General features: G+C 44.5%; 39 protein-coding genes and 1 long non-coding RNA gene across 44 annotated transcripts in view; 15 read left to right on the forward strand and 25 right to left on the reverse strand.

Moving 5' to 3' along the window:
* Positions 1-59,147: 59,147 nt before the first annotated feature.
* On the reverse strand, positions 59,148-60,979 carry ndufs5 (NADH:ubiquinone oxidoreductase subunit S5). The gene is made up of 3 exons (XM_068747379.1): positions 60,892-60,979; positions 59,680-59,899; positions 59,148-59,331 (listed from the first exon to the last, which is right to left on the reverse strand). The coding sequence occupies exons 2-3, from the start codon at positions 59,893-59,895 to the stop codon at positions 59,227-59,229; spliced, it is 321 nt and encodes a 106-aa protein (XP_068603480.1). The 5' UTR covers positions 59,896-59,899; positions 60,892-60,979; the 3' UTR covers positions 59,148-59,226.
* Positions 60,980-62,116: 1,137 nt separating this feature from the next.
* rnf19b (ring finger protein 19B) lies at positions 62,117-76,445 on the reverse strand. The gene is made up of 9 exons (XM_068747049.1): positions 75,796-76,445; positions 69,250-69,449; positions 67,277-67,421; positions 67,011-67,173; positions 66,540-66,654; positions 66,315-66,455; positions 66,034-66,223; positions 65,810-65,944; positions 62,117-64,993 (listed from the first exon to the last, which is right to left on the reverse strand). Exons 1-9 carry the CDS (start codon positions 76,443-76,445, stop codon positions 64,564-64,566), a joined length of 2,169 nt encoding a protein of 722 aa, XP_068603150.1. The 3' UTR covers positions 62,117-64,563.
* A 17,548-nt stretch (positions 76,446-93,993) lies between these two features.
* On the reverse strand, positions 93,994-101,214 carry ak2 (adenylate kinase 2). Of its 2 annotated transcripts, XM_068747093.1 has the most exons (7): positions 101,026-101,212; positions 100,095-100,220; positions 99,183-99,293; positions 97,406-97,500; positions 96,994-97,066; positions 95,557-95,770; positions 93,994-94,187 (listed from the first exon to the last, which is right to left on the reverse strand). In XM_068747093.1, exons 1-7 carry the CDS (start codon positions 101,110-101,112, stop codon positions 94,180-94,182), a joined length of 714 nt encoding a protein of 237 aa, XP_068603194.1. In that variant the 5' UTR covers positions 101,113-101,212; the 3' UTR covers positions 93,994-94,179. The 2 variants fall into 2 exon arrangements, with proteins under 2 accessions (XP_068603194.1, XP_068603193.1); XM_068747092.1 differs by lacking the exon at positions 93,994-94,187 and having other exon boundaries at positions 95,516-95,770; positions 101,026-101,214.
* Positions 101,215-104,769: 3,555 nt separating this feature from the next.
* illr4 (immune-related, lectin-like receptor 4) lies at positions 104,770-106,874 on the forward strand. Its single transcript, XM_068747613.1, has 5 exons — positions 104,770-104,812; positions 105,871-105,936; positions 106,224-106,375; positions 106,450-106,574; positions 106,682-106,874. The coding sequence occupies exons 1-5, from the start codon at positions 104,770-104,772 to the stop codon at positions 106,872-106,874; spliced, it is 579 nt and encodes a 192-aa protein (XP_068603714.1).
* A 2,105-nt stretch (positions 106,875-108,979) lies between these two features.
* LOC137903463 (zinc finger MYM-type protein 4-like) lies at positions 108,980-127,576 on the reverse strand. The gene is made up of 16 exons (XM_068747614.1): positions 127,169-127,576; positions 125,729-125,889; positions 118,804-118,984; positions 118,440-118,634; positions 117,748-117,907; positions 117,501-117,616; positions 116,892-117,029; positions 116,546-116,696; positions 116,273-116,445; positions 115,930-116,065; positions 114,739-114,845; positions 110,488-110,610; positions 110,069-110,183; positions 109,745-109,993; positions 109,366-109,486; positions 108,980-109,184 (listed from the first exon to the last, which is right to left on the reverse strand). The coding sequence occupies exons 1-16, from the start codon at positions 127,574-127,576 to the stop codon at positions 108,980-108,982; spliced, it is 2,739 nt and encodes a 912-aa protein (XP_068603715.1).
* A 110-nt stretch (positions 127,577-127,686) lies between these two features.
* Positions 127,687-146,515, reverse strand: LOC137903464 (zinc finger MYM-type protein 4-like). The gene is made up of 28 exons (XM_068747615.1): positions 146,458-146,515; positions 146,226-146,326; positions 140,190-140,850; positions 138,274-138,420; positions 137,917-137,954; positions 137,549-137,689; positions 136,523-136,755; positions 136,216-136,378; positions 135,713-135,916; positions 135,144-135,294; positions 134,950-135,065; positions 134,630-134,812; positions 134,023-134,173; positions 133,735-133,907; positions 133,501-133,642; positions 133,328-133,414; positions 133,187-133,221; positions 132,731-132,875; positions 132,388-132,500; positions 132,053-132,263; positions 131,346-131,564; positions 131,118-131,224; positions 130,566-130,740; positions 129,397-129,548; positions 129,140-129,258; positions 128,822-129,096; positions 128,305-128,431; positions 127,687-128,184 (listed from the first exon to the last, which is right to left on the reverse strand). The coding sequence occupies exons 1-28, from the start codon at positions 146,513-146,515 to the stop codon at positions 127,971-127,973; spliced, it is 4,641 nt and encodes a 1,546-aa protein (XP_068603716.1). The 3' UTR covers positions 127,687-127,970.
* An 11,455-nt stretch (positions 146,516-157,970) lies between these two features.
* On the reverse strand, positions 157,971-179,841 carry sfpq (splicing factor proline/glutamine-rich). Of its 2 annotated transcripts, XR_011105755.1 has the most exons (12): positions 179,130-179,841; positions 178,229-178,417; positions 177,778-178,079; positions 177,288-177,383; positions 176,779-176,975; positions 176,581-176,665; positions 176,358-176,469; positions 176,223-176,271; positions 174,726-174,832; positions 158,889-158,934; positions 158,460-158,558; positions 157,971-158,072 (listed from the first exon to the last, which is right to left on the reverse strand). XR_011105755.1 is itself a non-coding variant. In XM_068747110.1 (10 exons), exons 1-10 carry the CDS (start codon positions 179,772-179,774, stop codon positions 171,178-171,180), a joined length of 1,893 nt encoding a protein of 630 aa, XP_068603211.1. In that variant the 5' UTR covers positions 179,775-179,841; the 3' UTR covers positions 170,812-171,177. The 2 variants fall into 2 exon arrangements, 1 of the variants encoding a protein (XP_068603211.1); XM_068747110.1 differs by lacking the exons at positions 157,971-158,072; positions 158,460-158,558; positions 158,889-158,934 and adding an exon at positions 170,812-171,288.
* Positions 179,842-183,604: 3,763 nt separating this feature from the next.
* lypla2 (lysophospholipase 2) lies at positions 183,605-186,499 on the reverse strand. The gene is made up of 9 exons (XM_068747209.1): positions 186,422-186,499; positions 186,160-186,191; positions 185,495-185,560; positions 184,820-184,867; positions 184,649-184,719; positions 184,266-184,339; positions 184,071-184,172; positions 183,793-183,963; positions 183,605-183,655 (listed from the first exon to the last, which is right to left on the reverse strand). The coding sequence occupies exons 1-9, from the start codon at positions 186,497-186,499 to the stop codon at positions 183,605-183,607; spliced, it is 693 nt and encodes a 230-aa protein (XP_068603310.1).
* A 4,608-nt stretch (positions 186,500-191,107) lies between these two features.
* On the reverse strand, positions 191,108-195,317 carry pithd1 (PITH (C-terminal proteasome-interacting domain of thioredoxin-like) domain containing 1). The gene is made up of 7 exons (XM_068747311.1): positions 195,299-195,317; positions 194,711-194,997; positions 193,860-193,903; positions 193,528-193,605; positions 193,319-193,423; positions 192,732-192,840; positions 191,108-191,709 (listed from the first exon to the last, which is right to left on the reverse strand). Exons 2-7 carry the CDS (start codon positions 194,894-194,896, stop codon positions 191,608-191,610), a joined length of 624 nt encoding a protein of 207 aa, XP_068603412.1. The 5' UTR covers positions 194,897-194,997; positions 195,299-195,317; the 3' UTR covers positions 191,108-191,607.
* A 407-nt stretch (positions 195,318-195,724) lies between these two features.
* eloa (elongin A) lies at positions 195,725-204,757 on the reverse strand. Its single transcript, XM_068747342.1, has 12 exons — positions 204,686-204,757; positions 203,099-203,155; positions 202,882-202,995; positions 202,067-202,583; positions 201,564-201,889; positions 201,261-201,375; positions 199,969-200,121; positions 199,570-199,667; positions 198,465-198,645; positions 198,130-198,262; positions 197,059-197,210; positions 195,725-196,960 (listed from the first exon to the last, which is right to left on the reverse strand). Exons 1-12 carry the CDS (start codon positions 204,755-204,757, stop codon positions 196,899-196,901), a joined length of 1,980 nt encoding a protein of 659 aa, XP_068603443.1. The 3' UTR covers positions 195,725-196,898.
* Positions 204,758-206,342: 1,585 nt separating this feature from the next.
* On the forward strand, positions 206,343-217,166 carry klhl43 (kelch-like family member 43). Its single transcript, XM_068746941.1, has 7 exons — positions 206,343-206,651; positions 210,894-211,366; positions 211,908-212,056; positions 212,556-212,902; positions 214,487-214,786; positions 214,854-215,029; positions 215,408-217,166. The coding sequence occupies exons 2-7, from the start codon at positions 211,053-211,055 to the stop codon at positions 216,198-216,200; spliced, it is 2,079 nt and encodes a 692-aa protein (XP_068603042.1). The 5' UTR covers positions 206,343-206,651; positions 210,894-211,052; the 3' UTR covers positions 216,201-217,166.
* A 1,161-nt stretch (positions 217,167-218,327) lies between these two features.
* Positions 218,328-221,093, reverse strand: rpl11 (ribosomal protein L11). Its single transcript, XM_068747097.1, has 6 exons — positions 221,056-221,093; positions 220,275-220,425; positions 219,981-220,087; positions 219,597-219,728; positions 218,729-218,839; positions 218,328-218,407 (listed from the first exon to the last, which is right to left on the reverse strand). Exons 1-6 carry the CDS (start codon positions 221,059-221,061, stop codon positions 218,378-218,380), a joined length of 537 nt encoding a protein of 178 aa, XP_068603198.1. The 5' UTR covers positions 221,062-221,093; the 3' UTR covers positions 218,328-218,377.
* Positions 221,094-223,642: 2,549 nt separating this feature from the next.
* On the reverse strand, positions 223,643-231,551 carry LOC137902911 (elongation factor 1-alpha-like). The gene is made up of 8 exons (XM_068747014.1): positions 231,442-231,551; positions 230,878-231,030; positions 229,829-230,008; positions 229,034-229,330; positions 228,811-228,961; positions 227,411-227,667; positions 225,799-226,033; positions 223,643-224,833 (listed from the first exon to the last, which is right to left on the reverse strand). Exons 2-8 carry the CDS (start codon positions 231,019-231,021, stop codon positions 224,715-224,717), a joined length of 1,383 nt encoding a protein of 460 aa, XP_068603115.1. The 5' UTR covers positions 231,022-231,030; positions 231,442-231,551; the 3' UTR covers positions 223,643-224,714.
* Positions 231,552-231,939: 388 nt separating this feature from the next.
* LOC137902919 (elongation factor 1-alpha) lies at positions 231,940-238,440 on the reverse strand. Its single transcript, XM_068747024.1, has 8 exons — positions 238,386-238,440; positions 237,672-237,824; positions 236,176-236,355; positions 235,792-236,088; positions 235,547-235,697; positions 233,092-233,348; positions 232,448-232,682; positions 231,940-232,290 (listed from the first exon to the last, which is right to left on the reverse strand). Exons 2-8 carry the CDS (start codon positions 237,813-237,815, stop codon positions 232,166-232,168), a joined length of 1,389 nt encoding a protein of 462 aa, XP_068603125.1. The 5' UTR covers positions 237,816-237,824; positions 238,386-238,440; the 3' UTR covers positions 231,940-232,165.
* A 222-nt stretch (positions 238,441-238,662) lies between these two features.
* LOC137903524 (elongation factor 1-alpha) lies at positions 238,663-241,911 on the reverse strand. The gene is made up of 8 exons (XM_068747675.1): positions 241,867-241,911; positions 241,012-241,171; positions 240,493-240,672; positions 240,109-240,405; positions 239,878-240,028; positions 239,540-239,796; positions 239,217-239,451; positions 238,663-239,107 (listed from the first exon to the last, which is right to left on the reverse strand). The coding sequence occupies exons 2-8, from the start codon at positions 241,153-241,155 to the stop codon at positions 238,986-238,988; spliced, it is 1,386 nt and encodes a 461-aa protein (XP_068603776.1). The 5' UTR covers positions 241,156-241,171; positions 241,867-241,911; the 3' UTR covers positions 238,663-238,985.
* Positions 240,540-245,556, forward strand: LOC137903526 (uncharacterized). Its single transcript, XR_011105766.1, has 2 exons — positions 240,540-240,680; positions 244,381-245,556. It is a non-coding gene; the product is annotated as an uncharacterized lncRNA (long non-coding RNA).
* si:ch1073-513e17.1 (sialin) lies at positions 245,136-254,551 on the reverse strand. Its single transcript, XM_068747673.1, has 12 exons — positions 254,523-254,551; positions 253,572-253,721; positions 252,792-253,009; positions 252,262-252,495; positions 251,746-251,920; positions 251,117-251,235; positions 250,480-250,641; positions 249,398-249,530; positions 249,094-249,241; positions 248,209-248,299; positions 246,954-247,149; positions 245,136-245,213 (listed from the first exon to the last, which is right to left on the reverse strand). Exons 2-11 carry the CDS (start codon positions 253,651-253,653, stop codon positions 246,982-246,984), a joined length of 1,530 nt encoding a protein of 509 aa, XP_068603774.1. The 5' UTR covers positions 253,654-253,721; positions 254,523-254,551; the 3' UTR covers positions 245,136-245,213; positions 246,954-246,981.
* Positions 254,552-255,192: 641 nt separating this feature from the next.
* Positions 255,193-257,293, forward strand: mycbp (MYC binding protein). Its single transcript, XM_068747676.1, has 5 exons — positions 255,193-255,294; positions 255,585-255,657; positions 255,749-255,797; positions 256,776-256,905; positions 256,981-257,293. Exons 1-5 carry the CDS (start codon positions 255,280-255,282, stop codon positions 257,023-257,025), a joined length of 312 nt encoding a protein of 103 aa, XP_068603777.1. The 5' UTR covers positions 255,193-255,279; the 3' UTR covers positions 257,026-257,293.
* Positions 257,294-257,871: 578 nt separating this feature from the next.
* LOC137903523 (gap junction alpha-9 protein-like) lies at positions 257,872-259,371 on the reverse strand. The gene has a single exon (XM_068747674.1). The coding sequence runs from the start codon at positions 259,369-259,371 to the stop codon at positions 257,872-257,874; it is 1,500 nt and encodes a 499-aa protein (XP_068603775.1).
* Positions 259,372-261,057: 1,686 nt separating this feature from the next.
* LOC137903098 (serine/arginine-rich splicing factor 10-like) lies at positions 261,058-265,235 on the reverse strand. The gene is made up of 6 exons (XM_068747227.1): positions 265,171-265,235; positions 263,713-263,838; positions 262,774-262,880; positions 262,341-262,512; positions 262,210-262,263; positions 261,058-262,122 (listed from the first exon to the last, which is right to left on the reverse strand). Exons 1-6 carry the CDS (start codon positions 265,233-265,235, stop codon positions 261,900-261,902), a joined length of 747 nt encoding a protein of 248 aa, XP_068603328.1. The 3' UTR covers positions 261,058-261,899.
* Positions 265,236-266,000: 765 nt separating this feature from the next.
* On the reverse strand, positions 266,001-266,878 carry LOC137903209 (fatty acid-binding protein, liver-like). Its single transcript, XM_068747348.1, has 4 exons — positions 266,782-266,878; positions 266,530-266,702; positions 266,175-266,264; positions 266,001-266,069 (listed from the first exon to the last, which is right to left on the reverse strand). Exons 1-4 carry the CDS (start codon positions 266,846-266,848, stop codon positions 266,001-266,003), a joined length of 399 nt encoding a protein of 132 aa, XP_068603449.1. The 5' UTR covers positions 266,849-266,878.
* Positions 266,879-269,857: 2,979 nt separating this feature from the next.
* Positions 269,858-280,395, reverse strand: LOC137903465 (Na(+)/H(+) exchanger beta-like). Its single transcript, XM_068747616.1, has 12 exons — positions 280,113-280,395; positions 277,654-278,114; positions 276,039-276,289; positions 275,196-275,413; positions 274,626-274,822; positions 274,213-274,302; positions 274,068-274,138; positions 273,571-273,744; positions 271,485-271,599; positions 271,306-271,404; positions 271,027-271,099; positions 269,858-270,123 (listed from the first exon to the last, which is right to left on the reverse strand). The coding sequence occupies exons 1-12, from the start codon at positions 280,393-280,395 to the stop codon at positions 269,858-269,860; spliced, it is 2,298 nt and encodes a 765-aa protein (XP_068603717.1).
* Positions 280,396-283,658: 3,263 nt separating this feature from the next.
* LOC137903467 (zinc finger protein 791-like) lies at positions 283,659-287,121 on the forward strand (the record flags this gene model as incomplete). The annotated part of the gene is given in 5 exon segments (XM_068747618.1): positions 283,659-283,731; positions 283,806-284,649; positions 284,734-285,457; positions 286,165-286,353; positions 286,356-287,121. Coding segments are annotated over 5 exon segments (1,926 nt in total), but the record flags the coding sequence as incomplete, so codon positions are not given.
* An 8,218-nt stretch (positions 287,122-295,339) lies between these two features.
* Positions 295,340-398,984, forward strand: LOC137902739 (zinc finger protein 420-like). Its single transcript, XM_068746808.1, has 6 exons — positions 295,340-295,564; positions 296,817-297,522; positions 303,166-304,066; positions 357,832-358,251; positions 379,707-379,874; positions 398,429-398,984. The coding sequence occupies exons 1-6, from the start codon at positions 295,393-295,395 to the stop codon at positions 398,618-398,620; spliced, it is 2,559 nt and encodes an 852-aa protein (XP_068602909.1). The 5' UTR covers positions 295,340-295,392; the 3' UTR covers positions 398,621-398,984.
* LOC137902994 (cilia- and flagella-associated protein 69-like) lies at positions 306,679-319,292 on the reverse strand. Its single transcript, XM_068747107.1, has 24 exons — positions 319,203-319,292; positions 318,978-319,037; positions 318,839-318,904; positions 318,428-318,537; positions 318,271-318,347; positions 317,237-317,332; positions 315,932-316,084; positions 315,500-315,677; positions 314,901-315,024; positions 314,707-314,755; positions 314,495-314,616; positions 314,170-314,401; positions 313,053-313,205; positions 312,849-312,964; positions 312,418-312,536; positions 312,076-312,157; positions 311,780-311,972; positions 310,955-311,092; positions 310,639-310,715; positions 310,281-310,478; positions 309,981-310,067; positions 309,830-309,883; positions 309,495-309,638; positions 306,679-306,828 (listed from the first exon to the last, which is right to left on the reverse strand). The coding sequence occupies exons 1-24, from the start codon at positions 319,290-319,292 to the stop codon at positions 306,679-306,681; spliced, it is 2,868 nt and encodes a 955-aa protein (XP_068603208.1).
* On the forward strand, positions 319,883-330,877 carry LOC137902740 (lysine-specific histone demethylase 2). The gene is made up of 21 exons (XM_068746810.1): positions 319,883-319,898; positions 320,164-320,306; positions 320,818-320,939; positions 321,023-321,112; positions 321,203-321,314; positions 322,513-322,626; positions 323,140-323,178; positions 323,372-323,564; positions 323,711-323,895; positions 324,062-324,232; positions 324,309-324,383; positions 324,463-324,597; positions 325,966-326,137; positions 326,225-326,352; positions 326,567-326,698; positions 326,803-326,877; positions 327,009-327,125; positions 327,289-327,414; positions 327,692-327,814; positions 328,649-328,801; positions 329,945-330,877. Exons 1-21 carry the CDS (start codon positions 319,883-319,885, stop codon positions 330,026-330,028), a joined length of 2,505 nt encoding a protein of 834 aa, XP_068602911.1. The 3' UTR covers positions 330,029-330,877.
* On the forward strand, positions 338,242-347,104 carry LOC137902741 (probable C-mannosyltransferase DPY19L4). The gene is made up of 19 exons (XM_068746811.1): positions 338,242-338,462; positions 338,565-338,705; positions 339,644-339,765; positions 339,855-339,945; positions 340,057-340,178; positions 341,211-341,356; positions 341,957-342,080; positions 342,161-342,295; positions 342,704-342,835; positions 343,406-343,507; positions 343,591-343,664; positions 343,834-343,992; positions 344,117-344,236; positions 344,366-344,486; positions 344,678-344,734; positions 344,817-344,899; positions 345,290-345,422; positions 345,657-345,815; positions 346,096-347,104. Exons 1-19 carry the CDS (start codon positions 338,372-338,374, stop codon positions 346,258-346,260), a joined length of 2,277 nt encoding a protein of 758 aa, XP_068602912.1. The 5' UTR covers positions 338,242-338,371; the 3' UTR covers positions 346,261-347,104.
* Positions 347,920-352,135, reverse strand: slc39a7 (solute carrier family 39 member 7). Its single transcript, XM_068746812.1, has 7 exons — positions 351,773-352,135; positions 350,885-351,053; positions 350,493-350,570; positions 350,261-350,395; positions 349,725-349,811; positions 349,022-349,218; positions 347,920-348,854 (listed from the first exon to the last, which is right to left on the reverse strand). The coding sequence occupies exons 1-7, from the start codon at positions 352,133-352,135 to the stop codon at positions 348,600-348,602; spliced, it is 1,284 nt and encodes a 427-aa protein (XP_068602913.1). The 3' UTR covers positions 347,920-348,599.
* Positions 359,976-379,700, forward strand: LOC137902744 (major histocompatibility complex class I-related gene protein-like). The gene is made up of 7 exons (XM_068746814.1): positions 359,976-360,027; positions 362,214-362,483; positions 365,495-365,773; positions 366,695-367,000; positions 370,354-370,457; positions 371,343-371,462; positions 379,018-379,700. Exons 1-6 carry the CDS (start codon positions 359,976-359,978, stop codon positions 371,430-371,432), a joined length of 1,101 nt encoding a protein of 366 aa, XP_068602915.1. The 3' UTR covers positions 371,433-371,462; positions 379,018-379,700.
* Positions 381,574-392,952, forward strand: LOC137902743 (major histocompatibility complex class I-related gene protein-like). The gene is made up of 6 exons (XM_068746813.1): positions 381,574-381,649; positions 386,114-386,383; positions 387,684-387,962; positions 388,884-389,189; positions 390,620-390,723; positions 391,608-392,952. Exons 1-6 carry the CDS (start codon positions 381,598-381,600, stop codon positions 391,695-391,697), a joined length of 1,101 nt encoding a protein of 366 aa, XP_068602914.1. The 5' UTR covers positions 381,574-381,597; the 3' UTR covers positions 391,698-392,952.
* A 1,305-nt stretch (positions 398,985-400,289) lies between the features above and the next one.
* LOC137902923 (major histocompatibility complex class I-related gene protein-like) lies at positions 400,290-416,446 on the forward strand. 2 transcript variants are annotated; one of them, XM_068747029.1, is made up of 7 exons: positions 400,290-400,364; positions 404,833-405,102; positions 406,403-406,681; positions 407,602-407,907; positions 409,338-409,441; positions 410,326-410,445; positions 415,706-416,446. In XM_068747029.1, exons 1-6 carry the CDS (start codon positions 400,313-400,315, stop codon positions 410,413-410,415), a joined length of 1,101 nt encoding a protein of 366 aa, XP_068603130.1. In that variant the 5' UTR covers positions 400,290-400,312; the 3' UTR covers positions 410,416-410,445; positions 415,706-416,446. The 2 variants fall into 2 exon arrangements, with proteins under 2 accessions (XP_068603130.1, XP_068603129.1); XM_068747028.1 differs by lacking the exon at positions 415,706-416,446 and having other exon boundaries at positions 410,326-411,673.
* Positions 416,447-425,660: 9,214 nt separating this feature from the next.
* rxrba (retinoid x receptor, beta a) lies at positions 425,661-444,107 on the forward strand. Of its 2 annotated transcripts, XM_068747391.1 has the most exons (11): positions 425,661-425,676; positions 426,472-426,707; positions 427,815-427,968; positions 428,114-428,317; positions 431,590-431,750; positions 431,920-432,049; positions 432,767-432,899; positions 434,402-434,437; positions 441,039-441,130; positions 441,242-441,347; positions 443,960-444,107. In XM_068747391.1, the coding sequence occupies exons 1-11, from the start codon at positions 425,661-425,663 to the stop codon at positions 444,105-444,107; spliced, it is 1,416 nt and encodes a 471-aa protein (XP_068603492.1). The 2 variants fall into 2 exon arrangements, with proteins under 2 accessions (XP_068603492.1, XP_068603493.1); XM_068747392.1 differs by lacking the exons at positions 425,661-425,676; positions 434,402-434,437 and having other exon boundaries at positions 426,558-426,707; positions 428,114-428,293.
* Positions 444,108-463,824: 19,717 nt separating this feature from the next.
* col11a2 (collagen, type XI, alpha 2) lies at positions 463,825-504,466 on the forward strand. Its single transcript, XM_068747619.1, has 67 exons — positions 463,825-463,914; positions 467,527-467,533; positions 472,353-472,514; positions 474,311-474,521; positions 474,701-474,863; positions 475,098-475,220; positions 476,829-476,942; positions 478,779-479,927; positions 481,200-481,313; positions 482,635-482,850; positions 483,878-483,931; positions 484,290-484,331; positions 484,585-484,647; positions 484,801-484,875; positions 485,086-485,172; positions 485,318-485,374; positions 485,560-485,613; positions 485,773-485,826; positions 485,963-486,016; positions 486,521-486,574; positions 486,731-486,784; positions 486,871-486,915; positions 487,500-487,553; positions 488,520-488,564; positions 488,744-488,797; positions 488,931-488,975; positions 490,225-490,278; positions 490,394-490,438; positions 491,033-491,086; positions 491,200-491,244; positions 491,404-491,457; positions 491,565-491,672; positions 492,052-492,105; positions 492,204-492,257; positions 492,401-492,445; positions 492,718-492,771; positions 493,016-493,060; positions 493,158-493,211; positions 493,343-493,396; positions 493,995-494,048; positions 494,214-494,411; positions 494,518-494,571; positions 494,924-495,031; positions 495,143-495,250; positions 495,354-495,407; positions 495,505-495,558; positions 495,844-495,951; positions 496,710-496,763; positions 496,865-496,918; positions 497,049-497,102; positions 497,197-497,250; positions 497,367-497,474; positions 497,593-497,646; positions 497,755-497,808; positions 497,894-497,947; positions 498,877-498,930; positions 499,078-499,185; positions 499,330-499,383; positions 499,483-499,644; positions 499,750-499,803; positions 499,944-499,979; positions 500,075-500,128; positions 500,198-500,483; positions 500,887-500,999; positions 502,323-502,391; positions 502,556-502,792; positions 504,320-504,466. The coding sequence occupies exons 1-67, from the start codon at positions 463,825-463,827 to the stop codon at positions 504,464-504,466; spliced, it is 6,558 nt and encodes a 2,185-aa protein (XP_068603720.1).
* Positions 504,467-507,696: 3,230 nt separating this feature from the next.
* hsd17b8 (hydroxysteroid (17-beta) dehydrogenase 8) lies at positions 507,697-514,071 on the reverse strand. Its single transcript, XM_068747304.1, has 9 exons — positions 513,852-514,071; positions 512,661-512,863; positions 512,419-512,535; positions 510,886-510,981; positions 510,580-510,665; positions 510,098-510,182; positions 509,038-509,080; positions 507,953-508,027; positions 507,697-507,793 (listed from the first exon to the last, which is right to left on the reverse strand). The coding sequence occupies exons 1-9, from the start codon at positions 513,895-513,897 to the stop codon at positions 507,774-507,776; spliced, it is 771 nt and encodes a 256-aa protein (XP_068603405.1). The 5' UTR covers positions 513,898-514,071; the 3' UTR covers positions 507,697-507,773.
* Positions 514,072-514,810: 739 nt separating this feature from the next.
* Positions 514,811-522,914, reverse strand: brd2a (bromodomain containing 2a). Its single transcript, XM_068747604.1, has 12 exons — positions 522,206-522,914; positions 520,223-520,529; positions 519,981-520,118; positions 519,350-519,500; positions 519,012-519,208; positions 518,456-518,935; positions 518,210-518,338; positions 517,915-518,115; positions 517,555-517,814; positions 516,652-516,971; positions 516,396-516,521; positions 514,811-516,292 (listed from the first exon to the last, which is right to left on the reverse strand). The coding sequence occupies exons 1-12, from the start codon at positions 522,229-522,231 to the stop codon at positions 516,162-516,164; spliced, it is 2,466 nt and encodes an 821-aa protein (XP_068603705.1). The 5' UTR covers positions 522,232-522,914; the 3' UTR covers positions 514,811-516,161.
* A 9,254-nt stretch (positions 522,915-532,168) lies between these two features.
* On the reverse strand, positions 532,169-537,495 carry LOC137902974 (antigen peptide transporter 2-like). Its single transcript, XM_068747085.1, has 11 exons — positions 537,003-537,495; positions 536,797-536,911; positions 536,572-536,702; positions 536,254-536,459; positions 535,980-536,177; positions 535,730-535,858; positions 534,643-534,831; positions 534,221-534,394; positions 533,890-534,052; positions 533,194-533,330; positions 532,169-533,071 (listed from the first exon to the last, which is right to left on the reverse strand). The coding sequence occupies exons 1-11, from the start codon at positions 537,493-537,495 to the stop codon at positions 532,844-532,846; spliced, it is 2,163 nt and encodes a 720-aa protein (XP_068603186.1). The 3' UTR covers positions 532,169-532,843.
* Positions 537,496-542,334: 4,839 nt separating this feature from the next.
* Positions 542,335-547,529, reverse strand: LOC137902973 (antigen peptide transporter 2-like). Its single transcript, XM_068747084.1, has 11 exons — positions 547,037-547,529; positions 546,831-546,945; positions 546,606-546,736; positions 546,288-546,493; positions 546,013-546,210; positions 545,741-545,869; positions 544,636-544,824; positions 544,214-544,387; positions 543,881-544,043; positions 543,185-543,321; positions 542,335-543,062 (listed from the first exon to the last, which is right to left on the reverse strand). The coding sequence occupies exons 1-11, from the start codon at positions 547,527-547,529 to the stop codon at positions 542,835-542,837; spliced, it is 2,163 nt and encodes a 720-aa protein (XP_068603185.1). The 3' UTR covers positions 542,335-542,834.
* A 2,597-nt stretch (positions 547,530-550,126) lies between these two features.
* On the reverse strand, positions 550,127-554,811 carry psmb9a (proteasome 20S subunit beta 9a). Its single transcript, XM_068747087.1, has 6 exons — positions 554,705-554,811; positions 552,765-552,832; positions 552,537-552,668; positions 552,108-552,237; positions 551,853-551,994; positions 550,127-550,408 (listed from the first exon to the last, which is right to left on the reverse strand). The coding sequence occupies exons 1-6, from the start codon at positions 554,750-554,752 to the stop codon at positions 550,281-550,283; spliced, it is 648 nt and encodes a 215-aa protein (XP_068603188.1). The 5' UTR covers positions 554,753-554,811; the 3' UTR covers positions 550,127-550,280.
* A 4,009-nt stretch (positions 554,812-558,820) lies between these two features.
* LOC137902975 (tapasin-like) lies at positions 558,821-564,000 on the forward strand. The gene is made up of 8 exons (XM_068747086.1): positions 558,821-558,944; positions 560,928-561,113; positions 561,197-561,445; positions 561,552-561,911; positions 562,034-562,357; positions 562,839-562,940; positions 563,092-563,120; positions 563,232-564,000. Exons 1-8 carry the CDS (start codon positions 558,881-558,883, stop codon positions 563,241-563,243), a joined length of 1,326 nt encoding a protein of 441 aa, XP_068603187.1. The 5' UTR covers positions 558,821-558,880; the 3' UTR covers positions 563,244-564,000.
* Positions 564,001-564,933: 933 nt separating this feature from the next.
* daxx (death-domain associated protein) overlaps positions 564,934-566,766 on the forward strand; it is an 8,939-nt gene continuing 7,106 nt past the window's right edge. Inside the window, exons 1-3 of the mRNA XM_068747083.1 lie at positions 564,934-564,965; positions 566,178-566,379; positions 566,569-566,766. The exon at positions 566,569-566,766 is cut by the window's right edge and continues 246 nt beyond it. Of these exons, the coding sequence (XP_068603184.1) occupies positions 566,197-566,379; positions 566,569-566,766 (381 nt within the window). The 5' untranslated portion in view covers positions 564,934-564,965; positions 566,178-566,196. The remainder of the gene's footprint in view (positions 564,966-566,177; positions 566,380-566,568) is intronic.

The raw sequence follows: 566,766 nt of genomic DNA on the forward strand, positions 1-566,766 counted from the left end.
CACATCCAAATATACAGTATAGATCATTTTGGTGATTAGATTTTTGTGTCTTTTTTTAAAGGTTCAACATTTCAGTGGCAGATATTTACTATAACATTCATACCTACATAACCATCTGAAAATGTTTGTTATTTTGATATATAATGAGAGAAAGGTCCCATGGAGTCGCGGTATAGATGAATAAGTCTGCTTAAAGGCCAATGAAAGGCTGAGCTGGAAAGCTTTCTGTGAATGCTAGCATCAGTCAGTCATCAAGACGCACACAGAGGACAGAGTGATGTATCACTCCAACTTGAGACGATCAATCAAACCGTCCTTTTTTTTTCTCCAAATGTTTCTCATTTTCTTCCCAGAATCTGCTCATCTCCTTTAAATGTATTTAACAGCAGTAGTCTGGGATTAATAAAGTATTCTGAATAACACAACATGTTCTTCCCTTATCTTATCCCTTGTGTGTCTTAATATCAAAGCTGACACCTCAAGTCTCTCAGTATTGATCAACTTAACCCCTGGTGATTCCAAGCCGATCACTAGAATTCTGCAAACTTCTGCAGCGTGCCGCCGCTATAAGAGGTACTACTGACAGCTACTAAGCCAAGAAATAAAAGCCAGGTCAGCCCGAACACTTTGTTAAAATGTGACATAAAACACGCCGCTACATGAATAACATAAGGTCTAAATGTAAATGATCACTAATAAAACACAACAGCTGACTGGACTGTGTTTCACACCGCACCATGGATCTGTGAAACAGTGTTTACTGATAGCAGCAAAGAATGAGACGCATGACTCAACTTAGCAGCTTAGTGGAAGCACAGCAGCTCGTTGTTTGGTGTGGAGCGTCTAGCTGTAAATACGAGGCGTAGCTAGCCACGAAAGCAGCCAAACACACACACACACACACACACACACACACACACACACACTGTTGCTGGGTTGAATGCATGAAATATAACAACTCCTCTACAAAGAGCCAAATAAGGAGGATTTCGCTCGCCCAACTCCTCAGATGATAGAATTAACAAAGCACATCTCACTGAAATGGGATGAACTATCAGAAAAACAAACACAACTAAAATAGGAAGTATGAAGGTTAGAAAAACATTAGCATTATGTCATCTACTTCGGTCACAAGCCATACAGCTGCTGAGCTACATGCTAACAGAAGCAGTTTAAATGAGGATACGGATATTCTGTCTGATAAGTTATTCGGTTCAACATACAAGCGTGGGGTGGGGCCTAAACAGGAAGCGCATGAAGCTAACGACAAGACTGTCCTTCTATCCACAAGAAAGGAAGACTTTAAGAAGTTGAGCAGTGACTGAGAACACATGAGGAGTAACAAAAAGGAAACTCATGAAAGGATGTTTTACCCTAACCTTCCAACACTGCAGCGGTCGCAGAGAAACATTCAAAGCTACCTGCTATACATGTAGGTGTCCGTCGGCAACGGCGACAGTAGAACCAACACCCAGCCGCCGTCAGGAAGTGGAGTGTGACCACGAGGATGGGCACCAGAACCGTTGGGTCCGTTATGGAGTCCATCAGGATTGAATAAAATGTCCGCAAGCTTTTAAAAACAAAATCCAAACAGGATTTTTAAAAAGTTACAGCAACTCCACCGACTATCGGATTCCAGGTAAAGTCCCAAAGCTGCTGGCATCCATGGAGGAGGAGAGACTTTGCAGCAGGTTTCTGTCCGTCGGTCACTGGAGTCACAAGAATCCGTCTTTCACTTCTTCTATTGGTGCATAAATATAATCTCCCCGTTGTTTCACCACCGTTTCTCTACTTTCACCTCCACTATGAAGAGCTATGAACTCCTCTTCCTTTAGATGCCCTCCCTCCTTCCCCACATTACCTCTCTCTCCTCCCTCCGACACTCTCTAATGGTGAATTCCATTCCCCTGAAACAAGCCGCCAGACTGTTTGGTGACCGTTGCTCAGTGCAGGGCGAGCAAACCGATAAATAGATGGAAGAGGACTAAACATACGGAAATGTGGGTGTGTGTGTGTGTGGCTTAGTCACTGAGGAAAACCACACGGCAGACACCAACCGACTCGTCTTCCTGTACGTTCGCTTGTGTTTTCTATCGCGCAAAAACTCTGAGTCTGTGACGAGCATCATCCACGATTATATATTAACGGTTGTTTAACAGATGTGGAGTGTCGACATTCTCAAATAAGTCAGTTTAGAATCCAAACATCCATTGTCCTGTGCAGCCTAAACACGGATTGAGACTGGGAGCAATGGGTCCCAGGTAGGGACACATTACACACCACACTACTACAGTACTTTCTCCTCGTCCCGTGAGGGGTCGCCACAGTAAATCAACCTCCTCCACTTCACCCTGTCCTTTGCATCGTCCTCCCCAACACCATCCACTCATGTCCTCTCTCACTACGTCCATGTATCTTCTCCTGGGTCGTCCTCTAGCCCTGTTCCCTGGCAGTTCCATCCTCAGCATCCTTCTACCGATATAGTCCCCGTCTCTCCTCTGGACATGTCCAAACCATCAAAGTCTGGTCTCTCTGACCTTGTCTCCAAAACGTCTAACCTTCACTGTCCCATTTATTGTCTCATTTCTAATCCTGTCCAACCTGGTCACTCCCAAGGAGAACCTCAGCATCTCCATCTCCTCCACTTGTAGCTCCGCCTCCTGCCTTTTCCTCAGAGACTCTGTCTCTAAGCCGTCCATCATGGCTGTCCTCACCACTGTCTCTCAGCCATCCATCATGGCTGTCCTCACCACTGTCTCACAGCTGTCCATCATGGCTGTCCTCACCACTGTCTTGTAGACCTGTCCCTTTGTCCTATCACAGAGCACACCTGATACTTTCCTCCCCCCGTTCCAGCCTGCCTGCACACGATTCTTCACCTCCTTTCCACATTCTCTCCATCACTCTGCACTGTTGATCCGAGGTACCTGAAGTACTCGACCTTCTTTACGTCTATTCCTTGTAGCTTCAAGTTACACACCACACTAATGACTGAAAAACACCATCAGGAAACTTCCAGTGGACACACCGTCAGCCTCGCCATCTACGTCGTCAGACCTCTGCAGGAGATTGTGCTTTTTGGAGTACTGTTGGTTTGGCTTCAAAAGGGAGGATGTTGCTCAAAACAATGGTTGCCTTTACAGACAGCAACTCGTTTTATCATCTCTGGACGAAGCACCACTCAGAATCCTAACCAGCAAGGGTGTTCTTTATGGAACGCTTCATTTTAAGTGGCTAAATAATATATGTTGTTTCCATTAGAATGCAGCAACAAATATCCAGTCAACAAGATCAAACTAGTACAGTGTATGAATTTTATAAATATAATTTAAAGGATGGAAACTAAATGGCAAAATACATGCCTAACAGCTACAGTAATAATAATTATAAAAAAAACATTAAATAGTGATTTGTAATGGTTGTAATATGTCTTTCAGAGCTCATGTCATGAATGATGTGTGTATTTTTGTGTTAGGGAAGTGTGTGTGTGTGTTTACCTCTGTTGCTATGGGTGAGCAATGCATCCTGCCTGTGACATTTATGAACAGCTATCTTTGAATGATGTCTGCTGACTGACTGTGTATTCAGGAGCTTCAGATAGAGAGATCAAACCAAAGTGTGTGTGTGTGTGTGTGTGTGTGTGTGTCCACAGTGCTATAATAAGTCCTAGCAACCTCAATCCATGCGGCACGTCCTTGGTGTTCGCTTGGGGAGGAACATCAGCTCCAAATGGGACTGCGTTCTGTGCTCAATCTAATCTGAACACTGATTGCTGCAGTTTGCACCCGTTTTCACCCTCGATCCATCCATCTTAAAGCAGGTTTGACATTTTCAAAATAAAATCGCTTTGACCAGAGAACAAGACTAATTATTTTAAAATGTCGGCGTTCTGCTGACACAGAACTACAGACTATCCCTGTGGATATATGAGGACAGAAGTGACGTTGTGTCCAGTCATTTCCAGATAATAGGAGCGACTGAGATGTGTTTGTGTGGTGCTTTCCAACGCCGAGGCATGCTGAGTGTCAGTGCATGACTTGTCTTTGCAGCATAACTACATTTCCCAGACTCCTTTCTGGCTTAATATTAGTGAATACTTAGTATATTCATGTGGTGTCTGAATACTAGGAACAACTCCCCCTCCCAAAAAAAAAAAAAAACTTTTATTTGTGCAGTTCCTGTCAAAAGTAATTTTCTAATACAGCTCGAGGTTGCAGTGATTTCTCTCGCCATAGAGTGGTTTCATGTATTGATCAAATAATGACTCACTAGGATCGATCCTACTTACAAAACTAGCAGAAGAATGTTTTGATGGTTTTAGGAGTGTTACAGTAAGAGCCTGTATATAAAGCTACAGTCTTCTTCATGACGCCTGTTCATCCCAACATGACCCAGAAGCTTCTTAACTCAAGACAAGGAGCACACGAACGCAGGGTCCCACAAAGAAAAGATTAAAGACACAAAAGTTACATGACAAGAAAAAAAGCAGGAGAATATAGAAATGGAATCATTCAAATTTTAAATGACAAAATGTGGCCGATGGAAGGAAAAAGGGAACAAAGTGAAATACGATGGACTCATCTTGCGGCAGGGAGTAGGAAGCCGCCACTGTGGGGCAGAAGAGACCAGCGTGTCCGACCTCACATCCAATCCAGACTGAGAAACCACATCGATCATCGTTTTCTCAGTGATCGGTTTGGTTTGCAACATTCTGGTTTAATTTGAACTTCTCCAGTGTTCCTGACATCATTTTCAAGTATAAACTCACATCTCGCCAACATTACACACACACACACACACAAAGTGACACTGAATTTAAGATTATGACTAAGATACATCACTTTTCCTTTTCTCTTTTGAAAATACAACTCAGACATGCAAAATGACATTTTGTTTTCTTCCCACGTTCCACAGATATGCTCACACGGCATAAGGTGCATGGAGGTGTCTCTGTTCATGTGTTTGTGTACATCAGCTGTCAGGCAAGGAGGTCAGTGGGCCTTTCTGACATCCTGCTTGTGTGTATAGAAACTTTATCCACACGAAAACCCAAATTCACAGATAGAGTCGGGGTGTAACAAAGCCTGGAGATAATGTCATACTATAGTGTGAGTTTGAAGGAGGGAGGGGAAGAACATGGAAAATCAATAGAAGAGTGTTATTGTAAGGCCTGGCTGCTGTGTGGCCGGTTTGTGTTGGGAGATGAATGACCCAACACATTCAGATATCAGAGAAATCTCACACTGTCACACACACACGCTGAAAAAGAGAGAAAGAGCGACACAAAAACACACACACAGCCTTCTGTGATTGACGAGCACATAATCATTACGTCTCTGCTTTCACAGGATCATCAGAATTATAGATGTTGATGCTTCAGCGCTCGCACACAATCAGGAAGGCATAGTGCATTTTGAATGAAATAAAATTATTATTCAATTTATTGAAAATAATCTCCTCTAATTACAATGGTGACGACAAAGGACACATTACTGGTGTGGCAAACAGCAGATTCATATATTGTCAATTAAAATCATTTATTCTTATCCTGTCATTGGTGCATTTTTTTTAGTGCAAAAACAAATGTAATTTAAATCCCTGTAAACATAAATAAAAAACATTTCTTCAGTCCCAAATAATGATGTAATTCATTAGATGCTTGCAATCAAGAGAGATCACTAGGACAAAGTTAAATCATGTTGCATACGTCATGCCCAGGTTCTGCTTATCGTACGTCTCAGTCTTGCTCCGTTCATGCAGCAGCACGTCTGCCTCCCGTCTCTCCCTCCCCCAGGAAGGCTAAATTCTCCCAGTCAGCATCCTTCACAAAGACAGCCAGGGTGCCAGGCTAAGGTCACCCCTACACACAAACAAAGACGTATGCAAACACACACACACACGGAAATATACTGTACACGCAGAGCCGTAAACTGCATCAGCATATGGAAACGAATACACTGCAGCGACCACACACAGAGCAGGAGCTGCACAACCGCGCACCGTGAATCGTTAGATTTTTTGGCTGCATCATGATTAAGCAAGGGTTCCGTGGATGCTTTGTTCCGAGACAAAAGAAAACTGTACACCGCAGTGCCTTTATGAGGAAGAGGACAGTCGCAACAGAGTGGTAAATCCTGATCCTCAACTTTATCCACATAAATACAAAACAATACGATTCAACTAACCCTCTCTTCTTCTCTTCATCTGCTATGGCAATCCTCTTCCTCTCTGCCTTTGCAGCTGCATGTGGTGCAGCCGTCACACATGCCCTCTGCTTGCTTAACACACTGTTCCCCGACAGCTGCACGACCTCTGACCTCTCCACCGCTGAGACACAGCAGAAACTGGCCGGCGTGAGAACTTCAACCTGCCGTTCTGAGGCCGACCCATTCAGACAAAAGTTTAATGATGCGTCAGACATAAGATCACACACAGAGGATCATCCACACGCACGTGGATGCACATGAGAGAAAGCTAATATTTGGCATGCTTTCATTCAACACTTCCATCGACAGCAGCAGCTGAATCACACACAAAGTGTTTACTGGTGTGCTGGAGTTGGAGCTCTGTTGCCACTGGGATGATTAACAGTCAATATAAAGATGATGGGGAGGTTTGGCCCACGTTGCAATGTGTCCCAACAGCTAACCTGCAGTACCGAACTCTGCCGTTAGAGGGCAGACAAGGTCCTTTCAGAGAAAAGCAAATGTAGTTTGTCTGTGCAGCGCCAATACATCTTATTGAGCCTTAAACGCATCTCAAACGCGGATCAGTGCGCAGTGATACTTTATCTTTCACTGATCTGCTCAGACTTCTCCGTTTCTTAAATTCAGTTAAGTCGGGATTTTGATATTATCCAGGATCCAGGCAGACAGGAAGAAGACAAAAACACACAAAGAACCCAGCGAAGATCCTCAGTTCATAGGTCGTGGTAGATCTTTGTTCTGAATAAAATGAACTGGACTTGCTGAAGAAGCCTCTTGGATGAGAGATGAAATGTCTTCAAGCTTTTACTACGTCCAGCCAGCTTTGTTCAGCCCAAAGATTTATCAAAAGAATGTCAGAGTTGAATCTAAAGAAAACCATCAGATCTACATACGTGCGCATGCACACACACACACACACGCACACACACACACACACAGTTAGTTCTATCATGACGAATGGCTTTGACATCGCTGGGTCACAGAAGCATCAGCAATCAACCTCAGAATGCTAGTTATTCAGGCGAGGCTAATCATACAGCGAGGATTTGGACATTGTGATCACTGGACCCGATCAAGGCTTTGATGGTCCAGAAGACAGATGTTCTCCAATGAAAAGAAAGAACATTTAACCACACTTAAGTTGGTGGGGGTACGAGGGTTATGACACGCTTTTCCCCCCATCATGCCTTGACAGACAGGGAACACGGCGTCCATTCTTTACCTACTCGGGCCTCTTCCAGTGTGAAAACATTCCAGCAATGGTTCCGCTGACACCAAGTCACGATTTGACAGAACAACTTAGCGGATTGTTACATCCAGAGACATCCGACAGACAGACAGACAGAGATACCCCGAGATGCCATTAAGAGATTAGAGGACAGGAGGGGAAGATGTAACGCGAGAGGCTCGAGGAGGAGTGTGGATCCTGAATAAACTAACAAGGCCGGATTAACAGGACTTGACTTGTGGCTACACACAAAAGCACACATGCAGCACAGGGGTAGCAATGAATTATTTAAGAGGTGGCAGTTCAAGCAATGGAAAGTGGGACGTTGACCCATCTGCAGAGAAACTTGAAGCCAGGTTAGAGCCAACGTTCCCCAGCCACAATCTGAACGTAAACTTAAAGAGACATGCGTCTTGTAAAAGGCTCCTTCCAGTGTTCATTAAACACCGGCGGACTGCTGGAAAACCAAACTGCTTACTATGTCTTCTAACCCTGTAAACACTTATCTACACCCCTAAAAGCTGTTAGGCCTGTTTCAGGAAATCACAGATGAAAGACAAGTGACAACCGAGTCAAAGTGGGTCCACCATGGGCCCTGCTGCCGACGCCAAAGACGTCAACGGAGCAAAGTATTTTTGGGAGTCCGGATTCCTGCATGGTAAAACTTTAATCATTTGGCTGAGAAAACAGGAAGCGCTTCTGAGCCTACACACCCAGGAATACAGAAATACACACACATAAGTGGCAATGCTTTTGTTTTCAGGACGCAACGGCCAATTAGCCCTGTCCTTTCCCTCCCCCCGCTTGACAATGGAGAAGGCAACTTCAACAGTAACATCTTTGTTTTGTTCCCTCGGGGTCACTGAGTCAGAACAAAAAGTGATTAAGACGGCAGATAACAATTATTAGCCAAAGTCATATGCTCTAATACTGAAGCTAAAGAGCTGTGCATTGCAGCCTTTTGTTCCAGTCACATGCTTTCTGGATCCATCGTCATAGAGGTGTGGCACAGCAGCAACCCATCCTGGCATGCTGCTTTCATACCACTGTAACGAGCGCGGCCGACAGGGAAAGTAACTTTGCTACTAGCTGGACGAGTTTCACAGACCTCAGATTTAAGGAAATGGATTGGTTACAAAATCAGATCTGAACTTAAACATACATAGATTGATACGACATATGGATGACTTGCAACCACGAGTCATTATACCATTTACTTGTAGGCTTACTAACTTTGGCAACTTGTGGAAACTAACTGAAATGATTGTTTTGAAGCAGTACTTCTGTTGACAGCAAAGGGGGGGGGGGGGGGGGGTCCTCTGTGATCTCAGCTTGACCCCTGCTGTGCCCTCATCGGGCTCAGGAGCAGCGTGAAAGCAGTGGCATTGACCGCCAGAGCATTAGCTGCCTGGTCAGAGCCCTTTCAAAGTAAAGGTCAAGAGTCACGTTGGGGTGTGTTGTCACCAGAAAGAGAAAGTCACCTCATTGAACTTTGTATATTTTTTTATAGATACTTTCCAAGTTGTCACCCACAAATCACTGCTTTAAACTGGCTCTCCATTTGTGAAGATATATAGACACAAAGATAATACTCTCCCAATAAATCAGAGGAGCAAAGAAGAGTTAGGACAAATAGAGGAAGAAGGTCAAAAAGCTGTCACAGAATGGTTCAGAGCCCTGCATGGAGGGATGGTGGGAAAGGAGGGCGTGGACAGGCTTAGAAAAAGGGAAGAAGAAAGAGTGATAGATTTATGACACTGAGAAAAGAAGAGCGTCACCCAACTTCTTCTCAGGCCTTCGTTAATCTCATCTTAATGGGCAAGAGAAGCAGGAGGAAGTGACGGGGGGACAGAAAAGAGAAACGAGGGTGATGGAGTAGGAATCGTACAATTTGTATTTCTATTCAGATAAGTTGTCTCACACGAAAAAAATAGGAAAAGAAAAAGGTGCGGGAAAAGAGTCCTTGTCCAGGTTCATGACAGATAATAGGTCAGAGCCCAGGAGATCAATGGGAGACAGACTGACTGTTGGCACGAGAGGACAGAGCAATGACATCAGAAAGGATAGGGGCTGATGAAACGGAGACAGACATGATGCAAAACTAAGACTAATTCAATCATTTCCTCTACCGCTCGTTTGAAATGCTTATTTAGCATTATTAAGACAAATAGGAATGTATGAGAGGAAAGTGATGTCATTTGTCATGTATGTATATATATATCTCGAGTATTTATTGGCAACAAATGCATTGAAATGTCCTTGTTAATGCTAATGTCCTGATGCTAAGTAGGTATCTCAGTTCACTACTTCATCATAGAAACGTGATAATCAGCAGGTAACCGAATAAACGCTGAAGGAAATGTTGCTCTGCCAAAATGCTGCCTTTAACAGCCAATCAAATTCATTCTGATGACATTTAAAGAAAGCAATGGGATTACCAAAGTCAGTGTTCAGCTTCACGAAATGTTGTGGTCCACCCAATAGATCTCAGTCTTAATGCAAATAGTGAAGCAATCGAGTTGACACTCATCGTGATCCAAAATGAAACGGCTAGCATGGCTAAAAGAAAGACTCAACTTCACTTCTTTGTCGAGAATCCCACGACCTTTTCCTGTCTGGAGGGTACAATCTGGGTCGTTCCACCTCAAATCAATAATCTCCTGCTTCTCATGTGGAGACCAGAGACTGAATGAGAGGTGCACAGCGTTAGGAGGTGTATTTGTGTGGGCCAGAGAAAAGCAAGACATCCAGAGAGAGAGAGAGGGAAACAGAAAAACACTTAGACGATGAGGTCAGCGGATGGGAAAAGACAAAGAAAGACTGACAAGTTTACACAAACACGGGGGACCTGAACACATAACTATGGTAACCGGGCCCTTAATTTTAACCTCAGCTGCTCCTGTTTCCATGGACACCTCTCAATTAGGACCCTCCCTCCTCCCTTCTTGACCCCAGCTCCTGAATAAGCTGCAATGAACAGATCATCAGCGGCGCCGGCGAGGTCCTCGCTGCCGCACCGACATTTACATTCAGTCAGGTGAAGCTCTCAGAGCGTGAGGGTTCTTTGTGTATGCCCTGATCCTTCAGCATCTGACGTTGAACCAATGTGTCCATACATTACATGTAGTATGGTAATATTACTACTGTACTGCTGAGAAACTGAAGACACTTTGATTTTGGACTGCTGCTGGGGCAGATAAGGAAATGTGTTGCATTGTTTTACACCTTTCAGGGGGGCAGAAACGGAGATAGTCATCACGCCTCTCTCCGGATCAATCCCCCCCTCCCCCCACCCCCTTTTTTGGCCACCTACATTGTACATATAATGTGTCTTTGTAATTTATTGTTATTTTGCATCAATTGAGTAATTTAATATTGGTTTGATTTGTACTGTTAAATGTCGATGATTTATGTACTGAGGACTTTCAACGGAAACAAGACCGACAAGAATGATGCTCCTCTTAGACAGGATGTTTGACTGTATTTGTACTGTAATACATGCTACTGTGTGACTGTACTTGTACTCCAACATTCTATCTAATATATTCATCATCATCATCGCTCTTAATAAAAATAACGTTTTTATATTCAGTACGTTTCATTTCAGTAACAAATTCAACTCAAATTTCCATGAAGCACACGCTTTCTGCGAAGCTGAGCTGAGCAATCAGCTCCATGTAAAAACAGAAAAGCACAAAAGTATCGGTTTAAACAGTGAAATATTGTTTTGTGTCGTCTTCACTGGACCTCACATCTGAATTCTCCTCAATCAACGCTGCGTCTGTCAGCAGGTCTGCGTATGATTCTGTCAGATGTCTTTAGTCCTGAGAACAGTTTGTTAAATGTACCTCTTGGGCTGCCGTAGTCTCCGGCGCTGTAACAATGCGTGTCGTAGGCAGGGCAGAGCTTGTGAGTAGATTATTGCCGGTTCCTGATCACTGGAGAGATCAGTGAGCCGGTTAAGACTTGTTTGTTTGAGACGGTGTGTGAAGACCACCTAGACCGACCGCCACACACAAGGAGAGGAGGGGGAGCCATTAGTGACGGCTGGAAGGTTCTCTCTGCATCTCAACCTGCAGTGCTTTTCAGGATAAAAACACCCTTTCATCAAGTTTCTCACACTCCCTAATCCTACCAACATCGCAACACACGCACACGCACACGCACAAATAAACAATGACGTGGCAGAGTAGGAGAGGAATCTGATTAAGCCTGCAGGTAGGAGCAAAGTAAATTCTGATCGACGGGAATAACAACCTGGAAAGTGATCAAGGGCAAAGTTAATTGCTCAACATTGCACAAGTTCTTAAGACAGTCAGGTACAGAGACTGTAATCCTTTTGCAATGAGCTCATAATGAGATACGTCTGAGACCTGCATTTAAGAGGAAGGGAGCGGTCAGATGACTGGAGAAAGACGTCAGATAAAAATATTTGAAAGTTTATTGGAATTTGAGTCCTATTTCCATCGTTACGTTGATCCTTCCATGATATGGGAGGATATCAGAAACACGACAGCTGCATGGAGTATTCTTTTTCTGACTGGTCATTTCTTTCGTACAAAATGTATAATGTCATTATGATTCTGCTTTTTTAAATAGAATAAATCATCCAGAAAAATATTTAAGGAAATCAAAGCGAGACTTCGGGTTTTAGTATGAATTCTAACTTTGCGAATCTAAATCTGTGACAACAGCATTGAGTTGGATGCTGAGAGTCCACGAAGGTCGTCATGGAGTGAGCGGCAGCAGCGTTAGAGGTGAAATGTTGATTCCTATTGACTCCACCAACATAAAAGTAGATGATAGAAGGCCTTCAAAAACAGACCATCCTTCAAAAGCCAGCAGAGACAAAGCACGGTGACGGGCGCGACGCACGTGAGAATAAGACTGTGGGAAACACACTGATGGTACAGAATGACCCGAGTGAATGTTAATCCTAAAAGATGACGTCGACTTTAACAATGTCCACATGCAAACCTTTAGCTTTAGCCGTACAAACGAGCAGCAGAGCCACACCCCGCCCTCTGCACACCGCCGAGGTAAACTGAGATGATACGACGCACACAGAATTATGGGTAATCACTGCATCCAACCACCAGCGTTAACATGTTTCTCTGACAGCTTGTAGGGCAGCATGGTGGCACAGTGGATAGTGCTGTTGTTCTCACGAGGTTGCAGGTTCAAATCCCACTCTGGGCCTTTCTGTGCAAAGTTTACATGTTCTCCCACGTATCCTTCCTGAAAAAGAAGATTATGCTTCTTATTTTTGCAAAAGAGCACTGACCGTGTCTAAGCTATGGGGGGCACTACATCTCTTCCAGCAGTATTCAGGGGCTCTGAAGGGTCATAACCCATAGCTGAGGTCTGGGGTCTCAGAGTTGTGCTATCACAGGTTTCCACGCTGTCAACACTTCAGCTGACAGAAGTGAAGGAGGGGCGACGCCCTACTGCCTGACAGTGATATGAAGGAGAGACCGCTTATCAAACGCTCCCCATCCATGAGACGGCGACTGAAAACATGCCACCGTGTGACCTCAGAGAGGTCAAAATTAGATTAACAAAATGGCATTCATATTTACATGAATCCAACAAGACACTGATCAGATGCAGCATCTTCTACGGTTTGATGTGGGCCATTGGACATCTGATATATTCCTGTTATGCAAAAACAGGAATAAATGGGTACAAAGAAGGACATCACATTAAAGCCTTAAAACCTGATCCGACATCAAACTGTTGCTGCGCTATTACAGATAATGTTACCGTATCTACAAAGAAGACCGGAGAGAATGACTGAAATGTGTTCATCTCCAGTCCCGTGTGTGAAAGGTGAGTGATTTTATTTTCAACTACCGGTACTCTCAGGTTTAACAACTCTTCCTCTTATTAATTATGGTACTTCACACTAATGTGGAAGCAAACAGAATCCAGACATTTATATAACCTGATCAACCAGTTTTGGAGTTCAGATCGGCAACTTGCTTGCTCGTGACGTGAAACCACGTCAAGCTAAAAAGGGTTGAAGCAACTTTCAGCACCAGTTAGAACCAGGTGTGCCTGTTACCAGAGATTTGGAACGGGTAGGCATGGAGTCATTGTTGATTGAAAAGTTTTAATCCATCAACACTTGTCATTAAACCGCTTTTAACAAATCTGAGTGAAATGACTTGACTTCTTACAATTGCCAAACTACGAAAGGGCTTTACGCTGCACGGACTACTGCTTCCAGTTTTGTGGCTCTGAGGCTCAGTTCTGCTCCCAAGGTCACTGGAGAACAGAACATTTGACCTACTTTTAATTCCCCGACACCTCCTAAAAAGAGGACCCCCGTCACACCTGCCTCCATTGGTCTGGAATATAAGCGTAAAACAGCTGGATTCTGATGCAACAAAAAGAAGCTTATTGTTCTGGTTTAATTAGTGTCGATGCTCTTTTTTAGACGTTTGGGCCAATGACCGGTACATGAAGCAGGCGAGTACAGGTAAAGAAACGGCTTCAGCGGTCTGTAAACATGAGGAACTACCACCAACGCCTCGTCGCCTACTGATCAATAAGTAGGAGGAAGATGATGGCAACAGTACGCCAGGATATGTTCAGTGCAAAATCAAAACCGACCACATCAAACCTTGCTCTGGAGCATGGGTCAGACTCCCGGGTGTGAAAGAGCCCCGATTAATGCCCATTAATGGCCTCCACTAAATGCTCAACCACACAGCCAAAGTCTCAGAAAGACTCCAACAATGTTCTCTCAGATAATGGTTTTCAAATGCTGGCTTCAGACAGACCATGAGCTATTGATGGTAATTCTAGAAACCTTATCCAGGAACAGCGGTTATACCTCCAGAATCTGGTGCAGCGATCAGTGGTAACTGGAAGAGTGAATCAAGATAGTTGGTAATTCTAGAAACCTTATCCAGGAACAGCGGTTATACCTCCAGAATCTGGTGCAGCCATCAGTGGTAACTGGAAGAGTGAATCAAGATAGTTATTCCTGCATACATTACACAAGATAACATAAAGTGTGCAGCCAACAGAGTCTCCACACAAACCTCTGAGCTGTGCAAGCAGGCCCATTTAGAAGTATGCGGTGCATTTATTGCACGGGGGTTTACACTGCTGCAACAGCAACAATAGCTTTTATCCAATAGGAGCGTTGCTGCTGCGTGGTTCCTGTGCCATTGTGGAACAGCATGATTGCTGTAAGGGATTATCACTTAGTAGGTTTAGCCTCTGGGATTAAAACGTTGGTGTGGTAATGGGAGAAGTCAAGGCTAAATTAACTGTGCGTACACACACACACACACACACGCCTCATCTACCTGCTGTGCACACAAGGCCAGCTGGCACACACGTCCTTACAGATGGACCTGATATCTAAACAGGTAATTACTTTCCTCACCTGATAACAGAAATATGCTCTTCCCCTCTGCAGCAACGCTGATCAATAATCAATGTTTACATACCTTCATCTATCAATGGTAAACATAAAGCCAAATTTGACTGATCCAAAAATTCAGCTCTCCAATCCATGTTAATCCAGTTCAAAAGCAACTTTATGCTCATGACTGAAACACAATGCAAGCGGCAACAATGGATCCTATGTTGGGCTTCCAACAAAGTCGAAGTCAAAAGCCACTCATGTGACGGGATTATCCTAAAATAAGCCCCCCCCCCCAATGGCATCTTATAGTGTTGGCAGCATTTTCAGAGGCTGGAGGCTGCAGGACGGGCCTGATGGTGGACGGATCGGCCCGCTGCCACCAACGAGCTCTCCAGGTTGGACTCAGAAACCCTCCACTTGCATGGAATGTGTCCTCCGAGTGACTGTCTCGTAAGAAAATGTGCATTTACTTAAAGCAAATCAGACATTCAACACAAGAGGAACAAAAACATTAATCCAGGTCGAGTAGATCAACAGGTAGGAGGCCTCTCGGGTCACCTTCACACTGCTAAATGTCTGATTGGACCAGTTCAAATCAATGCGTGAGCAAATGGGAGAAATGATTCAGGGCTGGGTGTCGTCACCGAAGCTATAAGTAGCGAGGGGAAGTGTCAGTCATGAGCAAACAGGAACATCCCAAATGTTTACGTCACACACACACACACACACACACACACACAAAGCTTAAACACACAACTGTGAGGAGGAATCACTAGGAATGTTTGACTCGAGAGCATTTCAAGCGTAACAACCAGATTGGTTAACCGACTGTCTGGTTAATAAAATGACTGATCAGAGGCCTTTCATAAAACTGATCCTGAATCAGTACCTTCGCCCCAGGACACACAAGCCTCCACTAGTGGGGAGAGAGAGAGAAAAAAGAATGTGAGCAATATGAAAATGACCCCGGTTCAAATGTTAAAATAAGCAAATTGAAGAGGCCACTTGTGGAATGGACGCCTCCAGGGCGGCTATAGTGCGTGTGGAAGCTTCTGTGGATGTGGATAGACGGTACCCCGCTACAGACGGGCATGCAGGACGAGTGGAGCCCGTCAGTCGGGGTGGAATGCTTGGGTTGGGGATTCAGCCCTGCTGTGAGGAAGCAGTGAGGACGCTGGCACGGTTCCGGCCCGACAGACAATTACGAAGGTTAACAGGTCGGCTCGGAGACGAACAAAGTAAACAGTGAAACGAAGCACATGCAGGCAAACACGAATCCATTCTGAGCACGCGTCATGTGACTGCAGCGGGGAGGGAGGAGCTAAGAACACAAGCTGAGAGCTACCCACCTTCAACGAACGGTGACAACACTCTCTCTCTGCCACACACACACACACACACACACACACACACACGCCATTATTCTCATGCGGCACTTGGTGGCAGATAAACAAAACTAGAAACAAAGGATGTGAAAGAAAAGTCTACTTGTTATTTAATTTAAAAAAAGGTACATCTGTTTGTGTGCCCCTCAAAGGAGGTCTGCGAGGATGCAGATGGCTGGGGGGGGGGGGGGGGGGGGAGCTGCCGGCCAAACTCTAAAACAGACAGCACAACAATGGCAGAACATTTCTCTAACTTCATTATAAATGCCAGTATTTGTACCCCTCTCAGTACAAGCTATTTAACAACACTTCAGCTGAAACGCTTCTCATTAACGGTGAGTGAACACGTCAGGTTGCAGCTGCTAACGCACGCTTTCTGAGCACTTTGAATCCCAGAAACGAGTCATGTGTTCGCACATATGCCTGATATCCTGAATACATTTGTTTACTGCGCCTCCCGGCCCGCTTTAACACCGGTTAAGAAGTCAACAATAATGGGAGCAGATTGTGGGTGACTTTAAGCCAGTCTGACTTGCACTGCTTCAGCTGTCGTATATTGTGCCACATAAAATCAGCAAACCTGCAGCGGCAGCAGGTGTGGCCACGCTCAGAGAAAGACTAGTGGACAAAAGAAGAGCGCAGCATTTACATTTAAACTTCAGTGAGGTTTCTCAACAGCCCTCACTGAGAAAGAGACCGGAGTTCAGTGGGCAGACAAACGGCTTCAAAATCTTTGTGCGAAGTCATTCAAAGTTCTGAATAAATGGTTCCAAGCAGAGGAGAGCCCGGTTTAGGCCCGGCGAGGCCAACAGCTGCTGAAGCGGCGCGTCCCTCGCCATCACCCGACACTTCAACAAACCACGCCGCTCTCGTCTTTTCTCTGTTGTAAGAGCTTGTCTGATGTCTTAACGGCATCTGCTGGGGGGGTCAAGTGTCCTTGATGACAAAGAGTGGAAACCCGTCTCGGACACCGACACCACGATCGACGCTAAAAGAAACGATTAGCGTCATCTGACAGTTAGCTGCTGAGGCTAATGAGAAGCTTAGAGTCGACAGGTGCGTTCCCTGGAGCAGCGTCCATTAAATCCATTAAAGGTAGCAGCACTGAGCTTAATACGACTCCACTGTTTGAACTTATCCTGACCCACGTCTTATCGGGACGCCATACGGTAGCTGAGCAGCTAAAGGTACACGTGTAGCCGACCTCAATTATAATCTCAAAAAGTGCTGCAAGGTTCCTGAGTGCAATACACACGGAAGACTGCAAATAGATGAAAATCAGTTTTTTACAAATCATGTTTTCATTTCAAATAACTTCCTGATCATAAAGATGACTTTTAATCCCACACGACGTTTCTACTGCGGCACATTCCATGTCTGCAGGTGCTTCTCGAAGCCTCACAAAGGTCATTCCTGGACTGGAGTGTAGTAAAACAGACTGCACCGTCTAGTTACTCAAGTATTTCTCTGGCTTAGCGGTGACACCTGTTTCACCCAACCTGCAGTGGTGTGGATTTATATTGATTCATTGCATTGTGAGCGATCCGCACGCGCGGCATTTCCCTCGCCTCTACCAGCGATGAATGTCGATAACACCGTGGTAGCCTCGGTCAAATAACATCTATCTGACACTGTAATAACTTCTGCTCTATGTGATTGCCTCAGACATTAGCTGCATGTAAGGTGCAGGTTAAATGGGTACCGACCTCTTTTCTCCTCCAGATCCTGGAGGAACTGTCTGTAAGCAGCGGCGGCACTCATCTCCCCCTCCCAGAAAGAAGACAGAGGGGGAGAGGGCAGCGGAGTGGAATTAGAGAGAGATTAAAAGATAAATCAGTTAAAGAAGTGGAGGGCAGGATTAAAAAAAAAAAAAACTGAGGAAGAGTGTCAAAAAGAAGGTGATCTTGAGGTGGTGAGAAAAGGTGAGTGAAGGCGAGAGAAGTCCAGCAAAGAAGGGAGGCAGGAGGTTTGCGGGATCCGGACCGTCTAAGAAGCGTCATCCTGAATCCCACATCTCTTTCTGGCTGCTTTTCTTCTTCCTCTACGAGTCTGGCCGTCTTTTGGCGGAGAGTGTGTCGACGGTTACAGTAGTTGCGTGGCTGTGTGTTAGCACCTCTAAGCCGGATAGAGGAACTGGACTTTGACCACAAGGCGGGTGGGTGATGTCACCGCCAGAGTCAGAACCATGTGCTAGAGGCTAGAGTGAGTGTAAGGCGCGTGTGTGTGTGTGTGTGTGTGTGTGCGCGCGCGCGCATTTGGCTATAAACCAAATAAGAAAAAAGTAGGTGTGTTTTCGTTACTCAGCTGTTACTTTTTTTTTAAAGCAGCGTGGTATGTTGAAGCATTTGTCACTCGGTCAGCTTCATCGCGTGTGTGTGTGTGTGTGTGTGCGTGTCTGGATAAATACACTGGACAGACAAACGGAACGCTCCCACAACCACCTTCAACTCTTGTTCCAACGTCTCTGCTCGGCGCTGCTCATCTTCTCCTCCATGTGTTTCTTCATTAGTGTCAGTATTTCCTCTGCACTCATCCATTATGAGCCGAACCACCTCTACTGTAGTCGTCGACTTACGACCAATGCGACTTTACGAACAAGATCTTTTAATTTATTGTTATTTTGCATTAATGGAGTAATTTAATATTAGTTTTATTTGTACTGTTAAATGTCGATGATTTATGTACTAAGGACTTTCAACGGAAACAAGACCGCAAGGGCTTCTTTGAAATGCTCCTCTTAGGCAGGATGTTTGACTGTACTTGTACTGTAATACATGTTACTGTCTGACTGTACTTGTACTGTAATACATGCTACTGTGTGACTGTACTTGTACTCTAACATTCTATCTGATAAATATATTCATCATCATCACCGCACTCGTCTGTTCTTTTGTCTGTTTACGACAAACCAGAAATCGAACCAAGTTTACGACAGTTTCTGAGGTCTCACCCACGATGCCTTCAGAGAAGAAATTATCTCTTTCTATTCCTCATTTACAGAATCACGACGCAGCATAATATACGTACAGTAATTTAACATGGGCCGGCTTACGACCAGAACCACGTGTTCATGAGCGGTGTATGGATTTATACTCGCCCAGTAAATCTGGGCGAGTACCTGGACACAAAAAAAATAAACGCCATCTTCAAAGCGCAAATTATGTTTCAAAAATTTAATTTGTTTGACAAACATTCCAAACCAAAATATGTTTAATAAATTAAGGACCAGAAATCCATCATGAAGTGGAGGTCTATCGGTTGTGAGGTATCTTCAGCACTGGTACAACCTAATCAATAATGAACCAGGATCAGTGTAAATAAAATCTACTCAAGTCTACTTTTGAGCAGCGTCCTCTACATCAGTCTCATCCGCACCACTGTCCTCCATGAATGGGTCAACATCCCATGGAAAAGGTTTACGCACACACACACACACACACACACACACAGGCAGATTAGGGCTGACTGAGGTCTAGTGTCATGGCAACCAATAACCAAATATAAATGATAAATAAATAAATGTACCCCGTGGAAGAAAAGCAGCGTCTCCATTGAATGGATGAACCTGCAGCAGGAACACGATGATGCCGAGAAGAGTCGGAAATTCAAGCTGCTTGAGTTCACGTCAGGAAGACCGACAGCTTAGAGAGAGAGAGAAAGGAAGGAAGAAAGGAAGCGATAGAAAGACAAATCCAAAAAGAGGCTCTTCAGCCACTTGCCGAGTATGTAGCGAGACAACATGAATGAACCGTGTCAGAATAAAAGCTGCTGTCAAACGGCTGATTCTGTTGTTCTCATGGCTGCTGGTCTGACATCATTCAACTAAAGCGTGAATCCAAGTCATAGGAACGATACAGCTTTTAATGTCATGGTCATCTTGTCATGATCAGTGAACCTGAATTCTGAAACATGTTCCCCCTTCTTATTTCTCTCCACGGCTGATCACTTCATGCCAAAACAGATTCCTCCTCTGGGAATCTTTGCAACAATCCTCGTCTCCCCTCTTTACTTTTCTGCAGCATTCCTCTGCAGTGCAGTATGCGTCGTAACGGGATCAAAATAGATCTAAAATATGTTCATCGAAGGTCCTCTCTCAGTCTCAGACCTCACAGCCAAACACACCCCGTCAGATATGAAAACCGCTTTAAGCACGACTTGAATATAAAATGTTTAACACGAACAGACCTTGAAAATCCTGATAAGAGTAAGAGCTTTACTTCAAAGCTAACACTCCACCGAAAAACCGAGGCTGAGAAAAATGTTGGTAACTGTTCAGCGAACTCGAGTGCTCCCCCTTGGAGTCTCCTCTTTCACATGGCCACTGTACACACACACCAGGCGATGGGTTGAGGTGGCGTGAGATGTAACCATAGCGACAGGATAGCAGCGAGCTGCCAGTGTGTTTATCCAGCTTTTATACAAGTTCCTGTGGATTAAAAGAGCCGGGGGGCCAACACACGGTAAAGTAGTTCAGAGGTGTTAACGCCTAAAACACACACACACACACACACACACACACACACACACAATGGCTAATATTTAACTGAAAAACAGCAAATAGTAAAAAGGATAGAGACAACGATGCAAGCACAAATTTAATTCTTGTTCTTCATGTAGATTAAATCGTTTTATCTCAGCCCACGTGTTTCCCCCGTAAACTTGGATAAAGGGAATGGAAATTATTTTCCAATTACCACCATTCAAACTGGGACAATCCAATGGGAAAAGGAACAAATGAATGTTTCTAAGAATAAATGAATAAGTAAAGGCCACACAGCCAGGATTTTCAGCAGAGGAGAATAAGGAATAATAAGTAAGAAGGATTTACCTTTATTGGATGGAGTCAGAAGAAACAGCAGCAACATGGAGGAAAAAAGAAAAGAAGACTGGTTAGATCACAGATATTCATATTCAGCCTCAGTCAAGAAGAGCTCTTGTGTGACTGGCACCTATTTAAATCAACAAGTTCTGCATGTGTGTGTCGCAGAAATTCATTGTTTCATGTTTCATGCATGATGTGTTGACTGAGAGAGGCACAAATTCACTGATTGTGTTCAATCACCACATCACACACACACACACACACACACACACACACACGTTAATCTTTTGGAAATAATCCAAAGATGAACCTTTTTTTCCATTGGTGTCTGAGTTGACCCCTACTTCGCGTCACCTGGCTTTGCCGTAGCAGGCGTGGCGTCACTGATGAGGACACGACAATGACTTCTGATCACGTCCAGATTACGTTCTCAACACTTCTTCCATTCATTTCTGGGAGCGACGGGTCTCAGCGTGGTGTAAATCCCCACCGCTACAGGTCCAGTCAGTGTGGTGTAAATCCCCACCGCTACAGGTCCAGTCAGTGTGGTGTAAATCCCCACCGCTACAGGTCCAGTCAGTGTGGTGTGTACGAGAGGCTGCTATTCAGGATTCAGTGTGTGTGTGTGTCTGCTACACAAGGCGCTTGTTACATCACAGGTTTCACATCCCACTGTTGGAACAATTCGGTGAGACCAGTTTCATTCTGGAAATCCCAAAGAAAAAAAGCAAGGACGGAAGCAAGGACGGAAGAGCAGACAGAAAGGAGACGGCAGATATGAACAAGCAAAGTGATTGAGAGAAAGTAAATAAAAGGCAAGGAAACAGACGCACACCAAAAGACACACACACACACACACACACACACACACACGTAAGTACAGAGATTATTAGTCACAATGGTAAGCAGGGGTCAGAAGGACTAGTGTTGTCATGGTGGCTGCAATACAAAATCAGTAAATGCATTTACTGAGTGTGTGTGTGTGTGTTTTTTTTTACATGAACACACACACACACACAGAGCTACAGCATGCAGGCCTCAACAAGCCCACCCACAAACCATTATGTGAGCCCCACAAGGGATCCTCTGTAACATTTCCATGGCAATGACCGTCGGTGTCTTCCCTCCTTCAGCTGCTTCTGCATCCGATTATTGAACAATTGGCTAAAACGCGAGGTGCTTGTCGTTGCTCGTTACTTTTCTTTAAGATTTTTGACCCCGACTAGAAGAGAGCTCTGGCAGTAATCCACATTTGTGCCTTTTAGAGGTAAATGATGACTGAACAAATCACGGAGATTCCAATCACACAACAAGAAAATACATGAATCTGAAATGTTCAGTTTCAGCTAACTTACACCACCGTGATTTTTTTTTTTTTTAAGGTAAACCGTTCGTGGTGCAGACAGGAAGACCAGAGGTGGGCGGCAGAGGAGGCGGCTCTAAAATACAACCAGTGGGAAGCACACAGAGGCAGACATGTAGGTCTGAAGAACAGTGTCAAAATGGAACCCTGACAGACACGCATTGGGAATGAATGAATGGAGCAGAGAGAAAGGCATGGCAATAAATGGAGAAAGTGAGAAGGCTAATAAAGGGCAAAAAGAAAACTACTGATAACGATAAATGACAAAAGGGATATTGAATGTCTGCAAAGCATTACCTGCTGAGAGCCATGGGTTTCATAGAAACTGTTACACTGCACGAAACGCACACCTGCTGGATGTACATAGCTTGAGTGCCCTACTTAAGATTGAATTGCACAGTTGACGTGCAGATATAGGCGCAGCAGCAGGCAGCACGTGTTACAGCATACGGCATTCCACCAGCCTCCTACGGTCTCCTTTGAACGCTGAGCAAAAGGAACGCGTTGAAAATGAGACAACAATCATTACACAGTCTGTGATGGGTCGATATTCACATGATGCAAGTCTGCTGATGAGAAAAATGGACACGCTGACGCACAGCGTTGTTCAGCGCCAACTAAAAACAACACAACCTTAAACACAGACCAACTACAGGCACACTCTGGTAACGCCTGAACGACCCAGAAGCAGATTACCGGGACCTTCCCACCGAACACCAGGCGTCACGCAGACGTTTTAACCTCCGCCAATGCGGAGGTTAAAACGTCTGTCTTACAGCAAGATAACACAAAAAGTTACAGATGGATCTCGATGACATTTTCAGGACATTTTGGGAAGGTTACCAGGAAAGAAAATCAAATCTTGGTAACAATCCAGAAGGGATCGTGGATTCTGGATCACTTTGAATCTTTTGTTAACATTGCAGTCAATGGAGCTTCAAAACTTGCTCCACGATATCTCAGTTGATTATTGACAGATGTTTATGGACGTTGGCACAGTCGTGTCGGGATCTCTATTTTATCACCGGATTTCATCTGGATCACATCCAGAATAAGCTCAGGATATTGTTTTTACAATTTTAACATTGAAAACCCCATTTACAGATTCAAAAATCTGATAAAAATACACATCAACTCCAATTCACTTCTACTTTCCATGGCTGGTGTATAAAGATACCGAGAACAATTTAGAACCTTTCGGCGATGATCCAGATCACCCTGTGGACTGTGTAAATCTAATGAGCTGCTTGGTGGAGGTCTGCGCTCTCTCAGTGCTTTTCTAGTCTCATTATGTCATTGAAGTTGGTTAAAATATCTATATACTGCATTTAGGCCTTGATAACCATCAACAGCAGTCGGAGTGAATGTGCATCAGCGGATGGTTTTGATAGGTATGTTTTAAATGGGTCCCTAAATCCAATAACCTGAAGGATGCCTGTTCCCCAGCCCCGATCAAAAGACCAGAACCTCACAGAAATAGTGTTAACCGAAAAAAGAATGCCAATGAGAAAGAGGATGTTCACCTTTCTGCTGCGTTATGAGGCCAGCCTCAAAAATAAAGAGCAGCTGTTTGGAAAGAATCAATGCTGGTCTAAGAATCAAGATATAACCTTTCAAGAACTTCAACGGCTTCTTAGCAGTGAGGAACTCCACAAAGTCCAAGGACAGCAGCAGGAAGGACCTGCTGAAGAGGACCCAGCAAACCCAAACAGATGACAAACACCACGAGATCCGACAGAAGGGGAACGAACTGCTAAACCTTTAAACGACATCAGGAATGCCCAAAGGGAGAAACTATTAATTCTGCTCAGGCTGCAACACTCACACTCACACACACACACACACACACACGCCAGCTAGTGGCCAGCTGAAAGCTCCTCATTTCATTAGTGTGTAATTGTCAACCACTCATTTAAAGCAGAGGGATGAAGAGGAGGGGACACTAATCTGAGCTATAGGGAAACCGGAGACCGAGGGATGGATAGACTGGAATGAGCATCAGAGAAGGGATGGAAGCCTCATAGGGTTAGGAATAATCCATTTTAATCAGGTTGGTTCTTCTTCCTCTCTCCATCCATTGTATGAAACCATTGCTCTCTCATGAGCCGTCATTTGATTGTGGACATTAGACCAGTCACAGCCAGGCGTGACCTTTCCCCCTCTCTTATAGCATAATGCGTAACGCCCATAGGAGCAGCAGGAAGAAACTGGCAAGTGGCAAAAGCATGAAGGCAGATAGTTGCACTTTGATTTGACAGTCTGTTCCTTTAATAAATCAGACCTCTTTAACAGCATCTCCATTTCTCTTTTGAGAATGCGCTGCATATAGAATCAGCACGTGTCCACGCCCTGTAATGTCACACCCATCATAAGGTGCAACATTCGAATGCTGGCATGGCTGCACCCAGCGGATCCCTGGCACACCCAGTCCCCACAAACAGCCGGGAGGGCGGCAGCAGACCAGAAGGCAAGACGGGATATGTGCGAACGCAGCCGCTGACATTTGGACGACCCGGGAAGAAAGAGATAAACCTCAGATTCCATGGGCGACGCAAAGGTAGGTGCAAATGTTCTGGAGCAAGTTTCACTTTAATCTTTATTTCATCTCTTTGTGGTTTGTACGATGTACCACAGAAACCTTTTACAGTGGAAGAGTAAATACTCTGAATGTGTGCGTTTAGAATCCCAGAGACCTGACAGGGAAACTCCCAGCAGGACCAGCGCTGGCTGGGCATGTCAGAAGAGACGGGGGGGGGGGGGGCTTCAAAGCAACAGCAACAACTGGCAAATATTCACCATCCATATCGCATTCTCCTCACACCCTGTCCATCAATCACCCCGCCACGCGCATCGCCAAGTCCTTCGCCATAGTAGCCCTGAGCTGGCCTTTCGGGAAGGGCAGGGCAAAAATCAGTTGCTCTGTTGGATTGTATAACAAAGAATAATTTGGACGTGCCAGACAGCTGTTTATACCTCTCTCTCTCTCTCTCTTACGCTCCCTTGTCCGCCGTCCTCTGAGACGTCTGGACGAGCCGTCATTTATTTATTTAAGCACAAGGAAGCTTTTCATTCTCACATCATCTGGCCACAAACCAAATGGCTCGTGTCAGTCACTTAGCAGAACTTTCACTCGCATGAGGTACACATAAAGTAATATGCAGACATCTTTTCAAAGTAAAAATGCAACGTAACCAAGGGAATAGTTTCTACCATCTAACAAGCTTAAGTTGCAGCATCTTGCACTGATAACGCAGTGGGCGGTTTTTGTGCACTGTCCTGCTGCCCATGCCAAAAATTCAATTCAGCAGCATAAAGAATAAATAAGTCCCGGCAGAGGGATGGCATGCAGGAAATTGTGCTCATATATGGAGCATCATGGGAGCCATTTGAGGTTTTGGTCTCAGCTTTCAGGATCCAAAAATAATTTGTGTCTGAAACAGACAAAAGAAAGAAAGTGGCCTCCGGAGCAACACGAGCACGTTGCTCCATTTAAGGTGACATCAAACTATGACTGAGCCATTTATTCCACAGCAATAACCAACTAAAGCAAGTTGCTGCAGAACCAGGATCAAGTCATGTTGAATTTCCGCTTTGTCGGCTTGGCTGCAAGACTGCCAAATGTCCGATGACGTGATGAAGGAGGGTCTTCACTCTCAGACGTAACGAAGGCGATAGCTGGAGGAGAAAGCTACATCTGGCTGCAAAACAGATGAGACAGAAATAGGCATTTGTTCAACTGAGTGCAGTTTGCTCCCTGTGCCCTTCCTGCTCTCTATATTCCATCTTGGATCTACTCTTCCCAGTCTCTCCGTTTTCCCTCGAGCTCTTAGTGAATCCCTCCTTGCCAGTATTACATTTGCAAATATCAACCAGTACCGCTTTTCCCCTCTTTCAGTGATCCCATCGGCTTTCCTCTATACAAACTTTCCTTCTGTCAGCAGCACAAACATTTACCATCAAAACATCTTCCTGCAGTCCTGTAATACCTCCAGAGCCCAAACATCTCGTCCGTCTGATCAGACACGCTCAGAAGGTTAAAACAAAAATTACTATGAAGAAGGCTGTGTGTTCCATTAGACTTATAAAGCAACCATCCTCTGTAAATTACGACAATCCCATCTGACCATCCCTTGGTGGCCTCTACTCACAGAATGCATTGAATAACGTTAGAGCAGCTAATCCTGCAACACTTGATGAATGTTCTTTTCTAAGCTTCAGGCACTGCTAAGCATGCATAATGTAATACTAATGATGCCAAGGTCTCCCCACAGGGAGAGAATCTAGCTAGTGGTAGCCCACAAGGATGCTGGAGCCCAGCAAACAGCATTCAGCATTCATAGCTGTGAGGAACATGGGAATTCATTCAGCAGTTTGCTCAGGAGCGCATATAAACACACGATCGATCAACCAGACCTCAATCTGTTACTTATTCAATGCAACTTGACTTAAATCTATTTGCATGACTTCTACAAGTATAACCGCTCAGAAAAGCAGAAATTATTCTATTGTATATTCAAACAAGTTTGGATTCATTCCTGTCGACTTCCTGCTTTAGCCTGGCTAACCAACACTCGGCACAGCAGGATCCCCGTGACTCAGCATTTCTGTTCGGCTCTCAAAAACTCTGTACAAGAAGCCGAGCAGGAAAGTTATTTTTAAAAAAAAGCTTCAAGAACTTTTTGTGGAAACGTTCCATTTTGTTCTCCATGAGGCAGAGAGAACGAGTTCCACGGCCCTCCTCCAGGGGGGGCTGAGACAGGATGGGGAGGGCGGGAGAGAGAAGAGACCACAAGGCTACAGAAACAGAAAGAAATGCCAACAAGGACGTAAAAATAAAAACAGCAAACCGACAGGAGAAAGGAAATAATGAAAGAGTGATAAACCCAAAGAGGAGCGTCCTCGTCGTCTCTGTCAAGAATAAAGATTTCATTCATTCATCGCCATTATTTGGTGCTCTTTTCCTCCCCTCCGCCTCTCCCCTCTGTTCCTTTCTCAGCCTTTGTCGGTCTCAGCTCCCCTCCTACCCCTTCCTTGCCCTCTCCTTCGCCCCATTTCTCATTCCCTATTGATGAGAACAGAGTGAAAGGGAAATGGGCTGGTGCAGGGCTGTGATCTAGCTTAGCTCGCACCCACCCACTCCACAGCGCATCAGGGAGCCAGCAGAGAGTCACGCTGGAGTCAGGGAGCAAGCTCGCTCCTTTCCATTACAGGAGTGAGCAGGCAAGCCAAGGTTCTGAATGGCAGAACTGGGTCTCTGGGGGACCTGCAGGGTGAACTCAGGGGCTCTGCTAAAAACATCACACTGAGCAGTTCCATGATTCCTAAAGTGGGACAGCGCCAGAGCGCTCGCTCGTCCCGGAGACCTGGAGGAGTCCAGCGGAGCGAGAGTAACTCACTGTCAGCAGGAAAAAGACATGCGAATGCTATAAATGTAAATGTCAGCAAATGCTATTAGCGGCCCGCGGGCCAAGTCCAGGCCTTGACAAACTTCCATCTGCACTGCAAAGACTACAGACATAATGCAAAATATAAAGATGGCCAAGTCTTCATCAACGCCGCTTTCAGGTACATCTTAGGCCAGGTTAAGCAACATGTATGACGCATGGAAATATCAACACTTAGAAAAACTGACAGTGAAAATTGAGTCTTCGGCGCTAACCGGACAGAAAACTGCATACCGGTGTATTGAGCAGCTCAACGAGGCTAAAGAACGGCAAAGAAACATAACCGCAGTCCAAAATCAGATTCAGAAAATCAATGAGCTCCAAGCCCAGTAGGAGCAACCAGCATGCCTCCTCATATTCCATCACAACACAACAACAAAATATCACTGAGAATATCCAAGGCTCGAGGAAGACTTGTGTTTATGGGGTCAATCAGATTTCACCATGCAGAGAGCAGAGACTTTTGTAAGGACACAAGGTCACTGCATCATCATCACTAAGTGATTGTTGAGGTCCGTTCAGCCTTACAGAATCCTCTCTGTTAATGATGTTTTCATGGGGGGGGGGGGGGGGGGGGGGGGACGTTCTACAATGCAAATCTGGAGAAGTGTTTAATGTTTTATCTTTAAAAAAAAGTTAATTTGATTTCTTCACTCTGGCGAAGACACCGAAGCTGATATCATCTTATCTGCTTACAGAGCTCGCAAGGCCTATAAACAGAACACTCAAACCCATTATTCCTTAGACCTACACTCACAAAAGGCTCATCCAATTCTAAAATCAAATGTGTTGGCCAGCTCTGCTTCTCCCTTTCCTATAATGCCGAGGTCCGCTCCAGGGAAGCCGGGAAGGGAAGGAAAGGGCGGCCCTACCGACGAACAAATACCCTTTTCTTTTTCGCTTCACAAAAATAGACCTTGCTCATACTTATCCTAACAAACACCAACAACAGCCTGAGTGCTGTGTCAAAGCAACAATATTAACAACTCATCATCTGTTAGAATTTTACTCCATCAAAACAGTCACTTTGACTTTATTATTTCATAAACTTAATTGACAATTACGTTTATGGACTTTCAACAGAAACAAGACCGCAAGGGCTTTTTTGAAATGCTCCTCTTAGACAGGATGTTTCACTGTACTTGTACTCCAACACTCTAATATATTCATCATCATCATCACAAGTGACTGAAATGTGCTGGCAGCACGTGATGCAGGAACACTAGGTCAAGAACAGAATCATAAAACAGAACGGGCAGAATCCCAACAGGATTGGGTAGAAGATATAGACAAACATACGGGACACATGGATAGGATGGAAAGGAGAAGTCAAAATTATTTTAAAAACTTGATCATCAAATTGAGAATTTGTTTACTTTTGCAAACTTCGTTGTTGACCAAGCCAAAAAAAAAAAGATAGAAGACAAGTTTAGTAAGTTTCTGGAAGAAAAAAAAAAGGAAAATGAGTGACACGTCAAAATTCCTAACCGGTCATTTTGTTTTTGTATCTTTATACAAGGACACAGCCTCAAACAAAAAATTTGATGCAAAACATATGAGGTCTTTATCAATCTATTGAGCCGTTACATTTAGTCTCAGATACGACCACTGCTCTGATCTGTCTCCATCTGATTGTTCTTCAGATTCCTGCACTCAGAGACATCCGTCTAATCTGTGTCCTCGTGCAACAATCAAAGCAACGACGCCTTGCTGCCGTCTCTGCTTTAACAACAACTTAATTTGAATGTCTGAAAGTTAGACGGGTAAAGCAGGCTGGATTTGCACGCTGTGAGATCATGCTGCTAAAATTAAATCGGAAGGTTAGACAAAGTGATAAAAGGAGACGCGCAATGCAGCACCTTCATCAAAAGCAGAGACCTGAACATCCAGATAGCCAAGAAATGGAGGCTACACACGCACAACCTCCAGCACGTTGTGTGGGTGTTTAACATTTTGGGCTGTTGGTATGCGTTCCTTATCTGTTTCTACACATGAGGCACGGCTGGACGTGCCACAGCTGGACTGTGATAGACGGATGTCTGACTGTATTTCTGCACGTAGACACAGTCCTCGCGTTTGCAGTTTGGATTCAGACACTTGTGAGGTCTTTGACTTCAATACATGTAAAAACGGAATGAAAAATACCATCAAATGTCCTCAGTGTCCTAAAACAAACAGAATCCTCAAACTGCTCCCTTCAAAAAAACGGGAAGACAAAGCTTCTTACAGAAACTGGTGCTGACGGAATCTTCCTTTAATCAACGCAGCCTACTGATGCCACTTAAGCACAAATAAACTACATCCGTGGCTAAATAAACATCACTGGCGCCCACATTGTGACCCGATTTCAGAGGAACACAAACTGCAGGCGCCCTCGAAACATGGACAGGCTGTGCTCACCGCTATGCTAATTAATTATGCATAACTTTATTTAAAAATATCCATACTTTAAGCAAACAGCGGCCAGAGGGAGATGCCCATCTGGCGCCTGACAAGCACACAGCATGCTTATAGGAACCATCACAGACAAATGTCAAAATGAGATATGGAATAGACAACTTTACTACATAAAAACATAATGTGTGAGGGTTGTGTGTTAATAAGAATGTAATGGCACTGTGATAGTGTACAATAAGAAGTACTTTTTTGTTTTCTGTTTTGCACATCAATATAATTCAGTCTTGGAAATAGACGGGGCAGTGCACAGCAGATGGAACAGCAGAGTCAGCATTTGTCAGGAATCAGTAAGCTGCTGACAGAATCCGCTCGGCTCCAGCTGCACACAGGAGCGACATCATTGTTATGAAAAAGCAAGCTTTCCAAGGGAGTGAAGAAAGTAGGTCAAAGAAATAAGAGAATAAAACAGATGTGTGTGAATGTAAACGGGGGGGGTACGAAGAAGAAGAAAAAGACTAAATATAAATACATGAACCATAAGAAAATGGGAAAATAACTTTTGTACGTGAGATAAAAGTATATTCGATACATTGATTTAAAAGCTAGTTTACAAGATGTTTTGAACGTTGAAAATGTGATTTCAGCTCATCTGAAAAAAGGAGAAAAGCAGAAATGGACACTGAGCAGAGGAGTGGGAACTCGACACACCCTAATCCTAAAACCTGCTGCAGATGCAATCATTTAGAAAGGTCAGCTTTGAGTTCCACTTGCTACACTTCAACACTGGTGGAACTCCTTCAGTTCCAAAACTACTTGAGGGGTAGTTTTAGTTTTAGGTCAGGAGCAGGAGCTAAATTTGTGATGGAGAAAAGCTACCGCTACACGAAGATGCGAGTGCATCGTCCTACCCAGACAATGATTCTGCTTCTTTAACAATGTTCAAATAAAGTCCCGACTTCCTCCCTCAAGCTACTTTAGGAATTTCCTGCAGCCGCCCTCTACTGTGCTGCGTCACGTTTCCTTCCACACATGCACACACGCACACACACTCAAGCGTTTGGATGTTGTGCGTGTCGATGGAGGGAAGGTTTACCGTAGTTAAAAAACATTGTAATTGTATGCTTTCTCCAGATGAGGCAGTTTTTCAAGTTTTAAAGTACACACATGCCTATTAATTACAGTTGTGTCCTCGGGTCTGATTCTCCACTTATGAGTGTCAGAGCACTGATAATGTTTTCCAGTAACACCTGAAATATTGTGTTCTTAATCATCAGAAGTATTTGTGAGATATTATTGTCCCCGCTTCTCTTTTCTTCAATAGTTTTTGTCACCCAAGGTCTCATCTTCCTACCTTGTATTTCTTTGTCAAGAAGTAGCTGACCAAAAAAAAGAAAGAAATCCTACTTGGAGCAGCATAATGAGAAATATCAAAAAATAAAAATGAAATGTTTAATCAACAAGATCCTTGAAGGTTCGGGGTGTGGTGTTAAATACCAACAATCACCAAATAATGACTAATTGGTGTAATCATTATGAGCAAACAGCAGTCGGGCAGCAGTCATGAGTCGCTTCTCAGCAAACAATTCTATTGCATTTATTTATTAATTTATGCAAAAAATGAAACCAGATGATAGAAACCATTCAGGTTTAAAATGTTTAATTTTTTATTTTCTGATTGAATGAATAAACACCTTAATTAATCTTCTTTGTCCCTTACCGGGTCCCAGCAGTCAACGGGCGGACAAGTTGCCAGTTCATCACAGCCGACAGACAATCATTCACACACACACACACACACCTACGGACAATTCAGCGTCACCAATTCACATAATTTGCAGTTTTTTGTGGTGGGAGGAAGCCGGAGAACCCGGAGAGAAGCCACGCAGACACGGGGAGAACATGCAAACTCCTAACAGAAAGGCCTTAAGTCGGATTTGAACCCGTGACTTTCTTGTTGTCAGGTTTGAAATTAGAAAGAGTCCCTTCAGGGCAGTCAACTTCAGAACATGAGAAAAGATGGAATCTATTTTAATAAATCCTGCATTTGAAAATCATTTTAAACATATTGTATTTTATCCTCACATATTTTGCTCATTTTCAGTTCAAAACAACCTACTATTGAGTATTATGAATCAGATGACAGGACGAGTCTCTGATCTTCATTCGACCCTCCCCCTCCCATTCATCCCCTTCACACCTCAGAGCCTCCATCATCTCTCCCTGCCTCCACTCAAACCACCCACCCACCCACAACATCCATCCACCCACACCATCCATCCATCCATCCACCCACACCATCCATCCATCCACCCACCCACACCATCCATCCCCTCCAGGAATGTTATTGTCTGACTAAATGGTTAGATTAAAGCAGAAGATGCAGACAGGGGGGGATGAGGATTATCATAAGAGGGGTAACAGAAGGGACATCCTGTTAGTGTGGAGGGGAGCAGGAGAGCAGCAGCAGCATCCCCACCCCCCTTTAATTATCCCTCCTGAATGGTGGCACAGTTTATGATACCACAATATACCTCACATCGAAAACAAAACTGACAAATGTCCACTCATCCAGATCGAACTTCTGGTTTTTATTTGCCCTTTTGTCTTCACTATTTCTCCTGCTTATGAAAACAGCTATCTTTTCTGAATCAGCACATGCATACGTGTATCTATGAGATGTTGGCTGTGCAGTACCTAAAAATAGTTCAAGCCTAAAAAAAAGAGAAAAATGCAAGGGAGTAAACCAGGAAGAAAGAAGAAAAGAACATTGTCAATGTCAGAAAACTGATTTATTAAAAAGAATGTCTAATATTTAAAAGGAGGAGCGCAAGGATTTGCAAACTGCAGGTGTGTCAGCCTGACTGAACTCTGGCGATTAAAGCAAAGACCCTCTGACAGATGGATGAGCCAGGTCTCTCACACAGACATACTTAGTGTGCAGCTCCACACGTCATCATGTGATGCATGCGAGCAGACAGGCACACATTCAAGAGTTTTTTATTGCCATATGCACAGCGAAACAGGTACCGGTAGTTATGCTATGCAATGAAATTCTTATTCTGTTCATCCCCCATAAAAAGACAACAATGAAACAGTAAGCAGTTTCACATTAATGCACATAAAACACGTGTTCACAGGAGAATAAGTGATGAAAAACACACCGACATGCAGCTCATCAGAGCGTCTAATCAATGACCACTACCGATCAGTTGATCCGTCTGTGTGGGCAAACATATGGATGCACAAGCGCACACACACACACACACAGTTTTACAGATTTGTTTTTGGTAGCAAGTCATTCTCAATGGCTTCACTTAAGACAGCAATATCAGAAGCATTAGCCTGATGACTCATTTAAGCCTCTTCAATACACACACACACACACACACGATCAATACACTTTTGATCTGATCCCAGAGGCGCGTATGGTGATAAAGTTACTGTGATCAATGCTGATAAAATTATAAATGTTCTATTAATAAATAATAGATTAAACTGCTGATGATGCCAATGTTCCCTTTAAGTGCTAAAATGATTTACCTAATCAATGATTGAGAGTAGAATGTTTCTGATTGATCTATTAAACGGTAAATTAGCTCACTCAAATGCTAATAGTTTGAGACAAAAATGTAAATACAGAAACACACACACACTATGAGCAATATTTAGAAGTGTAGATTTTTTTCCCACCAGATGGAAAGTTTATTTCTGACACCAGAGCCAAACCTGTTTTAAAATGAAAAGCAGCTCTGACTACTGACCCGGGAAAGATAATGGGGGGGGGGGGGGGGGGGGGGGAGACAAGAAAGGTATGATAAAACCAAAAAGATTAGAATGAAACATGACAAATCAAGAAAATTACAAATGCCTCCCTTCAGCTTTTGTGTTGGAATGAACAGAGCGTGAATGAACGGAGGGGAGGACAGAAAGGGCAGGAGGAGGGAGTGAAAGACAGAAGCAGCGTGCGTCATGAGAACGGTATGATGGGCGTGTTAACAGGAGCAGGGAAGTATGGTGAGGAACCAGAAGGCCTTAATAAACTTTATCCGCGTTATGTCTGCTCAGATTCTTTTCTCACACGGCCCTGGAAGATATTGCAGATCTAATTAGGACATTCAACTTGAATTGGTGAGACAAGGATGAAATGATGGAGTTTCCCCGTCACGGGTGTGTTCGCTGAAGAAGAACAGCTCGCAAGAAGTCATCCAAGTTGTGTCTGTTCACCGCAGGGATGGGAAACGGGGGCATTTTCTAAATAAAATAAATACTAAAATGCTGAAAACTCACCTTCAGTACACAAAAAACAAAACGTTTGTTCCAACATTTAAATGTGTCTGAGTCAAAACTATTCAGTCAAACTCCTAAGTAGAGAAAGTAAGAACCAAGAGTTATATTATCCTGTTCAATAATAACAAATAAGAGCTTTATCTCACTCACATCAGGAGACACAGTTCAACTTGTTGCCATGGAAAAGGAAACATCAAATCAACAAAAACCATAAATAGAACAAGGCACCACTTCAGGACTCTGTTGTGCAAAACTTGCAGCTTTTGAGTTCTGCTCCAGAAATGAAATGTGCCAAACAGGCGGACAGAACTCATTCCTCCTCTTCACTGTGGTCGATTCAAAAGGATCAAACTGAAACTTCAAACTCATGTTTTCTCTAATCAAAAAGACAGAAACATGTGTGACAGCAAAACACCCGATCTTTGCCAGACTCACGGAGTGGAATACAACCGATTTAAAGAGGTTTGTCTGTTTCGAATCGTGATTTCAGAGTGACCTTGTAGGAGGAACGCAACAGTGCTGAAAGCTTTCCTGTCACCGCGCTCCACCAATTAAAATAAAATGCCCAATGTTCTCTGAGCAGGTGGGAGTCGGAGAAACCGGACACAAAGAGGCAAGAGGCTTACGGAGGGATTGGCACTAAAACGAAAGCCGTTTAACAGAAACTGTGACCAGAGCAGCGTGATATGACAGCGGCAGAGGGAGCGGGGCGAATCTGAACGGAGTGACGTAAATAGACTCCATTCACCTGTCTGGAACACAATCAGTTTAACAGTCAGCTGCAAACCAATCAGAAGCCACGGTTCTTACCACCCAATGATGTCAGCAACGTGCTGAATTACACAAGAACCGCAGTAAACCTCAATGGCGCAGGCCAGGCACCAGAGACGTAAGGGCTGCACCAGTCCACTGGATAGGGGCGTCCTTGTTCATTGTGATTAGACCCCTGCTGTGTGTGTGTGTGTGTGGGGGGGGGGGGGCTGTCTGTAAGATGTCCAAACTACAAGCCTAATGTGGATGGAACAGTCATCACAAGATTCTCAAGATTACATCGCTCTAGCCAAAAACCGTAAGCTTGAATAGTCACATTTGTCATATTCAGGCTGTTGCTCCTAAGTGTTCAACTTGCTCATCTATAACTTTATTATATTATATATAATTGTTTTAAAAACTCAGAGTCTAATTAATTTGAAATATCAAATGCTTTTGTTTTTTATACAAGTTATATTGTTAACATTTAAAAAATTAAATAAAAGCATTTTGACTCATTTGTTTGACTTTTTGTACCGAAAATTAAATTTGAATCGAGCACCTCAAGAAACTGAACCGAAATGACATTTTAGTGCAGCGTTACACAACTTAATAATCAGAGCCACTATCACCGTTTAGCGAGCGCTTTGTATGTTACCTGCTAAACCTAAGGAGCAGCATGCTAGCATTTACTAAAACACATCAGTCCCTGTTTCTCCTGCAGCGAACCATTCTGCTTCGCTGTCCTTGTGCTTTTTCTTGGTACAATAAAAACATTTGTTCCAAATTTTCCATGCATCAGTGACTCAGCATGACTCCGAAACAGTCAAAACAAATCGCTCAGTGATCATGACTAGAAAAATAAGAACTAAATATTTTATCATCTGGCTCAATAATATGTCTTTTTGTGATCCTCCAGTTTTGTCTGGATATAATAAGCAGATTGTCTTTAAGCCGTACGTCACTACAGAAACAGGAAACGGACTCCTTGTTTGTGTCAACACACTGGACCAATAAATAAGATTTTTATGAACTGAACTATAAATTAAGATCCATTGTCTGTCATCTTGGTTTTCATTGTGTCTGCATGTCCCAGATAAAACAGTCAGTTTACAGCCATATGGAAATGGAAATCAGCAAAAACGCCGTGGCTCAGTGCTCTTCCTCTTCCTCAGCCTTAAATCTCCCTTCAGTGGAGACTGATTGATCCCCATCTTTCTGAAGGACAGAGTGATGATAGATGAGGGAAGGGATAGATTGTCTCACTAAATCCACCAGTGACTCCATGCCTTAAGAAAATGGACGAGAGGAGTAAGAAAAGAATGAAAATGAGGAGGCAAAAGAGTTGAAGATGTAAAAAAATAAAGCTAATTTGTCCAACAAAATGGAACTATATAAATAAACAGGACCAGAAGGCAAGGCAAGAAATACTGAGAGAACGGGGAGAAGGTTAAGAACGGCAGGAGAGTCAGTCTGAGATTAATTCTGCGGCAGAAGCTTAGCTTTGCCTTACAGAGTAGACTACAGAACTAAGCCTGGGCTAACCTATGCATTAGCATCCAAAGAAACAGAATTTAATAGAATTAGACCAAAAACTGACTTTCATCGTAGAGGCAGAGAACTGAAAATGGAAGGGCAAGCACAGGATGACAAAGAAAAGGAGCGCATGGAGAACACCCTGAATACAGAGGCCCTACCAGCAGCAGCAGCAGTGTGTGTGTGTGCGCGCGCGCGTGCACGGCTCTCTGAAGACTAACCTCAGTCCCCTCTATTGCTTTCAGAGCAGTGCTAATGATTAATTCATTAACACGTCTCTCACCTCCATCTGGCTGCATCTTAACAGTTTTCCTGCATTTTGAACCCAGTGTAATATCCAACGCGCACGCACACACACACACACGCACACACACGCACACACACACACACACACACACGCGCAGATAATAATGAAAATAAGATGTAACGTGATGGCACCGCTATTGCAATAGAATGAAAACAGATGAAAACTGTGAAAGGGAAAGGCATTCGGAGAGCGTAGACCTCCGCCAGGCACCTCACCCCAAAAAATAATAGGCCTCCCGGTACGTTTTTAGATTCCTGGACCATGAAAATATACCTTTAGCCGCTGGATTCACAGAAATCCCTTTTTTGGGAACAGCGGTTTTCTACTGGATCTAGCGCCAGAGCTTTTGAAGATGCAATACATTCGTTTACACGGCTGATTTATCACCGTCTCTGCTATAACTTGGTGTTTTTTCATGTCTGTACTGTAATGTGTTCCCTTGAGGTGATTAAACCTCCATAGATGCCCTGTTTTTCTTGCTCTGGATCACAGTATCCAAAATGTTGTCAAGATCCCGATCAATCCTGCTTTTACACCATGTTGGGAACTTAATAAAAAACATTCCTGGAGAGAAATCACTTGTTCCAAGCCCTATTTCTGACATGTCCTCAAAATGTCATTCCACCCATAACTTTTTGAGTTATGCTGCTAACAAACCAACCTCCTTGGCGGAGCTAATAATATGCAGCAAAAAGAGATGCAGCTAACTCTCTGCTGAAGATTCTACGACTACGGTTCTGGCCTGCATAGTGCAGCCTTGCCACACGTTTAGAGGTCTGTGTTTGGGGTTCGTGTCGGACACAGCTGTTGTCCTTTTCTTTTTTAATGAAAGTAAGTCGGTCACAGCTACTCGTTAACCGGCTGAACTGGAATTCCCACATTGAGACATCCGTCAAATCTTGTGTTCGTTGCCACATCTGCGAGAAAAGCAGCTTTATTGACATTTCAGAGTAGCTTCCCATTTACAGGATGTTTGCACTGCTGCACAGTAAATAGTCACATTATAAAAGAATGCGTCACTAGTCCAAAAGCTCAGGTCTTCCCTTCCATCTTTCAAATATCCTAATGATACTCAACTCCAAGACACAGGGGTCACATGACACCAAAGTCGGTGTCCCGAAAAAATTCTTAGAAGTCCGATAACCTTTAATTAAGATTAGAAATAGTCTATTTTATCCCTACAACCGCGTTCATGTTTAAATTAGTATGACAAAGTACTTTGACTTGGGAACTTAAATCTGTTTATCATTGTGTTTTCTTTGTAAGAAGACCCCTTATCCATTGTGGCCACTTCTCTACAGTCCCTTATGGCGTCTTCTGAACCACTCCGTAGGGAACAGGACTCAATTTGGTTTATTTATTGCTGATACACACCGACTTAACTTTATGCATCCTTGTTGAGCCTCATTATCGCTTCCAGTTAGGGTGCAGCTACAAGGAGAGTGAGCGCATCACTCATATTCTTGACCAATTTTTTTTAACTTTAAGTGAATACAGTCACCGACAAACACACAGCTATAGACCCCCCCCCCCCCCCCCGCCTCCATTTTTGCCAGCAATTGCATGAAACATCCAGGATGCACCCGCAGCGATGGCACAGACCCTCTGTAAACTCCACGAGCTCTGCAGCCACATGGAACACACACATTTCAGAAAAGAAGCGGGCCAACCACACAGCCTTCTCTGTTACAGTCATGAATAAAAGCTCTGTGTGATGCTGACAGACGACAGAGACACCATCACCAGTGCGCGCACACACAGACACGCAAAGATGCACCAACACTCTCTTCTATATGAGGAAGTAAATATTTCACACTCCATGGCGGCTGCCCTCCTATCTGCTCCGCTCAATCTCCTCCTGTAACATCACATACTGTATATGCACATGCACAATGCAGCTATTTGATTATTCTTCTAAAAATCAGCTGATCGCTGGTTATGCAAGAACTCTGAGGACTCGGGGGGGGATGAACTGCAGCAAACAGTCAGAGGGAGGAGAGGAAAGGGGAACCGAGGGGTGAGGAGATTCAGTGGTACATACAATAATTGGGTATCACTATCACAGAGTTAGTTTTCTGTTTACAACCTATATTTTTACATTTACTCACTATTAACATGTCTGCCACTATTAAACAGTTCTGTGTTAGTTCAATGAAGGAGTATTTGAGAATTGTTCATTATTTCTGCTGTGTATTTATAATGCATTATGAAAAGGAAGGTGGAGAGCCAGAACCCCAAGCTCTGGGAGCTTCTGATTTCCCTGAGGAACCCCCCCAATCCACCCACACAGCTCCAATACCACCCCCCCCCCCCCCCCCTCCCCTCCGTACTGAAAAATAGAAGCACAAGCTTTCAGACTCGGTCAGCATCCGATTTTCCCTAGCGCAGCTCTGGCTGCGTTTGGTTTTCCTGTCGACACAGTCGAGAGCTGCTGGAGAATGCGGACAAACAGGAAGGAACAGGAATGGTAGGAAACCAGGGAGGAGCACAGGGAGGTTGGGTTAAAACATTTCAGAAAGAGAAGAACAACAAAGAGAGAAGAAGCACGAGATAAACAAGAAAGAGAGGAAAGTGCAGATGAGACGGAAGGGAGCAGGAAATAAAAAATAATCAATACTGTGGAAGAAATGAAGGGTAGAATAAATGGGTACTGTGTGAAGAACGTCCCCTCTTTCTAAGACAACTTCCCTGAAGAATACAGCTCTGAGACAGACTGTGCAAAGTGAAGAGGAAGATGGAGGGTGAAAAGGTTGTGTTCTTCGGACAGAGGCCGACCCTGAGAGAAGAGCGTGACTGAGGGAGATGGAAGGGAAAAACTAGGCCACTTGGAAAAACCCAGATGTGATGATCCAAACCAGTAACTGGCAGATAGCGTGCATGTCTGCCTCTCTCTTCATCTTCTTCCACTCTGCTTCATCCTTTTCTTCTGATATTCACTTACGTTTTCTAGCACGTTCTGTCCTCACCTCTATATACATCTAGCTCCTTTTCCTTCCCTAGCTCTTCTTCCTCTGCTCATCTCCAATTTTAAGGTTGACTTGCATAACAACACGATGCACAAATATGAAAATATCATCTAATCCCATCATTCCAAGGTCTACTTTCACCACTAATGGAGGCAACACCAGCCCAGTTTGACATCTCACGGCACACAGACAGGAAGCATGGCAGAGCGGCTGCATTAGAAAGAGTAAAGCCAAAGCAGCTTTAGTGGGATTCCTGAGGTGGTGAAACAAGCACAGGTGTCCTTTATGTGTCTTCATCTTGTGGGGAATCAGAGAGACAGGTACAGACACCACTCTATAGTGGCAGGACCAGCTGGCCAGCTCTGGCCTGAAACCTCCTTTATCCCATGGAAATGTAGGAAGTCAGCAAACGGTCAACTCAAAATCCTTCCTGATGTTTTGTTTCCTGTCAGTCTCGCGAGGTTACTGACCTCTGCAGCTGTACTGAGATCATTGTTCAAAATCCTGCTTGTGCAAATCACTGACGGTCATGAAAAACATTACGGATGTGAAGACTTTGTTCTGGTCCTGCAGCGGGCGAATGTCCCTGCATTCATTCTCACATAGAAAACATACATTATCCAATCAAACAAACTAAACTTTATACTTTTGCTTTAAACAAAGAATCCGACAACCACGACAAACTTTCATACGTCTGTTCTATTAAAAATAGACAGGATACAGACCGAGATCATCCAGAGTGAGAATAACAATCAGATCTGGTAAAAAAAAATTAAGCTCCGATTTAAGAGAAACAAGACAAGATTCACATAATCTGACAATTTGTCCGAGCGTCTAATTACCGACCTCAAATTTAGTCTCCAAATGTGATTGTGTCCAAAGAGCACACCTATTCACATGTTTTATATTTGTAAAGGGGAATCCCATGGATGTTTGTTTCCTGACCAACCAACTGTTTGTTCCGTTTCTGTCCAGGGCTCCTGATTTATCTGGCTGTGAATGGATCATCTGTCACTGCTGGGCACCCATGAGCGTAGACGTTTTAAGAAACCTGCAGCGGTTCAAGACTGATTTTCAGACTATATAGATTATAGTAGTCATTACAAGTGTCTGATTGAGATTAGTATGGAAAAAAACAGCAGGAAAGCAGAAACACAAAAATAACATACCGGTATTTAGGTAAATAGAACTGGATATTGCTATTAATCGGCCCCGAAGCATGAGCTCTTCCACTGACTCAGAGGGTTAGCGTGTGTTTTCTGACTCACACTCTCGTGTTTTTCCCGTCCAATCTGTCTTTATTGCTTTAGATCTCCCGTCTTTGTTACAAAATGCACAAGTACACACAAACACCCTACCGCCCTTCTGAATGATTTAAAGCTGGATCAAATGTCTCCCACTCCAATTTCAGTCAAGTGATGCCACAGGCATGATGCCAGGCCCAAATGTCTCCGTCTATTCTTCCTGACAACTGCTCCAAGTGAGTGACGCACAGCCGAGCGAGGGGTGAGCGCTCACACACAGCAGAGCGGTTTACTGGGTCACCAGAACGCACGAAGCGCAGTACAGTCCAGACAACGCATGTCGGAATGAAACAGGGCGGAGTCGATGCACGTGTGCTGCTATTAGTGCCGACCCTTCAAAAGGGCAAGACATGATTAGACGGGGACAGAATGCTATTGTGAAGGACTGACTCCAGAGGGTAGGACAGGTCCGACATGATTAGACGGGGACAGAATGCTACTGTGAAGGACTGACTCCAGAGGGCAGGACAGGTCCTAGATAGGGTTACAGCCTCATTAAAGCACAGACGAAGCAGATGAGCCGAGTGAGACATCTAAAACCGGCGCCCTTACAGAAAACAATGCGAGGAAGGACGCTGTAATACTTTATAAACAGAGACAACTGAAGGTTTAATCAGAAAATAGGTCATGCGATAAAATGTCCTACTGTACCGAGGGGATGACATCATGCTGTGTCCCCCATTGATAAAAATGATTTCTGTTACCATCTGGACAATAGCATGGATAGAACCAATTAAGCAGCTTAATCAATCATTATTCCACCGGCAGACAATGTATCAATGTATCAATGTATCAACGTGGTACAGCTTCACAAACACAGATTTACAAATATTGTTCAATTGGAGCAAATTTCAGTTCCATATTAGTCCTTTTGCTGCCGGTCCTTCCACAACGCCGTGGGAACCGGAATCTCGTGGTTCGTTTCAAGGTCGTCGTTGTTCATTGAGTGAACTCACCGGGTGCAGAAACAACAACACAACAAGTAGAACAGAATACGTGTGTGTAAATGAGAAGGAACAGTGAAGCTACAAGGAACAGACGTAAAGAAGGTCGAGTACTTCAGGTACCTCGGGTCAACAGTGCAGAGTGACGGAGAGAATGTGGAAAGGAGGTGAAGAATCGTGTGCAGGCAGGCTGGAACGGGGGGAGGAAAGTATCAGGTGTGCTCTGTGATAGGACGAAGGGACAGGTCTACAAGACAGTGGTGAGGACAGCCATGATGGACAGCTTAGAGACAGTGGTGAGGACAGCCATGATGGACGGCTTAGAGACAGTGGTGAGGACAGCCATGACGGACGGCTTAGAGACAGTGGTGAGGACAGCCATGATGGACGGCTTAGAGACAGTGGTGAGGACAGCCATGATGGACGGCTTAGAGACAGTGTCTCTGAGGAAAAGACAGGAGGCGGAGCTAGAAGTGGAGGAGATGAAGATGCTGAGGTTCTCCTTGGGAGCGACCAGGTTGGACAGGATTAGAAATGAGACAATAAGAGGGACAGTGAAGGTTAGATGTTTTGGAGACAAGGTCAGAGAGACCAGACTTTGATGGTTTGGACATGTCCAGAGGAGAGACGGGGACTATATCGGTAGAAGGATGCTGAGGATGGAGCTGCCAGGTAACAGGGCTGGATGATGACACAAACCTGCTGGTATCCACGATGCCTCCAGCCTGATACAAACACACGTTCACGTATTTCCCAGGAACACAAACTTCGGTTCCAAATCACCGAGGAGTTTAGTTTCATTAAAATAATCAATACTTGAAAACAAGCTCCTTTTCATCAGTGCCAGCATCACAGATGTGACATTCCTCACACACACGCACACACACACACACACACACACACGCACACACACACGCACACACACACACACACACACACACACACACACACAGTCCCAAAGCAGTCCATTTCAGTAGAGGCATTCCTTTTTAAAGCACATCTGTATACGGAGCACGTCCGGCGGTACCTCCGCTGCTGCAGGAGTCCGACAGAACCGCTCGGTTTGAGAACGCCTTTATCTCAGGTTTACCGCTTCAAACCTCACCAGACACTCACCGGAACCTTCCACCACCTTCCTGAGCAGCAGCTGCGATATTTACAGGATAAACAGCAAACACACGGTGTATGGGGGGGGGAACTCCAGAGAATCATTCCCTCTGCTGTCCCAACCACACGGGGAGTCTGGCTCTGCTGGGCGACCCTCCCAAACCCTGAAGCCCTGCTTCATCTATGCAGAATATCAACAATGAAATAATCCAGATTATAAACTGGTTGCAGTCCAACCAGAGACTAACCTGCACTATCAGACAGTCCGTGACCGATAGCTAGGGTGTGTGTGATGAGTCAAACAGTAAACGTGACGTTTATTTAGCTGTTATTTTACATTTTATTTTACATAATCCATGAGAAATGCTGAGATTATCTCCATCAAAGCTGAAGTTAAAGCCGGTTTACCTTTATATCTCTCGAGCACATCCTCGTACGCCTGGGCGAACTCCTTCTCCTGGGAATGGGTCGTCGGCAGCAGACCCGGAATGAACGCGGCCATGGCGTCTCCGCGGGACGGACGGCGAGTCCGGCGGGGTCGGCCCGCAGACTACCGCAGCGACCCGGTCTGCCGCTGCGCGTAAAGCCCCCCCCCCCCTCCCGACCCTGGATCCTGGAACGAGCGATGCGTCGGCGCACACCGACAGCCCAGCAGCGCGCCTCCAATCAGCGTAAAATGGAGAGTATTTACCGAATGAAGGTTACATGTACGCTATCGATCCATTATCCCCTTCCGCGTCTGTGCGGGAACACGGCCGCGTCCGCCCGGTGTCTTGTCACCGTCCGGTCCCTTCTTGAATATCGGCTTCCATCCGGCGACAAGTGCGTTTAGTGTCCGGCTGAGTGTCCGGCTGAGCGTCCGGCTGAGCGTCCTCCCGGTGTGTCCCCCCCTCCCCAAACCGGGGACGCTTCAGACCCGGTCTGTGTCCGGACTCGGGCTTCCTATCTCCGGCTGTGTCGGCGTCCCGCGGCTCCGAGGCGACTCTCCCGAGGTCCCGGCGTGCTTCCCGGCGTGCTTCCCGGCCGTAATGGCCGCTTCCGTCCGACGCTTCGCGGTCTCTGCCTCCTCCGTGAATGTGACCGTCTGCGTCTCTCTGCCTCTCCTGCTTCAGGTTTGTCGACTGTTCCCGCAGCGGTTGTCTTCCATCTCTCTCTACCGGCCACGCCAGGAACCTCCGCCTGAGACTTCCCGGGAGCCGGTGGGGAAGGGCTGGAGCTAGTTACTAATCACGGCAGCCCGCGTGGAATGGAGCTGGAGCGCCCCCTAAAGGTGGGCGCGGCTCGTGACAGGTAACTCTGCGCAAATAAGAATTACTTGAATCACTATTGTTTAAAGTTTTGGAATTAGGTTTGAGAGGGAAAATTGTTAAAAACAATGGCAAAAAAACTGTCAAGATTGGGGGGGGGGGGGTTATTTTGTGGAAAAACTAAATTAGCAACTCCTTTACAGTAAAGTTGACAATTAATAGAGCAAACAAAAGAACAAAACAATCAGGATAATGCTTCAATTGAAGTACAGGTACTTAGTATTTAGACAGGGATAAAACTGTGGCTGTGTCTAATGAGCTAAAATAATGGCTTATACTGCCATCTAAGGGCTGGCTGAATAAAAGATACTGGCAACCGTGGCAAAACCATTAAAATCCAAGTGTTACCATAAAAGCCTTATCGAAAGGCTTGATACAATACGAGTGCGGCCTGACGAAACACAACCACAAACTGAAATCATTACATAGAGCGCATATATAAAAATAAATAAATAAATATGCAGACCCCATTTGGTCTGCATGAACCACAACAAACCTCCTGTGACAATCTGGGGCCCATGACCCACCTTCTTCCTGGACATTTTGCTAGCCTAAAATGGCTCAGGGTAGAAGACGGGGTTAAACAGCTCAAAATGGGATTGGCATTTAAAATAGTCAATGCAGCTCTGCCCTCAGTCCCCTCAATCCCTGCATACCTGACGGAACACCTCCACAGATTTAGTGACACCCACAGCCACAACACTAGAGGGCGCTCAAACAACAACCTGATTACCCCCTCCTATAGGACCAACATGGGTAAATCATCTTTTTATAATACTGCCACCCAGGGGTGGAACTGTTTGACTCCTGACCTCAAAACATGCACCTCTTTGGCCTCCTTCAAAAAGGCCCTAAAAATACACCTTTCAGGGGGGCAGAAACGGAGATAGTCATCACGACTCTCTCCGGATCAACCCCCCCCCCCCTTTTTTGTCCACCTATGTCGCACATATTAAGTGTCTTGGTAGTTTATTGTAATTTCTGTAATCTATTGTAATTCATTGTCATTTTACATCTGTGGTGTGATTTATTGTAAGTTTGCATCTGTGGTGTAACATTTTTTTATTATTATTTTTTTCTAATGTTATTTTGCATAAATTGAGTAATTTAATATTGGTTTTATTTTTATTTGTATTGCGAAAATTGTACTGTTAAATGTCGATGATTTATGTACTAAGGACTTTCAACGGAAACAAGACCGCAAGGGCTTTTTTGAAATGCTCCTCTTAGACAGGATGTTTGACTTTATTTGTACTGTAAAACATTCTGTGTGACTGTACTTGTACGCTAACATTCTATCTACCGGTAATAAATATATTCATCATCATCATGTCATTTAATCCCATAGAGAAATGCAAAGACGATCTTTGACTGTAACACAATGTCAGTCTCATGCAGCCTGCAACAGATATCCTGTCTCTCTGGGAAATAGAGACTATTGATTGCGAGGAATATGAAATGCCATTTATCATCATTTTGACGACTGCTGAAGAAGATTTGAACTCCTGCCAGGATCAAATCAATAGTGAATCACAACATACATAAAAGATGCATGACCGGGTCATAAGCAGACAGATTTCAAACCACACATTGACTTTCAGATCTGCAGGCTGTGCGATGTCTCCTGCTTCCAACACTTCCTTCTCTTGGTCTATTTGGTACTTCACCTTCCATCATAAAGCTACTTATATAAACATTCAAACGCAATACAACTGCTCTTTTTTTTTTTTACTATATTAAAAGGTGTTAAATATACTTTTAACATTGTGGTCAGAGAGATAATCAGATCAAAACAGTAATTTATGTTGAAGGACCCAGAGAACTGCATGTGAGACTGATTTTATTGTATTTTATAACATTTGCTTGCTTTGTTTGTCTAATCTGCCAGATGTTGTTCACTTAATGCTCTTTTATGTTTTAATTGCATCCTGCTGGGGTGCTGTGGACGAAAGTTAGCCTGAAGCTAGCTCTGATAAACTGCATCCAATGGAAATATTTTTTGCTTAATATTACACAACCCCTTGTAAATAAACAAACAAATATATGAAATACATAATTATAAGTGAGTGAAACGTTCTTCCGCTGTGTGCCGTCTGCACTGTTTGTCCCTCCCACCCTGCCGTCCTCTCTAGCTCCACCCAGGTGTCTACATTTAGATAGCTCTGGATGGATGGATGGACTTCAGGGAACCTGGTCAGGAAAGAAGAAATGTCACCACAGTAAAAGGAAGAGGCTTCTGGAGAGGGGGCCGCTGGGCTGGTTGCCTATAAACATGACTTTTTGAACGTAAATTATCATCTCTGGGTCCCCTGAGCCTGGAGCCTGATGTGACTGTGGCCCAGCTGCAAGTGCAGAGGGCGTTCAACATCGACATCATCCGTCATAAAGACACCGTGGATCAACTCCTCAGAACCAGAGACGACATTCTGGAAACCTGCAGCGAGGCTCAAAAGGATGTGCTCATAGTGAGTCACTGAGAATTAAGAGGAAGAGGCTGAGTAAGAGCGTCTGTGTCCATTGGTAACATGTTAAGGATAGCAGTAGTGAGGGGGAAACAATTAAGGGACGCGAACATTAAACGAAAGTCTATAGAACACGTAGCAGCAGAACGCTAAAGTCTTCCAATTAGCATTTGACTTTTTGACATTCTACTTCATTACAAGCATTGTTTTCTGCCTCCTTAAAAAATAATAGACCCAAAGTCAAAAGCCTTGTGGTTTCCCATTCAGTAAAGATTTGGCATCAAATTAGGAAACATTTTAACTGGCAGGAGATCTCAACATTGACCCCAATCACACATAATCATGAGTTTGGTTCAGGACTCAGTAAGGTCTCATTTTAGCAATAGAGAGCCAAAGGGATACATTCCATTTGTATTTTAGTGGAATATTCGCAACCTTTGTGCAATTAAGAGAGAAATACGAAATTGGCAAAATTCTCTGATTTCCCCTCTCAGCCCCCTGACTCTGGATGAACTGTACTCTTAAAAGACCCGCTGAAAAAATGTTCAATTTCTAAAATACGCAACGAAATATCAGACAAAGAAATATGCCTTCACTCGATCATCTAAAGGAGGCCTGGCAACAGGATATCGGAATAAACATCACTGCCTCTCACTGGACTGAAGCGCAGGTCAACGTCCACTCATCTTCAGTTTGTGCTCGGCATGGATTTCTGCAGTTCAATGTTTTGCACAGACTACACCTCTCTAAAGTACGGCTCTCCAAAATGTTTCCAGGGTTGAACACTGCTTGTGACCGGTGTGGCCAAGAGCAGGCCACACTGGCTCATACGTTCTGGAAGTGTCCTGACATAATGCCTTATTGGGCCAAGATATTTAACTTGTTGTCGAACATTTGTCAGACACAACTACACCCCGATCCTGTGTTGGCATTATTTGGAGTACCCTCAGCCTTGACTAATCTCTCGAACAGGCAAAAAAAGGTTATTAAATTTGTTACAGTGTTGTCTAGGAGACTGATCCTATTAAACTGGAAACAAAAAAAAAACTCCATCCTACTTAAATCTCTTACATGATGTAATGAAACACGTTCAATTGGAAAAATAATAATTTTAACGAAAACGGAGGTTAGATGATTTTTATTTGACATGGGATTCTTTTTTGGAGTACTTTAGCAAAAATAAACAAAAATAAACAAATGCATAAGTATGCCAAATTTGACCCCCCCCACCCCATTTTTTTCTTTCTTTCCATTGTTAGATAATTAAAATAATAAAAACTGGCACTATGTGTGTGTAGATACGTGTACATTTATATGTGTATGAGTATTTGTACATACCGTACTTCAATGTTTTATGTGTTCATAAGAAACTATGAACTATACTATAGGAATATATATATATATATATATATATATAATGTCATTCTGGAACCGATCCAGATGAAATTCGGTGGTGATATAGAGATCCCCACCCTACATAATTGGTCAATAATCAACCGAGATATTGAGGGGCAAAGTTTGAAGTTCCATTGATCATCACTAAAATGTTATCATCTGTTCCTGAAAATGTCATCAAGATCCGTCCAGAACTTTTTGAGTCGTCTTGCTAACGGACGGACGGACGGATAAACAGCGATCTCATAACCCCTGCCTCGGTGGAGGTAATAACTGAAAACAATTTCATCCATTTTAAAACACTTGAATTAACGCTTTTATTTGCTATATAGACACACATACACTAAAACGATATAACAAACTAGAAAACGACAATCAGAGATTGCAGACCCTCGCCTCCAATAGACTATTGGATCTTGTGAGACAGTAAACAGGGCTTCCGGATCAGAGGGGCCAAACCTGCTCTAGCTTGCTGCTCCGGAACGTACTACAAGACTCCTTCTGGACTCTTTTTCCCATCATGCCATTCGTGTCCCTCCCTCTTAAAGTGGCAGTTTACAGCAGAGGCACGATTCCAGATGTAAAAATAATTCTAGAATCTGGATCCAGATCCGGATCAACGCCATTCTCGGGGAGGACCGAGCCACGGACAGAACCTTGCTTGTGTAAAAATTTCAAGTCGATTGGGTTACTAGTTTTTGAGTTATGCGCGCAGACAGACAAACAAACGGACCCAATTGCGATACCCTCGCCTCCCCGTCGGCGAGGGTAAAAAAATTCTAGAATCTGGATCCAGATCCAGATCAACGGCATTCTCTGGGAGGACCGAGCCACGGACAGAACCTTGCTTGTGTAAAAATTTCAAGTCAATTGGGTTACTAGTTTTTGAGCCATGCGTGCGGAGAGACAAACAAACTAACGGACCCAATTGCAATACCCTTGCCTCCCCTTCGGCGAGGGTAATGATACACAGTTTGCTGTAATATAAAATTTGGTTTTAAGGCCAAAGCAAAGGCGATAACCCTTTAAGCAGCAGTAGGGCGGGGCTTGGGACAGAGGTCCCAAGCAGGGCCAAAGACTCTGGGAATGCAGATGGTGATCGTGCCTGTTGTGCCAAGAGCAAACAGGACTTTTTGAAAAGGTATTTATATTTTTAGGGACCGGAACAGCCTCCTGTACCACTTCTCCTTCTTCCTTTTGACCTGGGTCTCAAGTGCCTCCACAGTGGTATTCAGTGATTCTATCTTCTGGGAGAGAGACAGCTTCTGCTTGTTCCACTGGCTCTTGTGTTTTTTATACTCCTCCTCCTTCTGCAGCAGAGAGCTCTCCAGTGAATCTATCTTCTGGGAGAGAGACAGCTTCTCCTCGTTCCACTGGCTCTCCAGTGAATCTATCTTCCAGTCAAGCAACATGTTCTCCTCCATCCAATATGACTCGCTGGCTTCTGAGTGGACCCCAGCCTTTTCCAGAGCATACTTCAGAGTATCTTTGTTCTGGTGGTGAGACAGCTTCTCCTTGTTCAACAGGCTCTTGTGTGTCTCAGACTCCTGCTCCTTCTGCAGCAGAGAGCTCTTCAGAGTATCGATGTTCTGGTGGAGAGACAGCTTCTCCTCGTTCCACTGGCTCTTGTGTGTCTCAGACTCCTGCTCCTTCTGCAGCAGAGAGCTCTTCAGAGTATCGATGTTCTGGTGGAGAGACAGCTTCTCCTCGTTCCACTGGCTCTTGTGTGTCTCAGACTCCTGCTCCTTCTGCAGCAGAGAGCTCTTCAGTGAATCTATCTCCTGGTGGAGAGACAGCTTCTCCTCATTCCACTGGCTCTTGTGTGTCTCAGACTCCTGCTCATTCTGCAGCAGAGAGCTCTTCAGAGAATTTATCTCCTGGTGAAGAGACATGTGTTCCTCCAGCCGGTATGACTGGCTGGCTTCTGAGTGGACCTCAGTTTTCTCCATAGCACCCTTTGGACTATCAGTGTCCTGGGGGAGAGACGACCTCTCCTTTTTCCACTGGCTCTGGTGCATCTCAGAATTCTGCTCCTTCTTCTTCGCAGTCAGCCTCAACTCATCCATGCGTTTCAGGAAAGACGCGTTCTTGTCCTGCCAGTAAAGCCATACATCTTTCAGAGGTTCCATTGGGTTCTTCTGCTCCTGCAGCTGACCATCATATGAGGCCCTCTCTTGTTGCAGATGAGTCAGCAGGGCTTTCAGTTCACAGTTCTCCTTCTCCAGTATCTCCTTATCCTGGAGCCAGGAGGCGCCATCTTTCTGTTGTTCAATCTTCTCCAGAAGATTAGTCAGCATCTCAGCTTCGATGTCCACATTAATTCTTCCCACACACGAGGCTTTGGAGACCCGGACCGAGCTTCCCGTCAGCACCGACCTCAACTGCTCCTGCATGCTTTTGTAGTTCATGTTCTCGTTGTTGCTCATGTTTGTATTTCTTGTTTTCTTTCCCATTCTTGCTTTCTCTTTGTAACTCTGAGTTATAGTTTGTGAAGTGAACGTTGGTCCTTATATATAGGGTTTCAAAGTTCTTTGAAGGTGTCAGGAACACTTGATCTGAAAGACTTCAAATACATTTTCTTTGAAGATTTTCATCTCCAGAACTCCTTTGATCTTTATTCCACATTCCTGGGTGTAGTGATGCTTGATATTACTATCAGTCAAGGTCGTTAACAGACTTGTTGGGGCCCGGGACAAGCAGGAACCACATGGGCCCCTCCACCCCACGCCGAATAATCCTCCACAAAATCGTCCCATTCGTTTAAATCAAACAGCCACACAACAGAAATGTGAAAATTACTCTTAAGGACAAAAACTGAAGTAGAGAAGAACATTACAAGAACTTCACAACCAATTTCAATTGAATTGAACACAAATTTTACTGATCACAAACAGTTGACTACTCAAAGACCACAAATATCTGCTGGGTAATATAATGCCCTCTGATTCTAATTCTCACATTAGTTTAGCTGCTAAACTAATGGTTCTCAAATGGTGGGGCGCGCCCCCTAGGGGCAGTGCGATGTCAGGGGGGGCGCCTGTGACCGCGGAGAATGTGCTTTTTCTTTTTTTGCCTTACGAGATTAAAGTGTAATTGCACATCCACTCCAGTAGTTGGCAGTGGCGCCCTGATTGTCAGAGTGCGCGCAGCGAGTATTAGCAGAAGAGCGGTTTTGTAAACAAACCCTCAAGAGACAGCGTGACGACGGCGGGAGACGAGGGAAGAACTGACTTCCTCATTTTGCTAAAAGAAAATCAGCACAATTGTTTTTTCATTTTGCTTTTGTAGGTTAAAGTGTTTTATATTTTGTGCTCCTGAGTTAAAGTTGCTGATCGATTTTAATTCATTATTATTTATTGATGTTATATAATTTAATTTATTATTTAATTGTAAAAATTGTAGTTTAAGCATTAAAAAATAAAATTCATGCAAATTGATGCACTTCAAATATTTTCTGTTGCAGACTAAAAAAAAATGGTAATAATGTTATTCTTTGTTGTAAGTTGATCTATATTCCTTTCTTTTTCATATTTCTTTTTATGTTAAGGATTCAAGAGTGCTTTTTTGGGGGGGTGGCGCGAAAAGTTTTTTTCTTCCTAGGGGGGGTGTAACAGAAAATAATTGAGAAGCACTGTAAGCAGTACATATTTCAACCTTCTCTATTCAATCAAGTCATCGAATTAACAATTCACAATCAGGAAGTACTACAGTCCACAAAATCAAAGTGTTTTCTTGATTGCAGTCATTAATAATGAAAATCGATTCTTTGAGCGAGCTCCCGCTCAATGGTCAACATGGCTAAACTGTTAGCCTGCCCTGGGACAGGCTACCTGCGGTCCGCAGGTAGTCTTTAATTATCTTCATTTTCCTGAAGGGACGCTCTCCTCCAGTTACAGTCACTGGCGAGGACAAGAAAATGTGCAGCCGCAAATAAAAGGTTAACTTAAATACTCTGTAATCTCATGACATTAATGATTTCCTTCAATGCTCGCACACACAGCAGTAAAGTTTTACTCCACGTGTTGATCAAACAGGCATCATAAAAGAGGAGTGGGAGAATTCAATCAACTTCCTGACAGACTTGCTCATTGAAAACTTTTCCTCTGAGATCATTCATCTTTACGACCCACATCTACATGCAGCCTCGACTCGGAGAAAACCGGCCTGGAATCGTAAAGGAGGAAAGTAGGAATAAACCCAGACCTGGACGGACGGAAGCCTAACCATCACTGGGAGCACTTTGAAGACGCAGCTTTTCTTTTTATTCTAGCATTCCTGGGTTCAAGAGATGTCTCCTTATTCATCTCACTGAAAAGTGATCAATAACTAATATCCACCGTTCAGGCCACCACCACGGGTGGACAAAGTCATACCGATGTGCTGCTACGAGATAAGACGGTAGCTTCCATCAAAATGTGCAAAATGATTTGAAATGGCTGCGATTATTGAGGAGAATTTGTGAGGCTGAGGTGTTTGGATCCGTTATTGATCCATGCTGCTATTCACCTGTAGCAGAGCACTGCTGTCCATCCACTCGCATCCACACTTAGTGTGTGTACATTAAGTGTGGAAAGCAACAACAGCAATATTCAGCACAACTACGAGATGACGCGAGCGGAAAGATTCTGAGAGGTGCGCCACAGAGCCCAGTGGAATGTCCTTAGTCGATTATCAAGCATTTATTCCATCGCTCCTCTCGTAGACAGAAAGCTATTAGCCGGCCTCCGGCGGTTCCACAGCAGGTGAACCCCCCCCCCCCCCCCCCCCCCGAGTTCTCCACCTGTATTCTCCTCCATCTTTGTTTCAGTGAGAGGAAGACGGCCATCCACATGGCATGACTAACCATCACCTTAGACATGTGGGACGCGGACAATAAAGAAAACAGTCGGCTCTTTGAGTTTCTCACATGAACACAACATTCAGCTGAAAGTTAAAAGAAGAAACTCCTCAGTTAGTTTGACGCACGGCCTCCTCATTTCTACACTTCTACCTTTTTGGGAAATGTCCTCTGCAGCAGGGCTCATGTGAACTGTTCTCGGTCGTCTTAGTGATTATCCAGATTGATGAACGTAACACTGAAGACTTTTTTTTTGAAATTGCTGAACCATGACATCATCTCTTTTACAAAGTTTAAACGGAGCTTCATCCTCCTCCTCTTTCTCCATCTGTGGAATCTGCATCAAACACATCGTCCACTGGAGGCTTCCCACAACCACCACGACCTGCACCAGCCCAGCAGCCGAGCTGGTGCAGGTTAGAAGGCACATGGAGATGAACTAATAGTTTGCCTTACCTGCAACACGAACCACCGCCCTCTCTGCCGGGTCCAGCACAGAGTCCTGGCTCTTCCGCTTCCTCCTCTCATGTTTAGATAGATTCCATGGCAACGTGTCTCCAGGCAGTCCAGCAGGACCGGACGGGCACGGGGACAAGGACCCCCTTGAACGTTCACTTCGGAACGACGGCTCGCTGACGCAGGAGCGCTCGCTCAGAGTATCATCATCCGATGACTCCATTTCCCTTCAGAGCTGCAAGGAGGACACAATGTTTTAGAGGAGGAGAGGAGGTAAGGCTGGAAGGACAGATTGAGGCAAGAAGAGTGGAAACCAGTGGGGGAGGTGGATAAAGAAGGTCAGAAGATGAGGGGGAGGGGAGGATGAAGGATTGCAGGAAAAAAGAAAAAGAAGCTACAGATGGAGTGGAGACTGTAGAACTCACTGGTCGGTTCATGAAAGCTGCAGCCCAAAAGTCACGATGGATGCAGTGAAGCGAAAACATGCAGAGGAACAACCGGGATAACGCCGACGAGGATGCAGAGCATCAGCGATGGGAGGATGAAGAAGAGAGAAGAGGAAGAGAGAACGTGGCAGTAGGGACGGTGACACAGATCACTGGGGTGTAACCGGACGTGCTATTTTATATTTCGATATTGTGCTGCTTGTCAGATATTACGCTCCGAGCAGCCGGAACGGCATCGCAGAGGATCGGACCGGAGCTGGAGACGTCTTTAAACATCTCGCCAGTCTGGCTGACATGCAGCATTTAATAATATAATGGTTTTAATTCCTACATTTATCACATTTTATTATGAGCATTTTTCATACTAATTATTTATAATATGTAGCATACCATGATTTTGTTCATATAACTCTCTTATTCATTTTATATATTTTTTGTGCTTGAGTAATCTTTTTTATTATCTTGTTTATTTACTGCTGCTGCTGTTTTGATTGTAGACTTTAAAGGTTGTGGACTCCATCCATTCTAACATCCACTGTGAAGGACATGGAAAGACTAACGTCACGTCTTCTGAGCAAACATCATATCTATAGACAACGATCGCATACACACAGAGCAGATCTCAGTGCTTTAAGATTTACCACCAAAACAGATTCATCGACGTGGATGGTGTCGGCCGTCATGGAAGGAAGACGGAGTAATTTAACACTACGCTAGAGTTCCTTCAGATGAGGAGCGGAGACCAGAGGAAAACTCACAAGAGGCTTCAAAGTTTGTCGAGTGCTCTTAAAGAAGAGAGAGGATTCTCACTGTTTGTTACATATATCATCTTAAACCCATTAATGTTCACCGGCATTGAGGTAAGTGTGTGTGTGTGTGTGTGTGTGTGTGTGTGTGTGTGTGTCCATCACAGCATCATAAAATCAATAGCTCAGTGAATGAATTGTCTGTTCGTGTCTCTGACAGGACGTCCTGTCCTGTTGTCAGTTCTAGTCTTCATCTGGGTTTGGTATTTAACTTTTAATAATTCTAAAAACCACGTTTCAAAAATCGAAGGTAATAGCATTGTCGACTTTAATGGTATCTTAAGAAGAATCCAAACAAGTTTCAAAAATCTTGATTTATGTTTTTAAAATGTACCAATGAATACATTAAAACACAATCTGTCACAGCATGTTAAATTCTGGAGCTTAAACTTGAAGACTTTCAGCCTTCACACATTCAACAAATCCATCAGCAGCCTCATCGGTCTCAGCGGAGTCATCAGCCGCCGCCGCCAGCAGCAGCGTCTGGACTGGATTAATTTAGCTGATCAGACTGAGCAACCGAAGTCTTAATCATCACTTACAATCCGAGGCGATAAACAATCACAGCTGCCCTTGTTTGAACTACCTATTGATAAACTATCCGTTTTGTTTCCTTAAAACATGAACGTTTCTAAATAAATGCTCCTAATTAAAAGTCCTTCTGGCTCCTCAGTCGGAACCAACGAACCAACGGCCCTGAACAACGAGCACTTCACAGCCGACATCTGCTTCCTGCCCACGATTGGAACTATTCCTGTGGAACTATTCCTACGCGTGAGTCCAACGCAGCGGCTGGGATTTCCATCTCCTTGCTCCTGCTGGCCCCCCTGATGAGACCTCCGTCTCCACAGCAACGCTGACAGTACGGGGTTAAAACCTCCCCAGAATGCTCTCTGGCGTGCGGTTGAGTGTAGAACGCTCGGTCCCACGTCGCTGTTTCTCTTTGCTGACAGTGAGTCAGCGCCGCTGGAACCAGCGTCTTTATAAATAGAGCTGGAAGACACACCATGTCATTACAGCTCTGTGGGGGGGGGCAGAGACGGATAGAGGACAAAGAAAGTAGCAACAAAGAGAGGAGACGGAAAATAAATAAATGACGGCAGAAGCTTCGCTGATGTCTGAAAAACGGAGAGCTTGAGGTTTACGGCGTCCTCCCAGAGACGCACAACTAGTGTGAGTCTGTGCGGGAAGAAAGAAACACTATCGATGTCCTCAGCCCAGCCTCACTCACACAGGAGGTGGGAGGGAACCGGAGAACATGAATGAATGAATGAGTGAATGAATGAGTGAGTGAAAGAGGAAAACGTGGCAGAGAGAAGCTGTAGTTTGTCTCCATGTCTGGCTAAAGACAACAACATTCATGAGGCTGGAGGGAGACTCTGAAGCCTGATTCTCTCCTCTCTCCTCTCCTCTCCTCTCTCCTCTCTCCTCTCTCCTATCTCCTCTCTCTCCTCCTCTCCTCTCCTCCCTCCTCGTTTCCCAGACAGACGGACAGACAGCCTTCCGTGACGGATCCTCTTGATTCAAGCAGCAGGTAAAGGTGGAGGTTTGTCTGCGTGTGATTGGCTGTAGGTATCAATAGAAAGCCAATAGCAGAGACTCATAGACTGTCATCAGTTCAACACGCACTTCCCTTCTGCCTGTCTGTGTCTATCTGTCTGTCTGTTTGTGTTTCTGTCTGTTTCCGTCTGTCTGTCTGTGTTTCTGTCTGTTTGTGTTTCTGTCTGTTTCTCTCTGTCTGTCTGTGTTTCTGTCTGTTTGTGTTTCTGTCTGTTTCCGTCTGTCTGTCTGTCTCTCTGTTTGTGTTTCTGTCTGTCTCCGTCTGTCTGTCTGTCACTCTGTCTGTGTGTCTGTCGCTCTGTTTGTGTTTCTGTCTGTCTCTGTCTGTGTTTCTGTCTGTCTGTGTCTGTCTTTGTGTCTGTCTTTGTTTGTCTTTGAACGCTAGAGAATAACGGGTTTGTATGAACAGCCGTCAGACATGGATTCCACGCAGAGCTGCATGCGGGAGCAGACGCACGCGCGCACGCACGCGCGCGCCTCGCTGGTCCGGATGGATGGATCCAAATCGTTGAAGCTGTTTGTGACTAGCGTGGGTAGAAGCTCATTAATCCGACTCGTCCATCGGATTAATAACCCGGTAGCTCGTCAATAACAGTGAACGGAACCGATCATTGCCCTTCAGGGGGGGTTCTCCGGGTTAACCGGTAACATATTGATGTTCTTACCTTCACCGGGCAGCGGCGGCGCCGGGATCCGAGCACGGAGCGACGGAGGCCGCGGACGCTGCCGCCGCTGCTCCGCGTCCTCCGGTCGGGTCGCTGCGTCCGCGCGTTCTCCACGCAGGCCGGGGACGAGCAATCAACGTAATCCCGAATGGTAATGGCTGGTTCAGTCCTCCTCTCCCGATCCACGGTCACTCCACGCCGCCTCTCTGGTTCAGGCAGCTCCCACGGCTCCAACACTGAACCCGTGTCTATTGAGCGCGTTCAGCGTCGCGGAAAATGAGATTTTGGCTGCGCTCCTGCGTCATCCGTGCCCCCCCCCGCCGCGCCAAACCCACGCTGGGACGCAGCCACACACACACACACGTTCTTCTGTGTGTGGAGGAAAAGGCGTCCACGTTGAATATGTGCAGCAGGGTCACACAGCTGGGATTCTTGCATCAGCGATGGCGTTAATCCAGGATGATAATCCACCCCCCCCCCAACATCTGGAGAAAGTACTTTATTACAGCTGCTCGGATTCAGCGTTCAGCAGGTGAAAAACAGAAATGTCCCTCAGAGGAGACTAAAAACAGCGAAATGACGTCATCGTTACAGTTAGTTCTAAATAAGTAACAATAAGTATAAAAACACATCCGGCATGCGTAGAATTATTCTGTGTGCTAATTACTTTCACATTCTAAACGTTCATATAAAATGGGAACATGAATAATTTATATTGTGATATATTTACAGAACGTCATTCTCTAAAATTTCGATTCTGCAAAGATTTCTTTCAATGAATTCAACCAAAATCACCCGAAAGTATAAAATACTTTAATTCTAAAGTAGTCATTATCAGCTCATTATTGAACCGTCCTTCATTGATTATCCGTCGGTATCGCTCCTGAGATGAATCCAGATGTCGCTGGTGATGCTTCATTCTGGATTCATTTCCAAACTATTCAGGATCATTTCGGCTCCCAGAGGACACCGAGGCTGATACGGAAACACCCGAACTCTCACACGAAGAGTCAGAAGAGCTTCGGGGGAGCTTAATTAATCTTATTTTGATATTTAAATGTATAAACAGTGGAGCAACATGGATGCAGCACACACGTGTGTTTGGTGGTGAACTGTTCTCAGGATGGAGAATAAACACTGCCACCTACTGGCCGCCTGAGCTCTAGCCCCGGGAACTCGGGTTTAGATCCAGTTTTTACCACCTCAACATCTGGCTAATGTTGAAATTGCTCTTAAATCACATATGAACCTGTTATTTGGTGCCCTTAGGCAGGAATCAAACAAAACTACATTTGTTTGTCGTTTGTGCTCCAACAGAAGTAAAAATATCTGTAACCTGTAAGAATATATTCCTTCCATCCTTCCACCTGTTATCCGGGGGCCGGGTCACGGAGGCTCGTCTCAGCAGGGACTTCCAGACCTCCCTCTCTCCAGCCACCTCCTCCCATCCCGAGGCGTTCCCAGGCCTGCCGAGAGACAGACCCCCCCAACGTGTCCTCGGTCTTCCCCGAGGCCTCGTCCCAGTGGGACATGCACAGAACACCTCCCCAAGGAGGCGTCCAAAACAGATGCCCGAGCCACCTCAGCTGAATCCTCTCAATGTGGAGGAGCAGCGGCTCCACGCCGAGTTCCTCACTCGTGTTTTTGTGTATCGGAGTTTACTTTTAGCCTATTTTAATGAAGTGTAAAAAGTAAGTAAGGAGTAATAAGGAGGTAAAAATCACTTCTAGATCCTAATTCTTGGATGAATAACAACTTCACATCTCCATTAGAGAAAAGACGAACACCATGGCTGATCTAATTTATTTATACAGGTGAAAAGGGAACAGATAACAGGAACCAAACGGCTGAGAGTTGTGGGTCCCTCACGGCAACTCGTCTGCCTTGCCGGAGTGGCAGGGAGGAGGAGTGTAGGTCCCGTCCTTCATCATCTTCTCACGCTGCTGAAGGATGGCCTTCAGCCTCTTGTCCTGAGAGGAAGAGGAGAACAGAGTCAAGTCAAACCACGGAGGAACAATCCCCATCTTGCATTTATCCCTGCCGAACCCGAGGATAGAAAACACGGATCAACGCGATCCAAACGCCGTCTCGCACCACAGCTGTTGAGCAAAGAGTGCAGCATTTTAAACACAATCACACCTTCGGTGGACGTTAAAATATCAGACCCTGAAGCTGACATTCACCTGAAAGCGCCGTTTCGTGTCGCTTCTGTCTTAAAGCGATGCGGCTAAAGAGCCGATCACGGCGCCTGGCTGCAGGTAAGGACGTTCCTCCTCAACTCGGACCCAACAAGCCACACGGCAGCGACCTCGACGTACCGTTTTGTGCCTGTGGAGGCACTCGTGGAAGTCCTCGTACTCGATCTTGCACTCTTTCCTCGCGCGGATCTGCCCGATGCCGTGAGCGCATTCGATCCATTCCTTCTCGAAGGCGTGGCATCGCGCCGCTCGCTTGTAGGGCTGCTCTGTGCTCTGCATCAAAATCCATTTGTCAATGTCGATACCGAGCTTCGACTGGACGTCAATAAATGGCATTTTGCTGATGAGGGAAGAGAGAGAGGGGGGGGGGGGATCATGAGTAAAACAGAATGTATTGGAGAATACAGAGAAAATATACTAATTAGGGGAAAGCAGAATAGAAACAATCTCCCTGTGAGGCTTGAAGCTGCCGCAAGAGGTATTATCTGGTGGTGAAAACAAAAAACAGCAAATTACATATTTATTACACGCGACCAGAAAAGTCTCAGACTGATCGATTTCAGAGGTTTTTCTATTTGAAGGGCCAGAAGTCCAGTAAATCGGGCTCTGACATGCGACCTGAATACAGACTCGTGCTTTTACTGAACAGAGAAAGGTTTGCAGGAACATCTTTAATGGCAGAACTCTTTATATTCCATTTGGCATCGTAAAAAAAAAAAAAAATCATAAAAAGCATGACATCATCAAAGGAGAAATAAGTCATGTATTTTACGCCGAATAGAGCTGCAAAGAGCACAAACTCTACTGAGCTGTCATCTTCCAAAACAACCACAAGCTACAAACAGACAGTAGTGAGACACCAGGCAGAAAGGCCTAACGCTAAACGGCAAGAAATAAAATAAACTGCGCTGCGGAACAGACAACACGAAGGCCCACTCCGTTCAATTCACGCTTCCGGTTATGAATTTAAATTTTTAAATGCTCCATAAACTAGTTGTCCTAACTTTTAACTTTAGCCAGTAGAAGACTAGCTAAGACTTAGCTAGCGACAACCACTTGCTAACTAGCTTGCAGGCTCAACTTCTCTACAGACATGCGCCTACGTAAAACATTTTAGTCTCTTATTTCAGTCAATATAAACTTGTATACTGTAAATAAACCCGCTTCTGTCTGTCCACGGACGCTAACATTCACCATTTCAGACCCCGAGTCAATGACAGTCTGCCCCCGCTAGCCACAGCCCGTGTTTGTGCTCCGTTCACGACACGGTGCAGAATAAGCCAAACAGATGTGCTAAAGTGCTACGGTGGTAAATAAAACATGACAACTTACCGTATTTAGTGGGATTCAACGTAACCTTTCCCCGATTCCGCGTGTCCCACTTTACGGTTGACCACAACACGACCGTAAACTAACAAATGTTGTCGTAAAGAGACGCGATAGTGTTTTATAAACGCATCCGTCGGCTTAACGGTTCTCTAGCGCCGCTTAGTGGACTGGAGGATAGACGTGTTTTACTGCAGTACTGAGTACTGAGAGGAAACCTGTAGTAAAAACTACATTTGTATGTAATTTGTTTTTATTCGCTGATGATACTTACTTTAAACTTTATAATGTTTGACCCCGTGCATTCAAAAAACTAATTCCAACATTCATCTTGCAACAATAAGAAGTTTTAATGTTTTGTGTATTGACCAAAATGTTTGTTTTGTTGGTTCCACGGAAAGGTCATCCAAGAAAGATGAATTGTTATTTAACTGGCGTTTCTTTTATAGATAAATGCTCACCCATTTACATTTGATCTCCTCACAAAACCTTTAAACGGAAATAATTTTATTCTGCATATTAAATCCGTCCAAAAAAACCTTCAAAATGGCATCTTAATTTTTGGAAAACCTTCTCTCAAAGGGGACATTATGAAAAACTCACTTTTCCCACGTTTCTACAATAATTTGGTGGGTTTGGGTCATTATCAACCCAAAAACAGCTAAATAAACCATCCGGTCAATCCTGTGTAGTTCTGTAATCAAGTACAGAAACGCATCTGGAAGAAATCTAATTTACTGTAATGTCACAGTACAAAAAAGTGCACATGCGTGCACATATGCAATGAACTTAGTTTTGTTTTCATTTTCCGAGGCTTTTCTGATAGAGCTGTTTGAGAGAGAAAAGAGGGACGCACGTTTGTTATATTGACCAAAGAATGTCATAGACATTAGATACAAGTGTCTGGGAACTGCGTTAACTTGTGAAAAAAGGGTTTAATATGGGCCCTTTAATATTATACACAATTTTTGGCTCCAATTACTTCACCAGTTTCAGGAAGCTACTATTTTTTAGATTTCAACTTTATACATCAGAAATTACTTACCGAGGTATCGAAAATTACCTGACTGAACTTGGAAAAATTGAAAATGTCAATTGAGTTTATGAGAAACGTCTATTCTAATTATTTTCTATTTGTTCTGTACACACTCTTCAATTGTTATTTAATATAAATCCATGAAAACTTGATCAGAAAACAAATCCCATTTGTGTAACATCAGATTATGTTTATTTATTCACCCCCCCCCCCAAAAAAAGGTCAACAAGTTGTCTTTCACATTCCTCAATGTACAACCCCACAGAGGGCAGGGCGTTATCAGGAAACAATAAAATAACACTTAAATATTGCTATCTATATACTCTAAAACCTTTTCAAACATGGACAGGACCACCTGTGGGACATTCCCATGAACAACACTTTGACTCCATCTGTGGAACAATCCTGTGTAATCTCACAGGCAGGCAGAAACAAGTGATAAGTGCAGACCAAACATTAAGCAGCTAAATCTATCAAGCTACTTTGGGATGAAGAAGGTTTTCTAAGCGGATTCCTTTCACCTGGTAGAAACCATTTTTAAACTGAAGCACAGAGGTGATACAAAGCTAAGAAACAATTCAAGCCGTTAGGTATGATTAAGAAAAGCTTATCGGCATCAATATTTGAAGTGTTTGTCTCCTAAATTAAACTGACTGTTAAAAGTTAGATTAGTAAAACATACACTAATAATGAGAAATATAAAAATAAGATAATTACAGTCCTTGGATCGCAAAATTGATTAAAAAACCAGCTTGGATGCCCATAAAAATACTGACGATAAACTCGACAAAGCATTTACCATCAAACATGGTTGCATGATATTTTGGAGAAAAAGTCTCCTTTAGTTACATCCAACAAAAAAGGCCTTCTGGTAGTGGATTCATTTTGGTTGTATCACAGACGTCTGTATGAAAAGGAATAATAGTAATCTGGAGGAACAGATGATCAAACACAATTAAGAAAGACAACAAAGATAAAATAAGATCATTTCAGATAAAGTGCACAAGTGCTCATTCAGGACAAACGGACACATTCATTCAAACCAGCATTCTAGTGGGTCAGGCAGCCAGTGTGTGAGAGACAGAGACGCATTGGACCGGTCACACCAGAACCACACAGTAAGAGCGTTCTGACGATGACCAGCGAGCGGCGCCAGGCCAGCCTGCTTCGTGGATCCCAACAGAGGAGAATATTTAAAGTTTCAGTGACCACTTTGTATAAATGTAGAAAGATTACAGCCACTCCGTTGTGGGGGTTTGTGTAAGTTATTCTTTTAATTATTATTATTGTTAAAGATGATTAAGTGGCATTAGATTCTGGAGAATCACTGATGACACTTTTCAATATTTTTCTTTTTATTTCAGATTTTTGTATTTATTTTTGGCTGAAATGAAAAAAATGTGAAAGAAAAGATTAGAGCTCAAAGCAGCTAGGGAAAGAAACACAAGAAAATATTAATTAATTATTAATTAATCAATCAATCTGGAAAAAGATCAGGTGTAGCAGTTTCAACGCAGTTACTGTGTTTTTTACGACAGAAAGCAACGAAAATATTTGTTTCATCAATTTTACTAAGATATTTTCAATCATTGAATTTTTTTATGGTATATTTTGTTTGTATTTATATGTTCATAATTTTAGTGTAACAGTTACTCTTTTTATAAATGTCAGTAGTTCAGCAGGGCGCCTGGTTACTACGTCATTAGAGCTCTTCTATACATTTCCTAGATGAACATCCCAGTGCAACAGTGAGACTGGCACGTTCTGAACTGAGCAAAATGTAAATGGTGTAAAAAAAAAAAAAAATCAGACAGTCTCTGACCTGGATAGAATTACTACTCTGCTCACGTCATGGTCAGAACGCCATCACTTTATTTCTGGCATTTGAAACGATGGAGTTTGGTCGCCTTGTCCTTCCTGCCCATTTTCCTCCTCTTCCTCTGCGCGGAGAAAGTGACATTCAAAAGCAGCTTCATCCTTTGAACGGCAGACTTTCACCGGTCGAGCAGAAACTCGCTGCCCTTTCGTGGCTGACGCAGCGAAACGATGCAACTTCAAGGTCACCTCAAAATAGAGGAGAAGAAGAAAATTGAGACACGACAGTCGAGTCCAAAATCCACACTCATTCACACGCTGTTAGAGACATCATCTTCGTCTTCGGGATGAAGGGACTGTCGTCATGGCGATGATAACAATCCCAGCAATCCAAACAATCCGTCTCCTGCTGTGCTGAGTAACATTTCAATCTTATTTTATCATTTCGATTTTGCAATATTTCTAGAGGAAAATGTGGACCCCTTTTTTATTTTTTGCTTGAGTAGCCAAGGCCTTTCTCTTTTTTTTTTTTACCCAGGAGTAAACGTATATAATCTTATATCCTCCTGAGACCCAGCCCGTTGACATGAGTCCTCCGTCGTGGGTCTCAGGAGGATAAACCTCAGAGGTAGAACCCTGACAATTTACTCAGCGAGGCGATTGACAGGTAGCAGACAAACGCTGTCTGTGTTTAAGACGCTGTCTGTGACTCACAAACGCGGGAGCACAAACGCTGACGAAGCAAAACGAGCTGCGAGTAAAGAGGGTTCGGGTGGAACCGTTGGGGATTGGCTCGTTTTGGTGCGATCCTGAGAGCCTCCGATCTGTCAGACGTAGAGGACGACGTTGTTGTCTGTGGGACAGCGAAGGCCTTCGGGAGCGGTCAGGGCTCGGCAGGAGGGGGGCTGGGGCTGCTGGCCGCCCACCGGGGGACAACTCTTCGGGTGGGGCGAGTCACAGTCGTCGGACGTCAGCTCTGCAATGTCGTCCGATTGAGTGTCCGACATCTCCAGGTCACTGCGGATGCTCTCTGGCTGGGCCAAGGTGACGTCTCGCAGCCCCTCCCTGATCGATGCTCCCGGTGACAGTCCCGATGCGGAGCCAGACAAAGCCCCGCCCCTTCTGGAGCTGCAGTCCTGAGGCTCCTCCCCTCCCGAGACCATCCCCGGGGGTGGGGTTAGGTCCTCCTCACTGGTCAGGCAGAGATGGCTGGGTTTGGTCTCGATGTCCACCTGGATCTCCAGGTTGGTGCAATCCCTGCACAGACACAAGAGTTAAACTAACATGTAAATACAGGGAAGACATTCAAGCATCAAGACAAACATCCATTTAGAAAAATGAGCTGGAAATCTGACAGAAAATTTGCTACTTCATGTCAAAAGTAGACGATCAACCTTCTGAGACGCCAGCGTGTCAAAGGTTATATTTCATTCATTCATCTTCTTAACCGCTTAGTCCGTTACCGGGTCGCGGGTCGTGCTGGAGCATAACCCAGCAGTCGAAGGGCGAGAGGCGGGGTACACCCTGGACAAGTCGCCAGTTCATCACAGGGCCACACAGACAGACAATCATTCTCACACACACACACTCACACCTACGGACACTTTAGTGTCACCAATCAGCCTAAGCTGCATGTTTTTGGTTGTGGGAGGAAGCCGGAGAACCCGGAGAGAACCCGGAGAGAACCCACGCAGACACGAGGAGAACAGGCAAACTCCTCCCAGAAAGGCCCCATGTTGGATTTGAACCTGTGACCTTCTTTCTGTGAGACAACAGCGCTACCACAGCGCTGCATTCACAAAGTATAAGGATGCTGCAAAGATCAAGGCAAGAGAGCCACAAAAAAATGTCACAAAGCGAAGGCGTGCGGCGTTTTCTGGAACAACCTTCATTTTTGTCTGACATCCATTTATTTCCATTTTAAATTGATTTTACAAACGCACAAATCAGGATCAAATCTCTCCTTCGGCAGCAGCCGCGTGTTCCGACACGGAGCGCCGCTGTGAAGTTCTACTTCCTGTTAAACAAAGCTGCCACTAATGTTCGGGGCGCTGAGCGACGACGAAGGGTCACCTGTCAGGTAGTGTGTAGGACGAGATGATGGATCCCGCCATTCCACGGGTGCTGGCGCAGTCGCTCGCCGCTCCCAGGCTGCCCGTTTCCCTCTGGGCCGATTCTTTGGCCAGCTCCCCCGCCTGAACCTCCAGCCTGGGGGGGGGGGGGGGGGGGGGCAGATAATCCGTCAGGTCGTATCAATGCGTCACAGAAAGGAGACGCAGAAACAGGCGTCTTCTCACCTGCTGTACTTTGTGGTTCGGCTTCCCAGGGCGCCGCCAGCCAGGGTGTTAAAGCGGGGGGTGTCTCCCAGAGTCCCGGGGGCCCCGGAGAGCCCCTCGCTGGGGGAGGTGGTGCTCAGACCGCTGGCCGCGCCGTCCAGACTGCTCTCACCGAGGCTCGGCGACTTGAGGGCGCGCCACGCGTCTGCCACTGCAGAACCAGACGTGAGGCGTTCATCATGGCGCATCTGAAGGTGTAACGCGGATCCGGCGAACAACATCCTGCTCCCCCCCCCCCCCACCTGTGATCGGACCATCGTCCTCATCGAAGTCGATCCGGACGCCACGTCCTTTCCCTCGACTGACGCCGCAGCCTCCCCCTCGACACAGAGAAATGGGCACCACGCCGTAGACGTAGGCCAGCATGATGGGCACGCCGATACCTGGGAGCGCAGGAAGTTTCACACGTCTGACTCGACGCTCGCCCTCGACGCGTCACACGACGACGGCGTGGGCGGGTTCCTTACCCACGCTGACCGCAGCGACGACCGGGGCGGTGATGATGGACAGGGCCACGCCCCCGGTGATGGCCAGGTTCCTCCTGTGACGAGAGGACTTCTTCAGCTCGTAGTGGGCGTGGATCTGCAGCGGAGAAAGTGAATGCACTCTGAACCCGAGCAGGGCTGGAGGTCGGCACGGAAATGGTTTCCAGAACGGCTTGGCTGCATGCTCGTTCTACGCGTCCCCTGCGTTCTCTAGTGACTTACCTAAGATCTAAGATGTAAATTTACAATTACAATCAAAGCAAATGTTCATTTTAAAACTAAACAGAAAGGCAGAAAAAAATCAGCAGTAAAGAAAATGGAAAAATCAGCGAACACAAATAAAATAACAACATAATAATCCAAACACGCAGTCAATAAAGGTTTTGTTTTTCAAAGCCCTTCACTCCTGACTTGGTTTATCGTTTAGGAGCTTCTGCTCCGACCGTTCCTCACCTTGCGCCCAACATAAACCGGGATGCCGATGACCATGGCGGGAACAGCGATGCCAGCGATGAGGGTGATGCCAACCGGCGCGCCGATCAGGGTGCCCAGCTGCCACAAAATCTTCTTCTTCCTGCTCCAAGGCTTCTTCCCCCAAAACGTACAGCCAGACGGGCTGTTGGAGGGAGCGCAGAAGGAGAGAAGATGAGAAGAGCAGCGAAGGAGAGAGGAATGAAGCAGAACAAAGTGGGAGGGGCTTGAATAAGAAACGCTCGTACCTGAGGTAGTGCAGGTCCGAGATCTCCTTCATGCACAGCCAGCAGAACTCGCAGCCGCAGACGGCGCAGGTCATGTGATTGCAGCTCCCGTCATTCATCTTGATGATGTAGGCGCCGCAGCGCGGGCAGGGCTTGATGTCATCAGCTGGGCGAAAAGGGAAGCGACACGAGACTGTAAGTATTTGTCGCGTGGAAGCAGAGAGGCGTTTTGGTCACTGTTCAAAAGCACCTGCGACCATGAAAATCCGTTCGGCCCATTCAGGCAGGAAATATCACAGACTCAAGATTTAAATTTACATTTGATTTAAGTGCAGGCACGTTCACCAGCTCACTGCACTTCCTGACTGGTTGTCTGTTGTTATAGCAACAACGCGACCATATGAAAGACACACAAAACATTCATGTTGAGGCTTTCACTGTGGACACGCCACTCATTTGACCTGGAAACGGTCCGTGTCCAGATCAGGCATACCTGATCTATTCTATATCTATCTATATCTAGAATTTAGTGTCTCGACTGCCCGATAATGAGTTTAAGGGGAGATGCCTGAGAGTGAAGACAAAACATTTTGAACTGGAGGGTGTGTGAGGACGACGGGGGGAGAACGAGAATCTGTGTGTGCTGCTGATCCACACTCTCTCTCTCTCTCTCCCTCCGCCCTGCTTGAATTGTTCTATTCTTTGTTCTGCTTCTGCTTCCCTCAGTCTTTCCCTCGCCGACTGAGTGTGAACAGAGAGCGAGGGAGCAGCCAGGATTATTAGGAGTCGGCTTCATCCTCCTGGAATGTCGATCGTAAGGCCGGAAGTGGTGGATTACAGGATCTGATTTTTAATTCAAATGGAATTAAAGACGCAGACATGTATGTGAACGAGTGAATGTTTGACATCCTGGATGTGTGGAGTGTCATACGTCATCGCTACATAAAGTTTTTTAAATATTTGTCTGACTACAGCCGCATGCAGACTCTAAACCTGTCCAAAGCTAAAAACACTGCTGAGCTTCCACTCCTCAGATCTAATGCAATGCAAAAAAGTGAAACAGCCCCCCCCCCCCCCCCCCCAAAAAAATGTCACACTACAGTGTCGCTTAAAGGGGTTGATATGTAAACAAATGCAGAGATCATTTTTAGGCGGTGCTGCATTTTACGAAGCAGATACATTGAGAAAATATTTTATGCAAAGTGTAGATAAATACTGTACTAATAGTATATAGAGTATAGTACAGTACTATACTCTATGACTGGAGTCATACAAGCAGTTGAATGTAAAAATAACATTTCAAGAACTAAAATGTGTAAAAAATATCAGCAAAATGAGAGAAAGAAAAAGTCTGTACACGAGAATGCTGTGAAGTTTAAAAAAGTCACAGACTGTTCATGCCGCTCGGATTAGTTCAGTTGGGTGCAATCTACAACCTCGCCACTAGATGCCAGTAAATCCCACATCTGTTTTTAGCCTGCTGGTATGGATGAATTGATAATAACTGTAATCAATCACCCTGTAAGAAAATCAAGATGGACTTCCTCAGTTTGGAAAGGTTTAGAAGGGGCGATGCCATGGCGACATCCCATCATGCTGTATTATGGGATGCGGTGCTGCACTCAAATGAAACTACAGAGCAGAGGTGAGATATAAATGGCGCCTCATGCCTGGTTCAACACGGCATGCTTCAGACAGCTGTGGGGACGACGGGGAGTCGGGAACACAAGCGAGATGAATTCGACCGAGTGCTTCTGGCGGGAGGAAGACGATGATGTGATGAAGATGAACAGGGACAGAACTGCAAGAGGTGTGCAAAATACTCCATGTGTGAAATCCTGGAGATGTTTTCTGCACGTCTGCACACACGTATGTGCCGACGTAAAGATGTGTGTGTGTGTGTGTGTGCGTGTGTGCGTGTGCGTGTGTAAAGCAGCCAGATGTGGTCACTTCTTATGCGATCACCCTCCAGAGTGACTGTCGGCTGGACTCACCGGCCCCCTGCTCCTGCGTGGAGCTGGGTGAGTGGCTGCTGTGCGTGTGCAGGGACTGCGCCCTCTGCTGGCGGGCCGAGTCACAGGTCTGGTTGGGGTGCCAGGCTTGTTTGCAGTGGTAGCAGAACTCGGCACCGCATCCTTCTCTGCGACACACCAGCCTGGGGCAGCTGGCACAGCCCGATGCGATGACCGCAAACCTGAGAAGATGGTGGGGGGGGGGGCAGAATATCAGTGGACACAAATCTATGGATCTCTTCTGCATCGACACCAAAATGTAATAATCCGTTCCCGGTAACATTCCCAACATCTCCTGAATATTTCATCAAGATCTGTCCAGAACATGTTGAGTTATCTTCCTAAAAGACGGACAGACAAACAAACGGCAGCAATCGCACAAGCTCCATCTCGGCGGAGGTAAAAACACGAACATCAGCATCAAAGTGCCGATAGAGGAAGAGCAGAGGACATTTTTCACCACCCACCACTAAAAACATGCAAATTAGGTGAATTGGTTCCAATAAATTGTCCATAGGTGTGTGTGTGGCCCTGCGATGAACTGGCGGCTTGTCCAGGGTGTAACCCCACTTCTCGCCCATTGACTGCTGGGATAGTCTCCAGCGAGACCGCGACCCGGTAACAGACAAAGTTCAGAGGAAGATGGATGAATGATTTTCTCCACTGGATGAAGGGTGCATATTTCAACAAATCAAACCCCCCCAAAAGTTTCACTTCATTCTAAAGTCACAAAACTTGTTTCTAATAAGGCTCTAATATGGCCGCCGGCGGTCGAATCACACATCAGGCACTATCTGTCAACCAGATTGCTCCAGACTGATCAATAGTGTAATCTTTAACTGTAGGACAGCGATCACGGGGGGTGGGGGGGGGGGCACGGTGTGTAAACAGCACCGATAAGAGACGTTCCGGTTTGGAAACAGCATAGAAAAGGTCAAACCTGCAGGTCGTTAGGGTTAGCTCACATTGATGCCCAAGAGACCAAATACGTCCGTCTGGACTAGTAATTATAGTTGATTTTATTATAGGAATCACATGAATGAAGGAAATGTAAAAAAAATCAAACAAATCCTAACCATGATGAAGCTGTTGTAGAGAGATGATAGAAAAGCAACAACGCTACCTCTCCAGTTCATGCTAGATGTGAAGGTAAAAGGACTCGTGCAAAAAGTGGGATGTTCACCGTTTAAGATAACAATAGTAATGGTAAAGATAAAAAAGGCAACTTAAGTGGGCGAGAGGCTAAAACGTCGTCCGTCAATCACTGAAGCGCTGACAAAGGAAGCCGCTCGTCTTCTGTCACCAAGCTCAGTGGGTGAGAACAATGGAGTGACAACCAAAGTAGAATGCTTTGGAACATATTTGCTCCATCATGACAAAGACTTGGATAGTTTTCCACCAAGTGTATGAAAGGAGGACGGGGGGGCACGCTGAGCTCAATCGGTAGCGCGTGAGGCTCGTGTGGGGATTCGTCTTCCCATGCTTCCTGTCTCTAAAGACACCCACAAATATAACTTCAGAAACAAAGAGGTGAAAACTGCACAGATCTAATCGTGTGGGCTACGTGTCAGCGCTGATGTGTTCCCACCTCCTCCTCCTCAAACACGCCGCTGTTTCCAGGACTGTCGGGATGGGCTCAAACTACAGTAAACAGGAGGTGAGATGGCACGTCGGAGAGGAAAAACGCAATCCGGGAGTTTAGTGCGTCAGCTTTCTCTCTAGCTTCCTTCAGGGACTGATTATTACAGGCAGCCTAGCCGCCAGAAGAAGCAGGATCGTCAGACTACGTTACCAAATATCAGAGGAAGCAGGAGCAGGAGATGAGACTAGAACTGAAATCCCTGCAGAGACACGTCATGTTCCGAGGACTGCTGTGTCACAGGAGAGCTACGGGAAAAAAAGTGATGGAACACATGCTTTTAAAAAACTACATGTGCCGGCAGATGAGATCAACGAGTATCTCAGCACTCGCTCGAAGATGTCGATTTCACCTTTGGATGTCGTAGGGCGCTCGTTCCAGGTCTCTGATCGCGTCTCGCCGACCACGTACCGGTACTGCATTCAGATACTAAAAACGCCGCTTTGCTGTGAAGCTCCGCAAATATTTCATGGGCTGCAAAAACTTGTAGTAACTTAAGTACTGAACATGTAGTTAAAGCTTGATTGTTGTGGGTTTTTTTTTGAGTGAACAGCTCCTTTAAAATGTAAAATACAATTAATCAGTCGACGCATTCAGACGTCAAGCGACATTTAACGTGGTTTAAAGAGGGACTATCAGCAAACCAGTTCAGTCCTCGATGAAGTGACATTCCTCACAGCGTCTGTCGACATCATTCTGCTGTACATGACGTGTGAGAGGAGCTCTAGTTTGCCCTTTAAAGGGGTTCTATAGCGAACAGAAAGCCTGACATGAAGCACCATCATCCTCACAGCTGTGCAATGACGTGCTGAAAGCACCAGAAACAACCGAGCGTGTGTTTGTGTTTGTCGCCTCACTAACCGCTGCAGCGAGAAAAGCCTGGGTTGCCATGACATCGGTTTCCTGGCGGAGCGTCCCAGGAAAACGATATCACACATGCACGTCAACCTGATCAGACTTACACTGGGAAGAACCGGCCGAGGAGCATAAGAATAAAACGGGAACGTATGAAGCAGAATAAAACGCAGGTCGGCCGCAGCTGGAACATCTTGTAGGACACGAGCGTCATGACGGCGCTGTTCGTTTTATCTAAAAGACAAAACAAATGGACGCACAGAGAGGTTAAATGGCTGACATTTAACACACGAAGCACGACATCGCCATGGGAACCGAGCAGCAGTGGAAGCGAGTGATGGATGGCACGCTGCGCACACACAGTCCTGTCGGTCTTCAGCCACGCCAAGAGTCGCTCGCAAATCTTAAAGCTACAGCACGAGATGGAGAAACACACGTTTCCTGTCAGCCGCGATCTGTTCAATTAGAGCCAACTCATCTTACCCCTGGCAACGCACCCTCTCAACTGCATTGAGAGTCGCCATAGCAACTGACAGCCAGAGGAGACGACCGCCCTTGCGTTCTCATTGGATACCCAGGGCTGACAGTCAGACAGGCCGAGCCCTTATTGGCTCAATTTAGATATTTTACGAACACGCTGAAAGTGAAAGAGGGAGAATGTGCCGAGTGTTCTGGTTAACGCAACATGCTGTTCAGACAGACGAGGGCGGAGCCAGGAAAACATGCCTCTAGCTCAGTGTACGGGATAGCTCATCCCGTTCCTGCATGCAGATTATGAAAAAGATGCATTCTTCAGTTTGAAGTTAAAAAGTATTTTTAAAAGACGGGCTTTTTTTGTGTCTTTTGGGGTTGCAGAACAAATCATAAATGATCTCCTAAGATTGGTAGCTATGGCTACATGTTATTGACTGTTTTGTCAGGTATCCATTCAATTCTGAACTGGATCCGTGGTTAAGTTTCACAGGTCAGATATCGTTTTGCAAACTGATGACTGGATGTCTTTTAAAACAGATAAGGTAATATAACCAGGTCATATTTGCACAACTTTGTGCACACCCACACACACTCACACACACTCACACCCACACACACACCCACACCCACACACACACACACCCCACAAAACGCGTATTCTTTGTTAGAAAGACGCCATTCAGTGGAAAATTCAAACCTGTATCGTTTCTGTGACGCCACCTCTCTCTTTATGTGTGTGTGTGTGTGTGTGTGTGGCTGGTTCTCAGATCCAGCCTGGGCAGGTCGTGGTGAATAATAATTTGGACTTCGTTAACTTTGGTGAGTCATTGTTGGCCAGAGACACGGCTTCGCCCGGTTCATTGGAACACGGTGATGTAGGTCGTTGCTCAGCCACCGCTGATAAAAGTCACGCTCTGTTATCAGATTTCGACAACTTGGAGATAAAATCTAAATTTAAATGTATCTATTACGTTTAAAGAGACGACATTTACAACATTTAACTCCTTTATGTTAACATGCAACAATAATAAAAGACTATAAATGTAATAAAAAGAAAATCAGCATTTCGGCCAGGTTTCAGAAATACTCGTGTTCTTACACATTCCGAACAGTTTACGCTTAAAATGAAAACGCTGACGATGACAGGACTGAAAGCCAATCAGAATACTAAATAAATACTACCGTCTTCACAGGGTCTGAAATTAACTCTTTGACTCACATGCCTCGTGGACTAAAGATGAAAACATCCACCAGCCAACCGGCCAAAATAATAGATTGCCTTTTTGTGTTTCATAAATACATGAATTTCTATACATTTCATTGATAAAGTATTATGTTGAATACAAACTTAAAGAAGAGTCCAGAGCAAAATTGAAGCAACATTTTAAAAAAAAATATATTGACGACTGGCTGAGTAATTCAAGACTGAGAACAATTCAGGAATTTCGGGAGACACTCTGCGATCAGGATCGGTATGGATTCCTGAACAGAACATCAGAGGCTCATAGACGGCACTGATTGGTGGATTTCTGCTGGCTTTAATGAGATAATTAATATTCTTGAAGACAAGATGACCGGCATCGTCTTGTTTTTCAGCCGCTTTTCCAGAGTCACAGGTCACAGAGTCTTCTGGAGCCTATCCCAGCTATCCACGGGCGAGAGGCGGGGTACACCCCGGATGAGACGCCAGCTCATTGCGAGACAACGACAACCATACACGTACACACTCACACATACAGACAACTTAGAGCAACCAATTCACCTAAGCTGCATGTTTAGAGGTGAGAGGAATCCAGAGAACACCAAATATAATCTAGAGATAAAGGAAATATTAAAAGCCAATTTTAATATAATATTAAAAGTCAACAAAATGCTGTGTTGACTTTTAATTAAAAGTCTACTTCCAAAAATCTGCAGCAGTTTATTCCATGTTGTGCTTAGACCCCCAACAGCTAGGTGGCGGTGTGGTGAGCCAACTTCAGACATTTGATAAGCGATCTAAGCACACACAACTAGCTTCACTCTTAGCATAAAAACACATGTCTGTGAAAGTCAACTAGTTATCCGATTATTATTTCAGCTAAATTTGAGCCGTTATCCATGTTAGAACTCGAGTGTCTTCGGAGCTTCCTGGTTGGCAAAGCTGGAATATTAGAAATGAGATGATCAGACAGCCAAGATGCTGAACTTGTATGATGAACCCCGACTATGAAATACTTGAGATATCTCAGATTGAAAAAGGGAGTCACTAAAGTTCAGGGTCTTCTCTACTTTCCCCACTTAGGACAAAGTATTTTTCTACATTCCTGCTGAATTTTCCTGAATGTGTGCCAGAATTTAGAAAATATAATTTGGAGCTGCATTCTTTACACGCTGTGTGGGAGGATGACGCCGTCCTGCAGAAGGAGAAACTGCACAGATGCTTCGGACTTCCCCTGTGGTAAAACCAGTATGAAGACACAAGACCGCACACAGAGTATTGCATATGTGCGCCCCCCCCCCCACACCCCCACACCCCCACACACACATAAGCAAACAACAACAGCACAAACACAATGAATCACTTTCTATGATGAAACAAACTCCTCTCATTTGTTCCAGATATCTAAAGCAGGGCTGCCCCCCCTCCATCCGAGCCACACTGGACGAGTTTCACAGCTCTCCAACCCACTTACAGTCGCTCTCCTCCACTTTCAAACGCAACTTCCTCCTTCCATCTTCTGCTCTCTCTTCAACCCAGTTCCCACACGGGAAACAATTGATGAGTTCATTTCTACAGGCCGTCACAGGTAAATCTAAAGGCCAAGGAGCTTCTTCTCAGAGAGGAAGATGAGCTTTCATCTTTCTTTCATCTGAAATCTGTCCTAAATCACAAGATTTCTTTTGGGTCTCATTAATTGTGTTTTACTTTCTGCCCTCTCACCCATTTGTTTATTTGAACTGCACATGGCGAATTCCCCGAACAGAGCCGACGCCTGTGCTGTCACGGGGAAGTGCTCTGAAGGACATTTGTGTTTGTGAACACAATATCTGATCAAATAACACGATAAACTCACCGAACAGGAAGGAAACCGATTAAGCTGGAACTGGTGCGGGTCGGCCCGGATCAACCGCCGGACTGGATGACCTTCAAACTAAGAGCTTTGTTGCTTAACAGAAGGTCGGCTGCCAACTATTTATTTATATATGATCTATTAGTTCTCCGGAAGTTCAAATATCAAACATTTGTTGCTTCATTAATGTACAAAAATAAACAAATGCGTAAGTTTGTATCGACTTTAGATCTTTTTAACTGGAGAATTGTCACGTTTTAGGTGGTTGGTCATTACATGAAGAGATTTGAAGATTATATTTGATTCATTATTAATCAACCAAAATATTAGCTTGGGACCCTTCAGTGGAAAAATAAATCAGAATTAAAACCATGAGCTGATGATGATGATGATGATGATGAGTAGAAAACAAACAGACAGGTAGGTCTGAAACGAGGACTGATGAGCCATCGCTGCATTTAATCACAAACCAACACCTTAAATAATCAGGTTCTGGCAGGTTCTTACCCACAATCAGGCGCCGGGCACCATCGGCAGTCTGGGTCGGAGGCGAGGCACCTCCGCAGCAGGAACTCCTCATACTTCTCCAGCAGGGCCGTGTCATCCAAGATGTCTGCCACCTGTTGCGGGGCCAGTCTCTCTGCGCACTCAGGGCAGCTCAGCTGGACCCGGCTCTCTGTGATCTCGATACGGAGGTACTGACGCAGGCAGCAGAGGCAGGAGCGGTGGCTGCACCCCAGCAGCTCCGGGAGCTGGTCGGCGGGCTGGCGCACCAGGCACAGGGGGCACTCCAGGAGGGCGGCCTCGCCAGAGGAGGGGGCTCCAGCCAGGGACGGCTGGCTGGAGGAGAGTGGCTTGGGCGGGGTGCTGGAAGCAGCATCCTGCGGGGCCGTGGCGGCCGTCGCTATGGGCGTGGTAGAAGCTACTGTGGGCACTGCGCTCAAGGCCGTAGGGAGAACCTGCTGGACGTGGGGATGAGGGGGCAAAGGGGCGGCCGCTCCAGTTCTGGGGCCTCGAGTAGCCCGAGAGCCCCGCTTGCTGTGAAAGAGGCTGTGGAATGAGATGCGGCCCTGGCGTTTGCCTGCCGCACGGCACTTAGGGTTGGGAACGCTGCTCACCGAGGAGTGAGGTGACTCCGAGTCCTTCTCTGACCCCATGGCCCCAAAAGAGACACGCAGGGCGGTTACTGTCCCAACACACACTGCTGTATCACGGAAGGGACAGCAATCTACACGAAACGCTCACTTTGAGACACGCGAGGGACGATATGAGCGCTGGCGAAACGAGGACGCAATTAAGATCGAAGTTCCTCTTTGAAAAAGCTCCGTGGGCCGTCTCCTGTTCTGCCTTTTATGCAAAGACTGACTGTGGTTACAGAGAAGAAGAAGAAAAGTAAGCGTGAAAGTCAGAAGTGGGACAAAAAAAAAATCCCTTTGGACTCAAAGAGGTTCTCTGATGGTCAACAGCTTCAAAGAGAATCTTTCATCTATAGGCAGATGGTGACCTTAGATATTACTGGCAGAACAAAAAGGTTACTATCGGTCCGAATAAAGGGCTCCCCTTAAAAATAGAGAGGGTAACAAATATTCCAAAGCGGGGGGGGGGGGGGGGGGGGCTTAGTCTCTTCAGGATTCCTCTGTTTGAATTCCGCTGCAGTCAGATCCTTCCTTTGTCTTGCTCTCCTCTCGGTCCGGTTGAACGCCGAGCGTTCTGAATGGCGTTTTCTGTCAGGAAGAAGAGAGCAGGAAGTTAGCACAAAGAGCGAGCTCGGAGCGACGCCACACACACCTCTCCTTCCTCCCTCCTCCTCCTCCTCTGTCCGTCTCTGCTTCGCTCCTCTTCAATCTGAAACGTCGACTCCGACCTGCTCTACTCGTTGGAGCAGATTCATCCGCCAAGCAAGCGGATAAAAAAACCACCAAGAGATGTCACGAGGAGAGACGCCACCACCAAGACGCGTGACATCACCGACCCATCTGACCAATCACGTGAACCCAGTCTCTCTCTCCATCACGCTGAGCACTGCGGGCTCTTCCTCCACTTAACGCTGCGCTGCTAGTGCCGTTGCCATGGTGATGCTCACCGTGAGCGAGGCAAACAGCAACCCGCTGCTTTCATTGTGACACTCGCGTACGCACACACACACACACATAAATAATCTTGTGTATACAGAAACATACACACATTTCTAATTACAAAACGCTTCCACAGCACTGACAAGACACAACGTAGAAGGACAGGGGTACACAAATACACACTGGAAGCACAAATAAAGACGCGTAATAAGACGTGACCTCGCCTGTGAATGGCCACAGCAGCCACAGCAGCCACTGACACAAACACTTCAACATGCATCGTGTGCTGCATGTAGCTGCAGCGAAGGGTGACGAGTGCAGCCGCCTCGACCGCTTCCTCGGCAGGAATACGCAAGAACTACACACAGATTCCCACAAACCTCGGTGGGGCATTCATCACTCGCTTGCATTTCTACGGAAAAATATTTCAACATGTAATCGTTAATAATTACTGTCACGTAAAGCTGAACCATGCCGTAAAAAACAAACCCCATTACGATCAACGTTTGGTCTTGAACGCATCGCTCACATCTTCAATTCACACAAACTCTGTGCCCGTCAAGTACAGAATTTTGGGTTCCGTTTACTTCTAAGGGACCCCCTGATTGATATTTATTTTGACCGCGTTATAATTTTTCAGCCGATTGACTTTGTAACCTCCTCTTAGACAGGATGTTTGACTGTATTTGTACTGTAATACATGCTACTGTTTGACTGTACTTGTACTCCAACATTCTATCTAATAAATATATTAATCATCATCAGAGATGTTATCTTAATAAGGTTTTATCCACTGACTTGCCTTTGTTAACAAGGCTAAGAAGAAATGACATCATCTGTAACTTAAGAACTTTAAAACGGATTTCAATAGAATCTTGTGAAAAGAGGTCATTTTGGGGGGGGGGGGGGGGGGGGAGTTTTTCAAGACAATTTATGACAAATTGCGTTCATATTAGAATGAGATGCTGTGAAAGCTGTTGAAGAGTGCGTGACAGATGCGTACACACCGAGATCTGTTCATCAGTGGGATGTATTGTGTTCTTGGTGTGTACTTTCAATTTTTCTTATTAATGGCTTGTCAAAATGTGTTGCCTTGATTAAATAGAACAGAGAAATACTAAATCAATACTAAACTTAATTTAAGACAAGAGTCAAGAAGCACAGACTCTCCCAAGAGTTAGCTTCGTCTTCTGTGTTTGTCTCTCTGACTCTGAAGTTAGTGTCCACATAGTCCTGGTCTATAGAGCACACACACACACACACACACACACATGCTGACCCATAAAATGCCAGATCAATAAGCAGATGGATTATTTAGCTGTTTTTGGGTTGATAAGGACCAGAAACATGGGAAAAGTGAGTTTTTCATAATATGGGACCTTAAATGTTGAATCAAAACAAAATACAGGCTAAGCCAACATATTTAATGGAACGTTAACTTACTACAGTGAGTGAAAATCTATTCAGCCACTGTTTTCAGTTCAATAATTATTTTCTAGAGGTTATATCCGTATTTTCTCTGTTTACAGTTCATAATTTGTACCTCGAGTTTGACAACTTCCTCTTTTTTGCAGCAAGTTCCGGCAACTTCTGCCTTGCCTTCCTCTTTGATACTGTAACGGTTCATGTTTTAGGAGTGTTCGTTGTTCCTACGCTGCAGAGAGTCCGCGAAGGCATCCGAGGGAGGAGGGGCGGTGTGTGTGTGTGAGGGAGCTGGGGGAGTGAGGGATAGTTACCCGTTCCGTTGTGGCGTGGTTACGGCCGACAGTGACCATTTAATAAAGAGCTCTTTGCGAGATCCACTGTGTGCTTATTCCAGCGTCCGGCGGACGCTACATTGGTGTCAGAAGTGAAAACACGGATCCCTCTGCGCTAGACTCCGTTAGCCGGGCGGAGCTAACTAGGTGAGCTACGGCTAATTCTGCTCGTCGGCTGCGCTAATGGCTGGACGCGACGGAAAAGGGGCTCGCCCGAAAATCAAAGAGGAGGTAATGGACGGTGGCTACGCCGGCAGGCGGGTGCATGAGATGGAGCTTGAACGCGCTGTGGAGCGCACAAGGCAGACAGCCAGGAAGCTAGCGGCGGACGCCGGATTCAGCCCTTCAATCGCAGCCGCGAGGAAAGGCTTTGCGGGCCCGACCACGGTCATGGATGGCGCCGCGCAGTGTGTTCGGCCGCAAGTCAAGACCCCGAAGTACTCCGGTAAGGCAGACTGGGAGGCATTTCATGCCCAGTTCGAGCTACTGGCTCGGGCCGCACACTGGTCAGAAGACACCAAGGCCCTCCAGCTAGCCATGTGCCTCGCCGATGACGCGCTGCCGTGCTTGCTGCAGCTGAGCCCAGCGGAGAGAGAAGACTATGGGGCTTTGGTCGGAGCCCTCCAGCGTCGGTTCGGGCAGTGTAACCAACCAGGCGTCCTGCGTGCGGAGCTGATGAACAGACGGAGGCAGCCGGGTGAGCCGCTCCGTATGCTGGCTAATGACATTGAGACTCTGGCGAGGAAAGCTTATGCCCACATGCCCGCTGCTGTGCAGAATGAACTGGCCAGAGACCAGTTTATACGAGCCCTATCACCGGGGGAGCTGCGCGTGCAGACACAGCTTGCCCATCCTTGTAGTCTGCAAGAGGCCCTGGAGCTGGCGGCGGAGAGAGAGGCTGTAGGGGGCGCTGCCGAGGGCTACCAAGGGCCAGTGACAAGGGCTGTGGTGCATAGTGACCCAGGTCAGGAGAAACCGGCTTGGGTTGCTGAACTGACTGAGCTAATCAGAGCCGCATCACCGCACCAAGCACGCGACAACCACAGCCCTCGCCGAAACCCCCCGGTGTGCTGGACGTGTGGTCAGCAGGGTCACATCAGCAGACGGTGCCCGAAGCAAGCTGGCGTCCAGGGAAACGGCTCGGGACCTGCGTAGACGGGACAACGCAGGCTCCTTTCTCTGTGTCCCACCCGGCCTCGGTTCCAGTGGACGGAGCCCAACGGAACGGCAGGGGGAGCGGGGCTCCGCTCCCTCCAGAAGCAGACGACAGCACCGAATCTGCAAGGGTGGTGGGCTGGACCAATGCAGGGGACTTTTGCCATGTACCCATCGCCCTGGCAGGAGCTCCATGCACAGCCCTTATTGATACCGGCTCCACTGCAACATTAGTGAGACCTGATGTGGTGCCAGCAGGGACACATTTAGAACACACTGAGGTGAAGCTGCGAACCGTGACAGGTGAGCTAGCTCCTATGATTGGGAGGGGAGTGGTCACCATACGGCTGGGGGGGCTGTCAGTGAACTTTAAGGTGTGGGTTGCAGCAGTGCAGGATCCCTGCATATTGGGCCTGGACTTTCTTCGTGCCACACGAGGTGTGTTAGACCTGGGGGGGAACACGTTGACTTTCCCAAGGGGCCCCACGATTGAAATGGTGCGCCCCGCTCAGACCCGTGGGCTGCAACAGCCAAGCATGAGAGCAGTAAAGGAGCAACGCAAGACACAGCCCCTACTACCAACCTCTCAGGTGCCGCAGCCCCTTGCTCCCCATCTCCCAGCAGTCACACAGCCTCCTTTTCAGGTGCAGTGTCCCACGGCAGGTGAGGGAGACAGGATGGGGATGGTGAGGGAGGTGTGGAAGCACAACTGCCACAGCTTGGATGCCAAGCAACAAGCGGAGCTGTGGCAGGTGTTGTTAGAGTTCCAGAACATTTTTGCATTGACGGAAGAGGAAGTGGGCCTGACTCACCTGGTGCAACATGACATCGACACCGGGGATGCCAGGCCCATTAAGACACGCCCTCGCCGCCTTCCCCTAGCACGTCAGGCTGCTGCTGACGGCGCGATCAGCGAGATGCTGCAGAATGGCATCATTGAGCCTTCTGACAGCCCCTGGGCCTCTGGGGTTGTGATGGTCAACAAAAAGAGGAGCTCAAAAATGAGATTCTGTGTGGACTACAGGCCATTGAACAGCGTGACGAAAAAAGACTCGTACCCGCTGCCCCGTATCGATGAGTCTCTGGACTTAATTTCCGGCTCCTCCTGGTTTTCCTCCCTAGATCTGCGCAGCGGTTACTGGCAGGTGCCTCTCAGCCCAGAAGCAAGACCGAAAACCGCATTCTGTACTGGCAGGGGGCTGTGGCAGTTTCGGGTCCTCCCCTTTGGCCTGTGTAATGCCCCAGCCACGTTTGAGAGATTGATGGAGAAAGCTCTGGCTGATGTCCCCCGCCAGGAATGCCTGGTTTACCTGGACGACATCCTGGTCCATGGGAGCACTTTTGGGGCGGCTCTGGCATCTTTGCAGCAGACGCTGCAGAGGATAGCAGCGGCTGGGTTGAAGCTCCACCCAGATAAATGCTGCTTTATGAGGAGGGAGCTGGAGTTCCTGGGGCACAAGATTGGGGGCGAGGGCATCAGCACGCTGGAGGAAAAAGTGCGAGCAGTGAAGGACTGGCCAACCCCCACCACCCTGAGAGAACTGAAGAGCTTCATTGGCCTGGCATCCTACTACAGACGGTTCGTGCGTGGCTTTTCTTGCATAGCCGCGCCTCTGTTCCGCCTGCAGCGAAAGGACAGTGACTTTGCTTGGTCCCCAGACTGTGAGCAGGCTTTCAGCCACCTGAAGGAGGCCCTGACGGAGTCGCCCATCCTTACCCCCCCCGACCCGAGCCTGCCGTTCCTGCTGGACACAGATGCAAGCGACGTGGGTATGGGAGCAGTTCTGAGCCAAGTAGGGCCAGAGGGAGAGAAAGTGGTGGCGTACTTCAGCAGAACCTTTAACAAAGCTGAGAGGCGCTACTGCGTGACGCGCAGAGAGCTCCTGGCGATCGTGAGAGCAATAAGCCACTTCAGGTATTACCTCTGCGGCCTGCCGTTCACTGTCAGGTCAGATCACGCAGCCCTGCAGTGGCTGATGTCCTTCAAGGAGCCAGAGGGACAGATTGCACGCTGGCTGGAGGAGCTGGCGCCCTACACCTTCCACGTGGAATACAGGGCTGGCGCTCGCCATGCAAATGCGGATGCTATGTCCCGGCGTCCCTGCGCTTCTGAGAACTGTCGGTACTGCGAGAAGAGGGAGGCCCGGGAGGTGGAGCTCTGTGCCGAGGGGAAACACGACCCCATGCCCAGCGAGGACAGACTAGCCTGCAGAGCAGCGCAGGTTGTTGGGTCTGTAGAGTGGAGAGTCCAACAGGAAAAAGACGCTGACCTCCAACCAGCGCTGCAGTGGATGGAGTCCGGAAGGAGGCCCCAGTGGAATGAGGTCGCCGGGTGCTCCCCTGCCACTAAGGGACTCTATGAAAAATTTGCAGCCCTTCGGCTTAAGGACGGGGTGCTTCAGAGGGCCTGGAAGGCACCAGCTACTGGAGAGGAGAGGTGGCAGGTGGTGGTCCCTGGAGCCCTGAGGGAAGCCGTGCTAAAGGCCTGTCATGGCACGGCTGGAGCCGGGCATTTTGGGATCTCAAAAACCCTTGGCCGGCTGCGGCAGAGTTTCTACTGGGGCCAGCTCAGGCGGGACGTGGAGGACTTTTGCCGCCGCTGTGACCTCTGCACAGCACATAAAGGCCCCCCCGACCAATCCCGCGCCCACCTTCAACAGCTGGCAGTGGGAGCCCCGATGGAGAGAGTAGCAGTGGATATAATGGGCCCATTTCCACGTACAGACAAGGGGAACCGTTACGTCCTGGTTGCTATGGATTATTTTACGAAGTGGCCGGAGGCGTACGCCATACCGAACCAGGAGGCAGAGACTGTTGCTGATGCACTGGTGGAGGGCATGTTCGCCAGATTCGGAGCAGCTGAGACGATCCACAGCGACCAGGGGAGGAACTTCGAGTCAGCAGTCTTCTCTGCCATGTGTGAGCGCCTGGGAATGGAGAAGACCCGGACCACCCCGCTGCACCCACAGAGTGACGGGCTCGTCGAACGGTTCAACAGAACCTTAGGGAAACAACTGGCCATACTCACCGCAGAACATCAGCGTGATTGGGACATGCACATCCCCCTTGTTTTGCTGGCCTACAGATCTGCTGTGCAAGATTCCACCTCATGCACACCTGCTCTGCTGATGTTGGGTCGGGAGCTGCGGGCCCCTGCGGAGATGGTGTTTGGAAACCCCCCGGACACACCAGCAGTTCCACCGGGGCCAGAATATGCCAGGAGGCTCCAAGATAGGATGGAGTCAGCTCACGCTTTTGCCCGTGACCAGCTCGGGAAAGCGGGGATGAGGCAAAAAAGGAACTACGACCTGAGGTCCAGAGGGAAAGACTTCAGCGCTGGTGACTTAGTGTGGGTGTACACCCCTAAACGGAAAAAGGGACGGTGCCCAAAGTTAGACTGTCACTGGTCGGGGCCCTGTGAAGTTTTGGAGAGATTGGGGGAGGTCGTGTACAGGGTCCAGCTGCCCCCTAGAGGAAGACGGGTGGCGCTTCACAGGGACAGGTTGGCCCCATACAAAGGGGATGCGCGCCCACTTCAGCGGCCCAGGCCCCGTCCCCGTCCCCCAACACCCCCTCCCAGAGACAAGACACCACCACCCCCGGACTCACCCCCTGCGCAGTGGCAGGAGGCTGCAGCGCTGCCCACTCGGCCCCGAAGGCGGAGAAAGCCCCCGGGCCATCTCAGAGACTTTGTTTGTGATCCCTCGGGGCGAGGGATTCAGTAAGGGGGGGGCAGTGTAACGGTTCATGTTTTAGGAGTGTTCGTTGTTCCTACGCTGCAGAGAGTCCGCGAAGGCATCCGAGGGAGGAGGGGCGGTGTGTGTGTGTGAGGGAGCTGGGGGAGTGAGGGATAGTTACCCGTTCCGTTGTGGCGTGGTTACGGCCGACAGTGACCATTTAATAAAGAGCTCTTTGCGAGATCCACTGTGTGCTTATTCCAGCGTCCGGCGGACGCTACAATACCTTCTGGCCTGCGTGCCGTGAATTTGTGGGGTGAAATGCTACGAGCATTTTCATTGGTCTAAAATCCTTTCATATTCATCCAATCGCCAATCTGTGACCAAATGAGCTTAAGCTACTCAATGTTCCCGTTCGCGGAAAATACGTTGCCAAATTGAGTTAAAAAGATCATTTTCGATGACAACGATAAATCTACCCCCTAAAATTGTCTCCCTGGATTTAGATGATTCACTGAATTGATCAATCTGAATTCAAATCTGCAGAAATCCGCTGATCAAATTACCATCTGTGGGAAGAACAATTGAGGAGCAAGTTGAGGAAGGAGAAGCTGTAAACCAGACGAGTGTTTCCACAGTGAGGTCATTATGAGCGTTCTTTCAACACGTATACACAACCCTTAACGGTTACCACGGCAGCCATCACACAACATCTTTTCAGGGTCAAACTGGGACATCGTTGAAATATGTTTTAGAATATAAAAAGTCTACAGGGACTAAATATAATCTCCAGTTGGCTGAGGTTTACTGGTCCTTTCCTCACACACACACACACACACACGGCCCTCTGTGTGTGTGTGTGTGTGTGTGAGTATGTGTGTGCGCGCGTGTTGGTGTCCAGTAATCAGTGCTCCGGGCAACCAGGGAAGGAGACAGGTGATGAAGGTCTGTACGTTTTGTTTCAGAATGAAGGCGGGTCCAAAGTTCAGAACGTATGCGATAAGGCCCAAACTTGCTTATTACCTGCATATATTATTATCATCCATCCACACGGTGATCCAGATCAGCATGTGGACGGTGTAAATCTAATTAGGAGGGGATTGAGCTGCTTGGCGGAGGTCTGCGCTCTCAGAGTGTTTTTCTAGTTACTTAATAACTAGAAAAACACTCGGGAGAGTTTAAAATTAATTCAATCACGCCTGATCCAAAGTCGATCTCATCAACCTAGAACCAGAATTAAAAGGGACACAATAGAGTCTCGTATGGAAGCGTATTTAAATCTGGTGGAGTTTTCAACCTGATTGAAACCAATCCCTGAAGTATTCGTTCATTATCCACCCGGGGAATGCGAATGGAAGAAAACCTGACGGCGAGAAACAGAAGAAGATCGTGCCCTCCTACAGAGACTCACAAAAATCCATCTGGAAGTTTCTACGTCTCAACAGATAAACAACAAAGCGGCCAAAACACGGAAAGGACAGAAAACATAACCGCCTCAGGGGAGAAAGGGATGTGTGTGTGTGTGTGTGTGTGATATGAACATTCCATCATTTGGCAGTTCGATCTGAACAGCATGAGAACGTCACAATCTGGATTTATTAACAACGCGCACACACTTGTCCTCCTACTCCACTGCTGCTCAATTCAGTCTCGCACACGCACACGCACACGCACACACACACACTCACACGCACGCACGCACACACACACACACACACACACCGCTCCTCTCTTTTTTATGAATCTAATGAAAAGTTGAAGCAAAGGGCATAAAGGGGCTGATGCTGGTGGCTTTGTGAGTTTACATTTGCAAATTAACCCCTCGCCTTCCACAGAGAGCGACTCCCATGACACCGATCATCTTGCTTTAAAGCCGTGGCGCCCCTCTGGTTGTTTTCATTCTTAGAGGCCGTCTCAGGATTATAATTACCTGAAATGAAGTTGGGAGGGAAGAAGCGAGTCGGCAGCACTCTGCGTTATCAGGGCAGAGACGTGCAGGCCGCTTGGGAGGTTCCTGAATCCATAGTTTGTGACGTTCCGTACCCTTCAAACATTCATGTTGCCACCTCCACCAAGAAGGTTGCGTCTTTCATCGGCTTGTCTGTTTGAACGTCAGCAAAATGTCTCACGATGTTCTGAGTAACCTTTTTGCATCAACACTTGCATAATTGCATAACACTTGTGCTTTTATAATGATCACATTTTGTCTGCCTTCATATCTGACACCTTTCTTTCATAACTTGGTAAATAAGAATTAAAACTTGTATCACAATCCTCTCCATCATCTGTTTCCTTCTTCGTCAGAAGGTACATTGAAATAGAACTCTGACGTACGTGCAGATAACGTAGCTTCAGCTCCGTTTTGCTTCAGCTTTTTTTAATACTGGAGTCAATGTACCGGTAATTTCCATTAACAAAAATAATTCTACCTGTAAGTTTATCTTTGTGTTCCTTTCTTGGTCGGATTGTCTGCAGTGTTATGGGGGAGAAACAAATGGAAAAGAATCCGGTAAACTGAGGTGTGAGTCTGGATGGAGGGCAGATCCGAGGTAAGTGCTGCACACAGGTAAAGGTGTTGACGTGTACATTCTAAATGGATCGACTGACAGGGAATCTGCAGGGTGTTTTGTGCTGATTAACCCTTTCAATGGCCCAGTAAGCGTTTCAGCCTTGCTTCTGGGAGAGTTCTAAGAAAATCTAAATCCTTTGGCTCAGGGTTGTTGTTTTTAGTTTTCGTGGTGTAATAAATGCAGTAGCCTCCAGACACCAGCCGAGCTTTCTATCCTGAGTGTTTGTTGGATTTTTAAAGTGCCACTCTTTCGAACTAGCACGAAGAATCCACACGGGCCAGTTTAAGGTTCGTCATGGGTTTCGCCGAAACCAGAACGAGAGAGAAACAAAGAGCGAGAGGTGTGTTCTGTAATTAATCTGGCGAGACGCATTGTTCCGTTTTAAAGAACGATGTCTCAGCACTTGGAGATCCTTGCGTCTCCAACCAGCGTGCTGCAACTGGCAGCGCACGCGGAACAACACAATCAAGGAAGGTCCTACAGGTCCGTTTTTGTTCTGACTGTTTGTTCTGTATCAATTACAGCAGACTCTGTAATAAACAGCAACGTGTGCGACAACTAAACGAAGCAGAACTACTACTACGAATCTATTACTCTATACTACATACCGGTACTCTATTATGTACTGATCAACTGACACCTGAGTGTACAAACAAACAGCGTCGGCAGAAACAGAAATGATCAATTGATTGACAGATTGTAGCCGCAGTTCATCGTTTACGTCATTTTGTCTGGTAATATATATATATATATTTTCAAATGAGGGGATTTGCTGTTTTACATAATTATAAATGGCCCTTTTGGGCTAAATAACCAACTTGAGGTTGTTTATTTAGATTTTAGCAAATAGAACGTAGAAAGACTTTTAAATACGTGTGTAAATACCGTACTTGGTTCCTCTTGCCCTTCCATGTTGGACCAATGTGGTATAAATTAGTTAAACCTCATCAAGCATTTCTCACAATAAAGGGGGTGCATTTGTAAATAAGGGCAGACCTCCACCAGAGCCACTGTCATTAACACACAGGCACCAGGAAATAGCTTCCAGACCACGGCACAAAAAAATCTTCTATTGAATGGTGTGTAAAAAACAAACAACTGGGTTCATAAGAAAAATTAGATCAAGCTGAAAATCCTAAACATATCAAATCAGGGACGCGATGTGTACGTTCTGAGGTATTTCCTCTGTCATTGACGCCAATGATATTCCCAACAGGACTGCCGTACTGGGCTGCTTTTTAAAGCTTCTATTTTCTTCTGCTTCAGTTGCTGATGCCACTTTCAGATCTACAAAAAGGTACAACATGATTTATAAAAAAGAAAAGTGAAAAACCACATGCAAATGAACCGTTACACATTAAACGAACACCTGTTGCTCTTGATGTGCATTAATAATTTGAGTACAGATTCCGGCCTGAAGACAAACTGAGACTCAACAAATAAGTTAAGAATTTGTAGCAATGATTACTTTCTCCTTATGAAAGAACACTAAACTGTAAAACATTTAATATCCAATAAATCGCTCACTGCAGTCACAAAAAATAAAGAAAGGCACTGATTGCACTAAGTGTTCCTGTACTCTGTGTCTGTCTGTGTGTGTGTGTGTGTGTGTGTGTGTGTGTGTGTGTGTGTGTTAGAGACCATCTGCTAACAAATACTGGGGTAAAAACAACAACATATGCCTCTTCCTCATTTTAACATGCTGCTAAATTTCCATTATTTTACTATTTCATTGATAAAATAAGCATATTCTAGGCTAAAATAAAACAGTAAAGATAGTTAAATTAATTAAAACACATATTACAACACAGTATTGCAACATAAAATAGAGTACCGTTAAGGTGCTATAATACACATATTGAAATAGATCTTGCATTTGGAAAACACAAAGAGCAGCACCTACGTGTGATTGTACACGGCATGCTATTCACCAGTAAGCATCAGCGTGCGAGGCTTTCACGTTGGGTCTACTTGTGTTTTTTGTTAAAGTTTTGAAATATACACTATTGTCACTGTATTAGAATACAGAAAGTGTTTGTAGGCGTGTGGGAAAGAGCAATACAGAAGGAGGGTGGGTTGGTAAAAGGTTCAACATATTGTGGGGGGTTTATTTCTACACATGCACTTAACCAACAGCAGTAAAGTCGTCATTGTTCAGTTGTCGTGGGAACCCTCCATCTCTGAGGTACGTACAGTTTCTATGGACAACAAACACATTCTCATCATTAGTGGCTTGTCGTCCTTTTTGAAGAAGGGAGGTCAAGCAAACGCCTCCAATTGCGTATCTTTGTGAGAGCATTTGATTAAAAATACAGGAACACGCACAACCAATAGCACTTAAAGTGAGCATAGACACATTAGAACAGAACGAAGCGCGCGTGAACCTCCCGCTTCTGCACCTATTCATGATGTGCAGCATGACTTCACTGCAGCCTCCTGCTGCACAACTGCTTCCATCAGTTAACCGCTAATTAGGAACCTGTTGTTAGTTAATAATGCAGAAAGGAAACACACTCTTCCAACGGCCCACAGTTACACACCAGCATTTGCACCGACAGCTAAAGCACAACCGCAGCGCCGCAGTTACGGCCATTCTCGTGACTCTGCTATATGCTAGTGCCAGAACAGCTAAATAAAATCATGTTCCTTCTGCGGTTGGCGTGTTCGCATCTAACATCTAACGGTGCATTGGCACTAGCATGGGTAAAATGTAATCCAGCCCCATGCACATTTACAACGGACACTAAAGCCTCAGCTGGAGCAGCTCCCGGCCTTCCCGTGAAACACACTGCGTTTTGGAAGCTGGGCTTTTTTACAAGTTCCCAGTAGAGCACAATAAATAGCTCGCATTCACCCCGAACGCATTCACCCTGCTCGACCGCCCAGAACCACTAAATGCATCTACTTTCATTGGAGGTAGTCTTAGCTACTATAATAATATCGCTTTTACTGCTCGCACTTTTACCATAATACAGATTTAGCCTAAAATGTCACATGATGCTATCAAACAATGTGTGGTCTCTCTTTCACAGCAAATAACATGGATGTTCATTAAAAAATGGAAGAATCACTCCAAAAACATCACATTGGTGGTAATGAGGTCACCAGACAGCCGGAACCAGCTTTGATTCCATGCAGCTCAGTCATCCTGTCATTATTCATCCATCATTATTCATCCTGTCATTATTCATCCTTCCTCTGGCTCTGACTTTATAAAGCTTGCATAGAGGATCAGCTGACTGGAGATTCCCATGTTCTTCTGACTTTTTGCCCTTTTTTTGCAGCAAAAAGTGGAAAACCAGGACCTGTCCAGGGCAGAGGAAGACCAAGAAGACAAATACACAAAATTCAATTTCATTTCACTTTCATTGACGGTTTATGAGAAAATGTACGTCTCCAGCGACCTGAATGTAACTCAAGTAGAAAAAGGAAAGGAATCAGTCTTCCGTTGAAGTTGCCGTCACGTAGGACATGAAGAACTTATTGCTGACTGCAATAATTCTGAAAAAAGAAAAGAAAAATGCTTTCTGAAGAGCAGAGCCGCCCACATGAAGAGCTGTAGAGCTGTGGTCAGCAGAGCGACTGGTTTCTGGTATGTGCCTGTGTGGGCGAGCCGGCGGAGTAACGTCACAGATAATGAAAGCAGCTCTAAAAGCAGACGTGCCGACCTCTTCCTGAGGACCCAGCTAACACACACTTGGTCGGTGTGTGTGTTTTATCTTCAAACCTGTGCTTAATTGCCCGCCCCCCCCCCCCAACTACAAACTAAATCTGAGCATGATAAAATAGTTTCCATATTACTGCTGATATGGGGTGGGAGCCAGAGTGTAACAGTTCAACGTGAGACAAGCAGCGATGGGTGCGGAAGTCATATCAGTTGTGATCCAGATGTGACCTGATAATCCATCCTTGTCAGTATCTGCTAACAATTCTATTCATTAGGGGTGTAAGGCTTCACGTAATGTATTGAACCGGTTCGGTGCACTTGTGTACCGTTTCGGTTTTATGCATTTTTTTCTCATTAAATTTATTACTAGCGCGATTTCCGTGCGGAACTAAAAGTCCTGGGCGAGTTTCCGCACGGACGCCTCTGAGTGTCGGACACTATTGACTCACGCAGAGGTGCGTTGGAAGCTCGCTGGCGTGCACATTTAGCAAAACTAGCAAAGCATTAGCTCTGTATTCCAGCTAGCTCTGTTGCTAGTGAGCGGGGTTTCTCCTCTGCTGGAGATGTTGTCATGGCAACCAGATCTGTGCTTTCTGCAAAAAATGTGGAGAAGTTAATCTTCATAGCCAAAACCTTTAAGCTTGAATAGTTAGTAGTAGTAGTAGTAGCAGTATTGATTGTAATAAGTCACCTCAACACTTTGTTAATTAAAATGACCAGCAGTTTTACTTTAATACATTTTGGTTGATATGTCTAAACGTTTCAACATTTGAAACCCACCGACTCATAAAACTCGTTCCCAATAAATGTTCCATGAACTGGGAATACCAACATTCCCAAAATGAGCCTTAACAAGTACTTTATTTTCCAGTAGTTAACCAGAGCGACCAAATACTCAAACCCACCTGCGTTTATCCAAAATAGGGCAAACTGCTCAAAATAATACAGATAAATAAATAAATGCAGTGGGTGGCAGAATACAGAAACGTACTGTAAATACTGCGTATTTTATCTCTTTATCACTGACTGTCATTAACACATTGCTCGCTCTCTCTCTCTCTCCCACTCTCACACACACACGCACGCCCACGGTGAGCTGCAGTATCAGAACTAAAGCGAATGAGTCGAGTCAGGTTTCAGAGAGGAAACGGCAGCACAATGAGCTTGTGATTCCCAGCTATTATCCGTAACTCGGCCCACGTAACGACACGGGAACCCGAACCTCTTCTGGATGAGGTCATGGTTCGATGTGAAAGAGTCGCGGCTCCAAAAAGCACAAAAAGAATCTGCGTTTGAGCTCACATCCATAATTAAGGCTGTACATTCCTGTCAATTCACATCTGAAAATATTTTTTCTTTGAATTCTTTGCAAATACTCAATACAAGTTAGTTTGGTTTGCATAACTCAAGGCACTTTCCAGGTGGAGCAGGGAAAGACCTGCTCTTACAGAACCCAACTTGCCCCACAGAAAGGCAAGGACAAGCTTCCCTTCAACAGGCAGAAACCTTGAACAGAACTAGAGCCTCATAGTGGGCGGGCAGCTGCCTTGACCGGTTTGGTTGGTTGGTCGGTTTGCTGCCTAAAAAACAGTATCATCTAGTTCTCTATAAAAACTCAAGCAGCTAGGAGAGAAAGAAAACTCTAGATCCTCTTCTAGGCCTGCCTAAAATCTAAACCCCCCCCCCCCGAGCTCTGAGAAATCCATCCACACCAAAAGACAAAGCAAACATGGGCAACGACAATAACCTCTGTCCAGTGACGCTACACTGCTGTGTTGCATCAGCACAAATATGGCCACAATATAAAGATCTCGATATCGGCACATATCAAATGTCTTTGCCAAAGCGTTTCTGATTCATTGAGAAAAGGGGCCAAACGCTCCTGCGTTCCTCTGCACTGCTCGCTTCCACCAGAGGGAGAAAAAAAAAGTGATTCATGATGTTATAGATATTTGCAACAGCTCTGCTTTGTGAAAGCTCAAAGAGTCTTCTGACCTTTCAAATATTTACACAACAAAATGAATGGAATCGACGCCACAATGGAGCCCGTTAGTTACAACGACTGACCAGGTGCTAAATACCACCTCACCAGTCGCTGCTGTTCCTATCCAGGGAGCGACTTGGAACACAACGGTCGTGTTTCCAGCATCAACCCATTTTCCAAGTTGCAGCCATGCCCTTAAATGAATGTGGAACATGTCAGCACACCTTTTTCCATCCTGCTAAAACCAATAAATGCCTGCGAGGACTGTTGATGCTCTTCTCTTCTCTGGGGCTCCTCTTTCAGGATCTCTCTCCTCTTCTCTGGGGCTCCTCTATCAGGATCTCTCCTCTTCTCTGGGGCTCCTCTATCAGGATCTCTCTGCTCTTCTCTGGGGCTCCTCTATCAGGATCTCTCTGCTCCTCTTCTCTGGGGCTCCTCTATCAGGATCTCTTCTCCTCTTCTCTGGGGCTCCTCTATCAGGATTTCTTCTCCTCTTCTCTGGGGCTCCTCTATCAGGATCTCTCTGCTCCTCTTCTCTGGGGCTCCTCTATCAGGATCTCTTCTCCTCTTCTCTGGGGCTCCTCTATCAGGATTTCTTCTCCTCTTCTCTGGGGCTCCTCTATCAGGATCTCTTCTCCTCTGAGATGGAGTCCCTTGTTTTCATATTAAAGTCCCCACTATGAACACACACCATGTCCTCAGCTCAGGGAGGGAGTGGCAGCCAGGAATGTTTAAAGGGAAGGATTCGAACACTGACCGTACTGTGGCTGGCAGCATTTTACCCCAATTATTTGATTATTTATACATAATATGCCGGTTTTTTTTGTTCTAAATTGGCCCTCCTGACCGGCAGACACAGAAAAACGTAGCCGTCCCGCTCGTGAATAATCAAAGGCGGTCGTGTTGGGGCTTATGGCGGTGAACAGCACTCACCGCGGGGCAGGACCGGGTTTCTTCCACAGCTTCCTCGTAGCGGCCCTCCGGCACCGGGGCCGCCTCTCCTACCGGGCTCGGGGGGGGATCGGTGGGGGGATCGGTGGCTAACGACGGCCTGAAATGCTCCCGCACCCCGCGAGAGCAGCGATGAAGCTCTGATCTCTGCGGCTCCGCTTCCCTTCACGTCCACCGACTGCCGCTCCACGCTGACGTCAACAAGGAAAGCCCCGGTCGGTGACGTCACGCCGTACGCAACACAGACCCCGCCCCGCAGCGTCACTCCGCTATCAGGTCGTTTTACCGGAACACTGGATGTGCGTGTTTGTTGGTGACTCAGAAGGAAGCCAACTATGTGATTTTATATATAATATACAATATATAATACAGTATATATAATATAGTATATACTGTATATATATATATATATAATAAACAAGCAAAGAGAACACATTTTGCTTTTTACGGTTCTCAATAGATCAATCAAATAAATGTCTTGGCTGATAGAGGTCATCACCGCATTACAGAGGTTACAACACGTACTTTTACTGCAGTTCTTAATGCTTGTACGTATACTACTCTTACTAACATTGTTCAGACCTTGCATTTGACAGCAATGTTTACCGGTTACTTTTATTACATTCAAGATACAATCTAGACCTTTTTCTGATGAAACATCTTTGTGTAAACGTCTCAAAACAGAAAAGGTAAAAATAAATTATAGTCACGATAGGGTTTATGCCCAAGGACACAAATTATCATGGAAAAAAAAATCAAACCCTGGTGCTTACATTGGTGAACTGCAACAACAGAAATTGAACTGGATTTGCGTTACTATGGATCCACAATATCGAGAGAAACTCACGCATAATATCCACAAAGCATGATGAGTTGGAGGAAAGTGTAGTTTATTGGTACAGGACACAAGTAGAAGCTCTTCATCTACAATCCCCAAAGCACAATAATAAACCTTAACTTATAAAGTGTAATCCTCTCCTCCATTTGTCCAATGGCCCAACCTCTTTTTTTCAATTGCAATCCTTGTCCTTGGCAGGGATGGAGCAGATCAGGACTCAACCAGCTGGAAGACAAGGGAGATATGGGGAGAATATTTTGGTTGAATTATATATAAAAAATAAAACCTTCATCATTAAAAATAATTCACTGGTTATGTAAACGCTGGAACTCTTAAGAGCGCCGGCGTTGTCTATCGAGACGTGAATCTAGTGCTTTTGTTCACATTACAAAAAGTCTCCTTCATTCAGGTGTGAACTAAAACAAGAGTTTCCGCCAAGCGTTGAAGGTTTCTTCAGCTTTCAGAATAAATAATATACAAAAGTGATAGTGAGCCGATCAACTCTGGGCTGAGTCATGCAATCATCGGCTACTTTTCATCACAACGAAAGACATCAGCATTCAACAGCTGAACGTGATGCAGTCTGTATGCAACGTGTGTCCACTGGTCCCAAACGCCGATGGACACGCGTTGCTAAAGGGACCTAATGGCTCAGGAAGTTCTGATCTGGAATTCTAAGGTCAATAAGGCCTACAAGGCCAATAACTGATTGCTGGAAGCAGCCAATTTAGATCACAGATCAAAATGTTGGTTCTTTATAATATATAATTGATAGTAATTGTTGTAATAATTAAAATACTATGACAGAGTCAAATAATTGAATTTACTCACAAAATGTTTCTAACTATTAATGGAATAATATCTGTAAACTAGAAAACAAACTACAGATTTACAATGAAACGAATCAAAAACAATACAGTCAGAGTCTGGAGTCTGGAAGCCGCCCCGTTTCTGCTGCTATATCTGAAGCTACATCAGGATACTTTGCAGCTTTTAGTTTGTTCAAACTTGTTGTTGTGTTGTTAAACTGTGGGTTTAAGGTTCTGGGATACATTTCACTTTGATCGTCTTCCAGAGAAGTGTCATTGACCACCGAGGAAAACTACAGCCAAACCAAAACACACAACTTCCCGTTGTTTACGGATCTCCACACACTGCCACTTTCACCTCATCCGGGTTTTAACTTTCAGGAAGCAATGGATGAAATATAGCAAGCAGGAGATCTATCTGTGCACAAGAGTCAGAGACTGAAGGAGGAGGAAAACGTCTTTCATTGACCAAGCGCAAACCCAACCAGCTCAACTAGCAGTAGCATTACGCAGCAGTTTGGTTCCTTGTTATTGATCAGTTCCACATGGACTTGTTCAGACTGATTTGAAGGTGAAGAGAAACCGAAACACAACGCTGAATCCTTTCCGTAGCACGGATCAAAGCGGGGAATCTTCAGAATTCTCAACCGCTGATGCAACAACGAGTTGAAATATTATTTTGTTGCCACTAATAATCGTCACTGTAGAAGTAAAAGAAAGGAATCCCACTGGGGGAGGTACAGGAAAGAAGAAAGGCTTTTAAATGAATATCACTTGGTCTTTACAGGCAGCCGCGCGGGTTTCCGTGACAGCAGAGAAGGCAGCAACGATGGAGGCGAAGACTGCATTTGGCCTTTTAGAGGCATCGATGGATGCATGCAGGCCCCTGGCACTGTAGTACTTCACCAGAGGGACAGTCTGCCGGTGGTACGCGTCCAAACGGGAGCGTAGCGTCGTCTCGTTGTCGTCACTGCGGCGCATGAGCGGCTCGCCCGTCACCTGAAGGCGAGAGAGGAAAGACGCGTTAGAAGAGCATCAGAGGCAACGACGCAAAAAAAGGAAGTGAGATGATAAAATCGTTACAAGAACAAAGGCAGTTTCAGGTGGCGGCGACAAATAGGTCAATGCTCACATCTTATCTCCCTTCATCTCACTGCACTCTTTTTTCTTTTATAAATAAAAGCCTACTTTCAAAGGAACTGCGTTTTTGCTCACGCTATTTACGCAAAGAAAAGGGAAATTAAACTAGAACAATACAAGAATCGAAAAATGTACCGGGCAATTCTGTTTCCTCCCTCAGATTTCATTTGTTGTAATCCATGCTACTAACCATTTGCCACTGATGGAGACAATTCATCCACCCGACAGGTGTAACGTGTCAAGGTGCTGGCTGAACATGATTGCTGTTGTGGTGTTGCGTGATTGGCTGCACATTGCAGAGCGGCCTTTCATTGCATCTGTGTATAATAATCAGAGTATTCAATCAGCCTCTTGATATGAAACAATGGAAGCGGATCATCTCAATAAAGGGCAAATCCTCACTAACCTACTACTACTACTACTACTATACTACTACAGTACTTTCTTCTTGTCCCCTGAGGGGTCTTCACAGCAAATCAACCTTCTCCACTTCACCCTGTCCTTTGCGTCGTCCTCCCCAACACCAGCCACTCTCATGTCCTCCCTCACTACGTCCTTGTATCTCCTCCTGGGTCGTCCTCTAGTCCTGTTCCCTGGCGGTTCCATCCTCAGCATCCTTCTACCGATGGGCAAATCCTTTCTAACCGATTAAGATATCTTGATGATACAAGTTTTTGTGTCAGTCAAAATGTGCCTAAAAATCAATTACCAGTAACTGAAGAGACCAACATGATGCACTCATTTAGAGTCTCTACGATGTGCATGCGTGGAGTTCCTGCCCAGGGGTGAGCACGGACGTGGACAGACCATACCAATCGAGTCCTACTCATCTGCGTCAAAGATTTTACATTCTCTCAAAGTTTCATGCACTTCAGTTCTTTTGTGATGTATTTAAATTGAATAAAAATATGAGGCCTTTTAAAATCAGAAATATCTACAGGTATTTATTTTACAGTAAATGTTCCAAATATTTCAGATATTCCGAATGCACTGAAGTTCTTCAATCTGAGACTCAGTTTGTCATCAGAGATTTGAGGTAGTTAAGGCAGAAGTGGTTTCCAAGTGGGCTTACAGGTACTTACATCATCCTTCATGGGCTCTTTGGGGGGGTTGAACTCCTCGTGGTAGGAGCGGCCACTTTGCCGATGAATTAGTCTAGGGAAATAAGGGGGAGAGACAGCGAGGAGGACAGGACGAGGACAGGAGCGCAGAGAAGGACAGTTGAAGGTTGCACAGTGTGACTCCATTAGATATTCTGCTTGGGCTTGAAGCAGCAGCAGCAGTATCTGATTAAATGTCCTGGGTTTTTTTTTTTATATCACAATATGTCATGATGCCACTTCCTGTCAGAAACATGCAGCCGCATGGATCAGCCTGCTTGGGTAGATTTTAAATCCCGACAGAACGGAGAGCATCTCAACACAAAGGAAAGCATAATAAAGTTTTATTTTAGTCCTCCGTCTAAATTAACCCCCTTCCCAAGGCGACTCCTACCTGCCACAGATCCTGCGGACCAATAAGGAATCGTCCACGTCAAACTCGATCACAGAATCGAGCTTTTCGCATCTCTTCTCCAACAAGTCGTCCAGCTGAAATAAACACAGACAGGGTGAAACTGTTAAAGGGAATTTGTTCCTTGCCTCCATCACCAAAGTTCTTGCTCTTTTGGGTCAAGTTGGGTTCTGACTTTCCCTGCTACTCCTGTAAAGTGCCTTGAGATGACTTTGTTGTGATCTGTCGCTATAGAGATAAAATTAAATGTTTTAGATCACAGAAAACTTCGCTCTGCTCCATCTTTGTGATGATGCAATTCCAATGTGTCGTTATGAGACTTATCACTTCCCGTCCGTCTATTTTACACCCATATTTTCAGCAACATGCCAAATCTGCCCTGCCTTACGTTGTGCCGTGAGTGCAATAGTAAAACAAAATAGGAAAAATAAGAGCTCAATGACAAAATCAATGAATGTGGCAAGTATGAAGCAGCAACACTAGAAACCGTGGAAAACCGCCCGCCAAGCCGTTTGCTGCTCTTCTTTTCTTACCTACATTCACATTTAAGGATTACGTTAGTTGTTCTAAAATGACTACAAATCACTCCAGTATGCAACACACCTTGTACCCATTTCACATTAAAAGCCCACTCATTACTTCATAGACACACACACCGTTTAAAAAGGCTCTTATTGTTTAACAGAAACAGCTGTGTAAAATGTATTGATTTGCACGGTTCACGTACAGGCTGGAAATCTAATTACTAAAAACTGCACTAGGCTGAAGAACTGATGGAAATGTTTTCTAGCATTAACTTGTATTGAGAGATAAAGCACGATGCGTCAGAGTTGATCCACTGCTCTAAATGGGCCTCATTCACAACACAAATTAGTGTTGGAACGTTTGGCCCACAAATCTGTGACTCATCAATAAGTTATTTGAATTTGTTCCGACTCTCCCCAAAAAAAATTGAACGGCCTCAGACCATGCACAGGCATAAATAAGGATCAGTGTCCTAAAAAACGTAACACAAATGTACAATGTACTGAAACTACATTCATTTCTAACAACCTTAAAGATCAAACAGCAAAAATAATGAGTTGACTAAATGACCACCAAATCTTGATTCTACAATTGACCAATTCACTTACAATAAAAAACATATATATGAGCATACAAGTACAATAAATGACTGTTCTTAATTTAAACCTGTAGACCAGCGCCACGGGGTGGCCAACATGTGCAACTGCACTGACAGCCTCTGGTCAAAGCTCAGGTTTTGGTTTTTTCCCCATCAATACTCGAGTGGAAACGCTTTTAAACACTTTCCTTTATTCCACCTCTGAAACGGTGACTTCAATTTCTGCCATTAGGGAAATTCTTCTTTTGATTTCAAGGCCATCGCTCACAACTACTCGCTAACCGTTTCGCCGTCCTCTTTGATGCATCAAACGGATGCCCTTTTATAGAATGTAGAGGAACGTGGGCATGGTTTATACAGATTGTGGATTGCGGACACAAGCCTGTCAATTTAGAATGATTCTGATTCACCAACAGGTGCAAAACAGTGAGATATAACTGGACGGTGCGCACCTGTTATGAATCAGACAGTGATTTTGCGTATACTTTCTACACATTTATTAGCGAATGAGGCCCGATGGAGCAGACGCTGAGTCATGTGTGACATCTACAGGTAAAAAAAATCAGCAAAAAAATATATATTTATACTATCCCAACCTTACATAAGAGAAGTAACAAGATTAAGACGCATCCCAACCATCTCTGCCTGCTCGACTGTGCGAGGGAAGCCGTCCAACAGGAAGCCGTTCTTGCAGCCTGTCGTATCCAAGTTCTTCTCTATGAGCTCCACAACCATGTTGTCGTTGACCTGCGAGGAACCAAAGTATTCGTTTCACCTGCACAGACTCCACACTAAGATGTGAGACACAACAAGGTACTTTCATCAAGCAAAAAAACCCAAAGCAGACTTGTTTATGTTGACACAAAAAATAGAATAATGCAAAAATAGTAACAATATTGCAACAAGTTTATACATTTTTTTCACCAGAAGACATTAATTTTGCTAAAAGAAAAACGACTATAAAATCAAAATCAGGTTTTTTTTGTAGAAAGTTAATTAGAAACTAAAATAAATCAGATCCGATTCACCATCCTCTGGACTTTCACATTTTAGACGGGGTCGGCAACCATTTTCCTGCCACGGATTGGTTTAATGCAGGTCAATTTTTCCATGACTGGGGAGGGGGGGGGGGGGGGGATAATAACCACTAAACCTTATATTATGCACTTGTAACAACTATTAACCGATTATTACACAGATATCTACTCGCGCACATTCGTGGAATTTGTGGCGTGTGAAGATTCACAGGAAAATGTTACATGTTACGTTGGCGTTTAAAAAAAAATAAAAACACCTGTCAGAATCTAATAATCAATACAACGGAATTTATCTAAATGATTTATTCTTTCTGTGCGGCCCGGTAACAAATGCCTCACAGGCCGGTACCGGGCCGCGGTCCGGTGGTTGGGGACTGCTGCTCTAAATGTCACTGAAGACTAAACGGGAGACCTGTAGAACTTCAAACGAAGGCTTGTAAAATTAACGTGAAGCGAGAGCTAAAGAGCAAAGAAAGAGGAATGCTCAGTGGATGAGAAGCGTGATTGTTACCAGCTTGCCAGCATCCATGGTTTTCTTGAGCCTCTTGCCGAGCTCAGAGCCCGAGGCCACCATCGCCCTCAGCATGTCCCCGGTGGCCAGGTGGCAGACGCAGTACTTCTCTGCTAGCCAAGGGGCCTGCAGGAGCGTGGAGACGTTATTCCCTTTAACCACGACACCTCTCAAACATTTGAATGTGTACGAACAACCAGACAAATGACATAAAGAGTCAGCGTTTTCCTCCAAGTAGCCAGTGTGGAATACAACTAGTTATAAATCATGATTAATTAACAATAACTTAGTTTAGATCCAGCTCACGAGGACACAAACAGACATCCCTCTGATGTGGGGGGGGGGGGGGGGGGGGGGTTTATACACAAACATTAGTCAATACACCTGGAACAAAGTGAAACAGGTATGTTAATCACCCTTAAATTATTAATACATTGCATGTCTCCATTTAACACCTTATGATGAGCTGATCGACCTGAACAGGCCTTGGTCCACTCCCACCTGAGGTCCCCTCACATAACCCGCTTTAAATATTCTTATTCTTCAGTGGCAGAAAGACATTTGCAGGTTTTGGGACAGGTTTAACAGCAAGCTGGGAAAGCTGTGGAACGGGTTCCGGTAACGTGACCGGGTAGAAGGAAGCGTCACGGCCCACTAGCACCGGGACGGTTTGCCAAGTCCGAACATTCACACCAGTTTACTGGAGCACAGACTGAAAAGCACCAACAATGTCAAAAATATAACGTCAACGAAGAACGACAAAGACTCTCCCGGGAAACAGCGTCAGACAGCGGCTAACATGTTTCTCTGCTTTTCACGTACAGCTGAAAACATTAGGGTTAGCGTTAGCATCAGCTACTGTTAACACCGGCCATGCGCGAATGGCTAAAAGCTAACAGCTAGCCTCCTGCGTGTTTCTTGTACAGTATACCTGAGTCCCCTTCCCGGCTCCCGGCGGTCCCAGCAGGATGGCGCGGATCCCCGCCCGCTCGTCCTTCGGCTGCGTGCTGGGGGCCATCGCTGTCCTCACAGACCACCCGCGCAGAAACTTCCGTGAAGTCCGTGTCGTTCTCCGGTGAGTGACAGCTCGGCCAAGTTGGATCAGGAAGGGAACGCTTCCGCCTCCTGCTGCTGTTCGATAAGTAAGCCCCGCCCACCAATGGAAACCACGGAACCTGACAAGCTGCCCCATTGGTCCGTCAGTGCGAAAGAGCCACTGATTGGATGAGAATCGTGAGACGTCACGTTGCGTGACGTCCAGAAAAGAGCTTCAACTCGGGCTAACCTTCAAAACCTCCTTCAAGTGTAAGGAGGTTATATGTGGAATAATAAAATAATAAAACCATTTCATTTATGTTCATGCTCAATCGGTATGGATTAAGTGCCTTTTCAAATGCATTACTGACTGCGATATTGTTTATGATTAGTTTTTGTACTGTAATTTGTTTTTATAATAGTGTTATAAGTTAAATAAGTGTTTTTGCCTTCTTGGCTCTGTTTGCGAATAGGATGATTTATTGGGGGGAAAAGATGAAAATACATTTTTATCTATTTTTCAGTCATAATATCCTGATTTCAAAGGTTTATACAGATAGTTAAAAAATCATAAACCTAAATCTTGGTACTGGAATTAAAAAAACCTCAAGGTTTACTTCCCACAATCAAATCTATTGTCTTTGAGATTAAGTTACCAGTAACAGAGAAAGCCTTGATCATGTAGTCAGTCAAAACCTTTCATGGTTGGTGTATAAACATACCAAGAACAAATTATAACCTTTTGATGATGATCCAGATCAACATGTGGACGGTGTAAATCTAATTCTGAGGGGAATGAGCTGCTTGGCGGAGGTCTGGGCTCTCGTTTTGCTTTTCTAGTTTGTTTACTTAATAGGCACTTTTTGTATTATAAATCAGAATGCATTGTTTTGCTACAGTTTTGTGTTTGCTAAACATGGTTTTTACCTGTGAATAATTATGCATTCGTAAAATATATTTTTGTGTGCTTGTGACCTTTAGGCAGAAAAAACATCCATCAGTTTTCTGCAATTGTAAGAATAAGATTTCTTTTTAAATTAAATCAAGAGAAAACAACATAAAATAAGGACTTTTAATTTGAAAAAGTCACAATATCTGCTTCGATTTTGATAAGTCCAATCTATAGTATATGAGCACAGTAATGATAGTATTATTCCATTATTTTAAAGTATTATCCATTTGTTTGACAGCACAAATTCCACCAGTCATAAAAGACGGGAACGGGTATCCATCTATCAGAGTATGGCAAAAAAAAAACTAATAATTTCTTGTACCAATCATGATTTCAGTGCAATTGCAAAGGTATGTACAAACCAACGGGAAGTGAAATGGCCACAGTGGATAGACTTCTGTTTTAAGGAACGAGACAGGAAATATTAAATAACAGTTGGCTGTGAAATCCTGTGTTTCAAACTCGGAGTCAAGGTACCATGACTGAAGCCAGTGCTGTGTACTCTGATGTTACCTTCACAAAATCAATTGGAAATGTCACTGGTGAGTCAGTTCATCATCTGTTTATGTGTCTAGTACGTGTATCCATCTGTTTTCACTCCAGCTATCAGCGCCCGCGTGTTACTTGAGTGGTCGATATCGACAGGTTTCATAGTTATTTCTTAGTTCCTTTTTTTGTACGATCATTGATCGACGTTTCTCCGGAGTTTTGTGTGTTTTATCAACAAACATGGAGTAAAGCCAGTGTCCCAGCCGCGCTCCCCGGTGGAGGCATGTTGGCGGGACAGGTTTGTCGGTTTAAACGGTGATCCTGTTCACTGGAGAAGTTCTACAGATGGCTTTGCATCAGGGTCGCCCTCAAAAAGGAGATTCAACCCGATTCCAATGCTCATTCAGTGTTTATTTATGTCTATCCTTTTGATTGTATTTTTCACATTAGTGCAGTAATCCAACCTGCAAATGATCGGAAGCTAAACTAGAAAAGCACTCAGAGAGCGCAGACCTCCACCAAGCAGCTCATTCCCCTCCTAATTAGATTTACACCGTCCACATGGTTGATCTGGATCAGCACCAAAAGGTTCTAAATTGTTCTCGGTATCTTTATACACCAACCATGAAAGATGTGAATCAGAGTTGATGTGTATTTTTAACTGATTTTTGAATCCATAAATGGAGTTTTCAATGTTAAAATGTAATCTTTTCTACTGACTCCATTCTGGATCAGATCCAGAAGACATTTTTTATGATAGTGCATATCGGACCCCTTTGTGACTTTGTGATTTTTGGTGAGTTTTGTATCTAGAAAGGTATCCGGATCGCTTTCAAAATTTGATGGGCTCCAAATTAGACCAGGTGCCATCTTCAGCAGTTTGTCCGTAATCCTGCTAAACGCAATGCGTACCAGCATTTTTTGAAAGATCACGACTGTATCCGCAATCCAGATCCGATCCAGATTAAATTCTGTGGTGAGATAGAGGCCCCCACCCTACATGACTGTGTCAAATTCCACAAACATTGGTCAATAATCAACCGAGATATTGAGGAGCAAATTTTGAAGCTCCTTCGACTGCAATGGTAATGAAAATTCCGAAGTGATCCAGAATCTCTTCCGGATTATCACCAAAATCTAATCATCTGTTCCTGGTAACATTCCCTGAAAATGTCATAAAGATCCGTCCATAAACTTTTGAGTTTTGTTGCTAACGGTAACAAGAAAAACACGACATAAACGCACGTAGATTTCAGCATCACACTCTTTCGCCGCCAACTCCACGACGTGTTGGAGTCAAGTCTACGCCTGCTCCATGGTCTACAGAAATAAACCGGTAACAGTTGGACCCGGTATCAGGTCAGTGACCCTTCGTGAAACAAATATGAGGTTCACAACGAGGAACTACAAAGCGGAATATAGAACATGATCCATCACAAGTTAATCTGCACACAGCTCACGCGGACAGAGACGTCCTCACAATGTTCAGACTAGATGGAAATAAAACCAGAGTGTTTTTTTCCCACTCTAGTGATGCCCTTGTGTCTTCCTCTGGATGCATCTGCAAACTGTCCCTTCTTGCAGGAGAACAAAGCTTTGTCTCTTTTCCAGTGAGAGAAGCCAACGTAGTGGAGGTGTGGAGAACTAACGCTCCTCTTCTTTTGTGTTTGGCGAACATCTGATGTCGCTTGTTGGGTGTTTCTGTGGTGGGATCATGTCCTCTGTCTCGCTGTGTGTGTCAGAGTTTGAGTGTGACATGATGTATATGCTTTGTTACACTGACTGATCTGCACATATTGACGTCACTCTCATCATCATTTTATTCATTGGTTCTTCTGACCCAGCGGCAGCTCCCTCAGAACCTGAAACCACGTACTCGGACATCAGGATCTTGAAGACCAAGTCGTCCACAGATGTCCCTGGTGGGTTAAAAAAAAAAAAAAACAGTGTTTGTTTAAATGAATTGAAAAGTTAATGCAAAGAAAGGATAGAGTGCTTTTTTTTTAACCTCAGCGTACTTACATGCTGTTTTGGAGAAGTTAGTTTGACACTACTGCTTTTCAAGCCACTGATTACTTCATACGGGAAAAGGTTGAACAACCTGAAACTGACACAAATGTGATTTTCATACAGTTCGGATATGGTTTGTTTCCAGTTGCATGCCGAGGGTCTTTCTTGTTTGTCTTTACCAGACAGGACATGGACATGGACATGGACATGGACGTGGAGCCTCTGTTCAACCGTGCTTTCATTGCTATAATAATGCAGATTTAAAGGGTTAAAATCATCTAGTTTTTATTCTCGTAATCTGCTCTTCATTAATGACATCAGCGAAATATAGTCAGTCCAGCAGGGAGGCTTGTTGAGGGACTGGAAGTAAACAGGAAGTAGACACTGAAAAGCTTGAGAAAAAAGTTTAGCCATCTTCGAAATCGATCATTTTGCAAGCATCCTGCGTGTGTGTGTGTGTGTGGGTGTGTGTGTGTGTGTGTGTGTGTGTCTACAGCATTTGTCTTTCACCACGTTCCTCTGCTTCATTGCAGCCATTGGTTCATTCTCAACTTCAAAGTCTTCCTCAAGTCGACAGACCTTTCAGAGAAACCCTTAGCGGTGGGCTCCTGACATGTAAACATGTAAACACACTGTTTTCTATGTGTTTCAAAGATTCTGAACAACAACCGGCATCACAAGGAGAGTCAAAGGCGACATCGGAGAAGGTTGCCATAGCGATGCTCAGCACTCTTCTAGCCGCTGCTGTCGCCGGGCTCATTTTCACCTGTGAGTGTTCAGTAGTTGTTGGTTTTTTTAATCTGATCAATAATTATAATAATCCCTCAAGAGGAAATTCTTTCCCTGCAAACAAACAAACAAGCACACAAACAACAACAGCAATTTCACATTATAGATAAGCTAAATATGAAGATCAGACATTAAGAAAAGTAATTCTATGTTTGGCTTTGAAGGCTTTTATTGGAAATTGAAATGTTTGGGGGCGGGGCTTGTTTTGTGTTTGCATTCAACAGAAGAATGTGGAAGAAAAAAACGTTTTGAAACGAACATGAGATAGTCTTGCACACACTGGGAACAGGGAATATCAACACATTAACTCTCAGTTCAATACGCGGAGACATTTCTGGTTGAATCATCCTTTGATTGATCACGATGTCAGTCGAGATCTGGCATCAGGCAGAGAATCTGCAGCTCAGAATAAATATTTAATAGAGTTTCTTGTGATTCTCTTCCAATGAGCAGACCGAAGGCGTTTTTAACCTTTAACCTTTAACCTTAACCTACCCACAGCTTATAGAAACATTCAAACCTCGGAGCATCTCCAACAGCTGATGGCTGTGAACACAAATCTGTCAGGTAAGCTCGTCGGAGCGTTCCGTCTCCACAAATCAGGATTTAGACTTGACGGGATCCTCTCCTGAGCGTCTGCAACAAGTTCCCGCAAGAGTGAAATCATTTTATCCTCTTTCACAACAGAGCAAAAATGTGACGTACAACAATGCCCTGAAGACAAGACGACATGCATGGATTTTTCCAAGTACCTATCAAGTATGACTTTTGCTTTTCTTACATGTTTGCATCCTGATAAAGTAAAAAGGCGTTCCTCCGTGTGACACTAAATCTTCAGCGTGATCTCTTCAAAGCTCAAAAATGTCCAAAGTGTCAAAAAGGCTGGCAGAAACGTGGGCGACGGTGCTACTCTTTCTCCAATGAGAGTTTGCCCTGGAAAGAGGCCAGAGAGGAATGCCGATGCCAAGGAGGAGATCTGGCCCAGATCAACAGCAGAAAGGAGCAGGTGTGCACACGGCTGCAGCGGCACGCAGCCCGGGCGCTTCACGCCAGGTTTCACATTTCCTGTTTCCTGTCCAGTTGTTCCTGATGGAGCAGCTGAGTGGGAAGATGGAGACAAAAGACGACAAGTTCTGGATTGGACTGACAGACTCAGAGGAGGAGGGCCTGTGGCTGTGGGTAGACAACTCACCGCTGAACTCCAGGTCTGACCTTCGCATTTTTTATATATATATAATTTTTTTTCTTTAACAAACAGCATTCGAGAGTTATCTGGTTTTTTTATTGCTAAATTCTGCTGTGTCTCTCACAGTTTGGCATTTTGGGCCTATAAGCAGCCAGATGACTGGATGGAGGAAGACAGTGATGGAGAGGACTGTGCGAGGATGGGAGAGAAAGGAAGTCCATCAACAATGAGCAGCTGGTTTGATAAGTCATGCAAAGTGCGGCACAGACACGTCTGTGAGAAACGAGCGCTGGACATTGGCGTTCTAACGTGCGGCTGAATGGTTTTATTATTTTATTTTTGGTTTGTAAGTTAAGCTACTGGATTCAGTTTGTAAATATCTAAACATATTAAGGGTGAAACACAAAAGTGTTGCTTTTATATTTCTGCTGAGCGCTGCTAAATGACTGCTATCGCCTGTGTGCTGAACAGGTCGAGGGGGGGGGGTCCCCAACAAAGAGCAAGCCCATGGTGATTATGATGAATGAATATATTTATGAGATGAAAGGTAGAGAGAAGTTGATTTTGTTGTGGGAGGAGCTCTCTTTCCCCACAATGACATTTACAAGTTGAAATGGTTTTTTAACCAAATAGGAGAGACCGAAATCAGATCTCCTGAGTCATGGGACCTGGAGAAGATCCTTCCCTGATGTGAGGCTGAAGCAGGGAACCCATGTGGGAAGTGACCACCCCCTTGCAATAGCAATGTTGTAAGTGAAACTGGAGTTTAAAAAAAGACAGGCGATGATATACTGTAGAGAACCTGTGATCCAAGAATAAAGAATGTGTTCGTACTACAGCTAAAGAACAAATCCCGAGCACTGACAAGCATGGATGAAACCTTTACACAAGAGGCACTTGAAAGATCCCGTTTAATGCAAAATACACTTCTTTTTGGTAACAAAAATACATGTCTATATAGATTTATAATTATAATCCAGTTCTATGTTGTCTGCGTAAGAAGTCCTTTAACTTCTTGTTCTTTTATATTATTTTTGGCTCATAATTTACCATCTCCGTTCATCTATTCATTACTGAAAGCAAGCAAATGTCGTCTTTGGTTTTAATGTGTTGCTGCGACTCAGCGATAATTTGTTCGTAAACATTCTACAAGATAAAATTTGAGCCAGTATTGAACATTGTTGAGGAATCCTGAAAGTCAAAGACTCGTCCTGGGATTGAAGTCACGGGTACGTCGATGATGATGATGATGAATATATTTATTAGATAGAATGTTAGAGTACAAGTACAGTCACACAGTAGCATGTATTACAGTACAAGTACAGTCACACAGTAGCATGTATTACAGTACAAGTACAGTCAAACAGTAGCATGTATTACAGTACAAATAACGTCAAACATCCTGTCTAAGAGGAGCATTTCAAAAAAGCCCTTGCGGGCTTGTTTCCGTTGAAAGTCCTTCGTACATAAATCATCCACAAAAAACAATACAAATAACAATACAAATAAAAATAAATCCAATATTAAATTACGCAATTGATGCAACGTAACATTAGAAAGACAAAAATAAAATGTTATTACACCGCCAGTGCAAACTAACAATTAATCTAAAATAAATTACACCACTGATGCGAGATGACAATAAATAACTTACATAAATTACAATAAATTACTAAAGCAATTAATACGTGCAACATAGGTGGACAAAAAAAAAGGAGGGGGGGTTTGACCCGGAGAGAGTCGTGATGGCTATCTCCGTTTGTGTCCCCCTGAAAGGTGTATTTTTAGGGCCTTTTTGAAGGAGGCCAAAGAGGTGCATGTTTTGAGGGCGGGAGTCAATCCGTTCCACCCTTGGGTGGCCGTATTGTAGAAAGATGATTTATGTCTTTATTGATATCTTGGGAAATTCACAAAGTACCGGTATATTGTACAAAACAAACCTACTAAAATACTCGTTTCTGTAAAACAAACAAGAACATCTGTGTGGGATCACATGGCAGTCAGCGCCCTTACTATATTAATATAGTACTACATTTACTATATTAATAGTCCTCTGTTCTTGGAGATCTGCATATCAAGGTATAAGAAAAAAACAATTATAAACTCAAAAACAATCATTGAAATGATCGAGGCCTAAATACATTATCCTCTTCCTCCTTTTAATACCTGAAGCAAATGAAAAAAGAGAAAAGCTGTTTTACTGTCCACATGACAATAAATGCTTTGAGTCCGTGAACGTAAACTGTTGAATTCCTCCTGATAGCTGAGCGGTTTGATGATGCAGTCGATCCGGCTGCCATGATTTGAAGTCCAATTTAAACAAACATGACAGAAAGCAACGCATTCTGATGTGTGAGAAACGGCGATAAAACATGATAAATCAGAAAAGAACATATTTATTTAGTGGTTAAACGCAGCGACGGATCACAGCGATTCTTCATCGCCGTCTGACCTCTGCTGGTCCAGAGGTCGCCCGTGCAGCTCTCGGATGGTGAGGATTCGTAAAAGAATGGCCTCTATCGTGCTGTTGTCCAGAGGGGTGGAGGAGAACCACCGAGGGCTGCTGGGAAGACAGGAGCGTTCTGGAAGGAGGTAGAACGAGTTGATTCCCCGGTTTACGGACTCAGAGCTGGAAGGAGAGAAAATGAAGATGGTCACCATGTTTAGAAAAGAGACGGGGATTACATTTGCAGCACACACAGACGAATAATTGTCGATAACTCAAATGATCATGATCAGGTGGTGGACGCAAAGAAAAGACACTCAAACATGTCTAACGTAGATTAAAAAAATAAAATAAAGCTACAAACCATTTGGAGAGGTAGAACTCATAGTGTCTGACTGGACAGCGAAGCGGGTTCTCCGTGTTCTCCTTCATCTCCAGGATGTCTTCACAGTTCAATCGCTTATGCTTCTTGGCTGGGTGGCCGTCTGTATGTAACACACACACACACACACACACAGCTTCTTCTATCCATGTGTTTCGAGACATGCCGCCAAATTCAGACTAATCATACATTAAAAACAAAAAACATTGAAAGAACTGTGACGGCCTACATTTGATTTATTATCTTGTGCGTTCAACTGGACTCAAAGTTAAAAAGGATTAGGAATGTATCACTTTCTGTTGAACCAATTACAATTTGATTTGTAATCGGGGTTGCGTCTCCCTCTGTAGCATGTTGGTACCTGCGTTTGTCTTGCATGCAGATATTTGTGGGTAGAAGCGCAGGAAGGCGGTCTTGCTCTGGTCCCGGTTGGTTCTGGTGTAGCACATGACGTGAGCAAAGGACAGCTGGCGGTGCTGCTCGACTGTGGTGAAGCCAAAGTGTTTGCAGCAGAAGAAGATGAGCGTGTTGAGGAGCACGATGGGGGAGTACGCCCCCAACTGTTTACAGTCCCACAGAAACTCCTCCTCGACACGGGAACGGACGTAACCTGCAGGAGGAGAGGCCCCGGTCATAAATCGCATCACCCGAGTCAGAAACAGCACAAAAGGAGAAGAGGACTCACTGATGGGTGCGACTGAGGGCTCGAAACCTTTAAGGATCTTGGTGATCCCTTCTATGAAGTTGTTGTAGCCCTGATCGTGGAATATGTTCTCCCAACGACCGTTCTCAAAGAGGTACTACAGAGAAATGACAAAATAACAATCAAATATACTTCTACAGCCCGAAAAAGAACAGGTTTGTGTATGTGTGCATGCATCCATCCAGCAGAGGGCGCTAGTGGGACAATATAAAGGTGGAAACACACACACACACACACACACACCTTTAACCTGGTTAACTCCCAGTATCTCACAGAGTAAGGGCCTAAATACCAGTTGTATCTCATTAGCCAGTCCAGAATACTACACTGCTTCATTCTGTATTGCGCGTGTGTGTGTGTGTGTGTGAGTGTGTGCACGTGAACCGCACTGCTCCTCTTACTTGTTGTATGCTGAGGCAGAGGTAAAACAGGTTGTCGGGGGAGTACGGCGCTCCATCGGGCCGCTTCACCTCCGTGGGCTCACCACCCATAGGAGGGACCAGAGGGGTCGGGTGCAATGTGAGCTGGGCGGCAGCCGAAGGCGGGGACCTTGGCGGTCCGACCCTCGGCTCCAGAAACTAGCTCTAGGGACGTGGAATGTCACCTCTCTGGCGGGGAAGGAGCCTGAGCTGGTGTGCGAGGTTGAGAAGTTCCGACTGGATATAGTTGGCCTCACCTCGACACACAGCAAGGGTTCCGGAACCACCCTTCTTGAGAGGGGTTGGACTCTCTTCCACTCTGGAGTTGCCACTGGTGAGAGGCGCCGGGCAGGGGTGGCAATACTTATTGCCCCCCGGCTCAGTGCCTGTATGTTGGAGTTTACTCCAATAAATGAGAGGGTAGCTTCCCTCCGCCTTCGGGTGGGGGGACGGAACCTGACTGTTGTTTGTGCCTATGGTCCAAACAGCAGTTCAGAGTATCCACCCTTTTTGGAGTCCCTGGAGGGGGTACTGGAGAGTGCTCCTTCTGGGGATTCCCTCGTTCTGTTGGGGGACTTCAACGCCCATGTTGGCAATGAAAGTGAGACCTGGAGGGGTGTGATTGGGAGGAATGGCCCCCCTGATCGGAATCCGAGTGGTGTTTTGTTATTGGACTTCTGTGCTCGTCACAGATTGTCCATAACAAACACCATGTTCAAGCATAAGGGTGTCCATATGTGCACTTGGCACCAGGACACCCTAGGCCGCAGTTCGATGATCGACTTTGTAGTCGTCTCACCGGACTTGCGGCCGCATGTCTTGGACACTCGGGTGAAGAGAGGGGCGGAGCTGTCAACCGACCATCACCTGGTGGTGAGCCAACTCCGATGGTGGGGGAGGATGCCGGACAGACCTGGCAGGCCCAAACGTATTGTGAGGGTCTGCTGGGAACGTCTGGCAGAATCTCCTGTCAGAAGGAGTTTTAACTCCCACCTCCGGGAGAACTTCGACCATGTACCGGGGGAGGCAGGGGACATTGAGTCCGAGTGGACTATGTTTCGTGCCTCCATTGTTGAAGCGGCCGATCGGTGCTGTGGCCGTAAGGTGGTCGGTGCCTGTCGTGGCGGCAATCCCAAGACCTCTTGGTGGACACCGGTGGTGAGGGATGCCGTCAAGCTGAAGAAGGAGTCCTACCAGGCCCTTTTGGCCTGTGGGACTCCGGAGGCAGCTGACAGGTACCGACAGACCAAGCGGAGTGCAGCTACCGCGGTTGCTGAGGCAAAAACCCGGGCATGGGAGGAGTTCGGTGAGGCCATGGAAAACGACTTCCGGACGGCTTCGAAGAGGTTCTGGGCCACCATCCGGCATCTCAGGAGGGGGAAGCAGTGCACGGTCAACACTGTGTATGGTGGGGATGGTGCGCTGCTGACCTCGACTCGAGACGTCGTAGATCGGTGGAGGGACTACTTTGAAGACCTCCTCAATCCCACCGACATGCCTTCCAGTGAGGAAGCAGGGCCTGGGGACTCGGGGGTGAGCTCCTCTATCTCTGGGGCCGAGGTTGCCGAGGTAGTCAAAAAGCTCCTCGGTGGCAGGGCCCCGGGGGTGGATGAGATCCGCCCGGAGTCCCTTAAGGCTCTGGATGTTGTAGGGCTGTCATGGTTGACACGACTCTGCAACATTGCATGGACATCGGGGGCAGTGCCTCTGGATTGGCAGACCGGGGTGGTGGTCCCTCTTTATAAGAAGGGGGACCGGAGGGTGTGTTCCAACTACAGAGGGATCACACTCCTCAGCCTCCCTGGTAAGGTCTATTCAGGGGTACTGGAGAGGAGGGTCCGCCGGATAGTCGAACCTCGGATTCAGGAGGAGCAATGTGGTTTTCGTCCTGGCCGTGGAACTGTGGACCAGTTCTACACCCTCGGCAGGGTCCTTGAGGGTGCATGGGAGTTTGCCCAACCAGTCCACATGTGTTTTGTGGATTTGGAGAAGGCATTCGACCGTGTCCCTCGGGGAGTCCTGTGGGGGGTGCTCCGGGAGTATGGGGTGTCGGACCCCCTCATACGGGGTGTCCGCTCCCTATATGACCGGTGCCAGAGCTTGGTCCGCATTGCTGGCAATAAGTCGGACCTATTTCCAGTGCGGGTTGGACCCCGCCAGGGCTGCCCTTTGTCACCGATTCTGTTCGTAACTTTTATGGACAGAATTTCTAGGTGCAGCCAGGGCGTTGAGGGGGTTCGGTTTGGTGACCTCAGGATTGGATCGCTGCTGTTTGCAGACGATGTGATCCTGTTGGCTTCATCAGGCCGTGCCCTCCAGCTCTCACTGGATCGGTTCGCAGCCGCATGTGAAGCGGCCGGGATGAGAATCAGCACCTCCAAATCCGAGGCCATGGTTCTCAGTCGGAAAAGGGTGGAGTGCACCCTCCAGGTCGGGGAGGAGATCCTGCCCCAAGTGGAGGAGTTCAAGTACCTCGGGGTCATGTTCACGAGTGAGGGAAGAATGGAGCGAGAGATCGACAGACGGATCGGTGCAGCGTCTGCAGTGATGCGGACTCTGCACAGATCCGTCATGGTGAAGAGAGAGCTGAGCCGAAAGGCGAAGCTCTCGATTTACCGGTCGATCTTCGTTCCTACCCTCACCTATGGTCACGAGCTTTGGGTAGTGACCGAAAGAACGAGATCCCGGGTACAAGCGGCTGAAATGAGCTTCCTCCGTAGGGTGGCTGGGCTCTCCCTTAGAGATAGGGTGAGAAGCTCAGTCATCCGGGAGGAGCTCGGAGTAGAGCCGCTGCTCCTCCGCGTTGAGAGGGGCCAGATGAGGTGGCTCGGACATCTATTCAGGATGCCTCCTGAACGCCTCCCTGGTGAGGTGTTCAGGGCACGTCCCACCGGGAGGAGACCACGGGGAAGACCCAGGACACGCTGGAGAGACTATGTCTCTCGGCTGGCCTGGGAACGCCTCGGGATCCCCCCGGAAGAGCTAGAAGAAGTGGCCGGGGAGAGGGAAGTCTGGGTTTCCCTGCTTAGGCTGCTGCCCCCGCGACCCGGCCCCGGATAAGCGGAAGAAAATGGATGGATGGATGGTGTGTTTAAAATCCAGGGTAAGCATACGGAGGAGACCGAACCACTGCTGTAGGTCTGAGGCAGCGGATTTAAAATCACGATTTGTTCAAAGCATGAAAACAAGAGCAGAAAACAGTCACACCTTCGGTTAGATGATAGGAAAAAGGAACATGTTTGGGGGATATTTGAAGGATAGAAATCTTTATTTTGAAGATTTGAAATAAAATAAAGGTATTCAAGTTTTGACTGTTCAAATAGTATCACATTGAAGAAGAGCTTTTTGGAAACTGAATGACGTAAACCCATAGATATTGTTATTTGTAAGTGATCAAAGAAAAACTACCGTAATTCACGGTGTATAAGCCGCTACTTTTTTCCAATATTTTGAACCTTGCGGTTTATGCAATGACGCGGCAAATTTATGTATATTTTCCCACTTTCGTTACGAGCCGTGTTTTGTTAAAGCCTATTTATTTTCGTTACGAAATTAACGCCCGCCCGTCCGGGGCTTTCCCCCCGGGCGGGTGCCGTAGCTGGGGAGATCCGCGAGAAGGGCCCGGCGCGCGTCCAGAGTCGCCGCCGCCGGACCGCCGTACCCGGTCCCCGTCGCCTGCCCGCCATCCCCTACGCGGCGTCGGACGCGCCGCCCCGCGGGGAAGGAACCCGCCCCCTCGACCTCCCGGGCGTCCCCACCCCTGCCGCACCACGCTCGTGCGGACGGAGGATGAGGGGCAGGGGGCAAGGGGGACGGGGACACCCCGCCAGGCGGGCGCGCGCGCCGCGCAGCCTCCGACGGGCGGAGAGGGGAGGGCGACGGGGCGACTGCTCCCCCAGCCGGGCCTCGAGCCCAGCCACGCTTCGCACCCCAGCCCGACCGACCCAGCCCTCAGAGCCAATCCTTATCCCGAAGTTACGGATCTGATTTGCCGACTTCCCTTGATCTAACATGCCAGAGGCTGTTCACCTTGGAGACCTGCTGCGGATATCGTTACGAGCCGTGTTCCGTTAAATATCATTTGTTTCAATGTACCGGTAGACACCTGCAGTTTCCGAATATGTGCGGCTTATTTTTGTACAAAATAAATATTTTTTTAAAATTCAGTGGGTGCGGCTTTTTCACAGGTGCGCATAATAGTCCAGCAATTACGGTAGCTTGTGTGTCACGCACCGGCAAAGGAAGGCTCAAGGGCTGCGGTACGAACTGGTTGAACATGGTCATCGGCACAGGAACGTACACCGGCACCGGGATCGGCAGGACTTTGGGTCCAATGTCGTCTGAACATGAGAAAAGAAAACAGAAACAACATCAAACTTCATGCATTCAAAACAGAAGCATAAAAAAAAAAGAAAAGAAAAGTGAAATGGACCTGTCTGTGCTTGGGCGTCGACGGTGTGTGTTGTGCAGGACACGCCTTTGTTGTGGACCAACGGTGTGCACAGTATGGACTTGTTCTTCAGCTCCTTGGAGACGGTTTGAACACCGACCTGAAAAACATGGAAATCATGAAGGCAGCGTCGAGGACTCAAGTTTTATTCTCCTGTCAGCAGCTAATTCATAATCATTTGGCCTCTACCACCCTTGACGGGAAGGATGAACAAGTTCCCTTGTAGGCATTAAACTTGTTTTCTAATTGGTTCACTGGAACGCGGTGGAGTCAGGCATCCAGCTCTGTCTTAAAAAATAACGGCACGTTGCATGAACTTATGTTCACGTGCCGCCTGGAACACATCAGCAAGACATTCTCCTAACATCTGAGCGTCTCCCACCCCCGACTGTGACTTTAGAAGAAAACTGCTTAACTGTCCGTTAAGATAATATCTTGGTTAAATAAAACTATGTGCTTCAAAAACAGATTAATTTACAACAGAGGGACGAATGTGTGGAAAACAACTGAAGTAAACTTACATGTCCAACAACCTTTGTCGGAACGTCAGGGACAGAGACTGTGGAGGAACAACAGAATAACAAAACCTGAGCAAACGGAACAGAAGCATATCAAGGCCTCCATTTCCCACAGGTAAAGGCGCTTCAACACCTCGAGCCTCCATAATGTGTGTGAGTGCGTACCACGCTGTGCAGATCTGACTGAAGCGCTGGATTGTTGGCCCAAAACCCCAGCGAGCGAGATGATGTTCGTGATGACAGGGAAGGATTCTGCTGAGTCAGCAGGCCTTGGAGGTGAAGATCCTGCTGGCAGGAGACAGAGAGGAGTTTGCAGCTTAGTGAAAATCACTGCAAAAAGGCTGCTTCTCCTACACAGGAGCACCAAGGTTGAACAGTTCAGGTTGGCTCTGTGACCTTTGTCTCATGGCACATCACAACAACGACAACAACAACAACAACAACAACAAAGCGTACCTGTGTCGGCTAGCTGGACCTTTTTGCTGCAAAACTGCAGGAGACATTTCAGGTCACAGAAGTGTTTGACATCCCCCAGCATGGCGAGACTCTGCCTGAGCTTCCTTTGGTGACCGCAGGCATCGCACTTAGCAGCCTGGGAAAACCGAGGAGGAAGGAGTCGAGTTACTTTCGTTACCTGTTCTTCCGCACGCCTCCGCCTCTTAAAATAATGCTCTATTATTTACAGCAAATGGAACTATAAAGTTACTAAAACCAACCAACTCCTTTTAAATCCGCGTCTGTAATTGAAACATTTTCTCTAACCTGTACCTCACATTGCATAACTAATAAAAGCACTTACAAGACGAAGGAGCTTGGTGTACTTTGAGTGGCATTCTCCAGAGCAGAAGGTCTCCTTTTTGCCTTTATGCTTTCTTGTCACCACCGTCTTAGAGATGGAGTAACAGTAAGCACATGACTGGCAGTGGCTCCCCCACCTCTTCTCCAGCTCCTGGCAAAAGAGCTCCCTGCAGCCTGGAAAGAATGAAAGAGCTGCAGGGCCCGAACGCTTTTTCTTTTATGTCCTGGATGCATTTCTGCCTCCTTTCTTCTTTTTCCTGTTTTTCTGTTTTACCGTCACTGCAGAAGTGGCGGTTCTCCTTGTCCACCCTCTTGCTTTTGCTGATGATCCCTTCGTTCTTACAATAGTCACACTTCCCCTTGAACTCGTTGCTCCTCTTGAATTCTTCACAGCAGGTGAGGCTACACACAAAGTAAATTTTGTCCTGTGCACAAACACACAAACAAAGGATGCTTGCAGGTGAGAGAAGTCTTCACGTCAACGCATTTACACCAGTAAGTCGACAAGAGATTCAATCAGATCCACTTCAAGGGTTCATCCCCACAGACCGAACCAGCTGATCCACAGGACATCTTGATGTTTCCTCGCGGCTTCTAGTTAGAAATCAGACCCAACGCACCTTTCTCTCGATGACGTTGGGTACAACGTATAAAGGGCACCCACACTGGGCACAAATCAGTTTCTCTGGGGCTTTGAAGAAATCCCCCTGGGTTTGATTGGAGGCTGCCGTCTGGGTGGTGATAGAATTCTGTTTGTCCTGTAGCACAAAAAAAATGTGTTTTTAATAGTTATTGGTTGGCAATTGAAGTCTTCTCCACATATTTAAGCTTAATCCGTACTTCTGTTGGTATTACAAAATCATTTTATAGAGCCAGTCATTAAATGTAATGATTATAGTCTTCTTGAGCGAATCACTGATCATTTGCTATATTTTAAGCAATAGAGAACTGATAAAGACTAATCAGGCATTCATAATGAATGCCCCGTTTCTTCTTCTTGTTTTTTTCCCACTGTGAAGTAAAGAAAGTAAGAAATGGAAAATATTCAGAATGTTTCCATTTTCAATGAATCCAAGCAAAGATTGAAAGAGCCGCAAGCTCACTCGCTCCTGCTTAAGAGCAACGCACTTGAAAACATGTCACAGCATTTCATTTTTAAACATTGGTGATTTCCAGGAGGCGTCATCGGGAATCAGTTTCCACACTCTACATGCAGCAGGGCGTTTCACCTTGAAAGTCATGGCACAGGCGAGAGTGCAAAAGCTTCTGATGGAGTCATCCGACATGGCGAGGTGGCACACCGGGGCGGTCGCCTTCCCACAGTTGTCACAACTGAACGGAACGCCTGTCGAGGACAAACAGGCTTCAGGATAGAAAGTCGGAAACACGGAAAAGCAATCTATCCTCACAAATACTGCAGTCACACAAAAAGACACGGATGACTGAGTGCATTATCAAAAGAACAAGAAAGAGTACCTGCAGTACCAAAAGCACAAACGGCCTGGATCTTAGACGCCTTCACGCAGCTGCTGGCACAGAACAGCTCCACCGCATCGTCGCTGTTCCTGTTTTCAACCATGTCCAACATTAAACAGAAGTTGCCGCACATGTTGCACGGCTGCAGTGTTCGGGTTTTCTGCAAGACAATAGAAATGTCACAGTAAAAATATAAAGTCCAGTTATTTGACGATGCAGAGAAACTGAAGGCATTCAGGGCACCTCTCACCTTAGAACTGGTACGTGCAACAAAAGCAGTGGAAAACATGGAATGATCGCACAAATACAGATGACATTTTAGTTCTTGTAGTTGTATTTGTAGTTGCAGTAGCTGTATTTCTATTTTTTTTTTGTTCCTTTTTAAAATGACATAAGCCTGTTTTAACCCTCCACGTTAAAAAAAGCTAAACATTTCTATTACCTTTCAAGGAAGCTCTGCAAACAATACAAATTTTTATTTGTATTGTTAATTGTGGATGATTTATGTACTAAGGACTTTCAACGGAAACAAGACCGCAAGGGCTTTTTTGAAATGCTCCTCTTAAACAGGATGTTTGACTTTATTTGTACTGTAATACATGCTACTGTGTGACTGTACTTGTACTCTAACATTCTATCTAATAAATATATTCATTCATTCACACGAATGTTCTTTGACATGATTGAAATACCTGTTTGAACTGTGCCGTACATTCTGCGCTGCACATCGTCTTGCTGCCGCCTTTCATCTTGAGCACGACGGGCGAACTGCAGTGGGAGTGACAGTTGTCACAGACGGACACATTATTCATGTTGCAGAAGCGGTGGTAACACGGGTCACTGCAGATCTTGTGGGCAACATCCTGGTGAATGATTTCATGTTTGCTCTGTAGGCAGGTAAGCAAAGGACAGCGTGTCATGCATTATTCAGGCTGTTCGCATCCATGAAAAGCTGGAAAACAATGTCTGCAAATCGAAATCAGTTACAGCAGGCAAGCCAATGGCATTATTACAGTATGGAAATACGAAGCAGAATTTGGTCTCTCCGTCTCTTACAATGCAATATTTGCTGCAAATGCTGCATTGCGAGTGTGATGTGACGTGAACAATGGGAATTCTGTTGGCCATGAGTCTCTTGCAGTTGAAGGAGGAAAGACAAGACTGGCTGCAGAATTCCTTTATCGTCTCCTCAGCATCCACAGGAGCCCGGAGGACGTCCTTAGGCTGCGTTATCGCCCTGAGAGAACCAGGAAGAGTGGATCAGATTAATGTTCGCAATCTATGACGCTAAAAATGTAGTCACCCACAATAAAATACTCAGTGACCCACTGAAGGCAGAAGTGGCAGGTGTTTTTAGCTGGTTTAATTTGGTAACATCTGGAGCAGAAGACGTCGGCGTGGCCCTTTCTCTGAGAAACGCTCTCTCCATCAAAGAGGGTCTTTTTACAGCTGGAGTAAGATGCAGGCAAATCCATGCTGTTCAGATCAGACGACGACGACCTGGAATCCACCGAGGGGAAGACCGAACCAATCTCCAAATCCTCCTGTCAAAAGCAAATACAATCTGCACTGTAGTGACTCTTCCACAGATTTACTTGTCAGTATGATGACATCATCATCGATTTTAAACTGATCGTTGCTTCAGGCAGAGGAACATGGAGCATGAATCTGAGACACGAGCAACTTCCAGATGCTGCAAGAGCTCCAAGAGCTTCACTCGCTCAGTGACTTTGGCTGTATCTGAATATTCCTCTTAATAAGTGATGAGTCCAAAGAAAGCGAGCGGTAAGGATGGCAGCGAGAAGAGAAACACACGACGACGATGAAGCGTGAAATTATTGATAAATGTGACCGTGGTGTCAGCGTAATTGATTTGGCACGCCAGTACGAGCGGAGTACATCGACGATATGTACAATCCTACAAACAGAACAGAAGGACTATAGAATGATCGTCATAATATCATCCTTGTTTTTCTTAAACATTTTCAAGTAACTTTTGCAGAGGTGGCCGTCGGAAGGAAGAAGAGGCAGCTCTAATCGAGGTGCAGAGCCTGGAAGATATTTTCCCTTTCTGAAACTTTTTGCATTTAGTTGTGAAATAAAGTATATTCATTCATTTTCCGACCGCTTCGTCCGTTATCGGCTCACGGGCCAAGCCGCCAGTTGCCACAGGGCAGCAGAGAGACAGCCAATCAGCCACACACACACTCACACACACACTCACGGGCAATTTAGCGTCACCAATCCACCTGAGCTGCATGATTAGGTTGGTGGGAGGAAGCCGGCGAACCCGGAGAACCCACGGGGAGAACATGCAAACTCCTCACAGAGGCCACAAGCCGGATTCGAACCCGCGACCTCCTCGCAACAGCGCTTACCACTGCACCACTGGGCCAAATAAAGTACATACTTGGAAAAAAATAATTTTTCCCTGTCTTGTCGGTCTTGTCTTGTCTAATTGTCACGTTTTGCATTCTTTCATCCTGTCTTTGTATTGATTACTTTATTTCTCCCTTTCATACCTCTGCTCTTCTTTCGAAACCATTCGATATCACGATCCTCGTCCATCTTATCAATCAAGAAGAATGTTTTTAGGACTCAGTTACGCGTACTCGGCTTTATAAGTATAAACATTTGAATGCTAATCTTCCCAACACTTGTCAAGAAGATTTCATCTGTACTTGTGGTATATGTCTGACCTTATCCATTTTCGGCTCATCCTTGATGTCTCTTGCAGGTGCGGAGGAAAATATATTCTGGTCGTACCCTTCATCTGGCTCTTCTTTTTTCTAGAGGAGTGAAGAGAGACAGATTAATTTTCTGTGTTTATGACCGGAGATCAACACTTTAATAGACGCACACCGCACTCACCAAATTTAGCAGTAATGGCGTCACTTTTTCAGTGTCCTTGTCGTCTGACGTCGGGCTTTTGCTTTCTACAAACACGTGAAAAATCAGACGATGGTCTACAGAGGGGGATTTCTCAAACACCAGAAACGCATCCAAATTAAATATGCTGGCCCAAATAATATTGTCTCGTAAACTGCTATCAAAAGTCAAACTCAAGAAGCAACAGAAGATAAGATTGAAGAGTGAAAGTATCAATGAAATACAAATAGGAAGAAAAGAATGTACGGTAGTACCTGAGCCAGTGAGAGACTGAGCCTTGTGTACCAGCAAACATCTGTTGCTACAGAAGAAATCCAACCAGCCCTCTTCATTTTGACTTTCAACCATGTCTGACATCTGATGGGTCGTCTGGCAGGCGAGGCACAGCTGAGGAGTCTCGGTTTTCTGACATGAAATGACAAACGAGAAGCAGAAAAAAGGAGTGAGGCACAGAGCTGGGTCAGGCCGACTCGGAGTGATCAATGGTCGTGCAGGTCATAGGTCTAAAATTCAAGCGTTGTTATTCATCTCTTTACACAAGCAAAACATTCATGATTACATGTGAGCAGAAGCAGTTCAAGCATTTCTTTTATTTTTGTTTTCTAATTATGTTATAGAGCTCAGAGAATTTACCTCAAATAGAATATTTCATGTGAAGATTGAGTAAAATGCTCTCATTCAGCATGAAAACCGTGAAACTCTGTCAGTTTCAGGACACAGGAGAACAGTCAAGGGAAGCATGACCTGACATTCGTCACGGAAAGTTAATGGAATGACAACGTGTGGTAGAAAAAGGTACCGTGTGAACATATATCAGTCAGTACGGAGTTGCAAACGTTTAATTTATCTTTGAACTGTGGCGTTATGTGCGCTCGCATGCCGTCTATCACAAGCAGGATGCTTAGTGTAGCACTGCAAGATAAAGGTGACTAACTCTCATTCACGGCCACGGCGACCGTGTGGGATGATTGGATCTTGGGCGTGGCTTTTTTGATCCATCTGCACAACATGCCAGCACCACTGTGAAGTGCAATTTCTCATGACCAGTTGTCGCTATATTCACACTTCCTGCCATTTCTCTGCGACACTTTAGCCGACGAGGATGTCAAACATGAGGGGACCTTGTCCATGTTGTTAATCCGATCGGCTGTCATGTCGCGTTCAGCTCAGAAACTGTGACGTTACCGAGTTTGATTGACCAGTCAACTCTATTGAAAATAACCCAAAAGATCATCTGTGGGAAGATGAGATGCCATTTTTGATCTAATCCGAGATATTCTATTTAATATTTTTTATTTGATTTTAAATTATCTTAATTTGGACATGGTCTTAATCAGGCACATTAAAAAAAAAACATGCTGGTTAGATTGTCATGAAGTTATTTTCTTAATAATAATTGGAACGTGTAAATGACTGATCTTTCTGCACCTCTTTGAACTTGACCAGACATTCCTCAGTGCAAATGGTTTTGCTGCTGCCTTCCATCTTCAGTGTGAGGTGCTTGTCGGGGCAGATGGAGGAGCACACTTCACAAACGAGCATGGGCAAGTTGTTGACTTTGTGGTAGTTGATGTGGCAAGAATTGCTGCAAAGTCTATACGTCAAAGCATCCAGGTTCACCGCAAATTTGCACTGGGGATGACAGAAATCAAAGAAAAACAGAAAGAACGTCAGAACTTGTCTGCAAAATGTTTCACACAAAACAATAATTTACCCGTTTTTGAGTCATGAATAATTTCTGCTCTAATAACTGTGCTTATTGCTGAGACTGGAGCTAAAGGAAATCCGCTTCTGAATGAGACAAGCACAATAACGCTGATTCAGCGAGCTGGTCCTGAGAGGGCTGTGAATCTGCACTGACCACACGGCTTTAAAATAACTACCGGTGCATGAAGGTCCCATCGTAACCCATAATGCACCCCCATCTGTGCTACACGACATGCGCAAGTGTGGACTGCACATTAACCACACCAGCAGGCCAGCCAGCTGTGTTCTTACAATGGCTAATCTGTTGCACATCTCGCAGGCCGTCTGAGGTTCTGCTGGAGTTCGGAGTTCAGGTGGAGCCACTTTCCTCCTGGAGTTGACAGCGGACAGACAGGCATCGCCGCACAACGCCTTTTGGTTCCTGAATTGTCCACAGGAGCAAGGATCATCTTATTGGGCTGCGTTATCAACCTGGCATGAAGAGATCCAGATAGAACTGGGTCAGTTAGGAGCAGAGACGTTAAAATTAGATGCGATTTAAAAGTTCAGAATATTGTATAAGCCTTAGGTGATTGAATTGTATTTATCTACTCTGCCTCGTCTGTTTAATTAGAACTGCTGGTACGTCGACAGTCCTACACAAACGATGAAGAAATTAATCATGTTTTATGTCGGTTGGCACAATTCCCTGCCGTGTGCATTTTCTTTGCCGACCTAGTTTTGTCATGGCAATAAATAAATTCCGTAGACATAAAAATCTGTCCTCCCTCTGGGGTCTGACCCGAGAACCACCCCTGGTATAAACAGCAAAAGATCTCAACTACAATCGCTCCTGTTGTCCGAAGCGCAACACACATCCTGGAGATTTTATAGTCATCACAGAGACAAAGAAAATCACAGAATTCTCATAACTGCAAACACGCAACAAAATAATGTATTTTGTTTTTATAATCTCTGTTGCTTGGAACGGTGGATAACTATAAACACTTTTAGAAAAACCTGCTGACTCTCAATCCTCTTTTCTGTCAGTCTCGACAACAAAAACTAAATAAATCACTGAATGACATTGAAGAGAGGTGGCATGAAGACAAACAGGAAAACTATCCTGCACTTACTGAAAGCAGTTGTAGCAATTTTTGGTGAATAATTTGACGTGGGGATGCCTTTCAGAAAGACAAGAGGTGGAGCAAAGCACATCTTCTGATTTCTTGGGCCGGTAGAGCGTCTCTCCGCATCCCATTTCCTTTTTGCACCGGCAGCAGTTAGTCACATCGACCGTAAACGTGATTGTTGCCGTGTCCATTTCAGCAGCTGCATCCGTTTTGCTTGGAGCGGAGGCCGAGGTCATCCGTTCGTCCTCCTGTGGGACGGATGCACAGATATGGTGCAGTGGTTAGAAGTCGCCAGCGATCAAGCATTAATCCTGAATCTCTTTAATACGGAACATTTACTCACAGTACTTAAACTTTCTGTCGGCTGAGTGCCTCTTTTCCTCTTGTTTTCCAGACTCATGTCTTCTGAAGAAAGAAAGGAAGTGCTGAGAATGGATGCGCTCGTAAGCCACTGTCAAAAACACATCTACTAACAAGTTGAAGACGACGTTGACTCGGTAACACCCAGTAACGCTCCACGGGCTCACCTCACCACACGGCGAGGTCAAAGACAGATGATTGCTACCATTCCTACTGTAATTTGGGAGCAGATGATTTAATGCGCTGTACCTTTGGTTTTGGGTGGCGGCTTGTATGATGTCACACAGGACTGGCTGCAGAAGAGCTCCACGATGCCATCGCTGGTTTTGTGATGAACCATGTCTGACACCGGTCGGGATATCAGGCACACCTTGCACAGGTGGGACGTCTTCATTTTCTGATTGATAATAGTATAAAAGTAATTCTAAATTCAGATACACGATAAAACTCTCCTTCAGTGAGCGCCTCGCCTTGCAGCTCTTTGCAGAGAGCTTTTCTCCTTGGTTGATATTCATTTCATGTTTAAAAGTACATCATTATCATTATTGCATACTCATGAACAGATTATTTTCTCTTTTTCAATCAAAGTGACGATAACGTTCATATTTCTGCACCTCCTTGAACGCCTTCAAACACACGCCACTGCAGAAGCGTTTGGTCTCGTCCTCCAGCTTCAGCTTCAGCGGTTTCTCAGAGCAGCTGGTGCTGCAGTTGTCGCAGACAGCCGGGTCGTCCCGGCAGAAACCCTTCAAGCAGGAGACGCTGCAGAACCTGTGGAGTGAGCCGTTTAGGGTCAACTCGCATGAGGCCTGGAGAAGATAACACAGGAACAGTGAGGACGGTGAGCATGCAAGAAGTTATGGTGAAAGTAAAGAGGTGATGATCTGAAATGTAAAGAGAAATAAAATAGAAATACATTTCCTGTTAGCGTGCAGGACTTGCCGCACGTTGTGCAGGCTGACGGTGGAGGTCGGTGGGAGAACGCGTTGGACTTAAAAGCAGCCAGACAGCTCACGCTGCAGAAGTCCTTCATCGTTCCATTCACATCAACTGCAGCCATGATGAGATCCAGAAGCTGCAGCTCCTCCCTGGCAGAACGACAAGAGACGAGCTTAATAAAATGTCTCCGGTTCATTTGGTCAATGATTTTTGACACCTGTGTAAATGTGATTATCTTAGTAAGGCTCAGCCCAAATCAGATTTTGCAGCGTTTTGTTGTGTTGTGGAAGAATATCTGCACAAACTGCCTGGATAGCGTTTCAGGTTTAGGCTGCCGTCTTAGGAGGGACAACATTCTTAGCCTTTTCCCGGACACGCCTGTGTTTGCTGGACCTTGATGCTCTGACTTCAGCCACAGTCCAGTCCTTGAGAAGCTCTTGCTACTGCATAATCGTGAATCAACTTGACGTGAAGTATTCTGATATTTTGAGATTCGTTTTTTCTATTTCTTTGATACGAAGGCTGAAATATTTTTATTTAGTTGTCACTTCCTAATTTTTTTTTTTGTAATGCACCTGTATGCCTGTTGAACACGACAATGGTAGTTCATGATACTAACACACCCCTCCCTTTGCTTCGACATCTATTTGACACACAGATGGCTAAAAAAGCAAATGCACTGAATGTGTGTTTGGGTGAAGTCATGCACTTTGAGAGGACTGCTGATAGTTTCACATAAATTGTTGAAGATTATTCTCTTACGCAGACAAAGAGAGAAATGGTTGAAAGTTCAAATCAGCATATTAAAGGAATAAACATTAATTGATTGATTCAGCAAACAGCAAGTTTATCTCTGCTGGAAATCAGTGAATGCATGAACATTTGCAGAACAGACATTCATTCTTCATGCTACATGAAGGTTGGGCAAGATCGGTGGTGAAGTACTTCAAGATAAGGTGATTGTTCGGACTCACTTGTGGCAGAAATGACAGCTCTTGGTGACTGATTTGTTTACGGGGAAAACCACAAACAGGCAGACTTTTGAGCAGAAGAGATCCGTGAATCCCTTCTTCTGGAAAGCGGTTTGGCCTTTCAGCATATTCTTCTTGCAGTGTGAACAGGTCATCTGCAGCATCTGATATACAAGAACATGGATGAACACAGATTATTTGATAAACCAAATCACATTTTGCTTCTTCTTGTCATTGACTAAAATGAAACATTATTGTCTTAGTAGATAATGATAATCACTCTTAATTTCCTCTTGCATAACATACTGTCCAATTTCTACAAAACAACTGGAGAACGTAAGCAAACAACCAAAATATTAAGTGACTTCACACAGCGTGGATGGTGCTGTCCAAGTCTCCGGAAGCCACCCCATAATAATTTGAAAGAGAAAATGCATGGTCTTTTAAAAATGTTTACTTTTCTTTTGGATAAAAGTGTTTGCGCACACTTCATCTGGGTAGTTCTTCACTTTAGTTGTAGTAGTTCTGGCTTTAAAAAGATTCAAAGAAGGTTTAAGTATTAATATGTAGCGATTAATGCAGCCTTCACGGGTAGTGTCTCCCTCGAGCCGGTCACAAGCCAGGATAAAAGCAGAGTTGCAGCAGGAATGAGATCCGGCATAAAACTTTGCCAGAATTAAGCATGCAATCGACTAGAAGGTCGATTTGCTGTGGTGTCCCCTGACGGGACGAGCCGAAAGAGGAAGATCTTTTCAGCGTAGATGAACTGTGTCCGCCTACCTTTGCAGAATCAGGTTCGTCTCTCCCGTGGATGGAAGCAGCAGATGATGCTGGACACCGGTCGGGCCGATCTGTCGCTGGCAAAGGAACAGACTGGCAAAGAGGCGGCAGCTGGGAAATGAGGATCGGAGTCTGCAACTTGCCCTTAAAAAAAACAAACGGCACACGAGTGAAAACTGTGGATCCTGTTCAGAAAATGACTTTCATTTCACGTCCAAACAGAAAATCAGGTATTTTTGAGACTGTGTGTATTATTTACATTTATAATTTCCATTTCACAAAATCTAAATCAGATACTCACAATGTCCAGTTTCTGGAGACATATCTTCAGTTCTTTCATTCCAGTCAGCCGATAGTTTGCAGATAATAATTTGTTCTTCATTGCTTTAAGTAATGAAATCAAATGCAGGTTTAAAACCATGTTCATATGCAGCTCTTAGAATGATTCCAGATTCCACTGAGGACCACTTTTAGCTTTAGGTGGAATATCTTAAAAACTCTGGATGGATGTTGAGTCTCGTGAGAATTAAAGTTTTAGATCTTAGTCTCTAGCTAGCTCTTTTGTAATTTCCTGACTTTACATTTGAACACCTAATAGGTCAAAGTTTGCCGATTTACTTTTAAATATTCTAGATTTGGTATAGCCTCAGACATTTTCTCTACGTTGATTTTACCCGTCTCCAAGGTGGCAGAGAATCCTCTGCTCTCTGTGTCCAACCATTTGCTTTGTTCCGTTTCTTCCGCTGCACCAGAATCCACGGCGTCGTCATTGTCTGCACTAGAATCCATGCTGTCCTCGCGGTCTGCCCCGGTGTCCACAGTGTCCTCGTGGTCTGCCCCGGTGTCCACTGTGTCCTCGCGGTCTGCCCCGGTGTCCCTGCCGTCCTCGCGGTCTGCCCCCGAGCTGCGACTGTAAACTGAACTGTCAATCTTCTTAGCACGGCTGCTGTTATCCTCTTTTTTTGTGTCACTATTGCCGTCTTTTCTCTCATTTCCGACATTATCTTCATCACTGTCAATGTCAAATTCCACACTCGTGTCCTCATCTTCATCACTGAAACTCATCGTCATATCGACATTGCTTGTTCTTCCGAGCTCAACTCGGAAGAACTCGACGAGTTGGAAGGAAAAACGAGTTATTTTAAGAAACACGTGGAAGGAAATGCCATTTATCATCCATGAAGACCACCCATTCAACATAACACAGAAAAGAGCAGCTGTTCCCCGCAGACCTGCAGTAGACGGGCCTGCATTGCTGCTCCCGTGCCCCACATACACAAACACTGTAATGAAAGCGGTTTCTATAAACCCCGTCTCTCTTCAACACACACATATGCAAGAGATTTATTTTGTTAATTTCTGTTTATTCAGCCATGTATAAATGAAAATTTTGGCTACCATAATCCGAAAATATGTACATGTTAAGCTGCTGCTCCAATACAAAGTCACTTCTATGACCCCCCCCTCATTCTGAGTCCTCATCTTCAGATGGGTCCTGCTCCGTCTCGCCCTTTCTCGTGCAGCTGGCTCTCTCCCTGATGATCATTATACGGGTGAGCATAGCCTCTATGGTGGCGTCATCCAGGGGGGTTGAGGAGAACCACAAGGGGCTGTTGGGGACACAGCAGCGCTCGGGGTGAAGGTAGAATACGTTGGTCCGCTGCTTCACTGACTCTGAGCTGGATGGAAGACAGTAAAAAAAAAGGGATTAGGGAGAGCGACACGAAGTACTGATTTCAATATTAAGCCTGGGTGAGGCAAAACAGCGATCAGACGTCGAGATGACTTAATACACAAACCATTTGGAGAGGTAGAATTCATAGAGTCTGACTGGGCAACGGAGAGGGTTCTCCGTGTTCTCCATCATCTCCAGGATGTCCTCTTTATTCTCCTCCTCCCTACGCCTCTTTGCCGGAACCTCTGGACCTGAAGAGGACACGTTACACAAGAAAAGACAGTTTCTCACCACAATCCACTTACTATTAATACAGACTTACTGATTTAAAAGTACTGATAAATGAACGCATGTATTCTAATCAGATTCAGGCTCACTTCATCGATATTGGTTCGCACAATCTGCAATACTGCATTCCAATCAGTAATACGCCCCACACGATCTTGGCTTCATGTACATTTGTGTCTTTTCAGGACAATGAGATAATATAAAAATATTTTGCAAAATATCTGCACAAGCAAAATTTGATCAACGTCCCCAAATCACTTCACTACAAATACGAGGATTCCAATTCGAGGCAACCGTCGATGCGTTTTACGCATTAAAGTCCGCGACGCTACTGCCGGTCTGTGTTGTTGTACCTGACTCGGTCTCATTTATAGACAGCGGTGGGTAGAAGCGCAGGAAGGCGGTCTTGCTCTGGTCCTGGTTGGTTCTGGTGCAGCGCATGACGTGGGCGAAGGACAGCTGGCGGTGCTGCTCGATTGTGGTGAAGCCAAAGTGTTTGCAGCAGAAGAAGATGAGCGTGTTGAGGAGCACGATGGGGGAGTACGCCCCCAACTGTTTACAGTCCCACAGAAACTCCTCCTCGACACGGGAATGGACGTAACCTGCAGGAGGAGAGGAATGTGTCGGTCTAAAATGCAACCTGATTAAGGGTTCAAACGAAGCATGTGAACTCACCCCCTGCCGTGATTAGAGGTTTGAAACTTCTCAGCATGGTCGTGAATTCAGTGGAGAACTTGTTGTAGAACCGATCCATGAATATGTTCTCCACGCGACCGTTCTCAAACAGGTGCTACAGAAGGGAAACGGTAACGGCTTCAACATCTTAAAGCGTTTTAAGGATTCATTTGGGAAACCTGCCGTGGTCACGGTCAGGCTCAAAACCTGCTTCGTACCGGCCGTCGTACACGAGTGTGTTCAAATGTCTTGCCTGTTGGATGCCGAGGCAGAGGTAGAAGAGGCTGTCCGGGGAGTACGGCTCCCCGTTGGGCCGCTCCACCTCGTTGATGAAGCAGCAGAGGCCGTAGCTCAGCTCAGCGGTGGTGCACCGGAGGACATCGTCCTTCGTCTCCATGGACCGCGCTGGAAGCAACGCATGAGGAAGCGATGAGACATTCCCGTCGCTAGTTTTGTTGTATAAAGTTTAAAAATAAGACATCAAAAGACCACGAATGTTTCAAATTACAGCCTGTTGTAAGTTGCCAAAGGATCATTCTAAAATAATTCTGTCCCTCCACAACTCTAGTTTTTGTCCTGCTGAAGACGTCCGTTCTGACATTACTTTGGGTCAGTGTTTGTTAATTGTTAACCCCCCCGGCCCAATGTGGGTCAGAACACAAAAAACTAGAAAGACAATCAGAGATTGCAGACCCTCGCCTCCAAAAGACTATTGGATCTTGTGAGACAGTAAACGGGGCTTCCGGATCAGAGGGGCCAAACCTGCTCTAGCTTGCTGCTCCGGAACGTACTACAAGACTCCTTCTGGACTCTTTTTCCCCATCATGCCATTCGTGTCCCTCCCTCTTAAAGTGGCAGTTTACAGCACAGGCACAATTCCAGATGTAAAAATAATTCTAGAATCTGGATCCAGATCCGGATCAACGCCATTCTCGGGGAGGACCGAGCCACGGACAGAACCTTGCTTGTGTAAAAATGTCAAGTCGATTGGGTTACTAGTTTTTGAGTTATGCGCTCGGACAGACAAACAAACAAACATACAAACGCACCCAATTGCAATACCCTCGCCTCCCCTTCGGCGAGGGTAACTAATGGGAAACATAAACTTGGGTCAATTAAAGGAACCTGGAGTGTCATTCATTCATTTTCCAAACCGCTTTGTCCGTTCCCGGGTCGCGGGCCGTGCTGGAACCGATCCCAGCAGTCTGCAGGTGAGACAATCATTCACACACATTCACACCTACGGACAATTTAGTGTAACCAATTCACCTAATTAGCCGGAGAACCCGGAGAGAACCCACGCAGACACGGGGAGATCACGCAAACTCCTCACAGAAAGGCCTCAAGTCGGATTCGAACCTGTGACCTTCTTGCTGTGAGGCAACAGCGCTAATCAGTCTTATGTAACACGCTCAGACCAACCAAAGCGTGTTTTCTCCATGCCGTGTTGAGCTCGTCTCCACAGGATCCATCGCTTCCAGGCATCAACCCCATATTGACTCTTTAGTTTTGGGACGTCCACAACCTTTGCCTTGTTCAGAGAATGTCTCTGAGACGAAACCTTTGCTGCTTTCGACGACCGCTGTGACTTCTGAGCCTTTGGCAAAGTAGGAAAAGGTTGAGAGAAAGCAGCGTGAAAATCCAAGGTCAACACATCGTGAGCATTCCAAGTATTCCAACTACAAACGTACAGGGGGGGGTCGTCGACTCACGACCTACGTGACTTTACGTTCAACTTTACGAGGTGTTTGTACGACATACCGGAAAGCGAGCGAGCGGATCGAGGGGGGCGACACTTTCTGCGGTCTCACCCACGACGTCTACCGGGAGGACATTGTCTCTTTCTACTCCGATATTTTCTGTCTGCTTACGACAAAACCCTCGGAAGCAAACGTCGCCGTAAGCCGACGGACCCCCTGTATTATTTTTATGAGCACAATCACATTCAGGTGCACTAGCAGCCAGGACGTTTACCCGCTTCTCTCTGGCTTTCCTGGGGGCCTGCCTTCGTTGTGAAGTATGCTGTGGGCTCTGGGATTTCTGGGACTGCTCCCTGAGTTGGGCCAACTTTTCAAGAGTTTCTAGAGATGACAAAAGACAGGAGAATAGACAAAACCTGCCGAAGTGAAAGCAGTGCTTCGAGAACTAAACCTCAGCATCAGCATCTGGCTTCAATCGACTGTGCACATCGTATCCCCTCACCAATAGGGATGTCAGTTTCGATGTCCATTGGAGGTGGCGGGACCTCGGAAGAATGCTCGCTGGACGTGTCCACCGGGCTGTCTAGACTTGGGTTGAGCTTCTCCTGGGAGCACCGTTGACCGGGAGACCTGACAACCGTGTCGGAGGAGGCGTCTTCCCAGTTGTTGAGGAAAGTGGCCAAATCGTCCGTGTCCAAGTCGCTGTAGTTACTTGCGTGGTCTGCATTTTTTTAAACATATTAAAAAAACATAACATATTTGTTGCCTCTAATAAGAGCTTGAAGATAAAAGCCTTGTATGCAGAACAAAGATACAAGACTTTCTACTTATTAAAATTGGTCCGCTTATGTCATGACTGCAAATCGCAACCTCCCCAATATCAGAGCACTGGCCCACTAGCCCATTTAAAAAGATGAAACTTGCACCATTGGTACTTGCCAAATACTTCTTTGAAGATTCTGCAAAGAACTCGTTTTGCTTTCTTGTGTTATTGGGGGAAAATGTACAAAATCACCAGAAACATGAGACTGTCGAGTTAGCGTCCCAGTTTTTGTTAATTAAGTTCTCCCACAAGTGAACTCATTACGGTACTCCTTGACCAATAATTGCAATAAAGATAACTTAAAAAAAAACAACAGTATTTGCCTCCCCAAATTCTCAAACTTCAAAACATGTTATTCCCTAATTTACTTCCTATTTGTTTTGTACCATCTGGAACAGCCGCTTGTTTTTCTCTCTCCTTCTCCTTCAATCTCTCTTCTTTGTGATTCATCTCATCTTGCTCCGCCACCATCTCAGCCATGAGGATGAGCTCTGCCTCGAACGGGTCAGACGGGATCTTCTCCTTGATCTCTTGGATGGTTTGCACGATGCGTTCAGCGCTGTCCACGGTCACAGGAAGGAACATGGGCACAGGAACCTGTAGACGGAGCAGGAACATAATAGCGAAAGGGTCCGTAAAGATGCTGCTCCAGGCTTGTCGTGTTCATTTCGCATTAGGAGTTGATCATTAACCTGGAGGGGGTTAATAGTGTTTGACCTACTGGTACAGGCAGGGCCATGGGATTCGGGGCACACTGGGTGTACATGTTCATTGGTACAGGAACATACACCGGCACTGGGATGGGAACAATCATGACTTGAGGGAAGGAATCATCTGTACAAGAAAAAATAAGAACAAGAGGATTAATAGGTGAATAAAATATTCAATGCTGGCTTCATGAAGCTATAAAAATACAGAATGAGTTTGTTAAGATATGGAATGTTGGCTCTAAGCTTGAATCTTAGACAAATCGTACCGGATTACACTGGGAGCTGTAGCCGTACGTTAAGACGCGGCTGCAGGTTAGAGAGAGGTTACCATGGAAGCATCGTGTTTCAGGTTACCTGTCTGTGAATCGCGATCAGCGGTTCGCGTTTTACAGGAGACCCCTTTGCTTTGCACCAGCGGTCGACAGAGCACCGCCTTGTTCTTTAGGATTTTCTGGCCGGAGGGAGGATTCGTTTTCACGGCATCTGTCTGACAACCGATCTGGAGGACAGAATAGTTGTATAAATACACCTCAAATCAACAAACGCCTTTACGTCCGTTCCTCCTCCCGCCCGATGTAAACTCAGGGGTTAGTTGGGTTAATTTTCTTTCACATTTTAAATTAGGGTTAATAAGCGTTGCACATTTTCAGCTTATTTTATCCTTGATTCATTTAAAAGCCACTTTGGGCTTCTCGTGAAGTCTTTTGCAGCACTGGTGAAATCCATGCAACTACCGGTACATTTTGCAATCGCTTGCTCCCAGACCAGTTACACTCATATCTTTATTTCATAAGATGTGGGGTGGCTTACATGTCCTTTGGACTTTGACTCACAGTTGTCTGTGCCTATGGAGACAATGATAACGCATTAAACCTCCACCGTAAACGCATGCAGTCGAGGTTACATGAGCAACTAAATCAAACGAATTAAACGAACTGGCTTCTTTTGTACTCTGCTCGGTGGTTTCGTCCGCAGCGTGAGATTCTGAGTCTGCAAGCGAGATGACGTTGGCGATGACAGGCGTGGCCTCTCCCAAATCTGAACGTCCAAGAAAAACAAGCAGATAAAGAATCGGTGGGTGATATGACAGCTTAAAAACACGAGAGGCAAATAAAAACACGCACCATGAAAGACCTCGCCCTGCGTGTCCACCGTGTCACAGCAGAACTGCAGCATACAGGTCAGCTCACAGAAGTTTTTGGTCTCCTCCAGCATCAGACTCTGCTTCAGTTTCCCTTTTTGCCCGCAGGTGTCACACTTGGCGACCTGCGAGAAGACAGGAAGCAAACCTCGAGTTGGGACAGAAAATCATTAGCATCATTTTATTACGACAACATTTTCAATCCTCTCCCACTTACATGGCAGAATAGCATGGTGTATTTGGACCTGCACTCATCAGAGCAGAACTCCTCGGTGGAGCCGCCGTACTGTGCCGTCACCAGCCGCTTGGACGCCGAGTGGCAGTAGGCGCAGGAATTACAGTGTTTCCCCCAGTTTTCAGTCATGTCGTGTTCAAAGAGGAGCTTACAACCTGGGAGGAGGGCCAGAAGAGGCTCGTCACAACCTCTTCATGATACACGGCGTTATTTAATTAGTGCCCAAAAGAGCGAGCTCATAATCATTACAACCAAGACATAAACCCTTACTGTCGCCGCAGAAGAAGCAGTCCTTGTTGTTAATTCTCTTGACATCTGTGGGGATCTTTTCCATCTTGCAGTATTCACACAGGCCTGTAATACTTTTGGCTTTCTTGAATTCATAGGAACAATTCATGCTACACATGAAAGCCATCTTGTCCTGCCAGAGAGGATGTCCACAAACAATAAATCACACACACATTTAACATGAATGTGAAGGGAAAAAAACATGTGCCAAAAATATGACAAGCTAAATAAATAAAAGGACTGCACTTGTGTAACGCTTTCTACACCTTCATGTTGCCCAAAGCGCTTTACAAAGCCTCACACTCACTCATTCACACACCGGATTAATCTGGGAGAATTTCCTTCTTCTTTCTCGTTTTAAAAAATGTAAATTATGTTCAAGCAATATCCTGAAAACATCTACCTCCATTGTAGTCAGTTGGCATCAAAAATTGAGCAAAATATATTCTGTGAATCATGTACAGATTCACAAACTGCTTGGCATTGTAGCAACACAAAGGTTATGACCTTTCCATCAAATACGACAGCAGAGAGGACGGCGACCTCGAGTGAACCCCGAGTCAGCTGAACCTGCTGCACATGAACTTACTTTGATCTGGACCACGACAGGTTTGACAGTGATGCTTTGGTTACACTGGGAGCAGCTGAGTTTCTGTGCTTCCTTGGAGACGTCCCGTGGAGGTGGGACAGGAGTAATGCCCTGGATTTGGGTGGACCCAATGGGTAACTTGGTGAAAACATTCATCTGATTCTGGGACTTCTTGAACTTGTCCTGTGGTCACAACCCCCCCCCCCCCCCCCCACCAGCATAGAAACAGATGAGTGAAAAGCACCGACACACAGGTACAGCTTCCAGCACGAAGAAATCCAAAGAGCCTTTGAAACGGAGCACGTATTAAACCGCGTTACCTGAAAAGCCATGACGCAGGGCAGAGTGCAAAAGTTTCGGATAGAGGTATCCGACATGGCCAAGTGGTAAGCAGGCAATGCGTTTTTCCCACAGCTGTCACAATTGATCCGAGCACCTGGGGGGGGGGGGGGAACATGACCAACAAATATGACTCAAGCGGCAGAAATCAGTCTGAATACCTGTCGTCTGGTACCTGATGCACTGACAGTCTGGACCATATACGCCATCACACAGCTGCTGCCGCAGAAGAGGCTCACTGAATTGTCAGCGTTTTTGTTGTCAATCATTTCTGCCAGCACCCGGGCCGTGCGACACATCGTGCAAGGCTCCGTCACCTTGGTTTTCTAGTCAGGGTTTTGAAGAAGAAACAGAATGTTGAGCTGGGGGGGGGGGGGGGGGGGGGCGCGCGTGTGTGTGTGTGTGCTTTAGTTAAATAACCTTGTACATAAATTAACCACGGACTACGTGCTGCAGAATGCTCATGCATGAGAACGTAATCCTGAATTGGCCATTAACCACTGACACGATGAAATATATTTTAGATATTGCTTCGTTTAGCTGCAGCCATGGAAAGAACGTCCTTCAAATCCTTCATTAAATCAGCTGAAAATGCGGCTGTTAAATGTTTGCTTGTTTAGAAGCACAGCAACAGAAATAACAAATATCTCCTGTTTTTCCTTTCCCAGTCGAGGTACTAATACTTTTCATGACATCCTTGCCACATGAAACAATTGCCCGTGGTGTCGTCCGGTATATTCCTACCGCCTTGTACTTGCTTAGACACTCTGCATTGCACAGAGGTCTGCTGCCGCCTTGCAGCTTCAGCATGATGGATTTGTGGTGGCAGAAGACTTCACAGTTTGCACAGCCAGCCAGGGACAGGTTGTTCACGGTCCGGAAACGTTTGAAGCAGGCATCGCTGCAGATCTTATGGGTAGTGGTATTCAGGAATACCTCATGTTTGCTCTGGAGAGATGGCGGAAGAAAAGTGAAAGATATATCACATATCAATTCATTTGTTAGTGTGCGATTTTACTGAAGGAAGAAGGAAACCCGGAATAATTTATATTTGTTATCAAATAATTGCGTCAGTTGAGAACTTGAAGAGTTAAGTTTGGTCTTTGAAATAAGACACTGAAGATGTCGCTGGGAAATTATTCTGAATCTTTCAGTATTTCAGAGGATGATGCTAACCCTAGCCCTAACCCAGCTGCTGCCCTGTACATACCATATACATTATACTATATACTATAACCGTAACTTACAATGCAGTGTTTGGTGCACATGCTGCAGGCTGACTGCGGTGGTAATTTATTGGTGACATTGTTCTTGCAGTTAAAGCCGGTCAGGCAGTTTTTGCTGCAGAATTCCTTGATGGCTCCTTTAGCATCTGCGACCAAAATGATCTCCTGCGGTCGAAACACCGCCCTGACAAGAAGAGAAAGTGAAAGATGAAGATTTAGTTCATTTGGGTCCACATGCACACTCTATTTCTCAGCCTTCTCCAACATATCATCCATGTCTGCATGGTCACGCGCACGGAAAGGTGACACCTATCCCTGTTGAACTCACTTCTGGCAGTAGTGGCAGATCTTGGCCGGCCTTTTGACAGAAGGCAGCATAGTAGTGAGGCAGGACGTGGAGCAGAAGAGTGCCGGGGAACCCTTCCTCTGGAAAGCCGTCTGCCCTTTCAGCAGGTTCTTTTTGCAGTTGGAACAGAACATGGGTAGAGAGGAGCTGACAACAGGCAGAGACTGCTCAGTGGCTGGGCTCACAGAGTAGACCGAGCCAATCCTCAATTCCTCCTGTCAACAGTAAAGCGGTGAGATCGGTTCAAGTGGTTGTGAATGCGTCAAAGTCTGTTTGGGATCATATCCCCGCCCCCCCATGTAAGGAAAAACGCAGCCAATCAGAGCAGAGAAGGCTAGGTGGCACACTGACTTAGTATTTTGTTGTATCCAGTAATACCTCGACATAGGAGTGTTACGAGCAAACCTGCGAGCAGTATTTTACTTTGAGGTGCGAGTATAAATTTGAGACACGAGCAACTCCCACACGCTGGCGTTAGACAGCCGAGCGCACTTCACTCGTTCGGCTGTATCTGTGATGGGTCCAAAGAAAGCGAGCGGTAAGGACGGCAGTGAAAAGGAAAGACGCACGATAATGATGAAGGGGATGAAGCATGAAATTATCCATCAACGTGATCGTGGCGTCAGCCTAAGTGATCTGGAGTTTGAGCGGAGTTCATCGACGATACGTACAAACCTCAAACAGAAGGAAGCCATCAAGAACACAACGCCTTCCAAAGGCATAAATATCATGTCTACGTTTATGCAAGAGTACAATTACTGTATAAAGTGTCTACGTACCGTCTGGAACTAATTATACTCCTATGTCAAGGTATTACTCTACTCTACTGCGTTATCTATTTATAGAGAAAGAGAAACTGTCCAAAGATTACAATCCTTATCAACATCTATGTTCATCCCATTCCCATCTCCCGCTGAGATCCCCCCCCCCCCATCACTATCCAGACACGAGAGCTCGATAAATTAACGCTGAATGTCTGTAAAGGACATGAAAAGACGGCCGTCCCACCTTTGCAGTATTGGGCTCATCCTTCACGTTTGCTGTGGAAACAGCAGAGGAGACTTGGGCTTGTTCATACTCATCATCTGCAGGCTCTTCCTTCACCTTCACCGGCAGTGGAGAAGGGGATGATTTGAGTTCACTCGATTCCTACAACAGAAGGAAACAAAGACATTTGACTTTTTGTATCCATGGCAACTTGTGAAGCAACTTCTAAACCATGACAGCCCTGAAGAACTTAATAAATAATAATATTAATAATAAACCCACATCTAAAATCACATTTTGTCAGTGTAAGTATAAATAGTTCTAACCCCGAGACGTTCACACTGAAACCGTTTTCATTTACTTACAGCATCTGGCTTATTTACATCCACCCCGTTCACCATGCTGGCTGAAGATGAGCCCTCATTTTCTGCAAGAACGTGAGAAACGTGTCAAGAAAATCTTCGGAATGTGTTTTTTTTTTTCTTTAAGTATAAAGGGAAATATACAGAAAATAATGCGGCATTACGAAAGCAATGAGAGAAACAGCTTGATGTGATCACATGGTCTGATTCTTTGACAGCCGGGAAGTCAAAGGCCACATTTTGAAAATTGGTGTTCATTCATTCTGTCATGAGTGAGAACACAGAAACACCTCCCATTTATTATTGTATTTTTCCACTTTAATCAGGCTAAACGACGCACCACCGCTGTGCTTTCCCAGTCATCACTGACCAGAGGCCACTAACCTGCATCTGGCAGAGCTTCAGACGATGGAGGTGAACCGGACCGTCTCAGGTCGGAAGTGTTCTTATCCTCCACTCGGTCCTCGTCTGCAGGTGCTGGAACTACTGAGGTTTTGACTTCCGTGTCCTCCACAATAGATTCAGTATTCTCTTCCACTGAGGTTTGAAAGGAAAATACAAAAGTAAATCAATTAGTGGGATCCTGCAGAGCAGTGATTTTTGAGCATCGTAAGGGCTTTGAGACAGAAAATATTGTTTATTTATAACTATCATAGTAACCCAGAAAGGGCAAAACCGAGGTACATAGAGGTACACAATAACACACTGCAGTCAAATCCTTATTCAGATCCTGAATAACAAACCTCATGAAGTACACATTTATTACCGTAATCACATATTATTGTATTAACCTTCGTAAATATACTTTAGCTGTCCAAACCTCTTTTGTTTCTGTTCGAGCATAAACAGGGCTCCATGGCTGAAGACATTCAGCGAACCCAAAGCACAGAAAACTTCGATCCTGCAGCTCAAATCCATCCAGACAAGACAGACGTTTTCTGATGCCGTTCTGTAGAACGATAACATAAACTTAATCTAAAGGGCCTACAAATGAGCGATATGCCCGGAGGAGGAAGTACGAAGCCTCTGCTGAAAAGAGCACCCTGGAGGGAAGCATGGAGGCGTTTCAACGACGCTCTGTGGCTGCGCTGCTTCATCAGACACCTGCAACGCGTCAAGAGTATGTTGGATTCCACCATTTTGTTGGGTCTGATGCATAAAGATGTGTGACGAGACTAGCTAATCTTAGCGAGCTAGCAGAAATGCAGTGTGCGGGATTGCAGCTGTACCAAGTAAGCTAGCAGTAGCGTAGAGATTCATAAGCTAGTTTTTCCATTGTTTACCTGTACTTGTACACACGTACAAGTACAACTGTATTTCTGTACTTCTGTATTTCAAGTACAACTGTAGGTAAGGACATACAGTTGAACATCTATCCAGAAGTGCAATTACCAGACCGAAATATACAGATTAAAGAGATTTACAATTGTTAATCAGCTAACGTTAGCTAGCATGAAGGCATATAGCAATGCATTCATGCAGGTAATTTGCCAGTTATCAGGTTTAAAATCAATTACGGTACATTAATGTGAGCATGGCGCAGAGAAGGGACAACAAAGTATTTTGACGTTTTTCTCGAAAACCAAAGTAGAGGAATGGAAAAAGGGAGAGGGACAGATGTGCAGGAATAAGTGAGAGAAGATAGGATAAAATTGAGAGGGGCGACGGAGGAGGGGACAGCAAGAGCTCAAGACGGACCGCTAACTGCAATTTGTTCTTTCAGTATTAGCAAAATAGATTACAAAATATCCACCAACAAATATTGTAAGTAAACCGAATGAGAATGTCACTGTTATATGTCTGAGAAAACACAATTTCTGCATATATACACCTAAAATAATACTAAAAAAAATACCGTCTCACACGGCAAAGAAAAGGAACAGCAAAACACTGAATGAAGGTTGCTCAGTTTTTCCCCATTCAGATATCAATGATATCAAAGATGATGTAATCTTATATATCAGTGTATTCTTCATTGAAAAAGAAGCTTTGTGATATACTGTACTCCACATAAAGGTGGAGGCAGCTTTTGGTGGGAACTTGAAGCATACACACGCAAAATCTGAAAAATATTTATACCTGGTTTAAACATTGGGCTATTTATATGAATAAGTGATCATATCTGTCTGTGTGTGTGCGCTTTGACACCTGATGTGCCACTTTGAAGATAAAACATCCAATTGTTTCTGGATCTGGAACACAACCTTTGCTTTTCAGTAACAGTGAAACATTCTTTTGCATCATCAACTAAAACACAGAGAAAACAAATCCTTAAAAAAAAAGCTAAAAATCTGCTTTACCTGAAATGGTGGTAGTTAAAAGACTGCAACCCACATCCATGGAGCCATTTTGTTCCTCCTCTTTCATTTGAGCTTCTTGGTCCACCTGATCCACTGTACCAATGTCCATCATTTCATCGAGGGCATCCGCTGTAGGAACCCTCAAATTAGAGGTGAGAGACTCCATTTTCTCTTCCGTCTCCATTCCTGGGTCCTTTATTGCGTCTGCCTCAGTTGGTTCCTTCTTACGATGACATATTTCGTTCACCTCTGTGTTTTCTGTCGCAATTGTTCCAGTAGAACTTTGCCCTGAACGGTTTTCCTTTACTGCCAAATTGTCTTTGTTCACCTCAAAATCCTCATCGGTTTTCTCCTCAGTATCCTTTTTTTCAGATTCTGGGACGCCCTCTGGTTCCGGAAGCTGACCCAAAACCGATTTAACTGTGTCCTCTGGAGAGGTCGATGACTGCGCAGGCGATAGATTAAGATGAGACACAGAAGAGTCCACTTCAGCCTCGGTTTCCCGAGGTTTCGTTTCTGCGTCTGCTGTTACTTTAGCAGCAGCAGGGGCAACATCATCCTCCACTCCATGTTCACACGGTTTAGCAGAAGCACTGTGAACAGGCTCCGAGCCTCCGGCATCCTCTGGTGCCGCCGGCTCTCCGTCTGTCCCACCTGCAGCCTGTGACAGAAGATCAGAGAACACCTCAACTTGACAGTATTCAGTTTGTTTGCAAATGACTAAAATGTCCCTTCATTTTTTTTTTATGCAGCGTTGAAGTGCTCTTGGAATTGAGGTTGTGTTGCTGTTGTCAGACATGTTAAGTTATATCTGATACGTGGACTTCGCAATACTTACCTGTGAGAAAAGTCACAAAGTCAGGAGGGCGAGCGAGAGAGAGAGAGAGAGAGAGAGACCTATTGACTGCCTCACTACAATGTCTGATTATCCTATTTGCCTTGTCAGTTTGATACTTTGTAATAATTCACCAATAACACGAAATAACGTAGCGACAGACAGACAATGACGTTTTGCTCAAATGATGCAAAATCTACGCCTGGACGTGTCTGCGTGAAAAATGTATTTAACTTTAAAGGGCACATATTAAACCCTTTTTCCACAAGTTAACGCAGTTCCCAAACACTTGTATGAAATATCTGTGACAGTCTTTGGTCAAAATAGCAAACAGATGCTGCGGGACAGCGTCCCTCGTAGCTGCACGCTACCATGGTAACCGGTGAGATGACTTTTGGGAGAAACATAGCGACAGAGATTCAACCACACACGTTTGAACCGGAATCCGACATCAACGAAAATGAGCAAATGGAGGCTTTTAATCAGAAAAGAAGAAAACAAGATGTCTCAGAATGGTCAGTTGTTATCGGATCATGCGAGTTTTGTTCTAGACTTCATCTACATTCTTGTCAGAGATAAATATCTTACAGGCCTGAACTAAGAGTCTCTCTGTGGCTTCTGATCCTCCCGCAGCAGCGAGTAAGTTACAGCATGTAGCTCATCCACAGCTGACCAGCCTCGACCAGAGAGAACGAATAACATTAAAATGCTCACATGTGCTGCCTCGTCTCCACTTCTGTCCCGGACAGTCGGTAGTGCTCCTTCTTTGAGATAAAGTTTCGTAGCTAGTCCAGCGTTATATTGGCCGAGGTTCTTAAAGCAGTCGGGCCCAAAGTGTTTAGCACACACTACGACATGTTTGCCAATTTTCGCCGGAGCATTACCACCATAAATAAACTTTATCCACTCTGTTCTTCTGTCCTCTGAAGCTGGTAGCTGGTGTAAGCATCTGTGTTTTTCGGTGCAGCCAACAACATAGCAGCGTTTGTGCGTCCCTGACATGATGCTCTCCTCTCTCGTGCCGTGCAAATGTTGGGACGAGTCATGCACGAGCCGCAGGTAGAGCGTGGACGTGCCGAGCGCAGACACGGGGTGAGTGCACACACATCTTGTGAGCGTCCCCCCGCTGTGACGTCACAAACGAAAAGAGTGCTGCACGTGAACCAATGCTGCGCAGGATTGATTGGATGATTTAATTTAACAGTTTTTGAGTTGTTAATGACCCGAAACTACCAAACATGAGTGTAGAAACATGAAAATGTTGATTTTTTTTTTTTCATAATGCGTCTCCTCTAACAAGAAATTTCACATTGAATTAAAGACGACATGCATGCATTACAACTACAGTCGTAATTAGCAAGACGTTGGTTGCACTGAAAGTGTAAACAATGCACATTAAAGAAGATAAGGTTAGGTTGTTATTGATATAGCAACGTTTTGGATTGTAAACACAGCTTGCTGCAAAACAGCTTAACAAATAGCCGCACCATAACGTCAGTTTGCTAAAATTGGTTTATTTACCTGTGTATGAATTGCTTCCTTTAATTCCGCCATGCTAAGACGATGTGTTGACAAGCTGCATGGCCTGACGACGGAAAAACTAGCTTATGCCTCGCTAAGCTACTGCTAGCTTACGCAGTACATCTGCACACAGCATTTCTGCTAGCTCGCTAAGGTTAGCTAGGAAGGTCCCGCGTGTTTATACGTCACAGACCAAAAAGAGAGAAACCGCTGATTTATATGAACTATTGTAGTTGGTGTTGTGCTAAATATACTAAGATATTCATATAGCAAAGTTGTAGAGAATTAACACTGGATTCCGGTGATAAAGTGCGGGAAATTTCCGCCCTCGCGACACAGACTTGGTCGGCAGCTAACAGGAAGTGACGTTTTCGACGAGCGTTCTTTAAAAACAAAGAGCAGTGAGTGTGCGTGTGTGTCTGAAGCGTCCATTTTTATAACTTTCTGACAAAAGTTCGTCAAAAAAAAAATCATAAAGTTTACTGAGCATTAATTTGCACAAATCACAATATGATGAACAGTCGTGACGTCACGTGGGAACTACGAATCTAGATCATCCTCCGCATCTCTCAGTCAGTCAGAAATAAAGGAAGATGATTCTTTGTTCATGTTTGTGATCAATGGAATATCTTTCATAGTTATGTTATTGTCATGCATTTAAATTCTGAAGTTCTCATGCTCAGTTTCAGTGCTGCTTTGTGTCCACTGGGTGGCAGCAAAGCTCTGTCATATGGTTTATTTCTTCCACTGTCTCCATGAATACTAAAGCAATGGTGTTTAAACAGCAGCAGTGTTTTAAATAATGGTAATGATTAACAGTCTTCGATAATTGACTGTAGTGTGGGTATATAGTATATACTGTAATATCATATACTATATATAAATATATATATAAAGTAGGCTTCAGAAAGGCTGATCTCAGCTGGTTCGAAGAAGGAAGCTTTGCATTCTCAATATTTTGGAGCAAATAATAAAAGGATAAAAGTTTATTTTGTGCAATTTACAGACCATGAGTTTAATAAACAGGTCCTCAGAGCTTTCTAATTCGAGTTTCGTGTATAATTTAGAAAATAAATGGCTGAATTGTCACCATAAATATTTATTCTAATAGGAAGACGCTGTGCTGTTGTAGGAAAGCATGAGAGCTACTCCAGGTGTTCTGCTTCGACATCTCACACGGCATCAACCTCCGATCCAGTGAAACACAATGCAGAATGGCATGATTAAATGCACAGTAGCAGGTGGAGCGGGCCTGGCGCTGCAATATAAAAGTGCTGGAATGCTATTTTTATGAACCAAAAATGTCAGAACAGATGGCTCTATTATTAAAGTGAAATAAAGATATTATAGAGATGTGTGGATGTTGCTCAGAAGGCCCGTGTTTTCCCCATGCTGGATTATCCTCATACAAGACGCTGAATACAAGCTCCCTGTGACTATTGATCGGGTATCGCTCCTTCTGATCAGGTGGCTTCTCTGCCACCACCATCAGGATGGGTAAATTCTGGACCGTTGTGGTTTCCCAGATCTCTGAAAGACAAATCACGAAGAAGTCATTGATTTAAGAGAGAAAGCAGGGTGCCTAGAGAGGAACTGTGGAACCGCATGAGGAAGTCTGGAGTGGGAGAGAGGTTTGTCAGAGTAGTTCAGGACATGCAGGACAGACGTGAAGTGTGCAGTAAGAGTAACGGGAGTTTAGTGTAGAGGTGGGATGCACCAGGGATCAGCTCTGAGCCCCTTTTTGTTTACCATGGTGATGGATAGACTAACTGATGAGGTGAGACAGGAAGCTCCTTAGAATATGATGTTTGTTGATGACATTGTGATCTGCAGGTAGAGGAGAATCTAGAGAAGTGGAGGTCTGCTCTAGAAAAGAGAGGGATGAAGGTGAACAGCAGTAAAACAGGGTTTATGTGTGTAAATGAGAAGGTCGCAGGGTGAACAGTGAGGTTAGAAGGAATCAAGGATGTGTTGTACATTTAGTGATGCACGCTCACAATACACTCTTAGCCGCTTTATTTCTAAACACGTTGCAGTAATCACACATAGATAACCGATACATGGTAGGAAGCTAGAGCTCATCCCAGGTGGAGGGTGTAACCCCCCCCCCCCCCCCCCCCCGGGAGGAGGGCACAGACGCCCACTATAAAGGTCCCTGCCTCATGCCGGCCTCCCCCCACAGAGCTCCGCTTCCGTCGGGGGGGTCCAGCGCTGTTTGTGCTGAGAATCTTCAGTGAACTTTATTCGTCCACAGTTCCTGACCCGTTATTGATTATCCACCTCTGATAGGAGATAAAAGAAACCGAGGGGAAAAGGAGCCTTTGTCGTCACCCGGATCTCAACAGAAGGGGCAAGTTCCCGTGGGGAGGGGGGGGGGCACGCAACATCCGAACGGCGCAACTAAAGGTACGTAAAGGCATGCAGTACTTATATACAGCGTGCATGTGAGAATCCTTTTGTTTTTGTTTTTGTTTTGCACGTGAGAATCCTGGCGCAAGCCATGGAGCATAATGCGCACGCGCGCGCACACACACACACGCACACATCCCCCATCACCAGCTAATCAACAAGCATGGCTACACAGAGAAAAGGGGGGGGGGGGGGCACATATGATAGAAGCAGGCAGGAAAGGGAACAGGTCGAACAGGACACGCAATTAATGGTTAAACCGAGACAGAGGAAGAGGAGGAAGAGGAGGAAAGAGCCAGGGCTAAAATAACGAGGTCAGAGGGAGTCGAGGAGACACAGTGAGGAGGAAGGAGTGATTGTGGGGAGATCAAAGTCTATCAGAGGCACCACAGGCAGGATGAAGGCCATAGAGGACGCAGAGCTGCACCACTGATATGAGATACGACCTCCGGAGAATCCCCAAGAAGAATGTTCCTCCCCCCACAGAGCAGGAGAGATAGCACGCACGCACACACACACACACACACACTCAGATGCAGAGCAGAGCAGAGCAGGAAAAAGCTGCCCTCACCCAAAGAGAGCTGTTCAGCGTGGATAGCTACATTTCTGGATGTCATTGTAGGGCACATCCTGGGATTGGGGGATTTTAGAAATGCTATCAGAGCACATCTGACCAAATGGGAGATCGAAGACATCGAGGAGGAAGCAGATTGATTGACTTGAGGATGCTCCCTTGACTGCGGTATCAGTTTACGTGTGGAAAGCGCTCAAAGAAGTTTACTCAACCAAGGTCAACGGAACAGACTTAATGTCATGCGAGGCCAAAACAGACGGAACCGGTCCAGATTACATGATTAAACGATAAGGCTGACGGTTACTGAAGAAAGTGTTGAAACAGGATATGGGTTTTTCTGTTCTGCCTTCGGGTACAAATAAAGTAACCTTGAACCTTGCTTCTTTACCATATATCCCCCCCCCCCCCCCCCCCATAGAGAGGCAGGACCAATGTAACCAAGGGGGCCAAGATCTAGCCTGTGACGGGGAGTCATAGCCTGAGGGAGATTTAGAAATACGGGTTAATGACACTGTTTTTCCTTTCATTGTAGACACTGGTGCCAGACGCAGTACAATCAGCGGCAGTCTCTCTCTCTCTCTCTCTCGTCCGCTCATGTGAGTAATCCGAAACCGACTATGAAGACAGGCATGGAGAGCTTCCCAGTGCCTAATTAGTAATTACCCAATGGAGTGAGCTTGTAATTGATTTCACTGACATGGGAGCAGATAACCGAGGGCAAGGACTCAGATATGTCCTGGTTGGGGTAGACGCGTTGCCCCGCCCATTTGTTAACAGCCCCACTGGCGATTCTCTCACCTTGAAAGAACAACAGGAAGAGATCTCCGACGATACGAGAAGGTCGAATTCTGCTGTTACATTTCTGTCCCAATCTATACAAGAAATCTCGTTGCAGGACCGAGACGTCGCCGCGCCGGAGGAAATCGCACCAGGGGAGCGGGTGCCAGAGAAGCAGTACAGGAGAACCTGGGCCCAACCAAGAGTCATTGTAGCTTTCCAGGTGGTACAGCACACGCGCTGTACAGTCTCAAAGTGAGACTTGAAGACTTCAGAATTAGCAATCACAGTTCGTTAAGACCAAGCCACCTGCTGAGAGAGAGTTCATAGAAATCCTGAGTGAACTTGAGACAGGTGGAGATGCAGGAGATGATGATTTCGAGTAGGGGGGGGGTAAAGCTCCGGCGGAGTGTGCGGATCGCCGTGTGGTATGTTCTTGGTATGATGGTGCAGAGTTGTTCCCCAACAGCCATGATGACGGGCCCCCTTAGGCAGCCTCAGGATGTTGCACTGGAGAAATTGGATGACTGTCAGATGAAGTACGGCGGGGGAGTGACTTTGAATTATACTCTGGGGGCCCCCCAAACTTTCCAGTTCGACCTTTGTGACGTGCTAGACTGCAGCTGTTACAGCTATCGCTTTGAAGACCTTTATCTGTGTGGAGGCGGCTGTCAGGCGTGGGGAGATGTCTTTGCTTACACGGGTGGTTGGAGGCCGACTGGTGGACTCTCGAAGAACTTCTCGGTTATCAGGGGTCAGATGGCTGGGTCGAGCGGTACCAACCCGGTCTTAGTCACGGTCGACGTTTACGAGGATTCAATACCTTTGTTTACGGCAACAGGACAGGAGACCGGCCATGTCGGCTGCAGAGTCCCGCAGGTGGATGAGTATTTCTGGCTGGGGGCTGACTCTTCGGGACGAGACCCCCGAGGATTTATTAGGCTGCATTACCATAAATCCAAAGGCAATGATCGGGACTTATCTTTGAACGCGCAGAGCCGGAAGGTGCTGGTATTTGACACGACGCAGATTAGAGCCTCTGACCGGATTCGGGCAGAGACGGGCTTCTCACAGGAGAACCTCTGGCTGGAGTTGATGAAGTCAGTGGCGGTGGAAGCGAAGCAGGGAGACTGTGTTGTGTGTTCCGCCACTAGGCCCAACCTCCGTGCGATTGAAACGGCGTTGGAGGATGAGGCCACGTCCGATGATATGTCCGGGTCTCTCACATGTTTAATTCCACTCATGACTGAGGAGAACCCCCCGGCTCCATGTAAAGGGTGGGATAAAATCTATCCACTTGCCCCAGTGAAAGACACTCCCCCAATATTCACGCCCCCCCGGCATCTGAGGGCGACCTGCATCTCCAATATGATTCAGACAAACGCACAATACGGGGAGATTGACTCGAGATTTTGTGCCCACGTCCTGGACATGACTTTGAATGTTCGGGTTAGTCAGCTAAGAATAGCACGGGCGGACGTATGGTGGTATTGTGGGGGGTGGGAATTGCACGGTTTTTTGGCTCCGAATTGGTCGGGGCGATGTGCTCTTGTGTCCCTCTTGTCCCCTGTTGAGGTTTTTAAAGTCACGCGAGACGAACCGTCCTCCTGGGCGGGGCTTGTTCCCCGGCCAGCCCCGTTAGGCAGACGGCGGCGGGCTACCGGCCCTGATCCAGTCGTAGGCAGTCCCGTCTACATCGACGCACTCGGCATCCCGAGGAGAGTGCCAGACGAGTACGACTCGGCCGACCGAACTGCGGGACGTTTTGAGTGGACGACCCCGAACCAAAATGTTAACAGGATTAATTATGTGCACTACAACGTTCAGAGACTGACTAATTACAATCCTGGCGGTTTTGAGACGTCACTGGCAGCTGACGAGGACCGGTTAGCGACTGACTTGTTGTTGGCCGAGACGGGAGGGGTTTGCACCATGTTCGGACAAAGCTGTTGCACGTTCATTCCCAATAACACGGCGCCTGACGGCAGGTTGACTCGAGCTCTGGGGAAACTTAGAGAACTCTCCGATCAGATGAACGCTCAGTCGGGGGTATCCGACCCTTTCGGCGATACGGAGAGCTGGCTCGGCAGTGTAATCATTTCCTTGGGGGCGGTGCTCGGGGTGGTTGCGTGCTGCGGTTGTTGTGCCCCATGCATCCGCCAGTTGGTGATCAGGCTTATTGATCGGGAGGTGGCCAGGCATGTGAAGCCCCCGCCGTATCAGATGGCTGAGCGGAAGGTCCTCATGGCGCCCGGCTCCAACGACCCTCACACCCAGCTGAGACAGCTGGGCATCATCATGCCGGAGGAAAAGGACCAGCTGTAGTGGGTCTGGGTCTGGATCTACAAACGTTCACGTCTTTCTTGGCAATGCTAATACATGCTAACGCCGTTTGCAGGGACAGAATTGTTTTAACTGTGGCGGTATTAGGGTTGGTAATCTGTATTAGGTACCGCAGCTCCTTGCTACTGAGCTTTGCTGGGTCCTCTTTGGGGGCCCGTAGGGGAGATTAGCTCCCACCATTACGCTAGAAACATATTCCGGTTATTTTTTTCCACTTTGTTCGCACACACCCTCCACTGGCACGGATCTTGTCGTTGGAGTGAACATACAGATAACATATAGTTGCTTCGCACAGTGTTTTATTAGTGATTATCACATGGTAGGAATAAGTAGGTGGGGGTTACACCCTCCACCTGGGAGGAGGGCACAGGGATCCCTGCCTGACATGCCGGACCCCCCCCCGACAGAGTTCCGCTTCTGCGTCTGTTGGAGGGTCCATTGCTGTATTTCCTGACCAACCTTGTTTGTGCTGAGAATCTTCAGTAAACGTTATTTGTCCACAGTTCTTGACTCTTTTTTGATTATCCACCTCTTATACAAGATAAAACTCATGATAGATGAAACTGTATTGGCAATAGAGTAATTCCTAAGTATAATGACAATTACATAATCGATAATTGTAAGATCAATCAAATAATCATTAAGTGGCGATTAAACAATGCTAAGTAACTTTGACCTACAGGGACGGTAGTAGGAAAATAACTGTCTGCAAAGGTGTGATAAGATGAAAAAACAATGTTGCTAGACAGGAAGTACGCTTCAACGAAAGACCCTCGTATGCAGCTAAGTTTTGTGGTAAAGGTTCATGGACTGCATCTCCGTATTGATACTTATAATTTACGACTTCCTCCCACGATCTTCCTGGGTTGGAACTCCCCTCTTCTGCCCCTGATCTCCTTCCAGCTCCATTTCATCTTTTTTCCCACTCAATTCCTGGACCGGAGCCTGATTCAGAGAATGGAGGAGCGCTGGGGATGGGCTGCGATGTGGATCAGCTGTGTCTCGTTTAGCCTGCATCATCACACCTGCAGCTGTACCTGCAATCAAAGGAGGCACGCAGAACAACCAATGAATGAAGAGGCAAACACTCAGCACCGCGAGGAACACAAGAAGAAGCAGGAAATTAATTAACAATTAACAGTTTGGTGGCAGTAATAATAATAAAATAAATAATTAAAGTTCTAAAAAAATAAATACTTATTAAATAGTCCTGAAGCCTCCCTGGGGAGTTGTTCCAGGCATGTCCCTTTGGGAGAAGGCCTTGGGGAAGATCTAGGATACACTCAGCTGGCCTCGGAACGCCTCGGAAGCCCCCCGGAAGCCCCCCGGAAGAGCTGGTGGATTTGTCTGGGGTGAAGGAATCTGGAATCCCTGCTAAGACTGCTGCTTCCGTGACCCGACCCCGGATAAGGACAACGCAGACCCTAAATGTCCCACGGGGCGCACAATGCTCATCTCTCCTTCTGCCCTAATTTAACTTTTGTATAAAGCTTTGTATAAAGCTTTTGTATTAAGTCTTCAGTTACTAATAAAATATTAGTTGTTCAGAAATCTCTAAAACACAGCATTGAATAATGAGATTTAGAGCAGAAATGTCCAGCAGTTTGGTGAATACCAGATCATCGATGATGCTCCAGCTAACCGTGCTACCCATGAGGCTGCATGCCATTAGAAGTAAAGAGGAAAACACAGATTTTATTTTTGTATCCAGACAGATATCCGGATTGCTCTTTAAAAAAATGTAATGGGATCTAAGTTAGACCAAGACCCACCTTAAGATTTTTTATCATCAAGATCACTCCAGCAGTTTTTCTGTAGTCCTGCTAACTGACAGACAAACAAACAGCTGTCATAAAACTATTACCTGAGATATCGTTTGAGAAATCCCTTTAATTTGAACAAAGGAATCAAGTTCAATTTCTACATAAATAAAAAAATGTTGAAGTACAATTATCCCGGAACCCAAATACACAAAATATAGACAAAATGCATTGCAATGCATGCCAATATTTCCCATTCAGTTTGAGTCATCTCTTCTTCTTTTTTTTGTATTTCTGCCTGTTATTGGTGCGTAACGGTCTTTGGTGCTCCCTGCTGCAGCTTCAGAGACGTGATCTTGCAGTCCAGCTCATCCATGAAGCCCTCATCCACCGATTCCCAGTCTGCCTCCTTTCCTTCCGCCTCTGTGGGCAGGAACACGTGGAGCTGAGCGCGAGCTGGTCGGACGGCGGGAGACGCAGAAGGACGACGGCCGCAGCGTGGAAGGCAAGGCTTGCCAACGACCGACAGTGGCTCTTCCCGAAACGATGCGTCGCGATGCTGCATCACTGAAGTCTGAAAGTCTCCCTGTCCTCTTTCTGTTTTCCTGACTCGGGAGTGTGAACGATGCCTCGCTGCTCTTTGACTCGAACCGGACTGGATGGCCTGGGAGAAGTGAATAAATGGCGGTCTGCTGCAACTTTGGACATGCTCGTAGTTCTGTTGTTGTCGCTGCCGGCTGCTCTTAGATGGTCGGCAGTTCTTGCAGGTGAGCACGACGGACTGAGGCGGTGCTGGGGGTCGCTTCGGTGAAATACTCGGGTGGCGACTGGAGGAGAAATCCTCTAACAAGGCAGCGTCATGCGGGGCGAGGAGCAACGGCTCGCTGAGGCTGTGAAGACAGGAAAGGGTCCTCTGAGACACATGTCCAATGTGGACGAACAGACGACAATGAATTTAAGAGCCAAGACACAGGACATTAGTTTGACTCAGTGGGCAGCATCATCTTTAGCAGTCTGAACGTGATTAATCTGTATCTCCATTATAGCTCTATAATATTCATTTCAACATTTTGTTTCCTGTCTGGTCCGTCCCAGTTTGATGGCCCGATGTAGAACAAGGAAGCCTGAGTGAGGTGCACTTCAGTCTGAGTTAAAACATCTGCATGTCAACATACAGATGTTTACCAGGTTTACCATGTTTAGAGTATTTGAATAATAATAATAATACTTGTTCATATTTGTTGCTACAAAGTGCTTCGCAATCGTAGTACACAGAAAGTTTCTAAAAACAGTTTTAAAGGAAATTAATTCTGGGTTAATATTCTGGAGTGGATTAGGAGACGATGACAGCATCCTGGACAGAGCTCAGAGAGGAACGGCCAAAGGCTGCATGCCTGTGTGGGAGGCCTAGCTATTTTACACGGGCCTACAGATCGACACTGAAATATACAGATATCACATCAGATCTTTTCAAGCCTCCCAGACAGTTTTCCCCAGCGCCCCCTGACCTGCTCTGCACCTAGCAGTCACCCTACTGGCTGGATTCAGACCAAGACCTAATCGCCTACGTTGCATGTTACACGTGAATCATGATAAATTAAATTAACACGTGGCAGAGTTTGAACAGAGCCGATGCCATAAAAGTATGGAGTGGAGCTATCGGCTTCAATCCAATCCAAAATCTGTCTGTAAATTACATTCAATCATCTTCTGAACCGCTTTGTCTGTTACCGGGTCTACAGGCGAGAGGCGGGGTACACCCTGGACAAGTCGCCAGTTCATTGCAGGGTCACACACAGACAATTTAGTGTAACTAATTCACCTAATTTGCATGTTTATGGGGGGGGGGGGGGGGCGGAGAACCCGGAGAGAAGCCACGCAGACACGGGGGAGAACATGCAAACTCCTCATAGAAAGGTCACAAGTCGGATTTGAACCTGTGACCTTCATGCTGCCCCTGTAAAGTGCAATTCCTGATTCATTCTGGAAACATTGATGAAAAAGTTCCCGAGTTACACCCGTCTGTATTTTTTTTAAATAAAGTGTTAGCAATCCTTCATTTGCATATTGCTTATTTATTGCTTATCATGAGTTATTTATTAGGGTAAAAACTGAATTCACCACATGGCAGCGCTGAGGTTGACGTGAATGTCTTTAGTTTTGCTGGTATTTTTTAAGCATAAAGTAAAACCTTAGTTGATATCAGTAAGGTGCATCATCTGGGAACACTGATTGTTATTGCCATGGAGATGATTGTTCCATGTGGGTGACCGTCGCCGCTTTCACCCAGCATCGCATCCATCGCAGATAAACTGCTGGTCCTGAACCTTCTTGGTTAAAGCCAGGGCAGAAACATTCTGCCAGGTCGCAGGCGTGTTTGTGTGTTTAAGGGCCTTAAGCGTGGTGCAGCTCGCTCAGGTTTCCATCCATTGGCTGAAGCCGGTGCTGCATCAGGTGACGGATCGACTTCCACACCTGAGATTTGTGACACGCGGTCCCCAACCTCCTGCATCAGGCCATCACACTGGGACGGACCAGACAGGAAACAATGCGCTGTAATTCCAGTCAAGCGGTGAACTCGCACTTTGACAGGCACTTTAGCTGGAATGAATAGCAGAGAGCTCCAATGCTGACAGGTGATTAATCACATTGAAAGAGGCAGGGATGCTGGAGCATCGGGACAGACGGACAGACGGACACTAAGCTAGACTGATGATGATGTAGATGTTTGTACTTTTATCATCTGGACTATAGTACAAAAACCTCTACCCCTATATACTGCCAGGACACACCCCACAATACTGAAAAATACTGCAAAGATGTTGTTTACATTAAATATTTGGTCATTTTTATGGAACAATTGTAGTTTTTTTCCCAGTTGTGGAGTAAGATGAGAAAGCGGCTCCCATATCGGTCTCTTAAATATACGATACTTTGCTTTACTTAGCATGAAAACTGAAAACCTGGAACTTGCACGTAGCTCAACACAAGATCTCACCAGCTTCACGCGAGAGCCCAAATCATTATGGAGCCCGAGGCAAAATATGAATTGGGAATTTCAAAAAGATCCAGAGAAATGCTAAAATTGCTAAATCTAATGGGATTTAAACATTTACCACACGCTTTTTAATTCTTTATTGTACAAACAACCCCAATATTTCACGTTCTCCTTGTGTTTTGTGGCTTTTCGGGCAGCAAAATCATCGAAATCAAATTAAAGATTTTTTTTAAATGCATCATGTGGTCTTATGAGCAGTAAAGTTTCCGATGATTGATTATTATTTGATTCAAGGAGACAGACCAGACAGGAACAATGACCATAAATAAATCTTTATGGGGGGGGGGGCATTATTGCCTGGACTATATCTGAAACCTTGTGGCTAATCAGCAAGAACACGTTCCAGTGAACTCCCCAGTCCTGGTGTGACGTGCGTCTCACCTGAGTCGAGCCATGCCGCTCTGCTTACAACGACCTTTCGCTGTGGCTCCTAGGGAGGGCAGCCTTGCAGGGCTCCTGGTCCTCCCGCCTCCACCTGCCGTGAGTGGAAGGTGGACAGGGCTGGGCAGCAGGTACGACCGAGCCAAAGCTCTCCTTGTCTGGACAGCCCTCTGATGCCATGGTTCACGGATGTCCAAACCCAAGCCGAACACGGCCGCTGGGGGTTGGGCTCCAGCCCGACCACTCATTGGACTCAGGAATTCACCTGAAACTGCCTTCTGGTCGTTCCGCTAGCTGTACACGGACGCTTGAACGATCGCTTGAACGACAGATGTGGAGCATTTCCTCTGTTGGTGAAGTGGATTACTTCGAAGACCTGAATCTTTGTCTACCGGGCCGTGGGGGGGGGTTCAAGTCCAACGGGCTCGCCATCAATGATGCATGTCCATCAATGATGCATCACTGCAGCTGGTCAGGTGGACACCCCCGACTTCACCTCCTGTCCCCAGGTCGGTTTACAGATGGAGGGAACAGCTGATAAATAGACAGATATGCACGTTTGAGCGTCTAATAAATGTAGACCGAACACGACGAGCCTCGAGAAGAAAGCGCCTTCGCTCAATGGCTCAATGTCGGGGACTTTAAAATGTTGCTGCTCTTTACTCACGTAAAGACAGCTGGACTCCAGCATTCAAAACTAGAGATAAGACAAAGGTTTTTGGGCATGGAGCCGTGAAAATGAAGGAACTTTTGGGGCCTGTGATTCAGTGGGGTGTTTGGAGGAGGACGCACCGGAGTCTCATCAATAAACCCTCTGGTGGGATTTGAAAGTGTTTGCTGAACTCTGCATTTCTCCTTTTTGCCTCAGAAACAACATTTTTGATGTCACCGGACACGTTTTCCATTGGATTAAGGTTGGGGGGGGGGGGGGGGGCTGATCAATCCATAACTTCAACTCTGTTGGTCTGTGTTGGATTTATTCTATATGTAATCGCACTGTCATTATCAAGATATTAATTCACTCACATTAGCATCATTATTTTACAAGCATATTTTATTGTACGATCATAATCATGTGTGTCTAAATATATATGCTCTGTGAGAACTGCAGAAGTGTGCAAACTCCAAGTTGATGTCTGATTACAAGAATGGTCGCTCTGGCCTGAAACTCCCTTCCAGTCGAGCTTCATGAAGGAAAAAAGCTGACGTTACCCATTCTTGTCCTTGACAGGAATAATGTGTGTGTTTTTTTCTGTTCTGCCTCCACTTCATTACCATATATGCCCCCCCCCCCCCCCCCCCCCCGTAGGGAGGCAGAACCAATGTAACTAGGGCCCTCTGAATCTAATAAAAAGCGAGGCGACTGGCTGTGGAACCCGGAGATGAGCAGAGAAGTAGTCCTAGGCAGATTGTGACCGGGTTCTTGTCTGTCCATGTCCCCTCGGGAGTGTCTGTTCGTTCCTGTATGTAGGTTCTGTGTGTTAACTTTGAATCTATCTGTCTGGAACCAAAAGATGCTGCTCGCCTGCTGTGTGTTTAAGGTTGCTGTCTTGTTGAAACCCGTATCTCAAGGATGTTTCCTCTTCAGCATGAAGCAGCACGACCTCTTCCACGTATTTTGATACTTGGAAGAGGTCGTGACCTGACACCATGGTACGAGTTCTTTGTATCCTCTTCAACGTGTCTTTTTGTTTTTTGTTTTTTAACCTTGGGACTTTTGCCGAGCGATTAGCTTCACGCAGGTGTCTTCTAGCTGTTAGCCATAAGGTCAGACTGTCTGATCACCCTGGAGCTGATCAATGGCCGAGCCATTCCGGCTGTTCCTTGATCCATTTCGAATGGCAGTCTTTCGTTTTATACGTCTCTCTGGTTTTGCTTTCCTTTTTAAAGCCATGGAGTTTATTTCTGCACTTCTTTGCACATTTTCCCATCATCAATCAACCTCTTAATCAAAGTTGGCTTTTCTTCAGAACAATGTCTGCCACCCATTTTTCTCTGGATTTCAGAGAGAAATTTGTGTACGTGTGTTGCCTTTATCCTGAAATAAGGGCCGCCTGATTGCCGTGTTTTTTCACAGAATGAATGACCTCACTAATTTACCTCCACCCTGTCCTTGGGACTTGAGAATATTATTACTTTTGTCAGTTTCAAGTTATTTCAGTGGCCATCGTGGGGATTTCTTTTATGAAGAGTGGTACCAGCAACCTTGTCCGTGTCTTTGTGGTCGTACTGAGCGTTTTAAACTGTTTTTATTTACTTAAGCAAGTAGGAGTACAGTTCTACTGTTACACTGATGTAAAGTCATAAAATTTAAAAGGGTAAAGTAATTCTTATTTTATGGAAGAGTGCAATTGTCCCTATACCTCCAAGAAGTGGTTAGAGGACTGAACTAACGCACTCCATTTGGATAAGCCCTGAAGGACAGGCTTCAACAATTCTAAATCCTCTTTTTATATCTTGCGCCTGTGAGTCCGACACAGGGGTCTATATTCCAACACACATTACACAACATCTGAAGAAGCTGGAAAGTGTAGGTCTCTGTGGGTAGAGGATGGATGGAGTGAGGGGTGGAGGGTAGGCAGGTAGATTTTGGTCACCTCCCTGTTTTATGGCTGTTTGTTATTGTTAATTCATATAATTTGATGTAATTGCTTCCTTATTTTATGTATTCAACACTTTATTTCAACATTACCTTTGTGCCTGCTACATTAGTCAACTTTTAATGTCATCCCTCAGCACAATTGTAATAGTTACCAAAATGAGCTCTAAATCTATAAATGGAATAGATCAGGATTTTGATTGCTCAATAAAAAAAATACTTTTAACACAAAATTTAAAAGGCTTACATTCAGCTGACTGGTCAGACAAAAAAGTTTTTTGAAATGTGACACTGAGTTCAGGATTTTCTTTCATGCATCTCAACTCTATCTACTCGAACGTGAGATTTATGATCTCATTTGTTACAGGGACTGAAATTCAAGACAGACTATGTTACAAGCCAAACAGAATAAAAAAATGCAACTGTCAAGTGTAGTGCCTACAATATTTTAACCTGAAAATTTCAATTTGAAAAAATTACAAATACTTTTTCCCCAAAATAAATTGTTGATGCGCCCTGAACTTGTTTTTAACACACGCTTTAAATACATTCCCTGATCACGTGCAGGCTTCTTCCGCCATTGGTCAGTTTGATGGAGATGTGGTGACAGTGGAACTCTTACTCAGATTAAAACATATTCTTTTGTCTATGACAATTCTTTTCTACATATGTACTAGGTAGGTAGTGTATAAATTCTGTTTATTCTGCAGCCTGTTTAGAATCAGTGTTATGGTGCATCTCAGCCTACAAACCCTCAAGATAGCCCACATTCAACCTTCCTCAGATAATTCGTACATTCAGGCTCCTTCGTATCATCTTGCTTCCCCCACCGTCTGGATCTGCTCCAGGGTCGACAGCCAACCCTCAGGATACAAGCGTGATGTAGCAGGAAACCTTGCACCTTTTACCCTCAGCTGTAACTGGATTAGCCTCAAGGAACTTCAGAAAAGAAGCACTGAAGCAGGACTGAGTGCTCTAGTAGCCAAGTGTGTAATATATACCTGAAATAAACAAACTGTCTCTACATGATACTTAATGTATTTAATCACACAATACTTTATTTCAGAAACATTGTTTTTTTAAATATAATAGTTTAGATATAGCATTGCTGTCTGATATTCTTCACTACAATAATTTAATTAGAATTCCTTTGCTAAATATAATTTCATCTATCCTTACTTACAGGCTATGTACCCGTCTTTTAAAACAGCAGTCATTAAACTGCTTCTCAAAAAACCAAAAATTGAACCTGATGTATTAGCTTACTACATACAGGCCCAATTTCAAACCTTCCATTTCTGTCTAAGATTTTAGAGAAAGCCGCTGCCAGTCAGCTGTTCTTCAGTGAGGTTTCAGAGCTCATCATAGCACAGACAGCATTACGGTAGTTAAAAGTCACAAATGACATTTTAATAAATAAAGCTGTCTTTATGTGCCTTATGTGCCTGTGCCTTGCGATAACTTTCTGTTATGATCTGCCGCTATATAAATAAAATGTAAATGAAGAAAGACAAAGAACCAACCTCATGTTTACACCATTTTTTATTTAAACTTATGACCAAGAAACAAAATCTCCTCTGGACTCCACGTCTGCCCTCTGCTGGATATCTCCCTGCACTGCACCACCTGCAGCAAGAACAACACATTTTAAGAAGTCGTTAAACCTCATCTTTATTCCCTTGGAGTCTGTGGCTAATGAGGTACAGTTTGTTTGATCTGTAATTAGTGTTTATGTGAAGCCAATTAAGCCTGTGATTTATATTTGTGCTTTTGTTTAATGTGCAGTTATGTCATTTATGCCAGTTCTAATCCATAAATTAATTTAAGTCTTTATATTTTATCTTGTTTCAGTTCTCACGGCATTGTTTGGGCATCATTCGACACTATTGTGACAAGCTCAAGACCTCTTGTTCGAATAAATGGCTGTTAAAACCCAAGAACAAAGTTGATCCTTGATTGAACTCTAAGGGCGTAACATATATATATATAAATCACTCATGTTCGGATGATAACCTGCAGGGTAACGAGCAGCGAAGTCATCGTAACATCACTATCGTGCTGGTGCTGAATCTTCTGCAGCTCTGGCATTTTTTTCCACACGTGCTATTTCACCTAACAGGAACAGAAAAGGTGCAGCAGTTAGTCTTAAACTTAGACTCAAAAGAGAACAGATTGAATAATGGAAATAAATGTTGCACCAAGTCCCTGCTCATCCCCACTGGTGTTAGATATTATTGAGGCTTAGCAGGGGAAGTTCATGGGTGAATGTCTTGATTCTATAGTTTTCAGTTCTTTGAATGCTACTGCATTTTAGAAGTCATATATGACCATTTACAAAAAACATGTTCTCCTCTGATGTTACAAAGACACAATTTGTAACAGCATGTTATCTATGCATTTATGCAAACTGTTGACGTTTTGCATTCTACATGCGAGTCTTACCGGGGTTTAACATCGTGGCTTTTCAGTCTCCAACTCGTTGAGGCTCCTGTGGCGAGAGAAAACAAATGAGACCCCGGTAGCGAACTGACCAGCACAGCTTTACCATCAACTGCTTTACAGCAGCATTACGGTTTGGAGGTTGCCACCATGACATGATATGACACCGTGTACCTCTACGTGTGTTTTTGTGTATGCAGTGACTGTTGGACACTCAAAACAATGAATGCAGATTATGGTGTTATAATGTGAACAAAAGTAATCAACATCATGTGTGTTAATCTGTTCATGTGTTGTATTAGTTGTGTAAATGTATTCATATACACAGGTTTATACAGGCTTCTAAACACCAATAAGTTGATTCATTTATTTACTCTGCAGAGAGGACTAGAAATTCAAGACAAGGTTTGAATGTGTTGCAATCCATGGAGAAGCTTTAAAGCCAAGTGAAACTGGACTTCAAACTGACACATCAGAGGTGTTGTTGGAAAGAAATGAAAATAGAGAAAAGAAACACAGCTGGGATCTGCCTCAATACTTTGTGCAGAAGTAGACCTGGCCCTTTTCAATAGTCTTACAGACTTTGGGCGACGCCCATTTACATGGAGGCCATTAAAGGCCAAAAGGGATATTCTGGCATCACACTCGGGTCACGATATAAATTTTGGCCAATCAGAAGTGATGATTTGTAAGGAAATTGATCACAGTGCAGATAGACAGATCTGGACAGCTTCCAGAGCAACGGCTGAACAGAGTAATAAATATACACAGCAGGTAGCATCATGACCCTTTACAGGTATGAAACAACGGCTACATACAAACAAAAATCATCATGTCACGGTCCCAAAGAACTTGTTCAAAATGGTTGGAGAATCACCGGCATGACAAGTTGTTCAAGTTGAACAGGAAGAACAAAATGAGTTTTAATTAAAGTAGCAAGGAAAGCGGAAAGGAGAGCAACAGTCCGACATGATCAATCTTTTCCTGAGAAGAACTATGTCTCGATTTTCCTCCTCGGATATTATGAGTAGCACACTTTCAAGTGTAGTTACACTATATAAAGTCTACAGACAGAAACTATGATGCTTTGAATAAGTGGAATCAAAGGGTTCCAACGTCCTAAAACGTTGTATCTCAACTGAATGGGCACAAGTATTGTAGGACACAGCGGTGTTTGGGGTCGCTATGCTCCGGGACCGTTGGCGTGTGCGCGCCATTTTCCTCTAAACCGAAATGTGTTTTCTCACCAATGTAAATGGAATATTTGACACCCTACCTATCAAGTCCAAACATTCTGGATAAAGCTTTCCAGCAGAAATCAGGTGACAGTATAATAAGGATTTTACTTTCAAGTGATAGACAACGTTGATTATTTTCACATTGTTCAAGAACAAATCCAAATAGCTTTTAGAAATATAATGAGGAAGACTAATTTTAACCAACATATACATAATAAAGAGATGAGTAGTACAGGGCATGTACGACAGCAGTGAAGTGTGCAGTAGGAGTAACAGGGGAGTTTAGTGTAGAGGTGGGATGCACCAGGGATCAGCTCTGAGCCCCTTTTTGTTTGCCAAGATGATGGACAGACTAACAGATGAGGTGAGACAGGAAGCTCATTGGAATATGATGTTTCTTTGCAGATGACATTGTGATCTGCAGGTAGAGGATAATCTAGGGAAGTGGAGGTCTGCTCTAGAAAATAGAGGAATGAAGGTGAACAGTAGTAAAACAGAGTATGTGTGTGTAAACGAGAAGGCCGCAGGAGGAACAGTGAGGTTAGAAGAAACAGACGTAAAGAAGTTAGAAGACTTCCGGTACCTCAGATCAACAGTGCAGAGTGATGGAGAGAATGTGGAAAGGAGGTGAAGAATTGTGTGCAGGCAGGCTGGAACGGGGGGAGGAAAGTATCAGGTGTGCTCTGTGATAGGAGAGTGTCAGCGAGGATTAAGGGAAAGGTCTACAAGACATGATGTATGGCTTAGAGACAGTGTCTCTAAGGAAAAGACAGGAGGCGGAGCTAGAAGTGGAGGAGATGAAGATGCTGAGGTTCTCCTTGGGAGTGACCAGGTTGGACAGGATTAGAAATTACAATAAGAGGGACAGTGAAGGTTAGACGTTTTGGAGACAAGGTCAGAGAGACCAGACTTCGATGGTTTGGACATGTCCAGAGGAGAGACGGGGACTATATCGGTAGAAGGATGCTGAGGATGGAACTGCCAGGGAACAGGGCTAGAGGTCGACCCAGGAGAAGATACATGGACGTAGTGAGGGAGGACATAAGAGCGGCTGGTGTTGGGGAGGACGATGCAAAGGACAGGGTGAAGTGGAGAAAGTTGATTTGCGGTGGTGGCCCCTGATGGGACAAGCCGAAATTCCAGTTTTAGAAGAGATTAGCTAAATGGTCCATTGGTGTGAGCTGCTAAATTAGCATATATGCTGACTCAGTAACTGACAGTTTAGCACTGAGGGTACTCAATGTGGAGATGTTCATCAATGGATGACTTGGAATGCAGTTAGTCTTAGCAGTTTATAAGGCGCATCACTTTAATGTTTAATGGACATCAAAGATGTCAAACATGGGAGAATTACACAGAATCTGAAGATTTGTCTCCCGTTTTGATACTGGTTTAGACTCAACTATACTATGACTCGGAGGGAAAAATAGCAATTTCTTACATGCACTGGTAAATTACTTGTTTTCGCCCGATGCAAACACGCCTGCTGTATTTTACAAGCGTAGTGATTGTTTTAATTTTAAATTCAAAGCCTTCATTTAGTAGAAATGTGCACAACTGCGGAACTCAGGAAATCATTCATATTTCAAATGAAAAATAGTCAAGGAGCACGTCTCAGTTGTGGTACAAGGATCACTCGACAGGCAGACTGCAGCAACGGTTGGACCGGCAACATGTCATTTCTGTTAATCCCACCCAGAGAAACCCAAGCAGGAAGTGACACGTTTCACTTCAATCTGCAGACAGCCCCACCCAATAACACAAAACATCACATTTGACACTTGGCAGAGAGTGTCAGACGTAGTATGACAGGTACCAGGGTAAATATAGAGTACACACAATCTGTGATAAACAACCAATAGTCAGATTTTATTCATTTGCAGTGGTTCAGAGAACAAGGGCCCGCCTGAACTTTTTGGAAATTGATGTGAGATTTTTGTAATGTGACCCTGAGGTTTCTAGAAAGGGCAAAAACAATCCATTGCAATCAGTATGTTACCCGGTGTTTGCGTTACCGACAAACACGGCTGCTTGGCGAACAATTACAATCTGTTTAAAATTTGGAACGTGCACAATCAGATTAGCTCTCCAATCAATGTCGTGATTTTTAAAACATTCGTGGAGGTGATTCCCCACAATTTTACCAGCTTAAAAATCAATCATGTAATCGTAAGAGCACAGTGCTGCTTCACAAAGGAATTAACTAAATAATATATAGACCCCACCCCCCAAATAAACGCCACTACCACATAAGAGCACAGGTATGGAAGAAGAGGCGAATGTGGGGTAAAGAAGTGAAATAAGAAAAAAACTAGAGGCAGAAAGAGGGGACAGTGGGAGCTCGACATCGGCAACTAGCCGGTGAAGCTGAACCACTTGATCAAGGTAAAAAGAAAAATCTGTCTGGAAGCCGGTAAGGCCGGGGGAAGAGCAGCAACTCATGCACACTGTAATGTGCAGTGTGTCGTTTCACAGCAGCATCATTTTCATAATTTCTTTTACCGAAACTGATTTTTATTAGAAACAAGTTTTGAATTACTTTTTTTTATTTTTTACAAACCTTAGATGATTAAAGAATTATTTTGTTTGCTGTAGCTTCTTCCTATCAAGTGAAGTGTAGAAAGTGATCGCTTTGTTTGAAGAGCTTTAAATGGAAGCAAACCACCAAAAAAAAAAGTGCACAATCCTCGTCTTCATTAGCTCTTACAACCAGGCCTGAAAAGAGTTTCTGGGGTTAATTGATATATTTGCTGAAGACACCAAAACAAAACTTTTAAAGATGTAAAAGTGGCACGGCAGGGAGACACGTTAGAAGAGAACATGCCATCCCACGAGATGGTCTTTAATGCCGACTCTGATCATCGTTGCACACAACCTGCCTATTTTCACTGCGGAGCAGCTTCTAGATTAGGTAGGAAAATCCGCATAAGCTGATTGGAGAGAAGACAAATGAAATAACTTGTACATTTGTACAAGGTTTAAGGTGCAGAATGTATACATTTTTCATTTTGCAAAAATACATGGTGTTGTCTCTTTCCAGATTTAACGATGACATATGACAACATTTTGTTCCACATCTCTGGTTAGAAACAAATGAAGCAATACCCAGTGACTCAGTTGTATGTAGTTACTAGTACTACAACCACACACACAAAAACACACAGCATGGGTAATAATGCTTTTCCACATCCACACACAAAAAAGGTAAAACAGATCTGCACTGTGATACAATTCTTTCCAAGTGTGATGCCAGAAGCCCTTTAACTGTCACTGTCCAGTGACATGGTATAAGAGAGGAGTTAAGTTAATGTACAACTATGCATCTTGTATGATAAACATGGATGGGACACTTACCTTACTTGTTCAGCTGATCTGTGTAAGCATACCTCTGGCTGCAGTGCAAACAAGTCCAGGCTTTACTGTCCACTGACTTCTGCAGAACTACTCATCGTCAATGTAACCCAACAGCAGAGAAGAGCCTGTACTGTGGACAGGAGCAGCCTGTCTTTGACAAGCTAGCCGACAGCAGCTAACGCAACTCTCATTGACCGAGTGACATGAAGCATGCACACCATCACACAGGCATAACAGCGTCCTCTCTTCAACCGTAAGGTGCATGGGGCTTCCTGCCCCAGGCAGGCTGCCAACGACTTGGGTGAGGCGCACTAGTGCAGGTTCTGTCATTAGCTTACTGGTTGAGGATATTTCATAAAGCAAATATGGATGGGGTGTAGTACAGGGCTTAACTTCCTGGGACCTCCAAAAAAAAAATAAGAATCGTACTGTGAAACCCCGGGAGTCGAACATAACTCGTTCAGTCATACTATTTGAAAAACAATTTGTTCAAGAACAGAAGGTATATTTCCCTTAAGAAAGAATGGAAACCAGATTAATCCGTTCTATGCACCAGATCAATGCCCATTTATGCTAATATGTAACTGTGTATCTAAACAGATAACACTTAAAAGTGTAAATAATATGAAAAACAAAAGAATAAAAGTTAATTGAACCCAATTCTCTATCATTTACATACCTTTTTGGCTGAGTGGTGATGGCATATGTGGATTGATGTGGGGTGAGGGAAGGGTTATTCCTTTGAAAGGGAGTCCTCCTCCATAATGTGACTGGGTAACTGTCCTTTCTGGGCTTTTTTCCCTTCTCTCTTCAACTCAAGTTTTTTTTTAACGAAAATTCAAAATCGTAGATTTCTCCGTATCATACTGAGCAGCAAGATCCGAGAAACGGAGGCCATTTTCATATTTGGTGATTGTATCCTCCTTTAATTCAACAGTTGTTCTCGCTATGTTCCTCTTTTCTTTCCCAGTGGTATTACTGCTTGCTGCCTTCCTTTGGATCCATGACTAAGAGCTAAAGAGAACAAAGCGGAAAAAAACATGCATACCAAGAATTTGCACACAATATTTCTCCTATGGCCGGTTGACTCACACTGAACCTGCTCGGGTAGACTCCGCCTTCGTTTGTGCGTGCTAGGTTCGCCTCGGCTTATTCGTTTGTTTGAGCGGCAAAAATTTGTTCAACTTCAGAGTCATTTTAAACTCCCGTTTTTGGGCCGAATACCGAGTTGTTCGACTATAGAGTTGTTCAAGAACCGTGGTTCCACTGTATTACGTTAGCTTCAATGTTAGCTTTAACAATGCAAAGTCAAATTGCGTTGCAGAACATTTGTGATCAGAATCTTTAGATGATGGTTTCTTCGCAATAATTTGTTTTTCAGAAGGCAATCACCAAGGCTTTGATGAAATAGGCTGTTAATTAGAGGCAACCTTACCGTGGTCTGTGAATAAAGTTCATATTAAATTTTGTTTGACGACAAAGAACCTAAGAATGCGATTGAAAAAAGGTTTACCGTAATTTCCGGACTATAAGCCGCTACGTTTTTCACACGCTTTGAACCCTGCAGCTTTTACAACGACGCGCCTAACTTATGGATATTTACGGGCTAAAAATGACGCCAATACATTTAGCCTCTTCACATCAGACCATTGAAATTAAATGGGTCATAGTGGACCAATGATACTGAATTACATAAAAGACATTAAATTCTGCACCTCACCCTCATCATGGAAAACACATGAAGAAATGCTTATGATGCATCTTTCAAGTTACAGAAAGTGTGGCCCCGCGATGCACTGGCGACGAATTCACCAGCCTCTCACCCATAGTCAGTTAGGATAGACTCCAGCAACACCTGTGATCCGCAGGTGGATAAAAGGACTGAGGACGAGACAATCTCGAGCCAACAATTGTCTCATCTACAAGAAAATGGATGGATCTGGCTACTGAAGGACGAAATAGAGCTGCTTGGCAGCAATGAATCGACGGTAAGACGCAACATGAAGAATTCACATTAAGTCACATTAAGAGTGACAACGAAGAGAATAAGAACGTTTGAGATCCATATACATACGTATATATGATTGTAATTTTAGCACGCAGAAGATAGACTTTTCCGGTAGTATACTGTATTTGCCGTGTTACATGCATTGTTCAGAAAAAAACCATGTATCAAATTAAAGGTTTTAAAAATCTTTGCAACCCTTTTTCTGTGTAAATATCTTACAACGTGGACACCTGCGGCTTCTATACAGATGTATGCACAAAATCTTGTTTTTACATTTAGTGGGCGCAGTTTACAATCGGGTGCACTCAGTCCGGAAATTACGGTAGTTATTAATTTAATTTAAAGAAAACAAGGGGAAGCCGCTGTACTGAATGCCTGCTCAGTCCTCTCAACGGGTGCCAGCACCCATCAAATTTACCATCTGAAATACCTAAGGTTAATTTTCTACTCATGTAATGTTTGAATTAATTTCACACAAATGAAATATTAACTTCAATTTGCAAATGGATTGTTAACTGATCGAAAAAATTAAACTGCCATCTTTCCAATGACAATAAACAGCTATTGAAACTACACTACTCTTTTCCGTTTTTAAGTAAACCAGATTGTTCTTTCCAATTCAGTTCACTAGTTTCTGTTGGCAGCAGTAGCAGCACTAGGCTAGTTCCTGCCTCCTACTGTTTGGTTTCCCTCATAGAAAACAAAACGCAGTTTGTGTTTTGGCAGCGGGGGACCTCCCAGGACTTTGTAGTCTGTTAAATGCGCTGGTAAAATCCTTAAACTAGGGATGAACCTAGGACATTAAGTATCGAGTACTGCTGGATAGTATTGATGCATCCCTACTTGATTATGAACTTCTTGTGAAAACCTCAGTGCCAAAGTTTTGGTTTCCGTTTGAGTCCAATAGTGCAAAGTGAAAGCATTCTGAGACAGAGGCGGTCTACAACTCTTAACTCAGTACATTTAGTCTTGTGTATGTTGGAGATAAATGACATGTTTAAAACTATATTCCAACTTAGCAATAATGCTAAATTGGTGTAATGGCTGGCATCTTTACAAAAACTGGTGCCATTCGTTCCTCACGACTGATCTGGTAACATCAATAAAGCAATTCCATAAGAAGCTACAGACTTTTGAGTTTCTTGGTTTGGAAAGTTCCTTCTCATACTCCAACACCTTCTAAGATGGCCAAACCTGTTAAAGAAAAAGAAATTGTACACAAAACCAAGACACAGATATAACATTGGAAGTTTCAAAAGTTACAATCCTTGGACTCCGTAAGAGCTTGTAGTTCTTGTTTGGAAGTTGTTCAACTCTCCGGGGAACATTCTTAATCCTGTTCAACATTCATTCACCATCATAAATGGTGAATAAACGTCAACATTATTAATGTGAAATTTTGCTGCTGTCGTATTCACTCATGTCTTTAAATTTAGCAGACATATCTTTAAAACTCTCAAACATTAACTATCACTGACTTAAGTCAATCTTTAGTCAAAATCTGTTGCTGTCCTCTGAGCCGGACACACTACAGTCTTGATTTACAAGCTGGCATTACACAAGTAAATCCAAGAGGCTTTCTTCATTATACTAAATTCTTCGAGAAACTAATAAGGAAAGGACGAATCCATGGACAAGCAAAACATTTAAACAGAGGCCTCTAGAAATACATTTCATTGAGATTTGTTAAACTTAGCCACCTAGAAAATATGCAGCAAACTAAACACTATTAAAACTAGAAAACGCAAGTTTGATCTTGGGAAAGAAACAAAAAGCTAGTTTAGTTTCAGTTTGCATCTGGAGCTTTGGACTGTGGCCTGATAACTTATACACCAGTACCAATAACAACAGTTTACACATGTAAACTGGTTCCAGACTGATCGGACATTTTCTGCGCCGAAAGATACACGACTGACAAACGCCAGTCTGGTGATGTGGACAACAAGAGCCTTCACCCGACTTCTATTCCAAAACCTGAAGAACTAATTCAAACAAGTACGTCATGTCTTCTACAAAATTAACTGTAAAATATAGTACATTTGCTAATATTCAAACAACGTAAGCCCTTATTCAAAATATGTTTAGAAATGGTTACGCAGACTGTTTCAGGGTTGGCGACTTGGAGCAAGAGGAACATAAAGCTATACCAGCTTCATTGCCTTGCAGTCTATTCATATGCTACCCATTCATAGGCTGCACTTCTAATCCGAGTTTAGGTCCTCCACTGTAATCTAGGTTGTTTGCACAAGACTGGAGGTTTTTGTCTTCACAAGCATTTCTGAGTCCATGCTATGTGGCCACAAATGTCTCCACAATCCATAATCTTTAAAGACGGTCAAACCTGTTAAAAAAAAAAGTAACACAAACACACGTAACATTGTAGATGAACAGTCAATGACATCCAATAATGTTACCAAATCCCATCAAGCATCATCAATCCTGTGTTTTGCAGCCATTCCGGGTGTTATGGAGGGATCCGAGATGCCACATCAAGAGGGAAGAGTTCTTGGGTAGTTTTGAAAAGCTAATTTCTACAAGTTTGTTAGACTGTGGACAAGAGGAAAGTATATGTAATTGAAAAATTCTCAAAATCTGACATAGTGAGTGTTTGCCTATATGAAACATGGAAAAACAAACTTATGGGATGCAGTGAAGACATTGCGTTACAGGTCCAAATGTTGTCCAAGTAAGCCACTTGACACTCTAAAAATGACTATAAATTGTTATCATTTTATACTAAGAGGTTAAGTGTGATAAAGTGGCACCAGGCATCCCTGTTGTGGGTAACCTTCTGGTAACCTCAAGAAATGTTCAGAGAATGTCCGTCAAGCTAGTGCCAGGGCAAAAGTAGTAGGTGCTAGGGATGTCCCGATCAGGTTATTTTTGCCAAGATTTTTGCCCCCCCCAGTCATTTGATTTTGAACCGATATAGAGTCCAGATACGATAATAAAATGAACAGCACCTCAATCGCAAGGTTTTCTCATCCACTTCATAATACTTCTACACCGCAGACATCGCGTGACTAGCTTCAAGCTGCTTCCGTATTTTGCCCCGCATGACAGCACTCAACCAATAGTGTCACAGGAAGTGATGTCATGCCGCACGTGCTGGGCCCCATTTCCAATTACGTGATCGGGACATCCCTATGAAGTGCCTTGCTTCATCACAAAAACGCAGTCAAATATACAAGTTAACAATAAACGCAAGAATACTTACACTCACTTTTAAAGCCCATCTCCTCCCACCACAAAACTGAGAAACGCTGGCTGAGGCAAGCCAGTATCTGTTTGCGTCCAAGTGATGCCAAACTGGTACTGACTGATGATCAATGCAGAGTGGCCAGCAGAGTAACTATATGAATGCCACTTGTAGACGAGAGTAACTTCTTTCATATGGGAGTAATGTCAAATTCTGAAATAGGCTGACATCTTAGCAGTTTTTATAGTTGAGTTGCAGTCCAGGGTCCAAATGTCATCAAAAGGGAATCCCATCAAAGTTCCAAACACTTTCTGGGTATATTTCAATTGTTTCGAAATCATTGACACCAAGCATTATGGTTTTTTTTTATATATAAAATAAAGAAAGGGCAAGACAACTGGGATAAGTCATATTTTAAGTAAAATAAAAGTACTCTCCACCTGCCACAAAGTAAAACAAGCCAGCCAAGAAAACATGCTTAGGACTTCTGTGACTCAAGTCGCTGGTATATCTATTCCATCACAAAGGCAATGCAAAATTTACTAAATTTGAATATTTAAAGGGTTAACCCCTTGTCATTGAAATAGAATACCTGGTCTGTAACAAAATGGAAAGATGCAACAGACATGTTCCACAGCAATACACACCAAGGTAATCATAACTAATTACCTGGTTCACCAAGGCTATTCTGAATCTATTGCCAAACAATGTGCCTTGACATGACTCTAATGTCATGTAGCTTTACCAACACAAAAGTATTACTTTTGAATCAAATATATGACAAGTAACCAATGGATTAAAAATAGTTTTTCTACTTTAGTTTGTGATGGTTACCATGCTTTCAAACTGTCTACAATGCAAGTACAACCAAACACCTTGCCAGTCTTGCAGAGTCAGCTTTGCCATGGTACTACAAGGCGTCACTAAAATATTAACAATTCCAGTAAGCTGTTTGATTAGTTCAGTAAAGACTAACTGTACTCTTATCACACAAACCCAGTTGAATTCTGTTGTACCCTGAACAAGACCACGTTTACATGCAGGTTTGTGTTACCAAGGCATTTTACAGGAAGCTGGCAGGGATAGACTTGGGTCATATATGGGCAAGCTCATTCACACATTTGACATCTACGCACGTCTAACTGTCTGGTTAGTTTTCAGAAATCTCCAGGTAGGCCGTGCACGTGTGAATACGACTTGGAAGAATGATATTAACTTGTTTATAACGCATGTATGTTTGGGATACTGCAGGCAGATCTGCTTTACGCTGGTACAAACATCACACCTTTAGGCGCAAAGTCAGCATCTCTCCCATGAGGCTAAAAGCTTATTGAAGTTCAATAGACACAGCCAATTCTGATACACAAAGCAGGGTAAAACATATACCCAACTTTGGCAGAAACAATCTCAATCTGTAAGAAATGATTTTGCTCGCATGCCAATCTCATTATTAGAATGAACAATATTGTACTGCATGTAAACGTAGTTAATAATCTCAGTCTCGAAACACGGACTGTGTCAGTGGCGGATTGAGTTGGATGAGAAACATGTTTTTCGTACGGCTACTCACAACCAGACTACATACCACAGGCTTTCTTAAAGGCTCTATGTGTCCTATTTCTGGTTTCCCGAAGATGATTGTAAAAGCACAATGTAATGACTCGGTGTGCTCATTTAGTCTACAAAAGTGAAACACTTCAAAAAGAGTCCAATTAAGGTGTTTTCACTCATTGCAGTGTTATCATAGTGCAAAACTGTATACTGAAGACCTCTGACAAATCTTACATGCTCGGTGATGTCCAGTCCAGATATCTATGTGCCACTGCTCTCACTAAATTACACTTAATTTTTAGGGGATTATTTTTATTACCTCATCTGTGGAAAAAAACAAAGCCCATAATGTGGCATTTGCTGTGCGTGTATATGGTTCAGCCAGAGTTGCACGCCATATTTTCCATTGCGTATAAATATTAAGATCAGGAATGTGAGAAATCACACATAGACCCTTTAAGACCTAATGTGGCAGTCATCTATTATTTCATTGTTGCAACCAGGCACTGGAATTCGGTTGCCCTCTGAAAGCACTGTAGCCTTCCAAGCTTAGGAATAAATGTTAAAGGTTTGACCTTTTAGAACCACTGTCTCTTTATTAACACATGCTTTAACTCCAAAGGCATGGCAGAAAACACAGCTCTAGGAAGGTCGGAGAAAATGTTACAATTATCACTTCACAGCGACTCACAGAGCATAATACATCTAGAAAAGAAAATTATACACGGGTCAGAAGTAACTGACAGACCACATGAGGGTGACTTCTACTTCCACACTAATGACAATATAAAGTAAAAAATGAAAAATATTGATGTTATTCATAAAAAGGAGTAAATTGTCAGGCTAAGATGTAGCAACAATTTAAACTTAAATACAAGGAATTCACGCTTGTTGAGAAAAATCTATACAAATGGTGCTGCAGGGAGCATCATAGAGCAGTGCTTAAAAACGAGGTTTCTTAGAAGGGCCATCAAACTCCTCACGGACCCTGCCATACCCGGCGTTGCCAGGACCCATTCCCCGGGGACCACCTTGGGCAAAGCGCTCATTGCGCTGTCGGGGTCAAAATGACCCGGAAGCAGAAAGGAATGCAAGGCATTGGGTGTGTTCAGTACACACAGTTCATGTCCATGTGAAGTGTGTGGCAATAGGAGTGTTGTGTTTAATGTCGTGAGCAGATTTATAACGCAACCAGCAGGAGACACAGCCGAAGAAACCGTTCGTTCCAATATGAAGGTCCACAGGTGCCACAGGTTACATACGGAAAAGGAAGAAAGGGTAATGCTTTTATTAGTCAGTGCCTATGTAGTATGGTCTCTCCAGTGCATGCCAAGACTAGCCTATTGTCTTTAATAGCTATTAACTCTAAATCACCAGATTTACCTTCTTTTCTTTTACGCAAATAACTAAACTGAGATATTTTTCCTGTTTCCTCGGAAACTATGTACAGAATTAGGTACCGTCAATTTTCTGCATGAATGACCTGTACCTCACAACTGATATTCACAGCAGCTCTCATGACACTGCCATGTAGAAATAACTAATGTTATCATGATTTATGGTACAAAGATTGTGCCAGAAATATAAGAGGAATATGTTGGCACATGGGCTCAATTAAATGTATAGATTACATGTATATTAAGCAAGACCATTTATCAAAGAAGATCAACTTGCTGATCAATATGCAGTTTAAATGGCAACTCAGACATGCCCTATGAAAACAGAAGGGTGGCAGCGAGTCAGTCCGAAATTCCAAACCGAGTTAAGCAGATGGCTAAAATTGAACATTGTGGCCAGAACATAAAATGTCACACGGTAAAAATGAACAGGATAGTGATTCTACCCAGCAGTCTAATATTAGACAGAGCTTTAGATTCAAGTTTGAGAATAAAACCACAATGTAAAACCACAAAGGGTACCACACGCCAAAGATTCATGTAAAATCAAAACTGTTCCATTGCCAATGACTGTGTACCACGGACCACAAAAGGAAAACTCTTAATTTAAGCTTTCTCTCCTGACTGACATCAGGTGTTGTGTGAATATGGTGTCTCAATCAGTTTTAAGATTTTGAAACAGTGGCTGCATTTACATGGACAAAATTTATTTAATCCGATCAGAGTTTGGATTAAAATTATGGTCGGATGCACTGTGTTCATGGACCCTAAAAATATTGATCTGATTAAGACTTGCGTGTTCATGCATCACACTTTTGATGAGAATAAATTATTTTGACATGCATAACTTTACCATTTATACTGGAAATAGTAGAAGAAGGTATAGTAACTTCCATTGTAACAAAACATCGTTCCGCCCTTTTCTGCTTGAAACATCAGCGTTATTTCAGGCATTTTTCCGGTTTGCGTTGTTACTTTCCTCCTTTAATATCTCCGGTAACATGTTTAATATCTCAGGTAGCCTACTGACCGGTTCTGTCCTGCGCCCGCCATGTCTTTCGTTCGCTCTGCTTCTTCTAGCTTCCAAAAATAATAGAGGCGCCTATAGCTGACGTCAAAGACACGCGTAGGAAGGAAACTTCGAAACTTCAGAGTAAGTGTTTTCACGTGCCATTATCGGATTATGAATCAGTATAAACGGCCCCTCTCGAGTAGAATAAAATCTTGATCGGGTCAGACCACATGAAGCATTTTTATACCGATCAGGCTTTTAATCCGATTAAATGTGTCCATGTAAATGCAGCCAGTGTTTTAGGAGGCAGTACCCAGAGGATGGTACATGGTAATCAGCTGAGTCTAAATTTGATTGTTTAAATATGGTGTAAAAAATGAAGCAATGTACTGTTCTGAATGGAGGCAACAGTAAAATGTATTTTTTTCTAGCATGAAGAAAAGGAATTGCCCTCCAAAAAACCCATCAACATCTACTAACGTGGATGATGCATTGACAGCTAAATAAAACCAGGTAACTGATTTTTATTTTCTTTTTTAAATCAAATTCTACAAACGTAGGGCTGGGTAAAAAACAAAAAACTTTCATACTGACACTGTCCAAATAGTACTAGAAAGTACTGAAAAATGCTTTGTCCACAGTTACTGACTGAATTTAATACTGCATGTTAGCCAGGACTGCTGACAGAAAACCAAAAGCTTGTTGTTGAGACATATTGTCCTCCTGTATTAAAGCATGTTGCTCCCAGGCAGATAATTTAAAGCAGGGACATAGATCTTAAACTGATAGAAATTATAATAGTTACACCAGTTCTATTTTGGCATTCTGAAACCAAAAAAGGTCAGCCATTAATCTCCAAAACATGCTGGATTGGACTGCTGCATTTATTTAGAATATTTATGGTACATTACACTTTTATTTTGTCCAGTTTGAAACATATGCAGAGTGAATTAGGTTCCCCCAACTACTCTCAGATTATCAAGTTCTCTCATTTAAAGAGAGTAATTACAATAAAATACAAAATTTCATTTTTAAAATTGATTTAATAAAATAAGCAATAAAAAGTTAATCAAAGTCAGATGATAGCCAGAGTTCTTTTTTAGCGATACCCAGCCCTGAAGAAAATATCACCACAAAACGTCACATCAATCTTATACTTCACAAATTGGGACCTTTATTTATCTAGAAACAAGTTTCAATCAGAGCCTAAACTTTTGAGACACTCAACCCGCTATTTTCAAGTTTCGGGCTTCAACTCACCTAGCATTAGCATTACAATTCTGCAAGAACCACAGAGCATTGTCCAGTGCTTGCCAATAGCATCAACACAGACACAACAAGGCATTGCATTGCCTGCCCCCCTGCCCATCAGAATATCCACTACGTAATATGGAGTTATCATTTTATTCATGCCTCCTACCATCAGCCTGCACTAAAAACCATAAATGTTTAGTATTTAGTAAAAAAAATGCTAATGAGAAATGGTCGTTGGTCCAAACGAAGAACTGCAAAGTGACCACAGGTCTCATACTGGCTTATAGTACAAAAAGAGTTTACACAGGATTTCAAACTACCAACCAAAAATATAATCTTCACACATCTGAGGAGAGATGGTACATGAAAAATCATTTAAAATTAAATGGAAGAGACACTGTGCTGTTTTGCCTTTGATCAAGAAAAAGTGCCTGTCCAGCTCACATGGGACAGGACTTGCAGTACCAGGCCAGTGTACAAACAATGATGGGACTGCGCAATGCCATAGAAGTCTGTCTACACTTGTCAGAAAGCAATTTATTTTTACTTTAGTGCAGGTTGATGGTTTCATAGCAGGAAGGCTCAAGTGAATCTAACTCAGGGGGCTTGGCTCGCCACCGACAAAAACCTTATTAGGCACGCAACATCTGTCACATTCAGAAACCAACCAGCAAGCAATGTGAGGACAGATGGCGACACCATTTCCTGATCCTACAGGGCCAGCAAGTGCCTTTGTTTAATATCAGCTGGGAGTCTCTCCAACAAAAAGGAAAGACAAACACAGACTACATTTAACTAGTGATCTTATAAAAAGTAGGATACGTTACCATTTCGTTGCCCATCAAGGCTCCAGAAGCTGGTCCCATTCCCTGCTGTCCCTCAAAGACCAGTCCAGCCAGAGCAAACTTCTGCTTGGCTGCAGCAAAAGGCATATCTGAAAGAAACACAGCAACAAGTCTAATACAAACTCGGCCTTCGTAAAATGCAACTCTTTGATAGCAAAACAAATTAGTTTCCTATAAACCAGACATTTACAGAGTCTCATCATGGAAGTGAAGACACCTCTCCACTTCTTGAGCATCTCCACAATGTCAGAGTTCACATGCTTTCAAATGATGGTTTGTTTGCATTAATAACTCTGAATACAGTATAATGAACACAGAAAATAAAACTTCAAATTGCTTTACTGACATCAATGGCGAACAAGGAAGCTCGCTCAAATTAGGTCATGTCATGCGAACGTAATTAATTCATTCTATACCGAAACGCATGTACACTCCCAAATAAATCCATACCTTCTCGTCCGTGATGTGTGTATACACATGCCTGGAAGACTGTGTTGGTTCCTCTAACGACAGAATAAATATGCTACAGCCGCCACAAATTGGAATGATAGTTAAATAGTGGTACAGTAGTCCCTCGATATAATGCGGTTCATCTTCTGCGACTTCGCGGAGTTTTAATGCAATTGTTCAGATTTTATTTTTTGCGCTTGAACGCGCCTTGGAACGGCGCAAGGACGAAGGGGCGCGGTCGGAGGAACTGTGAAATACGCGCGAGTTGCTATTAATCATTTCTCATGTGTTCAACCTCGTAGGTTGATCATTAAAATTAAATTCGTTATTTCTAAAAGCTATCATGTTTATTTGTTAAGCGTTTGTTTAATAGCGCTCTTATTCTCTGTGTAAAAAGAGGCTTTTATTTTGTAGGAGCATAAACGTCACGTCCCTTTTGGGCTTCCTTCTTCCTGTTTATATATGTAGCCGCTGCCGTTCCGCTGTGCTAAGCTATCCAATAAAGCAGCCCGTGAGAGGCTAAAGACAGCACGAGTAGAATGTTTGTTCTTTTGCACTCCAAGCTGCTCTTTCCTCGACCTGCACACCTTAACATTATTAACAGGAAAACGTTTACTGTACGTACTATATATTTTTATTTCTCAAACAAATGTTTCGTTCTGAAAAGGTTTTGATCTTTGGTTTCATTCTATAATACTGAAACAATCTATTTAGATTAATGCCTGCCTGTTAAACGTGTCTAAACCCTAACCCCTAACCCCTAACCCTAACCCTAACCACAGCCTTAAAACATTTATGTACATGTTTAATAATTGTAAAAAAATAAAGATCACTACATTGCGGATTTCACTTATTGCGGGTTGTTTTTGAAACGTAACCCCCGCGGAAAATGAGGGACTACTGTAGTTGTGTTCAATCATGAGAGAAAGAACATTCTAACAGTGTTGTATATGCGCTCACTGGTTTCACTTTACCAGTAGACGCAAGTCTATCACTGAAAAGTCAATGAAATCAGAGGAATGAACTCACCGCCCATGCCCAAAGAGCCAGCAGCAGACATCCTCATTTCCCGGTCCCTCTTTAAAACAGACATGAAAGCAGAGCAATATTAATAAGCTGCTATCTTCACTGCATTTGTATTGTATTGTAAAGATAGTCACTCACGTCCATGAAGTTGCCCATCCTGTAGTTCTCCTCACGCTGGCGGCGCATCTGCTCTTCCATCTCTCTCTTGCGAAGCATCTCTTCCTCCCGCCGGCGACGTTCTTCTTCCTGTCTGTACGCAACAATGAAAACGTAAATCTATTGAGATCCAACGCAGCTACAAATACAACAATGACCCAAACTGAACCAGGCCAACCATCATTGACAGCAATGCGTGGAGTACCTGATTTGCATCTCCTTCCTCTTTTGCATCTCCTGACTGTGCAACTCCTCCATGCGTCTCAGTTCCTCCTGGCGCCTCAGCAGATCTGAGAGGATGCATAAAACAAATACCCTTAACCAACGCACTTTGATCAATGCTTGTTTATTTCCTGAAGTATTAGAAAGCGGGACAAAAGACATCTAACTGGTGCAGGCTTGCCTTGTCGGAGTAGGCTGGCCTGATGCTCATGGTATGCATCCTCCATTTCGCTCTCCAGCTTCTCACGAGCTTCAGCCATGTTCTTTTCCACCTGCTGTCTCTGCTGCTTCTCCATTTCATCCAGGGACTTCCAGCGCTTGGAGTACTCAAACTCAAATGTGCCGGGACGAGCAAAACGGGGCGGTTCATCACGCTCTCTGAAGATAAAAACAATCAGCAGAACCGACCACGTTACGTTAACAGGACTGCACATGCACCAGATATAATCCTGATCTGCCAAAGAAATGTCCACAATAAATTCAAAGGATTGAATACATTTTACTACCAGTACCCCTTCTACACCCTTAATTGATTTGCATACATTTACATGTTACTCCACACAAACAGTAGTATTTTCTTGCCTTCAAAAACCCCCGTATCGTGTTACACCAACTGCTGTTCAAATCAACAAGAACATAAGTCACCCAAATCTAGTCAAACTTAAAATAACTCTGCTGTAATATGCCTACGCTTGATATCTGGGGTTCTTCTGTGCCAGTTTCTCGGGAAGACCATCTTCGTCATCAAACTGCTCCAGAGGCTCAACGACAACAGGCCGGGGTGACCTAAAAATGGTGGAACGAACCAAAAAAAGAATAGGCAATGGTTTCAAATATCCTTTATCGTAAATGAACAAAGTACAAGTTTAACACTACGAAGCTTCGCGGCTTCCACTTTCGACCTTCAAATAGCGACTGTGGTCTGAAAGCAATGGAACTACTATAAAATAAATAAGACTGAAACAATTCAGCTCTATGACAATTTCTGACAAAGTTTAAAAAGTGAGTGCAGCACCAGTGCCGTTGTATGTTACACCTCCCTTGCCGCTGTATTTCAGTGGTAACTGGCGATGCCAGCCAAATAGCGACTCATGCTTAAAGGCATTCCAGCAGTTCAGTGGCAACGTTTCAATTGAAATGCCAAAGACGTGATTTTCGGCTTAGTGGAAACGACACTTACGAAGTGAGAAGGAAGACGCCCTCGTTGCACCGATCAAGAGCCTTCCTGGCAGCAGGTTTGGAGGCAAACTCGACAATTCCTTTGCCCGTGGAGCGCCCACGGTCATCGACAATAACAACAGCCCGCTCAACCATCCCGAACTGGCAGAAAGCTTCTTCCAAGAGCTCGTTGGAGACAAAAGAAGACAGATTCTTCACAGACAGCGCTGCAGAGTGTGTGGCAAACCGCACACGCAGCGGTCGCCCTTTCATGGGTATGTCGTCCAACTCAGCTTTTGCTATCTCCGCAAGTGCACGAGACTCCTGTAAGATAGCAAACGGGAAAAAAACAACGTTAAGGAATATTCATCGAGCGGGGGGGGGGACGGGGGGACTTTCCCCATGAATTTGAAAGTTAGCTCCAAAACACCCCACACCATTTCAATTAGGTTAAACGTAAGAATTAGCCATACCAAACGGATGAATCCAAATCCTTTGCCTTTGTTGATAAAGACCTCGCTGGGCTCCCCATATTTGGCAAAGAGCCTCTTGAAATCGTCTTCCGTGATGTCATTGGGCAGGTTGCCGATGAACAGGCGACACCGCTGCGTGTAGGTCTTCTCCCCAGGTTTCAGCAGCATGGACAGCGTCGCCCTGAATTCCTGTTCAGGAACGAAAATTGAAAATGAGCACTCTCTTGTGTAAACATGCACGATACCATCATTCATTTTCCAATACATAGACAATATTAATGAGCATAACTAAAACAGTAAACCCAAAAATTATTTCCATTAAGAGGGTCAGTTATCTGTAAAATCGCAGACATTCGCATAAACGCCAATCAGTTCATAAGCAGTGTGTTAAGAAACAACAACAACATAATTATGTTTTTTTAAAAAATGGGGGTCAAACTATCATACACAAATCGGCAAAACAGATTTGGGGACATTATACATATTTCCTATTTTGTTTTGACCCCATCAAAAGAGCGAAACAAAATCAACTGGGCTTGCTTAAGGTTGATTAAAGACGTTTCACCTCTCATCCAAGAGGCTTCTTTAGTTTTTGACATGATATATTTGGTAGTATTTTGGTTACTTAACGGATAAAACACAAGATGGCGGATAGTTGGAGGGACTCAAATAAAGAGCGCCCGTTTTTAGTCACTGCTCGTACCGCAAAACAAGCAGCTGGTGATAGAATCCTAGCTACGCATTACAGTCACAGCGCCCGCCCCCCCACGGGCTACATTATAACACAATCGAGCGTACCTTTAGGCGAACAGAAAAGGCTAACGTTAGCAGGCAAAGACACAATGGCTATCGACGCCACCCACCACATAAAATGTACAATAATAATAATAATGTCAAAAACCTTTGTCATGCCCCCTTCTGACCCGGCCGCGGCTCTGTTTGTGGCCGCTTGCCCCGTGTTCTCTCGCTCCTGTTTGCTCTTCGCCCCGGCGGGCGGTGCTCTCTGGCCTGCATGAGGCCCTGTCTTCTGGCCTTGCTGTGGCGTAGATTTCGGGTTCGAGTGTGGAGGCTGCTTCGGCTTCTGCGTGCTGCTAGCATTGCCAGGCACTGGCTTCGACTGTTGGTTCTGGCTCGCCTGGTTCGGCTGGTTCGGCTGAGGGGATGTGACATTCGGTTTGGGCGTAGGAGACGGAACTTTGGCCTGAGGAGAAGCGCTCGGCGGGTTCCGTTGCGGCTGCTCCTGCTGCTGGGGCTGCTGCATCGGGCCTTTCATGGTGAGCGCAGGGCCGGGGGTCGGTGGAGGGATGATCGGAAGCGGCTGGTTCTGCTGAGGCTTCTGTGGACTGACTGGGACTCCCTGGTTCGGGGGCCTGTTGAAGTTGTTGTTTGCACCCCTCCGGTGTTGGTTCTGATTCTGAAAAGGATGATTCCTGACATTTGGGTTTCCCATTATCCCACCTCGCATCGGGCCGCCAACTCCGCCACCTCTTCGTGCCTGGAAGTTATTCATTCCAATGCCGCCGCGATTATTGTTGAATCGAGACATTGACCCTTTTATAAGCGTACACTTTAAATTCTGAAAGGTTTAATATTTAAAACTGCCCCACGTCGGTACACTGCTTGCGCTTCTGGAAAATGGCGACCGTCGGTTGTATTTTTTTTTCTCTCGGAATGACTAAATTACAAATACTACTACGGTGAAGGTTTGGCCCACCCTACTCCGCATCTGATTGGTTTATACTTTTACTCTTGTTGATGGGGTTGGTCAAATTTAGAGATGAGGGGCCATGATTGGGCAGGGTACAATGAGAGCGGTAGCCAATCAGAGGAAAGCCCACCATACTATGACGGTGGGCCATGGCGTCGCCTTAGTACGATTTGGACCATCTCCTCCATCTGCCCTCTGGACAGAGGAGTCAGGGAGGGCTTTCACGATGTTTGAAGATTCTCCTTTGTTCAACACAACCAGACTAGTAAATCATCTTTTCTCATTTGGGTTAAATTCATTTGGGAGAATGTAACGTACATTTGAGCTGCAAAAATATTATAAATATTAACCATAAACTATAAAACCCATTTTAAAGTACCAAAATGCGATACAATATTAATATAGTTGTATTAAAATTACTTACATTAAATCATTAAAATGATTTTTGCAGCTGACTTTTCCCTTTGTCACAAAGAAGTGTTAGCAATGCTTTTTTTTTTTTGAGCCACATGACCTAACATTTTCCCAAAACACAAGTTACTTGACCACATATTTATTTATATTCAACCTTATGTTTGTACAATTACACAACATGATCACACTCCTTCAGCATAATGTGCTGATATGACCCTGTGTGCGTATCTTACCATCTCAGTCACAGGCTTTTCCATTTTCTTATCTTTGAGTTGTCTTTTGCTGTTCCTGGGATGACTTGAAAAACCAAGTTGAGACGACACCACTGTAAAAAATAAAAATCTGAATTTATGACTCCATTATGTCTTAATTTTAGAGGTATGAAGTGATTTATTCTCACTTGACAAGACTTCTGAATTATTGTTTTTCATTACTTTTAGCACCTGCAGTGCTATTTATGAAATAATATAATTTATACTAACAATTAATACTTGTGGTCTATATTTTACCAGATCAATCTATCTTCTGATATTCACCTAGAGTTGCAATCCTGACTGTATGCAGTACAGGTTATTGGATATACTGGTAAGATGTACTTTTTTTATTTCCAAAAACCCAATCAAATCAGTATTCAGTAAGTAGTGAGGGATTTAATCCATTCTTCATAGATTTGGTTATTACAAACAGCTGATAAACATTCATTATTATATTTTATTGATATTGCCATTTGGTTTCAACTGAAGCTACAGGAAATGAAAGACGTGACTCGTGATTATTTTTTTTTACATTTATTCTGCATACAGGTGTTTTGAAACAAACAAAAAAGAACTTAATTAAATCTTATCGCTCATCATTTTAAAAACAAACAAAGAGATGAGATGACAACGGCAGCAAAAAAACAACAACAAAACATCAGGCTAGTAAACAGAAAATACAAATGAATAAAGCTTAACTGACAAACACTCAAATACTTGACACATGGTCACACAGGTGGAAGAAAAAAATACAATTAAGACAAACAAATAAAACAAGAGACTGGTTCAGAATGTCAGGAAAATAAAACCGGTTACAGACATTCATTGATTAGTGATTGAAAACAAAAACTATTTCTTCTGTTCCGTTCCACACTATAAAAAAATCAGCAAAACTAACATTCACAACAGAAAATGCAGGAACACCTGATATATAGATACTTTAAGCACACACACACACACACACACAACTCCTCAGGGCTTACAGGGTTTTCTTCTATCCAGATTAATAGTTGTTCAAGATTAACGCGCAATTGTAAAATCAGCATTCAGTTACGTTGGAATGGCTTCTTGAAAAAGCCTCCAGTGTATAGCCATTATTTTAAAGAAGTGATTGATAATAGTTGAGTCAACTTTAGCACTGAGCTGTTTGGTGCTGAAACACGATGACTTGAGTGGGAAATGCTTAAAGGAGAAAAGCCGTGACTCATGGCGTGCAGTCTGCGTGGGTCTGCAATACACTGATCCCCCAAAAAGCTTTTTTTCAAACAATGAAATCATTTCGAGTAATTTTACGAACAGGAAGACATAGAGCAGAAAGTGTTGAAATAATCAGCAGAGTGGCAAAGCATCAATTTGAGTTTATTTAAATTGGAATTTCTTCATATAATTCAAGGTATTTTAACAAAATGTGACGCCAACATCCATTGTTGGCACGTTAAATAAAAAGGGGCATCCATATTTACGTACAGCGGTAGCTTGACTCACGAGCTGCACTCTTTCCATGACTCCTTGAGCTCACAGCTCAATTTGCTCTTGCATCAAATCAATTTTCTCCGTTCCCGCCTCCAATTAAGACGTCCCATCTTTTGTTATGTTTTTAAATAAGACAAATAAAATGTATTTGTGAAATATTGAATACCAACACAGTAAGCATAGTGAAAGTGAACGTAAAGAACTGCTTTGAACGAGTATTTACCTTGGAGATCAGACCACCTGAGCTAACAGGAGCTGCTGGCGTAGGAGATCGGGGGAGTCCGTTTCCTGCTTTTCTGGTCGCTTTAGTTCGTCATAAACTATTGCTTAACTTAACTTACTTGCTAGACTCTTAATGATACACTAAATCGCTACAATTCTTGTCTTCTTTTTTTAATTTTAATTTCTTAGTCACTGATTTTAGCCTATATTGGCACATTTTCCTCACGTTCACCTGTTTGTAACTATGATTTTGGTTCACAACTCAAAGCCCAAAAATGGACCGATCGACGGCTCGTAACTCTTAAGTCGGGCCACTTGTAAGTCCAGGCACCAGTGAGCTGGACCCAGACGCACCGCTCTGACAGCCTGGGACGGGGCGGTAGGCGTCTGGATGGGTGGGTTGGGGAACAGGCGCTCGCTGCACCCGCAGAAACCCCGCCGATCACCATGGCAAACCAAACAGCAGTTAAAATAGTGGTAAATTATAAGTGCACTGTTCTACTGTCCCTGCCATTGTACGCAGTGTAAACCCGACTGGCTCCCCGGCTCAGAGCAAATCACACAACATTCCCCGTGACAATATAAACAACCAATATTTGCTGAATGAGAAGTCAGCCCCACCAAGGCTCCCAAGTTGGGTGGACTCAAACGATGGACTTTGACATTCAGCCAATATTTTTGCCCCGTTCCCGTGAAAAGACTGAGAAACGAAACGACGCTGTCAGCGACGGAGACAAGGAAAGCTGGGAAAAAAGGTCACAGCAACATGAGGTCAAAATGAAAAGGAATCGGCAGAGGTTGCTTCAAGAAGCCCAGACGGAATGTATTTCGTGGGCCAGTGTCGGATCGATTGAATGACTAATTGATCGATTGATTCTCTTGAAGGCGGGACAATCCGTCATTTTCTCGTTTACGCTGGAGCCGACCCCAGCAGACTCCGGGCAAGAGGTGAGGTACACCCTGGACAAGTCGCCATGTCATCGCAGGGCCACACATAGACAAACACCCACCCATATCATCTACGGACAATTTATCGTGACCAATTCACCGAAGTTGCATGTTTTTGGTTGGTGGGAGGAAGCCGGAGAACCCGGAGAGAACCCACGCGGAACCGTGAATGTTGAAGAGGCGTATGTTTAGTTACCAACTGTGTGATCAAATGTGTGAGTGTTTAATGTGTAGATGTGTGTGGAAAAGGGGGCGCATGTTGCCATTTCCTTCAGGGGAACGGCAAATCAGAGGCGAGAGGTCAGTCTCTCGGGGGGCGGGGGGGATGGGGGGGGATTCAGAGTGGGGTGGTAAGAGTCAGATTCGGGGCAAATACTTCCCAATAAATTCCTTTACAGCTGCCATCTCCTGCAAGAGAGCAAAACAGAACATTTATACAAAATATAGTCAGTCTGAGGTTTCATAAGAGTTGGGAATTATGTCTGTTCAAATGATCACCAACACACAAACACACACACACACACACACACACAATGATACAGTACCTGAGGAGAGGAGCTGTGGCAGAGACTTGCGTAGGTTTTGAAGGTGTGCAGCTGAGGATTGACAATGGTTTTCAGTTTTTCTGCCGTCATGGTGCCGAGCTTCAGTGGGATCATTCGGTCCACTTCGCCGTGGCACTGCAAGATTGGGAGGTTCTTGTGGCCACTTGATGCCTGCCAGACAGACAAAAATGCAGAACTTGTTTCATTTGAAAAGCAAAGCAGCCCAAATTTCAATTTGCAAAGACAGCGGAACCAGAGAATTTCAGCCGTGACCGTACCGCTGGGAAGCTCTGGTGTAGCGGGAGCCAGCAGCTGAGGGCCAAAACACCCGCCAACTGATGCTGGCAGGTCAAGGCGGTGTACAAGGACAAAGCCCCACCCTGAGGAGGAATGGGGGGGGGGGGGGGAGGACAGAGGTATTTATTAAGTTTTATCACAAATATTAGGGAATATAAGCTCACATTCCTTCTTACCTGAGAAAAGCCCCCAAGCATTATACGGTGAGGCGGGATCCCATTCTTGGCCTCATGTTCGATTATAGCCTTGACTAGAGGAAAGCAAATAGAAAATATTAAAGATATGGGAGGAAATATGAAGCAGAGCATTTGTTTTCGAAATTACTACTATGTACATGTACAAGTATTGTCAATACTTATTTGTTATTTCTAGACTGTTATGTTGGGGGGTGGGTGTTCATTTGTTTTAGTTTGTTTAAAAGTAAAAAAGTAACTGTACGATTGCGCTTTTCATCTGATTTGCATTTTATAAACAAAAGTATAAAAAAAAAAAAAACACAACAGACGAGTGCGGTCGTAAAGTCAAACTGTCTCATGATGCCTCCAGCACACGGGCTCACTGTTCTCTGCTGCCTTCTTGATGCCAGGTTCATCCTCTGGGGTTTCAGGGTCCAGGCCGACGAGATCAAACCTGCAAACACGCAGGCCAATCACAGTTACTGTTGGTGCCAACACGGTTGTTCAGCACAATGTTGAGCTAGAAAGCCGATTCTTTGATCAGGCCCACTCACCACGCGGGCATCGTTGCATTCAGGTTGAGAGTGACGGGCATTTTAGGCCTACGGGATGAAAAAGTGAAGAAGCTAAATGAACATCTGTCAGCGGAGGAGCTCTGCAGGTTCCAGACGCTCAGCAAGACGAAATATATTGTTGGATTCATCTAAACCGGCATGGCAGTATTTATTTTACTTCACACAACACAAGAAAAGGATATTCATATTTCACTGTCCTGACGAGTGGGTGGGCGGATACTTTGTTCATCCCCCCCCCCCCCCCCCCCGATGCTCTTCATCCCCTCCCAGACCTCCCTCACATTGCTCCGCCTTTCTGCTGTAGGACTCCTTTGCTTCTCGCAGCCTGACCTTGCGTCCCCCCCCCTCTGCTCGCTTCATCTCCACCCCGTCTCCATCTCTAAACGCCCTCTTCTTTCTGTTCAGGACGTCCTTGATGTCCCTTGTGATCCAGGGTTTATTGTTGGGGAAGCAGCGCACGGTCTTAATAGGGAGGACGAGGACGGTTGTCCCTGCGGAAGTTCAGCGAGTCTGTGATGCAGTGGGTGACCCCCCCCCCCCCCCCCCTGCCCCATCAGGTCCTGGATGTGTGGCTCCTGCAGTTCACTCCAGTAGGAGTACTCAAAACACAAGGCACTCAATATGACAGAAAGATGGAAGGAAAAACTGACTTACGCGTGGGGGCAGATGAACTTGACGTGGGGCAGCTGGATCTCCATCAAACTGTCCACCCACCCAAATCTGAGAGCAACAGAAAGAACCCGTTGGTTTCTAATCACGACTAAGCAGTACAAGAAACCACAACGCATTACAGGTACTCTTAAAATAAAAATCATGAGGACTTGGACCCCGGTGAGACACGTGGGAGATAAACACCCACCACAGCGGGTGTTTTTGGAAATGCAACGACGCGTTTCCGTGTGTGATTACATTAATTACCCGACATCAAGAGCCGCCTCGAGAGCTTTTCCACTCATGCATCACGCCGGGAGTGGTACATAATGAAATTACACCGCACGGACGTGGGGATCAATGGTCACATTTCAACAGTTACTTCCTTCTATCTGTTAGTTACTTCCAATAGATCACCTTCTGATATTGAAAATAGAAATCTAAGTTCAACCATGGTTCTATGCAAAACAGAAATAACACACAACCTCGCAGACCGCGTTGTGACGTAATGCTCGAGCAGCGTTTATTAATGACATCATTTCAGTTAAAAAAAGAATATCTGAATAAAAAAAGTTAAAAATATCAATATACATAAGAAATGAGTAGATATAGGAAAGAATGGTTCATTCAAACTTCTACGCTGAGCACAAATTTCCAACATTACTCACCCAGAGTCTCCCAACCCATGAAGGAAAATCACCTGGACAAATGAAAAAAGAAATATATAGTATATAGACTGATGTATGTTACACCCAAAGACCTGGAATAGAAGACATTTACGATTCCGATAGTGATAAAGAGTCAAAACGTTAAAAGCTGAAGGGCAGAAACGATCTCACTTTACAAATGATTTGCATTCAACAAATAAAATCCTCTCTTTCGACATTAAGACTAATTATTACAGCTCAGATGCGTTGCCATGACACTCACCACCGCGGTCTCCTTCTCAATCCCGGGCACCGTCACGGCCTCGTCGAGCAGCGGCACAGACATGTTATTACCACACATACAACGCAAGAGGGGCTGGAGTCAGAGCAGAGGACAAGGACATTAGAGGTCAGCCGCGGACAGATCGCTCAGTCACGTGCACCAAACCCGAAAAACATGTTCATTATTACACCTTAGCCTGTTTGATCAGACCAGCGGCTAAAAACGTCCGTCAAAACCTAGAAATATTTACTCTTTATGACAACATCTTCCATCGTGAGCAGAAAATCCTACAATTTTGATCTAATGGCTTCATTTAGTCAATCAATCACCGCCATTGGACTTCACAGAGATTACTTGAAAATTGAGTATTTTATTAAGTCAGTCAAAAAGTAAAAGTTGCAAAACACGTTTAATTGGAAGAAATTAAATTTGAGCTAAAGAGGGTAGATGATTTTTACTTGAAACGGGATGCTTTTTTGGAGTACTTCAGCAAAAATAAACATACAAATGCATAAGTATAACTAATTGACGCCCCCCCCCCTTTTTCTCCCTCTATTATTATTGCCAGTTTTTATTATTTTAATTATCTATGTGTGTGTATAGATACGTGTACATTTGTATGTGTATGAGTATTTGTACATACTGTACTTCAATATTTTAAGTGTTGTTCGTAAGAAACTAATATATAGATTTTATAAAAAAAAAAGTAAAAGTTGCAGAACAAAGGAAAACATTTGACCTTACATAACCCGAAAGCAACTGAAACGTCCCGTCTACTCTTAGAACACTTCCTGACTAATGCAAAATAAAAGCAATTATTTGCGGACACATTATCAGCGTAGCATGTCTCAGGAGCGAGAGACTGGGGGAGGGGGGGGGGACGGGGACGTGAGGGCGCAGCGGCAGGAGAGAGGTGTCTCGTGTTGGATTATTAAGGCCTGTCCCCAAACGTCTTCATCGGAGAGGTCAGTGAGAAAAACCACACGAGTGGCAGAAGAAAGCCGAACTGCTGGATCAGCAATGCTTCGAAATGCTGCATTGATCGAGCCACTCATCAACAAACATCTCAAAACCGCTACAACAAAAAGAAGGGGTTCATCGTGAATCTGTCAGAACTACATCAACTACAAATCCAGGAGCTAACAGGCTAACTTCAAAGTGCGTGCGTTGAAACGTGCTTCATAGTGTTTTGCTGAACGGAAGCCCGGCAGACACGCATGATTTCCAACGCAAAGTGTTCCGACAGCAGCAATTACAACCAAGACGTCATTCTGGCAGCTTTGTTTTATTGTATCCGTGGCAACACGCACTAAACTTGCTGATCGCGCCAAGCCGCGGAACGCGTGCTAGCGCTGCTGGGGCCGACAACATTAAAGAAACGCGCCGCCCCTTCCGTCTTGTGAGTCGGCCAGACGTCAAACATCGATAACGGCCGTGAGATCAGATTGCAGATTAAGATTTTTACGGTAAAGCGGAGCAGTGAAAGCCTTCATCCCGTTCCTAATGTCCTCCAGCTATCTAACGGTGTGGAAACAGAACACGCTTGGGCGGGACAGGCGAGACGACATGCCGTATAATTGGTAGATATGTGACGAGGAGATGAGGAAACGTCCGAAAGACGAGTTAATGTGTAAACCTCGAGCGGGATTATACTTTATGGGGGTAAAGATTTCCACCGCTGTTATAGCTCAGCTGCTAAATGCAGCTTAGTTTGTCGTGGCCTTGAGTGTTTTCTGTCATTTGAAGGTCACGTTCGCAGCTTAAGCATAAGGAAGAGGATATTAAATGTAGGACTTTATAAATGGTGGACAAAGGAAATGCATCTTTGGATCAGACCAGAACTTTAATTCAACAATGTCTCATTTTAGCCGTCCATCATGGCTGTCCTCACCACTGTCTCTAACCGTCCATCATGGCTGTCCTCACCACTGTCTCTGAGCCGTCCATCATGGCTGTCCTCACCACTGTCTCTAACCGTCCATCATGGCTGTCCTCACCACTGTCTCTAAGCCGTCCATCATGGCTGTCCTCACCACTGTCTTTAAGCCGTCCATCATGGCTGTCCTCACCACTGTCTCTAAGCCGTCCATCATGGCTGTCCTCACCACTGTCTCTAAGCCGTCCATCATGGCTGTCCTCACCACTGTCTTTAAGCCGTCCATCATGGCTGTCCTCACCACTGTCTCTAACCGTCCATCATGGCTGTCCTCACCACTGTCTCTAAGCCGTCCATCATGTCCTCACCACTGTCTCTAAGCCGTCCATCATGTCCTCACCACTGTCTTGTAGACCTGTCCCTTCGTCCTATCACAGAGCACACCTGATACTTTCCTCCCCCCGTTCCAGCCTGCCTGCACACGATTCTTCACCTCCATTCCACATTCTCTCCATCACTCTGCACTGTTGATCCGAGGTACCTGAAGTACTCGACCTTCTTTACGTCTATTCCTTGTAACCTCACTGTTCCTTCTCATTTACACACATGCACTCTGTTTTACTACTGTTCACCTTCATCCCTCTCTTTTCTAGAGCAGACCTCCACTTCTCTAGATTCTCTAAATGTCATCTACAAACATCCTATTCTAAGGGGCTTCCTGTCTCACCTCTTCTGTGAGTCTATCCATCACCATGGCAAACAAAAGCGGCTCAGAGCTGATCCCTGGTGCATCCCACCTCTACACTAAACTCAACTGTTACTCCTACTGCACACTTCACGGCTGTCCTGCATGTCCTGAACTACTCTGACATACTTCTCTCCCACTCCAGACTTCCTCATGCGGTTCCAGAGTTCCTCTCTGGACACCCTGTCATAGACCTTCTCTAGAACTACAAAGACACGATGCAGCTCCTGCTGACCTTCCCTGAACTACTTACAAGCCAGCAGTGATAGCTCAAATAAAGGAAAACGTAATTCAGCACACATTTCTCATTACTGTAATTACGTTTTAGAGACGGACATCACAAAACACATGGCGCCTGATTTGCAGCCGACTTGAACCACATCACGAGAGAGACTCCATCCTCTGCGACGCTAAACCTATTCAGCACCAGAGGCTGCAGTGTGAGGCGAGCTGCTATCCAGACAGCTGTTGGCTCAAAGGCTTTGGGTCGCCGGAAGGAAACAATGACTGTTTGAAGCGTAGCTTCGGACCAATCACAATATTGCACATTTTCAGTTGTGACGTACAAAGCGCTCGAGTGTAATCTAGTCACATAACAAAGCTGGCTAGCCGGGGATAGCACCAATATAGCGCAGCGAGCTAACGCCGCACACATTCATTGTCTTCCGCCCCCATCTTTGTCCACAACGGCGGTTCAAATTCAAACATCAAACTCGGGACTTTTTAGAAGACAGAAATATGAAGCACAAAACAAGAACCTGTTCGGACTGGACAAAAAAGGCGGTGAAAATTAAACCCGCGGCCCGCCAGCGAGCAAGAACTACACACTCACCGCTGCTGTTCCAGTTCCGGTCTGGTGAAACGGGACTTCCGCTACTGGCCTCACGCGGCCAATGCGTGATGACGTCACACGTAGCAAGGACGCAACGTAATGAGTAAAACTCCAGTCATATTGTTGGCCTCGCTTTGTGGTCGATCATTTTAGGAATAAACTTTAAATTACATTTGTTAGTTAAAAAAAAAGACTTATGTGGTAGTACAAATAAGTATCTCACACATAAGCCTTTTTTTTAACGAACAAATATAATTTAATATGCTTCACATGTTTTAATTATTATTTACAAAAGTTCAAAAAAGATATTACTGTAAACTGTACCTTTTGTGGAGATCAAAGAGAAACACCTCTGCACTTGTTGTTATTTTGGCATAAACTGTCCAGATATATTGCAGACCTTACTTACCCCGATTTTTCACTGAAATGGGAAAATGTTCTTTTTGATTCAGCTAACCATGAAAAAAGCCTCACGTCCGAGCTTTATTTAATACATTTGATTATAACTTTAAACAACGTATTACAGTAATAAATCAAAATTCAAAAATAAAACCTGCTTTTCATTGATTTCTCCATCAATGTGAAACATTACAACGTTGAGATAAATAAGTAATTGTATTTTGAGTTCGTGCTTTTATTTTCTCTCCAGAGCACTAACGTTGCTTCGCTTCCGGTTACCAAGTCGTTAACAAAACAAAAGCACAAACCTACGAAACAGTTAACAAAACAAAAGCACGAACTCAAAATACAATTACTTATTTATCTAAACAATATTAACCTTACATAACTGTCGTTACAAACATTGCTAATCTAATAAAACCACCATCATGACACAATAACACCATTGTGGAAAAATGAAACGTAAGGATTATCTTAGGCCGTTAATGGCTGCAAACCCAGGCGTACCAGCTTTGACAAATTCCGACATGAATGCGACACATTGGTATTAAGGTTTTCCTGTAGTGGAGCTCAGCCTGTTCGTGCCTGCTCCTGCAAAAGTATAGAGGAAGTAGACCTGGAAGCCCCAGACGTGGTATAATCCTGAGACTCAACACGCCACCAGCTCGTCTCCGCCTCCTTCAGGTGAGGGCAGCTTAGCTGTAAAACTGCACAAGTCTGCTGCCAGGAATGAGTCTAATAACCCACAGGATAGACCCAGCAGGAGTTAGCAAATAAGGAGAGGTATAATAAAAGGCCATTACTGTTAAATGTTTGCCACATATCCAGACCATCACAGAATGTTTTATTTTGGGGCAGATTTAAAGCAATGCGTCGTTATTTCTGCAGATAAAAATTCTTGGGTGATGCCACCCATGATTTCAGGCCGTAAACATGGTAAAAAGAATAAAGTCAGACAGACATTTCCTTTACTTCCAACAATGAGTGTTTTATTCCAGAGCGGTTGTGACTTTATTGAAGTGGTGGATACTCTTACACACGAGCATGCAGGTTAAACTAATAACACAACTCTCATCCCTGCATCAAATGTGCCGTGTTTTTAATAGAAAGAATTTGCCCACGTTAAGATTTTACTCTTTGCCATAGAAAAATAGAGCGACATCTCGACACAGCTGAGGTTCTCGGTCCTCAAAATTCCACGTCCAGTCCTGGTTAAACTCAACCGACCCGTCGGTAGAGTTGGACTCATCCTCGACTCTTTGACACCCGCCGAGCAGATGCAACCGTATCCCTCCACCTTTCCGTCTTCTCTTCCTCCCGGCTCTTTAAAGCATTCAGGAAATAAAGTTGGTTTGAGGGATGATGCTCTCCACTTTATGATCGGCAGGATTTGCTGCTGCCTCGTAGTTACAAATGGTCACTTCATGTCTGTGAGCCTGCAGACACAGAGGGAGAACCACGTATACTTGAAGCAGGAACAACTAGTCGTACAGGAGGTTGGGTCATGACGTCCTCCCTGGAGGAGATGCCAAGTCTACTGTCAGAGTCCGCCTCAAATGCGAATGGAAATATTTGTCCAAGAGATGGCGAGAAATAAAAGTGAGGGGGTGGTTTTTATCTCATGTCTGGGGCAGTACTAATGCATATGCACATATATACACATGCATGCCATATAAATACATATCTATGTACACAGAAACACACACTTTTGTTAATAAGAAAGGCTGAACATAAATAGAGCGATATAGAACATATTAATATCATCTTGTACAAAATGGATTAATAATAATAATCTTCTGCAACATGAACTGTTCAGCCGGGCAGCAGCTGCTGACAAGCATTTTGGAGCGTCTGGAAGCAGGAATGTGAAAGCTTAATTTAACGAAGCATCGATGTTCCCACTCTCAGCTTACAAGCAGGCAAAATGGGCTCCATTTCAGTTTGGAGTTCATTAGCATTAGCATTTTATTTTAGTTTGATGTTTAGGCGACCTGCAGCAGTATTTCCTCCGCCGTTTGTTTGCCTAGGAAGATAGCTCAAAACGTTCTGGCCGGATCTTGATGAAATTTCCAGGAAATGTTGGGAATGTTACCAGGAACAGATCATTACATTTTGGTGATGATCTAGAAGAGATCCTGGATTATGGATCAGTTAACATCGGTAACATTGCAGTCAATGGAACTTCAAAATGTGTTCCTTAATATCTTGAGAAAGGGTTTAATACGGGACCTTTAAATGATGATCCAGATCACCATGTGGATGGTGTGAATCTAATTAGGAGGGGGAATGAGCTGCTTGGCGGAGGTCAGCGCTCTCTGGGTGCTTTTCTACTTTGATAATGTGATCGAAAGTTTCACTCATTATAAAGCAGTGAAAGAAGAACGAAAGCCTTCACATTGTGACAAAAGGGTATGAAATCTGGGGAAAGTGAAAGTGCTAACGACAGGTTCACACTGACCTCGGTGTATTCTCCCCTCAGACCTATGTAGTAGATCCTGGTGCTGTCTGATCCAAAGTTCTTTGAGATGTGGATGGAGAGGTGCTGGACATTGGAAAAACGAGTGATCCTGGAAGTGATGACACGACAGGGATCAAACTCATCTCACAGGGAAAGAAAAAGCTCATCCTCAGCATGCACGATTCCACTTTTGTTTTAAACGCTTCTTTGGCTCGATTGCAAATACTGGATTTCATTGCATCAGGTCAGCGATAGTCTGCATTTTCTCATTCCCACATGGCTTTTTCTTCACGTGGCCACTCCTTCAGACCGTCTGAAATATTAGTTATGAGTAAATCTAAACGTTTTGAAGTTTAAAAGACACAGAAATCCGGCTGTCCAGTGGCAATGAGCTCCACAAATTAGGAGCCTAAAATCAGAACGTGCTCTCACTGATATTTTTACATTACTCTTATTTAACAGAAAAGCCTTACAGCATCATAAACAAGCCGCAAAGCTTAAAATAAGACAACACAACACATCTCGTTACAAAATGTGTGACGCATCGATGTAGGAACCTGATGCAACCACCAGCTGTCTCTGCTCACTTTGTTGGATACTCCAGCTCGGCGTGAGGATCTCTGTTGAGTCTGAAGGCTTGTTCAGGTTCTCTGGCGGCGTCGTCAAAGGCCATCTGAGGGACGTTCTTGAAGCTGGGGAGAAATATATTAATGGGGATGATGATGATGATGATGATGAAGACCATGCACATTTCACATCGCTGCGTTTCCTCCCTTCCTAGTAAGACGACGCTCACAGTCGTATCTCTGCGGGGTGAGAGTCATTGTCCTCTCCAGAGATGATGATACCCTTCAGTTTCACACTGCCTGTAAAACTGAGAGACGAACACACATCAGGGGGGGGGGCAGAGTCAGAATGCTGCGATTAAATAGAATAAAAACGCTTTTGATGAAAATGAAAGTGGAACAACGAACAGCCAAACAGGACATCTGTCCATTCTAGTCAAAGTATTCATCCTGTAGCTTTACTTCTGTGTCGTACTCCCTGCACGTACTCTTTAACATACACACACGGGAAGCAAAATAAATACTCAGGTGAACCAAGATGGCGATGAGGTTACGGACTTACGGGATGTTGAACAGCAGCTCTTCATCCGTATCGCTCTCCACATACTAAAAGAAGCGAAGCGGAAACCATCACAGGAAATAGCAACTAAAAACCACGTTAACATTTAACTAACTAGAAATGTGTTGCATAAATCTAAATGTTTTCTACATTATCTCCCTCCTATCTGCTCATCAGCCAAACGCTTGGTCTCTGATCTTTACTAACTTTCTACCTTCCATTGTTGTCCATGCCAGTAATAGAATCTAAATAGATTTACTCCAGTGCAACGCTCGAGTACAATTCTGTGGTACTCCACCGTATTTTGGAGGCATATTGTACTTTCATTGTTTTTTAGTAGATCATTTGAAGGAATAAACAAACAGCATGATAACAGAGGGGTAATGGAGGTAACTGGAGGACAACAGGGGGGTAATGGAGGTAACTGGAGGACTACAGAGGGGTAATGGAGATAACTGGAGGACTAGGGCATAGGGTTACATCAGCCCAGTGAAATGAGATTACATGAATGGCACAATTTGTAATAAACAACTCAAAATGATGTAAAAACTCATTAAAGCTAGGAGTTTATCAAACATCTGATGAGCACAAGAAAACAGTAACTGGTCACAGAGATTCTAAAGCGGAATGTTACACTAGTATTGATTTCAGGATACTTTATTGATCACAGAGGGAAACTATCAGCAACAACAAAACAGAGCAATAAGAACTCGGTGCACGCGGTGACGCAACTATAACAGCAGCACTAGAACGATGACGCGTTGCGTCGTTTCACGCTTCCCGTGATCTCTCACGCACGGCCCGCAGCAGCTTCCGCTCCACGGGAGACGGGACCCGGTCCACGCGGCCTCTACCTTGTCCCGCTGGTTCCGCTGGTCCCACGGCTTAAACACCAGCTTTCCGTCCCCGTCTCTGCTCTCGTTGAGGCACTGCAGCTTGTCCACGTCGATCCGCCGGTACAGACCGTACTCGAGGCCCCTCTCTGCCGGTTCGTGCTCAGCCTCGCACGCGCAGCCGTGACCGTGACCGTGGCCGGACATCGATAAGTTCAAAAACTGCTTTCTGTTACAGGTCGGGCGGCTACAGACTGCTCTCTCAGAGTGCGGAGATAAAGCGTGACAGTTTTAAACAGTCTCAGTCTCTAGAGAGAGGGAGAGAGAGGGAGAGAGAGGGAGGGATAGAAAACACTTCCGGGTCAAGTATTTCAAAATACGGAGCGAACCTAGGATTTAAAGCTTTTAAACACAAAGAGTAAACAATATTTAGAGCTTTAATACTGTGTATATTTTTTTGCATCAAAACTCTTTAGGAGAGCAACATTTTAAATATTAAAGTATTACAAATCTCCAACAGCAAGTACATTTACTATTCCGTTATGTTATATTAAAAAATGACACCTCAAACCAAGGAGGGCAAGAATAAGGGCACGGCGACGGGCTCACAGTTCTTCCTGTACTACACCCCGGACGAGTCGTCAGCCCACCAAGAACCAAGGAAAAACAAAGCCATTCTCCCAACACCAAAACATTAAACACGTGATATGCTCTGTGATTGGCTCGCATGTCTACGTGACGTCACTTCCGTTATCTCATTGAAACAAGTTTGTTAGCTTCTTGGAGGCGAACTTCCACCAAGTAAGAACAAACGGACATTTTCTGAAAGCTCTCTTTTTTTTCCACTTTAAATATTAATCCGTATTTAAATAATAGTAACAAAAGGTCAATATACTCAATGCGAAATCTTTACAGAGAAAAATAAAAAGCTACAAAGCACCATTTTTCCTGGTGACAGGATGCTTCAATTGCTTAATAACCACCACCACACAATATTTAAGAGCAAAAAAAGTCAATTTTAATAAAAATGACCATATAACATGTTTTAAAATATAATAAAATTACAATTGTAAATCTGAAGCAGATATAAACAGGAACACACACTCAACAGAAAAACATTTATGAAGCCACAGGAGGGTTAATATAAGTATACAACATGTTTGTTTGTTCTTGTGTGTTCAAAAATATTTATTTCTTGGAGTCATAATTCATCAGCCAATGGCCATCATGCAAGCCATTAAAGGACAAATCATAAGCAAAAGATGACATTCCTAATGTAGTGTGTAATTTAAGTGAAAATGGCACAAACAAAAGAAACATCAAAGGAATACCTGAATCATTCTTAATTCCAGTTTAAAAAGAAATTCATATGCTTGAATATGTAATTATTAAAGTGAGATGAGATGACGAGTACCGCTCTCAAGCCTGTCTGATCACCATTAAGCTGCACCCAGCAGCCGGTTAGCCTATCGGTCAGCGAGCGCCTCTAAAGCCACTCGCTGACACGGTGGAATATCGTTTCAATTCATGCAAACATGTATCAATGCTATTCCTACCTTATACAGTACGCTATTTTATTTATCAACTTACTCGAGCTAAGCCCCGTTTTGAGCGAGCGGACTTCCTACTGTCGCACGTAACACCCATCATCTCAACAACACACAGAATCCCAAGTATCACAGTCTAAAATGAGTTCTATGTTTAAAAACAACATGGCATGTTCATTAAAATCTTCAGAAGTGCTGGGAGGTGGAATTTGTTACCAACGGAAAGAGCCAGGCTAATTATCGATGCGTTTCCAGTCCTAATGTTTACGATAAGCTAACTCAAGGCTGCTGGCTGCGCCTTCATGGCGTGTACAGATCATTCATTCATTTCTTCCTTCTATTCCTGCTACAAAACAAGAAAAAGCCAAGGGCTCCCTTGTGTGTGTTACATTAAAACATTAGCATTTTAACTTTCCTTTGACTGTCAGTTGAAATTTAAATATCTACAAATATGAAAACCCCCCATAACAAATGCCACCAATTAAATAAATAATAAAATAAACTTTTTTTTTCTCCATTAATAAGGAAAAGTAATTTTATATACGTTTCCTCGGTAAACATGACGGTGGTCTAACTGCATGAAGGGACGAAGGGATTTTCAATAGAATGTTCCTAAACTTAAATTAAAAACAGTTCATATAATACATTCAGTCCTTTTCACACTATCGGCGGGAGAATCTGTTCTTGAACGCTTTGATAGTTTTGGCCATCATCGGGGCAATTTCTGCAGGAAGAAGAAAAAAGAATGAAAGGAAGAACTCACTATAATTCTGGATCTTAATGATCCTGAAATGTATTTTAGCACTGTTAACACACACTTACTTTTGACCTGTGGCTTTTCCCGAGCAACATGCCCTCCTGCTGCTCCTGCTGCTGCTGCTGCTGAGAATGAGCGGGATGAGCTTGGAGAGTAGTCATTCTGGGAGGGAAACTGGCTTGATTCACCAGAACACATCACGGTATCTGGCCTCGTCCTGAAAAACACGGGAAGAGACGAAAGGTCCACAATCGTACCAAATCTAAAATAAAAAGTGAAACAAATTCTTGATCTAAAACACAAAATATAGAAAAGAAATGAGGGATCTTTGTTTAGGTGTGCAACTCAAGATTTAAAAAAGACGACCAGTGGTATGTGCTCCTAGAAGCAGAGGGAAGGCAGGCATCTCCTGCTTCCTCAGATGGACACGACCGGTCAAAAGTTTGTGGTCACTTAGAAATGTCCTTATTTTTGAAAGAAACGCACTGGTAATTTATCAATGATAACTTTAAACTAATCAGAAATACTAATGAGCTAAATGACTATTCTCGCTGCAGATGTCTGGCTCTTGGTGCAACATCTACGTCGGCGTATCGAGGCCCGTTCCCAGCAACCATCGCTCCAGTGTTCCGAGGGTACGACGCGTTTGCTCGTTGCGTCAGAAGGCTGATGGATGAGGACAAAACGCCGTTTAGCCGGTTAGAGAAGCTATTGAACCGACTTTAACGGTAGAGTTGTCGTCATTTTCAATGAAAATACTTCAAGAGATTTGTTATGTTTCGTTTGCGTCTTCATCTCCTCTCCACTTCTTATCTGATACATTTTACAAATGAAACAGCGCCACTCTGTGGGGAAGATGTGTATGGCAACTGCATGCCATGCCATGATCACGGAGAAATGAGGTGCCGAATCAATTCGTTTGTGTTTTACTAAGGGAAGCCAAGCTGTTGTAGGATAATGCATGCTGATACCTGAAAGCTTCCCATTCCTACTGATTTAGTTTATTTATTTATTTATTAATCTTGTTGCTGGCTTTGCATTACATGTAAATCCTCTCCCATATTTCATCCGTTTACACCGTCTATGTATTTCTTGGACTGTGACGGGTCAGGCAGGTTCAGCAGGTGTGTACTGACTTGATGGGAGCTGCAGCGGCCGTGGAAGCAGCCGTAGACGAACCGCCTGTGGTGCCAAACTTCTCCTGCCGGCGGCGGACGTCACGCGGCGGTTTAGCGACAGAGTTCACAAATGCCATCTTGACCTGCCGTCCTGCCAGGACAGAGCAGCGCGAATTTTAAGTAATCTGTGCTCATTTAAAAGATTACAAAATATATATACACACACGTCCATTTTGCCCATATCAGGTACTGATTAAGATTTTTCTTTTTAAAGCCATCAAACCTGTGAGGAACAGGAAGGAGTTCTGTGATAATGATCCAGATCCAAAACCTCAGGCAGCACAAGTTCCTACCTTTTGGCTTGTTGGCATGTGCCGAGGAGATGTTCTGCGTGAGCAGCCGGAGTCGCTCCTCGCGCTCATCGTGCAGCCGCAGATACATCTCCCTCCAGGACTCGTACTCCTGAGGAGACTCTCGCCTGAAGTCGCGCTGACAGTGACGCATCCACAGCTCGGCAGAATCCTCCATGAAGCACTGAAAGAAGGAGAACCACCGAGGAGGGATGTCACTGCTCCATATTCCCATATTCTACCCTTTTTCCACAAGTTAACGCAGTTCCCAAACACTTATAGGAAGCCCATCTATGGACAAGTGCTGCAAATTAGCTTTAGCTATAAGCTCTAGAATGCAAACATCGGATACCTACGTTACATGTGTCTATGTTTTGTATTTGTCCATATTCAAATAAACCAGAAATAAATAATATCTGACAGTCTTTGGTCAAAATAGCAAACAGATGCTGCAGGACAGCGTCCCTCTTTCCTGTCTCAAACAGATGCTGCAGGACAGCGTCCCTCATTTGTGTCTCAAACAGATGCTGCAGGACAGCGTCCCTCTTTTCTGTCTCAAACAGATGCTGCAGGACAGCGTCCCTCATTTCTGTCTCAAACAGATGCTGCAGGACAGCGTCCCTCATTTCTGTCTCAAACAGATGCTGCAGGACAGCGTCCCTCATTTCTGTCTCAAACAGATGCTGCAGGACAGCGTCCCTCATTTCTGTCTCAAACAGATGCTGCAGGACAGAAAATCGACGTTCTCCACTTCACCCTGTCCTTTGCATCGTCCTCCCCAACACCAGCCACTCTCGTGTCCTCCCTCACTACGTCCACGTCTCTTCCCCTCTTCTCCTCTAGCCCTGTCCCTGTTTCCTGGCAGACATCCATCAACGGCATAAAAATCTCGTTCAGCTCGTGGTGGTTTGCTCGTTTGAAGCCTGCATACCAGAAGCGCCACGGCCGAGCGTTTTAGACACGAAGGAGGTCGCAGATCAGGGTCAGGGTTTGTGCTGCTCATTCAGCCGCGCTGGTTTGGAGATGCACTCCACCCTCTTGTCTTAGAAACGGACGCGTTTGTGTGTGCGTGTGTGTGTGTGCGTGCGCGTGTGTGTGTGTGTGTTACCTGGTTGCTTTGCTCGATGCGGTAGAGCTGCTCTGGTGTGCATCGCTCAAGCACTGGCTCCAGGATCACAAACGGGACTCCGCCGACCTCGGCGATGGCTGAAAAAGCACAAGAATGTTTTAGCCCCCTTGAGACTACCAATCGAGCCGGGGGGGGGGGGGGGGGGCAACAATGGGAGAGAGCATGGCTTTCAGGTGTTAGCCAGGCTTTTTCTACACTTGTATGAAACTCATGAGTTGCATTTAATCTAGAATTAAAGTCATTCCACTATGAACTCACATTTCATGGGATGTAAATGGATTTACTCGAGCGTGATTTACTGGGATACTCAGAGACCGCAATAACTTTATTGTTCCTGGTCTGTCCGCACAGAAACGAGTAGAAAGCAGCTCCACTCACAGTCGATGTTGTTCTGCAGCACACGGATGCACTGCTCGTATAAGGTCATCTTCCTCGGCAGGTAACAAGCCTTAGATCCCGAGTAGACCGTCATCTTAGAGTTGAACCTCTTCCCCGTGAACCCGGCGTCCTCCTCGTCGTTGTTGACAGGAACTGAAAGTCAAGAGCGGGGAGGTGCTGAAAATTAAACCCTAGATTCCAAAAATGCAGCTCATCATCCTCCGACTGAGTACAGGATATCACTACACGGGCGAGTTTTGGGACGAGCACACTCTTGGTAAATCATCACATTTTGTTTGGTTTTTTTTTTATTGTCTGAGAAAGATGGAATGGAATCTGCTCCACAAGTAGGGAACACTCTCCACCTGCAGACCCCTCAAGACCCAAGTCACTCTCTGAGCTGGAAGCTATGCTAACCTGGCTACATCACCATGGTAACATCTGGCGCACACCGGACACTGGCCCAGAGGTTACGTTCTTCAGACTAAAGTCAGCACTGCCTTTGACTCGCCCTTTCCTTTGTGATATTCTCGATGAGCAATCTACAAATCGGTTCTCAGCGGAGGGAAGAGGTTTTAGATGCCGTGTTGCTGACGTCACCAAATTCAATTGTGTAATTACAGCAACACAAACTGTATGCAAAGTATTTTCATATATCCTTCATTATGGGGGCGGCGTCAGGCCTCAATGGAGTTCCTGAAAAGAGTTGCTGTACGAACGAAGCCTGAGAGCTCGACGATGACCGGCGGTCGCGTTGCAATAAACAGGAGGCAGAACTATAGCGTGTAATAAATATGAAATATATATATATATATATACACAGACAGTCATGTTCCGAAGACCCCATCGCTAAAGGATTTTGTCGTTATACAAAACCCCCTTTCACGACAACTTGGACATATATACATATGTATGTATATATATATATATATACACATACATACACATATATACATACATATATATACACATATATATATATATATATACACATACATACACATATATACATACATATATATACACATATATATATATACACATACATACACATATATACATACATATATATACACATATATATATATATATATACACATACATATATATATATGCCGGTACTTTGTATACACAGTATACGTACTCACTCGACTCCACACCCAGTGCGTTCCGCTGGTCGTAACAGCGATTCCTCGTCCCTAAACACACTTTTACATTTCCTAAAGGCCCGAGTGGTCGTTCATTAAGCGAGTACGTCGTTAAGTGAGGACCGTCTGTAGACGAGGACGCACCTTTCCGTCTCTGAGGAGACAGCGGCGTGATGTCGATGGAGGGCAAAGGTCTGTAATTTGGTTGAATGGCTGGAAGAGGAATCTCAGGAAGACCCCTAACGGCCTCCTCCACCACCTGAGGAAAAAACAGAGTGTTTGCACAAAATGCTCGCCCCATCCGTCCGTCCGTCCGTCCGCCGACTAGACAACCTCGAACGCCTCGCCAACAGCCGCTTTATCCGCCTTGCGGGTCACGGTGTTGCTGGAGCCTGTCCCAGCCGACTACGGGCTGATTAAAATGTCTAATTCTCTCGACTTTCTTACCCTCCTGCGTTTTTCTGTTCTCGCTGGAGCTGGACTGCTTCCTGAAAATGGCCGCTTGGAGCTTTGGGGGCCGTTAGCTTTGCTCACTTTGGAGGAAGAGGAGCAAGTGGAAGTTGGCACAGGAGGAGGGCTGTGCGCATGATGGGAGGAAAACGTGATGGACGACGTCTGAGCCGGTCCACCGTGGGACAAGGACGTCGACGGCTTCTTCTTCTTCTTGGCGGAGACCGGGGCGTCATACGTGAGAAAAGACTCAAAGGACATGGTAGGAGTCTCAAAGTCGTCCTCCCCCTTGGATGGAGTGTCTTTCTGCACCAACAGTTGCCCTGGAAGCAGACACAAATGGAGGGCATTATGGGATGGGAATTGTATATGTTCACATGACATTTTCCTGTCTTCCGAATGACTTAAAGCACCGGAGATGTCAGACGGTCAAACCTTCAAACTACGGCGACAATTACTGACATCATAAACTCAAAGGTATATGCAGCAAACACACTCACCGTCTCCCCCCTTCTTCTTGCCCTCCCTCTTGCTCTCGTGCGTGGTGGACTTCCTGCTGCGCTTTGCAGACTTTTGCACTGGACTCCGGTGCCGTTTCCTCCCTTCGCCACCTCCTCCCAGACTGTTAGCCGTCTGCGCGTGGCGCTGCCGCTGCTCCTCGTCCCTGTCCCGGGTTCTCTCACTATGATGGTGGTTTTTGGAGGGGTCTTTCTTTGATTTAGTGTGACGGACCTCTTTGCGAGGAGGAGGGGGGCTAGGCTCAGGCTCAGGCTCAGGCTCAGGCTCCGGTTCTGGTTCAGGGCTCTGGTACTGATAATCTCTATGACGTGGAGGACTGTATTGTTTATGTTGAGGAGGTGAAGGTGAATAATTTGTGTGATAGCTTCTCTCTTCCTCCTCCTCCATGTAAGAGGGGTCTTCCTCGGGGGAGGGTCTCCTAATGTGTCTGTGGACGTCCCTCTCTGGGCCCCGAGAGTGCGAGTGGGACTGTGAAGCCTGTCTCACATGGCTGTTGGTGGGTCGAAGGGAAAATCACAGCAAGACCAGTTAGTGATGACTGAAAACAGCACTGCAACACGCTAAAGAAATCAACATTAATAGTGCGTAATTAGAATAGTAATACATATATATATAGTATTTGACATTATGTTACATCAATAAATACGAATATCTTGTCGTTAAAATATAACAGCACATTCGATCGGCTCTCAGCCCGAGGCTTGAAAGGTGGCCTGAGATTTGAGATAAACTGGTTTTTTCTTCCTCTCACTCCTCTCCTCCTGCTGCAGGACTAGGATCAATACTGAAGAACACACCTGTCCGCAGATTGAGGAACCAGCTTCTTCCATTTGGCTACGAGGTTCTTTGCCACCTCTCCAGCCGCTTCGTGTTTCCGGAAAGAATTCACAGTCTTCCCAATTCCAGTTTCCTACAGGAGAACGTTACCGCTAAGTAAAAACTGCTTCTCATACCAACAACCTGCCATGCAGCTCCTGAACTTTTAATTTAATCGACAGATGATAAATCCTTACCACCAGTATGTCAACAGTCATGGGAAGATCACCCAGTCTTTTCAACGTTTTTAGTAACTGTAAAAAAACAAAAAGGAGAGTTATAATTCATTTATCAAGCCCAGTTGAATCCTAATTATGTCTCCTAAACGGACCGCTGCAGGATCCTAGCCCCGCTCTCTCCAAACAAAGAGCAGTTGTGATGAAGTTCTTGATGATGATGAATATATTTATTAGATAGAATGTTAGAGTACAAGTACAGTCACACAGTAGCATGTATTACAGTACAAGTACAGTCACACAGTAGCATGTATTACAGTACAAGTACAGTCACACAGTAGCATGTATTACAGTACAAATACAGTCACACAGTAGCATGTATTACAGTACAACTCCAGTCAAACATTCTGTCTAAGAGGAGCATTTCTAAAAAGCCCTTGCGGTCTTGTTTCCGTTGAAAGTCCTTAGTACATAAATCATCGACATTTAAAAGTACAATTTTCGCAATACAAATAAACCTAAAACCAATATTAAATTACTCAATTTATGCAAAATAACATTAGAAAAATAAAATGATTTTACACCACCGATGCAAACTGACAATAAATTACATAAATTACAAAGACACTTAATATGTGCAGTTTCACCGGCTCAGTTCTACGCCTTCCTTGAACCATTTCTGATAGATATTGACCACTAGAGAGCAGGAACGCCCCCACACCAGAGACAGTTCTGGAGATGTGCTGACCCAGTCATCCAGCCAGCACGCGGGTCACCCCGGTTCTCTTCACACACAAGCACCAGTTCACACTGAACCCATATTAAAGGTGTGAAAGAGGCTCGAGATGAGGTTGAGATTGAGCTGGAGTCGGTCGTGGAGAGAATAGCTGCTATCCTGCTACTTTCTGCTACGCATTCATTTATCTTTCTCTCCATCTGAGTCACTTTATGAGTGAAGGAATTTACGCACATCGGATCAGCCTGTGACTTACAGTTTTTGCTTTACAGTCATCAATCAATCACAATCATAACACCGAGATGATTGCATTCTTGGAAACATTCTTGCATGTGATCAAATCATTTTGTAGGAAAACTAAGCAGAATGTTGTTTTCAGATTGCGACCGTTGCCTTCCGTTTCTGATCTTCCTTGTTTTTAAACTTCACACATCTAACGCATTGCCACAGGACGATTTCCCTCTCTGTCACCATTCTTCTATTATCAATAGCAAATCCTATGATCGTATTTTACACATTTATTTTTTCAAATTTTATTTTTATGTCGTTGTATAACGGATACATCGTAACCGAGACCGAGCACAATGAGAGGTGACTCTTGGGCTTCAGAATCAAAAGCTCTAAGCAGTTCTTCTGCAATTGTCGTTTCTGTTCGATAATATTTTAAAAACATGATCGAACGTGAGCAAATATCGGAGGGACAGCCTGACAGCGGGCCACAAACGCAACCTTTAAAAATGGATGCGACTTTCGTGGGAACCGTTGTGACTGTTGTTTTGGCTTTGACACCACAAGCTACAACAAGCCGAATCTCCGCAGAGCGCTCGCACGGATCCGCAAAGCGATCTAATATTCAGCTAATCGGTCGTTACCTTTCGAGGCTCCGGGTTGTCGTGAAGACGAGCCTGAAGTCTATCCACTGTTTCCAGCAGCTCCTCCGCCATGTTTACTGCTGGCATCCTGTCAACCGTAAAGCTAGTGCGACCTGACCGAGCAGGGGAACGGGGAGAAAGAGGTTCCGTCGGCGGACTCACCTCAGCGGCGAGGCAGAGCGGTGCTGCGGTTATCGACTATTAAAAGACAATTAAAAACGTAATATCGCGTATTTAGAATAAAATCGCCGAAAGAGTTGCGTTAAACACAGCGCTCAGAGTCGTGCGGACGAAGTTGAAGTTGGTGAACAACGAACGGAACTACGTCACTGGTGACGTGACGGCGCACGCAGCGTGCGTCAGTCGCGTCACGTGAGCGAAAACGCTGATTGAGCGTTTATATCCGATTATAGACAAACACAATTATTGAATCATTTGATTTTTAGTATGATTGGTCAGTTGTTTAATGATTTATTTATTACGGTTCAAGCCCGACAGATGGCCTCCACTGTTTACAATAATATATATTGAATCCAAACATTTTTTTTAAATCTTTAACTTGAACGATTCTTTCAATAATTTCTGGCAGGTGATAATAGTAGTTTCCAACATAGCTCCAAAGTATATTAAAAACATCTTTCTTTCCACTGCGATTTTTTTTGTACATCAATATAAATTTTTCCCCTTCAAAAATGGACTTGGTTTTTTTGTTATCACCTTCGTGACTGTTACTGCCTCTTTGGGTCGTATTTATATTTGTGATCATTAAATGACTGATCTGCATTCCTGTTGTCTCTGGCCATTGTTTGCATTTGGGTCCTCACTTTGGTATTACTGAAACCGGACACTGCGGTCTCTTTATCACATGTATAACCTGTTTCAGAGCAGGTTACGGATGCGTCACAACGAACTGTGGTCATCTCATTCTGAAAGCTACCCTTCTAAACTCGAATGGAAATAGTGTTGCAGTGGGACCAGAATCTACCCCAGCTGACACTAGATGAGAGGTGTGATGCACTCGGGAAGGGTCTGCTGTGCCCCCCCCCCCCCCCCCCCCCCCCCCCGCGCCTACTTACACCTATATTGCATATGTGTTTGGACTGTGAGAGGAAGCTGGAGCACCCAGAGAGAACTATCCCAGATAACAATGAAGGATTCTCGACTATTACAACGGAATTTTATTTTGTAATCAGTTATTAAGTTATAATAGCATATCAACTCCTGAAAATGTGTAAAGTACAAGTTGGGTAGGGGGGAAAAAAATTGGAAATACACAAGTAAAGAACAAGTTCCTCAAAATTCTTCTCAAATAAAGTACTTAGTAAATATACTTAATTTCCATGACTGATTACTGATACTTTTCTCCAAAACATGTTTTGTCCCGAATGCAAATGTGTGCATATAAATAAATAGTTTCAATAGTATGTCAATATTTATATTCAAGTTTACTTTGTGACAGAGAATAGCTGAAGGACAACTCATCACAGGATGCACAAATTGTGAGGTCGGGGGCACTTTGAGAGACACACACACTCACACACACACACACACACACATACACGAGATTGCAACCACATCCAAAACCTGAAACCCCAAGGCCATTGGAGGGTTAGGTGGGGTTTAAGCACGCCTCTTATGGGGTATTTTTGGAGGGGAGGGCGACACAGGGTGCCTGTATTTGGAAGTAAAGGTGAATGCTGGCGGTGGAAAGAAGAGGATCTGATCTGATCTCAAGTAGGTGTGGTTGGATAGTGGGTTTGTCATATGCTGCCCTGATCAGGCCCAGCATTCCCTCTGACGCTGACGCATGCACACACACACACACACACACACACACACACACACACCACGCGAGCAGCCTGACAGCGGACAGAGGGACAAATCAAAGGGGAACTCAAACCAGCAATAACGGAGACTTTGAGAAAGTAAAAGCAACGGAAGTACCGGAACAAGGAGGAAGAAAGAGGTAAAAAAAAATCATCTTTACGCATTACATTAGTCAAGACGAGTGTCTCACTTAAAGACACTTTGCGTTCCTTTTTGTCTGATTATATACTCTAATTTCCACATGAGCTTCGTTCTTCCCATCCATTTTGTTTGTTCGGATTTTCAGTGTTACTTTTCTGTATATTTCTTCACCATTTTTACATGGCAGTACTTTAAAAGTATAATTTTTCTTTTGCTTAACCGGCTGTTTGTTGTCTGCTTAACAATCATATACAAATATTAGACTCTGAAAGTACTTAATATTTTTAATACTTTGGGGATACTGGAAATGCTTTTGCATCACTATTTAGGTAAAATCCTTCACTCACATTTTGACATACGACTACTTTTACACAACTAACATAGTAGAACTACCGTAGTACAACACTGTTTCAATTAGTCACGTGTAAGAATATTAATTGTTAACTGCACTCTGGAAGCAATGTAAAGCAGTTATCATTGGGATATTGCTGTACAACAGGGGGTTTGATTCCCCGTCTTTCAAGACCTCAGCTGTGAAACACACATACAAATACACAAATGTTGTGACGGTCAGAACCTATAAATAGCCTCCTGAGATAAGTAAAGGCATTCAGCTCCAGTGACAGAGGCGCTGGAGACGCCTGCAGTTCCTGATTGTTCTGATTGTTTTTGTTTTAACACGACACAAATCAGATTTCAGGGTTGTGCCTACACAAAAGCCAAATCATTTCAAATGAATATTTGAGATACTTTGGTTCGAGGTCCAAGATGAGATGCATTTGTGCCATAATGGGCCGTTTTAACCATTCACCACCCACTCATGATTAGCTGACAGACTCAGCCGTACCACTTGCGTGTCATTTTCAGTTTGAATATCAGGAGTCGTCTCCCAAATATGTTCTCACAGGAGGGCAGGCGTGTTGAAGTTAGTTTAAGATTAGCAGCTAAAATGTTGGATAATTTCATTAAGGAGTTGGTTAAAAATCAGCAAAAAGAGTGAGTTTTATGTACAAATCATCAGGTGGACATAAACATCACTTTTGAATTAATGGCTATGTTACTCTGTAAATTCTGGATGTACATGTTGGCTACTTTCTGGCAGCGTTAAAGCCATATCAACTTGAGCATGATGCCACGTCGGATCGCTTCTTGTTTGGTGTCGTTTATGTTGCCCTCAAGTGAAACTTTAGATAACCAGCTTGAGATTGTAGGGAAGAAACATTTACATTTTGCTGGTTAGATTTTTTTGTGTGTGTGGGAGAGTGAGAATCTCATATAAACCACGAATCATTTAACATATTTTATAGACTGGAAAACGTGAGCCCTTATTAGCCTTTATTAAACTTCAAAAGAATAATAATAAAATAACTAAAGTTTATTTGCACATTTCGAAAAATCTGTGATCTCAATCAGAGAGCTCAAACAAAAACAAAACTACAGCTGGCAATAAAAAGCTTTAAACATGCAGAGCAGATTCATACTGAGGTCCGCATCTAAAAATAAAATGCTAGGAGCGAAGCGGCGCCCCATGGATCTTAGATTACCCCTGGTTTTTTTAAACACAAAAACTGTCTATATTTCTCCCTCAACTATGTGCCACAAATATTCACCTGGCAGCCACAAAATATTCTGCAGTCACTTTAACATTTCATCTCCATGAAACAGGAGTGCAGTTATTAGATTATTTAGGATGCTATTCAAGTATGAGAAATGTAAAAGTTAATCTCAAGTAAACAAACATAATAAGAGGTTGTATGTTCTCCCCGTGTCTGCGTGTGAGCGTGAGTGGTTGTCTGTCTCTTTGTGGTGACGCATACGGGGTGTACCCCGCCTTTCGCCCACAGCAAGCATGGGAAAGGCTCCAACAACTCCAACAACTAATAGAAAAACTGTAAAACAAATTATATTTGGAATGTGCTTGTTGGGGATGCAGATTCAATTTGATTATGTTTTGCCGTTCCACAAAAATGATTAAAATATCTGATTTACGTGGAATCGATCTATGAGTGGATCAAGGCAAGATTATTGTTTATTACCACAGATGATGTCTGAGTCTCTGTCACTTTGATCGCAGAGTATCTTCCCTCAGTGGCAGCAGGATATATATCCTATCCTTGCAGCCCAGTCACTGGTGGCGGGGGGGGGGGGACGACAGCATGAAATAACTAACGAACACAGCAATAGTATAAATGGATCAATGACAGCAGGAAATTACGACTGAGCATGCCAAGTGTAAATCGCAGACTGGCATAAGAAAGAAACAAAGTCCTAAGTGTCGTAGGCATCGTCTTCTGGCAGCGCTTTAATTAGAGCTTAATTCAGCAAAGTACACATCACTCATGGCATAATTGGCCATCATCAATATGCATTGTCTATGACTTAGACTATCAGGCTTACAATATGCTACTTATTGATTAAAGTAAGTTATTTGCTATATTCAGCGTGTTTTCGTTAGCTTATAAATGAGGTTGTCTTGCTTTTTGTTTGTTTGTTTGGGGGGATACTGTTTATGTATAGGGCTGTGTGTGGGGGGGGGGGGGGTCACTGTGATGATGAGGTCTGGTTCCCAGTATGGTGGATGACAGAGCAGCTGCTCTATGCTATAACCTTGGTCCCAGATAGTTCTGAAGGTTGAACTCACACATTTACTAAAGTAAAATGTTCCACAACGTATTATCGCTATACATGCTGGAATTTGAGATTAAAGCTCTTGATCATTGTTTCACGAAAGAGCAGAACATGTGACCATCAGACATAATCTCACATTCACAGAAAACCTTGACTGGGGACACGAAACCTACTGATGCTGCAACATCTCGGATCCTCTCAGCCACTATTCAGTTATTTTGCCCCGAGGTGGTGTCCCGGCTGATGGACACTGCTGTTTCAACTGTTTAAAGGACGATTACAACGTTCCAAATAGTCTATACAGTCTGTAACCGGGAGCCCCCCCCACCCCTTCATATGACACCAACAGCTGCTGCTGCTGCTCCGTCCCGTAGGATCCACTCCTCCTTCTCCCGTCAGTCCATGTGTGGAACGTGTTGACCAGCGAGCCAAGTGATGCTATTTAAAACGAGCCAAGTTGAGACACGGAGCTAATGAGGACACGAGGAGGAAGTGAACGGGGAGAGTCACAGTCATACTCATGGTTGTGACGCTCGCTGAAGGCGTGTTTGTCTTTTAGATATATGTCCCTTCATGGGGGCAATTCAGGTAATAATGGTGGCTGTAGCATTATAGTTACCTTTTTTTTGTTTTTTAAATATGCACCAGATTAGAAATTGCTAACATTGACAACATAAAGTGCTTTAAAAACAAAAAACAAAAAAACAAACGTGTAATATTAATTGAGTGACACTAATTATTAATATTTTGAATGTGAACTTGTAGATGATTTATTCTTTATATAGCCACATTAGCTTCCACAAATGGTTCGGTGGTGTTGCTGCGTCTGAGCTGAATCACGTGAAATAACAGAATAAAACTTATAGCACGTCAGAGACGAGGAAAAAGTTAAAAATAAATGAAGCTAAATAGATTGGAGAAAAAGTGAAAACAGGAAATGTGTCAGGACATAAACACTGACAGATCAACGGCAACGAAACGTACAGGATTAGAATTAGCCTGGAAACGCAGCTTCTACTTGTTCCAAGCAAAACACACTTTACGGCACATTAATAATCAGAATTCAGGTTCACTCATAATCATTAAGTGCTAGCATCTCTGCAGGCCTGTATTTAGATTACAGACTACAGCATTATCTTGTACGCTAATGTGAAACTGCTATACGAGCTCGATGGTAACCCACTTTAATATACAATTTTCATTGTTGCCAACTGCGGGATTGATTGTTAGAATAATACGCATCCAAATACAACTGAGACTGAAGTGGGAGAACATCTATTTACAGATATTTAGTCATAAATCACAGAATCAATTAAACTGAATATTAGACCATAGTCTGTCTGTGAAACGTAAAACGTACAACGTCTGACTGCTTCTCGTAGAAACTGAGCTACTGGTCCTGGTGAGGGGGAATAAGAGTATCCGGAGTGTTTCCGTAGATCCTCAGTTGTGTTTTAAAAAGCCGTCCGCACAGAGATTAACAGAGACATGTGCATCTGTGTGTGGATTTGGTTTGTCCTCCAGTGGCCTTGAAACAATACTGTGATGCAAGACTGAAAACATTTGATCAACACTTTGAATATATCTATCTACCCATCCATCTCTATTTCAGGTGCTGTGTCCAAAGATCAGAGACTCTCCATCGTCATCCGTTCTATCTGCTAGGAAGTCCCCTCTAAAGTTCAGCAACTGAAGGAATCCATTTACACAACTTAACTTAGTCTAAAAATCAAAAAAAAAAAAAAAAGAAGCCGCACCTCAACGGTCAAAAATGGCCCCCAAGAAGAAGGCCTCCCGTCAGAAAAAGACAACCATGGAGACCGTTCCTCAGGTTCACACGGAGACCCCCCCAGTTCAACTGAAGACGGAAAGCCGGGGGGATGGCGTGGTTGTGGTGGAGACCGCCGTGAAGAAGATTGAGCAGATGGCGGCGCTGGACATTGCTCAACTGAACAGCCTCAACTTTCCTCTCCCACCGCCCGTCATCAAGCCTGGAGAGAGAGGCCTGGGGCTGGGCAGCGAGCTGACGAGACCCCTGCACGGCAACGCCCTGCTGGAGGAGCTCAGCAAGATGCGGCAGGAGAAGTGGGTTCTAATCCCAATCTGCACGGCACGTTTAGATTATTATTCTGATGGTTTAATCATTAATGCAGCTATGGAAGGGTACAATTCTAATAGTATACAATTTCAAAACCCACAATAATATACATCTATATAATTACTAATGCAGTTACATGCTGATATGAATTTAAATTGGGGCTCAATTCTAATCCAATATTTAACACCCACCATGACATCAAGTTATGAGACAGTTATTACTCAGTTATTACTGAAGTTTCACAAAAGGAAAAAAGGTCCAACTTCACCCACCTTCAAAATCATCTTTTGTGTAGATTAGACACAATGCATCAACTGCCCTAATATATTGAGCAAAGTACTTCCCCCCCCCTCCGTAGTACTGCCAGGAGAACATTTTACCTTAATAGCACACTCACCAACCACAGTTTCCATATAATAAGACTAAAACTGTGTTTTTCACAATAGTCCTTTACACTTTAGCGATTATAACATGTGCATTATATGATGTCAGGTTGGGCGTCCATCCTTTCTGCTCTGCTCTCCTCAGGTTCCTGACTGACCTGGAGCTGGCCTGTAAGACAAAAGCCTTCGACGTCCACAAGCTGGTCCTCTCCTCAGTTAGTCAGTACTTCAGAGACATTCTAGCCAAAGACCCCAACATGAAGCGCTTGGAGCTGCCCTCCCTCTCGCCTCTAGGTAGCCCATCCAGCTACGCTACCGGCGACACCTTATAAAGCCAACTTTATACACGCAACAGTTAACTTGGTTAAACGTAGAGTCGACCCAAGTTATACTTAACGCGAGGGATTCATGCTATGCAGTTGTTGAAAGCCCCCCCCCGGGATTTTGTCCAACCTCCAGCCAAGATCCGAGACTTTCCGGATTTCAAAATATATATTTTTTCAAAGTTTTAGAACAATAATCGCTTTTTTTGATTAGTTTTCTGGGACAATAAAGTCGAGTGCATTTTACTGTTGGCTGGACAGACAAGCACATGCTTTTTTTCTCTGTTCTCCCAACTTTAAAGCTTCTTGAAAGGAATTAAAAGAAAAAGAAGAGTTCACAGTTACCTGGACACAACATCATTTCTCTCTTCATCCTGAGAAATATCTCATCCTCCACGTCAGAGTCTCAATATCGGCAGCAGTTACAGTAAATAGAAAGTTTGTCTCACGCTCGACCTCACTGTCTGCAGGCCTGGCTAACATCATCACCTTCGCCTACCTGGGCCGCGTCCACATGTCCCTCTACACCATTGGCTGCACCGCCTCTGCTGCCACCACCCTGCAGATCCCTCAGCTGCTCAAGATGTGCGTGGACTTCCTGCTGGCTGAGCTCAACGTGCAGACCTGCGTCTACATCTGGAACATCGCCGCCGCCTACGGCCTTCGCCCGGTGTGCGATGCCGCCCGCCGCTTCGTCCTGGAGAACTTTGTGCAATTTGCGGACACGCCGCTGTTCACCCAGCTGACTCTGGAGCAAGTCTCTGCCTTCCTGCAGGACGACTCCCTCCTGCTTCCTTCAGAGGTCACTGCCTTTCAGGTCAGAGGTCAAATCGGCCCATTACCGTGGATATACTGAAATTCATAACTAAACACAACGTGGAACATGATTTGCAGTCAAGTATTTTTTTTATTCCTGAATGTAATGAATGCTAGCTTCTTTCAGGAGATTGCAACTATTGACTTGTTGATCCTCTAGAACTCGATCTAGATCCTATTTTCATCCAGACCTAAAAACAGATGCCAGACCAGCTGTTGGAAATATAACAGTTCCATGAGCGAGCAAAGTGCAAGTCGGCTGTGAGCAGAAACTAAGTATAATGTATACGAGACATTTATTAATACACCACTGCATTACAGGCCGGAATAGACAAGCAGCTGAGGAGGGGCGGAGCCACGATGCGCATAGTTACAGTATTTATAAACTGGACTAAATGTGAGAATCAGTGCCCAACTGAATAAAACATTCACCTTATTCAGGTTTTTATGCGGTTTCTCTTAAATCCTCACTAAAATTGGTTTATATATTTTATTCCAACATGTCTGTAGGTTCTCAGTCATCAGTAAATCACGAAGAGCAAAAACAAAGAATCAACTGGCCTTGTTGAAGTTTGATTGAAGACGTTTCACCTCTCATCCAAGAGGCTTCTTCCGTTCCCGCAAACTGGCAGATGGTGTCCTTGTCTTCCTCCTCCTCCTCCTCCTCTTCCAAAAAAGGAACCATTTATGTAAAACTTGAGAAACTAGCCTTGAACAGAGGAGGGGGATTTAAGACACCATCTATCAGCAACATACAATGCAGTACAGTACTGACCCAAAATACACAACCAGACCTGGATGCAGCTTAACATAACAGCTCACCTGAGGGGGGGCTTTTTGAATGCATTAGCATTCAAAAAGGGAATGCCAATACTCCTAGGGAGTCTGATTGCCTTAGCGGTGTCGGCCCCTTCTTTGTTTCTTTGTTTCCTGCTCCAACAGGAGGATAAACATCTGGATTCTCTACCAGTCTCTCAGAACTAAAGAAGCCTCTTGGATGAGAGGTGAAACGTCTTCAATTAAACTTGAACAAGTCCAGTTGATTCCTTTTATTGTTTTTCCTCTTTGTGATTTATATACAAATATTTATTTATTTATTTTTTCCTTAATATTCTCTTTAATTTTTTCCCACTTTCCTTCCTTCCATCAATCTGTCACAAAACCAATATATGTCGAGAAAAGAATAAAGAGTTTTATTTATTCATCAGGACTCGGACTAGGACTAGGAATGATCTTTAATACAAAGTATTAACAGAAATCCCTCTCACAGAGGAAGATAATTACAACCTTGACAAAGAACAAAGAATCAAAAATCCCACTTGGAATGGCAGAGAACAAAGGGAAACACAATTTATACATGAGGTAGGGGAACACAGGTGGAACCAATCGGGGCGGGATTGACAATCACGCAAAGGGAGGCAGTCAAGGTGTGAAAGGAGAGTGGAGGGATGAGTACCAAAATAAAACAGGAAGTGGGAGAAACACATAGAAGGACAAAAAACTAAACATGACCGAGCAAGATTTCCTGGACTATAATGACTGTTGCATTTTGGTATTGTGTATTATGGGATGTCTGTCTCTGCAGCTGGCCACGAGGTGGCTGGACTTTGACGCCTGTCGTCAGGCTCATGCCGCAGAGCTCCTGTCTCATGTCCGCTTTGAGACCATCCCGGCCAGTGAGCTGGTGAGTCAGATCCAGCCGGTGCCCCGAATGATGACGGACCCCCAGTGTCACCGTCTGCTGGTGGACGCCATGAACTACCACCTGCTGCCCTACCAGCAGAACACCCTGCAGTCCCGGCGCACACAGGTCCGAGCCGGTCACCAGACCCTGCTCACCGTCGGCGGCCGGCCGTCGCTCACCGAGAGAGCTCTCAGCCGCGAGGTTGGTGATCGCTTTAAAGGGAAAAACACAAGGGAATTCCTCATTGACCTTTGACCTTGGTGTCAAGGTGCTATGGCGGGACCCCCGTGAAGGTGGGGCCACCTGGCGTCACCTCACCCAGCTGCCAGCAAAGAGCTTCAACCAGTGCGTGGCTGTGATGGACAGCTTCCTGTACGTGGCCGGAGGAGAGGACCAGAACGACGCCCGGAACCAAGCCAAGCACGCCGTCAGCACGCTCAGCAGGCAGGCGCCGGGAAAGATCAAAGGCTTCCAATGGGAGCTGAGAGACGAGAAAGGAGCACAGAATTTGACAATATGACTTGATACGAGTGAAATTATTTAACCATGCGAGAACAATTCCCCTTTTTCCAAAGAAACGGTTTGATTCAGAAATATGCAGGTTAGGTAAAAAAAAAAGGTGAAAGGAAAAGAGAATTGCCGTTTCTAAATCTTGGCAAATAACAATAATCATAATAATAACTAATAAAATGACATTGTTTATTTTCACAACATTTCCATTAATACCTGTTTTGTACCGGGGATTTGTGCCCTTTCTGTAATGAAAAGGCCCAAAGGAATAACTGCCCCCCCCCCCCCCCTCTCCCTTCTTGCCTCCACCAGATATGACCCTCGCTTCAACACCTGGCTGCACCTGGCTGGCATGCGTCAGCGGCGCACCCACTTCTCCCTGGCAGCGAGTGGGGGCCGCCTGTTCGCCGTTGGCGGCCGCAACGTGGAGGGCCTGCTGGCCACCACTGAGAGCTACCTGCCCTCCTCCAACGCCTGGCAGATGCGCGCTCCCATGGAGGTGCCTCGCTGCTGCCACTCCAGTGCCACCCTGCCCTCTGGAGACATCCTGGTGACTGGCGGGTACATCAACTGCGCCTACTCTCGCTCTGTGGCGTGCTACAACGTGGAGGCCGACACCTGGACCGACAAAGCCCCGATGGAGACGCCCCGCGGCTGGCACTGCTCTGCCACCCTGGGAGGGAAGGTGTACGTCGTGGGAGGAAGCCAGCTGGGCCCGGGCGGCGAGCGAGTGGATGTGCTCTCTGTGGAGGTCTTCTCCCCCGAGGGCGGCGCGTGGAGCCGAGCCGCCCCCGTCCTCCTCGGGGTCAGCACCGCCGGCCTGTCCCCGCTGGCCGACGAGCTGTACCTGCTGGGGGGCTGGAGCGAGGCAGAGAAGCGCTACAAGGCAGCCGTCCAAAAGTACGACCCAGCCACAGACAGCTGGTCCGCGGCCGAGGATCTGCCCGAGCCCACGGTGGGCGTGTCCTGCTGTACTTTAACCATGCCACCCCGCTACACGCCGCGGCGCCAGCAGCATCGGAACACGCCCAACCACGAGGAGCAGCAGCAGAAGAACCGGAGCAGAGAGGGCAGCGTGGCTCCTTCACAAACCACCGCCGCATAGAGAGGCGGGAATAGAGATGGGACTCGAACACAGGAGGGATAACCTCAGGAGAACATTGAGATCATGTCTGCTTTTATTTTAAACTTACATTTCATATTTATTCTTGTCTGCAAATTGTTTCTCCAACAATTACAAAAACAAAAACAGATTAAAACCATCCAACTAAAACATTTTTTTCTACGTTTAATAGATACATATAAATGTAGAATAATGGTAAATATGACATCTGGTATTTGGTATTTGGCTGCAGGAGAAACATTTAAAATACAACCAGACAGACCCATGAAGTGCCGACGCGTGTGTGCAGGTTTTGTAAGAAATAAGAGCATGCATGATCCAAATGATCTCGGGAGGATTGGAAACGTTGTATCTCGTGAAAAACGAAACGCGGTGACGAGGGAATGAGTCGTAGCGTTGAGCAGGTGGCGATGGATGGAACAAGATGTGAAAGACGGAGGGATGGGAATAGCGGTTTCTGTCAGAAGTAATCCCTCAAATTTCAACTACCGGTAAATAAAATGTAGTGCAAAGGTCATAGAAGTGTGATGTAGCGGGAGGATTAACACAAGAGGAAGGCCGTGTGACGTGGCACAAGCAACATTTAAAGAGTTAAACTTTCAATAAAAAAATATATATAACAGAAAATAAGAAAAATCTGAAAAAACATATATAAAAATTAAATGCAGAAATATGACAAATTCAACTCACCCGTATTTTTATTTCTCAAACATTTGTGTAATTCGTACTGGAACTAAGACAAACGGCCACGTGAAGAACCAGCGACACTCCTGTGAATGGAAGTCCGAACTACTAACGGCCGTAGTTTGATGTTTGTCAGGAGACACACGGAGACTAATCTGCCTCGTGTGATTGGCTGAATGCCTGTTTCCGTCTCCTTGGCAGTAGATAAGCTCTGTGGTTTATATATGGAGTGTCACTGAATAAAACCAATACTATACAAAAGTTTGATATTGTATGCCTCTAATTTCCCTTTAACACTGCAGCTGCAAAATTATTCTGATTTCATGCGCTAAAAACGCTAAATTGTTGTTGAGAGGAAAATGAGCACTGAATTCAGCAATAATAGTTCGAGCACTTCGCATCCTTCAGCTCGTCTATGCTACGTGAATCCGGACCTGTAAGTCTAATCGTAACAACATACGGTGGCAGCATCGTGACCCTGGGCCCAGCAGAAGGCCGTGGAGGCATCTTTAGAGGTCCTGTGTGTGCCCGACTGGAACTAGGAAACGCTGCAGTTCTGGACTGCCGTCTGTGCGGGACTCTAACCTTCGCTCAGCTCATGCCTCACATATTTTGGTTGTAGCTATCGCTAACTCTCCTCTCAAGTTGTAAAGACCGTAAAACACTCCAAGCACCCCCCCCATGCCGATTGCATTGAAGAAACTATTTGATGCCATTTGGCTCTGCTTGTTCTACACATTCATGAGATATTTCTCTTCAGCATAAGGCTGAACATAAAGTTGTTAAATCATATATATATACACACACTGACATTTGAGTTATGCCACAGAAATCTGGGACAAATTGAACTTCAAACCTTGGATATAGCAGGTTTATAATGAAGCAGAAAGGCACCACTTCATAATTAAATAGTTTGTAGATTTAATGGACCATGACTTAATACTTTTAACGTGGCAGATGCAAAAGAGGATGGAACCGTCTCGGAATACTTGCAGTACTTTTCTCCTTTCGCCGACAGTATAAAGTAGCATAATGAAAATGTTTCCAGTAGCTAGGGAATGACATCCAAGTCAGCAGATCTAGGACTTCAGGCAATCAAGGGTCAAAGGACACAGAGGGGCAACGCATACGTCCGACATTCAGGCACGTTGGCTCCATTCTTCGCTCCGCAGTAACATGAATTATTCAGTTTGGGTTAAACCCCGATACTCCCAGAAAGAGTCCAATCCCAGCAAATGGAATTTCCAACCACAAATTCCCTAGCATGTACCGGTATGTAGTACACAGTGTCAGAGCGTAGCAGCGTTAGCTTCCCTCCTATAGTAATGATGTCATGATAACTTTCACCAATTATGCTAATGCTAATTTACTTTCTTTAAAACAGTAACCCAACAGCAAAAAAAAAAGAAGAAAACCAAGAGCAGAGTCATTTTACTCTTTTTATTAAATTGATACAAAGATGGGAAGGCGGGTCCTTACTTGCCGGGGAGGATGATACCGTCATACTGGAAGGAAACAAGGAATAAGCATTAAGAACGTTACCAAAAGTATAACAAACAGCAGCTCGGGCGCTGCAGGATAAACACGATCGAGCATTTCGGCTCCAACATCCAGAGCAGGCGTTAAAGAGCAGCAAAATGCACAAACATTCAATTTGCCATTGCTCAAATCACATTTCTGAAGCACGTCTTTGTTGTTTCTAATCTTTGAACGGACTCGAGTGCTTGATGTAGAAACTAGTGTTGTTCTTCTCGTCTCCCTCACATGTTCACCGTGACCGTGGCAGATTTGTCATGGTGCGTGCGTGAAAACAGGCCGACTCTTACTTTCTGCTGGAACCAGCGCATGGCCTCCTCTTTGCGAATGCGGTGCCTGAAACCAATGCGGCCAGTTTTCCGTTTCTTGTCGGCGATGCTGAAGCCAGGTCTGCCCAGAACCTGAACACGGAGAGGGTCGAGAGACGGTCAGAAAGCTTCACCACTGCGCACGCTCACACCACTTTATGTAGAATCAGTGACAAGAGTCGATTGCTGATTCTTCAAACTTAAAAAAAGGCAAAGTTCATCAAATTCAAATTGATACACGAAATGGAGCTGGAGGAGGCGGCTGGGGGGGGGGGGGGGGGGGGGGGAGGCAAGTCTGGAAATCCCTGCTGAAGCCCAGCCCCAGATAAGATGAATGGACCGACTCTTATTTAAGAAATGAGTAAAGATTTACTTAACGCTGCTTGCTTTACTTTGAAGGGGGAAAAAAAGGATCCCCAAAATTGTTCTGACTTTAATCAAATTAACTCAGCAAATCACTGCACTTCATGGGGCCTCGTTCTAACTATGAACAAGAAAGCAAATTACTGAAAGTACCAAATCCTGGCCCAGTCCTGCTGGTACCTTTGACAGTCTCAGGTAAGGTCATGGTCATCATGTCGCTGACCATCGACAACCGGAAATTTAGACCCAAGACAAATGGCGTTTAAACAATTCGCCAGTTTCCACAGAAAACATCAAGACAAATCCTCATCTTAAGATCGTTTGCCTTAATTGCACCATCAGCCTCAGAAAGCACTTCAAGAGACACTTCACTGCAAACAAAAACTGCATTCTTATTAGCATCTGCACGTATTCTGCGTTTCACCTCAGCCGGATGCCTGCCCCTTCCCCTCTGCAGCTTTATTCTGATGCAGTTTCAGACACTCACCACATAGAAGTCCAGCCCATAGATGCCAATGCTGGGGTCGTACTTGATGCCCAGATCGATGTGCTCCTGGATGCCAAACCCAAAGTTGCCGGTATCTGAGAAGTTGTTCTTTCTCAACTCGTACTCGCGCACCTGGAAGCAGGAAGAGCAGAGCGAAGCCTCTTTAGCGACACAAGCAGCGCTGAAAACGTCAACCGGGTTCGTTTTATTCAAACGGAACACTCGTAGTTGTCCGCGTTTCCATGGTTACACATTGAAAATGAAGGAGAGTCTTTTCCCCTACCATTTCTTTTATTTTGAAATAGACACACGCAACGTTATAGTGGTACAAGCCGGGGAGGGGGGGGGGGGGGGGGGGGTGGGGGGGGTAGAGATATTCCTGACCTTGAGTCCCTTCTCCAGGATCTCCTCCGCTTTGGCTCCACGGACAGTACAATGGACGGCGATCTTTTCATTTCGGCGGATACCGAAGGATCGCACCGTGTAGCGGGCTGCAAGTGGAAAGAGAAGAATAGTAGTACCATAACCATGAAACCGCTTCCATGTTCAGGAAGCGCTACGGCTACAAATACCATTATAACTTCTCACCACGTTGGAAGAAATTAAACGGAAAGTTTGCCACTCATACGCCATCAATACTCGCAGCTTTAGGCACAACAGCCTGCCGTCCACACTCACCCTTGGAGAACACAGGCGTCTGCCCAGTGAGCTGCTCCAGAACCTTAGCAGCTCGCGTTAGCCTGTCTCCGCTCTCCCCTACGCAGATGTTCAGGCAGAGCTTGCGAATGCGGAGCTCTCTCATAACATTCTCCTTCTTTTCACCAAGGTCCTGGAGGAAGAGGTCAGGGCTTAGTTCTTTACAAAAATAAACAGTTTTTTTTACTCCAAAGTCATCACAGCACCCTAAAGTACACCGTCGACTAATGAGAGTAGAACTCAGCCAGCTAACAGGCCGGTATAAATGTAGCATATACACTAAATGACAGTAAACCCAGGTTGAAACATTAGCATTCTGGAGCTACGCTCCCCTCCGTGAATCCAAGTCGGCCTCCTATTGGACCAACACACGCCGGCTGGCGGACATGTTCGTACACACCTCTGCCGTCTAGCTGGTCAGTCAAACAACAACGTCGAGACCACCTCGGCGGGGCTAAAAGCACGTCACGCACCGAGTGACAGAACAATGCATATATTCCGCATACATAAATATATATACGTGAGTGTGTGTCTTAAAGAACGATGGCAAAGACGTAACCTGTTAGCATCACTCGATTTTTCTTTAGCTAACTTGCATTCCTGTTACGTTTATTGACAAAATAATATTTTAGATTAATCATTTGTGACGGCGGGTAAGACTCTAAAAACCGAACACCGGTTAGCGCAACCCCGCAGCGCAGATGATCGCGGATATCGCACCCAACGTCACATTTATCTGACTCGTACACGACGGAACACTCACCGCCATGTTGGATCACTCGAAGAGGACGTCATGCTTCCGGTGGCGGGAATTTATAGTCGCGTGTTCCTTGTAATTGAGCTCGTGGAAACATGATGCGGGACTGGACTGTTCCGCCTTTTGCACGCTAATCAAATGAATGTTAATAATAATAATAATAATAATAATAATATATTTTATTTATATAGCGCCTTTCTGGACACTCGAAGTCGCTTTACATAGTGTACATAAGATAAAAACGCGCAATTTGATCTCAGGCGGGCCAGACCAGTAAAATAATAGTATAATAATCTAAAATAACTAGAACTCTGAATCTATATCTTTGTTTAAGTACATAGAAATCTTCATTCATTGAACTATCCTTTTACAACACAAATTATGAAAAACCTAATATTAGAATAAAAGAACTACAATTTCAAAAAATACCATGTATCAGTTCTTCATTGGGACACGTGGATTATAATTTACAGAACGCAGTGAATTTTATTTTATTTTTATTTTTTATTTATCCAGGCAAAACAACCCGCATCAGGGGACTATTTAACCCGCTTTGATAAGAGCGTCGTTGGTCTCCATTTAATGATTGCATTTAGAGTGGTAGTCCAGATTTGAGATGGTTAGATAATATATTCCATATCTGGCTGTCATTTAATATGAAAGTTTGGAAGAAATGGACAGCAGCTCGCACTTTATTTTGAAATTTCAGCGCTACTTCTTTGCGTGGAAGAACGTGAACCTGTGTGCTCTCGTCCGCCCCCTTTGGTGATGTAGAGTACTGTCTAACTCACCTCGCGCTTTATTTGTCTGTCGTTTTACGCAAGGGGTCTCCATTGCTCTCCAAAACCTTTGTAAGCAGCAGCAGTTCCTGAACCTGAAGACAATATTTAAAACAATCAAAGCTGAACAAAAATATTCTGTTATTAGATATTTTCATTTATATGCAACAAACAATGACGTTACCAAATACACACACACACACACATTCAGATGAACACACCAGGACACACAATTCAAGCAGAAACACAAAAAACTCTATAACTCTGATTAAAAAATGAAAAAATAAATCAGCTTGCATTTGAGTTCCTTTAGTTTTTCAACTTGGTCGCTCTTGGGTAGCTTGTCGAATAGAATAGAATAGAATAGAATAGAATATAAATACTTTATTTAGTCCAGTCTTGGGAAATTATCAGGGTTAACCACAATACATAACAGTACATAGTCCTCCTCTCCATGTTTGACACACCTGGTGGTTTAAAAGGAGAGCGCCTTACACTACTATATCTTTAAGATTATAAGATATGAACCTTTATACAGTTTATCGTAATCTTTTTAACACCTACTGTTTCTTCATTCCACCAGCAGCTCAATTTATTTATTTTATTTTACTTCCCTGATTCCCCACCAAAACAATTGGGACTCTCTCCAAAGCAGTAATGAAACAGAATGTAATACCTTCATAACAAATATCTCATTAGGAAACTAGATTTTTAACAGGTGATAGTATAATGATTGAATACAAGAAAGGAGCATCTTCAAAAGTGTCAGTCACACAAGCCAATGGGGACAGTGTGAGCCGGTTTGGCACAGTTACTTCATGTGCTCAGGAACCCTGTTTGTCAATGACTAGACAAATACAAATCCATATACCGGTGTGTGTGTGTGTGTGTGTGTGTGTGTGTGTCCACAACTTTCAGAAATGCAGCCATCTCCTCTGGATGATCTTTGATTCTGCATCTTCCTACTCTCCTGTTCTGCTTTTGGGCTCCATCTGCCAGTTTGCTCAGAACAGTTGTCATTGTCTCGTGTTCCTCTATTCTCACTCTGGATCTTGTGGATCTTCAATGTAGGTGCAGCTGCGAGTGAGTCAGCCAAACCCAACGAGACACACCCGATCCTCATCCCCCTTCATCCGTCTCATCCTACTTAGTTTCTACCTTCCTGCTGGCTCATTGCCAGGATATGCTTCCGCACAGGTGCTGCTGTCTCGCCCTCCCCTGGTGTTTTGCCGGTTTACTCGCAGCCACTCGTGAGTATTGTAGTTTCAGTGTTTATTTTGGGGGTGCATTTCCGTTTGTTTTTTTGGCGCCGGCCTGCCAACCACTGGTTTGCTAGACTCTGTGATTCTTTTCATTTGTGCTGTGTTTTTGCGTTCCTGTAATCCCGGACGCCGGCCATGTCCGATCTTAGCTATCATTGAGTTTTTCCGTTTAGGCATTTTATTTATTTTTTGCTACTTGAATTGCCCGACATCTGACCTTCTGAGTGTTTAGTTTAACCTTTTCCTGATCTTTGTTTGCTTCATTTAAAACTGTTTGGTCTTTCCATGACTCCTCTGCCTCTGCCTTCTCAGGTCCATTAACAATAGTGACTGATACATTTAGTACCGACTCATAATTGGAATAAAACATCTTGTTAACTCCAAAGTTATTACCGTCATTGTCCACACATTTACTTACCTTCTCTTAAAACTTGTTGTTTTGCACAGGTCTTCTCTCCATCTTTCATGACAACTCTTACATTTTTATTCCAAATGGATATACATGAATAATAATAATGCATTTGATTTATAGCTTTTATTTTATTTTATAGAAACTCAAAGCACATGATCTTCTCATCCTTATGGGAATTGATGAAAGTCAATACACAGCCGGGGAGAAGCCTCAGGTGTGGACAAAGAAATTAAGGTGTTGTTGAGCAGGACAAGTTTTATACAAGTATTGCAACTAATACTGCAAACACCACTACTAGCTTTACTTCTGCCACTCCACAAAAATATTAATAAAATAAAATAAATCTAAAGGAGTCAATTATGTATTTTAACATGTACCAAGAATACAGACTCACTCCATTATATATATATATAAAACAAGCTTGATTGGAATTGATTGGAATTTTCCAGTCAAGGATGGCAACCGACTGGTGTTTATTGCATTATCACTTATTCAAGCATCATTCAACTCTGCTCCTTTTTGCAATTAAATGTACTGATATTTGACTGTTTAATTTTTTTTTGCAAACTAATTGATTCTTTGTGAAGTCTTTCAAATGACTGGAAATACCACCACGCATCTTCTTAGATCGCCTTTCAGGGCGTGCGACCACATTGTCTTGCACACTCGATGCTAAAACACTTTATCACCTGTCCATAGAGACCATTAAGAGGGCACGCTTGTGGAATGTCCTCAACCATGTGATCGCCAGGGGAGGAATCGCCTCTGCCATGTCCTCAGAAGGTGTTTGTAACGGGATAGCAGAATTATATTATTGTAAGGCGTCCCCTTCCCCCCCTAGTAAATGTGACTTCAAGTAAGTAAGAGTAAAGCAGACATAACGGCTTTACAGTGTTAAATCAGCCTTTGAATAACTGCATGCTGTGATATTGAAATCTTTGTGACCAATCTTTTATTTCTTTTTGAATAGACTTGGTAAAAATCCACCAACAAATTACACTGAATGGCAAGAAATGTCTTAAATTTGTATATTTTTAATTATTTGTATTCAATTGCTTTCAACCTAATCCTTATAGAGAAGTTTTTCCTAAAAGCAGGCCTTCCTTTCCGGCGGAGACTCTTCCGATGGATTCTCATTAACACATGATGGATGACGGCGTCGAGAGGAAGGCGGGGTCGTCGTTGAGCCCGTTTGCCATCCAGCATCGAAATTCATTTCTTAGCAGCTTTCTGGGCAGATTTGGTGACCTTTCCTTTTTCATCAGACTTTTCTACAGACTTGATTACACCCACGGCGACGGTCTGCCTCATGTCACGCACAGCAAAACGCCCTGTGAGAAAGAGATGGAAAAGAGGATGTGAAAGAGTTAGAGAGGATAAAATAACATCTCCGTCTTTAAGGAGCATTAAGCTCACCCCCCTCTACACCTCATAAACCCCACACTCTATCTGTTCTCCCCCCTCCCCTCTTGAAGAGACATCGGACTCATAAAACAAATTGAACAGCGTCTATCAACGCGCTGTTATATACGTATATTTATTTACATATTTATAATGTATTTTTGTACTGTGTATATTGTGTTTGCATGCCTTACTTGATATCATTTTTTAAAGTTTTTTGTATATTCTATTCTACTCGATTGATCATCATTATTGACAACGAATGGGAGACTATGGATCAGTGCGGCAAAATCCATGTTACATGCTAATTGATTGATTGATTTGGAGATGTCAGGTGTCTGTCATCTTTCTAATATAGTTGAACTAGAGAGTTCTCAATAACTAAACTCAACATCAATGTCTTCAGACATTGATCGCTTGAGTCAATGATACACAGACGTGTAAATGAACAAAACACAAGCCGGTTAAGAAAACATCAATTTAACAGCCCATAGGAAAGATGGCAAACACCTAATCCAAGCAACGAGACCAATTACAGAAACGCACTGCAAATGTGTGTTTAGCGGTCTAGTTTGTGTTTGGATCATGTTTATTTTCTTTGCAATGCTTTAAATATGTGCATGCTTTTATATGTTTGTGTGTTTACTCCAGTTGATCGTAGACAGTAATAGCGTGTAATATAAACTGAATATATAAATAGTTGCCAGTTTGTCTGCGAGCATTGATAGCAGCTGAAGCATCATTAAAAAGTAAAAAATGGAAAATGCTCTAAAGTTAAAAAATGTAGCAATAAAAGCAGTTTGAAGTCCTGTTGAGGTAGAAATGTACAATAGCGCCATTATCGCAAGTCTGTGATGTGAAAAGTGGAAGAATGAAAATGGAGCCTTTTACTCACCCAGTGGAGGGTAGTCGGCGAAGGGCTCGACGACCATGGGCTTCTGCGGAACAAGCTTCACGATGGCGGCATCTCCAGACTTCACAGACTTCGGAAGGTCCTCGAGCTTCTTGCCCGAACGACGGTCGATCTTCTCAACGAGCTCGTTGAACTTGCAGGCAATGTGAGCCGTGTGGCAGTCCAGCACGGGGGCGTAGCCCGCACTGATCTGGCCGGGGTGGTTCAGGATGATGACCTGGGGACAGATTTTCAATTAGAACTACGCCTAGAGCAGGGGTGGGCAAACTCTTTGACTCGCGGGCCACGATGGGTTCTAAAATTTGATAGAGGGCCCGGGCCAGGAAAAGACGGATGGAGTTTTTGTGTGAATGAATATAAATAATATGTAAAAGCCATTACATGAAAGGATTTGGCCTTTTACAGGTAGAGAAGCATGAATGTGCAGGTGTCATTGTACAAATTACAGGGAAATGGTCAAATGAATGAGGTTTAATTATAATCAAATTTAATTTAATGATATAATTTGGACAAGTTCGGCGGGCCGGATTAAATAGCCCAACAGGCCGTATATGGCCCCCGGGCCTTAGTTTGCCCACGCCTGGCCTAGACAGTCGGTCAAACAGACAGACCGTTTCATTTCAGGCAGGAACGGGACGGCATGTTAATACTGAGCCCTTGTGTGTTGGTGTTTGCCACGACATGCTATAGAAGGTCAAAGCTTCACTCTGCTCTACCCATGCAAGTACATTTCCCTTCCGTGACACTGTGCAACTTCTTTGCTGTTCTTTACTTTTAAAGGTCCCATATTGTGAAAAACTCACTTTTCGACACTAATTTGGTGGGTCTGGGTCCTTAACCCAAAAACAGCTAAATAAACCATCCGGTCAATCCTGCGTAGGTCTGTAATCACCTCCTGAAACGCGTCAGGCAGAAATCTCTCCCCCTGTGATGTCACAGTACGAAAACGTGCACATTCATTGCGTGTCGTTTTCAGAGACTTTTCTGACCGAGCTGTTTGAGACATAAAAGTGAGAAGCTGTCCTGCAGCATCTGTTTGTTAGATAATATATTTCAAATAAGTATCTGGGAACTGCATTAACTTGTGGAAAAAGAGTAGAATATGGGACCTTTAAAATTTGATTAACTTTTTTAAATCCCCAGTGGCCCCTGCGATGAACTGGCGGCTTGTCCAGGGTGTACCCCGCCTCTCACCCGTTGACTACTTGGAAATTGAAAAAGTGGTTAATGAATGAATCCCCAGTGGAGAAAACATACAAGCCACAACACACACACACACACACACACACACACAGATCCTGTAGAAACGGAGAGATGGTAGGAGACGCTTGTGGGATTTGGTGACTTGCTCAAGGCACCTCAGGAGGTGAACTGACACCCCTCAAGCTACCAGTTCACAATCCATATCTTTGGTCCACAAATATATAGATTGAGATTCTCTACTTTTTTCAAACTCACCTGGACAGAGAAGTCTGTATTGAATTTTAACACGTTTAAAAGAAAAAAAAAAAACATAATTATTTTTTAAATACAGCATTTAACAGGACTAAAAAAATGAAACAAGCCAACTATCTTGGATTCCTTAATTCCTCACCTGGGCATGAAAGTTTTCAGCTCCCTTGGGAGGATCTTTCTTGCTGTCGCCGGCCACGTTTCCACGACGGATATCCTTGACTGCCACGTTCTTGACGTTGAAGCCGACGTTGTCGCCAGGCATAGCTTCGGCCAGGGACTCGTGGTGCATCTCCACAGACTTCACTTCAGTGATTATATTGACGGGGGCAAAGGTGACAATCGTACCAGGCTTCAGGATGCCAGTCTCCACACGGCCAACGGGGACAGTTCCAATACCTGAGAGAGAGCAGGAGACATATTTCACATTCTTAAATAAACAACACAGAAACTGAGCAAACCATAGGCGGAGTTTGTGGGGGGTGGGGGGGAATTCCCTATCCAAGAGGATCCGGATAATTTTAATCCAATCCTCTGATTCATGGATTTGAATCAGAGGATTTGGAAATCTGGATCATTATTATCCGGGTTCAAAGTTTTCAAATACTGGGCCCTGGAGATATTTATGCTTGATAATACAGAGAATGTATACTGTTTTGGATATATGCTCATGAGGAGGAATATCTATGCTCATGAGGAGGAATATCAAAAGAAAAAGATTAAACTTAAAATCATATTTTCACAGAGAAAATTTGTAACAGATTTTTGAATCTGTAAAATTAAGTATTTCTCACTGACTTACTGATTGAAAATCAGCAGGTGAGATAGAGGTGGAGAATCTCACCTGCTGATTGTGTCGAATTCCACATCGGCCAATAATCAACCGAGATATTGAGGAACAAATTTTGAAGCTCCATTGACTGCAATGTTACAGAAAATTTCTAACTGATCCATAATCCAGGATTTCTTCTGGATCATCACCAAAATGTTATAATCTGTTCCTGGTGACATTCCCAAACATTTCCTAAAAATCTCATCAAGATCCGTCCAAACGCTTTTGAGTTATCTTGCTCACGGACGGACGGACAGACAAACAAACACCGGCGACCACATGACCCCCGCCTCAGCGGAGGTGATCAAGGAACAAAATCTAATACATAACAAATGGTTAAATGACATATGCTGAAATAAGAAAATCCACACAAGATGACCAAAAATCAAGAAAATAAGAATTTTGGAGAAAGTTCTAAATGTCAAAAGGCACAACTGCTTATTGTAGTTATTGGATGCATAAAGTTTAGTCAGGCAGACACACCAATTACTATATAGTATGTCCCTCATAAAAATAATGGTAAAATATTACACAATACTGTCCGTCACTAAATGACGATTCTGAAAACAAATTGTGACTTATAAATACAAAGAATTCTGCAGTTCAACAAATACTTAAACACATAATCCAAGTTAAAAGCAAACTTGTGGTGTAGAGTAATGTCATATCACATAAGGTGAGGCGACATCATCGTAGCAAAGGATTGTTACCGCCGATTTTGTAGACGTCCTGCAGGGGCAGACGGAGGGGCTTGTCAGTGGGGCGGGACGGTGGCAGGATGGAATCAAGAGCCTCAAACAGAGTCTTTCCACTGGTATTGTTGTCCTTACGCTCAACAGTCCATGCCTTGAACCAGGACATCTGCAGAAATATCCAAAGACATCAGTCCACGTCTTCCTATCACATTTCTACATGTTGTGAAAGTCCCGTCACCTTGTCGCTGGGCTCCAGCATGTTGTCTCCAACCCAGCCAGAGATGGGGACAAAGGCCACAGCTTTAGGATTGTAGCCGATCTTCTTGATGTAGTTGCTGACTTCCTTTGTTATCTCCTCAAAACGGGCTTGGCTGTAAGGGGGTCCAGTGGAGTCCATCTTGTTGACCCCAACAATGAGCTGCTTCACACCCAGGGTGAAGGCCAGCAGGGCGTGCTCGCGGGTCTGGCCATTTTGAGAGATACCGGCCTCAAACTCTCCGACGCCGGCAGCTACGATCAGCAAAGCGCAGTCAGCCTACCCAGGGAGAAATGATTTTGGATTTCTTGCGTAATGGCTGTGCACATCAGACACTTGAAGGAATATTTTCCATTTGTTTCAACAGTAGCGTTTCATTTCACTTCATTTGTGTCGTTGGTCATCTCTTACGAATGCTGGCTGAAACCTCATTAGAAATTGAAGCTGGTGATTCAATGACAACAACAACGTAGCTTTAAAATAAATATTTATTCATTTCCCCAAAAATTCTAGTGAAATGAAGTGAATAGTTCCAGATCTTGGAGAGGATTTGAACCCAGGGTGTGGCAGGCACATGCATTTGCCACTTGAGCGTTGTTAAAAGTCAATTTTAAAAAAGATAATCAGGTGTCTTCCGGGGACTTCTTATAATATTAGTCAAAGAATGATAAGCATAGAAAGTCATTGGCACATCTCAACCCTAACCCTAGTGAGTGAAAAACGTACAACTTGAGCTCCAACGTTTACCCGAATGTGATAAATCAGGCCCGCCGTTACCTGAGAGGTACCGGTGATCATGTTCTTGATGAAGTCTCTGTGTCCAGGGGCGTCGATGATGGTCACGTAGTACTTGACGGTCTCGAACTTCCACAGGGCGATGTCGATGGTGATGCCACGCTCACGCTCCGCCTTCAGTTTGTCCAGGACCCAGGCGTACTTGAAGGAGCCCTTGCCCATCTGTGTAGTGCAAAAGAGCAAGACAGAGATAATAAAATTAAAAAGATGAATCAGTGATCAGTTTCGCCAAACCCATTTCTTTTCACTAAAAATATTTACTTCATGTAAATCCTCTTCTTATATTATTTCTTACTTAACTTCATGTTGAAACCTGCAATTTACTTTTGCTACAGCATGTCAAAGACTGTGTAAGTTCTCAATTGATTTCAGCTTGCCTTTTGTGTCTTGTATCTATTAATTACTACAATAGCCAAGTATCTTGAAGGCTACCCGAAAACGTTCACGTTTTAGATTCTTTAATAAGAAAGTACAGTATTCAATAAATGATTTTGCATCAATTGAGTAATTTAATATTAGTTTTATTGGTAATGTTAAATATCAATGATTTATGTACTAAGGACTTTCAACGGAAACAAGACCGCAAGGGCTTTTTTGAAATGCTCCTCTTAGACAGGATGTTTCACTGTATTTGTACTGTAATACATGCTACGATTTGACTGTACTTGTACTCTAACATCCTATCTAATAGATATATTCATCATCATATGGACCAAATATTTGTTTGTGTGTTTGATCTCGATTTTACACATTTTCTTCCTAAATTAACCTTTTCAACATTTCATTTTTAAAATCATAAAAATAGATTTGAAGAATTATTTGTGGTGGGACGACTTTGTTAGAGACGATACCCACATTCCACCAGTAGGTGGCACTAGTGACCAATTTAGTCACTATGGCGCGCGCCGCGCGTACATCCGGCACACCTGCGTTTCCTGGAACGCCACGTTGTAGGCCTCGTTGTGTTAAATGAAATGCCTGAAAATATTGGGTGAAAAAGCTTGAATAAATGCTTTTCTTCTCAAACCAACCTCGGCGGCTTCCTTCTCGTACTTCTCGATGGCTCGCTTGTCGATTCCTCCGCACTTGTAGATCAGGTGGCCCGTGGTCGTGGATTTACCGGAGTCCACGTGGCCGATGACCACGATGTTGATGTGGATCTTTTCCTTTCCCATTTTGATTTACTGGGTATAAACAACACTTGCCATGAATCCACCAATATCATGCGAGTAAAATGCCAATAAAAAAACATTTAATCAAATAAAAGGTTTATCCTAAGTGAAAATATGAAAGAGCATTAAATTCTAAATACTTGAGAGGACATTCCCCTGGAGTTTAAACTACAACATTTTGCCAACACCATGAGAGTGTTAAACTTCAATCATTCTAATCTCGCTCGACCAGTGGAAAGTAGTTCACCCGACAATGGAACCCAGTGTGAACCCGTACATGTGATCACAAAGCATGGTTGCAATCAGAAACCCAATGGATAAGGGCAGGGTGAAATAAAGAGGGTTTTCTGTAGAAACGCTTGAGAAACACAAACGGGATGTGTTCGTATATCAGATAAAACCTAGGGAAATGTACAATCTCACCTGGATGAAGCGCTGCAGAGGTGCTGGTTGGTCGACGTCTCCTGATCTACGTGGAAGTTCACTCAATGGATTTCGGGCGAGCGTACAGGCGAACAACGCCTTTGCCTCCTCCTACTTTGTGTCTTGTCTGAACAGGATTTGATGCCTTCAGCTGTAATACCTGTTTGTTGCAAAACTCCACCCATGCGTGGCAACGACAGAATCCTGCCGGGTTAGTCACCTACGCAGCTCATCTACCTGGTCAACCAGTTTTTTAAGTTTTCAAAAGGACACCCCTTTGTCGACTAACTCAACGTATCTTACCTAGAATTTCTCTTTGGAAACGCACATTGGTACAAAAAGTGTCATCACATGATGAGAGGCAATGAGGAAGGACCTGAAATTGAGAAATCCTCTGTTTTTTTCTGCACTTCATTGGCATGAGACATACTCTACTGTGTTGCTTAGAGCTTTTGGAGGAATAAACGCTGGTAATGAAACACAATTGAAATGTCTTCCTTTGGCTGTGTATAAGATATTTATTGTTTCGCCTTCAACTTAAAAAAGGCAGAGGCCTTGCTTTCCGGCGGAAGCTCTTTCGATGGGTTTTAATCAGCATAAGCCAGTCCTTGAGTAGAGAGCTCTGCCTCAGAGGAGATGGAGTTGGGTGGCAGGGGAGAAGGAGGGACGGGGCGCCCCTCTGCTCCGGAGACACGACTTCTCGTTGGTCGTCCTGCACGAGTATTCATTTCTTCTTTTCGGCCTTTTGCGCTGACTTGGTGACCTTTCCGCCGGACGGCGCCTTTTTCTCCACCGACTTGATGACCCCGACAGCCACCGTCTGCCTCATGTCTCGCACAGCAAAGCGACCTGGCAGTCAGGGAAAGAACCGGAAAAAAGAGACGAGCCGCATCAACTGAAAGACAACCACGAGTTTCCTCTGCTTTTAAGAGTGCCCAACGTCCAACCTCACCCACATTTGTCTGCCTAATAAATATATTTAGGAGTAAAATGATGCTTCACTCACCAAGCGGTGGATACTGGGAGAAGCTCTCAACACACATGGGTTTGCCGGGCACCATGGTGATGATGGCGGCATCGCCGGACTTGAGAGCCTTGGGATTATCCTCGAGCTTCTTGCCAGAGCGACGGTCAATCTTCTCCCTCAGCTCGCTGAATTTGCAGGCAATGTGAGCAGTGTGGCAGTCCAGCACGGGAGCGTAACCCTGGGAGATCTGGCCTGGGTGGTTGAGGATGATGACCTGCGGAGGGAGGAGGTCAGAACAGCAGAAAAACATTTAGGAACGTGGACTGGTTGGTGTCGGAGAAGGACACAAATGGTCTGTTCTTTATAGAAAGACAAATCCGCGAACACTTCACTTGCACTACAGAACAGCTGATTCCTTTTTATTTCTGGATCTGACTGCTTTCCCCCTTTTACCCATCTGTCGTAATAAAAAGGTACACTTGAACAAAGTTGTAAGTTGCATTTTGGAACTTTTAGCATCTCTTCGCATCATTATTGCCAGTGCTGTCGGCTAAGGCTTCTTCTGGAAGCGATGGCGGGGCAAATATCACAAGGGAAAAGTGCTACTTGATTAAGGAGAAATGGTCTGTAGGTCTAAAGCACATTACCAGGAGCCAGCTTCCTTCTATTCCGTCATTGCTCACCTGGGCATTAAAGTTTTCGGCTCCAATGGGAGGATCGTTCTTGCTGTCGCCGGCCACGTATCCACGACGGACGTCCTTGACGGACACGTTCTTGACGTTGAAGCCGACGTTGTCGCCAGGAAGAGCTTCGGCCAGGGACTCGTGGTGCATCTCCACAGACTTCACTTCAGTGGTTATATTGACGGGGGCAAAGGTGACGATCATACCAGGTTTCAGGATGCCAGTCTCCACACGGCCGACGGGGACAGTTCCAATACCTTTAGAGGCAAATAAGTAGAAGCGGTTCTAGTTCAGGGATGCCCAAACTATTCCACGAAGGGCCGAGACGCTGCAGGTTTTCCTTCCAGCCGGTTACTAAAGCATGTCATTTTAATAATCAACACCGCTTTCAATTTGAGAGAAGGCGCTCATTAGTGAGATCAGCTGCTGGAGAGAGGGTCGGAAAGGAAACGTGCAGCCTCTCGGCCCTCCATGGAACAGTTTAGGCACCCCTGTTCTAGTTGGATCTTGAATTGACTTCATTGAAAATAAAATAAGTCCACAACATTGGACTTTATTTTATTGCCCCTAAGACACACGTGTCAAACTCAAGGCCCGGGGGGCCAAATGTGGCCCTCCACGTCATTTTTTGTGGCCCCCGAGAGCTGTGTGCGGCCATTTGTTTTTTGTAAAACGCTGCACCTGTCACACGTTTTCTTAGCAGCTCGCAGTCGTTGGTTGTTCTGCAGTTCTGCCCCGCTCAATTGTGACAAAAGAGTTAATGTCATAACTTGTGTTGGATGATATTTTTCTTTTCTTATTATTTTTTTATATTATTTAGTCGTATAAGTTTGATTGTTTAACAGCATGTTAAGGAGTAGTTACATTTTTTTTTAAACATTAAATTAAATTTAGTTACATTTTCACTGTGTTGCGGTTTACATCTGGCCCTTTGAGGGCAACCATAATGCTGATGTGGCCCTCAGCCCGTCCCTTCGACTTAAGGCAATAATATTTTAACAATTTCTTTGAATTGTTATAAAGAGCTTTGCAACAGATATTTCTAAAATACAGCACCCGTGTTCCCGACGGCACGCATTGTGCAAGTGTGCATAGCTCCCGCTTCGGTCAGCCTGCCATTGGCCTTGTCAGAACTTGTTTCATGAACTGGTATCGTCTCCTGAAATCTGCCCTGGGGCCGTTTCCGTTGGGCCGAGCCTTCGACGGGTGTGACGCATCAACCACGTCTCCAATTTCACCAGAAGCTGCTGTTCCTGGTGTTGGTGCCTCTTTCGGGATTTCAAGTAAGCAGTTGTCCCTCCGTGTATTTAGTATTTTGCAAACGCCGCTTGGGTCGAGGTTTTCCTGAATGCTGTCCATCGAAATTTGCGTCAACTCCTTTGAAAAAGCGATGACTACTGGCGTTGCATTTTGTTGGGCAGGTGAATATGTCTGTTTTCTAACTAGGACGTGTGCCGTCGCAGGCGTGTTTTTTTTAATCCAGACTTTGCGTATAGATGTTTTTTTGCAGGTTCATGCACACTAACCGAGACAGATTTGATTCTTATGCGATGGAACAGCAGCAGCTGCTGCTAGACAGCTGAGCTGTTGGCGAGTACAGAAGACGTCCGTTTCTCACTGCCTCTGCAATGTTTTCAACCGGTTCATTACCCTCGCCGAAGAGGAGGCGAGGGTATTGCAATTGGGTGCGTTTGTCTGTTTGTTTGCTTGTTTGTCTGTCCGAGCGCATAACTCAAAAACTAGTAACCCAATCGACTTGAAATTTTTACACAAGCAAGGTTCTGTCCGTGGCTCGGTCCTCCCCGAGAATGGCGTTGATCCGGATCTGGATCCAGATTCTAGAATTATTTTTACATCTGGAATTGTGCCTGTGCTGTAAACTGCCACTTTAAGAGGGAGGGACACGAATGGCATGATGGGAAAAAGAGTCCAGAAGATGGCTTGTAGTACATTCCGGAGCAGCAAGCTAGAGCAGGTTTGGCCCCTCTGATCCGGAAGCCCTGTTTACTGTCTCACAAGATCAAATAGTCTTTTGGAGGCGAGGGTCTGCAATCTCTGATTGTCGTTTTCTAGTTTTAATATGTGATCGCCCTGAACAAGAAGGAAACGATCACACATTCCAAATATTACGCTGCCCCACGGAGCACAACCGCAAACAGACTAATGCCAAGTTTAAGAACATTTCGCTCACTTGCTCTACATTAAGCTTTATTCTATATGTATTCTAAAACGGCAGAGGAAGTGATGATGGATTTATTGTGATTCTTTCTTTGCAAAAGTCTCCGTGTTTGGTTCATTAAACTGCTCTTCCTGTCTCCACCTCGTGCTGCCGCCACCTTTACGTTCATCGCTGTGGCTCTGATTGCGAGTTTTGCCGTGCAGCCCGGCAGAGGCTTGTTCCTTAAATGCTTCCCAGTCATTATTTATACAAGCGATACGACCCGAGAGTCCTTACCCCCAATCTTATACACGTCCTGCAGGGGCAGGCGCAGGGGCTTGTCGGTGGGACGGGAGGGGGGCAAGATTGAATCCAGCGACTCCAGCAGCGTCGTTCCAGAGGCAGAACCTTCCTTACGCTCGACCTTCCATCCTTTGAACCAGGTCATCTGAAATGGACAAAACGGATACGAGCGAAGCGATAGGATGAGAAAAGGGGGAAGAGAAGTGTTTGTAGACCGGACCATGTGAAAGTCCCATCACCTTGTCGCTGGCCTCCAGCATGTTGTCTCCGTGCCAGCCAGAGATGGGGACAAAGGCGACCGTTGCGGGGTTGTAGCCGATCTTCTTGATGTAGGTGCTCACTTCCTTTGTGATCTCCTCAAAACGGTTCTGGCTGTAAGGGGGCTCGGTGGAGTCCATCTTGTTGACCCCAACAATGAGCTGCTTCACACCCAGGGTGAAGGCCAGCAGGGCGTGCTCGCGGGTCTGGCCATTCTTAGAGATACCGGCCTCAAACTCTCCGACGCCGGCAGCTACGATCAGCACAGCGCAGTCAGCCTACACAGGGAGGAACACACGGGCCTTTAGAACGCCGAGCATCAAAGCGATGCGCCGAGGAAAGCTCAGAGAGAGGCCCGCCGTTACCTGAGAGGTACCGGTGATCATGTTCTTGATGAAGTCTCTGTGTCCAGGGGCGTCGATGATGGTCACGTAGTACTTGGCGGTCTCGAACTTCCACAGGGCGATGTCGATGGTGATGCCACGCTCACGCTCCGCCTTCAGTTTGTCCAGGACCCAGGCGTACTTGAAGGAGCCCTTGCCCATCTGTGGAACGTCAGGAGAGCACAATAAATACAGCAGGAAGTAGAACAGAGTGGCTCTTCAGGTTGGCAATCTGCCGCCTACGAATGTCCTCTAAAACCTGCTTCAGAAGAGTTCAGATAAAATTCAAGTTCTTTATAATTGGATTTGGTACAGATTTAATATGATTTTCACAGATCAAATAGTACTTCAGTCGCACGCTGGCTGTAGGTACCGCAGGGGCGGTGACCTCACAGAGAGAGGTCGAATCACGTGTTCTTCAGCTAAATCATTTTCATGACATGAAATAATTAAATTTCATGGCCTGCACAGCCTGAAAAGAAAATATTTTATGTTGAGCAAGCATGGATTATATTCCTGGTGCTTTTTTTTTTTTTTTTTTGCAAGATATAAGGACTCTTTAAAAAGTTAGGATAATTGTTTTTGAGGTCGGAAGGACCCAAGGAACAAACTATTACGAGGTGGGGTTCTGTAAAATGAACTGGATGCAGGATTTAAAGAATTCGTTACAATTGTTTCCATAATTCCCACATATTTCCTTGTTTGCTTTGTCTAAATGTTTGGGGCTAACGTGTATATTTAAAGTGGATGTATACCCAATATAATATTTAGTAAATAATCAAACAGAAGAACCTTGTAAGGACGCAGCTATTTTTTTTGGTATACCGGTAAATATGCGATGATGGGAGCATGCCTCTGTTATACGTGAATGTTAAGCCTAGAATTAAACAGGACAGGATTAGAATCAAACACCTGGGATTGAGAGGTTCCGTAAAACTCAATTCATCCAACCAGATTATTTGCAGACGGGTTCAGTGAGTGAATCACACGTGCCATATTTAAGCAGCAGAGGTTCCACAGTGCTCTTTAGGACACTGAACAGAGACGTCTTTAGATATTAAGGGTAGACACAAACTGCAGCTGAGATTAAATGTTAAGGGTCATGTCCCATATGATCTGATTCTAACGCACACGTAGGCCAATATGCTGCATCATCGTGTTTGTAATTATTTTATTGCATGTAATTTGTTTCCTGCTGGTTTGAAAGTCTTAACGTGGGAGCGAAATCATCTTTTCCCTCAGATCAGTGTGTCAGGAAGTTTGATTTACCCAAACCAGATATTTTATTCCCGGCATAAGCTTCCCTCAGAGATTAAACTCTGATCCTCTTGTTTATTAGACACGGTTTTACGGGTTTAACTGGGCCACTTGCTGTGAAAGCGATCGATTCTTTTCACCAGTAGGTGACAGTTCAGAGGAACGAGCAGGTGATGCGTGACGTCACTCCGCTGCTGACGTGTCTTTGCTTTGGAACCAACCTCGGCGGCTTCCTTCTCGAACTTCTCGATGGTTCTCTTGTCGATTCCTCCGCACTTGTAGATCAGGTGGCCCGTGGTCGTGGACTTCCCGGAGTCCACGTGGCCGATGACCACGATGTTGATGTGGATCTTTTCCTTTCCCATTTCGATTTACTGCGTACAAACACCTCGTTACTCCCACATCACACATTAGACATCGATCCCCGCCGGCCTCTCAGCGAACATGATCAGACTGATTTTTATTGTCGCTTTTTTCCTTTTCCTTCAGCCGGTCTCGACGCCCCGACACGAAACCGGACCGGCCACGTGCTGCGCGCCGGCCGGCCTCCATGTTACACCCGGAGCGCGGAGCCGCCATGTTACCGACCGACTCGAGCGCGCGCGCGCGCGCCCCCGCCTCGCACACGCAAGCCTTGGGGCGGAGATGCGCGTTCACGACAGAGGAATGGATTCCACCCTGTCGTTGAAGGTAACGCCGTCCTAATGTGCCACCTGCTGGATGTTAGCGCGCCGAGCGCCGTTAGAAACATCAAACGCGCTTTGTGAAGGATGAGAAGCGCATTTCAGGTTCTGGATCACCACCTTTTGTTTACTTCAGCCAGAGACCACCTAATCCTAGTCTAGCTACCGTATCCATAGCAACACGGGCAGTTTCACCGCTCAGACCATCACAGCAGATCCTTTAACAATCAGTCACTTTGAAGCTTCACCAACCTTTGCCCAGCAACAAAGTAGACCTCCTTTGAATATGGACCAGAGGACGAAGGACAGAACGTGATCCGTCCAGAGTATATATACGGAACCGGAGACGAGGGAGGGCCGTCGAGGCGCGTCTCGCTGCCAGACCAAAATCAGAGACGCCATTGGCTGGGCCGACATAGCTTCGATGACAGGCGAGCACAAGACACCGGCGTACGGTGAACAGCTGCCCCCCCGGCGCCGGTCCGACAGCGAGGCTAACCGCTTTCAGCTAAAGGATAAGGACAAACCGTTCTGCAGTTTTTTCCTCAAAGACATTTTATTGGTTACCAGCAGCTTTTGCTTTCCAATTCAACTTGTGGCATTTAACATGTCGACGCAGCTCTAAACCATTTCGAACTTTTAAACCAACCGAGAGGTACTGCCATGCGATTCGGGTGAAGTGACGACGCCACATTGTTCTTTTTTCCTGCGAAAACTTTTGCGATGGGTTTTAATCAGCATAAGCCAGTCCTTGAGTACAGAACTCTGCCTCAGAGATGATTCGGGATGGGTGGAAGGGGGGGCGGCCCGCTGCTGCCGGCACGCGTCTCGTCCGATGCCACGCACGTCCATTCATCTCTTCTTCTGGGCTTTCTCTGCAGCCTTGGTCGTCTTCCCACTAATTTCCTTGAACTCGACAGACTTGATGACACCAACGGCCACAGTCTGCCTCATGTCCCGGACAGCGAAACGACCTGGGGGGGGGCCAAAGAAAAAGGTGAGTGGTCAGCAAGCTGTACTCTGCACATATTTTATTGCAAATTAATACATTTCCCAAGTAGCAGACGTAGTTTTTATACGTACCAAGAGGAGGGTAGTTGGAAAAGGACTCGACGACCATGGGCTTCTGCGGAACGAGCTTCACGATGGCGGCATCTCCAGACTTCACAGACTTTGGCTGGTCCTCGAGCTTCTTGCCCGAACGACGGTCGATCTTCTCAATGAGCTCGTTGAACTTGCAGGCGATGTGAGCCGTGTGGCAATCCAGCACGGGGGCGTAGCCCGCGTTGATCTGGCCGGGGTGGTTCAGGATGATGACCTGGGGACGCAGTTCTAATTAGCAACCGTTACCAACTCAATATTTGGCCCCGAAATCCAGCCCCCCCGTCCAAGGTCACGCTACGAACCTGAGCGTTGAAGCTCCCGGCTCCCTTGGGAGGATCGTTCTTGCTGTCGCCGGCCACGTAGCCGCGGCGGACTTCCTTGACGGACACGTTCTTGACGTTGAAGCCGACGTTGTCGCCGGGCATAGCTTCGGCCAGGGACTCGTGGTGCATCTCCACAGACTTCACTTCAGTGGTTAGATTGGGGGGGGCAAAGGTGATGACCATGCCAGGCTTCAGGAGGCCAGTCTCCACACGGCCGACGGGGACAGTTCCAATACCTGAGAGAACCGGCAAAGTGTTGCACAGCGTAAGAGCGTGGTCCGACTTTGAAGATAAGGAGGTATAAAACATTCACCCACCGCCGATTTTGTAGACGTCCTGCAGGGGCAGACGGAGGGGCTTGTCAGTGGGGCGGGACGGTGGCAGGATGGAATCCAGAGCTTCCAGCAGCGTCGTTCCAGAGGCAGAACCTTCCTTGCGCTCGACCTTCCACCCTTTGAACCAGGTCATCTGCGGAAATAGCCAAAGACAGACGTCAGTCCACGTCTTCCTCCCCCATTTACAGTTGTTGCAAAGAGAAGCGTCCTCACATTGGTACTGGCTTCAATCATGTTGTCTCCGTGCCAGCCAGAGATGGGGACGAAGGCAACCGCTGCGGGGTTGTAACCGATCTTCTTGATGTAGGTGCTGACTTCTTTGGTGATCTCCTCAAAACGGCCATGGCTGTAAGGGGGCTCGGTGGAGTCCATCTTGTTGACCCCAACTATGAGCTGCTTCACACCCAGGGTGAAGGCCAGCAGGGCGTGCTCGCGGGTCTGGCCGTTCTTAGAGATACCGGCCTCAAACTCCCCGACGCCGGCAGCTACGATCAGCACAGCGCAGTCAGCCTACACAGGGAGGAACACACGGGCCTTCAGAACGCCGAGCATCAAAGCGATGCGCCGAGGAAAGCTCAGAGAGAGGCCCGCCGTTACCTGAGAGGTACCGGTGATCATGTTCTTGATGAAGTCTCTGTGTCCAGGGGCGTCGATGATGGTCACGTAGTACCTGGCGGTCTCGAACTTCCACAGGGCGATGTCGATGGTGATGCCACGCTCACGCTCCGCCTTCAGTTTGTCCAGGACCCAGGCGTACTTGAAGGAGCCCTTGCCCATCTTGAGGGGTAAATTGGAGAACCAAATTATATATATAAAGCGTACAAATAAAAAACTTCAATTAAATTTAAATAATCTGCAATTCGACCTAGGAAAGCTCATTTTAATGGCCGTTTATGGTTTAACAGTGCCACATTTTAAGCTCTGGAGTTCCGGCCTCCGAGCCAGGCGAGGCCTTCGCTAGCTGTTCTGCGCAGTCACCAGCTTTGCTAGCGCCAGGCCCCGCCCCATGCGTGCGCGCGCGCGCAGCGCCAGCGCTCTCGCACTGGACGGCGCGGCTCTCAGTGGTCACGCCGACGCCGCCATCTTGGCTAACTGTTTTAGAAAGATGAGGCTCACCTCGGCGGCTTCCTTCTCGAACTTCTCGATGGTTCTCTTGTCGATTCCCCCGCATTTGTAGATCAGGTGGCCGGTGGAGGTGGACTTCCCGGAGTCCACGTGGCCGATGACCACGATGTTGATGTGGATCTTTTCCTTTGCCATTTTGTAAAGTTAGCTTCTGTCGGGCGACACACGCACACACCCGTTAGCCGCCATTATTTCTGCCCGCGCACCACAAACTCCCATTTACAACATCTCCGGCTCAGCTCGACGTCGAAATTACTGTTGCAACAAACATTTCACTTCGAGACTCTTTGTTACGAGGACAAGTCCCGGGCTTGGCCGGCTAACGGGTCACTGCTAGCTGGGCCCCGCCGGCTAACGGGCCATGCTAGCTGGGCCCCGCTCGGCCACGGGCCACGCAGGGACACGTGTTCCACGATGAGCCGAGTCGTGTTAAGTTACAATGAACGCCAAACATCCGCCGCTATTCTGTCCCGAGTCCAACGCGAGACACTTGAGAACAAATGGCTTCATCCAGGAAGGGGGGGGGGGGGGAGCGACGCCATCTGAGCATCATTTCCCCTCCGCCTCCGCGGCGCCCTCTTTGTCCCCCCCCCCCCTCACATCATCCCATCCCGTTAGTTTCGACGCAGTTAAAAGTCATCAAACCGCAGCAGCATTCCACGCACAGAAACGATCCGGACGTGTTTTATTATTATTTATATAAAAGCCCCAGGTCCGTCTCATTTACAAGTCACATAACCGCAAACGTCGCGTTTAGCTTGGAATAGCAATCCCGTTTAAATCCTCCCGTCCGTTACAGTGAAGCCGCGCCCCGCCGGCTAGCTCGCGAGGAACGGCTAAACTCACCGGTTTCACGTTTCCACGGCAAAGACTGCTGCCCCTCGCCAGGTGACAGAAAGAGGACGCGCAGCCGCGGACGGGGAGCTTTTATACTGGGCGGAGGCGGTCGGAGTCAGATCGCCCTCCCCGGTCGAGACCCGCAAATCACACGCATTCCTGCGAAAAACGTCAGCGCGTTACCGGATGCACCGCCTGAAACATTTATTTTATTTTATTTATTTATTTTTATTATAAAACAAATAAAAATACAGATTTGCAGTTAGGATAACAAATATAGAAACAAAATTTACAGATACTAGTACAACCAAAAATTCATTCAAATACTGGACACTATAAAACAAAATTAGGCATTTGCATACAGGAGCAGAGACATTTAATCTAAAACAATAAATAACTATCTGGTTATGGTCTGATTTAACTCTATAGCAGTTTATTTATATGCTCATTGAGCAACGCGCTGGTTACAAAAAACAAACAAACTCATAAATCATATTAGTATTTGTTATTTGCCTCACTGGATTTATGAATGCATCATAGAAGAGATGAAACTACTGAAAATGAACGGAGAACAAAAATCCAGACAAAATAGCATTAGAAAATATTTAAGAGGAATGTGAAGACTTTATTTTACATCATAACCAGTGAACGCTTTGGTTGGTTACTATTCAGAATAAATAATGTTGCGGCAGTAGAAATGGTGACCCAAAAAACGGCACGCAATTTGGAAGAAAAGTTAGCCAGGGTTAGGTTTACAGGGTTTGGCAGGGCGGCGTTACACAAACAATCACAAGGAAGTCTCGTTCATGTATTCATTAATCATTAATTTATAATTCAAACTTTATGTGGGCCAACACTGAAGGCCCGAGCAACAAAGGTCCCCTCACTCTCGACCCTTTCCACACTGGACATCCTCCCCTTCACCCCCCCTAACGTCAGGCCTCATCAGTGTGACGGGATTTCTTAAATTAGAACAAGATTTGCATTCATTCGGCGCAGGCACATTGACAAGAAACACATTCGCAACTATTTGATTGAATTAAGCCTGACGTTATCAGGGTGGAATATAATGAATGAGTGGATGAACTTTAGTTTTCTTAAAGTGATGATTCTTGGGGGTGAAGGGATCTGAATATTTGTCAGTCCCCCCCCCCCCCATCCCATTCCTGTGGCCTGCTAGAAGAACTGCAATATTTTGTGTGTCATTTCATAAATAGACCTCAGGGTGAAGCGCTTCAACACTGTGAAAAAGACACAACTGAGGTTTATAGTGTAGGATTCTAGGAAAGTACAAGTTATGTTGTTGTTGCCACTTCATATTTACATATTTTGATATCAGACATTCACAACTATCGATGTAATTGTGTTATATATATATATATATAAATACATATAACAAAGGGAGGTGACTGGTTTATGTGAAACAGTCATAATTTAAGTTCGGCGCTCTCAGTGAGGGTCGTAAATATGTGGCCAGGCCTCTTTACTAGAAAGCATGTGTCTGGAGTCGGAAGCGTTACTCGCAGCCCGAGGGTCTCGGGTGACAGGCACCACGAACGCAAGCTCCAGGTCTGCACAGGTAAAACGCTGCGCCATTCAAAGTCTCGTCTGGAGACCAGCAGGGCATAACCTGCCTGATCGGTTTGACCCAGACAAGCCTGATAAAGTTGATAGAATGGGGATTGTTTTTTGTCTTTCCCAGCCTACAACTCATGGATGAAATAAACAAGACTGTGCCCCCCCCCCCCCTCCCCCGTAGAGTTAACACAGTCACTCAAGTACAGAGCCTGTTTTACCAGTGTCTGAAACAAGTGGTTTTGGGCTCCGTCCCCAGCTGAGCCAAGGGACGTAATCAAAACAGCCACCGTTCAATCGTGACCCTAAGGCATCTCTCTCACTGTCCTCCAATCACAGCTCGGCCCCTGAAGATGCAGCTTTGACTGATGTCCGAACAGAGTAAAAGTACAACAGCTGCGCCTTTATTTCAGTTTGTGTGTGTGTGTGTGTGTGTGTGTGAAAGGGCGAATGATTCAATCGGCAGACTGGAATTCGGTCCCTGGCAGCACATGAGTCAGAGTCATATACAGTATGATCCAGTATGAGGGTGGTGTCCATGGCAACAGGAGACATCTGAACATTTCAACTCACACTCAATATTCTCTGCAACTCAAACAGTTGCAGAGATTATTGATATGTAGCATGCATGTATTTCTTGCTGTAAATTCGGGGATGATATTTGATCAGCTCCCATTTATCCCTCCCGTTTATTTTTACGTTGAAGGAGTCATGATGTTGTATCCTGCTGCCTGGATGTTTCTGTTTTACTGCCATAATTTGCCAGCAGTAAAAAGAACTCTTTATTGACTTCGAACGGACAAGAAGAGGTGGAAGTGAAATTCTGTATGAACCATCCAGAAATTGATCATATGTAATGTCATGTCAGGGCGCTCTTGTAAATATGATGCATCTAAAATGAATCACTCCACAAGCCATTAAATTGCTTTGAATTATTCTGCCCTCCAGCTGCAGGGGCACCGAGGTGAAGTCCACAAGACCCAGCTCACAGTGGAACTCAGTTCCTTCCAGAGAGCCAGGAATCTTTACGGGCCAGCCAACGCCGTCCACAGTAGACAGAGGGAACCGCCGTGGACCTGCGTCTGTGCACGGGAGACATCGTGATGTTGGACAAATGCACTGAGACGATAATAACTGTTGCTACAAATCAATGGCTTGCTGCCTTTATGGGACATGTGGCCGATGATGATGGTCACAAACCAGACATGTGGCTCAGACCGATTCCGATTGAATGGGACATTTAGAAGTTTCGGGTGAGTCAATATAAATAACAATGTATGCAGCCTGCATCCATTTATAATCTGATTCCAGGGGAACAATCTATGCAAATGATATACCTTTACAAGACAGCCAGAGTCACATCTCCTGCAGCGCCCCGATCCACGCTCACAAATCAGGTTCACACGTGCAAAGTAATGACTGCTTTCACCGGTGATGTGCAACGCTTGGACTGGATTCGTTTTCAAACCGAGAGTATGAAGGACAGTTGTTCTCACATGGACATTAGCCGTTGACTAAGTACATTCATTTTAATGTCTCTCAGGGGACACACTACCGTTGAAAGGTTTGGGGTCACCCAGACAAAGGAAGGTCGGTTTCATAGCTTCTCTAACCAGCTAAACTGTTTTCAGCTATGCTAACATGATTGCAGGGTTTTCTACTCATCTATCAACCTTCTGACGCAATGAGCAAACGCGTTGTACCCTCAGAACACTGGAGCGGTGGTTGCTGGGAAAGGGCCTCGATACACCGACGTAGATGTTGCACCAAGAGCCAGACATCTGCAGCGAGAATAGTCATTTAGCTCATTAGTATTTCTGATTAGTTTAAATTTATCATTGATAAATACAGTGCTTTTCTTTCAAAAATAAGTGACCCCAAACTTTTGACCGGTCGTGTACACAGAATTTCATTTATAGAATGAAATTTATTTTCAAAGACTTCTCATTTTTAATTTGTAGAGAAATGGCTTGTTAGTCTGAGAAGTTTAGTTTTTTGCTTATTTTATTTACATTTTTGTTTTTCCTGTTCACTTTATTTTGGTGATGTCACCAATGTATGCATATATATACACAGTATATACTGTCTAAACAATAAATATATTGTTGGAAAAAAAAAAAAAAAGACTTCTCCGCTTTTTGGAACAAAATGCATCAAAGTGAAATCAGAGACGAGCTGTACTGTACCTCACAACATACAGTACACTAAAGTAACAGAGATCCCCAATAGTAAATGTTACTATTAACAGGAAGACTAAATATTTTGAGGTACATTTAGGACTCCAGGATATTGTTTATAAACTGTTTATTATTCATACCTCACAAGACACCAAAGATCAGTCATCGTGCTCCTGTGAAAACGTGTCAATTTCTGTTGCAGCCATTTTGATTTGAATTTATTTCCTGCTGTCTCACATGTTCATTTAATCCTGACTTTAGGAATAGAAATGTGAAACAGTGACATGAACGTATTTGTAGACATCGTTATGGGTAGAACATTATTTAACCAAACAAGGAAAGGGTTCAGATAAAATAATATTTCTCTTTTGTGAAATAAAACATTGTGTGTGTGTGTGTCCAGCCTAACATTAGGACACATTTAGAAACATCTGTCAGCTGTCATATATCTGGAACCATCCGTCGACAACAAACACATGCGTCCAGTCAGATATACTGACTTATCACTCAAGTACAGAGCCTGTCTTACCAGTGTCTGAAACAAGTGGTTTTGCAAACACACTGAAATTGTAAAAATGTGACAAAGGACTCAGATAACAGGGTTTACGGTTGTATAACATTCCACAAGGCATGCAAATAAATTAGTGCATCCATTTAAAAAACACAAAGTCTTTTGCAGTCATAGTCCACTTTGACATAATGACAAGTTTCTGTTACAATTACAGTTGATTATATTTGATGTCTCAAAGACGTACGCAAAAACAGAACAAAAATAAGGCACACATTATGGGACCTGTACTACCGGTAATTAAAAGTGAGAGCAATATGTGCTTTGACTTGTACCATATTATATTACGTCATTTCATACTTTGTTGAATTAGCAAAAATAAGGCTTTTGGTGTATTTCTAAAGTGAAATGCACGTCTTTGGTCTTTCTGGTTCATCCGCAAGCGGTAACTAAATAGAAATGGTGACCCCAAAAAGCTTCAAAAATATTTACTGAGTAAATATGGATCCCATCTCAATCAGAGAAACACAATAAAAACTTCCCAGAACGTATACACTTAATATATTGTTTATAGTTTAACCTGAGTCCTTGTGCAAATATCACCTCAAGTATTATGAGAATGTCTGATTATCTGGTTTCGTGAACTCTGCTTTCAGAAATCAAATAGGAATTTGGATTTCACTCTCTTCTGTGGATGTATGAGTGAATGTTTGCTACCAGGGATTGTATGCCATTTTAATCTCGTTGTACAACTACAATGACAATAAAATATTTATATTCTATTCATTCTTAATACGAAGGACTTTCTATGGAAACAAGACCGCACCTGATAATACCTGATTCTGTGTGTTTGGTGTTTGAGCTTTATGCAGAGATTAACCCGCTGCAATCTCCTTCAGCTTCTTCTCTCTCGTCCTCTGTGACAGCCCAAGTCTCTATCTTTGAGGTAGCAAAAAAGGTGAAGATAAGAGCACCAAAGATGCTGATAGCGCCTGACACCCAAAACACCTTTCTCCAGCCCTGCAGGGTGTGCTGAAAACCAGAGAAGAAGTGCATTACATTAAATAGCATGCAGTAAAGAAAGTGCATGAAGAAGTCTGGAGTGGCAGAGAAGAATGTCAGAGTAGTTCAGGACATGTACGAAAGCAGTGAAGTGTGCAGTAGGAGTAACAGGGGAGTTTAGTGTAGAGGTGGGATGCACCAGGGATCAGCTCTGAGCCCCTTTTTGTTTACCATGGTGATGGATAGACTCACAGAAGAGGTGAGACAGGAAGCCCCTTAGAATAGGATGTTTGTAGATGACATTTAGAGAATCTAGAGAAGTGGAGGTCTGCTCTAGAAAAGAGAGGAATGAAGGTGAGCAGCAGTAAAACAGAATACGTGTGTGTAAATGATAAGGAACAGTGAAGTTACAAGAAACAGACGTAAAGAAGGTCGAGTACTTCAGGTACCTCGGATCAACAGTGCAGAGTGATGGAGAGAATGTGGAAAGGAGGTGAAGAATCGTGTGCAGGCAGGCTGGAACGGGGGGAGGAAAGTATCAGGTGTGCTCTGTGATAGGACGAAGGGACAGGTCTACAAGACAGTGGTGAGGACAGCCATGATGGACGGCTTAGAGACAGTGGTGAGGACAGCCATGATGGACGGCTTAGAGACAGTGGTGAGGACAGCCATGATGGACGGCTTAGAGACAGTGGTGAGGACAGCCATGATGGACAGCTTAGAGACAGTGGTGAGGACAGCCATGATGGCTGTGAGACAGTGGCTCTGAGGAAAAGACAGGAGGCGGAGCTACAAGTGGAGGAGATGGAGATGCTGAGGTTCTCCTTGGGAGTGACCAGGTTGGACAGGATTAGAAATGAGACAATAAGAGGGACAGTGAAGGTTAGACGTTCTGGAGACAAGGTCAGAGAGACCAGACTTTGATGGTTTGGACATGTCCAGAGGAGAGACGGGGACTATATCGGTAGAAGGATGCTGAGGATGGAACTGCCAGGGAACAGGACTAGAGGTCGACGCGTGCACGCACACACACACACACACACACACACACACACTAATGTGAACAAGCTTTCCTTTGAGGAGTCTTACATCTGTTGTAAAGTATCCAGTAACAATAGGCGCCAGGACTCCAGGAATTGTTCCAAAGGTGTTGGTGATTCCCAAAAGCATTCCAGAATACCTGCAGAAAAAAGAAAAAAAGATTTTCCAGTACAGTAATACCTTGAGATATGAGTATAATTCGATCCTGAACCAAACTTGTGAGTAAAATTGCTAAATCTAAATACAATTTTCCCCATATATAAAAGAAATGTAAAAAAATGGAATCCATTCCGGCCGTCTAAAAACACTAAAATAACGCAAATGGAAAAAACATGTTATTATTTGCTATATGGATACACACACATGCAATGATATAATTAATTATGTTCTGTATTACTGTATAAAATGTGGTTTTATTATGAGTTACCTTCGAGACAGACGTAGGGAGGGAGGGAGGGAGAGTTGGACGGTACGTAACACTTTATACCGTATTTGTACCTTTTCACGTACACTTACACAAACTTAGATATAATAGTTCTGTCTTTGGAAGGCTTCGTGGTCTTGGTAGCCTCCTTCTGTCTGAGGATTCATACCGTCGATGGACTCCGCTCATACTGGCGTGCCAAATCACTTACGTGGACACCACGGTCATATTGATTGATAATTTCATGCTTCATGCCTCTTTTCTTCTCACTGAACGAGTGAAGTGCGCTCGGAGAACACGCAGCACTCTGCCATCTAGTGTCAGCCTCTGGAAGCGAGCGCATAACGCAGGATTTGCTATTTTTCAGTTTGACATCTAAGTCACTGAATGCCATTATGTTGTGGACATCGACAAAATCACGCTGGGCTTCAGGGAAAGTGTGGAAGGTCACGTCCAGAAGCTACGACTGAATCCCTGCGTAGGGAGAGAGTAAGGACGGTAAAACCCACCGAGGAGCAATGTCTATTTGGTTGATGAAGACTCCGGCGGCGGACGTTGCTCCTGTGGTTATGGAAAGCGTGAGGAAGGTTATCGTGAGGATGTGGCTACAGCCAACGAAATCCACGGCTATGAGGAATCCTGCAGCTGACAGCAAACCTGCAGAGAGGACGTGGATGCCAGCGTACTCTGAGAGAACAGCACTGACATGATGTACTACGTAGTTGTAACGACGGGTATCTGAACTTTATGAGAGAAGAATCTGAATACCCCCCCCCCCCGAGCGTGAGGATGAGCGATTCGACGTTTCCTCACCTGTTACTGTAAACAGCTTGCGTACAACAGTGAGGCTGAACACCTTCCGTCCGATGAGGTAGTCTGCTAGTAAACCCGACAGAACCGCCACAAGCCATCCACCGAGGTACGGCAGAGCAGAGAGGATTCCATTCTGGACAGAGACGCGATGCGTTATATTACACACGCATTGATATTCCCCTTTTGTGTCTGCTCAATGAGCGACAAAGATAGAAACGGGCAAACAGCTGAGCGGACTGGTGACCATGCAGGGGACGTTGTCCCAACAAGGACACAATCAGTCCCATATCGTCATTTACGTATTGCAACATTAGTATAATAGCATCTAATTTAACTACTTTTTTTTTTTTTCAAATATGGTTTTTGTACGCAAATATGATAACAGAAAACGTTTTTACGTTCAGTTTATTTATTTTTATTCATCAATTATCTAGAAAGCACAAAAATCAAAAAACGGTCCACAACAATTAATGTCTTTGGCTTTGTCCAGTTAGTGTTTGAGTTTGTATGTTCTTCCTGGATTTGCTGCCCTCCAAACTGAGAGGGTTTTTCAAACGCTAAGGAATCTTGCTTGCTGCGCCCTCATCAGTTTAGCAACGCCCCAGAGTGGCGCCGGTTGCCCTTTTAGCTCCATGTCAGCGTGGGAAGCCGTGTTGCGCAAGACCTCGTGTTCAGTTATCGCCAGTGCGAGATTATAACATTTTGCATTTCCTGTTTGAGGAAATAAAAACATTTAATTAAGATTTAAAAAAAATTATGTTCGATTTAAAAATGGAACATTAATCGAGCGGAAAATCATGCGTCAGGGACCAAAGGCGAATGAGAACATTTGTAGTTAAGTTTCTTTTCTGACTGAAAAACTTTAGAGTTGATGTGGATCGATGAAAAAATAACGTTTTACAGTACAATAGTAGCAGGGTGACAAAAACAGGATTTAAAAATCCGCCTGCATGAACCTCATACACAGTATTTTACAAGAAGGAAGGTAATTTTCCCAGTTTTTACTAATTGCCTTCAATCAAACGCATGGATTAGCCAAATTGTTAGATTTAACACCCGAACAAAGAATATTGAAAGCTCACCGATTTTAGGTCAAAGTGCAAGATGTTGTCCATGTAGGTGGGCAGAGAAGTGAGCAGAGTGTAGTAAGACCAGTTAGCACACATCTGGGTGATGATGATGACCCACAGCTGGACTGACAGCAGTATGGACAGCAGGGGCAGGGACAGGCCGTGACCCGTACCCTGTAACATGTCATAGAAATGAGTGGGAACGTTAGAAAACACAACCAATATACGGTAATAACAACAATAAATATTTGAAAAAGCCCAGAAGCAGAAAGGAGAGGACGGCACAGATTTCTCGTTGCTATTGTGATACAATGACAACAGATTTAATACATTCTTTAAGCTGTCAACTTAATTCTACTTGATGTTTTGGCTTTTTGAATCCATACTGACTTTCTACCATTATAACGGCAGATAAACAAACAGTGAGGGGGGAAGGGAAAGCAGAAAGAGAGCCAGAACTACGAAGGGAAATCGTTTGTGCCACATTTGAAATGTGGCGGATATGAATCGAGCGCCGCGGCGCGATGCACCAGGTCTGTTTTTGACTGACAGAGTGGAGCATCTTAAGGAATGGCGTATGGCAATGAACAGAACAGGTACCCCGACCGAGCAGCATGCACCAAATCATCACTTGGTGCTGCATATTCACCTGAGGTCCGATGGAGTTTATGATGTAATCTCTCTCCTCTGGGCTGATTCGGCGATGTGTGCGAGGGTCATCGGAAACCAAACTAAACCAAAAGACTGACCAGAGGCAACCGGCGCCGCCTGCAAGAGGGCACACGAGTGTTCCGCTGTTATTGGTCAATAAAGATGCTCGTATCCAGACACCGAATGGTTCCTGCCACAAGCAAACCAGCTGCAGTTCATAGCATTTCTTTACATCTTATTATTCATTCGTTTTCCTGACCGCTTTGTCTGTCACCGGGTCGCGGTAACAGAGGGGCGGGGTGCACCCTGGACAAGCCGCCAGCACCACGCAGGGCCACATAAAGACAATTTAGTGTCACTAATTCACCTAATTTGCATGTTTTTGGTGGTGGGAGGGAGCCGGAGAACCCGGGGAGAACACGCAAACTCCTCACAGAAAGGCTGCAAGTCAGATTCAAACCCGTTATGTTATGAGGCAACAGCGCTAACCACTGGGCCACCGTGCTGCCCTTGCATAAAACTAATTTGTATCAAATGTTCTTTATGTCCAGCATTTAACATCTTTCCTGTGATGCAGTTGACTTTCTTGAATGTGTGTACGAGTTTCTTTGTGTCTCCCTCTCTCACCACAGATATAGAACACGGCTGGCCAGCCCAAGGTCTGGCAGATGTAGGCAGTGAGCGGCAGAGCCAAAAAGGCCCCGAAGTTGGACCCTGATCCCGCCAGGGTCAACAGACTCGAGCGCTCCAGAGGAGGGGCCCACCGAGACCACAGTGCCATCATGGCTGGGAACGTCGTACCCTTGGAGAGGAAGCACGGAGACAGGCAGCCAGACAGGCAGTCAGACAGGCAGTCAGATGGGCAGCCAGGCAGTAATGTTTACCTCCAGCATGATCTGTTTATCAGTATGTTAGCAGGATTACAGAAAAACTATCATTCCTTATATTCATGAGGTGCGGTGGGAGGGCTGGCAGACGGAGCAGGTCCACTTCAATCAATCCATTTAATGTATTATATCTCATAAACTATGAATTTGTCATCAATAAGCATATTATTGAAAAACAAATTAATAATAATATTACAACTGTTCAAACTAGAGCGACACTGACAGAAAGCTGCAGCCTCCAGATCAACCCTCTCACCTCTCCGAATCCCTCCAAGGCCCGCAGGGCAAACAGCCAGCGTGACCCCATCTGGGCAGCGAGCGGGGTGAACAGGGTCAGGATGGCGGTGCCCAGGACACCCAAACCCATGAAAATTCTGCCCCCATAGTGGCCAGAGAGGTAGCCCCCAGGGATCTGTGTGCACAGGTAGCCAAAGAAGAAGGCTCCCAGCAGCCAGCCCTGAGTCTCCGAATCCCATGGGTACTGAGGCATCTGGAGAGGGGGGGGGGGCATTTATGACAGGTGGCACTCAAAGACAGGAACGCATCCCGTCTCATTTACATCAGGGTTCATTATTCCACATGAATCGCATCATGATTTCACACAGTGAAGGAGACACAGTTAGAACGTTACGGAAGAGGCAAAATGCAATTGGCTATTAATGAAGGTATTAGGTTTAAATCAGATGGGACTGGGTCACATTCCTGTCACGTCCTCCTGGCTAATCAAATGTCCTCTTATATGTGCATAAATGTAGTTCAAGAAAAAGCATCTAAAAAGCTCCTTACCCCCTCTGGATATTGGAAGCCATCGCTGTTGTTTGTGGTCCCCGATGGCAGCGGGCAAACGTTGCTTTTGGAGCCGTTCTGGGCTGGCTTGGGGACAGTTGTATTTACCATGGCTACCATGGCAACACTGAAGTTGACCCGGAGCGCATAGACCACACAGAAACCCAGGAACATCAGGAAGGCCAGGTTGAGGCGAACTGAGCAGCACTTGGGAGGGACTGTTAGAAAGTTTCACATGCAGACGCGTTTAAAAAACAAACACATCTGATTAAAACATCATAAAACACGTTGAATGATCTAAAACAAACAACAAATATATATAAATCAGCTGTTTTTAGAACCAAAGTAATAGCGTAATTCCAAAGTGAATGGGTTGGTTCATTCATTTTGTTTTAAATGGGTCATATGAGTCATATTATAAAGGGACAAACCATCACGGGACTGCTTTTAGGTAAATAACATAATGGGGAGATGTTTGTGCTCTCTTCCTAGTTTATTTTCATTTCAGCCACATGAGAGCTCATTGAACCGTCATTTACCTGCAGCCACCCGAGGGTAAGATACCTTATTACTGAGTAACTACTGAGGCGCTGCAGGCCGATGACAGAACTATTACCTGCATTAATTGTTTCATCTACTGAGTTGCAGGAGAAATTTATGTTTTCCTCATTTCATATCGGTCATGAGCAAATAATTTACGAAACTTCCACAAGAAGCTGAAGGTCTGGCACGCGTCAGACTTAAAATCTGAACTGAACCTGCAACGAAACGCAGACGTACCTGCATTCTCTACGAGGGCTTCGGTGTCCTCGGTCTCGTCCGCGGGGGCCGAGATGATGGAGCAGCCATTCGGTAACGGCATGCTGCTCAACGGATTCAGAGAATACCAACTTGGTGAAAGGATTTCATCGAGTCATGGTGGCCGGGAGACTTGATCGAGGGAGGCACGGCACGCAAACACATGACAGACAAGGAAATACAAAAAGAAAAACAAGTCAGCAGATAGTAACCCTAACCGCTAGCCAGCAGGGGTTTTTTTTGTGGACAACCCAACACAGTCACACAAATAACAATTTCCTGATTTGCACACGAGTTTATTTCTATTACTCAAAACCTTGCACTAACAAGAGTTAGAGATGAAGATGATTATGTCCAGGGTGAGTTTGTCTTTTGAAGTCCTGCGCCAAACCGGAACCTGTGAAAACGAAATGTCAGGCAAAACAGAATGGCTTTGGTGCTGTGAAATCTAAAGCTGTCCGTCCTCAAAGATCCTAACTTCAAAGCCCAAACCTTTTCAGGAACTGAGAATCACCTGTCTGTCCCCCCCCCCCCCCCCCCCCCTCGGACTGACACGCATCAGTTTCTGAACTCGTTTCATGGCAAGAGAAGAAAGTGGGGAAAACAGCAGAGTGTCAGATGACAGAGGAATGATAAGAAGTTCCACAGATAACCCGAGAGCCTGGAACTGGCTCCCGGTTCTCTGTGATCGATTCTGTTCGATGCTCAGCAACACGAATATAAAGATAACAGCGATGACGTGAAGAAAAACAAACATGTTGATCTTCCACACACCTCAGTCAATGTTAGGGCCACGACGACTTACCTCGAACTTGATACTACAGTACATTACTCAGCTTTGTTAACTTGATATTACAGTGACTGGAGCGTTGTTGTTGTTGTCATTGTTGTTGAACGACCGCTTGCATTCTTATTTATTTAAATTCAACTTACCTCGCGGATGCTTTGGGTTCAAATCAGACTTGGACTGCCCATCTGTAAAAATGACAGGAAAAACAAAGAATCATCGCGTATCGCTGCGGACCAGACGCCGGATGTGACGTAATTTCGTCACAAGGTAAGTCATGTGACCACAGCGGTCTGTGTGAATAGCGATATAAGAAACGCCGAAGTACTGAGGCAGTCAGAACCCAGTGAAACCAGCTCTTATGTTTATACAACGCACGCACTGCTGAGCGGAAGTGACGTTTCCCGTCTGACCAAACTCTGCTCCGTAACCCTACTACAGCGAGACCATGTCCCGCCCCCCTACGTCCTCTGATTGGTCTGATTGGCGAATCGTGAAAGTATTTCTAAAGTTTAACCAATCACCACCCACTTTGGACAATCACGCGCGTGGTAGGGCGGGCCCTTCCTTCACCGTAGTGGAATTTGAAAACGCAGCATTTTGCGTTGAGTTTACTTTTCGATCGTATCGGCGGTTGGCTTGAAATGTTTTAAATAACAAGTAACACGATTATAAGTACACGAAAAAACACAGAATCTATCTTTCCCTCGTACTAGCAGCTCTTAGCAGTTTATCTGGTCAAAGTTACTTGGTGCGAAATGCGTTTCCACAAAGCTTCAGCAGGTTTAATGTGTTGCCATAGCAACGGGCTGCGCCTCCTGTGCGTTGTAAACTGATGTCCAGCTGTCAGAGGTTCGGTCTAGCTAATTGTCACCTATAAATTACACACCTGCCGTCATAATCATGGCCCATTACAGGGTGAGTATTTGGAACATACTGTAGTACACGGCGTAGCGATTGTAATTTTGTTAACATTGTTAATGTCGGCTGATAGGAGTAAGCCCAATGAAGCATGGGCTAATTAGCTAGCATCATAGCAGAGACTCTTAAACAGTTCCCCTCCTCAGACGTTAGTTTGAATCATGTTTCTATTTCCCGTTTCTCTCCACAAACCCGTCATTATTTTTGCCCGTTGCTAAAAACCCGTCAAACGTGTTCTGCAGGTTTACTTGCAAGGTAATAATCATTTAGCCTGTCGTGTTTCTCAGGCCTCGGAATCAAAGCGAGAACATTTTAGAAGATATCTGGAGAAATCTGGGGTCCTCGACGCGATAACGTCCGGTGAGTATACAAAGAAGCTCAAAATGCGACTCGAGCACGATGCTTCTTACTTTCATCGATGATTTATCACCATTTTACTTCTCTTTTGCAGCTCTAGTCGCGCTGTACGAAGAGACGGACAAACCCAACAATGCACTGGAGTATCCTGAGCTTCCGGTTGTAATTAATAACAGTGATGTATCTGTGCCCTTTTTCTTGACTTGACTTCACAAAAAATAGCATCAAGTCTAAATTATTCACTGATCTTGTTGTGGCTGTCATTGACGTAAGGTATAGAGACCGGAATGGTAACAATATTGAAAATAATCTCATATTACATATTTTAAGTTGGCACAGGAATTCCATACAATTTCACAAATTTAGAAGTACATGAGCAGAACTTTTAAGTGGTATTTATTCCGTTATTGCTGCTCCAGCAGCTGGATCGAGGATAAAAACTGGAGCCACCAGATGAGTTATCCACAAAGCATCATATGTCCAAAATCCCTTTATTTATAAAAGCAGTAAAATTACACCAGACTTGACAAACACAAAAATAAACCTTAGTTTTAACCAGAGTTTATGTGTTCCCACAAATGTGAGGACACTTTGCATGCAATCTGCTGCACAATTCTGCAGCAATCACCGGAATGCCTCATTTAGGTAAATCGCTTCCTCATTGGTAGGATTGATTTGTTGGCATTATTTTTGTGCATTTGAATTGTGCATTAATTCCTTAATTATACAGGTGAAAATGTGTGGCAGGAAATGGAATAGAGAGCGAAGCCGGTAATTAAGAGTGTGTAAGCACACGTTCTTCAGAGGACTTTTTACGATCAACATTTAAGCACATTAGAAGTTGATTTCAACGTATGAATGTTGAAACCACAGAATGAATGATTATTTTGTTTGTTGAATACCTCAGTGCTCTCTGGGTAGTAAACTAGTACAGTCTACAGGGGGTTAGTTAGCTACCGGTAACTAGAGACAGAAACAAACAAACAAAAAGAATATATCTACGTGAGCAGTCGGAGAAAGAAACAACACTGTTGTTGTTGTTTTTACTCATATGGATTTAAGGCAATAAAGATTTCTGATTGCTAAACGAGTGCATATGTTGACCCTAACCATCGGCCCAGTTTCATAAAGCTTCACCTCGGCGCGGCTGGTCCGGAGCCGGCAGACACCGAGGCTCTTCGTATGGAGCTGGACGATCTGCAGCAGAAGTTCAACCTGCTGATGGAGGAGAACAAAGAGCTGAGGAACAAGGTGAAAGTCTGCTAACAACCAGAAGTGCACGTGTGTTGAGCTGTGGGTGAACTTCTGCTTTAATACCACTTCCAGCTGATGCAGTGTGAAACGCCACCTGAAGATGAAGCGGCAGAGTGAGAGGGGGCGACCACCTTCATTGCTTTCGGGGGTTAAAGAGAAAGGAAAAGCATTGAGCAATAATAGCATGTTTGAAGTAGATGAAAGTGTTTATTACATAAGAGCGAATGTACAGTGAAACACAATCACTGTTAGTTTTCTGAGATAACAAGCGACGTTTTTTGGTTTGTCATAAATAAAACATGATTTTCCAATATTGGCATTCGTCTTGATGTCCTAAATGTACAAGTGTTTTTCCCTGCCGACACACACACACACACACACACACACACACTCACACGCTCATCTGGAATACATGAAATAAAAAATAAATAAAAAGAATTCCTTTTTAAAATGATTTAATTAAATATGAAAATCAAGCACGTTGCCATAGGTCGCTGGTCATGTGCCTAATGAGAATTCAAAGTTTGATAAATGACAGCATATTAAATGAGTTCTTAGTTATATTTTCCATGGCAATGAATAGAATCTGAAACCAGTTATTTTAGTGCTAAATATTCCTGCTGGATTCATTCAGGCTGTGACGCTGACTCGTGTTACATAACGGCCCTGTTTGACCTGACACGACTTTATGGATTTGTGGTTCATCTTTCCATTCCGCCTCTAATCAGTCGGACAGTTGGATACAACCAAATGAATCGGAACATTAAAATGTGACTGTGCCCACTGTGGTCCTGAAGAGTCAACAGATGACACACAATCAGAATGCTTCGTGTGCTCTTTAAAAACATCTTTCTGCTTTCCAGTGGATTGCTGTAATGTTTGTAAAGCATGTTGAAGCTGTGTTCACAGAACTCGCCCCAAAAACAGATTCTGCTTGGAGCTTCTGCTGCAGCAACCTGCCGTTCATATCTGCAGATCCGTTGGTGCTCGTCTGCCGCCGCCGCCGCCGCTGCTGGCCGCCGACGCGCGGCGGTTGGGAGAGGACGTAGACGCGCTGTTGCTTTCGTGGCTGTGTCGAGATACGGAGCTCAGCTCCCCCACAGAATCGGGGCTCTGGGATCTGCTCATTCTCTTAACGTCCGACTTGGAGAGCATCCTCGCCCGGGGGCCAACGCAGCCGCTCCGTAGCTTCGGGCTGCTGTTCTCGTGGTAGGAATCTCCGCTGTCGGAGCCACTCCCCTCCACCAGGATGGAGCAGTTCCACGGTGGAGTGACCTTCCGGGACTTCCTCGCCGACCCCGGCAGCGCCGCGGAGGAGACCGTGTCCGCGGCAGGGAGCGGGGGGTACTCCGAGCTGTCGCGGCGCACGTCCTCGTGAAGGGGTGACGGCCGTTCCTCCGGCTCGCCGTGCTTGTCTGTGGAGGGAGATCGCGTCTCGCTGCTGGTGTTGGCGGAGCTGCTGTTCTCCTCTGTCGGGCTAGGCATTCCCTCTTTGCTGTCCTTGTGATCGTCCGCCTTTGCCCCAGGGTCCCCCTGTATGGGGACGAAGGCCGAGGACGCGTTAAGAAGAGGGTAGGCAGGTCCATTGCCCTGCTTCTCCAAGAGCAACGTGTATCCGCACGGCGCGTTGGGAACGACCGATGTGCCCACGCACACCTGATGCACCACCGAGTTCTTCTTGGGCTTGTTGACGTAATAATCGTCCAGATCGTCCTTCAGGTGCGGGTAGCAGTCCAGGATGCCCTTCCTCAGCCTCTTGAATCCCAGGTGCATGATCTCAAGAAGGCTGAGGAAAAGGGAGATGCAGGCAATTCCTTGCATGAACATCATGAAGACCGTTTTCTCAGTGGGCCTGGAGACAAAGCAATCCACCACGTTGGGGCACGGCTCCCTTTCACACTTGTAAAGGGGGTGGAGGCGGTGTCCGTAGAGGATGTACTGACCCGTCATGAAGCTGACCTCCACCACTGAGCGGCTCACAATGTGAGCCACGTAGGTGCACAACAGCGAACCCCTCAGCGGGGCCTTGTTCAGCTTCCCCTGCTCGAGCTGCCTCATCTCCTTCTCGATCCTCTTTCGCACCTCCACCAGCTCCGCGTCCGCCGCTTCCATCTCCCGCCGGAGAGCCACCTTCTTGCCGTGGCGCTCCTTCTCCAGAGCTCGCAGCTGATAGATGGCGTGGCACATGTAGACCAGCGAAGGCGAGGACACGAAGATCACCTGCAGCACCCAGTAGCGGATGAGGGAGATGGGGAAGGCCTCGTCGTAGCAGACGTTGCGGCAGCCGGGCTGCTCCGTGTTGCAGACGAAGTCGGACTGCTCGTCGTTCCACACGTCCTCCGCGGCGACGCCCAGGACCAACATCCGGAATATGAACAGGATGGTGAGCCAGATCTTGCCGACCATGGTAGAGTGGATATGCACCTCCTCCAAGATCCCTCCCAGGAAGTTCCAGTCTCCCATTGTGCGTTTCTTTACACTGATATAATGAATAACGGGGAAATGGTCAGTTGTGAGTTATTCCAAAAAGCCCAACAAGTACTGACAATCCTCTTGATGATCCCTTTTTTTATGTCTTGGAATGGATCACGACCAACATCCTGTATGCAGTGTCGAGTTGGGGCACAACTCCAGGGGGGGGGGGGGGGGGGTCGGCAAAGTTAAAAAGATACGTACAACTAGTCAAAGGAACACTTCATCGACAGTCAGAATACCTCAAAGTCACATATATATATATATAAAAAAAAAGAGTGGACTTACATTTCATCCTGGATATGAAATGTGAAAAGGCCTTCAGAACGCTTCGGATCATGTTGATCTCACATGTTTTATCTTCTCTATCTTCTGGACAAGGGCAGCTTTTCACACAGAGGGGGTTTCAGCCTCCGCTGGTGGTGAAAACTGAACAAAAATAAATGATCGCCGTCGGCTCTCGTTCTCCACTCATAGCCAGTGAAAGACAAAATGAATCAATGCAGGTTGCAGTGCTGTGCTGTCATGCTGCACGCAACAGTGTGGATGGACTGACTGCATGTCATCGGGGCGGGGGGGTGAGGATTGTAAACATGCTCAGAACTGGCTGGCAACCTTGGTTTTCAAGTTCATGTAAAAAAAATAAGAGACATTTCACCTGAGAGCTGTACTGGTGTATTTTAGCAATAGAGCTTTTTTGTATTTTAGGGTTCCCGTGTTGCTGTGTCGACTGCTTTTCACACTCAACCAGCTTGATGAGATCTATGACTAGTTCTCCCACTGATGCTGAGCGCCTGCCTGTCGGCTTCACTCGGCTGTCTGAGCCATCCCAGCGTGAAAGAAATGCTGCAAAGGATGCTTTCAAAAAACCTCAAATGCATAATTTTATTTCTCAATTTACAAATTGCAAAGTGAACAAACAGAAAAAAAATCTGAATCAGACCAGTATTCGGCGTTGGTTATCATCTCAGATAACCAACCAGACCTCCCGTGGATGTTGGCGGCCCCTCATCCTTCTGTCTCCTCATATCATCCCTGAAACAATATGATGCTGAGAACATCCTCATGACACCAACAGGATATTTGGTTCTGGTTTTGCTGCAGAATACATTTTGGGCCAATCAGAAGCCTTCCTGGTGGTTTAGCTGTTTGTATATTTCTCACGATTGAGGGCATTAACCCGGATCGAACCCCCACCGTACGGGGCTGCTCCTTGTCCCTTTGGCAAACAAAATGCCTTCAGGTACAACCAGATTCATCAGTCTGGTATCGTCCTGACCTGGACCAAATTAAAATGATACGGTACATGTCTTTAAACACACCATTCCATAGTCCAGGCTGGAGACCGAGTGACTCGAATACAGAGTCGTTCTCCATATTTCCTTGGCCCAACCGACACCTGAATCCTTCGAATCATTCTCATTCAGCATCCTGGAATAAAAGAACTCTGTACTCCGGCCCGGCTGGAATCTATTTTTCACTACGCTGATCAATGGGACATGTCCGATTTCATACATGGTTGATTCTTCACTGTGAATCTAATCTAGGTTGTTCCTCCCAACCGCTGATGATTAAAAAAACGAATCGATAGCACGGCTGGACCGACGAGCCTCTGCGTGTGGAGGCCTGCAGACACGAAGGAAAACAAATGAGAGCGACCCAACTGGTTATGCAGAATGTTTCCCATTTATTACTCAAAATAACAGTTTCCTTCTATTAAAGATAGACGAAACGGAGACTAAAACATGCAGTGATATGATTCTGAAAAAGCATCAAGTCACGGAAACACCAATAATCCCAGATTCCTCCTCTCGGGGCCGTTTCCAAACTAAAACAGCTCATACACAACTCGTTATAGAGAAACACGACAAGAAACGATTCACGTACTTTTGAGAATCGTGTGGTTAGTGTTGCCTTTGTGCATTTCAGCTGCAATAATCACACCCGACAACTCATTCCTCCGGGGCAGATCATTCGCTTTGAATTTGTATTCGTACAACTCGAATGTAGAATCTGAAGTTTACCTTTCAAGCAAGTTCGAAGACTCTTGATTATCAAATATTTTTTGGGGGGGGGGACACACGAGGCAGAGATTGGAAGAAAGGAGAAAAATCAAATACTTTATAGCTGTAGAAAAAGGGCAACGTATAAACTGTGTCTGTGTTTAAATGTGAAGACACAGAAATGCTGATTAGGTTCACCAACAAACTGGATTATTTGAAAAATACAGAGTGTTCTTTGTTTTGCAGAAATGGATTAATCGGGTTCAGACAACGAAGGTCAGCAAAACGATAAAAACGATAAACCTAAATTAGTCCCGGCTGACTACCACGGAACACAAATGACCGTTTCATCCTAGCGAGGAAACTTAGCAAAACAATCGTTATAAAACCAGCATTGTTCTTAAAATGGAGCCGCACAAACAAGCTTCTACAAACGGATCAGGGAACGTCACGTTCATGTCAAAACAACTCAATCTTTTTGACAAATGACGGATAAGATGAGGAGCAGACGCTTTTCTAGCGTCCCCCTGACTTGCGCCCGGCCCAGGAGCGAGACCGAGAACGGGAGCGTGATCTCGACGCGGACCGGGACCTGGAGCGCGATGGCGTGTGCGTCTGACGCACCTCCTCCTCGGCGTAATGGGAGGACGCCGCCGGGTTGACGGGTTCTCGGGGGGACGGAGTCTTGGAGTGGGATCGAGATCTTCCTCTGGACTCTCTGCGAGGCCTCTGCCTGTATCTGACGAGAGAGAAGTGGGTGTGAAGTCACCCCGGACAGGAAGGAGATGAATATTCACAGCACGAAGCTCCGCGCAGAGAGCGCTACCTGTCTTCCTCACGGCTCCGGCTTCGTCCTCTTCCGTACACCCGTCCACGAGTCCTAAAGAAGAGGCCAAAGTTACGGACAACCGGAGGAGCGAGAGAACGCAGCAGCAGCTTCCAGGAACGTGAACTCACTCCCGAGGACTTTCCGATCTTCTGCGATGGCGCTCGTAGGAAGGGCTGCGTGAGCGGTATCGCTCGTAGCTGCGGCTGCGCGAACGCCGGCGCCGACTGTCCCGGTCGTAGTCATCGTATCGGGAGGATCTGCCCGGAGAACGTCTCTCCTTCGTTTTCATCTGGTTGGGGGCTGGTGTGAAACGGTGGCGGAGAAAGTGATTAGAGCAAACCGAGAGGTTTGTTTTCATGGTTAAGGAATCTAAAAATCCAAAGTAAATTTAGGACAATCGTTTCTGGTGTAAATAACAGCGTGGGGGACCGAGGTGCTCGGCAGAGGTCTGTGCTCTTCAGGTGCTTTCCTAGTCGGCTTATGGATCAAACCTTTCAGCCGACAGTAAATAACACACACGATGACAGTAGCTGCGCAAACATATGAAGGATAAACACTCACTCTTTCGGTCACCCTGGGCAAACTGGATCTCAATCTGTCTGCCACACACCCACTTCCTGTCCAGACTGTGGAGAGCATCTTCTGCATCACGTACATCCTCAAATATGCTGGGTGGTTAAGGTTTTTATTGGACCATTGTTACAAACGTTCTTCCTTCCTTTCCCAAGGAATGTGATGCGACACTGTAAACAGTCATTATTCTACGTACTGCGAGCGATGCAGGACATGACATTTCTTTTTTTTAATCCTTGTGTGACCCATTTTGTGATGTGAAACAGTTACAAATACAGCATTGCTATGAACCAAAATAAATAAACAGTAGATTATTTTTTGTGGAGATGGAAGATGAAGCAAGGCTTTTCAAATACATCAATTAGTTTTCTGAAGGATCAGGATCACAAAATACACGAACAAATCAAAGACATAAACGGTTGATTTTGATATTAGAGTGTAATTGATAGAGGGACAGCTGATTTTTGTTCAGATTTGTGGATTTGTCTTGGGAGGATACAAAACAATTCAGACTTGTTACCTTTGCCCATGCTTGACTTTGAACTTCATCTTGATCTTTATACTCTTTAATCGACTCCCACAGAGACTTGGGTTTCCTGCTTGCCTTTTCCTCTTAAACCTCTTTTCTTTTGCGACATAGCCGAGCCTCGTCTCCGCTCCCTTTTCCTCTTCATGCTTTACTTTCTCTTTTCAACCTTTTCCCTCTCTCTGATCCTGAAGGACTTTGTCTTTACAGCTACTCTATATGGGTCTTTGTTACTCTTTGTGGCCGGTTCCACAACTTGGATGCTTTTACATTTTCTGAAGCAATAACAGAAAAATATTTGCGTTAGATATTCAATCAAATTACGTGCAGGTAAAAATATGTCATCAGAGACGATCTTCACTGCTGAAATGAAACATGTTAGTGAAAAGGCAGAACAGCACAAACTCATTGGGAAAGGATATTGAATGTATGCAAATCCTCTTGCTTGGCGTGTATAGAAGTCAAGTGGGATGTAGACATCTACTATCGGCCCATAGCGGCCAAACTCACGCCGCAAATCCTCAGGCCTGAACACCATAAATACAAGTATGACTGAACTGATAACAGACGCAACTCTCCTCACATTATCATCAAACAGTAACAAATTAGGAGAGAGAGAGAGCTGATGAAAAATGATGTTAAATGGACAATTCACCCCAATGTTCATGTTGTTGCTCGACACAACGTCAAACCGAGCTGCTGCATTTTGCTTTGGAACACTTCCTGTTTTGTTTTGGGGTCAAGTGACCCTTTAAGTTACCCCATTTAGTTCAACATGTAGATCATCCTTCACTGCAATTGTATTTTAAACCAAGCCTATAGGAGAAGTAGATGCAGCAACGTCGCCCCTTTCCAGAACATTTAGAAAGCATTCTAGAGTAAAGCGCACGTTTAGCAAAACAGCATCTAATTCTGCGTGGAGAGCATTGATCAATATATGAACAAGCCAATAGAGAGGAAAAGAACTTTCAAACCAACATGCTTTTTTCTCTCTCTCCAAAATTCATAGATATGGTAAATAAACTTTGAATGGGGTAAAGTTGACCAAGTAGTCAAGAGGCTTCTCAATTTAAGCCCAATTAAATAAAGCTTTTTTTCCACCTTGAACCATTTTAACACTGAAAAAATAAAGATGGGACAGAGGATTATGATGTTTATTGCTAAATGATCTGCGCTTTCTTCCCTCCATTATGACTCTGGTGTTAAAACATGCAGCGTAACATTCCAGGAACAACGTGAGAACCTGAGCCTGATGACGCTGCACCATGTGCCTCGTCCGGTTTTACACTTTGCGCCTTTATTCGACTGCGTGAAGCTGAAATTATGTGATTTTCCGGGACGACACATTCTTTTTCTCGTTCTGCTGTAGCTACATGCAGGAAGTTTTACTGCTAATGTTTTATTAGAATAGCGAGCTATCTTTAGCCAAGTTCGCTACAGAAATAGTTCAACCAAATGAACGCCATTTCCGGAAGACACACGCCTCCTAATAGTAAATAATCTTAACTATTACACTAAATCAATCTTATCGAGTTAACTTTGCGTTAGTGTTAAACAACGCAAAAAAAAAAAAAAAAAAAACGAGCGCTAGCAGAAACGCGAGGCAAACAAAGAAACGCAACCACCGCAGCAAGTCGAGTATTACAAGGCTTGTAGTATTACACCCATTCGCTATTTATTTTATATATTCATTAAATGTGACTCAGACAAGAAGCACTTCTTGCAAACGACGCCCCGGTGCGTTGTTTCAAAGTAATTTGACGCTCCTACCAGAAGGCTAAACTTAGCTGCTAAGCTACACCAGCTAACTAGCGTTGGAGCTAACGGGCTTTCTTTGTCGCGTGTGATCGTGGACTCACCTGGATTCATCGGAAATGTTCCTCACAAACAAAGATGTGTTTGGGGGCCTCATGTATCTGGCCATAAAGTTTAACGCTGAACTGAAGAAACGACTTTCGGGAAAAGGATAGTCTGCTTTGAAAATACGCGTAACGCATGCGCTTTCACAAGGCGCCTGTATTCATTAGCGTTACAGAAAACACGGGCCATAAACCAGCAGCGCCCCCTGCTGGTTCAACGCCTCTTGTCGTTCTTCTTCTTCGGCTCTTATTACCGGGCGGCACAAATCTAATAAACGCACTACAGCCACTTACTGGTGTGGAGAATACTGCAGTGGATTGACTGACCAAGTAATCCAGTCGAAATTCTCTCTATTATTCCTGCATCACTTTATAATTCAAGAGAAGATAGTATATTTTCCATGGCTACTTTTCTAGTAGATGTACTATGTACTGAGGACTTTCAACAGAAACAAGACCGCAAGGGCTTTTTTGAAATGCTCCTCTTAGACAGGATGTTTGACTGTATTTGTACTGTAATACATGCTACTGTGTGACTGTACTTGTACTCTAACATTCTATGTAATAAATATATTCATCATCAGAATCATCAGATTCACCAATGCAATGAATTTTTTATTTATGTATTTTTTAACGATGGTTTGGACATGTTCGGAGGAGCGAAAGCCATTTAAGCCTCACCTGCGTCACCTCTGGCAGAATAAATGCACTGAATGAAAACAAGCATTGGCACATTTGTTCATCCATATTTATTCATTAAGTATCACTTATTGTTTTTGTTGTCTCAATGTGGCTCCGATTGGAGGCTGTAAAGATCTTACCGGCACGTATTAGCTGTGCAGCGTTGATGAGATTCGTTTGCTTCTGCAAATGAAAGTTACAGAGCCAGCAGTGACAGTCTGGAAAAGAAAGAAACAGAAAGGAATGAAACAGAACAGTTCATTCACATTAAAGTTCCTTAATGCATTCATTACAGCTATTTAAAGAGATTCAAAGACACCAACCTCAATCATATCATCCCCTTGGATCTCTCGGATTGAGGTGAACTTGTCATTCTCAGAAATCAGCTTCCCATTCTCCTCTCTGACGGTGCACTGTTCGTAATAGAATAAAATAAAAACGCATTATGCATACCAGCTCGTCTAAACAATTTTGTGCCTTGGCCATAGTTGTGTTCGAAAAGAATGAAAATATCAAGTAAGATTTTCAGTAAGGGGGTTTAGACACAAAATGTGAGCGTTGTGGAGTGATCTAAAAGCAGGAGAGTCTTAAGAGTCTTCATCATCAGCTCACATGTAACTATTGCGTCTTCACTTCTGTGCTCCATAACATGCACTCCCAGTCCGAGGCTTGAATTACCTTGATTTTCCTGCCATCCAGGCTCGTCACCTCCGACTCCTTCCCGACGGTGAAAGTGAAGGCTTGGGTGTAGAATGGAGTCTTAATCGTGCAGCTGAAGTCTTTGTCCTTCTGCACGATCACGATCACCGGCTTGTTGTCCTTTCTCATTTTCACAACCATTTGTGGCGCTCCTTCAAGATATGTTCAAAAACACATGACACATGCATGCAAAGCAAAATCAATCTCGTACGTATGAAAAGTTTCCCCCACCTACTACTTTCAAGAAATCCTCGAGATTTTCCTCAGCGTAAACTTTCCAAGTGCCGTTGAAGTCCATCCTTGCCAGTTGTGCTGCCTGCTCGAAGATGCTTGTTTGTTCTCGTCCCATCGTCACTGGTTGGCACGTTGGGGACTTCAAGCTCCCTGTTATTTGGACCGGGATTTCCATTGAGAGACAAAATAGGCTGAGCAGTATACGCTCATCCCCAGACTGCAGTTCAAATTCTAAAGCAGGTTGTTCAATCGCTAGTATTAACACGTCTCGAATACTGTTCTATTATATGGCCTGCTGCTAGTAAAACTGGCATAGCAAGCCTTTCAGGTGGTCTAGTGCTAAATTGTTCTTATTTGACTAGTATCGGGGGAAATGCATTGTATTTTACCATGGCCTATGCTCCATAATAGATTGGAGTATCATTTATTAATATTCTAAAATTATTTTAACAGGTAAGCCATTTTCAGTGTCTGAAGGAATTAAATATGTGAATGACGTTCATTCCCATTTACCTCGGCGAGCTTGTTGTGCCGACTTGGCCATAGATCGGCCCAGAACTAATATTTATTACAACCCCCCCCCCCCCCGACTTATTACAGATCAGCTTAACTTTGGAATGGGTTGTCTGAGGAAGTGAGGAATGTATCCAATTTATTTGCTTTTAAGAAAAAGCGCTCAAATCAATTGTTTCCAATTAATTGCTTTTTTGAGGCATTTTTATTTGCATTTGTATTTTGATATTTTTGTATGTCAACAGTTTTTGGGACCCCAGGAAGATTAGCAACCACGTTGGTGGAAGCTAATGGGGATCCACCATAAATAAATATCTTTACATACTGAAACATGAGAAAATGACCAAATCCAGTAAAATGACTGCATATTAACACCAATCTTTGGCAAACACATAGCTTTATTTGAGACAAGAATTAAAAGCTTTCTTGCATTTGACATACATTTATGACGTTAAGCTCCATTTCATTCAAAATATAAGCAAAAAATGCAACTGGCACAAAATGCAAAATTACATTTAAGGCAGAGATGAGCGGAAACCCGGGCAGTTCAGTGCTGGTGACGTGTGTGTCCGGAAGCATGCCGTTACCTGGAACACACACACTATAGCGTAACGAACTGCTGCTTCAGTGTTACTGAAAACTCTGAGCAGTCAAAGCACTAAAGCAGTCGCACCAAAATCAAAAGCTCGTGTGGAAGCTTTGGACAGAAACATGCACGCTCTGGGGTTCCGTCGGTCCCCGAGGAGGCAACAAAGTCGGTCTGGGCTACTCCTCACCTGCACACTTCAATAAAGTACGTTTCCAGTCACACAAAGGCATGTACTCATCTGTTTACATAATGGTAAAACCAGATTCATTGAAACTTTTAAGGCAGAGAGCAGCAATGACATTTGTAAAAAAATAAATAAAAAAATCTTAGTTTGGAATGATAAGAGAAGCAAACATATTAATTTCTTGTACAGGCTGGGGGGAATTCTGTTAAAACTGTTTTACCCATTCACACACTCGGGCTAGATCCTGGCGGGGTGCAGGACAACAGCATTATTTAGGGAGTCCTTCAGTAATGAAACTTACAGGCTAAATCGTTTCCTCTTTCTTTGATTGCGCGCGTTTATCATGTGCAGCATTGGACGGGTGGGATCAGGGTTGTCGTTTGGGCAACAACCGAGCGTGAGGCATTTAATAGCCCCTCATATGCCTCAGGTTGATCCTACGCTCACAGCCTCTCTACTCTGGGATTGATCATCTGTGCAGAGGCCAGAATGAAAGTTAGCACATTCTAGTTCCTTACCTTCATTAACAAACACACCTTTCACCCCGCCTTCCAGTGAGGCTAGGAGCCCATAATAAACTGGCAAACTATCCGGTGTGCAAACAAACAGCGGTTGAAGCATCCTAGGAGGATCATTTGGTTTGCCGTTGCCATGGAGCCATACCGTGTGTGAAGGTAAAAGCTAACCCACAGAGCTCTTTGGTCGACGTTCGCTTTGGCGTGGGGCGCATTTCTAAATCACTTCACTTCTTTTTTTGGTACTTCTGTCATGCTTGTTGATATGAGCCAATATACTAGACAGTAATACTAATACACCAGTGGTAGATTCACACCCACAGAGACAACAGCTCTGTTTTTTTTTCATGTTTTTTGCAAACAAATCTAGTTTGAGATGCAAAATACCGACAGTTGTCCCACTTCAGGCTGTGATAAATCCTGAACTCAGGGGTTCATGTGTGGGTAAATCCATCTCATGGTCAAACTCCTTTCGGAGGAAATACAAAATGAAAACACGAAAAGCACTCGGAGAGCGCAGACCTCCGCCAAGCAGCTCATTCCCCTCCTAATTGGATTTACACCGTCCACATGGTGATCTGGATCATCATCAAAAGGTTCTAAATGGTTGTCGGTATCTTTATACACGAGTGAATCGGACCCCTTTATGACTGATTTTTGGTGAGTGAATTGAATGCATATTTTACACAATATGTAAAAAACAAAAAAAAGAAAAGCCCCGATAAGTAAATGGGAAAATACAGAATTTCTTTGTATCAAGATCCATCCAGAAGTTTTTCCGGAATCCTCCTACCAGACAGACAGACAGACAAACCTCATCAATAAATAAATCCATTGACAGGCTCCGATGTGGATTTGACTTGTTAGACCCCCCCCCCCCCCACACACACACACTCACACAATTGTGTCAAATGCCATACAAATTGGTCAATAATCATCCGAGATATTCAGATCCAGGATCTCTTCCGGATCATCACCCAAATTGAATCACCTGTTCCGGGTAATATTCCCAACATTTCCTGAACATTTAATCCAGATCCGTGCGTAACGTCTCGAGTTATCTTGCCAACAGACAGACGGAACAACGCGGGCAAAAACGCAACCTCCTTGGCGGAGGCAACAATCTCATGCCACAAAAACAGAACACGGAAAAGGAATAATACTGTCACGACTTCGGGTTCATAAATATCAATATCGTTGCTATGGCTCCCACTCCCAATCCCAATCAAGGAATATCCACTGATGAATTGTTAATTGCTGTAAACCTGTGCTTCACGATGAGGAGAAGGAGCCATCTCCATCCTCTTGCTTCTTTGGGCCGGGGTCACTAAGGCAGCGCGCTAGTTTGACCTGCTCCTGCTGCTCCTCCTGCTGCTCCTGCTCCTCCTGCTCCTCCGGAATGTTACTCCTCAGCTCAGCATTCCTGTCTGCCTGAGTGCCGCTTTGTCTCTGTGCTGACTCGCTCAACAGGCTGATGGCATCGGGGGATCTGGGACCTCTGGAGTCGTCGCCGGCATCGTAAGTGTGAACCTGGTTTTCTGCAACACAGATAAATCAAGTCAGGATCATGTGACCTCTTGGTCCGACAGCAGTCCTGCTCCTTTCCTAAGGTTATCTTTAACTCCTTTCTATATTCTTGCCACACACAAAAATGTGTTTAGATCAGGGACGGGCAAAGTTTTTGACTCGCGGGCCACAATGGGTTCTAAAATGTGACAGAGGGGCCAGGAGCAGATGGGTGAAGTGTTTGTGTAAATTAATACAAATGACCAGTATATAATAATACAGTATTAATATACTATATTGCTACAGGTACAATACAGGAGAAAAGTAAAATGAATGAGGTCTAATTATAACAAGATTTAATTGAATGATATAATTTAGACAAGTTTAGTGGGCCGGATTAAGAAGCCCACGGGGGCCGCATGTGGCCCGCGGGCGTAGTTTCCCCATGTCTGGTTTAGATTGAGAAACGTTTTGGGTTGCGAACGGAGCCAAAGAAGGAATTAAATTCTGAAACATTTTACAGAGATTTTGGATCCATTAAAGTTGTTTTCAATAATCATGGTCAAATTAGTTGATTGCTGCTTCAGCACTGCTGGCTGGATGCAATCTGAATTTTGTTGCTTTGTAGCTGTGACATGCACAATGACAATAAAGTTGAATCCATTCTAATACCTAATCTAATCCATTTAAATCAAATTTAACAATATTACTGAGGAAATGAAAATAAGAATTCGCCAGAGATGAGTTTTCTCCAAATTTATGACAATCTGTATTTATCTCATCAGGTAAAATAATGATTTCCGGTTCCATGTTCAGACCTGACATCCAGTTTTTAGCCAGAAATATTTCATGTTGAATTAAAGTACACATGACTTCACTTTGACTGTCCAAGCGTAAGAGACAATAAGAGAAATTCTGTTCTGTGCGAAACGGACCCGAGTCAAAGCAGACTTTTTTCACTGGCGACGCTTCCTGGCGGTTTGCAGGAACGGTGATATAATGACTCATCTGCGAAGACACAAGCATTTATCAGAAAGAAACTTCATTTCATAGCTCGTTATTTAAAAAAGAAAAAAATCCAAACCAATAATCACATTATTTAAATATCAGATATTAGTGTCACATTTAAAACACGAGCAATTCGAACTCATTACAAGCCACCACAAGTAAAAGGTCGAGGGATGACCCGTCGGGTCAAAGACCATGTTCCTCACCCTCCGCTCCATCTCCACCCTCTGCTTCCTGAAGCGACTTTCGCTGACGTTGTCCTCAAACGGGTCGACCATCAGGTCATGCCTGCTGTAGGAGCGAAGCTGAGGACACGCAGGACGACAAGGCCACAAGTCACGTCGCAGCCGCACACGTCAGGCCTAGGACTTTCACTGGTACCGACCCGCTGCCTGGTCTTCTGCAGGTTGCCTCGCAGAACCTTTCTGATTTCCTCCTCACGACTTTTGGAGATGCTTGGGATTGCCCGTCGTCTGGCGGCTCTCTTCGCCTCAACGCTTCTGTGAGCACACACAGAACGGTGTATATCGGTAAACTTGAAGATGATGATGAATATATTTATTAGATAGAATGTTAGAGTACAAGTACAGTCACACAGTAGCATGTATTACAGTACAAATAAAGTCAAACATCCTGTCTAAAAGGAGCATTTCAAAAAAGCCCTTGCGGTCTTGTTTCCGTTGAAAGTCCTTCGTACATAAATCATCCACAATTAACAATACAAATTTAACAATACAAATAAAAATAAACCAATATTCGATAACTCAATTGATGCAACGTAACATTAGAAAGACAAAAATAAAATGATTTTACACCGCCAATGCAAACTAACAATTAATCTAAAATAAATTACACCACTGATGCAAAATGACAATGAATGACAATAAATAAATTACAGTAAATTACTAAGGCAATTAATATGTGCAACGTAGGTGGACAAAAAAAAGGGAGGGGGGGTTTGATCTGGAGAGAGTCGTGATGACTATCTCCGTTTCTGTCCCCCTAAAAGGTGTATTTTTAGGGCCGTTTTGAAGGAATCCTGCAGGTTCTGAACCACTTAAATCTGCAGAATCTTTCCTCCCACAGAAGATCACTGCAGTGATTCTACAGCGGCTCCATAATATGTACACCTCAGACCCTGTTGAAGTGCTTATTATTATTGTTGTATTCATGTAATTTCTTCATATTTATTATCTTTTTTTTTAATCATGTGATATATTTTAAGGGAAGGTTTTTCCAAACAGAAAAGCATGCATTAAAGGAATTTTTTTTAATTGTAATTTCACAGTGAACATGATCCACACACTGCCACGTGGATGGGTGTCGCGCGTTTTATTTCTTAGTTCGTGACGCAGTTCCGTTCAACCTCGCTGCAGCATGACTTCTAAACCTCTGCAATATTTTGAAATCTAAAAACAACCCAAGTGGAACATTTAATTACAAGGTTGATCACATCAGTGAGGACTCACAATGTCAGTATAGTATCCGTCTGCTACCTGGAACACAGGGCGCTCTGCTGCAGCTATTTATTAAAAAAAACTTATTTTTTTTAGCCCAGCCACATTATTGATTTCTGCAAAAACAAATGTTGTAAATAAATATTTATACATTTATAAATAAAGGCATTTCGGGATAAAAAAAATATATATATATTTTTTGCTCCTGGGGAAATATTTACTGCGTCTGCACCGTCTGCATGCAACTTGAATTCCTGTAATGCTGCAGAGGTGCTTTGTGGTTGACAGTAGTAATTATCACGAGCGCTAATCTCTAATTGCGCGACTAGGTGCGTTTACACGGACACATTTAATCGGATTAAAAACCTGATTGGAATAAAAATGCTTCACGTACACACCCAAATCGGATTAGTCTGACCCGTTCAAGCTCCATCCGATCAAGATTCTATTCCGATCGAGAGGGGGGGTTTATACCGATTGATTATCTGATCAGGGTGCATGAAAACACTTATTCCGATGTTTCGGTACAAGCCGAATGTCTGACGTCAGCTATACGCGCTTCTGCTATTCCCGGAAGCTAGTTGAAGCAGAGCGGGCAAAAAACAGAACCGGTCAATATCCGAGACAAACACGTTGCCGGAGACATTAAAGGAGGAAACTAAAAGCGCAAACGGGGAAAACGAGCGAAATAACGCAGACGTTTCAGGCAGAAAAGCGTGGAAGTCGCTCCGGCTTCTTCTTCTACTATTTCCGGTATATTTGGTATAAATTGCGCATGTCAAAATATTTTTTTCCGATCAAAAGTGTGATGCATGAACACGCAAGTCCTAATCGGATCAATATTTTTACACAGTGCATCCGATCACAATTTTACTCTGAACTCTGATCGGATTAAAGACATTTTGTCCATGTAAACGGTGTGTTGCAGTGCTAATCGTCGTGACTGGCGTTTATACAGCAACTCCGGCTAGCATGACGCTAGCGTGGCGACCGCGGCTGATGACTGACACTTACTGCATGGACTCGGACGACACGACGGAGGGCAGCTTGGGGGTGCTGCCGCTCTCCACCAGCATGATGGCCTGTTTCATCTCCATCTTGTTGTAGAAGGAGATGAGCTGAGGCTGGGTGGAGCGCTCGCCCGCGATGAGCCACCTCTTCACGTACGCTTTGTTGAAGCGGTCCAGCCTGGAGACGGCAGAGAAATCAGTCCAGAGCACAAATACGGAAATGTGTCCACGTCGTCCCCGCAAGAACCAATGGGATCATGTGTGCCTCCCCATTAAACTGGACCTGGATGTATGTTGGCCCCATTAAATCCGATATAAGGAATCGGGAGACACGTTTCTGACCGCATCAGCGCAGAGAGGAGAATATCTGTTCCGATCTATATTCCTCGCTGCTTCGACAAAGCAACTTTCTCCTCACGCACACGGGTTTGCCAGCGACGGGCCGCTTTAACTCCAAAGACAGAGTAACGGGGAGGACAACAGAGGACGCTGGACTCTTACTTGTCTTTCCAGTGATGATGTCCATAATGGCCACAGATGCATTCGATTCCTGTGAGGAGATGATCCAAGAACTGCAGGCAGAATCGAATCATTCCTAAATAAATCATCTTAACGTGGAACATCCCCCCCCCCCCAATCATCTCACCTGTGTGTGAATCTCCTCGTTGATTGATTCCTTGGTCTCCTTCTTCTTCTTCACCGCCAGAAGCTCCACCAGGGGGCGTATCGTCATTCCCTGGAGACAGAAACCGGAGCGAGGTCATGGATGGATTGCGTGTTTTTTCTCCAGTGTGGTCAGATCTCAGAAACTAACGACAACACGAGACAGAAAACGAGGACTTGCTAGATTCACTTTCACAGTGAAAACCAGATTTATAGACAACTAATCTACAGACTGATGGCATCTTTATCATTATGGGGTATTTGACAATTTAATCAGCATTCCCTTATCCCCCCCCCCGATTGGGCCAAACCTGACTTAATCACACACACACACACACACACACAAAATAGAATGACAGAACATAAAATCTCATTTTTGCTGATCTGAATTCTGACCTGTACGAACACAGTGAAGAATATGACCGTGATGATGGCGGTGAGGAACATGTGCTTCATCTCATTGCTGGTCAGCAGGTACCCCAGCGAGAAGGCGATGGCTCCTCGCAGGCCACCGTAGGCCACGATAAACTGGTCCTTTTTGGTCAGCTTCACAATGCGGAATTTATTGATGATGTACGTTAGGCCAATGACTCCTGAAATAACCAGAAAGCAACATGGCAGAACGGAAGGAGAGGATGGAGAGAGGGGGGGGGGGGACTGCAAAATATAAATACTCAGTTCTTCCTGACTGCTTTGCGTAAAGCGACAGGGTTCACATCGTAGAAGACGCAACAGGAAACGGGAAAACGGAGCTGAAAGTGATTCATTTTAAACATTTCCTGGCCCCGCGATGAACTGGCGACTTATCCAGGGTGTGCCGAGCCTCCACCCGTAGTCCAGCTTGCACGGGCTCGTGGTTTAAGCCCGCGACGCGACGCGGCTCGGCCCCCGAATGAGCGCCTGAAGACGAGAGGATCACCGATCGGCCTGATTGATAACCACTTGGACTCATTCTCCCGTACTGACCCAGAACTCTTGACACCAGACAGAGGATCCCGGTGAAAAGGACAAAGGTCCAGTTCCAGGCATGAGGACCGGCCACAGTGGAAACACCGAGAAAGATGAAGATGAGCGTCTCACTCACACTGCTCCACATCTTCAGAAAATATTTGATGGTGGTGTACGACTTATGGGAGATGTTGGCCTCCACATACGGCTGCATCGTCACGCCACATGCTATCAATCTGTTGGAGACGGGGCGAGAGCAGCAGACGAAGTGAAACTTCTGTACGCAACAATATTCCTGCCACAAAGCACAAATAATCTGGGAAGCAGAGGATCGATCCCGGTCTCCTGTCTTTGCCCACGAAGCTTTGGGGCTACATATTTGACCTTAAGATCTCGTTTTCATTCATAAAAGAGAAATCTTAAAAAAAAAAAAAAAAAGATAAGTGAAGTGTTTCTGAAGTTCTGAAGCCAGATTATCTATGGGAGCAGTGACTTCTTGGAGGGACCTTTCAGGGGGATTGATCCGGAGATAGTCATCACGACTCTCTCCGGATCAATCCCCCCCCCCCCCCCTTTTTTTTTTTTGTCCACCTACCTTGTACATAGTATGTGTCTTTTTAATTTATTGTTATTTTGCATCTATGGAGTAATTTATTTTTATTTTATTTTTATTGTTTAATGTCGATGATTTATGTACGAAGGACTTTCAACGGAAACAAGACCGCAAGGGCTTTTTTGAAATGCTCCTCTTAGACAGGATGTTTCACTGTACTTGTACTGTAATACATGCTACTATGTGACTGTACTTGTACTCTAACATCCTATCTAATAAATATATTCATCATCATCACCATCACTTACGACATGATGCCAGACAGATGGAAGACCTCGGCAGAAAGGTAAGCCATGTAGCTGTAGAGGAAGACGAACAGCGGCTCGATGACTCGCGTGTGCAGCGTGAAGCGGGACGTAAAGGCCCCCAGGACGCCGTAGATGGCTCCCACCATGATGCCCCCCAAAGACACCACGAAGAAGCAGGCCACGCCCAGCAGCGCGTCCACCACGGTCACGGTCCCCGCGTGGGAAAACTCCTCGAACAGGTGATACAGAACCTGAACGGACAGAAGAGGAAAGGATTCGGGAGTTGTTGAGGACGAGCTTTTAGGACACGATGTGGGAACGACACAGGCAATATGAAGACAATGCGTTTCAATCAACACGTGGACAGAAACGTCTTTAAGCAGGTATCAATGAATGAATAATAAGATTTAGCATCTTCCACATTCACTTTCATCCTTCAGGTTTCTGCCCCCCAAAGACGTCAAAGTCAAAATGTCTTTCGAGGAGTTATGGAGACATTCATGGAAACTTCCGATGTTGCCGCACGAATGCACCAGGACTCCTCCCAGTCCCTTTCGGCTTGTCCCCTCAGGGGTCGCCGAAGCAAATCAACCTTCTCCACTTCGCCCTGTCCTTTGCGTCGTCCTCCCCGCCCAGGATACAGCGGAAATGATTTGACATTAAGAACAACATCGTGTCTTTCTTGGACTGTGCTGATGGGAATCTCAACATGGAGGTGAACAGAACCCCCCCCCCCCCCACACACACACACACACATTTATTTTTGATTCCCACCACCCACTGCAGCACGAGTTAGGGGTCATCAGAACCCTGGACCACTGGGCCCAAAACATTCCCACCAGAGTGGAGGGAAAGGCCAAAGAGCAGGAACACATCCGGAACGCTCTGAAGACATGCGGCTGTCCAAACTGGACATTTGTCAAGACCATCTAATATATGAACAAAAACAACCAGGATCCGGAGAGGGAAGACAAACGGAGACCCGTTGGTTTCCCCTACGTCACTGGTGTTTCTGAGAAATTCAAGAGAATGTTCGGGAAACACAAGATTCCCAGACAGACGCTGGTCCACCCGAAAGACAAAACACCCTGAGACAGACGCTGGTCCACCCGAAAGACAAAACACCCAGAGACAGACGCTGGTCCACCCGAAAGACAAAACACCCTGAGACAGACGCTGGTCCACCCGAAAGACAAAACTCCCTGAGACAGATGCTGGTCCACCCAGACACAAACACCCTGAGACAGATGCTGGTCCACCCGAAAGACAAAACACCCAGAGACAGACGCTGGTCCACCCGAAAGACAAAACACCCTGAGACAGACGCTGGTCCACCCGAAAGACAAAACTCCCTGAGACAGACGCTGGTCCACCCGAAATACAAAACTCCCTGAGACAGACGCTGGTCCACCGGAAAGACAAAACTCCCTGAGACAGACGCTGGTCCACCCAAAAGACAAAACACCCGGAGACAGACGCTGGTCCACCCAAAAGACAAAACTCCCTGAGACCGACGCTGATCTTCGCAGATGAAAGCAGAAGCTGTGACACATCAAGAGGCAGAAACTGATCCCCGTTCGGTTCCTGTCCGCGCCGTCGCCGTCGCCTTGCTCACCACAGTGACGGCGTCGTTGAGGAGCGACTCCCCGAACACGAGGATGTGCAGCAGCTCGTTGATGTGGATCTCCTCGAACACGGCCAGGACCGCCACGGGATCCACGGCGGAGACGATGGAACCGAACAGCAGGCAGGACAGCAGGTCGACGCCCGCCAGCTTGGCTCCTTCCACCTGACACACGACGTACATCATCCCGCCGATGAAGAAGGCGTTCCACAACGTCCCCACCACGGCGAACATCAGGATGGTGCCCAAGTTCTCCGTGAAGGCCCGGATGGGCAGGAAGTAGCCGGCGTCGAGGATGATGGGAGGCAGCAGGTAGAGGAAGAAGAGCTTGGAGTCGAGGACGGGCGCTTCCTGTCCGATGGCTTTAATGATGCCGCCCACCAGCAGGCCAACGACGATCAGCAGACAGCTCTCCGGGACGATGTTGGACACTCTGGGAATAATGTGAAAACCTGCAGAGAGACCAGGTTCAAAGATCCGATTTAAAAAAGTTAAAATCAGTTTTAGAATTTAGCCCATTTCCCATTCCTTAAAATATTAACGAGCGGGACGAAGATTAATTTAGTTTCACGTTTACTGTTCATTTCTCAGAGGTAAAAATGGGTAAAGTGTTACTGATGTATTGATAATCACTGTCGGGGCCAAGTTACAAAAATATAAGTTAAAGAATAGAAAACCATGATTGTGATTTTGGGTTGAAAGTTTCTTTATTTTGGATATTTATTATTTAAGTTTAATCATAAAAGTGTTAAATCAGTGAAGGTAATTTGATTTACTTTACGTGGCTTTTTGGTTTGCTTGTTAAAAGCAGTGAGATTTCTGCTTCAGGAGTCAGGAATGCTACTGCAGCGTGAACCGGTGAAAAGCACTGCGCTGACACAGCGCCACGCTGCACACATTCCCCTGTAGTAATGATGCGTCACGGTTTCCATTAGAGCAGCAGATGAAATGAAATTGACTCGCAGGAACATCCTCATGAAATATGCAGATGCTGCAGTTGCAAACAAACAAACATAATTTTTTTATCTTTATCTTTATTCATATTTCTTATTTCCGTGCTGCCAGGCTAATTAGCATAACAATTAATTAGCATAATTTTGTCAACAATTACAAGTTCAATCACTTGATGATGAAAAGGAACTTTAACCTGCAAGTTCCCAGGTGGTTGTCCACAAGGGGGCGCCACAACAAATTCTCACCTGCCAGCAAACCGCAGGTTTCAAATGAAGCGGCTTTACCGTCTTGTTCCTTATTAAATGTAATAGTGATAGTAATAACGGGATGGCCGTTGTTGCGTTTGCGTGCTTTACGGTTGGTTTTTGGAGTTTCTCTGAAATCAGCCGGCCTCGTCCAAACAGCCGCTGAATGTTCTTTAAAGCGGAGAGGAGAGAAATCCACTGAAAATAATCATTACGCACGAATTTATGATCGCAAAATATAAAAGTTCACGTGCATACGTTCACATATGTGGAGGTCTGGACTCTGGACCGAACGCAGCATTATTTGTGACTGCTCCTTTCATTTTGATATGTGGCCTGATTGTCCCTCGGCTGAATGAGGCCGTGGCATTCAGCCTAACATGTGATGTGGGAGTCCAGGCTGCTGCTAAAAAACAGAGACATTCTGCAATGTTTTCTGCAGTGCACGGCCGTCCTCGCCCCCTCTGCCCCCCCCCCCCCCCCCCCTGGGCTCTGTACACTGAGATCTCTGTTATCAGGGAGTGCATTAGGACAGGAAGTCAGACCGTCCCTGCGAGACGACAGCTGGGAAGACGGATTAGATGCCAGACAGCTTTGTGTGCTTTACTGCTACACTAACATGCACTGAACTGAAGCTGTGGTATATTATTATTTTATATTGGTCAGTTCAGCTTTCTATTTAGACTGGTGTGAAACAAAAATGAAAACAGGATGTAAGGTGAAATTCACATCCAAACCTATTTTAAATTTGCAATTATGAAATTCAATGTGATGAAAGTCGCAGATCTCCAAAAACGAAGATATTTTTCTACAGTTTGGCCCGTCGTCCGCACAAAATCGGATATTTCTGTCACTGAAAATGGTGTTTAAAAACAACAACAACATAAGAATCTCCAGGAATAACTAAATGGAAAAAAGCAAATAAAGCAAATGATTGTATTTGACCTGAATCTGAATTTGTTGTAGCTTTTATCACTGGAATTATGACCTTTTGGTTTCACAACTCTGGGTGGGGATGTGGAATGAAATAAATAATTGACTCCAATGACAAAACAAAAACAAAAAACAGCATTTAACAGGTTAAAATAACGTTTTTTGTGTACCCATCTCCGAGAAAGCCATTCATTTCAAGCTTTCCCACCTGGTTATTATGGACATTATCGATCCTTGGTTAGTATGGACATTATCGATCCTTGGTTATTATGGACATTATCGATCCTTCTGGCTGCTCCTGGACCTGGACCCACTCACCGAGCTTCATGAGCAGGGCCAGCAGGATCCAGAGGGAGATCTCGAAGGGCTTCCGGACGTGCTCGAAGTTAAAGGAGAGGACGGGGAAAGCCTTTCTGTGCGCGCTGGAGTTGCTCCGGTGATGGGAGTCCTCGTCTGGAGCTCCCCACGTCTCGTTGTTTCCCGCTGCAGCCGCAGCATCGAGGCTCGAGAAGGCGGCGGAGAGCAAGGCGAGCGACACAAGGCACGTCATCCCGGTGGGAAGCGGACCGGAGCCCCCCCAGGAGGGACGCGGCGCCGCCATCCTCAGTCCGACTGATGGTTCTGCTGCTGCAGGAGGAGGGACTCAGGAACATCAAGACAGAAAATCGCCCGAGCCGGACTTCGGCGTTCATTTCAGTCGATCTGTAGCGACAGCGACACCTACCGGACAGGAGGAAACACGCTGCTGCGGTGGAAATCAGAACATCTGCCCGGCTTTGACTACGACAGTCTCTGAAATGCAGTCCATCTTTAACATTTTATTGTTTTGCATTTTTTTTCCTGCTATTGTGCTTTAAATTTCCAAATTATTATGGGACGAAATAAGATTGTTGTTACAGCTAAACTACTGTAAAACAGTATCCCCCATTTCCATCTCTCCATCACACTCCATCTTGCGCCCCCACATCTCATTTCTCAATCTTCACAACTCAGTAACTCAAATATCTTTCCTCTTACACTGATTTTTTTTTGTGCGCAATGTAGACCGTATCAGCTGTGCGTAATTACGCACGAGCGCACCTTAGAGGGAACGTTGGTGCTGAGATCAGTTACACTCCACACAAACACTCAGCACTCAAAGTAGGTCAAACTGAATATGCTTCTCAAAAACAAAGAATTAAATAGTGGGCAGATGGTAAAGATATAGAAAAACTTTACATTAATAACCACAAATAATACATTTGTTTTCTCTCCTCTATGATCTTCTTTCAGAAAACACACAGGCGCCTCACAGACACACACCGACACGTTCCTGCTACCCAAAGGCTAAATCTGAACGAGTTGCCTCACACTCACAAAATCACAGCTCTCATACGCCGCCAGACTTCACAGAGATGAGCATTTATTCAGCTTTTGCAGCAGCTAGGGAAGCACGGATTTGTTGTAGTCAACAAGTAAACAAGTGGAAAGTATGCAAGTCAAATGATCAGTGTATATGTTATGTTTGTGTCTATGCACATTTCAATGCATGTGTGCAAAGTCAATCGGATGCTAGCGGTTTGCAGCATGTCGAGGAGCATCTCCGCCGCATGGCTGCCTCATCTGCACAGCACAAGGTCTGCAATGCTGTGCAAAGCCCTCCTCTGCTCTTCGCCTCGCGTACGTCCCATTGCGGCTATGCTGAGCGCTGGCACAGACACGCAATGGCAGAGCTCTGCAGACACAAGTGAATTCACGCATGCATGTGTATACAAATATACAGGGAGCCATGTGCAATCACACGGCAGAGAGGTCAGGTATGTGCACGGGAAAGGGCACAGCACAGAGTGAAAGCGCAGAGGAGACAGAAGGTGTCGATAGAGTCTCCTTATAATCTGAGTCGCTTGGTCTCTTTATGATGACGCTGCAAATAGGACACAATAGTCGACATTTTTGAGTGAAATTGTGTAAACGAAGCGGTTTGACAGCAAAGATGGCGTCTCTGGGTACTTAGCCTGTGGGAACGATGTATTGTGCGTTAGTGGCACTACGGCGCCTTCCGGTGACGGAACCGGGTGTATGACGTCACTTCCGCCCTCTCGTTAGTCTGCTCAGAGCTGGACAGAGACAGGTGTGTACATTCGTTCATTCATGAATCACAAATCAAGTTCTCAGTTTGAGTTAACAGTTCGGTTGTTATAAATATCTGCTCTAGAGATGGAACGAGTCATGTTTGACTCTTTATCTAACCTGGAAATCGCCGCTAGAGCGCGCTAGCTTAGCACGTTTCCGCTGTGTGTGCGTGTGTGTGTGTGTGTGTGTGTGTGTGTGTGTGTGTGTGTGTGTGTGTGTGTGTGTGTGTGTGTGTGTGTGTGTGTGTGTGTGTGTGTGGTGGGGGGGTTGAAGCCGCCATTCTGTCGTCTGAAGAGACGCTTCGTGTATTTCTTTCTCTCATGAAAGGCGTGCTGCGCAGAAAGAACCTCAGTTGAACATACCCGAATTAATTCAGGCATGTTTATTTTGTCGTGGTTTTATTAATGTGTTCTTAAATAACCAATTTAATATTTGTCTAAACATCTTTTGTTTGCTGTTTTACTGTACAACATTGAGTGGATTGACTTTTCTTTTAATGTGTTTTAATTCATCGTTAGGTATTTTAGTACTGCATGCACGCTTACAATACACAGACTACACTAGTGATGGGTTATTGATACATCAAGGAGCGTATCGACACTGTGTTGGTCACTCGACAGTGACCTCTGCTGTAGATCTAAAATCATTGCAGGTAAACAAAATGAAAAAAATATGGAAAAACTTGCATGCTGTAAACCCAACATTAGCCTGTGAAATAATATTTAATCTTTATTCAATTGCTGGTCTCTTACTTAAAATATGATGATCTTTGTATAATATAATTTTCTCCACTTGTTTGCTGAGTGAAGTTGTTCATGTTCAAATTTTGTTTATTGGCATGTAAAATATACCAAATTTGTACGTAATAAAATTTCAGAGTTAAAATGTTTATGTATGGGATTTTGTTAACCAAAGTGTTCAATTATATGAAATTATATGAAACACACTAAAAATGGATTCATTCACACATTTCCGAGAACGATCCATGAATGGGAGCAAAGCGAAAATCCAAGAAGCGACAGCGACAGCAAACAACGTAATCTCCATCCAACGAACTTAGAAATGACGGCCGCTGTCCTGCATGTCGATACAGTTTGTTTCCTTATAAACACAGTTTGGCGCGGCACATCCAAACGACACAACTCCTGTATCGGTCACGTGTGTTTTTGTTAAAGCGATACGCGCACCAGTACGGGGTTTCACACTTGTGCACGCGACACAGTGCTGACGCGCCAGTGTTGTTCGTCCCATCCCTAGACTACACCAACACTGCGCTGCTTTATTTCTATATACATTGTAGTAAACACACACATATATTGAATTTTTTATTGTGTGCTAAACACGCTAGCGTGTGTGTGCGCGTGCTCGCTATGAACGAACTTTTGCTTCCGTGTTTAGAGCGTTTCTGGCAGCGCGGTTTGAGACAGAAATGACGGACGCTGTCCTGCAGCATCTCTTTGCTATTTTGACCAAAGACTGACACAGATATTTAATATAAGTGTTTTGGAACTGCATGAAATTGTGTATAAAGGGTATAATCTGGGACCTTTAAGTTTTGAGAGGTCATTCTCCTTTTCTATCGATTTTAAATACACACATTTAAAATTAGCGGTACAATCAGCTGTCACATGACGATAACATTGTCTCACTTTGTTTATTTTGTCTACAGATATTTCAGCTGAACAGGATGCCTTCAGTTCACCATAAAGAGAGTTTTTAAAAAGCGACCTACGATTGCCTGTAAAGAAATGACTGGGAAAAACTGACCATCAGCAAAGACTGCTATATATCACCTGGACACCCGAAATGAAATTACACAGACTAAGTATGTATGTCCTCGCATGTCTGCATTTGTTTCATCACAGCAGTGTCCAATTTCTTCTGTTCTCTGTCCTCCAGATTGTCCACAGCAACATGTCTGTAAGGAGGAGGAGGAGGAGGTTCCTGCTGATCAGCGGCTCTGTAAGGAGGAGGAGGAGGTTCCTGCTGATCAGCAGCTCTGTAAGGAGGAGATGAACTCCAGTATGGACAAAGAGGACCCAGAGCCTCCACATGTGAAAGAGGAGCAGGAAGAAATCCCCACCAGTCAGGAGAGAGAGTGGCTTGGACTGAAGCAGGAGACGGAAACCTTCATGCTGAGTCCTACTTGTGAAGAAACAGAGCACAGCAAAGATCAGACTCTGTTCCTGAAATCTGAGGAAGATGCAGCATCGGAAGAGTCTGGAGTTCTCATGCCAGTTATTGGCTCTGTGGTAGGAGCAGCAGACATTGACCAGCTGCTGTTCTCTAACGGCTGTCATGCATCTACTAGCCATGATAAGAGAAGTGAGACATGTGAAGAGGATGTTGAGTTTGAGCCCACACTTCAATCCCACAGCAGAACGAACAGAAAAGGGAGACCACATGTTTGCACGACATGTAGCAAAGTTTTTACAACAAATTCAGCCTGTAAAGAACACATGAGAATTCACACAGGTGAGAAACCTTACAAATGTCAAACATGTGAGAAACATTTCAGACAGAGGAGTCGGTTGACAGTCCACATGAGAACCCACACGTTAGAGAAGCCTTACAGTTGTGAAACATGTGGGAAACATTATAGACAGAGTAGTCAATTGACAGTCCACACGAGAACCCACACAGGTGAGAAGCCTTACAGGTGTAAAACATGTGGGAAACATTTTATACTAAGTGATGGGTTGACACGCCACATGAGAACGCACACAGATGAGAAGCCTTACAGGTGTACAGCATGTTGGCGACGTTTCAGAAACAGAAGTCATCTAACAGTCCACATGAGAACCCACACAGATGCGAAACCTTACAGGTGTAAAACATGTGGGAAAAATTTCAGAAGCAGTTGGCAGTTGGCAGTCCACATGAGAAGCCACAGAGATGAGAAGCCTTACATGTGCAAAATATGTGGGAAATATTTCAGACATAGTGGTTATCTGACAGTCCACTTAACAACCCACAATGAGGAGAAGCCTTACAAGTGTGAAACATGTGGGAAACATTTCAGAAACAGTCGTCAGTTGACAGTCCACATGAAAATCCACACAGGTGAAAAGCCTTACAGGTGTAAAACATGTGGGAAACAGTTCAGACAGAGTAGTCAGTTAACAGTCCACATGAGAACCCACACAGATGAGAAGCCTTACTGGTGTAAAATATGTGGGAACCATTTCAGAAACAGTAGTCAGTTTACAGTCCACGTGAGAACCCACACAGGTGAGAAGCCTTACAGGTGTGAAACATGTGGGAAACATTTTAGACGGACTGGCTGTTTGACAGTCCACATGAGAACCCACACAGATGAGAAGCCTTACAGATGTGAAGCATGTGGGAAACTTTTTAGAAACCGTAGTCATTTGACGATCCACGTGAGAACTCACACAGATGAGAAGCCTTACAGTTGTAGAGCATGTGAGAAACATTTCAGAAACAGTAGTCAGTTAAAAGTCCATGTGCGAACCCACACAAATGAGAAGCCGTACAGTTGTAGAACATGTGGGAAACGTTTCAAACAGTCTAGTCATTTGAAAGTCCACATGAGAACCCACACAGATGCCTTAATTTAGTCGAACGTGGGAAACATTGCAAAAGATCTGCCCACACTGGAGAGGACCAGTAGAATTGAAAGATTTGTTGAGAAGATATATGTTGTGTTTACGTTTTGACTAAATGCAGAAAATCATTTTCAGGCAACACTTCCCTTTCTGTGGTTCATGGTAAAATATGCAATTTGAAATCAAATTGGCAAATAAATGACACGTTAAAAAAAAATTATAAGTATTTGAATCAATGTATAAACAACAACGAGGAGGAGAACTAACCCAGAACACAATGCAGAGGGAACTCACACGCACACGGGTTACATTGGTGCCGTGACCGTCTAGGATTCTAAAAGCATCGATGTGTCCTTATGTGGGATTTTGGAGGGGGTGGTTTCTCGGCGATGATATCCAGATGACAAAATTGGGCGGGTTGAGAACACCAAGGTTTAGCTCCACCCATGCGACAGTTCTTTCTAGTGAATTGAATCCCTCAGTGTGTGTCCACCAATTGGTTGAGAACTATCATCTCAGAGTTGTCTGATTGCGTTGGTCAGTCTATTGCTGCACACCAAGCCACAACAGAATGGTGGTTTGGTGAGCCCACACTTCAATCCCACAGCAGAACGAACAGAAAAGGGAGACCATATGTTTGCACAACATGTAGCAAAGCTTTTACAACAAATTCAGCCTGTAAAGAACACATGAGAATTCACACAGATGAGAAACCTTACGAGTGTAAAACATGTGGGAAACATGTGAGAGACAGTAGCCAGTTGACAGTCCACATGAAAACCCACACAGTTGAGAAACCTTATAGGTGTAAAACTTGTGGGAAACATTTCAGACATAGTGGTCATCTGACATTACACATGAGAACCCACACAGGTGAGAAAAGAAACCTTACAGTGGTGAAACATGTGGGAAACATTTCAGACAGCATAGTACTTTGACAGGCCACATGAGAACCTACCCAGAAGCTTTAAATTAGTGGTCGAACGTGGAAAGTATTGCAGAAGATCTGCCCACACTGTTCAAAAAAATATATTGTGATTGTGATTTAACTAAATGCAGAATATCCCTTTCAGGCGACAGTTGAGTTTCTGTGGTTCCTGGTGTAATAAGCAGTTTACAATCAAATGGGCAAATAAATGAATCAATGAACGAGGAGGAATTTTCGGTTTTCTCTTTGACTCCAAGTTCCTCAGGAAGATCACATATTTTCATGCAAATATTCTTACTAGTGATTACTGATTCATGAGTTTACTAAACCACCTTTTTTCTGAGAACTAATAGACAACTTGAAACTAGAGGTGCTGTTTATTTGTAGCTGGTGTTGCGTTCTGAAAGAGACACGTCATCTCACCGTTCGGCAACGGTTCTATTTTGTTATAAGAGCAGACAACAGACTCGCGAGGCACGGGTGTAAAGAAAAACAAAACTGCTCGGTAATCTGCTAGAATCTGGTTTTGGACAATGTATGAGTCACACCAGTACCAGAATTTATTTTCAGTATTATTATTATGTGGGCTACACTGTGTACACAATAGCAGTACACTAGATGTATGAATACAACATGTACATGATACATGATTATTCTGATGGTATGGTATATATATATTTTTTATATATTTATTCTTACTGTTTATTATGCTGTTTTCTCTCTGTAATACTGAATTAAAGTTATACTTCCAAATAATATTATTCACAGTGTCATATTCAGCTCGTTTTTCTGGTCATGCTAGTTTTTTTTACATTTTCCAATTCTGCCACGGGATAAATCATGTTTATGATTTTGAAATGTATTTCTTTAACCTTTCGCAGGATTGGCCATTTCATAAATTTAGAACGCACTTTTGATAAACGTAAAAGATGCCAGCGAGGTGGGTCCACGCCATTTGATCGTTCTGCAATAATCACGTAATAAGATTCAAGATTCAAGATTCAAGATTCAAGATACTTTATTATCAGCAGTGTTGGGCAAGTTACTTGTTAGATATTTGAGTTATGCATGCACGCTCACAATACACAGGTTGCACAAACACTCTTAGTTTCTTTATCTCTACATACTTTGTGGTAATAATCACACACATAGATTAATCACATATAAAGCATTACATTGTAACTGATACACGATGGGAATAAGTTAGGGCCCTAACGGCCCATCCCAGGAGGAGGGTGTAAGCACCCCCTGGGAGGAGGGTGTTTTCATGCCCACTATAAAGATCACTGCCGTAGAACATTCGGGACTCTTCTACAGAGTCCCGCTTCCGCGTCTGTAGGAGAGTCCAGCGCTGTATTTCCTTACCAGTTTTGTACTTACTGAAAACCATCAGTAAACTTGATTCGTTTTATAATCCTGACTCATTATTGAATAAACACCTCCAACATGGGATATAATAAAAGAACCGGGGAAAAAGGAGAAACCTAACAGCTGGTGCCGTGACCCGGATCTCAATGGAGGTGGCAGCTCCTGTGCTGGGCCAGGCAACATCTGTAATGCGCATCTAAAAGGTAAGCAGAAAACCTTTTGACTAAAGATTTCTGCCGGATGTTTGCCTGGTTCAGCATGTGGGTCTGTATAAAGAGTGAAACTGTTTAAGAATGGTACCAGAGCTATAGGCATGTAAGACATGTATTGTTGTTGCAAAAGCTGGAAAGGAACGGGGAATTAGATAACGCTGACCGGAGTGTTTGAGACAGCATCGGTCCACACCGGTGATCTGTGTGCTATGAGTGTCGAGCCGTTACCTGTGATCTGTGTGCTATGAGCAACGATCCGTTACCTGTGATCTGTGTGCTATGAGCAACGATCCGTTACCTGTGATCTGTGTGCTATGAGCAACGATCCGTTACCTGTGATCTGCGTGCTATGAGCAACGATCCGTTACCTGTGATCTGCGTGCCTGGTGCATTGATCCATTAAGGGGCGGACGATTTGTGTGCTGTAAGCATTGATCCATTAAGGGGCGGACGATTTGTGTGCTGTAAGCATTGATCCATTAAGGGGCGGACGATTTGTGTGCTGTAAGCATTGATCCATTAAGGGGCGGACGATTTGTGTGCTGTAAGCATTGATCCATTGAGGGGCGGACGATTTGTGTGCTGTAAGCATTGATCCATTAAGGGGCGGACGATTTGTGTGCTGTAAGCATTGATCCATTGAGGGGCGGACGATTTGTGTGCTGTAAGCATTGATCCATTGAGGGGCGGACGACTTGTAGGCATTGATCCGTTAAGGTGTGTGATCTTGGTGCTGGAGCGTCAAACACTTCGCAGGGTTTTAGAATCAGTGGTCAGAACTGCCGTGTACTGAATACTGATAAGGAAAGCGCTATATAAATAAAAGGTGAAACGGTGATAAGGTGACCCCACTCCGCACAAAAAGAGAGCGTTTGAAGACGCGGTCTGTTCGCGGCCCGTGCAGGCAGCGTTGGCCAGTGGCGACGTCGTGCTGGTTGACGGCACGGTCCGGTTCAGCCGAAAACTGCACTGGATTGGGTGGCAGACCCCGTGCGAGACATAAACGGTCTGGTAAATGCCGGGAAAGGAAAGGGTCTCCTGGGAATCCCTCCAGACCAAGTTTCGGCCAGCTCACGTAATAAATTTAATCGGCTTTTAATCACACTGGACCATATGAGCGTCAGAAAAGGGTTTGGAGTCCCAGGTTCAGTGACTTAATTTGGACTGCTACACCGGAGAGCACAAAAAAGAGGACATAAAAGGGTTTTCTGTCTCCCTGGGCTTAGGTGAGCAAATAATTTGGCCTCACGAGCAAAAAGACCATATCCAGATGGGTCGACAGCAACAGGTTAAAATACCTGGCTCTGGGGTGATTTTGGCAACCTTTGGTCTGAAAGCGTCACTAGGGGTTTTGAGTCCCGGGACCAAAAGGTGAGTGAGCTTAGATAAAGGAAAAAGTGGGGTCCGAAAGGAAAGACGTCTATAAAACTAGTGTAGACAGGGCAAACAACCGGTTAAAATATAAAATCCAGAAAAAATCGTAATGAATAAATAACAGAATAAATAAGAAAACCTGATGCTGTTATTGAAATAATTTGTGCGTCCAAAGAGGTTAATACTCATAGAATGGCGGCCGCCGATTAGCTACATTGGGGAAGTTAAAATGTTTTAGATAAGTGGTTCAAAACCTCATGAGCTGCAACCTGTGTAAGAAAGAGCAAGCACACACACACACACTACACCTAAATTTACACCTTCGGCTTGCGGTGGAGTGGGACAGAGAAGGGCCCTCTCGGTCCCACTGAAACCTGACAGCTGGAATTGACCTTAAGCCAAAATGCTCACGAGAATCAAGATGTAAATGCAGAACACCTACACACGAACCCCAAACTTAGTTCATCAACGATCATTGCTGCACATGAAATAAGGAGCGATTGAGGGAAGATCAAGGCCTGGTAGAGGGGCCAGAGTGAGATAGAGGCAGGACAAGGCAGGGGAGAGAACACAGACACACACACCCCGGAACCAGACAATCACAGAGCAGTGCTGCACGTCACAGAATGCAGGACAGGAGTCAAGATATCTGGGAGCACATATTACTAATCATTGGAACGAGAAGTTCTGTAAATGTGTCTATTATCATGAAAAAGAAATTTAAAGATTTTGTCTGAGTGTCCTGCAGGTTCTAATGGAGGCCTGATGAGTGTGTGACAGGAGAACCACGTCTGGGGGGCCACCAGAAACACAGAGGTTGTGAGACAGTGGCGGAAACGGTTGAGCCATCCCAGAGTCCCACCATGGATTTCCTGAATGGCGAAAAGAAACACTTAAGTTGGGAGAGTACAAATGCACTCTGTGACAGGACGTCACAGTGTTGTTGGGGTAGAAGACCATTACCGGTACAAATTCATATGCTCTATTTATGTAGATATCGAGTGTCCCCATGCAGGATGATCGGGAGAAGGGACAGAACGGACAACAACCAGGGCGGGACAGGTTCCTCCCTCAGCTTCATCCATCAACACTGACCCCACTTTCAGTAAGAACGCAAACACGTTCAATAAAGTTAACACTGAGAATGACAAGACATTCTCTGTCTGTACAGACATCATCGCATACAGCTATTTGATAATTTGACACATACGAGGATAATGTTGCCTCTCACACAGTGCCGTGCTCACAACACTAGCAGCTGTTGAGGGGTTAATGCAAGGCTCAAGAGGACAGGCTGGGGAAATTTAAAACTCAGGAGCACCTGAAGCTAGACTTCAATAATGAATAATCGAGTAGTTAATTTAGTTCATAGAAAGTTTTGAACAGAAGCTCGAGGAAGCTCATTTGGACGAATGGAGACATTGTGAGGGGAGTGCACAGATGAGGAACGGGGGAGCTCCGGTGTTCTCACAAACATTCCGGGACAGAGACGAACAGAGAACTAACAAGGCCACCATATCTAGAGGTAAGATAAAATTGCAGCTACTCCCACACATAGTTGAGCAGACAGGGAAAGCTCAGACATTGAAGTTAAGGAAACAGAAACTCAGGATGTAGGATTGTTTCACAGAAAGATACAAGATTGGGAGCTGCTTGTTTCCTTCCGTCCTTGACTTCTTATCTTAGTTTAGAGAGACACACACACATTCATGCACCCCTCCCTCCCTGGCCTCACATGCATTATAAGGAGACATGAAATCTCCCATGAAATGCTGACCCCCACCCTATAATGATGGGAGATGAATGTATGGAATGAATAAAGTTGGGTGTTTGAGAGTTGCACAAGCACGATGGACATTTCCATTTTGTCTTTATACAGTCGCACAAGCACACGATGGGCCGTTAACAGGACGGGCAACATTGACTTATATTGCAGGTATGATTAACGAGAGACTTCTTGACTTATGTGAAGTGTATGAAATACATTTTCCATTTTTAAACAAAACGAACTGGTATAAATGAGGACACTGTTAAGAGAGGGTTCTGATGACAGCCAACGGTGACCAGTTACTGCATTTGGATACAACCATACAGTAATGCTAAGCATTAGTGCAAAATAGATTAGAATGAGATCATTGAAAGCCTAGAGGCACTGAACATAGATCTTAGATATGAACACAACGCTGTGCATGTAGACGATGTTGGTGCATGATAGAACTTCCATATAAAGCAGGACTAGGATTATATGATACTTGATTATTTCTGCAAATTGGATCACCGATTTACACAGTTTTGGGAAAGACAGGCACTTATTAAGTGTCCACGTTATATGTGGCAATTTTAACCTGAAAATGAAGAAGAAAAGGAGGAACTTTAGGACATTATAGGAAGATAGGAAGGTCGATTCTAAATTAGCATCTAATGTTGGCTGTTATCTCTGTGTGTCTCTGTTCCATTGACAACAAACCATAATGGGATTAATTCATGATCTCTGTTTTTGTACTTCTGACAGACCAGATTTCAGTTAAAGGGAGGATGTTTCATGCGTGGGGTTTTTGTGTTTGACCAGGTCACGATAGGGAAGTCAGGGTCCAGCTATAGGGGGGTCAGACTGGTTTACAGGACCAAGAACTACCATGCAGGTAGATAATCATTTTCTAATTCGGGGATAGATGTAGGAACTAGGTGCGGTATAGTAAACAATAATCCGCACACAGTAGCACATTTCTCAACAGCTAAGAGGTCAAACTTCTAGAGAGGGGACATTAAATAATATGGACAGGGAGGACAGAAGGATGGAATACTATGTCACATGTTTCCAGGAACCCAAACCAGACAGAACATTTTTCACTGATGCGCTAAATCATGCTACATCCGCAGGGGGTGTAGGTGTCCCCTGTACAGTAGCAGAACACACACAATGGACAAAACAAGGGTGGACGGTCCTGGAAGAGCAGGTTCTTCCATCACCGTCCTCTACACAGATGGCTGAGCTGATGGGAGTGAACCGCGCCTGTGAGATGTCTCGAGGTGAGGCAGGTAACAGGAACACAGATTCCAGGTTCTAACCGTTTTATGTCCGCCACAGGAGAACCCCTGAGACAGAGATGATTGGGTGAAGGCGCAGTGAAAGACAGCATGGTGGGATCTGGAGTTTGCAGTAGGTTAAGATAGACTCAGACATTTGCCATGTGTCAAGAACCTCATTACAGGAGACATGGATCAGAGGACGCTGCCTGATCTGTTTAGTCATCATTGGTGGCGCCCTCAGACGATGGAGATGTTTAATTATTGGTGTATGCTTGATGTGTGTGTGACATGAGGTGTGAAATATTATATGGAACAGAGTTTGGTAATAGGAAAGAGTGGTATTGCTAGATTTATTCGGGCAGATAGTGGAATGCTTTCATAGAGGCGTTAGGTACAATAGGTTATGGGGAATGGGTTTGGAGATAGAGCACAGACCTAGAGATGTGCTTAGAATCCCGAGAGGAGTCTCGGACAACTTCATTAAAACTAAGCAAAACTTAATGAGCTGACCACATTATAGGAGGTTCAAATAGAATTTTATTTGGATAACCCCGCTTACTGAGGTCACATTGGCATTATCAGGTGGTGCAGCCCACACTGTACAGTCTCAAAGTGGGACTGGGAGACTGCCAGATCTGCAATTAGTGTCAAGGCCAAGCCGCTCACTGGTTGAGATCTCAGGGAGTTCAGACAGTACCTGAGTAAATTAGAGATGGAGAATTTGTGTAGGAGGGTGATTAAATTTTGGATTGGAATGTGGTGTTTTGTGGCCATGATTGGAGGGAGTGAGTCCCAGACGGAGGTAGTGTGGGATCTTCACAAGGTTCCAGGAGATGCCGCTCGGGGGAGTTGGCAGCGGACGTTCCATGTTTGGTGTAGCGCGCTCATTCCTAATGGCGGTCTGAGAGCGACCCTTTAAGGCCTGAGAGCACTGTTAGTTTACTTTTTAGGACATTTGGGTTATCCAGCCCTTTCATTGTTATGGATAATTGGTAGGCTGAGCAGAGGGCCCTTATAATGACCCTCACACCCGGCTGAGACGGCTGGGCTTCATCATGCCTGGAGATCCGGAAGAAGAGGACCGACTGTGATCGGGGTCTGGGTCTACATTTCACGCTTTGGTGTTAATGCTAGTACATGATAACGCTAGGTTAGTGAGGTGACCCGTTCGGGCCACCTCAGCAGGGGGACTGTTAGATATTTGAGTTATGCATGCACGCTCACAATACACAGGTTGCACAAACACTCTTAGATCAGTAATATATTATTACTAGCTACTTGCTGGAAAAGGTAATTACATTACTTTACTTATTACTCCCTGCCAAAAGTAACTGGTTACTTATTACTTTAAGTTACTTTTTTCTTCTTGCCATCAATAATTGCATCGTTTCTCCCCTAAAGTCTCACTTTGCATGTTCAACATTAGCAGTTGTTTCTTCTCCTCTTTTCTACAGCCTACATTGTAACTTCTCATTGTTGGTTTAACTCCAAACAGGTTCCTGAACAAACGACATGATGTGTCCATCTGAGTCAATCTGGAACCTCATTTGAATGAAATGAACACAAAGACTTTTACTTTGTAGGAATTCATAAATAGCTAACTAAATGAAACCACATCTGGACTCAAACTGATAATGAAACACACTTTTTGAACAACTTCAGTTGTTTATTAAAGCAGACATCAAGCCCAAAGTGCTGCTGGGCCGAGAGGCCAACGTGCGCTGGTGCATTTCAATGCAAACAATATGCACATTAGTGTAATAAGAATAACAAGAAAAACAATTATTTTAATTGTCAGAAGTTGTGCAGAAGGTGCATCAGAACATTCTGAATGTTGCCAATACTACAAACAATTACTGCAATTTAAATGCATCTCCAATATTCATGTAAATATTAATCGACATTTTGTATTCTAAAATTGAATGTGAACTGTCTAAATTGTAAAAGCAAATCCTGATACAGAATAAATATATTTTTCAGTATAAATTAGACTCATATTGTGTCTTTTAGATTTTATTTGTCACTAGTTTAATCTTTGTCTTTGCAAAGCTCTGGTGACTGTCTAACTAACCACAGAACAAACATTTGGTAACACTTAAACTCAGTGAGTAGTTTATGCCTTTCGTGCCCTTTTTATTCCCGGTTGTGATTTCAGTGCTAAATTAATACGGTACCGATTTAAACTTTGTGGTTTACCCCATTTTTTTGGGGTAATGTTCAGCAAAAATTGCCACATTTTATTTTATTGTGTGCTAAAAACGTCCCTCACGGTTACCATGGTAGCGCTGCTGCGCGCGCGCGCGCTATGAACGTACTTTTATTTCCGGGTTAAGATCGTTTCTGACGGAGCTGTTTGAGATCGAAATGACGGACGCTGTCCTGCAGTATCTGTGTTGTTATAGTCATTTAGTTAAATGAGAACTCCATTACCCAGCATGCAACAGGAGCGGAGTATGCGCAGAACTAACCTGTACGTGATGCAACAGGATTGCGATGACGGTAGCGCTGTACAGATAATATGCAAGCTCCGAATAAAGTATATTAAAGACCAGTTAACGCGCCTTGTCTGCATCGTATAAGCAAGACAACATAGTATCTGTTTGCTATTTTAACAGAAGACTGGCACAGATATTTCATATGAGTGCCTGAGAACTGCTTTAACTGTGGGTAAAGGGTCTAATATGTCTCCTTTAAATTTGACTTAAATCTCAGGAAATTGAGTTTCTAGAATGCTTCGGTCCCTGCTGGAATAAATGGAAGTTGATTATTCCTTTCTATTGATTTGAAGCGCTCGAATTTTGATTCCCTTCCGTCAGTCGTCGTAGTTTTACTCTCAGCGACAGCGGAACAAAAAAGCTTAGATGATTTCCGAGTCGGAGGTTATTGTGGGGGACAACAACCGGAAGTCAACAAATGCTGTTTTTAGCGTTAGCTCTCTGCACACGTGAGATCAGTGAAAGTCGGTGTTTGATTTGTTCCTCAAGTATTTCGTTCAGTTAACAAAAATGTCTTCGTTTGAGTTCTTGGGAAATGTAGTTAAAAAGCCAGTAACAGCTCCGGAGGAGGATATCTCTGGAAAGTATGAAAAAACTGCCATCAAGGACGAAGAAGAGTTCTATCGTCAACAAGGACTGCTGGGTCGGAGCCTGAGACCCGAATTGAAGTTACACAGGATCGGTAAACAAAAAGTCATTAGACATTAATAAAACGGAAGATTTGACGGTCAATTTATCCATGTTCGATCAAACGGTAACTTTTTTCCTCGTGTATTGTTTAAGGACTTTCAATGGAACAAGACCGCAAGGGCTTTTTAGAAATGCTCCTCTTAGACAGGATGTTTGACTGTACTTGTACTCTAACATTCTATCTAATACATATATGCATAATCATTGTAACTGATATTGAAATATATTAGTTAATTGTTGACCTAGTATGTTCATTAAGATATTGGTTGTTACCCTCGCCGAAGAGGAGGCGAGGGTATTGCAATTGGGTTCGTTTGTTTGTTTGTTTGTCTGTCTGTCCGAGCGCATAACTCAAAAACTAGTAACCCAATCGACTTGAATTTTTTACACAAGCAAGGTTCTGTCCGTGGCTCGTTCCTCCCCGAGAATGGCGTTGATCCGGATCTGGATCCAGCTTCTACAATTTTTTAAAGGATTCTTTAACATTGCGAGATAGGGCACTTTTTTACATTTTTCTTAGTTTCTTCAAAACGCATAGCGGTATGGATCTGAAAAAAATCACACATAAGTACTCCTTAAAGGTCTATGACCATGACTAGTTTTGGCCGGATCCGGATCACAATCCGGATCTGAGAGCTAATTTTCGTTCTAAAATCGGCATTTTTCAGGAGTCCAACCTGACCTCAATTTTGGAGCTAGAGACTTCAAATTTGGTGTGCACACTCATAGTTCATTCTAGTTTCATATATGTTACAGTTGTAGTTGTATCTTGTCCGGTTCTGGAGCAGCAAGCTAGCGCAGGTTTGGCCCCTCTGATCCGGAAGCCCTGTTTACTGTCTCACAAGATCCAATAGTCTATTGGAGGCGAGGGTCTGCAATCTCTGATTGTCTTTCTAGTTTGTATTTTTGATTTATTGTCTGGGGTCTAAGTAGACCGCAGAACACCCAGAGAACTGTATTTTTTCTCTTTTCAGGACAAGCGACCAACAAGGTATTTGTCCAAATTGTAGCCTTGTTTAGCTAGCGCTTAATATTGTTTGTTATGTATTGCGCAATGTATTCATATTTCTTTCATATGTCGTATGACGTAAGGAGAAAGCTGTAAAAGAGAGAGAAGATCAATAAAAGCCCTTTTCAGAGAACCAACCTGTGTCTGTGCTGTCATGGAAAGAGCTACAATTATTATCATCTACGTCTGTGTCATCACAATAGCGTCACCTTCCTCTTGTTCTCTGTCCCTCCAGATTGCCCACAGTGTCATGTCTGTAAGGAGGAGGAGGAGGTCCCTGCTGACCAGCAGCTCTGGAACCAGGAGGTGAAGTCCAGCATGAAGCAAGAGGACCCAGAGCTTCCTCACCTGAAAGAGGAACCGGAGGAACTCCTCACCAGTCAGGAGGGAGAGCAGCTTGTACTGAAGGAGGAGACTCATGTCATCATGTTGACTCCAGCTCATGAGGAAAATGACCAGAGTGAAGATCAGACTCTGTACATGAAAGATGAAGATGGTGCAGCAGAAACAGAGTCTGTCGTCAACATGCCGATTATAATCTCTGTGGTTGGAGCAGCAGACATTGACCTGCTGATCTCTAACAGCTCTCACGTATCTGTCAGCCATGATGAGGGAGGTGAAACGAGCAGAGAAGATGTTGAGATTGAGCCCCAGTTTCAATCCCAGGGAAGAAATAACGCAAGTAAGAAGCCATATGTTTGTAAATTATGTAACAAGGATTACACAACACGCAAGAGCTGGAAAGTCCACATGAGAATCCACCCAGAAGAAAAGCCTTATGATTGTAAAACATGTGGGAAATATTTCAGACAAAAAAGTCACTTTATTGATCACATGAGAATCCACACTGGTGAGAAGCCCTATGACTGTAAAACATGTGGAAAACAATTCATACAAAAATGTAATTTGAAAAGACACATGAGAATCCACACTGTTGAGAAGCCCTATGACTGTAAAACATGTGGGAAACAATTCATACAAAAATCTAATTTGAAAAGACACATAAGAATCCACAATGATGGTTAAGCCTTATGATTGTCAAACATTTGGTGAACAATTCACACAAAATTCTAATTTGTAAAGGCACATGATAATAAAAACGGGAAAAACCTTTCAGTTACGCCACATGAAATGTGTCCACCCTGGGGGGAAGGCCTCCCTTTGACAGATCTGTGAAAAAATATATTTAGTATATGAACGGACAATTTTTGGACATTTTTGTAAGATGGAGCACATTGAGTTGGTCTCTTTCAGAAGGATTTCTGAGAATTGAACTTTGTCTTCAGGAACCTGTTATGTAGAAATATTTGTTCTTGAATGTTGATTGTGTTGAATACTTTATTCATGACTATCATTCTGTAAGAATATATTAAAGATCACTTTGTTTTCTGACTGCAGAGAAATTATTGAAAGTAGTCAGCAACCAGAAATGGAAGTTGTTGCAAAGGACATTCTTTTAAAGGTCCCATATTATGAAAAACTCACTTTTACCATGTTTCTACACTATTATGGTGATTTTGGGTCCTTATCAAACTGAAAACAGCTAAAAGAAGAAAAAGAAAGTTAAAGTTAGACGATAGAAATGATAAAACCAGGGTTTGCAGGGTTAGGGTTAGGGCTCCTGGAGACCAGAAGCCGTCCCGTGAAGCGGATTCAGTCTCAGCGTGGTTCTGAAGGCGCAGGTTGATGCTTTTCAGTGGGCAGGATGGTTTGCGGAGGATTCTTTTGCACCCAAAACACGCTCTCCGCTCTCAACGTACTTTATGTCGTAAGTGTTTAATTCATTTAAATCTTTCTCGCTGATGGAAAGATAAGAACTTTAAGGCATCACGCAGCGGAACCCGTTTGTCTGACCGGGTTCCATGTGTGAAAACCGGCGACAGGTGTTCACACACGGAACAGGTAATAAAGCCAGTTTATCAATAGTAGTATTGTTACTGCAGTGACGAGAACAGATGCTCTTTGTTAAATTTAATCTAAGCTATTTATGAATGTCTAAACATCTGAGAATTTAATTAAGACCTACGAGTTTCAGCCAAGAGACAAAATGATGCTGGGTTCGGGTCTCAATTAGAACGTAGGAAAATACCAAACTCTACAGAAAATTATTTCAATCGTTTTCGCTCAGTAAAGTTATTTACTGATCATTCCTATGTTGTTTTCAGAGTTGACCACGTGACTGTACGTTCTTCAGTTTCTGATGCCAAATGGGGATTAAGAAATTTAATTTCATGAATGAATTCGGGCATCAGTGGGCAAGTATTTAGAAAGTAAAATGCTTTGTACGGATAAAAAAAAGATGGTTTCTGATGCAGAAGTGAAATTAGGTGACCTAAATTCAATTTCATCCTCAGATGGAAAACTGCCTTCAACACAGTAAAATGAAGTTTTGAGAATGGGACGAGGAGATCAGAGGTTTTCCCACATAATGAAACAAAAACAAGGGAATATATATGTAGGCGTGTATAAGTATGGCAACAGTATAAGTAATATTAACCGTATGTGTATACGTTTTATGCCTTCATGCTAAATAGACTTGATAGTGCCACTAACAAGCTGATTTGATTCTAACGGAGAGACAGTCTGCCTCCGTGGTGCGAGCGGGCAGCAAAACAACACCAAACGGAACGGATCGAGTTTACGCCACCAACCTTAAAAACAGACGAGGACGAATCGTTTCCGTATCCAGTCGGAGTGAAAAAAGTAATCGATTACTTTTGAAAAAAAAGTAAAAGTAATATTATTATTCAAAATGAAAAAGTAATTCATTACACTCCTCGTTACTGGTAAAAAGTAATATTATTACTTTAAGTTACTAGTTACTTTCGTTACTTTCCCAACACTTATCATTATGCGAACATAATAAAATCGTGTGAAGGCCACGGCTTAAGGCACTCATCGGAACATAAACATATAATTCTGAGAGATTACAATCATCAATCAATATCTTTGCTAATATTGGTACAAATGTATTATAAACTAAAGTTTATGTTCACCAAGCCTGCTACACATGGACGTAGTGAGGGAGGACATGAGAGTGGCTGGTGTTGGGCAGGACGATGCAAAGGACAGGGTGAAGTGGAGAACGTTGGTTTGCTGTGGCGACCCCTAACGGGACAAGAAGAAAGTAGTAGCATAAATGACAATCTTAGTTTAGGAAATGTCTTTATCTCTCTCCCCCCCACATACCGGTACTGTATATCTAAATGAATAAAATGAAAATAAGAAAACATAAAAAAAAAACATGAACTTGTATCATTGTAAAATTATATTACTGTGAAGTATTTGTATATTGTTTTCTGTATTTATTTCTGCACTATGTACATCCTGTTAATTATTCTCTTTCTTTGTTGAGTGGAGCGTTTAATAAGGGGATTATTAAAGGATTCTGGTGTAGCGCAGGTTCGGTAATATGCCGACGTCATCATCCCGCGACATCGTTCTCATTGCGGAAGTGGATAGGAGGAGAAAGTCGAGGAGGCATTGGGACAAGTTCCTGGTAGGTTGCAGTAACAAAGACCAGATAAGAGCGATCGGGGACGAGGATTAGCGTTAAAAGGAATACTCCGGACTGGTTTAGCTAACCGTAGCTAGTCTCGCTCCGGAGACTGTTTTTATTGTTCCGGCCTGGATGTGAGGTGATAAGAGACTGCGAGAAGACGTCGCTCACGGGAGTCTAGGTCTAGACCAGCAGGCCATTTTAGGACACGTTCGCATTTTCCTCTTGACGTGAACTCGGACCAGGAACTGAACTACTAAATCAGGCACGTCTTTATTTAGGTTCGCTCGTAGAGTGAAGCGGCCATAAAGGTTTGAACCTCACTGCTCCCAAGCATCGCCCAGACCTGCGACTCTAAAGCTTCCATTGCTAAATAAGCCCCCCGGTGCGTGTGCGTGTGCGTGTGCGTGTGTGTGCGTGTGTGTGCGTGTGTGCGTGTGTGCGTGTGTGCGTGTGTGCGTGTGTGCGTGTGCGCGTGTGTGCGTGTGTGCGTGAGATTGGTGCGTGGGTCCCTCACGTACAGTTTTTACAGTACAGTAATTTAGGTGGTGATTCAGAAGAGATTCTTGATCATCAATTTAATGTTGAAAACCCCGTTTCCAGACAAATAAGCTTTTACTTTTTATGGTTGGTGTGTGAAGATACCAAGAACAATGAATTCGCTTTTGATGTTGATCCAGATCACCATGTGGATTGTGGAAAGGGTAGATCCGATTAAGAGGGGAATGAGCTGTGTGGCGGAGGTCTGCGCTCTGTGAGTGCGTTTCTACGTTCCGTTGTTATTAGCATTGATGTGCGTGTTTCAAGGGACTATCATGCAAAATGTCTTCGGGGTCTAATCCATAATGAGGTCGGGGATTTTTATTCTTTTTATTTTGACAGTATAACCGTTTGTGAGGGTTGCTCTGTTAAGGTAAGTTGCTGCAGGTTGATTTCTGCACCTGCGAAGGCATTGTTGAACTGAACCAGGCGCACCTGTTACACATCTCATCTAATCAGCTCCCGCCTCTTTCAACCTGCCTCTGCCGAAATATCCTCTGTTTCCTCGGTATTTTCAGGCTATTGTATCCTGTGTCATCCCATAATCCCTCGTTCCATCTTAATAGATACCTTAATACCCGAGGAAACAAATCCATCTGAACTCTGGGTCAATTTTCACCACAAAACAATTTTTTTTTTGACACTTTTAATATCTCTCTCGATACCTCCATGAAGACGATTGTGTTTTTCCTGGCTTTTACCAAGAAAAAACTTGCTGCCATACTAAACGGTAGCAGTGAGCTGGGTGCTGCAGCCATTTGACGTCACACCCAGAATGCCTTGCTACGTAAACAACATTGGCGACCCCCCCAACAAAATGGATTTTATACCTTACAGGAAATAATTATATATTTTTGTCAACGTATTTGCGTAGTAGAGGTATATTCTTGTGTTTTTAGACTGATTTGTCAAAACAGTCGGATCAGTTTTGTGCCTTTGTAGAAACTGCGATCAGTTGTAATGCAAACATATAAATAAGAAACTGAAGCAAATTGCATGTTTTTCTTGAACTACTAAACAACTAAAATGAGTTTGACACCCCTGGTCGATTGCGATAAAGCCTAAAAATATTGCGATATTGGTTTGAGGGCGGCTCGGTGGCGCAGTGGTAAGCACTGTTGCCTCACAGCGAAATGGTCGCGGGTTCGTCTCCGACTTGTGGCCATTCTGTGAGGAGTTTGCATGTTCTCCCTGTGTCTGCGTGGGTTCTCTCCGGGTTCTCCGGCTTCCTCCCACCACCAAAGATGTGCAGCCTAGGCTGATTGGTGACACTAAATTGTCCGTAGGTGTGAGTGTGTGTGTGGCTGGTTGTCTGTCTCTGTGTTGCCCTGCGATGAACTGGCGGCTTGTCCAGGGTGTACCCTGCCTCTCGCCCATTGACTGCTGGGATTGGCTCCAGCTTGGCCCGCGACCCGATAACGGAATAAGCGGTTGGGACAATGAATGGACAATGAATGAATGGTTTGAGGCCATATCTTGCAGCCCTTGTTCGACATATTTGACAAGGTTGGAGGAGCTTGTCCTGTCAATGCTCATGCAATGCTAATTCCTGTTTGGCTAGGAAGCAAGCTACATTAATGAAGTCTTATAAAATCTCTGTTTTCCTTTAGCGTTGTGGATGCTAATATTTAGCCTCCGCTGTTCGTTCAAAGTCTATCCTCGTAGTTCCGAAGGTTTTTAAAGAAATGTTTGTTGAGGCTTCTTGGTAGGTTTTATAAGTCACAAAAAAAAATGTGTCAAAGAATATCACTATAACTCATGCAAGTAAAGACAAATACCTTAAAGTAAAATTTTCCACCGCACATGAAGATAACATGAATTCACTTTGTCTTTTTTGTCTGCAGGTATTTCAGCTACAGGATGCCTTCAGTTGATGATTTAGAGAGTTTTTAAAAAGCGACCAACAGATGAGTGAAAAGAACTGAGAAGATCGATCACCAGCAAAGACTGCTAGAAATCTCCTGGACACCCAAAATGAAATTACACAGACTAAGTATGTATGTCCTTGCATGTCTGCATTTGTTTCATCACAGCAGCATCCAATTCATTCAATCTGTCCTCCAGATTGTCCACAGCAACATGCCTGTAAGGAGGAGGAGGAGGAGGAGGAGGAGGAGGAGGAGGTTCCTGCTGATCAGCAGCTCTGTAAGGAGGAGGAGATGAACTCCAGTATGGACAAAGGGGACCCAGAGCCTCCACATGTGAAAGAGGAGCAGGAAGAAATCCCCACCAGTCAGGAGAGAGAGCGGCTTGGACTGAAGCAGGAGATGGAAACCTTCATGCTGAGTCCTACTTGTGAAGAAACAGAGCACAGCAAAGATCAGACTCTGTTCCTGAAATCTGAGGAAGATGCAGCATCGGAAGAGTCTGGAGTTCTCATGCCAGTTATTGGCTCTGTGGTAGGAGCAGCAGACATTGACCAGCTGCTGTTCTCTAACGGCTGTCATGCATCTACTAGCCATGATAAGAGAAGTGAGACATGTGAAGAGGATGTTGAGTTTGAGCCCACACTTCAATCCCACAGCAGAACGAACAGAAAAGGGAGACCATATGTTTGCACGACATGTAGCAAAGCTTTTACAACAAATGAACACCTCATAGACCATATGAGAATTCACACAGGTGAGAAGCCTTACGAGTGTGAAACATGTGGGAAACATTTCAGACAGCGTAGTCATCTGACAGTCCACATGAGAACCCACACAGTTGAGAAACCTTACGAGTGTGAAACATGTAGGAGACAATTCAGAGATAATAGTCAGCTGACAGTCCACATGAAAACCCACACAGGGGAGAAGCCTTACGAGTGTAAAGCATGTGGGAAGCATTTCAGTTTAAGTTATAAATTGAAGGTTCACATGAGAATCCACACGGATGAGAAGCCTTATGAGTGTAAAATATGTGGGAAACATTTTAGAGATAATTCTAAGCTGACAGTCCATATGAGAACCCACACAGGTGAGAAGCCTTACGAGTGTAAAATATGTGGGAAACATTTTAGAGATAATTATAAGCTGACCGTCCACGTGAGAACCCACACAGGTGAGAAGCCTCACAGGTGTAAAACATGTGGGAAGCATTTTAGAGATCATTCTAACCTGACCGTCCACAAGAGAATCCACAAAGGTGAGAAGCCTTACGAGTGTAAAACATGTGGGAAGCATTTCCGTATTAATCATAAACTGACAGTCCACATGAGAATCCACACAGATGAGAAGCCTTGCGAGTGTGAAACATGTGGGAAACATTTTAGAGATAATGGTCAACTGACAGTCCACATGAGAACCCACACAGATGAGAAGCCTTACAGGTGTAAAACGTGTGGGAAGCATTTTAGCCATTGTGGTAATTTTGCAGTCCACAGGAGAACCCACGCAGATGAGAAGCCTTACGAGTGTAAAACATGTGGGAAGTATTTCAGTGTTAATTCTAAGCTGAGAGTCCACATGAGAAGCCACACAGAAGCCTTAAATTAGTCAAGTGTGAAACATTACAGATGATAGAAGGAAAGAAAGCCTTCATTTGTCATCATGTGCTGCACTTCTTACACTGCAAACACACAAAGGAATTGCATTTACCGTATTTTTCGGATTATAAATCGCAGTTTTTTTCATAGTTTGGTCGGGGGTGCGACTTATAAATCGGAGCGACTTATATATGCTTTTTTTTATTACCGTATATCATTTCACATGTTATTTTCACATTAAACCGCAAGAGGAATGGATCGACAAAGCATGGGCTTCAGTGACAACCGAAACCATCCTGTCGGGATTCAGAAAGGCTGGAATAATTGGAACTGCAACTGACGATGAGTCCGATGTAAGCGACGTAGAAGAGGAAGCGGCGTCTTGTCTACCTGCCGAGTTGGGGGAGTTATTTAAAAGTGACACCGAGGATGAAGATTTCCTTGGATTTGGTGATTTGGAGTAAAACCTGATATTTTGGTAAACTTGTTAGCATGTTCTTTGTGCTAGAGTTATCTGAATAACTCTTGTAAAAGACTGTTCTGGGTTACCGTAAAAAGGAGGTGTGTCCATCGGAGTTGCGTAGAGCGAGAGCTGCGGTGTTATGTTGGAAAAAAAAGAAGTGAAGCGGAGCCTGATGTTCTCTATTTTATTTTAATTTAATTTATTTATTTTAAATTGCTTTTCAAGATGACATGTATGTTGTTTGGTGTTGGATTTTATCAAATAAATTTTCCCCAAAAATGCGACTTATCCTCCAGTGCGACCTATATATGGTTTTTTCTTCTTAATTATGCATTTTTTGGCTGGTGCGACCTACAATCCGGAGCGACGTATAATCCGAAAAATACGGTGCACCTTCGTGCAACGGGCCCCGCGAAACAACCTCACACATGCAGGGACCCTAGCATGCGGAGAGGGAATAGGGTGAAGGCGCCGCCATGATCGGCGCAGTTGGGGGTAGGGGGGGGTGCCTTGCTCAAGGGCACCTCAAAAGATTTTGTGAAAAAAAAAGAATACTGTTTATGATTTTACTAAATGCAGAAGATCCCTTTCAGGCTACAGTTTATTTTCTATGGTTCATGGTAAAATATGCAGTCTCCTATCAAATGGGCGAATAAATGAGTCCAGTTTCAATAACTGAATCGAGTTCAAGTTTCATCCATGCAAAGATTTGATCTTGAATACTTGTGTTGATTAGTGATTCATGACTTCCAATTTTATTAAATGTATACAGCTCCAAGTACCAGAGCAGATTTGAGTTGGTCTCATAGTTGAACATTAATTGTATAATGGTCGCATGTACAGCCGGTAAAAGCGGACTTCTCGTGTTAACGTGCAGCGAGATAATAAAGCCACATCTCTATTTTCCTAAGATTACATTTGACCATTTTTAAACAGTTGATGGAATATTATTAGTCCCTTTCCTGCCCAACTCTTGAATAAATTGTCTGTAGTATTTGCAGGATCTCGAGATTATTCTCTCAAATAAACCAGTTCTGCCTCATTCACTTTAATGGAGTAAATGAATAATTCACAATGTAAAGCTTCTTTGAGTGTCCAGAAAAGCGCTATATAAAACCAATGCGTTATTATTATTATTAATAATTATAATTCTTTGTCACACACTAGAAGTGTTTCAATACAGTAGTGTTTTGTTTTTTTATTTGAGTTTCTGATCTTAAAAACTATATTTAGGTCAGCTATATGCTGCCATCAGGCTAAAGAGTACGGATAATAAAATTCTGCTCACATCTCACATTAATATATTCTCTTTTTCCATTGAAAATGTAAAACGACTGATTAAATAAATAAAATACAAAATATAAAATTTCACATTTTTCCTTTGACTGATTACAATCTTCAGGCTCAGCAGCAGTTATAACTGTTGAGTCTCTTGTTTATGTCATGAATGACTTGGCTTTCTTCGTTCACGTCATTCGCTCCATACAGACTGTGCAGTCACCCAAAAGTTTCCCACAAGCCTTTTTCCACATGGATGCAGCCCGAGAGCCACAGAGATGCCTCACAAAGCATCAGCATGTAGACACGAAAACACAAACATCTTTATTGGGGAATTACAATCATTTAGCACATCTGCTACGATGTGCTAAATGTACAGTACATTAATCAATATCATTTTACATTTCCATACTTATAGTCTAGTAAATAAATGGAGTTAATTTAGCAAACTGTACTGTTGGCTTCACGAATGATAAAAGGAGTTACAATCTGAATTACAAATATTAATTAAGCTTCTAAATTAACACAACGCAATTCATTCTAATAAATACGTTAAACTGGTATAAAGAAAGAATTGCCATTTTCTTAATTAGATTTTTATTTTTCTTCTACTGTGAAACGTAGGCTAGAACATTAATTGTAGTTTAAGGTGATTTGTAACAAAAAGAAAAAATGAAAGCTCCCTGCTGGGACTGAAGACTGACTCACATTTTCCTCCCGAGACATTTAGAATTTCCTTCAAACAGCATGGCGGACACGTGAGCCCTCTCCACCTCCTGCATCGCTGACTTTCTCACACGTGCACAAACAAACATACGTCACCCACGGCTACTGACAGGTAAACACTGGTCTCAGCCGCTTGTCTGCTGCAGATGGACCACCTCGGCCATCTGTCTGGCGCTGTACAGAGACATTCCCATCCCCACTGTGGCCATCGTCATGGCGATGGGATTGATGAAACCGCTTTGTGGCTGCATCCGGACCTCGCCGGCGACCTGCCTCTGCAGACAGGATGAAATAGATGAAGTTAAACACACACAGCGCTTGATTTGGGGGCGGCAGTATCTCGGACCACAAGGACTGGGAGGGTTGCCGGTTCAAGTCCAACGTGGAACAAATATTGGAGTGTGAACTGGTAGCTGGAGAGTTTTCAGTTCACCTCCTGAGCACTGCAATGGTGCCTTTGATGCTTGACACAACACAGATGCTTGTTTTTTTCAATTTTTGCCAAGAAGCTAATACTGCTCTGCTAGGAGAGCCAAGAGTTTAGTTGAAACAGAAGCATGTCAACAACTCACCTACTGAAGCAGAAGTGACATCAAATGTTGGATATAGTTTAGGATTAAAATGTAACAGCCCAAAACAGAATTTGAAAAAAAGTGATACAACAATTGTGACCCACCTGGAGAAGACGAAAGTATCCCGGAGTCAGTCTTCCCAGTCGGATGATCATTTCTGCTGCTGGAGCTTCTCAGATCAGCCAGCAACCATCCTGGAAGAGGAAAAACTGTCAGCCCTCCATATGTTTTAGAAGTATATTTATCATTGTTATTATTAGATGTTGCACCAAACAAAGATATTCAGTATTTTAGTGAAGCTAACATTAGAACAAATGTACAAACTTTGCTTCAGCAAATGAAATGAACTGATCCATTTATCATCCTGTGATCCATCTGGAGGAATTGATCATAAAAAAAATCTAAAAAAATGTATTTACTTGATATGCATAGAAGAAATGAATGAATGAATGAATATATTTATTAGATAGAATGTTAGAGTACAAGTACAGTCACACAGTAGCATGTATTACAGTACGAGTACAGTCAAACATCCTGTCTAAGAGGAGCATTTCTAAAAAGCCCTTGCGGGCTTGTTTCCGTTGAAAGTCCTTCGTACATAAATCATCCACAATTAACAATACAAATTTAACAATACAAATAAAAATAAAACCAATATTCAATAACTCAATTGATGCAAATTAACATTAGAAAAATAAATATAAAATGATTTTACACCGCCGATGCAAACTAACAATCTGAAATAAATTACACCACTGATGCAAAATGACAATGAATGACAATAAATTACATAAATTACAATAAATTACAAAGACACTTAATATGTGCAACGTAGGTGGACCAAAAAGGGGGTGGGGGGGGGTTTGATCCGGAGTGAGTCGCGATGACTATCTCCGTTTCTGTCCCCCTGAAAGGTGTATTTTCCGTTTTGAAGGAGGCCAAAGAGGTGCATGTTTTGAGGGCGGGAGTCAAACCGTTCCACCCTTGGGTGGCCGTATTGTAAAAAGATGATTTACCCATGTTAGTCCTATAGGAGGGGGTAAATGGAGTATACTCGTAAAAATACTTCCTGGAATATCAAATTTAAGCATTTTACTCTTTATATTTAACTATATTTTTATAATCTAAATATTTTTCCTTAGGTATTCAAGCAGCCTTTCCATACATGAATTTTGTTTGTTTAATTATTACAGGTATCACAGACAGACAGACAGACAACAGACAGGAGCCAAAAAGGTTGTTACTGTTCCACTTATGCAAAAGTTGTTAGGAAGAGATCCCACTGGTGAAAACTGAAATCTTTAGTAGCTTAGTAAAATCAAGAATACTGACTCAAACTAAATGTGACTAGTGGCAATATAACTGCAACAGAAAATCAGCTAGGCTCTAAAACAAAGTCTGTCTCACTGTTTGAAGAAGTCCTCAGGGAGTTCACCCAAAAGCATAACCCACACCTACCTTCACAGACCCAGATGGACAGACAGACCAACAGACAGGCAGCATGTGACGCCTGAACAAACAGTGGCAGCCCGTTGTACTGAAGAGGCTCCCGTGTGTCCCTGCTCTTTTATGCAGTGAGTCCATCCCGGTCTGATGGGCTCAGTTCGGCTCAACACACACACGCACACACGGATGTGAGCAGGGAGGACAGAAGTTCTGTGCAGCATGTTGGACGCTTGAATGATCATGTGTGTTAATGGGCTGCAGTGACTTACATAACCCAGAAACACTACAGAGAAAATACCTTTGAACAAATGCCCTAAATGGACCTTCTGATGCTTCCGCTGCCTTTAACAGGACTCACCTTTATGAGGGCAAATGAGACGTCATCATTTTAGTGGATGTAATTATAATTTTTTGTTCATGCGTTAGTTTTCACAATGAACATTTATGTTGCTGCGTTGTTACATAAACAGAAAAAAAAGGACTATCTGGGAACATGTCGAGTGGAATTACAGGTTTAATGAGTGAACATTTTTACACATTAAATGTATAAAGCTAATTCACTGTCCCATCTGGAAAGTGAAGGACACGTGCTTTATGTTTTTAATATACATAGATATTATCAGTTGTACTGTGCGACATGCTGGAATGCGGACAGACGTTTACCACTGGGTGCTTGTCCCAGTTTGTCTTGAGGTGGTGTAAACAACAACAACAATGCTGATTGTCCTCTGGTCTGCTTTAGTAACCTACACAAGGTCAAATGAAAACTGGACTTTAGAACCACACAACTACTGATGACCGAATCTGCTGCGGAGTTCGGTCTGGATGGATTTGCTTTGCGTTGGGTGAACCAATAAAATAAAATAGCATAAAGAACTTGAACTACAGCAGCATCTTTGCTAACATCAGTTGCTTCCGGATACGGCGCAGAGCTGTTCTGGCTCTGTTGCTGCTGTCAGTCCGTCTCGACCTGCGCCCTGAATGGCAGTTCTGGCCAGCTTCACTTTGACTCCCGCGGGCCCCTGGGCGTCCGTGGCCTCGACAGACATGACATGCCCGACAAAATGCTGAAACACAGACAGACGTGGCATGAAGAGTCATTTGAACGCGGGTCTCTCTTGTTGTTTTGCAGAACTCTAATGTCAGAGCACTCAGAAGACCCAATTGTATTTGCAGCTGGAAGATGATTTAAGGGGGTAAAAGTCATCGTTTTCACATCGCGATGATGAGAGACTTCTGCAAGATGTGCAGGACTCACCTCTGGCTTGGATGTGGATGGTTCGAGGCTTCTAGCCCTCTGTGCTCTTGCTTCCTGTACGACAAAGTCAAAGTTGTTCAGACCAACATTACATACTCGTCACGCTGACTGTATCTTTGAGTGTCATGTCTGTGGATATTGAAGATTAAACCTTCAGGATCTCATAGTTTGATGTCTTGGAAACATAACTGTCCCATGACTTGGCCGCAAGATGCTGTTGCTTCAAGCGCGATTTAATCTACGACACAAAGACCCAAAACAAGAAGAAGAAGAAGAAGAAAGAAAAAAGAGAGCATCAAACGTTGAAACAAAGATGTCTGCTGTTTCTGCAGTGATTTGGTCAAATCTTTATCAGATTGATCTAGAATGCAATCAGGGACTGCAACATTTGATATGCTCAGCCACAAAGGGTGACCCACAAAAACGTTTTAAGAGCTGAAACTCCCAGCACCTCTGAGTACAAGCGTTCCTCCTCTCTGGCTTCTTCTTTCTCTTGTTGCTCCACGATGCTGCTTTGTTCCGCTGCCACCCTCCTTGCCGTGTCCTCTGTAATCCCACATATAGCGCTTAGCGCCTCCTCATCGGGACTGATCGGCCTCACCCCGTCCAGCGTCAGCTCCCTCCGGATCTCTCCCCACACCTCGCCAACCTACAAGTCGTGATAGACACCATCAGTGCTTTTGTGTTGTTGTCACATTTGAAGCAAAGCTCTTTGCCTACTGCTCTGAAATTACATTGAATAATATTTCATCAAATTTCATTTATAGCACACGGTCTTCTTTTATTTTGTTAATAAACAGCAGACATACCTTGAAGTCCAGGTATCTCCTGATGATGTTCAAGGTGACGTGATGCTTTGCGGACAATCCAGGAAGGTCTTGAAAACCTGCAAAATGAAAATTAAATATTAGATATTTATTTGAGGCTAAACGTACGTATGCTGTTGATAGATGGCTTATGCTCAGAGGAGTTTTAAAATAAGGCTGTATATCCTAAAACACCACTTGGATTACAGCTTCCAGGACGCATGATAAAAACAGCATTATGGCATATTGATGGATTCTTTATGTGACTTTGTATTTACTGCAGATTGAAATCGGTCTCATTCTTTATTAATGCCGTTACCAAGTTTGCAGAAGATGAAGTAAATCTTTGCCCGGAGGTTCTCTGATATCTCTAGCACTGCTGCACTCGGCATGTTAGCAGGAAATGAATGCTTGGTGTCCTCCTGCTGGTACACACCGAGGATGGGCCTCTGAGGATCTTAAAGTCAAGAGTGAAAAGGCAGAAAGAGGGAAAGATGCATAAACATTAAATAACAGGGCAAAAAAAGTGGCATCAGTACTTATGCAAAATAAACTGCCCCAACTTTTGTTTGAAATCTCAATCCACTGATCGATCCGGCTCTGAACTAACGCTGACATATTTCCTTAACTAAAATATGGATTTCGGAACAAAATCTTCTTCTACAAAATCGATGCTTTTGTTACGGCTGCTGTCTCTCTGCCTCTGCGTTGTGTTGTAACAGAAATAATGGAGGGTCCACACATGGATGCGTTCTGTTGTCACGTTTACTGTGGATGGCTGGATTCATACAGGCAAATGTACATTAGCACATCTCGGGGGGGGCGCTCTCGTCCACTGCTCCTCCTCACAGCGTGTTCAGACGCAAAGTGTTGAGGGGAAGCAGGAACGGATGAACTCGGGCAAAACGTAGGATGGAGAGCCAGGAGGGACAAAAAGCCCCAAACCGGAAATACCCCGAGATGTACATTAAAAACAAAAATTATATTAAAAACGTGTGTAATAATAAAAGGAAAATAAGACAAATACATAAATGGAAAATACATGAATAAATCCCATTTATGCAGGATTTAGCTGCACTACTCTTAACTCTGCCACACTTTGAACAATCATTTTATTTTTCTTGTTGTTCAGAGATTGACTGACCTGCGATCCCTCCGTGCCGGGTTCGGCTAACCTTCAAATCCTCCTCCTCCTCCCTCCACAGCTGCAGCAGGAGTCCGGGAGCTGTCTGACCGACATCACCCTTCCAGCTCAGGATGTGGGACTGAGTGTTGGGGTTGTTGCATAACTCCAGCAGGGTGGCGAGGACGTGACCGTGCAGGCATCTGGGGCTCGACTGTTGAAAGACAGCAATGTCATGCATTTTCATCCTTCCTGCTCATATGGCCTCAGTAAATGCAACAACGACATGAGGCATTGGGAATCAGTCAGCTACCCACACTGAGCAGGTCCAACAGCAGACAAACGCCCCTTTTAACCAGAAAGTAATCTTCTGTGGTGTAGCAGCCCGCTATACAGGACCTGATGGGACAGATTTCAGCTGGTAAAGCGTTGTTTTTAAAATTCTAAGATCCACATGTTCATTTTACTTATTTACATGGCTACAAGTATAAAATGTTAAATAAAGGAAAAGTCAAGTGTAAAAAAAAAAAAAGAGGAACATAATTACAGTTGCATGCCTGATAAGCTAAAAACACCTGAGAATGAACGAATGAATTCTTGCATTCAACCAGTTTTATAAGTTCGTTTCTCAAAGTGTGCTGAAGTTCACGTAGACCGACCACACACTGTCCACAGTAGTCAGGATGAGCTTGTTGTGTCCCAGACCGCTGTAGAAGTTGCTGCAACCTTTCCTCAGGAAGTGAACCGCCATCTCAACTCCCTCTGATCCAAACAGCTCCTGTGGTGCAGCAGAGGTGGATGGTCAGAATGGAAACAAGAGGTTGCCACTAAAGTCCGAGGGAAACTGCGTGGCTCTGATCTGAGCACGAACACGAAGATGGAACAAGTTAGAAGAAAGATCGTGCTTTCAGGCAGATGGAAGGGGAGTACGGGTTTGAGATTAGAAATGGACGGCTGAACAGGTAGAGCGAAATATTATGTTCAACAATGTGTTGCAGGTTTCAGAAGGATTTGAAAGGATAATCTCATCAAAGTGATAAGAACTGTATCTTTAAAATGAGCTGCATCAGGATCATAATCTCAGCTTTACCTTTCTGTGCATGTCGCTCTCACACAGCACTGAAAGTGTCGACTGAATGTCTGACTTTATCTCCAACGTGATGACATCATCCTTGTCAGGACCGGCTTCCATCTGCTTCAAAATCCCTGCGAAAAGGCAACAGGTTAGGTTTGCGTTTGGTGTTAAGGTTCCGGGTTTCTGACGAGGCGTGAGTTTAGCTTGAATTTCATTTACCCAAGAGCTGGTTGATGATTCCTTGATCACAGAGGTCCTGGTTGACTGCGTTTATACCTGAGGATGTTACAGATCTCAGTGCCCTGATACAATGTTGCATCTGAACCTGCTTACTGCCTGCTGCGCCTTGGAGACCCTGACCAAAGACAGCGTCTGAGAAGAACGGAGAAAACACAAGTATAATCATAAAGAAAGTGTTACAAATCAGAAAAGCTTAAAAGGCTAAAGGCTCAGTTAACTACATTTGTTCATATCAATATTTACAGCTACAAACACTGCAAATAGGTAGTACTGTCTTGAAATATTTACATGTGGGATGCCTTACAGCAGTTAAATATTGAAGCTGTTGAAAGGACACTGATTTATGACATGTGATTCACACTGATGGCTGAAATGAAGAACTTTGGACAAAAATGTGTCTCTCAATGCTTTCCTGAAATTCCTTACATCCCAAGAATTTTGTCGCGATAAAGTTTTTTCAGAGAGATTCTTAAACCAGCCTTCCAAACCTGACTGTTCGGAAGGCGCTTTTCTTTAGTGAAAACTCTCTCGTTTCCACAAAGACAAAAACAATGATGATTTTATTCAATGAATCATTGTCTGCTTGGTAGATTTCTTTGAAAAACCCCCAAAGCTGTCTTAATTAATTAACAGATGTGGCATCAAGGTTATTAGCCTCAAAGTTTCAAATTATAAGCTATTTTATCTAAATTCGTCAGAGTTGCTGTGAAGGACACTTTCAGGACCATTTCTGTCGGTCCAGCAAATAGTGAAATTCATGAATTGTAGCACATTTTAAAGGCTGAGTGGCATGAGACACCCCATTAATGTGACATTATTCCAAGCTAGTGAGGTCATTTTAAATCATTTTTAATTTGAGTTTATAGGATATAATAAGCTTGAAGGGTTTTTAAGCTTTTGAATGTGTGTTTCTTTGTTTTAACAATGACCGTTTTAAGGATATTTTGTTGCCATTCTCTGCACTCTGAGGTGAATTGCTGTGATATCTTGTATTGATCTGTCACTTTTGTCCCGTGTCTACACGAATTCTCTTTCGGTGTTCCAATAAAATGATCTTGACCTTGAGATCTCTTCCCTTATTTTGCTGCATCCTCACCGTGCCTGACGCACCAGTCCAGTAGGATCAGCAGACACGTGTTTCCCTGACAGGACATGTAATCATCCAGCATGAGTGGAGCGATGGTGGCGAGAGTGGCGAGCGCCTGCAGCTGCAGTTCCTCCTGCTGGGTGGAGGACCAGCGGCGTGAACCTGACCGCTGCTCAGACAAGGCAGCAGGAGGCTTCGTGAGCATCAGCAGAGACAGCACAACCTTTTCTTCTTTATAGAGCTGGAGAAGAACCACATGGAGTAAACATGCGGGGTGTTAGAAGGGCCATGTTTAGACTGATTCTTTAGAGACAGTGGGTGAGGAGGAGCTGACCTGTAGGGAAGCTACGTCCTTGGACATGCACACCAACAGATTCAGCAGCAACTTCTTTCTTTTGAAGTCTTCGCGGGTGAAGGTGGGGTTGAGATTCTCCACCAAAGGGTTGTTGCTTTTCACTAAAACGCAATGAAAGCAACCCTGTATCATAATAGTCGCTACTGCAAGTCAGAAAATATTCACATATAGAAGTGACGGAGATTCCTCACGCTCTGGAAATGTGGCGAGAACAACGAGCTGCCTGCCAAATAAACTCTCCTGAAAATGAGAAACATGAAACTAATTTCAGCATCACATTTGATCGCCTTCTAAACATCCCGAGCTGCTTCTGTGTAAAAAAAATATATTGTATATATAAATATACAATATGTTTCCGTGCTACAGTCATTGATCCCGTACTCACGATAAGATGAGAGTTGACATTTTCAGCAATGAGAGTTGTGATCATGAGCAGATCATTTGTGAGTCGGAGGTCACCTTGTTGTGAACCGTTTAGTAGCTGCTGCAGAAACGCTTCCTTCAAGGATCTGAGATACAAACGCACAAAATGTGACACGTTTATTTTTACAGCACACACATTAATATTATTCAACAATTCCTGCACAAACCGCCACCTCCTCACAGGGCCGCACATAGACAGACAGTCATTCACACACACACTCACGGGCAATTTAGCGTAACCAGTTCACCCAATTTGCATGTTTTTGGTGCTGGGAGGAAGCCGGAGGACCCGGCCAGAACCCCACGGACACGGGGAGAACATGCAAACACTCACAGAAAGGACGCAGGCCAGATTTGAACCCGCGACCTTCTTGCTGTGAGGCAACAGCGCTTACCACTGCGCCACCATGCTGCCCTACTCCAGGAATGGTGATCCTAAATTCAGTCCGTTTCAGGACCTACTTGACTGAATGAAAGGTTGCTCAATAAATTGAACTCTCCCCTTTCATTCCTCACAATCCCATTAAACACATAGGAAAACGCTTTAGAGGAGACACGTACGTGACACACTCCAGGCTGCCGAGCTGAGCGGCGACCTCCTCCTTGTTGCCCCTCTCCAGCAGGTTCCAGAGGATCTCGCAGGAGCTGAGCAGAAGCTGACCGGACGGGTCGGGCTCATTCATATGGAGGCAGATTGTCTCTGCTCCTCGTGCATATAACATGGACGCGCAGTTCAGATCTGCGGATAATGAAAACTAATTATGATTAAAGAAATGCCATTGAAATAATTATAAAATGACCAACAGACCTTCTGACCTTGACAGAAGAATACCTAAATCACCGTTTGATTGCTTGACCGATTATTATTTTGTAAAGCGCTGATTGTTAGCGAGCTACTTGTTTGAATGAAGGAGGTCATCTGTTGGGTTGACAGGTCTGACGGATCCACTTCTGCATTGCCTCAGTGGACCCAGAATAAAATCTGGCACTAACCAGAGGAGCTGGAGAGGATCTGAAGTGTTTGCAGGAGCTGCAGCCTGATGGCGGACTGGTGCTCCATAGCGGCCATGGAGAGGAGCAACGTATGAGCAAGGTCACTGCGCTCCAGCAGCTGCAGCCTGTAACCTGGAGAGGTCGGCTGGAGCCCTTCAAAAACAGGCCAAAAAGTAGACAACAATAACACACATGTATGGATGTGAGGTACAAAGAGCAATAAACAAAGGGAAGAGAAAAAATAAAAAACACAAAATCAGAAATAAAGAACAGCAGAGGATCAATATAATTGTTTGCAAATGTGAATAAAAAATGAAATCAGGAGAAAAAGATCAAAAGCAATAACAGATTAGAAAAGCATTCAGACAGCGCAGACCTCCGCCAAGCAGTCTGCAGGTCCTCTCCTTCTACCTGTCATTCTTTTTCTCTCGCGTAACCCCCCCTCCCTCTCAACTCAGCCGGTTCAGACAGATGGCGCCGTCCACTATGAGCCTACGGTTCTGTCCAAGGTTTCTGCCTCTTAAAGGGAAGGTTTTCCTTGCCTCCATTGCCAAAGTTCTTGCTCTTGTGGGTCAAGTTGGGTTCTGTCTTTCCCTGCTACACCTATAAAGTGCCTTGAGATAACTTTCTGTTGTGATCTGGCGCTGTAGAAATTAAATTTTATTTCATTTCATTTAATTCCCCTCATAATTGGATTTACACCGTCCACATGTTGATCTGGATCATCACCAAAAGGTTCTAAATTGTTCTCGGTATCTTTATACACCAACCATGAAAAGTAAAATTTAATCGAAGTTGATGTATATTTTTAACAGATTTATGAATCCATAAATGGGTTTTCAATGTTAAAATGTAAAACATTTTCCTGACCTCGTTCTGGATCCGACATTTTGCATGCTCGTGCATATCGGACCCCGTTATGACTGTGATTTTTGGTGAGCGAATTAAATGCATATTTTATAAGATTCTAAGGAATTTTTTCGAAAAGCTTCCATCCAGCCAGCCAGATGCCGATAAAAGCATAACATCCTTGGTGGAGGTAAAAAATTATACAACATTAATCAAACTGTAAAAAAAATTAGACTGAAAAAGCGAAAAGAAAGAACATTAGGACACAAATGAATGTCAAATATATTAACAATACTGTGCTACTCTGTTAGCATACCTTTATTTGGTTTTTTTTGTCAAGACTCATAAGCCAATACAGGTTCATATCAGCTTTTGAATGTATTCACAAAGAAAGAGAGAGAGAAAGAAAGAAAGTCTAGAAAGGCAGAGGAGAACGTTGGGAGGTGCGCTCCATACCATCGAGCAGCTGCTTAGGAGCCACGCTGTAGAAGGATTTCACTGACTCTACTAGTTGCCGTCTCACTTCAGCATCTGGCACCTTCATCAGACACCCTGAAACAGACACACATCTCTCAGAGCCACTCGTGTCCCTCTTGCTTTAAGAATACGATGTCTTTGATAATGATGAAGATGAATATATTTATTAGATAGAATGTTAGAAGAGTACAAGTACAGTCAAACATCCTGTCTAAGAGGAGCATTTAAAAAAAGCCATTGCGGTCTTGTTTCCATTAAAAGTCATTCGTACATAAATCATCGACATGTAACAACACCAATAAAACCAAAAATAGATTACTCCGTCTTTCACACCAAAATTTATGTAACATGATGTTCATAAATCTAACAAAATACCTATGCATCATTTTTTATGAACAAATTTATTTTTCCAAATGCAGGAAAAAATGAATGAATCTGCTCTTCAGAATAGCCCTTGAGAATTATCTAAAGCTGTACATTCACGACTTAAGTGTCCGTTTTCGACCAGTGTTATTAAAATGCATAGTATTCTAAATTGAAATGAGAGAAATTAGAGTATAACATATGAATATTTTTAAAGACAACAATTGTGACAGGTAAACCAGGCCGTCATGCTAACTATAGCCACAATGGTTATTTAAAACAGGAATAAAAAAAAATATATATAGTTATGTATATGTTCAACGTCCATCATAACCTATTTGTTGCTTCCCTAATGCATTTAGAGTAGCTGTTACACTCACAGTCAGATTTTTAGGACATGATTTAATTAACTGCTTTATCTAATTGTTATCTGTAGCTTCACTCTACAATAGCTCTGTGACCATTTTCAAATGTTAAAATATTAAAGTTAAGTAAAGCAAGCATGTGTTTTCACCAGTAAATGATATTCCTTACGTTTGTCTATGTTTTTGTAAATTTATCATCAACAGTCAAATGTAATTGTTGTTGATAACAACCGGGTAAAATATGCTAGACTGTGAAAATGGCCCTTTAATAACTGATCTGTGTACCCATGTAAGAGAGGAACTCTGTGACATCCTGGGCGTAGTTCAGCTCATCAGATGCTTTCTCCTTCAGGAAGGGACGTCTGAGATGAAGCAAAGCGAAATGTTGGTGTTCAGAGAACGGCACTAAAAAAAAACTTCATTAAATATTCTAGTTTCTTACCCACAAATCCAAAGTGCCTCGCACAAAATGGGTGCATATTCAGGGTCATCGGTCACTTTTTCAGCACAGATGTTCAGTATTTGTGCAAGGTCTGCCAGTTCCTTCAAAAGCTGGTAATAGTTTAAGAAGCGTAAACATTTTGTCAGATGGTTCGCTCGCGCAAAGATAAATCCCAGTGAACGAGGGGAAACGATGGGTGACGGAAGCTATTCTTTAACTGACCGGCACGGCATCGCGGCTGTAAACTAGAGCCGAGGGAATGAGACACGATTTTGTGTTCAGGTTCGTTACGAGGGAACTTATTTGTGACACCTGAGAGAGATTTATTGAGAAAAGGGTAGCAGTTTTTCAGAAGAAAGATGTTCGCATTATCAGAAGTGAATGTTAGACGAAATCCAGGATAAAGGATACAAAGCCTGTTTGTTTTTTCTGGAGAAGTTTCCTCAGCACAAACAGGTGCCTCTGCTTCAGGTTAGCCTTTTGTAAAAAAGAGGATGTACTGCGTGATACAACAGAATTGAAACCATAATAAAGTGCTCAAGTTACTTACTGTCAGAGGATGCTTGAGAAGACTAACCACCTTACTGAGGGCAAGACTTTTAGTGTTGGCCTGTTGAGAGATGAAAGTTTATGATTACAGTGTCTTTCAAGTCATCTGTTGCAGTCAAAAATCTCAATAAAATGTAAGTTCTAAAAAAATGTTTTTATCAAGGATAATTATAGCATATTCTATTTAACAGTAAGTGGGTATAGGCTTCAGCATTTAAAAGGTTACCTGATGAATACGTTGGTCGTCTTTTGGTGCTCCTGGTCTGATTAAAGGAAAGTCCAGTTTCCTACTTTGCGTAAATTTGCCTGAATCCATTTGAAAAACTCCAGAAAATTCTTCATTCATTTTCTTATTTCAGTGCTAAAGATAAACATTGTCGTTTGATCTCTTACACCTTATTTACTTCAAAGTAAGTTCCTGTTTGACTAGTCTTAGCTAAAACCAGTACAGTCCTTACAAGCTCGGTGTTATTGTAATAGTGAACAACTCAACCTACACACGAAAAATGTACGATAAGAAAACGCCAAGCAAAACAATCCCCAAATAGAGTCCAGTCGTCCTTTTCCGTTTCTGGTTCCTTCAACTCGTTTGACAGCGTTACTATGGTTACCGCGCAGTACGGTGAGCAGCAGAGTCCAAAAAGTTATTTCAAAAAGGAACGCCCATATCCTCCATAAAACAGGAAGTAGTGTTTTTTTTTATTATTATTTTTAAATAAACTTTATTAACATAACAGTGACATACACATATACACACATATCAGGAAGTAGTGTTCTGGCGACAACATCGCATCGATTTCCCTCACAACGATAAGAGGAGTGTGGGAATAGATCAATTAAAACCGTATTTAGAAAATCAGTTTAGGGTCAATGAGTCGCGGGATTTGAAGACACACACACAAAGTTATGCTGTCGGATGCAGGTCAGTGTTTATAACGCTGCTGCTTGCTACATGCTACATGCTAAATGTGACAGGCTTGTGTAAATGTATTGATAATGGTCACTTCGGTCGCCGCCATTACTGTAATCACTCATTTTGAGTTCCATTAGCGTTGCTTGATTGGGATTAGCTCCTTCGGTGTTATCGTTCTGCGCCAGGGCACCCTCCACAAAGAACCCCGGCCACACGGACCGGGTTGTTTCCTATTGTCAATGGTTGAAAGCAGATTTTTGTCTTTCATGTGTAGACTGTTCGGGTAACGCCGCTGGCGCTCGGCGGGCCAGGAAGAGGAGCTCCGGGGACTCGCCGAGTGACGGACAGACCCTTCGCTCCTCGGGGAGGCAGACCAACGTGCGGGTGAAGCGAACCAACAACCCTCCGCCCGGACAGGTACACCGCAGCAGCAATGTTCGTGTCTCATACGTGTTTCATCGGCCCAGAGTTTAATATTTAATGTGTTGATAACATAACTGAGACTGCGGTGCAGTGAATTTATCAATTTATTCTAGACTTCAGTTCGGGAACTGTTTTGGATTTAATTATTGAGTGTCATGTAGGAAATATGAGAAGACAAAGGCCAGTGATTGTGGCTTTTATTTTTTTTTGTATACATGTTACATGGTGTAATCCTTTATTAAACAGAAACACATTAAATAATAAACATGTTTGAGTGAAATGTATTGTTTTAAAGTGCTTTAGCCAAGAAGGAGCTGAGAACAAATTAAATTAAAGGATAAAAATAACTTTGTTTTAGGTTGTTAAGGCATCAAACAGCCATGAAGCATAACACCTCGTCTTTGTCCAGACACATTTCCTGCTAGCTTTTCACTGTAATATCTGAGACGTTGCTTCTAAGTTTAAACAAGTGCAGTGATGACTTTCTCCACACTCCCGCTTGTAGAGCAAAAGAAAAGCCACAGACACAGAGGAGGAAGACGACCAGTCTGAGAAGAAGTACAGGAAATGTGAGAAGGCTGGCTGCTCTGCTACATATCCGGTTTGTTTTGCGAGCGCATCTGAAAGGTACGCAAATGAAAAGGAAATATCCCCTCATCAATTGTCTTCAGAAACAGTTGTTTTGAATGGACACGATTGTCTCTTCTCAGGTGTGCTAAAAATGGGTACACATCTCGCTGGTATCATCTGTCGTGTGGCGAGCATTTTTGCAATGAATGCTTTGATCACTACTACAGAAGGTAATGCCGACAGAAGTTTTATTTACATTTAAACTGCTGTTGCATCAAGGCCATAGGACTGAGTATTTCTCTTCATTTTTCCACCGACAGTCACAAAGATGGCTATGAGACCTTCGCTTCGTGGAAGAAGGTGTGGACCAGTAATGGGAAAAGTGAGCCCAGTCTTAAAGCTTTCATGGCCGATCAGCAGCTGCCATTCTGGGTAAGGACAGGCGGCGTTCCTGGTCTCTGTTTAGATGAATGTGATTTTGCTACGTGTCAGCGAGTATGAAGGGACAGGTCTACAAGACATGATGGGCGGCTCAGAGACAGTGGTGAGGACAGCCATGATGGACGGCTTAGAGACAGTGGTGAGGACAGCCATGATGGACGGCTTAGAGACAGTGGTGAGGACAGCCATGATGGACGGCTTAGAGACAGTGGTGAGGACAGCCATGATGGACGGCTTAGAGACAGTGGTGAGGACAGCCATGATGGACGGCTTAGAGACAGTGGTGAGGACAGCCATGATGGACGGCTTAGAGACAGTGGTGAGGACAGCCATGATGGACGGCTGAGAGACAGTGGTGAGGACAGCCATGATGGACGGCTTAGAGACAGTGGTGAGGACAGCCATGATGGACGGCTTAGAGACAGTGGTGAGGACAGCCATGATGGACGGCTTAGAGACAGTGGTGAGGACAGCCATGATGGACGGCTTAGAGACAGTGGTGAGGACAGCCATGATGGACGGCTTAGAGACAGTGGTGAGGACAGCCATGATGGACGGCTTAGAGACAGTGGTGAGGACAGCCATGATGGACGGCTGAGAGACAGTGGTGAGGACAGCCATGATGGACGGCTTAGAGACAGTGGTGAGGACAGCCATGATGGACGGCTTAGAGACAGTGGTGAGGACAGCCATGATGGACGGCTTTGAGGCAGTGGTGAGGACAGCCATGATGGACGGCTTAGAGACAGTGTCTCTGAGGAAAAGACAGGAGGCGGAGCTAGAGGTGGAGGAGATGAAGATGCTGAGGTTCTCCTTGGGAGTGACCAGGTTGGACAGGATTAGAAATGAGACAATAAGAGGGACAGTGAAGGTTAGACGTTTTGGAGACAAGGTCAGAGAGACCAGACTTTGATGGTTTGGACATGTCCAGAGGAGAGACGGGGAGTATATTGGTAGAAGGATGCTGAGGATGGAGCTGCCAGGGAACAGGGCTAGAGGTCGACCCAGGAGAAGAGACATGGACGTAGTGAGAGAAGACATGAGAGTGGCTGGTGTTGGGGAGGACGATGCAAAGGACAGGGTGAAGTGGAGAACGTTGATTTGCTTTGGCGACTCCTCAGGGGACAAGCTGAAAGTCCAGTCGTAGTAGCGCATCACAAATGCAGCCATTGTGTCGCTATTCTTTCAGGTTCAATGTACTAAACCGGATTGCAGGAAGTGGCGTCAGCTGACTAAGGAGAGCCAACTCACTGCTTCCTTAGCAGCAATTTACCGCTGTGGGATGAAGTTCAACATCATCAAGGTAAACAGGAAGTGCAATTATAATACGACATTGTCTGTGTAGGCTCTCAGGTCAGGCTAAATCAAGAGGAGCCAAAAAAAGAATCGACTGGACTTGCTGAAGAAAGAGTCTTAATAATAATGCGTTGGTTTTATAGAGCGCTTTTCTGGACACGCAAAGACGCTTCACATTGTGCATTATTCATTCACTCCGTACTTGGTGGTGGTGAAGCTACTATCGTAGCCACATCTGCCCCGGGGTAGATACAGCTGCCCTGGGGCAGACTGACAGGAGCGGGGCTGCCAATCTGCCCTCCTGACCACCACCGACATTCACTCGCTCACTACATTCACACAGGCAATGTGGGTGAAGTGTCTCGCCCAAGGACACAACGACAGTGTACACGTGTGCCGGAGCCGGGAATCGAACCGCCAACCTCTCGATTATAGGATGACCCACAGCTGATTTTTTTTTTCTTTTTGTTGCTCTTCTTGATTTAGCTTGACCCGACTATAATTGTGTCTTTGCTTGTAGAGTGAGGGACCGGACCAATGCTCCCAACCAGAGGACTTGGTAAGTTGATCATTGGTTTTATGTGTTAAAAGCATTTATCACAGCTATCAATATATAAGTTGCTATTAGTATGAATTAATCAGCCCCGCTTTACGCAAAGCCTGAAACGGGTTTCAACGAGTCATTCCTACAAAATGCATTCAGACACGGTCATCCGCACGCTCGTCGATCTTGTGCTGTTTCGTTCTCGCAGAGAGTGGCAGAAGTGAGCGACAGCTGGTGGCATTCGATGCTGATATTGCCGCCGCTGTTCAAAGAGAGTCCCGCCGGCCCTTTCCTCTCGGCCTACTACCCCGACTGTGTGGGGATGAGTCCATCAGGCTTGCCCGGCAACATGTCTCTGACTGAGCTAAGAGCTGATCGCTGCAGAGCTGGCCAGCCACAAAGTAAATCAATCAGTGCCCCTGAAAGGAACGGAATGAAAGGGATGAGGGGGGAATCATGCTCCAAGGAGATGCTTGTCCAGCCTCATGTGTAGAGATGCGGCTCTAAATCTTACAGTGATGTTGAACTCATGATCTTATCCCTGCAGTTCCAGGCCTGTGCCCGTACTTCCAGCCCTTCTACCAGCCCAATGAGTGTGGCAAGGCTCTGTGCGTGCGGCCGGACATGATGGAGCTGGATGAGCTTTACGAGTTTCCAGAGTTTTCCCGTGATCCTACTATGTATTTGGCTCTGCGCAACCTCATTCTGGCTTCCTGGAGCAAAAATTGTAAGGTACAAAGTAGATATCTGCGAACAGTGGCACATACTTTTTTCATGTTTGCACCTTTTAGTCTATAATAATAAATAAAAAAGTCCTCCTGAAAAGGAAGCGGACGTAAGATTTGGAGTAACTGAAAACAATCGGAGCAATGTACAAGATTTTCTCATTTCTCCATAGGAAGTGCTGACTTCACCGAAATGCGCTCTGTACATCATTGTTCGGGGGTTGGTGCGTGTGCGCTGCGTGCAGGAGATGGACCGGGTGCTCCACTTCATGACCAGGAAGGGTCTCATCAACACCGGTGCACTGGCAGTGAAACGGCCCCTGTTGCCTGAAAGATACTGCTCTGTTAGTGTTTACTTTGTCACGACGTTTCACTTTTATGTCTTTGGTTGTGACTTACAGCGCCTCCCTCTTTGTGCAGAGGAATGTCATCATCATTGGTGCCGGCGCTTCTGGGCTGGCTGCTGCACGGCAGCTGCAAAACTTTGGCTCACAGGTACTTCAGCTTTTCCCGCCATGCTTTGGCCGGCTCAGAATGCTGCCTGTTTTCAGTTGATCCTTTCCCCGGTTTAAAGGTGATGGTGCTTGAAGCGAGGGAGAGAATTGGAGGCCGTGTATGGGATGATGCCTCTCTTGGTGTCACCGTAGGGGGAGGAGCTCAAATTGTCAATGGCTGTGTGAACAACCCTGTCGCCCTGATGTGTGAACAGGTAAGAAATCCAATAAGTGACCGAGGGAATACTTGTAAGTCTTTCTGCTGTACCTTAAACTTGATGATTCAGTGTCATTTCATGCTGCGTGACGGGCATGTGGTCCCTGGTACATGGACCTCCTGCCTCGACCGTCTCCCTGTCCTTTGCTGCATCCGCTTCATTTTATTTAATGCGAGCGAATGCACTGATATCAACGGAGGGAGGCCGGCTGACATTGGCTAAGTTTTTCTAGCAGTTCACGGTCCAACAGATCAGTTGGACAAGGTATCGTTACCCTCGCCGAAGAGGAGGCGAGGGTATTGCAATTGGGTGCGTTTGTCTGTCTGTCTGTTTGTTTGCTTGTTTGTTTGTCTGTTTGTCTGTCCGAGCGCATAACTCAAAAACTAGTAACCCAATCGACTTGAAATTCACAAGCAAGGTTCTGTCCGTGGCTCGGTCCTCCCCGAGAATGGCGTTGATCCGGATCTGGATCCAGATTCTATAATTATTTTTACATCTGGAATTGTGCCTCTGCTGTAAACTGCCACTTTAAGAGGGAGGGACACGAATGGCATGATGGGAAAAAGAGTCCAGAAGGAGTCTTGTAGTACGTTCCGGAGCAGCAAGCTAGAGCAGGTTTGGCCCCTCTGATCCGGAAGCCCTGTTTACTGTCTCACAAGATCCAATAGTCTATTGGAGGCGGGGTCTGCAATCTCTGATTGTCTTTCTAGTTGTGATTAAAAGCTGAAGGGTAATACTACAAGCTGATATTAATGACATTACCTGCAGTGTCACCCCATTCGCTGGAACAATAAATGCACCTCTGTCGTCTACACCAGTTATGCCTCAACATTTTCACATGTCGTGTCTTACACATCCAGAGTAGCACACACACACACACACAGTCCAGGTTCACACAGTGAAATGGAAGCACCGGTATTGGTGCGATGACATGTGGGTGTGTCAGAATTGCAGAAAGTAGATTGTTTAGTTGTGTGTGGGTAAATTACATGTGCATTTGGGTGATGTTCAGGCGTCAACCGTGTGTAACAGGAGTGTGTGCGTCACGTACGGATTTATGCAGAGCTTATTTGATGCATTTTAGGTTCTGATGGTCAATGGTGGATCCCTTTGCATTATCTTCAGATAGCAACACAACACACTCTGTATTTTAAGACCAACATTCCCACAGGCATACAGATGGGTGCAAATCAATTTGCTTCTTACACAAAGCGTACAGAATTATCCTGCACTGCGCTTACTGCCTGGCAGAAGATAATTCCCTGGCGTTTTCTGCATTTCACCCTGCAAATGCTTCCCCTGTATGCAACCCTAAAGGTTCAGTAGGTGTGTTGTCTGATTTGACGCCTCGCTCTCTTTGTGCAGATGGGTATCAGGATGCACAAGCTGGGTGAGCGCTGTGACCTCTTTCAGGAGGGAGGCCAGGTCACAGACCCCGCCATCGACAAGCGCATGGACTTTCATTTCAACAGCATCCTGGACGTGGTGTCAGAATGGAGGAAGGACAAGTCGCAGAGCCAGGACACGCCGCTGAGAGGTGCTGCTCAGAGGAGCCTTTACTCCAGTATTTGTTGCATTTTCCGGGTAATTTGACTTGAAGGTATTTGCATTTTATATCGCGCAGAAAAAGTCCAAGAGGTGAAGAAGAATTTCCTTCAGGAGTCAGGAATCCAGTTCACTGAGCTGGAGGAGAAAGTGCTTCAGTTTCATCTCAGCAACCTGGAGTACGCCTGTGGAAGCCCATTAGACCAGGTCTGAAATGCTGCCAGTATTTCTGAAGGGCTGCAGAAACATCCTCAGCTGTGTTCTGTCCATTTTTAAATATTGGTGTTTGTAGACCCTTTAATCTGTGTCATTAGGAAATGTGAAGTGAAATCTGGGTACTTGCCTCCATTCTGAAAAAAAAAAATTGTCGTTTGATGTAACTGTGATGAAAACTTTCCGATGTGTACTTTTTATTTTCTAGGTATCAACAAGATCCTGGGACCACAATGAGTTCTTCGCCCAGTTCTCAGGAGACCACACTTTACTTCCTAAGGGCTACTCTCTGTTACTCTACAAACTGGCCGAGGGACTTGACGTCCGCACAAAGTGCCCGGTTTGTCATGAAATCCTTCCAGCGGCTACATTTACTCCTTCATCCCTCTGTTTTGGAACAACACGAATAAATCCCAGTGTTAAACATTTGCTTTTAAATTCTAGGTCGAGGCCATTGATTACTCGGGTGATGTTGTCAAAGTCACCTCCTCCAGTGGGTCTCAGTGGACGGCACAGAAGGTGAAAATGCTATTATTATTATTCAAAGAACAGCTCAGCTCCGTACATCCATCCGACTTTCTATCTGCTTGGGGTTTATTCTCTGCTGGTTATCTTGGCGTCGTGTTTCTGTGTTTGCATTGTCTTTCCAGGTTCTTGTTACAGTCCCGTTGACTTTGCTTCAGAAGAACGTGATTAAGTTCAACCCGCCACTTCCTGAAAGGAAGCTGAAAGCAATCCACAGTCTGGGTGCTGGTGTCATAGAAAAGGTAACAACAGTTTATGAGGGGGGGGGGGGGTAATAAGGACAGGCCAGCCGGCATAGGCTGGCAAATTTCTATTTTTCCTGCTTATCAACAGGTATTTTAGAAAACTACGAGAAAGATGGTTCCTTTTAGATGCTGAAGGAATTGTTTTAAAAATGTCCCACAGATTGCTCTGAAGTTCCCACACAGATTCTGGGACAACAAAATCCAAGGGGCGGACTACTTTGGCCACATACCGCCAGGTCCTGACAAGAGAGGCCTGTTCAGCGTCTTCTATGACATGGAGCCACAGGTTAGCGTTTTCTTTTTTTCTATCACTCCCGGGAAGAAAGCAGTTGTTTAGGTTGTGCCAGTCCTGCGCGACGCCCACTCCCACCAGTCTTCACAAAGAAAGGATTGTCAGAAAGGATTCCTCTTACAGGAGACAGTAGGCTTTCTCTGGTGGTGCTACATTGCAGACCCAAGAACAAATGCTTTTCACCGGGTGTTAACAGATATCGCAGAATTCATTTTAGGAGGAGAACAAATGCTTCTTGAGTTTACATTGTGAATGCTGCCCTTGTGCGTAGGGAAAGCAGGCCGTCCTCATGTCTGTCATCGCTGGGGAGGCTGTACACGCTGTCCGCGACATGGAGGACAAGGAGGTGATGGACGAGTGCATGAAGGTCCTGCGTGAGCTTTTCAAAGAACAGGTAATATTTAACAGTAATTTAAAATATTGAACCTGTAAACCTGTAATAGCTTTCAGCCAAATAGGCAGTATATTTTATATATACTATTTATTGATGGATAAATAATATGTATTTACAGCACTACATTAATGAGCTTCTTAACGCTGTTTAGGCTTGTTCACCAGCGTAAGGCCCAATTTAAGGTATCGATTAAATAATGACATAAATTTTAACTATATTTACAATGATAGCAAATTCATCAACATTGCTGTTGCCTATTAATTACAATTTTAAATAGTTTAATAGTTTGCTAAATTTGTGTCCATTTACAGATTAAATACTTATGTTAATTTAATTGTGACTTCTGATATTGTCCACTTACTTATTTACTAATTAAATGCCTAATTAATATTTCTGTGTTACTTGTGGCCGTCCTTGCTGCTAGGAAACGGGGTTACGTTGCTGTTTGTGATTGACTCTTCTGATGATTGAAGTCTTGTTAGAAATAAAAGCCTTCAGACTAAATGCACTTGATTAAAGCAGTGTTTGAGCCATGAGCTACAATTCATTAAAATATATGGTACATTCATTGGCTATTTGTATTCATTCATTCATTCATTTTCTTGAAGGCAAGATCAGTAATTGTCTCGTCTTCAGCTGCTTATCCGGATCCGGTTCATGCTGGAGCCTATTTCAGCTGACTACGGGCATAGGCCGTGTACATCCTGGACAAGTCGCCAGTTTATCGCAGACTGTTTTCATTATCTTTGTTAAAATCTTTTCAGATTTGCTTGCCCCCCCCCCCCCCCCCCCCACACCTCATTGTTGTTATTTACTGTCTTCCATCCTTAATAGGAGGTTCCAGAACCCGTGAATTTCTTTGTCACACATTGGGGCACGGACATGTGGTCTCAGATGTCCTACAGCTTCGTGAAGACTGGTGGGAGTGGAGAGGCCTACGACATCCTCGCTGAAGACGTGCAGGGAAAGGTCTTCTTTGCTGGGGAGGTAACATTGCTTTTAACATGTTTATCAAATGTTTCTTCAAAGGTCTAATAGTGACGTAACTAATTCGTTTTAAAGACAGGTTTGATCCATTTAACATGAGGGGCTGTCAACCTGCTGCAAGATCATCTTTACCTTTTGAAAATCATTTGCTTAAATGATCTTAAGAGTGCGATTTACAAGAATTGTTTTTTAAAGGATAAAGTCATAATGAAGTATTAATACTTTATATTTTTATGGCCTCGACCTACACGCAGATTTCAATGTTACAAAAAAAAGGAACATTATTTTCCACAGCACAAATTGTCTTGATGAAAAAAACTGAAGGTGAAGAAAAAATACAACAAATGTAAAATGGTTTGAATTCCCTTGTAGTATACAGCTACTTTAAAATTCTGTTGAGCTCCTCCTTCTGGACAACCAGTGGCTGAGCACTTAAATTAAGTGCAGTAAAACCTCAACATGCGAGTGTTCTGAGATGCGAGTATAAATTTGAGAAACAGGGACGCTTCCAGATGTTGATGCTAAATGGCTGAGTGCTGTGAGCATTTATTATATCATTTTGCGTGTGTGTGCATCTATATAGCAATTAAAATATTTTTTTAAACTTTGCTATTAGCATTGATTTGAGTGTTTTTAGTCGGCCGGAATGGATTAAATTGCTTTCGGTTATTTTATATGGGAAACGTTTACTTCGACTTGAGTTTTGATCTCGGTCCTGGAACGAATTATACTCGTATGTCAAGGCATTACTGTACTTATTTTATTTTATCCAAAATATAAATTCACTCTGCATTACTTCATTACATTTTGAGGGAAACCGTGATCAAAAGAACTGACAGGATATTTTCTGTGACATCATTTTCCCCAGTATATTGTGCTTTGAGAAAATCCCAACAGCAGTGAGCTGGGCGCTGCAACCATTTGACGTCACGCCCAGAATGCCTTGCGACATAAACAACATCGGCGGCCCACAAACAAAATGGATTTTACAGCTTATAAGAAATACGTATATATGTTTGTACATGTAATTAGGTAGTAGAGGTATATTGTTGTATTTTTAGACCGATTTGTCAGGGATCGCTTTAAGTTTTCAGATACTGTAACGTGTGACTTTGATTTGCATTCATTGTTCCTTCTTCCTAGGCCACCAACAGACATTTCCCACAGACTGTGACGGGGGCCTACCTGAGTGGGGTCAGAGAAGCCAGCAAGATGACTGCTATGTAAACTCTGAACGGTTTCAGAGCATTCTAAAACACCAGCATGGAGACCCTCTAGGGCCTGACTGCACATATTTAACACAAAAACTGTCTTTTTTTTTATTTATAACCAAAAAAAAAAGTAGCTTCAACAAGATGTTAAATGATAGCAAGGCGTGATCTCTGTGAAGCTCTTCCAGGGTCTCGTGATGCAAAGCAGAGTGATGTCATCTTAAATTTCAGTTTCAGCAGCGTACGTAGAGCGCCTGTGATGAATTACTCCACATTTCTTTTTGGAGGCATTGGGCTACGTGAAACATCGATTAACTCTCAGCCACCTAATTATGAGCTCAATTGGAAAATACATCTAATCTCAAAGGTTTGCCAGATTTGAGAGATTATTTAGAGATTTTCCTTTGAGAGTCCTCGACCGGTTTTTCACGCATCTGTTAATGAATTTGTATCGTGTCATTAGTAGCGCATGTGTTGGTATAAATTATGAAAAACGGATTAGATTGGCGAGAATTCTGTGATAGCACTTTTTTTTATTTAAAATGATTGTTTGACGTAGAAAGAATCACTCGGGTGCGTGATCATGATGACGACACCAAGCAGTAGAGTATGGAAGAAAATAATGATGAATACTGAAGATAGTTAAAAAAAGAAAAATAAACCAAAGGAGATGAAAAGTGTTTCTTCACAAATACGTCCCTGAAATTTGGTATTGGAGAACAGTAAGACGTGCTGCTTTCCTGGTAGGCCCTCATCGCTACTATGCATCTGGAGGATCATGTTCTGTTTGCCCGACATTACAGTGGTTGAATATTTATCTTCTATGTGTGTAATAAACACCCCTGCCACAAACCGGCTAGATGACCACTGTTCTGATTGTCAGTCACATTTCATCTTCGGAACGCTTTGAAGTACCGATGTGGGGCCTTTTAGAATAGAATAGAATAGCACGTTATTGTCATTACATTTTGTGAGTGTATTCATGAATTCAGTTATTTTCTTCACCGCTTGTTCTGTTTTATGGTGGTGGGGTGGCCTGCTGACATTGGGCAGCAGGCAGGGCCACATGAACAACGGCCCTCAGGACCTCCTTTGCTGTCATGCAACAGCGCTACCCTACCTATTTTGGGATTTACATTCACGGTTGGGGCTTCTTGTCCCTGTGGGGTTGATGGTGTGGGGTGGTTGGGGGGCATTATGGTCAGATCCTGTCCCCCCCCCCACCCGCCTGGTTGGGTGGGGCCTCGTGTATTTTCTTTGGGTTGTCCGGTTTCCACCCGGGTGGTCGTCTGTCCCTCGTGTGGCCCTGCGATGCGCTGGCGATGCATCCGATGTGTACCACGCCTCTCGCCTGTCGCAAGCTGGGGTGGATTCCAGCAACAGCCGTAACCCGGAAACTGGGAAAAGCAGCTGGAGATGAGACAATCGTCTCGTTCTGTAAACATCTCAACAGCTGCCGGAGTTTTCAAATGGAAATTACTTGTAGAAAATGGATGACTGGAAGATGTGTAAAGAAATTAGAAATATGGATTCAGAAGAAATATATTTGAAAGATAATCTATGGATGAAAAAGGAAGTGTCTTTTTTTTTCTTATTTTGAAAGACTTTGGATGATACTAAATATGAACGATAACATGAATTAAATAGGGAACAAAATTAATGGAGCTGCGTCCTATGGTAAGCGAGCAGATGAACGAGAAGCCGGTTGTCTCTGACAGTGATGATGAATATCATATATTCCTAAACCAGGTGATGAAGCTGATGGCTGAACTTGATGGAGTGATGATATAATACAGAGGGTGACAGAAAAAGTAAGCTAATGAAGTGTGTTTTGCCCGTGTCAGCCACCGTAGTAATCCTCATTGAGAGTTCGTATTTTCGTGGGTTCAATTTAAAACAAAAAACACACACAAAGCAATGTCGCCCAGGTCACGTGAGACCATTCCATATAATACAGAGTTCACTGATTAAAACGCCAAAAAGAAGAAGAATACTTTATTTTAGTATTCACGGTGGGATTTTTTGTTTGTTATTTTTCTACACAAATGTATTTGGATGATGTAATTCAATTAGTATAGCTGCATTAGTGGAAATAGGATCCTGATCAGAAGGTGGCGGTAATGCCCTTCGCAAAGGTGGCCAGCCGCCGGAAAACCCTACGAAGAAGAAGAAGAAGAAGACGACGAAGAAGAAGAAGAAGAAGAAGAAGACGAAGACGAAGACGACGAAGAAGAAGAACGAACGTTTTTCGCGATTTAGATGAACATAATTAATACCCAGCAACAACATGGATTGCAGCACAGCCTACGTGCCTACTAATGTTGTTAGAGACTCTCCAGGTATTTGGGTAAACAATCGTACTTTTTTTTGTACTTTCGAGGAAGCAGACATCAATTCATTGTGATTGTTAGCTTAAAGTTAGCCAATAGCTTAATTAGCATACAACTTCAAAATAAAATACTTCTACATGGCTGAGTTATCGTAAATGTAAGACAGTGACGTGAGTTAATGTTGTTACAGCAGTATAGTATCTATAACTACAATTCGTGGTGGTAATGCTACCAATGGTAGAAGGTGCTGTGAGGTTTTTTTCTCTTACTCGGGTCCTGTCCTAGCTAAAGTGTTCCTTTTAAAGTTAACCAAACCAAAAGTGAGATGTGTTTACTGTTATGTATGTCATTGTGTATTTGACTGATCAGATAGTGGCGGTTCCAGCTCGGAGGATCTGATACCTCTCTCCAAGCTCCTGCAGAAGCCACAGCACGTTGAGAAATCGTCCTGCGAAAACAAATGCAGCTTAACCAACAGCTCCATCAGTGAATCCAGAAAGGCCAAAAACCGTGGGGACAACAAATGTAACGGCAACACTGAGTGATTGCATGAAATACTATTATCTGACATGTGGAAACAGAACTGAAAAGAAATTATTCTAAAAAAAAAAAACCAATCTCCTCCCGTAGCTTCTGATGAGTCCTCGGATGATGAGAAGCCTTTGCCAGAGAAGAAGAAAAATTCTGCTCCAGCTCAGAAACGAGGGAAAAAAGTCAACGCATCAACCATAAATGTCAAGGAAGCCAGTGGTACCATATGCAACCAAGCACATTTAAGTTTTGTCTCCTAATTTGTGTCTAGAATGTGCGGCTTTACGATGTTGCTTCTGTGATGTTCACATTTGAATACAGACGACGGCTCAGACAAAATGCCTTTCATAAAGCTGACCGAAGTTACGTCCAAAGCTGTGAAAAAGGCGCTCGGCACGCCTCCTAAACAAACTGCTGATACAAGGAAGAAAGGTAATTGTCCCTCCATATGAATCTTCAGCATGCACAGAAAGTGACTGTTCACTGCCACAGAGATTTAGCGATTTAAATGTCTTACGCAGAATGTCTGGAGGACTGTGATGCATCAGATGATGAGCCTTTGAGTGTTCTTGCTAAGAAGTGTTACCCCAAACGTCAGAGAAAGGCAGCTGTCCCACCACTAAGAAATGCATCCACAAAAATTAAATCCAAAAGAAATGCATCAATGAAATCAAGTGAGTGTTCAGCTCTGGAAATGCATTAATCGGAATTATATATAAAAAAAGATCTATTCAAAAATAAGTGTCGTCTGTCTTCTAGTTAATTACGCGGATACTTCCAGCGAAAGCTCAGAGAACGAACCACTCCCAACAAAGAAGAGGAATCTGACAAAGTCTCCTTCAAAGCAAAATATATCGGCGAACAGCAAGAACAAAAAACTCAAAGAGAAATCCCGAAAAGGTTGGCAGTGATTTGATCACCAGACGGCCATGAAGAAAGAAGTTACAGAGAAATGCTAACTGCTAACTGTCATAATGCGTTTCAGACTGCAGCTCCAGTGACGACGATGTGCCCCCGGTGAATCTTATTACCAAGAAGAAACCAATGAGGAAAAGTGCAAAGAATATCGCTGTATTGCAAGCCAGTGAATCAAGAAAGACACAAGGTACAATAGCAGAACAAGGGTGGCGCAGCGAGTAGCACTGTTATCTCAGTAAGAAGGTTTAGGGTTCAATCCCCTTCTTTGTATCTTTTCCCTGTTTCTGTGTGGGTTCTCCGGGTTCCTCCCACCTCCAAAAACATGAATTAGATGTGGGAGGAAACGGGAGAAAACCCACACAGACACCGGGAGAACATACGAACTCCGCACAGATAGGATTTCAACCAGGTACTTGCTGTAGGGTGACAGCGCTAACCAGTACGCCACCATGCCGCCTAAAGAAAACGTTAGACGACATAATTTCCAATTCAAATCCGTGATTTTTTTTTGTCAGGATCTTCTGACGAAAGCTCCGAAGATGAACCCTTGATCAATCTAAAGAAGAAACGCACAGAGACCAGAAAGAAGAATTCAGCCCCAAGGAAAAGGGGAACATCTCACAAAAAGCCTAGAAAGGCACCTGTGGCAGGTAAGAACAAATACCACACTATCACAGATTCAGACCGGTTCTTGTGGCGCACACAAGCAGTAAAGAAATGAACATACTGGAGTTATGAATGTTTCTCAAGCAGTCATGCGGTTATGCTTTATGAATTTGCTTTCCAGGGTCATCAAACAACAGTTCGGGTGATGAAGTGTTCAAGAAAGCGGCGCGACACCCGCAGGTGACCAGAGTCGTTAAAGTAATCCTAAAGAGGTGCGATGGCAAAGAGACTGCAGGTCACAAAGCCTGAACAAAAGCAGTGCAGGTACCGATGACGACGCAAAGTCATCAACGGATGAAATGTTCAGTCAGGATTTTATTATTGTTCACTTCGTGGATGTTCAGGCTATCCGGTGGCGACCCGTCTGAGAGACGCGTCTCATATTGCCACATTAATAAAGTCGATGGCATGTTTTATACACTTGATATAATTTAAGTTTAGAGAGTTGATATTCGTACTCTTATTTGGAGTCAAATTTTAAATGTTCTGGAAAGATGTAATGTTTTAATGTCTTGGATTTAATTTTGTTATTTGTGCCTACTCTGCAACGATTGTCTTTTGGCTTTACTTTGTAAGGTATTGGTTTTCGTTGTTGATGCGGTTAGCAGTAATTATTTACTAGATTTAACACTTTCATTTCACTGTGAACATAATTTTTATAGGTGTCCTAACCAAGTTATTGTTTATCCTTCCATTTCCATTCCAGTGAGACTAAGTCATTAGTATTTCGTCTTCCTATCATCTACGACTCCAGACAACAGTTTTACTTTTGACTTATTTGGGCCGTGAACAGAACTGTGACATTCCTCGTCCCTCTTTTGCAGAGTCGGTGCCAAATTTGAGGCATAGTCAAGCATTACTGACTTCTATCCAAAGAAAACCACCATGAAATATTGTTTTACTAAAATAACCATCAAACTAATGATCACATCAATGTGATTCTAAATTCTAGGGGCGATTTTAACTGAATACTGAATTAGCTATTTAGGCGCTACTTTTAATAAGTGTAATGACATCGTGGGCTTCCTTTGTAGAGGATTGTACCATGTAACTGAATAATTGCTTAAATATTTGCTCTATAAAATGGAAAAATAACTAGGGTACCAGTATATGGATGTATGGTATTAGCCTGTTATAGGAAACAGCGAGGGCTGTCGAGGTCACAGGTTGCTCCTCTGGTGCAGACTGCCTGGAGAAATCCAATAAAATAACTGCAGTCTCCAACCAGAGAGACGCAGAACGTGTCTCGTTCAACTCTCCTCTACCGAGAGTTCCAGTTTTTACCTTCTGGCAGGAGATGTTGCATCTCCACAAGGATCCGTTTCGTATTTCTAGAATTCCCTTGTTAAGACAAAGGTTGTGTTATTGTGTTGTTGTTTGTCCAATACAATGTCCACAGGGAAGGTTCGATATTATCATCACTGTGATGTGTACGTGTGTGAAGTGCTGAAGGCGTGTGACGACGTGTGCAGGAGGAGGCTTTTTTTTTTTAATATAAACTGTTTTTTAATTAATTTCTGTGTTCAGGTGGAATTCAAAACCGATTTCACCATTACAACAAAAAGTGTGTTGTGAAAATATTGAAATGTTTTTATGTTTTCTGTCTCTTGACCGTTTGTTTCACAGCTTCAGTTCTTAATGCAAGCTGCTTGAGTCGTTTCACTACCAGAAATCAAACTTTGGCATTATAGCGAGTGAAAACTGAGTTGTCAAGAGTCGACGGCGTGAATTCTGAGAATCGATTTGCAGACAAAACTTTGCAATGCGTAAAAGTTCATGCCTAAAGAGTTTTAAAAAAAAAATCCTTTCACTTGTTGAATAGTATGAAATAAATTGTTTTCAGTAAATAGCATTGTGACGAGTGAGAAGTCTGTAAACATCTTTAATCAGAATCTTCATGATTCTAATGATTTCATTTTTTATTTTTTTTATGATCTCATCCAGGGTAGCAGAGACCTGTGAGTCCGGCAACCTGTCCGCTTTACTTGAACCCAGCCCAGTTGGAAATCAAATAGTGCATCATCTCTGTATTTGACAATGAACCTCTCACAGGAGAGAAGTATATATAGTTAGCGCGTACAGCATAGACAAAAGTACAATATGTAGACGCCATCAGCATTTTGGTGAGAGGCATGGAAGATAACTTACGGTTTTATTCCTAACGAGGGCTGCACAAGTTAACGAAGTTAAAGTAGACATGGTTGTTCTACAATCATTTTTGCATGAATAGATTCCTTTTTAGTAGAACTACAAATAAACTGAGAGAAATTAGGCATTGGGTGCATTATAATTGAAATGTTATAAATGGGGACAATAGTCACCACAGTAGGACGTCAACCGGTGGCCCCGCCCTGGAACCAGGTCGGGGCTCGTGTGCGAGGGCCTGGTGGCTGGGCCTCTGTACACAGGGGGGCCCGGCTCAGCTCACCAACCACCGAAGGAGCTGAGCCGAAAGGTGTTCCTCCTCTCACCTATGATGATGAGCTTTGGGTCATGGCCAAAAGGACAAGATTCCAGATATAAGCAGTTAAAATGAGTTTCCTCCAAAAGTGTTTGCTCACATACGTCGAACTGACTCGTTCTTTTTCCACACATCACATCAGAGGAAACTGTTACAGGACCTGACCAGAAACTTGTCCTTTTCCAAGCTCTGGTCGAAGTTGGGTCGAGAGAGAGAAGCTGATGTTGCACCTCCAGAGAATCATCACATGCAAGTTCTAATGGCGTACTCTCTTTCACTTCTTTCCTGTCCTGTTGTTGTGCCCTTTAGACTCCTGCGATCAAGCAGGTCCTCCGTAATGCAAAGGTTTTTGTCAACTCCCCGCAGAAAAACCGACAGCTGTTTGGTGTCTGTGCTCTCATCACATTATGATACGTAAAGATCAAAAGCGCTGGTTTATGTTGGCAGAGAAGTCTTTGATTTGGCACGCAACTCTGCTTCCTGGACACGCTCGTGTTGTTTGATTTCTCTTATCTTTGCTGGGGAAATTATTTCTGTGACTTTAGTGAAGAACTGTTAAATGAATTCCTCGTATGAATACATGAACAATTCCAAACTTTCATTCATTCATCCTTTCATTTTCCAACCGCTTTGTCCGTCATCGGGTCGCGGGCCTCCAAGCTGGAGCCAATCCCAGCAGTCAATGGGCGAGAGGCGGGGTACACCCCGGACAAGCCGCCAGTTCATCGCAGGGCAACACAGAGACAGACAACCAGTCACACACACACACTCACACCTACGGACAATTTAGGGTCACCAATCAGCCTAAGATGCATGTTTTTGGTGGTGGGAGGAAGCCGGAGAACCCGGAGAGAACCCACGCAGACACGGGGAGAACATGCAAACTCCTCACAGAAAGGCCACAAGTCCAGTTCTATCTTCCACCATCTACTTTATTTCCCAGTATTTCTCTCTGCTGAAAGGCAATCTATAAAGAAAACAAAAGTTAGTTTCTGCCTGTTATAGTTTAAGTTATCTTTAATATCAAGACATGATAATATTCAGAGATGAGACGAATCAGCCATCTCGGTGGATGGATGTAATCTAATGGCCGAATCGAGCTCGAGTTCTAAAAACCTCGATCCCCACAAAATTCCAGACAAGATAAGGGGCCAAAATGGCGCCATCTACTGGCTCTCTACGACAAGCAGTGAGGCTCAATTTTCATTCTTCTTCGCTGCTTTTTTTTTGGCTGTTCACAACTTCCGCTGTGTCCGTTCCAGCAGGGGTCCTCCACGCGCAACACGCACATTAATATTACGTGCTACGCTGCTGAGTTCACTGTTTCAGAATCAGATGCGAAGCGTTACGCTAATGGCTCCAGGTTTAGCCAATTGCTCAGCTAGCTAGCTAGCTAGCTAGCATGCTGCTGCCTCCTCACGTCAGATAACTCGAGGGTTCGTTTCAGGTCGTCATGACTGAGGTGCGATGTCGGAAGAAAGAGATTCTGGATGGAGACAGGGATGAAGATGTGTGCAGAGATGAGCCAGAGGCGCAAACGACACGTAAGTTTCACTGAAGTCGCGGTTTGTTAGCGGAGCCGTCATTAGCTTCCTGTGCAAAAACAAGTTCCAGTAGAGTTGAGTGCCTACAAATCACGTTTACAGATATCAATGGATCGATCAACACAGAAGATGAAGGGAGTGCGTCCAACGATGGAGCAGACGACAGGCAGCAGAAAGAAGAGGCTGCTGAACGGAACAATAGACCGGAACCATCCCCGAAAAGAGAGAAGGCATTTCCTGCATGTAAGAATATGTGTCTGTGTACTTCTACTACTGACGCACATACTCTCAATACTCAATAACCACAAAATAAAAACTAGCAAGCATTCAGAAAAGTTACCTTCTGCAATTTCATGCCTGATTATTAATAATTCATATTAAATTAGCCAATAAATAAAAGCGGCTTCATTTCAAACTGTTGAAGAAAGAGAAAAAGTGATTCAACATCCAAGTCTGAATGTGATCAATTCTTTGCTGGCCAGGGATCCACCCCTGCACAAATATTTTATAATAATCTGTTATATTGTGGACAAACTGGAAGACAGACAAAGTGACTGATCGTGTACTTGGAGTATAACCGTCACGTGTGTCAAGACTCCTGTGTGGTCTGGTCACATATTTGTATTAATATTACTCATGTTATTGGAACACACACGTACTTATAAAAAGCATTTTACTTTGGTTGGTTCGTTGGGCTGTTTTTTTAATTTAAAACATTTTAAATCTCATCTTCTAAATTGCTTAAAGGGTTTGTGCTGGAGCCAAACGTTGAATGTCGGTACAGATTCGCATCGTCTGAATCAAGGAGTTTAACAAAATAAATATTATTTATTCTTTTAAATGTTTTTTTGCCTGATGGGGGATTTCAAGCAAAGCTAAACAGATGTGTGCAAAATTGTTCAACCTCAGCAGAAACGTGTATTCTATACAGTGTCCTTCTGCTTTCATTATATTTTGCCCGTTGTATTTGGTTAAAACTGATTTTTACTACAGGTTAATTTGACTTCTTCCCATTCAGATTTCATGTTATTTTGTCCAAATAAAAGCTGCAAAGTCGAGGCAAAAGCAGGTTGATCATTTCTGAAATGAATTAAGATGCCTTGTCTTTTAAATGTATCTGAAACGCTTATTAACTTTTATTCTGATAAGTGATGTGCGGTTAACTTTCTGCTTCGCAGTAGGTTACCTGTCGCACCTTGCGAGGGTGTTCTTCGGCTGTCTGGCAGCAGTCGCCTGTGGCGTGCTGTATGCTGTGTATCTCTCCACATATCATGACAGGAAGTTCTGGTTTTCAAGTAGACAGGTAGGCGACTGCGTCCTATGACTCTGCTTCCGTGCTGTTTTCACACTTCCATATAATATCAATTCCAAATATTTATTTGTGTGTCTCAGGAGCTGGAGCGGGAAATCACCTTCCAAGAAGGCAGCGGGATCTATTATTACTATTTTAAGCACATGCTCGAAACACCGTCTTTTGAAAGAGGTGCTCTTTTTCTGCTTCTAATCAACAAAAACAAAACGTAAATTGCTACATTTGCAGCACCAGGATGGATTGCATTATCAGTTAAAGGGCTATTTTCTCTATGTTTTCCAGGGTTCTATGAACTGACGCTAGACAACAAGACTGTTTCGGGTCAGACCATCAATGTCGTGGAACGTTTGTCTCTGTACCCGGAGCTCATCACGAGCTTCATCTACAGAGTCACAAGCAGCCAGGTGAGTTCTTCTACGCTCGCTTCTGAATTCACTTCGTGTCAAGTGCAATGCAAACGCTGCCAGTTGGCACCATGCATACAGTTGTGCTCTATTTTTATCCCCCCCCCCCCCACCACCACCAAAGAAGTCATACAGGATCACTGTTTTCTACCCTTCCCAAGTAAATTTATGTCTATCCGTCCACAGCTCCTCAGAAACTGGCTGATAGGATTCGATGAAATGTCACATATGATTTGTACTCATGATGCTAAAGATGTTTATGATTGCTTCCTTTACTTTTTAGTCGCACTTGAATTTTTTTTCACCAGCAGGTGAGACAAATAATCTTTTTCAGTAGCAGTATGAGAGAGAGAGAGAGAATTGTAGCATATTGATTAACTATGAGCTTTGTTAAAGAGGAAAGTCTTTAGTCTCCTCTTGAACATGGAGATGGTGTCTGTCTCACGAACCAATCAGGGAGCTGATTCCACAATAAAGGAGCTTGATAACTGAAAGCTCCGCCCCCCTGTCTGCTCTTGGAAATATTTGGAACCGAGAGCAGACCAGCATTTTGTGTCCAGACGATAAAGGAGCCGCTCGTGCTGCCATTGTGGTGTCCTTCCCTCCAGCTAAGGCTGTCTTTACACAACATGGTTCAAGTGGCCAAATTAGATGTGGACGCAGTAAAGCAGCTCATAAAATCAGATATTCTCAGACCGCGTCTGTCTCCTAAGGGGGCTGACCAGATATTCCCTGTCAGTGCGAGCCGTGCGTTAATGAGAACGCATAATGCCCGGCCTGCAATTAGGCCTGTCCTGTTTCGGGCTTGCGACCAGTATTTTCACGGACCCCTTTAAAAAAAGCTCCAGAAAGTCTCTCTCATCTGTAATGTAATTCTTCTTCTTGGTCGTGCTTTATTTACGTGTCATGTATTCAGGGTATTTTATTTTATTTTTTACATTCTGGGTTCAACATTTGAATATTCTGAATGATTACATGTTCTTGGCTCTCGGAGAGAATGTCCACCGAAGCTTGATGGCGTCTCCTTCACAGGACTTTGTGGAGCCGATCTACTTCTACGTTGGGGCGGTCTTCGGCCTGCAGGCTGTGTGTGTCGCCGCCCTGTTTGTGTGCAGCTGGGTGATGAGCGGCACGTGGGCGGCCGGCATGTTGGCCGTGGCCTGGTATGTGATTAACAGGTGAGAGGACCTCCACCATGTTGGTTCTTGTACTTGTACTTGTACCATGTTTCTTCGTCCTGTGAAGTCACGTCTTGCTCCTGTCGAGACAAATAAAAGTCGGCAATGAAGCATAAAAGAAAAAGTCTTTCCACAACCCCGAGTGTTGTTCTACTGAATTGACAGCTCTTTAAAGATTATATTTCATAACTGTTCTGCAGTTATCCCGTAATAAATCTATAACAGTCATCCACTGCAGGCGTAACGCTGTTTTCTCGGCCATGAAACTTGAATCAATGACAGAAATCCCAGTTTTCCTCCGTTGTATGAATGTCAAAGAAGGTTTGAGATTTATTTTCTTTGATATTTACCGCTTTCATGTCGTTTTTCTGTTTTACTTTACGTTTCAATTATATCAGAAATAAAAGCCCTTAAGAATAAAGGATCCGTTGAGAACGCTCTGTCTGATTTGGTCTGACTCCTCTTATCCTGACATTCTCATCAGGCATTCTCCTACGGAGCACAAACCATCGTGAAAAGCACCATTCTAAACCAGTTTGATGAGTTGAGTGGGGTTAAGTCTCCTGGTCTAGATGATTTGTCTCCGTGTTTCTTTGTCAGACCAGACACGACCAAAGTGGACCATGCTATTCCGCTACGCGACAACTGGGCTCTACCTTACTTCTCATGCCAGGTCACGGCTCTGACTGGTTTCCTCAGCAACGACATCAGCTCTGCCACTGAGGTGAGCCTCTCCATGCAGCAAAGCCAATCTCTCTAATATCAAAACCGGGCGGATTTGGTGCTCAAACTATTTCTCTGTAGATGTTTTGCTACCTTGCCATGAGTGCCAGCAGTGTGACCTTCCTCCTGGTGTGGGAACACAGCCACTATGTGCTCTTCGTCCAAGGCCTCTGTCTCTTCTTGCTCGACTCTTTTGATCTGGTGCCGCCACGCAAGGTAGCGCCGCCCTGCAGGATTAAGGGCTCATGTGGTTGATTTTGTGTCTGACTGCCCATCTGAGTCAGCAGATTCAGCTGCTTTTTATTTTGTTATGTAAGCTCAGGTAGGTTTGAGTTAAAACTTAATATTTAACTGATAGACCTTCTGCAAGAAAGTAAAACTCAAATTTCCCAATAATATCCAACTATTCCATTAGCCTCTGAACTGATCAATGTCTATTTTTAAATATATTTCTCACACTTTTTTTGGTTCAATTAATTTTTTGTAAATATATTTATGACACCGAATTGTAAATGAACCACAAATATTTTAGCCAGCTATTTATAAACCAGATGATATTCTGTTTGTTCCATCTTGTTCTCCTCTCTCTCTCTCTCTTCATCACCCCTCAAACTGCGATGAAAGATGGCTGACATTCACAAAGTGTACCTCAGCTCCTTGTTCCTGGCCTACCTGTTCCAGTTTCAGAATCGCACCCTGCTCAGCTCACCTCTGCTCAGCCTCTTGATCGGCTCAGTGCTCGCGAGGCGCTTCCAGGTAGAGTTAGCTTCCGGATTAAGTGTCGCAGACATTTCTTTGAACTGAGAGACGACAGACGAGATCAGTGACGAGGGTAACGCGGTCTTTGTGCGCTTTAAATCCAGGGACTTCATCCTTTAACAGAAAAGTGCGCGATGGCATTCCCTTCTGGAATAACCCCGTCTCATCCGTGTTGAAAACTTGCTCCGGAACATAACCGCTTTCCTCATTGAGTCTTTTAAAGTCGCTGTTGACCTATTCCTCAGCTGTAGCCGCAGAGGCAGCTTCACCATGCATTTATTTATTTTACTATCTTTTTGACTGTTTTATTTTTCTTAGGCTAGAAAATGCTTATTTTATCAATAAAATAGTGAAAATAATGGCCATTCGAAAAAAATTTATACAAATAGCATACCCTGCGATATATAAATACATATTCTAGACAAGGAAACCCGCAGAAAGTGAACCGTGATATCGTGAGGGACGACGACTTACTGAATGAAAAACTGTGTTCTGCTCATTCGAGTCGTATTACCTCAATTTTAAGTAAATTCATCTCAATGCATTTTAGTGGTATTTATGTTGCAGCAAAAGATGAAGATGGGACCTGTAGTGGCCAGAGTGCTGAAGCTCCTCCTACATTTCCACCTGGTGTTCACCACAGGGATCACCTTCTGCTACGTGGTTAAGGTAAAACTGGTGGTTTCCGCCAGTCTGTTAGCTGCAAAAACAAAGCGCCTCCCTTTCCGTTCACCGCTGTTGTTCATTTGCAGAAACTGATGCCCGTGACGGAGAACGACTTCATATTGAAGTTCCTCGAAGTCAGATTTGGCCTCAACACAACAACGTGGGTCGCAGCTACTGCGTGAAACATTTGCTCTTAGCATTCTGGACATTGAATTAATTAAATGATGACTTTGAGTTTTTATTTTTATTTTTTAAACTCTCTGAAATTGTTAGTGTTCTGTTTTCTGTGTGTAAAATCTAATCCAATTCATTACTTTCTTTGATGTTAGTGATTTTATCACCAACTTCCTCCTGTGCCAAGAGAGTTTCCAGACCCCCAGTCAGGACTTCTTTCTTCGGCTGACGCAGGCCTCAGTCCTTCCCTTCTACTTCCTGGTTCTTGCCGTCTGCCTGCTGTCCTCCCTGCAGACCATTTACAGAAGACTCAAGTGAGACACTGAAATAATAGCTGACTGAACTGGAGCTCAGCTAGCCGTGGTTCCATTTCGGGCTCCAGCAAGCGCTTCTCACAGTTCCTGCTGTGACACTGAAATCACGTTTACTTTTATGCAGTGGTCAGCCAATGGAAACGCACCTTAAACTCGAAGATGGACGAATCGGAGCGCAGCCAGAGGTCATCTATCACGTCTTTCACACGTTGCTTTTTGGGGGCCTGTCTCTGCTGTTTGACGGGTGCGTTCATCAGCTTTAAAGTCTGAGTCACAATTTGGATTTCTGTCAAATGAAGAATTGTTCAAACGTGCCTTCTCCATTGCACAGCTGCAGGTGAACTGTGATTTATTTTTATCCCCCCCCCCCCAGGTTGAAGTATTTATGGACCCCATACGTCTGCATGTTTACGGCATTCGGTGTGTGTTCTCCAGAGCTCTGGATGACTGTGTTTAAATGGCTCAAACTGAAGTCCATCCACCCCGTAGTACTAGTAGGAGACCTCACATTCACATTTTACAACAAACATACAAACCCTTTCCATCGTTTCCGACAACACACTCAAAAAACTACCAAATGTGCTGAACCATGTTGCTAACTTTAATTTATTGTTATTAGTTGTAGATGAAATGTCATCAGGTACTTGCTTAAAATGTTAATTTAGCTGTTTTGAATCCATTTCAGTCTCTGATCCTGAGCACAGCAGTTCCTACCATCATCGGTTTCAGTTTGTGGAGAGAGGTGAGACATCTCTAAAGGCTCATTACTTCAGACCATAACATTTACATAATGTCTTCCTACGGATCTCTCTTCTGTCTTTCAGTACTGCCCCCGTGTCTTAGCAGATCTGTCAGATCTGCAGGAGTTCTATGACCCAGATACCTTGGAGCTGATCACTTGGATCAGGTGGGTCAAGAGCCAAGCTCGGATTTTTCTATTTTTCACATAATTTCTTTATTCAGTAAATATTTCAATGTTTATTAACCATTGACTTTATAGAGTTGGGAAAAGAAGCATATTTAGGTTTTTGATTTGTGTGCCTAAATAATAACCCCTTAGCTTTGGTGCAGAAAACATAATGTATGAGACATTTGTACTTCAAATTAGGAAGACACAAATTCAAAACAGGTAGTTTCTATTATTGCAGCACATTGAACCATTTAGGACAGGAAATAGCCAGAGAAGTTAGGACATCTTTGAATGTTCACAAACACAAATAGTTTTTATGATAAATCCTTTGAGTCTCATCAGATTTCATGGCTTCCCACCTTCTTCTAACGTCTCGTTCTTGTCCAGGTCACAGGCTCCGGCGGCGACTGTGTTTGCAGGCAGCCCTCAGCTGTTAGGAACTGTGAAGTTGTGTTCAGGTTCAGCCGTGACCAGTTTACCTCTTTCCACAGACTTCAACCTGCTGAAGAGAACTGAAGAGGTGAGTGAGATGAACGTTTACTCCTTCAGTTGCAAACCAGTGTAGCATTCGTCCCAGTTTGAAGCCCAGCTTCCTCCTTTGTTTCTGCCCATGTTCTAATAAAAACCAAAAATATTCTCAAGACATTCACAATATATGTTTTAGCCATGGCCTGATTGATTTAGATTTTCCTTGCTAGAGAGGAACCGAACAGTATTTGAAGTTAATATCCATTTTTCTCTTTTCCCCCTCAAGACTTATCAAGTGTATGGAATGAGATCTGCAGAGGACGTCTATAAGATTCTTACCTCTCAAAAGACAAACTACATGATCATCGAGGAGACGCTATGCAATGAACTTTGTCTCAATAAAGGCTGCAGGGTTAAAGACCTGCTCGACATCTCCAATGGACACGTGAGTAATCTCGAGTTAAACTTCTTGGAAATAAAAGGCTAACCCTTGACCAAATTGTATGGTAACCTTATTACATTTTTAATTTAACATTGACATTTAATTTAGGAAACCAAATGAAGGCATGTATTTCCCAATATCTCTAACAGATTTTCATGTTTTTGTCACACACATATATATGATTGGAATGGGGGACTGATTATAGATAAAGCAAACGCATTCTAAGTCTTATTGATGAAGTATTCTAATGACATGAGTTTTCATATCCTCCTGTCCCATCCAGGTCGTTTATGACAAAGGAGAGATTTACTCTTTCTCCAGACACGGGAGATTCTGCCAGGAGATAAAGCTGAACTACTCTCCATACACAAACTACTTCACTCGGGTTTTCTGGAACCGCTCGTACCACGTCTACAAAGTGAACTCTGTCATCTCCTTTCAGTACTGACGGCGGCCTCTGCCTTCCTGCTGAGACTTTACCGGGCCCCGAGTCCTGCTCTTCTTTTTCATCATGTCCACAATCTGACGGGGAAGGGGTGTTCTCAGAGAAGCATCTCGTCGCTGGTGTTGTGAACTCAAACACCTGTGATTGATTAGTAGGGCTCATTGTGGTTGTTTGATCTACATAAATGGACCCCAGTGAAGGTCGATATTTATCATATTGATTATGTTACTGTTATTTTCTAAGCCACATGTTACTTAATGTGCAGCATTTAATGAAAAAGGAGATTACAGGGCTCCAAATACCTGGTGTTGCTGACTTTGTCATTTCAGTGCACCCAATAACATTTTAAGCTTTACCTTTTTATGTCAGTTACCATAAACATTTGCCAATGTCTTAACGCTGGTGCACATAAATGTTTTTCATTTAAATTGTAATATTAGTGCTGCTGTTCAAAGTGCTTTTGACATATTGAAATAACTAAAAACTAATCAAATTGAATTAAAAGGTTTGAATTTGATTTGAAATGATTTCTCTCTTTATGATGGTACACTGTTTGTGTGCAACACTTGTTAATGAATTAAACAATTCCCACTGAATGATTGTGTGAATATTTACCCTCGCCGAAGAGGAGGCGAGGGTATTGCAATTGTTGCGTTTGTTTGTCTGTCTGTTTGTTTGTCTGTCTGTCCGAGCGCATAACTCAAAGACTAGTAACCCAATCGACTTGAAATTTTTACACAAGCAAGGTTCTGTCTGTGGCTCGGTCCTTCCCGAGAATGGCGTTGATCCGGATCTGGATCCAGATTCTAGAATTATTTTTACATCTGGAATCGTGCCTGTGCTGTAAACTGCCACTTTAAGAGGGACACGAATGGCATGACGGGAAAAAGAGTCCAGAAGGAGTCTTGTAGTACGTTCCAGAGCAGCAAGCTAGAGCAGGTTTGGCCCCTCTGATCCGGAAGCCCTGTTTACTGTCTCACAAGATCAAATAGTCTTTTGGAGGCGAGGGTCTGCAAACTCTGATTGTCTTTCTAGTTGTCCTCTGTGTTTGTTGTAGTGCGATATGAATACGGATGAGCAAACCTCTACTGTAAAAGAGGAAACTTTCACATACTTGATAATTAATCATTTAAGATCAGTTTTCCTTCAAATCATGTTTGTTAAAATTATCTTAAACTGAAATAATAAAAAAACACCAAAATAAAGAGAGTGTCAACATTGTGACTGAAAATCACCTACATTAAATGTCAATTTGTATTGTGTCCTAGCAGAAAAAAGTAATTTTCATCTGCCTTTTCTGGCAGACAAAAAAGCAAATCCTCACAGATTAAATTATTCAATTACAATAACCAGATATTTTTCCCTGAATATATACTTGTTTTCAAATTGTAATGGTATACAAAGCAAGTGGCAAATAACTTGCATAAATTACCAGATAAGTTGCATATCAAAATTAATTACTGTGTCTCACATTAATTTGATGAATGAATGCTCTGTCTGTAAACAGTCATGTCCCTCACCGGGACAATCAGTGTCCAGAAATGTAACACCATTGAAACCTGTTGCTCCCTCTACTGGTCAGGTCTGTTATCAGCAGATAAGCAAATCATTTCAATCATTAAAATAAGACAGTTTCTCACAGTACACTTTAAACATGCCTATTCAAACAAACTGAAATATACAACAATTACAGGTCGTTTTTCTGCTTTGTTTATCATCTCTTTCCTGTGAAAAAGTAACACTGCAATAAAATGAAATGCTTTTTTGAGCACAAACCTAGGAGTGACATTTTTATTAAGTGGAATCTAAAAATATTAACATTCAATCTCACCACGGAGGACAGACTTTAAACAGGCGTAACTAAACTGATGAGACAAAAAAAAAAAACACCCACAATTTCAAATCTTTAAATACACAATTCTGAAATTTGGTTTTAAATAAACATATGTAGATAATTTGGCATTAATTCTAGAAAATCCATGTACTTTAAGTCAGTTTCAGATAGTAACAAATGTAATCTTAAACAGCAGTGAAACTATAATTATGAGAAAGTTGAACAAGGTAAGGGAGCGGACAGAGGGGCTTCAGTCTTCAATCACGATGAAAAAACAGTTCTGGTTTATTGGAGCTCTCAGTCTTTTCCACTGAAGGCCACATGATAAACAAACAAATAAAAAAAATTCTAACAGAAAATATTCATACTCCACGGGATATTTTTCCCCAAAACAAATTATATAAAAATAAAAACTAAAAACTGAAAAAACACCCGACAAATAATCCATTTGAACTCAATTTCAAAACTATAATTTCCTTTCCCCTCCCTGTCTCAGTGCAGTTCAGTCTCACTCATATTCGGCGATCAGTACCATCATGCCAACTCCGAAGAGCAAGGCCAGAATCTCCATCAGGGACTGGCCGAAACTGGAGCGGCCCGCTAGCAATTCTGGGAGCACAGTGACGGTGGCGATGTAAACGAAGCCTCCGGCGGTGAACGGCAGGATCCAGGCAGTGGCTGCGGCGCCCACGCCTTCAGCCAGCAGGGAGCAGGCTGTGCCGGCCAGAGCTCCGAGGGCGGTCAGCAGCTGGAGAGCCATGGCCTGACAGGGGGGGGGGGGGGCACAAGCATCACATTCACAATCTTTTGGGACTGTTCATGTTTTCATACTGAGCCCAAGGAACCCAAGAAGTCTATTTCCATGTAGGAGTCAGAATACTAAACTCATTATTCACTCTTACACTTGAATTTAATTTAAAAAAAACCTACTTTTCTTTTGGTGCAGCCAGACTGGACAAGGATGGCAAAGTCCCCAACCTCATGCGGGACCTCATGTAGCAGAATGGTAAGGGTAGTTACAGCGCCAACTGTTGGACCAACCAGGAACGATGCTCCGATTGCCAGGCCATCAGTAAAGTTGTGTGTAAAGTCAGCTGCCAGGTTCAGGTAACCAGACACCTTGATGTCTGTGTGAGAATAGAAACAGCATTAAGGGTGTATAAACTGGCAGTAACAAAAGAAGCAGTGATAAAGCAATAATCACATCCCAAATGGAGTGAAAGTACTTTATTTTATTCTAGAAAAAATATCTGAATAATAAAAGCTGCATCTGTCGGCACGATATGTCCTAATCGAGTATATCCGATATATCGCCCGGCTCTAATCTGTCATTTCTACAGCATTAACACATAAAGCATTATTCACCAGTATTTACATTTCAATGCAGCTTAAAAATAAAAAAAACACGGTTTCTTTTCAGGGCAAGTTGCAGCGCTGCACAATTTCTTCCATGAACTAAATTTGGCCGTTTAGTTGCTCAAACAGTTTTGCTGCTGCCCTGCTTTTCAATGAATGATCAGGCCATCGCACACATCAAATGTCTCAACCTTTACATACAGAGAGAGATGTGTTTGCTTTAACGTTTAAATGATGCAGCCATCAATGCCCTGGAAGAAAAGAGGGACTTGCTCACCTGTGCTCATCTTCTCTGTCTTTGGTGCCTCGTCTTTCTCTTCTTTCTTTCTGTCTTCTCCATCACTGCCCTTTTCCTTGTGAGCTTCTGAAAATGTTGCATTAAGTTCAAATTTGTCCCAATCTCAGATCATCTAGTGAGATTGTGAGTAGTACCTGCAGATACTAGTAGATTTGGGTAATTAGCTTATTTGTAATTCATACACAACTAATATTTGTGATACAATCTATAGTGCTATACTATACAACCTATACTGCTATACTATACAATCTATACTGCTATACTATACAATTCATAGTGTTATACTATACAATCTATACTGCTATACTATACAATTCATAGTGTTATACTATACAATCTATACTGCTATACTATACAATCTATACTGCTATACTATACAATTCATAGTGTTATACTATACAATCTATAGGGCAGAACAGCATATTTTTACTCTGTGTAAAGAGTTCTAAAATAACAATGAAAACATTATGTAAGGAAGAATCTCAAACAGGGGGGGCAAATTCCCACCAACACACCATGTGAGCGGCTGTGGGAATGTCCGTGGCCACGCCCTCCCTTCAGTAAACGCACAAACTTCTCGACGACGAGGAAGACGATGATCCCACCGAGAACCCACAGACCCACTGACATCATGTGACCGTGTCCAGGTCCTGCACAGACACACCGAAGACGGAATGTAATGATGTCACACATTCTTACAAGTGTCACGTTTCCTACTGAGAACATCCCCAGCCAGCCACAACGTACCGTGGGAATGACCGTGGCCATGAGACTCGTCACTTCTGTGGGCGTGTCCGTGGTTATCTCCGTGGTGCGAGTGGGGCTCTGTGACAATTAATGCAGTTAATCCAGACATTAAACTCTCAGAAGATCCTGGTGCCCTGCGTCATCAACGATGTACAGATTACTCGTCAACATTTATTAAAATCATGGACACGGCTCAGCGCTACCTGACAAGGTAAGTCTTGTCATTTGTGCCTTATAAAACAATCATGGAAAAGAATCTCGCAAGATTCCTTTTTCTATCAAGCAGCAAACGACAAGGACGAACTCAAAGTGCGCTAAAAAGCAAACGCGGGAACTTAAAACGGTTATTAAAGCAGGAAGGCAGCAAAGGCTGCTGTGGATTGCCTGCCTACCCAAAGCATGAGGTATGAGGTGAAGGAAGGCGTCACCCAGAAGGCCGCCTGAGGCAAAGCTGAGCAGCACCTTGAGCAAGTTCTGATGCTGGGCGCTGTTGGATTGAACTGGGATCAGAAACAGGATGAGGAAAGGAGCTGCGCTGATCAGCAGGGTCGCTCCGATAGCCTGCGGAGAGGGAAGCAGGCGACCTTATTCTCCATTCATCCCGCAGCACAGCACATCACCGAGGGAAGGCAGAGCGCGGACTCATTGATCTGCGTGTAAGCCAATCAGGATATGCAGCTCCAGTGGTACTTTTCATTCTAACTAAAGTGCTCCGTCACGTCCTCCCGTGAGCTGTATCAAATTATTTTCGCCATCTAACCTTATGGAATATGTTAATAATTTGAGATATTCATGAGCTGTTCATTATCATGTAAATAAAAACAAAAGCATTGCAATATGAAATGTGAAAAATTCAGTTTAAAATATATTACGGGTATAAAAAACAAAAACAAGAAGAATTTTTCCATGACATTCTGATTTCCTATAGTACATGAAGTGACCGTCTAAGCTCTGCACCAGCTCACACACTGTGACGTTCCTGCAGCCAGCTCGTCATTAACCTCCTCGAGCCTCGTCTCTGGAGTCTGTCAAAATAATGTGTGGATGTTTGATTCATTTGTCTGTTGAGATTGACTTGCAGCCACCTTAATCTGAAGCAATCTGGAGAAAATCACAACGTCCGCTTTGAACAACATTGTGCAGCTTGAACTTTGACCGTTTATCTTAATGAGATGAAGCAGAGGACGATCGGCACCATTTACGGCTGCCAGAAGTGGATTAAAAACTGTGCATCTCTCCCAGCTGAATGCCGTTACCCCCGGTTACATTCATAGCCATACCTGCATCCAGAGCTCCAGCACATCCCTCTTCATCGCCCCTCCTCCGTGCCCACTCTCCTCCTCACGCACCTGAACAACATCCTCCCAATGAGCCTCTCCGTGATCGTGGGCGTGCGCATGTCCGTGATGCTCCTCCTCTTCATTTGAAGGGAGGTTTGCCTCGGCGCTCCACTTGCTCGTTCCATGGAACATCTTCTCCTGAGAGCCGTGCGAGTGACCGTGCTCTCCGTGGGAGTGGCTGTGATGATGGTGGCCATGGCCATGGTCGCCATGGGAATGACTATGCGCAGCGGTCAAACGGAAGGTGAAAAGCAGTACGGCGGACGTGACCACCGCCAGTGTCAGCAGACGTACGCATCCCATATTATGCCCTACGACAAAGAGAGAGGTGAGGTAGACGTTGAGCAAAGGCTGTTCGAGATATTTAAAACGATTACAGACTGCAGCATCAGCAATCAATAAGACAGAGAGACAACAAGAAAGGAAACATTCATTCGTACAGCTACAGCTGATCTATTTGGTATCTGACATTACAGAAAGACGAATGTCTAAACTAAACCAGGAACTCGCAAATAAACGGAGACACATTTCCAGTCAAACTTAGTTGTCTTTTGAATGTGTTCCTTCACCATTGTAGATCAGGCTTACCTCTATGATATACAATGCCAACTGTTTTCATAGACCATAACTACTGCAGTCTCTAAATTATTCATCCTTCTGTATAGTATATTTAAAAATCAAATGTTATTCAAATACGTTTCCAAGTAGATTTGCAGCAGTTAATGATTTCAGTATAGAATTTGATGGTTATAAGGAACATTTTCTTGTAAAAAAAACAAAAAAAACAATGTTTTTGTCGAGTTTGAAAATGTAAAACCCCAATTACACGATCATTTTTCAACTTTTACCTTTTTTTTTTTTGGTCCTGGTGTCTATCAACAGGAAACACTGGCACACACACCCCACAGAAAGAGAGTGTGTGTGTGTGTGTGTGTGTGTGTGTGTGTGTGTGGAGGGGGAGCCATTAGTCCCAAAACATATCCTGATTAAAGATAAACTTCATTTTCTACTGAAACTACACCGTCACAGAATGAGATTCATGCAAACAGCTGTGATCATTTTAAATATTGATGATTAAAAAGTAACAGTTAAATAAAGTTTCACCATCCCCCATAACAGACCTCCTTCTGTCCATTCAGTGAAATGAAACGAAACGAAAACGGGGAAAAAAGGTCTATCTTTGACTCAAAGCCATCGAGACAGAGTTTCAGGAAGTTCTTATGTGGAGCAACAAATACTTTCTGTACATTTTGAAGCATATGGATCAGCAGTTTATCTAAAGGAAGGATGAAACTGATGCCGAAACCGCCACCCTATGATCAATGAATCTACTGCCTCGCAGGGAGGAAACCTGCAGCAGATAGAGGATAAGATGGATTCCTTCAAACATCAGCATATTTCAGAAGCATCTCGTCATCCGTGAGAATGCTGAAGTTGAGACGATCCAAAAGGACAATGGTCCTCAGCCTATTACCTTTAACTTCATTCACTTTATACCGGTGTAAATTGTTTACATACTCGTGTAGGGAACACGCAACGTAAGATTTTCACATGATGATAGACTTCTTGAATCTTGAAGAGACATTAAGTCCACCGGGGGTTAGTTTCAGAAGATATCCTGGATGGCCGTATAGTGGCTGTCACAGCCATCTCCCCGGAATCCTATAGAAATGATCAGGCATTTAAAGAAAGCCGTGCACACACAGGAGCATCACGGAAACAGAGATTTCCTTCAGTACACAGCAGCTTGTAATACTTAATACAGCTTAAACTGTAGGCCTTGCTCGCTAACAGCTTCCCATTTTACTTTGAATGACCTTTGTTTTCTGGATTGAGCTTGTTTGCTGATGGGGCGTGGAGGATGTGGTTGCGAAGCAGGTGAGCCCGACGCTTTGTGTGAACTTAAACCCGACTGTGGAAAACAAAATCCTTACACACGCAAAAAAAAAAAGGTCGCCGGTTTCATTAATTAGTAAAGAGCCAGTTAGCCGGCCAGCTATTAGCCGACTTGCTCAAATGTTGCTAATGCAGAGGCAACTTGCAATGAGAAACAAACAATTGATTCTTACCGGATTGTGTCAGATATCACTGTCTGTCGGTCCGCTGAACAAATATCCGCCCTGTGTACTTTATATTTAGAGAAACCACTAATATTTCTGTCTTCGCTGATGCTACTGCGGAGACGTGGCATTCGCGCTTGTAAACAGTAAAATCTCGCGGGATCACATCCGCTTCCTCTTCTTCTTCTTCTCCTAGTTTTTGGTGCGTCTGGCCACCTTTGCGAATGTTACCGCCTCCTACCGATCCGGGTGCCCTTTCGTCATTAAATATTAAAATGTACTTAATTAGATAAGTTCTTTTTTTAATTCTTTTCAGATGCTTTGTCTGTCAAAAATACTGCAACTATATCTATACTCTGTCTATCTTTTCTTATTTCATGTTCTCAACATAAAACGGAGTCCTTTGTCTTGTTTCCTTCAAACTGTACTTCCGGCTTGTCCCATGAGGGGTCGCCACAGCAAATCAACTTTCTCCACTTCGCCCTGTCTTCTGAATCCACTTTGATATTGGAATGGTTTTTGACATTTTAGCCATTCATTTATTTAAATGTTAAAACCTTTGGCCTACAATGTTGACCTCCTCATGATAAGTCCAGGATGTTTTGTGCTGTGACGCAGCCGTGCTACCACCTTCCTCATTAAACCATGTGGTCAAAACCAGCGAAGAACTAAAACTACTCAATGACACAACTGGATAAACTCGTCTTTATTCATCTTGCAGAAAAACATAGATTGATTCTTAGTCTTATGTTAGGGTTAGGGTTAGAAAATAATTCCAAACAAAATATAAAAGAACATTCACAGATGTTTTATCTTCAGCACTTGTGAATTGTTTCAGGCAGGGACAGATCATTTAAATCAGAAGGAAAAATGACACATTTATATCAACTATTGAATAACATAATGTATTATATGATGTGCAGAATATACGATTGAAATTACAATTCCATCTTGTTTCTTTAACTAACAATACACAATTAACATTTTGTATTATAGTTTATAATAAAAAAATTAATACTGTCATCAGAAGTATAGAACAGAGCGAGAGAAAACAATTATTACTTAAAAAAATTATAGAACTATTATTAATTTCCCATCTCAGGTTGAACATTCCTCAGAAGAGTTACAGAAAGCTTCCTAGTGGAAACATTTGTCAACAAGCTGATCAATCAGAGATTGCAGACCCTCGCCTCCAAGTGCCCGATCTCGCAATGTTAAAGAATCCTTAAAAACTTCTAGAATCTGGATCCAGATCCGGATCAACTCCATTCTCGGGGAGGACCGAGCCACGGACAGAACCTTGCTTGTGTAAAAATTTCAAGTCGATTGTGTTACTAGTTTTTGGGTTATGCGCGCGGACAGACAAACAAACAAACAAACGGACAAACAAACAGACAAACGGACCCAATTGCAATACCCTCGCCTCCCCTTCGGCGAGGGTAACTAGAAAAGCACCCAGCGAGCGCAGACCTCCTCCAAGCAGCTCATTCCCCTGATAATTACATTTACCTTACCCCGAGTGATCTGGATCATCACCAAAAGGTTATGAATTGTTCTTGGTATCTTTATACCATGAAAAGTAAAAGTGAATTAAGTTGATGTGTATTGTAACATCGGTGCAAACCATGTACAGTATTTTTAAATCTCAAAATGGAGTTTTCAATGTTCAATGATAATTATTTTTTCCATGTGTAGATTATATGATTGAAATAGGTTTTTTTTATTCCATCTTGTTTGCTATACTTCACTTTAGTATGTATTTGCTTTATGCTACTTTAGTTTCTTTTCACCACATCGTCAGTCAGTGTACGTTTTCCAGACGAAAGACATTTTTCAGCCCCTGCTGGAATAAATGGAAGTTGATTATTCCTTTCTATTGATTTGAAGCGCTCGAATTTTGATTCCCTTCCATCAGTCGTCGTCGTTTTACCCTCAGCGACAGCGGAACAAAAAAGCTTAGATGATTTCCGAGTCGGAGGTTATTGTGGGGGACAACAACCGGAAGTCAACAAATGCTGTTTTTAGCGTTAGCTCTCTGCACACGTGAGATCAGTGAAAGTCGGTGTTTGATTTGTTCCTCAAGTATTTCGTTCAGTTAACAAAATGTCTTCGTTTGAGTTCTTGGGAAATGTAGTTAAAAAGCGAGTAACAGCTCCGGAGGAGGATATCTTTGGAAAGTATGAAAAAACGGCCATCAAGGACGAAGAAGAGTTCTATCGTCAACAAGGACTGCTGGGTCGGAGCCTGAGACCCGAATTGAAGTTACACAGGATCGGTGAACAAAAAGTCATTATACATTAATAAAACGGAAGATTTGACGGTCAATTTATCCATATTTGATCAAACGGTAACTTTTTCCTCGTGTATTGTTGAAGGACTTTCAATGGAAACAAGACCGCAAGGGCTTTTTAGAAATGCTCCTCTTAGACAGGATGTTTGACTGTACTTGTACTGTAATACATGCTACTGTGTGACTGTACTTGTGCTGTAATACATGCTACTGTTTGACTGTACTTGTGCTGTAATACATGCTACTGTTTGACTGTACTTGTACTGTAATACATGCTACTGTTTGACTGTACTTGTACTGTAATACATGCTACTGTGTGACTGTACTTGTACTGTAATACATGTGTGGCTTTGGGGATATGGGGCCAAACGGTCCGACCTCTGCCGACAACGCCACTTCAGGACTTTCAACCTAAAGAGCTATTTTTTCATTCCTTTGGTTCCCAGCTCGTTTTAGCGGGTTTCCCACCCACAGGTCCGCTCACAGTGACGACCAGCACGGCATTTAATAATTCAAAATATTTATTTAACACTCTAAAAAAACTTCCTTAAAAACACTCTACAAACAAAGGAAAAGGAGAGACGAGGTGTGACAGTCTACGGCCAACCTGCCTTCGACGGGGAAAACACAAAGACAGGAACGAGGAAATGAGGGAGGGGAAGCACCTATACGCCCCCCCAATCAGTGGCAAATGGGCCACAGGTGCTCCCTCCCACACCTGCCTGCCTAATTACATCCCATCCGGTTACACATGCTACTGTGTGACTGTATTTGTACTGTAATACATGCTACTGTGTGACTGTACTTGTACTGTAATACATGCTACTGTTTGACTGTACTTGTACTCTAACATTCTATCTAATAAATATATGTATCATCATTATCATCTACGTCTGTGTCATCACAATAGCGTCACCTTCCTCTTGTTCTCTGTCCCTCCAGATTGCCCACAGCGTCATGTCTGTAAGGAGGAGGAGGAGGAGGAGGAGGAGGAGGAGGAGGAGGTCCCTGCTGACCAGCAGCTCTGGAACCAGGAGGTGAAGTCCAGCATGAAGCAAGAGGACCCAGAGCTTCCTCACCTGAAAGAGGAACCAGAGGAACTCCTCACCAGTCAGGAGGGAGAGCAGCTTGTACTGAAGGAGGAGACTCATGTCGTCATGTTGACTCCAACTCATGAGGAAAATGACCAGAGTGAAGATCAGACTCTGTACATGAAAGATGAAGATGGTGCAGCAGAAACAGAGTCTGTCGTCAACATGCCGATTATAATCTCTGTGGTTGGAGCAGCAGACATTGACCTGCTGATCTCTAACAGCTCTCACGTATCTGTCAGCCATGATGAGGGAGGTGAAACGAGCAGAGAAGATGTTGAGATTGAGCCCCAGTTTCAATCCCAGGGAAGAAATAACGCAAGTAAGAAGCCATATGTTTGTACATTATGTAACAAGGATTACACAACACGCAAGAGCTGGAAAGTCCACATGAGAATCCACCCAGAAGAAAAGCCTTATGATTGTAGAACATGTGGGAAATATTTCAGAAAAAATTCTAATTTGAAAAGACACATGAGAATCCACACTGTTGAGAAGCCCTATGAATGTAAAACATGTAGGAAACAATTCATACAAAAAAGTCACTTTATTATTCACATGAGAATCCACACTGGTGAGAAGCCCTATGACTGTAAAACATGTGGGAAACAATTCAGAGAGAAAAGGACCTTTATTGATCACATGAGAATCCACACTGGTGAGAAGCCCTATGACTGTAAAACATGTGGGAAACAATTCATACAAAAATCTGATTTGAAAAGACACATGAGAATCCACACTGGTGAGAAGCCCTATGAATGTAAAACATGTGGGAAACAATTCATACAAAAATCTGATTTGAATGTCCACATGAGAATCCACACTGGTGAGAAGCCCTATGAATGTAAAACATGTGGGAAGCAATTCATACAAAAATGTAATTTGAAAAGACACATGAGAATCCACACTGGTGAGAAGCCCTATGAATGTAAAACATGTGGGAAGCAATTCATACAAAAATCTGATTTGAAAAGACACATGAGAATCCACAATGATGGTTAAGCCTTATGATTGTCAAACATTTGGTGAACAATTCACACAAAATTCTAATTTGTAAAGGCACATGATAATAAAAACGGGAAAAACCTTTCAGTTACGCCAATGTTTTGAAACGCCACATGAAATGTGTCCACCCTGGGGGGAAGGCCTCCCTTTGACAGATCTGTGAAAAAATACATTTAGTATATGAACGGACAATTTTTGGACATTTTTGTAAGATGGAGCACATTGAGTTGGTCTCTTTCAGAAGGATTTCTGAGAATTGAACTTTGTCGTCAGGAACCTGTTATGTCGAAATATTTGTTCTTGAATGTTGATTGTGTTGAATACTTTATTCATGGCTATCATTCTGTATGAATATATTAAAAATCACTTTGTTTTCTGACTGCAGAGAAATTATTGAAAGTAGTCAGCAACCAGAAATGGAAGTTGTTGCAAAGGACATTCTTTTAAAGGTCCCATATTATGAAAAACTCACTTTTACCATGTTTCTATACTATTATGGTGATTTTGGGTCCTTATCAACCCGAAAACAGCCAAAAGAAAAAGAAAGTTAGTTAGACAATAGAAATGATAAAACCAGGGTTTACACAGTACTGACGGATGCTACCTCAGTGATTCCAGATATTAAGCAGCATATTGCATCATTGATGCTGGAGAGACTATGTCTCTCGGCTGGCCTGGGAACGCCTCGGGGTCCCCCCCGGAAGAGCTGGAAGAAGTGGCCGGGGAGAGGGAAGTCTGGGCTTCCCTGCTTGGGCTGCTGCCCCTGCGACCCCCCCGGATAAGCGGTTAGAAGATGGATGGATGGATGGAGATCCTTTCAATGCACCAGCTCCAACTGGTTTCAGCGGTGCAGAGGAGGACCAGTTCATTGACGCGACGTCTGACTCCACATTGAGACTGAGCTTCACATCACAGTATCATGCTTCAAACCCCTCTTCGAAAAGCTGTGCACTGAAAAATGTGCTCGTTGTAGCCATTAATCCTGACTTGTTGTTTGTTTTATTGTTTTATTCATTTTTATTTTATAACTTAAAACGTTTTATATATTATGCTCCTGAGTTAATGTTGCTGATAAATTTGTATTGATTATTTATTGATTTTATTTAATTTTATTTTTCAGTATCAAAAGGTTCAGTTGGTCGAACATTTTTTGTAGTTTAAATAAAGATGTAATTATTATTACGTTTTTTCTGTTACAGACTAAAACAATGTTAATAAAGTTATTCTTTGTTGTAAGTTGATGTATATTTCTTTCTTTCTTTTTCTTTGTTAATAAAGATACAATGTTATTCAGAGGTATACTTATAACAATTTTATAGACAAATTATATTATTTATCGTCGCGGTGGAGAGGGTGTGGGGTGCTTTCTTTTTCCTCGGGGGGGCACTGTTGTGTGGGTGTGTCTTGATCTGCAGTGTCATTCTTGTAGCTACATTGTTCTACCAGCAGGGGGCAGAGTGATTCCATTTTAGACAGCGAGCACGAGGAAGAAGGAATTCCGGTTTTGGACTGACAAATAAGATAAAAGCTGTCTCATCATTTCAAGATGAACAACACAGACTTGCATAAATCTGGAACAAGTACCGTACCAAGATGGCGCCGCCGTAACGGAAACAGTCCATGTTGACCCTGCGGTGAGTCACCGCAAACTCCGCCTTCATGTGCGTTTACAGTTATTCGTGCTGCATCACAGCAAAATGACGTGCGTGTTATTTTTTCTGCTTCTGTTCGTTCACCTTTCCTCACCAGGTAAGGTTGCTATTTAAATGTATTTAAACTTTATCCGAGTCGGTGTGGAGCCGACACGAGTTTTGACTTGCGCGCGTTTACGCGCACTGAACTGAAAACCATATTTGGATGTGAAATCATCCAGGCAGCCTCCGTTGGATATTATGGGCTGCCGACATCATTTTAGAAGCTTGAATAAACATCGCGTCGTAAATGGACAACTTTCAAACGCACACTGCGCCCGTTCGCTCAGACTGACGCCCCGGGGAACGAGCAGCGTCCCGCGTGCAGCGAGACGTTCATGCCGGGGATGAGGAGACGCCTCCGGGCATCAAGTAAAGCAAAGCAGCGGAGCGGAGACCTGCTAGTAGTACCGGTACTACTGTTTCTCCGTGTAGAACACAAAATAATACCTTTACGAATTACTGCAGTGTCAAAATGATTCAAGCCCTGTAGCACCGCATTAGGTAATAACGCCTATGTAATAACGCCTATGTAATAGCACCGCATTAGGTAATAACGCCTATGTAATAACGCCGCATTATGTAATAACGCCTATGTAATAGCACCGCATTATGTAATAACGCCTATGTAATAGCACCGCATTATGTAATAACGCCTATGTAATAGCACCGCATTATGTAATAACACCTATGTAATAGCACCGCATTATGTAATAGTGCCTATGTAATAACGCCGCATTATGTAATAACGCCTATGTAATAGCACCGCATTATGTAATAACGCCTATGTAATAGCACCGCATTATGTAATTGCGCCTATGTAATAGCACCGCATTATGTAATAACGCCTATGAATAGCACCGCATTATGTAATAGTGCCTATGTAATAGCGCCTATGTAATAGCACCGCATTATGTAATAACGCCTATGTAATAGCACCTCATTATGTAATAACGCCTATGTAATAACACCGCATTATGTGCACATGTAATACATTTTCACATCATTATGTAATAACGCCGAATTGTTTAATAACTTGCTGCATTTTTCTGTTATTCGTGTTAAATGATGGAATCAGTTGAAAGTCAAATTTAAATTATGCTGAGTTTTAGAAAAACTATAATTCTCAAATGCCATAAAGGCATGTAAGTGATTTATGACTGTAGTTTAATTATTGTTCATTTTGCTGTAGATTCAGGTCATTCGATTTAAAGAATGGGAGTAGGAGAAGCAGAAATACGTTTTTGACTTCAGCTTCTTCTTTTTTCCCTAAAAATGTGTGTAAATTGTATATCCTTCATATGTATGTGTTTTGTATTTAACCAGAAAAAAACAGCCCCCCCCCCCCTCAACTGCTCCGGGTGCGCCGATCATGGCGGCACATCCACCTTCTTCCCTCTGCATGTGTGTGTTTCAAGGGGTGTAAACATAATTTTGTGTGCTTGCACTGTAACAAAAAGTTTTCTTTCTTATCTGATGCAAATATGTGTGTTTACATAGTGAGCACATGTTTACATTGTGTTTGGAGTATTTAGTTTATATTTTTTTACTTTGCATATAGTAAATGCAGGACATTCCTTGTTTCAGCTTCCTGACAGTTTACTTTTAGTATTTCCTGATTACGATCCATCTCTTCATGCTCCAGGTTTCTCTGGAATTACACTAGGGGTTCGGTTTGGTCCACTTGCGTACTGTTTCGGTTTTTCGGTTTTAGAATTTTTTTCTCATTATATTTATTACTAGCGCGATCTAAGTGCTCCGTGCGGAACCAAAGTTCTGGGAGAGTTTCTGCACGGATGCCTCTGAGTGTTGGACAATATTGACTGATTGGGAGAGGCGCTGGAAGCTCGCAGGTGTGCACACATAGCAAAACTAGCAAAGCATTAGCTCTGTATTCCAGCTAGCTCTGCAGCTAGCATCTTGCCATCGTTACCACTCACTTTTTTTGGATCCATCACTAATAAGAAATACTCACGGATACAAAATCAAGCAAATAATGGAAACACAGCACAGGAGACGAGTACCCAAGGCGGTGAATACCTGAACTGAACGAGTGAAGCGCGCTCGCAGCGCTCGGCCATTTAGCGGCAACATCTGGAAGTTGCTCGCATCTCAAATTTATTCTCGTGTCTCAAAGCTAAATTTTGCTCGGAACACTCGTATGTCGAGGTATTACTGTATTTCTTTGGAACGTGGATGATGCTGTGCATAATACTGCATGTATAACCCTTGTTTGTTCTGCAGTCAAACATTCCCTCAAGTATTTCTTCACGGCTTCTTCTGGAATCCCAAACTTCCCAGAGTACGCGGTAGCGGTACTGTTTGACGATGTCCTGGTGGGTTACTGTGACAACAACATAAAGACGGTGGAGATCAGACACGACTGGGTCAATGCGTTCTTCAAGAAGGAGCCTCATCATCTGATGCTGTATCGACAAGAATGTTTCGAGAATGGACCCAACCACTTCAGGAACACGTTGAATACTCTGAATCAGCGCTACAACCAAACCGGAGGTACATGTTACGTCTTACATTTATAAGCCAATCGCATTTTAGTTGACCTTTGGTGACCTTTCATTGACTCCACCCAGGGTTATAATAGTTTTGGATTTTTAATTATAGTTTAGTTTTAGTTAGTTTTGAATTTGTTTTCTCTAATTCAGTTAGTTTTAGTTAGTTTTTAGAGTGGATTTGTTAGTTTTTATTAGTTTTAGTTTTGTTTTTATTAGTTTAATTTAGTTTTTATTAGTTTTAGTTTTGTTCTTATTAGTTTAATTTAGTTTTTATTAGTTTTAGTTTTTTATACTTTCAGTTATTTGTCAGATGCAGGATTAAAATATAATAAAATAATACAACTCAACAAAAGATAACACATAAAACATTTATTCAGTAATTTTAAACAACCAACCGTAACAGTCCGCAGCATAGCTGCTAACGTGCTACAATCTCTGACTTAATACTTCATTTGCCGCTGATGATTTGCTCTCAGCGTGGACGAGCTTTCTTGCTCTTGATACCAGCGAGTCAGTATTTGGACAGCGTTCAGGGTGAGCTGAAGGGTGAGAGCACCCTTCAGCTGGAACTTGTTGGTTTCTCCATCTGGCAGGTCAAGCTCTGAGCAAAAAGAACAAACAAATGTAAAACACACAAAGAATAGTACAGTTTAATAATTATTGATGAATTAGGACTCTGTCTGTAATAACCCTTGTTTTTACAGCAGGGATAATAACGTTACTTGTTTCATGATGTTTAATTTCTTACACTGTTAGCACCCTAAACTAGTTTCCCCAGGATAACCCATTTAATATTGTATATTTATAATGAAGCCCAATATTAGATATGAAATCATGACATGACAATAACGATGATTTCAGTGTGACAATTATACATTTCAGGTTTTAGCAGATGGAGGCTCCAACATTTGTGATTGGCATTTTAGGTTTTGGATCAGAATGAGTAAAATAAATAATTTATTTCCTCTCCTTTTGGGACTTTATGGGGTTTTAATATCAATTAAAGTTTACAACACTGATTATTGTTACATTTTATATCAGCATAAAAGGTCAACAAGACTAATGTATTTGGGACTAGAACCACTCACCAACGTGTTCAGTGTCCTCGTCGTCCATCTCTAATCCAATCCACGGTTCATCCAGACCATCTCCAGGGCCTCCTGGCTGAGGGGGGCTCCATCGGGGGGGCTCCATCAGGGGGCTCCATCAGGGGGCTCCTCACTTTGGGCTTGGCTCCAAGCAGCTCATCTTCTTCTCATGTGTCATTAATGCAGCGAGCCATGCCCCCCCAGTGTGTGTGTGGGGGGGGGGGGGCTCCAGTCGGTGCAGGTTAAAAGCAGTCCCTTATTGTTGTCTCCTTCGCGGTGCTAACTGCTAGCCGGGGGGCTGCTTCTGTTACGGGGGGGGGGGCTAATCGCAGTTAGCTTTCTTGTTTCTCTCCGTCGTAATAAACACATCCCACATGGGGCTGGAGCGCTCGGCGCTTCCTGCCGGCTTCCGTCGGTAGTGACGTCACCAACCCGATTCTCAACGAGCAGTGACGGGAACAGCCGGACGGAGCCGCCAGCACGCGTAACTCCGAGCAAAATAAATCAATTTCAAAATCGATAAAAACGAAAACGAAGAGATTAGTGTCTTTAATTTTTATTAGTTTTAGTTAGTTTTGTGAACGGACAATACCGTTTTAGTTAGTTTTCGTGTTCTATTTTAATTATCGTTTTTATTAGTTCTAGTTAACGAAAATGTTTTTTCAATTCTAGTTTTCGTTTTTTCGTTAGTTTTCGTTAACTATAATAACCCTGACTCCACCATAAGTGCATTTCTTCATGGTGGTCCGACGGTGCAGGCGACTTGTATCCGACTCTGGTGTGGGTCAGCCGTGACATCGTGTGACTCATCAGCCCCGCCCTGTGAGAAATAAATCACAGCTCAGATAAAGTCAACTCACTTTCGTTCTTCCTCTACGTGATTAGACACGTTTATGTTTAGCTTCCTGAATGATATTTTTACATTTACTTGACACTGGTGGTGTCCAGCCCTCTTTTTGAAATAATAGTTTAACCCTTTAAAGCCCGCACCATGAAGTAATCGTTAGAACACTCTAATGTCTGGAAATTTGTAAAAACAAACAAACAAACATAAATGTTTATATAACTGCTCTACTACTGCTCTAACTTTTGCAAAATCCGGATTTTCTTTTCATGTAAAGTGCAGATGCATGTGTTTGGCTTGTATCTATCAGCTTTTTTGGGGGAAAGGAAAATCAAACTTTTGGAAATAAAGGGTTAAGAATGAGAGAGGGAACATGGAGATGAGCGATAAAGGACCACCTTGTTGCTGAGAGCTCTGCCCTATGCGCACAGTTGCACACACGCACACACACACACACACACACACTACCGAACACTGAAGCTGTCTATATTTAAACCGGTCAGATTACAGTAGATTGATTTTGCAACAAATTAAAATTCAACGAGGCGTTTTATTTGGATTCAGGCGCACATTCAGTAAAACATTTCCGTCCATAACGTCCAAACTTCATCGCGGGTTCATGGTCGTCATCTTGCAAACGGCACCGCGAGCTGAGCCACGCGAGCTACGAGTACACAGGAGGACTGCACTCAATATCTGTCCTTGAAGTACTATTACACTAAAAACCTTTAGCACTTTCTCATCATGATTGTTTCGCAAAGACTATCAGTTACATTTCATTAATATCAATTGGAGCTACGTGAGATGGTATAAAATAAATGGTCTACTACTTACATTATGTTAAGTACACTATTTAATGAAGAGACAAATTGTTTACTGTCATTTGTATTTGGATATTTTAGCAGAAAATATTGTTTTAAGGAAGACTGTTTTTTCATGTAATATATATGGCTAAATCAAAAGACTGTAGCTACCTAAAGAAGGATCTTTACCCGGTTTACAACCCCCCGCTGTGAATTACGCGATGCGCGGCATTTTCAAGATTTCTGAGAGTCTCTGTTTTCTGTCTCTTTGTCTCAGGTGGCCACATTTTACAAAGGATGTTTGGCTGCGAGTGGAACGATGAGACTAATGTGAAAAAAGGTTTTAATCAGTATGGCTACGATGGAGAAGACTTGATATCATTCGATATGAACACATTTACGTGGGTCACTGCGCAGTCGAAGGCCGTGTCCACCAAAGACAAATGGAATGCCGACTGGCCGAGAATAAAACACAATGAGAAATTCTTCACTCAGACTTTGCCCGGTTGGCTGGAGATGTATGTGGACTATGGCAAGAACACGCTCCTGAGAAGAGGTAAATTAACATGATGGCGTCTTCTTTTTCTGTTTCTGAGTTTATTCCTAATCCTTCTTGGGTTAGGAATCCTAATCCTGAGTCCCAACACTGTGTACCTACTGTTGAACAATCATTGACAGATATGAGCATGATTGTCAAGCAAACATGGTGAGCTATTGAAAGGGGTAAGGCTGCGTTTACATGGACAAAATGTCTTTAATCCGATCAGAGTTCGGAGTCAAATTATGGCCGGATGCACTGTGTTCATGGACCCTAAAAATATTGATCCGATCAGGACTTGCGTGTTCATGCGTCACACTTTCGATCGGAAGAATTATTTTGACATGCGCAATTTTACCAAATATATCGGAAATAGTAGAAGAAGAAGAAGCCATAGCGACTTCTGTTGTAAACAAAACATTGAATCGAATCGCTGATGTCATGTGCTGTAAGGACGGCTTGTACCGAAACGTCGGAATACGTGTTTCCATGCGCCCTGATCGGATTATTATTGAATGGTATAAAAAAACCATCCCTCTCGATCGGAATAAAATCTTGACCGGAATGAGCTTGATTAGGTCAGACTAATCTGATTTGGGTGTGTACATGAAGCATTTTTATTCCGATCAGGCTTTTAATCCGATTAAACTTGTCCATGTAAACGCAGCCAGTGTTCTTGATATGAAGTAACAGAGGAACTCCTGTTCATAGTTTTTAAAGTTTTTCACGCTCTCTTTGGTTGCTTCTCTTGCTTTTTCACCATGTGCCTTTTCTATTCAGCATTCCTCATGATTCGCTGCTTCCCTTGATGCCCTTTCATTTATTCATTTTGACAACCGCTTTTATCCGCAACCGGATCGCAGGTAGCGCTGGAGCCCGTCCCAGCGGTCTTCGGTCGAGACCCTTACGCCATGTCTCCCTCTCACTCCGTCTCCCCAGAGCTCCCCTTAATGTTTCTCCTCCAGAGGACTCCCTCCTCTCCGGTCACCTGCCACGCTACAGGTTTTTATCCTCGTGGTGCGACGCTCACTTGGAGGAAAGATGAAAAAATGCTTCGTGAGAAAGTGGTCCACAGAGAGATCCTCCCCAACCACGACGACACCTTCCAGATGAGTGTTGACCTGAACCTGTCATCGGTGGCACCTGAAGACTGGACGAGATACGACTGTGTGTTCGAGCTCTCTGGTGTGGAGGACGGCGTCATAATCATCCGACTGGACAAAGACAAGATCATAACCAACTGGAGTAAGACTGAGATTCGTCCGTTGTGATTGTGTCTGTTTTTATTTCCATCTACAATCGTTGGCTCAAAATCTATTTGTGCTTAAGTCACTAGAAAAGCACTCAGAGTGCAGACCTCTGCCAAGCAGCTCATTTCCCTCCTAATGGGATCTAAGGTTATAAATAGTTCTTGGTATCTTTGTACACCAACCATTGAGCGGTGGTGAGATAGAGGCCCCCACCCTACATGACTGCGTCAGATTCCATAAACTCCGGTCAATAATCAACCTCGTGTCCTTTCTGCTCGGGAGGAGCAGGTTGGAAAGGTGGTGCACTGACCGCTTACTTTTTAAGGGAGTGCCCCCTAGAGGCGGGGAGTCTAAATTATTGTTCGTCTGTTGCTTCAGATTCATTGACCTTTCTGTAAAACACGGCCACATGACTTAGTAGGCCAATCACGACACTACACGTCATGTCTGTTTGACGCGTGTGAGCATACGTTTTCGAGCATACGTTTTGATTAGCATGGTGAAACATTACCCCGAACGACAGGAAGGAGGTGTACGGTTTATGCCCTTCCCCAAAACGTCAAACTACTATGAGAAATGTCTGCGTTTGTGGAGGACCACACGAGCAGTTGAAAGAATTAAGAAAGTGGAACGAAAAATACAAACTTTAATCTATGCAGAAGTGATGAACAACTACTAAAGTGACAGGGAATTAATGCAGCGTTAGGGACTAATTCACTGTCTTGTATTTCACGTGGTTAACCTAATATTTAGGTCTCTGTTACATGCTAACGGCGAATGGCTACTGCAGCTAGCTTTAGCCTCCCACGTTACTGAAAACATTTAACTTTTTATTTTATTCACTTGAATAACGGCACTTTTACTGTCAACACAAACCTCCGTGGTGACAACTCTAATTAGCTGATTAGCACCTGACTTTGAGCTTATCGGTGGGATTTTTGTATTACTCTGCATGGTTATTGAATAACTATATATATATAAAAAACGCCCATAAAATCGAGTGGAAAAAGGCTTGACTCATGGGGCAGCTCACTGTTGCCCATCCCTGAACTAGTCCTTACAAATTCCAGAGCAAACAAAAAAACATTCAACCTGAATCTTAAAATGTTTATAGACAAAGAATTAAAAGAAAAGGCCAGCCAGATCTGAAAAATCACAATGAATTTCTTGCTCCTCAATACATTTATGTGTCTGCACAAAACAGAGTTGCAGCTTTCTCCTGAATGCCTGGAGAAGATTCCCAGCGAGCAAAATTCTGCCCAGAATTAAAAGTACTTAGATTTCTGACATCTGGAATGGTTTTAGGATATCTCTGATGCACAGTGGTTATACTAGATAACATACATTCAAGTAAATGTGTGTATGGATCAGGGTTATTATAGTTAACAAAAACTAACAAAAAAACGAAAACTAGAATTGAAAAAACATTTTCGTTAACTAGAACTAAATAAAAACAATAATTAAAATAGAAAACGAAAACTAACTAAAACGGTATTGTCCGTTCACAAAACTAACTAAAACTAATAAAAAGACACTCATCTCTTCGTTTTCGTTTTTATCGATTTTGAAATTGATATATTTTGCTCGGAGTTACGTGTGCTGGCGGCTCCGTCCGGCTGTTCCCGTCACTGCTCGTTGAGAATCGGGTTGGTGACGTCACTACCGACGGAAGCCGGCAGGAAGTGCCGAGCGCTCCAGCCCCATGTGGGATGTGTTTATTACGACAGAGAGAAACAAGAAAGCTAACTGCGAGATTGTAGCACGTTAGCAGCTATGCTGCGGACTGTTATATATAAAATATTATATATTGTTATATATAAAATATAAATTATTTTATGTTATCTTTTGTTGAGTTGTATTATTTTATTATTTTTTAATCCTGCGTCTGACAAATAACACAAAGTATGAAAAACTAAAACTAATAAAAACTAAATTAAACGAATAAAAACAAAACTAAAACTAATAAAAACTAACAAATCCACTCTAAAAACTAACTAAAACTAACTGAATTAGAGAAAACAAATTCAAAACTAACTAAAACTAAACTATAATTAAAAATCCAAAACTATTATAACCCTGCCACACACACACTGGGGGGGGGGGGGGCATGGCTCGCTGCATTAATGAGACATGAGAAGAAGACGAGCTGCTTGGAGACAGAGGCCAAGCCCAAAGTGAGGAGCCCCCCGATGGAGCCCCCTGATGGAGCCCCCCTCAGCCAGGAGGACCTGGAGATGGTCTGGATGAACCGTGGATTGGATTAGAGACGGACGAGGAGACACTGAACACGTTGGTGAGTGGTTCTAGTCCCAAATACATTAGTCTTGTTGACCTTTTATGCTGATATAAAATGTAACAATAATCAGTGTTGTAAACTTTAATTGATATTAAAACCCCATAAAGTCCCAAAAGGAGAGGAAATAAATTATTTATTTTACTCATTCTGATCCAAAACCTAAAATGGCAATCACAAATGTTAGAGCCTCCATCTGCTAAAACCTGAAATGTATAATTGTCACACTGACATCATCGTTATTGTCATGTCATGATTTCAGATCTAATATTGGGCTTCATTATAAATATACAATATTAAATGTGTTATCCTGGGGAAACTAATTTAGGGTGCTAACAGTGTAAGAAATTAAACATCATGAAACAAGTAACGTTATTATCCCTGCTGTAAAAACAAGGGTTATTACAGACAGTCCTAATTAATACATAATTATTTAACTGTACTATTCTTTGTGTGTTTTACATTTGTTTGTTCTTTTTGCTCAGAGCTTGACCTGCCAGATGGAGAAACCAACAAGTTCCAGCTGAAGGGTGCTCTCACCCTTCAGCTCACCCTGAACGCTGTCCTGAAGGACCCAAATACTGACTCGCTGATATCAAGAGCCAGAAAGCTCGTCCACGCTGAGAGCAAATCATCAGCAGCAAATAAAGTATTAAGTCCGAGATTGTAGCACGTTAGCAGCTACGCTGCGGACTGTTACGGTTGGTTGTTTAAAATTACTGAATAAATGTTTTATGTGTTATCTTTTGTTGAGTTGTATTATTTTATTATATTTTAATCCTGCATCTGACAAATAACTGAAAGTATAAAAAACTAAAACTAATAAAAACTAAATTAAACTAATAAAAACAAAACTAAAACTAATAAAAACTAACAAATCCACTCTAAAAACTAACTAAAACTAACTGAATTAGAGAAAACAAATTCAAAACTAACTAAAACTAAACGATAATTAAAAATCCAAAACTATTATAACCCTGGTATGGATAGATAATTTATTTGACAGATCAATGTATTTTTTAATTGACTGTTCTTTCGTCATTTCCTTCCAACAGGAGATGCCAATGAGAACGTGGTCCTTATCGTTGCTGGGGTGGTCGTCATCGCCATCCTCATCGTCGCTTTTGGGTTACTGTACTTACTTTACATAAGGAGAAAGGTAAGAGGGGAAAAATGTAACTCGTCCGTGAAGAATTCCTGTCAGGGACGCTACAGAGCGGTTCAGCCCCCCCAGCCTGACAAAGCAAAACGTCTTCAGTGATCGCTGGTGCTGCGATGAGCGACTGCAGCACATGCAGTTCGGAATGGATTCACGTTATGATTTTGATTGAGTTTAGCCATGCTAAAAGTAAAACTGTTTTTTTTACTGTATTTTATTTTAATGCAGAAAAAGGAGCCTTACACATACTGTATTGTTCGCTGTACCTATAGATCATGAAGGTTCAATACAGAGTGGTTGACACTCTGTATTGAGCCCACACATCCAAATAAATAAAACCTGAGACAAAGACGCAGGAAAAAGTGTTGAACACAGGAAGAAATGGAAGTGCAAAAAGCCCAACATAACTTTAGACACTCCTGTGAAGTACTGAGAGAATATATTCCGGTCAGATGAGAGCAGAACTGAACTTTTTGGATGCCGTAACCATGTATGGAGGACAAATACTTCACCCTAAAAACACCATAGCAACAGTGAAGCTTGGGAACGCCATGGTGTGGGGCTGCCATCAGCACACGACAGGGGCAAACTTCCATTAATTGAAGGTAGAATGTACAAAGACATTATTGATAGAAATCGACTGCCATCAACCAAGAAGGTGAAGATGAAACAAGGGATGATCCCAAACACACAAGCCAAGGAAACTTTCAGAGAAATAATATAATGCTGCTAAAATGGCCCAGCCAATCATCTGAATTGAATCTAATAGAGAATCTATGAAAAGATCTAAAGATCAGCGTTAATAGAAGAAGTGTTATGAACCTGCACTTTGCTTTTGTGTGCTTCTGAGCCATTGACCACATTTGCTCCCCTCATGCCACTCAGGTGCAGCCGAAGACGAACCAGCAAGATTCCAACACGCCACACCTGAAAGTCCCCACCAATCACCAGCAGCCTCTCCTTAAAACTCCTTAAAACCTGACTCGACCTGCTGTTCCCAGCCAGGTGATGTTCCGTTCCCTTCTGTGTCCTCCCGTTTTGCTTCTGCAATCGTTGTCTCCGGCTGGCTCGTCTTCAGAGCGTGTAGCTCTTTGCGTATTGAATGTTGTGTTTTTTGGGCCTTTTTCTTACGACCCGTCTCGTTGGGCAAAGAGAATTAGCACAAAATAACCCCGATGGCCGACGGGTAAAATAAATTTTATTTAGCACCCAGAAATTTGGGAAAAGATTAACAGAAATTCAACGTTGCAACAAACAAATCAAGAGGGAGCAACCGTGGGTATAACCGTTTAATGCCGAGGCAACAGTCTCAGCAGGGACTTTCGGACTTCCCACTCCCCAGCCACCTCATCCAGCTCTTCCAGGGGGATCCGGAGGTGTCCTGGGTCTTCCCCGAGGCCTGCTCCTAGTGCAGTGGTTCTCAAATGGTGGGGCGCGCCCCCCTAGGGGGGCGCGGTGCGATGTCAGGGGGGGCGCCTGTGACCGCGGAGAAAATGTTTTTCTGCCTTACGAGATTAAAGTGTCATTGCACATCCACTCCAGTAGTTGGCAGTGGTGCCCTGATTGTCAGAGTGCGCGCAGGGAGTGTTAGCAGAAGAAGAGCAGTTGTAAACAATCTACGGTGGGAGAAGAAGAAAGACCCGGCTTCCTGATTTTCGGTTGCAGACTAAAAAAAATGGTAATAAAGTTATTCTTTGTTGTAAGTTGATCTATGGTACTGACATGTGTATTTATGGTCTGAAAGAAGTGATTGACATGTATAAGGCTAAAGACTCCTCTGTATTGGTGGGCTTCATCGATGCCTCTAAGGCATTTGACCGTGTGAACCATCGGAAGCTGTTCCTGAAGCTGAGGGAGAGAGGTGTGCCAAACTGTCTTCTTAGAATCCTGGCATATTGGTATGCGAATCAGACCATGCAGGTTAGGTGGGGTAATGTGGTCTCTCCTCCTTTTGCTGTGGGGAACGGTGTCCGCCAGGGTGGGCTTCTTTCGCCGGTGCTTTTTAACTTCTACATGCATGATCTCTCTGTGCAGCTCAACAGCTGTAATACTGGTTGTATGCTTGGTGACACCTTGATCAATCACTTTATGTATGCTGATGACCTGGCCATATTGTCACCGAGCAGTGCTGGCTTCCAGCAGCTCCTGGACATATGCACTGGCTATGGTATCAGGTTTGATGTAAAGTATAATGCCAAGAAGAGTGCCGTCATGGTTTGCAGAACGAGAGAGGATAAGGGTTTGGACTTCCCAAGATTTTATCTGTCAGGGCAAGTGCTGTCTGTCTGCAGCAGAACTAAATATCTGGGCCACATCATCAATGACCAGCTGGGAGATGATGATGACATGTATAGACAGCGGCGGATGCTGTATGCGCAGGCCAACATGCTGAAGAAGAAATTTAGTTTTTGCTCTGAAGCGGTCAAAGTCACCCTCTTCAGGGCCTTTTGTACGCCGCTCTATACTGCCCCCTTGTGGATCAAGTACAAACAGGCCAGCATGCAGAAGTTGAGGGTGGCATACAATAACTGCATGCGGATACTTCTCAGGAAGCCAAGATGGTCCAGCGCCGGTGAGATGTTCTGTGGTGTCGGGGTTAACGCCCTTGATGCTCAGCTGAGGCACCTGTCATACAGGTTTATATGTCGGCTGCATGACTCAGGGAATGACATCATCAGAACACTGACTCAGCCAAGCCTAAGTGCTGTGAAGTTTAACTCAGGTATTTGGTGTCATTGGTACCTGATGTTATTGTAGGATTACTGTGTTTACTATGTAAATGTTGTAAATGTTATGTGTGCTTTTTAATTGGACCATTGTGTCTGCAAATAAAGATTTGATTGATTGATTGATATATTTCTTACTTTTTCATATTTCTTTGTATGTTAATAAGGATACAAGAGTTTTTTTTTTTTCGGGGGGGGGGCGCGAAATGTTTTTTTCTTCCTAGGGGGGGCGCGACAGAAAATAATTGAGAAGCACTGTCCTAGTGGGACATGCGGGGAACACCTCCCCAGGAAAGCGTCCATTCGAAATAAATGCCCCAGCCATCTCAGCTGACTCCAGTCGGAGGAGGAGCAGCGGCTCTACTCCGAGTTCCTCCCTGGTGACTGAGCTCCTCACCCCGTCTCTAAGGATGTCTCCAGGCACCCTGCAGAGGACACTCATGTTGGCCGCTTTATCCGGGATCTTGTCCTCGCACTAACCACTACGCCAGAGGTAGTGGTTAACCGTTAGTTGTGCCACCCCACAACTTGTAATAACTACGAAACAATTATTACAGAAGTAGCTACTCAGGTTGTGGCCTCAATAATTCCTTCTGTCCTTCATGTTCACATTTTTTACTTTTGAAAGATGTTTGTGTTTGACATGTTGAAACAATAAAGCCTGATTGTGTGTAAAGAGGCAGGACAGGATTAGATGTTTATGTCCCCATCAGCACGTTCGAAACATGTCAACGTTTTGTCTTTGAATCCAGGTTCTTGGTCTCGATGTGCCGACGCAGCTTCGAGGGCTCGTTTGCTAGATTTCTCCACATTTTACGCAGAGCGCACTTGGTGCGGCGTCCGCTGGAGATAACCGCGTGTTTTCAGCATGACTCTTGTTGTTGATTGTTAAAAGAAGCTTTCTTTTCTTGGAGGTTGTCGGCTACTCCTCTTTCTCCTCAGCTGTAAAGAAGCTCTCCAAATATTCATTCATTATTTTCTTTTTTTTACGAATTTTCACGTGACCAATATTCACAGGGGATAATTAAATCTGGTCGTTTTTCAAGATGAAACGCATGTCAGACTCTAATAATTAATTAAATGGAATTTTTTTAAATTATTGACTTTTTCTAGCCTGGCAACAAATGTCTCACGGAGCGGTACCGGTTGTACGGGTGGTTGTAAATCGTGCAGGTCGTAACTCGGATAGTACCTGTATGTACATGTACTTCTATTTTTGCTACGACAACAAAAGCACATGAACAGGACGCAGTCGTAATTACTATTTAGCAGGTGGTAAAGCTCATCTTTCCCAGAGCACTTGAAGGCAGCGATAGTGGTGGTGGATAAACATCAGTAGATGTTGCTACTGTTCACTGTGCCAGTCAGTGAGCTCCATTACAGTGGAACCTCGGTTCTCCATTACAGTGGAACCTCGGTTCTAGAACATCATTTGTTACGTAATACTGTTTGAAAACCGAAACTATATTTCCCATAAAAAATAATGGGAACTAGATTAATCGGTTCCTACGCACCAGTAGGTCTGTGTGTGGCCATGCGATGAACTGGCGGCTTGTCCAGGGTGTACCCCGCCTCTCGCCCTTTGACTGCTGGGATAGGCGACCCGGTAACGGACTAAGCGGATTGGAAGATGAATGAATGAATGTATCTGTGTACTGTCTGTGTTTTGATGCGTATGTATGTCAGTGTGTTTTATGGTCTGAGTTGCAGTGAATGTGTATTTTCACACATTACCGCTAGAGGGAAGCATAAACCTAACATTCTCCAGGTTTGACAGAAGTCGACGCAGAGGCAGACCTTGATCACACGTTTCATTTGTTTGGCTTTCTTATTTTAATTAAAGCCGGTTGTTTGCAGAAAATCAGCAAGTCCAACCTAAGGTCTGGATCTGAGCACTTCCGTCTGTGCAGCAGTTTAAAACGGAATGAATGAAACAGAGCATGATGCTGCGCCATCGTAAAGATGATGTCAGTGGAGACCTTTTTTGGTTGACTGTTTGAATTTCATGATAGAATTTATGATCATTTTTATTATTAATGTCCATAAGTTCCTTTTGCCTTTTTGGACAAACAGAAGACAATGCTTTTTGGTAACAATCATCAAAGATTGGTGTGACATAGCGAGATAGAAAGTCTGTTTGTCTTCCAATTCCCATCTTGTTAAAATACCTGGGGCCATGGACATGGACATCAAAATGGTTGGACCTTCAAGTAGGATACTGGTCTGAACCTCACATCAAAGTCCACCCAAAAAGGGTTGAAAGCTCATAAAATACAGGTTTTGCCGTGGCCGTCTTAGTCACCTGATCTACAAGCGTCTGCGCAGTGTGATGAAGAAGAGGCCACGAAGTTGGAGAATTTCTGTATGGAGGGATGTTCCCGGATTGCTCTCCATCATATCCTCAACCTCATCACTTTCTACATGTGACCCTGGGCTGGTGACGCATCCAGGGTGTATCCCACCTCTACCGTGACGGCGTGACCTGTACTTCGGATGAGCGGCCGAAGACGAGGTGACCATTTCATCTTCAAGAAGATGAATGAATGATGCTTTGCATATTAAATGTATATATTAACAGAAATAGCAGTGAGAAGACGGCTCTGAGGAGGGAGCAGACACAGTCACAGGATGCAGCAGTGTAGACATCTGATGAAACGTTTCTGGAAAACCTGCCTTGCTCCGGATGTGGAGTGTTTAAGATGTCGCAGAAAGGGAAAAAGAAATGCCGGTCAAGTGTTTCGTGACATCACAGAAGCAGAGACAGAGCGTAAAGAGGAGGATGTTGCTTTGTTAGGAGACATGTGGTCAGAAGGGGGGGGGGGGGGGGTGTTGCATCTGAATGGGGGAACAGCCGGACACTCGCATGGGTCCAGCTTGCCCACACGGTTCAAGCCTCGTATCCCACAGTCTTTTCTGGCTTATGGAAATTAAAGGAGTTTCACAAAATGGAGTTGGAACCAGGGAATGTTCCATATTCTGTCATCTCCACGTCCCTTCCTGCGTGTGACAAGGTGAGAGCACAGCTGGAACTTGAGACTGGAGGCTATGGGTGTGACATTTGACGTGACTCCTCCCCCTCTGTGGTGTTTTGACATGTTTGTAGCACTCAGCCTGACAAAATGCTGCAAACACATCTGAATTAGTAGCTATGGAGTGACCCTCTCTCGCTCTCTGTCTCTCTCAAACCCAGCCAGTCCAGACAGATGGCCGTCCACTATGAGTCTTAGGTTCTGTCCAAGGTTTCTGCCTGTTAAAGGGAAGTTTTTCCTTGCCTCCATTGCTAAAGTGCTTTCTCTTGTGGGTCAAGTTGGGTTCTGTCTTTCCCTGCTACTCCTGTAAAGTGCCTTGAGATGACTTTCTGTTGTGATCTGGCGCTGTAGAAATAAAACTGAATTGAATCACCTGCAAGTCCAAGGGGTTTCCAAAGGGGGATGGAACTTCTGAGAGAGCGTAACCCCATTTGACCCAGAAGCACCTGCGATTCGAGCTGCATTTCCAGCGCTGCAGGTCGTAAACGTTGGAGGGATGTGAAGGTGTGCTGTGTCGTGCTGACAATATTTGTTATGGAGAAAACATACAGCAACATAATGACAGACGACAGTCATTGTGATATTCAGATTCATTTATTTGTAACCGTAACTGTTTGCCTGGTTCCCCCCCCTATTTGTTGTTGTTGTTTTTTAGGGGGGGGGGGGGGGGGGGGTGGCTAGTATTCAAACATTTGAACCCTGGACTTTGCTCATGTTTCTGTCTTTTCTGAGGTCTGAGGTTTATATTGATGCGCACTGAATACATTTTACATAGTGATTCACGAGTTGAGACGGTAATTTAGAGTGTCCAGTTCAGAGTTAAGCAGTGTTCTAAAATGCAGTCCAAACTCCTCATAATGACATTTCTTTTTCTTTTCTTTTTTTAGAGAAACATCCTCTTCCCTGTAGTGACAGATGTCAGATGCACACAGACAGACAGACAGACAGAAATTTAAATCAATCAATATCCCAGTCACGGAATAAAGTCTACCTCAAGTTCACACGTTCTCACGGCATTTGGAACCGGCTGCTCATTTTGTCCAGGGCAACTCCGCTGACCCCTGAGCCACCGCCAGGGATTATCCTGATGCAAATCAGGAGGGGGAACCAATTCATTGTCGCACAATTCGATTAGACATCCGCATATTGAGCAGAGCCTATGAAAATTTGCCAATACCTCCCCTCCCTCTCCCCACTAACACCCCACATTCTGTGGGCCCCCCAGAGGGATGGCTCCCCATGACCCCCGGGGTGGCCTGTGTCCTAGCACCCCACTCTCCCTCTGCCTCCCCCTCCTGTCCCCTCCTAGCCCTGTCAAACCTAGCGACAATACGTGACCCCACCCCAGAGACGGGATGATTGGAGTTCAAGGTAATGTTCCGTCAATCTGTCTGGCTGTCTGTCTGTCTGCAGGCACCCCTGTCCGGCTGTGGCCGATAATCACATGCACCGCTCTATTTAAACCTTATAAGGTATTCGGGTCTGTGGGACCCGTTTTCAGCTTTTATCTTAAGAAAAATGATACAAATAATTATTTTTCCAACCTAATATTTATTGGCCTTGGCTCATTTTTTGTGAGGAACATAAATCAGAAAAACATTTCAATGATACAGAACTTGTGGAAAACCCAAAGGAAAAGTTTAATTCGTTCTCTTTGTCTCTGCGTCCTGTGGGTCCAGACCTAACAGTATTGTGGGGGACAGCAACCGAAAGTCAACAAATGCTGTTTGTTGCGTTAGCTCTCTGCGCATGTGAGATCAGTGAAAGTCGGTATTTGATTTGTTCCTCAAGTATTTCGTTCAGTTAACAAAAATGTCTTTGAGTTCTTGGGAAATGTAGTTAAAAAGCGAGTAACAGCTCCGGAGGAGGATATCTCTGGAAAGTATGAAAAAACGGCCATCAAGGACGAAGAAGAGTTCTATCGTCAACAAGGACTGCTGGATCGGAGCCTGAGACCCGAATTGAAGTTACACAGGATAGGTAAACAAAAAGGCATTGTACATTAATAAAACGGAAGATTTGACGGTCAATTTATCCATATTTGATCAAACGGTAACTTTTTTTCTCGTGTATTGTTTAAGGACTTTCAATGGAAACAAGACCGCAAGGGCTTTTTAGAAACGCTCCTCTTGGACAGGATGTTTGACTGTACTTGTACTGTAATACATGCTACTGTTTGACTGTACTTGTACTGTAATACATGCTACTGTGTGACTCTACTTGTACTGTAATACATGTGTGGCTTTGGGGATATGGGGCCAAACGGTCTGACCTCTGCCGACAACGCCACTTCAGGACTTTCAACCTAAAGAGCTATTTTTTCATTCCTTTGGTTCCCAGCTCGTTTTAGCGGGTTTCCCACCCACAGGTCCGCTCACAGTGACGACCAGCACGGCATTTAATAATTCAAAATATTTATTTAACACTCTAAAAAAAAAGGAGAGACAAGGCATGACAGTCTACGGCCAACCTGCCTTCGACGGGGAAAACACAAAGACAGGAACGAGGGAACGAGGGAGGGGAAGCACCTATACGCCCCCCCAATCAGTGGCAAATGGGCCACAGGTGCTCCCTCCCACACCTGCCTGCCTAATTACATCCCATCCGGTTACACATGCTACTGTGTGACTGTATTTGTACTGTAATACATGCTACTGTGTGACTGTACTTGTACTGTAATACATGCTACTGTTTGACTGTACTTGTACTCTAACATTCTATCTAATAAATATATGTATCATCATTATCATCTACGTCTGTGTCATCACAATAGCGTCACCTTCCTCTTGTTCTCTGTCCCTCCAGATTGCCCACAGCGTCATGTCTGTAAGGAGGAGGAGGAGGAGGAGGTCCCTGCTGACCAGCAGCTCTGGAACCAGGAGGTGAAGTCCAGCATGAAGCAAGAGGACCCAGAGCTTCCTCACCTGAAAGAGGAACCAGAGGAACTCCTCACCAGTCAGGAGGGAGAGCAGCTTGTACTGAAGGAGGAGACTCATGTCGTCATGTTGACTCCAACTCATGAGGAAAATGACCAGAGTGAAGATCAGACTCTGTACATGAAAGATGAAGATGGTGCAGCAGAGGCAGAGTCTGTCGTCAACATGCCGATTATAATCTCTGTGGTTGGAGCAGCAGACATTGACCTGCTGATTTCTAAGAGCTCTCACGTATCTGTCAGCCATGATGAGGGAGGTGAAACGAGCAGAGAAGATGTTGAGATTGAGCCCCAGTTTCAATCCCAGGGAAGAAATAACGCAAGTAAGAAGCCATATGTTTGTACATTATGTAACAAGGATTACACAACACGCAAGAGCTGGAAAGTCCACATGAGAATCCACCCAGAAGAAAAGCCTAATGATTGTAAAACATGTGGGAAATATTTCAGACAAAAAAGTCACTTCATTATTCACATGAGAATCCACACTGGTGAGAAGCCCTATGAATGTAAAACATGTGGGAAACATTTCAGAGAGAAAAGGACCTTTATTGATCACATGAGAATCCACACTGGTGAGAAGCCTTATGGCTGTAAAACATGTGGGAAACAATTCATACAAAAATCTGATTTGAAAAGACACATGAGAATCCACACTGGTGAGAAGCCCTATGAATGTAAAACATGTGGGAAACAATTCATACAAAAATCTGATTTGAATGTCCACATGAGAATCCACAATGATGGTTAAGCCTTATGATTGTCAAACATTTGGTGAACAATTCACACAAAATTCTAATTTGTAAAGGCACATGATAATAAAAACGGGAAAAACCTTTCAGTTACGCCAATGTTTTGAAACGCCACATGAAATGTGTCCACCCTGGGGGGAAGGCCTCCCTTTGACAGATCTGTGAAAAAATATATTTAGTATATGAACGGACAATTTTTGGACATTTTTGTAAGATGGAGCACATTGAGTTGGTCTCTTTCAGAAGGATTTCTGAGAATTGAACTTTGTCTTCAGGAACCTGTTATGTAGAAATATTTGTTCTTGAATGTTGATTGTGTTGAATACTTTATTCATGACTATCATTCTGTATGAATATATTAAAAATCACTTTGTTTTCTGACTGCAGAGAAATTATTGAACGTAGTCAGCAACCAGAAATGGAAGTTGTTGCAAAGGACATTCTTTTAAAGGTCCCATATTATGAAAAACTCACTTTTACCATGTTTCTATACTATTATGGTGATTTTGGGTCCTTATCAACCCGAAAACAGCCAAAAGAAAAAGAAAGTTAGTTAGACAATAGAAATGATAAAACCAGGGTTTACACAGTACTGACGGATGCTACCTCAGTGATTCCAGATATTAAGCAGCATATTGCATCATTGATGCTGGAGAGACTATGTCTCTCGGCTGGCCTGGGAACGCCTCGGGGTCCCCCTGGAAGAGCTGGAAGAAGTGGCCGGGGAGAGGGAAGTCTGGGCTTCCCTGCTTGGGCTGCTGCCCCTGCGACCCCCCCGGATAAGCGGTTAGAAGATGGATGGATGGATGGAGATCCTTTCAATGCACCAGCTCCAACTGGTTTCAGCGGTGCAGAGGAGGACCAGTTCATTGACACGACGTCTGACTCCACATTGAGACTGAGCTTCACATCACAGTATCATGCTTCAAACCCCTCTTCGAAAAGCTGTGCACTGAAAAATGTGCTTGTTGTAGCCATTAATCCTGACTTGTTGTTTGTTTTATTGTTTTATTCATTTTTATTTTATAACTTAAAACGTTTTATATATTATGCTCCTGAGTTAATGTTGCTGATAAATTTGTATTGATTATTTATTGATTTTATTTAATTTTATTTTTCAGTATCAAAAGGTTCAGTTGGTCGAACATTTTTTGTAGTTTAAATAAAGATTTAATTATTATTACGTTTTTTCTGTTACAGACTAAAACAATGTTAATAAAGTTATTCTTTGTTGTAAGTTGATGTATATTTCTTTCTTTCTTTTTCTTTGTTAATAAAGATACAATGTTATTCAGAGGTATACTTATAACAATTTTATAGACAAATTATATTATTTATCGTCGCGGTGGAGAGGGTGTGGGGTGCTTTCTTTTTCCTCGGGGGGGCACTGTTGTGTGGGTGTGTCTTGATCTGCAGTGTCATTCTTGTAGCTACATTGTTCTACCAGCAGGGGGCAGAGTGATTCCATTTTAGACAGCGAGCACGAGGAAGAAGGAATTCCGGTTTTGGACTGACAAATAAGATAAAAGCTGTCTCATCATTTCAAGATGAACAACACAGACTTGCGTAAATCTGGAACAAGTACCGTACCAAGATGGCGCCGCCGTAACGGAAACAGTCCCTGTTGACCCTGCGGTGAGTCACCGCAAACTCCGCCTTCATGTGCGTTTACAGTTGTTCGTGCTTCATCACAGCAAAATGACGTGCGTGTTATTTTTTCTGCTTCTGTTCGTTCACCTTTCCTCACCAGGTAAGGTTGCTATTTAAATGTATTTAAACTTTATCCGAGTCGGTGTGGAGCCGACACGAGTTTTGACTTGCGCGTAAACGCGCCCACTGAACTGAAAACCATATTTGGATGTGAAATCATCCAGGCAGCCTCCGTTGGATATTATGGGCTGCCGACATCATTTTAGAAGCTTGAATAAACATCGCGTCGTAAATGGACAACTTTCAAACGCACACTGCGCCCGTTCGCTCAGACTGACGCCCCGGGGAACGAGCAGCGTCCCGCGTGCAGCGAGACGTTCATGCCGGGGATGAGGAGACGCCTCATGTAATAGCACCTCATTATGTAATAACGCCTATGTAATAACGCCTATGTAATAGCACCGCATTATGTGCACATGTAATACATTTTTACATCATTATGTAATAACGCCGAATTGTTTAATAACTTGCTGCATTTTTCTGTTATTCGTGTTAAATGATGGAATCAGTTGAAAGTCAAATTTAAATTATGCTGAGTTTTAGAAAAACTATAATTCTCAAATGCCATAAAGGCATGTAAGTGATTTATGACTGTAGTTTAATTATTGTTCATTTTGCTGTAGATTCAGGTCATTCGATTTAAAGAATGGGAGTAGGAGAAGCAGAAATACGTTTTTGACTTCAGCTTCTTCTTTTTTCCCTAAAAATGTGTGTAAATTGTATATCCTTCATATGTATGTGTTTTGTATTGAACCAGAAAAAAACAGCCCCCCCCCCCCCCCCCCAACTGCTCCGGGTGCGCCGATCATGGCGGCACATTCACCTTATTCCCTCTGCATGTGTGTGTTTCAAGGGGTGTAAACATAATTTTGTGTGCTTGCACTGTAACAAAAAGTTTTCTTTCTTATCTGATGCAAATATGTGTGTTTACATAGTGAGCACATGTTTACATTGTGTTTGGAGTATTTAGTTTATATTTTTTTACTTTGCATATAGTAAATGCAGGACATTCCTTGTTTCAGCTTCCTGACAGTTTACTTTTAGTATTTCCTTTTTACATAACGTCAGTCACTGCTAGAGTTCTATGCAATTTTTATTCTTATAGTGATTGTGACCGTCACCTGCCCTCTTGGCGGACTAGCCTATTCCTATTTTATTGATTTTATTACCTGCTTACCGCCGTAGAGGGCTGTGCACACCGCAGTGAACATACAACATGGACAAACAAAAAGTGACAAATACACAGTGTTCTGAGAAGAAAGTGCAATGGATTTATTTGTGCCCCTTAATTCTACCCCTTCCATCCAATCATCACCAAGAGTTGTCCCAATACACCAGGTTCACATCAGTCTCTAGAGGAAAGTATGGATCACCAAGTTCTCAGATCTGAGGAAAAAGAGAGAGAGCATAGTGAGAGCCACAAACACTGACCCAGCAACCTCCACTAACTCAGAGATCTGTGTGCGGGGTTGACTGTCTAAACGAGTTTTGATAGGTGCTGGAGTGGTGGATCTGGCATGCGTGAAACCTCCACCTAAGAACGGGGCAGCCATCCCGGACCCAACAATGGCAAACATGAGCCCCCAGATCACCCCAAGCAGCCACAGCAACCCAAGAACGACCACCATGGCCCCACCAGAGCCACACGCAGAAGAACCAGTCCAGGGCCCGGGGGCGACTTACACCAACACAGCCGACGAAACCTAGGTCAGCGCAGCGGCCACGGGGCACAGCGGGCCGGCCTGGCGCCCCACCAGCACCCAACACCACGCCCCCCCACAACCACCGCCCCCTCACAGCACCCTCCACCCATCCCACACCCCCCCCACAGTCCCCCAGCCCCCCCACGGCCCAGCCCCCCACCCCCCACCACCGCCCCCCCCCCCCACCCCACCGCACCCCTCCCCCCCACCACCCCACCCCACCGCCGAGCTCGGGCAGCCCCCCAACCCAGCCGAACCAAGCGTCTTGGGAACGGGAGTAGACAGTGCAGGGGCTCCAGCCCTATCCGACCCTATACAGCCATTTGGGAGGAGAGTATTATTCCCTGGGATGGAGAGTAGGGAGCAAGAGGCCGGACCACTGTCCCACCCCAGGCCCAGCCCGCTAAGGCCCCACATGCCGCGCCAAGGCCAAAAATAAATAAATTGATTGTGACCCTCCCCCCATACCCTGTCTACATGGCTCCCCAGATCCCAGACTGGGGAACCCTCCCAACACCGTGAATGTGTGGACACCCAGGTGCTATATACACATGTATGTAGTGCGTTAAAATTTTGGGGCAGGAGGGGCCAGACGGGGGATGCGGAGGAGGGCAACGGCACACTCCTGCCCTGCGCCCTCCCTCTTATCTCCCCGCCTAGCACCCACGTAACCCCATGTGGTGCATTAAAATGGGGGGGGGGGGGTTGCAGAGGGACGCTTGGTGAACGCCCCCCAGCACCAGGCCCCCCAGGTGCATGTACCCTTTGTGTATATTTACAAATGTGTTGTGCTAAGGTGGTGAGTTAAGAGGCGCAGCACATGAGGCCCCAGCCAACCAGGCGGGGGGAGGAGGGAGCCCGACCCCAGTCCCCAGCCTCACCCATCCCACCCACAGGTGTCAGAGGGCCCAACCATGCACAGGGCCTGGATCGAGCGCCGCCCCCGACGCATCCCACCCATCCCCCATAATCAAGCCCCCAGGAAGGAGGGAGCCGCGAGGCCCCGGCGGGAGGCAGGATGCCGGAAGAGGAGATGCGGGGAGAGAGGGGAAGGGGGAGACCACCAGGGGAGAGAAAGGGAGGCGAAGGAGAAGGGAGAGGGGCGAGGGGGAGGCAGGACAGGAGACGGGACCAAGGAGAAGAGGGCGAGCGGGGGATGGGGAGGGTGGAGGAGAGAGGTCAGGGAGGAGGGAGGGGAGGTGAGGGGGCCATGGCCAAGCCAGGTCACCAGCCGGACCCGGGCCGCTACTACCAGCAGAGGAGTGACAGACTGCTCCAGCTCAGTGCCATCCCGAACGCATAGGCCAGCACCCCCGCATGGCGACCTAGCGGAACACCGGCGGCCGCCCGAGAAGCATGCGCCACCCAGCAGAGACCCGAGGAGCTGGGTTGCACATATCAAGCCACGGGGACAGCCCCTGAAGAGTTAGCCCAGCATGCCAACAGCCCCAGAGATCAACCATCCTTGTGTGAAGAACATTGAGCTGGAGACTGGAGCTGAAACATAGAAAGTTAGAATGGCTGGGCGGCGATGTATTTCTGAGGTCCACTCGGTCCTGGATACAGAAACCGGGTTCCTAAATGAAAACAGAAACAAGATGAGTCATGCCAAAAACAAATTGGAAGCAGCATTACCATTTACATCGTTGTGGTGGCTTTCGCTAGCAGGCAGAATCAGGTTGCAATATTTATATTTAATGATTTAATAAAAGGAGACCAACTTTCTGTAAAATATTTCAAATATTTTTTATTTATTTTTTTGGAAGCAGAGATTTTTGTCGGCTGTGTTGGTGTAAGTCGCCCCCGGGCCCTGGACTGGTTCTTCTGCGTGTGGCTCTGGTGGGGCCATGGTGGTCGTTCTTGGGTTGCTGTGGCTGCTTGGGGTGATCTGGGGGCTCATGTTGCCATTGTTGGGTCTGGGATGGCTGCCCCGTTCTTAGGTGGAGGTTTCACGCATGCCAGATCCACCACTCCAGCACCTATCAAAACTCGTTTAGAGAGTCAACCCCGCACACAGATCTCTGAGTTAGTGGAGGTTGCTGGGTCAGTGTTTGTGGCTCTCACTATGCTCTCTCTCTTTTTCCTCAGATCTGAGAACTTGGTGATCCATACTTTCCTCTAGAGACGAATGTGAACCTGGTGTATTGGGACAACAAATACTTTTAGTATTTCCTGATTACGATCCATCTCTTCATGCTCCAGGTTTCTCTGGAATTACACTAGGGGTTCGGTTTGGTCCACTTGCGTACTGTTTCGGTTTTTCGGTTTTAGAATTTTTTTCTCATTATATTTATTACTAGCGCGATCTAAGTGCTCCGTGCGGAACCAAAGTTCTGGGAGAGTTTCTGCACGGATGCCTCTGAGTGTTGGACAATATTGACTGATTGGAAGAGGCGCTGGAAGCTCGCAGGTGTGCACACATAGCAAAACTAGCAAAGCATTAGCTCTGTATTCCAGCTAGCTCTGCAGCTAGCATCTTGCCATCGTTACCACTAACTTCTTTTGGATCCATCACTAATAAGAAATACTCACAGATACAAAATCACGCAAATAATGGAAACACAGCACAGGAGACGAGTACCCAAGGCGGTGAATACCTGAACTGAACGAGTGAAGCGCGCTCGCAGCGCTCGGCCATTTAGCGGCAACATCTGGAATTTGCTCGCGTCTCAAATTTATTCTCGTGTCTCAAAGCTAAATTTTGCTCGGAACACTCGTATGTCGAGGTATTACTGTATTTCTTTGGAACGTGGATGATGCTGTGCATAATACTGAATGTATAACCCTTGTTTGTTCTGCAGTCAAACATTCCCTCAAGTATTTCTTCACGGCTTCTTCTGGAATCCCAAACTTCCCAGAGTACGCGGTAGCGGTACTGGTTGACGATGTCCTGGTGGGTTACTGTGACAACAACATAAAGACGGTGGAGATCAAACACGACTGGGTCAATGCGTTATTCAAGAAGGAGCCTCATCATCTGATGCTGTATCGACAAGAATGTTTCGAGAATGGACCCAACTACTTCAGGAACACGTTGAATACTCTGAATCAGCGCTACAACCAAACTGGAGGTACATGTTACGTCTTACATTTATAAGCCAATCACATTTTAGTTGACCTTTGGTGACCTTTCATTGACTCCACCATAAGTGCATTTCTTCATGGTAGTCCGACGGTGCAGGCGACTTGTATCCGACTCTCTGGTGTGGGTCAGCCGTGACATCGTGTGACTCATCAGCCCCGCCCTGTGAGAAATAAATCACAGCTCAGATAAAGCTCAAACTCAAACACACGCACTCGCACTTTCGTTCTTCCTCTACGTGATTAGACACGTTTATGTTTAGCTTCCTGAATGATATTTTTACATTTACTTGACACTGGTGGTGTCCAGCCCTCTTTTTGAAATAATAGTTTAACCCTTTAAAGCCCGCACCATGAAGTAATCGTTAGAACACTCTAATGTCTGGAAATTTGTAAAAACAAACAAACAAACATAAATGTTTATATAACTGCTCTACTACTGCTCTAACTTTTGCAAAATCCGGATTTTCTTTTCATGTAAAATGCAGATGCATGTGTTTGGCTTGTATCTATCAGCTTTTTTGGGGGAAAGGAAAATCAAACTTTTGGAAATAAAGGGTTAAGAATGAGAGAGGGAACATGGAGATGAGCGATAAAGGACCACCTTGTTGCTGAGAGCTCTGCCCTATGCGCACAGTTGCACACACGCACACACACACACACACACACACACACTACCGAACACTGAAGCTGTCTATATTTAAACCGGTCAGATTACAGTAGATTGATTTTGCAACAAATTAAAATTCAACGAGGCGTTTTATTTGGATTCAGGCGCACATTCAGTAAAACATTTCCGTCCATAACGTCCAAACTTCATCGCGGGTTCATGGTCGTCATCTTGCAAACGGCACCGCGAGCTGAGCCACGCGAGCTACGAGTACACAGGAGGACTGCACTCAATATCTGTCCTTGAAGTACTATTACACTAAAAACTTTTAGCACTTTCTCATCATGATTGTTTTGCAAAGACTATCAGTTACATTTCATTAATATCAATTGGAGCTACGTGAGATGGTATAAAATAAATGGTCTACTACTTACATTATGTTAAGTACACTATTTAATGAAGAGACAAATTGTTTACTGTCATTTGTATTTGGATATTTTAGCAGAAAATATTGTTTTAAGGAAGACTGTTTTTTCATGTAATATATATGGCTAAATCAAAAGACTGTAGCTACCTAAAGAAGGATCTTTACCCGGTTTACAACCCCCCGCTGTGAATTACGCGATGCGCGGCATTTTCAAGATTTCTGAGAGTCTCTGTTTTCTGTCTCTTTGTCTCAGGTGGCCACGTTTTACAAAGGATGAATGGCTGCGAGTGGGACGATGAGACTAATGTGAAAAAAGGTTTTAATCAGTATGGCTACGATGGAGAAGACTTGATATCATTCGATATGGACACATTTACGTGGGTCACTCCGCAGTCGAAGGCCGTGTCCACCAAAGACAAATGGAATGCCGACCGGCCGAGAATAAAACACAATGAGAAATTCCTCACTCAGACTTTGCCCGGTTGGCTGGAGAAGTATGTGGACTATGGCAAGAGCACGCTCCTGAGAAGAGGTAAATTAACATGATGGCGTCTTCTTTTTCTGTTTCTGAGTTTATTCCTAATCCTTCTTGGGTTAGGAATCCTAATCCTGAGTCCCAACACTGTGTACCTACTGTTGAACAATCATTGACAGACATGAGCATGATTGTAAAGCAAACATGGTGAGCTATTGAAAGGGGTAAGGCTGCGTTTACATGGACAAAATGTCTTTAATCCGATCAGAGTTTGGAGTCAAATTATGGCCGGATGCACTGTGTTCATGGACCCTAAAAATATTGATCCGATTAGGACTTGCGTGTTCATGCGTCACACTTTCGATCGGAAGAATTATTTTGACATGCGCAATTTTACCAAATATATCGGAAATAGTTGAAGAAGAAGAAGCCATAGCGACTTCCGTTGTAAACAAAACATCGAATCGAATCGCTGATGTCATGTGCTGTAAGGACGGCTTGTACCGAAACGTCGGAATACGTGTTTCCATGCGCCCTGATCGGATTATTATTGAATGGTATAAAAAAACCATCCCTCTCGATCGGAATAAAATGTTGACCGGAATGAGCTTGATAGGGTCAGACTAATCTGATTTGGGTGTGTACATGAAGCATTTTTATTCCGATCAGGCTTTTAATCCGATTAAACTTGTCCATGTAAACGCAGCCAGTGTTCTTGATATGAAGTAACAGAGGAACTCCTGTTCATAGTTTTTAAAGTTTTTCACGCTCTCTTTGGTTGCTTCTCTTGCTTTTTCACCATGTGCCTTTTCTATTCAGCATTCCTCATGATTCGCTGCTTCCCTTGATGCCCTTTCATTTATTCATTTTGACAACCGCTTTTATCCGCAACCGGATCGCAGGTAGCGCTGGAGCCCGTCCCAGCGGTCTTCGGGCGAGACCCTTACGCCATGTCTCCCTCTCACTCCGTCTCCCCAGAGCTCCCCTTAATGTTTCTCCTCCAGAAGACTCCCTCCTCTCCGGTCACCTGCCACGCTACAGGTTTTTATCCTCGTGGTGCGACGCTCACTTGGAGGAAAGATGAAAAAATGCTTCGTGAGAAAGTGGTCCACAGAGAGATCCTCCCCAACCACGACGACACCTTCCAGATGAGTGTTGACCTGAACCTGTCATCGGTGGCACCTGAAGACTGGACGAGATACGACTGTGTGTTCGAGCTCTCTGGTGTGGAGGACGGCGTCATAATCATCCGACTGGACAAAGACAAGATCATAACCAACTGGAGTAAGACTGAGATTCGTCCGTTGTGATTGTGTCTGTTTTTATTTCCATCGACAATCGTTGGCTCAAAATCTATTTGTGCTTAAGTCACTAGAAAAGCACTCAGAGTGCAGACCTCTGCCAAGCAGCTCATTTCCCTCCTAATGCTTCAGATTCATTGACCTTTCTGTAAAACACGGCCACATGACTTAGTAGGCCAATCACGACACTACACGCCGTGTCTGTTTGACACGTGTGAGCATACGTTTTCGAGCATACGTTTTGATTAGCATGGTGAAACATTACCCCGAACGACAGGAAGGAGGTGTACGGTTTATGCCCTTCCCCAAAACGTTAAACTACTATGAGAAATGTCTGCGTTTGTGGAGGACCACACGAGCAGTTGAAAGAATTAAGAAAGTGGAATGAAAAATACAAACTTTAATCTATGCAGAAGTAATGAACAACTACTAAAGTGACGGGATCAATGCAGCGTTAGGGACTAATTCACTGTCTTGTATTTCATGTGGTTAACCTAATATTTAGGTCTCTGTTACATGCTAACGGCGAATGGCTACTGCAGCTAGCTTTAGCCTCCCACGTTACTGAACACATTTAACTTTTTATTTTATTTACTTGAATAACGGCACTTTTACTGTGAACACAAACCTCCGTGGTGACAACTCTAATTAGCTGATTTGCACCTGACTTCGAGCTTATCGGTGGGATGTTTGTATTACTCTGCATGGTTATTGAATAACTATATATATAAAAAAAACACCCATAAAATCCGAGTGGAAAAAGGCTTCACTGAAATATGTGAAGCCCGTCTGTTTATTCCTGAGCGAAATGTTGTTATCCTTGAAAAACAGGAAAGAGAAATCACCAGGGAGATCTGTCAGCTTGTCTTACTTAATGCATTTTTGTCCATTTTGCTCAAATATTGTCTGATTGCACTCTGTCATATTAGGGGGGGGTCATGGAAAGGTAAATTGCTTCTTTGCAATGACTGTAAAATCAATAAACTATTGATCTTTCTAAATTGACTCATGTGGCAGCTCACGGTTGCCCATCCCTGAACTAGTCCTTACAAATTCCAGAGCAAACAAAAAAACAACCTGAATCTTAAAATGTTTATCGACAAAGGATTAAAAGAAAAGGCCAGCCAGATCTGAAAAATCACAGTGAATTTCTTGCTCCTCAATACATTTATGGGTCTGCACAAAACAGAGTTGCAGATTTCTCCTGAATGCCTGGAGAAGATTCCCAGTGAGCAAAATTCTGTTAAAAGTACTTAGATTTTGGACATCTGGAATGGTTTTAGGATATCTCTGATGCACAGTGGTTATACTAGATAACATACATTCAAGTAAATGCGTGTATGAATAGATAATTGATTTGATAGATCAACGTATATTTTAACCGACTGTTCTTTCGTCATTTTCTTCCAACAGAAGATGCCAATGCGAACGTGGTCCTTATCGTTGCTGGGGTGGTCGTCATCGTCATCCTCATTGTCGCTTTTGGGTTACTGTACTTACTTTACAAAAGGAGAAAGGTAAGAGGGAAAAATGTAACTCGTCCCTGAAGAATTCCTGTCAGGGACGCTACAGAGCGGTTCAGCCCCCCCAGCCTGACAAAGCAAAACGTCTTCAGTGATCGCTGGTGCTGCGATGAGCGACTGCAGCACATGCAGTTCGGAATGGATTCACGTTATGATTTTGATTGAGTTTAGCCATGCTAAAAGTAAAACTTTTTTTTTTACTGTATTTTATTTTAATGCAGAAAAAGGAGCCTTACACATACTGTATTGTTCGCTGTACCTATAGATCATGAAGGTTCAATACAGAGTGGTTGACACTCTGTATTGAGCCCACACATCCAAATAAATAAAACCTGAGACAAAGACGCAGGAAAAAGTGTTGAACACAGGAAGAAATGGAAGTGCAAAAAGCCCAACATAACTTTAGACACTCCTGTGAAGTACTGAGAGAATATATTCCGGTCAGATGAGAGCAGAACTGAACTTTTTGGATGCTGTAACCATGTATGGAGGTCAAATACTTCACCCCAAAAACACCATAGCAACAGTGAAGTTTGGGAACGCCATGGTGTGGGGCTGCCATCAGCACACGACAGGGGCAAACTTCCTGTAATTGAAGGTAGAATGTACAAAGACATTATTGATAGAAATCGACTGCCATCAACCAAGAAGGTGAAGATGAAACAAGGGATGATCCCAAACACACAAGCCAAGGAAACTTTCAGAGAAATAATACAATGCTGCTAAAATGGCCCAGCCAATCACCTGAATTGAATCTAATAGAGAATCTGTGAAAAGATCTAAAGATCAGCGTTAATAGAAGAAGTGTTATGAACCTGCACTTTACTTTTGTGTGCTTCTGAGCCATTGACCACATTTGCCTCCCTCATGCTACTCAGGTGCAGCCGAAGACGAACCAGCAAGATTCCAATACGCCACACCTGAAAGTCCCCACCAATCACCAGCAGCCTCTCCTTAAAACTCCTTAAAACCTGACTCGACCTGCTGTTCCCAGCCAGGTGATGTTCCGTTCCCTTCTGTGTCCTCCCGTTTTGCTCCTGCAATTGTTGTCTCCGGCTGGCTCGTCTTCAGAGCGTGTAGCTCTTTGCGTATTGAATGTTGTGTTTTTTAGGCCTTTTTCTTACGACCCGTCTCGTTGGGCAAAGAGAATTAGCACAAAATAACCCCGATGGCCGACGGGTAAAATAAATTTTATTCACCACCCAGAAATTTGGGAAAAGGTTAACAGAAATTCAACGTTGCAACAAACAAATCAAGAGGGAGCAACCGTGGGTATAACCGTTTAATGCCGAGGCAACAGTCTCAGCAGGGACTTTCGGACTTCCCTCTCCCCAGCCACCTCCTCCAGCTCTTCCAGGGGGATCCTGAGGTGTCCTGGGTCTTCCCCGAGGCCTGCTCCTAGTGGGACATGTGGGGAACACCTCCCCAGGAAAGCGTCCAGGGGGCATTCGAAATAAATGCCCCAGCCATCTCAGCTGACTCCAGTCGGAGGAGGAGCAGCGGCTCTACTCCGAGTTCCTCCCTGGTGACTGAGCTCCTCACCCCGTTTCTCAGGATGTCTCCAGGCACCCTGCAGAGGACACTCATGTTGGCCGCTTTATCCGGGATCTTGTCCTCGCACTAACCACTACGCCAGAGGTAGTGGTTAACCGTTAGTTGTGCCACCCCACAACTTGTAATAACTACGAAACAATTATTACAGAAGTAGCTACTCAGGTTGTGGCCTCAATAATTCCTTCTGTCCTTCATGTTCACATTTTTTACTTTTGAAAGATGTTTGTGTTTGACATGTTGAAACAATAAAGCCTGATTGTGTGTAAAGAGGCAGGACAGGATTAGATGTTTATGTCCCCATCAGCACGTTCGAAACATGTCAACGTTTTGTCTTTGAATCCAGGTTCTTGGTCTCGATGTGCCGACGCAGCTTCGAGGGCTCGTTTGCTAGATTTCTCCACATTTTACGCAGAGCAGACTTACTGCGGCGTCCGCTGGAGATAACCGCGTGTTTTCAGCATGACTCTTGTTGTTGATTGTTAAAAGAAGCTTTCTTTTCTTGGAGGTTGTCGGCTACTCCTCTTTCTCCTCAGCTGTAAAGAAGCTCTCCAAATATTCATTCATTATTTTCTTTTTTTTACGAATTTTCACGTGACCAATATTCACAGGGGATAATTAAATCTGGTCGTTTTTCAAGATGAAACGCATGTCAGACTCTAATAATTAATTAAATGGAATTTTTTTAAATTATTGACTTTTTCTAGCCTGGCAACAAATGTCTCACGGAGCGGTACCGGTTGTACGGGTGGTTGTAAATCGTGCAGGTCGTAACTCGGATAGTACCTGTATGTACATGTACTTCTATTTTTGCTACGACAACAAAAGCACATGAACAGGACGCAGTCGTAATTACTATTTAGCAGGTGGTAAAGCTCATCTTTCCCAGAGCACTTGAAGGCAGCGATAGTGGTGGTGGATAAACATCAGTAGATGTTGCTACTGTTCACTGTGCCAGTCAGTGAGCTCCATTACAGTGGAACCTCGGTTCTCCATTACAGTGGAACCTCGGTTCTAGAACATCATTTGTTACGTAATACTGTTTGAAAACCGAAACTATATTTCCCATAAAAAATAATGGGAACTAGATTAATCGGTTCCTACGCACCAGTAGGTCTGTGTGTGGCCATGCGATGAACTGGCGGCTTGTCCAGGGTGTACCCCGCCTCTCGCCCTTTGACTGCTGGGATAGGCGACCCGGTAACGGACTAAGCGGATTGGAAGATGAATGAATGAATGTATCTGTGTACTGTCTGTGTTTTGATGCGTATGTATGTCAGTGTGTTTTATGGTCTGAGTTGCAGTGAATGTGTATTTTCACACATTACCGCTAGAGGGAAGCATAAACCTAACATTCTCCAGGTTTGATAGAAGTCGACGCAGAGGCAGACCTTGATCACACGTTTCATTTGTTTGGCTTTCTTATTTTAATTAAAGCCGGTTGTTTGCAGAAAATCAGCAAGTCCAACCTAAGGTCTGGATCTGAGCACTTCCGTCTGTGCAGCAGTTTAAAACGGAATGAATGAAACAGAGCATGATGCTGCGCCATCGTAAAGATGATGTCAGTGGAGACCTTTTTTGGTTGACTGTTTGAATTTCATGATAGAATTTATGATAATTTTTATTATTAATGTCCATAAGTTCCTTTTGCCTTTTTGGACAAACAGAAGACAATGCTTTTTGGTAACAATCATCAAAGATTGGTGTGACATAGCGAGATAGAAAGTCTGTTTGTCTTCCAATTCCCATCTTGTTAAAATACCTGGGGCCATGGACATGGACATCAAAATGGTTGGACCTTCAAGTAGGATACTGGTCTGAACCTCACATCAAAGTCCACCCAAAAAGGGTTGAAAGCTCATAAAATACAGGTTTTGCCGTGGCCGTCTTAGTCACCTGATCTACAAGCGTCTGCGCAGTGTGATGAAGAAGAGGCCACGAAGTTGGAGAATTTCTGTATGGAGGGATGTTCCCGGATTGCTCTCCATCATATCCTCAACCTCATCACTTTCTACATGTGACCCTGGGCTGGTGACGCATCCAGGGTGTATCCCACCTCTACCGTGACGGCGTGACCTGTACTTCGGATGAGCGGCCGAAGACGAGGTGACCATTTCATCTTCAAGAAGATGAATGAATGATGCTTTGCATATTAAATGTATATATTAACAGAAATAGCAGTGAGAAGACGGCTCTGAGGAGGGAGCAGACACAGTCACAGGATGCAGCAGTGTAGACATCTGATGAAACGTTTCTGGAAAACCTGCCTTGCTCCGGATGTGGAGTGTTTAAGATGTCGCAGAAAGGGAAAAAGAAATGCCGGTCAAGTGTTTCGTGACATCACAGAAGCAGAGACAGAGCGTAAAGAGGAGGATGTTGCTTTGTTAGGAGACATGTGGTCAGAAGGGGGGGGGGGGGTGTTGCATCTGAATGGGGGAACAGCCGGACACTCGCATGGGTCCAGCTTGCCCACACGGTTCAAGCCTCGTATCCCACAGTCTTTTCTGGCTTATGGAAATTTAAGGAGTTTCACAAAATGGAGTTGGAACCAGGGAATGTTCCATATTCTGTCATCTCCACGTCCCTTCCTGCGTGTGACAAGGTGAGAGCACAGCTGGAACTTGAGACTGGAGGCTATGGGTGTGACATTTGACGTGACTCCTCCCCCTCTGTGGTGTTTTGACATGTTTGTAGCACTCAGCCTGACAAAATGCTGCAAACACATCTGAATTAGTAGCTATGGAGTGACCCTCTCTCGCTCTCTGTCTCTCTCAACCCAGCCAGTCCAGACAGATGGCTGTCCACTATGAGTCTTAGGTTCTGTCCAAGGTTTCTGCCTGTTAAAGGGAAGTTTTTCCTTGCCTCCATTGCCAAAGTGCTTTCTCTTGTGGGTCAAGTTGGGTTCTGTCTTTCCCTGCTACTCCTGTAAAGTGCCTTGAGATGACTTTCTGTTGTGATCTGGCGCTGTAGAAATAAAACTGAATTGAACCACCTGCAAGTCCAAGGGGTTTCCAAAGGGGGATGGAACTTCTGAGAGAGCGTAACCCCATTTGACCCAGAAGCACCTGCGATTTGAGCTGCATTTTCAGCGCTGCAGGTCGTAAACGTTGGAGGGATGTGAAGGTGTGCTGTGTCGCGCTGACAATATTTGTTATGGAGAAAACATACAGCAACATAATGACAGACGACAGTCATTGTGATATTCAGATTCATTTATTTGTAACCGTAACTGTTTGCCTGGTTCCCCCCCCTATTTGTTGTTGTTGTTTTTTAGGGGGGGGTGGCTCGTATTCAAACATTTGAACCCTGGACTTTGCTCACCGTATGTTTCTGTCTTTTCTGAGGTCTGAGGTTTATATTGATGCGCACTGAATACATCTTACATAGTGATTCACGAGTTGAGACGGTAATTTGGAGTGTCCAGTTCAGAGTTAAGCAGTGTTCTAAAATGCAGTCCAAACTCCTCATAATGACATTTCTTTTTCTTTTCTTTTTTTAGAGAAACATCCTCTTCCCTGTAGTGACAGATGTCAGATGCACACAGACAGACAGACAGACAGAAATTTAAATCAATCAATATCCCAGTCACGGAATAAAGTCTACCTCAAGTTCACACGTTCTCACGGCATTTGGAACCGGCTGCTCATTTTGTCCAGGGCAACTCCGCTGACCCCTGAGCCACCGCCAGGGATTATCCTGATGCAAATCAGGAGGGGGAACCAATTCATTGTCGCACAATTCGATTAGACATCCGCATATTGAGCAGAGCCTATGAAAATTTGCCAATACCTCCCCTCCCTCTCCCCACTAACACCCCACATTCTGTGGGGCCCCCCAGAGGGATGGCTCCCCATGACCCCCGGGGTGGCCTGTGTCCCAGCACCCCACTCTCCCTCTGCCTCCCCCTCCTGTCCCCTCCTAGCCCTGTCAAACCTAGCGACAATACGTGACCCCGCCCCAGAGACGGGATGATTGGAGTTCAAGGTAATGTTCCGTCAATCTGTCTGTCTGTCTGTCTGTCTGTCTGCAGGCACCCCTGTCCGGCTGTGGCCGATAATCACATGCACCGCTCTATTTAAACCTTATAAGGTATTCGGGTCTGTGGGACCCGTTTTCAGCTTTTATCTTAAGAAAAATGATACAAATAATTATTTTTCCAACCTAATATTTATTGGCCTTGGCTCATTTTTTGTGAGGAACATAAATCAGAAAAACATTTCAATGATACAGAACTTGTGGAAAACCCAAAGGAAAAGTTTAATTCGTTCTCTTTGTCTCTGCGTCCTGTGGGTCCAGACCTAACAGTATTGTGGGGGACAGCAACCGGAAGTCAACAAATGCTGTTTGTTGCGTTAGCTCTCTGCGCATGTGAGATCAGTGAAAGTCGGTGTTTGATTTGTTCCTCAAGTATTTCGTTCAGTTAACAAAAATGTCTTTGAGTTCTTGGGAAATGTAGTTAAAAAGCGAGTAACAGCTCCGGAGGAGGATATCTTTGGAAAGTATGAAAAAACTGCCATCAAGGACGAAGAAGAGTTCTATCGTCAACAAGGACTGCTGGATCGGAGCCTGAGACCCGAATTGAAGTTACACAGGATAGGTAAACAAAAAGTCATTGTACATTAATAAAACGGAAGATTTGACGGTCAATTTATCCATATTTGATCAAACGGTAACTTTTTTCCTCGTGTATTGTTTAAGGACTTTCAATGGAAACAAGACCGCAAGGGCTTTTTAGAAACGCTCCTCTTGGACAGGATGTTTGACTGTACTTGTGCTGTAATACATGCTACTGTTTGACTGTACTTGTACTGTAATACATGCTACTGTGTGACTGTACTTGTACTGTAATACATGTGTGGCTTTGGGGATATGGGGCCAAACGGTCCGACCTTTGCCGACAACGCCACTTCAGGACTTTCAACCTAAAGAGCTATTTTTTCATTCCTTTGGTTCCCAGCTCGTTTTAGCGGGTTTCCCACCCACAGGTCCGCTCACAGTGACGACCAGCACGGCATTTAATAATTCAAAATATTTATTTAACACTCTAAAAAAACTTCCTTAAAAACACTCTACAAACAAAGGAAAAGGAGCGACAAGGTGTGACAGTCTACGGCCAACCTGCCTTCGACGGGGAAAACACAAAGACAGGAACGAGGGAACGAGGGAGGGGAAGCACCTATACGCCCCCCCAATCAGTGGCAAATGGGCCACAGGTGCTCCCTCCCACACCTGCCTGCCTAATTACATCCCATCCGGTTACACATGCTACTGTGTGACTGTATTTGTACTGTAATACATGCTACTGTGTGACTGTACTTGTACTGTAATACATGCTACTGTTTGACTGTACTTGTACTCTAACATTCTATCTAATAAATATATGTATCATCATTATCATCTACGTCTGTGTCATCACAATAGCATCACCTTCCTCTTGTTCTCCGTCCCTCCAGATTGCCCACAGCGTCATGTCTGTAAGGAGGAGGAGGAGGAGGAGGAGGAGGTCCCTGCTGACCAGCAGCTCTGGAACCAGGAGGTGAAGTCCAGCATGAAGCAAGAGGACCCAGAGCTTCCTCACCTGAAAGAGGAACCAGAGGAACTCCTCACCAGTCAGGAGGGAGAGCAGCTTGTACTGAAGGAGGAGACTCATGTCGTCATGTTGACTCCAGCTCATGAGGAAAATGACCAGAGTGAAAATCAGACTCTGTACATGAAAGATGAAGATGGTGCAGCAGAAACAGAGTCTGTCGTCAACATGCCGATTATAATCTCTGTGGTTGGAGCAGCAGACATTGACCTGCTGATCTCTAACAGCTCTCACGTATCTGTCAGCCATGATGAGGGAGGTGAAACGAGCAGAGAAGATGTTGAGATTGAGCCCCAGTTTCAATCCCAGGGAAGAAATAACGCAAGTAAGAAGCCATATGTTTGTACATTATGTAACAAGGATTACACAACACGCAAGAGCTGGAAAGTCCACATGAGAATCCACCCAGAAGAAAAGCCTAATGATTGTAGAACATGTGGGAAATATTTCAGACAAAAAAGTCACTTCATTATTCACATGAGAATCCACACTGGTGAGAAGCCCTATGAATGTAAAACATGTGGGAAACATTTCAGAGAGAAAAGGACCTTTATTGATCACATGAGAATCCACACTGGTGAGAAGCCTTATGGCTGTAAAACATGTGGGAAACAATTCATACAAAAATCTGATTTGAAAAGACACATGAGAATCCACACTGGTGAGAAGCCCTATGAATGTAAAACATGTGGGAAACAATTCATACAAAAATCTGATTTGAATGTCCACATGAGAATCCACAATGATGGTTAAGCCTCATGATTGTCAAACATTTGGTGAACAATTCACACAAAATTCTAATTTGTAAAGGCACATGATAATAAAAACGGGAAAAACCTTTCAGCTACGCCAATGTTTTGAAACGCCACATGAAATGTGTCCACCCTGGGGGGAAGGCCTCCCTTTGACAGATCTGTGAAAAAATATATTTAGTATATGAACGGACAATTTTTGGACATTTTTGTAAGATGGAGCACATTGAGTTGGTCTCTTTCAGAAGGATTTCTGAGAATTGAACTTTGTCTTCAGGAACCTGTTATGTAGAAATATTTGTTCTTGAATGTTGATTGTGTTGAATACTTTATTCATGACTATCATTCTGTAAGAATATATTAAAAATCACTTTGTTTTCTGACTGCAGAGAAATTATTGAAAGTAGTCAGCAACCAGAAATGGAAGTTGTTGCAAAGGACATTCTTTTAAAGGTCCCATATTATGAAAACTCACTTTTCCCATGTTTCTACACTATTATGGTGATTTTGGGTCCTTATCAACCCGAAAACAGCTAAAAGAAAAAGAAAGTTAAAGTTAGACAATAGAAATGATAAAACCAGGGTTTACACAGTACTGACGGATGCTACCTCAGTGATTCCAGATATTAAGCAGCATATTGCATCATTGATGCTGGAGAGACTGTGTCTCTCGGCTGGCCTGGGAACGCCTCGGGGTCCCCCCGGAAGAGCTGGAAGAAGTGGCCGGGGAGAGGGAAGTCTGGGCTTCCCTGCTTGGGCTGCTGCCCCTGCGACCCCCCCGGATAAGCGGTTAGAAGATGGATGGAGATCCTTTCAATGCACCAGCTCCAACTGGTTTCAGCGGTGCAGAGGAGGACCAGTTCATTGACACGACGTCTGACTCCGCATTGAGACTGAGCTTCACATCACAGTATCATGCTTCAAACCCCTCTTCGAAAAGCTGTGCACTGAAAAATGTGCTCGTTGTAGCCATTAATCCTGACTTGTTGTTTGTTTTATTGTTTTATTCATTTTTATTTTATAACTTAAAACGTTTTATATATTATGCTCCTGAGTTAATGTTGCTGATAAATTTGTATTGATTATTTATTGATTTTATTTAATTTTATTTTTCAGTATCAAAAGGTTCAGTTGGTCGAACATTTTTTGTAGTTTAAATAAAGATTTAATTATTATTACGTTTTTTCTGTTACAGACTAAAACAATGTTAATAAAGTTATTCTTTGTTGTAAGTTGATGTATATTTCTTTCTTTCTTTTTCTTTGTTAATAAAGATACAATGTTATTCAGAGGTATACTTATAACAATTTTATAGACAAATTATATTATTTATCGTCGCGGTGGAGAGGGTGTGGGGTGCTTTCTTTTTCCTCGGGGGGGCACTGTTGTGTGGGTGTGTCTTGATCTGCAGTGTCATTCTTGTAGCTACATTGTTCTACCAGCAGGGGGCAGAGTGATTCCATTTTAGACAGCGAGCACGAGGAAGAAGGAATTCCGGTTTTGGACTGACAAATAAGATAAAAGCTGTCTCATCATTTCAAGATGAACAACACAGACTTGCGTAAATCTGGAACAAGTACCGTACCAAGATGGCGCCGCCGTAACGGAAACAGTCCCTGTTGACCCTGCGGTGAGTCACCGCAAACTCCGCCTTCATGTGCGTTTACAGTTGTTCGTGCTTCATCACAGCAAAATGACGTGCGTGTTATTTTTTCTGCTTCTGTTCGTTCACCTTTCCTCACCAGGTAAGGTTGCTATTTAAATGTATTTAAACTTTATCCGAGTCGGTGTGGAGCCGACACGAGTTTTGACTTGCGCGTAAACGCGCCCACTGAACTGAAAACCATATTTGGATGTGAAATCATCCAGGCAGCCTCCGTTGGATATTATGGGCTGCCGACATCATTTTAGAAGCTTGAATAAACATCGCGTCGTAAATGGACAACTTTCAAACGCACACTGCGCCCGTTCGCTCAGACTGACGCCCCGGGGAACGAGCAGCGTCCCGCGTGCAGCGAGACGTTCATGCCGGGGATGAGGAGACGCCTCATGTAATAGCACCTCATTATGTAATAACGCCTATGTAATAACGCCTATGTAATAGCACCGCATTATGTGCACATGTAATACATTTTTACATCATTATGTAATAACGCCGAATTGTTTAATAACTTGCTGCATTTTTCTGTTATTCGTGTTAAATGATGGAATCAGTTGAAAGTCAAATTTAAATTATGCTGAGTTTTAGAAAAACTATAATTCTCAAATGCCATAAAGGCATGTAAGTGATTTATGACTGTAGTTTAATTATTGTTCATTTTGCTGTAGATTCAGGTCATTCGATTTAAAGAATGGGAGTAGGAGAAGCAGAAATACGTTTTTGACTTCAGCTTCTTCTTTTTTCCCTAAAAATGTGTGTAAATTGTATATCCTTCATATGTATGTGTTTTGTATTGAACCAGAAAAAAACAGCCCCCCCCCCCCCCCCCAACTGCTCCGGGTGCGCCGATCATGGCGGCACATTCACCTTATTCCCTCTGCATGTGTGTGTTTCAAGGGGTGTAAACATAATTTTGTGTGCTTGCACTGTAACAAAAAGTTTTCTTTCTTATCTGATGCAAATATGTGTGTTTACATAGTGAGCACATGTTTACATTGTGTTTGGAGTATTTAGTTTATATTTTTTTACTTTGCATATAGTAAATGCAGGACATTCCTTGTTTCAGCTTCCTGACAGTTTACTTTTAGTATTTCCTTTTTACATAACGTCAGTCACTGCTAGAGTTCTATGCAATTTTTATTCTTATAGTGATTGTGACCGTCACCTGCCCTCTTGGCGGACTAGCCTATTCCTATTTTATTGATTTTATTACCTGCTTACCGCCGTAGAGGGCTGTGCACACCGCAGTGAACATACAACATGGACAAACAAAAAGTGACAAATACACAGTGTTCTGAGAAGAAAGTGCAATGGATTTATTTGTGCCCCTTAATTCTACCCCTTCCATCCAATCATCACCAAGAGTTGTCCCAATACACCAGGTTCACATCAGTCTCTAGAGGAAAGTATGGATCACCAAGTTCTCAGATCTGAGGAAAAAGAGAGAGAGCATAGTGAGAGCCACAAACACTGACCCAGCAACCTCCACTAACTCAGAGATCTGTGTGCGGGGTTGACTGTCTAAACGAGTTTTGATAGGTGCTGGAGTGGTGGATCTGGCATGCGTGAAACCTCCACCTAAGAACGGGGCAGCCATCCCGGACCCAACAATGGCAACATGAGCCCCCAGATCACCCCAAGCAGCCACAGCAACCCAAGAACGACCACCATGGCCCCACCAGAGCCACACGCAGAAGAACCAGTCCAGGGCCCGGGGGCGACTTACACCAACACAGCCGACGAAACCTAGGTCAGCGCAGCGGCACGGGGCACAGCGGGCCGGCCTGGCGCCCCACCAGCACCCAACACCACGCCCCCCACAACCACCCGCCCCCTCACAGCACCCTCCACCCATCCCACACACCCCCCCACAGTCCCCCAGCCCCCCCCACGGCCCAGCCCCCCACCCCCCACCACCGCCCCCATCCCCACCCCCCACCCCCACCGCACCCCTCCCCCCCCACCACCCCACCCCACCGCCGAGCTCGGGCAGCCCCCCAACCCAGCGAACCAGCGTCTAGGGAACGGGAGTAGACAGTGCAGGGGCTCCAGCCCTATCCGACCCTATACAGCCATTTGGGAGGAGAGTATTATTCCCTGGGATGGAGAGTAGGGAGCAAGAGGCCGGACCACTGTCCCACCCCAGGCCCAGCCCGCTAAGGCCCCACATGCCGCGCCAAGGCCAAAAATAAATAAATTGATTGTGACCCTCCCCCCCATACCCTGTCTACATGGCTCCCCAGATCCCAGACTGGGGAACCCTCCCAACACCGTGAATGTGTGGACACCCAGGTGCTATATACACATGTATGTAGTGCGTTAAAATTTGGGGCAGGAGGGGCCAGACGGGGGATGCGGAGGAGGGCAACGGCACACTCCTGCCCTGCGCCCTCCCTCTTATCTCCCCGCCTAGCACCCACGTAACCCCATGTGGTGCATTAAAATGGGGGGGGGGGGTTGCAGAGGGACGCTTGGTGAACGCCCCCCAGCACCAGGCCCCCCAGGTGCATGTACCCTTTGTGTATATTTACAAATGTGTTGTGCTAAGGTGGTGAGTTAAGAGGCGCAGCACATGAGGCCCCAGCCAACCAGGCGGGGGGAGGAGGGAGCCCGACCCCAGTCCCCAGCCTCACCCATCCCACCCACAGGTGTCAGAGGGCCCAACCATGCACAGGGCCTGGATCGAGCGCCGCCCCCGACGCATCCCACCCATCCCCCATAATCAAGCCCCCAGGAAGGAGGGAGCCGCGAGGCCCCGGCGGGAGGCAGGATGCCGGAAGAGGAGATGCGGGGAGAGAGGGGAAGGGGGAGACCACCAGGGGAGAGAAAGGGAGGCGAAGGAGAAGGGAGAGGGGCGAGGGGGAGGCAGGACAGGAGACGGGACCAAGGAGAAGAGGGCGAGCGGGGGATGGGGAGGGTGGAGGAGAGAGGTCAGGGAGGAGGGAGGGGAGGTGAGGGGGCCATGGCCAAGCCAGGTCACCAGCCGGACCCGGGCCGCTACTACCAGCAGAGGAGTGACAGACTGCTCCAGCTCAGTGCCATCCCGAACGCATAGGCCAGCACCCCCGCATGGCGACCTAGCGGAACACCGGCGGCCGCCCGAGAAGCATGCGCCACCCAGCAGAGACCCGAGGAGCTGGGTTGCACATATCAAGCCACGGGGACAGCCCCTGAAGAGTTAGCCCAGCATGCCAACAGCCCCAGAGATCAACCATCCTTGTGTGAAGAACATTGAGCTGGAGACTGGAGCTGAAACATAGAAAGTTAGAATGGCTGGGCGGCGATGTATTTCTGAGGTCCACTCGGTCCTGGATACAGAAACCGGGTTCCTAAATGAAAACAGAAACAAGATGAGTCATGCCAAAAACAAATTGGAAGCAGCATTACCATTTACATCGTTGTGGTGGCTTTCGCTAGCAGGCAGAATCAGGTTGCAATATTTATATTTAATGATTTAATAAAAGGAGACCAACTTTCTGTAAAATATTTCAAATATTTTTTATTTATTTTTTTGGAAGCAGAGATTTTTGTCGGCTGTGTTGGTGTAAGTCGCCCCCGGGCCCTGGACTGGTTCTTCTGCGTGTGGCTCTGGTGGGGCCATGGTGGTCGTTCTTGGGTTGCTGTGGCTGCTTGGGGTGATCTGGGGGCTCATGTTGCCATTGTTGGGTCTGGGATGGCTGCCCCGTTCTTAGGTGGAGGTTTCACGCATGCCAGATCCACCACTCCAGCACCTATCAAAACTCGTTTAGAGAGTCAACCCCGCACACAGATCTCTGAGTTAGTGGAGGTTGCTGGGTCAGTGTTTGTGGCTCTCACTATGCTCTCTCTCTTTTTCCTCAGATCTGAGAACTTGGTGATCCATACTTTCCTCTAGAGACGAATGTGAACCTGGTGTATTGGGACAACAAATACTTTTAGTATTTCCTGATTACGATCCATCTCTTCATGCTCCAGGTTTCTCTGGAATTACACTAGGGGTTCGGTTTGGTCCACTTGCGTACTGTTTCGGTTTTTCGGTTTTAGAATTTTTTTCTCATTATATTTATTACTAGCGCGATCTAAGTGCTCCGTGCGGAACCAAAGTTCTGGGAGAGTTTCTGCACGGATGCCTCTGAGTGTTGGACAATATTGACTGATTGGAAGAGGCGCTGGAAGCTCGCAGGTGTGCACACATAGCAAAACTAGCAAAGCATTAGCTCTGTATTCCAGCTAGCTCTGCAGCTAGCATCTTGCCATCGTTACCACTCACTTCTTTTGGATCCATCACTAATAAGAAATACTCACAGATACAAAATCACGCAAATAATGGAAACACAGCACAGGAGACGAGTACCCAAGGCGGTGAATACCTGAACTGAACGAGTGAAGCGCGCTCGCAGCGCTCGGCCATTTAGCGGCAACATCTGGAAGTTGCTCGCGTCTCAAATTTATTCTCGTGTCTCAAAGCTAAATTTTGCTCGGAACACTCGTATGTCGAGGTATTACTGTATTTCTTTGGAACGTGGATGATGCTGTGCATAATACTGAATGTATAACCCTTGTTTGTTCTGCAGTCAAACATTCCCTCAAGTATTTCTTCACGGCTTCTTCTGGAATCCCAAACTTCCCAGAGTACGCGGTAGCGGTACTGGTTGACGATGTCCTGGTGGGTTACTGTGACAACAACATAAAGACGGTGGAGATCAAACACGACTGGGTCAATGCGTTATTCAAGAAGGAGCCTCATCATCTGATGCTGTATCGACAAGAATGTTTCGAGAATGGACCCAACTACTTCAGGAACACGTTGAATACTCTGAATCAGCGCTACAACCAAACCGGAGGTACATGTTACGTCTTACATTTATAAGCCAATCGCATTTTAGTTGACCTTTGGTGACCTTTCATTGACTCCACCATAAGTGCATTTCTTCATGGTGGTCCGACGGTGCAGGCGACTTGTATCCGACTCTCTGGTGTGGGTCAGCCGTGACATCGTGTGACTCATCAGCCCCGCCCTGTGAGAAATAAATCAAAGCTCAGATAAAGCTCAAACTCAAACACACGCACTCGCACTTTCGTTCTTCCTCTACGTGATTAGACACGTTTATGTTTAGCTTCCTGAATGATATTTTTACATTTACTTGACACTGGTGGTGTCCAGCCCTCTTTTTGAAATAATAGTTTAACCCTTTAAAGCCCGCACCATGAAGTAATCGTTAGAACACTCTAATGTCTGGAAATTTGTAAAAACAAACAAACAAACATAAATGTTTATATAACTGCTCTACTACTGCTCTAACTTTTGCAAAATCCGGATTTTCTTTTCATGTAAAATGCAGATGCATGTGTTTGGCTTGTATCTATCAGCTTTTTTGGGGGAAAGGAAAATCAAACTTTTGGAAATAAAGGGTTAAGAATGAGAGAGGGAACATGGAGATGAGCGATAAAGGACCACCTTGTTGCTGAGAGCTCTGCCCTATGCGCACAGTTGCACACACGCACACACACACACACACACACACACACTACCGAACACTGAAGCTGTCTATATTTAAACCGGTCAGATTACAGTAGATTGATTTTGCAACAAATTAAAATTCAACGAGGCGTTTTATTTGGATTCAGGCGCACATTCAGTAAAACATTTCCGTCCATAACGTCCAAACTTCATCGCGGGTTCATGGTCGTCATCTTGCAAACGGCACCGCGAGCTGAGCCACGCGAGCTACGAGTACACAGGAGGACTGCACTCAATATCTGTCCTTGAAGTACTATTACACTAAAAACTTTTAGCACTTTCTCATCATGATTGTTTCGCAAAGACTATCAGTTACATTTCATTAATATCAATTGGAGCTACGTGAGATGGTATAAAATAAATGGTCTACTACTTACATTATGTTAAGTACACTATTTAATGAAGAGACAAATTGTTTACTGTCATTTGTATTTGGATATTTTAGCAGAAAATATTGTTTTAAGGAAGACTGTTTTTTCATGTAATATATATGGCTAAATCAAAAGACTGTAGCTACCTAAAGAAGGATCTTTACCCGGTTTACAACCCCCCGCTGTGAATTACGCGATGCGCGGCATTTTCAAGATTTCTGAGAGTCTCTGTTTTCTGTCTCTTTGTCTCAGGTGGCCACGTTTTACAAAGGATGAATGGCTGCGAGTGGGACGATGAGACTAATGTGAAAAAAGGTTTTAATCAGTATGGCTACGATGGAGAAGACTTGATATCATTCGATATGGACACATTTACGTGGGTCACTCCGCAGTCGAAGGCCGTGTCCACCAAAGACAAATGGAATGCCGACCGGCCGAGAATAAAACACAATGAGAAATTCCTCACTCAGACTTTGCCCGGTTGGCTGGAGAAGTATGTGGACTATGGCAAGAGCACGCTCCTGAGAAGAGGTAAATTAACATGATGGCGTCTTCTTTTTCTGTTTCTGAGTTTATTCCTAATCCTTCTTGGGTTAGGAATCCTAATCCTGAGTCCCAACACTGTGTACCTACTGTTGAACAATCATTGACAGATATGAGCATGATTGTCAAGCAAACATGGTGAGCTATTGAAAGGGGTAAGGCTGCGTTTACATGGACAAAATGTCTTTAATCCGATCAGAGTTTGGAGTCAAATTATGGCCGGATGCACTGTGTTCATGGGCCCTAAAAATATTGATCCGATTAGGACTTGCGTGTTCATGCGTCACACTTTCGATCGGAAGAATTATTTTGACATGCGCAATTTTACCAAATATATCGGAAATAGTAGAAGAAGAAGAAGCCATAGCGACTTCTGTTGTAAACAAAACATCGAATCGAATCGCTGATGTCGTGCAGTAAGGACGGCTTGTACCGAAACGTCGGAATACGTGTTTCCATGCGCCCTGATCGGATTATTATTGAATGGTATAAAAAAAAACATCCCTCTCGATCGGAATAAAATGTTGACCGGAATGAGCTTGATTAGGTCAGACTAATCTGATTTGGGTGTGTACATGAAGCATTTTTATTCCGATCAGGCTTTTAATCCGATTAAACTTGTCCATGTAAACGCAGCCAGTGTTCTTGATATGAAGTAACAGAGAAACTCCTGTTCATAGTTTTTAAAGTTTTTCACGCTCTCTTTGGTTGCTTCTCTTGCTTTTTCACCATGTGCCTTTTCTATTCAGCATTCCTCATGATTCGCTGCTTCCCTTGATGCCCTTTCATTTATTCATTTTGACAACCGCTTTTATCCGCAACCGGATCGCAGGTAGCGCTGGAGCCCGTCCCAGCGGTCTTTGGGCGAGACCCTTACGCCATGTCTCCCTCTCACTCCGTCTTTCCAGAGCTCCCCTCAATGTTTCTCCTCCAGAAGACTCCCTCCTCTCCGGTCACCTGCCACGCTACAGGTTTTTATCCTCGTGGTGCGACGCTCACTTGGAGGAAAGATGAAAAAATGCTTCGTGAGAAAGTGGTCCACAGAGAGATCCTCCCCAACCACGACGACACCTTCCAGATGAGTGTTGACCTGAAACTGTCATCGGTGGCACCTGAAGACTGGACGAGATACGACTGTGTGTTCAAGCTCTCTGGTGTGGAGGACGGCGTCATAATCATCCGACTGGACAAAGACAAGATCATAACCAACTGGAGTAAGACTGAGATTCGTCCGTTGTGATTGTGTCTGTTTTTATTTCCATCTACAATCGTTGGCTCAAAATCTATTTGTGCTTAAGTCACTAGAAAAGCACTCAGAGTGCAGACCTCTGCCAAGCAGCTCATTTCCCTCCTAATGCTTCAGATTCATTGACCTTTCTGTAAAACACGGCCACATGACTTAGTAGGCCAATCACGACACTACACTCCGTGTCTGTTTGACACGTGTGAGCATACGTTTTCGAGCATACGTTTTGATTAGCATGGTGAAACATTACCCCGAACGACAGGAAGGAGGTGTACGGTTTATGCCCTTCCCCAAAACGTTAAACTACTATGAGAAATGTCTGCGTTTGTGGAGGACCACACGAGCAGTTGAAAGAATTAAGAAAGTGGAATGAAAAATACAAACTTTAATCTATGCAGAAGTAATGAACAACTACTAAAGTGACGGGATCAATGCAGCGTTAGGGACTAATTCACTGTCTCGTATTTCATGTGGTTAACCTAATATTTAGGTCTCTGTTACATGCTAACGGCGAATGGCTACTGCAGCTAGCTTTAGCCTCCCACGTTACTGAAAACATTTAACTTTTTATTTTATTTACTTGAATAACGGCACTTTTACTGTGAACACAAACCTCCGTGGTGACAACTCTAATTAGCTGATTTGCACCTGACTTCGAGCTTATCGGTGGGATGTTTGTATTACTCTGCATGGTTATTGAATAACTATATATATAAAAAAAACACCCATAAAATCCGAGTGGAAAAAGGCTTCACTGAAATATGTGAAGCCCGTCTGTTTATTCCTGAGCGAAATGTTGTTATCCTTGAAAAACAGGAAAGAGAAATCACCAGGGAGATCTGTCAGCTTGTCTTACTTAATGCATTTTTGTCCATTTTGCTCAAATATTGTCTGATTGCACTCTGTCATATTAGGGGGGGGTCATGGAAAGGTAAATTGCTTCTTTGCAATGACTGTAAAATCAATAAACTATTGATCTTTCTAAATTGACTCATGTGGCAGCTCACGGTTGCCCATCCCTGAACTAGTCCTTACAAATTCCAGAGCAAACAAAAAAACAACCTGAATCTTAAAATGTTTATAGACAAAGGATTAAAAGAAAAGGCCAGCCAGATCTGAAAAATCACAGTGAATTTCTTGCTCCTCAATACATTTATGGGTCTGCACAAAACAGAGTTGCAGATTTCTCCTGAATGCCTGGAGAAGATTCCCAGTGAGCAAAATTCTGTTAAAAGTACTTAGATTTTGGACATCTGGAATGGTTTTAGGATATCTCTGATGCACAGTGGTTATACTAGATAACATACATTCAAGTAAATGCGTGTATGAATAGATAATTGATTTGATAGATCAACGTATATTTTAACCGACTGTTCTTTCGTCATTTTCTTCCAACAGAAGATGCCAATGCGAACGTGGTCCTTATCGTTGCTGGGGTGGTCGTCATCGCCATCCTCATTGTCGCTTTTGGGTTACTGTACTTACTTTACAAAAGGAGAAAGGTAAGAGGGAAAAATGTAACTCGTCCCTGAAGAATTCCTGTCAGGGACGCTACAGAGCGGTTCAGCCCCCCCAGCCTGACAAAGCAAAATGTCTTCAGTGATCGCTGGTGCTGCGATGAGCGACTGCAGCACATGCAGTTCGGAATGGATTCACGTTATGATTTTGATTGAGTTTAGCCATGCTAAAAGTAAAACTTTTTTTTTTACTGTATTTTATTTTAATGCAGAAAAAGGAGCCTTACACATACTGTATTGTTCGCTGTACCTATAGATCATGAAGGTTCAATACAGAGTGGTTGACACTCTGTATTGAGCCCACACATCCAAATAAATAAAACCTGAGACAAAGACGCAGGAAAAAGTGTTGAACACAGGAAGAAATGGAAGTGCAAAAAGCCCAACATAACTTTAGACACTCCTGTGAAGTACTGAGAGAATATATTCCGGTCAGATGAGAGCAGAACTGAACTTTTTGGATGCCGTAACCATGTATGGAGGTCAAATACTTCACCCCAAAAACACCATAGCAACAGTGAAGTTTGGGAACGCCATGGTGTGGGGCTGCCATCAGCACACGACAGGGGCAAACTTCCTGTAATTGAAGGTAGAATGTACAAAGACATTATTGATAGAAATCGAATCCCATCAACCAAGAAGGTGAAGATGAAACAAGGGATGATCCCAAACACACAAGCCAAGGAAACTTTCAGAGAAATAATACAATGCTGCTAAAATGGCCCAGCCAATCACCTGAATTGAATCTAATAGAGAATCTGTGAAAAGATCTAAAGATCAGCGTTAATAGAAGAAGTGTTATGAACCTGCACTTTACTTTTGTGTGCTTCTGAGCCATTGACCACATTTGCCTCCCTCATGCTACTCAGGTGCAGCCGAAGACGAACCAGCAAGATTCCAATACGCCACACCTGAAAGTCCCCACCAATCACCAGCAGCCTCTCCTTAAAACTCCTTAAAACCTGACTCGACCTGCTGTTCCCAGCCAGGTGATGTTCCGTTCCCTTCTGTGTCCTCCCGTTTTGCTCCTGCAATTGTTGTCTCCGGCTGGCTCGTCTTCAGAGCGTGTAGCTCTTTGCGTATTGAATGTTGTGTTTTTTAGGCCTTTTTCTTACGACCCGTCTCGTTGGGCAAAGAGAATTAGCACAAAATAACCCCGATGGCCGACGGGTAAAATAAATTTTATTCACCACCCAGAAATTTGGGAAAAGGTTAACAGAAATTCAACGTTGCAACAAACAAATCAAGAGGGAGCAACCGTGGGTATAACCGTTTAATGCCGAGGCAACAGTCTCAGCAGGGACTTTCGGACTTCCCTCTCCCCAGCCACCTCCTCCAGCTCTTCCAGGGGGATCCTGAGGTGTCCTGGGTCTTCCCCGAGGCCTGCTCCTAGTGGGACATGTGGGGAACACCTCCCCAGGAAAGCGTCCAGGGGGCATTCGAAATAAATGCCCCAGCCATCTCAGCTGACTCCAGTCGGAGGAGGAGCAGCGGCTCTACTCCGAGTTCCTCCCTGGTGACTGAGCTCCTCACCCCGTTTCTCAGGATGTCTCCAGGCACCCTGCAGAAGACACTCATGTTGGCCGCTTTATCCGGGATCTTGTCATCGCACTAACCACTACGCCAGAGGTAGTGGTTAACCGTTAGTTGTGCCACCCCACAACTTGTAATAACTACAAAACAATTATTACAGAAGTAGCTACTCAGGTTGTGGCCTCAATAATTCCTTCTGTCCTTCATGTTCACATTTTTTACTTTTGAAAGATGTTTGTGTTTGACATGTTGAAACAATAAAGCCTGATTGTGTGTAAAGAGGCAGGACAGGATTAGATGTTTATGACCCCAACAGCACATTCGAAAAATGTCAACAGCTTGTCTTTGAATCCAGGTTCTTGGTCTCGATGTGCCGACGCAGCTTTGAAGGCTCGTTTGCTAGATTTCTCCACATTTTACGCAGAGCAGACTTACTGCGGCATCCGCTGGAGATAACCGCGTGTTTTCAGCATGACTCTTGTTGTTGCCTGTTAAAAGAAGCTTTCTTTTTTTGGAGGTTGTCGGCTACTCCTCTTTCTCCTCAGCTGTAAAGAAGCTCTCCAAATATTCATTCATTATTTTCTTTTTTTTACGAATTTTCACGTGACCAAGATTCACAGGGGATAATTAAATCTGGTCGTTTTTCAAGATGAAACGCATGTCAGACTCTAATAATCAATTAAATTGAATTTTTTTAAATTATTGACTCTTTCTGTGCTGTCTGTGTTTTGATGCGTATGTATGTCAGTGTGTTTTATGGTCTGAGTTGCAGTGAATGTGTATTTTCACACATTACCGCTAGAGGGAAGCATAAACCTAACATTCTCCAGGTTTGACAGAAGTCGCCACAGAGGCAGACCTTGATCACACGTTTCATTTGTTTGGCTTTCTTATTTTAATTAAAGCCGGTTGTTTGCAGAAAATCAGCAAGTCCAACCTAAGGTCTGGATCTGAGCACTTCCGTCTGTGCAGCAGTTTAAAACGGAATGAATGAAACAGAGCATGATGCTGCGCCATCGTAAAGATGATGTCAGTGGAGACCTTTTTTGGTTGACTGTTTGAATTTCATGATAGAATTTATGGTCATTTTTATTATTAATGTCCATAAGTTCCTTTTGCCTTTTTGGACAAACAGAAGACAATGCTTTTTGGTAACAATCATCAAAGATTGGTGTGACATAGCGAGATAGAAAGTCTGTTTGTCTTCCAATTCCCATCTTGTTGAAATACCTGGGGCCATGGACCTGGACATCAAAATGGTTGGACCTTCAAGTAGGATACTGGTCTGAACCTCACATCAAAGTCCACCCAAAAAGGGTTGAAAGCTCATAAAATACAGGTTTTGCCGTGGCCGTCTTAGTCACCTGATCTACAAGCGTCTGCGCAGTGTGATGAAGAAGAGGCCACAAAGTTGGAGAATTTCTGTATGGAGGGATGTTCCCGGATTGCTCTCCATCATATCCACAAACTCATTACATTCTACATGTGACCCTGGGCTGGTGACGCATCCAGGGTGTATCCCACCTCTACCGTGACGGCGTGACCTGTACTTCGGATGAGCGGCCGAAGATGGGGTGACGTCTCATCTTCAGGAAGATGAATGAATGATGCTTTGCATATTAAATGTATATATTAACAGAAATAGCAGTGAGAAGACGGCTCTCAGGAGGGAGCAGACACAGTCACAGGATGCAGAAGTGTAGACATCTGATGAAACGTTTCTGGAAAACCTGCCTTGCTCCGGATGTGGAGTGTTTAAGATGTCGCAGAAAGGGAAAAAGAAATGCCGGTCAAGTGTTTCATGACATCACAGAAGCAGAGAGAGGGCGTAAAGAGGAGGATGTTGCTTTGTTAGGAGACATGTGGTCAGAAGGGGGGGGGGGGGGTGTTGCATCTGAATGGGGGAACAGCCGGACACTCGCATGGGTCCAGCTTGCCCACACGGTTCAAGCCTCGTATCCCACAGTCTTTTCTGGCTTATGGAAATTTAAGGAGTTTCACAAAATGGAGTTGGAACCAGGGAATGTTCCATATTCTGTCATCTCCACGTCCCTTCCTGCGTGTGACAAGGTGAGAGCACAGCTGGAACTTGAGACTGGAGGCTATGGGTGTGACATTTGACGTGACTCCTCCCCCTCTGTGGTGTTTTGACATGTTTGTAGCACTCAGCCTGACAAAATGCTGCAAACACATCTGAATTAGTAGCTATGGAGTGACCCTCTCTCGCTCTCTGTCTCTCTCAACCCAGCCAGTCCAGACAGATGGCTGTCCACTATGAGTCTTAGGTTCTGTCCAAGGTTTCTGCCTGTTAAAGGGAAGTTTTTCCTTGCCTCCATTGCCAAAGTGCTTTCTCTTGTGGGTCAAGTTGGGTTCTGTCTTTCCCTGCTACTCCTGTAAAGTGCCTTGAGATGACTTTCTGTTGTGATCTGGCGCTATAGAAATAAAACTGAATTGAACCACCTGCAAGTCCAAGGGGTTTCCAAAGGAGGATGGAACTTCTGAAAAATCCTGAACTTCTGAGAGAGCGTTAACCCCATTTGACCCAGAAGCACCTGCGATTCGAGCTGCAGGTCGTAAACGTTATGGAGAAAACATACAGCAACATAATGACAGACGACAGTCATTGTGATATTCAGATTCATTTATTTGTAACCGTAACTGTTTGCCTGGTTCCCCCCCCCCCTATTTGTTGTTGTTTTTTAGGAGGGGGGGGGCTAGTATTCAAACATTTGAACCCTGGACTTTGCTCACCGTATGTTTCTGTCTTTTCTGAGGCCTGAGGTTTATATTGATGCGCACTGAATACATTTTACATAGTGATTCACGAGTTGAGACGGTAATTTAGAGTGTCCAGTTCAGAGTTAAGCAGTGTTCTAAAATGCAGTCCAAACTCCTCATAATGACATTTCTTTTTCTTTTCTTTTTTTAGAGAAACATCCTCTTCCCTGTAGTGACAGATGTCAGATGCACACAGACAGACAGACAGACATTTAAATTAATCAATATCCCAGTCACGGAATAAAGTCTACCTCAAGTTCACACGTTCTCACGGCATTTGGAACCGGCTGCTCATTTTGTCCAGGGCAACTCCGCTGACCCCTGAGCCACCGCCAGGGATTGTCCTGATGCAAATCAGGAGGGGGAACCAATTCATTGTCGCACAATTCGATTAGACATCCGCATATTGAGCAGAGCCTATGAAAATTTGCCAATACCTCCCCTCCCTCTCCCCACTAACACCCCACATTCTGTGGGGCCCCCCAGAGGGATGGCTCCCCATGACCCCCGGGGTGGCCTGTGTCCCAGCACCCCACTCTCCCTCTGCCTCCCCCTCCTGTCCCCTCCTAGCCCTGTCAAACCTAGCGACAATACGTGACCCCGCCCCAGAGACGGGATGATTGGAGTTCAAGGTAATGTTCCGTCAATCTGTCTGTCTGTCTGTCTGTCTGTCTGTCTGCAGGCACCCCTGTCCGGCTGTGGCCGATAATCACATGCACCGCTCTATTTAACCCTTATAAGGTATTCGGGTCTGTGGGACCCGTTTTCAGCTTTTATCTTAAGAAAAATGATACAAATAATTATTTTTCCAACCTAATATTTATTGGCCTTGGCTCATTTTTTGTGAGGAACATAAATCAGAAAAACATTTCAATGATACAGAACTTGTGGAAAACCCAAAGGAAAAGTTTCATTCGTTATCTTTGTCTCTGCGTCCTGTGGGTCCAGACCTAACAGTGTCACTCCACACCTTGCATGTCAGAATCAGAATCAGAATCAGAATCAGAAGTAGTTTATTGCCATTGTCTGTCTCAAACAGATGCTGCAGGACAGCGTCCCTCTTTTCTGTCTCAAACAGATGCTGCAGGACAGCGTCCCTCTTTTCTGTCTCAAACAGGTGCTGCAGGACAGCGTCCCTCATTTCTGTCTCAAACAGATGCTGCAGGACAGCGTCCCTCATTTCTGTCTCAAACAGATGCTGCAGGACAGCGTCCCTCATTTCTGTCTCAAACAGATGCTGCAGGACAGCGTCCCTCTTTTCTGTCTCAAACAGCTCTGCCAGAAACACTCCAAACTCCAAACTCAGTGGGCTGGGAAGCGGAGAAGTTCACCGGTTTGAGTCCCAGCCCAGACTAAATGTGGAGTGTGGGCTGGTGGCTGGAGAGTGGCCAGTCTGCCTCTAGAGCACTGCCGAGGTGCCCTTGAGCAAGGCACCGTCTCCCTCATCTACTCCAGGCGCGCTGATCATGGCGGCGCCTTCACCCTATTTCCTCTCCGCATGCATGTGTGTGGTTGTTTCGAGGGGCCCGTGTAAATCCAATTTCAGAAACGCTCTAAACCCAGAAGAAAAAACTACGTTCATAGCGAGCACGGTCAAGTTTATGCGCCTGGAGTAGCTTTCCCCGCTCATTGTGTTAGCTCTTTGTGTTGCATTCACATGCACAGAATAATTTCTGTATGATAGGCTGACTGATGAGATGTACCTACATCCATAGTTACCTATAGTTAACTAATGCGTTCGGGTTAAAGACATCTGAACAGATCCGAAGCTAGAGCTTAAAACACACGCCAGGGCTCGTGCGCGTTCATCATTCAACGTGTGTTTGTATGTGTGCTGAGCTTCTGATCACTTTGAAGCTCGGCTTTCTGATTCTTGGCAGGGAGTGCGCGTCAGCAGCACTTACAATTAAATGAAACTGCTTTTGGTCACTTTCCCAGAGTGCACTGGGAAGGAGGAGGACAGAGAATCTCTCTGTCAAATCGCCACGGCTTGGGATGCGAGGAGATTGCTGGGAATATCAATAATCACTCGAACCAAGGATGAGCCGGTGCCTGTTTTTGGTGCAAGCCAACCACCTCAGGAGCAGTTCAAGAGAAATTACAGAGCCGTCCTTCCTTCTTTTGAAGCCTCTGCCAAGACAATGCATGAACTTGTATCTCTGCACAATGACAACGACGGCGCATATTTAAATCATGTTATTAATTTTTACAGCGAGAATAAGTGTTATTAAAGTTTTAGCTTACAGAGACTTTCAGTGTAAACAGCGGGAATAAATAAAACGCACTGCGCCACACATGCTGAATGTTTGTTTTTTGGGTGTTCTTTTGTCTTTAAAATAGGTTTACTGTCGTCTTCAGCTGGTTAAGAACAAAGACTAAATGTCATTTGGCTGTAAATCTCGGAAATTCTTTTGTGCGCTACATTTTTTTGATCTGACTTTCCACCGTCAGCGGGGTAAACACATAAAGGCTGAATTTTCATTCTTGGCTGAACTTGTACATATTATGAGTATTTTTAATTTATTGTTATTTTGCATCAATGGAGTAATTTATTTTTATTTTATTGGTATTGTTAAATGTCGATAATTTGTGTATTTATTTCAACGGAAACAAGACCGCAAGGGCTTTTTTGAAATGCTCCTCTTAGACAGGATGCTTGACTGTACTTGTACTGTAATACATGCTACTGTTTGTCTGTACTTGTACTCTAACATTCTATCCAATAAATATATTCATCATCATCATCAACTTTTATCTTATTTTGATAATGACTGACTTTAATCAGTTAAAAACAACCGTATCAACATGAAAGCAAGCGCAAGGTGAATAAAATGTGCTTGAGAGAGATACGGATTTCATTTTCCTTTTCCTTTGTCTGATTCTCTGAGCTGGAGATGAGTGGAATGAACCGCTGTTGCTTGGCCCTTTGTTTCTTCTGGGTAGCCCTCATCTGGCTAACGTGCCGGCCGCACAGACGGATGCACACGGGCCCGCATCCGTCCGCATCCTTTCACGCATTTGCGTGTACTTTGACCAGAGTCGATTGTGTGTGCGATTTGGCACCAGTAGGCGTGAGGCCGAATGCAGACAAGCCTCCCAAAGCTTGGACATTGTGCCGGCCCCCTTTCTGTGGACCCCCAGCCCTTCTCACTCCCCCTTCATCCCCTACAGACCCCTCCTCTTTCATCTCACCGCCCCAGTTCAATGTTAATGTCCAGTGGTGTCCACTCGTCAGACGTCTCGCTCCGGAGCAGAAACCCCAAGAAGAAAGGATAAAAAAAAGAGTGAAAGAAAACCAAACCTGAACTCTCACCATAACCTCCTCTTGTGTGCTGTCCAGCTGGCTGTGACCCTTGACCCCCTGACCTTCACTCCTGACCCCTGGACCCGTTCCCACGCCACGCCTTTTTGTGTCCACCTCGCCATGGCAACACCTTGGTCACTGCTGCTGCCACGGTAACAGATGGACAGGGGCCTGCCTATAACTTCATGCAGCCCCACCCTGAGGGAAAAGCGCCATGCACAATCTGCTCTAAGTCCCCATCCTGTCCCGTTTGCTGTCACACACACACACACACACACACACACACACACACTCGCACTCGCACAGAGCGCCCCATCTCGACTTCGGCGCCTCCTGTACCGCATTCTAACACCCCCTTAGATGTACCCCCTCAGCAGGGGCCTCTGGGCATCAGGGCCTGATAGAGCCATTAAATCAGAGATCCCAGATTTGCCATGGCAGCTACACGGGACATACATGGAAATAAGAACTTGCCCATTAGATGACCCACATATCCCATTTCACACTGCTGGTCTTTATGCTTCATAGCATAGGAATGCAAACATCATCACCATCACTCTGCTTCTTTCATTAGCCCTGATGAGAAAAGGTTCTGGGGGGTGGGGGGGGGGGCTTAGTTTGCTAACTCATAGACAAACGGTGGCCTGAATAGCATCGCTGAGGAGCTCAACAAGGTGCAGCGACAGTGACAAACCCCGAAACATGGCCGTGTGTGTTTTGTCCCGTTATGGAGGGGAACGCCTCTCTCTCTCTCTCTCTCTCTCTCTCTCTCTCTGGGAGTAATCAAGTGGCATTGAATGTGGCATCCAGAGGAAACACTCTTGTCTTTGGGAAGTGAGTTCTGGTCTTCTCCCTGCCGAGAACCAACAAACAAGTAAACAACAAGTTCTGAAGAACCCCTCAATGTAAAGCCCCACCGCCACACTATTCTCAGATATATTTTATTGACTTTTCCTAATTTTCTTTTTTTGCATTTATTTTAGTTACTATTTGTAACCACTGAGGGAAAATCATGCAATTGAAGCCCTTTATTCCATATTTGGAATAAATCCTCTTCCATCCCTGCATGCATCTGCACCCCACTTTCCCTCTAGCCCCCCCCCCCCCCCATTCTACACCTTCCTCTTTTCTCTTCCCCCTCCCCTCTGCCTCTCGCCCAGTTCATTGTACCAAAGGAGATTTTCTCCATTGAGGCCGAGTCTCTTAGGCAACCCCAGTGCTGCATGAAATGAGGAGAGGAAGAGAGATAGCGAATGAGAGCGAGAGAGAGGGCGGGGAAATTGAGAGAGGGTGAAGGAAATGTAAAGGCCGAGGGAGGGCCGGGCAGAAGGAGGTTGGAGAAGGGAGGATCAGAGGAAGCAGAGACGGAGAGAGTGAAAGATGGAGACGCAGGACAAGTCCGGCCAGACGCCGACAGAGACGCAGCTCAGACGCGACCCAGAACTGAAGGCGGAAGAATGCGAGCCAAGGATGTCTGTTTGCAAATGTAAGGATGAACCTCCGAAAGGGACTTTATGAGCTTTCTGCAGTCATTCCTGATACTAATGTAAGGCCCCAAAGGGTCCAGATACCGAACAGGACTGAACTTTTGCCCTCTCGTCTTTTCCTTTGCTAATACTAACTGATGTCGATTATTTAAATATAAATATTACACCTAAAGTCTTAAATGAAGTGGGTTCCGGGAGGCTGTGCTGGTGCAGCACCGAACAAGACGTGGAACCAGAGCAGCAGGATCCCAGCATGTTGAGGTGGAAAAAATGGAACAAGCCACAGTTTAAAAGAGATACGAACGAGACTCCTTTATAGAGCAGGGGCAGAAAGCTGCGTTCCAATAACTGGAGAAAAGTTCCGACCCCCCCGTGTGTGGCTGCCATGACGGGAACTATTTCATATTTCTTAGAGTATCTACAAAAAACAAAAGTCAATCAAATGCTTTCCAGTTATTACAACTAGCTCTGTTTTATTAGCATTCTGGTAACATTTAGAGGTCGGGGTTTCTTCTTCACTATGTGGTGCGTGTAAAGTGTAAACTTTGTTCTGCACAGAGACTCAAACTGAGAGAAACGCTGCCGTCCTTTGTGGCCGCGCTGCTCTGCACCTCAATGGTGGGCACGCAGCACATGGGGCTCCCCTGAATAGGCCAGGCCTCACCAAAGACCACATCGTTTGGATAAAGACAGGCTCCCGCTGGAAGCTGGAACACCTCACAGAGCGAATCAGATGCAAAGGTTTACTTTTTACTTTTCTGGGGGGGGGGGGTTACCCCCCTTCCGCTAACTCAGTTTAATTTACTACCGCTGCTGCTCATGCATCTCATAAAAATACTGCTATGCTGAGTTATCATCTCAGGCCTTTGTCTTCTTTGATCCGTGTGACCGTCGGGGGGACCCGCTTCTTCTTTTGTAGCGGGTCACATCGGCGGCTCCCATTGGATGAGGCCCCCCCCCCCCGGGTGGTGACCCCTCCATTCACCATGGTGTCTCCCACACAGAGGACAAGCATGAATTAGAGTTCCCTCCTTGCCTTCCTGCTCAGTCCTCTGCTCTCGGTTGACCATCCTGTCCTACTTGTCCCTCCACAGGTGCTGACCTGAAGAAGACTCGGGGTCAAACGCCGTCGTGACAGGCGGTAATATTCTGACGGCAGTGCAATGACTCTTTGAAGCCAGCGAGTCGGAACCAAATCAGCCTTCAGTCGTCATCCGCCCGACCTCCCACGTGTGCGTGAGTATACGAACTCACCAATGAGCAAGGATGGAGGTCCGGAGCTGATTGTCCAAACGCAATTCTTGCACGTGCCTTTGTGAAACCAGGAGTTGTGGATGGACATCACACCCCTGATCTCCAAAATGCAGCAAGGCACCAATCGCCATGGATGGGATGAAGCACTGTGGCTTTGTGAGCGGATGAGTGAGAGACCCTGAAAGGCAAACAGAGAAAGGGCGAAAGAGAGAGAGAGAGAGAGCGATTGAAAAAGGCCGAGTGTGTGTTTATGTAAATGAGAAAGCCTGTAGGAACCTTTTGTTGACACTTTTTGAGGTCGGTTAAAAAACATTTCCCCATCCTTGAGCAGAATAGTTTCAAGTCGGCTATGTGAAAGTTTTCAAACCAAACAGCGAGATGAATAGAAAGCAAACGTGAAAAACATGAAAAATGTTTCCCCCGCTCCTTTGAGGTGAGCAGTAAATCGTTCTTTTACTGGCCGGTCTGCAAAATAGGCTGACTTTATATTATATTTATATTAATGTTGGTTTAAAATCAGCGGCACCAAACAGAGGCAGCAGGGAGCCTGAAAGAATCTACTTTCAAGACACTTTCCTGTCATGTGGATGTGAAATGTGAGTTTTAACAGGTTTTAAACTGACTTTGTTCTGTACTGCAGATCGGGGGGCGGGGGTGGTGGTGGGGGGCTCGAACCCTTTTCACCATTTTGGAAAAGGGTTCGAGCCTGTCCGAGCAGTAGAAAGGCCTGAATAGCTCTCTCCGTGTTCCTTTCATTTCCTTTCATTTTCTCACCGCTTATTCCGCTATCGGGTCGCGGGCCAAGCTGGAGCCAATCCCAGCAGTCAATGGGCGAGAGGCAGGGTACACCCCGGACAAGCCGCCAGTTCATCGCAGGGCAACACAGAGACAGACAACCAGCCACACACACACACTCACACCTACGGGCAATTTAGTGTCACCAATCAGCCTAGGCTGCATGTTTTTGGTGGTGAGAGGAAGCCGGAGAACCCGGAGAGAACCCACGCAGACACGGGGAGAACATGCAAACTCCTCACAGAATGGCCACAAGCCAGAGACGAACCTGCGACCATCTCGCTGTGAGGCAACAGTGCTTACCACTGCGCCACCGAGCCGCCCTCTCTCCGTGTTAAGTACAGTTGAATGTGTCCGGTTTGCAGTTCAGCACCGGCATCTTGTAAAATTTGCAGTGGAAGGGGGGAGTGACGGGGGGGTGGGGGTGGGGGGGGGGGTCAGGGGGGGCCAGACTCTGAGTAAAAAAAAAGGAAAAGGAAAGAAAGCAAAAAGGATTTGAAGAGGTGGCGCAGAAGGGAATGAAATGGTGAGTGAGTGAGATGAAGAAGAAAGCCACGATCTGGCAGAGAGAGAGAGAGAGAGAGAGAGAGAGGGGGGAAGCCAAGAGGACATTTTTGAAGGGAAATAACAGGCAGGCTCCTGAAGCGTGTGTGGCAGAGCGGTTGACTGCTTCACGGCACGACTGCCGTAAACTGGTGAGATTTAGAGATCGAAGTAGCAGGAAGCGAAAAACTCAGCCTGGGAAATACGTAGAGAGAAAGAGAGAAAGAGAGAGAGAGGGAGGAAAAGGAGAGGATGGAAGAGCGAGTCTGCATTAATATGCTAATGAGCTGAGTGAATGCACAACAGGCCCACTGACCAGGCTAATCAGTGGTGGACACACACTGGGGCTAATCCCTCACGTAGCGCTCACGCTCACGCACACACCACACACACACACACACGTACACGCACATCCAGAGCAGGTTAAAATATTTGGACAATGACATATTTGCATTTCTTGCAGTCCAGCATGTTGAATTTGAAATGAAACACGCTATATGTGAATTTAAAGGTCTGATGTCATGAATTCAGATGTAATTCATCTCCTTTGGGGTCGTCTTAGTGCAGGAATCACATCACTTTATTGAGTTCGGCCTGCCAACGATTAAAGAGAAAGAGAATCATAAAGAAAGTTCCAAAAATGCATGAATATGAATGTCAGAACACACACACACACACACACACACACGCGCGCGCTGTTTACAGGAATGCAGAGCATGAATAGGAGAAAAATAAATACAAAAATGAAACGCTGGTGGTTGAATTCGCATTGATTTCGCCTTTGTGTGTGTTTGTGTGTCTCTGTGTGTGATGCATGTGTGTTCAATAATATTTTCAGATGAATAAATATGCAATTTCAAAGCAAGGTTGGGTGTTTTGAATTGTTCCAAATTAACACTTGCATTATTAGAAAAGTAATGTCCAATCGTTCAAAATCCAGGGAGGTAAAAAAAAAAAAAAAGGCATGAAGAACTGAATAAATGTAAGTACCAAATATATTGTTGTAATGTTCTCCACATCGTCAGCTTCATTAATAGAACTCACCAATATAGTTCAGCCTTTAATTTTCAGTTTTCACACTACTGATCGATCGGTCCATCCGTGGACCAACGTGCAAATTTAAGAACATAACTATGACAAAATAAAAATACAAGTATTTATTATTAATTATCTGGCTCTGTTAGTGAAATACAGGTACAGGTACATTTTTTTGAATATAGAACTTTCTTGTTTATATCTTCTGGAGTATCCTACAATTAAAAACAACACTCATGGTGATAATGATGTACATTTTTATTTTTCTCAGATTCAAATTTATATTTAAAATGTATAAATAAATGAAAAAACAAATGTTCTAATGGAAACAAAAGACAAATTTAACAGTCACAATGTGCCTAAAGTACCAGCAGGTGGAGCCTAACAACAAGTACTCAACAGCCAGCCCTTGATGAAGGCAAAGTCAGCATGCTGTTCCAAAAGGCAAAGTTTCCCACCAAGGAGATGCTCCCCCATCTAAAACGGCTCTGATTCCACCCCTACCCAGGGAACAGGGAACGACATTCAAATGTTGCTGTACAATCACAAAGGCCTTTGTAACCATGCTGAGTACATATTCTCAGACTTTTCATAGTTCGGTCCATATTCTCAGACTTTTCATATATATATTCCAGCACTTTTGATATATATATATATAATAAGTTCCTGAACGGCATGCCATAGAAAATATATTTTTGGAATATTGGTGGAAACAGAATGAATAAAAATAAAGATACAACTTTTTTATTTATGACTTTTGCACAAGTGCATTGCATATACAGTATTTATTTTTCTTTGAACACATTTTTTTCTCTGTTGTATTTATATTTAATTAAAGTTTTAAAAAAAATTCCCTTTGAGAACTCCTGATCTTTCACTCTTTTCCCTCAATAAATTGATTATTTCCCTGTTTCAATCAGCCGTTTTAGCAGCATCAATCGTCAGCAGGTGAAACCTGTATTCGATGTACCTTCTGGGTTACTGACTCAGTGACTCATTTAAACTCGATTCAGTAAAAAAGATTCGAATTTACCATCACTGGTACAGATCGACAGCTAAGCAGTTTATCTGTACTAGTTTAGCATAGTTATAGGAAAATAAATATATTGTTGATTATGTATTTCTATCACTGGCTATGCTAAATATATAAAATATAATATTATAGAATAAAGCTTGAAGAGGATGAAGGATGGGAAGGCAGTCGGACCGGACGACATACCTGTGGACTGCTACAGTCACTGGCATGGAGGGCATTAGGCAGGTCCAGCGGTTCCAGCAGGTCCTCGCCAGATGTTACAGCATGTATTTAATACTCAGGCTCAGGTGTCTCCGCTACTCGTTTGTGCTGTTTAAGTAATGGAATCGTTCCAGGGCTTGTTACAAAACACTCTGTGGGGTTTTAAACTTTTTACAGTGCTCAGACAAATCTAAACCAAAACATACAGCCGGACAGCGTCCGCTCATCGTTCACCTTGAATGAGTTTGTTTAGCGTGCTGATCAAAGCGCCAGTACAAAGGAAATGTACACACGCACGCCAAACATGGCATGTAGCGTCATGATTGGCCTACTAAGTTACATGGGTAAATCATCTTTTTATAATACTGCCCCCCAAGGGTGGAACTGTTTGACTCCCGCCCTCAAAACATGCACCTCTTTGGCCTCCTTCAAAACGGCCCTAAAATACACGTTTCAGGGGGACAGAAATGGAGATAGTCATCACGACTCTCTCCGGATCAACCCCCCCCCCCCCCCCCCATCCCCTTTTTTGTCCACCTACGTTGCACATATTAAGTGTCTTTGTAATTGATTGTAATTTATGTAATTTATTGTCATTCATTGTCATTTTACATCTGTGGTGTGATTTATTGTAAATTTGCATCTGTGGTGTATTTTTTTTTCTTTTTTCTAATGTTATTTTGCATAAATTGAGTAATTTAATATTGGTTTTATTTTTATTTGTATTGCGAAAATTGTACTGCTAAATGTCGATGATTTATGTACTAAGGACTTTCAACGGAAACAAGACCGCAAGGGCTTTCATGAAATGCTCCTCTTAGACAGGATGTTTGACTGTACTTGTACTGTAATACATGCTACTGTGTGACTGTACTTGTACGCTAACATTCTATCTAATAAATATATTCATCATCATCATCAGTCATGTGGGCGTGTTTAAAGGAAATGTCAATCGTCCATAGGAGTGACTGTGTGTGTATGTGGTTGTGTGTGTGTGTGTGTGCGTGTGCGTGTGTGTGTGTGTGGCTCTGTGACGTTTATCCGAGGTTACCCCGCCTCCTTCCCATTGACTGCCGGGATAGGCCCCGATGTGACCCGCGACTCGGGGACGGAGGAATGAATGAATATTCTGAGCTGAACTCTTGACCCCTTGCCCTCCTGCCCTCATTCGGTTATATGTAAGGTGCAACGTGACCACTGACCACGCAACCATTCAGAAATCAGGCTGCAGTGATGCAGAACTGTAAAGGAGCGTAAAGCCGAATTCTCCACCATCATCATGTTTTCGTTCTTGCGGGGGGGAGTTGACTACGAGGCGGGGTGGGGGGGTGAGCAAGCTCGCACGGGGCCTAGTCGTCACATTCATGCGAAGAAGCTGTGCCGCCAAACCGTCAGTAATCTGCATTTATTTCCACTGAATATATACATTTCCAGCATAGTTATGTTAATTTGTTTATGTCAAATACGATAAAAGTGCAAGTGGTTGGTTTGCTGTTCTGTAGTCCTTCGGCGATTCGTTCGGGTTAGCTAGCTAGCATTGTTAGCTAAGTGTACCTAGCTATAGCACAAGCCAGCCAGCGCCGTGTCGCCGATATTTAACCGCAGACATTCGTTTCTTTTGAATATTATGTTGAGATGTGTAATGACATTTCAACTTATATCCATGCAGGGAAACTATCACAAGCAATTTAGCGTAATTGCTGGCGCAGACAGTTGGTGTTTCCTTAAAACAGAAGCTACGAGCTATTGCATGCTAACTACAGGTTAGCCAAGAATAACAGTGGGTTGTTGCTATTTGTCTGTACTCTATGTACTATGAATCTACTTTGTTGAATAAAAAAGCAGCGCTCGGTATCACTATACTATCTATTATTTATTAATCACCCTAGTTTTCCCCCAGTTCGGATGTGGACGAGACTGCCCATCAGCTGCTCTGCAAATGCTTTAGCATGACATAAAATGCAAAAAAAAACATTTTGTACCAGTCAGACACGTACAGATTCAAATTTTGTGATGGTCTGAGTGGTTTCTGATTTTATTAAAAGTGCTGTGACCGAATTGTCATTGTCTGCGCCACCTCATGATCTTATGCGGAGCTTTTTTCTTGTGTTGTAATTACAGACCCGCGTTTGGTTTCCCTAAATATCTCCGGCCCGGGCCTCAGTCCGCGGTCTAGAGTTTGATAGCGGGCAGTTTAAAACCGAAGGAAGTCGCCGTGCAGCTGCCTCAACCGCTATCATGGAGGATAGTAGAGGTGAGGAACTATCAAACAATGCATTGTGAATCCATTGTCAGCATTAGCTACGACTTAAAAAAAATTCACTGGAACATTTGATGAATTCTGTAAATTTAAGTCTATAAAATTTGCCCAATAACTTAATGAGGATATGGAGACATGGTACAGCAGACCTACAGCTCCTCGTTCTCCCCATTTTAGGTATCAGATATCTCAGCTACTACCTGCCATTTCTCAAAAGTGTGTCCTGATTTATAGTTTAGACTATTTTAAATGTAAAATTATGTTTATTTATCGTCTATTTTCAGTTTAAGAGCCTGAGAAAGAGCAACATCCCATATCTAGTATTTTGCTTAAAACAGTAAAATCTTCACGTGGACGGGTGATTGTAAAATTTGTACTTTTTAGATGTAAACATCAAGTAAACAAAAATCAACACAACAGGGAATACATTAAATATGATCATCTGGTTGCAAGAGAAGCACATCTTGCAAAAGAAAAAAGAGGTAATTTGTCCTAATTAAACTATTAAAGCATGTCTTTGTTTTTCATTTACTGAAGACAGGAGTCAGACCTTTCAGATTTAAAAATGGGAATATGCTTGTCTATCTGCTGACAGAGGAGGAAGACGGAGGGTAAAGGAAACCCAACATTAGTCAGTCATCCAGAACAGACGCATATTATTAGTATGGGAATGCATTTGAATGTTGAAGTTCAAAAACAACCCCCTCAGTTATTGAGCCTCGTTGTCACACTTTTAAATTGGTGAACATGCTGCCTATTTGCATCTTGTTCCTCTCGTTCCTTCACCAGATTCTTGCAGCCCAGACAGTTCGTCTGTGTCCTCCCCTCCGTCAGGCCAACGATCGCCTCCACTGGTGCCCTCAGCCGCCGCTTCCATGACCTCACTGCCTCCCATCGCCACTACTGGGGTCAACAGCCCCATCAGTAGCATCGGCTCCCCCTTTTCCGTCATCAGCTCTTCGCTCGGCTCGCCGTGCCTGCCTGGCACACCGTCGGTGGGCTATGGCCCGATTAGCAGTCCACAGGTACGTGATCACCTCTGAATTCACGGGCCTTTTTTCTTTGACCCTACTGTGTATGTCAGGCCTTTATTCTTACCAGTTCTAGTTACCTCCGCTAAGGAGGTTATGTTTTTGATGGTGTTTGTCTGTCTGTCAGTCCGTTTGTCTGTTTGTTAGCAGGATTGTGGAAAAACCGCTGGATGGATCTTGATGAAAAAAACGTCTGAAGATGGGTCTCGGTCTAACTTAGATCCCATTAAATTGTGAGAGTGATCTAGATAACTGTCTGGATACACATGTTTTTTTAGAATGGCTGCTTATTCAACAAAAATCATATCTTGTAAAATATGTATTCAATTCACTCACCAAAAATCACAGCCATAAAGGGGTGCGATACGCACTCTCATGCAAAATGTCTTCTGGATCTGATCCAGAATGAGTTCAGGTAAATGATTCCATGTGACGGTGGCGCAGGTGGTTGAGCGGGTAGTCCTGTGATCGAGAGGTTGGCGGTTCGATTTCCGGCTCCGGGACATGCCCGCTGACACTTCACCCACATTGCCTGTGTGGATGTAGTGAATGTTGGTCAGGAGGTCCGATGGAGTCTCGCTCCTGTCAGTCTGCCCCAGGGCAGCTTTGGCTGCAATAGTAGCTTCACCACCACCAAGTATGGAGTGAATGAAGAATGCACAATGTGAAGCGTCTTTGGGTGCCTTGAAAAGCGCTCTATAAAGCCAACACATTATTATTATTATATTGGAAACCCCATTAATCGATTCAAAAATCAGTTAGAAATACACATCAACTCCGATTCACTTACACTCCGTGGTTGGTGTATAAAGATACCAAGAATAATTTAGAACCTTTTGATGATCCAGATCACCGTAAATCCAATTACAAGGGGAATGAGCTGCTTGGTGGAGGTCTGCGCTCTCCGAGTGCTTTTCTAGTTACAGAAGAGATGTAAGAGTTTGGAGAGACGTCGGGTACAAACATCACTCATTGTGGCGTTATGTGTGCTTTTGTTTACATTGTCTATCCTCTACATTCTTATAGAAATGAAAGTAGAATGAAGAACTTTAAAAGGAAAAGCATCTCCTTATGTTTCCCGTCTCCTCTGTCACTCTTTAGATCAACTCTACTGTGTCTATGTCAGGGCTCCATGCGGTCAGTAGCTCGGATGACGTGAAGCCTCCCCTGGGCTTGAAGCAGCTCTCGCCCCACAGCCCAGGGCCGATGCTTTCCCAGAAACGCCTTTGTTCCATCTGTGGAGACAGATCTTCTGGTGACAAGACTCCATCGATACAATACAATACAAAAGTCATATGTTGTCTACCTTTATTCGACTTTGAGGCCATTCTAATTACTTAAGACAGCTTTGAAACAAATTGCCTTCCTTCCTGTCTTACGTCTCTTCTTGTATCCCTCAGGTAAGCACTACGGCGTCTACAGCTGTGAGGGCTGTAAAGGCTTCTTCAAGCGGACAGTACGCAAAGACTTGACCTACACCTGTCGAGACAGCAAGGACTGTATGGTGGATAAGAGGCAGAGGAACCGCTGCCAGTACTGCCGTTACCAGAAATGCCTGGCCATGGGCATGAAGAGAGAAGGTGAGCAGGCAGAGCCGCCTGACGGTATGTCGCAAGTGTAACAGGAAACCACAAACATGACAACACATTTACGCCGACACCACCCGGTGTGAAAACGAGCGGAACCAGAAAAACACAACAAGCAGCACAGGCTACAAACTAGACCCGGGTCGTTTAGACAGCCATTAGCACGAGATTCAAAGAGGGCAAAAGAAATGGACCGGGCGATGCTGCTTTTATTGCTGCCGACATGCGACCCTTTTCTGTTGTGGATAACGCGGCGTTTCAGGACACCTGAGCCCCGTTACAAGCTCAGTGTCCTAGTAGCGCTCCAGAAGATGGGGGAGGTGTAGCTCCATCAGCGAGAGATTCACGATAGGGACCTGTTTAATGTGCTGCTGAGAAGATACCCCAGAAGATGGGCATGGTAGAGCTTTCATTTTGTTAGGAGCAATTCCTACTTTGCTGCAAAGAATGCACCACAGAAGAAGATGGGAGATTTCTCCATCAGTTACGTTTATTTATTTATTTATTATTATTATTATTATATGGCAGAACAATTCTCTGCCCTGTGTGGAGAAGGACGAAATTCCCCACGTCTGTACGATGCTACTTTATTGTGGGTGCGTTTATTGTGAACATGGTGAGGAGGATCACATTGTGAGGACAGATGCAAGGAGCTTCCTGGGCATCTGCGTTCAAAGGCGGGTACTGTCCCTTGTCATCTGCCCCCGCCCCCGACCAGAATGGAAATGCATCTCTGAAAGATGGGATCAGTGTCACTGTTTTCATGTGCATTGATAAAAGAGGGAACGGAAAGAACGAGCACAGAGGGGGAGATGGGGAGATGGATGGGGTGGGCAAACCTTGTAAACACTAACCCATTTCCCCCTCTCTTCCTCTTTTGTTTTCTCTCGTTCTCTCTCTCCCCCTCCCGCCTTCTGTAGTGGCCAAGATGAACGACAAATGTAAGGAGAAGAGGGAGGGAGGAGGGGTGTGTGTCTGTGTATGAGTGAGCAGAGAGCTGAAATGTTGCTGCCGGTGCTTAGTGCTGCCAATCCGGGAATTATTTTGTCAGTTTTTTTTTTACCTTTTTTTTGCTTTTGCGGGTCACAGAAGTTGCTGGTGCCTATCCCAGCTTGCTTGGGGCGAGAGGCGGGGTACACCCCGAATGCATCGCCAGCGCATCGCGGGGCCACACGGAGACAGACGACCGTTCACGCACACACTCGCACACTACGCTACGATAGTAGCCAAATTAACTACATTGCATGTTTTTGGAGGTGGGAGGAAACCGGACAAAAGCCCAGGCAGACACGGGGAGAACATACAAGCGCCGCACAGATGGGATTCGAACCCGGTACCTTCTTGCTGTAGATGAAGGGAAAGTTTGACTCCGCCTTTAATTGCGATCCTAAAGGCTCTTTGTTTGTTCCCTCCTTGACGCTGCCCAGCTAGCGCACAGCTACTTACAGTATGCTTCCGGATAGCTTCCAGTTGTTTTTAGGATTGTTGTTTGAAACCCATCACATAATAAGGATAGTTCAGTTTTCCCAACCAGATTTGTCAAACCAATTGGTTTCCATAGTGACTGCTTTTCATCACTTACAGAATGTACCAAATTTGTGGTCACACACCGCCGTGGATTTTTGCCGGGTTCCACTGGATGATGGAGCAAGAAAGAAGCGTTTGTTCAGACCTCGAGTTAACATCCGTCATTCGGGGTTGGATCACAAGTGCAGTCGAGTTGTTTACGCCTGGTGCTACCACAATGGATCGTTTCACTTGACTGTCATCTATTGCAAGGGCAACGATAATTGGTTTTGTGCTTCCCAAAGGTTTTACTGTGTCAACTCGCAGTTTAACAAAACAGAGGTTTCTTTTTTACAATTTAAAATTCTGACGCTTACCATCAAATATATTCAAGCTGCTACAGGATTTGCTTTACGCACTTTGATGGCTCTGATGGGGGGGGGCACAGATATAAATTTATCACAGAGACCGGCAAGTTTTTATTTACTAAACTGCCCCAAAATGTTATTTTATTTATTTATTTATTTTTAAGATTGCGAGATTATTGTGGTCGGTAGTTGAAACTGACCGTGACTTTGTAAACATCTGCTTACCTTGGCAGGTAAGAGAGCCCAAACAATTTGCATTACTGTGGACTAAATTGTAAAACGAGAGCAGACTGCCTAAAAGCGTTGTGCTTGCGCACGTTGCCACCCTCATGGCCGCTGCCGTCCTCGCGCACGTTGCCACCCTCATGCGCGTTGCCGCTACCTGCAGGTCTGAACAGGGTCAGATATGCAGCCAGAAGGTCGGAGGGTCCTGGAACCTTTCACAGTCTTTGATGGGAAAGGATGACACACATTAAGCATGTTAGCTTGTGTGCTAACAATTTGTACAATTATATTAAGAATAAATATAATATCAGTGGCGTGAGAGAGTTTATATTAAATAAAAGAGAGGGATAATGCAGGTCTGAATGTTCTGTTGTGGTATTTTAATTTACTTTGAAATAAACTTGAAACTCTCTAACTTCAGGAAGGGAACGGGTCTAGTTTCTATCGTCTGTCCTTGCACAAAATAGTTCTACACTATTTAATCTTAAAAGCAATGGTACTTTCTACCTAAATGTTATTTTTAAAGCACAGTTCAAAGTACAAGGGGTCGTCGACGTACGTCCTCAGCGTACGTCCTCATGTGCAGCATATTTATGCAGGCCTTTTTGCCTCGTCGTATGCAAACATAAAGATTTTTTCAGTCGATTCATTTTCATGCGCTCTTTTATCCGTCTTCCGGGTCACGGGAGTTGCTGGAACCGTCGTAAGCCGCAGAGGTCGTAAGTCGACGGCCCTCTGTAGTCGGCCGAGTTGCTTCGTTTGGGCCATTTCTGCATTGATAGAGCAGCAGAAAGACGTGTGAATGACGGAATGATAGGATTTGGATTTATGGTGAATTGCACATCCCTCTGTCTCTTTTTCCCCCCCACGTTTTTCATTTTTCATTTGTTTTTGTCTGTCTTTCGTCATTATACTTCCTCCATTTCCCGCTCTTTCTCCCTTCCTTCTCCTGCACATTTTGGGTCAAATTCTGCTTCGTTCATCATCTTGTCTTTTCATCCTCGGGCCTTTTGCTTGCGTTCATTCCCAATCCTTTGCTTCTCTGTCTTTGTCCATTGGCTGCTTTTTTTTCATCTCCATCCATTCACACCACCCTCCTCGCTGTTCTTCCTGCGTTTTCTCACTTCCCCTCCTTCATTGTATTTTTCTGCACTCCCTTTTCCATGCCGAACCCAACCCCCCATGTTGCAGCTGTCCAAGAGGAGCGACAGAGGAACAAGGAACGCGATGGCGAGGTGGAGTCGAGCAGTGCAGTGAATGAAGAGATGCCAGTGGAGAAGATTTTGGAGGCAGAGATGGCTGTAGAGCAGAAGACAGAGCTTCATGCAGATGGGAGTTCAGGCGGCAGCTCTGTGAGTAACCAGCTGCGTACTTTTTATATATCTGTGTGTGTTAGTCGTAGTCAAATGTAGTTTCTGATGCAAATATTGTAAGAAGTGAAGTGAGCAGTATTTGTTGTTTGGTATTAATTTGTCGTCCAGTTAAATTGTACTTCTGTACTTCTTTGATTGTCTGCTGCAGCCCAACGATCCCGTCACCAACATCTGTCAGGCTGCAGACAAGCAGCTCTTCACCCTGGTGGAGTGGGCCAAAAGGATCCCTCATTTCTCCGAGCTGCCCCTGGATGACCAGGTCATCCTGCTCCGTGCGGGTAAGCCGTCAGTCGGGAACGAAATGGTGCAACGTAGCAAAAATAGTCGAGGGTTGAAGTCAAGGGTTGAAGTCCATCAACAGACATTTGTACTGAGGTTGCCTTTTTTTAAAAAATTCAAACTAATTCAGAAAAAAGTCCTATTTATGGGCTTAATGCAAAAGCTGTTGAGTGAAATGTGAAAGAGTTGGGAATCCTGGTGCTCAGAGTTTACCCAAACTGTAAAACCATCACACAACAACTGCGACAACATTTGATCAATGTTGTGGATGTAATTAGGGAGCACAAAAACAAATCCACATTCTCACCATGAACCGCAGAGCTCTCTGACACAGAAAACATTAAATGCGCTAATAATCGGAGGTTCTTTTAAATTAAGATCATAAATGCATCCTTTGAACCTTTTTTTATTTTTATTTGGAGCTTTATTTAAAGGGCCCAGAATATCAAAATGCATGGGGAACCTTTTAAAAAAAACACCAACTCACATTGCCTCTTGCAGCTTTGGAAAACGCAATGTTTTCAGAGGGTTTGATTATTAAATGCGTTTTTAGCTCCAGACTCAACTGCTAAGTTGTTGCGAGGTAATTACTGTCAAATAATCAAAGTGGTTTTCCAGAGAACCTCATTTCGATCTGGTAATAAAAGCGTAACAATCGGATATTTAGAGGATTTCATTCACTGGTAATCCTGAGACACAGACTCCAAAACCAACAGGCTGGAATGAGCTCCTGATCGCGTCGTTCTCCCATCGCTCCATCTCGGTGAAGGATGGGATTTTACTCGCCACAGGCCTACATGTCCACAGGAACAGTGCTCACAGTGCGGGTGTTGGAGCCATCTTTGACAGGTAATACACAGGTGCATGCACACACACACACACACACTGTCACTCTGACTGACGCCGCATTAGGGAATTCTCGAGCATAACAAATCGGGAAACACCAAATGACGTTTGCTGGATTCTGCCTGATTGTAGTTCATGTACTCGAAACGGAACAGTGCAGGAAATAAATCCATATATTCACATTATTAGAACCGATCTCATTCAGTCGGCCAAAATCCTTAAGCCCCTGATGAATTCACCCGCGTCGTGAAAGTCAAATGGATGTGTGTGCGCCGCGCTGGTCTCAGTGACTTAACTCGTTGCTCCGCCCACACACGAATCAGGATCAGCCGGTTTAAAGACTGATGCGGGACAGTTTGCCGGACACCGTCTTCATCTCTGATTGGCTGCAGCGTCTTTGTTCTGCATTGGCTGTGACTGACTGAGGGACTTGGCTTCTTGCTGGGCAAGCTGGCGACTCATGCTTACCAAAAGACATGCACACCCCACACACACTCAGTGGCATTGCAGCATTTCATAAAGTGATAATGGCTGGCTAATGTACAATACTAACCATTGAATATATAATCGTATATAATAGTGTGTTGCTTTCTATTTTACATTAAGGCCTTGCTACCCCCCGTGTCCTGCACAGTCTTTTTACAAGGCGGACTTGTCTTTTCATGGTCATAAAGACCGATGCACCAGATTCTTGTGATTTTCTGGGACAAACAAGAATAGTTTAGTCCTTGCCGGGATTTGATTCTAAACTAAATCATTTGAACATAAAGTAACTCCTGCAGGCACACTAGAAGTAACATGGTAGAAATATTAGTGTATTGTACGTTGCAGTGTTTTACTGAGGCTTGGGGAAGAGTTTAAATTCTCCATAGAGAATGCCTTCTAATTATCAATCAAAGATTAGCACTTTTCTGTAATTGTGGACATTTCTTAATTGTAATATGTACAGCTTATTGGGGACGGGCGGGGCTCCAAAGGAAACCCATTACAGTGTTTGTATTAAACAGGCTGCTGTCGAGCTCAATATTCATGACGCAGAATATTATTGGCTGTCTCCATAAGCATTTGGTTCCTCATTAGGCGAATCGAAGGCGAATCGAAGGGGAACTCGGTGCAAACGGTTTACAGAGCAGACTTTCAAGTCACTTTTCATAATGTGTTGCCGTTAAGCCAGGAACACCTAAAACAAGAGGGTTTGTAGTTTTCCCACTTAGACAGATTCATATGACTTATTTCCTCTGTCATGCATAAGAGCGATCCTCATCAGCATATTTTAATTAAAACATGTGAGTGTAGCACAGACTAAAGTAAGACTTCTAAGTTTAAGTTTACCTTAGGCGTGGGAAACAGGTCAACAAACCGCATGAATATTATTTGACAAGTTTAAAATAGCTGTAAATCATATACAGGCATTGACGATCTGTACATATGAATGGCTCAGGAAACAGAATTCTGTAATAACTGTGCAATGATATTGTAATAACACATTGTGATTGAATACACAGGGCGCACAATGCTGAGGTTGGGGCCTTATTTGACAGGTAATTATGCCACTACACAAACACTTCTTAAACCCCTCCTCTTCCAACGATGCTGAAAAATAGAGGCACAGTTAAAAAGCTAGATTTTCACAGTATTACAGAAGCCAGCCATTTTTCGCCGCATGATCTTTTTCACTAAATGACTCGCTTTAATCCTCTTAGCCTAACCCCGCAGTCATGTTTGGGTGTGGTTTACAAAGTAGAAGATGACAAAGAGCAGTTCTGCGTTTCCCCCCTGTAGAAGCCAAATGCAACTGATGGAGTGCGGTTCCTATTTTGTGCACTGTGTGGCGCTGTGGCCATGTGGGGTATATAAGGCAGGGCCAATCAGGGGGTGAACAGGTGTTGACCCGGAAGGGCACATAGGTTTTGACCGCTCTGGCGGGATCCCTGCACCCAGATGATCGGGTTTATTGAATGTTTTAAGTTGTTGTATTTTGTAATAAATTAGTGGCATTTTATTCTCTTAAGCCCGCTTCTGGACTCTCCTTTTCTTTGGATACGGGGAAACCAGGACGTAGCCACAGAGCGCGTCGAACCGAGACCTACCGGCAACACTCCAATAGCCCAGCATTGGGCTGGCTATTATACTGTCAAAACCTGCCCGATTGGACTAAGTTTGGAACCTCAGGAGGCCTGCGTTTGGGAGACAGCCAGGGATGACCGTGTGAGCTGTGGCGTGGAGAAGTGGCCCGCGAAGATAGCTCGGACAGCAGTCAGCTGTTCCGCGGAGCGCTGTGGATTACGGAGCTGGACCGGAGCTGGACTGCGGAGCTGGACCGGAGCGCTGAAGACCATCGCTCGGATTTACAGTAAAGGCGCCCAACGGAGGTACGTGTAGCGCTCCACCATCAAAGGCCTAATTGTGTGCGCACGTTAAATCCAACGCATTGGTGAACATTGAGCGCGTTTTTACGCATCGAAGCGTTGCGCTGGATCACGTGACTCATTGACCTACTTTCCGTTGCGCTCACCTGAGCTGAATCTGGCTTTGCGATACGAACCATGGAGGCGTGCGCTTTGGACGTAGACACAAATACTGGAAATGAACTCTCTCCTGAAGATAGCATGTCGAATATAAGTAGCAGAAGCAGTCAAAGGAGCTACACGTCTAGTGCTTCATCTGCTAGATTACAGGCAGCAGCGGATAGAGCTGCAGTTTTGGCTCGAGTTAAAATACTGAAGGAGCGACATGTTATTGAAGAAGAGGAAGCAAAATTGAGAAGAAGAAAGGAGATGCTTGATTTGGAGGCTGAACTGGCGGCATCTGAAGCAAGGTTGGAAATTTATGATGCTGAAGAAAAGTGTCAGTCACAAGCGTACTCAAATACGAAGGATATATGCAACAAAGGTGGAACAAACTATGAACAGATGTTGCACCCCTCTGCTCAAGAGTTCATACCTCAAAATGATGACAAACTGGAAATCAAGCCAGTAGATGTGAGACCAAAGCAGCGGAACGCATCAAACACAAGGCAACAGCAGCACCGATTGCAATGCAATAGAAACAGGATGGAAGCAAATGATCGGTTTACACAAAATGAAACGCGTCAGTCACTCACCGCTATGCAGACACCTGGAGACCTTCTAACGATCATGAGCAGACAAACTGAGATTATAGCAGCTTTAATGAACCAGCAGCGGTCAATGACGCTCCCACCAAGAGACATTCCAATCTTTGACGGCGATCCCTTGCATTACAGGACCTTTATAAAAACATTTGAGCAAGGAGTGGAAAGTAAAGCAACTGCAGCAGACTGCTTGTATTATTTGGAGCAATTCACCAGAGGCCCGCCTCTCGAACTGGTGCGGAGCTGTCAACATATGGACCCAGATCGTGGCTACGTGGTGGCCAAGGCTCTACTGCAAGATCAATTTGGAAATCCTTACAAAACAGCTACTGCATACATCAGCAAGGCTTTGTCATGGCAGACTATAAGAGCAGACGACACCAGGGCACTTCAGAGCTACGCACTATTTCTGCGTGGCTGCTGTAACATCATGGAGGAGCTGGAATATGTGCAGGAACTGGACATGCCTGTGAATATGAGGGCAATCCTTGCAAAGCTCCCGTATAGGATGAAAGAACGCTGGCAGAGCAGGGCTCATGACATCATGGAGTCTACTGGCCACAGAGCGAGATTCAATGATCTGGTGGGATTCATGGAGCGTCATGTGAGGATCCGTTCAGATCCCTTTTTTGGAGATCTGCAAGAATACAGCTCTAATACAACATTAAACCAGCCAAAGTCACAACCCAGCCACAGAGAGAAGGGGCATGTGGTCGCCAGCACAGTGACCGCTATGGGCTCTCACAACGAAGTTAAGCCGTCACGCCCAATCAAGGAGAACGAACGCTGTGTGTGCTGCTCTATGGAACACGCACTGGAAAACTGTCAGCAGTTTAAGGAGAAGAGACACACGGACAAAGTGTTCATATTGAGGAAAGGGGGGGTGTGTTTTGGATGCCTTCATCGAGGCCATGTCAGCCGTAATTGTGAAGCAAGATTGCAATGTGAGATCTGTAATCAATATCATCCGACTGTGTTGCACATAGATCGACAGATCACTGGTTTAGAAGATGGACTGGAATCACCAGAACCCACCTCAGTCTTTCATACGACTTATGGACATACAGGGGCCGGCAGAGGTCGCACCACGCTGTCAGTGCTTCCTGTTAGGGATGGGGATGATGAGCTGGACACTGGAACGATGTCAGCCAGAGGAGAGACCAATTTCCAAACTGTGTCTGGTGTATGAGGTCTAGTTATTGTTGTGATGATTCAATATTTGTTGTATTTTATGAAATGTTGAGAATTGCCATGTGTGGTACCATGCCAATTAGGGGCCGGTGTGTAGAAGCCAAATGCAACTGATGGAGTGCGGTTCCTATTTTGTGCACTGTGTGGCGCTGTGGCCATGTGGGGTATATAAGGCAGGGCCAATCAGGGGGTGAACAGGTGTTGACCCGGAAGGGCACATAGGTTTTGACCGCTCTGGCGGGATCCCTGCACCCAGATGATCGGGTTTATTGAATGTTTTAAGTTGTTGTATTTTGTAATAAATTAGTGGCATTTTATTCTCTTAAGCCCGCTTCTGGACTCTCCTTTTCTTTGGATACGGGGAAACCAGGACGTAGCCACAGAGCGCGTCGAACCGAGACCTACCGGCAACACTCCAATAGCCCAGCATTGGGCTGGCTATTATACCCCCGCTGTACGTCTAAAAAAAAAAGTTGCATTTTCTTGTATATTTTAGATTTATTTCCCATATATTAAAATACGTCTTTTTGTGTTCATTTTATTAATTATGGCTTAGAGCTCATGAAAATCAAAAAGTGGTACCTCTACATATGATATTTCATTAGATCAGTCAGAAAAATATTTCTATTTTGGAAACGTCCAACTTCTGAAAAGTGTGTTCATTTATTTATCGCTCCTTTCTGAACAAATAGCTGCATCACTGCGCCGTGGAGGAGATCACCCTGCGGTTCTGCTGCGCTGCTCTGGAAGCCCAGGCTGCTTTGATAGCAACCATCAGCGCCTCTGTATTGTCAGTCGGTTGACTCTGACAGGGTCTAGTTAGAGTTCAGAGAGTCAGGTCGGTTGACTGGCCAATCAAGCCCAGCAACGTCATGGTCAACAAACAAGTTCCCAGTAACTCTTGTCCTGTGGCGGATATCTAATCTTGTTGGACAAGGAAAGCATCTCCATGAAGCTGGTCAGCAGACGGAATAATGGAGAGCTCCATAATCTGGTAGCAGCTGCGTTGACTTTGGTCTTGATAGAACACGACGGACACCAGCAGCTGACTGGATTTTAAGCAATGTGGATTCTGTTCTTGTCCTCCAGACTCTAGGACCTTCATATTTATCGGAAAAGAGGACTTTGAGGACTAGCAGTGGTCCAGTTCTTCTTCTCCTTAGCTCAGGTAAAACTCTTCCAACGTTGCCGCTGGTTAAGGAGCGTCTTGGCACGAGGAATGAGACGCTTGTAGTCCATTTTCTGGCATGTCTATCTTGTGGATCTTGATGCTCTGACTCCAGCGTCAGTCCACTCCTTGTGAAGCTCCCCCCAGACGATTTTCTCAAAGCTGTGCCCATCCTTTTTCTACCACACGTTTCTGTCAACTTTTCATGACTGTGCTTTAATGCAGCACTCTGAGCAACCGACCATTTCAGCAGTGATCTTTCAGGCGTATCCTTGTGGTATTCTCCATGATTGTGGTCGTGTGTACTATACCTGACAGAGTCATGGTATTTATACTGCATAAATGAAATATTCTAATATTTATTTTTTCCTACTTTTTTTTTTAGCTGTAGACATGAGAGTGGCTGGTGTTGGGGAGGACGATGCAAAGGACAGGGTGAAGGACAACATTGTTTTTTTTGTGGCGACCCCTCAGGGGACAAGCCGAAAGGCCAGTAGTGGTAGATGTATGTGGCTTTCCTAGGATATTAATAGTGAATCTGGTTAAATGAAGATACCCTGTATTGCTCTGTTGGAGGATCGTGTTTCACTCTGGTCAGTTTGTTTTTAGATGCCTTAATTCACCACAGATCCTTTTGGAGGTGTTGTTGGCCACCTTTCCTGATACTCGCGCTGTGATTGGAAAAGCCTGTTTAAAATAATTAACCAAATACTCACTCAGAGATCTTTCTACTTTGCAGTGGTTTCTGAACTCAATATAAATGGGAAATATATTCATTGCGTTTTAAAATGTCCGCGTCCAAACTGGTCCTCGAGATGGTTGAAGCCTCAAAGATTACACACACAAACAGGCTTAACCAAACAAACACATATTTCTATTTGCATGGTTCGATTTTGGATTTCATCCGTTGTCTTTTAAAATAATTATAGCTAAAGTAGACTATTCACCAGCCATCCCATTCATTAAATTGTATTTGATTTCTGGAAATCAGCTCACATTTCCTCAGCACTGGTTTTTAGAATTCTTAAAATAAGGAAAGTCAATGTCTCGCAAAATGGGCCCACGTGATCAGCTGATGGTACCAGCGAGGGCGGCACACGGAATCAGTTCAAGCCGGGTGCACGTAGTTCAATGTTACTGCACATGCTCCATATATCAAGGCCGTCGTTGCCTAGTGGAAGTCTCGTTCAGCTATCTATTAAATAGACTATATTGTGTTGCTATTTTTTTTTACTATTCTATCCTATCGCTCCCTGCGTAATTCAACTACTTTGTGATTTTTTTTTTTACCATGATTTTTGATTTGGGGCAGCACAGTGGCGGAGTGGTTAGTGCTGTCGCCTCACAGCAAGAAGGTACCGGTTTGAATCCTATCTGAACATGAACATGAATTATTTTTATTTTTTTTACTGTCGATCCCTTCGTGGACAGCGCTGAGCCGCTCCGCGCCTGAACACCTGAAATATATTTCCCATAAGAAATAATGGAACCTAGTTCCTACGCACCAGATAAATGCCTACAGTACTATTAATCTGCAACTCAGCTCCTCTCGTGTGCTAAAATTCCAAAAATCTGTTGTAATCCACAAATTCCAGCTTGACAACGACGTCTCATGCTGTTCACAAGTTGGCTTATTGTCGGCTGAGGCATGGCATCCCACTCTTCTTCAAGGGCGGCCCTCGGGTCATTGAGGTTCTGGGGTACAGGCTTACGAGCCTCTACTAGGCGGCTCAGCTGATCCCATAAATGTTCTATGAGATTGAGGTCTGGAGAAAATGCAGGCTACTCCTTTTGGTGTACACCAGTCTCCAGTGATGCGACCTCGATGAGCTGGAGCATTGTTATCCATGACGATGAAGTTCGGCCTGTGTTGTCCATGCAGGGGCACAATGACTGGGTTGATGATGTTATCCAGGTAGTATAGGCTTGTCACTGTACCACTCACAAAGTGTAGGGCACTTCTGTATTGACTAGACACACCTGTATTGACTAGACACACCTGCCCACACTGTAACACCACCGGTGGCAGACGCACGCCGCTCTCCTTGACGTCTCCAACATCGTTGGCGGCCATCATTTCTGGTCAAAGTGAATAGACTTTCATCAGAGGGCAGCACTGATTAATTAATCCTTTCACTACTGGTGAGGGCGCCACCTCCCGCCATTACGGTCGTGGCACCAGCACCACCTGCTGGTCAAAGTCAGACTCTGCGACCGGATCACCGGCGCCGGTTCCCAGTAACGGGGGTGCATATTACCGTAAAAACCGGGCATAGACAACAGTAGAGGCGACGACTGATCGTAACAAAGGGGTTAATGAAGTAAGCCTTTTTTCCGCATATAAAGAATTTGAGATCTTTTATTTATTTAGCTCTTGAACTGCCGTTAACCGATTGTTGGGTGCAGTTTTACACCACTGCTACTTTAAAATACTTTTTAGAAGGAATAAAAATATTCTCTCCCTGCACAAAAACATTTCAGCCATGCATTAATCTGAATATTACATATTTACACCGAGAGTAAACATTAACAACATAATAGACTTTGGTCCATTTCTGTGTTTTTCTTTCCCTGGCTTCCTCTTCTGATTCTCTATCTTCTTCTGCCTTTTCTTCCCTTGCTTCTTCTCTCTTTTATAACGGGACACTCTCCTCTCATCTCGTCTTCGCAGGGTTTTAACAGAGCTTGTCAGCAAAATGAGAGACATGCAAATGGACAAGACAGAGCTGGGCTGCCTTCGAGCCATCATCCTCTTCAACCCAGGTCTAGAAACATGGTTGAAAATGCCTGTAGGGACTTGAAAGTGGATATTGGGGGATCAAATGTATTGTTGGATATAGATCATGTCAATGTTTGTCTGTTTTTCACCTGAAGATGCCAAGGGTTTGTCCAACACCAGTGAGGTGGAACTCCTGAGGGAGCGAGTGTATGCATCCCTGGAGGCTTACTGCAAACAGAAGTACCCCGATCAGCAGGGCAGGTACGCAAAACACTCAGACCTGCTGAAATGTGAGTGGTGACCAGCACAAGTAGAAGATACCGTAATTGCTGAACTATTATGCGCACCTGTGAAAAAGCCGCACCCACTGAATTTTAAAAAAATATTTATTTTGTACAAAAATAAGCCGCACATATTCGTAAACTGCAGGTGTCTACCGGTACATTGAAACAAATGATATTTAACGGAACACGGCTCGTAACGATATCCGCAGCAGGTCTCCAAGGTGAACAGCCTCTGGCATGTTAGAATAAGGGAAGTCGGCAAATCAGATCCGTAACTTCGGGATAAGTATTGGCTCTAGGGGCTGGGTCGGTCGGGCTGGGGTGCGAAGCGGGGCTGGGCTCGAGCCGCGGCTGGGGGAGCAGTCGCCCCGTCGCCCTCCCCTCTCCGCCCGTCGGAGGCTGCGCGGCGCGCGCGCGCGCCTGGCGGGGTGTCCCCGTCCCCCTTGCCCCCGTGCCCCTCATCCTCCGTCCGCGGGAGCGTGGTGCGGCAGGGGTGGGGACGCCCGGGAGGGCGAGGGGCGGGTTCCTTCCCCGCGGGGCGGCGCGTCCGACGCCGCGTAGCGGATGGCGGACAGGCGGCGGGGGGCCGGGTACGGCGGTCCGGCGGCGGCGACTCTGGACGCGCGCCGGGCCCTTCTCGCAGATCTCCCCAGCTACGCGCAAGCGGGGCTTTCCCTCCGGGCGGGCGGGCGTTAATTTTGTAACGAAAATAAATAGGCTTTAACGAAACACGGCTTGTAACGAAAGTTGGAAAATATACGTAAATTTGCCGCGTCGTTGCATAAACCGCAAGGTTCAAAATATTGGAAAAAAGTAGCGGCTTGTACACCGGGAATTACGGTAATCAGCTACGATGTGTCGCCGCAGTACAGAGGCACATGTTCAATACTGTCCTTAACTAGCTAGTAGTAGAAATAAAAACCATGCACATCAAAATCGTACATATTTACAGAAAGGAAAAAGTTGCTGTTGGTTAAATGTACAGGGAAAAGTGAAGCATGAAGGATCTTGATGTTACTAGATATTTAATAATGGTTTAATGGGCGGTTGCTGTTCCGCCTCTGAGCCAGGACATGTGCAACCCACGAAAGAGGACAGTGAAAAAGCGTCTTAATGCCACAGTTGCAGTCAAAGAACGTCGCGTGAAAAGAGACGGCTGGAGGTCCCGGCCCTCCTTGTCCTAAATAGAGATGAGGGCACTTTGTAACTCGGAACACAAATGACAGTTGCTGCTGTGTAATTTCATAGTTTACGAAGCAGCAGCGCGCCAATAAAATGTAAAGCATCACACTGGCTGTTGACACTCTTGTCCTATAAGCCACGTCTGATGTCAGCGGCACGTTTGGTTGTTCAATGCAAATGGGAAAGGGGTTTTCATCGTTATTAAGCAGACTGTATGTCGTTGATCTTTAAGAATCATCTCCGTCCTTTTGACTGTACAGTAGAGCTGAAAAAATTAATCCAGTCAAAAAGTTCAAAAATTGTTTTGATAATTAATGAAAATGGTTTTTGCTTCAGTCATTTTTCAAGAGTACCGGATTACTGAGCGCGCCTGATTACGCTAAATTTAAAGAGGAAAATAATTTTTGTAAATATTTAGGCCGCACCTGTCGACAGGCCGCAAGGTGCCCACATCTTAACATGAGATATTTACACAGAAAGACGTTATTAAATATGGTGGAACCTCGGTTTACAAATTTATTACGTTATTTGACTCCGTTCGTGACACGAAATGATAATAAACCTTTTTTATTATTATTATTATTATTTTTTTTCCTTTTTTTCCTTTTTTTGTTAATGTTAATAAACCAAACAATGTTTCCCAATTAAATCAGGTCGATCCCTTCATCAGTCCCAGAAACATTTGTTTGAAACCTTTCTTTGTGGGTTAATGTGTTGCGAAAATATAGAAAGGAATTAAAGATAACCTTAGTTGTCGGAAAGCACAGGACAGTCAAGCATTAATACTAAAATCAAACATCATAATTGTACACTTTACAGGAGGAGGAAGACTACGGTACTCCTTCTTAGCCCCCACTAAAAGTAGCAATTCTAACTTTATTGGGAGCGATAATGGGGGTTCTTCACGCTGCCGTCTCCAACGTCTCACCATCCATTCATTGACTTGCGTGCAGCAGCTCTATTTCCTTCTTCGATAGACAGATTGATCGTCTTGAACTTGAAAGCTGCATCGTTTGGCGTTTATTTGTGTTTTCCAAGAAACGCAAAACGACTGATCTGAAGAATTTGGTTTGTCTGTGTTTGATGTAATTTGAACAGTTTCATTGGTCCACTGTGACCTGTTTGATCATTTCGTTGGTCTGACTAAATGTATTGGAGGCATTTTAGCCTGTAAAAATCCATAAATTAGCCGCATCGCTGTAAAAGCCGAGGGTTCAAAGCGTGGGAAAAAGGTCGCGGCTTGTAGTCCGGAAGATACGGCACGCAACTTCTTAAGAAAGCAACTTGAAAACATCTTACTGGGATCTATGACATTTTGACAATTTTCTGGGTAAATCTCTGTGTTTTTCCTGCGTGGTTTCAGTTTACGTGGTTCCTGGCTCATGGCTCTCCCCTCCCATTGTGCAGGTTTGCAAAGCTTCTCCTCCGGCTTCCTGCACTGCGCTCCATCGGTCTAAAGTGCCTGGAGCACCTCTTCTTCTTCAAACTCATTGGTGACACGCCAATTGACACTTTCCTAATGGAGATGCTCGAAGCGCCTCACCAGCTGACCTAGAGGAGCCAGGATCATCCAGACAGGATCTGACGTAGCCCAGGGCTACCGACGCGTCCCCCCCCCCCCGATGGGCCTCGCTTACCTGCAGCACCTGCTCTCCACTTGAAAACGCTGAAATACGCAGGATCCCTGTCACCAGTTGATCATCTTCTGTCATGCACACCTTAATTTGCATACATGACGAGACAAACAGCGTAATTATGTAGAATATATGGTTTTGAATTAACTATATTGTAATACACGTACATTTTCACCCACTTTTCCCATACAGTTTTCCACAAAAGGGGGTCCATCGCACGGATCCCAGTGTTATCACACATACTGTACAGTAAACGTCTTAACCTTCAGCCAGTCTTCAGTCATCACACCATCGCAGCCGTTTTTTCTGATGCATAACTGATATACTTCCACTGTTTTTACTTGGGTTGCTTAGTTACACAGCTAACTACACGTCTGTGTATCTGTGTATCACATCCATCCCGAGCCGGTTAGTTATTTATACATGCTTTTACTTGCAGTCAGGTGAGTAACATTTCAAACACATATCCGCTCTCAAAGAAGTTCACTTCTTATTGGTCTGGAGGTGTCCAGTGGACAGACCCCCCCCCACCCCCTCCCTCAAATGAATTCATCCAGCCTCCGAGGCATTGAACTATCTTTCTTTTTTGAATAATCATGCTGCAACTTGTTTTTGTTTCTATTTTGAAGTACTGTACTCATGAAATGAGAGCTTTTTTCCCAGGCATAGAAATCCAGGAAAAAGGGCTGGGGGGGCATTTGTTGAACCGACAGATTTGTCCCACCCACCGTGATGCGCACAGCAGGCTTTGTAAGAAAAGCAGAATGACTTGAATTTTATTTCCTCGTTTTGACTTTATCCTTTCCTTTGGCAGTTGCTTGTTATTTCAGCAGCGTGATGCTCACAGGAAGCGCAGCTTCTTCACGCACCACCAAATTCTATTTGTCAGCCTTTTACCCCCCCCCGTTCGCCCCGACGTTGCTGTTTTGCTGGCCATTTATGCACTTTTGTGAGTTGTAACTGTGTAAATGTTCCTGTTTCTTAGTAATGGCCATCAGTTCTCAAACACCCACGTTTACCTTGATGGCACTATGTGTAGGGTTTTCTAATTTTGTATTGGTGTCGAATCATGTTGTTGTAGAACTTGCTCAAAAATGTCCCTCTTCCTGTTCAAACTAGAAGCAGTTTGGGGAGTTTTCGGTAAATACATGCTAATACGTGTACTCGTCTGTCCGGGCGCCCATTCCAGTCGAAAGGCTATTATTTTTGTTGGGTTGCTCTTTATTCCAAAAACAGGTCTTTGTATTGTCCATTGACCACGGCAGAGAAAACTAACTGTAGTATTTGTTTGAATACTCCCACGTACCATTGCCCCGCCTCTTAGTTGTGTTCCCTGGGACAGCTGAGTGACAGTGTGACGTCTGACCCTCCCGCCCAGCAGCTGTTTAAGTGTCCTTGTTTTGTTTTGTCTCGACTATGCTGCACTCCTCTTTCTAAAATAAGGTGCAATGAGCTGAATTTAACAGCAAGAGGTATAAAAACCAAATGAAATTCTAAATGCAGCATTTACATTCTCCTGCCTATCAATCATGATCAAAGCTGGCTTAGCTGCAGGATGTTTGCAGCTTGTTGCTCGCAGACGGATCCCAGGATGTAGATGAAGATTGGTGAACGATGCACCACGGAATTCTTGTGCATCGTGTTTATGTAATGCAATAATGAGATCTGACTGACCGCTGCGTTGGAAACTTAATTTTGGTGCGTTTGGCTCAGTGTTTGCCAGTTTTGTACAGTAGTTGTAAATAACTGGAAATTCTAAATCGCAGGAGTCCTGAGGAAACAAAGTCCTGTTCGCACTCTCGACCTTGAACAAAGTCCCGCTCACACTCTCGACCTTGAACAAAGCCCCATTCGCACTCTCGACCTTGAACAAAGTCCCGCTCACACTCTCGACCTTGAACAAAGCCCCATTCGCACTCTCGACCTTGAACAAAGTCCCGTTCGCACTCTCGACCTTGAACAAAGCCCCATTCGCACTCTCGACCTTGAACAAAGTCCCGCTCGCACTCTCGACCTTGAACAGTCCCGCTCGCACTCTCGACCTTGAACAAAGCCCCGCTCGCACTCTCGACCTTGAACAAAGCCCCATTCGCACTCTCGACCTTGAACAAAGCCCCGTTCGCACTCTCGACCTTGAACAGTCCCGCTCGCACTCTCGACCTTGAACAAAGTCCCGCTCGCACTCTCGACCTTGAACAAAGTCCCGCTCGCACTCTCGACCTTGAACAAAGCCCCGCTCGCACTCTCGGCCTTGAACAAAGCCTTGTTTGCACTCTCGACCTTGAACAAAGCCCCGTTCAAACTCTCGACCTTGAACAAAGTCCCGCTCGCACTCTCAACCTTGAACAAAGCCCCGTTCGCACTCTCGACCTTGAACAAAGTCCCGCTTGCACTCTCGACCTTGAACAAAGTCCCGCTTGCACTCTCGACCTTGAACAAAGTCCCGCTCGCACTCTCGACCGAAGCACACGACTCCATTCAGTGTTGAAGTTGTAACGGCACCGTTATGGCGTCTTTACTGAGCCCAGGGCCGCACCACCCCTCGCCGCTGCTTTTTGCACCGACTTCTGCCGATGTCTTCTGTCGTTCTTGATCACTGATTGGCCGGCTTTAGTTAACAAAAGCACTTGATGCTTCATGTGACTGAAATGTGTGTGAAACTTGAATTCGAGCGGCGAGAAGTCGAGTGCGGCTGTCGCACAATCTGGAAATCCGCAGCAAGCAGAGTTTGACCGTTTCGACGCGGTCAGCGTGCACCAGCAGCGCTGTGAGCATCAAAGGATCGATGCTGTATTTGTACGTTGTGTACTCGACTGCTTCGAGGCGTAGCGATCCCTCTTCTCCGTAGTCCAATTGAACATGAGTAGAGCTGCACATTTTTCAGGATCATTTGACGGGGGGAGAGGCGCGGCTGATCTCGACCAGGTGCTACGCGGTCTTTGGATATAAGACTTGCACATGTTCATCAATGCAAACACAGTATGCAAGTACAGAAATCAAAAAGCCATTGCCTGATTGTATATATCCCTCATTCTTTTTATGTTCTTTGTGTTTTATGACCCCCCCCTTATAAATGGGAAGTGGTTGTGCTTGGCCATGCACAGCTGGTGTTTTAAGTTCCATCACCCTGCGGTACTGCAGGTGTCCGTTTATTTCCGACGTGCAGAGGAAGCTCAGCCGCTCTGTGCATCTCTGCTTCTTCACTTTGGTGTTTGTGTTAAAACTGCAGCGGCAAGCTCCCAGCATCCGTACGGTCTCCGCGCTTTAGTGGATTGACTCGGTTCATATGAGCTAATGCTAACAGAGAGTGGTCACGGCGCTGGGACCCTTTATTCTGGATTAGACTACTCTTAAAATAGTCGAGTGAAGTTTGTGAACTCGAGAGGAGCTTTTCCTCATTTCTGAAAGCGTCTGCTGACTTTCTGTGAACAGCTTCTTCTTTTCTGTTGACATTTACAGCAACTTTCACTGTCTAGCTTCTTCCATCGGATTTCCAGGCCTCCGGCAGCCGTGTCAGGTTTAAGGCTACGGATCGTAAAGATTCGGATGAAAACAATCAGTGGCGTTAAGCGATAACGACAAACCCAGATAACTCATCAACAGACAGCAACTTGTCGTGCACATCCTTTCAGGCATTCATGCGTTTTACCGTTGGCCCTTATGTGAGTTGATGATTTGATTTGTTAGGAAATGTGAAATGACCATCTTTACATAAACTTATACCATTTCAATATGTATTTACTTGGTTTGAAACGATATCATTTATTTAATTACGTGAAATCCTCACTGAGATTGAAATCTCTTTTCCAAAAGTGACCTGTCCTGTGTAAATGTATATTTGTCTTTATGGTAACGGACAGTCAACGGATGCATAAAGCTGAGGACGGTTCTGGTTCTGTGGTCGAGGCCCGTTTAAGCTGGTTGGGTGGGAATGGCACTTTTTTTTGTCACATCATTTGCGGCTCCCCAGCTTTGACTGTGGCGTGCTCGGAACTATTAAATGATTTACTGAGCAAAGAGCGTGAAAAGAAGCCCAGAGGAACGGAACCGTGCTGGAGGGCTGGTTGGAGACGTTCTGAACGGAACCCAGCGCCTGTCTCTGCCGCTGGACCTTAAGGTCAGTGCGGGCCCTGTGAGCTGAACACGATCGGGCTTTGCATTGGAATGGATTTTAAGACTTTGTGTTTCCTGGACTCTTTTGAAAGGGATGTGAAGCTTCTCCGTGGGAGAAGCAATCGAAGAGCTGTCAGGAAAGGGGTCGCGGCCCTCTTTGCTTACTTTTACTTGACGGCAGAGCAACGACGAGCTGCCGAACGGCACTGCACTTCCCACGGATGTTCGTCGTTGCGGCTGCGTGCACTCGAGGCGGACGCGCGGTGCGACCTTTTAACTGTGTGGCGGAGATGCGATCGATGATCGGTTGTGCTTTTCTACCGATCGTAGGCTGTGACTGAAGAATTGATCGTCACGCATACATTAGATGTCAGGGAGGCACTGTGACCCCCCTGGAGCCAAGGCCCATCCCATAATGATCATTGAGGCTTGAAAACACCACCCTCACTGGTTCCCTTATCACTGCCAAGCTGCCCGCGGATGTTGCCATTTCAGGGTCGCCCACGATGCTTGACTTTCATGTATACTATATTGTGATCGTTGCGCAGCACGCCGGCGAGCGTACACTCATCTTGTGCATCTAGTGCATATTATTAACCCCTTCGCTACGATCGTGTCGCCGGCGGTATTGGTGTCTATGCCGTTACCGGGAACCGGCGCCGGTGCTCCGGTCGCAGAGACTGACTTTGACCAGCAGGACCGTAATGGCGGTCGGGTGCACCCACACCCTCCGGGGGGGGGGGCTCATGTTGTGCATTGGTGCTTTTTGTAGGCTTCCCCCAGTCTGAACGCGTCCGCTTTGGTTTCCATGACACAGGGAAATGCTTCAGTGAAGTGAAATACCAATAAGGGGTGATTTACAGGACTAGCCTGCTTAGCCTAGCGCTGGACCTCCTCTTCTTCAGTTACAACTGGAGAGCATTCTAATCGTAGACGCAGCACGTCTTTTATGGGTGGAATCCATTGAAAAATGGCTGGAGGTGTCTGTTGGTGTTTGAGATCGGGGGTCGTGGAGGGATCAGAGGGTGAGGTGGGACCTCTGAATGCCGATCGGGTGTTGTAACGGAAAAATAAATTATTTTCTATCCGGAATCTTCCTTCCGACATCCTTCACATAGTGGTTTCCTGTTTCCTGTCTCTTATGCTGTTCATCTTTTGTTTACTACAGAGTATTAAACAAACACAGGAACTGTAATTCAGAATGCAATCTCTTCAAAAAGAAAATGCACTTTCTTGTGTCTGTTCCTCATCCAGTTTGTATCCTGTTACATCACACAGCTGGAGCCGATTGATTATTGTGTGCTTTGGGGATGTAAAGACGGAAGAGAAAAAAGAATCCTTTTTTTCAGTCATTAATTCTGAATCTTGTTTGTTGTATTATGTCTGAGTAAAGGTTTTAATACTGTCTGTGAAGTGTTTTTTCATTAATTAAAAAACTCACCCTGGAAATTTTGCAAACTATTTTGTTATTTAAAAATGTCTAAATATTTCAAACGCCGTATTACAGTACTGACGGTGGAGATGAATTGCAGTGGAAATGCGCTGCAGGTTTCCTATATTGGTTTGGCTCATTTCTTGAAACTGAAATTAAATTCTCAAAACGCTAAGATCAAGATTTGGCAAAAGAGTCTTAAAGTTCACCACAACTCCAAAGATCGTATGAAAAAGCTCATATCTCCCCCAGAACTAAATTTATTTCCCATATAAATGGTGATTGCCTCCAAAATTGCAAAGAAATTGAGAAAGACGTTCTCAACACTCTTGGTCCTTTTGCCTAAATGACCTGGATGGTTCATCCACCCGGGCTCCTCCGATGAGGCCCCTCTCCTTCAACTCAGAGCACCCTTCCACCTTCCAGCCCCTTTTACCTGGACCCCCCCTCTACACCTCGCCTGTCTCCTGTAGTTCCACCACCTCCCAACATGCCCCCTGTTATCAACGGCACGGTCGGGGACGTGAGGAAGGAGTTCAGCCGCCTTCGCCCAGGAAAGGCAGGTCCTGATGGACTCAGCCCAAGGATGCCGAAAGGCTGTGCTACGCAGCTGTGTGGGGGGGGGGGGTGTGATAAACATCTGTCAATAATCAACCGACATATTGCGTACGACATTTTGAAGCTCCGTTGACTGACGTCCCCGCGTGGCTCCTCCCTTTAGTCCAGCAGGACCCCAGGGAGCAAGGCACCCACTGACACGGCAGTGCCATGTTCCAGCCTCTAGAGGGAGCACTTACCTCTTCACCTGTCCAAGTTTCAGCGACAGTGAAACTCCTCCAGTCTCAATTCGAGCTGGTGTACGAGGTTGCTCTGCAGACCTGCCTGTTTCATGGCTGATAAGCAGGCAGTAAGAGTGAAATCAGTCATATGGGTGCGTTTGTGTCTGACACGCTTAAACTTTAGGACGTACAGGACGGAGGTCACGACTGTGGCTCCACATTGCTCCTCCTCATGCTTTTGGCATGCTCTGAGGACCTCGCCCAGTTACGTCACTATTCAAGAGTCTCGAATGCGTTCCTCACGAACCCTTACAAACTCTGCATTCTCAAGTTAAGATCACCCCCCAAAGAGATCGCTTCAATGTTGCATAAATTATGATGGAGCCAAACTGGGCCCTTGTGGAAGCAGCGCCTGTCGTACCAGCTGCTGCCAGCAGAGGGCGCAGTGTGTCTGTGGAGGCTCCTAGTCATCCGGGTCGCGATAAATCAGGCACAATGCGCGTTCTGTTCGGGACCCCGAGGCATATTGCAGCCAGCGGCACCAAGTTTGTGTATCTACATGGAGATATGTGCAAAAAAGTCATTTGATTCAAATATGAAGCCAAGTGCTGCCCTTTGAAGGACATTTCTACTCGCTGTTTCTGTCCAAGCTGAACAGAAATGCATGTCACACAAATATAACATGTATTTAAGGAATCGGGCAGTAGAGAAAAACCGAGGCCAGAAGGACACTGACCTCAGTCCCCTGTCAGCATCTTCACTTTGCGTCCACGCCGTGTGTTACTGTCTCATCCACGCCGTTTCAAATCTGTCCCGATACAGGATGAAAATAATCCAGCAAAGTTGTCGTGTTGTTGTAAATACGCAAGCACAGATATCCAGAAGACATTCTTACAGGGCAGGATAATTAAAGTCAATGAGATGGTAATTCAGTGATTTAGAATTCAAGTACTTCATAACAGTTTATTCATGAAATGAGTTTGACCCAGTTGATCCTCACGCCGTCTCATTTTCTCATCTTTCTCTCTCCATATTTCTACCGCTTTTGGTTTCAACTGTCCTCCTTGTCTGTCCACCGGGTCTCAGTTGTCCCTCCTGCCACTCCCGCTGCCTTCCTCGTTCTCATCCTCCTCCCTCCTGCAGACAAAGTAGGGCTTTTTGGGGGACCCAGTGTGGTAGGAATACCAAACACATTGCTTCTGTGGCCACGTACTCACCCAGGGGGGGGGGGTACTTTAGATGGGACAAATAGCAGCGAGTTGGAAACGGTGCCCATCCTCGATGCTGACTGATATTTGACCTTCTTTCAGGCAGATGTACGATCATCACCCGTCTGCACTTCTGGGACGCAGAATAAAATGATCTTGCAAAAGAGGGCCATAGTGAATTTCAACATTTAGACTTGACTCCAAGAGCACAACTTGCACTTGCAGTTTTTGTTGGTGTTTAATTCCATGTGTGAACGGCTGCCGGTCAGATCTGTGTGTTTACCTCTTTGGAACTTTGGAAAGGCTGCGGCGACATTGAGGAACGCCAGCTCATTGGCCATCCGTCGTTTTTCAGATGTAATGGTATGCTAGGCTACGGTTATGCTCACACTGAGCCAGAGTTTATTCTGAACAGAGCTAAATCTGGGCATAATCTGGGGATATAATTTTACATTTGAGAATGTTTTGGTTGTCTTCTGACCAAGGGGACATAAAATATGTCAGACTGGGAGAAATGATTCAGAAAAGCTTAAATGGAAACGTGAACGCGGTCACACTGAAAAACTGAACAACAACAAAACAGAAAACTTCATTTTGTGTTGACCTTTTAATTTTTTTAAGGCAAGTTGCAGCGGAAACCGATTGTAGCTCTGGAAGCCAATCCCCATCAGAGGAATGGAGGAACGGTGTGTTCCTTGTTTACAGAATCGCCACCTAATTCTTGATCAGGTCTTCAGAAAGTGATCGATTGTGTTTTAATTTCAGGTCTAATGAGCCAGAAGAGTTTGCAAATGAAACATGAAGAGGCCTGTGGGCAGATTTGTAATTTGCTGGTCTGACAGCGTAGGATTTCATTCATTCATTCATTCATTCATTCATTCATTCATCTTCTGAAGCGCTTAGTCCGTTATCGGGTTGTGGGTCGTGCTGGAGCCGATCCCAGCAGTCAATGGGCGAGAGGCGGGGTACTCCCTGGACAAGCCGCCAGTTCATCACAGGGTGACACACACAGACACGCACACACACATACACACACACACCCACACGCACACACCTATGGACAATTTAGTGTAGCCAATTCACCTCATTTGTAGAGCCCCGAGCAAAGCCACGCAGACACAGGGAGAACCTGCAAACTCCTCACAGAAAGGCCGCAAGTTGCATTTGAACCTTCTTACTGTGAGGCCACAGCGCTAACCACTGCGCCACCGTGCTGATTTAATTCTTTTAAAAAAATGAAAAACTCAAAGTTTAATATTTCATGTTGAAGCAAATACAAGCCGAGCGCAGGTTGTTAGGCCTCGTATTAAAGCGGCCGCTTCGAGCATCATCAGCGTTTCTCTCATTGTGACATTGTGACCCTATAGACACACACACACACAATTATTGTGCTTAATTATTTTGTGTATATATATATAAAATAATTATTGTGCTTAAGCCGAGTGTCGACTCCAGGACTGGAGACGTGCCCGAGAGCGGTGCTTCAGCACAGGCAAAGGAAAGTCTCGTAATCCCCTTTTACAGGATTCTAGTCAGCGCAAAACTCGGCCTGAAACTTGCGAAATTTGGGGGTTCTACTTCACAAAGTAGAGGGAAAGAAAGACCAAATTACAGTCTACCATTTATGATTTTCTGAAAACGACAGCAAAAGTGCCCCAGGGTGGCACAGTGGTGCCGTGGTTCCCGTTGATGCCTCACAGCGTAAATCCAGACCTGCTGCCTTACACGGTCCAGAAACAGGCTAAATACTGGCAATACTGGGAATAAACTGGTGTCTCCAAATGACCCGTCGGTGTGAATGGGCTGTCTCTTTGTGTTGACCCTGGGATGAACTCACAGCCACAGGATGCCCCGCCCTTCGGCCAGTGCCACCCAAGGTCGAGTCCGGGCGCCTTTCACATTGTTCATCTCGTGCTTCTTGTATTACTGAAAATGTATCTCGGAGCAATTTAGATGACTAGAATCATTTGAAACGGCCTTTTAGCCCCGAAGCAGCTCTCCAGCATCTCGTTACAGCCTGTTTGACCCTCTTCTTCTATGGATGCCTGTCTTGGGTGTTCACACGGCAACACTAGTTTGACTGTATCTTTGTATAAACGGTCAGATTATTATATTAAGTGTTTAATACAGTTGTACTAATGATTTATACGAACTTGAAAATACATTTTCTAACTCAGGCCTTCATTAGAACCTTCCACATGCGCCTTTGTTCATATCCTCTGTCAGCCATCATCCCCCCCCCCCCCCCCCCCCCCAGTCATATCATTCTCATATCCCAGGCTCCTCTCTGCTTCTCTACTGTACCCAGAGAGAGGGTGTCTGGTTTCTGCATCTTCATATCTCACAAAAGACCACTCTGTCCCCGTCCCCGTCCCCCCCCTTTCTCAACACCCCTGTGGTACATTCCCTCCCTCTTCCCTGATGCATTCCTCGCTGACCTCAGTGCGGCTGAGGCGTCCCTCTCACCTGGGGGGGTCATGTGATCGCCGGCGCTTGTCTGTCCGTCCGTCCGCCTTTTAGCAAGATAGCGGCAACAGTTCTGGACGGATCTTGATGAGATTTTCAGGATATGTTGGGAATGTAACATTCTGTAACATTGCAGTCAATGTTCCTCAGTGTCTCGGTCATAGGGAGGGGATTTCTATCTCTCCACCGAGCTCTGGGCTCTCTGACTGCTGTTCTAGTTGTCATTGACATTCACTCAGGATTTATCAACAAGAGCTGGACTTATACTAACAGCAAAACCATGTCACACTGAAATTCAAAATGTGCCTCATGCTAATGACCATGTAAATATTGTTTGCATGGCAAAAATGTCAAAGCTGTCATCCTGAAATGAAAGGCGCCATCCGGAAGTTACAGCGAGCAAGCAGGTACAAGCACATTTAGTACACACAAACACAAACACACATAGCTAGGAATAGATATGGGGGGGGGGGGGGGGGGGGGGCAAATAGCCAACTATCTTCAATGTCCTCCACAGATAGGACTGTGAGACAGATAACCGTCCATCTGTCCCTGCAGGCGTCCTTTGTGTAGCCTGTATCTCTGCAGGTTGGCTCCCCCCGAGTTGCCTTTCTTCCATGAAGAGACCAACTAATCAATTCCATGATGTTAGTTGACAGGAGCGCAGCAGGCAGCGGGTCCAAGAAGAAAGTCAGCGGCAGACAGACGAGACAAGACAGAGACAGAGACAGAGACAGAGACAGCAGCAGGCAGAGTGAAAGGCGTCCGTCCTCTACAAAGTCCAAAAGAAGATATGAGTGTTTGGAAAATCCTCCTTTGGTGATCAACTGAAGTTAATCCTTAATTTATTTTTTCAAAGCAGGATTATATTCTATTCATAGAAGAAGAAGAAAAAACCCACTGAATCAGGTTGCATGATGATGATGATGATGATGAATATATTTATTAGATAGAATGTTAGAGTACAAGTACAGTCACACAGTAGCACGTATTACAGTACAAGTACAGTCACACAGTAGCATGTATTACAGTACAAGTACAGTCACACAGTAGCACGTATTACAGTACAAGTACAGTCAAACATCCTGTCTAAGAGGAGCATCTCAAAAAAGCCCTTGCGGTCTTGTTTCCGTTGAAAGTCCTTCGTACATAAATCATCGACATTTAACAATACAAATAAAACTAATATTAAATTACTAACTTGATGCAAAATAACAATAAATTAAAATAAATTACTCCACAGATATAAAATAAGAACAACAAAAAAATACACCACAGATGCAAAATTACACAAAAAGACACATAATATGTACAACGCATGGAATGGAGGCCAATCCATTGATAAAAAAAAATCCAAATGCTTTCTTGTTCACTTTGCTGAGATTTTTATGCTCCTATAATAATGAATGGAAACCAGTGGCTGCTTGGAGAAGGCGAGTTTTGCTGAACTGGATTTTGTCGAGCTGAGAGGTCGACTGGTGTGAAAAAGGCCTCCGAGCGGATCCTCTGGCTGCTCTACAATCAGCTTAGCTCCGGTCCGTCGCCTCAACCTCACGGTGTCCAGCTGGTTCCCAGTCAGGCTTCGCTGTCCTTCCGCCTTTCTACCAGTGGAATACCTTCCCATACCTGCTGCTTCTCTCCTTTCATCCTTACGAGGACGAGGCTCGTTTCCACTCATGTCTCTCTAAAGACGACCTCCTGTGTTGTCGGGCCACGTGGCGGCTCTCTGGACCCAACCCAGGCAGGTTATTTCTGCACTCAGCCGCAGCTTGTAATGACAGAGGAGTAAGGATGGAACGCGAGATGTGCAGCAGACTCGGACTCAGACGTGTTGCTGCGTCCCAGAGGCCAAGGTGCCACCCTGTGATTTAGTCAGTAGGTCAGCTAGTGACTCATCCATCCATCATCCATCCATCTCTTCCCTTCCCTCCTTTATTCTGGAATTTCTATGTGTAAACACTTTTTGATCTCTGCTTTCCTCTCTTTTTTGCACTCTTGCTTTCTCCCTTCCCTTCCCTGGCCACTGTCCACTGTCTCTCTCTCTCTCTCTTTATCAATGGCCCTCATTCATTCCCTCTCACCTTCCACATGCCTGTATAGACCCCCCCCCCCCCCCCCCCCCCCCCCCCCCCCCCCCCCCCCCCCCTCCTTCTCTATTCATTCCTGTGATTTTTGCTCCCTGTACCTTTTCCACGGTTCTAAAGTCCCAGACAGCTGTTTCCTCATCTCTCCATCTGAGCTCTATTTCTCTTCTTGATCTCTGGCTGTGATTCGTTTTGGGGATTTTGGCATTTCGATGCAGATTTAAATTGAGTTATGTCGAGGTTTTCCATGATGCATTAACATTTAGGAGAATATGCATTGACTTCCCATTAATTGTGGGCACATTTCTTACAGTTTCAGGTATTTGTTTCTTATTTTAAAATGCTTTATTCCTTCTGGTTCATTAATGGTCTTTTTTGAGTGCAGCCATTATTTGACATCTGAGGAAACGACCTTCTAGCAGTGAGTAAATGTGCTAAATTGAGCAGTTTGAACATCGAATATTCAGGAGGCTGCTGTCAGAGTTAGCGGCTTTAGCGTTGAAAGTAGATGCTGACAATGGCTTGGAAAGGGATCACACACACGTTGAATAAAATATCAAAAGGCCACTAAAGCAAAAATACAATCTGTGTTCAGATGCCGACTCACAACGACACCCTGGTGCACCAGCTGGCACCCAAGCATCAGGGCGAACGAGCGCTCACCCCACAGACACACACACCCACTTAGTTGTGGCCTTGCTGTACCTCACCCCCTCCCTCGTTCTGCCCCTTCATCACCCCTTGTGCTCCCTCCTCCTCCTCTGCTGCCTATTTTGAGGTATGTGGTGAGCTGAGTGTGTTCAGATTCAAAAATCACTGACCCATTCTCCATGTTAAATCCCCTTTTCACCTGGCGATGTTCTCCTCCAGCAGCAGTGTGTATTCATCGCACACACACACACACACACACTTTGACTTAACTTTTCGAGCTGAGATTATCGTCTACTCCCTTTCTCCGTTTCAGCCCCTGCTCTGATCTATTTCTGTGTTTTGCGGCTGGTAGGGTGTGTGTGTGTGTGTGTGTGTGTGTGTGTGTGTGTCCAGCCCTGCCTAGTAAAATACAGACTTGTCGAGGAAGTCAGCAATATAATATGGCCGCTTTATTCTAATTACAAGGCTCTCCTTCTGGAAATAGCTCCCAGAGCGAGCGCTGCCCACAGGCACTTGCAGAGTCCACTTCAAGGAGCTAATGCCATTTGTCCCTGTCCTTCTGCAGAGGCCGTTGTGCCTTGCTCGTTCACTGTGGAAGTCTCCTTCGCCTCCAATGACCCAGACGTCACCACGCCAGGCGTCTATCAGCTGGATGCCAGTCACCATTTAACAACCAGAGCTGTGTGACGAGCTGGAATGTCAGAAATCAGCTCAGTGGGTGGCCGCGTGTGATGGGGCTTCCCTTTAGGGAAACCGTGTTGGGTTTCGCTAATCCTTAGCCTCTCCCTGCAAAGAATTATCCATTATTAATTCAAGTATAATTTAAATTGAAGGGTTAGCGTTAACCAAGCTGTCTTCTGGACTAGACAAGTGGGAGTGTGTGCCTTTTGGTGTCATATTTCGGCAGCCTCACCTCTGGATAAAGAAGTCAGTGTGAAGTGCCTTGCATGCGTGCCCCCCCCCCCGCAGGATGATGACATCATCTTGTCTTTTGGCACCTGAAAAATCCATTAAGTGGATGCTCAACAGCAGGATTGACCAATCAATCGGCTTTGTGCTGTATTGGGTTAAAGGAACTGTTCCGTTACAAACTAGAGGCTGGGTGTGGGATGCAGAGACAGAAACGCAAGGAAAGTTCAAGCACAATTAAATACGTGGAAACCAATAGTGAGAAAACACAAATAACTCAATGACGGGAAGGCGTCGATTAGAGGTCCCATATTCTTCTCTTTTTCCACAAGTTAACGGAGACAACTAGAAAACAGATGCTGCAGGACAGCGTCCCTCTTTTCTGTCTCAAACAGATGCTGCAGGACAGCGTCCCTCATTTCTGTCTCAAACAGATGCTGCAGGACAGCGTCCCTCTTTTCTGTCTCAAACAGATGCTGCAGGACAGCGTCCCTCTTTTCTGTCTCACACAGATGCTGCGGGACAGCGTCCCTCATTTCTGTCTCAAACAGATGCTGCAGGACAGCGTCCCTCATTTCTGTCTCAAACAGATACTGCAGGACAGCGTCCCTCATTTCTGTCTCAAACAGATTTTTGCTCTTTGTGATTTACCACAACCTGGATGGCTGAAAACTGACACAGACATCATATTGTTGTTTTTCTGTGATGATTTAGAAATGCGGCCTAAGAAAATTCGACTGGCTTTCCATCAGCAATGAGGCGTGTGTAAATAAATCTTTTATTTTTGGGTGAACTTTTCCCTGAAGGCTGCTCACACTCTCACTGGAAACTACAATTGTGCTTGCCTTGTTAAAGCAGAGGTTTTAATTCAGTAAATCTGCTGTAGAGAAAATGTTTGACCACAGCAGGTGACAAATAGAACACCTATCCATAACAGTTAGAGCGCAAAAGGTAAAACAGTACGATGAATTTGAACCACAAAAATGAAAGTAAAATATCTTTTTACCCAACACTGGCTTTCTGTCAGCTCCCTGTTGACACCATGAATGCAAGAACAATGGCGGTTCCAGCGTTTCACGCAAGCCCTTTGGTTGAAGTGAAGAAACGCTGTGAAGGCTGTTATAGATGTTGTTATACCACAGACGTCTCATGGGGTGTCGCTCTTTATGACTTTGGCATCTGCTTTTGGAGCACAAGCTGGCTGTAAATAGAAACCCTGAGCTGCCGCAGAGCATTTCTTGGACTGTGCAGTGAAGACACAAAGAAGGAAAATCACTTACAACAAGGCATTTGTGTTTTTACTGCTTTCTGAGCTCCTTTTGTTTTCATGTCACTTGAATACATTTTATAAGTCTCCCCTCAGGACAAGACAGGAGGCGGATTATATATTATAGAGATTTTTTGAATAATAGGGGGGGGGGGGGGGGTACACTGCATTTCCGCCTACTGTGCAATTAATATTAGAGATAGAGATTTCTAACAAGCGTCGTCTTATGATTCAAATTTGTCAAAAAAATGAGTTTTAAAGGGACAATGTGTATCAATCAACAATTCACAAACTCACCCGAGTTAGCTGAAAGGCTCATTTCCATCGGTATATCTGAGTCGCTTCCGCATCGAAGCATGTCAACGGATTTGTTACCGTCGCCAAGGAGGTTCTGTCGTTGATGGTTTGTCTGTCTGTTAGCAGCATTACGGGAACACTGCTGGATGGAGCTTGATGATAGAAGATCGGGATGCTTTTGTGGTGGGTTTTTGTATTCCTATGTTTGTTGACATTTCGTCTCTTTTTATTGCATGCCCTCTACCATAGTGCGGCAGTTTTGCATTTTGTTATTTGTTGTTATTTTATGTTTCATGTTGCACGATTGCACAGACAATAGAATAGAATAGAATAGAAAGCCTTTATTGTCATGGCATAGTAGCTACACAATGAGATTAGGAGTGCAGCTCCGTCTGGTGTCTCAAACAATATAAAATACAAATGATAACGGAACATTCAAGTACTTGCAGGATAATTTAAAAGTTTAAAGTGAACAGTGCATGCAGAGAGACAAAGGCAAAGGCAAAGGCAGACAAAGGCAAATAAATCGATTCTGATTCTGAAAAATCACTGATAAAATCCCATATACCAATATTCACTGGTATAATGGAGACTTTGAAAAAAAATCATATCTTGTAAAATATGCATTCAGTTCACTCACTAAAAATCACAGTCATAAAGGGGTCTGATATGAACTATCATGCAAAATGTCTTCTGGATGAGGGCAGGAAAAAATACTATATATTATCATAGAAAACTCCACAGATTCAAAAATCTGTTAAAAATACACATCAACTCTGATTCACGTTTACTTTTCATGGTTGGTGTTTGAAGATACCAAGAACAATCTAGAACCTTTTGGTGCTGATCCAGATCACCATGTGGACGGTGTAGATCCAGTTAGGAGGGGAACGAGCTGCTTGGCGGAGGTCTGCACTCTGAGTGCTTTTCTGGTTCTAGTACTGTAAAGCCCTGAGATTGGTGGTGAGGGGGGGGGTTATGATGGAAACAACATAAGATGCAAATCCACGCCACTCCTGACTCCCTGAGGGACTCAAGCAGGAACACTGGGAAAGAAATGGAGGTTGGTGAGAGAGTGAGCGGGATCGAGCACCAAGGGATAATTACGTCTAATTACTGCTTTCTCCATATGGAGTCTGCACTCAAAGAAAGTGACTAACCATAGGCTGTGTGACTTCAGAGACATTTACAAGGCAGACAGCCGGGCACAGGGGAGGGCTTTGAAACATAGATGCTGTCGGATGTCTTGGAAAGGAATGTCTCTGCTGCGGTTGTTTGATGCGTCCTCCCAGTGGATTGATATCTACACTGCAGGCGGTCCTTACTTAACGGCGCACTTGTTTAATGATGATTCGGAGTTACGACGAGCGAAATGCACTGGCTGAGGCGTTGCTGCGTACGCTGTCAGCGTAGCACAGCTCACAGAAAGGGGAGGCGGCCAGATGTGAGAAATAGTAGCTTTTATGCTTCTCTCCTTTTAAATGGCAGCTCCATCCTCAGCATCCTTCTACCGATATAGTCCCCGTCTCTCCTCTGGACATGTCCAAACCATCAAAGTCTGGTCTCTCTGACCTTGTCTCCAGAACGTCTAACCTTCACTGTCCCTCTTATTGTCTCATTTCTAATCCTGTCCAACCTGGTCACTCCCAAGGAGAACCTCAGCATCTTCATCTCCTCCACTTCTAGCTCCGCCTCCTGTCTTTTCCTCAGAGACACTGTCTCTAAGCCGTCCATCATGGCTGTCCTCACCACTGTCTCTCAGCCGTCCATCATGGCTGTCCTCACCACTGTCTCTAAGCCGTCCATCATGGCTGTCCTCACCACTGTCTCTGAGCCGTCCATCATGGCTGTCCTCACCACTGTCTCTAAGCCGTCCATCATGGCTGTCCTCACCACTGTCTCTAAGCCGTCCATCATGGCTGTCCTCACCACTGTCTCTAAGCCGTCCATCATGGCTGTCCTCACCACTGTCTTGTAGACCTTTCCCTTCGTCCTCGCTGACTCTCTCCTATCACAGAGCTCACCTGATATTTTCCTCCACCTGTTCCAGCCTATAGGAAATTATTATTTTTGCATACCCAACACAATACATACAGTCTACATATATATATATATATATGTGTATATGTAAATAATTGTTGTCTCGCCCACCCAGGCGATCAACGTCCTTTTCTCTGACCTGATCCCCCTACGTCTTGTTCCAGTAGCCAACTTGTCATCAGGGTGTCCTGGTTCCCCGACACCTGACTCCAACCTTGTTAGCCCGGGCGACGTTCGAACCGACATTACTCTATTTTTCCTTGTTTCGAATCCCACCTGGATGAAAAGACATAGCTAAAAAAGATGAATTCATTTTCTTTCGCTTTGCCGGAGCTTATCCCAGTTTGCTACGGGCGAGAGACGGGATACACACCGAGTTGCCAGCACATTGCGGGGCCACACAGAGACAGACAAACACTTAAATCTCCAGGGAACCCGGAGAGAACATACAAACTCCGTACAGATAGTCTACCACGAGGGGACAGCGCTAACCACTACACCACCATGCCACCTGCGAATAAAATAGATCAACAAAAATCACGCAAATTGGGCTTAGGTTTGGGGGATCAAAGGATTTAATCTCTGCTTTTTGCGGACGATGTTAAGCTCTCAATTTACTGGTCAATCTTCATTCCTACGCTCACCTGTGGTCAAGAGCTTTGGGTCATGACCGGAAGGACACGATCCCAGATACAAGCGGTCAAAAGGAGTTTCCTGGCTGGCCGCACCCTTAGAGACAGGGTGAAGAGCTCAGTCACCCGGGAGGAACTCGGAGTAGGGCCTCTACTCCTCCACATCGAGGGGAGTCAGCTGAGGTGGCTGGGGCATCTATTACGGATGCCTCCTGGACACCTCCCTGGGGAGGTGTTCCAGCCATGTCCCGCCAGGAGGCGGCCTTGGAGAAGACCTAGGTCACGCTGGAGAGATTAGGTCTCTCGGCTGGCCTGAGAACACCTTGGGATTCTCCCGGAAGAGCTGGAGGAGGTGTCTGAGGAGAGGGAAGTCTGGAAATCCCTCCTGAGACTGTTGCCTCCGCAAACTGGCCATGGATAAGCGGTGGATGGATGGATGGATGGATGGATGGATGGATGGATGGATGGATGGATAATTTCTGAAGTCCTGAAGGGCAGGATTGGAAGCATGAAAACAGCAGCAGCACTTGAGAACGTTATAGTGTTACAAGTTAGAAACCTTATTAAAGACGACACATATGTGAGCAAATGTTATAGAATTATTACACTTCGATTAAGAACATGCATACAAGTTTGAGATTTATATATATATATAGTAGATTATATGCATGATTCTTGCACAGATGAAATCCACAAACTGCAAATGAAACGTGTTCAAATGTATTACAGGTTGTAGGAAGTACATTAGTGATATCACATTATTACACCTGCGGTGATGCTGCGAGGGATTGGCCAATGACAAGGAGAGGCGGGCTTCAGACCGGGTAAATTGTGCGGACAGGCGTCTGATTGGCTGCTGAACGATCACTCTTCTCTGGTGGCTGTGCGCTATGCGTCGTTTTTTATTTATTTATTAACAGAGTCCCTCTTTCATCAAATGAAGACCGTTTGATGATACCGTGAGGCAGATCACTTCCGTGCAGCTTTCTACCTTCACAATTACTGTTTTTGGAGCTGTGGCCTGAAACTGCTGACGCTGTAATCCGAAAAAAGAAAAAAGAAAAAGATTCAGGTCATCGGAAAATACAGCAGGACAAACAAAACATATTTTCCCCTGACTGCCTTGAGCCCATGAGCAACATTAACCCATGAAGTCACGGTTGAAAGCAAAGACTCCGTTGCCGTTTTTGATGGGTGACACGTTGAAATAAGTTTATCACTGCAACCTCCGATTCACTCTCTTAGACGCTTCCCTGTGCGCGCACCTCGGGCGTCGAGGGCGCAATTACGCACGCCCTCGCTTTCCCTTTTGCTCACCCATTCTCTTTCTCGCCTTACACACGCGCGTGCGCGCGCGCGATCTTCCTCTTTGTGGGAGTTAGGGTGTAAGTAAAGAAGGGGGGATGAAAAGAGAGAGAGAAGGGAGGGAGAGCGTGACTCTAAGTCTCTCTGCTGCTCGCTCCACTCTGGGTACCCGGTCAGACTCGACTGGTCTTCAGCACGAAGGGGTTAAATGTTAACATCAAACTATCTATTCACCCCGAACTTACTTTAGTGTTTGTCTTTATGCACCGACAGGTAGGGACAAAGGTACCCCATTAAGGAGAGCCTCCCTCCGTCTCCAGAGGCGTGCCTTCCTGCCTGCTGCACCTCGGAGCGGGCTCAGGCGGGCCTCCCTCTGCGGCTGGCTTTCTGTGAGAGGATAACTTTAAGCACATCTACACTTACAGCTCAGCCAGGCCGACAGACTCCGCGACACTATGGATACTGGAGATTGTCCTTTCCGGAAGAAACGGAGACCGTGGCGGATGGATTTCTCATCTTTCGCCTTGCTAAGCGTAGCGCTCGCCGTTTGCCAAACCTCTGTGGTTCGGGCAGGTGAGTCGCAGCCCTTATTCTTGTCTAGTTTTGGTTGGAAACTTGGTTTGGTTCAGTTTCATCATTTTGCTGTGGGTCAGACAATGGAGCCCTCGTTTCATTACCAGACTTTACGCACCTGGACCAGGTGCGTAAAGTCTGGTCCCTGCATGATCAGACAACTGTCAGATTCCTGAACGCATCTGAAGGAAACCTGCATTTCCTTACTCTCTGAAGGCCTTAAACTGGAGGTAAGTTGGAGAATGAATGATTTTACATCATCCGAGCAGCAAAAGGGATCGTTTAGGCGCGTGTCTAAAACTAAATCAGATCAAAGACAGCTTCGAGGCATTCTGTCATCATTTTGAAAAGACAGATCTCTGATCATGAACTCCAACTGTCGTCGGCCTTTTAGTCGATTTCACGTGAACGAGCTGATATGTTGGAACTCAATCTTTCCCGTGCGCTTGCATGTGTGCAGCCTGCTGACAGGTGTCGTCTCATGCACCGAGGGGCTGCAGCCGTGCACGCAAATCTGATCTGAGATGAGAACAGTGCACGATGATTTCCCGAGGAAGAATTCCCCCCGGGCTTTGTGAGAACGACATTTCTCCTGTCCGTTTGTGACATTTCGATGAGGTGCGGCTGGCGGATTGAGAGTTTTACCGTTTTTACTTGCGCGCCAGTCACGTGATCGCAGTCTGCGTGGGTCCAAGCGAGGAAGTTTGTGGGACGTGACTCTAAACCGCGTGGATAGTTGGTTTCCTTTCAGTGAATCGATCTCTTGGAGATCACGTGAGCGCGCGTGTATTTCAGACAGGTGTCACACATCAGTGTTTGAAATCACTCTTCAACATCTGTCTGCTCTACTTCGCGTTACGCTTGTAATTTCATCCGAGTCCTGATCAGGAGAACCCGGAGGAAGTGGTTTAATGCGCACCGACGCGCACTGAGATGAAATACACATTTACGCACAAGTGAAGCTAAAACTTAGAATTGCGGTGATTTCCATCTTGAGTTATAATAAACTCTTTGTAGGGGAGGTCTGTTTTCATTCCGGACTGTAAAATGATTATTTTCAATGTTTCGACTCATTTTTAATCATATTTTTATGTGTGAAGGATTTCAATTTAAAAACAGTGAAACAGAACTATATTTGGCTCCGCGGAGGCATCGGCGTGCACGCTGCCCCTCGTGCGTGTACGGGAACAGCGTATGAACCAAGGGGGCTTTTGTAGCATCGTTTGCCCTCCTCCAGGGTATTCATTGGCCCCGTTTCCAGTTTCAGATTGCGAGAGGCGACTGCACCTTCCCGGCGTCTCCCGTGTGTATTTTGGAGCCATTTTGGGCCTTTATGAATGGGTTATTATGGGCTTTGGGAGTGAAAGCGTTCAGTGTCTCCGCGTCTATGTACAGTTCTGTGTGCGCGTCTGTGTATAATGTTATTCCGTCAGTGTGAATGGGCCTCTGTGCGTAACACCGAGCGCAGGTTACATTTGAACGGATGCCTGCGGAAAGGGAGGCGGAGGTGCGTAAAGCGTTTTCTCATCTGCTGAACCTGGACGCTCACATTAAACCCTGATTTTAGTAACCAGCCCAAGTGACCAGCACTTACGTGCGTGTGCGTGTGGCGGTCCTGCGCGCTCATAAAAGCGCATGCAGGTTTCCAGGCTGGCTCGACCACTGTGAGCGCGGCACGTCTGTGCGCGCAATTGCGTGGGGGGGGGGGCAGCGCAGATGTTAGTGTAAGCGCTCAGCGCGCCCCACCCAAGCAGTGAAAGACCGATTTAGAGAAGAACGCGGTCAGAATGTTTCCCTCATTCCTTGGGAGAACGGATGAATGAGGCGCAGCCATTACCCAGAGAGCAGCGCGCCGAGAAGGCCATGAAAGCAGAGTTCTGTTCAAAGGAGGAGAAAATCAGAGGGCAATGTTTTTAATGTTCCTCAGCCCCGATTCAAAGCAGAGAGCTCATCAAAGGCCAGCCTGTCCCTGCCCCGCTCTCCTCCCTGCGCCGGTGAATGGAGCTCCTGTGCGCGCACGGGTGCCTCCGTGGACGCGTGCGCTGCGTCGGGCTCCTACAGGATCACACGTGATCCTTGCAGCTCCACGTCCAGACTGTGTCCGGAGTGCTGTTTGATGTCGCCGGCTGCGCAGACGTGTTGATGCTCATTAGATGTGAACGTTACGCATCATGTTCTCAACCCCGACTGTCACGCTCGGGCCCTGAGCTGGGCCCGTTGGGCAGAAGTTCTATATTCAAGCCTTGCAAAGCCCAACTGCAGTTCAAGGTTGATGTATAAGACCAACATGTTTTCTATTGTGAGAAACAGGTCAGGTGAACACTGCGATTCAGTTTATTGGTAATCTTCAAGTAAGCCAGACATGGGCAAACTACGGCCCGGGGGCCATATACGGCCCGTTATGCTTTATAATACGGCCCGCCGAACTTGTCCAAATAATATCATTAAATAAAATGTTATTATAAACCTCATTCATTTGACCTTTTCCCTGTAATGCTACCTGTAAAAGGCCAAATCCTTTCATGTAATGGCTTTTACATGTCATTTATATTAGTTCACACAAACACTCCAGCCTGGCCCGGCCTCTGTCAAATTTTAGAACCCATTGTGGCCCGCGAGTCAAAACGTTTGCCCACCCCTGAAGTAAGCAAATACGAATGGGGATTGACATTATACGTGATTTTCTTCTCTTATTTAAAGCCTCTCTTGGTAAAGTGTTGGATGCGTTTCTCCAAAATGAACACCTTCCCTCTCAGAAGCACCAATCAGAAGTGTTGAGAAGCTTGGTCATCGTCTTGCATGAATCGTCGACGATTCATGCAAACATTTCTGACTCCTCTGTTCTAGACGGCCGTTGTTCCTGCATCAAAGCTGATGAGTTCATATTTCGTGTTCCTTCTGCTTAAGTATGCAGACGAGCAGCAGGAGCGAGCGGCGGCTTCATAATGACAGACTGCTTGAACGAGACGCTTTTCCAGGTCTCTGCTATTTGACTGATTCCGTGTCGGAGGGCGTGGAGACAGCTGCGTCTTTACATACAACGTTCATGCTTTTCCAGAGACCTTAAATGATTATGCATTTGAAAATGGGTTTAGATAATAGCGTATGATCGCCAATGGCGCTACCAATCAATCAATCAATCAATCAAAGAATCAAAGATACTTTATTCATCCAGAAGGGTGGAAGAAGCTGAGATTTAAAAACACATAAAAGCATGCGTTCTACCTTCTGTCCACTGGAAGGTCATTCCAGAGGTCACTCAGTCGTGTCTTCTTGTATTAGGAAATCTGAGAGGGCTTCTTTTTTCTTTTGCAGCATTTTATTTATTTTATGTAATAGAACAAATGGGCCCCGATGATGAACCATTTAAAACGCTGTTAAGTGAAGAATTTTAAACCAACCAAACGTCTCCCATTCCACTTGACCGCTTCTCGGAGGACACGTCTAAGTGTTTTGCACAATTTGCTGTGAAAGGAGCTCCAGTACGTGGGACATTTATCATCAGCTGTATCAGCAAAACGAAATAAAGTTGCAGCGACTGTAAAAGCGTCGAAGGCGTTCACCTGCAAACGTAATGTACGGAGGAGGCCGGTGCAGGCAGAACTGAGCTGCAGAGGCTGCAGAGGCACAGACACAGACCAAAGGCCTCGGACCGGCTGCCTTGTTTGTCTCACTCACCGTCTGTCCCACGTGATAGCAGGCTGCAGAGACTGTCTCCTGGTCCCGCGGTTCCCAAAGGCCTTGGTGGTGTCAGTATCCGCCCTCACATCCAAACTGAGACTGCGGCCGCCAGCCCTAAAACCACACGAGGCCTCAGCAGGATCCAGTGCAGCAACACATAGATGGACAGCAGGGGGACAGCGGGGGGACAGCGGGGGGACAGCGGGGGGGACAGCGCGGGGACAGCAGGGGGACAGCAGGGGGACAGCAGGGGGACAGCGGGGGGGACAGTGGGGGACGTGGGAGTCTGCTGGCAGCAGCGCCTCAAGGGAGGGAATGAAGAAAGCACATGAGGCTGTAACAGAGTGAATGCTGGCGCTGCCCGGCAGTGACACGTGCGCTGCCGTGCGCTGAAATCAGTGCTGGTAGATCGAGATCTAACCAGAAACCTTTGATCTCACTCAGCGTTGTCCCGCCTGCTGGTCTTTATATGCTGGGAGCCTCGAGAGTTTCACCTCAGGATGAATCTCTTAGCTTTTCCAGACCAGTAAAACAGACTCATGCTGCTTTTTCGGGTTGCAGCAGAACTAATGTAAGCTTCTATTCAAACGTGGGCGTTTCACTTGGAGGCTTTTCTTTGCTCCTGAGTATGTAATCATGTAGCAAAGCCCTAATGACAGGCTCAGAAACGGCGCTTTAATCGGGTTCATTCTACCCACGTTGAAAGGTTTAGGCCATATTTTGTACATTTCTCATCTGATGAAAATATCTGATCAGATCCTTTCAGAAAGAAATACGTTCCATATCTTAATCACAAGGCTGACTTTAAAGGAACAGTTCGCTCTTGAGAGAGGAAAATTCAGTCAAGTCCAGTGACGAAACGTTTCACAGGAAAGTATTCTTCTCAACAACTGGAGAAAATGGGGATTTGAAAAGGTGTTATTGGTAAATCATCTCTGTAGCCTCGAAGCCGAAAGTGTCTGAGATGAAAGCGTAAACTCAGAATCATGATCTGCTAGATTAAAGGAGCCGGACTTTCCGTCACCTTGAAGGTGAGTCGACGTGAATTACAGTGTAAACGGTACCTCTAACTTTGCAAATGCAATTAATGTGAAGAATTTCTGTTTGTCCAAAAAGTAAATCCTAAATATGGAGGCCAATGCAGAAAGTCAAATGTGTGTGTAGGTGTGTGTGTGCGTGTGTGTGTGCGTGTGTGTGTGTGTGCGTGTAGGTGTGTGTGTGTGTGCATGGGCCCTGTAGCATGTGGAGAGGACTTAGGGGGAGGACTGCCAGAATGATCGCCGCGTCCGGAGTGGACGAGGTTGAGGGGGTCGGTGCCTTGCTCAAGGACACCTCGGCTGTGCCCTGGGGGTAGACCGGCCCCACTGCAGTCACCAGTCCACACCACATATATTTCTGCTGGGCTGGGATTTTAACCGGTGACCCTCTCGTTCCAAAACCAAGTCCCAGCCCACTGAGCTACTGCCGCCCCCCCAAAGGTTGGGGGGGGGGGGGGGGGTAATTTGAAGAATCCAAAGCCGAAAACATATTTTGAGTTGTTGTTGTTTGTTTGTTTTTTATTTTACTCCATCAAACCATTAAAGGTGCGTCCCAACATCTGACTGGTAGCGTGCACGACTAACAACGTGGTCGTTGTGCCGACACGAGAGGTGAGGGGTCACCGTGGCAGCTGTGTCTAAAATGTGGTACATCTGTACTAAAAGAAGAAAGGACACACACACACACACACACAGGAATTATAACACAGCAGACAGGAAGTAAAGGATTTCCTTGAAGCGAACTAAGAGTCACTGAGTTGTGTGTGTGTGTGTGTGTGTGTGTGTGTGTGTGTGTGTGTGCAGTGACGTATGGCGTCCGTCTAGACTGCTATCTGCGTCATATCAATATATAGAAGGCTGTGGATTCTTTGTGTTGTAAACCACGTGTTAGATTTTATGTGCGTCTCTCTTTCATATCATTTAATGCGTTTGGCTTTTCCATTTTCACTGAGAAGCTCAACAAGCTGAATCCCGTTCTTGACTCGGTGTGTTGTGTGCATGCAGGTTCCACTCTGTGTATCTGCTTCCTGCTCAGACAAGAGGTGTGTGTGTGTGTGTGTGTGTGTGCCCTCTGTTCACAAAGCTTGCTGACAGCGTGTGGAGATGCTGCGTTACTCGTTCATTGAGTATTAGCATCGTTTACCTCTTTGCAAACACACAGTAACAAAGTATTTGTGTAGAAGTAGCGCGTGGTTTCAGGCCCTCATCTGCACTGGGAGCACTGGCTCACTGGTCAGTTCATTAAGTCAGTTTAAGCTCCATCTTGTGGCGACTGTCGTGAACTGCAGTAAAAAAAAACTGCTTGTAAAGATATATATATACAGTATATCAAGCAGTTTTATTTGTATGATATATATATATATATCAATTTTATGATCTAAAACTATTCAGTAGTTATTTGGGAAATCTGTTTATTCCGATTGTTATCTTGCCTTTTGGTATACAAATTTGTGTGTGTGTGCGTGTGTGTGTAAGTGTGTGTGTAAGTGTGTGTGCGTGCACATGTAAATCAGAATAGCGTACCTGGGCCAGCTTGAACAAAGGAATCTGCACACACAGCGACTGGATAGACAGCAGGCAGCTGCATGTGCTGCTGTAATCTTTACTTCAGGTGCCCTCGTGCCTGTGAGCCCCGTTTCCTGTCGCCATGACAGCAGTGTCATTTCCTTCATTTATATCGCAGCGCTTCTGCCATCTGTGAGCACTTTTGCTACAAAAAGGGACTAATGGAGTAGCAGCAGGAGAAGAAAGAAAGTAAAGAGAGCGTTTGTGCCTCCTGCTTTTCTGTCTTTCCACCTTGCTTACTGTTATATTTGCCACTCTTCATCTCATGGGGCGTATTGAGGAAGTCTTCCCTGCCGGGGTTGTGCGAGTGTGTACCTCTGAGGCCCTGTCTGTTATTTTAGAGGGTGTGTTTTTGCCGTGATTGTGGTCCTCCAGGCAGGAAGGGCCCTGGCTGCAGATGTGAGCTGGGCAGGCAGCGAATAACAGAGCAATACATTGTGCTGGGTGGACTGAGGGACCTCAGGCTGCAATCTGATCCAGCATCCTGCATCGCAAAACCACACCGTCGACCCCAAAACACACACACACACACACACATCTTTACCTGAACCTCTGTCTCTCTGAAATATCTGGAAAAAGAAAATTGTGTTCTTATTTTACTGTCATCAAATTGAAATGATCCAGTCATTGCATTCAGGGCTCAACATGAACACACACTTTTTCTCTTTTTTTTTTTTACTCTCTGTTTCGGTATTTGATCTTCATAAGGAGAAGGCGGAGCAGAGGTTGGATCGCATGCAATGCTACATAAAATTAAAATAAAAAAATCCAACACAGACTGCAGCTTGAAGGTAGAAACGAACAGAAGAGAGAAAACGTGAATAAAAGAGAAAGAAAAGTGAGTTCCTCTTCTTCTCCCTGGTGTGGACGGACATTAATGGACTGTTGGGGTAATATTAATGCGCCGTTTGTTCCGTTTGAATAAATAGCATCATCTGCGTGTTAAATAAACTCCGGCAGCACCGAGGAGGCCGGTTTGCGTGTAGACATCAGAGAGCAGCAGCAGCTTGGGCGAGCGATGAGCGGCTGCTGTATTTATTATAAAGCTGTTTGCTTCTATGGCTGCATTGATTTTTGATCACAGGTTGATGTCATTTAGCTGCCTTTACCTTCATGTTTCCAGGTGTATTTGTGGCACATTGAGAGCTTGAATATTATTACAGATTGCTTCATGGGAAATGTCAGCGTTTTATCCTTCAACCAGGTCATTTGGAACAAGAACAGAAATGTCATTGTCTTTTTAAAGCAGAGACCAGATTTATGAAAAGAGCATCTGGAAAACATCAGATATGGTCTTAAGTACGATCCATTACGATATATAAATATTATCATTCATATATTATGTGTCTTTTTTTGTAATTTCCATGGAAACAGGATTTTTCTTTTTAGGTGAGCCTTCATGGTGGTCATCCCTTTTTTTGTCTTTTTTTTTAAACATTTTCCTGGACAGATTATTTTAATTTTACCTTCCCTGTCATCTATCTATTACTATCCATCCCAGATGACTCCTGTTAATGTAATGAATAAAAGATGGCGAGAAACGTGAAACCGAACGTTCTCTTTTCACTTTAGTTTTTAAATAGGCAATGAAGGCATCACCACCACCTTAAATGTACTATCAGAAATGCCCCAGTAACTGTTTTTTTACGTGTTATTTTTATTTCTGTTTTCTATGCCTGGAAAAAATAAACATTTCAATCAAAATAAACAAACAAGCAAAAATCAATCCCTTGCTTTGAAACCTTGGTAGAATTTTCTATGGTTGTAATTCTGTCTTGAATTAGAAAGCAGAAAAGGCAGAACTGCAGCAGGAAGTGAGAATACAGAGGTCTCATCTTACTAAGCTAAGAAACGTTAGCCTTTCATAGTAGACGTTTGAAGGACCATTTCTTGAAAACCACATTACAATATATCAACAGCATGATTTGGAAGTACCGTAACATTCACACAAAAATATATCTAATAAGGTGCAGTGGTCACAGCAACACTTCTCCATCAATATGTCACACTGGCTTCCATTGTGAGGATGCAAAGGTTCAGCTTGGATGTCTCACGGTTTCACACACTTCTTCTGCAGAGTTACAAAAAGACATCCTAACCTTTTTGTCCTTTCCCTTCCACCTTAGACCCAGTGGATGTCTTGCGGGCTCTGCAGGTCCCGTCCCTCCCTGAGGGCGTGAGGAAAGTCCCCGGCTTCTGTACATCCCGTCGCACCGGCAGCCCCGATCACGCTTACCGCATCAGCAAGAAGGCTCAGATCTCCGCCCCGACAAAACAGCTCTTCTCAGGTAGGTCTCAAGTGAGCAGGACCTCAACCAGTCTACGATAGGAAGAGGTCCGTGTGAATTACAGTGATGTCTTCCAAACAGAGACGCAGGAGACGGTCTATAACAACATGGACATCTGTCTGGACATAAATAGATGAAAGACAGAAAGAAGAAAGCTTTATTTTTTTGTCACTGATACACTGCAAGCACACAATAAATTATCTTTACACCGTACTACAACAGGCCCCTTGAAACAACCACACACGCGGCGAGGGAATAGGGTGACGGCGCCGCCATGATCGGCACTCCCGGAGTAGTTTTCAGGGGATGGTGCCTTGCTCAAGGGCCTCAGCAGTGCTCTGGAGGTAGACTGGCCACCAGTCCACACTCCACACGTCTGGGATGGGACTCAAACCGGTGAACCGGTGGACGACTCCGCTTCCTAGCCCGAGGCTAGGAAGCAGGAACTGTCGGACACTTGATTCGCTCGCTCGCTTTCCGCTATGTCGTAAAAACGGCTCGTAAACAGAAAACAACGAGTGCGGCCGTAAAGTCAAACAGTCGCGAGTCGCTGTGAGAAGCTTTTCTTTTCTTTTTTGTGTCTCGATGGGACAGAATACCTTGTTTAGGACAGAAGAACAAATCTGAAGAAATCCACCTGTCTTCATGCGTCCTACATTGTCCCATGGTACTGCTGGGGACTGACTTAAGCTGGAATGGATTTAACATTTCAACAAATTCCAGAGTCCACAGCGATGCAATCAGAAAGACAGATAACCCTAACCCTATACTCAACATGTTTTGAGTCTAGCAAACTCTATATAAGCTCCCTGGAGTCAAGTCAGACTATCGTATTCAGGGTGTATATAAAGTATCATTATGTGTTGCAGTGCAGGAGCTCATTTAAGGTGTTATTGGAGCACCAAAACAGATTAAAGTTTGTATTCTGTCTGACACCCTGGAGCGATTAGAGAAGGCAGCATTTATGTGGTTATGAAGCAATCCCCAAAAGTCAGAAATAGATTTTGTGCTCATTTTCTGAGGTTTAGTCTTCCTTCACCAGCTCTGCTCACATGTTATCATTTGTCTTCGTCATCTATGATAGGACTACATTCTGTTGATCTTTACAGAGATATGTTCAAAGAACATGATCTGGTACATACTAACTACTACTACTACTGGACTTTCTTCTTGTCCCCTGAGAGGTCGCCACAGCAAATCAACGTTCTCCACTTCACCTTGTCCTTTGCATCGTCCCCCCCAACACCAGCCACTCTCATGTCCTCCCTCACTACGTCCATGTATCTTCTCCTGGGTCGACCTCTAGCCCTGTTCCCTGGCAGTTCCTTCAGTTCCGTGACGCTGCTCAGAAAGTTCACCTCGCGTTAGAAACCACAGTGTGAAAGCAGACCTTTCAACTAATTATAAATGCAGCAATGTTGGGACTTTCACCTCCCCCATCGAACCGAGTCCTCTTGGTCCGGTGAGAAAACAACCTAAGATAAAAGTGCACGGTTTAAATGAGGCAATAGCTGAACTTAGTTGCTGCAAGTTAAAATAACCAAGAGTAAAAGTCGTGTCTGTTACATGAAGGTAGAAGCTGATGAATGTCGTCCCTAATAGAATCGATTTTGTTCATGAAGAAGTTCATGAAATCATCACTACTGAGACCTGTGGGAACAGACGGGAACCAAGCAAACCAACAGACCTTCTGCAGCTCTCGTTGGTAGAGGCAGTCAATGCAGTTGTGTGAGGTCCAGCTCAGTGTACATGAGAACTTAAACGCCTCCCTTCTGTCATTCCTCCCCTTCCTCAAGGTCGATTCCCAGAGAACTTCTCCGTAATGGCTCTGATCAAGGCCCAGGCTGGTCTCCAGGCCTTCCTCCTCTCCATCTACAGCGAGCAGGGCATCCAGCAGCTTGGCATTGAAATGGGACGCTCCCCTGTTTTCCTATATGAGGACCAGAATGGAAAACCAGCCCCGGAGGACTACCCACTGTTCAGAGGCATCAACCTGGCTGATGGCAAGTCAGTAACCAGCGACAACCAGTTTGTGACTGGTTGAGTTGACACCATGAGTGTCATGTGGGGGTGGGTCACGGGGAGCAGTGTGTGTTGAGTGCAATGTGTGAAGTCAGAGTTGAAGAATGCCTTTTTAATGTTTACATATTTATTTGCCATCGGTTGCGTCTCCTCCTTGCCTCTAGGTGGCATCGCATTGCCTTCTCTGTTTCAAAGAAAAACGTGACCCTGCTGTTGGACTGCAAGAAGAAGATGACCCGTCCTCTGCCTCGCAGCAGCAACGCCGAAGTCGACACCAATGGCATCACGGTGTTCGGAGCCCGTCTGCTTGATGAGGAGGTTTTCCAGGTGATGACCCCAACAAGGGAAAAAAAACAGTAAAACGAACTGGGCAGTTATTGTTGCTGTGTCTGATCACTGTGAGTAAATTTACATTTGTTGTTAAGAAATGTATAGTTTGTGGACCATTTTAGCCCAAAAGGGTTGTAGTAGGTGAAATATGAGAACACATGGAGTTGTATTGGTGTACTGTAGGCGTTTCCATGGATCCCAATAATGAAGCTGTTTTTCTCTTTTTCTTAGGGAGACATCCAGCAACTGTTGATTGCGTCAAACCCCCAGGCCGCCTATGACTTCTGTGAACACTACAGCCCGGACTGTGACTCCCCACTGCCCAAGACCCAGGCTCAGGACCCCAACACATACGTGAGTAACACCGTCTCACCATGAGTTCAGACACAGATTAGACTTTAATCAAACAATGGATGGATAATTGTATTGAAAAGCATCTTGCAGAGTAAATTAATCAGACTTTGCTCTGTTTTCCATCTCTTATTATCCCTCCTGCACAAAGTGCTGCAGCCGTTCAAACCCCAATACAACTTACTCATAAAATGATAAGCTCATTTGTAGCATCAATCAATCAGGTCAGAACAGAAACTGGATTTCTTTTTTCTTTTTATCTATGTGAAGAGAGAAAATAAATAGAATCTTCACTGGATCTAACGAGTTAAACTCTAACGAGTCTTTTCTTGTACTGAATCAACTGATCATCAAGAAAATGGCAACCAGAGTGACGTAGAATATTCTTTGTCAGTTGTTCCAGTTTTGAAAACATTGGGAAAAAGTCTTCCAAATGAACTTTTCTTGGATTTTGCATGCTCTCTAAGTTTCTCTCTCTGGTTAACTTTTACTGGAGTAAATACATTTGCAAATAAATGATTTGTCGGTGAAAAGATTTAATGTTGGAAAGCTGTGCAAGAGAATATAGTGTCCTATTTAGAACATTAAATGCAGAGAGATTCTGAGACAATGAATGGGAAGTTCTCAGGTCCAGTTTGGGTCTGCTGAGGTCATCAAAGTGCTGCTGTCCATTTCTGTCTTCCTGATGCATCCCCATCATCAGCAACAGTCTGTATCCATCTGCCTCCCTCTTCACTTCCAGCGCACACATTCACATCATTTATTACCATTTGCATTTAAGAAATGTAACGGCACTTTTTCTGATCATCACAGAAAGCTAGGGGAAAGAGAATAATACAAGTCGACATCTTTTCCCACTTTTTTTCCTGATGGATTGACAGCAAGTGAACGTAGAACCTAAAATACACAAAAGTTCATTTGGTTTTCTGGTTAAATTGAGACATGTAATGATTTGGCATCAAGATGGCTTAAGGTGGAGCTTCTTTTTTTATTTACTGAGACTGGTTGTGCACATTTAAGTACAATACAAGCTTAGTAAACTCTTCCTCTTCTATTTATCATATTGATATTCAGACTGTTTCTTTGACACCAGCTGCGTCTCACAGCTACGATAGTGAGTGAATCTCATTTGCATTCATCCATCCAAAGTGCATGATCCTCTTTTTGTCCTCAAAGCCACATGCCAAATCAGTCAATGCAGGACGTAGCAGCCGCTGCAGAGCTTCGCCACGCTGCTTCCCAAACCCTGTCCCGTTGCTGCTGTTGCTTTCTGAATGAATAGAAACCAGCGTGGTTTTATTCATTGTCTTCACCCATTGCTTTACTTTTGCAGATATTTCATTCATAAAGGTTGTCTGTATTTGAACATATTTAGTAGCAAGGCCTTTTAACATGCAGTACAGACCCCTTTGATGAAGGATAAAATGTGTTGCAGTTTGGTATTACCTGCATCTCTTTTTGCTACAACCTTCACCTTTATTTATCGCTGCATCCTCTGCAACCTCTACACTCCCCGTCATCCGGCATTCCTATCCTTCCATTCCCCTGCTTTCCCAAACCGTCTTTCCGTTTCCTCATCTGTCAATATTTCCACTCCCTTACCTCTCCCAGTACTTTGATGAGGAGGAGGATGACCACGAATACCCCTATTATTATGAGGAAACAACCTGTGTTTCTTCCTCCTCTGCATCCCTCTTTCCCCAACATGGGGCCCCCAATCAGCAGGTAAAGAGGGAGGAAGAGATGGGAAACACAAGCAGGGTTTGAGATGAGAGAGAGAGAGAGAGAGAGACAAGTATTAATGACACAATTCCTATTATGAGTTTAATTTGCTTCATATTTAAATTTCCACAAAATGAATATGTCCGAAAATATTTGCTTGATAATTTGCGTGTTTGGTTTTAGCTATCTCTCCGTCATCCCTCATCACTCCATACCTCCTGTTTTAATCACATTTCACCTTCCCTTTAATTCACGTTCATCTCATCCATCTCCGTCATGCAGGATTATGTTTCTCATTGTGATTGGTTTTTTTTTTTGTCTTCATGTGATTTACACGTTGTGATATATTTACATGTGTGTTCACATTTGGGCGAGTGGGGGCACTGGGGTGGTGGTGTAAGTGCAGCTGCGTTGGGACTATGCACGCTTATCTTCCTATGTTCTATTTCAACCATCTATCCTTCACACACTCTGTCCCACCATGAGCTGAATCTAAAGAGAGTGAAGACCTTCAGGTAATCTAAATGATTAGAGGTGTGTGTCCCAAACTGTTCACCACTCCAAAAGAAGAAAGGTCTATCGAAAGCAAGCAACCTCTGACACTATAAATAATCAGCCATGTCTGAAAAAGGGATTTACCTGTTAAATCTGAACATATAATCATTAGTCATATAAAGATATTCAGTTGGGTTGGTGAGAGTAAATTCTAATATTAATTTACGGATCTGTGACATTAGCATGTATTTATTTATTTATTTTGTTTTCTATCATGGCAAACTTAGCTCAATCATGTTAACATAGGGAATATACATAAAAAACATGTTATTACATGAAATAGTATTTGACCAGAGCATGTGTCTGTGTTGTCTTGCATGTTTTCTCAATCGTCTTGGGGGATGTCAGCGCATGATCGACTGTACATCCGTGCCATTTACTTTCATACCAGTCCACTTGTTAGCAAAGAATTATCATTGCACATGTTTGTGTCTTGGTATTTGCTTTTATGGTGTGTTCATATGGCCTTTGTATGACAATCAGTACATGATATGCATGTAAGTATCTCTTTTGGGACTGTTTGTGTTCTGATGGGCTTTTTCTTCACGTGTAGCTATTTAAGGGAATATTTTTTTGACGTTTATTTCCAATGATAATCTGCATGTTTTTATATCAGCATGAGAATGAATGAATGATTTATTGTATTTATATTGTGGTTTTATGTGACTGGCATGCATTTGCGCACGTGGCCTGGCCTCCGTGCTCCTTCTTCCGCATGGCTAAAATGCATCCACCTTCTGTGCTTCCGTGGTGTGTATATGAGTGTATGAGTATTTGTGTGTATGTTTTCAGCACAGTTGTAACTGCCTGGTCACAACCTCAGTGCCTCTGTTCAACAATAGGCTCCTAGTTGATGTTAGCACAAAGATGCTTGCTTTATCATTTAATATTGGGAATGGCATTACTGGAGAGATTGGCAAAAAAAAGAGAAAGCTAAAGAAATTCAATGCAACGGCTTGACTTTTTCTCAAAATGTGGATTTGTAATTCTGAGCGCTGGTGATTAGTTCAGTAGTTTTGGAACTTTGTTCATGTCCCATGCTGTATCCAGTAATGCCTGTACAGTCTCAGCAAATCAAACCCCAGCCATCTTTATGTCATTGTTTCTCAAACATCCACTCTTGTCTCTCTTCTTCTGTCCATCCCTTGTCTGTGCTTGTAAACCCCCCCCTCCCAACCCTTCCATTTATCATTTTCTTCCAACACTTTCTCTCCCTCCTTTCATCAATATGCTCTTTTACATTCTGAACAACCTCATAAATCACATAACAATCACGGACATTAGAAGAAAGGGCTGAATGGAAAAGAAGCTGCCGCCCTTCTCAAAGTGAAAGTCGGCCCAACTAAGGCAGTCAAGACCGGATCATCCAAACTTGTAGTCAAGTTGCCTATGGCCGCCAAGGCACCGAAACCTTCCACAGCCAAGCCATTTAAAGCCAAGCTTTCTGCAGCAGATATTCTCTTGTCTAAGATAAAGCCAACAGCTGCAGCTAAGTCCAAGCCCACGGCTGCCCTCTCGAAGAATGGCAACGGTAAAGCAACTGTTGAGAAGAAGAAAAATGGTTCAGGCAAAGCCGTCAACAATGGCAACGGAAAAGCAGCTGTAGTAAAGATGAACATCAGTGGAAAAACTGCAGCTCAGACCAAAGGGCATGTAAATGGCAATGCCAAGGTTGTAGTAGAGAAGAAAGTCATCAGTAATGGAAATGGTAAATCCTCTGTGGAAAAAAAATCCAATGGAAATGGTAAAGTCATTGTTGTGTCTAAGAGTGGCAAAACTACAGTGGAGAAGAAAGCCAATGGAAAAGGCAAATCGACCATCGAGATTAAAGAGGTTCAAGTCAAAGTTAATGGCAAAGCTGGCAATAAAGCAATCGGTGAGGCTAAGGCTAATGGCAATGGCAAAGTTTTTACTCTGGTAGAAAAGAGAGTCATTAATAATGGAGCTGCCAAGCAGGCAAAAATTGTAACCACTACAAAAACAAAGACTGAGAAAGTAGAAAAGACTGTTGTCAATGCAGCTAAGTCAGCTGCCAAAGTACAAGTTACTAAGGCACCTAAAGCCACAAAGTCATCAAAAGCAGAACCAATAAAAATGGCAAAGGTTGTGGATTCCAAGGCGTCGGTAAAAAAAGCCCAAGTAAAGGCAGAGGTTAAAGAAATCACCAAAGTAAAGACTGTGGTCACCAAAGTCCCACTGGCCAAATCAACGGCAAGCAAAGTCGTGAAGAAGGTGGTCGAAAAGGTTACCATCCCGAAGAAAATATATTCAACCTCCACCCCAGTCCGGCCTACTCCACCAAGACCCACAAAATCCAAGACGTTGGTGGATATTAATGTCAAATCCCAGAACAGACCTTTCCCGCCATTTGGGAAGACTGCGCTCAGTGGAACTGTGGTCCCAGCAAAGAAAATCACCAACGGTTATCAACAGGTACAACGAGAGAGACCACGTTTAGGTCGGAAGGCTCAGACTGGTATGTCCCGACTGTCCAATCTGTTTGCCAGGTCTTTCCACCGTCAAGGCACTGCAATGCACTTCCCTGGTATTTATTAACGTGCCTTCTCAGGGGAAGAATGGTCGTGCAACTCTTCAGGTAAACGATCTTGATGGTGGACGACCTGGTCTTCAGAGTGGAAGTTAGCTCATACCAAGCTGGATGCCTTTGCCTCTGTTTGTATATCATATGGTCTTCATGATCACGCCAACTTCTCCATATGATATGATACAGCGGCTCACATTCAAGCATGTACAGTTTCATTGTTCTTTACTTCACTTCATGCTCCTACCTAGCTTCTGAAACTGGATCAGCACCTCGATACACTTCAGCACTCTTTCTTTTCAGAGAAAACCTTTAACGTCAGAGAATGAGCATGGATTGCTATGGCTCCAAAAAACTAAAAGCGCAAAGACTAGCACACTTTGAGCAACAAGCAACACAACAAATCTCCCCTATCACTCTTTTATTTTCTGTCTTTGTTTTCTTGAAGTGCCTGTGCTATCTCCTTCTCTGGATTTATTTCATGCCAAATAGGATCAAAGCAGTCTGATAGAAACAGAACATCGAGCTTTTGTTAGATGTTAGTTCAATGTGTAGTCTAGCATGAAGCCGAGGCGCTTCATGGTCGAGACATTGTGAGGTTCATGACCATTAAAGTCATAACACTGACTGTCACATTGAAGTAACTGAGTTGCGTTCTGTGAGGCTGCTGTTGGGGTTATATCGGCTTTCTTGTCTTGGATGAAACCGGACATCCCAAAGCATCAAGTTGTGATGTTGTCTTCCTACGGGATGAATCTAGGCTCTCGATCATTCTTCCAATGAGATCAGACTCCACCCTTTCAGTAATCTCAGCTTTGCAACCTTTGAAAAGCAAATAAATACACTATTAAAAAGAAATCTCGGCAAAATAATCTCTATATGACTCACTAAATTGCACCTATGGCAACATTTACAGTCATTGAGATTCTCAAACTGCCTGAAATTTCTTTTTCTTTTTTTTTTAAAGAATCTTTGCAACTGAAAAATGTGAGTTGCCAGTAACAAAGTCTTGCCTCTGGCAACCTCAATTTTCTGATGTGTAACAATTTCGCCTTTTAACTCATTGTCACTCACAAGCAGATTTTGAACTAACCACTCTCTTCCAATCAAATTTGCTTACCTCCACCCCCTGCTCCCCAATTCCTGTCAACTTGACCAATTAGGATGTAGACACGGAATATGCAGAGGCTGGCCACACCCCTACAGAGACTGATTATTACTATGAGGAGATGGTCCCAGTGCCAGATGGTGAGGTGATTGGACAAGAAGAGGTCCCAGTACAGGTAAAAAGAATATTACACACCAATCAAGGAAGTTAAACGTTTCAAGAAGACCAACAGAAATTAGATTTAACTCCAGACAGAAAATATTAAAAACCAAAAGTGACAAATTACTAAATCATCAGCCTAAGATAGACTTCTGTCATCAAAGAGAGGACAGGGTGTAACATGTGTGTGGTGGTGAGCCCAGTCCTTGTAGTTGAACTAAGTAGTTCTAGCTCTATGTCTATCCTGTCTAACTACGCATCAATGTGTTGTTAGTACTGATTCCACAAGCAAGACATAAAACCACTTTCAAAGGAGAATGCGCCATATTTATCTGCTTTATGCCATCAAATATTTGTATGTGGCTCTCCTTTTCCCGAACAGCAAGATTCCTGTTTTGTTCTCATGTCAAGATTCTGGCTTGATTGGAATTGGATCTTTACATAAGAACAAACGTCTTGTAAAAAAGAGAAAAAAGGGGGGATTTCTGCATAGGAATATTGGGTGTGTAGTTTTAAGCAAAGGACGGTGAATATAATGCATTATTGTTTGAGAGAGAAATCTAAGGAAGACGGAAGCTCAGAATTTGAGAATGAGTCTCACAGTTCTGAAGCGCTTTCATTTTTTATTAGCTACTTTTGCCTTGTTTTCCAATGTCTATGCTAAGAACAGGGATTTTTCTTAGTATTTTGATGAGCGGGGGCCATTCCACATGGTTTATTATAGAAACATATGCATAGATTGTTCACAATATTTGTTATAAAAGTACAGAATACTTCCTGTGGATTCATCTTCGTGGGTAAGTAAAATAAAATAAAAAATAGTTTTTGCTTTGCATAACGAAGTACCAGTTCTGCGTGTCTGTTTCTATGTTGCGTGAGCCTTACCTTTACACTGAAAGTGTCTTTTGTGTAGTTTTAAAGCAAACTCACAATATCAAATATAATCTTTAGCCTAATTTGTCATCGCACACGAGCTGATCAGAATACGCTTCTGTTGAAATGTCTATTCCGATAGTCAGCAGCGATTATTCACAGAAATCAGGATAGAATTCTCCTTTCGACTGAAGCAATCCACTTTCAACATCATCAGATGTCTTTTCTCTGACCCTTTGTCCAAGTTTAATTGTCAGAGGTAAGACTCACTTCTTTCTATGCCTCCCTCTTCCACTCTTCCTCTTTTCCTTGCTGACATTTCCCCATCCAACATACCTCTGCCTCTTTTTTATCATCCCTTCTTCTTGCCTTTCATTCCATATTCCTTTGCTTCCTTCTTCCTCTCCCCCCCCCCCCCCCCTGCTCATCCTTTTGCAACTCTGATAAACCCAACCTAGCCCCAGGTGGAGCCGGCATTGGTGGGGGAGGAGGTAGATGCCACCAAGGCAGGCGGTGCGGGCGAAGAGGCCTTCACTGAGGAGTATGTGACTGGGGACTTGGACCTGAAGGAATACGACTATTCCTACAGGGACTACAATGAGCCGTTAGTGGAGACTGGAGCGATCGATGCCGACATGGGCCCCGCCCTGTCTGCTGTGACAGAGGAGGGAGGCGTAAGTCGTTTTTGCTACACGTGCAAAAGAAAAATCAATTTCAACCAACTCTGAGTCCTAATCTTTGTCGAAATATGTTCGGTGTCCTCTCAAATAATTCATCTAAGGTTCCCAACTCTCAAAAAACAATTTATAAAGAAGATCATTAGTGTATGTGTGATTTTTTTTTTTTTACTATCTTGGACCTGTTGACCTTCTTACAATTGGTGACTAATTCGAATACACTTATTGTTGCATCAAACTCTATCTGGATGTCTGGGATAGAATTCGATGGCGTAATTGTGTGAGCTTTAGATGAGAAGGCAGGACAGCTTTGAAGAGAGTTGGGCATTTAGATGTGACCTAAAATGAATCTATTCATGCAATGTCCTATATGTCCGGCTGTTTTTATAGTTTCACACCCATATACTGATACTGACTCGCATTCAAATTGGCACTGTACAAGTAAGGTTGATTCAGTGCATCAAGGTCGAACAATCCCATAGAAAGCAATATTTGAATATATTTCAAACAAAGAGTTTATCTCTGCAACAGTGGTTGAAAGAGTTTTTTTTTCTATGCAGTGTGTGGAGCACAATTCAGGGACCCAGGAAAAATGGCTGTTGCCACTGTAACAGCTATTTGGGATCCTGAATCTAGCTGTAACATACACTAAACAAATGGCATTCAAAAGTGCAGAATTAACTAGTTGCTGCCTCTTTTGACATGAATGCATTTATTTGTGTATGGCTTCACACAGAGCTGCTAAATTCAGTGTCTATGCAACAACAAAAAAAGCCTCCACAAGGAAAGGACAGGCGGTTTCAGCCATTGAATCATCATGTTTGGATGAAAGGTTATGACTTTCATGAGCAAATCATGTTTTTGTTTACGGTCCGGTTTCCTGCCCTGTTACTACAGTGTGATAGAAACGTTTGTGTTCCGCGTGAGCCTGCGTCCACCTTTGCCTTCCTTACATTTGATGGCTGGGATCACATGATTTTATACTGACTACGCTGTCTCGCGGCTACATGTGTGTTTTCCACAGGCTGCAGTCCGAGGCCATAAAGGAGAGAAAGGAGAATCGGCTGTCTTGGAGCCTGTAAGTCACGGAGAGAGTTGCAGCAGCCTCACCTGCGCAGGTGTACTTTAGCGGCTCTGTGACGGATATAGAACGCTTGAACCAATTACAGTTTCCAGCCTCTCTTGGGATTTTTGCCAGCAACCTCCCAGCAATAACTACTGCCCTCTAATTCTACCGCAGTTGATTATTATTTGTGCAAAACGAATCCGCGTTCTCCACCCCCAAGTCTGAACCATTAAAAAATAAAATTATGTGCAAAATAAGTACGTGCAAAAAGCATGAAGAATTTTTTTATCAATGGAGTAATGACTTGATTTACACTATTTTGTCTTTTTGTTTTTTGTACCATATATATAACTTAATTTTGGTTTCACAGGGTATGCTGATCGAAGGGCCTCCGGGGCCAGAAGGACCCGCTGTAAGTTAACAGTGAATCATTCTGATCACTTTACGTGCTTTCACAAGTCCTGCACTCACATTACTCTCTAAAGTTATTGGATCTGTGCAGTTTCTTCTTTCCCAATTTAAGGTGACGCAGCATTTCGTTTCTACTTTTGTAACAGCTAACATTCAGTCATGCTCAGGGTTATTGCTTTGTCTGTGACGCAAACAGTCCAGCTCATTGAGCTAGTAATCAGAGTACTCAACTACTCCATCTTCACTCCTTTCAGGGTCCCACCGGCCCCCCCGGCTCCTCCGGACCGCCTGGCTCCATCGGTGACCCTGGTGAGAGAGTGAGTGTTTGAATTTATCTGAAGAAGTAGCAGGTTTGTCAAATGAAATTAGCGCACAGATGACTGAAACATCGCCGGGAATTGCCGAAGCCACTTCCACGCTATCCTTGACTGTGCCAACTTACTTGAACTGACCCCTTCACCATCCTGCAGGGCCCTCCTGGTAAGCATGGGCTGCCCGGAGCCGACGGAGTCTCTGGACCTCCTGGAACCTCAGTCATGCTACCCGTGAGTCACCTTTAATATGTGATGATGATCAGTATCCCGTCTGAGTGGCCATTAATGCGCCTGTGTGGCTCTTCAGCACGCTGTCCATCTCAGGGCCTGATCTAGATCTGCCTGCTCGGGTTATTTGTAACGGACCAGATCCTCATGTCCTGCACTGCCACCGCTCACGTTGTCTAAATACGTGCTTGTGTGTTTTTTTGTTTTTTGCAGTTCCGTTTTGGTCAGAGTGGCGGGGATAAGGGTCCTGTTGTTTCTGCACAGGAAGCCCAGGCAGCCGCCATCTTGTCTCAAGCCCGGGTCAGTAATTACTTTTACTTTCCAACGTGCAGTCAGTCAGTTTGCCTCAAGCATCGCATCAGTGGCATCTAGTGTAGAGCTCTTTCTAACGTGCGCATACAATAATGCAACGCTGTGATTAGTGATTTTGATTTGCTGCCTCTAGATGGCGCTGAAAGGACCTCCTGGACCAATGGGATTCACTGGGCGCTCTGGACCACTGGTACGTTTTCTGTTATCTGGTCATTTGCTGTCATTCTCAAATTCCATCTTCAGAACAACAGCATTGTGGGCTCACTTTCTTTTGTCTCCCTATTAAGAAAAGCAGAATTTTTCTGTTCTCGCCATTAAGTGATGTGAAATGACCGTTTTTGGGATAGCCGTAACGACAAACTGTATTTGTTTCAGGGTAATCCAGGAAGTACTGGCTTGAAGGGAGAGAGTGGAGACCCTGGTCCGCAGGTAAAAGCACTTGCTCTGACCTCGGATCAGATCATTTCAATAATATGTCTATCAAATCACGTGAAGGGCCTTAGCTTTACTTTTTATTATTATTATTAAACTGTGCATGGTCAGAGCTTGGATAAGAGAATATCTCAAAAACACAAATTAATTTCCCAGGGTTCTCGGGGACCCCACGGTATGATGGGACCTCCAGGCAAAGCTGGAAGAAGAGTGAGTATAAATAATAACCCGCTCGTCTTGTGGTTTTAGTATTGTATTCTTTTTTATGTTGACATGTAGGACGCAGCTGTTGTCTCGCAGGCAAAAGCTTTTCAAGCATGTCCGTCCTCTGCTTGTCTCCTGACAGGGCCGTGCTGGAGCTGATGGTGCCAGGGGAATGCCGGGAGAGTCTGGAAACAAGGCAAGCCCTCACTGGCGTTTTTGCTTCACGCACCTCTTCATCAGACTGATCATGTGAATTTCACTCCTTGTAGCTCATGGTAATGCTGCAGCCTCATGGTAGTAAAGGTAGTGCGGTTAGCAGGAGCTAACATAGCATTGCCAGTTTCTCCCTTGTGTCGGTCTCAAGCCCGGATAAATGGCGAGAGTTGCGTCAGGAATGGCATCCGGCATAAAAATGTAAAATTAGTTCTGGAGTGACTTAGATGAAGAGGTTCAGGGCAGACATCAATGGGCATGTTGGTGAAGGAAATAGAGGAGATGAAGAAGTGATGGGCAAGTTTGGTGTTTTTAGTACAGTAGTAGTAGTAGTAGTCGTAGTAGTAGCTGCTCTGGTCACATGACTGGAATATAGAAATTAAGTTACATTTTAAATGAAGTTTTATTTTCGAATTATTTTTGCATGACATACATGACATGGTCTATAAAACAGTAATAACATCTTAAATATGTGTGTTTCACTCAGGGGGACCGTGGCTTTGATGGCCTGCCTGGTTTGCCTGGAGACAAAGGACACAGGGTGAGTCCAAAGTAGCTCACGTGACACATAGACTGCAAATACCATTACTAACGTTGCTGTTTATCTTTAGTAAAATTATTGCTTTTGATCATTTATTAGAACATACACTTGTTAGGATGTTTTTGATTCTTCGCTCCTCTTTTCTGCCTCACCCAGGGTGACACGGGAACGCTGGGGCCCAACGGACCTCAAGGAGAGGATGGAGAGAGGGTATGAAATGGCTCCGCCGTCAGGTCTCTCTGTAGCGGCTGACGGGCCATAACTTTACGTCCTTGTTGTTTCCACGGTTCTTCCAGGGAGACGACGGAGAAGTTGGACCCAGGGGCCTTCCAGGTGAACCAGTGAGTGTTTCCATGACAACACAGCTGGTTTAATCTCTTCTATAAACTTCACCCACCTCCTTTGTATCCATTGTAAAGTCATCAGCTGGGGTCAAAGGCCAAATAAATGCAGTGTATCCTCAATAGCTCCATAAAACTCCATGTGAAAACTATTTATGATGAAAGGAGCTTTACTTTGAAAATCTTTACTTAAAAACTGCCTTGAGATGGTACAACAGTCAGAGGAACGAAGTTTGATCATTTTGAAGCAAGATCAGCGTCAAAATGATTTTCCAGTCATTTCATTTCTTTGTTTTGACCTGTAAGATGCATCTTTTCAAATAATATAATATTTGTACTGTGTAATAAAATATTTTGTAATATATTGTCGGAATATATACTTCCATTAAAATGTATATATTTTAAAAATCAATAAAATATTAAATAGATTTTGAAGCATCAGTTTAAATATTTAGAGTAAATGTTTGTTTTATTCAACAACACGTAGCAGCATTTTTTTATCCTTATAATCAGTGCCGTGCGATCCATTCTGTGTTTTTATTGATTTGTTTTGTGTGTGTGTGTGTGTGTGTGTGTGTGTGTAGGGACCTCGTGGTTTGCTCGGACCTAAAGGGCCTTCTGGAATCCCTGGACCTTCTGTGAGTAAAAGCAGCTTCAAACCACGCAGTGCTGCTCTTATAGAAATTATAGAATCTGCCCTAAATGACTCCCCATGAGAGAAATATCCAGTATTCTAAAAATACTCATTCATGTTTCCTCAATCAATTGAAGACAAGTAACATAACAGGACAGGGTGGCCGAGTCCCACCCATTCATTTGAGGCATGAAGATGTATATGATGTACATCATGTACATGAACATGTAGTACAGGGCTGGGCAATTATTTTTTTCCATGGGGCCACATGAGAAACAGAATATATTCTGGAGGGCTGGGCCGCAAGGCTGAACTCAATTCTACATAATATTAATTGTATTTCTTTACATTAAAAAAACAGTAAATACCATTACTTTGACAAGCTTGGAAGATTATATTTTAGAATTAAGCAATGAAATGTCATTTATTCCATTAAATTTCTCAAAACGATGGTAAAATAAATGTGAACGTTTTACATTTGTGACTCATATTCGTGAACATTTTCAGTCACTCTGAAACACATTTTGTGTTTAATATACTGTTGGAATGTTGTGTGAAGGTTCTTAGCATCCTAAAGACATCACAGATACATCATACTGAACTGTCACTGAATGCAGTTTTAGTCCATGCATGAGGTAAGATTAGAAAGTTTGTTTATTTTGTAATTTCCAATTAACCTTACACGGGCCGGTCAGAGTCAACCAAAGGGCCGCATGTGGCCCTGGGGCCCTACAACGCCCAGGTCTGATGTAGTACATGCTGTACATGTTTATATTTCAGTCCTTGAAGTTGGTGACCTTTACCCTTTAAAGAGAACAGCACAAAGCTCCATGCTTTGCTCTCTGATTATTATTAAACCTGCAATGAAAACTAGAAAAGGGGTTCAATGAGGAAAGTTATAGGTAAATATTAAACCTTATACTTTCAACTTGTTGATTGGGATTTCCCTCTGTGTATCCTGTCTTTTCAGGGTGTCCGAGGAAATGACGGGCCCCATGGTCCTAAAGGAAACTTGGTCAGTAACAGATGCGGTCTGACGTGTTTTCATGGAATCTTTATTGCATAAATAGTTGGAATTAGTGACCTATAGGTGACCTTACCTTATTAATTCTAATATATTATTGACTCCTTATTTGTACCTCTCTCGCTCTGCCTGTGTGTGTTTGTCATCTCTGTGTCTTCTATTTCTCTCAGGGCCCCCAAGGAGAGCCAGGACCTCCAGGTCAGCAGGGGACGTCAGGAACTCAGGTGAGACAGGACGAATGTACTTGTTGAAGAGCGTTGGCGTACTAATACTTATGCACATATAAAAATAAATAGTAAATGTTAGAATGTATATCCATGGTATGCATTTAGCATTATTTGTTTTGTTTTCATGCAGGGAATGTCAGGACCTCAGGGGCCCCTCGGACCCCCAGGAGAGAAAGTAAGAAACCAAAAACATTTAAAGTTGAATTTCATTAAAAGTAATGCAAAAAAAGATAAACTTGAGCATAACTGTGCATAACTTATATTACAATCAGCTCTAAAATAAGATATCCAGGAACTAATACATTCATTCTGCCATCATTACAGCTTTTCGGTCGCTTCGGTGCTTTTCTCAAATCGGCATTTGCACTGGAGTTCGTGCATTTCTCAAAACAATTAGTGCAAACTGCCAAACCTAGTGGACGACCTGCAAAAGCACGCTTCAAGTCAATGAAGCTGCCAGCGTGATCAAAATGAGAAATCCTGACACAAAAGACAAAAAAAAGGGTCAGAACTCGGTGACACGACCTGAAAAGGCCCGACTGCACTATACGCTACTTGTACAGCAATTTGAGAACTACAGTAAAGTTAACATTGCTGTAGTTGGGGGAGTATGTGAGTACAAGATACTGGATACGTACGTTTCACATATTTACTGTATATGCTCTTATATTCTACAGCAAAAGAAGAATACACTACAGTCACTGATTTAGAACAAACATAAAAAGCAGCCTTTTGGTAGAGCTGTGCACAAACATGAACAATAAAACAGCACATATTGTAAGTGACTCCACCCTCTGCATGCTGTGATGTCATCACATGCTGCTAGCACGGCCATTTGCACATAAATAAAGGTGTAAAATTTGCTTGACAGAATTTGATTTTGTATGTAATGATTCAAGCAGTGAAATAAAGACTATTAGTTTTATTGGGAATGACTATTCTAGATCATTTTGATGATGATAATGTTATAAAAAAGCAGAGAATTTTATGAAAGCAACGGATACATGTCCAAAAGCATTTATCAATTTGCTCAGAGCAAGGAGACGTTGCTGCTATGATGTGCACAAACGACTGAATGTTGAATGTTGGAGGTTGAACGAATAGTGATGAGAATTTTCATTCTGATCTGAGAAAAGCACCAAAGCGACGGAGAAAAACTGTAATAAGGAGAGAAGAAGAAACTCTTCTAAGACTGTAAACCATTTCAGTTTTACTTCTGTTGCTGTATACAAATACACAATGTTGACCTTTAGTGGGATAGATAGATAGATAGATAGATAGATAGATAGATAGATAGATAGATAGATAGATAGATAGATAGATAGATAGATAGATAGATAGATAGATATATAGATAGATATATAGATAGATAGATAGACAGATAGAGCAACATTTGTTTAACATCTGCCTTTCTTGTTCACCAGGGTCCTACAGGAAAACCGGGTCTTCCAGGAATGCCAGGCGCCGACGGTCCTCCTGTATGTTTGTCTGTTTGGGTTTTCTTTGCTTCTATCTTTAAAACCAAATCAAGTTGAATCCACTAAAGCTGTGATACATTTCCCGAGGGGTTAACGCTCTATTTGCCTTTGTCAGGGTCACCCAGGAAAAGAGGGGCCGACCGGTACCAAAGGGAACCAGGTGGGTGTCAACCCGTCACACCATTACATTTCTGTTACAGGCTCATTTTTTAAATTCTGCTGCAATAACAGCGGAGATGTTTTCTTGAACGCAACGGATTAACAAAATAAAGTGCTTTCTTTTTAAGGTTAAAAACTAATTACGCACACATTGGTGGATAGCGCCTGACAAATAATCTGAGTGCAACCTAATCTTTACACAGGGGATTTAAAATGTTGAAGCATCCTGGATTTCTCCCTCATACTCCGTTGCATTTCTCACTCGCACTCGACTGTTCTGTACGCAAGCATGCAGATAAGGAGGGCACTTATAGCACACTGTTGCCCCTTAGTGGCGGTAGTGGGGGGGTTATAGCACAACTCAACAGTGTACTATATACTGAATGCAACCAAGTATAAACAGAAAAAGGAAATAAAATATCGGTTAATGTAAGGACGAGAAATCTCGCGGGATTTTGATCTCGCGAGATCACGAGATCTCGTCCCATCCCTGCTCGACAGTATTTGTTAGAGTGTGAGGGAAATCTACACTTAGAATAAATTCGTGGGTGCATGTTTGCTTTAAGGCATTCTTTCCTTCTTTGATCTTTTCCAGGGTCCCAATGGTCCCCAAGGCGTTATTGGCTATCCTGGCCCACGTGGTATCAAGGTCACTGATCGCATGCTTCCTTACCGTTTCTGTTGCACACACAAATCAATTGGACCAACAAAACGTAAATATTCCTCAAGCATGTCAACGAGTTTGTCATATTTTGATTGCAGGGAGGTCAAGGAATCCGCGGACTGAAGGGCCACAAGGGAGAGAAGGTGAGCGCCATTCACTCCGAGTAATCAATAATAACACACTCAAACAATCTAGAAGAAGCAGAACGGGTCTTTTCCTTGAGGGACCTGGAGTTTGGATCAAGAACGAGCTTCATGTTCCGTGATGCTGAGTCTGCACTCTGTCGTGGTTTGTGCTTCCAGGGCGAAGATGGCTTCCCGGGAGTTAAGGGAGATTTTGGTTCCAAGGGAGAGCGGGTAAGATCGTGTCTTTAGAAGAGGGATTATGAACGATTGATTCACTTGTTGTTTATTATCTCACATGGATGTTCCTCCGATGATGTGTCTTTGTCTCCTGCTGACAGGGGGAGCTTGGAGTAGGGGGACCCAGAGGCGAGGATGGTCCAGAGGGGCCAAAGGGGCGCGTCGGGGCCCCCGGAGAGCTGGGCCCGATTGGGCTATTTGGAGAGAAGGTAATTATTATAATTATGCTTCCCTCTTCTGGTAAAGCACTGATGTGAGATATTTATACTGTTAATGATTATAATGCATGCATGATTAATAATTTATTTAATGTTATCTCAACTGCTTTAATGTATTTCTGTGTGAGCTGCTGTTTACTTTTGGGTTGAATGTGACCAAACATTAGATTTTATGCAATATGGGTTCCGTTCTAATGTTAATTTTTGTTTGTTTGTTTTGTGTGCTAATATGACAATAACATGCATGAGCCATTGCTGATGAATCTTTCAGACAAAGGGATGCATTTGTTTTGAAAGAATCTTTATTACATTTTTTATAGCACGTTTACAGACTCATTCAATTTAAAGCGTGCTCTCCGTGTGTTTTCAGGGTAAACTCGGCGTCCCTGGACTTCCTGGATATCCTGGAAGACAAGGCCCCAAGGTTAGAGAGTCCGATTCCCTTCTTCTTGTCTTGAGGCTTGCTGGTCCTCCGTATTGAATGAAACTGTGTCAGTAATAAGGTGCGGAATTGTTTTTCAGGGCTCTCTTGGCTTCCCAGGATTCCCCGGTTCTAATGGTGAGAAAGGAACAAGGGTAAGTTGATCGCTCGGCTTTCAATATTTAGTCATCAATATCAATTGATATAAGGGTCTAATTATTCATAATAATGATGGATCCAGTGGGTTGATCATATCCTCAGCGTTCACTAATGCATGACTCAATCTTCCTTTTTCCAGGGTTTAAGTGGCAAATCAGGACCCAGAGGACAAAGAGGACCAACGGTACCTTTTCACATTCATTAAGTCTATGATCACCATTTTGCTCGAGAGGACGACCTTTGGCCTCTCTTTCGCTCAAGCTGACACAGGGAGAAAAAAACATTTGTCTATTTACGATGTTAAAGTTTCGATTTCACTGATAAACATCAAAGATGGGTGGGCGTGGCGTTAACTGTGATGTCACAGGCGAACGCGTCTGTGCATGAATGTAAATGTGGGTTTCTGGTCTCTTGTTTGGTCATCATTAACGATGCTGTCATGTGTGTGTCCCTCAGGGCCCCAGGGGACAGAGAGGACCCAGGGGTGCGACCGGGAAGCCCGGAGCAAAGGTTTGTCTTGGCATGTTCTGAACTTTGCAATTAAGGAGCTGGATATTTTGACATTTCAGCCGATACTTCAAGCGTCTCCATTATTTGCTCTGTTGCCTAAAACCTCGTCTTCTTTGCATCACTTCCGATCTCGTCTTGAGTTTGCCATTGTCCTTTGCTGAGACCGTTATGACATGCAGAAGATGGCACCCCCCACCCCCCCATTCTACTGGTTCTCAGGCATTTGTTGTTCTTGCTGTCTTAGGGAACATCGGGAAGTGATGGCCCTCCTGGTCCTCTTGGGGAGAGGGTGAGCATGTCCTCCTGGGGTGTAATGTAATCTTTGCAATTGGGTGTTTTGACATTCTAATGTCCTTCATTACATCAAATTGTTTTTGTCTCACCAGGGACTGCCCGGCCCTCAGGGCGCCAACGGGTTCCCAGGACCAAAGGGACCTCCTGTAAGGAAATATTTGATCCTGCTTTTTCAAAGTCTTTGTTGGCACTGTACCCGTTTATTCCCAAATTGCCTTGGGTTCTCTCTCTTGTTGAGGCGGCTGATATTGATATATTGATTGATTTTCCCTCACAGGGACCACCAGGAAAGGATGGACTTCCTGGTCACCCTGGCCAGAGAGGAGAAGTTGTAAGTTATATTTTGTTATTCTGTTTTTTGTTGTTGTTGTTTTGTAAATATTAAAGTTTAATATAATTGATTAATACATTGATTTTGATTTTTACCAGTCATAGCTTTTCTTTCTCAACAAGACACCCATGAATGTTCAACATCCTAAAGGAATAAATGTTCATAGAGAGCGATTGTTGTTTTGATTGATGGACGTAGTTACTCTTGGAACTAAATATGTTTTGGTGCATTTATCTACATGTCATATCTGAATCAGCGACAATAAGCCTTTCAAGTAGAACAAATATATAATCTCAGTATTTTACAGAGAGAATTGTTCTACGTATTTCAGTGTAAAGCTTCATAGTGGTTTGGTTCGCCCAGCTACTTCTCATATCAGTTCATATGTTCCAAAGGCTTCTCCGGTCGCCTCCTTTAATTTCGTTAATGGTTGTTTCACTCTCACTTCACGTTCTCGTTATTGGTGACGCCCCGGCTGTGCTGCAGGTTACCAGGAGGGCCGAGTTGGCTCAGGCTTGGATTGTGCACATATTGTTTAGTTTCAACAGTCACAATGAAATTCAGCCATTTTATTGTCCACTGAATTTCTCCCCATCAGGGTTTCCAAGGTAAAATGGGCCCTCCTGGGCCTCCTGGAGTCGTTGGACCTCAGGTGAGGGTTTGTTTTTCAATTGTCGTGCTTTATTTTTAGTGTCGTAAAACACCGGTTGACTCTTTTCTTTTTTATTTGCATTCATACCCACCATCAATGCACGTTATTTTCCCCCGATATCCCTTTCAACCTCTCCCCCTGCCCTTTCCATCTTCTCCTTCCCAGGGCCCATCGGGAGAGACCGGCCCTATGGGTGAGCGTGGGCATCCTGGACCCTCAGGTCCACCCGGAGAGCAAGGCCTTTCCGGTCCCTCGGGGAAGGAGGGTACAAAAGGAGATCCTGGACCCCCTGGCGGCCCCGGCAAAGACGGACCCCCAGGACTGAGAGGCTTTCCTGGGGAGCGAGGACTGCCTGGAACTCCAGTGAGTGTGACCAACAGAACTACAGAGGCAGACGCTTAAAGCTAGCCTGCATAAACTACTTGATTGAGGCTAATTACTACTTCATCCACTCTTGCCTTCTTTGCAGGGAGGCGGGGGGCTCAAAGGAAGCGAGGGACCGGCTGGACCTCCTGGACTTGCTGTACGTTTCAAACCACAATGAAGCTTCACTTTATTGTGTGGCCGATTTTCCCTCGTCAACAATAAGAATTCTATTCATGAAATTATTCATGAATCCCGATTTGAAAAAGATCTACGTTGCCTATGAGTGTGTTTAGTATAGAAATGATTCCTGATGAATCCAGTGAAATTTGGGCCCTGTTCAGACGTGGTGGATGTCTGCACTGCGCTGACTGCTGCTTCAGTTGGTTTCTCTTCCTGCCTGTTCTGAACTGAAGTAAATGTTTCGTTACAGATTGTGGCTGCTGGCTGTTGTCAGTCCCCAACATTAATGGATACTTGCTCTACTTGGTTCTGATATTGTACATTTCTAGGGGTCTTCAGGTGAAAGAGGACAACCTGGTACTGCTGGACCTGTTGGACCCCCTGGAAGACCAGGGCCCCAGGGGCCTCCTGGACCCGGTGGAGAGAAGGGAGTTCCTGTGAGTGTTCTGAAGGATCTCATCCAATCTGTTGTCGTGTGCAAAGATAGCGCTTTGCAGCCAGAGGAAAAGCTACTGATTGTCGGCTTTGTTCGTTTTCTCCTGTCCAAGGGTGAGAAAGGTCCTGTTGGCCCCGCAGGTCGTGATGGAGTGCAGGGTCCTGTGGGTCTACCTGGACCTGCTGGATCGCCTGGAGTACCCGGAGAGGATGGTGACAAGGTCAGTTCTAAAAACAATCAGTCTCCAATCCCATTCATCTCCACCTTGCTCGTAAGCGGGATGATTGTCCTTCAGCTCTTTACATCAACTTGATTGATTGCAGGGCGAGGTTGGAGAACACGGCCAAAAAGGAGCAAAGGGGGCGAAAGGCGAGCATGTGAGTGCTCACTATTGGAGCCAATCGTTCTGATGTTTCTCTCCTACTTGCTGCTGACATTGTTTTTTTGCTTGTTCTTGTTTTTTTCTGTTGGCAGGGTCCTCCTGGTCCGTCTGGGCCAATGGGTCCGGTCGGTCAGCCTGGTGCTGCTGTAAGTCCAGACAGAATGCGGCTCGGCAGTGCCAGCTAGTTCCACTGGTTTCTGATTGGTTAAACGTGGTTCGAGCTCGACATAAAAAGCATAGAAGTTCCTCTTAGCTTTTGTGTGCTGTATAATGCAAGAGTGCTTAAAAATGATCCACATTTAAACTGATCTGATTATTGCAATGACAGAAGAACACATTAATTCCCCATCATGAGGAGATGAAGGCAAATGTTTTCTGCTGACTGGTTGTCTCACGTCTTTATTTGAGTTTTTCTTCTTCTGTGGTGTCAGGGTGCCGATGGAGAGCTAGGACCGAGGGGCCAGCAGGGGCCTTTTGGAACTAAAGGTGATGAGGGATCCAGAGGATTCCCAGGAGCCCCTGGACCCATCGGACTGCAGGTACAATCAAATCACAAAACTCACCTCATAAATAAATAAATCATAGAACTATGTTAGAATGCTCAAAAACACGTGGTCGTTAAGTGTAACCTTTGGCATCAGTGCAACACCAGTGTGGGTGGGTGGGTGGGTGGGTGAGTGTGTGTATGTGCGTGTCTGATGGGCTTTCTGCAAATAATAACAGATATATACAGTATATATGTATATATTATATTCTGTATATTTTATTCCATATTTATTTACTCCTGTGACTCGCTCCCTGGATCAGTCAGGATATATTCTTGTAAGGGACCCGGGGACATCGCCCGGAATGCAGCAGCCATCCTCGCGATGAATCCAGAGCTCTGTCAGAACTTTCTCTCGGTGGAATTCAGCTCCTTCTATCGTGTTGCCTCTAAACAGCTTTCCATTTACTTCTTAAACGTGCCGTTACATTTGTAGAACTTTCAGAACCCGCCTATATGTAGGTGCGTCATCTAAAACCAGTGCAGCTTCAAATAGGATAGGAGACGATGCACCACTGGTTCCAGACCAGAGCGTTGTTGGTCCGTGCCGCAGCCCCATTCGGATGCAGCAAAGATTCCCATTTAAGAACACTCCGACATGTGCTAGGACATTTCTGTGCACGCACCATGGGGGGCAGGTCTATAAATGGCAGGTGGATAGAGACTTCAGTGTCAGACTTTGGTCCAGATATGGAGATGATGGGTTGCTAAGCCAGACAAGCTGTTTGAGTAACTTTCATCTCTGTCCTGAAGGGACTACCGGGACCAGCAGGTGAGAAAGGAGAGACCGGCGACGTTGGACCGCTGGTGAGCTTCATCACAACATGACAGTCACTGTGACTGCGACTTATTGCATGAATATACCGTCATAAATGATGATATGAGTGTGAGTGTCTTGGTGTTTCCAGGGTCCTCCAGGCCCTCCAGGGCCCCGTGGCCCTGCCGGACCCAATGGTGCTGACGTGAGTGTTAACAGCTTTTAACTTGTAAATAACAACATGCAATGTTGTGGAGATCGTGCTCAAAGATTTCCTCAAGCTGCTAATAGGATGATGGGAGCTTTTATTTATAGTTCCTGTGTGTCTCTTTCAGGGTCCTCAAGGTCCACCTGGGGGCTTGGGTAATCCGGGACCTCTCGGAGAGAAGGTGCAGAGACAAAGGAATATAAAGCAATATTTCTGCATGAGCTTGGCCCAAAGAGTTTAAGTTACGATACTGGACATGCTGTTTTGCTCCACAGGGCGAGCCCGGTGAGGCCGGACCTCCAGGAATCGGAGGGGAGCTGGGAAAGAAGGTGAGTGGACAAGCGTCTCTTCCCAAAGGCCAGTTGATCTCCATGCTGTGCCTTCGGCGAGCGATCAATAACATCCATGAGTTGGTTAATCGAGGGATGAGTGCTCTGATTGACAGGGTCCCCGAGGAGAGCGAGGAGAAAAGGGAGAGGCCGGTCAACCGGGAACTGGTGGACCTGCAGGTGGACGAGGACGACCTGGAGACGATGGACCAAAAGGAAACCCTGTGTGACATCCACCGCAACACACACACACACACACACACACACACACACACAATGACATGAACCTCTGATGAACGAGCAAAAATGACTTCCTGTCAATATCGCTGTGTCTAATGTCAGGGTCCTGTTGGTTTCCCTGGTGATCCTGGTCCCTCTGGTGAGGTTGGACCCAGAGTGAGTAACTTTATTTTCATCATATCAATACTTTATTATGTTGGATATCATAACTATATATATATATATATAAATACAAGCCACTAACCCAGATCTGCTTCACTTCAGGGTCAAGACGGGGCCAAGGGAGAGCGAGGAGAAGATGGAGAAGCAGGAGAATCGGTGAGTCAAACGAAGCCGCAAAGCAAGTTTGTGAGTCAAGTGTTAGAATAATATCAGCATTTTCACTCCTCACTTCCTGTTGCAGGGCTCCCCTGGACCTTCAGGCGAGAACGGCCCTCCCGGCCCCCTAGGAAAGAGGGTAAGGTCGCCGCCCTCGTTCAGTTCATCTAAATTCACAATAAGAGATAGACGGTGGCAATTCCTCATAACATGATGTGATATTATGTGGCTGTAAACAGGGCTATTCTGGGGCCCTACGCAATATAAGCACAAGGGGCCCTTGCTCAGGAGCACCTCAGCAGTGCCCTGGAGGTAGACTGGCTCCTCTCCAGCCACCAGTCCACACTCCGTACTTTTGAACTGAGCGGAACCCTGCTAATGTAAAGTGTGTCCTATTAGCGATGCGCTAATCTCTCGTTACGATATTCGCCTAACGATACGATTCGATACACTTACAGCATCAATTACACAATATGTGGCTGTGACTGGCGTCAGAGTCCAACCTCCAGTGTTGGATTCGTTCCACCTTTACCAAAGCCTGACCTGTAGACAGGTCACAGGTCGAGTGTGCAGTCAAACTCTTACTTTTACGATGAGCTTTTCTTCAAGAAGGATTTACACTAGATTCTATCAACCGAGTCACAACCGAGTCCCACAAAACAACACTAAATATTTACCTTGCGACTGTGTAGCTTTTCTGAGACATGATGACGAGTGACGACCGCAGACCGCTGTTTGTATCACGCATCGCTTGCTTCCACGCTAGTCTGCTTACAATATAGGCCGGCTGTAAACAATAAAGTCAGTTGAGATCGAAACATTTTCTCACCTGCTCTGTCGTAAAGTAAAACTTCCTTTGGGCTGAGCTGTGGCTCAGGTAGAGCAGTCAGTCACTCACCTGAAGGTCGCAGGTTAGCCCCACCAGTCTACATGTCAGCGTGTCATTTTAACACTCCCCATTGATTGTGCATCAGCGCTGTGATCTATCCATATTGGTACAAACCTGATCATGCGTGAGATTTGAAAGCTTCTGTTTTTTAACGCTGTGGTACATGTTTCACTTTTCAGGGCCCTGCTGGAACACGAGGGCCAGAGGGACGTCAGGGAGGAAAGGGCACTAAGGTGAGCAGCATTCGGTCCGTCTTGGAACGTCCCCGTATCTTCAGCTCCTTTGAGATCTTGTTTTTCAAGCATGGTCCAGCTTGTGTCGGGACAGGGATTGTCTATTGTGTCACATCATCCAATCACAATTCTCGTCATCATCTCCAGGGAGACTCTGGCGCTGTCGGCCCCGCTGGAAAAACTGGCCCTGTGGGCCCCCAGGGTGTACCAGGGAAGCCTGGAACCGAAGGTCTCCGAGGTCTCCCCGGATCAGTGGTAAGTTCTGTTTATTTCTAAGAAGAAAGAAATATTTCTAAGAACACGAGGTCCTGACTGCCGAGTGTGACGTGTGTTATGTGTGTTGTGTGGTGTGTGTGTGGAATGGCCACCACTTAGTCGTGTATTTCTAACGTGTTTCAGGGTGAGCAAGGTTCTCCTGGATCCGCTGGGCAGAAAGGACCCCCCGGACCCCTCGTAAGATAGTGACGTCCTGTTGTCTTCACCTTCACGCTCTGCTTCAGTCCTCCAATGTTCTGCCTTCCAACACTCTTACCCTCTTCTTTCTCCTCATAGGGTCCCCCTGGTTTGCCCGGTCTGCGTGGCGACCATGGTGGCAAGGGAGAGAAGGGACACCCAGGTCTTATCGGTCTCATTGGACCCCCAGGAGAACAGGGAGAAAAGGGGGACAGAGGACTTCCTGGGCCTCATGGATCTTTTGGATCAAAAGGAGAGTCTGTAAGTCGTACCTCCTTCACGTGTCTTCAATAAAGGCTACCACGATTCACAAAAGCAAGTACATTCCCGCGTTCTCATGTTGGACGTATTTGTACTTTCTTACAGGGGATGGCTGGAGGCACAGGACCCATCGGACCTTCTGGTCCTCCTGGTCTACCCGTGAGTGCTGTTTTACCCCATGAACATGGCGACTCATTACCTTTTCCTCTTCCCTACTTTATTAAGTACTGCAGGACATGAGAGCTAAGAGCTGAATGGATGGTCACCATCGTTCAATTAAAGCGTCCCGTCTTTTGCAGGGTCCTCAAGGTATCAAAGGAGCCAAGGGTTCTTCTGTGAGTTCTCCTAAACCACAAAATATATCACTCGTGCAAAGCGTGTCGACTAAGGTTCGGTTCTGTAGTAACGCTGCTTGTCATGCTGCCTTCAGGGAGGCACTGGTCCAAAGGGAGAGAAGGGTGTTCAAGGACCTCCTGGGCCTCCTGTAAGTGCTCCGAACTTTTGTCTGACCGTTTTATCATTTGGTGGACTAAAATGCATCCTTGGTGTTCAGGGTCCGGCTGGCGAGGTCATTCAGCCACTTCCCATCCAAAGGAGTCCCAAATCCAAGCGCTCCATCGATGCCAGCCAGCTGCTCCCCGACCATGACCCCGACATGCCTGCGTCTGATGCCGCCGGCGCCGAGTCGCCGATGGGCAGTGAAGGCATGGAGGAGATTTTCGGCTCGCTCAACTCGCTTCGACAGGAGATCGAGAGCATGCGCTTCCCCTTGGGCACCCAGGACAGCCCCGCCCGCACCTGCCAAGACCTGCAGCTCAGTCAGCCGGACCTCAAAGACGGTGAGAACATTAACCCAAATCCATAGGGGTCAGACCAAAATGAATTAATGTTAAACTGCCAAATATAATTTTTTTTTAATTCTTTACTGTTTGATATACACAGCACATATACATAAATGTGTTTCTTTGTACCATTTAGAACTTTGAATTTGGGTTGAACAAATAACATTTGACTTATTGATTGATTGAAATGCATGACAAAGTTGTGCTCTAGATCAGGGGAGTCAGTTCTTTCCGAGAAGCTTTTATTCCGACCGCTTTTCATTGCTGTCTTTACATCAAACCACAACAAGCTCATTTTGTCCTGAATGACATGCAAAGGATGTGATTTGTGACGCGAGAAAAAATCCTCTTCTGCTTAAAAAAACTCTAAAGTACTGAGAGAAAATGTCTTCCTCTGCAGGAGAGTATTGGATCGACCCCAACCAGGGCTGCTCCAGAGACTCCTTCAAGGTCTTCTGTAATTTCACTAATGGAGCAGAGACGTGCCTGTACCCCAGCAAGGACATCAACAGGGTCAGTCCTCCCGATCAGCAGCACTGTAAAGCCCCGTGGAATGAAGCAAAAACGTCTGCGAGTATGTTAAGAAGTAAACTGCTCAAAAAAACACAGGAAACACTTAAATTACACTTCTCAGATCTCAATGAAATAAATACACCAGTTGAAAATCTTTATAGATTCCATGGTGAAATTCGTTGAGAACAAAATAATGTAAAAACATTTAAAGGAATACAAAATCATGAACTCATTAAGGACTGGATTCAGAACTACTGTATACCCAAATTCAAAGTGGAAAAACTCAGAACACAGGCTGATCCAGCTCGTGTGAAGACCACTCTCAGTTGTGTGTGTGTGCACTTCCTGTCTCTGTATGACCTTCCTACGTTGTCAGGGCATGCTCCTGATGAGAGGATGGATGGTTTCCTGTTGGACCTCCTCCCAGACGTTGTGTGGGTGGTGGATACTACGATACATGATGTCCCAGAAGTCCCCGAATGGATTCAGGTCTAAGCAGACTAGGCAATAGGCAATAAGGCTCATCTTTGTCATGGACCAGAAGGAACACAGGGCCCACTGCACCAGCAAACAGTCAAACAGTCTGACAATGGGCCTGAGGATCTCATCCTGGTACTGAACAGCAGTCAGGGTACCTCTGGTTCTGTGAGGCCCTCCAAGGATATGCTTCCACAGCACCAAACGGGCTGTACTGGAGGATGCTTCAGGCAGCATCACGTTCTCCACGGCATCTCCAGACTGTCACGTGAGCTCAGGGTGAAGGGAACAAATCTACAAATGTCAGTCCGGCTGCACGGAACCAGAGTGTGAGCACAGGCCCCAACAGAGGGTGGATCCTCCTGGAGTCGGAGTCGGAGAGTTTGGGCAGAAATATGTACCCCAGAGGCCTCCTGGAGGTCATTTTGGAAGCCTCTTCCTGTTCCTCCATGCACACAGTCAATCAGAAAGGATGGTCTCTGACCACCACCTACAAATCCATTCCTTAAATAGGACTTGTCTTACTAATTGATTCTCCTTTCCACCCCTTGTCTGTCCAATTTGCACAGCAGCAGGCGAAATTCTATTTAGTTCTATTTCCTAACTGGACAATTTCATATCCCAGGAGGTTGATTGCCTTGGAGTTACACTCAGATGATGATCTGTTCCCTTTATTTTTTTGAGCAGTGCATCCAACCACCATTTCAGTGGTAGCTTTTATTTATATTTAGAATAACAACAGTGAGAACTCACTGATGAAACGGGAAAATTGGGACCAGATTGATATAGAGTTGTTGAATTTTCCCAAACAAGCAACTAAAATTGCTCGACTATACTCTGTGACAGGTGAAGATGAGCTCCTGGGACAAAGAGACTCCGGGATCCTGGTACAGTCAATTCTCCACAGGTAGAAAGGTCAGTAACACCCTGAGTCTATAACATGATGACCAGATCTTCGTTTACTTCCTCGGCTGACCTAATTTTATGGTCATCTCCTCTCCATTTGCTTTCTTTTGCTCTTCTTGTCCTTCCCCCACATCCCATTCCGTTCCCTCCTCTTCACACATTTCTTGTCCCAGTTCTCCTACACAGACTCTAACGGCGAGCCTTTGGGCGTGGTCCAGTTGGGCTTCCTGCGTCTCCTGAGCGTCCAGGCCCACCAGAGTCTCACCTACCACTGCCACCGCTCTGTGGCATGGTCCGACCGCAGCGCCAAGAACGGCTACAGCCGAGCGCTGCATCTCCGGGGCGCTAACGAGGAGGATCTGAGCTACGAGACCAACCCGTACATTAAAGCTCTGGAGGACGGCTGCTCTGTGAGTTTACACGGTCATGACGCTCCACTGTCAGGATAACCGTCATAATGCGATATTCCTCGCATCTCAACATCCTGTTTCAGGCAGAAATGCATCGCGTTAAGTTTCGTGCAGCCTTTAGAGGACTCCCCGCGGTGGTCAAAGGTCACTGTGACCTCACAAATCGTGTTTTAACCATAACTCAACAATTTGTATGACAATATATGCTAAAGAAAGTGATTTAGTTTTAGGTCATAATTGTATTTTCCCCCCCAAAAAACAAATTCTGGCCAAATGGAGATTTTTCTTTCGTTCCCAACATGAAACTGTGCTGATTCATAGATTATTATTATTATTGTAGATTTTTAGTTTAGTTGATTCTTTTCAATCATCAACAAAATAATACATTTGATATACCGGTAAATAAATACGCACACAAATATTGAATCACACAAATATTGAATGAAAAAAAAACAGAAAGAGGAAGAATCTTATTCCTTCTGCCCCTGTGTCACAAGAAACTCAGCCGATTTCTCCCGACGGGTCTGGCCCACATTTTAGGGTCAGTGAGGGCTTCAGAACTCCCAACTTTTAAAACTGGGTGCCAGAGAGTAATCTTTTGAAAACTTCGCTCGTTACCATCGTTGTGTAACTGACCAAATGCAGTTGTTGCCAATACTGTGATGACACAGCCTCACTTTGTGTCAGACGATTCTTGTGTGGACAGAACAGCAACAGATACCACAGTGAACTGCTGCCTTCTGTTTGCCTGCTGCAGTTTATTTTAGAGCCATGGGTAAAACCAGGGCCGTCAACAGACTTGCTGGGGCCCGGGACAGGCAAGAACCATATGGGCCCCCCCCACCACCAAATAATCCTCCACGACATCTAGCCATTCGTTTAAATCAATAATGATGTATATAAGAACAATACAAAAACTGGAGAGCATGCAGAACAACTTTGCTTTTTGCACCACAATCTAATGCTGCTTAATTTGCAATAATAATTGACATTTCTCTAAAAAGAACATTCTAACTTTGTTTTACTTTATAACTTTATTTTATTTAAAATGTCAGGAAGCTATTCATTTGCTTAATTTTTTATTTAACTTTATTAGACATGCTGCTGAGCTCCCTGCATTTTGTTACAATTTTCAAAGAAAGATTTGTTGATTATTGTCTAAGGTTTTTTTTAAGCTGTTTAATAGACATATGCTTAAAGGCATTTAAACTAAATTAAGTGTTGGAGTTCGTATTATTCTAAATTTTGACGCCAATATTTTCACTTTTACTGCAAATGAATATTGCCACCAAATATCGATTATCGGCCTCCTTGATTACTAATAATCGGTATAAAATAACCATATTGGTCGATCACTAGTTAGTTTGATTTTTAAAAGCGTAGCACTGCCATCTAGTGGCCTGACATTTGTAATCATTTTTGCAGATGTGTATTTTTCCTTTTTAAAGATAAAGGAAAAGTACTTCTGTGTTTTGAAACGCGTTTCTTAATTGAAGGTCCTCACAAGCCTCATGTCTCTCATTGCAGTACCGAAAGGGCTTCGACAGGACAGTCCTGGAGATCAACACGCCACAGGTGGAGCATCTCCCTCTGCTGGATATCAAGGTGTCAGACTTTGGGGAGAGCAATCAGCAGTTTGGGTTTGAAGTGGGACCTGTCTGTTTCCGAGGCTAAAAGCACACACGCATACACATGCACTTAAAGACACAATTATATATGATAACGTACACGCCCAGTAATTTGTAAATTAACTTGTAAATTATATAAAACACACACAAAACCAACAGACACGCAAACACACTGATATACACGCACACACAATACTGTTTGCTCTCACACTCAAGTGCGTGCCTGGAGAACACAAGATCCTCCCAACAACTAATGGACGTCAAATAAAAGGAAAGAGGAGAGTAAAGAATAAAATGAAAACACTTACAGAGAGGAAGCCATCTTTGGGCATACAGCTGTGAGGAAAGAAGAAAAAGCCAACAGAGCCGGTCTCAGTACAAAACTGAGCCGGCGTCTTAAAGCCTGAAGCCTGAAGCCCCGCCTCCCGCCGACTCCGCCCTCCTCCCGGCCTTCATCTCACCTGCTCTACCTCTCCCACCTACTCCTCACACAAAAGGGTCACATTTGGATGCTAATTGCATGTCCTTAATCTCTGCTCCGACTGGCACGCGGAGACATCGTCGCTGCTGTACGAGCTTTTTTTGTTCACATTTGATCAGTGTTCAAAACAAGTTGAGGCATAGTTGAGGAATAAAAGCTGCGGATTCACTTTGAATCTATTTCTGCAGTTGCCAGGTGGGGGCGCCCATTCCCAACATCAAATCCAATCAGTTAAGAAGCGCTGACACCGGGAAATTGTGCCAAAATCGTTCAGCTGTAGCCGACACAAAGCTTCAGTCCGTCTCTGACTCACCTGGTCGTCTGGTTTTTGTCAGAAATGAAGTGACCTTTCAAACCCTTTGCTCACATCCTGAACACAGACTCAGCCCTTACTCCCAGCACCATCTTCCATCAGAACGGCCAAATGAAACTAATGATGCTGTCAGCAGGTGAATGTGAGCTACTCTTGACAGCGTTCAGGTTCAATGGTGTGAAAACGCGATCGACAGCTCAGCGGTGACTCGCCGCTTTCATGCGTTGAGGTTGCGACGCGAGGCTCGTTCATTTCCTCAGCCATCAGAGAAATAGGATCTCTCTTTGAATTTGAAAGCCATTGCTATCATAATCTGTACTGGACTTGATGGGATTGTACTTGCGTGTTTATCAGGCTGCCGCGCACCAATCCAGGTCGTTCTCTGGGTTGTCTTTTTCTTTTTATTCCATCAGCACACATTTTTGTCTGATTTTGCATCCAAGCAGAGAATAGAACATCATCAGGGTTTAAATATGTATATGATGCGTTCCCTAATCCTTTTCCCCCACAGCAATAAATAAAATTCATGCTTTACTGCAAGAAACGGTGTGGCAAGGTGCTAATTATACCAAAGCATTAAAATCTTTGTCTTCAGTCAGTGTCTTTAGTCTCTTTTCGAATGCCACAAGGCTTTTTCACTGGGAAACACTCCATTTGTACAGAAATAGTGATGTTCTATTGTATTTATTTAAACCAAACAGGGTGCTTTGAGATTAAAAACAAGGGCCAAATATTCCAGCCACATGTGCGGTATATTTCATTTGTATTTATTTCCTGTATCTTACATCCAAGTGAAAGGAAACATGTTAAACGCACAGAGCGCCCGAGTTACGGCGCTTCTGTTCATGCCCTGCCCAAACTCCCCTCGTGGAACCAAAGAATCTGTGGCCATATTTTATTGTAATGTCCCTTTTTAGTGTTTTCATCAACTGTACTGTGCTGTTGAATGTTGCTTCCCCTGTTAATGATTAAATGGTGACTCTCCAGCTCTGCCATATTTCCTTGTCTTTGCTACTGTTTGGTTTGGGTTCAAACACAAGTTGTTGCTTCACTGTGCTTTCACATCATGGAAACTGAGTTGGCTGGATCATAAATAATATTGACACAATTTGCCGATCTTTCACATTTCTATCTGAGACCGCTGTGTGTAGGTGGGCAGTGGTGAGAGGGAAGGGACAGCTCTGTCAGTCACAATGACATCATTCCAGAGTTCTGTTTAATTTGTTCGTTTTTAATTGTCTTTTTTTTTAATATAACAGGAAGATGGAATGGAAATGTAAGATATAATAAATCTTATATGACATTCTCCAGGGTGAATGACATAAAGTATTTGTTTTTATTGTTGTTGAAGACGAACATTTCAACTTAAAAATATGGTGCTGAAAAGAGGAAATAAAAGTATTTAAAATGTGTGTGAGTATTTCTTTTTTTATTCTTGTTTATTCCCTTTGACTCTTGTTTTTCTTCCAAATCCCTTCCATCAGTGGTTCTCTTTGCCTGTAAAGCCCCACCGGATGCTGTCGTTTGTCTTTTGGACCGGTAACGGTAGCTTCGGTGTGTCACCGTAGCAACGCAGACTTTTGTGTTGTTCTTGGAATTATCTTTACCTAAAAGTAAAATATGTGGTTTTCACTCTGAATTGTTCTTCTTGCATTAACAAATACAACTTTTGCTACTTTGAACGCCAGTGGGCAGACTTACAGAGGTAGCCGCTAAATATCTTGGTAATTTGGTTGCATCATTTTAGGTCATTTATCAATATTTATCAACAATAAGAAAATTGTTGCTACTAGAAAAATGTGCTGCAGACTCTCACGCCTGCAGTCCATCTAAAAGATGCTCGATGTGCTTCCTGCCCAGGAACAAACAAGAACCTCCATCTGAGTGTCAATCCTTTGATTTAAAAATAAAAGTGTTGCTTTAAATGTCTAAATGTTTGTATTTATATAAAGTCACATGTATGTGTAATGTTTGTGTCCAACACATAAAAAACATTTAAAAAATCTAAAACATACAAAACTAAAAAATACATATACAGAGAATTCTGAAATTTTCATTCCACATATTTATATCAAAAAGCAGACTTTCACAGATATTTTCGATTATCAAGATAAAATAATCATCACAGCAGCAAAGATTGAAACTTCCATGTTGGTTTTTTGATGCCCGCAGTCGTCTCTCGTCTGCAGCCGCTTCATCCGCATTGCGGGTCACGGGTGTAGCTGGAGCCTATCCCCGTTGATTACGGGTACAGGAACACCCCAGACGCGTCGCCAGCGCTTTGGGAGGCCGCACATAGACAAAGCCACTCAGACGCACATTCAAATCTAAGATGGATGTTCTCGGGCGTGAGAGGAAACCGGAGAACCCGGAGAAAGGGAGGCATTGCAAACTCCAGGTTACCGTGTATTGTACATTAACATGTTTAAAACCACATTTATAAAACATGATCAACAGAAATAATGAATAAAGCGCTAACAAATGTAGAATCATTTTTAATATAATTAACTATGAAGGATCCGGCCTTCCTGGTCTTCATCAGTGTGATTGACAGCCAAGTCAGCCAATGAAAAGTCCCCCTGACAAAGAGAGACAGGCTGAAGTTCACCTTTAAAATGTCGGATTTGACTAAACGCCTCATTTGCAAATTGCTGTTGTAGTTAAATCAAGTGATGTTTGTAAGGACATGAATTTAATCGTGCGTTGTTACAGGTGCCGCGGTCTGAACCGTACTAAACCTGTCACTTCGATGCTTGCTCCTGTGATGTACCGAGAGTCATCTGAAGCTAGAAAGGCACAAACGTCAGCCACCTCTGGAGGAAGAGGACAGAAAGACAAGACGTGTGATCAGTCTGAGACATTATCCCTTCATTCATTTTAGTTTACAGCATATAAACTGAAGGGAGGGAACAAAGATGCAAGGAAGTACAGTGGTACCTCTACTTACGAATTTAATCCGTTCTGGGAGTAGCTTCGTAACGTGAAAACTTCGTAAGTAGAGACGCATTTTGAATGTAAATGCACTAATCCGTTCCAAGCCCCGCAAAAGTATTGTAACGGTTCATGTTTTAGGAGTGTTCATTATTCCTACGCTGCAGAGAGTCCGCAAAGGCATCCAGGGAGGAGGGGCGGTGTGTGTGGGTGGGTGCCGCGAGGAGGAGGAGGAGAACGGGAGAGCCGCGGCTCTCCCGTTCTCCTCCTCCTCCTCGCGGCACCCACACACACAGAGAGTTACCCGTCGTGTGCTTATTCCAGCGTCCGACGGACGCTACATTATGATATTTTTTTACAATATTAATCTACGTGTTAGCTGTTACGCTTTGTCCTCTTTGTTTACTGGTCCTTTGCGGTGTTTTCTGCCTCGCGTTTCTTGAAAAACTGATCCGATGACGTCTGCTTTTGCCGGCTTTTGACAATCCGTCGGAAATGTGCGAGGCAGACGTCATCATAATGAGCAATAGCCCGACTTGTCAACACTTTTTCCGGGTGACACGAGGGGGACACGAATAGCATGCTGAGATACACGCATACGCAACGGGTTGCCAGGCAGATTTTAGGCGATAGCCAATGGCAGAGCAGCTACAAGCAGCTATTTTTGACTTCGTAGCCTGAAACGCCTTCGTAACGAGAGGCAATATTTTCCCATTCAGATACTTCGTAACCTGAAACTTTCGGATGTAGGGACATTCGTAAGCTGAGGTACTACTGTAAAAAAGAGATGGAGCAGTTTTGACTATATTATGTTCAAATAGCATTGAGTGGTTTTGTGTTTTATATTGGGCATAAAACCGATAAGATTGGTGCTCAGCGTGTCTCCACTGACCGGCAGGTTCACCCATCCGCTCAAGAGGCACCAAGGACTTGATCTGAAACCCAGAAACATGACAGAGCGGAGGAGACGTAGGATGAAACCGGATCATGGCAGGAATGGAAGGTCAACGATTGACTTGGATGGAGATTATTCTGATAAACAACCAAAAACAACTAAACAATCACATAGTAATGGATATTTTACCCCAAATGAAAAGTCTTCTGGAATTTATGGCACGGAGGAATTGAACATTTACTGTAACAAACCAGGGAACATTACTCTATCTATAGTCTCTATAGTCTAAATACGAAATACTTTTCATTATTTTGTCCCTCGGAGGGCAATTTGGTTTACAGCAGTCACAGTCTAACCGTAACTGCGCCCACTTCCACCCAATGTGGGTGGAAGTGTCTTGCCTAAGGACACAACGACAGCGCCGGGAATTGAACCACCAACCTCTCGATCATAGGACGACCCTCTCAACCACTGCGCCACCTGCGCCACCACTGCCCACCATCGTCTCTATAGCAGGCATAGGCAAACTAAGGCCCGGGGGCCATATACGGCCCGTTGGGCTTTTTGATCCGGCCCGCCGAACTTGCCCAAATTATATCATTAAATAAAATTTTATTTTACTTGAACCTCATTCATTTTACCTTTTTCCTGTAATGCTACCTGTAAAAGGCCAAATCCTTTCATGTAGTGGCTTTTACGTGTCATTTATGTTAGTCCACACAAAAACTCCATCCATCTGCCCCTCTATCAAATTTTAGAACCCATTGTGGCCCGCAAGTAAAAAAGTTTGCCCACCCCTGCTCTATAGCAACTGCATTTTAGTCTAAAATAAAAGCACAAATTGCTGAAAATATTTATTGCCTACGTTTTTTAAATATCCCACCTAACAAAGCCATGATTACATTCCTGGTTCATAATAATGATGGTGAAGATAATTTTCTGATTTTACATCTCAAAGTATTGATCATTTAAAAGCTGCACGGTGAGAATGTCACTATAGGTCTGCACCAGCCGTGTAGCAGACAGCTGAGCGGTGACGAGACAAGGTGTGCCGCACCTTGCTGATGACCTTCTCTGGAACTTTGTCCGTCATCGCCGTTGATATGAAACCCGGCAGCACACAATTGCACCGGATGCCAAACCTGAAGGGGAACGGAAGGAAGAGTGAAGGATTTATTTTTGAACTCTTTTATGAAGTCATGATGGTTTGCCGGCAGCTTGCTGTTGCCTCACATCAAGGAGACCCCGGGTCCGATTCCTTTCAGTGCAGAGTTGATATTATATGTTCTCCCTGTGTCTGTGTGGGTTTTCTTCGGGTTCTCCCGGCTCCTCCCGCCTCACAAAAACATGCAGCTTAGTTTAATTGGACACTGCACGCTTGTCCGTATATTTGTCAATGAGCTGGCGTCGTGTCCAGGGTGGACCCCGCCTCTCGCCCGTGGGCAGCTGGGATCGGCTCCAGTACAACCCGAGTATTTCAGATACGATTATCATCGTCTCGTCTTCACGAATGAATGAATGAATGATGGTTTGTCTCACCTGCTGAGCTCCTTGGCAGAGGTCCGGGTTAAGCCCTCCACGCCAGCTTTAGAGGCGGTGTAGTTTGCCTGTCCAATGTTACCCACCTGCACAAAGCACAGACCCGAGAGAAGACCGGACAACAGGCGTAGCTTTCAACCTGACTTCAGCATCAAGTTGTCTTTTAGATCAAATGTATGGCCTTGATAGATTTCTATAAATGTAATATTCTGTCTCTTGTTCTGCAAAATATCAGACAGGTAAAAAAAAAAAAAAAATGCCCTTCCTCTAACCTACAACAGCAACATGGCCCTGCAGGTATTTCACCTTTCCCACAATGCTGCCCACAGTAATGATGGATCCTTTGGCCGCTCCGCACGCTACCAGAGCTTGAGCCACAGCCTGAGTGACCAAGAAGGAACCCTGGGAGAGACAGAGGAGGAACGACGGCTGACGATGAGCATGTCAATTCTACTTTGTTGAATACGTACAGAATTCAGCAGCAGTTCGGTTTGTTTTGGAGGGACCCGAGATGCATCCAAAAGGAAATAGAGACTCTCAAATACCTCGGCTCAGATAGGTTGGCATTGTAGAAATTCTGATAATGTGACACAGTCAATGTAAAATATATATATATATATATATATATATATATATATATATATATATATATGTATATATAAAAATAAATATGAATATATAAAGAAAACTGTAAAAAAAAAAAATATTGACGCCCTTATCTTAAAACCTTTTGAAGAATCATATATTAGACCCTTTTTCCACAAGTTAATGCAGTTCTCAGGCACTTATATGAAATATCTGCACCAGTCTTTGGTCAAAATAGCAAACAGATGCTGCTTGTTTCACTTCTTCTACAAATTATGCAATCAATATTTTTAAAACTGAACTGTCCCGACAAGCGACGATAAATGTCCTTTTACAAATAATTATTTTAAGAAAAAGTCAGGTTTATGACTGGTGAATGCTCAAGTTAAATGAGGTGAGTGAAAAAATAATCCTGACATTTCTCTTCATCAAGGTATTTTTAGCAAACTTTACTTGAACTTGGGTCTTTAACTTAGACATTTAGCATTTTGGTGCTTTGCCAGCCAACTTAGCTGCACAGCCATGAACGTTCACCAGAACAGAAAAAGACAGACAATGTTTATTTCAGAAGTATTAATTCTCCTGAGCAGCAATAACAAGTTTCCTTCAAAAGATTCCTGCAAAAATTAACTAGGAATAATTTATTCTTCCTCTCGATGTGCCGATAAAAGCTTGACGTTGTGTCAGTAGTGCACTGCAGAATTTGCACGTGTCTTCGCTTATATGTCACTAAGCAGATTAAGTCCTTATGGTTTTCGTAACCAAACTTAATGATTCAGGCGTTTGCCGACATTTGTAATGGCTAATTTTCTCCATCCACTCTGTGTGTGCAGAGGGCGTGTCCCTCCAGGTGTAGCCCTCGGCGAGGCGGGGCTGATGGCACGCCGTGCCATCAGCCCCTCCCCGCCGTGCTTGCGTGCGTTATGGACAGATCTTGATGAGATTTTCAGTAAATGTTGGGAACGTTTTGGTGACGTTCCAGAAGGGATCCTGGATTCTGGATCACTTTGAGGTTTTCCTTAACAAGTCAATGGAGCTTCAAGATTTGTTCCTCAATATCTCAGTTGATTTTTGACTGATGTTTATGGAATTTGACACAGTCATGTAAATCCAATTATGAGGGAAATGAGCTGCTTGGCGGAGGTCTGCGCTCTCCGAGTGCTTTTCTCGTTCTCTGAAGTCACCCTCTGCGCACTCTGTGGTGAAATATAATGTCATTTCACATTACAGGTCCCGGGTGCCACTGCTGCCTACCTTCAGGTTGACCTGGATGACTTTGTCAAATTGATCCTCCGCCATGTTGAGCAGGAAGTCGTCCTGCGTGATGCCTGCAGCGTTCACGCATACGGACGGTGGATGAAAGTAATGAGTCTGCAGAGGGAGGGGAGGACATAAACTATCAACAGAAAAGCATTCCAACAAAAAATATATCGCCGTTATCACATTAATGGAAGGGTGTTGCATCATTGGCTGTTTCCTGTGGCTCTAACACACACCTGTATACTTGTGAACAGCCTCTTAACACTCTCTTTTGATGATACATCCACCACCGCCACCATGTGACCTTGTCCACTGAGGTCATTGGGCAGAGTCCCCAGAGTGTCTTTGGCTGATTCTTCGCCGATGTCAGCGACCACCACCGAGGCTCCCTCAGAGGCGAAGCGCTGACACACCGCTCGGCCGATTCCACTGCCTCCGCCTGGATGAGAGGACAACGCCACGTCACGTCCAGAAGATCAATACCCGCCCAGAAGGAGGAAGCCTGAGCCAGGGGGTGAAATATTAGTATAAAAAGGAATGATCCGAGAACAACTATGTTCAGTTCCGTTGGAGATTGTTGGGAAAAGAAGAAATAGCTTCCAGGAACCACCTGGAGCAGTTCTATTTTCTTAGAAGCGTTTAGAGACATAGTGGTGAAGTTAGAAGCTTGTAGAAGAAACAAAGCAGTGTAGACGAGACTAACGCCTTTAAAATGCTGCCTCAGACACTGTTTGCACTGAAAGAATGCAGCTCTGTGAAGATGAATCCTTCCTGTGGTGATTTAATGTTAGAGAACAGCTTCAGTAGCAGAGAGCATGCTGGGATGCTACTGTTCATGCAGCTCCATACATGTTCACCATGCATTGTGTATGTATGTATGTATATTTGGCACATACCTGTTGACTAGTTTCCCAGTATCTGTGAGCTACTTCCTTCCTTACACATTTAATAGCACTCTCTTTAGTTTGTAAGGTGTAGGCAGGGATTCCATTTAGATTTGATATGCACATGTGTAAATGGTTTAAAAAGCCCTTTCTTTATAAGTCTCATTTAATCTTAAAGTGCATTACTATATTTTTCAATACCAATTGCTTGTTAAAGTTTTGTGCCTTTGTACAATCAATAGGATCAGTTGCAATGCAGACATGTGAATGATAAAAGTAAATTACACGTTTCTCTAAAGAAATCTGAGGTGTTTCATGAAATGTTTGGTAAAAGAATAGTTCATTAAATATCAAGTTTTTCCTAATGTTTTTGTACTTCTTTATACTAAAACAAAGGAAAGACATAACATTTTTGCTATTTATAGCTGAATATGCTCAAATTTTAATGGTCCGGCCCACTTGACATCGTCCTAGGCCGTATGCGGCCCGCGATGTGAAATGAGTTTGACACCCCTGATCTACGTTAAACGTCCAAACACTTACCAGTGACCAGGGTCAACCTTGAAATGAGCCTGGTGGAGGTCGCCATGACGGTTGTGTGCCCTCTGTTGTTGTAGTTTTCTTTTCATCCACTAGATTGTAATGTTACGCGATGACCTTCAAGTACCTCGGGCCAACGGTACCAGACAGTAAATCAACCCCCAGAATAGTCATTTGGGGAGAAGATACACGGACGTAGTGAGGGAGGACGTGAGAGTGGCTGGTGTTGGGGAGGACGATGCAAAGGACAGGGTGACGTGGAGAACGTTGATTTGCTGTGGACAGTAGTCGTTGTTGTTGTAGGTGTAAGTCTTAATTTGAAATTCTCTGCCGGAAGTAATGTTCATGGGCAGCAGTGCATTTGCACTCTTTGGCCACTAGAGGGTAGGAAAACCTTAATTAAATAACAATAGCGGAAGCTGTGACACATCAGGGTAATACCTACTATTATTTAATATTAAAAGTATTATTTCTAATATCCTGGAAAGGATATATTTTATTTTTAAACTCATAAAAATACTGTACCCAGCAAAATAATAATCTTATGTATAAGTAAAATACATGTGTATACCAGTACATATACTGCACATTCATCTATTGTTCATTTGTAACATGTTTAATATACTGTATATAGATATAATTTGACTAAACGACTTTTTAAAGTTCCTAACCTTAACAGACTTTTCACGTTTCTTTCCACTCTGCGAATTAGCATCAAAAATCTGAACACTTGCACATTAGTAAAATGTTGTGTTAATGCTTGAATGGATGGGCGTCTACTCTATTCAATTCAATACTTATAAACAGAGCTCTGTAAAATGGAAGGAAAATATCTTTGCTATGTATCTTCACAGAGCTCATAAGTTGTCGGAGTAGAGATGTCACGTTTTACCCCGCAGTAATGTGAGATGGTCCTCCTACACCAGGTTTATAGAAATACACCTGGAAGTCAATATAGTCAACGTCTCAGTTTATTTATGTACAAATGCCAAGATGGAGTCAAGTACAGAGGCATTTTCTGACAAACTTCAGTTGTAAGTATCTTACAACAGGAGCCTGGGAAGGAAACATTTTGCCGTCCCACGTTGAAGGAAAACCAGGAGATTGAGATCATTACATTCATCAGTTCCTACAATCCTGATGCATCTCTCATTCATTTGAAAGCATTTCTTTCCTTTCTTTATTATGATTTATTATTACAAATCCCTCCCAAATAAATACGCTTCAAACACTACACTCCAATCTCTTACCACACAGAGATTAAAAAGCAAAATAAAAGCCGAGCCGAGCCTCAAATCACAAACGGGTTTAGTAGCACCACCTCTTATTTCTACCGGATGCCGGGTCCCACACTGGAAACCTTTTCACTAAAGTTATAACCTAGAGATGGAGAGAAACTGCTATTAGCACGCCTCCAATCTCAAAGAAACTACGTCCACGCCTCCGTTAGTACAGAAACACAAACGCCAGCTGCCGCGCGGATCAACGACCAATGAAACAATCGTGTTAGGTGATGATGACCTGCCTGAAAAATTAACCCATTACATAAAATACGGGAGAACCGCCAAACTGTCCGGCGTTTATCGAGTCAGGTGTCGCGACCTGATCCGGAGAAATCAGAAGAACAAAGACGTAATTTGGGCGCAGGTGAGCGGACAACACCAAAACTCACTATTTATTATGAGGTTGGTCAGAAAGAGAAAATCAAAGATGTTTACAGCAACGTGAACAAAACGAGGAGAGCGCACACACACAACACAACGAACTGTACAGTGGCCAACCCTTTGAACGAGTACACAACAATGCGGTAACGTAGTACACGAGTATGCAGATGGTCGTCAGCTCCTCTATTGCATGCGTTCTTCTTTCACTGAACCAAGGTGCTTCTGTGCGCAGACGGGTCTTCAACGCCTGCGTCGAGTCTGTGAGGAGCGCCACAAGGCTGGCCTCGTGCTGCTGGGGCTCGCATTCACACGCGCGTGCGTCCACAGACAAGTCATTCACACGGACACGCGTTTCCCCCTCTGCCTCCCGTCACTCCAGAAAAAAAAAAAAAAGAAAAAAAACGGTTTCCAGGAAGTAAAATGACTCGTTCACACCAGTTCGTGTTTCCCAGAATGAGGGAATAAATTAGCTCCATAAAAATGCTTCTTTATAAAAGAAAATAGATCGAGAAGTGTACGCCTCGCCCGTGCAGCACAGAGAGAGCGCTGGAAGGAGGGAAGAGACGGGGGTGCGAGCACCCCGATCCCTCCCGCGGCTCCATCGCCGGTAGCTCGGCTGCATTTCACGAGCCGTCCCTTTGGAATCCCCTCAACCAGAGTCCGAGTCGCTCGTGTCCGAGGAGGAGGAGGAGGAGGAGGACGAGGACGAGGAGTCCGAGGAGGAGCTGCTGGCGCTGAGGCGGGATGGCTGGGTGTGCGTTTCCGTGGCGGGTTTCTCCGCTGGAGGGAACACAGACAGACGGGCATTTGTCAAGGAGAACGTGAGACTTCCCGTGACTTCCTGTGTATCCTGAACGCCGCGCAGAGGACCGGGAGCGCTTACGTTTGCTCTTCGGGGGCTTCTTCCCAGAGTTGAGCTGGCCGCTGACATCTATTAGCCGCCGCTCCAGCTCCATCTGTTTCTCAAGAGCAAGCTCTTCCCGCGACTTGCCGGCCATGTTTTTACTTGCTGCGGAGAGACAGAGGAACGTGCAACAATGAAGCGAGGACTCTGACGCCTCCGAAAGAGAGCCCAAAGAGCTCTGACGACGACGGCCTCGCAGAAACAATCCTCAACCCCTCCCCTTTGCGCTACTAACCATATGGCTTTCGAGGCTTCTTCCTCAGACACGTCATGACGTAGCGCTCCAGCTCCCGCAGCGTCGACGGTTTCAGGGTCTCGAAGTCGATCTCGATCTCCTCCGGGTTGGTGTCTCGGAGCGACGGCTCGCGGGACTGGATGATGTAGACGACGCGGCCCAGCTTCTCGCCGGGGAGCTTGTTGATGTCCAAGCTGAGCTGACGCTTCTCGTCGTACGACATGGGCGCCGTCTCCTCCTCCTCATCAGAGTCGTAGTGACTCGCGATGGGGTCGAGGCTTGGCGGGGGCATGCTGAACATCATGTTGCCCTTTTTGGATCTGATGGAAGGGAGGAAAGAGAGCGAGTGAAGGAGACGGCTAAAAAGGTGCCTGGGGGGGGAGGGCATCGACCCGAACCCATCAGGAGCAAATAACATGACCCCCCCCCCCCTTAATCCTGCTAACAAATAGACAAACAGTCAAAAACATAACCGCCTCAGTGGAGGTAACAAATCCGTTGGCGGCTTCCGATGCGGATTTGACTCAGAAACAGGCCCGAACGCAAATGCACTCCAAGAATCTCGATAATATCCTCAATCCGATCCGATCCGGATGGAGTCCGGTGGTGAGATGAGACCCCCCCCCACACGACTGTCAAAATCCATAAACAATAATCAACCGAGATATTGAGGAACACATTTTGAAGCTCCATTTACTGCAATGTTAACAAAAATTCCTAAGTGATCTAGAATCTGGGATCTCTTCTGGATCGTCACCGAAATGTAATCCTCTGTTCCTGGTAACATTCCCAACTTTTCCTGTAAAGGTCATCAACATCCGTCCGTACCAGTTTGAGTCGTGTTGCTAACAGACAGACAGATGGTTTCAGTTCCAGCTCTGTCCAGTAGGTGTCGCTACTCACTTGCTCTTGTTTTTCTTGCTTGGCGCCTTCTTAACGGGAACTCCGGGACACGCTGCTGCCCGGTTGCTCTTGGACTTCGGCGCCTTCGTGATCTTCGGGACCTTGGCGGGTTTAACGGGCAGCAGTTCTTCTTCTATCCTCCGAAGCTTCTCTTTCTCAACCTTTTTCTTCTTCCTCTTATCCTTCTTCTCTTTTTTTCTCTTGGGTTTGACAATGGGTCCCTGGGACAGCGCTGTGAGCTGCTCGTGTACTGCTTTTAGCTGGGGAGGTGGGGGTGGGGGGGGAGAGATTTAGGACGAGCCACTAACATAATGAAGACTAATTCAAGCTATTCCATTAACGGTGCATTTGAGCGCCGACCTGCTCCTGCAGCTCCGCCAGCCGATTCTCCCTCTCCTCCTCGGAGTCCGAGCTGGGGCTGCTCTCGCTCTCCTCGCTCTCCTCGCTTCTGTTCGGCTCACTTTCAGATGACGACGACGACGACGAGGAGGAAGAAGATGAAGAGCTCGGGGGTGCCGGGGTCTCATCTGGCATCTTGGCGAAGCAGAACTCAAACACATCCTGAAACGGCGAAATGGCGAGTGAGCGAAACAGTAGATGCACGGAAGCGCGGCCGTCGATTAAAAAAAACGTGCGGCGGGAACGAGCAAATGACCTGGAGCTTCCTGGCCATCGCCACCACGTCGTGGTCGGGAGGGTTGTACTTGTAGCAGTTGGAGAACATCAGTCGAGCATCAGCGGAGAACTGCTGCGAGTCGAGGTACTCTCGGAAGTCCATCTTCCGCTTCAAACAAGGAGGACGAGTTTAAGTCGATGGGAGGCGGCGTTTAAAGCAAAACGAGCGTCACTGGCGACCCGTTCGGCGCTACAGAGCCGAAAGTCGCTTCTCAAAGTCAGATACCTTGATCGTGCTGAGGTCCATCGGCTGCTTAATGATGTCGTTGTAGTCATGGAGACCGAGGGTTGAAGCGTCAACGGGCTTGTAGAAGGGCCAGGCGTACGCCGCGTGCTTCTTTGACAGCAGGTCCTTCAGGACGCCGTTGCAGTAGCGCAGCTGGGGGCTCAGCTTGCTGCGGCGCACCGGCGCCGGCAGCATGGAGTCCGGCAAATCCTTCTTTGGGGGCTTGATGGGGCGCCCGCTCACTCCTCGCCGAGCCCCTGCCGATGTTTTGGCGCTCATCAGTACGGCGCCGCAGCCCATGCCGATGCCCGCGCCCTGGCTCAGCCCCAGGCCGGAGCCGTGGTCGACGCCCAGAGACGTGAGGGTAAGCGGGGAGTCGTGGCCCCCGCCCACCGCGAGGCCGATGCCCATCGTGCCCATGATGGGCATGGCCACAGTCGTCGGCGTGGTCGTGTCCGCTTTCCTCTTCACGCCTTTTTTCTGAGGGCGAGAAAAGGACGCCGTCAGACGGCGCCGTTTGGGCCCGCAGCCTTCACCGGCTTCATTTATTCGTTACCTTGGCAGTGGGCTGCGTGGGGGGCAGGCCCGGAATGGCAGGGATGCTTTCTGCAAGCGGAAGAGACGGCAGACCCTTGGTCAAAGGCGTCTGTGGGGGGGTGGAGAGGATGGAGTCGGGTGTTTCTGGGGTGGGCGGGGAGTAGGCCGACTGGGAGACGGCCGGGACCTGGTGCGCCGTCGTCATTCCGCCAGAGACTGGGGGGGGGAGCAAACAGGATGGTCACAGAACTCAAGAAAGAACCGCCATGCTGTTTACGCAGCACTGAACAATTGGTGATGATGATGATGATGATGATGATGATGGTGCCCATCAGCCCGCTTGCAGCCAGAGCTCACCTGCGTTGCCTCGGCCCTTTCTGCCGTGCTTTCCCTGTTTGCTTCTCAGAGGGGGAGGAGCTAGTTCCACCTCGTCCTGGGGCATCTGTGCCACTTTCTGCAAGAACGCCTTCTCCAGAGACTGCGCCATTAGCACAATGTCGTCAGTAGGCTACGGAGGAGGAAATTAAAACAGTTACAAGGGAGAGCTGGCTTCTATGTTCACTCAACTTCTCCTCTTCGTCTTCACCTCACACGCTAGTGCAGGGGTGGGCAAACCTTTTGACTCGCGGGCCACAATAGGTTCTAAAATTTGACAGAGGGGCCGGACCAAGAACAGATGGATGGAGTGTTTGTGTGAGCTAATATAAATGACACATGAAAGCTATAGCATTAAAGGATTTGGCCTTTTACAGGCAGCATTACAGGGAAAAGGTCAAATTAATGAGGTTTAATTATAATAAAATTTAATTTAATGATATAATTTGGACAAGTTCGGCGGGCCGGATTAAAAAGACCAACGGGCCGCATACGGCCCCCGGGCCTGGGTTTGCCCATGTCTGCGCTAGTGCTACAATAACCATTACTCGCCAGCTAACTTCACAAAGCTCCAATGGCATTTGTGACAGCCGGCAGGAACATCCCGTCTTACCTTATTATAAATGTAACAATTGGTGAACATGGTGCTGAAGTCTTGGATGCACTCGCTCGCACTGCGGTAGTAGTTATTTTCTAATCTCTTCTTGATAGTTCCCATGTCCATGGCCGTTTTGATGATCTTGTGATAGTCCTAAAGGGTGACGGGAGAAGAAACAGCGGCCATTAAAATCGGAACCGACCCCCACTCGAGCGAGCCCGTCGCCCGTAGGCGGGGTTCCCAACGCCCTCACTCACGGGCAGGTTGAGCTTGGCTGCGTCGACGGGTTCGTGGAAGGGCCAGGCAAAGCGGTGCCGCCACAAAGACTTGAGCAGGACTTTCTGCAAGAACATAAGCTGGTTGGTCATCCTGCTCGGCCGGCCGGGGTCTTTCACCTGGGGAGGGAGGGGTCCCGAGTGGGTCATCTGACCAACGGCGGGCATCCCGGGGCTCTCAAAGCCCTCGTAGAGCAGTGAGGGTTTTCGGATGCGTTTTCCAGCCGTGCCAGAACCGTGGTCCATCGCTGTGACCCCGAATATGCCAACCTCACCCCCAACATGGGAGCTGTAGAGAGCAGATCAATCTAGTTTGAGCAGGTTGTTGACTCAAAGGTGCATTTTGGCAGTGTGCAATGAAAATACCCCTCGGAAAAGTTGATTTAATCAACCACCAAAAAGGGACCATTTTTGTTGCTGTGTTACGACCAGCTGAACCAATTTAGTCAGGTAGATAAGTTGTCCTTTGTTTACTCTTCTGCGCTTTGACTCGATCAACCACATGGTGAAAAGAGTTTGCGGCGAACACGTTCAATACTCCCAGTTCCAGGACAACGGCCTTCCTGTCAGGCTAGGACGTCGCTCACACACTTTCCTTCAGGAACAAAAACTAGCTTTCAGTGTCCAGCACCGTCTGGAGGATCCGATTAATACCCTCTGAAACGTTCACTACCAGCCGCCGTCTCATCGCAGCTCCTGTAGTGAGGGTCTATTGGTTAACGCACCTGCCAGAATCACAGTAATTTATATATACACACACACACACACACGGTGCTAATAACACAGGATATAGAACGGCCTCCGTCTCACAATCACATGCATCCCATATAAATAAGAATATTTGCCATCGATACTGTATCAAATGGCTGTTTGGCGATAGAGTGAGCCAAACACCCATTAATCAGCGTCTGAACGGCCGTGAATCACAAAGGCATGTACTCCTTTGTATCGTGTGGCAAAAACACGCATTGTGTGTTAAATCAGTGAACTCACCATAACATAGCACACTAACAGACGATGCGTTCGAGGGTCATCTCACTGAGACGCAGTACGCGCACCTAGTGCCTCCCGTAAGCGCCCGATGCAAGCCTCGTTGGACTTTTACTGTATTTCCATGTTTGCTGAGCTATCCCACGGGTTACCTGTGCGGCTGCTAAAGCATGCGGTGAGGCAGCGGAGATTACTCTTACGTTTTGAATGATACAACTTTTGGAAACCAATTTGACAGTCATTGTACTTTATTATAAAAAATATATATATATAAAGCAATACATCACATAATCACTGAATTAAACAAAACAAAATTGCTAGCTGTCAATCAGTGAAATACCGTGTCCACGCAAGAGGGAACAAAACAAAACAATAAATGTTATACTTAGATACAGCGCAGTTGTGATTATATATAAAATAAAGGGGATTTTGGGTTAATAATTACCATTAATTGAGTCGCATTTGCGTGTCGTTAACACACATGGATAGCTACATTCGCCCCTAAGCTAACGCTGGGATAAATTGCCCGGCGATCACAACAAACCCTGGCCGTCACATGGCTGCAAAAACTTGAGGAAACACCCCCATGACGATTTCCATTAGATTTAATAACAATACACCAACACACTGTCCGGTGCTACAAACGAACAAGGCACGCCAATCTGAGCCGAGGTCTGCGCGGCTAATGCTACCAAGCTAGCGACTACCGGGCGCTCGATCGAGCGCCCGACAGCAGTCGCGCGCCGAAGATGGCGCCGGCGGCCCGCGAACAGTCGCCACAACAGTAACGACCAGAAAATAATTTATTCCCGTAAATTTTCACTCTCATCACAACAAATTTATTCCTGCAGCACTTTCGCCGTCCATTCCTTCTCTTCCATTTTGTTGCGAGCAACGCTACGATCGAAAATATATACACGTATACACAATTTCTCCTCTGTCGAAAAGCTGAAAGCCAATTTTACCGGTGGATACCTGTCAAGGAGCGGGTTCAGGGCCATATCCGTTAGGATGGATCCGGATCCAATTTTTACAGGACTCGGAGGTGGATTCTTTCCCGTCCGTCAGCCTCCTCTAAGCACCGCCACGATTCAACACTGCTTGTCTACTTCGCTGAAATGGCGAATGTGCGCCTACACCCGGCGCTTTATAAACCAAGCCGCTACCCTATAGGCTGAACTACCTCAATTTCCACGCCCCCCCTGAGCCACAATTCGCTGGACGCAATTCTCATCCGAATCGCCACGCCCCTTGACAGTATGCCTTCCCTGCCAATTTTTCAACCGAACCTATTGGCAAGGTTGAGCTGTCCGTCAAAGCGATTGCATAATACGATTGGTTCAGTAGGTTGTGTATTAAAGAAGCTCGGTCTGCAATTGGTTGCTCAATATAACCCCGTACAAAACGTAAAAGCGGAGAGGCAGCCCACGACCTCATCAGATTACTATACGTCAACGCAGATAAAGAGACGGCTGGGATTGGTTAGCATGACCGTAACGCGGGCTCCGAGGGCAGGTACCAAGACGCCTATTGGCTCTTCGTCCGAGTCACGCAAACCCCGCAGAGCAAGCCTCTCTTGATGACTTCTCGTCTTACTGGAATATCCGTATTGCTGTCTTTCAGTAAGGGCGCGCGGCCGCCATCTTAAAGTCCAGTGGCGTCGAATCACGTATGACACAAAGTGTAAAACGCCCGCTACAAACAGCAACACCGGAAATGCGTAGCATCCATCTGCGCCACCATTTTGAGGACAGTAGCAAAATACAGATAACTCATTACTAACACAACTAAAACCAAGCTTTGTATTTAAATTAAAAGCATTAATCGCAACAGCGACGCTCCTCGCTTACAACAAAGACCACACCTAACGCAAATGACCGCATATCCAGTGAATGACGCAGCAGTTTACCCCCCAGAACAGAAATCTATGTAAAGGCTGCGTCCGCCGAACCAGAAGAACTACATAACATGGACGATTATTATTAATGTGAAAACATTATTAAACATTTCATTGACGGCGCTGAAACTTTGACTTTACAGAAGACGATACACGAAAAGATATTTCACACTATACCACCACTACAAACACGCACGAACTCATTTACCTTTAAAGTGACAAACTTATTCCACAACCACACAAAATGGTTTCCTAACCAGATGGGGCCCATCCCCCCATACCAAGGTTAAAGCTCCCGGCAATGCCACTCAAACAAACGATGATGGGACGTTTAAGGAAGCGTAATACAGGTTTCGGGGGAAAAACTACAATGTCGAGAATTAAAATTTAAATAATCCAAAATATAAAATTAAATATATTCGATAAGAATTTCAGAACCTTGAATTTGAAACAAACACAAAAGAAGACTGGTAAATCCCAAATATGATGAACCCTCTCTTAAATAATCTTCTCGTCTTCCACCACGATACTTTTGGCAACACGTTTCTCTCAAACATGTCCGCCTCCCTCCCCGAGCTGGGTGGGGGAGGGGAATCATGTGATGAGACTGAGAACAATGTTTATCGAAACTTGAACACGTGGCATTCCACAAAAACACGGAAAAATAAAAGTCCAGTGGGAATCCTTTCTGAAACGAAGCGTCCGATCCAGGCACACATCCAACAGAAGGGAAACGTTTGATGTACAGATTTGGTAATAGTTAAAAAAAAAAAAACACACACACACATAATCCAACAAAGACCACGCTTTCGATCGCATTATGCGCGTTCCGATTGGTCCTGCCCGATCACGTGGTGAGACGATTTCAGTAGGACGGCATTAATTCTACTATTTATCAAACCAAACTAAGTAATTCCTGTAACGACCTCAATATTCCTTCACAGGTCATGCGCCGTCTTGGAGTTTCTTTCTAAGGGATGTGTTTGTTCTTCAGACGTCGGACCGGGACGACGTCGAGCGCAGTAAGTTGCGACACGGATCGATCAATGCGCATGCGCTGCTGCTGCCGAACATGCAGGGAGCTCAGGCAGTGCAAAAAAGCCGGTTCGAGTTTTCGTGGAATAGACACAAATGCATTTTTTTTAAAATTTGAAAGCAGGTATAAGATATAATAATAATATATCTTTAAGATATAACAATGAAAATCCTACCTTTCATCAAAGTATTTATACTGTATATGATGGTGAAATGTTATATTCAGAAGATCTGCTGTATTCTATAAATATCCTTGCCAAATGTAATTCAATCAATTTGGTTTATTTCTGGTGGAATATTTATTTGAATAAGATCTTAGAAAGTAAATGTATTAGGACAACAACATTTTTGCAGGGTTATTGTGAGTTTTCCCAATAACCATGACTGGAATATTTTGCTATTACCTCATTTGTTTTGTGACATCATCAGCAAAATAAAGTATACGTGTGCATGTAATATGCGGTTATGTTTTCCTAGTATTCACTGGATTGTTTGGACGATTACATCAGAATCAGCCTCCGCTGACTCACCACCAGCACTCATTTTCTTGCACACGCTACCCCCCCCCCCCCTCTGTGGGTGTGTTTGTCCCCGAGTGTTTTTATGCTTGGCCGGAAGATCTTGTCACATGATGACAATTAAACTGACATGGTTGCTAAGGATACTCCTACTGAGTATAGGTAGGTTGAAAGATTTCTGTAAAGTAAAGAGACAACAAAAGTCCAGGCATTGTTTGACTGCATTTGTATCAGCAAATAATTATATTGGAAAAAATAAATACAAGTAAATACATTCTGAAAGTCTCATATTTGGTGTGGTTGTCTTGTTTGCACCGCTCGTCCTCTCCTAGTTGTAACTGCAGAGAATTGCTTAGCAACAGCAGGACCTTTGTCAAAGCTTCAGAAACAGAACGCGTTGCGTTCAAAGAGCTTCTTGCAGGTCGCAGACTCCAGAGATTGAATGTGGAGGGAAATGATGTGGAAACTTGATGTTCCAAAAGTGCAGTTGATGAAGATTTGCAATAATATATAAGGATATTTATGCTAGAAGGACATAGAAGTGTGAATGTTGCAGACCATAAACTCACATTTATGAGCCTGTCAAATGTCCAATAGAAACGCAGCCGAGCAGAATTACAACCTTCGGTCCTGATCAAGTCTCCTGCGTAGCTATATGTTACACGTTCCATTTAGTTTTGTGAGTTTCATCAGAGAACTGATAGTCTTGAGTGAGCATCACATTTTCTCTGTGTAAATATCTACGTGCAGAATTTTGTGTCCTCCCACACACAAAGACACAAACCCACACCATATCCAGTATATCGATAGTAACACAAAAAAGGATTTGCTGGTGCAATATTTATATAAAAAAAAAAAGAAATGCTCTTTCCATTCTCTACCTGTATTTGCATGGTTTACCTGTATTCAAACCCATGCCTGAGTATTCTTCAGTGTTCAGACATGCTGAGTCATATTGATTCCGGATGCTCTGTATTTCTATGGGTAGGATTTTTGGGAACTCTTTGTGTTTATATATATATAATATATGTATTATAAAAAATATGCACACAATACAGCAGAGCACCTTTCAGTTACTGCCGTTTGTGTTCAAGTTTGGTAGTAAATTGCCTCCTTTCCCTGCATGGATATTGCTGAGCATTGTGTTTCCAGGTGCCGGATGGCCCCGAGTGGTTATGGAGGCCAAAACTAGGGCCTGGGAGGCGTTCCGAGAGGCCATGGAGGAAGACTATTGGTCGGCCTCAACTGGGGATATTGTCAGGAGGTGGAAAGAATACTTCGAGGATCTCCTCAATCCCGTCACCATGTCTTCTAAAGAGGAGGCCGAGGCAAAGATCTCAGAGATGGACTCGTCCGTCACCCGGGCTGGAGTCACTGAGGTGGTTGTCTGGCTCCTCGGTGGCAGGGCACCGGAGGTGGAGGAGACTCGTCCCGAGTATCTTCAGTCTCTGGATGTGCAGGGACTGTCTTGGTTGAGACGTCTCTGTAACATCGCATGGCAGTCGGGGACGCTGGACTGGATAGTCTCTCGGCTGGCCTGGGAACGCCTCAGGATCCCCTGGAAGAGATAGAGGTGGCTGGGGAGAGGGAAGTCTGGAGTCCCTGCTGAGTCTGTTGCCTCAGCAACCCGGCACCGAATAAGGGGTGGAAGATGGACGGATGGATGGATAGATGGATGTGTTTTCCATTTGTAAAACACTTCCCATTTTCTGTCTTTCACTATGAAAGACAGAAAACAGAGAGCCAACTATTCCCAAACAATCACTAAATTCAAAGTGGAATTTTGTTGCACTATTAATATGAGTAATTGCTGTAAAAAGTGAAGGATACCTGCATTTTAAGGTGAAATCCCTTGAGGGTTAAATTACATAACATTGAAATTTTGAATTTACAGAATTTCAAAACCAAAGCTTTCTGTAGCACAGTTCCGAAACGATCTGGAAAAACGACAGCTTCATGATGTAGTCCTTTAATAAGAACGAACAAAATACAGTGTCAAATGCAGATTCTGAGAAAACAGATTGCAGTATCTCAAACCTTGTCCTTGAACTGAGATTGAGTTTAAGTCATGAAGACAGAACTGCCTGGATATAAAAGGGGTTTTACAGTCAACCAAACAACTCAGTTCAAGAACAGGTGAAGTCCAAGCGAGGCCTTTAATTCAACCAACAGTCCAGACTCCTGGCACGGAGACATGAGCTGTTCACGCTGGGTAGATTCCCCTGCCAGGAGTCGCCATCTGCTGGTGGATGTATGTATTGCACTTGATTGAAACGAGAGAAAATGACAATGTAATTATGAGGACCTGTCAGTAAAAGTGGCCTGCAATGAATCCAACTGATCTAAATATTAGATATGAATAAATAATGTAGTTCTGTAAGAGTTTGGCATCATCATTTCTTGGCAGCTGTGATTCTTAATGATCCATGATCACTTTGGTTTCTGATTTGTCAATAACAATATGCACCGTGGTTGAGTGTGATGGAACACAAATGTAATGCATTTTTTATATTATATTACCACGCAATACCTTAGGAAACTTAAGTACAACTTCCAAAGTTACAATCATTTACAATATTACTAAATAGTTTTGAAGTTATGCTATCCTCAAGCATCAAGGGTTAAAAAAAAAAAGTTTATCTATCCTCTCAAGTAGCGCAGTGGGAATGTTAAGGTGGCATAGGGGTTAGCGCTGTGCCGCTGTCGCCTGACATCAAGGAGGTACCGGGTTCGAATCCTGTCTGTGCGGAGTGCGCATGTTCTCCCCGTGTGGGAGTTCTCCGGTTTTTCCGTTTTCCTCCCACCTCCAAAAACATGCCATTTAGGTGAAGTCTAAATGTGCGTGAATGGTTGCCTGTCTCTGCGTGGTGCTGCGTTCCGGGGTGTGCCCCGCCTGATGAAGCTAGGCTCGGCCTCATCAAGTCCTGTGTCCCAAAAAGCGCAAGAAAATGGACATGCCCCTTGTTGCTGTTGTGCTTTGACTGTTTTTTCCACCGCTTTACATTTTTGATTCGAAGCCTGTCAAAAACGGACATACTAAAATGGCTGTCCTTGAATCTGAAGCAGTTTCCTTCTGTTCATGGTTTGAAGATGTTTTACCTCCCATTCGGGAGACTTCTCCAGTCCCGGCTGGCTGTTAGCGGCTTTCAGATATTTAAAGTGTTCTGATATGAGATGCGTTAAGGTTTCATGCATGCCGGCTCCACCACTCCAGCACCAATCGAAACTCAATACGAGAGTTAACTCCTCCCACCGGTCTCTGAGTCAGTGGAGGTTGCCGGGTCAGTGTTTGTGGCTCTCACTATGCTCTCCCTCTTCTTCCTCCGATCTCCTGAGAACTTGGTGATCCATACTTTCCTCTAGAGGCTGATGTGAACCTGGTGTATTGGGACAACTCTTGGTGATGGTTGGATGGAAGGGGTAGAATTAAGGGGCACAAATAAATCTGTTGCACTTTCTCCTCAGAACACTGTGTATTTGTCACTTTTTGTTTGTCCATGTTGTATGTTCACTGCGGTGTGCACAGCCCTCTACGGCGGTAAGCAGGTAATAAAACTAATAAAATATGAATAGGCTAGTCCGCCAAGAGGGCAGGTGACGGTCACAATAAAAATAAATTGCATAGAACTCTAGCAGCGACCGACGTCGTGTACGTTGTCACTGTGGAGCACAAACGCAGCTCATAGCTTTCCTCTCGCTGCTTCCAGCCTCAGGTTGATATTTGGAAGGCTGGTCTTTGTGTTTAAGGGATAGAGCGCCGTCTCTATCTGCACGTCGTTTCTCTGTGTCCGTCACAGCGCTGGATGCAGGCGATCGGATGCCCATCTTGCATCAGACCCGTCCTCAGACGCATCTGCTTCTATGACGACTGCTTACTGTGGGTCAAAGAATTTAAGGACTGGGGCAGTTGTGAGTGCATTCTTTCATTTATTTATAGCTTCACCGCGCTCAGGCTGCCGTTGCCATGACGCTGTCCTTTCGCAGCAGCTGTCTCGGAGGACATGACCCAGGTATTTGACACTTCTCACATTGTACTACAGCAAAAGGTGACGCAATACTGGCCTATTAGATACACAGCGTCAGTAAGGGATGGAATAATGTTTGCAGGTGACAGAATTGAGGTCAGGCATGTTGAAGGTGTCTCATGCAGCGCACCAAAGCTCTGGCCAGAGTATGACAAGAGAAATAGAGCAAATGGTCGAGTTATGTGCAACATGCCAGCAGTTCCAACAGCACCACCAGGGGGAGCCAGTGATCTCTCATGTCATCCCAGAACTTCCTTGGCTGAAAGTGGGGGCTGACATATTTGAAATCAGTGGTCAAGTCCTTTCTTCTGATTGTGGACTATTCCTCCAAATTCCACTCACAGTGCTGCATCCTGCAGTTCCAGCTAAAGTACATTGTCTCTGCCTCTGTCTCTGTCTCTGTCTCTGTCTCATCTGTCTGACGCTGACTTTTTTCTTGGAACTGCTTCCTGAGTTGGTCTCTTTTTTTTTTTTAATCAAAGAATGGCAACCCGGGGGAGCCGACCTGCCCAGATGGGATCTTCATGGCAGGCTACACAAAGCATGCCTGGGACAAGTGGAGGGTTGTCTGTATCTGTGGAGGACATTGAAGATATTTAGCTTATTGGTGGTGGTGGGGGGGGATCTGCTAATTGGGATGAGTTTCCCTGGTGTACCCGAAAGTCTCCAAGACGGAGGCTTTCAAAGTTCTTGATCAATTGACCATGGATATAAAAGTGCTTTTCGGGACTGGGGGGCAGTGCGGTGACCCGAATCGAGGACCTGAGCCATGAGCTCAAGGATCGATCTGTGGAGGAACGGCAGGGAATGGATGCCTTCTTGCGGCAGTAGGTAGAACTGTATCGGCAGATCTCCGGACTTGGCACAGGTTTAGAGGGACTGGAGTCTCTCCTTGGTTCCCGAAATGCGGACTAACTAAGGACCAACTGTCTATTTGGATCAAGCTAAATTCTCCTGTTTTGGCTGAATATTGGAATTATTTTCTGATATCCGGTATACCCCCCCCCCCATCTCTCCTTGCCTTCCCCTTCTGAGAGTGCAAAATTGGGACAAATTGCTGAATTTAACAAGCCATAGCTGCAAATATGGCACCTCGTGTAGTTACTACTTTGCACCAGGAGATGGCAGACGCCTGCCACTTCAACCTGAGCAACATTTGTGGGTGTTTTTTTTTTCAGTCAAAGTTTTGAAAATCGCTACCCGGTCGATGAGACGAGAAATTAATGCTTAGAAAGTAGTAACTTTTCCATTATCTTGCTTAACAGACAGACGCCGTCAAAAACACAACCTAAAAAATGCACGCTGCTAAATAACCGAAAAGCCCAACAAATCCCGCTGACGCCACTTGTGTACAGTGTGCATGCTTCACTCAGAATTACAGTCGGGGCATTCTCTGTGACATTTCCACTGCAATTTGTAAAAAAATCATGAAAGATGTTAATCCTCCGAGAAAACGTATTTTCCCACCTCAGGCATAAAATCCTTTTTATTTATTTAGGCCATTTTTGTACGGACAATAATTGAGTGATGGTACATTAAATACATTTTCAAAATCTAATGTTTTGCTGCTAGTAAAATATCCTTTTTTTGGAAACTATCAATAGATAGTATGTAATTTAATCCGTTTCTTTTTTTCATTTTTATGCTCATTAGCCGTGCAATATGAATTTCACAACGATGTCATTGACTCAGCCCCCCCCCCCCATCCTATCTGGTTGTTTCATTTTCTCCCGAGCAAAGCGCTAAAGAGTCAAGAAACTCCAGGCAGGAGAGCAAAAACTGACATGTCACCAGGGCTTGGCTGCGGTTTAGCAGCAGCTGAATAGTACAAGAGAAAGTGAAAGAGATGAGAGAAGGGGTTTTCCAGCTCATTGATGTCATCCCGGCAGAACCAGTTCCACAAACACCCAAATGCACCCACACACACCTTCATAACACTGTGTGCACACAGCAAGATTTTCTTTCACTTCACCGTGATCGGCATGCCTTCGATTCACGTGTTTTAGAACTTTACACAATGTGTCGCCCATTTTGTGTCACAGGTTTCAAAGGTGACAACAAGATGTCAGAAATGTAACTTCCAGGCTGGATTACTGCAAATCATTACTGTCAGGTTGCCCCAACATCTCTATGAAACATCTCCAGCTAATCCAGAACGCAGCAGTTTGTATTCTGGCAGGAACCAGACTGAGAGAACACGTTTCCCCTGTTCTGGCGTCTCTGCATTGGCTGCCTGTTAGAGCATGAATTGAATATAAAATACTATTTACTTTTAAAGCCCTCAACAGCCAGGCCCCTCCTTACCTTACAGAGCTCATTATGCCATGTTTCCCCACTAGAACCCTGCGGTCCCAAAATGCTGGCCTGCTGTTTGTTCCAAAAAATTCCAAGAGCAAGATGGGGACGGGGACGGGGACGGGGACGGGGACGGGGACGGGGGGTTGTAAGACAGACACCATCTCTATGTTCAAGAGGAGACTAAACTTTCCTTTTTAACAAAGCTTATAGTTAATCAATACAATAATCAATATTGAATATTGGTTTTATTTTTATTTGTATTGTTAATTGTGGATGATTTATGTACGAAGGACTTTCAACGGAAACAAGACTGCAAGGGCTTTTTAGAAATGCTCCTCTTAGACAGGATGTTTGACTTTATTTGTACTGTAATACATTCTACTGTGTGACTGTACTTGTACTCTAACATTCTATCTAATAAATATATTCATTCATTCATATACTGTCATAGGCCAGCACCTCTATGACCCACTGAGCCCCTCCCTCTCTATCTGGTTATTCATGTTATAAATATAAATCAGTAATCTCTCTCTCCCCTGTAGTCTTGTGCTCTCTCTCCCTCTGTTTGTCCCTCTTTCTGTCTGTCTGCAGGTCCTTCTGTCCGTGGTGCTGCAGAACCTGGACCTGTAGCCTTCAACACTGATGTCCATATCGCTAGCATTAGCATTTATAGCTTTATATAGAAGCTCTTTAGTCAGTATCTTGTTCAGCTGCCTTAATTTTAAGTTATGTTTTTGTCTGATCCTGCTCTCTATAACTCTCCTTCTACCTGTCATTGTTGTGCTCTCTCTCTCTCTCTCTCTCTCTCTCTCTCTCTCTCTCTCTCTCTCTCTCTCCTTCTCAACCCAACCGGTCTAGACAGATGGACGTCCACTATGAGCCTACGGTTCTGTCCAAGGTTTCTGCCTGTTAAAGGGAAGTTTTTCCTTGCCTCCAATGCCAAAGTGCTTGCTATTCTGGGTCAAGTTGGGTTCTGTCTTTCCCTGCTAATCCCGTAAAGTGCCTTGAGATGACTTTCTGTTGTGATCTGGTGTTATATAAATAAAATCAAATTGAATGTTTTCATAAGGGTCAACAGAGGCTCTGACAACTCTCACTGTGGTTGATTGTGGTCCAAATTCTAATAATGAATAAAAGGTTATGGTGTCAGGTGTCATCATGGCAACAATATTTATTTATTTAAGTGATGTAGAAGTGAAATATAGAAATATTCTTGAATTATTATTATTATGAATGAGTCTAGAATAAACATGGTTTGTATATCCACAATTTCCCTTTAGAAGACATGCATATACATTTTTCATTTATGATTTATTCATTGATTTAACATTGTAAAAGACATTTGCATGAATGAAATAATAACTTTCTTAATTTGAACTTGTATTAAAATTGTAGTAAAATTCTATATTTTAAATTCTATCAAACTAAATTCTATCAAACAAACTTATATTTAATTCACTCATTTCAATTTAATTCACTCTTGAAGACGAGATGATCAGAAATCGCCTCACCTTCAGCTGCTTATCAGAAAACGGGTGTACGATGGAGTCTATCCCATCTGAGATCGGGTGGGGGGAGGGGACACCCTGGACAAGTCGCATGTTCATTGCAGGGTCACATTGAAAGGCAAAAATCCGCTCACACCTACAAACAATTTAGAGTGTTCAATTGACCTACATTGCATGGTCCGCCTTGCGGGTCACGGCATGAAGTCTTTGGCCACATATTTTAAATCCATTTCAAAAAGGCACTTCCTCATTTCTCTCTATTATAAAAGACGGCTTCATAAACTTTCCTCTCTCACGCGGCGCCACACGGAGCAGCCCCGTCACAGTGAACATCACGCCACAGCATCCGTCGGTCTCCGCGGCGAGGTTCCCTCGGTGAAGAGCTTCTCTCGCAGCTGGTAGTAGCCCCCCCTCCTGGCCATCAGCTCCTGGTGAGTCCCTCGCTCCTGAACTTTGCCCTCACCAAGCACAACAATCTGATCCGCCTTCTCTATGGTCTTCACCCTGTGAGCGATCACCAGCAGGGTCAGGTGGGGGCAGCTAGCGAGGGTCTGCTCAATCTGTGCAGTCAGAGACAGAGATTAGCATTACCTGAAGTCCTCCAGACTTTTCCTGGGAAAAATGATGAAAATATGGACTGTGGTTTGTAAAAAAAAAAAAAAAAGCTAGGTCTGTGACATACCTTATTTTCATTGTCATTGTCCAGAGAGCTGCTTATCTCATCTAGAATGAGGATCTGTGGCCGTCTGACCAGCGCTCGAGCAATGGCGATCCGCTGCTTCTCGCTCCTGGACAACTGGACGACACCCTTACCCACCTCTGAAAAGATGGAATCAAACCAGATTAAGGGTCAAAGTGAGGAAATGAAAACAGAAACGCTGGAGCCACGGCCAAGCTCTACCCCTGGATGTTAAGTTATTATTACGCAGCAACTGAATCTTGGAATCTACATAAATGAACTAAATATACAACTAGAAAAGCACTCGGAGAGCGCAGACCTCCGCCAAGCAGCTCGTTCCCCTCCTAAATGGATTTACACCATCCACACGGTGATCTGGATTTTTTTATTCATCAATGGAGTTTTCAATGTTATTCTGGATGTCATTCTGGATCAGATCCAGAAGGCCTTTTTCCTGATAGTGCGTATCAGACCTCTTTATGACTGTGATTTTTGTTGAGTTGAATGCATATTTTACAAGATTTTATTGTTTTGTTTTTTTAAAGCCTCAATTTTTTTTTAGCATCAAGATCCATCCAGCAGTTTTTCCGTAATTAACAACAAATAAACAAACAAACGGCGTCAAAAACATAACCTCTTTGGCGACGGTAAATATTTTCTACCTTCATCCATATTCATTCAAGCATTAAAAGAATTTACCCGTATCATAGCCGTTCTCCAACTTCAGAATGAAGTCGTGGGCGTTGGCTTTGCGCGCTGCTTCCTGGATCTCATCCAATGAGCAGTCAGCAGCAAGCCCATAGGCAATGTTGTCTCTGACAGAGCCAGTGAAGAGCACGGGGTCCTGGTTCACCAGCGCAATCTGTTCAACACACCACGGACAGTGGGCAGAACGGAATTTAGAAATTCCCTAATCGAGACGAACAGGAAATGTAATTTCATAATGACAAAGAATTGAAATAAAAAAAACCCACAGATAAACAACAGGAGCCCCCAACAACAACAAAGAAAAGCGGTAACGATGCGTCACCTTCCTGTGGAGGAAGCCGTGCTCGTAGGAGGCCACCGGTTCATTGTCCAGCAGGATTTGTCCGTCCTGCGGCTCATAGAGTCGCACCAGCAGACTCACACAGGTGCTTTTCCCTTGTCCAGACGGACCCACCAGCGCCGTCATCTGACCCGACTTCAGCTCCAAGGAGAAGTCCTGCAGAGAGGAGATGACCAACATGTGATCAGACACACACACAATCAGAGTGGATGAGAACGTTTGATTACAGTGTATGGCGTGTCAAACAGACCATGTTGGAATAAATGTTTTAGCTCTGTATTAGTTTCCTCTTGGAAACTCTGCATTCATTTCACCCTTCTGTATTCGTAGATATATTTTTTTTTAGCCATCTATTTTATTTCAGATCAAAGCTCTCTGCTTGTTTACCTGCATTCAGAGCTCACCTGCAGCACGGGTGTGTCGGGCTGTGCAGGATAGGCGAAGGTCACATGACGAAACCCGACGTGTCCCATCAGCCGACCGGGCTGGAGCGCGCCGTCGGTGCTGATCTGAGGCTCCCGGTCCAGATACTCAAACACCTTTCCAGCGGCCCCCACTGAAGTAAGCATGTCTCCGAAATGGTAGATGATTGCCTGGAAGCCGGCAGCCATAAAAGTTATTGACGAGTGTTTCATAGCCATAGTCTTCTAAACCAGCGGTCCCCAACCTTTTTCCTGCCACGGACCGGTTTCATGCCGGGCAACCGGGGGGGTAATTAAATTAAAAAAGAGGAATCTAATCTTACCAATGAACTTTATATTATGCACTTGCAATAACTATTAAACAAGTATTACACCAATATCTACTCACCATAGGTTGTGGTCCCAATACTTACTTGTCCTTCATGGTTTTTAGTTTCATAAATTCCACATTCTTGTCTTTTAATCCCGGATTCTTGGTCTCTATGTGCTGAAGCAGTTTTTAACCCTTCATTGCCTCGTTAATGAGACATTTTGTTTTAAGTCTGACTCCTGGTTTGTCTGTTAAACAACGTTTTATTTTCTAAGAGGTCGTCGGCTCCTCTTCTTCCTCCTCACTTGGACTTTCCCATTAGCAAAGAAGCTCTCCAAAGACGTTTGTTTTAAAAAAAATAATTTTCGCTAGTTAAACGGCTGTTTTTTAGCAACTTTATCATGTGACCAAGAAAATTCACAGGGAAATGTTAGGTTGGAGAAAATCCGGTCTTTCAAAATAAAACACCTTTTAGACGCTAATAATCGATACAACGGAAATTGTATAAATTGGTTATTCTTTCTGTGCGCCCCGGTAACAAATGCCTCACGGACCGGTGGTTGGGGACCGATCGAAATAATTCATTCAGGAATTTGGGCAGAGGTGCATGCTGGTACTGAGAGCCATTACAGTTTTGCGTCATCTTTTTTGCCTTTGCTTCCTGTAACTAACTAGTTATTGATGGTTCTCATTATCTTCATTAGTCAATGAGAAAACCCGTCTAAAGGTCATCCTTTTAGGTAGAACGTAACGGCTCACCCTGATGTTGTCTCCGAGGTCTGCATGGTAGAGGATGAAGGAAACCAGGTTGCCAGTGGTCATCTGTCCACTCTGGATAAACAGCCTGCCACAGTACAAGATGAAGACCTGCATCCCCAAGCCTATCAACTACACCCACACACACACACACACGCGCACGCACACCCCCACACACACACACGCACACGTAAAATTAACTGATATATGCAATGATGATTTAAAATGGTACCAATTGCAGCTGAGTCCTGACCCTTCGTGTGAGCAGGTAAACACTCCTGACACTGCCTTGGCGGGTCTTCAGGGTGTGGATGTCCATCAAGCGGTCGTCATAGCGATGGGCCTCCCGTTTTTCCGCTTTAAAACTCCGCACCACGCGTATAGCAGACACCGCCTCCTTCGCTGCGTCATTTGCCAGAGCCTTTGAGTTCTGCACTGCGAGGTTCAGCCTCTGGGGAAGCCGTTAAACGTATTAAACACCGAATGGAGAAAGTCAGATGCTGGACAGTCTCTTAGCCTGCGTTCACCTGGTTGTGTTTGTCGTAGACGTTCTGGACGAGGCCCGTGATCGGTGTCTCCAGCAGCACCAGGAAGGTAAGCCTCCATGAGAGCGCCGCCATAAAGTAGATACCGCCCAGAGTCTTGATGAGCGTCCGCAGTAACACGTTGACGTTCAGACACACCGTCCTCGCCATCTTGTTGGTGTCTTCAGACAACCGGAATGTGAGTTCCCCTGCACATACGGAACGAACGGAGGTCATCCTGTGTATCTGGTCATCTCTATTCACTGCAGTGTCTTCCACTGTCCTGCACGCAGCGGAGTGTTTATAGTATCAGAACCTTACCTGTCTTCGTCTTCTCAAAGAATCCGACTTCCTGTTTGGTCAAGGCGCCAAACAGCAGGACTTTAACTCTGCACGTAAACGCACTGATGGCGCAGAGGAGGAGACCGCCTCTGCAGCCAGCACTCAAGGAGCTGACGCAGCCACCCACAAGGAGAAAGAAAAAAGAACCGGGTCAGAACCGGTCTGAGATGACCCAGAACCCAGGTGGAAGGAACCGTCTCCTACCTGCCCAGGGAGCACAGCCCCATGCAGAGGACGGCTGATCCGAATTCACTGGACTGGTACTGACCGCCGAGGATGTCAATGACTCTCCCGGTGTAGAACGGGATGAACATCTCAACTGAGGGGACACGCATGCCAGTGCGCGTGAGAGACAGACAGACAGACAGACACGGGCTACTCGTCATCGCCGTGAACCGGCTGCAACTTACAGACGACGGCCAGACACAGGAACGCGAGTCCTCCCAGCAGGAGGCGGCCGTGAGGCGCGTACATGCGGAGGACTCTCACGAACAGGTCTCTGGCTTTCCGCGTCTTGTCTTTACCGGCGGCCTCGGCGTCGCTGCCGGGGACGGTGACTTCCCAGAAGAGCGCCGCGGCCAGCGACGCTCCGGTGTAGGCCAGCCAGCGGCGCGCGTCCGCCGGGAAGCCGCACGGCACCTCCTCCATGCGCAGCGCCGCGGCGCCGGACTCGAACACCGCGGGGAGCAAAGACTGCGCCGCTATGACGCGAATCAGCGGCGGGTGGACGTCTCCGAGGCCGAGCCGGGCGACACCCGTCAGCGCCAGACACCGCAGAGACGCAGAGACCCAAAGGCGCAAAAGATGCCCAGAGACGCTGCGCGCCACGGCGAGTCCCGGCGCGTAAAACAAGGCAATGTCGACGCAGACAGCGACGCACAGAACGACGGCTTTACAGATCATTGCTGCACCGATAGTCGTCCGTGCCGTGCCGTGCCGTGCCGTGCCGTGCCGTGCCGCGCCGCGCCGTGCCGTGCCGTGCCGCGCCGTGCCGGGACGCCAGCGCTTTTGTCCGAAGTCACTTTCACTTTCCATTCCGGAGCGACTTGGGGATTCCCAGAAAAGGTTGTGGGCGTTAACCACTTTACATTTTTGATTCGAAGCCCGTCAAAAACAGACATACTAAAATGGCTGTCCTTGAATCTGAAGCAGTTTCCTTCTGTTCATGGTTTGAAGATGTTTTACCTCCCATTCGGGAGACTTCTCCAGTCCCGGCTGGCTGTTAGCGGCTTTCAGATATTTAAAGTGTTCTGATATGAGATGCGTTAAGGTTTCATGCATGCCGGCTCCACCACTCCAGCACCAATCGAAACTCAATACGAGAGTTAACTCCTCCCACCGGTCTCTGAGTCAGTGGAGGTTGCCGGGTCAGTGTTTGTGGCTCTCACTATGCTCTCCCTCTTCTTCCTCCGATCTCCTGAGAACTTGGTGATCCATACTTTCCTCTAGAGGCTGATGTGAACCTGGTGTATTGGGACAACTCTTGGTGATGATTGGATGGAAGGGGTAGAATTAAGGGGCACAAATAAATCTGTTGCACTTTCTCCTCAGAACACTGTGTATTTGTCACTTTTTGTTTGTCTATGTTGTATGTTCACTGCGGTGTGCACAGCCCTCTACGGCGGTAAGCAGGTAATAAAACTAATAAAATATGAATAGGCTAGTCCGCCAAGAGGGCAGGTGACGGTCACAATAAAAATAAATTGCATAGAACTCTAGCAGCGACCGACGTCGTGTACGTTGTCACTGTGGAGCACAAACGCAGCTCATAGCTTTCCTCTCGCTGCTTCCAGCCTCAGGTTGATATTTGGAAGGCTGGTCTTTGTGTTTAAGGGATAGAGCGCCGTCTCTATCTGCACGTCGTTTCTCTGTGTCCGTCACAGCGCTGGATGCAGGCGATCGGATGCCCATCTTGCATCAGACCCGTCCTCAGACGCATCTGCTTGTATGACGACTGCTTACTGTGGGTCAAAGAATTTAAGGACTGGGGCAGTTGTGAGTGCATTCTTTCATTTATTTATAGCTTCACCACGCTCAGGCTGCCGTTGCCATGACGCTGTCCTTTCGCAGCAGCTGTCTCGGAGGACATGACCCAGGTATTTGACACTTCTCACATTGTACTACAGCAAAAGGTGACCCAATACTGGCCTATTAGATACACAGCGTCAGTAAGGGATGGAATAATGTTTGCAGGTGACAGAATTGAGGTCAGGCATGTTGAAGGTGTCTCATGCAGCGCACCAAAGCTCTGGAGTATGACAAGAGAAATAGAGCAAATGGTTGAGTTATGTGCAACATGCCCAACAGCACCACCAGGGGGAGCCAGTGATCTCTCATGTCATCCCAGAACTTCCTTGGCTGAAAGTGGGGGCTGACATATTTGAAATCAGTGGTCAAGTCCTTTCTTCTGATTGTGGACTATTCCTCCAAATTCCACTCACAGTGCTGCATCCTGCAGTTCCAGCTAAAGTACATTGTCTCTGCCTCTGTCTCTGTCTCTGTCTCTGTCTCTGTCTCGTCTGTCTGACCCTGACTTTTTTTCTTGGAACTGCTTCCTGCTGCGCTCCTGTCATCTGAAATCAAGGAATTGATTAGTTGGTCTCTTAGTGCGATTGATCACTTTTTTTTTTTTTTTTATCAAAGAATGGCAACCCGGGGGAGCCGACCTGCCCAGATGGGATCTTCATGGCAGGCTACACAAAGGATGCCTGGGACAAGTGGAGGGTTTGTTTATATCTGTGGAGGACATTGAATATATTTAGCTTATTGGTGGTGGTGGGGGGGGATCTGCTAATAGGGATGAGTTGCCCTGGTGTACCCGAAAGTCTCCAAGACGGAGGCTTTCAAAGTTCTTGATCAATTGACCATGGATATAAAAGTACTTTTCGGGACTGGGGGGCAGTGCGGTGGCCCGAATCGAGGACCTGAGCCGTGAGCTCAACGATCGATCTGTGGAGGAACGGCAGGGAATGGATGCCTTCTTGCGGGAGTAGGTAGAACTGTATCGGCAGATCTCCGGACTTGGCACAGGTTTAGAGGGACTGGAGTCTCTCCTTGGTTCCCGAAATGCGGACTAACTAAGGACCAACTGTCTATTTGGATCAAGCTAAATTCTCCTGTTTTGGCTGAATATTGGAATTATTTTCTGATATCCGGTATACCCCCCCCCCCCCCCCTCCTTGCCTTCCCCCTCTGAGAGTGCAAAATTGGGACAAATTGCTGAATTTAACAAGCCATAGCTGCAAATATGGCACCTCGTGTAGTTACTACTTTGCACCAGGAGATGGCAGACGCCTGCCACTTCAACCTGAGCAACATTTGTGGGTGTTTTTTTTTTCAGTCAAAGTTTTGAAAATCGCTACCCGGTCGATGAGACGAGAAATTAATGCTTAGAAAGTAGTAACTTTTCCATTATCTTGCTTAACAGACAGACGCCGTCAAAAACACAACCTAAAAAATGCACGCTGCTAAATAACCGAAAAGCCCAACAAATGGCGCTGACGCCACTTGTGTACAGTGTGCATGCTTCACTCAGAATTACAGTCGGGGCATTCTCTGTGACATTTCCACTGCAATTTGTAAAAAATTCATGAAAGATGTTAATCCTCCGAGAAAACGTATTTTCCCACCTCAGGCATAAAATCCTTTTTATTTATTTAGGCCATTTTTGTACGGACAATAATTGAGTGATGGTACATTAAATACATTTTCAAAATCTAATGTTTTGCTGCTAGTAAAATATCCTTTTTTTGGAAACTATCAATAGATAGTATGTAATTTAATCCGTTTCTTTTTTTCATTTTTATGCTCATTAGCCGTGCAATATGAATTTCACAACGATGTCATTGACTCAGCCCCCCCCCCCATCCTATCTGGTTGTTTCATTTTCTCCCGAGCAAAGCGCTAAAGAGTCAAGAAACTCCAGGCAGGAGAGCAAAAACTAACATGTCACCAGGGCTTGGCTGCTTTAGCAGCAGCTGAATAGTATAAGAGAAAGTGAAAGAGATGAGAGAAGGGGTTTTCCAGCTCATTGATGTCATCCCGGCAGAACCAGTTCCACAAACACCCAAATGCACCCACACACACCTTCATAACACTGTGTGCACACAGCAAGATTTTCTTTCACTTCACCGTGATCGGCATGCCTTCGATCCACGTGTTTTAGAACTTTACACAATGTGTCGCCCATTTTGTGTCACAGGTTTCAAAGGTGACAAGATGTCAGAAATGTAACTTCCAGGCGGGATTACTGCAAATCATTACTGTCAGGTTGCCCTAACAGCTCTATGAAACATCTCCAGCTAATCCAGAACGCAGCAGTTTGTATTCTGGCAGGAACCAGACTGAGAGAACACGTTTCCCCTGTTCTGGCATCTCTGCAATGGCTGCCTGTTAGGGAACGAATTGAATATAAAATACTATTTACTTTTAAAGCCCTCAACAGCCAGGTCCCTCCTTACCTTACAGAGCTCATTATGCCATGTTTCCCCACTAGAACCCTGCGGTCCCAAAATGCTGGCCTGCTGTTTGTTCCAAAAAATTCCAAGAGCAAGACGGGGACGGGGACGGGGACGGGGGGGGGGGTTGTGAGACAGACACCATCTCTATGTTCAAGAGGAGACTAAACTTTCCTTTTTAACAAAGCTTATAGTTAATCAATACAATAATCAATATTGAATATTGGTTTTATTTTTATTTGTATTGTTAATTGTGGATGATTTATGTACGAAGGACTTTCAACGGAAACAAGACTGCAAGGGCTTTTTTGAAATGCTCCTCTTAGACAGGATGTTTGACTGTACTTGTACTGTAATACATTCTACTGTGTGACTGTACTTGTACTCTAACATTCTATCTAATAAATATATTCATTCATTCATATGCTGTCATAGGCCAGCACCTCTATGACCCACTGAGCTCCTCCCTCTCTATCTGATTATTTATGTTATAAATATAAATCAGGAATCTCTCTCTCTTCCCTGTAGTCTTGTGCTCTCTCTCCCTCTGTTTGTCCCTCTTTCTGTCTGTCTGCAGGTCCTTCTGTCCGTGGTGCTGCAGAACCTGGACCTGTAGCTTTCAACACTGATGTCCATATCGCTAGCATTAGCATTTATAGCTTTATATAGCAGCTCTTTAGTCAGTATCTTGTTCAGCAGCCGAGATGTTAAGTTATGTTTTTGCCTGATCCTGCTCTCTATAACTCTCCTCCTACCTGTCATTGTTGCGCTCTCTCTCTCCTTCTCAACCCAACCGGTCTAGACAGATGGACGTCCACTATGAGCCTAAGGTTCTGTCCAAGGTTTCTGCCTGTTAAAGGGAAGTTTTTCCTTGCCTCCAATGCCAAAGTGCTTGCTCTTGTGGGTCAAGTTGGGTTCTGTCTTTCCCTGCTAATCCTGTAAAGTGCCTTGAGACGACTTTCTGTCGTGATCTGGTGTTATATAAATAAAATAAAATTGAATGTTTTCATAAGGGTCAACAGAGGCTCTGACAACTCTCACTGTGGTTGATTGTGGTCCAAATTCTAATAATGAATAAAAGGTTATGGTGTCAGGTGTCATCATGGCAACAATATTTATTTATTTAAGTGATGTAGAAGTGAAATATAGAAATATTCTTAAATTATTATTATTATGAATGAGTCTAGAATAAACATGGTTTGTATATCCACAATTTCCCTTTAGAAGACATGCATACACATTTTTCATTTATGATTTATTCATTGATTTAACATTGTAAAAGACATTTGCATGAATGAAATAATGACTTTCTTAATTTGAACTTGTATTAAAATTGTAGTAAAATTCTATATTTTAAATTCTATCAAACTAAATTCTATCAAACAAACTTATATTTAATTCACTCATTTCAATTTAATTCACTCTTGAAGACGAGATGATCAGAAATCGCCTCACCTTCAGCTGCTTATCAGAAAACGGGTGTACGATGGAGTCTATCCCATCTGAGATCGGGTGGGGGGAAGGGGACACCCTGGACAAGTCGCATGTTCATTGCAGGGCCACATTGAAAGGCAAAAATCCACTCACACCTACGAACAATTTAGAGTGTTCAATTGACCTACATTGCATGGTCCGCCTTGCGGGTCACGGCATGAAGTCTTTGGCCACATATTTTAAATCCATTTCAAAAAGGCACTTCCTCATTTCTCTCTATTATAAAAGACGGCTTCATAAACTTTCCTCTCTCACGCGGCGCCACACGGAGCAGCCCCGTCACAGTGAACATCACGCCACAGCATCCGTCGGTCTCCGCGGCGAGGTTCCCTCGGTGAAGAGCTTCTCTCGCAGCTGGTAGTAGCCCCCCCTCCTGGCCATCAGCTCCTGGTGAGTCCCTCGCTCCTGAACTTTGCCCTCACCAAGCACAACAATCTGATCCGCCTTCTCTATGGTCTTCACCCTGTGAGCGATCACCAGCAGGGTCAGGTGGGGGCAGCTAGCGAGGGTCTGCTCAATCTGTGCAGTCAGAGACAGAGATTAGTATTACCTGAAGTCCTCCAGACTTTTCCTGGGAAAAATGATGAAAATATGGACTGTGGTTTGTAAAAAAAAAAAAAAAAGCTAGGTCTGTGACATACCTTATTTTCATTGTCAATGTCCAGAGAGCTGCTTATCTCATCTAGAATGAGGATCTGTGGCCGTCTGACCAGCGCTCGAGCAATGGCGATCCGCTGCTTCTCGCTCCTGGACAACTGGACGACACCCTTACCCACCTCTGAAAAGATGGAATCAAACCAGATTAAGGGTCAAAGTGAGGAAATGAAAACAGAAACGCTGGAGCCACGGCCAAGCTCTACCCCTGGATGTTAAGTTATTATTACGCAGCAACTGAATCTTGGAATCTACATAAATGAACTAAATATACAACTAGAAAAGCACTCGGAGAGCGCAGACCTCCGCCAAGCAGCTCGTTCCCCTCCTAAATGGATTTACACCATCCACACGGTGATCTGGATTTTTTTATTCATCAATGGAGTTTTCAATGTTATTCTGGATGTCATTCTGGATCAGATCCAGAAGGCCTTTTTCCTGATAGTGCGTATCAGACCTCTTTATGACTGTGATTTTTGTTGAGTTGAATGCATATTTTACAAGGTTTTATTGTTTTGTTTTTTTAAAGCCTCAATTTTTTTTTAGCATCAAGATCCATCCAGCAGTTTTTCCGTAATTAACAACAAATAAACAAACAAATGGCGTCAAAAACATAACCTCTTTGGCGACGGTAAATATTTTCTACCTTCATCCATATTCATTCAAGCATTAAAAGAATTTACCCGTATCATAGCCGTTCTCCAACTTCAGAATGAAGTCGTGGGCGTTGGCTTTGCGCGCTGCTTCCTGGATCTCATCCAATGAGCAGTCAGCAGCAAGCCCATAGGCAATGTTGTCTCTGACAGAGCCAGTGAAGAGCACGGGGTCCTGGTTCACCAGCGCAATCTGTTCAACACACCACGGACAGTGGGCAGAACGGAATTTAGAAATTCCCTAATCGAGACGAACAGGAAATGTAATTTCATAATGACAAAGAATTTAAATTAAAAAAAAACACAGATAAACAACAGGAGCCCCCAACAAAAAAAAAGAAAGAAGCGGTAACGATGCGTCACCTTCCTGTGGAGGAAGCCGTGCTCGTAGGAGGCCACCGGTTCATTGTCCAGCAGGATTTGTCCGTCCTGCGGCTCATAGAGTCGCACCAGCAGACTCACACAGGTGCTTTTCCCTTGTCCAGACGGACCCACCAGCGCCGTCATCTGACCCGACTTCAGCTCCAAGGAGAAGTCCTGCAGAGAGGAGATGACCAACATGTGATCAGACACACACACAATCAGAGTGGATGAGAACGTTTGATTACAGTGTGTGGCGTGTCAAACAGACCATGTTGGAATAAATGTTTTAGCTCTGTATTAGTTTCCTCTTGGAAACTCTGCATTCATTTCACCCTTCTGTATTCGTAGATATATTTTTTTTTAGCCATCTATTTTATTTCAGATCAAAGCTCTCTGCTTGTTTACCTGCATTCAGAGCTCACCTGCAGCACGGGTGTGTCGGGCTGTGCAGGATAGGCGAAGGTCACATGACGAAACCCGACGTGTCCCATCAGCCGACCGGGCTGGAGTGCGCCGTCGGTGCTGATCTGAGGCTCCCGGTCCAGATACTCAAACACCTTTCCAGCGGCCCCCACTGAAGTAAGCATGTCTCCGAAATGGTAGATGATTGCCTGGAAGCCGGCAGCCATAAAAGTTATTGACGAGTGTTTCATAGCCATAGTCTTCTAAACCAGCGGTCCCCAACCTTTTTCCTGCCACGGACCGGTTTCATGCCGGGCAACCGGGGGGGTAATTAAATTAAAAAAGAGGAATCTAATCTTACCAATGAACTTTATATTATGCACTTGCAATAACTATTAAACAAGTATTACACCAATATCTACTCACCATAGGTTGTGGTCCCAATACTTACTTGTCCTTCATGGTTTTTATTTTCATAAATTCCACATTCTTGTCTTTTAATCCCGGATTCTTGGTCTCTATGTGCTGAAGCAGTTTTTAACCCTTCATTGCCTCGTTAATGAGACATTTTGTTTTAAGTCTGACTCCTGGTTTGTCTGTTAAAAGACGTTTTATTTTCTAAGAGGTCGTCGGCTCCTCTTCTTCCTCCTCCTCCTCTTCTTCCTCCTCACTTGGACTTTCCCATTAGCAAAGAAGCTCTCCAAAGACGTTTGTTTTAAAAAAAATAATTTTCGCTAGTTAAACGGCTGTTTTTTAGCAACTTTATCACGTGACCAAGAAAATTCACAGGCAAATGTTAGGTTGGAGAAAATCCGGTCTTTCAAAATAAAACACCTTTTAGACGCTAATAATCAATACAACGGAAATTGTATAAATTGGTTATTCTTTCTGTGCGCCCCGGTAACAAATGCCTCACGGACCGGTGGTTGGGGACCGATCGAAATAATTCATTCAGGAATTTGGGCAGAGGTGCATGCTGGTACTGAGAGCCATTACAGTTTTGCGTCATCTTTTTCGCCTTTGCTTCCTGTAACTAACTAGTTATTGATGGTTCTCATTATCTTCATTAGTCAATGAGAAAACCCGTCTAAAGGTCATCCTTTTAGGTAGAACGTAACGGCTCACCCTGATGTTGTCTCCGAGGTCTGCATGGTAGAGGATGAAGGAAACCAGGTTGCCAGTGGTCATCTGTCCACTCTGGATAAACAGCCTGCCACAGTACAAGATGAAGACCTGCATCCCCAAGCCTATCAACTACACCCACACACCCACACACACGCCCACGCACACCCACACACACACACACACACATGCACACGCACACACACACACACGTAAAATTAACTGATATATGCAATGATGATTTAAAATGGTACCAATTGCAGCTGAGTCCTGACCCTTCGTGTGAGCAGGTAAACACTCCTGACACTGCCTTGGCGGGTCTTCAGGGTGTGGATGTCCATCAAGCGGTCGTCATAGCGATGGGCCTCCCGTTTTTCTGCTTTAAAACTCCGCACCACGCGTATAGCAGACACCGCCTCCTTCGCTGCGTCATTTGCCAGAGCCTTTGAGTTCTGCACTGCGAGGTTCAGCCTCTGGGGAAGCCGTTAAACGTATTAAACACCGAATGGAGAAAGTCCAGCATCTGGACAGTCTCTTAGCCTGCGTTCACCTGGTTGTGTTTGTCGTAGACGTTCTGGACGAGGCCCGTGATCGGTGTCTCCAGCAGCACCAGGAAGGTAAGCCTCCATGAGAGCGCCGTCATAAAGTAGATACCGCCCAGAGTCTTGATGAGCGTCCGCAGTAACACGTTGACGTTCAGACACACCGTCCTCGCCATCTTGTTGGTGTCTTCAGACAACCGGAATGTGAGTTCCCCTGCACATACGGAACGAACGGAGGTCATCCTGTGTATCTGGTCATCTCTATTCACTGCAGTGTCTTCCACTGTCCTGCACGCAGCGGAGCACTTATAGTATCAGAACCTTACCTGTCTTCGTCTTCTCAAAGAATCCGACTTCCTGTTTGGTCAAGGCGCCAAACAGCAGGACTTTAACTCTGCACGTAAACGCACTGATGGCGCAGAGGAGGAGACCGCCTCTGCAGCCAGCACTCAAGGAGCTGACGCAGCCACCCACAAGGAGAAAGAAAAAAGAACCGGGTCAGAACCGGTCTGAGATGACCCAGAACCCAGGTGGAGGGAACAGTCTCCTACCTGCCCAGGGAGCACAGCCCCATGCAGAGGACGGCTGATCCGAATTCACTGGACTGGTACTGACCGCCGAGGATGTCAATGACTCTCCCGGTGTAGAACGGGATGAACATCTCAACTGAGGGGACACGCATGCCAGTGCGCGTGAGAGACAGACAGACAGACAGACACGGGCTACTCGTCATCACCGTGAACCGGCTGCAACTTACAGACGACGGCCAGACACAGGAACGCGAGTCCTCCCAGCAGGAGGCGGCCGTGAGGCGCGTACATGCGGAGGACTCTCACGAACAGGTCTCTGGCTTTCCGCGTCTTGTCTTTACCGGCGGCCTTGGCGTCGCTGCCGGGGACGGTGACTTCCCAGAAGAGCGCCGCGGCCAGCGACGCTCCGGTGTAGGCCAGCCAGCGGCGCGCGTCCGCCGGGAAGCCGCACGGCGCCTCCTCCATGCGCAGCGCCGCGGCGCCGGACTCGAACACCGCGGGGAGCAAAGACTGCGCCGCTATGACGCGAATCAGCGGCGGGTGGACGTCTCCGAGGCCGAGCCGGGCGACACCCGTCAGCGCCAGACACCGCAGAGACGCAGAGACCCAAAGGCGCAAAAGATGCCCAGAGACGCTGCGCGCCACGGCGAGTCCCGGCGCGTAAAACAAGGCAATGTCGACGCAGACAGCGACGCAAAGAACGACGGCTTTACAGATCATTGCTGCACCGATAGTCGTCCGTGCCGTGCCGTGCTGTGCCGTGCCGTGCCGGGACGCCAGCGCTTTTGTCCGAAGTCACTTTCACTTTCCATTCCGGAGCGACTTGGGGGTTCCCAGAAAAGGTTGTGGGCGTTAATAGTGATGGGAACTATGATTCTTTTTACTGAATCGGGTTTGAATGAATCACTCACTAAAGTGAATCGATTCATTTGAGTCATTTGAGTCACTGAGTCAGTTACCCAGAAGGTACATAGAAATATACTGTGAATACAAGTTTCACCTGCTACCAATTTATGCTGCTAAAATGGCTGATTGAAACAGGGAAATAATAAATGTCATTGAGGGAAAAGAGGGAAAGATCAGGAGTTCTGAAAGGGAAAAAACATATTTCTTTTTTGTTCTCTGCATAAATTAAATATAAATACAAAAGCAAAACAGTGCAGCATTAGACTAAAAATACATCTAGTATACAATACACTTGTGCAAAAGCATTAAATAAAAAAGTTTTACATCTTTATTTTTATTTATTATGTTTCCGCCAATATTCCAAAAATATATTTTTTAATTTTAATTATATACTGTAATAAAAAGGCGGCATTAAATAGTTTCTGTTAAGTCCGGACACTAAAGTTTATCTTCAGAATAATCAGTGGACTAACTGACTGAATATTGATTTTACTTTAGTCTCTTATTGATCCTTATGAGACAAACAGAACGGGCGGGGCAGCAGCCCCTCGGCTCCGGTGAGGAAGGGCCCCCCCAGGCTCGAGTCGAGTGGCTGCTGCAGCTGAAAGCGGGTTAGTGAGTCCGGACTCAGTGACTCATACGTGAGTCCGGCTCAGTGACTCGTTGTATGTGCTGCAGGGAGGGAGGGGTGAGCGACTCAGTGACTCGGATGCGCGTTTTGGCTCCGCGATTCATTTCGTAAGTGAGTGTTTCCGGTTCAGTGACTCGTCGTGCTGCGGGGAGGGGGGGTGAGCGGTTCACTGAACCACTCTCTTGTTGTGAGCGCAGCTGAGCTGATGCTAGCTTGTAGCGAGTGGGACGGTTCACCAGGGGAATTGGTAGTTCATTAAAAAAACATGAATCGATGCTTTTCTCACAATTACAGTGATTAACTCGACATGTTTCTACAAGGTATGTTAGGACAGCAGTAATACACTGATTGGTGTCTTCAGTTAGCTGTGCAGCTAACTAGCGGTAGCAGGGAGGAGTCAGTGAACGACTCAGTGGGGAAGAAGAATCATGACTCATGATTCAGTAAAGTGAATCACGGGTTTTGAACGATTCGTTCAGGAATCGCACAACACTAGGCGTTAACCGCGGCACCATCCAGTCAGTTCGGTGCGCGTCAAACATCATACTCAAAGTTAAAACACATAAAACTACACAAAAACACATTTTCATGTACAGTAAAGGGTCACAACATGTAAATATATCAAACATGTCCACCCAGCCGGCTTCATTGCACTGATCAACATAAATAAGGAGTTCAGACTAACCCACAGGGGTCCCACTTAGGGAGGAGGGGCCCCTGGGAATATCTGTAAAATGATTTTACTATCACATCTATATTCACCGTAAACAAGCTTTAAATTAAATATAATCTATATAGTCTTATTAAATCACCAACTAAAAAGGCAATTTTATAGTAGATGGAAAAAGCTCCGTCCATAAAGACTTGGCTTGGGGACCAGAGGGTGGCCGGTTCAGGACCAGATCAAGACTAGCGCTGGTCCCCGGAGTGGTGGTGGCGACAAACCTCCTAAAAAACGGCCCTTTAGGCATGTCAAGGTTCACCATGGGTGGGTGGGGCTCAGCTGGTAGCGCTGGTGGTCCAGTGGCAGATAGGTCAGCGGTTCGAATCCCGGCTCTGAGTGTCCATAAGTCGACACGTCCTTGGGTGAATGTGCATGAATGGGTGGATGTGAGGCTTAATTGTAAAACGCTTCGGGGACCACGAAGATGTAAAAAGTGCTTTTTTAGTGCCGTCCATTTACCATTATGGTGTCATTCTAGTGGAGAAATGTGATGCCTCTGCATTAGCGGCCCCCCTCCATTCTAACAAACTCAGTGGCCCCCATGTCCCTTATAATGAATTGCTATAAGTAGTGAAATCTATATTTCTTTTAAGTTAAGAGAATCTCATTTCCAGTGTTGCTGCTGCTTGTATTTTCAAAGATTTCAGTCACGGAAGGATTTGGGCATCAGCCGCCCTCCGAAGAGGAACGACGTTAGTCGCTGCAAAACAGTAACGTTAAGATTTGCTCCAGAGCTCATCTCAGGCTGTCGTCAATTTATGAAAGTACGGAAATGCGCCTCATTTTGTTTGTATGTGTTTTATATGTGGCTCTAAGTACGTGTATCTGACCATATTTTTTTTTTGGGGGGGGGGGGGGGGGTGCTCTACATCAGGGGTTTAGGTTTGTCCTGTAGTTAATTTATTCTAATTTACTCAGGCCTATTAATTGAATTAAAAGACCTTTTTGGCGGTATAAGATGAGGAAGCAACCTTTGATGGCGGTTTGTGTGACAGATAGAAGACTCAAGCAGAGATCAGTGCGGAATCAGAAAACATGATTTATTCATGACCATCAGGCATTTTGTGTGAATAAACCTTTACCATTAATATTCATTTATATTTAATGCGTTACCTCCACTCACTGACAAACCCCCACAGAGCAAAAGTATTGTTGTACTTCACACTGAACAATAGTGATGTGGAGGTGAATTCCATTTACTACACACTCATCACTGATCAAAGAAGGCCGGCAAGTCATTTCCCAGAATGACCTTCTCCTCTGCGCCGCGTTCATCGATGGTGACGATGTACGCCACGCCGCCGCTGGAGCCGTCACGGCCCATCGCCAAAGAGAGAGCTGCAAGACGGAAGACAGCGACGAGGAGGCCGCTTCAATGATTGAGTTTTATATGAGAGAGAGAGAGCACTCGTTAGAGATAGAGAGAGTATAGAATAGAATAGAATAGAAAGCCTTTATTGTCTTTGCATAGTGGCTATGCAAAGAGATTAGGAGCGCTGCTCCGTCCGGTGCGTCAAACAACATACAGTTCAATAATCTCAGAAAATGCAGTAAATGTAACAGAAAATTCAAGTACGGTAGGTTCAAGCAGAATAAAAAAGACACATATTTAAAGTGACCAGTGCATGCAATGCGATTGGCCAGTACTTTGCATGAGGAAGTAGAGTACATTAGTTATTGCACATGAGTTATTGCACATATAGTTATTGCAGATAGTGAGTGTTTGTCCTGTTTAATCCCGGTTGTCGTTCAGAGCGCTGATGGCTCTCGGGAAAAAGCTGTCTCTGAGTCTGTTGGTCCTGCTTTTGTGCAACCTGTAGCGCCGGCCCGGGGGCAACAGGTTGAACAAGGTGTGTCCAGGGTGGGAGGAGTGATAGGAGTGATAGAGTGAAAGAGAGATTTGGAGAGAGCAAGCGTTAGAGTTAGAGAAAGAGAGAGCAATAGAGATAGAGAGAACGACAGAGAGAGAGCGGTAGAGATAGAAAGAGACAGAGTGATAGAGATAGAGTGAAAGAGAGAGAGAGAGAGAGAGTGGTAGAGAGAGCAATAGATAGAAAGAACGAGAGATAGAGATAGATAGAAAGAGAGAGAGAGCGGTAGAGATAGAAAGAGACAGAGTGATAGAGATAGAGTGAAAGAGAGAGAGAGAGAGAGAGTGGTAGAGAGAGCAATAGATAGAAAGAACGAGAGATAGAGATAGATAGAAAGAGAGAGAGCGGTAGAGATAGAAAGAGACAGAGTGATAGAGATAGAGTGAAAGAGAGAGAGAGAGAGAGAGTGGTAGAGAGAGCAATAGATAGAAAGAACGAGAGATAGAGATAGATAGAAAGAGAGAGAGAGCGATAGAGATAGAAAGAGACAGAGTGATAGAGATAGAGTGAAAGAGAGAGAGAGAGAGAGTGGTAGAGAGAGCAATAGATAGAAAGAACGAGAGATAGAGAGAGCTAGAAAGAGAGCGAGAGCGGTAGAGATAGAAAGAGACAGAGTGATAGAGATAGAGTGAAAGAGATAGAGAGAGAGAGTGGTAGAGAGAGCAATAGATAGAAAGAACGAGAGATAGAGATAGATAGAAAGAGAGAGAGAGCGATAGAGATATAGAGAGAAAGTGATAGATAGATAGAGCGGTAGAGAATGAGCGATAGGGCGAGATAGAGAGAGATAGAGCGAGATAGACAGACAGGTAGATACTTTATTCATCCCAAGGGAAATTCTAATATTTAAAGTCGTATCAATGATGAATTGACATCATGAGGACGAAAGGTTTCTCTTTCATCAGCCTTACCGCTGAGGACAAACTGCTGACACTCCCCCTCGCTCATCCCGCTGCAATACCCGGCGTCAACAAAGCCGTAGATGTACGAGCTGCCAGAGCCACCCACCACAAAGGGCTGTCTCGTCAGCAGGCCATTCAGGGTGGCAAACACCTGGGAGAGGTCAAAGGGCACAGGACAGAGGAACGAGACAAGCTGCTTTTATTCAAAGCGAGCTTTCTGGTGCTCTTCAGAGACAGACAGTAATCAGCGAAGCGATGTCTGACCTGTCCTCCTTCCCGTCTGTCCCAACCAGCCACAATGAGATGGGCCTCCAGCTCCTCCTTGTACTTGTATGAGATGCTCTTCACCAGAAAGGCGGCTGAGCGGACCCGAGGGTCCTCGTCCATCTCCATTCTGAGATAACACGACCATAACATGTCTCCTTTCAAATCTGAAATGATCCCAAACCGCCAAACAATCCTCTACGACGGAGCAGTTAAAAAAAAAAAAGTTTTACACCCCAATGTTTCATAAATGCTTCTTTACAATTACTTGCTGTGTTACGGTCGATGGGAGGACTTTTGTCACCGTTTCCCAATAAATAAAATTGTAAATGTTGCATGAACTTTCAATACAAAGAGATCTAAAAGCTGGGCGTTGTTATTTAGAGACAGGGACTATCCTGAAGGCTAATGCTCTGCTGCTCCGTCTACCTGTGCATGTCCAGCTGGTACCTGACCAGCTCTGCGATGCTCTGGGCGTCGGCGGCAGAGCCGGACAGAGCGCAGTAGATCCTGCCGTGGAGCGGCAACAGCTTGTTCATCACCCTGTTCACCACGGACTTCCTGGAACGGAATGGAGATGATAAGTGTTCGTAAAGGAAATATCCAGCGGTGGAGAATCACGCGTGTGGAAGGCCTTACACGTAGACACGGACTTACCCTGCAGACACTCTGGAATCAGAGCCCAACACGACTCCGCCATTAAACTCCATGGCAATGATGGTGGTCTGCAATCAAGATCAAAGAAATACTTTGATTTAGCTGGTGATGATGATGAATATATTTATTAGATAGAATGTTAGAGTACAAGTACAGTCAAACAGTAGCATGTATTACAGTACAAGTACAGTCAAACAGTAGCATGTATTACAGTACAAGTACAGTCAAACATCCTGTCGAAGAGGAGCATTTCAAAAAAGCCCTTGCGGTCTTGTTTCCGTTGAAAGTCCTTCGTACATAAATCATCGACATGTAACAATACAAATGTAACAATACAAATAAAAATAAAACCAATATTCCATAACTCAATTGATGCAAATTAACATTAGAAAAATAAAATGATTTTACACCCCCAATGCAAACTAACAATAAATCTAAAATAAATTACACCACAGATACAAAATGACAACGAATGGCAATATATTACATAAATTACAATAAATTACCAAGACACTTAATATGTACAACGGTGCAGGTCATTAATTTCACGCACCAGCAGGAGAAAGCTCTGCTGTAAAAAACAGTGTAAATTAGAAGTATAAAAATAAATTGACAAGTAATTCTGTGTTGTTTGTGTCACGCAATAACTTGCAGTAGAATTATTTTTACATCTGGAATCGTGCCTCTGCTGTAAACTGCCACTTTAAGAGGGAGGGACACGAATGGCATGATGGGAAAAAGAGTCCAGAAGGAGTCTTGTAGTACGTTCCGGAGCAGCAAGCTAGAGCAGGTTTGGCCCCTCTGATCCGGAAGCCCTGTTTACTGTCTCACAAGATCCAATAGTCTTTTGGAGGCGGGGTCTGCAATCTCTGATTGTCTTTCTAGTTGTTGTATGTTGTTGCCGGCGTTTGTTTGTCTGTCCGTCCGTTAGCAAGATAACTCCAAAAGTTCTAAATGGATCTTCATGAAATTTTTAGGAAATTGCGCTCTATCTCACCACCCAATTCAATCTGGATTGGATCCAGAATGAGGTCATGAAAAAATATTTACTTTCAAAATTAAAAACTCCATTTACAGATTCAAATATCTGCTACAAATACACATCAACTTGGAATCACTTTTCATGGTTGGTGCATAAAGATACCAAGAACAATTTAGAACCTTTCGGTGCTGATCCAGATCACCGTGTGGACGCTGTAGATCCAAAGAGGGGAATGAGCTGCTCGGCGGAGGTCTGCGCTCTCCGAGTGCTTTTCTAGTTACATATATTTCAGTTTATTAGAAGCTGTGTTAAACGTTTCTGAGCATGAATCCTCTCTATCCCCCGTTTTATTCATCTTAACATTTATACTTTATCTTTTATAATTATAATACAGGGGATGGATACCATTGGTGGAAAAGTGTAGACATTCCTCTCTGCTCATATTGGGTTTGCATTTGGCATCAACATTTGTGCTGCCTGAACCAGCGACGGTAACAGGTTGACTGATGAGCATCCCACCCAGAGACACCTGCAGAAGGATGGAGCATCCCAGTAAAGCAGCGCCGTCGGGTTTTTGACTGTAGGTCACTGGGATGCACGTCATCACAGATATACCTGAGTGTCTCCGCTCCGTGCACGCTCACGCACATGGCGAGGAATTCTGGGACTTAAGAGTCTTGACGGGGAATTATTTCTTTAGAGGGCTATTAACTAAAAACAAAAGCAGGTGTGATGGATAATTTTAGTAAAGATCAATATGATTTAATAATACTGATCGGGTGGAAAGTCGACGTAATTTGACTTTGAACAACGAGTCAGGTGGTTACACCGCTGTAACTTTGAACTCTGAAACCAGCTTCCATCGATCTGACGCTACGAGACGCTACGAGACGCTCGGTGCCGTATCAGTGCGCGTCAGGGGGAGACGGTCCGAGTAAACCAATCCGGATTGACTCACCCCGGTGCTGACTCCGCGAACTCCGGTGTCCGTGCAGTGTGTCTCCATTTTCACTCCAAAACCGAAAGAGAAGGCGTAGAGGAGCAGTGAGGCGTGGAACAGCGACCTCAGGCGCCCCGAGAGGCGCAGGGACGCAGCGAGACGCGCAGGGACGCGCAGGGACGCAGCGAGACGCGCAGGGACGCGCAGGGACGCGCAGGGACGCACCGAGACGCGCGGGGACGCAGCGAGACGCGCGGGGACGCAGCGAGACGCGCGGGGACGCAGCGAGACGCGCGGGGACGCGCAGGGACGCAGCGAGACTCGCGCGTCTCGCTGCGTCCCTGCGCGTCTCGCTAGATTCCACTGAGCTGTCAACAGAATCAAAAGCGAAAGCAACTTTTTTTTGTTTTCCTGCTTATTATTTTTGTCAAACTAAAAAGCATTCTCACCATGGAATTTCATCTGGACCGGATCCAGAATAGACTCAGGAAAAAAGATTCATTTTAACATTGAAAACCCCATTTAAGGATTACAATACAATATGTAAAACAAAATACACATCAACTCCGATTCCCTTTTACTTGTGATGGTTGGTGTATAAAGACACCAAGAACAATTGATCCAGATCACCATGTGGACGGTGTAAATCTAATTATGAGGGGAACGAGCTGCTCGGCGGAGGTCTGCGCTCTCTGAGTGCTTTTCTCGTCTCAGATGGGTTTTTTTTTCATTTTCTAACCGCTTATTCCGTTATCGGGTTGCGGGCCAAGCCGGAGCCAATCCCAGCAGTCAATGGGCGAGAGGCGGGGGACACCCTGGACAACCTGCCAGTCCATCGCAGGGCAACACAGAGACAGACAACCAGCCACACACACACTCACACCTACCGGCAATTTAGTGTCACCAATCAGCCTAGGCTGCGCGTCTTTGGTGGTGGGAGGAAGCTGGAGAACCCGGAGAGAACCCACGCAGACACGGGGAGAACATGCAAACTCCTCACAGAATGGCCACAAGCCGGAGACGAACCTGCGACCTCGCTGTGAGGCAACAGTGCTTACCACTGCGCCACCGAGCCGCCCCGTCTCAGATGTGATATCTCCAAATAAGAATATCTTTCATTTTCATCCTGGTGATTACTGGAGTTCTGAATAGTCAGTTTAACATTTGAGGCATCTGTAAAGTATCTGCCAAGTCAAAACTGATTGAGGATATAATGTGATGCATCCGGGGTGGACCCAGAGAGCCAACTGGGATCGACTCCAGCAACTCCCGGGACGCTCAGAGTGGAAAAGCAGTCGGAAAATGAATGAATGAATGAATGAATATGTGATGTGACGATTAACCCAATCATTCGATCTATTTTTCCATCTATTTTCCATTTCACCAAATTCCTATGGAACTTTGCATACTGCGCATACTACTACCACCATGGTTGTAGTATGCGCAGTAACACCCCTTCACTATTGCTGAAGATACATGCAAGGTACATACTTTAGATTCAGCGATGGTGCATGTAGTGATCGTATAGGAGGTTACAGGCAAATATATGGCTGGTATTTGTTTGAACATTTAGAAGAATACAGTAAACTGTGTATTACTTGCATTAGACGTAGACGTATACCGTGAAAACTACAGTGAATACAAATTTACAGTGAAAGATTTTATGGATTTTTATGCTGCCTGCAAATATCAACAAGTAAAAAAACAACTCATTCTGAGGCCTGAACATGAATGAACGTTACTCACTCCGGTGTTCACCTCCTCGAACCACCACCCTGGACCCGGCTCTCCCAGCATGACGTCGTGGATCTGCCGACGAAGTAAAGGTGGAACCTGAAGGCAACGTTCAGCCTCAGCTGGATGGGGTCTTCTCACGTTTTCATGAAATAAATCAAAACTAAAAGCCGATCCCTCGTAATTTAACCCTTGGACCTACTCAAGAATCACTTTGCTATCATTATCGTTTGGTTAATAGTTAATAAAAGATCAGTCACAAATAAATTGTGTCAACGACAAAAACGCCTCCCTGCAATCGAGACACATTTCATTGTTGTAAACTCTTTTAGGCAAACTTTGCATGGGAACATCAAATACTCTCCCCTAACAAATATAATTTACAGGATACATCACATTCTAGTTTCCATCTCCATTCGCTGAAAACTGCCTCATTCAGTTTGACAGAAAATGTACATTTAAATCTTATTATATTCCAAACTATTTGAAAACAAATCTGAATTCATGGAGGAACTTGGGCAGTTTGTCACCAGGTATCACCGCGTGTTCCACGCCCCCTTCCGTGATCACCACCAGGTGAGCCACGCCTCCACTGACGTTGTCTCTGCCAATGGCCAGAGCGACAGCTGGGGCGGAGCCGAGATGCAAAGGTCGGGCAGATGAGGAAGACGGGAACAAAAGGGAAGGAAAGTTATTATGCGAGCACAAATCTTCATTTGTCAAATTTATGCAGCTCCTTCCTTCAAGTACAGGGTCACCAGAAACATCAAATATACTTATTGATTTCCATTTGATCATTTCTCTTGATCTTCTCAAAAAAAGATCTATACGACACGCAGATCAAGGAATGTTGAACATTTAAGACATTTAAAGTCCAACAGAAGACAACAGACCAATCTCTGTTTGAAAGTTAATGTTTATTATATATATATTATAATAATGTATTATTATTGAATATATTATTACTTGTAGTTACCCTCGCCGAAGCGGAGGCGAGGGTATTGCAATTGGGTGCGTTTGTTTGTCTGTTTGTTTGTTTGTTTGTTTGTTTGTTTGTTTGTTTGTCTGTCCGAGCGCATAACTCAAAATCGACTTGAAATTTTTACACAAGCAAGGTTCTGTCCGTGGCTCGGTCCTCCCCGAGAATGGCGTTGATCCGGATCTGGATCCAGATTCTAGAATTATTTTTACATCTGGAATTGTGCCTGTGCTGTAACCTGCCACTTTAAGAGGGAGGGACACGAATGGCATGATGGGAAAAAGAGTCCAGAAGGAGTCTTGTAGTACGTTCCGGAGCAGCAAGCTAGAGCAGGTTTGGCCCCTCTGATCCGGAAGCCCTGTTTACTGTCTCACAAGATCCAATAGTCTTTTGGAGGCGGGGTCTGCAATCTCTGATTGTCTTTCTAGTTGTTGTATGTTGTTGCCGGCGTTTGTTTGTCTGTCCGTCCGTTAGAAAGATAACTCCAAAAGTTACTTTTTCTGAGAAGGATTAGGCAAATGTTCAGAACAGATTAGATATTTTGAAGGGACTAGTGTGACCCAAGAAGCAATCCATTATATTTAGTATAGATCCCCCCTACATGTAGGGGGGGGGGCTTCTCACCATGGAATTTCATCTGGACCGGATCCAGACTAGAGTCAGGAAAAAAGATTCATTTTAACATTGAAAACCCCATTTAAGGATTACAATACAATATGTAAAACAAAATACACATCAACTCCGATTCCCTTTTACTTGTGATGGTTGGTGTATAAAGACACCAAGAACAATGTATCCAGATCACCATGTGGACGGTGTAAATCTAATTATGAGGGGAACGAGCTGCTCGGCGGAGGTCTGCGCTCTCTCACTGCTTTTCTCGTCTCTGATGTGATATCTCCAAATAAGAATATCTTTCATTTTCATCCTGGTGATTACTGGAGTTCTGAATAGTCAGTTTAACATTTGAGGCATCTGTAAAGTATCTGCCAAGTCAAAACTGATTGAGGATATAATGTGATGCATCCGGGGTGGACCCGGAGAGCCAACTGGGATCGGCTCCAGCAACTCCCGGGACGCTCAGAGTGGAAAAGCAGTCGGAAAATGAATGAATGAATGAATGAATATGTGATGTGACGATTAACCCAATCATTCGATCTATTTTTCCATCTATTTTCCATTTCACCAAATTCCTATGGAACTTTGAAAGCAGCGCAAACCTTGGCTGATATTATTTGTCCTTATCAGTTAGAATATGCTTTATCATTTGACCTGCTGTCTGACTTTTTGAGTGAATTTCATCTTTATTATCGCTGAACGGTGATAGCTGCACCTTTATTTTGAAATGCTGACCGGAAGTACTTTTTTCTTTTTTTTCTGGGTCGCCCAGGAACCTGTAGAGAAAGTGAAACTAGAATAAAGGAGCAGTGGAAGCGGACATTACTGCGATCTTCTCGTAGCAGCAAGCCGGGAGCAGAGAAATGACGAGCTTCGGTGTGGTCTGCGCGCTCTGCCTGGCGGCGGTAGCCGCCTTCCGGGTTCACGGTAAAGTCCGGGGGGGGGGGGGCAGATATTTGTTCATGTATTTCAACTCTAACAGGGAGAATAAAATCGAAAGTGAAACTCTTGCAGGGTCGGATCAGCTACTTTTCTGGTAGTCAGTAAATAGATAGACTTTTTATTCATTAATAACACTCTTAACTCAGAGAGCGCAGACCTCCGCCAAGCAGCTCGTTCCCCTCCTAACTGGATCCACACCGTCCACATGGTGATCTGGATCAACACCAGAAGGTTCTGTCAAAATGTCAGGTTTGTGGCACTGTAAAAGAGAGAAAATCAGAACCAAGTCCCAAAGATTCAACCCAATAACCATTTACTTGCGGTAAGAAACGAGACTATCCTATTCTAGGATATATTCGAGACTAGACTATTCTTTCCTTCAGCAAGGGAGAATGGAGCTGCTCTCTAGCCGCGCCATCGACTCTCCCAGCAAGGGAGAGTGGCTGCTGCTAGCCTCGTCCTCGATTCTCAGAGAAACAGCTCCCCCTGCTGGTTTTATTAGCAGATAAGAATGTGTACGTGCGTAAATCACCCAGACATGAAGACTCCAACCTTGAGCAGATAGCTCTTCCAGACAACACAAAGTGTTCACTTCTTCAGTCTAGTCAGCTTAACAGATCTACGATTGTCACATACTTTATGAATATCTTGAGTAAGATTATGAAGGATAAATGGCCTTAAAAGAACCATGACATAACTACTGCTACTCATTGGTGAATTAATGATAAACACATTTGCAGATTTATCTAACACAAAAATGCATTTCAATAGCACTTACAGTCAGTTTAGAGTCCTCATGCAATGGAGGTGGTGGGAGGACTCTAAAGTTCCTGGGAAGTCCACATGGGGAAGAACCAGCCTTCCGGGTGGACCAGAGCTCTAGATCCTGCAGCCCCCCCAGAAAATGGAACTCGTGCTAATGTTTGAAGAGCCCAACCTTTATCATGAGCGAAGGGGAACAAACTGACATGAAAATCACCTCAGTTGAAAGGTGCCTAGAATAGAGAAACGAGTACATTTAAAGAAAACCATTTTGACATGGATGGATGGACGGATGCCAGGCTTTTCGCTGTAGCATGTGAGACGCACCCATACCTGTCAACCAGTACGTTTTTGCCGTACAAAGTACGGTTTTTATGCATTCTAGGACGTGTACGCCGTAGAAGAACATCTGTACGGGAAAACGCAAATTTGTAGCGTCCGTCAAACACTGAAACAAGGACGAGATGGGTCTCAGAACAAGCTTTTATTAATCGGTAACCCCGCCGCTAACAGAACAGATATTCTCTCCCGTCTCTCTCACCCCCTCCACGCTCACACACACACCGCCCCTCCTCCCTGGATGCCTTCACTGACTCTCTGCAGGGTAGGAATTACGAACACGAACTGTTACAGTCCCATCCGGTCTGCACCGAATATCAAGAAACATGAAAAACATGTTTCCCAATCACAAGCCAGCAAAGGTTTGTATTTTCTGTCCCTGTTTGAAATTTAAATTACAAGCATCATTGATCGATACTTAAGTTTGGTTTACAAAAATAAAAATGCTAACGATTTCCCCCCCCCGAAATATCTGTTCTTATTTAAAAAATTAAATTACAAGCATTATTAATGGATATTTTAGTTTAGTTAAAATATCAAAATTAAACTGTATCCTAATTAATAATGTCCAACTATGTACATAAATAAACGCATTTGAAAAAAAATATATGGTGTAAGGTTATTTTGAATTTTGTAAGGAAAAAATCAACGGTTTGTAAGGCAATGGAGCCTTGGAGGTTGACAGGTATGCGCACCACATAGTTCAGATTAATGACGCCAACATCGAGTCACGGTAAGCATGAAGGGCCGTTTACATGCAGTAGACTATAAATCGATGTAATCACATTACAGAGTACAGAGTAACTGGACCGCTGGACCGCCGCGCTTCGGTCTCACTGATGTTGAAAGCATGTGTTTTTACATTAGGTGCCGCCTGCAGCAGCTGTCCGGTGCTGGAGTGCTGGTTCGTGCAGGAGGTGGCAGGTCGAGGAGGGGGTTTAACCGGGTCCGCAAACCAGGTCAGATCTCTGCTTCACATCAGCACGGAGCCCCACAGCCGGCCCCCCAGGGGCCCGTCTGACATGGACCCTGAGAGAGTCTTCTCCATCACCGGTTAGTTTAAAATGGCAGTGAAAAGGCCGCGTAGTCTCTCTCTCTCTCTCTCTCTCTCATCCCTTTGATACCCGACTCCACAGACCCAGCTGGGACGCTCTGCCACAGCGCTCTGAACCCCCCCAGCGGCTCAATTAAGAAGCCCCAGTGTGAGATGAACCGCTTCCAACCGCAGCCATCCCACCTCAAATGGGTCGCCACGCTCACAGACTCCGCCACGAGCCCTGCATACCTGCAAGCCGATTGGTTCTCAGTGTCCAATCAGGGCTTCAACGATCAGCTGATCATTTCCAGCATCTTACGCGCACCGGCAGCAAGCAGAGAGCCGGATGGTAACGATTGGTGACGCAGTTAAAGTGATGCTCTTTATCAATGAAGTCCATCTTAGCGCTAACTGTGCTAGTTGGACTCTTTCCCCCCCCCCCCCCGTTGTCATAGTGATCCTGAGCGTGACCACGAAGACCGTCTCCGTGCAGGCGAGACTAGGAGAACCGGTACTTCTGGACTGCAGCCTCTGGGCCAACCCCGCCTCCCCTCTCTCCGGCTCCGGCTTCGCCGTCGAGTGGCGCTACCAGTTCCGGGGTGACGGGCGCTTGGTCCTGGCTTACGACGGGAAGACGGACTACTTGGTGGAAGCACAAGGAGGCGGGGCCACGCTGGACTTTGAGGGTTTGCACGAAAGGGGGAATGCTTCGCTGATCCTGCAGGAAGCCAAAGTGCACCACTCCGGGATGTACATCTGTACGGCATACCTGCCGTACCTCGTGGCTCAGGTGACGGTGCAGCTGGAGGTTGTAGGTGAGGGAGGTGTCAGGTTTCATGCACGATTTAATACCTTCTCTCATGAGACCTTGAGAGAGCCAGGTTATCTCCATTGCCCTTCCTCTTTTCTGTGCTCCTGCTCTCTCCCCTTTGACCAGAACCGCCGTCCCTCGCCATCTATCCGTCCCCTGTCGCCCTCGCTGTTCCCGGCCAAGCTTTGACCGTCCAGTGTGAGGCCTCGGGCTTTGCCCCCCTCTCCTTGGAGCTGAGCTGGACGTTTAGAGGCGCCGACGGCAAGTCCAGGTCTCTGGGATCGGGCAGCATGACGGGCCACAGGGAGGCCTGGGATGGAACCTTCAGCCAGAGCTCCCGGCTGGAGCTCGAGGCCGCGAGCATGGACCTCGGCAAAGGCGGGGCGCTCGGCTGCGTGGCTGCCCATCTCGGTGGCACGCAGCAGACCAGCGTGACCCTCAATGTCGCCGGTAATGTGCAAGAATGTTGCTGCCGATTCGGTGACAAAACGAGTGATAGATTTCATTGGTAAACATTTGTAGGCGAGATCTAGTCTTGGACCTTGGCTGGTCCACAACGTCAGGTTGAGTCCAACCTGGTCTGCTTGTGGACTCGTCAGTGCCGCCGTCCATGTCAAGCATGTTTGAGGTCCAGCGTCGGAGCGATAACGTCACTCCTTTGTGAGCAGGGCCTCCCAGAGCAGCTAAAAGGGCTAACATATGCTAGTTATGAAGCTACGCTAGCATAATGCTGTCGTGTAGAAGTTCTTGAAATAGAAAAGGCAAATTGTACTGGCTGCAACGTTCTCCATTTCTTTAATGTCTGCTTTCCCGTGAGATTAGAGTGTGTGTGTGTGTGTGTGTGCACGTGTGTGTGTGTGTGTTTTCTATATCTTATCCATATTGGAAACTGCGTGATTTATGCTCGTGAAACTTTGTTTGTTTTTTGCAGGGTTCAATTCCCCCTCCATCGAGGACTCCATGGCGATGGTCGGGGTCGCGCTGGTCCTTTACGGCCTGATCAAATTCATTTCGTGGCTTTTCACCTTCTCAGGTAGAAAATGATTTGAAATCGGCATCTAAGAAAAACAAATGATTTCCGTGGGCTGATCTTAATACGATTGAAAGATGTCACAGTGAGATTTTCAGTTCTTTCTTTCTGCATGTATGAATGAATGACTTGCCCTTTATTCCACTATTCTTAGGTTCAGCACAGGATAACGACAAAGACAAGGTAATATAATTTTCCACTGAAGGTCTTTAACTGCATTTTCTACTTCAGATCCTGTGGGATTACGCGTACAGCCTCTTCCAAATAATTCCATCCCACTTCTTTCATTCACAGAAATGCAAGTAAAGAAGGAAAAGGTCTCGACTGCTGTTGAAGTTAAGATGAACCGGGGAAAAAAAATTCTATTTTCACAAGTGAATATGTAAATCTAGGTTGTGACACTTTTTTATGCACTGGCCAAGTTGGGGATTTGAGTTTACCATTTCCCATCCACGTGTATATTTTTTTTCTCGTAACGTCATTCTGGATCCAATCCAGATTAAATTGGGTACATGACTGTGTCAAACGCCATTGACATTGGTCAATAACCATTGACTGCAATGGAAATTTTACATTCATCCATAATCCAGGATCTCAAATGGAAACTATAATCTGTTCCTGGGAACATTCTCACCATTTCCTGAAAATTTCGTTCAGATCCGTCCAGAATTTTTGGGGTTATCTTGCTAACAGACGGACAATATCAAATATTCACAAAATCCCTGAACGAGCGTCTGGAAGCGTTCTCGTGCGCTCGATCTCTAATTTATACTCGCATCTCCGAACGCTTGTTTATAAAAGTGCTATCATGACGTGAATCCGCAGAAAGTGAGCAGTGACATAGCAGTGTTGTCTAAAAACTACAAAAACGTTGCATTCACATTCATAGTAGGATGTTGCAGGTCTTCTGTAAGGTGTATGGAAGTGTAATGCTCTGGATGTGGTGTCAGTAATCAGTAATGTTTAGAAATAAAACTGTTCACAGAGTTTGAGAGACTGCCCTGCTACATGAGTTCATTCTGACTGTGAAACGAATTAAATCCAGAGTTGGTTCAGAAATGACTTGGTGGAAAAGTAATTTACTTTGTGTTGTGTCCTAACTGTTTAGATCTGGACGGTGATACGGACTCCATTGGTGTTAACCTTCATTTAAAAACCGACACCAAACATACGCAGCTGCTTCTATGTTACATTGACGTGACCGCCGTTACTCCATTACCCAGAATTCCTATATAACTTTGTCCATTGGTTTCACTTGTCCTCCTTTTGGACATGAGACAGCTCTAAGCATCATGTTGGCTTTTTGTTGATTATTTCACTCCGTAGTATCCAGTTGATCCAATTTCAAAATTTGCTATATGGGAGTTAATTGGATGCTGCCCATTATTTTTTGCGTCCATTTTCCCTCCTACCTCCAAAAACATGCAATTTAGGTGAAGTTATTATTCTAAAATTGCCCACAGTGTGTGTGTGAGTTGGTGTTTGCAACGCATTCGAGGTGTACCCTATGGAGGACCAAAACTGGCCCAATTAAAAATAAATATAAATGGGGGAAAAAATACAAATAATACTACATAAATAAATAAATAACTGTTAATATAAATACAAAAATATAAAACAAGATAAAAAAATTACAAATATATGTGGAAATAAATATATACAAATAATTATATATATATATTTAATTTATTTCCAAATATTTTTTTATTTTTGAATCTTGTTTTATATTTTTGTATTTATATTAACTGTTTATTTATTTAGGTATGTATATATCCCCCCCGTTCCCCATTTATATTTATTTTTAATTGTGCTGCACACCCCGGCCACTATTCGGCGCTAATACAATAATAGGCTGCTCTGCCAACGCGGCGAGAAGAGAAGAAGAACGAGAATGACCAGAAGAAGAAAGTTCCCCAATGGGTAACAACATTACTGACGATGAACGATCTATCAACCAATAAGAGACGGCGATGCTGCCTCGACTTTAGCGGGTATACTTTCGATCTCGAGTCTACGGCAACGAAGTTGGTGAGCGTTTTATTTATTTTTTTCGTAAAAAGATAGTCTGTTGGAATAAAAATACAGTTTTAATATTGTACTGCCTTTCCTTGCTAATGACGTCACAAGAATAGCGTGCGGCCTTCTCAGTGGGCCCGTTATTTGTTTACCTACTCGCCCACATACTAATCTGAACGCTTAATAGCTACTAAATGCTAATGTTGGCTACATCAAAAACATAACTTTAATGATGTGTTCAACGCCGAATTTATTTATCGTCACGTCAGAAAGCTCAGACTAGACATCGGTATGTATGACTGTGTTATGTCTGAGAGTTCAATCTTCTTTCTTATTGTAGCTCTTGCGTAATTTTCTGTTTTAACGTACAGTTGTTGTCAGTTGTTAACGTGTTTTGTTTTTTGCACCCTGGTATTACAGTAATATTGTAGTAGCTGAAGCTATTATCCATCCCATTGTTAAGATGTGTTAATGAACACACAGTCTGTTATTATAATTTATTAGCCTGCAGCCAACATGCTAACTCGCTAATAGCCGGTTTCTGGGCAGAGAGAGGAGGTGCCGATGATGTTTGACAGCTTGGGCAGAGCCCTCCTCTCCAGGGGGCAGCCCCAGACTGAGCCTTGTTAGCGCTGCCAGCTCATACTTCTTGTTCAAGATGGATGAGCATCGTTGTGTGTAATATAGTGGAATCAACTATTGTTTTGACCAAAATCTTTAGTGGTTTTAAAGCCTCTCATGCTTCCAAAATATCAAGAGTAGAAGGTCTCCAAAATCCAAGCAGCGGTTGGCTTCGAACCATTTGCTCAGATGGTTCATTTTCTTTGTTTTGTGTGTGTGTGTGACATTTGGGATCTAACAGGCTGGTGGGTACCGTAAAGATATTAAACCCTCACCCTTCCATAAGACCAGTCATAAAGATATTAAACCCTCACCCTTCCATAAGACCAGTCATAAAGATATTAAACCCTCACCCTTCCATAAGACCAGTCATAAAGATATTAAACCCTCACCCTTCCATTAGTTATGCCCAACTCTTTTGTTTTTAAACGGTTTAATCCTTTATCATCTATCACACCAGCCTTTAGTAATCAATATGTTTACTACACTTCGCGTATTTCAGGATGTTTCGTATAGATCGATGGCATGATCTCAACATCCCACTTACTTCAGTCCTGATCGGCATTTTGTGTTTTTTTTTTTTTTTACATTTTGCGGAGGCAGAAATAACGGAACACCTTCGATGGCAGTGGCTCCTGCCTCGATGGCGGATCAGATCATCGTCCTCGACGATGGCGACGAAGAGAAGACTTCTAAACCCTCCTGCTCGCCATCCACCCCGTGGTCTCAGCCCGGAGCCAAAAGCGTCTCGACGAAGAAGGACACGCATGTCCTGCAGGCAGAGAATAACAGGTTGTTTGCTGAGGTGAGCTCGGGGGGGGGGGGGGGTGATTTTATCCAGCTGAGTCGTTTTAATCACAATAAGTTGTTGCTGTTTGCGTTCTGATTATAACCCTTTTCCTGTCCCCACCCTCTGCCCCTTTGCCCCACCCTCTGCCCCTCTGCCCCACCCTCTGCCCCTCTCTCCTTCCCGTTTCCTTCTCCACGCTCTCAGTTCGTAGAGCACTGCGCTGCCTTCACCCAGGACTGCCCCGACGTCTTGCTGTTCCTCCAAACGAAATACTCCAAGGCCTCTCCTGACTACCTGTCGTCCGTGGCGTTTAGGAACACCTTGAGCAGCTGTCTGAGCCGCGCTCAGGAGAACTGTTCCAAAACCTTCGTCTACATCAATGAACTGTGCACCGCGCTCAGG

Source organism: Brachionichthys hirsutus, chromosome 13 (genome assembly GCF_040956055.1).
Source record: "Brachionichthys hirsutus isolate HB-005 chromosome 13, CSIRO-AGI_Bhir_v1, whole genome shotgun sequence".
Taxonomy (NCBI): domain Eukaryota; kingdom Metazoa; phylum Chordata; class Actinopteri; order Lophiiformes; family Brachionichthyidae; genus Brachionichthys; species Brachionichthys hirsutus.

Excerpts from the sequence above, each read along its gene's own strand:
- LOC137903524 (XM_068747675.1), bottom strand. The coding sequence starts at position 241,155 with ATGGCAAAGGAAAAGATCCACATCAACATCGTGGTCATCGGCCACGTG. Across the intron at positions 240,406-240,492 it reads TGATCACCGGTACCTCTCAG|GCTGACTGCGCTGTGCTGAT; the intron begins GTAACGGCGGGC and ends CTCCCTGTGTAG. Across the intron at positions 240,029-240,108 it reads TGATTGAAGCCAGTACCAAT|ATGACCTGGTTCAAAGGGTG; the intron begins GTGAGGACGCTT and ends CTATTTCCGCAG.
- sfpq (XM_068747110.1), bottom strand. The coding sequence starts at position 179,774 with ATGTCTCGATTCAACAATAATCGCGGCGGCATTGGAATGAATAACTTC. Across the intron at positions 177,384-177,777 it reads GGCGTCTTCCTTCTCACTTC|GTCACCCCGGCCTGTTGTCG; the intron begins GTAAGTGTCGTT and ends CACCATTTTTAG. Across the intron at positions 171,289-174,725 it reads CCTTGATGGGCAACGAAATG|CGCAATGAGCGCTTTGCCCA; the intron begins GTAACGTATCCT and ends TGACCCCGACAG.
- psmb9a (XM_068747087.1), bottom strand. The coding sequence starts at position 554,752 with ATGGAGACACACTGCACGGACACCGGAGTTCGCGGAGTCAGCACCGGG. Across the intron at positions 552,833-554,704 it reads TTCGCGGAGTCAGCACCGGG|ACCACCATCATTGCCATGGA; the intron begins GTGAGTCAATCC and ends TCTTGATTGCAG. Across the intron at positions 550,409-551,852 it reads TCAGCAGTTTGTCCTCAGCG|CTCTCTCTTTGGCGATGGGC; the intron begins GTAAGGCTGATG and ends TCCGTCTTGCAG.
- col11a2 (XM_068747619.1), top strand. The coding sequence starts at position 463,825 with ATGGATACTGGAGATTGTCCTTTCCGGAAGAAACGGAGACCGTGGCGG. Across the intron at positions 474,522-474,700 it reads ATCAACCTGGCTGATGGCAA|GTGGCATCGCATTGCCTTCT; the intron begins GTCAGTAACCAG and ends CCTTGCCTCTAG. Across the intron at positions 474,864-475,097 it reads TTGATGAGGAGGTTTTCCAG|GGAGACATCCAGCAACTGTT; the intron begins GTGATGACCCCA and ends TCTTTTTCTTAG.
- rxrba (XM_068747391.1), top strand. Across the intron at positions 426,708-427,814 it reads GCCCGATTAGCAGTCCACAG|ATCAACTCTACTGTGTCTAT; the intron begins GTACGTGATCAC and ends GTCACTCTTTAG. Across the intron at positions 432,900-434,401 it reads GTTGGAGCCATCTTTGACAG|GGCGCACAATGCTGAGGTTG; the intron begins GTAATACACAGG and ends TTGAATACACAG.
- LOC137902743 (XM_068746813.1), top strand. The coding sequence starts at position 381,598 with ATGACGTGCGTGTTATTTTTTCTGCTTCTGTTCGTTCACCTTTCCTCA. Across the intron at positions 387,963-388,883 it reads GAGCACGCTCCTGAGAAGAG|AGCTCCCCTTAATGTTTCTC; the intron begins GTAAATTAACAT and ends CCGTCTCCCCAG. Across the intron at positions 389,190-390,619 it reads CAAGATCATAACCAACTGGA|AAGATGCCAATGCGAACGTG; the intron begins GTAAGACTGAGA and ends TTCTTCCAACAG.
- eloa (XM_068747342.1), bottom strand. The coding sequence starts at position 204,757 with ATGGCGGAGGAGCTGCTGGAAACAGTGGATAGACTTCAGGCTCGTCTT. Across the intron at positions 201,890-202,066 it reads CAAGAAGAAGGGGGGAGACG|GGCAACTGTTGGTGCAGAAA; the intron begins GTGAGTGTGTTT and ends GTCTGCTTCCAG. Across the intron at positions 197,211-198,129 it reads GCCGCTGCAGCTCCCATCAA|GACGAGGCCAGATACCGTGA; the intron begins GTCAGTACACAC and ends CGTGTTTTTCAG.
- LOC137902740 (XM_068746810.1), top strand. Across the intron at positions 323,179-323,371 it reads GCTCCCAACCAGAGGACTTG|AGAGTGGCAGAAGTGAGCGA; the intron begins GTAAGTTGATCA and ends TCGTTCTCGCAG. Across the intron at positions 326,353-326,566 it reads GTGGAAGCCCATTAGACCAG|GTATCAACAAGATCCTGGGA; the intron begins GTCTGAAATGCT and ends TTTATTTTCTAG.
- LOC137902973 (XM_068747084.1), bottom strand. The coding sequence starts at position 547,529 with ATGATCTGTAAAGCCGTCGTTCTTTGCGTCGCTGTCTGCGTCGACATT. Across the intron at positions 545,870-546,012 it reads TTTACCTGCTCACACGAAGG|TTGATAGGCTTGGGGATGCA; the intron begins GTCAGGACTCAG and ends GTGTGGGTGTAG. Across the intron at positions 544,388-544,635 it reads CCGACACACCCGTGCTGCAG|GACTTCTCCTTGGAGCTGAA; the intron begins GTGAGCTCTGAA and ends TCCTCTCTGCAG.
- LOC137903098 (XM_068747227.1), bottom strand. The coding sequence starts at position 265,235 with ATGGCCAGATACATGAGGCCCCCAAACACATCTTTGTTTGTGAGGAAC. Across the intron at positions 262,881-263,712 it reads TATCCTTTCCCAATGAGTTT|CATATTTGAGGATGTACGTG; the intron begins GTGCTGTTCTGC and ends TTAACCACCCAG. Across the intron at positions 262,264-262,340 it reads AGATCGGAAAGTCCTCGGGA|GACTCGTGGACGGGTGTACG; the intron begins GTGAGTTCACGT and ends CCTCTTCTTTAG.
- illr4 (XM_068747613.1), top strand. The coding sequence starts at position 104,770 with ATGGACATGGACATGGACATGGACGTGGAGCCTCTGTTCAACC. Across the intron at positions 105,937-106,223 it reads TGTGAACACAAATCTGTCAG|CTCAAAAATGTCCAAAGTGT; the intron begins GTAAGCTCGTCG and ends ATCTCTTCAAAG. Across the intron at positions 106,376-106,449 it reads TCAACAGCAGAAAGGAGCAG|TTGTTCCTGATGGAGCAGCT; the intron begins GTGTGCACACGG and ends TTTCCTGTCCAG.
- LOC137902994 (XM_068747107.1), bottom strand. The coding sequence starts at position 319,292 with ATGGATTCAGGCAAATTTACGCAAAGTAGGAAACTGGACTTTCCTTTA. Across the intron at positions 318,905-318,977 it reads TTCTCAAGCATCCTCTGACA|GCTAACCTGAAGCAGAGGCA; the intron begins GTAAGTAACTTG and ends TTTTTACAAAAG. Across the intron at positions 318,538-318,838 it reads AGAAAAAACAAACAGGCTTT|CTTTTGAAGGAACTGGCAGA; the intron begins GTATCCTTTATC and ends AACTATTACCAG.
- LOC137903465 (XM_068747616.1), bottom strand. The coding sequence starts at position 280,395 with ATGGCGGCGCCGCGTCCCTCCTGGGGGGGCTCCGGTCCGCTTCCCACC. Across the intron at positions 276,290-277,653 it reads TCAACGACGCCGTCACTGTG|GTTCTGTATCACCTGTTCGA; the intron begins GTGAGCAAGGCG and ends CTGTCCGTTCAG. Across the intron at positions 274,823-275,195 it reads TCTGGTGTCAAGAGTTCTGG|GAGTCATTGGCCTAACGTAC; the intron begins GTCAGTACGGGA and ends TGGTTATTTCAG.
- LOC137902741 (XM_068746811.1), top strand. The coding sequence starts at position 338,372 with ATGACTGAGGTGCGATGTCGGAAGAAAGAGATTCTGGATGGAGACAGG. Across the intron at positions 338,706-339,643 it reads AGAGAAGGCATTTCCTGCAT|GTTACCTGTCGCACCTTGCG; the intron begins GTAAGAATATGT and ends GCTTCGCAGTAG. Across the intron at positions 345,423-345,656 it reads TGCTGAAGAGAACTGAAGAG|ACTTATCAAGTGTATGGAAT; the intron begins GTGAGTGAGATG and ends TTCCCCCTCAAG.
- hsd17b8 (XM_068747304.1), bottom strand. The coding sequence starts at position 513,897 with ATGGCGACCTCCACCAGGCTCATTTCAAGGTTGACCCTGGTCACTG. Across the intron at positions 508,028-509,037 it reads GCGGATGGGTGAACCTGCCG|AGGTGGCTGACGTTTGTGCC; the intron begins GTCAGTGGAGAC and ends CTCTTCCTCCAG. Across the intron at positions 507,794-507,952 it reads AGCAAGCATCGAAGTGACAG|GGGGACTTTTCATTGGCTGA; the intron begins GTTTAGTACGGT and ends TCTCTTTGTCAG.
- pithd1 (XM_068747311.1), bottom strand. The coding sequence starts at position 194,896 with ATGTCCGGCCACGGTCACGGTCACGGCTGCGCGTGCGAGGCTGAGCAC. Across the intron at positions 193,424-193,527 it reads CACCCCGCAGAGATACGACT|CTTCAAGAACGTCCCTCAGA; the intron begins GTGAGCGTCGTC and ends ATTTCTCCCCAG. Across the intron at positions 192,841-193,318 it reads GAGCTGGAGTATCCAACAAA|GATCACTCGTTTTTCCAATG; the intron begins GTGAGCAGAGAC and ends CATCACTTCCAG.
- LOC137902744 (XM_068746814.1), top strand. The coding sequence starts at position 359,976 with ATGACGTGCGTGTTATTTTTTCTGCTTCTGTTCGTTCACCTTTCCTCA. Across the intron at positions 365,774-366,694 it reads GAACACGCTCCTGAGAAGAG|AGCTCCCCTTAATGTTTCTC; the intron begins GTAAATTAACAT and ends CCGTCTCCCCAG. Across the intron at positions 367,001-370,353 it reads CAAGATCATAACCAACTGGA|GAGATGCCAATGAGAACGTG; the intron begins GTAAGACTGAGA and ends TCCTTCCAACAG.
- slc39a7 (XM_068746812.1), bottom strand. The coding sequence starts at position 352,135 with ATGGGATGCGTACGTCTGCTGACACTGGCGGTGGTCACGTCCGCCGTA. Across the intron at positions 350,396-350,492 it reads TGGCCACGGTCATTCCCACG|GACCTGGACACGGTCACATG; the intron begins GTACGTTGTGGC and ends GTGTCTGTGCAG. Across the intron at positions 349,219-349,724 it reads GACAGAGAAGATGAGCACAG|ACATCAAGGTGTCTGGTTAC; the intron begins GTGAGCAAGTCC and ends ATTCTCACACAG.
- rpl11 (XM_068747097.1), bottom strand. Across the intron at positions 219,729-219,980 it reads TCCTGGAGAAGGGACTCAAG|GTGCGCGAGTACGAGTTGAG; the intron begins GTCAGGAATATC and ends TCCTGCTTCCAG. Across the intron at positions 218,840-219,596 it reads ATGGGCTGGACTTCTATGTG|GTTCTGGGCAGACCTGGCTT; the intron begins GTGAGTGTCTGA and ends CTCCGTGTTCAG.
- rnf19b (XM_068747049.1), bottom strand. The coding sequence starts at position 76,445 with ATGGGGTCAGAGAAGGACTCGGAGTCACCTCACTCCTCGGTGAGCAGC. Across the intron at positions 66,655-67,010 it reads CGGTTTATGTTGGGCGCAAG|ATCCACGCCCACTACGAGCT; the intron begins GTGAGGAACGGT and ends TCTCCGCTGCAG. Across the intron at positions 66,456-66,539 it reads CGTCGCTGCGGTCAGCGTGG|GTATCGGCGTGCCCATCATG; the intron begins GTAAGGAACCCG and ends CTGCGCTCCCAG.
- LOC137903523 (XM_068747674.1), bottom strand. The coding sequence starts at position 259,371 with ATGGGAGACTGGAACTTCCTGGGAGGGATCTTGGAGGAGGTGCATATC.
- LOC137902975 (XM_068747086.1), top strand. The coding sequence starts at position 558,881 with ATGACGAGCTTCGGTGTGGTCTGCGCGCTCTGCCTGGCGGCGGTAGCC. Across the intron at positions 561,446-561,551 it reads AGCAAGCAGAGAGCCGGATG|TGATCCTGAGCGTGACCACG; the intron begins GTAACGATTGGT and ends CCGTTGTCATAG. Across the intron at positions 562,358-562,838 it reads CGTGACCCTCAATGTCGCCG|GGTTCAATTCCCCCTCCATC; the intron begins GTAATGTGCAAG and ends TGTTTTTTGCAG.
- LOC137902923 (XM_068747029.1), top strand. The coding sequence starts at position 400,313 with ATGACGTGCGTGTTATTTTTTCTGCTTCTGTTCGTTCACCTTTCCTCA. Across the intron at positions 406,682-407,601 it reads GAGCACGCTCCTGAGAAGAG|AGCTCCCCTCAATGTTTCTC; the intron begins GTAAATTAACAT and ends CCGTCTTTCCAG. Across the intron at positions 407,908-409,337 it reads CAAGATCATAACCAACTGGA|AAGATGCCAATGCGAACGTG; the intron begins GTAAGACTGAGA and ends TTCTTCCAACAG.
- si:ch1073-513e17.1 (XM_068747673.1), bottom strand. The coding sequence starts at position 253,653 with ATGCCGTTACCGAATGGCTGCTCCATCATCTCGGCCCCCGCGGACGAG. Across the intron at positions 250,642-251,116 it reads TAAACTCCATCGGACCTCAG|GGTACGGGTCACGGCCTGTC; the intron begins GTGAATATGCAG and ends GACATGTTACAG. Across the intron at positions 249,531-250,479 it reads TGCACTTTGACCTAAAATCG|AATGGAATCCTCTCTGCTCT; the intron begins GTGAGCTTTCAA and ends GTCTCTGTCCAG.
- ak2 (XM_068747092.1), bottom strand. The coding sequence starts at position 101,112 with ATGGCCCCCAGCACGCAGCCGAAGGACGAGCGGGCGGGGATCCGCGCC. Across the intron at positions 100,221-101,025 it reads GAGCCGGGAAGGGGACTCAG|GCCCCTTGGCTAGCAGAGAA; the intron begins GTATACTGTACA and ends ACGCTCCTGCAG. Across the intron at positions 95,771-96,993 it reads AAGAGCCCATGAAGGATGAT|GTGACGGGCGAGCCGCTCAT; the intron begins GTAAGTACCTGT and ends TCTCGCCTTCAG.
- LOC137903464 (XM_068747615.1), bottom strand. The coding sequence starts at position 146,515 with ATGACTCTTGGTTGGGCCCAGGTTCTCCTGTACTGCTTCTCTGGCACC. Across the intron at positions 134,174-134,629 it reads CTGTCGTGGTCCAGATCAAA|GACAAGATGGCTTTCATGTG; the intron begins GTAAGTTCATGT and ends CCTCTCTGGCAG. Across the intron at positions 133,908-134,022 it reads CTGCTTCTTCTGCGGCGACA|GTTGTAAGCTCCTCTTTGAA; the intron begins GTAAGGGTTTAT and ends CCCTCCTCCCAG.
- LOC137903209 (XM_068747348.1), bottom strand. The coding sequence starts at position 266,848 with ATGGACTTCAACGGCACTTGGAAAGTTTACGCTGAGGAAAATCTCGAG. Across the intron at positions 266,703-266,781 it reads GGATTTCTTGAAAGTAGTAG|GAGCGCCACAAATGGTTGTG; the intron begins GTGGGGGAAACT and ends CATATCTTGAAG. Across the intron at positions 266,265-266,529 it reads TGGATGGCAGGAAAATCAAG|TGCACCGTCAGAGAGGAGAA; the intron begins GTAATTCAAGCC and ends TATTACGAACAG.
- klhl43 (XM_068746941.1), top strand. The coding sequence starts at position 211,053 with ATGGCCCCCAAGAAGAAGGCCTCCCGTCAGAAAAAGACAACCATGGAG. Across the intron at positions 211,367-211,907 it reads AGCAAGATGCGGCAGGAGAA|GTTCCTGACTGACCTGGAGC; the intron begins GTGGGTTCTAAT and ends TGCTCTCCTCAG. Across the intron at positions 215,030-215,407 it reads GCCGTCAGCACGCTCAGCAG|ATATGACCCTCGCTTCAACA; the intron begins GCAGGCGCCGGG and ends TGCCTCCACCAG.
- LOC137903463 (XM_068747614.1), bottom strand. The coding sequence starts at position 127,576 with ATGACGATGAGTTTCAGTGATGAAGATGAGGACACGAGTGTGGAATTT. Across the intron at positions 118,635-118,803 it reads TTTGCAGCAAATATTGCATT|AGCAAACATGAAATCATTCA; the intron begins GTAAGAGACGGA and ends ACCTGCCTACAG. Across the intron at positions 117,908-118,439 it reads GTACGGCACAGTTCAAACAG|AAAACCCGAACACTGCAGCC; the intron begins GTATTTCAATCA and ends ATTGTCTTGCAG.
- lypla2 (XM_068747209.1), bottom strand. The coding sequence starts at position 186,499 with ATGTGTGGTAATAACATGTCTGTGCCGCTGCTCGACGAGGCCGTGACG. Across the intron at positions 185,561-186,159 it reads CATGGGTTGGGAGACTCTGG|ATTTGGGTGGGTGGACAGTT; the intron begins GTGAGTAATGTT and ends TGTTGCTCTCAG. Across the intron at positions 184,173-184,265 it reads TGCTTGGGGGCTTTTCTCAG|GGTGGGGCTTTGTCCTTGTA; the intron begins GTAAGAAGGAAT and ends ATTCCTCCTCAG.
- mycbp (XM_068747676.1), top strand. Across the intron at positions 255,658-255,748 it reads CCTCGACGCGATAACGTCCG|CTCTAGTCGCGCTGTACGAA; the intron begins GTGAGTATACAA and ends TCTCTTTTGCAG. Across the intron at positions 255,798-256,775 it reads AAACCCAACAATGCACTGGA|TTTCATAAAGCTTCACCTCG; the intron begins GTATCCTGAGCT and ends CCATCGGCCCAG.
- ndufs5 (XM_068747379.1), bottom strand. The coding sequence starts at position 59,895 with ATGCCATTTATTGACGTCCAGTCGAAGCTCGGTATCGACATTGACAAA. Across the intron at positions 59,332-59,679 it reads GCCTCCACAGGCACAAAACG|GACAAGAGGCTGAAGGCCAT; the intron begins GTACGTCGAGGT and ends TCTTCCTCTCAG.
- LOC137902911 (XM_068747014.1), bottom strand. The coding sequence starts at position 231,021 with ATGGGAAAGGAAAAGATCCACATCAACATCGTGGTCATCGGCCACGTG. Across the intron at positions 230,009-230,877 it reads ACGAGAAGGAAGCCGCCGAG|ATGGGCAAGGGCTCCTTCAA; the intron begins GTTGGTTTGAGA and ends TGCACTACACAG. Across the intron at positions 226,034-227,410 it reads CTGAAAACTTTCATGCCCAG|GTCATCATCCTGAACCACCC; the intron begins GTGAGGAATTAA and ends ATCTGTCCCCAG.
- LOC137902974 (XM_068747085.1), bottom strand. The coding sequence starts at position 537,495 with ATGATCTGTAAAGCCGTCGTTCTGTGCGTCGCTGTCTGCGTCGACATT. Across the intron at positions 536,460-536,571 it reads CTTTGAGAAGACGAAGACAG|GGGAACTCACATTCCGGTTG; the intron begins GTAAGGTTCTGA and ends CCGTATGTGCAG. Across the intron at positions 534,053-534,220 it reads ACGGCTTCCTCCACAGGAAG|ATTGCGCTGGTGAACCAGGA; the intron begins GTGACGCATCGT and ends TGTGTTGAACAG.
- LOC137902919 (XM_068747024.1), bottom strand. The coding sequence starts at position 237,815 with ATGGGAAAGGAAAAGATCCACATCAACATCGTGGTCATCGGCCACGTG. Across the intron at positions 232,683-233,091 it reads CCGAAAACTTTAATGCCCAG|GTCATCATCCTCAACCACCC; the intron begins GTGAGCAATGAC and ends CTCCCTCCGCAG. Across the intron at positions 232,291-232,447 it reads CTCCCAGTATCCACCGCTTG|GTCGCTTTGCTGTGCGAGAC; the intron begins GTGAGTGAAGCA and ends CCTGACTGCCAG.
- LOC137902739 (XM_068746808.1), top strand. The coding sequence starts at position 295,393 with ATGTCTTCGTTTGAGTTCTTGGGAAATGTAGTTAAAAAGCCAGTAACA. Across the intron at positions 295,565-296,816 it reads ATTGAAGTTACACAGGATCG|ATTGCCCACAGTGTCATGTC; the intron begins GTAAACAAAAAG and ends CTGTCCCTCCAG. Across the intron at positions 379,875-398,428 it reads AATCTGATTTGAATGTCCAC|ATGAGAATCCACACTGGTGA; the intron begins ATGAGAATCCAC and ends TTTATTGATCAC.
- brd2a (XM_068747604.1), bottom strand. The coding sequence starts at position 522,231 with ATGGCCCTGAACCCGCTCCTTGACAG. Across the intron at positions 519,501-519,980 it reads ATTGTTACATTTATAATAAG|CCTACTGACGACATTGTGCT; the intron begins GTAAGACGGGAT and ends CCTCCTCCGTAG. Across the intron at positions 518,936-519,011 it reads CCACGCAGCCCACTGCCAAG|AAAAAAGGCGTGAAGAGGAA; the intron begins GTAACGAATAAA and ends TCTCGCCCTCAG.